General features: G+C 45.9%; 11 protein-coding genes and 1 pseudogene across 23 annotated transcripts; 7 read left to right on the forward strand and 5 right to left on the reverse strand.

The window, feature by feature from the left end:
* Nucleotides 1–32,662: 32,662 nt before the first annotated feature.
* On the reverse strand, nt 32,663–37,710 carry NPPC (natriuretic peptide C). Of its 2 annotated transcripts, none has more exons than XM_079781710.1 (3): nt 37,506–37,710; nt 36,748–37,028; nt 32,663–33,060 (listed from the first exon to the last, which is right to left on the reverse strand). In XM_079781710.1, exons 1-2 carry the CDS (start codon nt 37,593–37,595, stop codon nt 36,768–36,770), a joined length of 351 nt encoding a protein of 116 aa, XP_079637836.1. In that variant the 5' UTR covers nt 37,596–37,710; the 3' UTR covers nt 32,663–33,060; nt 36,748–36,767. The 2 variants fall into 2 exon arrangements, with proteins under 2 accessions (XP_079637836.1, XP_079637837.1); XM_079781711.1 differs by lacking the exon at nt 32,663–33,060 and adding an exon at nt 35,965–36,063.
* A 35,196-nt stretch (nt 37,711–72,906) lies between these two features.
* Nucleotides 72,907–418,443, forward strand: DIS3L2 (DIS3 like 3'-5' exoribonuclease 2). 6 transcript variants are annotated; one of them, XM_079782046.1, is made up of 23 exons: nt 72,926–72,969; nt 76,167–76,246; nt 105,773–105,881; nt 109,357–109,497; nt 110,278–110,435; nt 117,928–117,981; nt 127,624–127,725; nt 150,100–150,334; nt 183,126–183,226; nt 185,464–185,711; nt 225,177–225,350; nt 268,443–268,522; nt 296,988–297,103; nt 312,451–312,558; nt 345,814–346,047; nt 376,602–376,681; nt 406,626–406,809; nt 407,502–407,588; nt 409,675–409,822; nt 410,195–410,325; nt 410,495–410,599; nt 411,892–411,993; nt 412,544–418,443. In XM_079782046.1, exons 4-23 carry the CDS (start codon nt 109,455–109,457, stop codon nt 412,700–412,702), a joined length of 2,649 nt encoding a protein of 882 aa, XP_079638172.1. In that variant the 5' UTR covers nt 72,926–72,969; nt 76,167–76,246; nt 105,773–105,881; nt 109,357–109,454; the 3' UTR covers nt 412,703–418,443. The 6 variants fall into 6 exon arrangements, with proteins under 6 accessions (XP_079638169.1, XP_079638172.1, XP_079638167.1 ...); XM_079782042.1 differs by lacking the exon at nt 412,544–418,443 and adding an exon at nt 74,508–74,609 and having other exon boundaries at nt 72,942–72,969; nt 411,892–412,524; XM_079782041.1 differs by lacking the exon at nt 412,544–418,443 and having other exon boundaries at nt 411,892–412,524.
* Nucleotides 110,736–111,456, reverse strand: LOC307105903 (large ribosomal subunit protein eL31-like; the record flags this gene model as incomplete). The annotated part of the gene is made up of 1 exon (XM_079781827.1): nt 110,736–111,456. The coding sequence occupies exon 1, from the start codon at nt 111,111–111,113 to the stop codon at nt 110,736–110,738; it is 378 nt and encodes a 125-aa protein (XP_079637953.1). The 5' UTR covers nt 111,114–111,456.
* LOC307106034 (S-phase kinase-associated protein 1-like) lies at nt 369,297–370,256 on the reverse strand. Its single transcript, XM_079782093.1, has one exon. It carries the CDS (start codon nt 370,156–370,158, stop codon nt 369,667–369,669), a length of 492 nt encoding a protein of 163 aa, XP_079638219.1. The 5' UTR covers nt 370,159–370,256; the 3' UTR covers nt 369,297–369,666.
* Nucleotides 418,444–424,116: 5,673 nt separating the features above from the next.
* LOC307105881 (intestinal-type alkaline phosphatase-like) lies at nt 424,117–428,834 on the forward strand. The gene is made up of 11 exons (XM_079781804.1): nt 424,117–425,421; nt 425,500–425,616; nt 425,730–425,845; nt 426,018–426,192; nt 426,277–426,449; nt 426,719–426,853; nt 426,951–427,023; nt 427,137–427,271; nt 427,358–427,549; nt 427,770–427,886; nt 427,968–428,834. The coding sequence occupies exons 1-11, from the start codon at nt 425,337–425,339 to the stop codon at nt 428,261–428,263; spliced, it is 1,614 nt and encodes a 537-aa protein (XP_079637930.1). The 5' UTR covers nt 424,117–425,336; the 3' UTR covers nt 428,264–428,834.
* Nucleotides 428,835–438,314: 9,480 nt separating this feature from the next.
* LOC307105904 (mitochondrial mRNA pseudouridine synthase RPUSD3-like) lies at nt 438,315–439,317 on the reverse strand (annotated as a pseudogene). The gene has a single exon. The product of its transcript is annotated as a mitochondrial mRNA pseudouridine synthase RPUSD3-like (transcript).
* Nucleotides 439,318–443,623: 4,306 nt separating this feature from the next.
* Nucleotides 443,624–446,593, forward strand: ALPI (alkaline phosphatase, intestinal; the record flags this gene model as incomplete). Its single annotated transcript, XM_079782094.1, has 11 exons — nt 443,624–443,717; nt 443,796–443,912; nt 444,026–444,141; nt 444,309–444,483; nt 444,568–444,740; nt 445,008–445,142; nt 445,240–445,312; nt 445,426–445,560; nt 445,647–445,838; nt 446,059–446,175; nt 446,286–446,593. The coding sequence occupies exons 1-11, from the start codon at nt 443,639–443,641 to the stop codon at nt 446,591–446,593; spliced, it is 1,620 nt and encodes a 539-aa protein (XP_079638220.1). The 5' UTR covers nt 443,624–443,638.
* A 15,942-nt stretch (nt 446,594–462,535) lies between these two features.
* ECEL1 (endothelin converting enzyme like 1) lies at nt 462,536–469,734 on the reverse strand (the record flags this gene model as incomplete). 2 transcript variants are annotated; one of them, XM_079783290.1, is made up of 17 exons in its annotated part: nt 462,536–462,892; nt 463,006–463,082; nt 463,264–463,359; nt 463,727–463,792; nt 464,122–464,246; nt 464,392–464,459; nt 465,009–465,060; nt 465,134–465,192; nt 465,490–465,587; nt 465,800–465,874; nt 466,109–466,207; nt 466,712–466,934; nt 467,576–467,700; nt 467,869–467,961; nt 468,042–468,152; nt 468,260–468,328; nt 468,949–469,734. In XM_079783290.1, the coding sequence occupies 17 exons, from the start codon at nt 469,732–469,734 to the stop codon at nt 462,793–462,795; spliced, it is 2,322 nt and encodes a 773-aa protein (XP_079639416.1). In that variant the 3' UTR covers nt 462,536–462,792. The 2 variants fall into 2 exon arrangements, with proteins under 2 accessions (XP_079639416.1, XP_079639415.1); XM_079783289.1 differs by having other exon boundaries at nt 465,484–465,587.
* Nucleotides 469,735–501,443: 31,709 nt separating this feature from the next.
* On the forward strand, nt 501,444–506,445 carry PRSS56 (serine protease 56; the record flags this gene model as incomplete). The annotated part of the gene is made up of 13 exons (XM_079782081.1): nt 501,444–501,543; nt 502,412–502,522; nt 502,910–502,966; nt 503,082–503,271; nt 503,569–503,668; nt 503,756–503,915; nt 504,147–504,289; nt 504,538–504,700; nt 504,883–505,059; nt 505,143–505,307; nt 505,387–505,449; nt 505,768–505,874; nt 506,239–506,445. The coding sequence occupies 13 exons, from the start codon at nt 501,444–501,446 to the stop codon at nt 506,443–506,445; spliced, it is 1,743 nt and encodes a 580-aa protein (XP_079638207.1).
* An 811-nt stretch (nt 506,446–507,256) lies between these two features.
* CHRND (cholinergic receptor nicotinic delta subunit) lies at nt 507,257–514,671 on the forward strand (the record flags this gene model as incomplete). Of its 3 annotated transcripts, none has more annotated exons than XM_079782479.1 (12): nt 507,257–507,308; nt 507,480–507,634; nt 508,040–508,084; nt 508,604–508,713; nt 508,880–509,035; nt 509,214–509,323; nt 511,341–511,541; nt 512,553–512,664; nt 512,802–512,916; nt 513,401–513,605; nt 513,690–513,808; nt 514,489–514,671. In XM_079782479.1, the coding sequence occupies 12 exons, from the start codon at nt 507,257–507,259 to the stop codon at nt 514,669–514,671; spliced, it is 1,563 nt and encodes a 520-aa protein (XP_079638605.1). The 3 variants fall into 3 exon arrangements, with proteins under 3 accessions (XP_079638605.1, XP_079638606.1, XP_079638607.1); XM_079782480.1 differs by having other exon boundaries at nt 507,489–507,634; XM_079782481.1 differs by lacking the exon at nt 508,040–508,084 and having other exon boundaries at nt 507,489–507,634.
* A 5,257-nt stretch (nt 514,672–519,928) lies between these two features.
* CHRNG (cholinergic receptor nicotinic gamma subunit) lies at nt 519,929–525,527 on the forward strand (the record flags this gene model as incomplete). The annotated part of the gene is made up of 12 exons (XM_079782482.1): nt 519,929–519,983; nt 520,167–520,306; nt 520,495–520,539; nt 520,717–520,826; nt 521,381–521,536; nt 522,586–522,683; nt 522,977–523,177; nt 523,351–523,465; nt 523,664–523,778; nt 524,486–524,702; nt 524,914–525,047; nt 525,354–525,527. The coding sequence occupies 12 exons, from the start codon at nt 519,929–519,931 to the stop codon at nt 525,525–525,527; spliced, it is 1,560 nt and encodes a 519-aa protein (XP_079638608.1).
* Nucleotides 525,528–527,353: 1,826 nt separating this feature from the next.
* Nucleotides 527,354–557,829, forward strand: EIF4E2 (eukaryotic translation initiation factor 4E family member 2). 3 transcript variants are annotated; one of them, XM_079782266.1, is made up of 8 exons: nt 527,354–527,509; nt 533,588–533,702; nt 535,183–535,317; nt 539,795–539,899; nt 541,693–541,845; nt 541,942–542,078; nt 548,721–548,798; nt 555,357–557,829. In XM_079782266.1, exons 1-7 carry the CDS (start codon nt 527,490–527,492, stop codon nt 548,764–548,766), a joined length of 711 nt encoding a protein of 236 aa, XP_079638392.1. In that variant the 5' UTR covers nt 527,354–527,489; the 3' UTR covers nt 548,767–548,798; nt 555,357–557,829. The 3 variants fall into 3 exon arrangements, with proteins under 3 accessions (XP_079638392.1, XP_079638393.1, XP_079638391.1); XM_079782267.1 differs by lacking the exon at nt 548,721–548,798; XM_079782265.1 differs by lacking the exons at nt 548,721–548,798; nt 555,357–557,829 and adding an exon at nt 543,818–546,118 and having other exon boundaries at nt 527,355–527,509.
* Nucleotides 557,830–574,121: the final 16,292 nt, after the last annotated feature.

The following is a 574,121-nucleotide window of genomic DNA, read 5'->3' on the forward strand; positions in this document are numbered from 1 at the left end:
ACAGATTTTTATTTAGTCTCTTTTAAAAATTACAGCTCTATCTCTTTCCACACTGAGAATCCTGATTTTTAGGACACAGGATAATCATTAAAATATCCCATAATTACTCATTTGTTTCAGGCAACATTACACACACAGCAGGGAATAATTCTAATGCTCCTACCACCAGAATGATAACTGGAAATAGTTTAGAAGTTCTCACTGCAGTTTTTATAGCTGCTAGCTGCTCTATGTCTACATTGATCACTCTTATATACCATATTCTCTTCCTTTTTTAAAAAAAATATATTTTATTGATTTTTTACAGAGAGGAAGAGAGAGGGATAGAGAGTTAGAAACATCGATGAGAGAGAAACATCGATCAGCTGCCTCTTGCACACCCCCTACTGGGGATGTGCCCGCAACCAAGGTACATGCCCTTGACCGGAATCAAACCTGGGACCCTTGAGTCCGCAGGCCGACGCTCTATCCACTGAGCCAAAGCGGTTTCGGCTCCTTTTTTTTTTTTTTTTTTTTAAACAAAAAGTATATTTTTATTGATTTCAGAGAGGAAGGGAGAGGGAGAGAGTGATAGAATCATCAGTGAGGAGAGAGAACCATTGATCGGGCTGCCTCCCACACTCCCCCCACTGGGGATTGAGCCCACAATCCCAGCATGTGCCCTGACCGGGAATTGAACTGGGATCTCCGCGTTCATGGGTGGATGCCCAACCACTGAACCACACTGGCTGGCCCCGAATCCATTCTTCATTGTCACCTCTGTAGTAATGGAGCTGGACCCTGTAACTATTTCTCCTTGGAGAGCTTGCCCCGTGTTAAACTTTGCTGAAGGGCAATGGAGGAGGAGGGGGTTTCTCTTCTGGATTCTGGTGTGCCTCATGCACGCTTCTGCAGGGCGTGCAGCCTCCCAATGCTCAGCTCCAGCAGATCCTGGTGGCCAGGGGTACAGGCCACCTCCCCACAGCGAGCTTCCCTTGGCACCCCCTGGGGTGGCTCCACAGCCCACTTCTCCACCTTTCAGTGAGTCAGGGCTCGGGCATCTTTGGAGGCCTTGATCTCAATCCTGGGATGGGGGGGCCTTTTCTTGGTTCCTCAGTCCCAGCCCTACATGTAGAGGCGTCTCCATTTTTCTGCTACTCATTATATTCTTTAAAGTTCCTTTTACTCCTTACTAGCCACTTCCCTGTTATGGTTAGTAATTTATATAAAACTTCCCCTTTTTAAATCACTTTGTGGTTTCTCTTTCCTAAATGGGTCTTGACTAATGCAATATAGTATGAAATCTTTTTTTTTTCTTTTTTTAAATTCAGGAAAGTGTCTGTGAATTTTTTTTAAATTCAGATTTTATTTTTGAATTTTAGTTTTTAGTATTTATCCTGTTCCCTTGCTATGAATTTCATTTTCAGGGACTCTTGCCCATTTCCAATATTTGTCATTTTCTCTTGAATCTTTTTCATGTGTTCTTTTCTTTTTGATATAAAACTTTCCCTACTTTTTACATTCTGTTTCTCTTATGTTTCTCCTAACTTAATATTCATATCTGCAGTTATTTTTTCTTTTATTCCTAAATCTGTCCTAAGTGCTGTCACCTCATTTCTGAGTTTTTCTCATTCTGACTTTTGTAATGGCGCCCCCTCGCCTCCCTGATTTGGAATAGTTAGTACAGTTTTGCTCATTGTCTGTAAGGATATTATTTTGCTCCTTATTCTCTTTTTCTCTTCCAGACACTTTGGATGGGATTGATGTTGACACTTTGTGTTCCTCATTTTTTATGTGAAGTTATTTCTAAACTTTTGGAATGAGAGGCTGAGGAGGCATTTCTAACTTTTGTTTTCATATACTGTTAAAAAATGTATGGAAAACTATTAGAACTAATATACAAGTTCAGCAAGGTTGCAGGGTATAAGATCAGTATACAAAAATCAGTAGCATTTCTATACACTTGCAATGAATAATCTGAAAATGAAATTAAGAAAACAATTTCATTTGCAATAACACCAAAAAGAATTAAATGCTTAGGAATAAATTTGACTACAGAAGTGTAATATTCTTAAAATGACAAAGTATTGTTGAAAGAAATGTAAAAATCCTAAATAATGGAAAGATAGGTATTCATGGATCAAAAGTCTTAATGTTATTAAAACAGTAATGCCCCCCAAGTTGAACTGCAGACTCAATGCAATCACCATCAGAATCCCATCTGGGTCTGCAGAATTTGACAGGCTGATCCTAATATTCATGTGGAAACTGAAGAGGTCCAGAACAGCCAAGACAATCTTGAAGAGGACTTCTTGATTCCAAAACTTGCCAAAAAGCAACGATAATTAAGAGAATGTGGTGGTGGTATAAAGGTAGATATATAGATGAGTGGAATAGAATTCAGAGTCCATAAATAAGCTTCACATTTCCAGTCAATTTATTACTGGCAAGGGTGCCAAGACAGTCAACGGGGGAAAGAATCGTGTTTTCAACAACTGGTGATGGGACTCCTGGATATCCACAGGCAAAAATACTGAAGTCTATACCCACTGCACACCAGATACAAAATTAGCCCCAAAATACCTAAATATAAGAGCAAAAACTATAAAATTCTTAGGAAAAAACAGGGATAAATCTTTGTCACCTTGGATTTGGTTACGGTTTCTTAGCTATGATGTCAAAAGCATAAGAAGCCAACAAAAAATAGGTAAATTGGACTTCAGAAAAATTAAAAGCTTTGTGCTTCAAAAGACACCAACATGAAAGTTAAAAGACAACTCACTGAATGGGAGAAAAGATCTACAAGTTGTATGTCTAATAAGGGACTGGTATCTAGAATATGTAGAACTCAAATATCTAGAACTCTTTCACCTCAATAATAAAAGGGAACCCATTTATGGAATAATAAAGGTATTTGCTCCTTGTCCTCAGTTCTTGGCACAGAGCTCCTAAAATGCTTGGGAATTCCCTGAGTGAAAAGGGTGATAGAAGCTTCTTTTGTTCTAATGAGATGACCTTTGGTGTGCCCCTAAGTAGCTTCAAGATGGGGGCTGGTTTCCAGAAAGACCCAGCCATAATTAGAAGGTGGGAACTTTCAGCCCCATCCCCCCAACCTCCAGGGAAGGGAGATGGGCTTGAGATTGAGTTAATCACTAATGGCACAATCCTGCATACATATGAAGCCTCCATCAAAACCTTTTTAAGTGACAGGGTTCGGAGAGTTGAGGTGGGGAACCTCCCGGGCTGGGAGGTTGGTGCATTCCAACCCTGAGAGGACAGAGGCTCCTGTGTAAGGGTAAGAGGGAGACACCCCGACTTGGTAGCCACGTTGGACAGATTAGGTAACTTGGGGACTCCTGTATTTGCGGCTGGCATTTGACATGAGAGCAGTCTTTTGGGACTGAGCTCTTAAACCTGTGGAGTCTGACGCTAGCTAGTGTCAGGACAGGATCGACTTATAAGACACCCAGCTGGTTTTAGAACATAGGAGAAGTGAGGTTGGAAAAGATACCACGTATTTGGTGTCAGGAGGGGGAAACAAAAACCTCTCAACAATAAAATAAAATAAATTGGGCAAAGGGCCCAATAGGTGTGGCTCAATGGTTGAGTGTCAACCTATGAACAAGGAGGTCACAGTTTGATGCCCATCAGGACACATGCCTGGGTTATAGGCTTGATCCCCAGTTGGGGGGCATGCAGGAAGCAGTTGGTCATTTATTCTCTCCCATCATTGATGTTTTCTCTCTCTCTCTTTCCCTTCCTCTCTGAAATTAATAAAAAGCATATTTTAAAAATGGGCCAAGATCTGAATGGACATTTTTTTCAAAGAAGATACACAAATGGCCAATAAGTACATGAAAAGATGCTCATCTTTTATCTGGGAAATGCAAATTAAAACTGTGTTGAGATACCACTCCACACTCACTAGAATGGCCATAATCCATAAGACAGATAATATACAGTGTATGTTAATTTTATCTAAAAAAAAAAAAAAGATCAGAAATGAAAAGACGAGTGTTGATGAGCTTGTGGAGAGATGGGAAGCTCATACACCGCTGGTGGTCAAATAAATTGGTGCAGCCACTTTGGATAACAGCTTGGCAGGTCCTCAAAAAGTTAAACACAGAGTTACCATTTGACCTAGCAATCTAAATCTAGATGTATTATAACCAACAGAATGGAAAACATGCCCACACAAACCTGTATACAAATGTTAGCTGTTCTTTCTTTTTAAAAAAATATATTTTATTGATTTTTTTACAGAGAGGAAGGGAGAGGGATAGAGAGTTAGAAACATTGATGAGAGAGAAACATCGATCAGCTGCCTCCTGCACACTCCCCACTGGGTATATGCCCGCAACCAAGGTACATGCCCTTGACCAGAATCGAACCTGGGACCCTTGAGTCCGCAGGCCAATGCTCTATCCACTGAGCCAAACCGGCTAGGGTGTTAGCCGTTTTTTCTTTTGGGGATGGTGGTGGTCAGGCATGGGTCAGGCAGAGTTCTGATCAGGGCCATCCACCAGGCCATCTGCTCTCTAGGACAAATCCACATTAATCAAGATGAGAATGATGCATCAACCCAAAACTCCAACTTAGTTCATTTTTTGGTGAGAAGTGTTGTGCCAAGGGCATTGGAAAACACCTGGCGCCATGATCCATGAATTATTTCCTCTGTGGTTAACCTACATTTGGAAAAGCAAACCTTCAACAGAAGATTGTTGTAGGCAGATGGAATCAGGACAGGGAACCTTGATGAGGTCAACAACTAATGGTAGAGACACATCATCTCTCTAAGCGGTGGTCTTGTCCATAGGTCAAGAACTCCGTAGGTTATGGGCAGAGCCACTGCCCACTAAGACTGCTTGGACACTCCAAAATGTACAGAGAACTCATACAACTTAACAAAAAGGAAGATACTAGTAAACAATAAAAAATGGCAAAGGACCTAAATAGATACTTTTTTGAAAGAGGACGTATAGAAGGCCGAGAGACATATGAAAACATGCTCAAAGTCACTAATCATCCGAGAGATGCAACTCAAAACAACAATGAGGTACCATCTCAAACCTGTCAGAATGGCTATCATCAACAAACGACAAGTGCTGACGAGAATGTGGAGAAAAAGAAACCCTCCTGCACTGCTGGTGGGAATGCAGACTGGTGCAGCCACTGTGGAGAACAGTATGGAGTTTCCTCAAAAAGTTATAGATGGCCCTAACCGGTTTGGCTCAGTGGATAGAGCGTCGGCCTGCGGACTGAAGGGTCCCAGGTTCGATTCTGGTCAAGGGCATGTACCTTGGTTGTGGGCACATCCCCAGTGGGGAGTGTGCAGGAGGCAGCTGATCGATGTTTCTCTCTCATCAATGTTTCTAACTCTCTATCCCTCTCCCTTCCTCTCTGTAAAAAATCAATAAAATATATTTTTTAAAAAAAGTTATAGATGGAACTCCCATTTGACACAGTAATCCCACTTCTAGGACTATATCCCAAGAAACCAGAAACACCAATCAGAAAGGATATATGCACCCCTATGTTCATAGCAGCACAATTTACAATAGCTAAGATTTGGAAACAGCCTAAGTGCCCATCAGCAGATGAGTGGATTAGAAAACTGTGGTACATCTACACAACAGAATACTATACTGTTGTAAAAAAGAAGGAACTTTTACCATTTGCAACAGCATGGGTGGAACTGGAGAGCATTATGCTAAGCGAAATAAGCCAGTCGGAGAAAGATAAATGTCACATGAGCTCAGTCATATGTGGGATATAATGATTAACATAAACTGATGAACAAAAATTGATCCAGAGACAAATGATGGGAGGGAGGGGGTTGGAGATCAACCAAAGGACTTGTATGCATGCATATTAGCCTAACCAATGAACACAGACAATGGGGCGGTGGGGGTTTGCCCTCGGGGGTGGGAGTGGCTGGGGGGGTCAATCGGGAAAAAGGAGACAAAAAGACTGCTTGGACAGGCCCCACTGTGGTTCCTTTTGTGTGGTCAGTGACCTTCTGGAGGACACAGTCTTTTCTGAGATACGTTTATCCATTTGGGAGGTCCCCAGTGTAGTCTTCAAGACCTGAGAGCCATTCTAGGTCTTTCAGATGGGCTTGTGTGCTCTGCCATATTCTTTCCGGGCTCTTTTTGATAAATCTTGGAGGGCAGTCATTCTGTCCTGTGTTCCACATTCTTGGGGAGATTGGAGAAGCATTATTGTAAGGCCCAAGGAGTACTGTCGAGTGCTAGTCTATAATTTAGCCCTATAGCAGGGCCTCTGGGTAGGGGACTTCCTGCAGGTCTTGTGCATGGCCACTGGACTTTCTTTGTATATCTGCTCTAACCTCCACTTGGTCCTGACAGCCTTCAAGTGGCACTTAACATCCATCACCCCTTGCTAACTGCTCTTCTCTCCTCTGCCCCAGCCTCCCTTCCTGGAAGTAGGCTGTGCTGAATGCTGGTTCTCCTTTTTTCTTCTCTCTTCATAGCTCTGAGACAGGCAAACTGAATATTGTTTAGAATGCTATCTGAAGATAAGATTAAAACTGCTTTCAAATTCTTTTAAAGCTATTCCATGGAATACAGATTGCTTGTCAGCTTTATGAACAGTGAGCAGCAGTGAGTCTGGTACATCAGTACATTGAATTAATCAGACTGTCATTCAGAAAAATTGGTAAAAGACTCCTAAAAATGCTAAATGTTTGAAAAACTGAAAATGACTTTTTAAAGAATTAAAGAGAAATCAGTATAAACTGAAAATTCTTATATGAAATTTTATAAATTAGGACTATTGTCATATAAACAGTATAGTCAAGACTAGACTAAAATTCTAGTTTCAATAATTTTAACATTTCTTAAAATGCTGGTAAGATATTAAAGAAGAATATTAAATATTTAAAAAGTATATGACCTAAAACAGTGCATGGAAAATCAGTGTACTAGCTCAGTTTGGTGAATTGGCCATTTGGGAACCAATTGATAAAAGATGGCTTCTCATGGAATCTATTGTGAGACCCACGGCTCAGTGTCAGGGGCCCTGGAGAGTCACGGGTGGTTCTCTGTCTCCATCTTCCTGCTCTCTGTCTCTGTGTATCTCTATCTCTGTTGTGTCTCTGTCTCTATCTTTGTCTCTGCCTCTGTCTCCCTGTCTCTGTCTCTGTCTTTGTCTCTGTCCCTCCAGGGGACAGTCAAGTCCCTACTCTCTACCCCAGTGCCCCAGCTCTTCTCTAAACCCCAGCACCTGCCTTCAGCTCCCCATTCTTCAGCTGGCAGGTGGGTCCAGCCTGCCCAATGCCCCTCTAAGCCTCACTCCCCACCCCCTGCCACTCAGTGCCCCTTTACTCAAGGACTCCACTCAGCCCTGTGTTGTTTTTCAAATTCCTGGAAAGAGAAACTGCCTGGCTGCCTCAGGCCAGGTATCTCACTTACCAGGTGTGGCTGTGGCCACATGGACCGGGCCTTCTAGGGCATGGAGGCTTCTGTAAAAAGGAAGTGCAGCCGGAGGCGGTGATGTCACCGGGGGTTCAGCCCAGTCCCTCCCCTGCCTGGCACCTCCTTATTCTTTCCTTGGACTCAGTTCTGGAGGTGCCCTCACCCCACACCATTCTGCAACCATCATCCCTTCTACTTGTGCTTCTCTGCCTTCTGGCTCTGGCTAAAAGCGTCTGCCTTGCTCCTCACAGCACCTTGATGTGATAACACGTTTCCTGGTCTATTGTCTGCCTCCCCAACTAACACCAGGTCCCAGGGCAAGGGCTTTGTCTGGTTCACTGCTCCATCCTGGTCCCTGCAGTCGTGGCTGGTGCTCGGTGACTGTCTGTGAATGACTGAAATACACTCTCATCCTCCCCCGTGGAGAAATGCCCGAGACCTGTCTGGGAGTTGCCCTGGGACCACTTTGGAAGCTCAGGGACCAAAGGCACCCACTGGTGGCCAGTTCTCCGTCCCCACCTACCTCCCACCCAGACCGCCCCTCCCCGGGAGGAGAGGTGGGAAGAGTTATGTCCCTGTTTTTCCAGATGTGCTTCAGAATCATTTGGGCCCGTTTCCCAAAGATTTCTGTTGAGATTTTGCTTGACATTACTTTGTACATCCATTCGCAAAGAAACTATATCAACAACATTGAGTCTTACCATGAGCACAATGTTTCTTTATTTTCTTGTCTTCTTCGATAACTCTCAGCTTTTACATAGTTTCTGCATATTTATTTTAAACTTATTTAAACTTTTGTAGTTGCTATCTTGTATGGCTTCCCCCACCCTTTTATTTTCTAATTGTTGGCATAGAGGAAAGGAATTGATTTGTGAATGTTTACTTTGTATCTCTTCACTTTAGCTCAACTCTTATTAATCCTAAAAGCTTTCCATTTGATTATTTTAGGAATAAAATCACATTATGGACAAATGACCATTTTATCTCCCTCTTCCTTTCTCTGGTCGAACCTCTTTTTCAGCTGTTTCTTACTGTGTTCATTCAGCAGAGCGGATTCTTTCTTAAATAAACCTTTTGTGAGGGAAGACGTTGAGGACTCCACAGAATATTTAAAGAACAAAACCAAGAAAGTGACCTATCTCCGTTTCTGGGATGCTGCCAAGGCAGTACTTAGAGGAGATTTATTGCTCCCAGTGCTTATATTAGGGAGGGGAGAAAAGAGAAACAGTAAATCAAGTTGATAACTTGATGAACTTTGTTCCCTTTGAGTTACAAACCAAGAAAAAGGAGAAAAAGGAAGTAATAAATTTAAACAAAATGGAGGAAGAAGAGACAGAATTGATAAACTTAATCAATAGCATATGGGAAGAAATGGCTCCATCTGCAGAGTAGGGCCGTTTGGACAGGATGGAGGAAGGGGCCCTGTCCTGCCAGGCAGCTCACCTCTTCCTTCCCATCAGATACCTGGGGGCAGGTGGGTTTGGGGCAAGGGCTTCTGTTGACCCCATGGCCACCCTCTGGCCATGGACCCTGACTGGAGTTCTATCCCCAGCCAGTACGTTGGAAGTACTCGAGATGGGTAGAGAATGCTCAACATCAAGAAAGCACCAGCAGGCCCCTATCCAGGGAGAGGAAGGCACAAGGCTCCAGGTGAGCAGTGAGTGCACCCCATTGTTGGTTTCACACCCCTACTTTGTAAATCCATCCAGTCTTAAACTGCTTATAACATCGTCCTTTTCCTGTCTTCTTGTTTTTATTTTATAAAATGTGTCTTTTTATCCTTACCTGAGGATATGTTTATTGATATTTAGAGATAGAGGAAGGGAGAGAAAGAGAGAAACATCGATATGAGAAAGAAACATCAATCGGTTGCCTCCCAAATACATCTCGACCAGGTGGAGATCGAACCTGAACCCTGACCGGGAATTGAACCTGCAACCTTTTGGTATATGGGATGATGCTCCAATCTACTAAGCCACTAGGCCAGGACTGTCTTGCTTGTTTTTAGTAATGAATGAATGAATGAATAAATAAATTCACCCTGATGGAGAAAAGAGCTGGGTGGAGTGGGGCATAGTGACCAGTGTGGGCACGGAGAGGGGAGACAGGCTATGCTGGGTTCACACATTCTTTTAACGCAATTTACTTAGAGGATTTAACTATGTTTATTTGAAAGGAAAGTTATCTTACCGTCAGTCTTAAAAAAATGAATAAGCCATTAGCTAAGTTCTAAAAAAGGAACAAATACAAATTAATAATATGCTCTGGAAAAAAGAATGAACTAATACAAAGCATGTTTTATAAGCAAAATGAGGGGATCAGATTCTCAGCAGTTGGCTTGTATGTTTTTGTAACAAAATGGAAATTCATATCTTCCCAGGGGCTCATCATCTATTCCTCTCAACGCAATGTAATATGCAGCAATTCTTTTTTTAATAGAGAGGAAAAAGCTCCCAGCTGCTTTTTTGAATAAGTGGAGACAGAAGGACATCTTGGAGTAGCTTTGGGTCTGCTGGGAGTCACTAGGTGGCCCTGTGTTTTCAGATGGAAAGAGGGTGGGCCCCTATTTTCCAGGTGGGGGCTGCTGTAGAACAGGCCTAGCAGCCGCTGGCCTCCCTTGTGCACAGTTCTGGCACAAGCAAACCAGGAGCCTGTGGGGAGGAAAAAATGGATCCTCCAGCCCCTTCTCCCTGCGATCTGAAGTTAGGGAGGCGGGGGTGTGGGGGGTGGGTGTCATCTAGTGGATGTAGCCAAGGTTGCCAGGCCAACAGGGCTGTGCTGCTCCCCGCACAGTTAGGGCTGAGGCTGGGATCTCAGGACTCAGCTACCTGCTGGTGTGGAGATTTGGGGAGGATCCCAACCTCGTGAAGATGACCTAAGGATACTGAGGCCTTGGAACCTGGATGAGAGGTACCCTTGGGTCAGGACCAGCAGGGCATCACTGCAGTTGTCCACAGCATCCTGCAGACTTTGGGACCCATTTTCAGCAATGACACTCAGTGGCAGCCTCAGAGGCAAAGGTAGCAGCTGACTCTGCCTGGCATGGGTATGTGCTGGGGAGGCCTCAAGATGGAAGTGCAGAACTTCCTACCAGTAGGAGCTTGTGGACATTATGTGACAAATGCAGGTCCCTCTTAGCTGTTGGGTCAACAGGGCTCTTCTTCCCAATAAGAAGTTGCCACACGTTGCACTCGTGGCTTCTCCTTGGCTGATGCTGGTTGACTTGTGCATGACACCACCTGTGGGCACCCATGCTGCCAGGCACTGTGCTGGGCACACAGGACACGTCTCCCCTGTCCTGCAGCTGCGGCTGGAGGTCCAGTGGCAGACTCCTACTCCAGGCACAAGGGGGCACTCAGCTCCTAAATCTCTCAGGAACCTCCGGGGCTCTGTCTCCCGGGCTGTTTTTAAACAGCAGCTTTGTACTGTTTTACTGAAGATGTTGGATGGTGAAAGGGGTTACCTCTCGGTGACGTAAGCTGCTTCACAGTGAATATTCTTACAGTGTTGAAAACCTCTAGGTCTCCATCACTAGGAACTTCCCTGTGGTCCTCCCTTGACAGTCTGCAGCCTCCTGAACATCTGAGGAGGGGGCCCCAACATGCCCTGATTCCATTTTGGGGATCCTCCCTTCAAACTCAGCCTCTTTGTTATGCCAAACAATTGAACTATCCCCACTCTGGGTTCTGGGCCTCCCTGATCACCCCAAACCCAATAATATTCTCTGCCAAACAGAGGCATTCTCTTCATGCTGACCCCCCTCCCCCAGAAGCCCCCATGAGGGGAGTAGGTCTGAGAAAAGATTTCTTTCCCCAATGACTTCTTTCCCCTCCCAAGCCAGGCAAAGGTGGCTGCATCACCTGTTTTCTTTTATAACAGTACAGAGAAGTGTCCTGCAGTAGCACCCCTACCACAGGGACCACGGTGTACCCGCCCTGGGGAGGAGCTGCTGTGGGTTCATGGCAGCTCTCGGACCAGGTATTCCATCTTCATCCTGGCTTCCCCACCAGGCTTCATCCGCCTCACAGTGCCTGGTCCCGGGCTACCCCCCTCCCAGCTGCCTGATTTGCTCCTTACATTTCCCAGTTCAGATTTCTGAAAGGGAATCTGGCCTAGTCAATTCCCACTCTCCTTTCATGCCAGCACCACAGGCCAGATGCCCACCTGGGACCTGCTTCCTGGGACCTGCTGCTTTCTGAAAGGACAGGGCGTGGGCACTGCCCTCCGCAGAGTTCCTGGCTGCTCCTGGGAGTGACTGTGCAGCAGTCCCCTATTTGCCCAAAGTCATACAGCTGGTTAGTGTCAGAGGCAAGTTGCAAATCCAGGTCTGTTCCTGCCAAAGCCTCATAGTCATTAGCCCCCTATTCTCCATGGGCCTTTCAAAGGTAGGTTTGGAAGGTACAGGAGGCTGGGAAGCAGTCCTTGGGCCAAGACTAAAATATGACCAGCATGGCAGAAATAAGAAAGTGCTCTTTTTTGAGCACTCCTTTAGTAGATACATTTACAACTACTCTATAAAGAACGGGAATCAAGCGCCTAAACAAATTAAAAACCTCTTACTGCAGGATAATGCAAGAAAAAACCAATAAATCATTATCTGAATGTTTGAAAAGAGGCGTGAATTGCATATTCAAAAAGTCAAGGGAATGGGGTGAGGTCATCTTAAAATGGCAGGAGGGCCCTCAAGTGAGAGCCAGCTGTGCTCAGGCTCCACACCTGGCCCCGCACACAGGCCATTCTGTGTGAGAAATAGGAATGGAATATAAATCATCCCGGGAACCACAGGAAACAAGTCCCTCGCCAAGTAGGAGCTGAAGCGGGAATGCAGTGACATTAGCAGCTCTTTCAACTCTCCACAGCTCAACACTTCAGAGAAATCCTCAAGGGTTGGTAAAGCTCTCCATCCTTTTGTTTTATTTTGTGACTTTTGAAACAGTCTTCTCCGAATCTCTTCTTCCTCCTTGGGTCTTATGGTTACTTCCTGTTCCAGGCACCTACAAAATAGTCCCCATTTCCCCTGAGTAAGACCCCTGAGTTCTTATAGAGGGGGGAGGGGGGGGAGAAACATCAATGATGAGAGAGAATCATCAATTGGCTGCCTCCTGCATGCCCTCCACTGGGGATTGAGCCTGCAACCCTGGCATGTGCCCTTAACTGGAATCGAACCTGGGACCCTTCAGTCCACGGGCCGATGCTCTATCCACTGAGCCAAACCAACTAGGGCGCACACCCACTCTTGCACCTTCTGCTACTCACCACGTGAAGAACATAGCCCAGGTGGCCAATGGCTCCAGAATGAGATACACCTGGGAGGAAACTAAACGTACCCCAGAGCCTGTCACGGGGTTGCCCCAGCCAACTTGCAGCTCTGTGACCATGAGGTACATGCTGCTGCTCTGAGCTGCTGGGATTGCTGAGTTTGTTACCCAGCGTGACTGAGGACGAGTCTGCCTAATACAATGTTCCTGAGCTCAAAGGAAGAGCTCAGTGTGAACAGCAGAGTGTGGGGTTCCAGATACCTGACAGGCTGCTGTCCCAATCGACTTCCTAACTCACCTATCTCCTGGTGCTGTATAATTACATTTACCCACCTTGGCTCTGCAGAGAAGGCACTCAGTTCTTCAGCCTCAGCTGCCTCCTCTTCCCTTTACTAACCTTCCAGTCCAACCACATTTAAACCACGTACACATTCCTATCTCTAACTCCTCTGTTCCACCTAATTAAGTCCCCAACTTCATGAAGACAACCAGCCCCGTCCCATCCAGTCCTCCTTCCTCTGAACACATGTCCAAGTGGACAGAGAGCTCAGCAATGCTTCTTCCCTCGCACACACTCCCCCTCTCCCTGGTGCCCCCTCCATCCCTCTAGCCCAGTGGTCGGCAAACTCATTAGTCAACAGAGCCAAATATCAACAGTACAACGATTGAAATTTCTTTTGAGAGCCAAATTTTTTAAACTTAAACTTCTTCTAACGCCACTTCTTCAAAATAGACTCGCCCAGGTTGTGGTATTTTGTGGAAGAGCCACACTCAAGGGGCCAAAGAGCCGCATGTGGCTCGTGAGCCGCAGTTTGCTGACCACGGCTCTAGGTTAGAAAGAATGGCTGGTGCAGCCCTACCTGTTCCTCACCCATGCCTCCTCTGGGCACTCTCCCTGGTGCATCCACCCACGTGATGCTTGGTATGGAGCGGAGGATGTTGGAAGCCAATGGAAAAAGTCCTTAAAGGAGCAACGAAGACAAAGGAAAGAGGCCAGGCTGCCTTGGAGCTGTGACAAGACCAACTGGACGCCAGGCCAAGTTTGTTAACTGAACCGGAGAGCCTACTTAGGCCTGGTGGAGCCCTGACTTGATGCCCAATGGTGGCTTAGCGTTCTTGAAGGCCCTGGCAGGTGGACATCAAGAAGTCAACACATTCAAAGGACAGGAGCAGAGAGGACCTGCCTGGTCAAGCCAATGGAAAGTAGCCACCTGGTTTTCTGCCCAAGGGTTCTCTGAAAGTAATTTACTGAATAGGACTTTTCCTAACTGGCAACAGTGGTCTAGAAGCGGGTCACTCAAATAACAGAGGAAGTGTTCTTGAGGTCAGTGCAGTTCCTGACGCCCTGACTCAGAGCATCAAAACCACCGGAAAACCCAGACACGCAAGACCGCAGGCTCCCATTCAGTTGGGAGAACCTGCAGCCCTCCGGGGCCCAAAGCCAGAGAATGTGTGGGAGCCGAGTTTTATTGCAGGAACCTAAATTTAACCAGCTGGAGCTCTTTTTAAACAATCATCCTATTCTTATATTTAAAATAAATTGTGCATCTTTTAGCAGGCACTCAGCGTTTCATTGTTACAATGGAAGATGGAACAGAGTATTCTTGGCCTGGTTGCCCCAGGATCCAGGTTCCTCATCAGGATTTCTCAGCATGTGGTAAAGACATTTATTAGGGCAAATGTGCTTCAGGCCTGACAGATCGGAGCCCACATACCTCCACAGCAAGCAGCCGTCAGCCACGGAGTGGCACGTCAGTGGGGAAACCTTTCCAAAGTGATGTCATTATCTCCTGACTCACTCCCAGGTGCCTGGAGGGACTGAGGAAGTTAGAGAAAAGGGAAGTTTTAGAGTACTCAATGGATTTACCAAAATCTCTTGGTAAGAGAGACTAAAATGCTCCCTAGAACAGTAATTAAGACAGTCTGAAATGATTAAAAAAGAGACAGTTCCAATGTATTAGTTTCCCCCCCAAAAAAATAGACTTTAGAATATATAGGAAATCAACATATAATAAAAAGGAAAAAAGAAGCTCATTCCTTGAACAGATCAACAAACTATGAAACCTTCTGGCCAGTTTTTTAAAAATGCATTTTTATTGATTTCAGAGAAGATGGGAGAGGGAGAGAGAGACTGAAACATCAATGATGAGAGAGAATCACTGATCGGATGCCCCCTGCTGGGGATTGAGCCTGGAATCTGGGCATATACCCTGACCTGGATTTGAACTGTGACCTTCTGGTTCATTGGTTGATGCTCAACCACTGATCCACACTGGCCAGGCGCTTCTGGCCAGTTTTACAAAGAAAAGTCCACATAATTAGGAGTGGATATAGGGAAACAACCTACAAGGCAGGTCCTGATACCAAAATCGGACAAATCAGCATTAAAAAAATTATGTGGATCAATCTTTCTTCTGAATATTGATGCAAAAATTCTAAATAAAATATTCACAAATTGGGTTCATCTGTGTATTTAGCCACAGTTTTATTATAGGAGTGCAAGAGTAGTTTAAAAATTTGGGAAATTTAATTTTGTAATTTATCACATTAATAGGATAAAAGTAAAAAAAAACTTGATACATAATTATCTTCAGTGCTTTTCAAACTGCAATGGGTGAAGGAATCACCTGGGTGGAGCTCCTGTAAAAACACAGATGCTGACTCTGTAGGTCTAGGATGGTACTGAGTGTGTGCACTCCTAAAAAGCTCCCGATTCCCATGCACAGCAAAGGTTCAGAAGCAGAGCTCTAGCTCAGTCGCTCTTAATCCTGGGGAGACGTTACAGTTACCAGGAGAGCTGATGCCTAGGCTCCACTCCGGACCCAATAAATCAGAATCCAGATGAGAGGGTACCCAGGCAATAGTAATTTTTAAATATGCTTTTTAAAAATTGATGAGAGAGAGAGAGAGAGAGAGACTTGAGAAAGATTCTAGGTGATCCTAACGTGAAGCCAGTATTGAGAGCCACTGACCTAGGCTAATGCTGAAAAGACACTAGACATAATTCAACATCTATTACTGACCAAAATACTCAGAATCCCCCAAACAGGAGGGTGATTCTTTAAAGTGTTTATCAGAAACCAACAGTAAACAGTAAATCTTATTAAACAACAACAAAACAGAAATGCCCACTATCATTGCAACTGTTCAAAAGCTCTAGGTGCTTCAGATGATGAGATTAGGTCAGAAAAAGGAAGTCAGTGTAAACTGGAAAATAAAAGACAAAACATGATGATTTCCAGGTAGTATGATTATCCACCTCAAATATAAATTCAGTTTAATAGAGTATCAAAACAATAAGAAACTTAGGCAATGTAGCCAGATTCAAGATAAATAAAAATCAGGGGCCTTTTTAAAAAAACAAAACAAAAAGTTTTTATTGATTTTAGTGAGAGGGGAAGAGAGAGAGAAACATCGATGTGAGAGCAAAACATCAATCAGGCTGCCTCCTGCCCTGGAGCCTGCAACCTGGGCATGTGGCCTGATTGGGAATTGAATGAGTGACCTCGCGGTGCATGGGATGATGCTCAACAACTGAGCCATACTGGCAGGGATCAAGAGCCTTTTCATATATCAGAAATCAGTTAGAAAATATTATTTAAAGACTCCTTTAACAATCGCAACCACCACATATAAAATATATCCTAAAATATTTCATAAGAAATGTATATAGCACACTTATGCCATACATGACGAACTTTTACCAAAATGACAAAACTTTTACCAAAGAAGATTTGAATAAATGAAAAGACACATCCTGTTTGGGGATGGAAAGTCTTAATAGTATAGAAGTATCAGTTATATCCCAAATTAATAAAGAAACTAATATAACTTTTATCAAGAGCCTGATGTAATTTAAAACATTTTTATAAAGCACTTTAAAATTCATCTGGAAGAGTAATTTTATAAACATAGAAAAACAATTTTTGGAAACAGCAATGAATTAAGGGAGACTTATTTTTAATCGAGGTATAACTTACATACAATATAATTAATTCACTTTAAGTGTACAATTTGAAGTTTTGATAAATGTGTGCACTCTTGTAACCACCAACCCAGTCAACACCAACCCCATAGAACATTTCCATCTTTCTGGAAGGTTCCCTGAAGCCCCTTTATAGTCAACATCCCCCCAGCCCCCTTCCTCCCAACACTGGGCCTGACCCAGGCAACCACTGATCTGTTTCCTGTCACTATAGCTTAGTTCCACCTGTTCTAGAATTTCATCTAAGTGGAATATTACTTAACGTTCTGTTTGTGTCCAGCTTCTTTCACTCAGCTTTGCTGTCTGTGAGATCCACCCCCTATCAGATATTAAAACAATTTATTGTGCCTATAGTAAACAGAATAGTGTCATGGCAGCATAGGAATAAACAGATTGGTCAACGGAATAGGACAGGGTCCAGATCTGACTCCAGGTTTGAGTGGGAATTTGGTAGATCTGGCTTTCACCATCCTGCCAGTACTTACCACCACGTCCAAGCTTCTCTGTCCCTCTTTCTTCATTTTCTCCCCCTCGCTGGAGCAAAGCAAGTTCCCCCTTATCTCAGAAAGAATAACTCAGCCAGCTCGGATGACTGATGCCTGTCACCTTCCCCGTTCTCAAATGTCATCTTTCCCCCAGCACATCAAGGTGTGTTTCTATACGAAAAGCTCCTCTCCAGAGAGGGCTTCTGCTGCCAGCTGCTAAGCTAATAAGCTCGCTTCCTTTCACCTGACATTGAACTTCTGAATCAGGAAGCACAACTGGACCTGGATGAGCTATTTAGTATCAGCCATTTACTTAATAACCACTGATAAGGAGCAAAAATATTTTATGTAAGCCTCTGGAGTTGTACTTGGAGTTTGTTAATAATGGATATTTCAGAGGTTAAAAGGGGAGACCGTTTCCAGAGGCTGTAAAACAACCCCTTAAAAATCTATGAGGAATTGTATACTTTAAATAGTGAATTGAATGATACGTGAATTATATCTCACTAAAACTGTTACAAAAGATTAAACAGTTCTTTGGCAGCTCTGAAATGTTCTCTGTGAACCAGTCAGGCTGTCAGGATATACTAGGCTCCCTCCTACTGCTGCTGTAACAAGTACCAGAACTCAGCGGCTTAAAACCACACAATTTAGCCTACAGTTCTGTAGGGGAGAAGTCCCACATGCGTCTCACTGGGCTCAAACCGAAGTGTCGGCAGCGCGGCATTCCTTTCTGGAGGCTCTAGGGAGAGTCTGTTTCCCTGACTTTTCCAGCTTCTGGAGGTGCCTATATTTGCTTTGACTCAGGGTCCCTGTCCATCTTCAAACCAGCAGCGTCACATGTCTGTGCCTTTCTTCCGTAGCCACATCTCCCTCTGACTTACTCATCTGCCTCCCTATCCCTCTGTCAAGGACCCTATTGCATTGGGCCCACCAGATAATCCTGGGTCCTTTCCCCATCTGGAGGCGCCCCTCTGTCCTGGTCAGGTGGTATGGAGCATGAAACAGCAGGCACTGCCCCTTCTCCAGCACCCCCACCTGCTGCAGGAAGGGCAGAGCAGCTGTGTGCAGAGCTCAGGCTTTCATTGGCCACAGCAGGAGGGAGATCCAGCCACAGAGGCAGCCCAGGCCCCTGCATGGGCATTGCCTTGGGCCTGGATTCAAGCTCCAACCCCTGAGAGCCAGGGGGATTATGTCCCAATCCCACCCAGCTGCTGGGACACTCTGCCCAGCTCCCTTTGGGAGGGTGAATCCTGCCCCAAGCCAATCAAGTACAAGTGGTCCTCATTGGGGTTGGTGTGCTCATCACCAGACCCCTGAACTCTGGTCACAATCCATTGGCCCGAGGTGAGTCCCAGACCCTAGCTAAGCCAATTGGGATCCATCACTGGGATTTTCCCTTCTGGAGTATGCCCCTAAACTGCAGTCCCTCTCTCATGGTAGAGTTTGGAGGAGAGATGTGTGGGAACTGCCAAACTCGGGCTTCTAGCAGGTCTGAGAAAAATTCGGCTGACCCCTAGGGAGAACCAGAAAGACTTGATGCAGGGAAGTCTCTGTGGTCTTGGAAATGCTGGTTCCAGGAACCTGCCCCACCCCCACTGCCATCTTCCCTGGTCCCTGACATGTCTGGGAGTCCTTCTTTCTGCAAAACCAGTGGGAGCTGACTGCCTTTACCTCTGCAGCCTCAAACCTGACCCATCAGCAAACAAGCAGGGTGGGGGCTGGGCCCAGATCTCAAGAACTCTTGGAGGAGCAGGGGAAGAACCTGAGAGCAACAGCCTAGGGGCAGTGAGAGGCCTCTGGAGTCCCCAGGCAGAGGGAGCACCAGCCTGGAAGAAGAGGGGTCTCCTCCCGTGTTTGGGGAGCCAACCACACAGCATGGGGGCCCAACCCTCATCCTCCTGGGACTTTGCAAGAACAGGGCTTTTCACAGAAGGTTATTAAAAAGCCAAGGAAGAGGCTCTGAAGTGCCCAGTCCATCTTTGCAAAGAGGTCTGTGCCTGCTTCTTAAAAGGCCAATGTGGTAATAATTCTCCAACAAGAGTGATGTGCGTTGGGTCTCATTGTTTTGCTTAAAAAAAAAAAAAAGTTATAACCCCATTGCAAAAAATCTAGAAGATGAAAAAATCAACAAAAAGTCACCTATAACTACTGTGGAGAGGTAGAAAAAATGCTTGTTTTAATTAATTTCCTAGCATGTCATCTAGTATGACAGATGCAATGTATTGGAGGAGATAACCCTAACCCAGTGACTCTCCGTGTGGCCTCAGGAACAGCAGCAGTAGCAGCATCACCTGGGAACATGTTATAAATGCTCACTCTCAGGCCCTACCTCACACCTTCTAAGGTAGAAACTGGGGGTGGGCCTAGCCTGCTGTGTTTTAACAAACATGATGAGCTACTCTGGATACCACGGACTTAAAACTTTGATAATCCTATGCAGTCCTGCCACTTGACCACCAGAGGGCACCAGCAGGCTGTGGTTTCCCTTGCCATGCCAGCTAACCGAAAGACCTCTGTAGACTTAACCATGTATAGGTCAAATTGTACTGTCATTCTGGTCCTTGCTTAAATGTGGACCCAGTGCAGTATGTTTTGGTGGTGGTGGTGGCACATGATTGGTAGTGCTAGTTTTGTTTGATAGATCTTTTAAAGAAATGTAAAAGTATCAGGGTCAGCAACAAAGATTCCCTAATACCTAATAACAGTTTACATTCTATAAAAATCAGGGTATAGCTCCACTGTGACCTGTTCCTCCTTTTTCTTTTCCTGCAGTCCCTGACTTCTTACCTCCAGGGGCAGCATCCCTGGGCTGAGAGCCTGGCTGTCATCGGTGACTCACCTTCCTCCCCTCTCTCAGGTTACCTCTTTGTTATTTTCCAACCATCTTTACTGACAAATAATTTACATATAAGAGGTGTACCCATTGGAAGTGTTCAATGTGTTTTAAGTCCATTGAATTTTTAATAATTTCTTATTGTTGAACGTATTACATGTGTCTCTCTTTATCCCCCATTGAGCCCCTCCAGCCTGCCCCGCCCCTTCACCACCCTGTTGTCTGTGTCCATGAAGTCCATTGACTTTTGACAAGTGTAGCCACCACTCCATTGAGGTTTTAAAAAGTGGAACTTATAATAAGCCCAGTTATTTGTGTCTCCTTTTGTCACCACTTTAGAAACAGACTTTCGCTGCTGTTTTAGCACCTGAGGGCCTTTGAACTTGCCTGTGGGACAGTGGGCTCCAGGCAGGGGAGCCTCTCTTGGAGTTGCCCTGTGGGCCCTCTAGAGAGCATCCCACAGAAGGACAGGGGGCCAGGAATGACTTGGTGGATCCTTCCCCCTGCCACCTCTCAGAGGCTTCAACTTTCTCCTCATGGCTCTGAGTCCCCTTTTCTGAGAACAATTCAGACTTCAGCGATTTCTCTGAGTAATTTGAAAAGCCCACAGACACCTCCCTGATAAATCCAGGCCTTGCATTTTTTAAAAAATTTGCTTGTAACTGAGTGGTTACCCAGGACTTTCTGTAAACATGATTTATACATTGGACACATTTTTATTGAGCATTTATTGTGTAGACTCTAGATACTGGACTTTCAGTGAGAACAAGACAAAATCCTGCCCCAATGAAGTTTACATTCTAGAGGGAAAAGGCAAGCAATAAACACATAATATAATGTCAGATGAACAATAAAGCAGGGTAAGGAGGTAACCACTGAGCAGGGAGGTAAGGTAGGAAGGTAATCCAGATAAGATGGTTGGGAAAGGCCTGTCTGAGAAGTTGGCATCTGAGCAGAGATCTGAATAAATGAATCCACCAGGAAGATATCTGGGGAAATGGCTGTCCAAGCGGAGAGAACAGCAAGTACAAAGGCCCTGGGGTGAAAATAGTCCCTTGAGCTTCTGTGTGAAGAGAGGGGTGTAAGAGTGGAAACAGAGACCTACTAGGAGTCTTTTGTGATTGTCAAAACTGAGACAGAGGTGACTTGAGCAAGGTGGGAGCAGAGCAAGGGCAAGTTGTGGCCCAATTGAGGATGTTCTTGGCAGATAGGGTCGACAGCATTTGCTTCTGCATTAGCTGAGTTAAACCCCCAGTACTCAGAGAAATGGTTTCAGGTATCCTCCTTAAATTCTGTTTCTGTAAAAATGTTTTCATTTTAAATAATTATAACCTAGGAAAGATGATAGCTTTATATTCATTTTTGTATTCAATACACTTTGCCAACATAGCCCCTGCACATTTTATTGTTCTTTTTGCCATTTATTAAGTATTAACTGTGCCAACAGCTAAGAACCTTAAGGAGGCATCCAATCCTCACCACAGCTTTCTGAATTAGGTATCACCCCATTTTACAGATAAAAATCTGCGGCTCAGAGGGACCAAGAGAGTTGATAGCCACACATATCCTAGATGTTTGTCTTCAGGGGTCGGAGAGACTTTCTCACTACAGGAAAAGACCACAGGGAGGGCACGTTGCTAGAAGACAGATGGAAGCAGTGATCCAGGGAAACGAACTTTGCAGAATCATTAAGAAAGTCTTGAAACTTTGATAGTGACAGTGACAAAGACGGAGGAGCCATTTCTGTTGTTTTTGAGCATAAAGATGGGCAAGGGGGAAACCCTGGGCTGGGAAGAAGTGTTTCCTACAGGGGTCTCTCCTTAATTTTGTCCCTTAGATGAGAGTTGTCCTGAACAGTTCTTGTTTCTGAGATGAAGAGTTAATCCAGTCAGTTGCAGGTAGAGGCTGGTCTCTGGAAGCTTTGAGTATTTGCCTGACCTCATTAGTCAGAAATAGCATTTGACAATGTCCTGTACTAGAGACTGAGAGGCATAGAAGATCTACCTAATACATAGTCACAAACCCAAACAGGCAGCCAAAATGGGCAGACAAGACCCTCCCCCAATAAAAGAATAAGAGAATTCTCCAGAAGAACAGATAAATGAAATGGAGGTAAGAAATTTACCTGATATAGAGTCCAGAATAATGATGGTAAAGATGCTCAGCAGCATGAGAAAAAATATAATAACTATGAAAAAGAACAGTCAGAAATATAGGCTGACATAGTACTAACAAAGAACTCATTGGAAGGAATACACAGCTGTAGGGAAAGCTGAGGATCGGATCAGTGTATTAGAAGACAGGTGGAAAAAAATCACTCAATGAGAGAACCAAAAATAAAAACAATTAAAACACAGGAGGACTGCTTAAGGGAGCTGTGGGACAAGGTGTTTTGTTGTTTTTTTCTTCCCAGCTTCACAATTTCTTTACTAGGGTGCTGTTCTCTACCAGTAAATGCCAACAAGAGGGTACTACTGAGCCTAATTTTTTTTACTAGGATGCAGTTCTCAGAATGCCCACAAGTGAGCACTATTGAGTCTAATTCCTTACTAGGGTGCACGTCTCAAGAATGCCCACAAGTGGTTGCTATTGAGCCTAATCACTTTCTAGGGTGCTGTTCTGAGAATGCCCCAAAGAGGGTAGTATTGAGCCTAATCAAGACCGGGGTGTTGTTCTCTGAAAGACCAAAAGAAGGCACTATTGAGCCTAATCTAGGGTGTGGTTCTGAGAGTGCCCTCAAGAGGGTGCTATGGGCCTAATCCCTTTCTAGGGTGCTGTTCTCAGAATGCCCCAAAAAGGTTGCTATTGCGCCTAATCCCTAACTATGGTTCTGTTCTGAAAATGCACACAACAGGGCGCCATTGAGCCTAATCCCTTACTAGGATGCTGTCTTAAGAATGCACACAAGAGGGCGCTATAGAATCTAATACCTTACTAGGGTGCAGTTCTAAAAATGCCCCAGAGAGGGCACTATCGGACCTAAACACATACTAGGGTGCTGTCCTCTGAATGCTAGCAAGAGGGCGCTATTGGCCTAATCCCTAACTAGGGAGCTGTTCTCTGAATGACCACAAGAGGGGGCTATTATTGAGCATAATCACTTATCAGAGTGCTGTTCTCAGAATGTCCAAAAGAAGGAAGATTAAAAACGGCCATAGGATGCTACACAGACATGGTCACAGGACCAAATTGGAATTACAACTGAATAACAAAAAAAAACAACACCCATCTAAATAATCCATTAAAAACTTGCTGGAGAGAACCCTAATAATCAAAAAGGGAAACGGGAGACTGCCATAGAGATTTGTAGGAAGGGTGGAGGCGCAAAAGGGCTGGCCAGATTCTCAGAGAACAGCCGAAGTTCGGGAGAGATGTCTTAGCTCTGGAGTCTGTCACTGAGAATTCTTGTATCTAGTCCCCAAGCTGGGCCCCCCAGCAGAGAGTACCAGAACTGAGAAAGTTGCCCACATAGCATCTGGCTGTGAAAAGCAGCAGGGTTGCTGTCTGCCAGGGAGAGATGGCTAGAAAAGCAGGTACCCTCTTAAAGGGCCAACTCAAAACATTTAGTGCACCTTCCCTTACCTTGTGCTCCCATGGAGGCAGGGCAGAGTGGACTGGAGCTATGTGAGCAGAAGTCAGGGTTGAGGCCTCTGAGGTTAGAGCTCAGAAAGCAGACACCACAGTTTCCTGTGCTGTCATTCCCTCAGCTGAGGAGGTCACCTTTCTCAGGTAGACCTTTCTATGCAGGCAGTTCTTGCCTGAGGGGAGACAGTTGTCTCATTCTATTGGAAAACACCTTGTCCCAAGGTGTGGAGTTTCGAGGCCCATTAAGAGACTGAGAATGAGAATTAGCCTCCAGACAGAAGCAATTGCCCCACCCTATTGGAAAACCTCTTGCCATACCTGAGGACAATTGCCTGAGGACTACTTATATTTCAGTCCGGATCACGAGAACTCTCGTGTTTTCATATTATACAGTGTTTTACAAAGTATCATACTTTATTAATTTAAAAAATATATATATTTTATTGATTTTTTACAGAGAGGAAGGGAGAGGGATAGAGAATTACAAACATCAATGAAAGAGAAACATCGATCAGCTGCCTCCTGCATACCCCCTACTGGGGATGTGCCTGCAACCATGCCCTTGACTGGAATCAAACCTGGGACCCTTCAGTCTGCAGGCTGATGCTCTATCCACTGAGCCAAACTGGTCAGGGCCAAAGTGTCATACTTTAAAAAGATATTAGCTTGTAAGAACATGTAATAAATAACTTCAAAATGCAATGGGTATTTAATTTTAAGGCATACCTTTAACATTTATTTCAAAATGTTTTTTATACTCATTAAATAGAAATTTATCTGGCCACTGGATAAAGCTAGCAATAAAACTACTGGTCCGCAATGTGTTAACAGTGAATCTAATCAGTATGCAGGTAGAGGCTGGTCTCTGGAGGCTTTGAGTATTTGCCTGACCTCATTAGTCAGAAATAGCATTTGACAATGTCCTGTACTAGGGATGGAGAGGCGTAGCAGATCTACCTAATACATAATCACAAACCCAAATAGGCAGCCAAAATGGGCAGGCAAGAAAACAACCTCCAAATAAAAGAACTAGAAGATTCTCCAGAAGAACAGATAAATGAAATGGAGATAAGGAATTTACCTGATATAGAGTCCAGAATAATGATGGTAAAGATGTTCAGCAGCATAAGAAAAAATATAATAACTATGAAAAAGAACAGTCAGAAATATAGGCTGACATAGTACTAACAAAGAACACCTTGGAAGGAATATACAGCAGATTCGGAAGAGCTGAGGATTGGATCAGTGTATTAGAAGACAGGATGGAAAAAATCACTCACCGCTAGGCCAGCCACTTTGGTTTCACTTGCTGATAACAGAATGTGGCCTGCTCATGGTCCCCTGCCTCTTTTGTGAGTGCCACCCCCAGGGTCACACCAGGGTATCATCCATGAGAGTCACCAAACTTTCCATTTGCAGGGATCAGCTGGAGCCTTCCGTTTGCCCTTTGCTTCCACAAACCTTCGCTGAGCATCTAAGACATGCTAGTAACCTGGGAGGACGCTGAACTTCAAACCAAGACAGACCCATCCTGGCCCTTGAGGAACTCGCAGCCACTTTGGGGTTAGTAGAGCATCGTGGCTCTGCCCAGGTGGGATTGCTCTTATGGACTGAGAGCTAATGGCCCACTGGCCATCTTCGTGTTAAAGCACAAAGGCCTTTGTCGCTAGACTTAGGAGGAAGAAAGAGTTTGGGGGAGTGTCAGGAGCTGTTGGGTGGCGTATAAGGACAATGCAAAGGACAGAGATAAGGATGTCATGAAGAAGGAGGCCATGCCTGGGGTCATCTGTTACCCTTCCCCACTCCTCCGTCCTCTTCACCTCCCCACGCACATGGGCTGACTTCAAGGCCCAAAGGCTTGAGCACTGGTGGCAGTAGCTGAAGTAGCAGCTCACCAAGACTGTGGACCTGGCCCAGTATCACTGCTTGGAGACCCAGCACTTCCCTTCATCCAGCCCCAGAGCTCAGGGTGGCCCCAGCGGGGAGTTCTGTGCCCCCCAGAGCAGCAGCACCCCTGAGGGGCATTGACAGCATGGCTGTGGCTGTGTCCCCTTTGAGGGCCTGTGAACCATAGACTGTCAACTGGAGGAAAAAGGAAGAAAGTGTGTGGTGTCTCTGGGGTTTCCCTGGGACCAGGGGTGTGACTAGGAGGGGGAAGCAGGATCCTCAAGCTGTGGTCATTCGGCTCCTCTGTTAAAGGGACAGGGTTTTTTGTTGTTGTTGTTCGTAGTTTGGGAAGCCTGGGCCCTCAGATGGGGGACCATGCATGCGCCTCGTCTTATAATCATAGCCCCCCGTTTGCCAGGCGCAGAGCAAAGGTCCTGGCACGCTCCTCTCCTGCTGCCCTTGCAGCAGCCCTTCGAGGCAGGAGTATCGTTCCCACTTGATGGAAGAGGAGGCTGAGGTTTCACCTGCCACCCTCCCAGCCGGCAGGGGTGGTGCCAGGCCACCTGACACCTGGGCTGGTCCACCCACCTCGGCCTGCAGCTTAGCAAACACCCCTCCTGGGAAAGGTCCCGCCTGAAACCGGGCTGGGTTCTGAGTGCCTGACTTCATTCTGAGTCTTTTGAAATTCTTCACACGCTCCCTTTTGAAATAACCTTATTTTTAAAGTAACAGATTTATTGAGATATAATTCACACACTGTACAGTTCACACATTTTAAGTGTATAATTCAGTGGTTTTAGTATATTCACAGAGTTGGGCAACCATCACCACAATCAATTTTAGAATCCCATAATAATTAGCAATTATTTCCCCTCACCCTCCCACTCCAGCCCGAGACAGCCACTTGGAATGGACTTTCTGTTTCTATACATTTGCCTCTGCTGGACCTTTCAGGTTGATGGAGTCACACAATATATGACCTTTTGAGTCTGGCCTCTTTCACTTGGCCTCATTGTTCTAAAGTTCATCTATGTTGTACCATGAATCAGTACTTTTATTTTTTTAAAGTTGCTAAGTAATATCCCACTTAATGGATATACCACCTTTTATTTACCAGTTCACCAGCTGATGGACATCCGGGTTGTTTCCACTTTTTGGCTATTGTGAATAATGCTGCTATGAACATTTGTTTGTACACACACACACACACACACACACACACACACACACACACACTACCTTTTCATTGCAAGCAATGCAACTATAACCAAAAAGTACAAAAATAAAAACTCAGAGTCCTCTGCAGTCCCCCATCTAGAGATAGTACCTGTTACCCTTTGGCAAACATCCTGTCAGATGTCACCCCATTTCCAGCCTCAAAATTAATCCCAACCTTTTCCTTGAGTTTAGGCCCAGCCTTTCCTATTTTCATGGATTATGTAGGAGCCTGGGTAAAGATATCAAGCACAAATAAAAATAAAGTAGGGTGTTCACATCAGATAAGATAGAATTTACTAGGAAGTGAGCAGCACACAATGAAAGCACCCTTTAGAAGATTAAAAAAAAAGTGAGACTGCAATGTATCATAACTTTGGGATAGTAATATGGCTGTACTCAGAAATAAATGTTCAATTAAGTATTTTTAAAAGTACAAAAAAGTGTTAAGAAAACCAATATAAACAATAGTATTAAGTAAAAAATACACAAGCAAAGCTAAACAGTTTGGAAAATAGCAAAATAATGGAATTACTTTAAGACCTTGGATTTTGGTATTTTGAAAAAGGGGGGAAAAACCATAAACTTCTGCTTCTCACAAATCTAAATACAATATGTGTTGCCGAAACCGGTTTGGCTCGGTGGATAGAGCGTCGGTCTGCAGACTGAGGGGTCCCAGGTTCGATTCCGGTCAAGGGCATGTACATTGGTTGTGGGCACATCCCCGGTGGGGGGTGTGCAGGAGGCAGCTGGTCGATGTTTCTCTCTCATCGATGTTTCTAGCTCTCTGTCCCTCTCCCTTCCTCTCTGTAAAAAATCAGTGAAATATATTTTAAAAAAATAAATAAATACAATATGTGTTATAATAATGTAACCCCTCTAATGTATGAAATAATTATTGTGTGAAATGTTTGCTGTATGGAAACCCCCAATACTCTGTAACTTCCAAAATTAATGAACACCCCACTATCTTGATGTAAAGCCCTGAGCCCTTAAAGTGTAAACGCCCTGCTCCTAGCATAAGGCACACCGTCTGGCCCACTGATAAGGACACAAGTTATTTACCACGGTCTATAGAACCCCGAGACCATCTTCAGTTGAGGTCTCCTGCCCGATAAGAGGAGGACTCCACGTCACTCCGAGAAACAAGCCCCTAATTGCTCTGCTGTGTGAGCCTGAACCAACTGCGGCCGCCTGCCTGTCTCTGTTTTCATCGTCTGTCCTTCAGTGTGCATCGCCGGGTGGCCTTTGCTGGAGCCTAGGACCCACTAGGAAGGTAAATAAACCCTGTGTGATTGCATACTAATTCTGTCTTGTGTGTCATGTGTTCCGGTTCGGCTCAGCTGTCTAGACATTGAAGTACCAGGAGACAGGCAGTTATTGCTGACTCCTGGTCACCTGCGTTTGTCCCACTAAGTCTAGACAGATAATCAATTAATTGGAGCATAATTGAGACAATACATTAGTAAAAACAGTTCCTGGTCCCAAAGCTGCTTTTGGAGAGAGCCACATATACAGGAACATGTAGGTGTGGACCCAACCTCGTAGTACTCCAAAGTGAGACGGACAGGCAAGGTGATGCCCGAACCAGGAGGAATCAGGAAGAACTGACACTAATAAAGTGCCAGAGAGAGAAACACCCAACCCACCCTCGGCTTATGGCCCCTGGGCTGAATGCCTCCATCAGGACTGAGCAAGCATCCAGCTCCCAGGGTCCTGTCTCCACTCAGCCCCAGGCTCTGAGCCAACCAGAAGCTGGTCAGCGACTCTCTGAAATCTGTAAGCATCAGGCTATTTTCATGCCATTTCCAATGTTTTGCCACTTTCCCAACATCTTCCTCATACCTTTAGAATTTGCAGGGGACAGGCCTCCGAAATGTATTTGCAGAAGGATCTAGAAGACAGTTTCAGGAAATTGTAGTGCATTCTACATAGAATGCAGGAGGACATGGTTTCTATGAACGAGGAGCTAGAATGAAAAGGCAGCAGAGTAAGGGAAAAGGAAACAAGAGGAGATGAAAGGGGGAAAGAATGAAACACAAAAAACTTTTTGCAGAGAAAAGAAAACATGCAGAAAATGGAACGGTGAGCTCAAAGGCCACACTGCAGTTAGGAACAGAATTGGTGCAATGGAAGATCAAGTCCGGGATGTGAAAACAAGCTCAAATTCTAGAATAGGACAAAGGGTAGACTGAGGTTGGGGACGGGGAGTCTACCTGTGCTGGAGTCAGGCAGGTTCATAATGTGGGTCTGCCCTGGGGTGGGGGTGGGGGGACAGGTGGGGGCTTGCCGGGTACCCTCTTTAATCCTATTCTTTCCCTGTAAAAACCATATCTGTCCAGGGCCTGGACCGGGGTAGGATAGAGAGCATCAGGCAGTTGCCAGCAGGGAGGGGACACGGTTGACTGGCAGTCCTGGTGGGACATGGATGGAGGGCCGGTGGCCCTCCAGACAAGCTCAGTGAAGCTATGAATGTGGGCCCACTCCCAGAATCAGAGCCATCAGTCATACGGTGGCCACATTTCTGACCCAGGCAATCCTCTGTGTTCTGCAACCAAGACAAGGGACTGTCTCTGGCAAGGAGCTATCAGCCCCCTACCTGCCAGAGGAGGGTGCTGCATCCCTGCCGAAACCAAGGCCCTTTGGGGCTGTTGAGTCTGTTTGCCTCCCACCTACCTGTCCTAGCGGGCTGCTGCTGCAGGCCGCATCACCTGGGCTCCCCTCTGGTTGATGCCTGCTGGGTTTAGCCAATTGGAGGCACCAGCAAGAGACTGGAGGTGGGGTTTGGGTTATTCTCCCTCCTTCTGCCCTGCTTTGGTGACTCATCCCGCACCATGGCACAGCTCTCTCAGGATGACCCCTCTACCCAGCTGCAACTGGGGCGTTTCCTCCCTTCACTCCAGCAGAGAGACTGGCTTCTCACGGGATCCTGGGTTCCCGCTGCTCATGCCGCTGAAAGGAGGCCCTCAGTCAAGTGTCTTCACATGAACCAGCTGAGTCCTATTCCAATTCTGAGGGACCCTGACTGTTGCTCCCTAACAAAGGTTGGGGGCCCTTTCCTCTACACCCCACCAGCTGCCTGAGCTAAGAGTTATTCCTACAAAAGGGCAGGACTCTGAACTGTCCGTCCATGTGTGGTGGCCTCTCTGATCACCTGCAGAGCTTGTGTGCAGCCCCATGTCCACCACCCCTGTGGGGGCGTGGCTGCCAGGGAGGACCTCCCATGTCGTGGGCAGTGGGGGGAAGGCAGGCTCCTGGAACTGTGTGCCCTGCCTCCCCCAACTCCCCATCACCTCATCATAGGAGTTGGGGGTACATCTCTGGAGAAAGCCCTGGCATGGGCTTGAAAGACTGGGCCTCCTTGTGTGTTTGGGAGCCCGAGGTGGGGTTCCTGGGTCCAGCTCTGCAGGGCCAGGGCTCCTCCGTGTCACCAGCTTCGGCACAGCACCAGGGAGCCTTGGCCAGGCAGGCTCTTAACTCTTCCCCCTTCTCTACCCTAAATCCCCAATAGCCAAGCACCTCCGGGAAGGGAATGGCTTCCTCTGGGACACCCCGAGGCCTGAGGCCTTCCAGCACCCGAAACTCTCTTTGCCTCTGCCCAGCCCAGCCGGCCCTTGGCAGGGAACTCTGCAACACTGTGGAGGTGCTGCGTGTCCAGGAGGGCTCCAGCAGGCCCACCCCTGGAGCCACTCCTTCCAGCAGTCTGGGCTGCTCTGGGCCCCCGGTGTGAGGGGAACTGCAGGTTCTCCAGGGGGCTCTGGAGGGAGATGCTCACGGAAAGGGGGGAGGCCAACACCCCGGCCAGAGGACCGGAAGCTCTTGAGTTAAAGCACGTGGGCAATCTCTGGAAGTTTCCAAACTTTTCCTGTTGCTTAGGGAATATTTCTTGATCCTTCCTGACTTTCCAGAAATTCCTGGCTGGGCTGACATATCTGCTTCACTGCCAAGGAAGCAGTCTCAGGACTTCAGGTTTGCAGGTCAAAGGAGAACTGGTGACCCAGCAACATTCTAGCCAGCAGGATCCCCCTGGCAGGGGAGAAGTGGGCACGAGAGGGGTGTGCACATGTTCTGTTGTTTGCGGGCTAATTCATGCAGAGAATCTTGGGAGAATAGCCTGTGTAGCTTAGGCCTGAGGGTCCTAGCAGCCCCCGAAACTGTCCGCAGGGAAAGCCTTTAGCCTCTGGAGGTGACTCCCTGATTCCCACATTTGCCACCTCCATGTCTCCGGGCTTTGGGAAGATGTGCCTGACTCACCACCAGCAAAGCCCACAGTGCACCCTCTTGCCTCTTCCCACTCCCTCCCTCTTCTGCAGTGGCCCTCCGCGTCCAGCACAGGTCTGCACACACACAGTGAGCTGAGGCACCGGGGAGGCCTGGGTGCTGGAACTCTCCCGCTGACTCACACGGGCACCGAGTTCTGAGCCACAGAAGCAGGGTGGGCACTGAGATGTCCACGGTGGCAGCGGTGGAAGCTGAGGAGGTGGGAAGGCTTGGAATCTCCCCCAGTGGGAACTTATCTTAAAAGCGATTTCCTCGCATGAATTAGCCCTTAAACACTACGTTGGCCACCCACCCACCTGAGAACCTGATGCTGGAGGATGACTTGGGAGCAAAGGTCACGGAACGCAGATGCCCCAGAAAGGCCAGGTCACTGGCTGCTGATTTGCCTCTCCAACTGCTCACCTGGGCCTGTGACCCCATGACCTCGGAACACACAGTTCCCAATGCCCTGAGTGGGGTCAGGCCCCCCTGATGTAATGAGCCTGAAGGCTCTAAATGTCCCAGCTTTCACCAAATGGGGGACAGAAGACATATGGGGGATGCTATATGAGTGTCACCTTGCCAAGGATACAGTGAGGTTACCTCGGAATTACTTAAAAGTTTCCTGCTGGTTCTGGGAAAAGAGATTCTGAATACTCATCATTTCACATCCAAGGCTCCATGGGGCACAGGAGCTATAACTTTTAGCAGCTTCAAGTGGAAAGAAAAACCACAACCTCCTCGAAAAGCACACGGCACTGTGTAAGTATGACACCTGATTATCCATCCTCTTTCTCTCAGGGAGTTCCTCCCTCTCACCCCCACGCTGACCACAGCATTCACTATGAGGTGAAAACCACTCACCCTGTGCCTCCGTGAGCAAGTCTATAAAATGGGGTTGCTAAGGTTCATAAGATGACCTGACCAATTCTACAAGATAGACAGGAACCTTCCAAATCTCCCCCAAACAGAGGGGAGCTTTTGGTTATTTCTTTCCTCTAATAACAGAGAAAAGGTGCAATAGGATTAGAAGGCCCTCAGTCAGCTAAATTCAACGATTTGTTGTTGTTGTTGTTGTTGTTAATCCTCACTTGAGGATATTTTTTCTATTGATTTTTAGAGAGAGTGGAAGGGAGGAAAGGAGAGAGAAAGAAACATCCATGTGAGAGAGACACCCTGACCAGGGCCGGAGGAAACCTGCAACCCAGGTAGTACATGCTCTTGGCTGGGAATCAAACCTGAGACCCTTTGGTGTGGGGGCTGACACTCTAACCACTGAGCTACATCCGCCAGGGCTAAATGCCATTTTTATTTCTTTTTAATTTTTATTTTAACTATATATTTTTTCTAAATTAAATTTTTAATTGAATTCATGACTTCTGATTTCCCAGCTGTCAGGTGCTCTGGGCAGAGCTTCTTGACCTGGTCAAGCTGGTCAGAACCATTAGGAACAGAGTCCACAGGCCAACCCCATCCCAGGAGCAGCAGATTCAGTAGATTAGGGATTCTGTCTGATACAAGAAATTAACAACTGGGAGCCCAGTTGTGAGATCTGTTTAGAGGCAAAAAGCCTTGTCTTCCACTTTCTCCCTCTTCCTCAGACTACTTCCTAAAAAATAAATGCAATGAATAAATAAAGACAGTTTTCAAGATGTTCACAGAAGGACTTTTTTTTTTTTTACATTTTTCAACTAGTTAATACAAAAACATTACAATGATTGACTTCTTTCATTTAGTTACATAAATAAAACTTTTTATAAATATCTCTTTATAAACAATATAAATAGCTTTACAACATAAATACATTTATGCATGACATGAATTTACACACAGCAATGTTTACAGCTGGTTTTGTCAGTCTCTGAAAAACTGTCCCTTGTCATCACGTCGGTGTAGGTGTGTGTTTCATGTATACTATATATATGTAATATATATAACTTTTTATTTTTCCTTTTCATAAACAAACAAACAATAAAATCATACCCCCTCCCCAAATAATAATAAAACAGCTGGTGTTGCCTGTTCCCAGTACCGCAAGGGAAAGTATAAGAAAGAAATGTAAAAGCCACTTTGCCTTGGAGGTGCTTCCAGATGACCAAGGATGATCTCAGCAAAACGGAGCAAGTTCCCAATCCTGAAACACAGAGGGGACACGGGACACTCAGTGCTGGCCCTCAGTGCTGGCCCAGCCAGGCAGTTCTAGAACCTTCCTCCCCTTCCCCAAAGGAGCAGGAAGCAGTGTCCCTCCACCTGGGCCCCAGGTAGAAGGAAAGGGCCCTTCCACGCCACCCTTTCCCAGCCTCATCTCTCCTCCGCTGTGACACGGGCACTTCCCGCCCCAGCACAGGTGGAACCAGAATGCTGCCAGCCAGCCGCCCCTCTGGCTAACTGCAGGCCTTGCCCTCGGCTCGGGGAAACATGGTGAGGGGAGGGGGATGGAAAATACCCCTCTTTCCCGTCCTTGCTACAACACAAACCCTCCGTCAGGTGCCTGCCTCAGCTTTATGTGTCTGGATGACAGTGGAGGAAAAAGAAACATCGGAGGAATCAGGAATTCTGGGCTCAAACTCCAGCTCTGATATGTATTTCCTGGATGGCCCTGGAGAGCTTTGAGTATGGATTTCCTCACCCATAAAAGGGGATAATAGCCACCTCCCAGGGTGTACAAGGGGCCATGCAGAGCGTCTGGGTCACAGCTGCCACTCAGTAAATAGCACTTCCTTCCCCAGCTGGCTTCACCTCAAAGGGTCTCCTTCCGAAGCAGAGGAACTGGTGTCTCAGCAGCCCGGAGAAGTGAATGGTCTCACGGGGTGTGCTGGGGTTACAGCGATAACCCCAGAGTCATTTGATGAGGGCCGTACCGTCTTTGCTAGTGGGTGTACGGGTGCTTCGGGGTGGAGGAAGGCATCCTCCTGAGAGGGGTGGTGTCCCCCCAAAGAACAGTCAGTGCGGAGGGACCCCGGGCCTCAGTGGCCTGATGAACTCTCCCACAGCTCCCTTTTCTGACCGTCTCCTGTGTTTAAACAGATGACAGATGTCTGTGATGTCCCTGGGGCCCATGGGCAAGGTGTTCATTCAGGCATTGGACACACCCAGTCTCTGTCATTACCATTTTATAATCAAGGCTATAATCATCAGCGACAGTCATTATGGTGGCTGCTTAGAGCTAAGGTCACGGGGATGGGGGGTGAGGGTGGGGTTCAGAAGGTTAAGGGTGTTGGAGGTGGGTGTTCAGCTAAAAGAGAACTTTCAGGAAGTTGACCAATTTCCCTGGACAAAAGGGTTAGGAAGTCTTAGTAACCTAGATTCCTCCTGCACAGCACCCATTGGATCATCACCTGGAACCCACGGACAGGCACACCCAGGAACCAAGAGCCTCTGGGGACATGCATACCAGGTACTTTCCAGGCCCTCAGCTCATCTCCTGCCAACCCATGGAATAAATTTATTCTAAAGTTTGTTTAGATTCTAAAGTTTGAGCTTGGTGCTTAAGTCACAAGTGAAAAAGTTGAGGCCTGTGTCTCCCAACTCTTTGTTGTTTAGACTGGAGAAAAGAGAGCAAGCCAATACAGTGATAGCCACTGGAGTCTGGGCCCCAAATGGCAGAATCAACTCTCCCTTTGCAGGGATGAGTCCAGCAAACAGAGCCAAGTCTGGCTGCAGAGAGAGGAAGGGCACCAGCTAAAACCTCAGACAGGTGGGAGAGGACTGCCCAGCTGGGTGGGACAGGGTTCTCTAGTCACTGACACAGGGATGTTTCAGGTCACCTTCAGTTAGCATCTGGCCCTCAGTTGCCCATGAGTTAATCTGAGGAGGCACCTATAGCTCAGGTGAAAAAGTGTTCTGGCCCTAGCTGGTTTGGCTGAGTGCATAAAGCGTCAGCATATGGACTGAAGGGTCCCAGGTTCGATTCCAGGCAAGGGCACATGCCTGGGTTTCGGGCCCGATCTCCAGTAGGGGGCATGCAGGAGGCAGCCAGTCAGTGATTCTCTCTCATCATTGATGTTTCTACCTCTCTCCCTTACTCTCTGAAATAAATTAAAAAATATATATATTTTTAAAAGGGGTGCTGTAATAAATGTAACCTCACAGGGTGGTCTGATCATAAATTCCTAATTGTGCAGGTCATGGTGGGTAGTCACACCTCAAGCCTATACCTTCCTTAGTAAAATGTTTATCTTTGCCCTAAACCAGTCCTGCCCATTTTTGTGTATCTAAGTTAACACCTTGGAAATGCCACAGTAATCCTCTTTTTCAGACCCCTCAGAGGCATCACCACCCTTGAGAGATCATTAATCATAACTATCCTGTAATCCAACCCATGCCTTGCTTTCTCCCATCTTCCTGTAATCTTCCTTACATTCTCATTCCTTAATTCCAAATGTATAAAATAAACTGCAAAACTGTTTTTTGGTGTTTTGTTTTTTTTCAGAGCAAGATTTGAGATCTTGCCTCATGGCAATGCCAGTTTAGCTCAAATAAACTCTTATAAAAATTCTCTACGGATTTGGACATTTCTTATGTGGACAACTGTGAAAAAGACTTAGGCAATGTGCTGGAGAGTTTTCAAAGGGTATTCTCATTACCCCCGGGGGGAACAGAGTGTGGACACGGATAAGACCTCTTGGGTGAGAGAGTAGCTTGGCCTGGAGTGGTACAGACAGGCTGTGGGACAAGGAATGACAGTAGCCAGGCTTTAGGAAATGGCTGGAAACCAGTAGGGGTCAGATTCTAAAGTATTTGAATGTTAATATCCAAGGTGGGGACATGGTTTTTCCTTGGGCACCGATGGGCAGCAGGAATGCAAAGAAGATAAGGAGAGGAGGTGAGGACCTTTGCCACAATACATTTTCAGGCTGTGGCACCTGGCAGGAGCTGAAGGTAGCACGGGGTTTCTAGCCTTAGTGCAGAGTGAGGAGGCCATGCAGGGAACAGGGAGCCCAGGTGTGACGGGCATGGGAAGGTTAATGAGGAGCTCATTTTGGGACACGTAGGTTGAGTTTTTGAAATATAAGATTTATTTTAGTGTTTTTTTTTTCCCTTGCTCTGAAATAGTGCCACAAACAGAGGTTCGATCCTGAAGTCACAAGGGCTGCAGCAGCATCAGGACCTTGGACAGACAGTCTGCCCACAGCCACTGTTTAGAGAAGGGACAAAAATCAGAATGCTCTGGGGCCAGAAAAGCTCTCTGGTGATGCAAACAGCGGGCTATTCTCGCTACAGTAAGGGGGCAGGTATTTCTCCAAGTCTTCCCACTTTAGGGACAAAAGACCCAGGAAGCATCCTGACCTCTGGGCAACCTACTGCCTGGCACCATGATACAATGGTTGGCAGATAGACTTGCCCTGGGCTTGTATGTATGCCCTTCCTCCTCTGTTCCCACAAACCCCAGATCTCCCCTCCATGCTCCCATCTGGCAAATTGGGGCCAGTGCTGCTAGTCCATTTATGGTCCGGGGATGGCGGGAGCTCTCCAAACTGTCTCCGCTTCTCCGGAGAAAGCCAGGGGCATTCATCTATCCTGAACCATTTCTGACCTTTCCCAAGTTCCCTCACTCCATCCCTCCTTTATCCATCTGTAAAATGGGATGATAAATAGGTTTAGGGGCAAATGACTAGCACACACATGATCTCGTGTCCGTATAGCCTGGTTCCCCTCCAAAGGCCATGGGAGGCGGACTGGTCCCAGGGCTAGGGGATCAGAGGAATCGGCCTGGGGCGGTGAGGTGGGGGTTAGGGGTGGGCTAGGGCTAGATTCTGGCGGGCGCTGCGGGGGAGCTAGGTGTACTGGAGCGCCAGGCGGCCAGGTTGGTGGTACTCACCTCCGCCAGGGGTCGCCGCACTAACATCCCAGGCCACTGTGGGCGCCGATCCGGTCCAGCTTGTGCCCGAAGCAGTTCTTCTTGCCCGTCGTAGGCTGTGGTTTTCTGCGTGGTTTCTCTTGCAGAAGGCGGGCCCATCGAGACTTGGTGTCCCGGAGCAGTCGCGACCGGTCGCCCCTGAGGTTGATGCCGCCGCCTCCGAGGGTCTTGTCGCGCTTCTTTTGAGCGCCGCTCTCAGCCTGGGACGCGGCCGACACCTCCCCTAGCGGAGCTCGCAGGCCCTGTCCGAGGAAAAGAGCAGGCAGGTGAAGGGACGCACGTCGGCAGCGAGGGGTAGGTTGGAGGGAGACTCTGTGGGGCCCCTGATGCTCCAGCCTGAGGCGCCCGCGAGTGCGATTTGTCCCTTCCGAGTCCTGAGCGCGCCCCTAGAGATGCCGACCGTTCGGCACTGCATCCACCTGCCACGCGGCCATAGTTGTCCGCTCCTGCGGGGAGCCCCTTACCCTCCCCTCTTTTGCCGCTCGCCCGGCGGGCCACACTGGGGTAGGGGCTGCGCATCTGTCGACATTCTCCCGAAGCTGGGGACGGAGACCCCAGAATCCAAGCTTCCAGGGCTCCCTGGCTGTCACCCAAGCTCATCTCGGAGGAGAGGACCGCCGTACCGCCCTCTCTGGCCCCTCTTGGGGGCCGCATCTCCTAGACCCCCAGCCTGCCCACACAGCCTCTCACAGCCCCGACATCCCCGCGACAGCACCCACCTTCGATGGCACACCGGGCTTGGCTTCGGAGGGCCAGAGCGAGAGTAGGGTGAGCAGCAGGGCGCAGGCCAGCAGCTGGGAGAGGTGCATGGTGCCCTTGAGGTGGAGGGGCACACGCAGGCGGCAGCAAGGGCAGATGCTCAGGCAAACGCGGAGCGGGCTGGCGGGGCTGCTGTGTGGGCGCGGGTCACAGAGCTACGCGGTGCCGACTGGGTGCGCTCTGAGTCCGCAGCTCCGCTCGCGCCTTAATAAATCCAACCTGCCGCTGATGTCATCCCCCCGCCCACCCGGTCGCCCGGGCCAATGGCACGCGCTCCGAGGGCTGGGAGGGGGTTGCGGGGGCTCCCCCTCTGCCCCCACCCTCATCTCACCCCGGAGAGATCCCGCGGCTTGGCGGGCTCTCTACCGATTGCACTCAGAGCTAGCTGCAAAGCGGCGCGCACAAGGGAACTCCATTTGCAGTAAGCGCGCGCCCTGGCTCGCCTCGCGCCGGTGCTCGGGCTGCCTTGCCTGCACGCTCGGACCTCAATACACACCCTCTCCCTGGAAGGGATCACTTTCTCTCTTGGCAGGTGCAAAGACAGGCTCAAAGGAATTAAATCACTTGCCCAAAGTCACACGGCCACAAAGTTGGCACAGCCCGAAATCCGCGCAGACCTGCCTTGTTGCCAAACTTCCCTGGGTGCCTGACAGGCTCAGGCCTGGGGTTGCGGCTCCACCTTTCACCTGCTCGCCGGGAGTTCGGATCGCACGTAAGCCTTTGGAATCGGGAGGAAGAGAACCCGGTCGGAGGTTTAGGCGCAGGGGGAGCAGGGGTATCGTGGTTTGCCCGGGGTCGCAGTGGGGAGCTCAAGTCCTACACAGGAGCGTGCAAGCTTCTCGCCCGCCCCTCGGTGTGTTTGAGAGCGAAGAGCGAACGAGGTGGGCTACGAAGGCAGACCCGAAATGCGAGTGCTTCTGCGTGTGTGCGGCAGCACGGTGTGACAGCCCTGGGGCTCTAAGGTGCGCGTTCAGCCCGGCTCCGCCGCACAGAATAAAGTCCCTGCGTCTGACCCGGCGGTGGCTTCCGTCTGCACGGACAGGGGCACGCCTGACCCTGTCTGCACCCACGCGAGGATCCCCGGGTGGGTTGTCCGCTCCAGAGTCCTGTGCACCTGCACGAGCTGCAGAGGGTTCTTTAGTCAGCCCCGAGCCTAGTCTGGCTTCGGTGAGCTGTGACAGGTGGTCGCCATAGAGAGGTCTGTGGGACACGGCCTGCTGCTCACGATTCCCTCTCCTCCCGCAAGGCGTCTGATCCCTCGGGCTCTGAGGAGTCCCTTGGGGATGGGCCGCCCGGCGGAGAGCCCAGTATCCCAAGAATTGAGTGAGATGCAGGTAAACTAAGCCTCGGCTGCCTCTCAGCAGGGCTGGGCTGGAGAGCGGAGAACCCCGGAAGAGGGAGGAAGCTCCAGGTGGGCGATGGAAATCCTCCTCTTGGCCTACTGAACAAAGAATGTGGCCGATCTGGAACTTCTCCGAGACTCGCTTAAGGAGCCGGGCAGACTGACTCTAGGGCCAGGCACTGGGCTAGTTTCTATGGGCCAGGGTGCAGTGGCAGCCTCCAGTAGCTAAGACGACCGGGATTCCAGAAAGGAGTTTTTCTTCCTCCCTTAGGAGAGGAAACTGCACCAGAGGCAGGAAGGCAGCCGGAATCAAGAGGTCAAAGAATCAGGTGGCTCTGCAGGGGAGCCTGGACCCAAAGCCAGGATGCAACGGCTCTCTACATCCCACCCTGGCACACGGAGTCAGAACATGCCCACCAGCCAATTGTGCCCTGGGACCTTTTGCTTAAGAAATAACCGACCCCTGAGGCCTGAGTTTGGGTAGAAGAATCTCCTGCTTTTGAAGAGGATCCAGACATGAATAGGGCATCCTATGTGAGTTCTGGTGAGTTGACTCACCACGTCCACACAGGCCCCCCCCCCCCCCCCCCCAGATTGCCTCTCGGAGGTAACATTTGTAGAGTGGCACCACTCTTTCCATGAGGAGAAAGGAAGAGGAAAGGATCTGCAGGTGGGCAATGAAAGTCCCTTTTCCTCTTTGCCTACGGGACAAAGTGGAATGTAAGCAATCTGGAACTCCTCTGAGACTTGCTTTATTTACCCCGACTGACTCTAGAGCCAGGCACTGGGCTGGTTTCTGGGGGCAACAGCTACAGCCTCTGAAATCCCTTATTAAGGACAGGGTGGAAGCTTCCGGTGCTCCGTAGTCACCTCCTTCTGTAGGCTGGTTCTTCCTGTCTTTGTCTCTTGGATGTGCTTGGTGATAGCGGGCAACTATCTAGGACTCCCTGTCTTTGGGCTTTGAGAATAAATCCAAGTGAACTGTGGAGCAAGGCTTCCCTGGGGCAGGCTACACAGCCGCTCCCCTGAGCCTGGGAGGTGGGGTGAGTGGACGTTCTAGGCCTGGGCTAGAGGGACATTCAGGGAGGGAGGTGGTCGGCACATTACTGTCTTTGCAACAGAAGATTTCACACACACACACACACACACACACACACACACACACACACACCTACCTGCTCTTCCCCCTTGGTTTCATTGCACAGGAAGCTGCAGAGGAGACTCTGTGTTCCTCCTGGGCCTAGACTGGGCACTAAGGTCCTTCCTGCTTTTTCTTCGTGAGGTCTACTTCTTCTGCTCTGGTCCCAGGAGCCAGGCCTGGGAAAGGTGGACCCACTGAGCAGGTGAACATGAGCTGTTCGTGGGACTTCACGAAATGCTCCGTGTGAAAAGCCCTGATGGTAGAGGAAAGAGAAAAGGCCTGGCAATTCTGCAGGGAATCCTGTCATTTGCCGCTTTTCCACCCACTGATTCCCCAAGGATCCACTGAGCATCCCTGCAGCATGCAAAGCTCCAACCGGGCTAGGAAGAACCCCCAGGAAACAGACACTAGCTCTGTAGGCTGAAAAGGACGTGGCAGGGAGGGAGAGCAGCTCCCGCTGCCTGGGCTAGAGGGCGAGCTTCCTGGAGAAGGAAAAGCCTGTGCTGAGCCAGGAAAGGAGACCCAGCAGAAGGAGAGAAGGGAAATCTAGATGGAAAACAGCAGTTTCCCATTGGGCTAAGGGGGAATGCACTCAGGCTTAGAGGGATGCAATAAAAGAAAAACAACCAAATGAGAGATTGCTCTCACTAAAGGGCAACCCAGTGAACCCGAGGGAAGCCGGGAGGGCCTGATGTTGCAGAACCCAGTGTGCCCAGACCTAAGGGAAAAAAAAGGGGGTGGGGTGGGCAGCATTCAGGTAGGGGTAGCCAGAGGAGTCAGGCTTGAGAAACAGGCAAGTCTGTGGTGGACAGTTCTGGAGGCTGGAGATGTGATAAAGTTGGGGAGGGGCTTGCCTTCCAAAAGTGGGAGCCAACTGAGCTCTTGGGGGTGAGGAGGGCAAGCAAGCCTGGAGGCCATAAAAGAGGAGGCTGAGGGAGAGTGGTCAGTTGTGGGACACAGAGAGGGAGCAGGGAATGGGGAAAGTCAGAGTCAGGCTGAAGCGTGCCAAGGCCCAGGCATTAGAGAATTGCATAGCTGGGACCCTCTTCTCCCTCCTGGATTCTGAAAGGTGGGAACATGGAGAGAAAAGATTTCATTCTTGTGAGTCCCTCTTCCCTTTTTCTCCTCCTCCACCAAGGGCAAGGTAAGGCTCTTGCATCCACCGCGGACAGTCCCTTCCTTGGGACAGTCGATGTTCAGTTCTTTAGCAGGACCCTATGGAAGATGGGAGTGGGTCTTGATGAGGATACCTCCGGTGAGAAAGGGACACAAATGCAGAAGGGATGGCTAAGAGAGGATTGTCCAGCGCCCCTTTCCCAGAAGGTGGTAACCAGCTCCCTTTGGAACAGCACCCCCTCCTGGCCCTGGGGCAAGACAGAAGGATTCTCAGGCACACTGAGGAGGGGTGGATTGCTCAGCCTCCCATCTGTTTTCTCTGTAATTATTTTATCCCAGAGGCCTCCTTCCAGCTGCATAACTTCCCAGAGAGGACACGGAGCAGGCGGTGAGCAGATCTCATGAAGGCCAGGCAGGGAAATTGCAGCAGGACCCTGGCCAAGTCCCGTCACTGCATGGGGCCTTCAGTTTCACCACCTATAATTGGGAAAAAGCAGAATGAATCAGGAGGCCGGATGAGAGGCTTCTGACCCCTGGATGAAGGCAGGACAAAGCAGCTGTGGCAGAAGAGGGCTCTGCATGTTACTGCACAAACACACACACTCCCAGACAGGGGGACCCTGTACCCCCAGGACTCCCTGGGACTGTTTTGTGGTGGGGACCCATAGAAAACACAGAGGTCCTGGCCTGGCCGCGTCTCCTTGAGCTTGGAACCCTCTCCAGGGGTCCTGCACCTATAAGGTCTGGCATTAGGAGACGAATTGGAGGCCAAGGAAGCATCATCCATCCTTCCTGGGCCAGAAATTCCAGGAAAGCTTAACCTCATCGTGACATGAGGTCTTTGTCTGACCCCAGGACACTCCCACCTGATGAGCCAGCTGCTCTCTTTTTCCTTTCCCAGGGGCCCTGCCAGCACCTGCTGCAGATGGCTCGCAACCCTGCTGTCCTACGCAGGCCCATGACGTCAGAGTTTATCCCTCCTTCCCCACCCCCCTTCAATAAGAGACAGATAAGCTCCACAGATAGTCTCAACAAACAGGCTCTGTTTCTTGGAGCAGGGTGGGGGTGGGAGGGTGGGGGAGAAACTGCTCCCCATAAGGCTATCAATAGGCAGACGAGACAGTAGAAGCTGAGGCCTAAACCCTGAGAAAGTGAGCAGGGTAGTGAGGGAGAGGCCCTCCCCGCCCAGGATGAAGCAGCATCCCGACCTCAGCGTGGAGCATGCACCAGATGTTTGCAAAAGGAATGGATCTGCTGCTGGGCCCTGTGCCTGGGGACCTGGCTTGCCTTGGCTGGGTTTTGGAGCTTTTCCACGTAGGGAGTGGCCCCTGGCTGCTCTGGGGGTCCCTGCAGGGAGCCCAGCTTCTTGGTGTGTACCCAGAGGAGGGTGTCTATTGTCTGGTCTTGGAGACCGTGTTACAGATTTGTTGGGGATCACAGTCTTCAAGGAAGGGGGCTTCTGCTTTGGATAAAAGGGGCCTCAAAGGGATCGGGGATGGGTCTGCCAGGGTCCAGGGCCACCAGTCAGCTCGAGGAGCCACAGCTTTGGGTTTTCCAAGCCAGAGACTCCCCTGTAGATTTCTGCTCTAGGAGTGTGTGATCACCAACTATTTTCAGGTGAGAAGTCAATTTCTAAAATGAGAATGACCAGAAAACACTAGTGAGAGAGACAATCAGATGCTAATGAGGGTTAGGGAACATATTTTTTGCAATCTAGGTTCTATGGGAATTGGAAAATACTTTTAAGCCGCAAGCCACCCCAAATAAAAAGAGCATAAATTGTATGAAAACCATCCTTGTGCCTGTGTGAATTATTTCTGGGCCCAATGTGCAACATCATACAACAATCCTTTTCTCCTCTATTGCCAGGGAGGGTTCCTGTGTCCCAGTGCTGGCTGGGCAAGGAGAAGAAGGATCCTACCCCTCAAATGATGGCCTGTTTTGCCTTTTGGCAAAATAATTTAAGAATGAAGTCCTAGGCTTAGAGTTCAATAGGTTTCAGAACTTCTGATAAGCAGCTGATGGGGGAGCTGGGCTCCATGGAGGTGGTGAGGAGGGGAGGCAGTCTGTGTGTGTAGTGGACACAGTGGCCCGTGGTTTTTGTTGGTTTGTTTGGTTTTGCTGCCTGGCTTCTCAGCCCACTGGATAAGCTGAAATGCAAAAATGCTTGCTTGCCTGGTTCCCCTGCATGATCCTCAGGGCCACTTACAGCTTCTCCAACATTTTGTTCCTGAATAACCAGTCTGCCAGAGCCCAGCTGCCCCCAGACAGCCCCTGATGAGGCCCTCAGCCTACATCTTCAGTGACGACTAGAAGGGAAATGGGGACAACATGTAGAGAAGCACTCTTAGGAGGGACTGGTGGGTTCCCCCACAGAAATAGTGAAGCAAATCAGGAAAACGTCTGATGATTAGGTCCAGGTTGACCATGCTGGCTGTGTTGTCTTAAAAAATCATGTTTTTAATTATTTTATATGGTGGTTAAAAATATCACACTGACGCTATAAGCATGAGACAGTTCCTGACCCTAGCTCACAGCCTGGTGGGGGAAAGTTAACTTGGGTAAATGAATGTAACATATGCTCATACATATTACAAAATTGAGCAAATATTTCTAACTTCAGCACCTTCTTACCCCATTAGATCCAAATGTGTTTCTCAAGCAGAACAGGCTCCACAGAGCTAAGAGAAATAGTGTGATGAGTGATATGTTATGAGACAATCCAGAAAGCCCGGTGGTGGCTGAGTTGGGAAGTAGGGGTGGGAGGGGGGAGTCTGCAGGCTGGGCTGGGAGGTGGGGCGCCTGGCTTCAGAGAGACGTCCTGCCTCTTCCTTGTACCCCGAGAGATCTGGGACTCAGAGGGATTAATGCCATTCTCTGGACATCCTGGCCCCACACCTCCAGGTGCCACACTCGCCTCCTCTCTGTCCCTTTGAATTTCCATCTGGTGCCGAGGATGGATGACTGCAGGACAGCAGAGCAGCGGTCAGACTAGGGGGCGTGGTCAGAGCTGCTCACGAGAACCTCTTGGGAGGTAAGGCTCATGAAAAAGATGTGTGACCCTCGGGACAATTTCTGAGCTCTGCCGAGGCAGGGGACCCTCCAAGACAGGCTGGTTTCTGGCAGAAGGGCCTGGCCAGAACCTGAGTGAAGTTGGGTAGCCTGGGAGTCTTTTGGTGTGGTGATGCTGCTGAGAAACAGCTGCCCCCCTGAGGCTCTTCCTGGGCCTGCTGTTTCCACAGGCTTCTCTTCGGGTTCAGCAGGGACAGTGGGGGAGCCTAGGCCTCAAAGTCCCACAGCCCCCTGAGTGTGTCACTGTCGCAGCCCTAATACCACGGGGGCCTCTTTCTCTCCCTCTGCCAGCTTCTTGGGGGGAAATCCCGTGTTTATCTCAGGAGCCCCAGCTCCTAGTACACTGCCTGCCACACAGTAGGGGCTTAATAAATGAACAGGGACAAGTCCACTCTGGGCCTCAGGGGGGCAGCAGGGACAGAGACAGCCTCTGCCCTCAGAGAAGGAGGGTGCTGGCTAAGCGACCAGATGCCCCGTTTTGCAGATGGGGCTGTAGAGGCCCCAACTGGCCACCTGATCTGCCCTCAGCCACACACTGGGCTCAGACGGCTGCTCAGGCCTAACGGGTGAGCTGGCCGAACTCCAGTGAGTCATAGGGACTGGGCTGGGGAGCACCCCTGCTTCATGTGAGAACATCTGCTGAGAGGAACAGCTGTCTCCACCCTGCGCTGAGCGGCTCCCGTGGGAATGTGGTCTGTGGCTTGGCAGAGAAACGGACACAGCTCCTTCGCCACCCGTGGCATTTTCGGGGTGGGAGGATGCTTAGAGTTCTGGGGCTTTGTCATATCTGTCAACGGCCATTTCTCTGGGCTTACATTGTCCCCTCTTCCCATTCTTTCCTACTTTAATTTCTAGGAGGTCTGGAAAGGGCAGGGCCAGATTGGTTGGGAACACAGTGGTCATAGGGTTAGGGAGATAGAGAGCTCTAGTGTCAGGAAACCAGCCCTCTCAGGTGGCCAGCATGACTTAGGCGGCCTGCGGCCAGAGCAGGCTGGGACAGTGTTATGAAAGGGTGAGGGTGGTTGGTTTGGGGGTGGGGGTGGGGGGTAGGGGATGGTGGTGGGCACTCTTCCTTCAATTGTCCTTGAGAGAAAAAACACTGGGACTCACCTTGGCTTCCCACCACAGCGGCCTGGCAGGCAGTGAGATGGAATGAATGAACCAGCTCTGAACCATTAGAGAAGCTCTCCTCACAGCAGCCAGGGGACGGGGGTGGAGCTGAGGCTGCCAGGGAAAAGAGGCAGCACCTGGGCTGAGCAGAGCCTCCTTTCTGCCTTGGGGATCCTCACAGCTTTCTGACTCGCCTTCCTAGCATCTCCTCTGGCTGACACCCACCTGGGAGGTGGCTTCTGGGTTAGGGCTGCTGCATAGTCTTGGGACTGAGACAGAAACAAGACAGTGGCTCAGATATAGGCAGGGGCCAGAGTCCATGCGGGGTCTGGACTCAGAGTGGCTGAGCAGTCCCCAGATCAGGGCAAGACATGAGGGGGATGGGGTGAGTGGGGTGTGTGGGGTGTGTAGGGGTAGGGCTGGGTGGGGAGGAGGGCCTGTTTAACCCCCCAGGCCTTCAACTGAGCTTAAGTCCTTTGGCTAAACAATTATCTGTTCAATGTGGAACCACAGAGTGGGAGTCAGGGCAGCTCTGTGTCTCCTGGGGGCACAGGGCAGTGCAAGAGCGGGAAAGGAGCTGCCCCTGGCAGTAATCTGACTAAAGAGAACTTCCGGAGCAGTATTGAGCTCACTCACAGCCACCCGCCCCGAGCTGGGTGGTGACAGGAAAGGCATGCAGATCCTTTTGCTGCAGACCTGGAGGTGTGGGCCTTTCACATCAGCTCATTCAATAAAATGGCCCGGCAGCTGTGTCCTGAGGGAGGAGCCCCTGCTGGCCCTGCCAGCCGATGCCCTCCACCCCTGCTCCCACTTGCTTGGAAACTCTGCCCTGAGCCCCAGGAATCCAGCCTTGAGATGACCTGGGTAGACTTATTCGGGTGGAGTGATGAAAGTTTTTAAAAAATGGATCCTGTTTATTTCTTTTGTACATAATATTTACCCAATGTTACAGTGCAAAACCCCCAGAAATGTCAAACTAGCAGCAAAATGTACCAGTAATTCCATCAGTATAACAGCCTGCCTATCACTAGAATCTGAGGTTTTCAGATTCTCCCAGAACAATTTGTGCCTGGTTGGAATCTAGGTGCATATCATATCTTGTGATCAACTTTTTCATGTAACATTATTTTGTGTATCCTTTTCCATGGATCTGCATAGTCTGCAACATAATAGTTCGCAGTCAGGATTTGGGCTGTATCTAGTGTTGTGTGTTTATGAATTACACAGGTAAAAACATCTCTTTACAAATTGAGTTTTTCTTTTTTTCTTTCCCTCTTCCTCCCTCCCTCCCTTCCCTCCTTTCTCCCTCCCTTCCCTCCTTTCTCTCTCCCTTTCCCTCTCTTCCTTCCTTCTTTCATTCCTTCCATCTCTCCCTGCCTCTCCTTCTTCAGACAGAGGAATGCAGGTCGAAAGGTTTGTTAATGTGAGCCCTCCGTGGCTAGGAGCTCTTGATCGACTCCGGGATGATCAGCATATGTTTAGTGTGCTTCTTCTCCAGCTACTCTACCCAAGCTGCACCTTGCTCTGTATTTGCTGGAGACCCTCGGAGTTGCCTTGTGTGGCCTTCCTCTAATTTCTACGGACTTCCTTAAATATTTTTATCAGTTTGTTAAGAATTTTGACATTATTTGTCATATTTACCATGAAGTATTCTTTCACACCAGTGCTTTTCGAATTGTTGACATACAGATGTTTACACGTCTTTAAAATATATTCTCATGGCCTCCTGTAATTTTCTTTGATTTCGTGCTTGAACAGTTTCTTGACTCTGATCTTTCTCCTCAGGGCCATCTGTTCACAGAGGCACCTCACTGCATCTGCCACACACAGCCCGGGGATGTCCACAACAGAGGCTAAAAGTGTGAATCACGGAATGGGCTCAATTCTTACGAATTGGGTATTTTTTTGTGCCTATGTTGTAGATAGGAAACTGAGCTCAGAGATGCTAAGTGTTTGAGTAAGCACCTCAAGTGGGACTGAAACTCAGAGATCTGTCTGCTGTGAAACCCACAGTTTGTTCTGACACCAGACTTTCAGCAGATTGAGTGAGCATACACACTTTTAGATTCTTGTATTGTGGGTTTTGTGTTTATTTTTTTTTTAATGGTGTATATGTGTATATCTGTGTGTATTTAACGTTAACCTGTCTGGAATGTTCTGTGGTAAATGGTATGAGTAAGGATTTGCTATTCACATGTCATTATTATCCATTTCCCCTATGAATGTAGTAATCATTTTTCTTTCATTTTATAGTCACTTGATTTGTTACATATTAAACTCAAATAAATGTATTCACATCTGCTCTACCATAACGTGTTGACAATGGCCACATGTGTTCTACAGACTGGTAAGTAGGTATTTTCCTGGTTTTGCCTTAAGTAAAAAATGTTCTGAACAGTTGTTTTTCCATATAAATGTTTTTTTTATTACTTTATAAACTTTTATAAAATGGATTTTATTTTCTTATGGATTTTTAATTTTATTGCATTGTGGTCAGAGAATAGAACTCATAACATTTCTGGGATTTGAACTTTACTGAGATTTTCTTTGTACCTGGATATGTTATTTTTATACTATTTCCTGGGCACTTAAAATAGGGCTATTCTTTGTAGTTCCATATAACTACATATGGGTTTATGTCATCATTTTCCATGGCATTCTAATGTATGGAGGCCTCATAATTTATTTAGTCACTTCCTTATTGATGGATTTGTAGGTTGTTTCCACATTTTTACTGTTATAAATGTAACGACATGACCACAGATGAGCTTCGATCTTGCAGTATATTGTGAGCATCTGACTAGGGCCAGAGACTCTGACCACATCCCAGTTGGTGGGGGAGCACCTGCTTCTGCAGCAACAGGTATTTGACCTGGGGCAGGAAGAGAAGAGTAGGGAGGGTACTGGGAGGACATCATTGTTTTGGAGCTGATGGCCAGTTGGGCCTGGCTTTGCCTTCAGGGGAGGCCTGGGGCAGTTCTGAAGGGGGTGATGCTTGCCTGTGGCTACGTGATGCTGCCCATGAGTGGCCCTAGGCTGGGGTTCAGCCTGCAGTGGCCATTAGGTTGCTGTCTGTGCTGTGCTTGCTGTCTAGAGTCCAGCATATTCCAAGAGCCAGCATTTGGATTTATGGGGTCCTGAAGGAAAACCCCCAGCCTGTGGTCACACTGAGAAACATCAATTTCTTTACCTGTCTAGGGAATCGAGTCCTCCCAGTCAGGAGCTCACTCCTATCCCGTGATCACCCAAGAGTGCTGGCACCAGGGGTGGGCCTAGCGGGCTAGGTTGTGTTTGACTTGGAAAAGCTGCTTTGCTTTGGGGTGCTGGTGTTTTTCCTGGATACCCTGGTAACATGGCATGGGGAGGCAGCTTCTTCCTTTTCCTCTCACCTAAGGGATCCCCAGGGGGAGGGACGGGAGTTTGGTTTCATGGTGGCAAAAGGGGCGGTAGAGCAGGTATTAGCACCCTGAAAAGGGACCCCACACCCCTTAACCATCAACACCCAATTCTTCCGTGCCCCCAGGTGTAGGAAACCACCAATCTACTTTTTGTATCTATAGATTTGACAGGTGTTTTTTTAATTTAATAAATCTTTATTGTTCAGATTATTACAATTGTTTCTCCTTTTCCCCCCCATAGCTCCCCTCCATCCCGTTCCCACTCCACCCTCTGCCCTTACCTCCCCCACACTGTCCTCATCCATAGGTGTACGATTTTTGTCCAGTCTCTTCCCGTACCCCCGACATCCCTTTCCCCTTGAGAATTATCAATTTCTTCCCATTCTATGTGCCTGATTCTATTATATTCACCAGTTTATTCTGTTCATCAGATTTTTTATTCATTTGATTTTTAGATTCACTTGTTGATAGATATGTATTTGTTGTTCATAATTTTTATCTTTATTTTTTTCTTCTTCTTCCTCTTCTTAAAGAATACCTTTCAGCATTTCATATAATACTGGTTTGGTGGTGATTAACTCATTTAGCTTTTTCTTGTCTGTGAAGCTCTTTATCTGACCTTCAATTCTGAATGATAGCTTTGCTGAGTAGAGTAATTTTGGTTGTAGGTTCTTGCTATTCATCACTTTGAATATTTCTTGCCACTCCCTTCTGGCCTGCATAGTTTTTGTTGAGAAATCAGCTGACAATCATATGGGTGCTCCCTTGTAGGTAATTAACTGTTTTTCTCTTGCTGCTTTTAATATTGTCTCTTTGTCTTTTGCCCTTGGCATTTTATTTTATTTTATTTTATTTTATTTTATTATTTATTTATTTATTTATTTATTTATTTATTTATTTATATTTTATTGATTTTTTACAGAGAGTAAGGGAGAGGGATAGAGAGTTAGAAACATCGATGAGAGAGGAACATCGACCAGCTGCCTCCTGCACACTCCCCACCGGGGATGTGCCCGCAACCAATGTACATGCCCTTGACCGGAACCGAACCTGGGACTTTTCAGTCCGCAGACCGACGCTCTATCCACTGAGCCAAACCGGTTTCGGCACCCCTTGGCATTTTAATTATGATGTGTCTTGGTGTGGTCCTCTTTGGATTCCTTTTGTTTGGAGTTCTGTGTGCTTCCTGGACTTGTAAGTCTATTTCTTTCACCAGGTGGGGGAAGTTTTCAGTCATTATTTCTTCAAATAGGTTTTCAGTATCTTGCTTTCTCTCTTCTTCTGGCACCCCCATAATTCTGATGTTGGTACGCTTGAAGTTGGCTCAGAGGCTTCTTACAGCATCTTCAACTTTTTGGATTCTTTTTTCTTTTTGCTTTTCCCATTGAGTGTTTGTTGCTTCTTTGTATTTCAAATCTTTGACTTGATTCTTGCATTCCTCTACTCTGCTGTTGGGTCTCTGTATAATATTCTTTATTTCAGTCAGTGTATGTTTAATTTCTAGTTGGTCATTTTTCTTATCCTCGAGGGTCTTGTTAAATTTATCGGCCTTTTCTAGGAAATTCTTGAAAAACCTTATAACTGTGGTTTTGAACTCTATATCCAGTCATTTGTTTTCCTCCATTTCTTTCGTTCGTGATCTGTTTCCTTGTCTCCTCATTTTCGCTGCTTCCCTGAGTTGGTAGGGTGGCTTTGTGTGCTAGGTGTCCAATGGGTCAGCCTCCCAGTTACCTGAAGTGGACACTCTTGGTGCACCCCCTTGTGGACTGTGTGTACAGCCTTGTTGTAGTTAAGTCTTGATTGTTGTTGGTGTCACTGGGAGGAATTGACTGCCAGGCCAATTGGCTGTGAGGACCCACTGTGTCTCAGCTTTTCAGCGCTTGTGCACATCTCAATGCTCTTTTCTCTTTCCTTCTAGTTGTAGAACTTCCACTCAGCCAGCTTTCCCGTGGTTCTGGGTAATAGACGTTTTGTCTTTTAGTTGCAGTTTTGAAATTGTTGTGCGAGGCAGCAGTTTAGGTGTTTACCTATGCCACCATCTTGGTTTCTCCTTGACAGGTGGTTTTGATAAATAGAGCAGACACTTGACAAACTTTTATAAACCTCCCAAATGTATGCAACAGAACTTTTATTAATGAGCACAAACTCTGAACTAGACCTCTTGGGTCTGAATTCCAGGTCTGTCATTCCTAGCTATGTGACCTTAGAGAAGCTACTCAACCTTGCTGTGCCTCAATGTCCTTATCTATGAAATATGGGGCCTTGTGGGTCAGACTTCTTAACATAATGGTTTTAAGATTCAGCCATATTGTAGCATATAACTGTACTTCATTTCTTTTTATGGCTAAATAATATTCTGTTGCATGGATATACCACATTTTGTTTATCCATTCATGAGCATTTGGGTAGTTTCCACTTTTTGACTATCATTAATAACTAGAGGCCCGTTGCAGGAAGATTCCTGCAAGAATAGGGCTTCCTCAGGCTTATTCCTGCAAGAATAGGGCTTCCTGCAGCCGTCTCCACCGCCCTGCCTGCTTCCCTCCCTTCTCCGCCACCCCGCTTGCTTCTCCACAGCTTTGCTCCCTTCTGCAGCACTTGGCTTCCTTCTACGCTGAATCCAGTCTTCACTCTGTGCCTGGATATGCAAATTAACCAACATCTTGGTTGGGTTGATTTGCATACTTGCTCCTGATTGACTGGTGGGCGTGGCTTGTGGGCATAGTGGAGGTACGGTCAATTTGCATGTTTCTCTTTTATTAGATAGGATGCTGCTATGAATATACATGTACAGATTTTTCTGTCAACATATGTTTTCATTTTCTTGACTATATACCTAGGAGTAGAATTATTGGGTCTTGTGGTAACTCCAAGTTTAACTTGGAACTGCCAACTGACTTTGGTAGGTTACATATGTCTATACATTCTATTTTCTGTATATGCAGTATCAACAAACTTTTAAGATTATGCAAGTGTAAACTTATCCCAGGCTAATAAAACTGTTGTAAATTACATACAGTAAAATCTAAACGAGAGATTTTACTATGTATACTTTCATGATACTCTTTGATCATCACCTTTCACACAGTGAAAAAGAGATCCTACATCATTCTCCATTGTGAGAAGTATCAACGCAGACATGGGTAAAGAGTAAGTGTGGGGCCCTCGCTGGTTTGGCTCAATGGATGGAGCCTGCAGACTGGGGGGGTCCCGGGTTCGGTTCTGGCTGGGGACACATGCCTAGGTTGCGGGCTTGATTCCCATTGGGGGGCATGCAGGAGGCAGCTGGCCAATGATTCTCTCATCATTGATGTTTCTATCTCTCTAACCCTCTCCTTTCCTCTCTGAAATCAATAATATATATATATATATATATATATATATATATATATATATATATATATAGAGAGAGAGAGAGAGAGAGAGAGAGAGAGAGAGAGAAAATGTGGGGAAAATTGGAAGGGACAATTTATCATATTGGATATTTTTAAAAGAATGCTTGTATAAAGTAGGTGTTGTTCCAAGTGTTCACTAGACATCAATTATTGACTTATTTAATCCTGGTAGCTATTTTCACCTCATTTCATAGGTAAGGACCATGAGGCATAGCAAAGTTGAGTAACTTGTCCAAGGTCACATAGCTAAGAATGGCAGAGCCAGGATTCAGACCCAGAAAGTCTAGTGCCAGAGTTTGTGCTCATTAATAAAATTTCTGTCATAGACATTTGGGAGGTAGACAAAGTGTATCAAATGTGTCTGCTGTGTTTATTGAAACCACCTGGCAAACCAAACCATTTAATAAAACTAGGACAAGCCAGCCTCCAAGGATCATATAAAATTGCCTCAGATGGAGGCAATGGTCCCAATGGTCCCAATGAGGTTGTCTTCCAAGACAGAGGAGACAATAATGACCTTAGACTCCAAGGCTTAGAGCAAGAGTGAGACAGCTTCTGACTTCTTCCTGTCTTTTGCATTTCTCTAGGGTTGGCTACCCTGCTGCTTTGGGCTGCCTGATAGCCTTTAAAGGCGGATCTCAGACATTCAGATGAAAGTGTGTTTAATTTACTGACCATCTGTTAGTAAGAGGTGAGAGAAGATATATGACCCTTGAAGTATGCCTGGAAGAACTTTAATAGAATGTGAAAGTAGCTTGACCTCCTCAGCCTTCACAAAGCAGTAATCTTATCAGTTCATCCCAAAGGCAGTTTGTAGCAAGGACAGCTTTTAAATGGAGGAAGGAAATAGAGATGTGTGTTTTGGGGGAGGAGGAGAGGAGCTGGGATGGGAGGAGAATGTCATTAAGGATGGTGAGAAGCAGGAGTGCCTAAACATCAGGAAGTCAAGGATGCACACCCCAGGATAGAAATAGGAGGGAAATCAGCATTCTCTCAAAGTACCATCTCACCCCAGGTTTGTTCTATACATCATCCTTCAGCACCATCTGATTATGCTTGAAATAGTTGGCAAAGAATTGTTGGTTAAGATTAGTCAATCTGCATTTGAAAAAGTGTCTAAGAGGCAAGACATTTCTCATTCTTCAGTGACTCTAATATTAAATAAATGTATGTATTTTTTATTTTTGCACATTCTACTTTAAAAAATAACATATTTTTATTGATTTCAGGAAGGGAGAGGGAGAGAGAGAAACATTAATGATGAGAGAAAACCATTGATCAGCTGCCTCTTCACGCCCTCCACTGCGGATAGAGCCTGAAACCTGGACATGTGCCCTGATCAGGATTCGAGCTGTGACCTCCTGGTTCATAGGTCCATGCTCAACCACATTCAACCAATCACAAGATGGCCACCCCCATGTCATCACAAGATGGCCGCCCCCACTGACACTAGCTGGGCTGCACATTCTACTTTTAAAAGTTTATATATTTGATTTTTCTGAAATTTATTTGGATTTAAAGTGAAGAATACAACTCTGATTTCCCCAAATGAGCTGCCAGTTGCCCCAACATTATTTGTGGAGTTTTTTTTTGGCACATTTGTTGAGTTTTTCTCCCAACTATTTACTTTCACTTTTCTCATGCTGAATTCTCATTACACTTATGTAAAGTTTTGGACTCTGTTTTATTGCTTTGCCTGTTTATTTCTGACCATACTGTTTCATTCAGTGTGGTCTTAAAATATGTTTTAACATCTAGTAAGGTGTATCACTCCAAAGATCCTCTTCTTTTTCGGGATTTTCTTTACTCTTTTTCAATATTTATTTTTCAGAACTTTAGAATAATGTATCCAAGTTCCCCAAATATCATGCTATAATTTTATTGAAATTACACATAAACTTAAGACAATTTGACATATTTTCAATATTGAGTTTTCCTATCCAAGGAAAAGGAGTTCCTTTCCATTTTCCAAGCTTTAAAGTTTCCTCATATTGGTCCTACACATTTTTATGAAGTTATTCCTGGCTTTTTATAAGTTTTGTGGTTATAATAAATGGAATTTTTAAAATGCTATTTTCTTTCTGAGAATTTTTATAAGTCAATGGTATTGCTGACATAAATAAAGCTATTAAATGTTTACATATTAATTTGTTTAATCCTCACCCAAGGATATATATATATTTTTAAATATATTTTATTGATTTTTAACAGAGAAGAAGGAAGAAGGGATAGAGAGCTAGAAACATCGATGAGAGAGAAACATTGACCAGCTGCCTCCTGCACACCCCCCACTGGGGATGTGCCCGCAACCAATGTACATGCCCTTGACCGGAATCGAACCTGGGACCCTTCAGTCCGCAGACCGATGCTCTATCCACTGAGCCAAACCGGTTTCGGCAAGGATATATTTTTTTTTAAAAAAATTGATTTTAGAGAAAGAAATATTGATGTGAGAGAGAAACATCCATTTGTTGCTCCTGTACATGCCCCGACCAGTTATCAAACCTGCAATCTTTTTGGTGTATGGGACAATGCTCCAAATGACTGATCCACCTGGCCAGTGCTACATGTTAATTTTAAATTTAAACTAATAACTAAATATTTTTATTGTATTAATAGTTGTTAATTTAACTCTCTTGTTTGTTTGGCACACAGACAAGTCATGGTAAATAATAATCATATGATTTCCCGTTTTCTAAGTCTTATTGTTATTATTGGGTTTAAGAAAATAACCACTTAAAGGAAATGTGAAAGTGGCCTTACACACAAAAAAATTAAAAAAATATTTTTATTGATTTCAGAGAGTAAGGTTGAGGAAGAGAGAGATAGAAACATCAATGATGAGAGGGAGTCATTGATTGGCCACCTCCTGCATGCCCCTCACTGGGGATTGAGCCCACAACCCAGGCATGTGCCCTGACCTAGAATCGAACTGTGACATCCTAGTTGATAGGTCGACACTCAACCACTGAGCCACGCCACCTGAGCCAAAAAACATTAAAAAAATAAAAATCAAATACTTTCTTATCTATACTAATAAAACCCTAGGTGTCCCTTGCACCCTCACGTTATCACAAGATGGTCACCCCCACATCGTCACAAGATGGCCACAAGATGGCTACCCCCATGTTGTCACAAGATGGCCACCCCCACATCATCACAAGATGATACCATAGCATGGCCGCCCCCATGTTGTCACAAGATGGCCACCACAAGATGGCTGTCAGGGGAGGGCAGTTGGGGGTGACCAGACCAGCAGGGGAGCAGTTAGGTGTCAATCAGGCCGTCAGGGGAGCAGTTAGGGGGCGATCAGGCTGGCAGGCAGAAGCGGTTAGGGGAAATCAGGCAGGCAGTCAGGAGAGTGGTTAGCAGCCAGCAGCCTAAACCGGCAGTCGGACATCCCCCAAGGGGTCCCAGATTGGAGAGGGTATAGGCTGGGCTGAGGGACACGCCCCAATGCGTGAATTTTGTGCACCAAGCCTCTAGTCTATATATATAAAAGGCTAATATGCTAAGTGTCCAACCGTCTGACCAGTTGCTATGACATGCACTGACCACCAGGGGGCAGATACTCAATGCAGGAACTGCCAAGCTGCAGTGACTTGGCAGCGGTGGTTCTTGGGTGATGTACCCTGAAACCAGAGAGGAGGGAGCCCGATTCCTCATGATTCCACCTTTGGCTGTGGGTTATGTTGTTGCTGGGGCACTGTCGGCCCAGAATCTGGTTTATTGCACACTTGAGTTTGCGTTCCACACCCTGTATAACAGCAACTTTGTAGAGTGCCTTCTCATACTCTGGGACCTCTCAGGGGATGTTGGAGAGCCTGTTTTGGCTCAATCCCCGCAGGCCAGGCCAAGGGACCCCACCTGCCAGAGGGACCCTGCTTACTCTGCAGATATCACAGACACTGGGGATGGACAGCAGGAGGTTGACTCCAGGGCGTGTCCGGCGCATCTCGCCCAGTCCCGCCCCGCCGGCCACCTTCTAATTAATTTCCTTTCAATGTGCGTGAATCTGTGCACCAGGTCACTAGTATGACAATAATAACCCATCAGCAAATATATTTGAAATGCTCATTAATGATAGTCATATAAAAAAATGAAACATAACTTAATGTTATGGGACATAAAAGAACACTTGACTAAGTGGAGAACTGTATCATGTGTCTCCATGGGAAGATGTGCTATTAAAAAGATGTTAATTTTTTGCCCTAACTGGTTTGGCTCAGAGGATAGAGCATTGGCCTGTGGACTGAAGGGTCTCAGGTTTGATTCCGGTCAAGGGCACATGCCTGGGTTGCCGACTCGATCCCCGGTGGGGATGTGCAGTAGGCACCCAATCAATGATTCTCTCTCATCATTGATGTTTTTCTCTCTCTCCTTCCTTCCTCTCTGAAAGCAATAAAAAAATATTTTTAAAAAATGATGCTAATTTCCCCCCAAATAGTGCATAAATTTAATATGACCCCCAACAAAATGTTGGTGGCTCTGTGACTGATGAAAAAATGATTCCAAATATTCTTAGGAACAATAAATAAGTTCATGAAAATGGTCAAGAAAATTTTTTAAAAAGAAAAGTCTTAAGGCATATTTTGTACTCTTTGATATAAAAATGTGTTCTAAATGTTAATTAAAGATGTGTTACTGGTAAAGGACTAGATAGGTTGAAAAAAATAGAATAAAAGGTTCAGAGATGGACCAAGGTAATTGAGGCTCTTAACTAACTGGAACAAGTAGATTTAAAATAATAATAGCACATCATTAAAAATGTCCATATGTAAATATGGACATATATAAATAAATAAGACATATTAAGAAGGCCTCTATGAACCAGTGGACACTTCCTGCTGCTGCACTGGGCATCCCTGCTCACCCTGCCAGTCTTACTGGTCACATTTTCAGGCTATGAAAATGGACTCTTTGGGGGTCCTTCACAGCCAGTTCCATGAGAAACACCTTAGACCCTGGGAGGCCATTCTGGGGATGTCCTAGGTAGACAAGACCACGAGCTTTGCTGCTGAGATTCTACTAAGGCCCCAGCTCTTGGTGGAGCTGCTCTCCAAGATCCAGCTAGTGCAGTTCCTCTGACATGGCTAAAGTACATCTACTGTATATTGTTCCTGGAGAGAAGGGAGGTGGGTGGTCCCTCCCGGGCCTTGCTACCTGCACCTTCAAACATTGGGCTGGTACAGGAAGCCAGCAGGCAGTTGGGGGTGGTGAGGGGAAATCTCTCAGCTTTCTCCTGAGGCTGAGTGCTTTGGGGACAGCCTTGTCATCTCATAGGTGGCAGCTCCCTGGTGGCAGGAAGAACCAAGGGGAGAGAAGGGGGAGTGACTAGCTCCCAGGTTACTGCTCCCCCAGATGCACCGGCATCATGCCTTACCCTCCTCCAAGAACCCTTCCACCCCTCAGAAGGTGTCCCTCCCTCAGGTTTGCCTCATGTGTTCAATAGCACAATGAGAACAGTGTTAAAAAAGTAAATGTGTGTTTGGATATAGGTATTTTTAGACTGAAAACTTGCTTTTCTTTGCAGTCAGAAGGCAGAGATGGTGAAGATGTCGGCCAGTATTTTCAGATTTCAGTGACTATTTTTCTTTAAGAAGAACAAAAAAGATGACCCAGGAATTAGATGCATGAGTTCATTGCTTATGTTAACTTTCCCCCTCATGGCTGAATACTTGCCATCCATAATGTTGAGACAAAACTGTAAATGTTTTTACTGTTTCTGATAAGATAAATCTGGTGATATGAAATTTGAGAATTTGGTTAAAAATTCTCACAGTCAGTATGAGGCAGTGGAAAGCCTCAGCTTCCGCCTCATGGCTGTCTGCAGGGCCCATGGATGGGCTTCTGTGCAGTGGGAGGAGAGGAATATGGAAGATTCTAGGTCAGCAGCAAGAGAAATAGCCCGATCCCAATGGGGAAAGACGAGATGCTTGAGCAGTGCTCTAAGGACAGGCCACATCTAGCTTGTTCGCAGTGGTATCTTTAGGACCCAGGTTTGCCCAAGGCCATGGGCTGTCAGTGATAGAGGTGGGATTCAAACCTCTCTGAGCCACTGTACTTGCCTGCTTTCACACAGAGCAGGTACCATGAAAATGCTGATGGGATGGATGGATGGATGATGGATATTGGGATGGAGGAAAGTACTAACAGAGAGGGTATACCTAGGCACTGCTGGACAGGGATGGGAGAAATCTTTTCACTAGCTACCCTTTGGTACCTTCTGAATTTTGCACTAAATGTGTGTGTTACATCTAAAAACAAATACATAAAACTACAAGGATTAATATCTCCCAAGCAGAATAGGAAGCCACTTTTGAAGGATTGGAAATTAGCTTAGCTTTAGTTTTCATTTTTCCTCCAAATAAACATTCTAAGCCCAGCATGACGCTCTGACTGCTGTTACATTCTAAAAGAGGCAAAATGAACAGGAAATAGTTTTCAGCAAAAAATGTCAGAAAATGGTTAACATTACACTTTAATAAGAGACTTGACAAATTAGTTGAATTGAAGGCCTTAATAGAGGAATCTTTAAAGTCATGAAAAAACAATATACTCAGAAGAAAATACATTTACAGCATCAAAGAGAAGCCCAAACATCTTAGTAATCATACAAATTTATTAAAACATAAATGAAGCACTATTTTAAATCACTAAAGTAGTTTTTTAAAAGTAAAACACTCAATTCTGACAAAGTTATAGTGAAATTGGTATACATTGTTTGGAGGCAACATTAAATTGGTACAATGTATATGGACTGGACATATATCAATTGTCAAAATAATGTTTATACCCTTTAGTATATTTTAGTTAGTATATTTTGTCTAAGAAAATTATCCAAAAGGAACTTAACCAAATACATATACAAAAATGTTATTATATCATTATTATAATACTTAAATACTAAATGAAATAATTGTATATAAACTTAATGGGATATTATATAGTCTTTGAAATTAATACAAAGATTTTTTCAAACAAAATAATTTAATACATGTGAAAATATTTAGTTGCATGGATGTTTATGATAACAAAAGATTGGAAATAGTCTATATATTTAACATTATTGTGTAATTTTGGTCAAATAACTAATAGAAAATTCATAATGTGGAATACTACATATTTATTTAAATTAATGCTATAGAATTATATCTATTGGCATGTTAAATGAAAATTTTCAAGTTTATGAAATAAAGAAATTACAAAACAATGTTAAAGTCTATTCCATTGGAGGACTCACACTTTCAATTTAAAATGTACTACAAAGCTACAGTAACCAGGACAGTGTGGTACTGGCATAAAGACAGACAGATCCCAGTGAAACAGAATTGAGAATCCAGAAATAAACCCATATATTTATGGCCAATTGATTTAGACAAGGGCGCCAAGATCATTCAATGGGAGAAGAGTAGTCTTAATATATATATATATATATATATATATATTTCACAGGGGCAGGGAGAGTGAGAGTAAGATAGAAACATCAATGATGAGAGCAGATCATTGATCGGCTGCCTTCTGCACACCCCTTACTGGGGATTGAGCCCACAACCAGGACATGTGTCCTGACCAGGTATCAAACCATGACCGCCTGGCTCCTAGGTTGATGTTCAACCACTGAGCCACACCAGCCGGGCAAGAATAGTCTTTTTAACAAATGGTGCTTGGACAACTGAATAGCCACATGCAGCACCCCCTTCCAAGTTAGACCCCTACATCATACCATATACAAAAATTAAACTAACATGGATCAAAGATGTAAATGTAAGAGCTAAAACTATTAAACTCTTAGAAAAACTATTAAACTCTTCATGACCTTGAATTAGGCAACAATTCCCAGATATAATACCTAAAGCACAGCAACTAAAGAAAAACTAGATAATTTGGACTTGATAAAAATTAAAACTTTTCTTTTGGCATCAAAGGACATCACTAAGAGAGTGAAAAGACAATCCACAAAATGGAAGAAAATATTTGCAAATCATTTATTTGATAAGGGTCAAATACCTAGAATATATAGAGAATGCTTACAATTCAACAATAAAAAACAAATAACCCAATTAAAAATGGGCAAAGGACTTGAATAGATATTTCTCCAAAGAAGATGCACAAATGGTCAATAAACACATGAAAAGATACTCGCCATCATTAACCATCGGGGAATGCAACTGCAAAGACAAAATAATGTCATCAAGGTTGTTGAGAAACTGGAACCCCTCATGTTGCTAGTGGGAATGTAAAATGGTGCAGTTAGCATATGACTTAACCCATATGACCCAGAAATTCCACTCCTATGTATATGTATACCCAAAAGAATTGAAAATGTATTTTCATGCAAAAAGTGTACTTGAATGTTCATAGCAGCATTATTCATAATAGACATAAAGTGGAAACAATCCAAATGTCCATCAACTGATGAATGGATAAACAAAATGTGATTGTATGTACGATGGAATATTATTTAGCCATGAAAGCAATGAAGTACTGATTCATGCTATAGTATGGATGGAATGTGAAAACATTATGCTAAGTGAAAGAAGCCAGTTGCAAGGGATCATATATTGTCTGATTCCATTTATATGAAATGTCCAGAATAGGGAAATCCATAGAAACAGAAAGTAGAGTGGTAGTTGCCTAGGGTTGGGAAATGAGGGACACTATTAATGACTATAGGTTTTCTTTTTGGTGTGATGAGATGCTCTAAAATTCATTGTCCTGATGATTGCACATTGTGATTATACTACAAACTACTGAATTGTACGTTTTAAAATGATGAATTTTATGTTATGCAAATTTTATCTAAATTAAAAAATTTCAAAAAAGTATATCCAATCAACTACAAATGTATGTGTGTATATCTATTGATCTATCTCTGGGTGGTGGAATTGCACATAAATTTTTAGTTGTTTCCTAATAATCAAATGTATTACATAAGTTATTGAAATAAACATTTATCATTTATATAAAAAAGAAAAAATATATAAGAAAACAGAAAATACTAAGATACAATTTAAGAAAGAAGAAGGGATGTAAAATAGTTATATATTTTGCAACTGTGCAAAATAAATGTATAGTACTGGAAAACAGAATAAAATAAAAATAATTATGCAAAAGTGATAAAATTATGTATGAAGCAAATTTTTTGGAAATGTTTTTTTATATTGTCATCATTATCTTTACAAGTAGGTGGAAAATGACCATATTTGCCTCACAAAATGAATTATTTATTTATTTATTTGATATTGAAAGTGTTAATGACAACATTATCAAGTCTAGATGCTTTTTTCTAAAAATGCACTCATTCATTCTACAAATCTTCATTGAATGTTTTCCCTTATTTGTTCCTCATTCTTCCTTTTGCCATTCTCTACCAGAGATTTCTTTTCTTTCTTGTGTTAATTTTATTCAAAATTGTTTATTTTCTTTTAATGTTTTAAACTTATAATAATGTAGTCTTTTGAATTTTGTGTTTCAGTACTTGTGGTTTGTATATATTACATTAATTATATAACTAGTTATCTCACTTTTGCATATTAAACATATATTTTCTAATTTATTTCATATTTATAATTTTCCTTTTTAAATTTGTTGCTTGTATCTCTTGGAAATATAGGTGTAGATTTAGTTGACTTTTCTTCTCTTTTTCTTTCTTATTATCATAGGCATGGAAGATACAAAAGTTCCTCCAATACAGTTTTAACTATGTCTCCTTTATCTATTTTTCTTGTTTGTCTTTAAAATAACATCCTCATGTTTGGTGTTGCCCTTTCAACTCATTGTTCCATCACAGAGCCTTTCTTCCATTCTTGCCTGGTCATGTGCATATAGCCCAGTATTGGCTTTCTCTCCAATATTATTGTATGGAAGTCTGAGAAAGTATGTGTAAACTTTTTGTGTGTTTATCGTGAATATCTTTATCGTGAAAATAGCAGTTAATTTTTATGAAAGCTTAATGTACACTTGAGAAAGCTCTGTATTTCCCAATCTTTCCTCTTTGGAGCAATTCCTTCAACAGCCTCATTTTGTAGAAGAAATGGAGGTGTAGAAACTTGCCAAGGATCCCTCAGTGAAGCTGGGGCAGAGCCTGTGTGTGGGGCCAATGAATGGAGTATTGTGGAGAGCTTACTCCAACATGCTCCAACAGCACTCGTCCTCTGCTGGTGCCCATTCTGTTGGAAAGCTCCAAAGCAGGCTCCCTTAGTCTAAACAGCTTGTTTTGTGGGAGCTCCCTCTCCCTACTGCACACAGCATCAAACTGACTTGCTGTCCTTGGGCTTCTCTTTGGCCTTGGCTGAAAAAGGGATGCTTTCCTAGAATGCTGGCTTATCATAAAAACCCAACCTCCAGTGGGTTCTGCCAGTGGTGTTCTGGGCATGCCCAAGTATGCCGGAATTCTGGGATGAACATAACTTCATCAGTCATGCTGGGGCCCGCTATACTTGCTTTTATGTAAGCAGAATTGATCTGAGCCAGGTTTTTAAATTCTTCAATCTCCCCTTTCTTTAAATATGTTTTTAATAAGATTCATAGGTATGGATTTTGTCTTTTTTTAATCCAGTCTATATTGTTTTTTAAATAGTAGAGAATTTAGTCCATTTATATGTACTCTTATAATTGTCATAATTGTGTTATTATTTTTTCAATTAGTAAAATTCACTGTTTCTCTTTAACTTAATATAGGATTTCTATTGGATACTGTGTTGATTCTTTTAAGTGAGATCAAATGTAACATTTTCTGAACAACCCAATTTCCTAGTGCTTTACTATGTTTTCACTTAGACTGTGCTCATTTCTTCACATTTTTTCTAATAAAAAATGTTTTTCTTTCTTATAAATAGGTTCATAACTTTTTGTCATTCACTCACCTTCTCTAAGCCCTCCTTAGTCAATTCCTCTTACTTTTATTTTTGTATTCTGAAAAGTTTTCTCTCCAGTTAAATATTTTAAAATATGACCATCACATTTTATGATAACTATATTTATGTCCTTGCTTTCAAGACTAGGATATGCATATATGTGGAGTTAGGCTACATACTGCGTAAGATTATCACACACAGAGCCCCTCAGGAAGGCATAAACCTGAGCAGCCATAATTCTACTTGTTGCATCTGTTTGCTTGGCTCAGCTGATAAGCTCCAGTGGATCCCTAACCTAATTCATAGGCTAGCCTACCTAACCTAATTCATAGGCTAGCCTAGGCCAATCATATGTTTTCTCTCTAGAATTCTAGAATGTATGGACTCAATCAATGCTAGGCACTGGAGAGAAACAGAACAATGAAATTGTTCCCCACCCCCACCCAACACACACACACACACACACACACACACACGTGTGCGCACACGCACACACAGCATGCTAACCCCCACCATGACTCTTTGGAGTATTGACACCTGAAGAAAAAAAAAAAAAGATTCTGTTAGGAAGAGAGAATGCCAAAGAGCAGTTTGGTAGGCTACAATATTTGTTTCAAGGGGAAGAATAAAAGCTGTTCTATTAGAACCATCATCTATAAGATATTTGGTTATTTTACAGTCCTGAGAGTGACTACTGTTTAGGATAACTTCTTATTAAATAATAATATTAGCAAAAACATATATTTACTATATGCCAGGCACTGTCCTAAATGCTTTACATGTATTGACTCATTTAAATCTCACATCCACCTTATGAAATGATACTGTAATCATTCACATTCTATAGGTGAGGAAAACGGAGAGGTTGATTCACTTGCCCAAGGTCATACAGCAAGTAAATGGAGTTGGATTTGAAGCCAGCAGTTTGGTTCCCCTTAAGTGCTATGCTGCATTGCTGCTGTATTAGGGTTGCAACATGAGAGATGCCTTTCTTTTAAAAAAAATTTATCATTACTGTTGAAAGTTACAGATGTCTCCCTTTTGTCTCCATTGCTGCCCTCCACCCTGCACTTGTTCCCCCTCCTCAGGCCTTCACACTATTGTCTGTGTCCATAGGTTATGTATATCTTAATATATAAAAACCCTGGGTCCTAATGACCCGTAACGACTAAGGCTCGACCAACCGGAAGTCAGTGCTTCCGCTGCAGGTGCGGTGCCCCAGCACTGACTGCTGAGGGGGCTGCGAATCAGGGCCAGAGAGAGGCCTGAAGAGAGAAGCAGGGACTGATCCGTTGCCTCTGTGGCAGCTTTTGATCAGCTCTTGCCTTTCTCTTTCTCCCCCAGTCTGGCCAGCAGCTGCGCCTCCATTTCTCTCCAGGCCTCCACCAGGGATGCTGATCAGCCCCGCCTTTCTGATCAGGCCCCGTTGATAGGCCCAGAGAGGCAGACTGGCATAGAAACTGACCAATCAGAACCAAATTGGCCGGCAGAGGAGAGCAGTTGGGAGCGAGATCAGGCTGGCAGGGGAGGGCCGTTGGGGATGAGATCAGGCCGGCAGAGGAAGGCAGTTGGGGGAAACCAGGCTGGCAAGGGGAGGGCAGTTAGGGACGAGATCAGCCCGGTAGGGGAGGGCAGTTTGGGGCAACCAGGCTGGCAGGGGAGGGCAGTTGGGGGCAAGATCAGGCTGGCAGGGGAGGGCAGTTGGGGGCGAGATCAGGCCAGCAGGGGAGGGCAGTTAGGGGCGATCAGGCAGGCAGGCAGGTGAGCGGTTAGGAGCCAGCGGTCCCAGATTGTGAGAGGGACATCCCCCAAGGGGGTCCCCGATTGGAGAGGGTGCAGGCTGGGCTGAGGGAACCCCCCCCACCTTCGTGCACGAATTTCATGTACTGGGCCACTAGTATGCATATAAATTCTTTGGTTAACCTCCCCCCACTCACCCCCAACTTTCCTCTGAGATTCATCAGTCTGTTCCATGCTTCTATGTCTCTGGAGAGAGTTGCCTTTCTAGCTTCATATGAGGCTGGTATCTGGCCGGGGGCAAGGTACAAGAGAAAAGCAAAATCTTGTCCTATAAAGACCTCCCACTACAGTGAATTCTCCAACACATTCTGGGTATACACATTCTGGGTTTGGTGAATTTAATGCCATTCTTTCTCTTTTAAAGTATAATTGTTAGATGCCATTTGCAGCTGCTGAAATACATTTGTGATTAAAACAGAAAGTTTGAAACCAGAAAAATATCTGCAAGATGGGAGATCAGAGAAAGAAAAGATTAAAATAGGATGAGAGTATAAAAATTAAAACAAATTTAAAAATGTAGGAATGAAAGTTTAGAAAGAATAACCTTGCAAATAAGATAATTTTCTAAATTTCACATTTAAAATAGCATATGTGAAATAAAAAATAAAAAAGACCAAAGAACTACCCAGCAATCCCTCTTCTGGGTATCTACTGAAAAACTCTAAAACATTTATTGGCAAAGATATATGCACCCCATCTTCATTGCAGCATTATTCACAGTGGCCAAGTCATGAAGACAACCAACGTGCCCTGGATAAAGAAGATGTATTTGTACCTTACACAATGGAATACTACTCGGTCATAAGAAAAGATGAAATACTGCTATTTGAGACAACATGAATAAACCTGAAGAATATCATGCTAAGCAAAATAAGTCAGTCAGAAAAAGCTAAGAACCATATTACTTCACTCATATGTGGGATATAAAACTGAAACTCATAGACACAGACAACAATATGGTGGTTGCCAAAGGAAAGGGGGTGGGAGGGTAGTAAAGGCAAAAGGGGGCCAAATATATGGTGATGGAAGACGATATTTGACTGTGGTGGTGGGCACACAATGCAATATACCGATCATGTATCACAGAAATGTACACTTGAAACCTATATAATCTTATTAACTATGTCACCCCAATAAATTTAGTAAAAAAAGAATTAACCTGTGTGTGAAGGGGTTGGGGGAGTAGAAGAGGTAAGAAAAAAAAAATAGAGAAAAAAAGAAAAAGAGCAACAAACTAGAAAAGAGAAAAGAAAAACATCTAAAAAGTTAAGAATATTCTTAATATGTTGATAAAAATCCTGTTATAATAAAATTAATAGGAATGTCCTGGAAGTATTTATATTTAAAAAGTTAAGATAAAAATAATACTATAAAAGTAGAACGAAAATAAAAATGTGGTTTTTAAAACTAAGTTTAAAGTAAGACAAGAACAAAAACAGGCTATACTCAGACAAAAACTGCAAGTTGGGAATAATGGTCTGGGTGGGTCTAGTTGCTGCAGTGGAGGCGGCCAAGAACAATGGATTCGGTGTTTGATGAGAAATGTTTTTTGCTCTCCCACAGCCTTGTCAGCCCACAGCACTGTCAGCCTGCACAGGTAAAGACGGGGCTCCTGGCACTTTAATGCACCCCACACTGAGCTGAGGCCTTCCAAAGTCGCAGCCTCAGGCCAGCAAACACACCTCCACTTTTGGTTCTTGGAATATGTTCATTCTACCTTAGTTTTTCTTTAACCTATTTAATAGTCCTTTCATTATCTTTTACTTCCTTTAAGGTGAAATTAGCATGTGAAAGGCAATCAAAACAGTTGTTGAATGCCTTTATTCCATTTTATCTCCTGAAGTCTCAGTCTCTCTCTCTCTCTCTCTCTCTCTCTCTCTCTCTCTCTCTCTCTCTCTCTCTCACACACACACACACACACACACACACACACACACGGACTGCCGGATATTATCACCTTGCTTCATCTTTGAGGTTGCAACACTTCTTATTGATCCTGAGTTGCTTGGTTATTTGTTCCTTTCACTGTAATTGGTGGCAGTGGAATTGGGTGGGGAGGAGACAATCTACAGCAAGCGTGTCAAACTCCTGGCCTATGGGTTGCATGCGACCCACACCACAAGGAATATTTTTGCGGCCCAGCCAATATAATGGTATGTAAAAAATGTTTTAATAAAAATTTTGTAACTTAATTTTTACAATATCCAGTTATACATAATTATTAATAACGAACTACAACGTTCGCTAATGACTGATTAATATAATCGTGTTGCATTCATTTCCCTTACACTGCCTTATGTGAGGGTGCACCATTTCTCTCCACTAATACTAGCAGCAAATATTTTAGCAGCCGATTGCCACGTCATTAGTCTTGTACTGACTTGTACTGACTTGTTTGATGTGTGCAACAGGAAATATTTCGCTGTCTGAAAACAAGAAAAGTACGTTTATTTGCGTTACACTTATTCATTTGTGCAGTTATTCAGTGTCTGGTAAGTTAATGTTCAAGAAAAAAATATTTTTATTAAAATGTTCTATTATTTTACGTTCACGATTACTCATTTATTTCAGCCCTTTGTATTCAGCATGTCTCTATTGAATCTACGTTTCTATGAAAATTGAAGCTTTTATTTTTTTGCAGCCCACATAAACTTAAACCTTGTTTATTTGGCCTGTGTTGGCCTTTGAGTTTAACATGCTTGATCTATGGGACTTGTTCTTGGACTGGGCTGTTAGGATGAAGATGAGGTGATGAGGGAAAGTGGAGATGTCAAGAAGGACTCCTTTGTGACTGGGTGATGTCAGTATAGGGAAAGGCCAAGTGGTGGTGGTTAGATGTCACCAGTAGGCTGGAACTGGAAAGCTCTGGGGCAACGATAGCTTCCTGTAACCCCTAAACTCCCCAGAAGGCTTGGACTTCATAACAGACACAGTCTCTCAAATGCCAAAATGTAATTCTCTGGAGGCAACAGATGGCTTACTTCATATACAAACGGGGTGTGATAACTCTGATCCTCCACTCATATCTTGCGTTTTGAGGGCATTCTTCAAAGCACTTTGTACCATTAATTGGCCATCAGCCATTATTCAGAGACCAAAGTCAGACAAAGGATAGCATCTGGAACCTTCCATGCCCACACTATCCTGAAAGTACACAGTTTACCCACAACTCTTTTTGTTACAGAATTTACCAGGTGACTGAGAAATATACAGGGACTACTCGGAGATCCAGGATAAACCCATTTATTTTCAGATATACTAGTACAGTGACTCAGGGGGTCAGTTCTCCAAATCCTGAGTGAGTGAATATGGAGGAAGCTTTCCCTTTATACCCTTTGGTTTCTTTGTTTTCTGTGTCCTAACCTCCAGGTTTTGTGGTGGGCTTCCACAGCCCCTCCTGAGTCGGTTAGAATGGGGAGGTTAGATTGTATCTAAATGCCTGGTCTGGGTGGTCCTAGTGACCTCCCCTCTAGCTAAGCTGTTACATTCTTTGTTTATGGCCCCTTTGCAAAATGGGAGTATTCTGGGAAACAGGTTCTGCAAGACAAGACAGGCATCAATGGAGTTAATTATCGGCTAGCAAGAGTGTGTATTAGAAGGCAGGTTACTGGCACAGATTCAGATTGCTAGCCTCCCCAAAATGTCTTATATTCCCCATTATTTTCAGTTCTCAAAAAATGTCCTTTATACCTTCTTACATCATATACTTGAATGAACTCAAAATGGATTAAAGATTTAAAAGTAAGACCTGAAACCATAAAACTCCTAGAAGAAAACATAGGCAATAAAATCTTGGACATTTCTATTAGCAATATTTTTTTCTGACATATCCTCTTGGGCAAATGAAACAAAAGAAAAAATAAACAAATGGGACTACATCAAACTAAAGTTTTTGCACAGCAAAGGAAACATCAACTAAACGAAAAGACAACCTACTGAATGGAAGAAGATATTTGCCAATGATACATCCAATAAGGGGTTAATATTAAAAAGAACTCACAACTTACCCTGGCTGGGTGGCTCAATTGGTTGGAGTGTTGTCCTGTATACCAAAAGGTTGTGGGTTGGATTCCCGGGAGTGGCATGTATGGGAGGCAACTGATCGATGTTTCTCTCTCATATATTTTTCTCTCTCTCTCAAAATATCATATCCTTGGGTGAGGATAAAAAAAAAGTTTAAACCTAAATAGATACATTTCCAAAGTGGACATACAGGTGTCCAAGAGACATCTGAAAAAATGCTCAAAGTTACTAATCATCAGAGAGATGGAAATTAAAATGATAATGAGGTATCACCTCACACCTATCAGAATGGCTATCATCAACAAATCAACAAATGACAAGTGCTGGAGAGGATGTGGTAAAAAGGGAACCCTAGTACACTGCTGGTGGGAATGTAGACTGGTGCAGCCACTATGGAAAACAATATAGAGTTTCCTCAAAAAATTAAAAATGGAACTGCCATTTGACCCAGTGATCCCACTTCTAGAAATATATCCTAAGAAACCTAAACATCCCTATGTTCATAGCAGCACAATTTACAATAGCTAAGATCTGGAAACAGCCCAAGTGCCCATTAGTAGATGAGTGGATAAAAAAGCGGTGGTAGCCAAAGCTGATTTGGCTCAGTGGATAGAGCGTCGGCCTGTGGACTGAAAGGTCCCAGGTTCGATTCCGGTCAAGGGCATGTACCTTGGTTGCGGGCACATCCCCAGTAGGGGTTGTGCAGGAGGCAGCTAATCGATGTTTCTCTATCATCGATGTTTCTAACTCTCTATCCCTCTCTATTCCTCTCTGTAAAAAAAAATCAATAACATATATTAAAAAAAAAAGCGGTGGTACATTTATATCATGGAATACTATCTATATATATAAAAGCCTAAGTGACTATCTGACCAGTAGCTATGACATGCACTGACTACCAGGGGCAGATGCTCAACGCAGGGTGACTTGGCAGCTGTCGTTCTCGTGTAGTGAACCTGGAACCGGAGAGGAGGGAGCCTGATTCCGGGGTGTGTCACCCAAGAACTGCCCTCTTGCAATCTGGCACCCCTCGGGGGATGTTGGAGAGCTGGTTTTGGCCCGATCCCCACAGGCCAGGCCGAGGGACCCCACTGGTGCATGAATTGGTGCACTGGGCTCCTCTAGTGCAGGTATAAAAAAGAAGGGATCTCTTACCCTTTGAGACAGCATGGAGGGATCTGAAGAGTATTATGCTAAGTGAAATAAGCCAGTCAGAGAAAGATAAGTATCACATGATTTCACTCATATATGGAATCTAAAGAACAAAATAAACTGATGAACAAAATAGAAACAGACTCATAGATATAGAGAACAGATTGACAACTAACAGAGGGGAGGGGAGTTGGGAGGCTAGGTAAAAAAGGTGAAGGGATTAAGAAATACAAATTGGTAGATACAGAACAGTCACAGAGATGTAAAGTACAGCATGGGGAATATAATTGATAATATTGTAATAACTATAGGTATGGGACCAGATGGGTACTTGAAATATTGGAGGAACCACTCTGTAAAAAAAAAAAAATATGCCCTTCATATTCAACCAAGGTACATGCCCAGAATCCCAGCCAAGTTGAGCCTCATGAATCACGTTGGTCCTTTAACAAAGCACAGTTCTTTAGAATAGATGCTATATTCAAGTCTGCTAGGACATTGTGGGATAAACTTCACCTATTATATTTAATGTATTTGGGTCTTTCTTTTTCTACCTTAAAGGTTGATTTTGCCCCTTTTGTTCACAAAATAATTGATTTAGCTTCCTTTTATCAAATTATAACCATTTCTGGCCCTGTCTTGCTGGTGTTACACCTATGCCCCCTTGGCTAATATTTTGGGTATTTTAAAATTCTTCAACCAATTTAGAATTTTGTGGTTTTACTCCATAGATGGCTGGTGGAATAGATTTATAGTCTTTCAGAGAATAATATTTATATTTTGGTGGAGCTTATTATAATATTTTATATAATGGAAATGTACTGGAGTTATGGACTTGTGAGATAAGTCTCTCCCTCTAGTCACTCCAAAGTGTGTTGTGGTTTTCCTTTGGCCCATATGAGGAAGCCCTGGGCTCACTGAACTTAGAGGACATGGGGATATGTCTTCCAGCCCTGCAAGGAGCCTTCATACTGGCTGACACCACTTCCTCTCAAATGTCCAATCAGAACAGGATCTGCCTGTCCAACGTCTATACAATCACCTGAACTTATGATGTATATTCCCTTGTTCTTGTCTTTGCTGTTTATTCCTGCTTCTATTTTTTAAAAATATATTTATTGATTTTAAAGAGGAAGGGAGAGGGGACAGAGAGATAGAAACATCAGTGATGAGAGAGAATCATGGATGGGCTGCCTCCTGCACGCCCCCCACTGGGCATCGAGCCCACAACCAGGGCATGCGCCCTTGGCCAGAATTGAACCTGGGACCCTGCAGTCCGCAGGCCTACGCTCTATCCACTGAACCAAGCCGGCCAGGGCCCTGCTTCTATTTTTGATTTCTTTGGCTTCATTTCTAGTTCTGACCCCCAAAACTCAGCTTCCAAATTTTCAATCCTTTGTTCTTTTTCTCTTTTGGGTTTTCCATCCCAGGCTCCATTGGACCCTCTCCCACTCATTAAACCCCTGGACCTCCACCATCCTCTGCCCCCTGCCCCTGCTGGTATTCTCCCATCTTCTACACTTGAATAGACAAATTTGACATACATCGCAGTTTTGCTAAGGGTTCTGAAAGGACTTGTGTGAACATTTAACACCAAAGACGGGGTTTATTCATTCTTTAAACAACATTGATTAAAGCTTTTGTGTGTGGCAGGCACTGTAGATACAAGGGTAAGTAAGAAATATTTCCTGCTTTCAAGGAACTCAGTTATCAGTAGAGGAATCCTGAAATTTGCAAATGCTTTTTTAAAAAAATACATTTTTACTGATTTTAAAGAGGAAGGGAAAGGGAGAGAGACATAGAAACATCAATGATGAGAATCACTGGCTGCCTCCTGCACGCCCCCTACTGGGGATGTGCCTGCAACCCAGGCATGTGCCCTTGGCTGGAATCCAACTTGGGACCCTTCAGTCTGCAGGCCAATGCTCTATCCACTGAGCCAAACCGGCTAGGGCTGACAGTGCCTTTTAAAACACTAAGGTATTCAGGAATAAAGTAATCTCTTTTCCTTGTTTCAGTATGGAGCATATAGTGGTGGACTCCAAATTCAAGCCACTATAGACTTTGACACTGTATACCTGAATTTTGATTTTCCTAGTCACCACTGGGCACTTGACCTCCATATTTGACACGGGTGACCACTCCCTTACTGAAATTCTTTCCTCTCCTGCTGCATCCTCAGCAGTCCTTCAACCCAACATCTGATTGCTCTTTGGGGGTTCCTTTTCCTTTGGTCACATCTACAATATTGATGCTCTCTAGGTTCCATTCTTAGCCATTCTCTCTTCTCTACACACTTCCCTGGAATAGACCACACTGATCTTTCCTTGAGTTTGTCGACTGAGCCAGCTCCGACCTCAAACACTTTTTTCCTTATCCTTTTTATTCGGCTCTCCACCATCAGCTTTCCCTTACTTGTGTCTGGACTGGCCCTTCTCGGGCAGGCTCCAGTAGCTTCCTATATTTGGCCCATCCCAGTACGCAGGACACTGCCTGCCCTCCCGGCGGCCTGGCATTCTGAGGTCAGGGACAAGACCGGGTTGCCCCCTCTGCATCCCCAGTGCCGGTCCTGCACCGAGCCCTGAGCAGGGCCGTTGAGTAAAACCCTAAGGGCCGGCATGGTCACACTCGGGGACTAGAAGCGGGCTGCGGGGGGTGAGGAGCAGGGGCGGGAGGGCGCCCCTCGACGGCTAGCCTCGTAGAGCAGGGCCCGGAGCCCGTCGGGGCCGGGCAGGAAGGTGTCCCTGAGGCCGTCCTGCTAGAGCCACCCCTCCAGCCAGTCGCCCCCGCAAGGCGAGACGGGAAAAGCTCCGGGGGCTCCCCGCCCGGCCCTTTCGCTCCCGCTGCAGCGGAGCAACCGCAGACCACCGCCTGCACAGCTCACAAACCCGCGCTTCGCTCTTGGTCCCTTCCGGCCACCGTTGCTCTCTGCACCGCCGCGCCCGCCCTCGACCCGGAAGAGCATTCTCCTTAGCAACTGCGGAATCCTGGCAGCGCCGGCCTCCCGGGAGCTACGGTGAGGCCACTCACCCCCTCCCCGCCAGTCCCACCTCGATCCCGCCGCCGGACCCACCCTGGTCTGGCCAGCGGGGCCTCTGCGGTGCTGCGTGGGGCACCAGTGGCGGCCCCGGGCGAGCGCCCTCCGCCGCTGGCGTTTCTCCCGGCCCTGACGTCGCCCCTGCTCCTCTCACGCCCCCTGCTCCCGGCAGACGCGGCCTTCCCGGTAGCGCGGCGAGGTGCGCGGGGAGCAGACCAGCTGCAAGGCTGGTTGCGGTGGAGAGGATGCTTCCCGAGGCTCGGTCACCTGTGGGCGCCTTCTCAGGGTCCCCGACACTGATGTTCGGTGCCGGCGCTTCAGGAGGCTTGAACAGCAGCCACTTAAATATATTACTTGATGTTGTTCAGCTGCTTTCCAAAGTGATATATACTTGAAATGTTCTGTTGATCGTGGAGACTCATTTAACTGATTCTATTTGACCCTTTTCCCTGGAAATGAACTTTCCAGTGTCTAGGAATGTGCAGTTAATACTGTGTAGTTAAGATTTTGTATTTTCCGATGATCTACAGAAGGAACTCTCCCTGAGACTGAGGAGGTTTAGGAGAAGTTTCAAGTGAAATTTGCTATGTTGAAGAAAGTAGGGGCAGGTGGTGTTAATATCTCTGATTTACATTTGAAAACAGATTCAACATAATATCCAAATCCCAGCTGTATTTTTGAAATAGACAAACTGAAATTTATATGGAACTACAAGAGACTGAACACCTCCCATAACTGAGTTTGAAGGCGTAGTAACATTGTTGGATAATGACTTTACATTTAATCCAATGATAATAGAGCCCAAACAAGCATGTGAACAATTTTTGGGAATGACTTATTATTTGGGAATAAAATATAGGAGTTTGTCTCAAAATTCATTATTCAAAGCAGTATAATTTCATTTTGGTTCAAGAACTATTAATTAAGCACCTACAGTGTTATATGCATCTGGAAGGATACATAATAAGAAATGAGACTGTACACATTAAATTTTAGGGAAACTGTAAAATAACATTTATTAAAATGCAAAATCAGCAGGAGGAGAGGTCAGTATGGGTCTGAGTTTTCAGGAATATGTTTATGGATTATATCTCTAAAGTATAGATATTATTTGTTTCCTCTCTAAGGCATAGATACAACTTCTATTCATATTGGAGGGGATAGGGAATCCTAAATAATTTTTTTTTATTGTCTAAAGTTTTACATGTGTTTCTTTTCCCCCAATTGACCCCCCCCACAAGACACCACAATTTAAGTAGAGTTACTGTTTCATACACACTTACTAGTCTTGTGAAATGTTGCTTTCTTCATTTTGACATATATTTCCAGAATGCTTACTATGTAGCTGGTACTGGATCAGGAACTAGTTTACCTATGGGGTGTATGTGATGTGTGTGTATGTTTGTTTAAAATATCTGCCTTGGATGCTCAGCATTTGTCTAGAGGCATAGGAGGGCTAGAGAAATTTACATAGGTATACCTCGTTTTGTTTTGCTTTGTTTTATTGTGCTTCACAGGTTTTGCATTTTTCACTAATGGTAGGCAAGACCCTCCACCAGCAAAAAGATTGTGACTCACTTTATTATGGTGTCTGGAATTGAAACTGCAACATTTCCGAGGTATGCCTGTACATGCATCTGAGTTGACATTTTTCTCTTTTTTTTTAAAAAAAAATAATTTATTATTATTTTAAAAATCCTCACCTGAGGATATTTTTTCATTGACTTTTAGAGAGAGTGGAATGGAGAGGGAAAGACAGAGAGAAACAGCTATGTGAGAGAAACATATTGGTTGCCTCTTGCTCAAGCCCTGACCAGGGCCCAAGCCAGGGAGGAGCCTGCAACTGAGGTATGTGCCCTTGACCAGAATTGAACCCAGGACCCTTTGGTCTGCAGGCCAACGCTCTATTCATGAGCCAAACTGGCCAGGGCTTGTTTTTCTTTTTAAAGAGTTGAATAGGGACTTTAGGTTCAATTTTTTTGGGCATTCTCCAAAGATTCATTTTGTGAAGATGCACACTCTTTAAAAAAAAAATTTCTTTATTGATTTCAGAGAGGAAGGGAGATGGAGAGAGAGAGAGAAACATCAGTGATGTGAGAGAATCATTGGTCGGCCGCCTCCTGCATGCCCCCTACTGGGGATCGAGCCTGCAACCCAGGCATGTGCCCTTGGCTGGAATTGAACCTGGGATCCTTCAGTCCACAGGCTGACACTCTATCCACTGAGCCAAGCCGGCTAGGGCAAAGATAAACACTCTTAAGGAGACCCCTTCATTCTTTATAGATTTAGTGCCCATTTATTCACTTAGTCCACCAATTGAGCGCTTACTTGGTACTAGGCACTGTGCTTGGTCTTGGAAATGAAGGGGGAGTGAGTGCAAACATGGTCCCTGTCCTCAGCAGATGATATCACATAATCACACAAATATAAAACTGTGACAAGTATTTGAGTTAGAGAAGTCACAGAAGTGACATTTGGACTGAAATCTGAAGGATGCACAAGAAAGGAGCAGTGTTTGAGTCAGAGCAAACAGGACAAAGACCATGTGATGTCACAGTTCATGAAGAGGACTAGGGACTTACAGTACAGCTGCATGTATGGAGCAAGAAGAGTGTAGAAGAATCTGGTGGGTGAGGAGGGCTTGAGAGTTGGGCTGGAGGGTGCTGGGCCTTGGAAACAGGTTGAGGAGTTTTTCTTTATCCTCTGTATGGTTTTACTTAATGGATTTAGGCTGGATTGCTTGTGGAGATGACACCATTAGTTTGTGTTTGAATAGCCTGCTTTGTATTTTTACTATTGCTTAGTATTTGTATTGTCTTCTCTTTCCTCATTTTTTTCAACATGCTCCCTCAGCTTTATTGTTGGGGAAGCCTCTATGTCCCACTAGCAATACATGTTCACTTTTCTAATTGGGAGAAAAGGAATTTTAGAGATTAGGATTAGAAACTAGAAGTTGATTTGAAATGTTTTTGCATTAGTGTGTGACCTCTAGGACACTAATTTCTGTGACTCTTTTTCTTTTTAATTGTGGTAATAGAAACATTAAATTTACCTTCTTAATCATTTTGAAGTGTTAACTATATTTACATTGTTGTATAACAGATCTCTAGGACTTTGTCATCTTGCAAAATGAAAACTCTACCTATTGAACAATTTCCTATTTCTCCTTCCCTCAGCTCCTGGCACCTACCCTTTTACCTTCAGTTTCCATGATTTTGACTACTCCAGATATCTCATATAAGTGAAATTGTACAAGGTATGTTCATTTTTACCTTCATGCTCCTTCCCTAGAATATCCTTTCTTCTCAGTCAATTTAAATCCTTCCAGTTCTTTAAGGCCCATTTCCTCTCCCTTGTCCTTTTACTTGGCTTAATAGACCCAGAGTGGAAGAGCCCTTAGCAATTTTCTAGGTGAGCCCTGGCCAGGGTAATTCAGTGGTTAGAGCGTCGGCCTGTGCACCAGAGAGTTGCAGGCTCGACTCCTTTCAAGGACACATACCTGGGTTGCAGGTTTGATTCCTGCCCCAGGTCAGGGAGCGTGCAGGAGGCAACCAAGAAGCAGCCAATGGATGTGTCTCTGTCACATTGATGTTTCTCTCTTTCTCCCCTGCCCCCTTCCTTCCGCTCTCTCTAGAAATCAGTGGAAAAAATAAAAGAAAATTGAGTTCTATAGAAGTTTGCTTAGGGACAGACATCTAGAGAGTCGGGCAAAGTTGGACTAGAGCTCTAATCTTCCAACTCTTGGGTGGGTGCCTTTTCTGCTTCAGCCTGCTAACATGTTGTAATTTAAGTACCACTGAGGCACAGGCACATTTTCCTATCTCCATAACATTATGCAGAGGCATATTAGATGCCTAGGAAATATTTATTAATGAATCGATTGTCTCCAGGACTTTCATTGCCTAAGAGGTGGCCCTACATAAAATTTTGAACTTCATTGATTTTTTAGATCCTTGGTTATATTAATCAAATTTACACTAGTCCATCTGCAGTTGAGTAATTCTTTCACCTTTGCAATCAGAGTTAAGACTTTCTTACCTTTTCCTAATGCTCTCTATATTGCATATATTTGTCCATGGCACACATACTTGGGTTTCCCTACAAATTTTGATGAAAATCTAATGAAAAAAAACAATCAGAAGTGGAAAACCTAATGCATTAAACTTTTTAGATTAGCTGATTTATTTTGAGGCAAAGGTTTAATGCTTCTTTGTGAGCTTTATTGCTGCTAAATGTTTTTGAAAGAATCATATTTGTACCACACTATATAGTGCTCATCTCAGAATGCCTATGAATCAGTTGATTTTGGGGTATTGTACTGGAAATGATTTTGAGATGGCTCAATATCTTTAGGGCTAAAAACGTGTAAAAGAGCATTTTCTTGTATGAGGAAGATTTATAAACTTTTATTTGTAGTTTCCTCATTTACCTCAGACTTTGCTTTCCTATAATGTTATAGGACCAGCCTTATAGAATCCAACTTTTTATTTTTTATTTTTTTTATTATTTTTTTATTTTTTTAAATTTCTTTATTGATTAAGGTATCACATATTTGTCCTAATCCCCCCATTCCCATCCCACACCCCTCCCCACGGATGCCCCAACCCCCTGTTGAACTTAACCATTGGTTAGGCTCATATGCATGCACACAAGTCCTTTGGTTGATCTCTCCCCCCTCCCCCCACCCTCCCCTATCCTCCCTCTGAGGCCCGATAGTCCGATCGATGCCTCCTTGTTTCTGGTTCTGTTCTTGTTCATCAGTCTATGTTGTTCATCATTTCCCCTAGATGAGCGAGATCATGTGTCACTAGAGATATACTTATATGAACTGAATGTGAGATGAGCAATAATAGTTATGCTGACAGGCAAATGAATCAGTCTGTAGTGAGTTTCTTTCTGGACCAACAGTTCTTTTGAGACCCAATATCAATGTCCACCAGTTCCTTATGTGTACATGTCGGCACTGACCCCTCAGCTCTGGATGGTGGACAAATGGTGGTAATGCAGGTTCGATTCCCTCTGGTTGGGTCTCGGCCGGACCCAGGGGCACGGCTTCATCCGGACCCAGGGGCACGTGGCCTCACCCGGACCCAGGGGGTGCGTGGCCTCACCTGGACCCAGGTGCACACGGCTTCCCCCGGACCCGGGACCCAGCCTCACCCGGATCCAGGGGCACATGGCCTCACCTGGACCCGGGATCCAGCTTCACCTGGACCCAGGGGCGCATGGCCTCACCTGGACCCAGGGGCGCGTGGCCTCACCCGGACCCGGGATCTAGCTTCACCCGGACCCAGGGGCACGTGGCCTCACCCCAACTTTTATTTTTTAATTTATTTTTAAAAAAATCTTTATTGTTGAATGTATTACATAGGTTCTTCCTTTTCCCCCATCGACCCTCTCCAACTCACCCCCGCCCCCCACCCCAGGCCCTCAACACCCCACTCTCTGTGTTCATGGGTTACGCATATATGCATACAAGGTCTTTGGTTGATTAACTCCCATCCATCCACCCTCCCCCGCCTTCCTGAGATTCCGCACTTTGTTCCTTGCTTCCATGACTCTGGATCCACTCCGTAAAAATCCAACTTTTAAAGTGTCCTCCTAATTTAACCTTCAAAAAAAAAAAATCTGAGGAATTGCTGTGAGAAATTAAGTTCAACTTCATTCAAATACTACTGAGCACAAGTAAAAATCAAACTGTGGGCCTGGAATAGATACCTCTGAGGTCTAGCCATTTAAGCCATTATTGGTGATGTCAGGGAAACTTGGCCAGAATTCTTGTTGTCTTTATTAGTCTGAGGGTGGTGGTGGAACTGCACAGAATGCTCCTTTGGTCATGTGACAGGAGATAGAAAGATTTGACAATGAGGACTTTTCAGATAGCATTTTATTTGGAACCATAGTAGGAACTTGGTGTCCCGGAGTTGCAATTATGTGATTAACTTTTGTGGTGAGGCTAGAATTAGTCAAGTTTAGTCAACTGTTAGTCCAAAAAAACTACCTTTCTCCCCCACTATTTAAAATTATGGTGTATTGTGGAGATTATAATTAATGGATCACCTCCTATCTGTCAAGTAATTCACATACATTGTGTCATTTAATACCAGTATTTATCCATTGAGAAAGATGATTTGACTCTTTTATTGAGAAACTTGAGTCACAAAGCAATATGTATTAGAACCAAAGTTTGGACCTATGTCTGTCTGATGCCAAAGCCCATATTCCTTCCATCACACTACATCATGCCACTTCCTTAAATCAGCTTCTGATTTCAACATTTACACTGGTCATGAGAACATAAACATAAGTATTGTGGTGATGATAAAGAAAAGGGCAAGTGATGAAGTAGGCTGATATAGTAGGAAGTTACCTGTTCCCTGTGGCTTAAAAAATCCTTCAAATGAAGGAAAGTAATTGTTGGAGTATCTGATAGACTTAAGAGTTTGGGTACCTAAGCCAGGAGGAGGCAGGAAGTTATATAATGCTAATTGAAGAACTCTTTTCTTTAGGTTCCTCTGTAGGCTTCCTTTAGTGAAATTGGATTGTTTCTACCATTAGGCTTTGATGAGGAGGAGAGGTTTGTGGTGATTGTCTAGGTGCTGAGGGATTCAGAGAGAAGCCCCAGACATTTCTGTTTAACTTCACCTCATTTAGAGAACATTTCCTCATGGGAAATAGTTGCTTCTTTCTCTATTTGCCATGGTCAGCTTTAATCTGTTATAGAGGATTGACTATAAAACTGTAACAGCAGTTATCCTAGGAAGGAGATAATAGCACTTTTTTTTTTGTTTAATCCTACTTGAAATAAAATCAACAGTTTACATGGTTTGCTATACTTTTTAGTTATTTTAAGTTTTCTTAATGAAAAAACATGTATATTGTTTAGAGATTTATTGCTTTTATAAGACACTTATTTTATGATTTACTGAATTTTGCCAGTTAAAATTGGTCTTTTTTAATAGTTTGGAAATAAGGATGTCCTATGAATTTTATGACAAAATACACATTATTAACAAGGAATAATTTTTAATGGATGAATTAGGGCCCAATTTGTATTATGAAATATTATTAATTATTGGGTTAAAACCATATTTGTTAAAAGCTGATTTATTGAGATAAGTTGACATATAAATTGTACATATCTAAGGTGTACAATTGGTTAAGTTTTGACATATGTATAGACTCATGAGACCATCATCACAAACAAGAGGATGAACATATCCCTCACCCCTAAAGCTTTCATCATATCCTGGCTCCTTGACCCCCATTCCAGACAACCACTGATCTTTCTCTCATTACACATTAATTTTCATTTCCTAGAAATTTATATAAATGGAATCATACAGTATGTAGTTATGCTTATTTTATTCAATATCAATTGCTCTTTTTTGCTTTTTTAAAATTAAATTTAATTTTTTTGTTCTATTATTTTATGTTTAAATTTAATTTTATTGTTTAAAGTATTACAAATACTTTAAACTCCCAGGCTGGCAGGAGAGGGCAGTTGGGGGCGACCAGGCTGGCAGGGGAGGGCAGTTGGGGGCGACCAGTACATATGTCTTCTTTTTTCCCCCCATTGACCTCCCCCCAGCCTTCCCTTCCTCCCCCCCACCCTCGGCCCGGCATATGCCCTCCTCCCACCCCCTCCAGTGTCTTGTGCCCATTGGTTATGCTTATATGCTTATATGCAAGGATCAACAAGTCCTTCGGTTGATCTCTTGTTTTGAGATTCATGTTTTTAATGTATTAGTACTTGATTTCCCTTTAATTCTGAGTAATATTCCTTTGTATGAATATACCACAGTTTATTAATACATTCACCTATTGTCCGACTGGCGTGGCTCAGTGGTTGAGCATTGACCTATGAACCAGGAGGTCATGGTTTAATTCCCCAGGGCACATGCCTGGGTTGCGGGCTCGATCCTCAGTGTGGGGTGTGCAGGAGGCAGCTGATAAATGATTCTCTCTCATCATTGATGTTTCTATCCCTCTCTCCCTCTCTGAAATCAATAAAAACAAACAAACAAACAAAAAAACCCCTGCCAAAACCGGTTTGGCTCAGTGGATAGAGCGTCAGCCTGTGGACTGAAAGGTCCCAGGTTCGATTCAGGTCAAGGGCATGTACCTTGGTTGCGGGCACATCCCAAGTAGGGGGCGTGCAGGAGGCAGCTGATCGATGTTTCTCTCTCATCGATGTTTCTAACTCTCTATCTCTCTCCCTTGCTCTCTGTATAAAATCAATAAAATATAAAAAACAAAACAAAACAAAACAAAAAAACCCTAATGAGTTCTTTAAATAACTCTTTAGAAAATACATTCACCCATTGTTGGACATATTATTTCCAGTTTTGATAATAAATAAGACTGCTATGAAACTTTGTATACAAGTCTTCGTATGGACATATACTTTTATTTCTCTTGGCTACATAAATACCTAGGAGTAGAATGGCTAGATCATATGGTATGTATATACTTAACTTTTAAAGAAACTATCGGTTTTTTGAAGCAGCTGTACTATTTTGCATTCCCACCAGCAGCGTATAAGAGGTTCAGTTCTTCCACATCCTTATCAACTCTTGGTATAGCCAGTCTTTTAAATTTTAGACATTCTAATTTGTAGTGATATCTCATGTTTTTAATTTTCATTTCTCCAACAATTAGTGATGCTGAGCATATTTTCTATCCATATAGCTTTGGTGAAGTGTCTTTTCACATTTTTTGTCAATTTTTAATTGGGTTCTGTGTTTTCATATTACTAAGTTTAAGAAGTTCTTTATATATTCTGGATGTAAGTCATTTTTCAGACGTAAATTTGCAGATATTTTCTTCTACTTTTTCCATTCTCTTTAATGGTCTTTTAAAGAGAGACAGTCTTAATTTTGATAAAGCCCAATTTATAATTTTTTTCTTTTATGGGTTGTGCTTTTGTTGCTTTAGCTAAGAAATCTTTGCCTAAGTTAATATCACAAAGACATTGTCCTATATTCTAGAAGTTTTAGTTTTTACATTTAGATCTATGATCTACTTTGAGTTAATTTTTATGTATAGGACAAAGTATTGATCAAATGTTATTTCTTTTATTTCTTTACATATGGGATACAATTGTTGTAGAACCATTTGTTTAAAAGATCACTCTTTCACTAAATTGCCTTGAACCTAGGTTATACCTAGGTTGAAAATCTATATATGTGTGGTTTTATTTTTGGACTCTCTTTTCTGTTTCATTATTATTATTATTTTTATTTAATAAATATTTATTGTTCAGATTATTACAATTGTTCCTCTTTTTTCCCCCCATAGCTCCCCTCCACCCGGTTCCCACCCCACCCTCTGCCCTTACCTCCCCCCACTGTCCTCATCCATAAGTGTACGATTTTTGTCCAATCTCTTCCTGCACCCCCCACACCCCTATCCCCCCCAAGAATTGTTAGTCCACTCCCTTTCTATGCCCCTGATTCTCTTATATTCACCAGTTTATTCTGTTCATCAGATTTTTTATTCACTTGATTTTTAGATTCACTTGTTGATAGATATGTATGTGTTGTTCATAATTTTTATCTTTACCTTTTTCTTCTTCCTCTTCTTAAAGAATACCTTTCAGCATTTCATATAATACTGGTTTGGTGGTGAACTCCTTTAGCATTTTCTTGTCTGTGAAGCTCTTTATCTGACTTTCAATTCTGAATGATAGCTTTGCTGGGTAGAGTAATCTTGGTTGTAGGTTCTTGATATTCATCACTTTGAATATTTCTTGCCACTCCCTTCTGGCCTGCATAGTTTCTGTTGAGAAATCAGCTGACAATCATATGGGTGCTCCCTGTAGGTAACTGTTTTTCTCTTGCTGCTTTTAATATTCTCTCTTTGTCTTTTGCTCTTGGCATTTTAATTATGATGTGTCTTGGTGTGGTCCTCTTTGGATTCCTTTTGTTTGGGGTTCTGTGCGCTTCCTGGACATGTAAGTCTATTTCTTTCACCAGGTGGGAAAGTTTTCTGTCATTATTTCTTCAAATAGGTTTTCAGTATCTTGCTCTCTCTCTTCTTCTGGCACCCCCATAATTCGGATGTTGGTATGCTTGAAGTTGTCCCAGAGGCTCCTTACACTATCTTCATTATTTGGATTCTTTTTTCCTTTTGTTTTTCAGGTTGGGTATTTTTTGCTTCTTTGTATTTCAAATCTTTGACCTGATTCTTGCGATCCTCTAGTTTGCTGTTGGATCTCTGTATATTATTTTTTATTTCAGTCAGTGTATGCTTAGTTTCTAGTTGGTCCTTTTTCATATCCTCGAGGGTCTCGCTAAATTATCAGCCTTTTCTAGGAAATTCTTGAAAAACCTTATAACAGTGGTTTTGAACTCTATATCCAGTCGTTTGCTTTCCTCCATTTCTTTCATTTGTGACCTGTTTCTTTGTCTCCACATTTTGGCTGCTTCCCTGTGTTGATAGAGTGGCTTTGTGTGCTAGGTGTCCAATAGGACCCAGTGGCTCAGCCTCCCCAGTTACCTGAGGTGGACACTCTTGGTGCACCTCTTTGTGGGCTGTGTGCACAGTCTTGTTGTAGTTAAGCCTTGATTATTGTTGGTATCACTGGGAGGAATTGACCTCCAGGCCAATTGGCTGTGAGGATCTGCTGTGTCTACGATGGGAGAACTTCTGTGCTGGAGACACCCTTATGAAGCAAGACTTGCAAAAGCCTCTGTGCTCAGCTTGGATGGGGCAGAGCAGACAGCATTGGCTTCCCGTCAGCCCTGCCCTAAGAGGCCCCTGGGTCTCAGTGTCCAGTGGTAATCGCTGCAAGCACCTCTGAGAGAAAGCTGCCCTCGAGTTTCGCCCGCTGCCAGACAGTCCAGTTTCTCCCCGAATGAGTCTGGGTCCCCAGAGTCTTGCCTGGAACTGGAGTTCAGAGTAGTCAGGAGCTTTTGTCTCCCTCCTGGTTGAGAAAGCCAGCTGCGTACTCAGTTGCCAGTCATCTCCGCGTGTCTCTGTACCTCTGACTTCCGCAGCGCCTGTAAGTCTCAGTGTGCTTTTCTCTTTCCTTCTAGTTGTAGAATTTCCACTCAGCCAGTCTTCCTGTGGTTTTGGATGATGTCCGTTTTGTCTTTTAGTTGTAGTTTTGAAATGTTGTGCGAGGGAGCAGTTTAGGTGTTTACCTATGCTGCCATCTTGGTTTTCCCCTTCTGTTTCATTATTTATCTGTTTGTCTATCTTGATGCCAATATTATACTGACTTGATTAATATCTATACTAATAAAAGTCTAGGTGGCCCTCGCGCACTCGCATGACACCTTCAAGTCATCACAAGATGGTCATCACAAGATGACCGGCAGAGGATGGAAGATGTGGGTGATCAGGTCGGCAGGGGAGGGCAGTTGGGGACAGACAGTCCAGAAGGAGAGGGCAGTTGGGGGTGATCGGGCCGTCAGGGGAGGACAGTTGGGGCCATCAGGCTGGCAGGGGAGGGCAGTTGGGGGCGACCAGGCCTGCAGGGGAGGGCAGTTAGAGGTGACCAGGCCTACAGGGGAGGACAGCTTGGGCAACCAGGCCTGCAGGAGTGGGCAGTTGGGGGGGACCAGGCTGGCAGGGGAGGGCAGTTGTGGGCAATCAGGTCGCCAGGGGAGGGCAGTTGGGGGTGAGATCAGGCCTGCAGGGGAGGGCAGTTGCGGGGGACCAGGCTGGCAGGGGAGGGCAGTTGGGGGCGACTGGGCCTGCAGGGGAAGGCAGTTGGGGGAAATTGGGCCAGTAGGGAGCAATTGGGTGTCGATCAGGCTGGCAGGGGAGTGGTTAGGGGGTGATCAGGCTGGCAGGCAGGTGAGCAGTTGGGAGCCAGCAGTCCCAGAATGTGAGAGGGATGTCCGACGGCCGGTTTAGGCCTGTTCCGTGTGGGGTCCCAGATTGGAGAGGGTGCAGGCTGGGCTGAGGGATACTCCTTCCCCCCGCTCCCCCAGTGCATGAATTTTGTGCACTGGGCCTCTAGTGTTAAATAGAAGTGATAGAAGCAGACTTATTTTGTCTTGTTCCTGATTTTAGGAAGAAAGTATTTAGTCTTTCACCATTAAGTATGATAGGCCTGGGACTTTTTTCAACTTCTCTCTGGTAGGGAGGAGTATGTTGGTACTGTCCTTGAACTCACAGCTGCCTGCCACATGCAGAATTGGCTCTGATAAGGCAAGTGCTCAACTGGATTCATTCTAATTTTTGTATCGCAAAAGAGTTGAGAGCTGAGATTCAACCAGGGTTTTATTGGATTTTTATCAGTTAAAAATAATGGAAAAACATATTACTGTTCAAATCACATCATTCCTCCTGCAGTGCTCTCAGTTACCTTATGCAAACCTTTTTGCTCTTAGTTCTGGCAAGTACCCTCTTTGCTGAAGCTCCCTGAAATGAATGATAATTGTTTTCAGTGAATTTGATCAGAGTGGTTTACTCTTTGCTGTAAGCCCTCCCTACACCCATGAATCTCCTTGTTAATGCAACATCAGAAGAAAAGATGAAAATCAGGGATTTTGCTAACTCCTAGCAAGTAATATTTAGGACATGATAGAATCAAACAGGTTTTCTGTGGCAGAAATTGAATCTAGTATTAAAAGACTACATATGTGTTTATATGAATTCTGTACAGTCTTGTTTTAAAATTGTGGTCTTTTATTAAATACTGAGAAGTTACCAAAATAATAAATGCAAAATATGTGTAAGGTATACAGAATAATAGGGCAATGGATACTCATGTGCCCTAATGCCTAGTTTAAGGAAAGATTATCATTGCCTTTGAAATTCTCTGTGATTTTGTTCCTGATTCTACTGTTTCCTCTTTCAGAAGTAACCTGAGTTTTATATTTTCTTCATATGTGAACCACATAGTTTATATCCTTAAAGTACTTAATTTTTCATGTTTTTGAAATCTATAAAATAGAATCACAATGCAAATATTTTTCAGTAATATTTGAAATTAAATATTTTACACATCAAACAGCTGGTTGTTTTTGAAAATTGGAAATGAGCGTTTAGAGGAAACCCTGTTAAGTTGTCTATCCTTCAGGCCAGGTCAGGATTGTTTCTTCCAGCACATTCTTCAGTGCTTGGTCCAGCCTTTGTTAATTGTTTCAAAGAAAGTACTGCACTATCCCAGAAAGAAGGTAGATTTGTAATCTCTGCTCTTGTCTGGGAGTTGTTCTTTGTAATTAGATATGGAGATTTCTTTTAAGGTCACTACCATCTGAAGTAATACAGAATGCATGTATATGGGTTTGCCAAGAGTACAATTGCTGTGGGAATCATAACTTTGGATTTCTTCACTTCTGGATTAAGGAATTATACTCTATGAATATAGGTTTTATATTTAATGTGTATCTATAGGCAGCAAGATCTTAGTGATGGAGCTTCCCATAAATGATAGGTTGAACACTTGCAGCATGAAGTTTTAAAATAATCCTAAGATTCTGAGCTTTGCTCTGGAGCCAATGTCCCACACTCTGCTCGTCTGCTCAGAAGGCTTGTGTAGAAGCCTAGCTCAGTGGTCGGCAAACTCATTAGTCAACAGAGCCAAATATCAACAGTACAACAATTGAAATTTCTTTTGAGAGCCAAATTTTTTAGACTTAAAATTCTTCTAACGCCAGTTCTTAAATATAGACTCGCCCAGGCCGTGGTATTTTGTGGAAGAGCCACACTCAAGGGGCCAAAGAGCCGCATGTGGCTCGTGAGCCGCAGTTTGCCAACCACGGGCCTAGCATATTTCCCTGGCACCTGTGGACCTCAGTTTTGTTTTGTCTCCCTGAGAAGCAGGGATTTCAGTGTTGCTCTTTTAGAAGCAGCAAGGAGAAGAAAGGCCACAGGTCTGTCTTAGTTGCATTTCAATATTTTTGGAATTATTTTGGTTAATTGTTGATTGTCCTATTATCTACCTGAAATTATTAACTGTAAAATCCATGGTGATGCCCTTGTGGGTGCTAGAGGTTTTTATCTGGAAAATGTAGAATTTTAAAAAGCTGCAAACCCTAGACTTACCATCTTTCAAACTCACTCATGTTGAAAGGTATGAATGTGGAACATAATTTATCCACAGAAAGAAGGGCTCCCATCACTTGTTCTTTGTAGGACTTCTCTCAGGTCCCCTATCACAGGGTGCTCAGCTGACAGACCAGATCCAAAATCGGCAGATTGGCATAGGGGGGTCTTTAAAGTTTCCCCATATTTCTATCGGTGATCTGGATTTAGTCTTAGTCATTTAGCTGTTTAGATTTTGTGTCCTGCATCCCTCCAGATGCCTTGAATAATGCTAGAATTCTTCTCTGTGACAACTGCTTGTAAATTTGCATGTGTTCCTCTGGGAACATTCTATAAGACCCTATAGGGACCTTGTATTGTAGGCAGGAATGTGGTCATTAGTGAGGTCTTAACTCACGTGGGGCTGAATGAGACTGAAGGAAGTAAATTCCAGATATTTTCAGCTACAGCCCCGAGAGTAGGCATTGGTATAGCAATACTTTTCCAAGAAGAGAGTAATGATATAACTGACAGAATTCTTAAAATATAGAACTGAAGAACCAAGATGGCACTGTAGATAAATGCGGGTACTCATGGCCTCCCACAACCACATCAAAATTACAACTAAAATACAGAATAACCATCATTCAGAACCGCCTGAAATTTGGCTGAATGGATGTCCTACAACTGGAGAAGTAAAGAAGAAAGTATATCCAGACTGATAGGAGGGGTGGAGGCACAGAACGGGCTGGTCCAACACCCATGTGTGGTGTGTTTTTAATTGAGAGGGATATCTCCACTGCAGAGGCTTCCTGTGAGAAGCAAGGGGTCCCAGCCTCACACCAGCCCAGGGTTTCAGAGCTGGGAAGAGAAGTCCCTGTAACTTTGGCCTATAGAAACCAGTGGGGATTGTGGCTGAGTGAAATGGAGGCTGCTGGAGACCCAGGCAGTCCCTCTTAAAAGGGCTGGTCCATGGACTTATTCGGACTCAATCCCTCTGGGCTCCAGCACTGGGGCAATAGCTAGGGTGGGGGGAATTCAGGGATATACAGGTGTGGGGGGGAACTAGATTGTCTGGCATTGGAGCAAGAACTTGGGGAAGGCTTTCTCCCAGATAGGGATGCTCACAAGGTCATTGTTCCTATATCAAGACGATCTCCCCCCCCACCCCCCCGTTGCAGAACTGACTGGCAACCATATGTGAGTTTCCATCAGCATGGGTGACACTGTTTGCTCTACCCTGGTGATTCCCTGAGACCATACCGCACCCAATTTGCAGCCCCACACAAGCTGTTTGCAGTGGCTTTTCACTATGAATGGCCTGTCTTGGCTCAGGCTTCAGACATTCCTAAAACCTTGGCGTCAGTGTGCTCATACCTATCAATAAGAGGCTCAACACTAACAGCAATCAAAACTCAGTTACTACAAGACTGTGCACACAGCCCACACAGGGGCGCACCTAAAGTGTCCAGCTCAGGTGACTGGGCACTATAGGACACCTACTACACAAGGCCACTCTACCAATTCCAGGATTCATAGTAGCTCTACCTAATTCATAGTAACAAACGCAGGGAAGCAGTTAAAATGTGGAGACGAAGAAGCATGTCATAAATGAAAGACCAGAAGAAATATCTAGAAAAAGTTCTAAATGGAAGCAAGCAACCTACTGGATACAGAGTTCAAACAGTGGTTATAAGGCTTCTCAAGGATCTTAATGAGAGCTTCAAGGGACTTAGTGAGAATTTCAAAGACATAAAAAAGGTCCAGTCAGAAATGAAGTATACACTAACTGAAATGAAGAATAATATACAGGGTATAACAGTAAAGTAGAGGACACAGAGAATCAAATCAAGAATTTGGAATATGAAGAAGAAAACACCCAATCAGAATAGCAAAAAGAAGAAGGAATAAAAAATGTGAAGATAGTGTTAAGGAACCCCTGGGACAACTTCAAGCGTACCACCATTCCCATCATGGGGTTACTAGAAGGAGAAGAGAGGGAGCAAGAAATTGAAAACCTGGTGAAAGAAATAGACATACAAGTCCAGGAAGCACAGAGTCCCAAACAAGATGAACCCAAAGAGGCCCACAACAAGACACATCATAATTAAAATGCTAAAGGTTAAAAACAAAAAGAGAATCTTAAAAGTAGCAAGAGAAAAGCAGTTAGTTACCTACAAGGGAGTGCCCATCTGACTGTCAGCCGATTGCCCAGCAGAAACTTTGCAGGCCAGAAGGGAGTGGTGAGGAATATTCAAAGTGATGAAAAGCAAGGACCTACAACCAAGATTATTCTACCCAGCAAAGCTATCATTTAGAATTGAAGATCAGATAAAGAGCTTCCCAGACAAGGATAAACTAGAGGAGCTCAACGCCACCAAACCAGTATTGCATGAAATGTTAAAGGGTCTTCTTTAAGAAGAAATAAAAGATAAAAATATGAATAATAAATGCAAATCTACCAACAATTGAATCTAAAAATCAAAATAAATGAACGAGGAATCTAATGAACAAAATAAACTGATGAATAAAATAGAGCCAGAGGCATGGAGGTGCGGGAAGAGATTAACCAAAGAACATATGCTTATATGCATTACCTATGGACACAGACAATAGAGTGATGAAAGCTTGGGGTGGGGTGGGAACTGTGTGGAGAGGGACAATGGGAGGAAAAAGGGGGATAGCTGTAATACTCTCAACAATAAAGATTAAAAAAAAAAAATAGGACTGCCGAAACCGGTTTGGCTCAGTGGATAGAGCGTCGGCCTGCGGACTCAAGGGTCCCGGGTTCGATTCCGGTCAGGGGCATGTGCCTTGGTTGCGGGCACATCCCCAGTGGGGGGTGTGCAGGAGGCAGCTGATCGATGTTTCTCTCTCATCGATGTTTCTGACTCTCTATCCCTCTCTCTTCCTCTCTGTAAAAAATCAATAAAATATATTAAAAAAAAAAGGACTAACACAGAAGCCAGGTTGATATTAATCTCTTGTGTAAAATAATTTTTTTTCATGAAAACTGACATTTTATTAGAAGTAATATAAATTTAGGGAAAACTACTTTTAATTCTTGTGCATTTTAATCACATTGTTCAGTTGATTATCGATTTTGAAAGTCAAATATTTTTCCAAATTGCCACATGCACCTTTTTTCCCCTTTGTCTCATTAATTTTGAGATTAGTATATGTGGGCAGATGATGGCTTTGATTACCATTTAAATTATGTACATTTCTAGTAGATGAGTTATTTTTCAGCTCTATTATTAAATATCTGCCTCTGTATCACAGCATGAAATTTGAGTTACCCTGTATGATAACCTTGCTCCATAAAAATTTATGCTTTATGTAAGTAAAGGCCCTAAGTAGTGATAGAAGTTGCTGAATTGTTTGCTGAATAGAATATTTTTCCATTTATGACCTGTAATTTAGAGTTTTTAAAAGGGGGTTTAAAAGTTTTCCTACATGCTTCAGTATAATTTAGTATGTGTATGTGTATGTGGGAGAGATGGTGTGTGTGTGTGTGTGTGTGTGTGTGTTTGTGTAGTAGTAGTAGTAGATGAAATAATATTGGCTGATTAATTGGCAATTGTTGAATTTTAGATATGAGTATACAGTCATAATTTTTTAACTTTGTATATGTTTTTAACTATATTTTAAAAAATTGATTTCAGAGAGGAAGGGGAGGGATAGAGAGAGAGAAACATCAATGATGAGAGAGAATCATTGATCGACTGCCTCCTGCACACCCCTCATGTGCCATGACCAGGAATCGAACCATGACCTCCTGATTCATAGGTTGATGCTCAACTACTGGCCACTACGGCTGGGCTTTTATGCATGTTTTAAAAGCCTATCTAATAAAAGAGAAACATGCAAATTGACCATACCTCCGCTACTCCCACAAGCCACGCCCACCAGCCAATCAGGAGCGAGTATGCAAATTAACCCAACCAAGATGTCAGTTAATTTGCATATCCAGACACAGAGCGAAGACTGAGGACAGTGTAGAAGGAAGCCAAGCACTGAAGAAGGGAGTGAAACTGTGGGGAAGCAGGTGGGGCTGCGGAGAAGGGAGGGAAGCAGGAGGGTGGGAAGCAGGCAGGGCTGTGGAGATGGGAGGGAAGTAGGCGGGGTGGCGGAGAAGGCCGCAGGAAGCCCTATTGCAGGAATCTTCCTGCAATGGGCCTCTAGTATTTAAAATAAAAAGATAAAAAAGTCTTCCTGAAAGTAATTAAGAAAAGTGGTAAGATACCAGACAGATTTTATCTGATAGCAAGGACTAAGAGTTAATGAAATAGATGTCATAATTTCCAATACCCCCTACAGCGGCTTTTTCAGTGCTGTTGAAGTACTGCCCCTGAATTATTTCAGGAGAGAGAATATTATTTTATCCTGTTATTGCTCAAGTTTACTGATCATGGCAGATACTCCAGTATGACTGCTCACTTGTTATGAAAAGAAAGTCTTTTTTTTTTATAAGATACTTTCTTTTGCCATTTGGGTGTTGAGCATGAATTCTAACATCAATAGGTACCTTCATGTGCTTCCTTAGGCTCTGATTTCTGTTAAAAACTGAAGTATTAATTTAGTTTAATATTGCACAAGTTTCTCTGTACATTTCTTCCCTCTACTGGATAAAGAGACATTTCTTCTTGTCTCTAAAGGTACTTTAACCTGAGCCTTTTGGTGCTTTGTCTAGAATTTGTCTCCAAAGTCTTCTTAAAAAGAGAAGATAGAATAAATTTCAGTGGGTTGAAAGTACCAATTGGTATGAGAGTCTTTAAAGCATAAGAAGTAATTTTATTTGTTTCAATTTAGTAATTCTGTAGATAATTTTAATTATAACAATAAAATATGGGAGAGAAACATGAAGTTGAATTTAAAATAAATCCTGTACAAAGTATATATGAGAAATGAAGCTATTTGTTGAAAAATGAAGTAATTTTCATCTCAGCATTTTGGGGCCCTATTTGGTAGGAAAGCTTATATTTGAGAAGACCTCTTTTGTTTTGGGTTTTGTATGTTGCCTCATTACAAATCTTATTTTGTTGTGTTATTTATGACCAGAACGCTGATACTTTAGTGACATTAAGATGATTCTGTCCTAATGGCAGGGAGATGATACTTAGGTCCACCCTAACAATATTCTTGTTATACTTCCTGCCTTTACTGCTGTGCTCCTGCATGTTATCAGGATGTGAAAATATTAAACTCCAGCATTCAGATAAATTGTATAATAGGCACTGAGATTTTAGAGTATTGTTCAAATTTGTAAAATGATTATATAAATAGGGGAAAGATAGTTCAATTGTCTTTAAGGGTTTTCTTAAATTTTGGAATATGGTGATATGTTTTATTATTTTGAGGACAACTATTATTATCTTTTAAAATTAGAGTTAAGAAACACAGGTTTTTTATTCTTTTTCATAAATGTCAAGGTATATTATCAAATTGTGTCTTCTAAATTCCATTGTGATATTAGGTCATAATTATGTTATAAAATGTATTCAACATATCTTTTGTAGGGCACTATGTATAAATAGGCATAAGACATAGTTTCTACTGTTCAGTAATTTATAGTTGAGGAGTAACAGGGTATTTTAATTACTTCATTTAGTAAGCATTTCCTGGGTACCCACCCTACTAGGCACTGGTGATACACTGGCGAACCAGACAGACAAGGCTCCACGCTCTTGGAACTTACATTCTAGGATCTTAAAAATTTAATGCTAAATGTTGTAATTGTCCAGAACTTTACAAAGGAGGTACTACTTGTTCTGGGATGGTTAGGAAAGGTTGTATTGAGGGGATAGGACATGAGCTGGACAGGAAGTAGGATGTTCATTTCCCAGTGTATATTCTGTGGAACCTGCTCTTAAGGATTTTTGGTCAAATAAATGTGGAAAGCATAGTATACTATGGGGTAGCTGAGAAGGGATCCCAAGAGCTAGAGAAATTAGGTGAGATTCACAGAGGGGAGAGGATATGGAATTTGAGCTGTTCTTCTTTCTTTAAAAAAAAATATTTTTTTATTGATTTCAGAGAGGAAGGGAAAGGGAGAGATAGATGAAACATCAGTGATGAGGAAGAATCATTGATTGGTTGCCTCCTACACGCCCCTAACTGGGGATTAAGCTCATAACCCAGGCATATGCCCTGATCAGGAATTGAACCGTGATTTCCAGGTTCATAGGTTGACATTCAACCGCTGAACCACATTGGCCTGATGAGCTGTTCTTTAATGGATATAATTTTAAGAGTGAGGTTAGAGTGGAGGATGAGTGAATTGTGTGAACTTGAGGGTACAGGACGTGTTGGGGGAGTACTAATCAAAATGAACCCATCTCCTCCCTTCCTCATAGAAGCTATAATTTATCCTTGGCCCCACTTTCTCAACTCTTACTTTCTATCAGTATTTGAACACATCAGGGTTCTTCCTTATTGAAAATAATTGCAACAACAACAAATGGAAACTCTGTCTTTTGATTTCACCTATGCCTCTTCATAGCCAAATATCACAAAAGAGTCAACTATACTCATCATCTCTGCCCATTAATTCCTCGGTTTATTTTTCTTTGGTTTTTATTTCCATTGCTTTACTAAAACAGCACTCACCAAACTCCCTGTGACATCCACGCTGCTAAGTCTAATGAACACAATTTTTATTTCACTTTTTTTTTTATTGCCCATTACCTTCTTGAAACCTTGATTTTCTTGACAACACACTCCCAAGTTTTCTCCTTTATATCCTTCTTCGTCTTTGCAATTTTGATTTTCTTCTTCCTGGCTACTAAACTTTGAGGCTCCTCAAATCTCAATCCTAGGCCCTCTCCATTCACTCTCTCTACACTCTCCTAGGCTGATGTCATCTGTGTTCAGGACTTCAGTTACTGTTTGTTCTTCTGTAACTTCAAATTTGACCTTAGACCAGATGTCCTCAGAGCTCTAGATTATATATCAGCTGCCTGTTTGATATAGTTTGTTGGTGTTGCAAAATTGCCTCATACTCAGCATGTCCAGTACTGGGTTAATGATCTGTATCCTACTGTAATCCAATAATCTTGTCCCAGTGAATGTTGCCATCATCCACCTTAGTGTGTAAGCCAGAAAACATGAAGTTATCCTTGATCATTCTTTTTTTTTGAGTCTTATTGTCATTACCAGGTTTTTCTCATCCTATGGTGGAGGGAATATCTACTTATTCAAGATTATAAGGGTTAAAGTTGCAGCTGTTACCTTAAGGCAAGGTGGCAGGCTCTGGGCTTAGGGATCTAACTGTTGGCTATAGTACCCTATACGGCAGGGTCCTCCACCTGTGGGGCTGAGTGAGCACACCTAATGCATTTCCTTTCCTTTTATTAATGAAAAGAGAAGATTATAATTTGGATGTCCTAGGATTGGTGCCTATGTTACTTGTTCTTTAAATTAGTAAAATGTTGTTCAGCTCTGTTCCATTGTAGGGGTTCTGGAGAAGAGGCTTTCAAGAGCTGGAAGGGCAGCTTTCTCCCAGACAGAGGTGCTGGCAGAGGCCAGTGTTCCTGTTGCTGAGCCCTCCCTACCACGGAGCTGAAAGACTGTGCCATATCTGAATCCCCATAAACCTGTCTCACACTTTTCACCCTGTCCTGGTGATTCCTTGAGACCCACCACTCCGTACTTGCAGGCTCATCCAAGCCATTTCCAGTGTTTTTGTCCATACAACTGGCCTCTCTTGCCTCATGCTTTCAACTTTTCTAAAAGCTCTCAAACAGGTAACAGCTGGCTTCAGCTTTCCCTGTACCTCTTAATAAGTGGCCCCAGGCTTGGCACTAGTGGCAGCCCACCCTATTCACAGCTTGGCCTCTCCTGGACACCACCAAGCTCAACACAAGTATCAGCCAGCTGCAGATTGCTTTGTAGCTCATGCTGGGTGGCCCCGGGCAGGGCACAGACAGAGGCTGACTTTGCACCTCTTGGGAGGACTCAGAGCCAGTGCACCTGGTAGCCAATTTTGACCACGCTGGATTAGAAGCCTACCACCTCCATGAGTGACACACTCAAGGGATGGACTCATCAGAGCCCCACTGAAGTAAGTCCTGCTCCATAGGGTCAGCTCCTACACAGCAGCTCTTCAGCTATAGTTGTAGCTGATCCTTGCAATTGATTGACCTGGGGGTCAATCCCTCCCAGTGACGGCAACATAAATTAAGGCTCAATTACAATAGGACAATGCACATAGCTTACACAGGGGTGCACCTAAAGTGTCCAGCTCAGGTGACGGGGGAGGCTGAGCCACTGGGTTCTACAGGACACCTACTACACAAGGCCATTCTACCAAGTCCGGAACACATAGTAACTCTACCTAATACATAGAAACAAACACAGGGAAGCAGCCAAAATGCAGAGCCAAAGAGACATGTTTCAAATGAAAGAACTGGAGAAATCTCCAGAAAAAGAACTGAATGAAACGGAAGCAAGAAAACTACTGGATACAGAGTTCAAAACAATGGTTATAAAAATGCTCAAGGAACTTAATGAGAATTTTGAGAAACTTAGTGAGAATTTTAAGAAAATTAGAACATCAGGGTAAAAAAGGATGTCAGAAATTAAGTATACACTAACTGAAATAAAGAGTAATATACAGGGTATCAACAGTAGAGGACGCAGAGACTCAAATCAAGAATTTGGAATATAAGGAAGAAAAAAATACCCAATCAGAACAGTAAAAAGAAAAATGTGAAGATAGTGTAAGAAGCCTCTGGGACAACTTCAAGCATACCAACATTCACATCATGGGGTTACCAGAAGGAGAAGAGAGGGAGCAAGAAATTGAAAACCTGGTGAAAACAATAGACATACAAGTCCAGGAAGTATAGAGAGTCACAAACAAGATGAATCCAAAGAGGCCTACCAAGACACATCATAATTAAAATGCTAAAGGTTAAAGACAAAGATAGAATCTTAAAAGCAGCAAGTTACCTACAAGGGAATGCCCATATGACTGTCAGCTGATTGCTCAACAGAAACTTTGCAGGCCAGAAGGGAGTGGCAAGGAATATTTAAAGTGATGGAAAGCAAGGACCTACAACCAAGATTACTCTACCCAGCAAAGCTATAATTTAGAATTGAAGCTCAGATAAAGAGCTTCCCAGACAAGGACAAGCTAGAGAAGTTCATCACCACCAAACTAGTATTACATGAAATATTAAAGGGTCTTCTTTAAGAAGAAGTAAAAGATACAAAATATGAATAATAAAATGGCAATAAATGCACATCTATTAACAATTGTATCTAAAAATCAAAATAAATGAACAAGGAATCTAGTGAACAAAATAAACCGATGAATAAAATGAACCAGAGGCATGGAAACATGGAACAGATTGACAAATCTCAGAGGAAAGGGGGAGGGGGTGGGAAGAGATGAAAGAACTTATATGTATGTATGTATTACTTATGTACACAGACAATAGGGTGGTGAAGGCCTGGGATATGGTGGGAACCTGGTGGAGGGAAGCAATGAGCGAATAAAAAGGGGTACATCCGTAATACTCTCAACAATATAGGTTTTTAAATACGTTTTTATTGATTTTTAGAGAGAGAGGAAGGGACAGGGATGAGAGATAGAAACATCGGCGAGAGAAATATCAATTGGCTGCTTCCTGCATGTTCCTTATTGGGGATTGAGTCCACAACCCGGTGATGTGCCCTAACTGGGAATTGAACTGGTGACCTCTTGGTTCCTGGGTCTCTGCTCAACCACCGAGCCACACTGGCCGGGCTGTCTTGACTTAAAAAATACATATATTTTTATTGATTTCAGAGAGGAAGGGAGAGGGACAGAGAGATAGAAACATCAGTGAGAAGAGAGAGTCATTGATCGGATGCCTCTTGCAATTTCCACATGGGATCAAGCCCGCAACCCAGGCATATGCCCTGATCTGGAATTGAACTGTGACCTCCTGGTTCATAGGTCGACACTAAACCACTGAGCCACGCAGCCAGGCTGTGTTGACTTCTTGATGTCCACCAACTAGGGCCTTTAAGAACTCTAAGCTGCCATCTGGCATTTACTCAGTCTTGTCACAACCCCAAAGCAGCCTGGCCTTTTTCCTTTGTCTTGGTCAGTGATGGCAAACCTATGACACGCGTGTCAGCACTGACACGCGTAGCCATTTCTGATGACACGCGGCCGCATGCCGAGGATGAAACATTTGCTACTCCTGAGGATGAAACATTTGCGACTAGAGTCTTGGAGTTAGTTTTTTCCTCAAAGTGACACACTACCCGAGTTATGCTCAGTTTTTTGGCGAAGTTTGACACACCAAGCTCAAAAGGTTGCCCATCACTGGTCTTGGTTGTTCCTTCAAGGGCTTATTCCCAAGCCTTCCAACATCTTCCCCTCCATATCAGTTCTCATGCAGGTGCATGCACCAGAGGAAGAATGGGGGTGATGAAGGACAGCCAGGACTACATGTCAAAGGGATCTGGGTGAGGAACAGGTAGGGCTATACCAGCCATTCCTTCTAGCCCAGAGGGATGGAGGGGGCACCAAGGTGAGGGGGAGTATGTGAGAGGGAAGAAGCATTGCTGAGCTCTCTGTCCTCTTGGACATGTGTTCAGAGAAAGGAGGAATGGATGGGACTGGGCTGGTTGTCTTCATGAAGTTGGAGACTTAATTAGGTGGGAACAGAGGAATTAGGAGCAATAAAGGATTTTTAAAAATATATTTTTACTGATATCAGAGAGGGCAGGAGAGGGAGAGAGAGAGAGAGAAAAACATCAGTGATGGGAGAGAATCATTGATTGGCTGCCTCTTGCATGCCACCACTGGGATCAAGCCTGCCATCCAGGCATGTGTCCTGACCGGGAATTGAACTGTGACCTCCTGGTTCACAAGTTGATGCTCAACCACAGAGCCATGCCAGTCAGGCAAAAAAGGTTTTTTGTTTGTTTTAAATAAAAATAAAATGATAAGTTGTAGGTAAATGGTGTTAATGTCATTAAAGTGAAGTAATTGTACATAAGTCCTTACTATTTAAGGATAAAACAGAGAACTTAAATTCTAACTACTCTTTTTGGTCTTCTGATAAGAGATCTAATGTTGAGTAAGTTGAATAAGAATTTTTTAAATTTTTATTCATCTATGCCAATGACCAGGTCCTAGAAATGTAAGGAGAAACAATTTACCCTTTTTTTTTTTCTTTATGAATGATGCTTTTGGTGTCATGACTAAGAACTATTTTTACCTAATCTTAGGTCATAAACTTTTTCTCTTATGTTTTCTTCTAAAAGTTTTTTAGTTGTATGTTTAGCCTGGTTTTTATTTAGAATTAATTTTTGTATAAGATAAGAAGTTTAGGTCAAGGTTTATTTTTTGGTCATTTGATGTCCAGTTGTTCCAGTGCCATTTGTTCAAAGGCTATTTTCCCTCCTTTTGCACCTCTGTCAAAAATCAGTTGACCATGTTTGTATGGATATATTTCTAGGTTCTCTATGTTGTTCCATTGGTCTAGTGCAGTGGTCGGCAAACTGCGGCTTGTGAGCCACATGTGGCTCTTTGGCCCCTTGAGTGTGGCTCTTCCACAAAATACCATGGCCTGGGGGAATCTATTTTGAAGAAGTGGCATTAGAAGAAGTTTAAATTAAAAAAATTTGGCTCTCAAAAGAAATTTCAATCGTTGTACTGTTGATATTTGGCTCTGTTGACTAATGAGTTTGCCGACCACTGGTCTAGTGTCTATCCTACTGAAAATACCACGTTATTTTGATTTCTATTGATACACAGCTTAAAATCAGTATATTTCCCCCAACTTAATTTTTTTTCATTATTTTAGTTATTCTAGTTCTTTTACATTTCCATATAAAATTTAAGATAAGCACAATAAAGAGTGCTTCCCGTGGAAAAAAAATAAATAAATAAAATTTAAGATAAGCTTGTCTACATCTACAAGAAATCTGGCGATTCTTTTTAAAAATATTTTTTATTAATTTCAGAAAGGAAGGGAGAGGGAGAGAGAGATAGAGACATCAATTATGAGAGGAAATCATTCATTGGCTGTCTCCTGCACGTCCCCCACTGGGGGTCGAGCCCGCAACCTGGGCATGTGCCCTTGACCGGATTCAAACCCGGGACCCTTCAGTCCGCAGGCCGATGCTCTATCCACTGAGCTAAACCAGCTAGGGCAATCTGGGAATTCTGATAGGAATTATATTGAATTTAAAGATCAGTTTGGGGAGAATTGACATTTTTCCTATGTCATAATAGTCTACCAGTATCAACATCTTACCACTTTAGGTGAAATGTAGGAACCTTACCAACCATTTAGGCCCCTTTATCCTCCTTACTTTATAATTAGTTGTCTTAAATATCTCCTTTACATAAATTGAGAACAATATCAGACAATATAATACTTTTACTTTTAACCATGTAACATAATTTTAAAAACTTTAGGAGAAAGTTAGTCTAGTACATTTACCTGTAAAGTTACCAACATTAGTTACTTTTTTACTTCTAAAAGTTCTGTTTAATGCTTTATATATTTGTCTTTTAGTAAACTTTTTCACTTAATTTTTCTTTATATACATTATGGTTTTAAAATAGTTTATTTATTGTTTTTATGACCTGAAACTATTTCGTACCACATGTGGTTTTTTTTCGTGTTTTTTTTTTCTGACTCTCAACCATGATGTCTCTGTTCCTAAAGCTCTCTTCCTCATGTGTTTTGTAAGTATTCATCAGGCATTTGACTATAGGAATATTCTGAATCAGATAGTTTTGAGAGGATTTTTTAAATTCATCCGGCACCCTGGGACATTACCAACCTGGGATCACTTGAAGTTAGTGTATGTGTTTGGGGTTGTATGACTGTGCTGCCCCCAAGAGCAGCCTGGATCAAAACAGATACATTTCTTGATTGTTTTCTTCACTAGTCAGTGCATTTTCCCCTAGCCCACTGTTTCACTGAGTTGGTTGTCCTTTACGGGTCTTGATTTTTTGCAGGGGGATCATGTCTCATGTAGTCAGAGCCTTATTTCCTGTCCCCCTTGTAGTTTTAGACTGTAAGCCTGTTGGCAATGACACCAAGATGTGCTCCAGTCTCTGTAGCCTCAGCTTCTACATATTCTGGTTTCTAGCTCATGATATTGGGGATTTTCTTTTCTCTTTTGAGCTCTCCACTGTGCTGTCAAGCAGTTGATAATATTTTGTTCAATAGTTGTAGTAATTTGATATCATTAAGTTTTTCAGAGTATTGACTCCACTAAATGATCAGAAACAATTTTCTGCTACACCATGCTTTAGATCACAGATTGTTGGGTTAGGGACCTGCTCCTGGTTACTTCAGAATCTTTCAGAACTGGTCACCTTGGACAAAAGTTGCTTGCTGTCTCTCAGAAGAGGCTGTGTCCTTAAAAGAAAGGAGTATGGTCATATTTTGTTCTGCTATCACATTTGCCAAGCACGTAGAGAGGCTCCAGAAGAGGGGAAATGTTCAGCTGTGTCAAGGGCTACAGTAAGGTTAAGTAAGACCAAGACTGAAAGTTGATAGTGGGATTTCACAATCAGAAGATCTTTGCCAAAAAAGTTTCCATGGAACGGAGTGGGAAAAAGCCTATTGGGTGTTTTAATCTTTGGGAAGATGGTTCTTACCCAGGCAATTCCCATTTTGTCAGAAAGTATGACTTTTTATAAGTAGGTGGCTATTTATTTTATAATCTCTTATTTTAATTCTCTCTGGGTTCCAACCCTGCCTTTGGTAGATTAGCTCTGTCTGTCATAGAAACTGGACTCAGTCATAGAGTGTAGGACCTATCCATTATGTACCTATTCTTTTTTTTTATTTGTTTTTTTGTTAATCCTCTCTCGAGGATATATTTTCATTGATTTTTAGAGAGAGTGAAAGGGAGAGGGGGAGAGAGAAACATCAATGTGAGAGAGACACATTGATTGGTTGCCTCCCACAGACACCCTGACCAGAGCCAGGGATCAAAACTGCAACTCAGGTATGTGCCCTTGACCTGGACTTGAACTTGCAACCCTTTGATCCTTGGGCTGATGCTCTAACTACTGAGCAACAGGCCAGGGCCAATGTGTACCTATCCTTAAAGCTTTCATTTTATCTCCTCAAATGAGGTAATCAGAAGACTGGTACAGTAAGAGCTGAGCTGGGGTGTGAAAGTAGGAGAAGTTATGAGATGTTGCCAGTTTTAACATGAAGTTTCTGTTCTGTGGTGTTTTTAAAAATTATTATGAAAGTTTCAAATATACACAAACTAGAGAGAGTAGTTTATCACCCTCCATTGACCTATTTCCCAAATTCAAGAATTTTTGCATATTTGCCTCATCCATCCCTTTTTATTTCTCTCTCCTTTGCTGAAATATTTAAAAGAAATCCCTGACATCATTTATTGTAATTTCACATATACATGTATATGCTATGCAATATGAAAATTGTTATCTACAGGCATAATGTCATTATCATACCTGATACAAAATCGACAGTTCTTTGGTATAACCTACTATACTGAGAGTATTATTGAGGCCTCTTTTATTTATTTTTTTAAACTTTGAATATGCTGACGTTGTTTCTCCTTTGTTGTTTTTTGTGTTTGTCATGTCCTCTCCCAAGAAGGCTCTACCCGGAGACCTTCACGTGGTGGACTTCTCATCATTTGGATCTTGACTATAGTATTTTTTCCTCAATAGAAGCTTTTTGTAATCACCAAAGCTAAAGTAGTACCCTCTTTCTCCATTCCATTTGTCACTATCTCTTCAGTCTGTTTTACTGCCTTAAATGGTTGCTTGTCTTCTCCACCCCCTAGATGGTCAATACCATGGGAGTAGGGACTTTGTAAGGTCATGTTGTGTTCATTGCTCTTTGCCCAGGGCCTGAAGAGGTCCTACCGTATAGCAATGAAGCACATGTTTAGAAACAAGTCAGCTATTAGATTAATAAGAAAAGACTCAAAAATCTTCTTAATATTTTATAACCATTATCTCTCCCTACAACTGAATCCCAAGAGCTTTAACCAACAGCTGTGTTTGCAAAAATTGCTAGATTGTTGTCCCTTTCAGGACATTTAATCTTTTAAATCCTCAAAATATTTTATAAAATGTGAATAAAGTCACTTCTGACCTGTTGAGAAGCACTATTTTTACTGACATAACTCTCATTTGAGATCACTTTATTTGAACTTGCAGCTAATAAATCTGTTTTGGCCTGTATGAAATGATTTTGTAGCCCACATATCCTTTAACTGGTTATTTGAACTTTTATTTAGTACATCATTTGTATTCGCTGTTAAGGGGGTGTTTTTATTATATTGTCAGTTGTTGGGAATGTTCTTTAGCATGAGAAAAAATGTAACTCAATAAACATATGATTTTATAATTAAAGATTTGGATTCTTGTTGGAAACATAATTTCAGACCTAAAGAAATGATTGAAATCAGCAAATTAACACTGATGTAATGGCATTGATGTAATCTATAGATTCTATTTAAATGTCTTCAAGTTCCTCAGTCATGCTCTTTATATGAAAAGAAAATCCTGGCCTTGGCCCATGTAGCTAAGTTGGTTGAACCTCATTCCATGCACCAAAAGGTTGCTTGTTTGGTTCCTGGTCAGGGCACATGCCCAAATTGCGGGTTTGGTCCCTGGTCGGGGTACGTTTGGGGAGGTAACCAATCGATGTTTCTCTCTCACATTGATGTTTCTTTCTCTCTCTCTATTCCTTCCTCTCTCTCTAAAAAAAATCCTGCATCACAAGTAGCATAGAGTTGTCATGTGTCTTTAGTCTCCTTTAATCTGGAACCGTTTTAACTTTTGCGAATTTAACATTTTTGAAGATTATAGACCAGTTGTCTTGTAAATATGTTTTTTTAAAAAGTATTGATTTCAGAGAGAGAATGGGAGAGGGAAAGAGAGCTAGAAACATCAGAGATGAGAGAGAAACATCTACTGGCTGCCTCCTGCACTCCCCCTACTGGGGATCCAGCTCTCAACTCAGGCATGTGTCCTGACCTCCTGGTTCATAGGTTGACCCTCAACTACTGAGCCACACCGGCTGAGCTATGCAGTTATTTTGTAGCAGGTTTAATTCATGTTTCACAAATGATGTGTTTTTCATTATGTATCAGGAGGCATGTGATGTTGACTTGTCCCATTACAGGTGTCTACTTTACTAGTAATCACTTGGTTAAGGTGGTCTGCCAGATTGCTCTACCATCAAGATATGCTTTTCCTCCTTGTATTTAATAAGTATCTTAGAGACTATTTTAAGACTTTTAAATATTCTGTTACTCCTCAAAACTTTTACCCATTATTTTTATCATCCACTGATGAATTGGAATTAATTATGATGATGATTGTCAATGGTAATATTCTAATTCCATAATTGTTCTATATTTATTAGTTGGGATTCTGATGTAAGGAAGAACTTCCCCCTTCCATTTACTTGTTTTTATCAGTATGAACTCATGGATTCTTATTTAATATTTTACATGTAAGCTGTCATCATTTAAACAATTTAATCCTTAAATTATTATATACTAGTGGCCCGGTGCATGAAATTCATACACATTAAAAGGGAATTAATTAGAAGAAATATTTTAATATTGCTATTTGCCCTTTCTCTATAATAGAAGTGTCAGAGATGAAAGAAAATTAGTAAAATGTATATAAAATCTCCCTCCTGTCAGAGTCTGGGGCGCGCCACAGGACCTAGAGTCAAGTTCCCCACGCACCACCCGCATGCACTTTGAAAACACAGGAGACCCAGACCAGGCCAGCCCCACCCCCATTGGGTGAGACCCAGACTTGGCCGGCCCCAACCCCGTCAAGCCCCTCCTGGGGGGGGGGGGGGACAGCCTCAGGTCCCCTGGCCTGGCGCCAGGGCGGGAGGTGTGGCCTGAGGTCCCCTATCAAGCCCTGCTGGGTGGGTTACGTGGTCTGAGGTCCCCCGGTCTGATGCTGGGGTAGGGGGGCGCAGCATGAGGTCTCCCAGCCTGGCGCCAGGGCACAGGGCATAGTCTGAGGTGTCCTGGCCCTGCGCTGGGGCGCGGGTGCGGCCTGAGGTACCCCATCAAGCCCCACCAGGTGAGGGGCGTGGCCTGAGGTCCCTCGTCAACCCTCCCCCTCCCCCCATCATTATGACAGGGCTGAACAGGGACGTACACAGGCAGTTTCTAGCTAGCCGGGGATGCATGCAGGCAGCATGACCTTAGTGCTGGGGGAAGTCCCCGCCCCCGTCCCCACCCACAGACTGGTCGTGACTGGGACACCATAATGGACAAATTAGCATATTACCTCTTTATATGTATAGATTTTGCTAGTGGGAATCTTTTCAACTGGCTCCTGTGAACTTTTGTCATGTCCCCATCACTTTTTGGGTGTTTATTTACTTTTTGGAATGACAAGATACTTTAGGCCAGGGCTTGGAAAACTTTTTCTGTAAGTGGCCAGATAGTAAATATTTTTGGCTTTTTGGGCCATCTAGTCTCTGTGGCAACTACTTAACTCCACCCTCACAGCAGGAATGCAGCCATAGACAATTTGTAAATGAATGACTGTGGCTGTGTTCCAATAAAACTTTATTTATAAGGAAAGGTGGCTGTTTGGATTTGTTTGGCCTGTGGGATATAGTTTGCCAACTCCCCTCTAGGCTCGTATTGTACTTTCCTCAAGCCAGTCTCAGAATTGGCCATTTTTCTAAGGAGCCCTGGATCCTTTTTGCAGTGAATGGTATTTAGAAAGTGAGAACAAGCCTGGCTGGTGTGGCTCAGTGGATTAAGCATCGTCCCATGAACCAAAAGGTCGCTGGTTCGATTCCTGGTCAGGGCACATGCCTAGGTTGCGGGCTTGATCCCTGGGGAGGTGGTGGTGGGGCGGGGGGTGGAGGGGACGCTCCAGGAGGCAGCCTAACAATGTTTCTATCTCTTCTTCTTCCTTCCTCTTTAAAATCAATAAAAACATATTAAAAATATTTTTAAAAAGTGAGATCTGGGTAGGCCAGCTGGTGTGGCTTAGTGGTTGAGTGTTGACCTATGGATTCGATACCCAGTCAAGACATATGCCCGGATTGCGGGCTCAATCCCCAGTGTGCAGGAGGCAGCCGATCAGTGGTTCTCTCTCATCATTGATTTTCTCTCTCTCTTCCCCTGCCTTCCTCTCTGAAATCAATAAAAATATTTTTTTAAAAAGCGAGATCTGGGTACTAGATATGTTCATTGCTACTGGGATATTGTTGATTCTAGACCCTCTTAGCAGACAGATCTAGATAATATAAGAATATATACATACATACTTGTATACATTTGTGTGTGTGTGTGTGTGTAGACACATCTATATTATTGTGTATAGACCATCTATTTCCCTTTTTTCACGTTTTGACATTTCCTCTTTATCTCTTTATATATTATAAACCATTGAGTTATAATGATATGTTGGGGAGCACAAGAGACTTGGTTGGAAAGTTGTAAGGAGGACATTCTGATAAAAGGGAAGTATGTGGAAGGCCGCCTGCCGAAAGCAGTGCCCCTTATTATTCCTTGACCTTTCCAAACAAGTCTGTGTACATGCAGACCCCCGGTGTTTACTGGAATCCTTATGCTTAATCCCTGGATGCCCTTGCCTAGAGGACAGTGTAAACACGTGTCCTCCCAAAATTACTCACCCTACTGATTGTATCTAAAGATAAAAATTCCAATAAAGGCCTACCTAACAAGGCAGGCAATAGAGGCTGCTCTGGCCACTAGAGCTGGGCAAGCCCCTTAGCTCTCTGTTTCACAGTCAAACTGTGTTTGAGTAATCTGTTCATCCATCGTTCAGGGGCTGCTGGTCAACCTCGGCAAGGTGGTGCCCGTGTGAGGACCAAGGAACACAAGGAGAGGCGGCGGAACCCTCAAAAACGGAGGAAGGAAACGAAAGTAACTGCCCAGTAAGTCATTGGAGCCCGCTTGGGATTTCTAAGTTAGAGGGAATTGTTTTTCAGCTAAGGTTTCACAGCAGGACAGCAACTGTCCACTGAGTAACATCTCTCTGTTACTTAAAAAGTATTAAAAGCTAATGGTGCCTCAGTTATACAAGAACAATTAAGGAGCCTATTACAAATCATTATAATTTATAATTCTTGGTTCCCTTAGGATTTCCAAGTTCGAGGGGATTGTTTTTCAGCCAAGGTTTCACAATGGGACAGAAGTTATCCGTAGAACAACAATATGTAACAGTGCTTAAGCAGTTGTTAAAGGTGAATGGTGCCTCGGTTATCAAGAAACAATTAAAAGGCCTTTTGCAGACTATTATAACTTATAATCCTTGATTCTTGATGCTGGAACAAGTAGGCAGGGATTTAAAGAGAAATCAGGCCCAAGTGTTGTGGCAAGCCCCTTAGCCCTTCTTTCACAGTCAAATTGTGTCTGAGTAATCAGTTCATACGTCCTTCAGGGGCTGCTGGTCAGCCCTGGCAATGATATCCCCAATTTCACTTCAAAACCACAGGCCTTTATTCTAGTTTTTACACTTTCTATATTTGTAATTTCTTTCTCACTTTCACAAGTGTGACTCCTATTATCCACAGTATATTTACTTATTTGTTGACTCTTAAAATATCCAGAAAGTAGTTTTAGAATTGCTAACCCATTCCTTTATAAAAAACTATTAATTTGAGTTTAATTTTTTTTGTTTTTTGTTTTTAACTGTTCAAAAGTTATTTGGGTTAATTCTCTCCCCATCTCTTTAGTATGTTGTGTTTTTCATTTTAAATATATTAGGATTGATATTAGGATTGTTTGTTTTTATTTGCATTGTATTTTAGGCTATTTCCTCCATTTTTATTTTATTTTATGCTGATTTTTTTGATTATGTGAAACATGAGCCTGTCTTTCTTTGGAAGTTATTTTCTCCCCCGCCCCCTTTTTTTTTTGTAACATCTGATTTTGTTGCTTCTTTATTTCATTTTAATGTCTGCCTGTATATCTTTATTAATTTCTTTGTTATATTTTCTACTTTTTCCTCTTTGCATTTCCTAAAAGTTGCCCTAACTCAGATTTTGTCCTAGGCCCTCTTCTGTATAGTTTACCCTTTCTTGGCAATCTCATCTATTTTAGAAAACTTTGGAGTACCATCTTTATGCAAATGGCTGGGTAATTTATCTCTCTAAACTAAGCTCTAATTTCTAAGTATTTGGTGTGGAGGTATAGGAAAAGGTATGTATTTCCATATATAGACTATGCATTTCCATATGGAGCTCTATAATACCCCATGTAGAATTCATCATCTTCTCTAACTTAGTGATGTTATCATTCCTCAGTTTCCTTGTTTGAAATTTCACACAGGTGCCACTTCCTTGCTCTCATTCAGATCTGCCTGATTGCCAAATAATGCCACTTGGTCCTGTGTGACATTATGTTAAAAGTCTCTTCAATGTCTGTCTATACAACTCTAGTTCAGGCATTCCTTTTCTCCATTCTGTTCTAGTTCTTTCCTAAGGTGCAGCTGCTGCTAGTTTTTCTCAACTGCAGATGAATCCTGCACAGGTTAATTTTTCCTGAAACACAACTCTGATCTGTCTTCTCTCCTGCTCACTCATGCTTCTGAAATTCCCTACTGCTTCTGAAAAACTGGGCTGGTTTTCTAGACCTTCCAACTTGTTTTAATTTCCTTACCACTGCTTTTCTTTATTATAGGCTGGACTGTATCCAAATGGAATTAATGTTGCAAGAACCTGCCTGTATTTCACTCTCTCTCTCTCTCTCTCTCTCTCTCTCTCTCTCTCTCTCTCTCGTTTCCTTTGCCAGCAGTATGCTTTTCTCACATTCTCAGTTATTCCTTAAAATTTTTCCTAAAGCTCTCTTTGATTTATTGGCCTGCAGATACCTTTTCTCTCTCATCAGAAGTACATTTAGCCATACTTAAAAAAAAATTTAATGCTATCACTTTCCAACTTGTATTGTTAGTTCAATATGATTTTTATAAATTAACGTTGTATCCCTTATTGTTCCTAGTACAGTACCTTGAATAAGTGTTGGTTGAATGAATGAATGGATGAATGCATTTCTGAATTAGACAATTAGACAGTCTGGGCTCCTGTATGTGCCTTTCCCACTACCTTGCTGGTTATCTAAGACAGAGATTTTCAACCAGTGTGCTGTGTCACACTGGCGTGCCACAAGAATTGTTAAAACCTGACTATTGCAATACCTGTCTATTTAGTCAAGGGCACTGACCCCTTTTCCCTTAGATTGTTAAATAAAAAATGACAACAGCCAGTATAACAATAGCCGTCTGGTGTGAATGAATCAAAATTATATCTATTTTTGTCATATAGGCAAAAAATATATTTTTTGGTGTGCCACAGGATTTTAGTAATTAGTTTATGTGTACCATGAGATGAGAATAGTTGAAAATTTTTTATCTAAGACAATCTATTTCTCTCACTTTTTGCACTTTTTGACATTATCTCTGTATCTCTTCATGTATGACTAAATGGCCTATTACCTTTTGTCTCTGTTGCTTCTCTTCTCCTGAGTTATATTAATTTCATTTTAAAGAAAAATTACATCATTTTGGTAAAGGATGTTTGTGGGAAATTTAGAGGAAATGGAAGCTAGTATTTAGAATGACATCTTGATCCATTTTATGGGAAAGCATAAAGGCTGCTTACCAGGATTTCGGAAATTTGCAAGTATAGGCTTAAATCCTGGGCTGGTGGCCAGCAGAGAATAGAAAGTAGACATTGTGATGACATGTTCAGGTGGAAGGTCAGGGGGCCAGCTGCAGGGTCCCATATTCCAGTGCACTGATTCAGACAGCTGATTTCTATTCCTTGGAAGCAGCTGCCTGAGCTTCTGGTCAGATGACTGGTTTGAAGTGATGGCAGATCAGAATAGGGAAATAGATGCTTAACTACAATATTTCTATTTTTTAAAAGCTAGTGAACCATCTAGGGTTCCCTGCATAGTTTTGTGGCAGTGAATTAGATTTTGTTGATGAATTCTAAGGAATTGATTACTTGGTTTCATAGAGGAACGTCATTTTGTTCAAGGTTAAACTTAGTCAATGCTACGTCTCTTGACTAAGTGTACTTTTTCAAAATTGCTTTCCCTCCTGCTCTTGTGCATTTCACAAGCTAAATAGAACTGCACAACTCCTTAACTTCTACCTCATTGTTCCATTTGTGAAAGTTCTTAGTTGGAGTGATCCAAATAAGCAAGCTAGTGATAACTGTGAAGGTGAAGGCCTTGAAAAGAAACTCAGGACAGAGGGTGTGCTTGATTAACTGCCCAGGACAAAGTGACGCCAGGACCCCGGAAGAGCACCACACTGCCTTTGCCCTCCAAGTACTAAATTTCCAAGAGCACAGAGGAGGCTACAGGTTAATTGCTCTTTAATCACCCATTTCTCTTTGGTTTCAGCTTGTAACAGCTAAGCTGCTAAAGGCAGGAAGAACTCTGAGCCTGAGCAGTGGAGGCCCCTCTGGATCTGGAGAGAAGAGGCAACCTTGGAACCAGTAATGAGTTATCCTGACGGCAGGCTGAACCTGGGGACTCTCAGAGGTAGCAAAAGGAAAATAGCGTCTACTCTAGCAACTAGAGATCTGAAATACAAATGGAAAGGAGGCGAAGGGCGGGTCTTAGGATTGAGGGGGCCTATAATTCTTTTGATGACTTGTTAAATATGCTCCTGTGTTATTTGTTCTAGAATTAAGTGTGATTTCTCGTTGTCTTAAATTGTTGATATATTGAGCACAGCTATTTAATTTCCTCTTGAAAAATGGCGATCTTTTAGTAATTCCTGTTTTTAAAAAGTTTGTGTCTATAAACAAAGCGTACTGAACCCATTATTCAGATTATATTCCATGCATATGTGGAATTGTTTTAAAACTCAAGTCTCATCTGTATGTATTTTACTCATGTTTTCTTACTTAGTCTTTCCTTCTTGTGACTATTTGAAATCTTTATCAGGGAGTTTCATTTTCTTTTTTTAAATTTATTTAAGTATTTAAAAATATATTTTTATTGATTTCAGAGAAGAAGGGAGTGGGAGAGAGAGAGATAGAAACATCAATGATGAGAGAGGATTATTGATCGGCTGCCTCTTGCGTGCCCCACACTGGGGATCAAGCCAGTAATCCAGGGATATGCCTGACCAGAAATTGAACCGTGACCTCCTGGTTCATAGGTTGATGCTCAACCACTGAGCCAAGCTGCCTGAGCAGGGAGTTTCATTTTCATGTTGGTCATTCTAAATTAAAAAAAAAGGTAAAATATCTCTAGTTTTAAAAATACAGTGATGTTTGATTGAGGAAAGAGTTAATTACTGCCTCATGTTTCTAGGTGTGTCCTCTGTGGTTGGCCCACATGGTGTTGGTGCTTCGCCAAGTGACAAAAAGTCAAAGAACAAGTTCATACGAGGGAAGAAAAAGAGCATATTTGAAAATTACATGTCCAAGGAGGATGTTTCAGAAGGCTTGAAGAGAGGAACACTTATCCAGGTGCTTAAATCATACTAGAAGGCTATTCCTTGAATATGTGGAATCTACAAGTGTTTATTTTTCTGTGCTGTGTGCTTTGAAAGAAATGATGACATAACAGGCACAGGGCTTCCCACTTCTTAGAACTACAGTGCAATTAGATGTAATAGGTGCCACAAGATAGTGACAGCATAGTGCTCTGAGGTTTCAGAGATGGGATCTGTTACTTCCAGTTAAGGTTGTCCAGGAATGTTGTATTGGAAGTGATATATATGTATCTTTTTTCCAAGGCAGTTGTATAACTTTATTCAGCCATCAGCATTAGTTCTCATCCACATTAACGGTCTGTAGATTTTTGAAGGTGGTGACAGGAACGTAGGTGACCAATGTATTCAGCTTGTTTGGTGAGTCTTCATCCTCATTACGTTTTCTGGACAAATGTACCCGTGTACGATATGGGATATTCCTTATTCCTTTGGCCCAGATAGTTTTGTTGAGTCTGGTGTCCATGCACACATCTGGAGTCCCCATCTCCTTCATGGCAAATTTCCAGATCTCCTTGAGTGCCTGAGGGGCAAGCTTCTTGAAATCCGTGCCGTGGATGCACTTGTGGATGTTGATGGTGTGCTTCCTGGTCACCACCTTGTTGAGGGTGAAGCGGCCCTTCTTCTTCTCACCACCATTCTTTGCGGGAGCCATCGTGCCAGGCAAGTTGGGAGGAACGTGGGGTATTGTCTGGAAGTGATATTTTTGACCCAGGCCATAGATTGGTACTATTTGAATAAGTAAAGATAAGAGAAAGAGCTTTATAAATGTAGGGACAAGTGTAAGCTACTCAGACAAAAGTGGAAAATAGGTTTTGGCTGTAAGACACATTGATAGTTCAGTTTGCCTTGAGCACATGAAAGCTGAGTGATGGAGAATAAGGTTGAAAGGAAACAGTAAACAGCAGCAAATATTTGTTGAGTGCTTTATAGTTTACAAAGTACTTTTACAAGCTAGTATAATGGTTTGGCTCAGAAAATGTTTATTGAGCATCCACTGTTAGCCAGGCACAGTTTATAATTAAGAGCATGCTCATGGGTGCTCTTGAAATGAAGGTGGGTGAGGCTGCCTTTGTGTACTTTGAGCTGGCAGCCCAATGTGGGGCAGGCAGTCATATGAATAGATGATTTGGGGATAGATGGTAAGTGCTCAGATGAAGTGTGACCCAGGGTATGGGAGAGTGGTTGGCAGAAATTGGCAAACGGGGTGGTGACATCTGCTATGGATATTGGAGGATGACTAGTTTGGATCTATTTTTTAAAAATATGTCTTTATTGATTTTTAGAGAGAGGGGAAGGAAGAGGGAGTGATAGAAACATAGATGAGAGAGAAACATCAACTGGTTGCCTCCTGCATGTCCCTACTGGGGATGGAGCCTGCAACCCAGGCATGTGTCCTGGCTGGGAATTGAACTGGGGACCTCTTGATTCATGGGTCAATGCCCAACCACTGAGCCACACCAGCTGGACTCGTTTGGATCTGCTAAATGAGTGATATGTGTGTGGGAAGAGTAGTGGCACTAATGAAAACATGAACTTTTGAAACAGTATGGAGTAGGGTAGCTTAGGTCTTCTTAGCCATGAAATGGGAGCCAGGTAGTAGGTCGTGAGATGGAGATGCAGGCAGAGCCACATATTCTTTGAATTAAGTTCATTTCATAATTCTTGGATTAGTATAGAAATATTGCCATGTGTTACCTGGCTCACTTGAAAATGTTGACTGTGTTCCATTTTTTCTCATTCTGAGAGCTCAGCTTCTATATTTGTGTTTTTGGCTGAAGATCCAGCCAATTAATAAATACTATTGTCTTCTCTTCCTTTTTTGTCACCTTTTTGTATTTAACTATGGTTAAGTGCACATGTGATTAATATAGACTCTTGAATTGAAAACTATTTAACAGATGAATTAATCTTTCTGACTTTAGAAGTCCTGTTGGCTTTTTTTTAAAAGCTTCCCTTGGATTTCTTTGACAGGCCTCTCTTAGGAGAATTGGCCATTTGGCCATTCATTAATCCATTCACATGCTGTTTATCATTTGGCCCACACACTGAACTCCATTTTATGTACAGTTCCTTGGCTTTCTTCTTGGTCCACATACGAGGACTTGTTGTACCTTTCCCATTCTCATCCCCTGCACTTTCCTCCAGTTACGTTCTGCTCCATTCACTCTGATCTTCAAACTTTTCCTGTAAAGACTCTGCTCTTTGATTCCTCTATTTCTCTGTACATGCTGTTCCTGGTGCTTGGAGCACCTTCTTCCACTATCTTGATGTCATTGTGCTCGACCTTTAAGTCCCTATCTAAATTTCACCCCCTTTGAGAGGCCTGACTTAAAATCTCCACAGAATCAGCCTTTACCACTTTCCTGAAGCCAACTTCTTGGTTTACCCTTTATTTTAATCCTATTACCATTTCTTGACATTTTATGTTTCCTCATATAGATTGTTCACTTCCTTGTGTGCAGGGTCATCATATCTTATTCCCACCTAGCTGGCATTAGATTGAAGCTTAATAAGTTTATATTGAATAAACATTTACTTACTGAATAAAGGATCAAGGTACTTACTAAAGAGTGCGGGGAATCTTGGTTGTTATAACTTGAAAGAAAAATTGCTTATAATTTTGGTTATAGGATTTACATAGATAATGTGAGGGAAATATTCTGCAATTGTATTCATTTTTCCTCCCTCCTATTAATTTTTACTTTTGAAGTAATTCTTTGCTGATAGTAAAATAAAACACCAAAAACCTGATAAGTATAACAACTCTCATTTCCAGGCATTTTTAAGTGATTCCTCCTGGCCTGTGACATCAATAGACTCTAGCCAGAGCCTCCCCCCAACAGATGAGAACAGTTGTTCTCTGCAGATGGGGAAAGAAATGGGTTCCAGATATGAGGTCACTGTGTGAAATATACAACAACTGTAAATAATATTTTCATAGGCAAAAAAACAGAGTCCATCTGCTTTCTGATATGAACTTTATGTGTGCAGGCCTTGATGGGTAAGGTAGAGAGCTAGACAATAAGAGATTTTTGAGTATTGTTGGAGAAAATACACTTACTAGACATACTTATAAGCATGTAACTTTTGTATTCAAACATAAGTATACTGTTACATCCTTGCTCTTTCCTCCATCCAGAGGAGCAACTTTTAATGAGAGATATTGAGATATTTTAAAATAGGATAGGATAATAGTTTTTGTTTCCTTTCAATACTTTGACTGATATTTTGACATTTCATTGGTATCAAATTACTGTCCACAGTGACAAAGAAATCTCTTTCCTGTGTTTGAACTGACTAGCAATAACTCATGATCATGTACATGTAGTTTGGAAAAAATTTTTTGTAACAAATCATCATATCAAAGAACATATGTCCTTTCTCCCTCTGTAGGTACAATGTTGTGAGGTTGTTCTAGGAGATGTTGGGGGAAATTGAGGGTATGGAATAGACAGTCTTAGAAGGGGCTCAGGTCTGGGGTGATGACCAAAGTGACATGGATAGAAAGATGGTAGAATTGGTTGGTTTCATAATCCCAGATATTGCTGTGTCTAAAGGTGGTTCAAGCTGGGCCCCCAGAGCTGCCCAAGACATGATGTCAGAGTTCCCCCTAGAATAAAATATTGGTGTAAAACTGTTATTGAACCTCAAAAGAAATCCTAGTTCAGGAAGACAGGACAGGATAACCTAGTTCCTAGGACCATCACCATTTGTTAGGAGTGAAATCAGCTGGAGAACATTTGGGTGTGAGTTAACAGAAGAATAGAAGTGACATTACAGTGGACTGTCCAGTCATTTAGAAGGAACAGATGACATTCTTAACATTATTATTAGGGGTGGTGGGAGAGCTTCAACTCTGCAGCCAATTAATTAGCTCACCAGATGTTTCTTGACTTCCTACTAAGTGCCAAACATATAACAGAGAGGCAATTCACTGGGGAGATAGGCAAAAGCAACTAAAGAAATAAAGATGAAATTGTACCTGTGACGATTGCTGTAACCACCTCTAAGGAGGTAATCTCTTAGTTGAGATCTGAAGGGTGAGAATGAGCCAGCCATTTGAAGAATTAGGAGAAGAACATTATAGGCCGAGAGAGCAGCTAGTGGAAGAATAGCAAGTAGAAAAAGACTTGGTGTTTTGGAGGACTAAGGAAGAAACCTATTGGACATGATGAGCAAAAGGAATTACCATGTGAGAATAAGTTGGAGAGTTAGGCAGCTGCCAAATCATGTAAGGTCTCTGGACTTTGTCGGAGAGTTGGATTTAATTTAAAGAATGATGGGGAGGGAGATGTCACTAAAGTGTATTAAGCAGGGGAAGCACATGATCTGTTTTATGCTTTAAAAACATCTCTCTGGCAGTTGTAAGACAAGTAGACTAGAGTGGAAGCTGGAGACCATGTAGAAGGCCATCACAGTACATCTGGCAAGAAAATAGGGAGACATGAACAAGGTGGGTGGCAGTGAAGGTGGAGAGAAGTGGATGGATGTGGAGCTAGAACTGGCATGTCATAATAATGGACTAAATGTGAAAGGTGAGGCAAAAGGAGGAGTAAAGGATGGTTCCTAAGTGTTTGAGTCAAGAAACTGGATGGATGATGTTGTCATTCACCAAGATTGGAAAGACTGAGGGTTGGAATATAGTTCGGTTTTTCTGTGGGAAGGGAGCAGATGGCATAAGTGTGAGCAAAGAGGCCCTGGGTCTGAGTTTGGCAAACAGAAGCAGTCTGTAGTAGTTAAGAGCAAGGTCTCTGGAACCAGACTGCTTGGGATAGAATGTAGTGTGAAAGTGGGCACCTCTCAGTGTCTCAGTTTTCTGATTTATAAAAAGAGGATAATAGTACCTACCACCTAGGGTTGCTTTGAGGGTTAAATTAGTTGAATAGATATAAAGCTGTTACAACTGTGTGTGACACGTAATATATTGGTATAAGTGTTATTTGTGATTGTTTTTATTGCTATAAGAGAAGTATCTGCTATTCAACTCAGGTGGCTGTTGCTGGATGGGGTTAGCTGATGTTTCAACAAAATCTGGAAATATATATATATATTTATAAGTGAAATTCCTCAGTTTTGAATATTCTCAAATATCTTGTAAGTTTGTGATTGCCAAGTTAGGCTACTTAGTCCAGTTGTGTGTGTTTTTTTTCCTCTATAGTAACAGTCAGCTCCTTGGGTTTAGTCATGGAGAAGGCAGATAGTTGGGGTCAACTGGGAGTGAGGTTTTGCTGGTTACATGTAAGAGGAAGAGTGGACTCAAAGTTTGCAAGGGCAGGAGGTAATGACAGGCCATGGCAATTAGGTAGCCAAGAAAGGGAGTAGGCATAGAGTGAAGATGATGAATGGTCAAAGTGTGGTCAGGTTCATGGGTTGGAGTTCTTAGTGAAGACGAAGAATTGTCAAAGTGGTGTTTCTACAATAAGTGAGCTGGAAGGCCAGGGGATTTTAATTAGAAAGTATGATATTTGATTTTTTGTGTTTAGAGGTGGTATAATTAGCAATGATGACAAGACATGGGGTGTGAACATGGGAGAAAGTGGCTAGGGTTGGGTGGAAGAAAAGGTGGCTAGAATGACTGGTTAGGGTTGCCTGGTTATCAATATGGATGTGAAGTCCCATTAAATGTTTATAGGATTGGGAGTGAGCTACAAGTCAAAGCTTTCGAGAATCAGGGATATGATCAGGTTTGAAGATGACAGCAGGAGCTATAACAGGAGCTAATGAAATGAACTTCAAAGCACCTGTGGGGTTTGGAAAAGAACAAGGATGGCCAGGTTTCAATTAAGTCAAGGAGGTACCTCAGCTGAAAGTGAGCTGCACCCTCACAGCATTCATGCTTTATTTTCTTTTTATTTTATTTTCTTTTTATTTATTTTTTATTTTTATTTATTTTCTTTTTTAATATTTTTTATTGATTTTTTTACAGAGAGGAAGGGAGAGGGATAGAGAGTTAGAAACATCGATGAGAGAGAAGCATCGATCAGCTGCCTCCTGCACCTCCGCCCCCCCCACTGGGGGTGTGCTCGCAACCAAGGTCCATGCCCTTGACTGGAATTGAACCTGGGACCCTTCAGTCCCCAGGCCGACACTTTATCCACTGAGCCAAACCGGCCAGGGCTATTTTTAAAAATTATTTATTGTTGAAAGTATTACATATGTCTCCTTTTCCCCCCATTTACCTTTCTCCGGCCCCAGCACATGGCCCCACCCCCTTATTGTCTGTGTCCAGAGACATAGAAGCATCAAACAGACCTTCAAACCTCAGAAGGAAGGCAGGGGAGGAGGCGTGGGGTAAGAGATCAACCAAAGGACTTGTATTCATGCATATGAACATGACCAATGCTTTACTTTAAATAGGCCTAGCTTGGTCATTACTCTCTCTCTCCCATATTATCTATCTCAGGGTTTTGAATATAGTCAGAATTCAAGAAATAATTATTGAACTAGGACTGAATGAGCATTTGTAGTAGTCGTATTGGGATGTTAATGGTAGTATAAACTGTTGCATGGAAATTTGTAATTTAAACATGGTGGGCCAGTGAAAGAAAGAATTATTGTCTGCTTTATTTTATGCCCTCACCTGTGTTGTTAATTATGCATCTTTGAGTCTTTTTGACAATTTAGGGGGAAATGTTATTTAAAATGCTTTCTCAAGACACTCTGAATCTGGCTCTTAGCAAAATAATTGCCTCCCTCCATGTGTTCCAGTGGCCTTCAGATGCAGCTGGGACGTGGGGAGGGTTACAGCTTCCTGCAAGAGCCTAAAATACTGAACTGGTATTGAGCACAGCCCCCACCTGCACCCTGTGCATAAATAGAAGCAGACCCTGATTTGGTGCTGGAATAACATGAAGCTGAAGGCAGACTGGGTGGCCTGGCTATTGGAGCCAGGATCCCCATTTACATTAAGAGCTGGTTCTGGACCACTTTGAATTATTGACTCATTCTGCTCTGCAGAGGGGCTAGAGTAAAAAATTATGCATCTGATCCCTTGAGGCTAAGTATCCAGGTTGGAAATCAACCTGTATTACTTTGAAAATTGTCACAGAAACAAGCAATTGTGGAAAGGTCTTAGAGAATTAAAAAGGCCATTATATAGTGAAGTATAATTCCCTGATCACCTTGTTCTTAAAATAAAAGTTGGAATTTGAAGACCAGCATATAGGGGCATATACAATCCCAATAGCTGCCACTTTCTCACTCCACTCCAGGCTCTGTTACTTCTTATCTCTACCTGTTCACAGCAAGGTGCCAGTGTGAGCTTTCAGTGTTTGATGGAACCCTATGTTACAAGTACCAATATAAATCATGTTTCATGCATTTAATGAGCAGTTCTCATAATCTAACTTGTTTTCTAGATCAAACTATTTAATTTAAAACTTTTTATTGGAGAATAACATAAGTATAGAAAAATCATACATGTATAACTAGTTAAAGTTTCATATATTTTTAATTTTATTTTAAAGGGTGTATTGAGAATTAATCCAAAGAAGTTTCATGAAGCCTTCATTCCTTCCCCGGTAAGTCCAATAATTTTATAATAAACTTAATGTCACATTTAATTTTTAGATGTGCTCTGGAACTGAAATAATATATTCTTACTAAAAAGCAGAGTAGTAAAACAAAATTGAGGATGGGCAAGGATTTATTTCAAACTTAAATAAACAAAATTTGCTTTTGGTTAACAACCCTTTCTGCCAGTCTTAAAATCACACTTCAAATGAAAAGGGTGGCATTTGTTACTAGGCTGCAGAGTAGCTGAACCCACCCAGAACCCCACCAGTTCATGTAATTGGATGCCCTTGGTTTATAGCTTAAAAGGATTTATGGGTTTTCCACTGATTTATGTTAATCTTTCCTAAACAAATATGCTATCTACTTTCGATCTACTGCATGAGCTAATCTGCACATTTGTCCAAAAATAATGTGTAATGCTTTTTTTTTTTGGTCAGTTTCGCACATCAGGTGATAGGACTTGGTACAAGGCTTTTTACCATTGGGTCTTTATACCCTTCCTTATGTTCATGACTCATTTTAACAGGCTCTTTTCCATTAAAGGAAGTCCACCCTGGCATATAGTTAGCAGCAGGCCTCTGAATAAGACTTGATTGTACAAAGCTGGGAGAGCAATGTTCTTAAATTCCTGACCTAACTTTTCTAGGACACCATAAATAGGATAGCAGTAGAATTATAGATTTTTCAAGACAGAAGATACCATAGAAATAAACTTTTGCTTATAGTTGAGGAAATTGTTCTGTTCTTCGGTTGATTTACATATTAGGGTTTTATTATATAGGATGTCAGTTAACATCTATATATATAAAACCCTAAGCAACAGGTTGACAGTTCAACCAGTCGACTGTTTGACCGGTTGCTATGACATGCACTGACCACCAGGGGGCAGTTGCACAACATAGGAGCTGCCCCCTGGTGGTGAGTGTGCTCCCACAGTGGGAGCGCAGCTGTGGCGGTGTGAGCCTCTCCCACCTCTGTGGCAGCGCTACTGGGTGGCGGCAGGCGCAGTGGGAGCAGCGCGGTGCCTGGGCTCAGGCTCGGGCTCCTCCCTGGCTGCCTGCCACTTAGTGCACTACTACATCCCTTGGGGGATGTTGGGCTGCCAATTTTGGCCCCATCCCCGAAACCGGCAGTCCGCCATCCCCCGAGGGTGTCCCAGATTGTGAGAGGGTGCAGGCCAGGCTGAGGGACCCCACTGGTGCATGAATCCATGCACTAGGCTTCTAGTAGCCTATCTAATAAAAGAATAATATGCAAATTGACCGTACTTCTGCTACACCCACAAACCATGCCCACCAGCCAATCAGGAGCAAGTATGCAAATTAACCCAACCAAGATGGCTGTGGCCATAGAGTGAGCAGGAGGCTTGGGTTTCCCTGGCAATGGAGGAAGCCAAGCTTCCTGCACACCCTGGCTGGCCCAGGCCTCCGCTCAAGGCTACGAAGTTTCAATTGTAGAAGATAAATAAATCCCAGATCCCAGGGCCTCCCCTTGGGTCGCTGGGGGGCATGGTCGGCCTGCAAACCACCACAGGCCCCTTGCCCAGGCCACCCCAGGCACCAAGAGAACCCCCACCCTAATCCAGGACACCCTTTAGGGCAAACCGGCTGGCCCCCACTCATGCACCAGGCCTCTAGCCTATCTAATAAAAGAGTAATATGCAAATTGACCATCACTCCAACACACAAGGTGGTTGCCCCTTTGTGGACACAAGATGGCCACCACAAGATGGCCAGCAGGGGAGGGCAGTTGGGAGGGATCAGGCCTGCATGGGAGGGCAGTTGTGGGCAATCAGACCAGCAGGGGAGGGCAGTTTGGAGGGACCAGGCCTGCAAGGGAGGGCAGTTGGGGGCATCAAGCCTGCAGGGGAGGGCAGTTAGGGGTGGCCAGGCCGGCAGAGGAGGGAAGTTGGGGGCAACCGGGCCTGAAGGGAAGGGCAGTTGGGGGGGACCCAGGCCTGCAGGGGAGAGCAGTGGGGGGGACTAGGCCTGCAGGGGTGGGCAGTTAGGGATGACCAGGCCTGCAGGGGAGGGCAGTTAGGGGCAAACAGGCTGGCAGGGGAGTAGTTAGGCATCAATCAGGCTGGCAGGGGAGTGGTTAGGGGGTGATCAGGCTGGCAGGCAGAAGTGATTAGGGGCAATCAGGAAGGCAGGCAGGCGAGCAGTTGGGAGCCAGCAGTCCTGGATTGTGAGAGGAATGTCTGGCTGCCCGTTTGGGCAACCAGACATCGCTTGAGGTGTCCCAGATTGGAGAGGGTGCAGGCTGGGCTGAGGGATACCCCTCCCCCCGTGCACGAATTTCGTGCACCGGGCCTTTAGTCTATACTAATAAAAGGGTAATATGCTAATTAGACCGGGAGACCTTTCGGACATCCTTCTGGACAAAGCCATGATGGCGGGGCCGAGGCAGAGGCAGTTAGGGGCGATCAGGCTGGCAGGGGGGACAGTTGGGGGCGAGCAGGCCAGCAGGGGGGCAGTTGAAGGTGAGCATGCCAGCAGCGGGGGTAGTTGGGGGCGATCAGGCCGGTATGGGGGGCAGTTGGAGGTGAGCAGGCCGGCAGGGGGGGCAGTTGGGGGTGATCAGGCTGGTGGGGGGGCAGTTGGGGACAAGCAGGCTGGCAGGGGGAGCAGTTGGGGGCGAGCAGTCTGGTAGGAGGGATAGTTGGGGGCGATCAGGCTGGCAGGGGAGGCAGTTCAGGGCAAACAGGCCAGCAGAGGGGGGCAATTGGGGGTGATCAGGCCAGCAGGAGGGGCAGTTGGTGGTGAGCAGGCCAGCGGGGGTGGGTGGGCTGTTGGGGGTGAGTAGGTCGGCACTGGGGGTGAGCAGACTGGCACGGTGGGCAGTTGGGGGCGAGCAGGCCGGCAAAGTGGCGGGGGGGAGTTGGAAGCAATCAGGCCGGCAGGGGGTGTAGTTGGGGGAAATCAGGCCAGCAGGGGGGACAGTTTGGGATGAGCAGGCTGGCGAAGGTGGCAGTTGGGGACGAGCAGGCTGGCAGGAGGGGTAGTTGAGGACAAGCAGGTCGGTGGGGGGGGGGGCAGTTGAGGGCGAGCAGGCTGGCAGGAGGGATAGTTGCGGGGAGCAGGCCAGCAGGGAGGGCAATTGGGGGTGATCAGGCCGGCGGTGGGGGGGCAGTTGGAGACAATCAGGCTGGCAGACCCAGTGGTTAGAGGCGATCAGGCAGGCAGGCAGGTGAGCAGTTAGGAGCCAGCGGTCCCGGATTGCGAGAGGGATGTCCGACTGCCAGTTAAACCTGCAGTCCGACATCCCCTGAGGGGTCCCAGATTGGAGAGGGTGCAGGCTGAGCCACTATTTTCATAATGTTACACAACAGGTTTAGTGAGAATACAAGTTTAGACATGTACTTCATAGATATTATTGTTATTAACCTTAAGACCTGGTCTCAAGCTCAGTTTAGTTCTTTTATTCCCTTCTCCAGAATTCATATTTATATCTCAAGTTTAGGTCTTAACCCATTGGATTATATAAAAAGTATTACTGACACAAACAACAAGTGTTGGTGAGGATGTGAAGTAAAGGTAACCCTTGTGCACTGTTGGTGGGATTGTAAATTGATGCAGCCACTATAGAAAACATTATGGAGGTTCATAAAAAAATTAAAAATAGAACTACCATATAACCTAGCAATTCCACTTCTGGGTATTTATCTGAAGCAATCAAAAACACTAATTTGAAAAGATATATGCACCCCTATGTTCATTGCACCATTATTTACAATAGCCAAGATATGGAAGCAACCTAGGTGTCCATCAGTAGATGAGTAAATAAAGAAGATATGATACATATATACGATGGAATATTACTCAGCCATAAAAAAGAATGAAATTTTGCTATTTGCAACAACATGGATGGACCTGAAGGGTATTATGCTAAGGGAAATAAATCAGAGAAAGACAAATAACCTATGATTTCACTTATATGTAGAATCTAAAAAATGAAATAAACAAACTCTTAAATACATAGAACAACTTGATGGTTGCCAGATGGGAGGGGGTTGGGCAGCTGGGTGAAAAGGGTGAAGGGAAAAAGAAGTGTACATTGGTAGTTACAGAATAGTCATGGGGATGTAAAGTACAGCACAGGGAATATAGTCAGAAAGTCATAATAACTTATGTCTGGTGCATGGATGGTAGATTTAGAGCACATTGAGATAGTAACTTATACCTCCCATGAATTTGGGTTCAAAAGTAGAATTCTCAGATTCTTTGGAGCTGTCTACTGAAATATGGCTGCCTGGAGAGGGTCCACCTCTGGCCTGCTCCTCTTCTCTTCCCAGTTCTATCTTCCTAGCCACTGTTTGCTATCTACCCCCAGTCAGGAAGGGTCTCTGCATGCACCTTGTGGGCATCTTATCCCATACTAGAGGCCCAGTGCACGAAATTCGTGCACTGGGCGCGGGTCCCTCAGCCTGGCCTGCGCCCGCTTGCAGTCTGGGAGCCCTCAGGGGATGTCTGACTGACAGCTTAGTGGGCCTAAGCTGTCAGTCGGACATTCTTAGCATTGCTATGGAAGTGGGAGAGGCTCCCACAACTGCCGTTGTGCTCACCAGCTGTGAGCCCAGCTTCTGGCTGAGCGGCGCTCCCCCTGTGGGAGCACACTGACCACCAGGGGGCAGCTCCTGCATTGAGTGTCTGCCCCCTGGTGGTCAGTGTGCATCATAGTGACCAGTCATTCCACCATTCAGTCATTTGCATATTAGCCTTTTATTATGTAGGATAAGCTGTAGATGAGGTCCCCTATAACCATAAGAAATGCAAAAAATTCACTGTTAACTCATTCTCGAATTGCCCCCACTTAAAATCAAATTGCCCTCCTCCTCCCCCCCCCCACCCCCCCGTGGGGCGTGTGCTGCACCTTGGGCACCACTGGGTTTGACACTTTTTCTCTCTGAGCTTCATTTCTGAATACATAAGCATATACCATGGGAATTGTAATCTCTTCTCCGCCTACCTCACTGGGTTGTCATGAGGAGGTTCTGAGCTAATAAACCTAGAAATGTTTCTTCAAGTAAATGATGTCTAAACGGGAAGGGATTGTTATTTTAAGCCCATGGGTACCCTCACAGGTAGCAGGTGCTGATTAGGGGAGGAGGGCATGATTGTTTCCTGGGACTGTAGCTATGGAAGCTTTGCAGAGGGTTCCGCAGGCCTTGGAGGGGCGGGCTCTGGCCAGCAGCCCTGTAGCAGTGGTTGTCCCTGGAGGTGCTGGTGGGGGGCTGGGCGTTAGGGGGGCGCTAGGGGGCAGTGAGGCCAAATGGGGAGTAACTGTCAAACCTTCCCGCTTGACGCCATTCTTTAAATTGTACGTGGCTGTTTCTCAGCTGTACTTGCTCAGGGTGGGGCTCCAATCTCCTGGAGCGGGGTGGGGGCCGGACCAGGGCGGAGCCAGGTGGGCTAGGAGGGCAGGTTTAGATGCGCCCCCAGCGAGGTTCAGAACGCTTCTGCTGCGGAGCCGGCGCTGCTGCTGTTGCGGGGAGGGGTCTGACCCTGGGGGGCCACTCAGGCCTACCTCCACACAGGTCTGGAATTGTAGGGAGGAGAGGTGTGCCCGGCCCCAGTGGAGAGGGCCTGGCAGCAGCGGGCCACGGGCCCTGGGTGCCTCAGTGGCGCTGACGGGTGGTTGCTGGCATGCTATTGTTATGGGCGCCCTTGGCAGGGGTGGCGGGGGAAGAGATCGGGAGTCGGAGGTGCGGGCTGCAGCTACCCCCGAGGCTGGGTCTTCTCCCGGTCCGGTCAGCCTCCCCGTTCCCCCTGGGTGTGCGGGGGGCTGGGGTAGGGTGTCTGTCCGTCCCCCCGGGGGTGCGGGGGCTGGGGTAGGGTGTCCGTCAATCCCCCTGGGGGTGCAGGGGCTGAAGTAGGGTGTCTGTGCAGGGGGATTGGAAGAGCTCCCCGTGGCCGCTTCCTCTTCCTTCTTTGCAGTTGGGGCTCCTGTCAGGCACTCTCCTCAGACCCGCGGAACTTGGCTCCCGCTGTCTGCTCCCTGCTGTGCGTACAGCCTCCTGCTGGTCTGTCAATATGCAAATTGGTTGTTACTGGGACACCGTAATGGACAATTAGCATATTACCTCTGTATATGTATAGATGTCCATCTCTTTACATAACTCATAGAAATTTCTACCCTTTAGCCACCTGCCAAATCCAGGGGGTGCCACCTATGATGTGGTCTGCCTTCAGGAAGACAGACTTGGGAAATATGCCTATATATGCCCTGGAAGTGAGCTTGGGGCTGAGTACAAATGGGGATACACATCCATTTGGCCCTGAGGACTCCTGAAGGGTGGGGTGTGTCAGGAGAGGAGAGCCAGAGTAATAGGAGAGGGAGTTAGAGGCAATAAATTACATGTGGAGAAATCCCACCACTGCTCTGGATTTCTGAGTACATATACACAGCCCATGTCCATGTCAAGTGCAAACTTTTATGAACTAGAAAAATGCTCAAAGGTTGACTAAGAGGTGGTGTCAGAAACGGCATGAACGTTACTGTACTCTGCTTTAGTAAGGAGGATAAAGACAATAATTGGTATTAAAAAAGATGTCGCCTCTGCTCTGACAATAAGAAATAGGAGTTTTCTTATTTGTAAAATGAAGAGGTGGATTAAATATTGTCTAATGTTCCTCACAACCTTAAAATTCTAAAGTTTTTGGAGAGTTGCAAATAGACTAGAGTTGATGAAATTATGTAGGTTAATTCTTTCTGACTAAAGAAAGTTGTGAACTTATACAATCTCATTTGCTATGTTAAAATATCTACTTAACTCACTAGGCTAGGAACAGTGAATTGATCATCAGGTTAAAAAAGTACTTTGTTTTGGGGAAACTTGACTTAGATTCATTATAATTTATATTGATGGAAAGTCGATTTTCATTTTCTTATGACAAACCCAAAATACATGGGATAAATCACTTTTGTGTGTAACTGCCAGTCTCCTGGGGTTCTGAATAAAATTAAGATATAGAGTTAGAATAAGACCATGTGATTTTTAAGCACACCAAGATGATTTTATATTATTGATATGCCTTTTTATCCTATTTGGGCATAAGATAAATGGAGAAATGGATATGATGTAAAAACTTTTATAAAAAGCAGTTTCCATTCAGAGTTATGTTGATAAAAGACGTTTTGTAACTTTTTGGTGCATCTTGTCATGGTAGGCACTCTATATATCTGTGCAATTTACTTTTGGTACAGAGTAGCTATTCCATTGATGGAGGATGCTCTGATCATCTTGGCATACTTGTCCTCCCCTCTATAGCCTTCTATATATTTAGATTACCCCCAGATTCCTGTTTATTTTCTCTAGGATTGTTCATTATCCATTTTTCTTTTTTTTCCTCTCTATTCTTTCTGATGGGTAAAGCAAGTCTTTTGGCATTCAAATAAAGGACTGAACCTTCCCCCCCCCCCCCCCCCTTTAAAGAAGGCAGACTGTCACATGTAGTGCCTCAATTTGGATGTGTCTGGAGTCTTGGAAGCTTGACTACCCTATGTTCTCCTACAAATGGACCTTGAGAACTTGTTTGGAGGTTCCAGCCCCAGTAGGGGGGGTGGATAGGAGGGGGTGCTACTCGTATACTTTGACTGAAAATTGGTCCTTTCCTCTGGGGGGGCGGGGAAGTTGTCCTCTTCGACTTAGCACAGCTCCAGAGGGTTGTACATGGAACGGTGAGGGAGGAAGGGGACACCTGTCTAGCCAGCGAGATCAGCTGAATCAACCCTGATGATCAGTGGGGTGACAGATGTTGCAGCCAGTTCACCCTTCACATCCAGAGCTGAACCTTTTGGCCTTAAAAAGTAGTTAAGAGGGATGACGCAAACTTTTAACATTGAGGTATTCACATGTTTTGTATCTTTAATAAGAGATTCTGCAATAGATACAGGATTCTGAATGAATGAAGTAAGAGCTCAGTAGTGGTGCAATATTTATAGATTTGTGTGTTGTCTGAAGTTCAACTCAGCCTGCTTCTCTTGGTTTCTTGGGATAGAAACATGGCAATATCAGCATCTTACCGTCTTAAATATCTGAGCTGTCTAAGGGTGGTGTAACTGCTCATGAAAGAGGCATCTCACTGCATGTTTTGACACGTGATAATGGGTAGGATGATCTACATGCAGACAGCTCTTTTTTTTCATTCATAGGAAGCCGGAGATATCCCATTGCTTTATAAATTGCAGAAGGCAGTGATTGATGGGGGTATGTCACACTTTAGTTGTTCACTCTCTAGTTGCCTCTTTCTTGCTTGTCTTGAGGTCAACTGCGGTAATTCTGTCTTTGTGGCTAACATGGTAGCTATCCCTCAGGGACTAGGGTGGGTCAGGTTTGGCAGAGTATGCAGGCATAGCTGCCAGCCCATGGCTAGAGTGGAACTGGAACAGAAAGACTGTTTTAAAGATCTCTAATGATTTGTAACCAGAAACTATAAAAATTGCTGAGTGTCTAAAATCCCATGGGGGTGGTACATTTGGATGCTAATTTTAACTTTGACTAACATGTCATAGTAATCACCTGTAGTCATCTGTTGAGAGTTAAATCCATTCTATATCATCTATATTAGGAAATTTTGAGTTTCCAAGCTTGCTTTCTATTTAAGAAAAATTAACATTTTATTTCTCCCTTATCCTCTGAAAAGAAGCACATAGTATAAACTTTGGAATGATAAAAGAATAAGAGTACATGTTTGCATGTTTGTTTTTGAAACATTTGGAAAATACTTAATTTTGTCACTTAACTGTTGAAGGCATGCTTTTTCTTAGCTGTGTTTTCCACTTAAGTATTTTTGTAAAATTTGGCTTATTTTTGTAAAGTAATCTTGCACTAATTTAAGTTTAGCAATCAATATCTGGAGAGTTCACTGGGGCTGCACTGCTTAAAGTGGTTTGTTTATAAGCATGTGATTGAGGGTGAAGGTACCCAAGCCTTGTTGCATTCACAGTTTACCCTGCTCCTAGGTCAGTGAGAGAGGTGGAACATGAGAATGCTTTATGAATCTCATTTACATTCCTTTTCTTCTTTGCTATTTACTTTGCTATCCATAAAAACAATCCCAATTTTCTTTCTGCCACTTTTCTGGGGGTAGGTTTGGGGGAGTAGGATTTTGCTGGCTTCCTCTTAGAGAACCCACATTCTAGAGCTGTTCTAGCTCTCGATGTTCTTGAGGGATTATATGTTATTGTTCTGTTTTCTTGAAAACCTTCTTTTTTTTTTTTACTCTTACCTTTATTTAAAAAAAAATCAGCTGGTGTAGAAAAGATATCAGCATGTTTTATTTTATTTAAAACGTAAAAAGGATAACCGGATAACCTACTCCTTTCTTATTTCAGTTATGAAAGTATGCAATCCTAGTTTTTTGCTTTGTGTGTTTTTTTGTTTTGTTTGTCTTTGACCTGCCTGTAGTAGATTTTCTCTTACTTGGTGATTTGTTAGTATTCTGTTAATCTGCTCTTATGTGTTTATCACCATTTCTATTAGTTCCAAAGGGACTGAGCTCCCTCTAGGTCTACTTGTGACTATGTACTAGTGTTCTTATTAAATCAGTGGACAGATTGTGGAGTTCATAGTTTTTAAACCAAGGAAATAATTTTTGGTTCCAAGCTTTGGTAAGCTCATTATTTTATTTCTTTCTCCAACCTAGGATGGTGATAGAGACATTTTTATTGATGGGATTGTTGCTCGTAATAGAGCCTTGAATGGGGATCTGGTGGTCGTGAAGCTGCTTCCAGAGGAGCAGTGGAAGGTGAGTTAAATTTTCATTTTCTAATTATAGACTTCTCATGGCCTTTTGCATCCATGGTGCATCACTGAGTATTATGGACCCCTAAGGCCCTGTGGTTGTCTCAGAAACAGGCCACATAATGCTTAGGACATAGAAGCATCTGGTGAGCAGACATGGAATGATTTGAGTTGTTTTCCTTGCTCTCTCTCCCCTGTGATTTGTCTTCCCTGTCACATGCTTTGCAAATTATATAACCTCTTTATGCCTCAAATGCCTCACCCATAAAATGGGAATGATCATAGTACCTACTTCATAGGTTTGTCATGTGGATTAAATGAGAATACCTGTAAAAATCTTAGAATGGTGCCAGATTAATGGTAGCAGTTCTTATTAATAACAGATCCAGAAATGTGGAAGTATTACCTTATACCAGAGCTTTGTTGAGGCATAAGTTTAATTCTTTTTTATCTGACAGGGCTAGAATAATTGAGTTAGACCTGTGTGCCAGGGATTTGTAGGGTGCAGGGAAATTAGTCATGATCCAAGATGACATAGTTCTTGCCCTCATAGAGCTTTTAGTCTGGTGGGGAGTACAGGCAGGAAGAGACACATACTAATTTAAGAGGCACTTATACAAATTTAAGGATACCGGTACATTTTTTTAAATCCTCACCTGAGGGTATGTTTTTTAAATTGATTTAGAGAGAGAGAAAGGAACAGATTGAGAGAGAACATTGATCAGTTGCCACCTGTATGTGCTCTGACTACACCAACCATGGATCGAACCTGCAACCTAGATATGTGCCCTGACCAGGAATCGAACCCCTCACCCTTTTGATGTACAGATGACACTACAACCAACTGAGCCACCTGGCCAGTGCCAAGGATGATGTTTTTTAATGCTGTGAAGTTAAGTACAGAGTGTTTTATGAAAGTGAATTATTCTAAACCAGATCCCCGCTCCCCCAGTGTGGATATAGTTTCCTCCCCTGATTCCTTGAAAGCACAGTTAAGAGTTGGCTCCAGGTCCTAGGGACACAGATTGATTTAGTTCACTTCCTCTTTTCTTGAAAGCATCATTTAGCACAGTGTTGACCAAGTCCAAGAAGATAAGAGGAGTGCATTAAGGCTAAGCCAAAGGGGTCAAGCCAAAGGAAGTATTCTTATAGAGGTCATTTGGTAAAGTTAAGAAACAGCGTTACAATTAAGATGAGCCAAAGAAGGGCAAGAAATATGGCTTTCTTTTACTTAAGGGATGTAGAATTGAAAGAAACGGAAGAGTTGGGTGGGTCTAGAGCTGACTAGGTGTTGACTAGTGAAGAACACCTGTTGAGCTCTGCAGAGATTGCTTAGAGCAGTGATGGCGAACCTATGACACACGTGTCAGCACTGACACGCGTAGCCATTTCTGATGACACACGGTCGCTGAGGCAGCCGCATGCCGAGAATGAAACATTTGGTGCTCCTGAGGATGAAACATTTGCGAAATAATGTTTTTTCCTCAAAGTGACACACTACCCGAGTTATGCTCAGTTTTTTGGCGAAGTTTGACACACCAAGCTCAAAAGGTTGCCCATCACTGTCTTAGAGGAACAAGGCCAAGTTGCCTGGCATTCTTATTGTCCTTGGCTGAGGTAGGGGATGGCTAAAATAAACAAGCATATGAATAAATAAATTGGTTACTTGTTCTTTACACATTTCTATTTAAGACCAGCAAGCACATCCTTTCCTGGTATGGTCAGAAGCACTCTTGCTTTGGGCAAGAAGCCTAAGAAGATGGGGGTAGGCTGGAGTTGAACGTGTTTGTTGCTGTTGTTGAGTTCTAAAAGGACAGATTTTGGACTTGGTCGTTCTTATTTCTGTGTTGGTGCCTTTACTTCTAGAAAAAAAAACCTATACCTGCTTTAAGACTCAACAAAGCAAAGTTGTGGTTTTCCCTAAAATGTCTTAATTTTGTGGACATTATCTGCTAATTAAGCAGATAAGAATTTGTAGAAGTTCTTCTAGCATTTCCACAGTCAAAACATTCAGAGTACGTAGACACAACTTGTTGTTTTTCTATTTTACAGTTAATATCTGTAAAATATTGGCATGGATAAAAATAAGAGCCTAGACTGGCCAGGAGGACCCTACTGGGTTGCTAGTAGGAGTGGAGAAGGGGCAATGACAGAAGGCCAGCCTGGGTGTGTGCATAGGCCCTCTTCAGCTTTCAGAAGATTTGAAATGTAGAGGGGTTCCTTTCTTATGCTGTTTCTGTGGAGCCCCTAAGGGTCTTCACGTGACTGCCTGACAATTGCTTTTTTTTTTTTTAAAAAAAAATCCTCACCCAAGGACATGTGTGTTTTTTTAAAAAATTGATTTTTTAGAGAGAGGGAGGGGGAGAGGGCGGGGGGAGAGAGACAGACAGACAAACATCTATGTGAGAGAGAAATATCGATTAATTGCCTCCCACATGTGCCCCAACCAGAGATCGAACCTGTAATCTGACTGGGAATAGAACTTGCCACCTTTCCGTGTACTGGATGACACTCCAACCAACTGAGCCACACCAACCAGGATGACAATGGCTTTTTATATTAAAGTCAGCCCCAGAAGGTCTGTCTCTTAGGACTCATTAGTTAGAATATTTCACAGCTTCCCATTCTGAAGAGGGGAGCTCTGTTGACTGTAACACACCTGTGACAGTTGTTGATGATAAGGTCAAACTAGAGAGAAGAGAATATTCAGACTGCCATCAAGAATCCCTGACAACTGAAATTGGTTTGGCTCAGTGGATAGAGCGTCGGCCTGCAGACTCAAGGGTCCCAGGTTCGATTCTGGTCAAGGGCATGTACCTTGGTTGCGGGCACATCCCCAGTAGCAGGTGTGCAAGAGGCAGCTGATCAATGTTTTTCTCTCATCGATGTTTCTAACTTTCTATCCCGCTCTCTTCCTCTCTGTAAAAAAAATCAATAAAATATATTAAAAAAAAAAAAAAAGAATCCCTGACATGTAGAAGCTCAACATCTCAAAGCATACTGGTCAATTGTATTACAGGTTTGTTAGTACAAAAGCATATTGTTATCAAAGGAATCTGTAGTCAATGGTGTGAACAAATGTGAATTAATTGGATTATTCATCTTTGCTTCTTTATACTTGTGCTCACCCCTCTTGGGTATGTAAACTACAGGGCCTTTGGGGTTTTGGAAAACAACAACAATTCTTTTAGCTATTGTAGTAAACAGTCAATTTATTTCACAGCATGTTTTTTTGTGTGTTTTTTTTGAAAAATAGCTATAAAAGTATCAAGCTGTGAGCCAATATAAAAAACAATTTGCTTGTATATAACAATTTTAATTTCAGAATTATTCCACATTTTTAGTATTTATGTATATTTTTTGTTACAGTAATCTAATGAAGGATAATTGAAGGGCAAATGATAGTTTATTTTCACTTTGTCAGTTGAGAAATTGCCTTCTCTGAGAACTTGGAGTTTTTGACAGAACCAGAGAGTAGAATCCAGAATCCTTGGACTCTTCGCTTAATGTTCTTTTCTTATGTGTGTGTTTTTATTTTTGTTTTGTTTTTTGAGCGAGTGCATGTGTATATATTTTTCTAGGCTGAGCATCTGTGGCTTTCCTCACGTTTTTAAAACAGGGGGCTGGGGCATGTTGCCCAAATAGTTAGGAGCCGTGATCCTGATGTTTCTGCCTGCAGCAGTGCAGGGTACCAGGGGCTTCTCATCTTCCACCCATCTTGCTTTGTGTTAGATATTGGAGGTACGAACTCCAATAGATTATACGCTTTGGTCTTAAGGAGCTCCTAGGCTGGATGGAAAGGGGATGGGAACAACTGTAGTATGGTTTGCAGGATAGAAAGAGAGAGACATGTTGTTATGGAAGCATGAAGCTCTTGAGTGAGTTGGGGAAGGTCCATATAGAGGAGATTACATTTGAACTAAGGTTTGAAGGATGGGAATGGAGAAGGAGAGAAAATTTGTTTTGTTTTAGGAGGAGAGTGGGGCTGAGAATGATTTGGCAAGAGATGATTATGAAAGTTCCCCCTTTGAGGAGGAACATATGGAATAAAGCTCCCTCTTCCTGCCATGCCGTTGGCTAAGTGCTGCTGCCCCTCAACCAAGTCTCCTAGACACTGGCAAGAGCAGGGGTTTCCTAACTGTTCTCTAGATCCTGCCCTCCAGGAAGATCAGCATCCTTGGCCCCTTTGCCAGAAGCTCACAGAATACTCTACTTTGCTTTGTAAAATATTCTATTTGGCCATTTATTTGATCTTCATCCTGCTTCTTCCATTCTTTTCCCTTGTCCTTTTCTTTCCTTTTTCCCCATCAAGTTAATCTCCCATCATTGTTAAACAACCTTGTCCTTCATCTTTTTTTTGTTAACTAAAAAAGTGTATCCTACTGTTTTCCTTATCTTGATACTTTATTTTTTTTTAATCCTCACTTGAGGACATGCTTAGGGAGAGAGAGAGGGAGAGGGAGAGGGAGAGAGAGAGGGAGGGAGGGAGGAAGAGAGATAGAGATAGAGATAGAGATAGAGATAGAGATAGAGATAGAGAGAAATACCTATTGGTTACTTCCAGAGTGGGGATCAAATCTGCAACCCAGGTGTATTCCCTGATAGGGAATCAAACCATCGTGCATAGGTCATTGCTCAATCAACTGAGCCACTCTGGCTGGACCCTTCTCTTAATACTTTACAAATAAGCATTGTAAATCTGTAGGTATTGCTGCTGATTACTAACTTTTTAGTGCTTACTATGTACCAGGAACTGTATTTGGTGCCTCACACCATTCTTTAGTTTGTTGTTATCTGTCTCAATTTTGTGAATGAGAACCCTGGGGTTTAGCTTAAACATCTTACTTATTTAGGGAAGTAGGCAGAGATAGAGTTGGGATTCAGATTCACATCTTATTTCATGGTCTTATTGCTGTTTATTAGTCGAGATATAAAGAAGAAAGTTATTTGATCTGTAGATAGATATTGTTAGGTATCATAAAAATCAGCATAAATAAAAAATTAGCTAATATTTTAAGTTGCCATCATGGGTAAAGAAGATGACTATTAATTCAAATGACCAAAGGCCTAGTATTAGTTTTAGGAAATAAACAGTTTAGAAAAAAATAATTAGAATTCTAGTGCTTGTATCTTAAGACTAGAGAGATATGATGGCTTCTCATAGTGTTACGGAGGCAGATGGGAATGACACCTGCTGTAGTTGGTGGATCAGATACTGAGAGGACTGACCCAATTCAGATTAAAAGCTTGCCCTAACCAGTTTGGATCAGTGGATAGAGCATTGGCCTTTGGACTGAAGGGTCGTGGGTTCAATTCTGGCACAATCCCCAGTATGGGGCGTGTGGGAGGCAGCCGGTCAGTGATTCACTCTCATCATTGATGTTTTGATCTCTCTCTTCCTCTCTGAAATCAGTAAAAAAATATATTAAAAAAAATAAAGAGCTGGACAAGGTACAGAGTCAAATGGGTTGTAGACCCAGGTGCCATCCTGACTTGTTGACAGCAGATCCCCCATTCATGGGGCATGTTGCACAGATATTCAGAAAGCAGGCAGTTGTCATGTAGGAGATGGGTCCTTCTGGGGCTTTGGGATAGGGTTCTAATTTCAGATATGTTGTATTGTCTTATTACAAACAGACTAGTAAATGCAGCCACTGGGCTGGGAGTTAAGGGTAGGATTTGATCCCTACACTAGTATTGGCTAGAGCAGTACTAGGAGCAAGAACCATAGCAGAAGATCAACCCTAAGATCAGAATTCTGGACCTTTTCTAGTTACATAAAGGAAATTTGGGAATTCAGCTCTGGAATCTCAGATCTGGGAGGTGGGTTAAAAGCTAAGGCCTCCTTCCTATAGGAGGAGCCAAAGCTGTTTAAATATTGCCTATTTTGCTTGATTGGGAGCTAGGGTGAGCAGTTTAGTTGATGCAACCATAGTGAGTGACCATTAGAAAAATCAGAGTGAAGGAGGCCAACAGGAACATAGTTAAATTACACTCAATCAGGAAAAGAGAAGTGTGAAAGAGAAGCTGACTAGCTAAAGAGTTAGGGTGAATTTCAAGTGAAATTTCTATTCATTAGAACCAAGCTTCTATATTCTTTTGTCTGAATATTTAAAAATATAGTAAGACTAGTGGCCCGGTGCACAAATTCATACACATTGAAAGGAAATTAATTAGAAGGAATATTTTAATATCGCTGTTCGCCCTTTCTCTATAATAGAAGTGTCAACCAAATTCACGATCCACAATGACAGATCGAAACACGTGTGTGATTGGCGCCAGCGAGAGCTTTATATATACAGATAAACTTGCTTAATTAGACCTGCTTTCTGATTTAGCTAAACTTTTTCCAGCTCAGTAAAGCACCCCAACTTCTCTTTCAGGTAATTGTCAGCAACACAGCAGTAAATATCAACACAAAGCAGATTATTATTGTAGATCACGCAGGGAGAACAAAGGGTAAAATATTTAACTGCAGCAGTGTTTGACTATATTCTGTGTGAGAAAACCTGAAGTCATTTTCAAGGTCCACCATTTCTTATTTATTTTCAGTCGGGTCAAGTTTCTAAATCTCTGTTTTCCTGCTAATGAAAAGAAAATAGAATTCCACTGAGTCTCCTATCTACCTACTCCAGGACTTCTGTGAGGATCAAATGAGATGAGGCACAGGAAAATGCTTCACAGACATCTGGTTAAAGTGTAAAATGTTTCCTCCTGGCTATAAAGCAAGTCGTGTTCCTGGGCTGAAGAAACTCCAAGGAGACTAGTTGCTAGGGAGAGGAAGCTGGGCAATGCTATGTGACGTCATTACTCAGTGCCCACAGCCACCATTTCCGGGCTGGGCTGGGCTGTGGGCCGCATTTTGCACCATGGGGTCTTGGCAGCATCTGCTGCAATTTGGTGGGCTGTTGCTCAGGGTGGTGGCAGGGCCTGTGTCCCACTTGGGGGAAGCTGAGTGTTGCTTTGTCGGCACCAGGTCCACGGTGCCGTTTCTCTGTAAATGGTCAGCTCTTGCGTTGAGCATCTGCCCCCTGGTCAGTGCACATCATAGCGACTGGTCAGATCAGATGGTCAGACACTTAGCATACCTAGTATTAGCCTTTCATATATATCCTATCTAATAAAAGAGTAATATGCAAATTGACCATCACTCCAACACACAAGATGGCTGCCCCCATGTGGTCAAAGATGGCTGCCCCCAAGTGGACACAAGATGGCTGCCATAAGATGGCCAGCAGGGGAGGGCAGTTGGGGGCGATTAAGCCTGCAGGAGAGGGCAGTTAGGGGTGACCAGGCTGGCAGAGGAGGAAAGTTGGGGGCGACCGGGCCTGCAGGGAAGGGCAGTTGGGAGGGACCCAGGCCTGCAGGGGAGGGCAATTAGGGGCAAACAGGCTGGCAGGGGAGCAGTTAAACATCAATCAGGCTGGCAGGGGAGTGGTTAGGGGGTGATCAGTCTGGCATGCAGAAGCGGTTAGGGGCAATCAGGAAGGCAAGCAGGCGAGCAGTTGGGAGCCAGCAGTCCTGGATTGTGAGAGGGATGTCCGACTGTTCGTTTAGGCCCAATCCTACTGGGATTTGGCCTAAACGGGCAGTTGGACATCCCTTGAGGGGTCCCAGATTGGAGAGGGTGCAGGCTGGGCTGAGGGACACCACCCCCCCATGCACGAATTTCGTGCACCGGGCCTCTAGTGTGTGTGTGTGTGTGTGTGTGTGTGTGTGTGTGTGTGTGTGTATGTATATGTATGTGTGTGTGTGTGTATATGTGTGTGTGTGTGTGTGTGTGTGTGTGTGTGTGTGTGTATATATATATATATATATATATATATATATATATATATATATATCCTAGCCTAGAACTGATTTAATAATTGATACCCACTGGAAAATAATGCTATTCATGTATCCCCCAGGTATTTGTTGAGTATCTGCATTGTACTGACAGGATATAGGGGGAATAAATCAATTTGTTAGTTAAGTCTAAATTTCTCTTGGGGCAGGATTCCTTCACTTAACTTACAACAGAGCAAAGGCTATACATGAATTAAGGAGGGTATAGAAGCAGGGACAGTTATGCTATATTTTCTAACATGTCTATTATACAGTTACTAAGAAAACATTTTTATTTAATGATTAATAATATTTTGGCAAGGAAATAATAGAAGTATGGATAGGTATTTTGGAAGAGCTTGGCACAGAAAGAAAAAAAAATAACTTAAGTTTGGAAGAATACAGGAAGTACTGATAGGAGTAACTACTCTTATTCTAAATTAAACAAACAATAGGAAAAATCAAAGTGCACATTTAATCTCTGGTTTTCAATGACTGTTCCAAACCTTCTTATGGTCACATGAAATTGGTCTAGCATAGTAAATTGTTTCCTTTGACAACTACCTTTTCCTTCAAATGATTGTTTTAAAGTTTTGTCTTCCAAGTTCTTTAAATACGCACCCATCATATTAGATTATATTTAATCCAATCTCTTATATAACACTATCATTTTGGATTATTCTTAATTCCAGTGGAATTAGGATTTCTTAGAACTGTTTGGTTTCTTGGCCTGGGTGGCAGGCCCAAAAAAGACTTGGAAGGTACTTAATGATGGGGAGAGCAAGGTCTTTGGAGCCTCCACCCACAGCAGTATGGTTGGTAAGGTGTATCTACTATGATGATCAGATTTTTCCCAAATTGTTATATACACAAATCTATTTTTAACAATCATCTTTTCTTCTTTATTATTGCCAGCTCTGGGATCAAATACTTCAGGTTCTCTGTTGCTTTAAACATGCTTTCAGATCTCTGTAATTCAAATTGAAATGTCTGAAATAAGGAATGTATCATTTAAGGTTAGAGTAGCTTATTTGTGCAGGGAAACTCCCAGTTAACATTTCAGAATTATTTGCTAGAAAACTAATTAATTCCTTCTTAACTCCATGGAGATAGTTTGATGAAATTCATGCTTATTGTAAGGAATGAGTCAATGTAGATAAAGTACTGATAACAATGTTAGCACATAATAAGTGCTCGAGAAATGGCAGATATTACTATTACTCTTCTTTGAAATGAGGACTGAGAGTCATAGTTTGGCCAAGATCACATAATAATTCAATTTTATGATTTCCTGCTCTTGAATTTACCACTGACAATATATACTCACAGCAGACATAAAATATTGATGTAAATGTTGACATAAAATGTTTGTGGTTTAATAAGCATTCCTTTGAAGTGTCTAAATTGCTGGACAATTGTGTGGTAGGTAAGGTCATACTGTGGAATGACATGGCTTAGTTCTTATTCATGCTCCTTGCCCATCAAGATCTTTTAGAGTTTTGTTTTGTATTATCTTCATTCCAGAGTTCCAGGGTGAATGGAACAGCTGCCAACTGGAGTATTCCCCTTTCCTGTGGCAGAAGGAAACAGAAAGGGAACTGCTTTGAGGGGAAGGACTAGGGTGGTTTTTGATACATTGAGTTTAAGGGGATAGTAGCAAATTATGATGGAATTGTCTAGAAGACATTGTGTTGGGTACTATATTCAGTGTTGGGATAGAACAGTGAGAAAATATGCAAGCTCTGTCTTCATGGAGCTTGCATATCACTGGGAAAGACATAATAATATAAATAAAATATGATTAGCATGCTCAATAGTGAGTGATAAGTACTAAAGTAAAAAAAAAAATAAAGGAAGACATAAGAATTTTAGGGATGTGATTGAGATTTTTAATAGGATGACCAAAGAAGGCTTCATTGAGAAGGTGACTTTGTGTAAGAATTGAAGGAAGTGAGGGAGCTATCCTTGTGGAGATCTTGGGGAACAGCAAATATGTGCCTTAATGTGTTCAAGGGACAGCAAAGAGGTTGAGCTGTAGAACAGTTGGAAGTGAGGTCAGAGGGTTTGTGGGGTTGGACTATATAGATTAGGTAGGGCCTGTGTATCAATTAGGAGTTGGGTTTTAGCTCTGATGGAGGTGGAAAGACTTGGAGGAACTAGAGTATTGACATGATATGACTTATGTTTCATAGGCTCACTCTGGCTGCTCTATTGGGAATAGACTGAAGGGGGCAAGAGTAGAAGATCCTTTACAAGGCTATTATCTATATCCAGGTGAGAGATATGATGCACCAGGGTGGTGGCCATGGTGGCAGTGATGTAGAGTTGACAGGATGAGCTGACAAATGTGGTAGTGGTTGTGTGTGTGTGTGTGTGTGTGTGTGTGTGTGTGTGTGTGTCTGAGAGAGAGAGAGAGAGAGAGAGAGAGAGAGAGAGAGAGAGAGAGAGAGAGAGATATTAATTGACAAAGAAGGATAATGGGATTTTTGAGTAACTGGAAGAATGGAGATAGTTTGTTCTGTTCCTATTAACTAAATAAAGGTACTTTCAGATGAACTACCTTAAGCAAATGAAGTTCCCAATAACAGATATGCCTTTAAGAACCTCTGTAATATGTCTTTAAAAATGATAGTGTTTATGGTCATATTTTATAATGAAAGAAGCTATTGGCAAGCCTTGTCAGGAACTCCCTGTGGAAATATCAATTGCTTTTCTTGGCTCCAAGTTATTTCCTTGAACAGTGTATTATACTTTGTCCCAAGTGTGCCATTAAGGGATTTGAAAGTTTGTTCAAACATGTGTGGCATGTGAGTGCTGTCACTTAAGCCTGGCCAGAGGAGCCAAGAAACGAAAAGCAGCTCCTAGGTGGACTTTGACATGATTGGGACTGAACCAGATGCTCAGGTAGAGGGATGGGATGCACAAAGTCTTCAACCAACATTGCTCAACTAAACAGTCCTGTCAGTAGAAAGTGTGTGTGGACAGGTATATGTACATCTTCTGGAAAACCTCCATTATACCCAGTTGATAGCACTGGGGAATGTAATATAATTTATTTGCTGGAACAGAATTTTCCAGTGCTAATATAGACTTGCTCTTTTTTATAAGATTTAAAATAGCACTCTTCAAAGATAACTTTTATGTTCAAGGAAGGGCTTTTCTCTATCAGTAAGTGGCGAAACTATGAAATGTTTCATGTTTGGAATTTGAGTAAGCCATGTGTGATGGAAATGTTACTTAGCATTTTTATTTAGGATTTCATTGGAATTGTTTGGTTATAAGGATCCTTTCTGTGGCTGTCCAGTTTTTTAATACATTAATATATTAATTTTAAAAGGAAGGGGGAGAAAATCTAATCAATATCAAATAGTTTTGAAATAGCCAGATTCTTGATTCTGGTTAAGTTCCAGTAGCTATTTGCAGTTGATTTAATTTACAGTTCAATGTAGACGTTTCTCTTCCCCTCTTCTCCCCTTTCTAAGGGATAGATTGCTACTTCAAGATTTTGTAGGAATCAGGAAATGTACCTGCAAGTTATGCTCAGCTCTATACTTTCTCTTCTTTATCTAGGCATTTGTGATTTTTCTAGCTAAAACTGTTGTTTTTAAATTGGGTAATGGTGAACTTTATGGTTATTTTGAGTTTATATTGAAATTGGCATTATAACTTAGGTATGAAGCTCTAGAATTATTTTTGAAAAATGCATTTATTTAAATGGCTTCCAGTTTTACTTAGTTGCATTTGTATTTATAGTTGCTTCATATGGTGCTAAGTTTTTTTTTTTTTTTGTATTTGGTTTTTGTTTTCCAATTTTTTTTATTAAGGTATTATATGTGTACATATCTTACCATTGCCCCCTCCCTCTCATATATGCCCTCACCCCCCAGAGTTTTGCGTCCATTGGTTATGTTTATATGCATGCATACAAGTCCTTTGGTTGATCTCTTATCTTCCCCACCTCTCCCTAACCTTCCTGCTGTAATTTGACAGACTGTTTGATGCTTTACTGCCTCTGTATCTATCTTTTTGTTCAAGTTTATAGTGTTTTTTATTATCCATAAATGAGTGAGATCATGTGGTATTTTTCTTTCATTGCCTGGCTTATTTCACTCAGCATAATGTTCTCCAATTCCATCCAGGTTGCTGCAAATGGTAAGAATTCCTTCTTTTTTATGGCAGCATAATATTCCATTGTGTAGATGTACCATAGTTTTCTGATCCAGTCATCTGCTGATGGGCACCTAGGCTGTTTCCAGATCTTAGCTATTGTAAATTGTGCTGCTATGAACATAGGGGTGCATATATCCTTTCTTATTGGTGTTCCCAGTTTCTTAGGATATATTCCTAGGAGTGGGATTACTGGGTCAAATGGGAGTTCCATTTTCAGTTTTTTGAGGAAACTCCATACTGTTCTCCACAGTGGCTGCACCAGTCTGCATTCCCACCAGCAGTGCACGAGGGTTCCTTTTTCTGCGCATCCTCGCCAACACTTGTTGGTTGTTGATTTGTTGATCATAGCCATTCTGACAGGTGTGAGATGGTACCGCATTGTTGTTTTGATTTGCATCTCTCGGATAATTAGTGACGTTGAGCATGTTTTCATGTGTCTCTTGGCCTTCCTTCTGTCTTCTTTTGAAAAGATTCTATTTAGGTCCGTTGCCCATTTTTTTATTGGATCATTTATCTTCCTTTTATTAAGTTGTATAAGCTGCCTGTAGATGTTGGAGATTAAACCTTTATCAGTGATACCATTTGCAAATATGTTCTCTCATGCAGTGGGCTTTCTTGTTGTTTTGTTGATAGTTTCTTTTGCTGTAAAAAAGCTTTTTATTTTGATGTAGTCCCATTTGTTTATTTTCTCTTTCATATAGTGCTAAGTTTCAACTGCGATGATTAACTGATGACTCCTGGTCTCCAGACATAGTGGTTAATGGGGAAGAATGCAGTATCATGCTGACAAGCATATCACTTTAGCTGGCTCTTGCTACTTGGTAGTTAACTTTATTCATTTCTTACAATTTTTAAAGAATGTTTCTTTTACAGCTGATTTAAGTCTTTCTCATTCTCTTCATAAGAGAAAAAGAAACCAATATTTATTGAGCATGTTTTATGTGCCCAACATTTTGGGAACCTCTGAGGAATATAAAAAATGAATGTGACATGGTTTGCTGCCTGGTTGGAGCAAGAAACATGCAAACAAATAAGTGGAATATAACCTGATCAAGGAACCTTGTAATGAAAGAATAGTTAAGGAAAAGCAGTAGAACAAAGGAAGGAAAAAGAACATTTCTTAAGAGAGGGAAAGTAGTCAGAATCATTCATAGAAGAGCTAGGTCCTGAATGTCGATTATTTGCCAGGCAGACAAACAGTGCAGAGACATGGTATGCAGTGTATGTTCGTGCTGGGAGCTGTCTGTGCAAAGCTCACTCTGAATCTGTTTGCAGGAAATCTCCCATAGGAGTGTCCAGGACTGTGAGCACTGGACCTGGTGCCCTAGACCTGTGTGTTTGTCACAGCTCTGCTGTTTAGTTGCTGTGGGGTTGTGACATGTCTGAACCAGTTCTTTCCTCTGTGAGCTGAATATAATTATTCTCCTCTATATCACCTGGGGTCATTGTGTGGGTCAAATCAGTCAGTATGTGTAAATATGAAGAGTGATAATAAAAGCCTTAGTGTTTGTTATGATTAACATTCATAATTATATTTAAATGTTCTCTACTTTACTAACTCCTCTCCCTTGTTGAATCCCCTTTATTTGAGTCTCTTCTCAGGGGTCTAGTCTCAGCTTATCTTTTCAGTTGACTATTGGCCCTGGTACACCTCACCTTTACTTTACTGTCAACCCATTGTGGTTAATTTCCTAACCTGGATTTCAGTTCCCCAGTATACTTTTCCATCTTCAGACCTACATTTCCAGCTGCCATCTGGATGGTCCTTTATCACCTTGGACTTCCTGGGTCTAAAAACTGAATTTGTTTCCCCTATACAAATTCACTTATTAAGCTCCTTACCATGTTCCAGGAACCTGTGCTAAGAGCTTTTCATATATTATCTCAGTTTCCAGAATAACCTTATGATATTGGATACTGTTGTCCCTATTTTAAAGAGAATGAAACCAAGATTAAAAGAGATTAAATAACTTCCCCAAAGTGATATAGCTAGTAAGCAGCAGAGCCATGATGCAAACCCAGTTTGTTGACTAGAGTTCCTGCTCTTAAGCACTTTTTTCTGCTTCTTCACTTCACTTGCTTTACAGTAAAGACCAGACTCATAAAGTTGGCATTCTGGACTCTTCATCCTCCCTTCTCACTCTTACTGTACATTTTGGTATTACTTGCCTTTCCTAAAGGAAAGTCTGCATTTTATCTCCTTGCTTTTGCATGTATGTCCTTTCCCAGTTCAGTCTTCTCCTTTTCATGTGTTCACCTATCAAAATCCAGAGGAAGGCAGGGCAGTGTATTGGAATAAGCCAGGGCAGGAGTCGAGTGGGTCTGTTTTCTGCTTTATTTCACAGTCCTGATCTGTTCTAGAAAGGGCTGGATCAGTTTGCATTCATACCAGCAGTGTGTTGCTATACTTTTTTGCTAACATTTGCTATTATCAGGATATTTGGTTTTTTTGCTCAACTATGGGTTTATAATAATATCTAATTGTAGTTTTAATTTGTATTTCTCTCATGACTAATGAGGCTGAGCACCTTCCGTCTTTATTGGCTATTTCACATTCCCATTTTGTGAAATGTCTTTAAGTCTTTTCCTCATTTCTCTATTGGATTATCTGTCTTTCATTGATCTGAAGGTACATTCTAGACATGAGCACTTCTGTGGCTTATCTTTTAAATTTTCTTTTACGTTATCTTAGAATGAAGGGAAAACTTAACTTTTTATTGAGTTGAATTTATCATTATTTTATAGCAGTTCTTTTTATATATGTTTAAAACATATTTCCCTATATATTTTCTCATATATTATTTTCTAAAATTCTGCCAGCCTTTTAGATTAGCATCTTCCTTAGCCATTTTCCACTCACATGATTACATAGTGTCTCTGACTCAACAAATATTCTTATCTTTGAAGGAGGGGGATTCTATGAGGCATTTTGCCATTCTGTTACTAATACCAGGCTAATGTTCCTCTTAAAGTAGAGAAGTCATGCTACATGTACCCAGCTTTTCCAAAAGGTTTGTTTCCTCCTCGCTTGGGTCTCTCAACTCAAGATTCTGAGCTTAGAATCCCTATTCTTTTCTTTTTTTAAAAAAATATACTTTTATTTCAAAGAGAAAGGGAGAGAGAGAGGGCGGGGGGGGGGGGAGAGAAACATCAATGGTGAGAGAGAATCATTGATTGGCTGCCTCCTGCATGCCCCACACTGGGGATGGGGATTGAGCCCACAACCCAAGCATATGCCCTGACAGGGAATCAAACCTTGACCTCCTGGTTCATAGGTTGATGCTCAAACACTGAGCAACACCGGCCTGGCTTCCCTGTTTCTTTCAATGGTAAGCTTCTCATAGTCTCCCCTCAACTTCATCCCTAATGGTTTTCAGGGTTCCTCCTGGTGCTACTGAAAAGGCAAGATAATTGCTCTCCATCCCCCAGAGCATAAGGACTGCAGCCTGATGGAGAAAGGGGATCATCTTTTCCTTATCACACTGCCACACCACTCTATCATCCTATTTTATCTTCCAAGAAGAGACAATAGGTAGATTACGGATCTATCCTCAGTAGGGTGTACCTAACTGCAGGGTGTATCTGACAAATGTTTCTTTGAGTGTTTGTCACGCGTGCGTGTGCATTTGTGTTTGGGGAAGGGGAGTTCAAGGAAATTAAATTTAGTATTATAGTGTGCTATTTTTGATCACTTTTAGTAGCTGCAAGTGACACTTTAATTTCAGATCAGTACTCCCCAGTTGATCTCTGCCTATATTTTCAGTATATTTTTATTAGCAGAGTTTATGTGACGCTCATCCTACCTTGTTCATGGAACAAGACTGTGAGTGAAAATGTTTTATATGACCCAGTGATTTGATTCCTTCACAAACCCATTTCTGTCCTGTCCTTCAGAGACTAGACTAACTCTCTAAGGTAGAACTATAATCCCAGTTGCAGCATGCACTTGGAATAATAAGTGCAGTCAGCTGCCACGCTGTCTCAGGGTTGTGGAGGAAACCAGAGGAATTTTAGTCCTCAGTTAACCAGGTCAGTAATGTATCCATTCTCCACAGGCCTCACTCCTCTTTCTCTGAGCCCAGAGCTTTCTAAAATATTGATCAACCTGAACTAGTAGCTTTCATCACTAGACCTTTTCTCTCCTTACTTCTACATTCTTACAGAGCATTTTCTCTCTATTTGTAGATATGCATTTTTTTGTGGAGGAAGGCTTATGGCTTTCATCTGATTCTCAGATTTAGGGATCTGCTAAACTGCAAAGTAGGGAACCACTGAACTAGACTTTACAACTTTTTCGAGGTTAGTCCTACAGGAGAAGGCTTCTTCCTTTACATATCCCAGGAAAATTTGGCTCCTAATTTCTAACCCTCATACTTTTATATCTAGAAACTGTTCTGAAAGCTCTCTTGCATCCTAATGATCTTTTATATTTCTTTCTTCATTGTTATACCCATTTATTCATCTGTTTATTCATCAGATATTGAGTACCTAGATTGATTATACAAGTTGTTGTAGAAAATATACAAAGATGTATAAGATATAATTGGTGAGCATATAGTCTTAACAGGTGAGGTAAATCATATACATAGATAATACTAATATAGTGAAGAAATTGAGAAGTGCCATAGAAGAGGTATAAATAAATTGCTTTGAGACTTTAAAAACGGGAGAATTTATTTACCTTGGACAGGTGAGGGTAATGGGATGGGGAGGACTATGTGATGGATTCTGGGTTATAGAAAATCCAAGGCATTGGATAGGTCTTATGAGATGGATAGATCAATATGTGGAAATGTTAGATGCAGTGTGCCATCTCTGGCTCTTTATTCAAGTGAGACTTGAGTACACACTGTGTCAGGCCTAACCATGGTTACTTCATGGAGTTTACAGTTTATCAGGGAAGATGGACTCTGAATAAGTCATTTCCTAATTAATTAGTACATTCATTCACTCACTCAATCAATATATATTTGAGTGGTTACTAAATGCTGTTCTCAACTCTTGAAATTCAGCAGTGAGTAAAATAGTCTCTGTGCTCATAAAACCTAAATTCTATTTGAGAGACAGAAAGTAAATAAGTATGTAATGTATTCGCAAGTAGTGATAAGTACAGTGATGGAAAATAGAGCAGGGTGAGAGGGTAGAATAATGACAGCAAGATGATGCTGTTTCAATTAATGTGATCAGGGAAGGCCTTTCTGAGAGGAGGATACTTGAGCAGAGACCTGAACAAAATGAAGAGAGTGAGCCCTCTAATAACTGGGGAAAGAGTTTTCCAGATGGAATAGCAAATGTGAAAACCTCAAGATGGAAGGTTTCGGTATTCTAGGATTATCAAAAAGATTTCTAGGATCTATATAATAAAAGCCTAAGTGACCATTATGGCAGAACGACCAGAATGACTGGTCCCTATGATGCGCACTGACCACCAGGGGGCAGACGCTCAATGCAGGAGCTGCACCCTGGTGGGCAGTGCACTCCCACAGCCAGAAGCCAGGTTCATGGTGGGCGAGCACAGCAGCAGTGGTGGGAGCCTCTCCCACCTCAGAGGCAGTGCTAAGGAGAAGTGAGCCAAGCAGTAAGGAGCAGTGAGCAGGTGGATGGTAAGGAGCGAGGGGTCCTGGACTGTGAGAGGGAGCGGTCCTAAACTGGCAGGTGGACATCCCTCAAGGGGTCCCGAACTGCGAGAGGTTGAATGCCAGGCTGAGGGAACACCCCACCCCCCAGTTCACGAATTTCATGCATCAAGCCTTTAGTTGGAATATAATTTGCAAAGGAAGAAGTAGAAAATGAAAAAGATAGATATGGGCCAGATTTGATAAGGCCTTTTGGCATGGTGATAGAAGGATGTTGGGGAGCTGTTGGGAGAAGAACTTGATCTGATTTATGTTTTAAAAGGATCACTCTAACTACTTTAGCCCAAAATGGAAACCAGGAGGTCAGTTATTTCAGTAGTTCAGTAAGGAGCTAAAGGTTGCCTGGATTTGTGTAGTAACAGTGGAAATGTCAAGAAGATACATTATAAAGGAAGGACCAATGGGCTCTTCTGATGGATTGGATGTGGGGCATGAGAGAGAGAGAGCAAAGGGTAATGCCACAGTTTGGTGCCATCGGCGGAGAGACGGAATGCTGGGAGAGGAGTGGGCTCTGTTGTTTGAGGTTCCAACTGGCATACAAATGAAGATTTAGTAGGGAATCCTATCTAATAAAAGAGCAATATGCAAATTAACATCACTCTGCTACACCCACAAGCCACGCCCACCATCCAATCAGGAGCAAGTATGCAAATTAACCCAACCAAGATGGCTGCGGCTACAGAGAGAGCAGGAGGGAGGCTTGGGTTTCCCCGGCAATGGAGGAAGCCAAGCTTTCCGCACACCCTGGCCGGCCCAGGCCTCCGCTTAAGGCTGCAAAGTTTCAATTATAGAAGATAAATAAATCCCAACAAAAATGGCCTCAGCCACGGAGCTGGAGAGAGCAGGAGGATAGGATTGCCTCCAGCGATGGAGGAAGCCAAGCTTCTGTAGCCCTGGCCTGCTTTGGCCTCCGCTTAAGGCTACAAAGTTTCAATTAGCCTATCTAATAAAAGAGTAATATGCAAATTGACACCACTCCGCTATACCCACAAGCCACTCCCACAAGCCAATCAGGAGCAAATATGCAAATAAACCCAACCAAGATGGCTACGGCCACAGAGAGCAGGAGGGAGGCTTGGGTTTCCCCGGCAATGGAGGAAGCCAAGCTTTCCTCACACCCTGGCCAGCCCAGGCCTCAGCTTAAGGCTACAAAGTTTCAATTAATAGAAGATAAATAAATCCCAACAGAAATGGCTGCCGCCACAGAGTGAGCAAATGGCTTGGCTCCGCTCCAGGCTACAAAGTTTCAATTGTAGAAGATAAATAAATCCCAGATACCAGGGCCTCCCCTTGGGTTGCCAAGGGCATGGCCGGGCTGCAAACCACCACAGGCCCCTCGCCCAGGCCACCCCACGCCCCAAGGGAACCCCTACCCTGATCCGGGACACCCTTCAGGGCAAACCAGCTGGCCCCCACCCATGCACCAGGCCTCTATCCTATCTAATAAAAGAGTAATATGCAAATTGACCATCACTCCAACACACAAGATGGCTGCTCCCATGTGGTCAAAGATCCTGCCCCCATGTGGACACAAGATGACCACCACAAGATGGCCAGCAGGGGAGGGCAGTTGGGAGGGACCAGGCCTGCAAGGGAGGGCAGTTGGGGGCGATCAAGCCTGCAGGGGAGGGCAGTTATTAGGGGTGACCAGGCTGGCAGAGGAGGGAAGTTGGGGGCGACTGGGCCTGCAGGGAAGGGTAGTTGGGAGGGACCCAGGCCTGTAGGAGAGAGCAGTTGGGGGGGGACCAGACCTACAGGGGAGGGAAGTTAGGGGTGACCAGGCCTGCAGGGGCGGGGTAGTTAGGGGCAAACAGGCTGGCAGGGGAGTAGTTAGGCATCATTCAGGCTGGCAGGGGAGTGGTTAGGGGGTGATCAGGCTGGCAGGCAGAAGTGGTTAGGGGCAATCAGGAAGGCAGGCAGGCGAGCAGATGGCAGCCAGCAGTCCTGGATTGTGAGAGGGATATCCCAGATTGGAGAGGGTGCAGGCTGGGCTGAGGGACACCCCCCACCCCCGTGCATGAATTTTGTGCACCGGGCCTCTAGTAGAAGATAAATAAATCCCAACAGAAATGGCTGCCGCCACAGAGTGAGCAAAAGGCTTGGCTCCACTCCAGGCTACAAAATTTCAATTATAGAAGATAAATAAATCCCAGATACCAGGGCCTCTGCTTGGGTCACCAGGGGGCGTGGCTGGCCTGCAAACCACCACAGGCTCCTCGCCCAGGCCACCCCACGCCCCTAGGGAACCCCCACCCTGATCTGGGACACCCTTCAGGGCAAACCAGCTGGCCCCCACCCATGCACCAGGCCTCTATCCTATCTAATAAAAGAGTAATATGCAAATTGACCATCACTCCAACACACAAGATGGCTGCCCCCATGTGATCAAAGATCCTGCCCCCATGTGGACACAAGATGACCACCACAAGATGGCCAGCAGGGGAGGGCAGTTGGGAGGGACCAGGCCTGCAAGGGAGGGCAGTTGTGGGTGATCAGGCCAGCAGGGGAGGACAGTTGGGAGGGACCAGGGCTGCAAGGGAGGGCAGTTGTGGGCGATCAGTCCAGCAGGGGAGGGCAGTTGGGAGGGACCAGGCCTGCAAGGAAGGGCAGTTGGGGGTGATCAAGCCTGCAGGGGAGGGCAGTTAGGGGTGACCAGGCTGGCAGAGGAGGCAAGTTGGGGGCAAACAGGCTGGCAGGGGAGTGGTTAGGGGGTGATCAGGCTGGCAGGCAGAAGCGGTTAGGGGCAATCAGGAAGGCAGGCAGGCGAGCAGTTGGGAGCCAGTAGTCCTGGATTGTGAGAGGGATGTCCAACTGCCCGTTTAGACCCGATCCCGGTGGGGTCCCAGATTGGAGTGGGTGTAGGCTGGGCTGAGGGACACCCTTCCCCCCCTCCTCGTGCACGAATTTCATGCACCGGGCCTCTAGTTGGATATAAGCCTGGAATTGAAGGAAAAGGTTGAGGATAGGCATTTAATTTAGGGAATTAATGACATATAGAGATGTAAAGCCATAAAACCAGATGCAATTACCTAGGGGTTAAGTGTAAAAGGATCTTTGCCCTGGTGTTGTTTAATGTGTTACTCTGTTCCCTTTATCAAATCAGATTCAAGTTCAACTTTTGGGGCAAAAAGTACTTCATAGTTAGTTGTATGTACTTCCTATTATGGTACATGAGGAAGCACTTGGGTTATTTCTCTTTTTAAAATATTTATATTGATTAGTGGGTCAGGTATTTCCACTCTGGTCCATCCTATATAATAAAAGGCTAATATGCAAATAGACTGAACGGCAGAATGACTGGTTGCTATGACGCACACTGACCACCAAGGGGCAGACGCTCAACGCTGGAGCTTCTCCCTGGTGGTCAGTGCGCTCCCACAGGGGTAACGCCGCTCAGCCAAAAGCCCTGAGCTGGACTCACGGCTGGCGAGCACAGTGGCGGTGGCGGGAGCCTCTCCCGCCTCCATGGCAGTACTAAGGATGTACGACTGCCAGCTTAGGTCTGCAGGGAGCGGACCTTAGCCTTCAGTCAGACATCCCCTGAGGGCTCCTGGATTGTGAGAGGGCGCAGGCCGGGCAGAGGGATCTCCCCTTTCCCAAGTGCATGAATTTTGTGCACCGGGCTTCTGGTCTGTTATAAAACTCCATCCCCATCAGCTTATGACTTATTGGTTTTAGTGACCATTGATGATCATATCCTGAATCCATTATTTCAATAGGTAAAATGGTGGTATTGAATGCCTTTTGTTTTTTTTTAATTTTATCTTTATTGTTGAAAGTATTACAGATAATTAGCTCAAACTCTCTGTGAAGAACCACTTTACCTCATCAATTATTTGGTTAACCTGAGATATAGGAAATGTATCTATATAGGATAAATGCTTCGAATTTTCTAAGAATGACCACAGAGAACCTTTGATAGCTTCCTTATTTTCCAATTATGACACGATGGTCCAGGATAATCTTGTTTATTTTCTCTTCTGCACTTGAATTAGCCATTTCTCTAAGGAATCCCACAATCCTTACTCTTAACCAGTATAGAATAATTTTAGAATACCTTTTGTATCCTGTGATCTTATGATGATCTATGCCTCCCAACATTAGTTCTATTCTTTTAAAAATATATATATTTTTATTGATTTCAGAGAGGAAGGGAGAGGGAGAGAGAGATAGAAACATCAATGATGAGAGAGAATCATAGATTGGTTGCTTCCTGCACACCCCACACTGGGGATCAAGCCCTCAGTCCAGGTATGTGCCCTGACTGGTAATCGAACTGTGACCTCCTGGTTCATAAGTCAGTGCTCAACTATTAGACTGTTCTATTCTTGTGTGTACTGAGATAACAGAATAGAATGAAAATACCTTTAAAGTGCAACATACTAATTTATATTTTAGTTGCACAGTTTCAAGTGACTTGATTTATTTATTAATTCCTGCTATTTTATTGAAAACTAGAGCCCGTAGCACGAAATTCGTGCATAGGGGTGCTCCTCTCAACTCAGCCTGCACCCTCTCCAATCCGGGACCCCTCAGGGGATGTCTGACTGCTGATTTAGGCCCGATATTGGATGTTATTTTTATGTAGACGAAAGAACATCTTTTAACCCCTTTTTCAAACTACATGGTGAGTGACCAGTGTTGGAGCTTTTGAATATGCAGTTTTTCGTTAGGAAAGAAAAAGGGAAAAATCTGCTCTTGCCCTTTCTTCCTTTGATTTAGCAGAACTTTTCTATTTTATTCAGGTAATTAAACCAGAGAGCAGTGACAAAGAAACAGAAGGTGCCTATGAATCAGATCTCCCTGAGGAAATCTGTGGAAGCCATCTTCTGCAACAGTCCCTGAAAGGCCATAATGACAGTCCTGATGTCATTATAGAGGCTCAGTTTGATGACAGCGACTCAGAAGATAGACATGGCAACACACAAAATGTTCTGGTTGATGGTATTAAGAAACTCTCAGTTTGTGTTCATGAAAAAGGTGAGTACTGGACTGCTATCTGACATTTTATTTTAGTAAATTAATCATGTTAGGTATTGGAATTCTCTCTGTGCTCCAGAATTAATCAAACAACACATTTGGTATCTTTCCAATTTCTGACCTGTATCAGCTTTTAGGAAAGAGGATCTTTGATAAACTTACAGCTGCTGGTTATGAGGAAGGACAGCAATGCCACTGGTGGTTTGTTTGGTCAGTGATGGCTGTTGTCATTTCCTAATAGGTTTTGAGTTGTGTTGATAGCTAACCTGAAATTTCCTGTGATTAGGTCAGCCCTACCTTATGGTTGATATGAATAGAAGTAAACTGATCTTTAAAGTCCTTATTAAAAGCACTTCATTTTATCCTGTATTTTTCTTTAACTCAATACATTTGAAAAGAATTTATGTAATTGGTGGTGGAAATGGACCACTTTAAATTTTATAAGTAGGTTATTTTTATTTAGACGAAAGAACATCCAGCCTAAGAAAAAGTCTTATTTAAGCCAAACTGATGACAATCTCTGGGAAGCAATTGAGAAAATGCCCTGGCCCTAGCTGGTTTGGCTCAGTGGATAGAGTGTCCGACTGCAGACTGGAAGGTCCTGGGTTCGATTCTGGTCAAGGGCACATAGCCTGGGTTGCGGCCTGGTCCCAAGTGGGGGGTGTGCAGGAGACAGCCGATTGGTGATTCTCTCATCATTGATGTTTCTTTCTCTCTCTCTCCTTTTCCTTTCCTCTCTAAAATCAATAAAAATGTGTGTACACACACACACAGGCCTGGTACATGAAATTTGTGCATTGGGGCAGGGTGTCCCTCAGCCCAGCATGAACCCTCTCCAATCTGGGACATCCCTCTCACAATCCAGGACTGCTGGCTCCTAACAGCTCACCTGCCTGCCTGCCTGATTGCCCTTAACCACTCTGCCTGCCAGCCTGATATCCCCCTAAGCGCTCCCCTGCCGGCCTGATTGATGCCTAACCGCTCCCCTGCTGGCATGATTGACATCTAACTGCTCCCCTGCCGGCCTGATTGCCCCCAACTGCCCTCCCCTGCCAACCTGATTGCTCCTAAGTGCCCTCCCCTGCAGGCCTGGCCCCCCCCAACTGCCCTCCCCTGCTGGCCTGGTCGCCCCCAACTGCCCTCCCCTGCTGGCCATCTTGTGACAATGTGGGGGCGGCCATCATGGGACATGAAGGTGTGAGGGTCAATTTGCATATTACCTTTTTATTACATTGGATAGGATACTAGTGACCCAGTGCATGAAATTTGTGCATGGAGAGGGCATTCCTGCACCCTCTTCAATCAGGGACCCCTTCCTTGTGGGATGTCCGACTGCTGGTTTAGGCCCGATCCCTCTTGGACATCCCTCTCTCAATCTGGGACTGCTGGCTCCTAACCGCTCACCTGCCTTCCTGCCTGATAGCCCATAAATGCCTCTGCCTGCCTGCCTGATTTCCTCTAACCCCTCTGCCTGCCTGCCTGATTGCCCCTAATTTTTCTGCCTGCCTGCCTGATCGCCCCTAACTGCCTCTGCCTGCCTGCCCCTAACTGCCCTCACCTGCCGGCCTGATCTCGCCCCCTAATTGCCCTGCCATCCTGATCACCTGATTATCCCTAACTGCCTCTGCCTGCCTGATTGCCCCTAACTGCCCTCCCCTGTCGGCCTGATCTCTCTCCCAACTGCTTTCCCCTGTTGGCCAATTTGGTTCTGATTGGTTAGTTTCTATGCCAGTCAGCGTCAAAAGCTCCATCTTTTAGGCAGCCATTGGCTCCTCACAGTTCACCCAGATTTGGTTCTGATTGGTTGGTTTCGATGCCAGGGTCAAAAGCTCCGCTTCCTAGGCAGCCATTGGCTCCTCATAGTTCACCCAGATTTGGTTCTGATTGGTCAGTTTCTATGCCAGTCAGTGTCAAAAGCTCTGCCTCCTAGGCAGCCATTGGCTCCTCACAGTTCACCCAGATTTGGTTCTGATTGGTCGGTTTCTGTGCCAGTCAGCGTCTCCGGGCCTATTTCTGGGCCTGATAAGAGAGGTGGAGCTGATCAGCAGCCCCCATGGAGGCCTGGAGAGAAACAGAAGTACAGCTGCTGGCGAAGCCTGGAAAGAAAGAGAGAGGCAACATCTGCCATGGAGGCTGTGGATCAGACCCTTCCTCTCTCTCTGGGCCTCTCTCTGGGCCTGATCCGCAGCCCCACTGACTGCCGGACTGACTTCCGGTGTTCGGTCCAGCCTTCGGTTGTTTTGGACGTTATGGACTCTGAGTTTTTATATATCTACTAGAGGCCCATTGCACAAAGAGATTTGTGCAATAGGCCTTTCTTCCCTTGGCTTCCAGCACCGGTTTTCCTCCGGCACCCAGGACCCAGGCCTTCGCTCCGGCCAGAGTCTGTCTTTGCTGCAGACTCTGGCTGGAGTCTTCCATCTTTGTCTTTGCTGCGGCACTCGGCTCCTGTAGATCCCTGTCATAGCAGGTGTCCTGCCCCACCTGGCCACTCCGTGCCTGGAGCAGCTGGGTGGCCGCTGTCTTTGGCCATCTAATTTGCATACTCACTCTGATTGGCTGTGGGTGTAGTGGAGGAGGTACGGTCAATTTACATGTTTGTCTATTATTAGGTAAGATATATATATATATATATATATATATATATATATATATATATATATGCCTAAGCACTCATTATGATGAAACGACCAGAACGACCAGTCACAATGATGCACACTGACTACCAGGGGGCAGACACTCAACGCAGGAGCTGACCCCAGCCTGCAGGCCCTGATCATTGATAAGGCCTGCTGGCCAACCTCCTGGTTCTTCCCCCTGGCCGGCAGGCCCCGATCGCCTGATTGGGGCCAGGCCCCCAGGCTGGGACGAGGAACCAGTGGTGTGTGGCGGCGGACATGGCCCCTTTCCCAGGGGGGCTGAGGGCTGGATCCCTCCTCAGGGCTGGTGGCCAACCTCCTGGGTCCCTCCCCTTGTTCCTCCCTCTGGCCGGCAGGCCCCAAGTGGCCCGCCGCCCGCCCGCTGCGGTGGTGGTTGGCTCCTCCTCCCCTCCCAATGCCCCCCACCGGCAGGCCCTGATTGCCTGATCGGGGCCTGCTGGCCAACCTCCTGGTCCCTTCTCCCAGCCGGCAGGTCCCGATTGCCTGATCGGGGCTGGGCCCCAGGCTAGTACGGGGAACCGGGGGTGGGTGGTGGCTGACATGGGCAGTGAGGGAAAGAGGAGGCAGGGAGGTGGGGAGGTGGGGAACCTAATCAGCCCTGATTGCTGGCCAGGCCTAGGGACTCCACCCGTGCACGAATTTCATGCACTGGGCTTCTAGTTAGGATATAAAAGAAAATGCTCTGGAGAATGGCAGTTTTGCAGCTTATTTCATACATGATAATCAGAGGAGACATTAGGAAGGTTACATGAAATTCGTTGGTGGTAGATTAAGGGGGAGGAAGAAAGCAAAGCTGCGAAACCTCTGAGATTGGATAAAAAGCAAGTGAAGATTCACATACTTCTTTTACATTGGTGGGTACAGGATAGTTAACATTTATAGCACAGAGAGTGTATGTGGAGGAACAAGGTAACAATGAGGGATTCTGGAGTCTGGAAAACAAGATTATTCTGACATTTATAAGGTATTTTATTTTATTTTATTTTTTTTATTTTTTAAATTTCTTTATTGATTAAGGTGTCACATATTTGTCCTCATCCCCCCATTCCCATCCCACACCCCTCCCCACGGATGCCCCAACCCCCTGTTGAACTTAACCATTGGTTAGGCTCATATGCATGCACACAAGTCCTTTGGTTGATCTCTCCCCCCTCCCCCCACCCTCCCCTATCCTCCCTCTGAGGCCCGATAGTCCGATCGATGCCTCCTTGTTTCTGGTTCTGTTCTTGTTCATCAGTCTATGTTGTTCATCATTTCCCCTAGATGAGCGAGATCATGTGTCACTAGAGATATACTTATATGAACTGAATGTGAGATGAGCAATAATAGTTATGCTGACAGGCAAATGAATCAGTCTGTAGTGAGTTTCTTTCTGGACCAACAGTTCTTTTGAGACCCAATATCAATGTCCACCAGTTCCTTATGTGTACATGTCGGCACTGACTCCTCAGCTCTGGATGGTGGACAAATGGTGGTAATGCAGGTTCGATTCCCTCTGGTTGGGTCTCGGCCGGACCCAGGGGCACGGCTTCATCCGGACCCAGGGGCACGTGGCCTCACCCGGACCCAGGGGGTGCGTGGCCTCACCTGGACCCAGGTGCGCGCGGCTTCCCCCGGACCCGGGACCCAGCCTCACCCGGATCCAGGGGCACATGGCCTCACCTGGACCCGGGATCCAGCTTCACCCGGACCCAGGGGCGCATGGCCTCACCCAGACCCAGGGGCGCGTGGCCTCACCCGGATCCAGGGGCGCGTGGCCTCACCCGGACCCAGGGGCGTGTGGCCTCTCCCAGACCCAGGGGCGCGTGGCCTCACCCGGATCCAGGGGCACATGCCCTCACCCGGACCCGGGATCTAGCTTCACCCGGACCCAGGGGCGTGTGGCCTCACCCGGAACCAGGGGCGCGTGGCCTCTCCCAGACCCAGGGGCGCGTGGCCTCACCCGGACCTAGGTGTGTGCGGCCTCACCCGGACCCGGGACCCAGCCTCACCCGGATCCAGGGGCATACGGCCTCACCCGGACCCGGGATCCAGCTTCACCCGGACCCAGGGGCGCGTGGCCTTACCCGGACCCAGGGGCGCGTGGCCTCACCCGGGCTCGGGACCCAGCCTCACCCGGATCCAGGGGCACACGGCCTCACCCGGACCCAGGATCCAGCTTCTCCCGGACCCAGGGGCGCGTGGCCTCACCCGGACCCAGGGGCGCGTGGCCTTTCCCAGACCCAGGGTCGCGTGATGCACAAAGTCAATGGACAATTTTAAAATTAAAGATTGATCTTTGTCAAGAAGGCTCCAGCCTAGGACATCACTATCCATTGTGACCCAGTTTTAGTTAGGAAGTTTTATGCTCAGACCACCCTATGTGGTTACTTTAGTCTCTCAGTTTGTAAGGCCTTCATGCTTGTCATGTTTAGTTTATGACTCCTTTTTAAATCACATTTACAAAGTGTCTTTTGATTTTAAGCCTTTTAAAAAAGCCAGTCTTATTTTCTCTGATCAAAACCTAAGCCATGAGTCCTCTGAATGCTGAGGACAGCAATTGCAAACACATGGCAAGGAGCTGTGACCAAGGGCTCTACCTGACCACACACTGGGAAGTGTAAGGGAAAATAGTAATGAAAATTGGAATATTTCAATGTATAGATTTCTAAGAGATTTTAAATGCAGGGTGGATATTTTCCAGCCAAATTGAGTTTTATGTATATTATGAAATGGAAAAGATTAACTTGGCTAGGTTGCCTAGATTATTAGGTTGTTTTTTTTTTATGAGGAAGAAGTTTCTGGCACAGTCCCCATTAAAGGCTAGAAGAATGCCAGAAGATTACTAAAGGAAGATATTCAGCAGACACCCTGTGATAGGGACTGGTAAGCACAGCTCATTGAGTTCCTGAATAAAGCTGGGGGTGATTTCAGTAGGTGGCTGCCTAAGAATCAGGCTGGTTCTCCACTGCTGACTAGGTAGTGACTTGGGACATTGAACATTTTCTAAAAGCATGTATCTCTTAACTTTCCAAGTTTGAAATTCTTTTCTTTTCTTTTTTTTATTGAAGAGGCTGTTACTTTCTCACTGCCCTATCAGGTGTGGTGACGTGAGGGCACCCAGTTTCTTTTTGTTTTATGACTTACTTAGTGGTTTCAATGTTCAGGGCTCAGCCAATTTCCTTCTGTTGTTTCTTTTTTTCTTCCTTTAAAAACAGTTGGATACTGTGATGTGACCCTCTTCTTGAGAGTGCATGTATATTATCGTAATGGCGTCAGTACTGTGAGTTAATGTCTTTTCTATGAGAAGAAGAGGGAAATAACTAGGACCCTAACAAGCCAAATCCTTCATCATTAAGATCACCAAGGGAGAGAGATATTTGTAGTCCGAAGTCAGGCAAAGGAGCACTTTAAAATTTAACTATTTGGCCCCAAACTACTTTGTAGAAATGGAGTTCTGATGATTGGACTTGGCAGACCTTAGTAGCTCTTTTTCTTCTGGACTCTGAGGTGAAGGGATAAGATGCCTTAATTTCTCATTAGTGATTGGTACCAATATAAGGGCAAGGAAATACTGATGGATGGAAGTGATGGCAGATTGATGCCCGGGGTGGATACTAATAATTCACTTTGCCCTTTGTTTGTGTAAATGTGCTCTTGATTTGTCCTCTATTGTAATTCCTCTCCTTCTCTCTTACTAATAAATACATTGAATTCTTTACAAGTCCACTGCATGCATGTTTTTCCTTTACTCTTTTTATGGTTTTCCTATCCTACTGTTATTTATATTGCTTCCTTACTAGCCCTGACTGAGGGAACAGCTTTAATCCTTCCCTCAGTATCTGGTACAAATTTCTCCTTTTTGCTAGCCTCTAAATAGAGAGTTTGTGAAACCACATGGCTGTTTCTCATTTCTTGCCCTCTTGATATTTAGGAAAATTGCAATTTGCTCTTTTAAAAATCATGATTTTTAAAGATATTTTAACCAGATTCTCTTGTCTGGATAATATAAAATCTGGTTACAGTTAAGATGTTAGTACTTTTTGCACCATTTAAGGTTTTGAAATTTGTTATTGAAACAAACCATAACCTTAAGAACATTTCCTTAGATTTCTAGAAAGGTTCTTTGCTTTGTGTTGCAATTGCAAATGGATTATTTATCTTGTTTTACACTTATGTTTAAAAGAGTGTTTTTATATTTGCTTACTTTTGTTTTAATACCACGTTTCTTTTCTCAAAGCAAATGTTACATAGAGCATGTGTATGAATTATATATCCCTGTTGCCCAGGAAACATTCATATTTTTAAGATAACTACTAGTTTCTCTGGTAAGTGAGTAATTGCTCTAGCTGTCTGCAGTAAGTTCCTGTTGTTGCATGAAGAGAAAAATTTCTCTGGGCATCTCAGACCTACACAATAATTTCTTCTAGGAAGACAACATGATCTGCATTGTCCTTAGCCTCTGAGAGACAGTGGGCCAAACACCTGGGCCCCTTTTGTAGGGCCAGTCCCACAGCCTCCCGATGCTGAGCTTATACCACTTTCCAGGAAGTCGTGTTTTTGTCAGCACAGAAATATGCCATCTGTTTAGAGTCTGGGGGCAATCCTGATAAATTTTCTTTGGTATCAAATGAGTGGATAATGGCTGCCTGGTTTGCAAACTCCAAAGGATAAAGATCATCGTGTCCAAGTGATACAGCTTGGTCATGTAATGTTAGTGCTCAGTGTATTTCATCATCAGAATTTTAAGAACAGTTTTGACCTCTGAATCTTGGTGACCATGTCCTAATCAGGTTAATGAGATGATAGTAGATGCAATCACAGTTGAAACACTGAGACAAAAAAAAAAAAAAAAAGGAATTAACCTCTAAAATGTTCTTGTTTATACTTTAAATCTAATATCTTAGAAAACTCTAGAAAACACAAGGATACATAAGTGCACATTCTATTAGTCATTCAAGTAAGGATTAGCAAAGGTTTTCTGTAAAGGGCCAGGTAATATTTCTAGCATTGTGGGCCAGGGACAGAGACTTCTCTGTCACCACTATTCAACTCTGTTGCTGTAGCCTAAAAGCCACTGTAGGAAATATGTAATTGAGTGGACTTGGCTAGATTTGGCCTGCTGGTCAGTTTTCTCTTTCATTCACTCATGCGTGAATGAAAGAGAAAAGAAGAAATAATGTCTTACTATTATTATGAAAAGAGTTTTGACCTGTGGACCGACCCTCTGACAGGGTCTCAAACCACACTTGGAGAACCACTGGTTTAAGCTATTGAAAGTGATAGTTCATGCTGAACAGGACTTTAGTATATGTTTTAATTATTCTTTACTGTTAGGATATTCAACACTTCATTTCATTAATTTTAAGTGGTTATTGGATTGGTACTTCCCCCCTTGTTTAGGAATGAATGCTAAATTACAGACTAAAATCTCTTGCCTCAATTCTTTTACCCAATTGTGGAATCTTTTTTGGGGACTCTTGTGCCCTATTTTGCTGTTTTGGCTCTAGTCTGGTCTATGTACATCTTCATTTATCAAAACTAGTCACGTTGTGAATTATAAACTCTTAGAACATCTTAATATGCTTAGTAGTTTATCTATAGCATTGTCTTACACATTTCTTACTAGAAAAAACTTGAGTATTTTGTGTGTTTTTTTGTTATTAATTTGAAAGGGTATTTTTTCTAGCATTTTCTCACAGGTCTTTGTTGAGATACAAAAAAAGCTATTGTGGTTGTTCTTGTGAATTTTTTTAACTTAATGAGTGCTCTTAGTATTTCTAATCATTTTTCAGTTGGTTATTTTGATTTTCTAGTTGTAAAATAATTTGATCTGCAAACATTGATTTTTGCCCCTTCCTTTCTAATTGTGTGCTTATTATATCACTCCATTGGCCATTGCTTTAAGAACTGTATTACATAATAGTGGTAATTGTTTTCTTCCGGACTTTAATGGGAATGCTTCTACTATTAAACCCTCAAGAACAAGGCTGGTTGTTGGCTTGAGATCAAGTTAACCTAGTTTCCTCTTTCTTTTTTACTAAAAGTTCCTATTAGAACTGGATATTGAAATTTTTTTAAGTGCGTTTTGAACTTTTTTCAAAATGCTATTATTCCCTTTGGCTTTTTACATGATGACATGTAACATTGAATAATTCTTGCATCCCTCATATGACCATGACCCTCGTTTAGTTTTGGTATGTAACATATTTTGTAACAGTTCTGTTTGCTAATTATTAATGATTTTTGTATTTATAATACAAAATGTGAGATTGGTCTGTGGTTTATTTCTATTGTGGTTTTGGTATCAAGCTCTATTAACTTTGAAGGAAGAATTGGGGAGCCTTTCTCAATGTTTTGAAATAGTTAAAATAGCATCAAGAATGACCAGCTGTTCTCAGTGATTGAAGCATTTACAGAACTTGTGCTTGAAACATGGGTTAGGGCTTTCTTTAGCTAGCAACTTTCTCCATCTTTAATGATTATTGGTTTCTGTAGGAAATTTTTCCTCTTCTTGCATTAATCTTGATAATTTATATTTTCTAGGAAATCATATATTTGAACCACATAGCCTATCTAATAAAAGAGTAATATGCAAATTGACTGTCACTCCAAGGCACAAGATGGCCGCCCCATGTGGTCAAAGATAGCTGCCCCCATGTGGACACAAGATGGCCACCACAAGATGGCCAGCAGGGGAAGACAGTTGGGAGGGACCAGGCCTGCAAGGGAGGGCTGTTGGGGGTGATCAAGCCTGCAGGGGAGGGCAGTTAGGGGTGACCAGGCCAGCACAAAAGGGAAGTTGGGGCTGACCGGGCCTGCAGGGAAGGGCAGTTGGGGGGGACCAGGCCTGCAGGGGAGGGCAGTTTGGGGGAACCAGGCCTTCAGGGGAGGATAGTTGGGGGGGGGGGCAGGCCTGCAGGGGAGGGCAGTTAGGGGTGACCAGGCCGACGGGAGGGCAGTTAGGGGCAATCGGGCCAGCCAGGGGAGCAGTTAGGCATTGATCAGGCTGGCAGGGGAGTGGTTAGGGGGTGATCAGGTTGGCAGGCAGAAGTGGTTAGGGGCAATCAGACAGAGGCAGGTGAGCGGTTGGGAGCCAGCAGTCCTGGATTGTGAGAGGGATGTCCAACTGCCCGTTTAGGCCCGAACCCACCTAAACGGGAAGTTGGACATCCCTCAAGGGGTCCCAGATTGGAGAGGGTGCAGGCTGGGCTGAGGGACACCCCCCCTCCCGTGCACAAATTTTATGCACCAGGCCTCTAGTTCTAATATATTAGAGTTGTAGACATTTTTCAGTTGTTCAATTTCCTGTGCATCTGTGATCATAACTTTTTTCAATTTCCCCCTCATTTTTATAATGCTAGCTAGTGATCTGCCTAATTTTTAAAAGAACTTTATTTTTACCATTTAGTTATTATAAATAACTAATTTCTGCTTTTATATTTTATTACTAAGAACTTTCAGATACATTAAGTCTGAGGTGATCCTATGTCGTTGAAAATGCAAGTTGAAGCTTATGACAGGAGTTTGACTGGGAATATAGTTTACTAGTATAGAGTCATTGGCATCTAGTTAGTTCCTCAAAGAAACCCCTCTATTCTAAGAGTTTCTTCAAGGGGACTGTGAGAGTTCAGGGGCCTACCTCTTCTCTTCTGCCCCTGGGTTCCCCTCTGTGAAAGCAATAACTATTGTTTATCAAACTCTTCCCTGCCCTACAGGCTCTGTAACAAACAGAAACTCATGTGGGTTCAATTTGTGTGTGTGTGTGTGTGTGTGTGTGTGTGTGTGTGTGTGTGGTAAAATATATATACTACAAATTTTGCCATTTTTATGTATTCAATTCAATTGTATTAATTACATTCATGCTGTGCAACTGTAACACTGTTATTGCTATTTCAACACTTTCTCATCACCCTAAACAAAACTCTATAACCATTAAGCAGTAACTCTTTATTTCACCTACCCTAACCCTGATAACCACTAATCTACTTTCTCTCTGTAAATTTGTCTGTTCTCAATATTTCATAATAAGTGGAATCATATAATATGTCTCCTTTTGTGTCTGGCTTATTTAACTTAGTATAATTATTTATTTTTGTATTTATAATATAAAATGTGAGATTGGTCTATGGTTTATTTCTATTGTGATTTTGGTATCAAGCTCTATTAACTTTGGAGGAAGAATTGGGGAGCCTTTCTTTCTCAGTGCTTTTTTATGGCTGAATAATATTCCATTATACTGTATATATCACATTTTGTTTATCCATCCATGTTGATGGACATTTGAATTGTTTCCACCTTTTGGTATTGAATAGTGAGTAGTGCTGTAATGAACATTGGTGTGTAAGTATCTGAGTACCTTGTTTTCAATTTATTTGTGCACATACCTAGGAGTAGAATTATTGGGTCATATGGTAATTCCATATTTAGCTGCTTAAGGGAGGTGGATTTTTAAAAAGGATTTTTTGTTATTAAAATTATATTTATTAGAAGGGTAAACATAAATATAAAATCATGATGAACTATAAGAAATCTTAAAATAATAGTAATGAATTCTGTTCATTATTGAAATATAACTGAAGCTTGCCCAGTTCTTTCTCCAGCTTATTCTTTCCACTTCCTCCTTTGCCCTTTTAAAATTTTTTAATCATGGAGTCACTTCTACCTACTTGCCTAGTTTTTCTTTGACACATCAGCAGATGTAGGGGACTTGGGTTTCAGAATATTTTTCTAACATTACAAGTAGTTTATTTTATAGAATAAATAAAGTACCTAGGAATAGACATATCTGTCAGCCTTCTTGGTAGCAGCTTTAAAATAAAATTTTGGGCATAGCCGAAACCGATTTGGCTCAGTGGATAGAGCGTCGGCCTGCGGACTCAAGGGTCCCAGGTTCGATTCCGGTCAAGGGCATGTACCTTGGTTGCGGGCACATCCCCAGTAGGGGGTGTGCAAGAGGCAGCTGATCGATGTTTCTCTCTCATCAATGTTTCTAACTCTCTATCCCTCTCTCTTCCTCTCTGTAAAAAATCAATAAAAATATATTAAAAAAAATAAAATAAAAAAAATTTTTGGGCATAGAAATTTAAATAAAAGGAAATAATAATAAACATTCTTTATGCTATTATCTGGAAACTAGAGGTTCAGCGCACGAAATCTTGCGTGAGTAGGGTCCCTAGGCCTAGCCTGCGATCAGGGCCATGTCCGACGCCCCGTGACGCCCCACGACTCCTGCCCAACCACCCCATGACGCCCCGCGATGCCTGCCAGTGCCGCCCTGTGATGTGATGCTCGCCCCCCCATGAAGCTCCGTGATGCTCGCCTCTGCCGCCCAGCAACGCTTGGTGAAGCTCCCCTCCCTGTGACACTCTGCAGTGCACCCTGTCTCCCTGTCACCGCCCCGTGGTGCTCCCTGGTGCTCCGCAACACTCGTCTCGGCTGCAGTCTCGGCTGCGCCACGAGGCTCTGCGAAGCTCCCCACCCCGTGATTCTCCGTGATGCTCCACGATGCTTTCTGCAGCTGCCCTGCGAAGCTCAGTGACGCTCAGTGACGCTCACCTCCCTGTGATACTCCTCGACACTCCCCACCCCGCAACGCTCTACAATGCTCACCACTGCCGCCCCACGATACTCACTGCTGCTCGCCGCTGGCCACCCACCATCACTTGCCACCCGCCTGCCGCCACTCACCAGTCCCCAGTTCTGCCCCGCCGCCACCGGCCACCGCCACCACCCCCCCCCCTTCCCTCCGCCCTGTTCACCCTGTTCGCCCTCTTCGCCGTGGTTCCCCAAGCCCCAGGCTGCGATCGGAGCCTGTGGGGCAGAGGGGAGGGACTGAGAGGTGGTCAGTGCACCTCATGGTGACTGGTCGAGCGGTTGTTCTGGTTGTTCCACTTATGGTCCTGGCCTTTTATTATATAGGATTGGAGTTCCCAGGATTCTAGCATGTCAGTCATTATTTGTGCCTGCCCTTCTCTTCAGTGGAGGTGAATGAAGACTTGAAAGTGTCTGGAATCATCCTCCCTGGGGCACTTCTAGCACCCTTTTCAATATAGCACACTTAATTCTCTTGTTCGCTTTCAGCTTTATACTTGGTTCCTGGATTATTTAATAATCTACTTTTCTTGGGTTTACAAATGAAAAGGGAAGATCAACATCTTTATGTGATGATATCATTTTCTTCTTAATTTTTGTCCCTAGTTCACTAGATTTCAGTCACCCTTGAAATCTTTCTTCCCAGTCCATTCACTCATTCCTCTCTCTGGTACTTTCCAGATTGAGCAAGTTTGTGCTAGTGACAAGGGTCATAACTGTTTATAGTTTCATTGTCATAGAAATCATAGAATTTGGACCTGCACAGGTCCTACTTGATCATGTACTTGACATGTGGTGATGGTCTATCCCTAGGGCTTTCAATGGAGCATTTGACATTGTTTATAAATAATTTATAACAGTAAGTGAAAGTAGTAAAATTGTTTTCAGTAAGACCGCAAGGTAAACTTACTTCACTTTGATACAAATGATGCCTGCCCACCATTGTGACATTTCTTGCTGATCAGAAGCTCTAAGTTACATGTTTTTGGTAAAAACAAAACAAAATAAAAAACCCAATAACAACAAGATAGCAAATTAATTTTCAAAGCAGTTAATAAAAATACTTCAAAGTGTGAGATCTTGGGCAAAAATTCACTTTTAAAATGTACTTATAAAAAAATCTGCTGTGATTAAAAGGTCAGAAACAACTGATCTAGTTCATCCCTTTTGTTTTACAGACGAGGAAACTGAGGCTCAGAGAAGTTACTTGGCTTGTCCAGTGTCCTACAGGAAGTTAGTGAGTTCATAAAAGAAAATTACCTTATAATAACAACAGACAATTTCTACATGTGGTCTTACTTTTTGAAGAGCAAATCATGCCAGATCAGATTAATATTTTTTTATAAGAATATATTAGACATTGTTCATTGCCCACCTTCTGTCTATTTTCTCTTTCCTTTCCCATATGTTCCCAGACTTTCATCTGGACATGTTTCTTTCCTAATTCCTTAAACTTTAGGCAAGTTGACTCCGACTGCCAAACTGAGTCTTGGTTGTCTTATATAAGTTGCTTGATATACTTGGTTACCTTATGTCAATAGAACTTTTTGCAGCAATGGAAATGTTCTAATTTATACTGTTCAGTATTGCAGCTATTAGCTGCATGTGACTGTTGAGCACTTGAAATGTGGCTAGTGTGATTGATAAACTAAATTTTTAATTGTTTCTAATTTTAGTTAATTTTCTTTTAAGTAGCTATATATGTTTTGTGGTATTATATTAAATATTGTAGCTTCATACTATTCCTCTTAGGCACATGATATAATCTGTTTAATCAGGGTGATTCCTGCTAGGAGTTCTGGGATGTAAGTAGTTTCCTGACAGATATAAGCAGGAAACATTTATCCCTAATTGCTACTGGAAGCTATTCTACATCTTACTAAGTATTGGGGACAGAAGACCAGGAAAAAATCTGGGCCCCTAAGTGGGCCCAGGATCATCTGACCCTGAAGTCTGCCTTACTTCTGGATTTCTAATTGCATGAGTCACCTTTGATATATAAGCCAGTTTGTTTGAATGTTCTGTCATCTCAATGAGTATCAAAGAGAATACAGAGGGATTTTTTTTTCTTTTTTTTTCTTTTTTCTATTTGCTGGGAAAAGAAAGCTGAATAAAGAGTAAAATCTAGATGCTTGTCCTCAAGGTGAAATTAGTCTGTAAGAAGAGCTTCAGTAAAGACATGTTCTGGGTCTTGCCTGCATTTGTTCCCTTCAATGGGAATTGCATTTACTGAAGCAGTACATACAATCTAACCTTGCCCCCCGGATCTTGGTTAGACCATGAGTAGATTCCTGACCCAAGGGTCATCAGTGACCCATTAGATTTTTTCTTCCATAGCTTGAGGACTCTGAAGCTCAAATGTCAGATAGAGTGAGAGCTGGAGACAGTCTTTAGGGAACAGAAGCTGCTAGTAACCATACAGTGCACGTAGAGAAGAGGAACTGATGAGCAGAGGGAGGGAAGGGCCATGTAAAGAGGAAGGAGGGGAAGGTGAAAGGAGGAGGGAGGAAAAGGGAGGAAAAAAAAAAGACTTCTTCTCTGGGCCTTGAAGGGTTTGCCCGGTGAAGAAGGGTGAAAAATAGTTTTGGTATGAACAGGAGCACAGAGGTGGATGGTAGGTAGAGTAATATCTACAGTTGAAATAGTGCAGGATGCACAGTGGGGGAGTCTGGAGAGGAGGCTAGAAAAGTAGGCTCTGGTGATATTTTGCCCAGTTATCTGGCTGCTAAGAGATCTGGATCATCCAAGAGTTTGGATCCCCAAATCATCCAAGGTTTTTAAGGAAAGGAGACTGATTATTAGAAAGAAGGGAGAAATTGGCACACAGCATGAACCAGTTAAGACTAGTGATATTGAAGACCCGACTGAGAGCAGTGGCAGTTGGAATGTAGAAGGGATAGAGTCACACACTATTTCAGAACTATAATTGACAGAGTTCAATGGCAGATCAAATATGGGACTTAAGGCAGAGGAACATTCAAGAATGAGATTAACTTGATATCTAGTTTAGCAACTGCACAGGTACTGATATCTTTTTTTTTTTTGCATTTTAATTTCTTTATTGGTTAAGGTATTACATATTTGTCCTCATCACCCCATTACCCCCCCCCCCCTTCCTCCCCACACACACCTGACATTCTTAAGTGAGAAAAAGATGACCAGGGGTAAGAAAGACTGTGAATTCATGTTCTGATCATATGTTGAATTTGAGCTACATGGGGGACATTGAAGTCATGACATCCAATAGGTAATTGGAAATAGAAATGTAAACCCAGAAGAGGGATGGTGAGAGTTATAGATTTGAACATTATCAATGAAAGCTATGGGAAATCGATAAGATTATCAAATACATGACTCAAAGTTGGAATTACATGAAGTAGACATTGTCTTATTAAACCAAGGCAAAAGCTGGTAGATATGGAAAACTTAGGGACAAGGGTAGGGGTTGGGAAATAACTCTGATAAAGATTTTGAGAGTGCTGTACAAGACCTAAAGAGCCCTAGCTGGTTTTTCTCAGTGGTTAGAGCGTTGGCCTGTGGACTGAAGGGTCCCCAGGTTCGATTCTGGTCAAGGCACATACCTCGGTTGCTGGCTCGATCCCCAGGCCCTGGTAGGGATGCATGTGGAAGGCAAACAATCGCTGTGTCTGTCTCACATCAACAGTTCTCTCTCTCGGTCTCTTCTTCTCCCCTTCCACACTCTCTAAAAATCAATGGAAAAAATATCCTCAGATGAGGATTAACAACAACAAAAAAAGACCTAACAGAAAAGTGTGTAGAGCTAAGACAAATTGAGTATTTTCAATAAATGAAAGAATGCCTCTCTTTCAAGAATATCAAATGACTAAAGATAATTTTCATTTAAAAAGTCTAATTCTCACAATTATTTCAAATCAACCTTTATTCAGGAAGGGCCCCTCTCTCTTTTGTATTTAAACATTATTTTGGAAAAATAGATTTAAAGAAAAAAGTTCAGTTTGGTTTTTATTGAACTGGGAAACAGAATCAACTGTAGATGGGGACAGTTAATGTACTCATCCCACTTCCCTCTGCTGGGATTCTGAGCACTACTGCCTGTGAGGTTAGTTTTCAGGTCTTCAGAAGGGAAGGCCCAATCAGGTAGATCTTCCCAATTTATCCCTTTGGTCAGCATATCCCAGGTTTATTCAGTTGAGTAATGAAGCCTTTAAAAAATAATTTTAAGTGTTTAACCTGCTTCCTTAAGGGTTTATGTACTTTTCTTTATTATCTTTTGTTTGGTTTTGGTTAGAGACCCTTTCATTGCCACTGTGCAGAATTATATGCCTACAGATCCATCTTAATGACATTGATTTCCCCTTTGGATCACTCTAAAAATGCCCATTCTCTCTTAAGAACTACTAACTAAGTTTTTCAAGTTGTGAAGAAACATGCCAGGGGAAATCTTTGCCTGGTAATTAGAATAATGTTGAGATTTCAACTAAGCCTGTTGGGGAAAGAAAAAATAAAATTAAAACTGGGTCATGAGACTCTGGATGGGGAGAGGGAACTGACAGCTGTCCTACACTAGGTAGAAAATGTCCATTATTAAGGACAGATCTTATTTAACATTTTACAGTAGAAAATTGTCCCTGGTTTTCTGATATTAGTTTTAAAAAACTCTAGGAAATGATTGAGTTATCCATATCCCTGTAAGTGGAACCAGTCTCCTCCCTACCCGCCTCGCACACCCTTTCATTAGTCCCCTGAGTGAAAAAGCTCAGCTCCCATCTCTGCTCCCAGTTGGCTGACCCCCATTTAGCCAGCCCCCCTCGCTTTGACTCATTTGTTTGAGCCAGAAGCAGCAATCATGAACTTGATAGGCTTGACTTTGGCTCTGACACTCATTTTGGCTCTTCTTATTTCAAAGCCTCTTTAATACCAGCTTCTGCAGTTGAGAATGCTACACTATTGGCTCTGGAGTACACCCAGGCCTCCTTGTACCTACTATTCCAGGTACAAATGCTCCTAGGACCCTCCACCCTGGTGCTTAGGGGCCAGGATCCAACTTGTCTGGCTAGCCCTCTTTGAATCTATACCAGCAAAGGGGGACCCAACAAAATGTGGCAACATTCTTAGGAAGAAAAAAAGGTACTGAACAAGAGTTTTTGCCATTAATTCTTGACTATTAGTGCTTCATATTCCTTATTTGTAAAAAACCAAAAGAACAACAACCAAAGAAACCCCCCAAAAACAGCAATAAAGCAAAAACACACCTTCATAATACATAGTTGCCTTGGCTTCTTCATAGGTTCTTGCCTAAGTCAATGAGCTAATGGAAGAAAAAGTGTCTTAAAAAGGAGAAAACATAGCATTCCATTATGGGCAGTTTCCAAATCATTTTTTGACGCTTGTTGCCTCTTGCACCTGCCCATTCAGACCTTGGTTCCAGTCACACCAGGCTTTGTATTGTTCCTAAGCAGTCCCTTCCCTCTTCTACCTCTGTGCTTCCTCCTTCCTGCCATGTATGCTGCCCAATTCCTCATCTCTTCCTGTGAAAATTCCTCCAATCTTCAAATATCAACTGCCCTTTTACATGTGTATTAATTACCTATGGCTGTGCCACAAATGTAGTGGCTTAAAACAACACATTTATTATCCTGCATTTTCTGTGAGTCAGTGTAACATAATAAGAAATATTTATTTGGCCTCTGCCTCAGGTTCCTGACACAGAGCTCCTAAAACCCTTGTAATTTCCTGAATGATAGCAGTGCTAGGAACATCTTTTGTTCTAATATTTGGTCTTTGACCCTGGTTCCTGACACAGAACTCCTAAAACTCTCGTAATTTCCTGAGTGATAGACACATCTATTGTTCTAGTCTCTTGGTGGACTCCTAGATAGCTTCAGGATGGAGACTGGTCACCTGAAAGACCAAGCTGTGATTAGAAGCTTGAAATTTGCAGCTCCACCCTCCAACCCCCAGGGAGGGAAGGAGGGCTGGAGATTGAGTTAACAATTGATCATACCTACCTGATGAAATTGATCATGCCTATGGGATTTCATAGAAATTTCTGAACTATGGGGTTTGGAGAGCTTTTAGGTTGGTGAATTCATCTATGTGCTGGGAGGGTTGCTATACTTCTACTCCACAGGAACAGACACTCCTGTGCTCAGGAGCCTTGAAGACCTCAACCTATGTATATCTTCATCTAGCTGTTCATCAGCCTTTTATTATATTCTTTGTACTAAATCAGTAAAGGTAAGGTATGTGTTGCCCTGAGTTCTGTGAGTGGTTATTGAACCTAAGGAAGGGGTCATGGGAACCTCCACACCACTTTGTAGTGAACTTAGAAGTCTGGATAACCTAGAGACCCATTACTTGCATTTGGTATCACAAAAGCAGGGGGGAGGGGAAGTCTTTTGGGACTGAGCCCTTCACTTATGGGGCTGTACTAACTCTGGGTATTTAGTGTCAGAATTGAGTTAAATTGTAGGACACCCAGGTTGTGTCTGAAGAGAATGGGGAAATTACTTAGTGTGGAAAACCCATACATTTGGTATCCAAAGTGTTATGAGTAGAGGAAGGAAACAAGGTTTACCTTTAGTCAGGAATCTGGACATGGCTCAACTCTGTCCTCTGCTTCAGGGTTTCTCATTAGGCTGTGATCATGGTGTTGCTCATCTGAAGGCCTGACTTGGGAAGGATCTGCTTCTAAGTTTATGTGATTGTGGGCCAGATTTAATTCCTTGTAGGCTTTTGAACTGAGGACCTCAGCTCCTTGCTGGCTGCTCTTTGCTGCAAGGACCTATCTATATGGCAGCTGGCTTCATCTGATCCAGCAAGGGAGAGAGCTTGCTATCAAGACTGACGTTATAGTCTTATGTAACCTAATCATGGAAATGACATCCTATCGTCTTTTCCAAATTCTATTGATTGGAAGCAAGACACAGGTACTTTTCACACTTGAAGGGAGGGGATTATACAAGGGTGTGAAGACTAGGAGGTGTGGGAATCATTTGGGGCCATTTTAGAGTATAGTCGGCTACAAGATATTTTCTCCACAAGCCTTTACTAATTTCTTCCAACTAAATGTGTGATCTGTCCTTTCTGTGGATCTTCTTTATAGTTACTTTTTTTTTTCCAGTTTATATTCCATGACTGATATTATGTTGAATGGTTTTTTTTAACATTTCTCTCATGTAACTTTTTGCTTATCTTTCATCTACCTGCAATTCCCAGAACAGAGTTTTGTATTCGAAAATGTTCTGCAGAAGACTCCTTCCTTCCATATTTTGAAACTAAAGAAGGACCAAACTAGTCACTCTCCTGAGTAATACCTGAGTCCTTTTTCTCCACAGCAGTCACCTAAGATCCACTATAAAACCTTCAGATTTGCCAATTTGGCATCAAAAGCAATGACTCACCTATGTCTATATAACCTGGCTGGAATGATTTGCCTTAATCTGATTTGCATTTAGAGCTAGACTTGTTATCTTATTAAGGTGAAGCAATTTTCCATCAAAGATGCTTCAGACATTAGCTTTTTTTGAGTGGCACATTTTTCGTTTCCTAGGGGACCTGATGGATCTTAAAGTGATTCAGTCTTCTTCTTTAAAGTCTTTTTCTTTTTTTCTGGTCATGATCACTTTGTGGTCCTGCTATTATTAGGTTACAGTAAATAAATTGATAAAGAGGACCAGCTTTTGGAGAAGCAGTGTTTTCATTTTTTTCCTTTTTACCCAAGCAATGGGCCAGATCTTATTATCCCTGTTGGAGATGTTCAGTAGTACGAAATATTGCATGTGCTTTAAGAGTCTTGGGACATAGGAGGGCTATAATGTTTGATATATGTGAGATCACAGACTCAAAACACGGCAAAACCCATCTAATCTAGCTTCCCAAGCTTTGATCCATTCTCTACTTAACTCTCTAAGATAGCTTAGCACCTTTATCATTTTTTTGAAGATAGCTAGTCCTTAGAAGGCAGATAAAGAAATACCAGTTTGATTTGAGTAAACACTTTCTGGTGTTGAAATGTCACATCACAGTAAGATGTGAAGCTTGGCCTCTTTAAGAAAACTCATGGGAGTCAACTTAAATTTGGAGGAATCATTCATCTTTTCTGTTGGAAAGATGCAGAATTAGTAATTTAAAGCCAGCTGTAGATGGGAGCACATTAGTGTGTGTGCCTACATTTTGGGTCTTTTGGGAGCTATGAGGCTAAAAGCCAGTTAAAGCTTTAGTAGAGAGAAATTTAAAAGTGGTTTCTCCTGGGCAAGAGAAAGATTTGGAGCAGAGGTACTCAGAGAAAAGCAGGAGGGTATTGATGATGTAATTAATGCATTTAATAGCTGGGAATGGGAATCAGTGCAAAGCTCCATTTAAGAAGATGACCCTGTGAGGGACTCAGACTTGGGCCTGAAAGCCACACCATCTGGGTTTCGACTCCAACTCAGGAACCTGGAGGCATCTGTATGCTCAGCCTGATGAGAAGGGTGACTAAATCGTGCCACAAAGAGTACCTCCTTTCTTACTCCCTTCCCAGTCTATAAGTTAAAAATGCATGAAAATAGGGCAGCGAAGGGATTTCCCCCCCCCCTTAATACTTGAATCTTAGTTTTATTTTCATTCATTTATTCATCCTGTTACTCTTAGTATGTTAAGTCCTTTTCCCTCCAGTCTCTACACATTGTCTACTCAGACAATGTTATCGTCTAATTGATATTTACAACCTCTACCCCAGCTTGGTTAGAGGACATCATCATAGTTATATTTCATTGTCACCCCAAACTCAAAATGTGCCCCAGAATTGATTGACTTCTCCCAGTGTCTTATCACTCAGGCAGGTCTCTTCAACACCATGTGTTCTTTTCCATTCTCACATCTATTAATCCTGTTCAGATCTTGAAGGTTGAGTGGCATGATGGGAAGAGGATGAGGAGTTGGCATTCATGAGACTTAGGTTTGAATCCTGTCCTTGTCATTTCCTAGCTGGTAACCATGGACAAGCATGTTATTTGACCTTTGTGAGCCTCATTTCCCTTATCTCTAAAATTGGCATGATAATATCTGCCTACCTCTTTGGATTATTGGAGAATATTAAATATGGTAGTGCATGCAAATCCCCTGATTGTGCCTGGCATGTTCAGGGCCACTGTTTTGAGATGCCATTTGCATTTGATTCTCATCTGGAATTGTGAAACCCAATTCTGAATGTAGTGTGTGTCCTCCACCTCCCCTAGTGCTTTCCCACAGATGAGTTTGGCTACTATGTTTCAGAGAAAACAGAACTGCCTCCATGTGCCCCCTCAGCTTTCAATGGCCAGACTTACAAATGGCTTGTGTCTGGATTCTTTCCCTCTTCCATTTACTTTGATACAACAAAGTTGGCATCTTTCTGTCCTTCTGCTTGAAATTAATCCTTTCCTCTGGGTTCAGGACCCCATCCCTTCCTGCCCAGGGACCTCTCCCTTTCCTAAGTGTGCCCTCTTTGACCACACCTTCTTTAACAGTTCCTTCATATCAGCAATGAATCATGTCCAAGCCTCCCTTATCTTAAAAAAGTAAAATAATAAAAACCTTGTCTGTCTCCCTCTAGAGCTACCACCCTGTCTTATTCCACTCCTTCTCAGCCTGACTTCCGGAGCACAGTCCTCACCCTCATCTCCACAGTCTACCTCCCACTTAATTTCCCACACCTGGCACTTACTTTCTTTCTTTAAAATTAGTCTCGCTAGGGCCACCTGTTACTTTGCCACTAAGGTCACACTGCTGACCTTGATTTTCCTATTGAAACACTTGCTTTTCTGATCCCACATTAGTGTGATTTTTCTCAATATGACCTCTACCACCTCCAGTTTCCCACTAGCATCTAAACAGTCTTGCCTTCTAAATACCTCTCTATCCAGAACCCTCCATTCCCTCTGCCACTGGTCTGATTTATTGCAACCTGCTAACTGTTCTTTCTGCCTTCAGTCTCACATCTTCTAAATTTGTTCCCAATACAACCATCAATGTGAGCTTCTTAAAGCATAAATCACATTAGTCTCCTGTCTACTTTCTTCTATAGCTCTCCATTGCCTTTGGGATAAATCCAAATTTCTTAATGTTGACCTGGCCTCTGCCTAACATCTCTTGCCTCTCCTTACTTTGCACAGAATGCACCAGCCATACAAACAGGTATGTGCAATTTAAAGATATATATTATATAGCAATTATTGTGTGCTTACTGTGTTCTTTGGCATTTTTATAAACATTAATTTTAATCTTCCCATTAACCCTGTAGGATGGATTACATTTCACAGATGATGAAATGTGACCCATTTTATAATTTAGACATTGTTCTGTACACCAGTCCTGTTCAGTTGTGACCAGGGTAACAGGGTTGGAGTCACTCAAAACTTACTGTGAGAGCTAATAACAATATCAACATTAATAATACCTGACCATTTTTGTTAATGTACTTTGTGCCAGAGCATTACATGTAAACAGAACTCATGTAAACTATTCCTGATTTACAGAGTAGAATATTCAAAGGGAAGAAATAACTTGTTCAAAGCCACATAGTTTTGAGTTTAGGTCTTGTGACTCTAGAGCTCATGCTTTTAACTTACTCTATTGTCTCCATAGGCAGAAACAGTGAAATTACTTAGAGAGCTTTTTGTCATTTGGCATCTTCTAAAATTTTGGATTTGGATTCATACTGGGTTATGACTCCTCCTCTGATAACCATCTCTTTGGATGAACCCTGGGATTAGTTACTTTACCTCTTTGATCTACTGATTGCTGTTCTTGAAAAATCAGAATAGTAATACTTTCTTCATGGGGTTGCTGAGGAAAATATTACTTTCCTGCCTCTTCTCTCCATCCCTTGTGCTTCTGTCTTAATGTGATATTGGGCACTATCATAGTAGCTTCCTTATTATTTTCATGTTGTGTTTCCTGCACAGATCACTGTTGTTCCCACCCCTGACCTCTCACCCCTGTCACTGCTCCCTAACTATGCTCAACACTGCTACCTGAAAAACATATCAAATTAAAAACAAAACCTTAAGGACTTTCTGTTAATTGTAACAGAAATGGTAGGCTGTTATTCAGACACACCCCTTCCCACTGAAACAACCAACAATATTTGGATAAAATAAAAACAAACAAACCAGCAAATTGGAAAAGGAATGAAATAAAACTTCTAGAAGTAAACATAACTGTGATGAAATTAAGAACTTAGTGAATGAGGAAAAATATGTATTCAAGTTTAAAGAAAAAAATCTCAATGGATGGATTTAACAGAAGATTGGATAAAGCTGAAGAGAAAACTAACAAACTGGAAGACAATGAGAAAAAATTATCCACAGACAAATAGACAGAACTGCAGAGGGAGAGAAAGTATACCTTTAATTAGAGTCATAGAAGGAGTTGAGAAAAAAAAAATGAACAAAGATGAAATTTGAAGTTAATGGCTGAGATTTTCCATAGCAGATAAGATACTGAACTGAAGATTTAAGAAGACTAGTGATTGTAAGTGTAATTTCTTTTTAAAAAATCTAAGCTTAGACATATCAAGAGGAAACTATAGAAAACCAAAAACCAAAGGACAAGAGAAAATCTTAAAAGCTGCTAGAGAAAAAGATTATCTTCAAAGTAGCAATAGACCATTCACTTTTCATCAAATATAATTCTGATCATGCTATTCTCGAAATTTCCAATGGCTTTCCATCCTTAAAATATAAAAGACATACTTTTTAGCATATGAGGCTTTTCATAGGCTGGTCCCTGCAGCTTGTTTAGACACAACCTTCCTCCTTCTCAGTTTATTCTTGATGGTGTGCCTTTGCACATGCTCTTCTCCCTTTCTGGAATGCTCCACATGCCCATTCATCTAGCCAGCTCTTACTCAGCCTTCCCATTCTCAGCTCAGTGGTTCACTGTCAAACTGTCTGTTGCCCTTACTACTGCCTTTGAATGCACTATTTGCTAGCTGTTGTAAACACCATGTACTTTCAATATTTGTTGTCACCTTTGTCTCATTTCTAGCACATGGGCTCTCTGAGGATAGAGATAGGGTCATTTACAGTGTCTGACACTCCATAGACATTCGGACTTTTACTGGGTTAATGCCGGCTTTTCAGGGAATCCCATCACTACTTACACAAAATCTTAATGTGGGTTTTCATGGCTTTTCCCATGATGCACTAATTCTTGCTTATGTGGAGAACTGGTCACCATGGTCTGCATACTGTCATAGATTGACTCTGTCTTTTCATTACTCCCATTTCCTTGGTGAAACGGTAATGACAATATCCACTCTACCCATAGCATGAAGTTATAGTGTGGATCAAATGAGGTAACATTTGTGAACCCACTGTGAAAACTTTCTTGACACCATACAATTTCATTAGCTTTATTTCAGTCAGAGACTTGTTTGGGCTGGGGATTTTATGAAGAAAAAATCTCATTGGTGCCCTAAGCTTTGGCCTTGGCAAGGGCTAGATGTGGGGTCCTAGAACAATCATCAACACTTGCAGCATAGCAAATTACTATAACATGAATGTTAACTGCCCCTGTGAAGACTTGTGTTGTCATTTCTACATTTCATTGAGGAGAGGGACCCATAAAATATGTTTTCCTGGTTGGTTGATTTTGAGAGATCTAAAGGGAAATGTTTTCATTTACAAAAAACAACTGCAGTTTTCATTGTAAATTAGAGGCGGGGCGGGGGGTGTGTGGCATGGGGGGAGGTTTTGTTGGGTCCCTCAGCCTGGCCTTCGCCCTCTCACAGTCTAGGAGCTTCTCATTGTGTTTAGGTTTAACTCCAGGACTCTATTTTTTTTTTTTTTTGTCTTATAAACAGCTTTATTTATTTATTTATTTATTTATTTATTTATTTATTTATTATTGTTTAAAATATTACATATATTAGTACATATATCTCCTTTTTTCCCCCATTGACCTTCCCCTAGCCTCCCCTACCCCCTGTTGCATGCCCTCATCCCACCTCCCCAGTGTCTTGTGTCCATTGGTGTGCTTATATGCATGCATACAAGTCCTTTGGCTGATCTATTTCCCTCCCTCCCCAACACTCCCCAGCCTTTCCACTGTAATTTGACAGTCTGTTTGGTGCTTTACTGCCTCTGTATCTATCTTTTTATTCATCAGGTTATAATGTTCTTTATTTTCCATAAATGAGTGAGATCATGTGGTATTTTTCTTTCATTGCCTGGCTTATTTCACTTAACACAATGCTCTCCAAGTGCATCCATGCTGCTGCAAATGGTAAGAATTCCTTCCTTTTTATAGCAGCGTAGTATTCCATTGTGTAGATGTACCACAGTTTTCTAATCCACTCATCTGCTGATGGGCATTTAGGCTGTTTCCAAATCTTAGCTATGGTGAATAGTGCTGCTATGAACATAGGGGTGCATATATCCTTCCTGATTGGTGTTTCTAGTTTCTTGGGATATATTCCTAGAAGTGGGATCACTGGGTCAAATGGGAGTTCTATTTTTAGTTTTTTGAGGAAACTCCATACTGTTCTCCACAGTGGCTGCACCAGTCTGCATTCCCACCAGCAGTGCACGAGGGTTCCTTTTTCTCCGCATCCTTGCCAGCACTTGTCGTTTGTTGATTTGTTGATGATAGCCATGCTGACAGGTGTGAGATGGTACCGCATTGTTGTTTTGATTTGCATCTCTCAGATAATTAATGACTTTGAGCATGTTTTCATATGTCTCAAAGCCACAGAATATACATTCTTCTCAAGTGCACATGGGTCATTTTCAAAGATAGACCATATGTTGGGTCATAGGCAAAGTCTCTTCAAATTCAAGAAGATAGAAATCATATCAAGCATCTTCTCAGATTACAGTGGCATAAAACTGGAAATCATCTACAATAAAAACAATCTAAAAAAATCAAACACATGGAGACTAAACAGCATGCTATTAAACAATGACTGGATTACCAGAGAGATCAAAGAAGAAATAAAAAACATCATGGCAACAAATGACAATGAAAACACAACAATCCAAAATCTATGGGACACAGCGAAAGCAGTCTTGAGAGGGAAGTTCATAGCTCTACAAGCCTATTGCAAAAAACAAGAAACAATGGTAATAAATTACCTAACCCTACAACTCAAAGAGTTAGAAAGAGAGCAACAAGAAAAGCCCAGTGTAAGCAGAAGGAAGGAAATAATAAAGATCAGAGCGGAGATAAACGACATTGAGACAAAAACAACAACAAAAAACACAGTACAAAAGATCAACAAAACCAAGAGCTGGTTCTTTGAAAGGATAAACAAGATTGATGAACCTCTAGCCAGGCTCACCAAGAAGCAAAGAGAGAGGACCCAAATAAACAAAATCAGAAATGAAAGAGGAGAAATAACAACAGACCCCACCGAAATACAAAGGATTGTTAAAAAATACTATGAACAACTCTATTCCAACAAACTGGACAACCTGGAGGAAATGGACATATTCCTAGAAAAATATAACCTTCCAAAACTCAATCAGGAAGAATCTAAACATCTCAATAGGCCAATAACTATGGAAGAAATTGAAGCAGTCATCAAAAAGCTTCCAGCAAGCAAAAGCCCAGGGCTAGACAGCTTCACAGGGGAGTTTTACCAAACATTCAAGGAAGAACTAAAACCTATCCTCCTCAGACTATTCCAAAACATTCAAGAGGAAGGTACACTTCCAGGCTCCTTCTATGAAGCCAGCATCACCCTAATACCAAAAACAGATAAAGACAACACAATGAAAGAGAATTACAGGCCAATATCCCTCATGAACATAAATGCCAAAATCCTCAACAAAATTCTAGCAAATTGGATCCAGCAGTATATCAGAAAGATCATACGCCATGACCAAGTAGGATTTATCCCAGGAATGCAAGGATGGTACAAAATCCACAAATCAATAAATGTGATACTTCACATAAACAAATTGAGAGATAAAAATCACATAGTCATATCAATTGATGCAGAAAAAGCATTTGACAAAATCCAACACCCTTTCTTGATAAAAACTCTCAGCAAGATAGGATTAGAAGGATCATACCTCAACATAATAAAAGCCATATATGATAAAGCCACAGCTAACATCATACTCAGTGGGCAAAAACTAAAACCATTTCCCTTAAGAACAGGAACAAGATAGGGATGCCCACTCTTACCACTCCTGTTCAATATAGTGCTGGAAGTACTAGCCATTGCGATCAGACAAGAAGAAGAAATAAAAGGCATCCAAATTGGAAAAGAAGAAGTAAAGCTGTCCTTATTTGCAGATGACATGGTATTGTACATAAAAAACCCGAAAGACTCCATTAAAAAACTAATAGACTTAATAAATGAATTCGGCAATGTAGCAGGATACAAAATTAATGCCAAGAAATCTATGGCATTTCTATACACCAATAGTGAACTTACAGAAAGAGGGACTAAAAAAGCAATCCCATTTACCATCGCACCAAAAAAATTAAGATACCTAGGAATAAACTTAACTAAGGAGGTAAAAGATCTTTACGTGTGGAAAACTACAGGACACTGAAAAACTCCAGGACTCTTAAATCCTAGAAAGCCCCACCTGAATTGACTCCTGTCTGCCTCTCATTCTCATCTTTTGTCATGCATATTCCTGCTCATTGTGCTCTAGCCACAAAGCCTTCTTTCTCTTCTCTAGATTGTGCCAAGAACTTCCCACTTCTGGCTCTTCCCTAGTGACATTCCCAACCCTTATGTTCCCTTCTTCACTCCTAAACACACCATCCTCATTGTCTTAGCTTAAATGTCACCTCCACACAGAGCCTTTCCCTTACCTCTTAATGTAAATCATATGTCCTCTCCTCTTACTCCTAAGGGACTATTCTTTCCTTTCTACCATTCATCACAACTTATAACTTTATATTTGAGTGATTACTTATTGAATATCACTCCCACATTAAGGTATATGTTCTATATGGGCTTGGACTATATTTCTTTTATTCACCACTGAATCCTCCATGCCCAGTGCTCAATAAATACACATGGAATAAATGAATAAATAAGTGATCTTGAGATTAAACAATGCAATAGATTCTCTCATTAAATTGGCAACTTTGCTATTCAGTGTGGTGAAATGTAGTTGTGGGAAACCTATTAAGGTGATTCACCTTTCTAAACTGGCATTGTGCTTCTTCATATATATTGAGCACATCTATGATGTTCACCCACAGGGCTGTAAACTTAGCTTAATTTATTAGTTCAACTCCAAAATGCATCTTTGTCTGAACAAAGCCTTATTTCTGCCAGGATAGTCTTATGAACATAGAACCTGAAAAGGTCATGTTCAGGTGTGATATCTGAAAGTCATGATTGGGCCCACTGCCGTGGCTTGCCCTCTTTCTTTGGATACAGCCTGGCATAACCTTTGGAATTAAAGACCTGCTTGTTGTTGGAGTGGAATTTAAACCAGCAGTCATAAGACAGAGCCATCAGAAGGCTTTATGCCTAGGATTTGGGGTACATTGGAAAAACCCTCACTACCCTGTATTGACTACCAACTCTTGTGCTCAAATATTAGATATCTAGGTACAGTGTACTTGTTCATGGTAATTCCAAGCTCATTATCTTTCCTGAATTACCTGTTCTGCAGAACATATTGGCAAGATATGTATGGACCAGATCAAAAACTTGTATGGGTTTTTCTCCCTAAGAGTATAAGAGGTGTTGTTCTAGAAGCATCCAATGATTTTTTGGAATCCTGAACATCGAATTGTGACCTCCTGGTTCATAGGTCAACGCTCAACCACTGAGCCACACCAGTCAGGCTGAATCTCCTCTTTTACTGGTGGACAGCATGATCAACAATGGGAATGTTATTGTTTTTTTTCCTTTTGGTAAACAATGAAAATTTTGCTTTCAGTGGGCACTATGGTAGGTATTGTGGAAAAGCAAACTGTTGATCATTCTTAAGCCCTAGTAGGTCAGATCATGTCAGTGTTTCCAGAGTATGTTCACAATGGTAAAAATTGGCTTTAAGCCTAGCTGGTTTGGCTCAGTGGATGGAGCACCAGCCTGCCGACTGAAGGGTCCCAGGTTCGATTCCAGTCAAGGGCACATGCCCAGGTTCCGGGCTCTATCCCTAGTAGGGGGCGTGCAGGAGGCAGCCGATCAGTGATTCTCATCATTGATGTTTCTGTCTCTCTCTCCCTCTCCCTTCCTCTCTGAAGTCAATAAAAAAATATATTTAAAAAATTGGCTTTAAGCTGAGGCTTTCTAAGAGGCAGCTGGTCCTTAAAATAAATTATTTATTTATTTTGGCCTTGGTAATATCTAATTGATGATAAATACAAGTCTCTCTTGGCTCTCTGGAGTGGGTCCTGCATGAATTGGTTGTGACCCCCCAAATCCAAAAACTCTAGTATAGTTGGCTAAGACTATTTTGTGGCATGGGGGAAATTTAATGTAACACATGAAAATACAAAATATTAAATGTTCAAAAGTGTGTAACTTGCTGCTTTTGTTCATGAGTGTTTTTAATACTTCTGGTACAGAGCCTAATTCTCTTTACTGGGGAAATGTGATTTCAGTTTCTTGGGTGAATGTGCATTTTATAAGTTTCTTAAGAAAGGAAATTAAACATTAAAAGACTTTAAGTACTTTATTCTTTATATAATGTCACTAAGAAAGCCAGGAAAATCAGGTTTGGCATTTTTATTTATTTATTTAACTAGAGGCCCGGTGCACGAAATTTGTGCACAGAGGGTCGGGGGGCTGTCACTTAGCCCAGCCTGCACCCTCTCCAATCTGGGACCCCTCAAGGGATGTCCAACTGCCTGTTTAGGATCGGGCCTAATCGGGCAGTCGGACACCCCTCTCATAATCCAGGGCTGCTGGCTCCCAACTGTTCGCCTGCCTGCCTTCCTGATTGCCCCTAACCGCTTCTGCCTGCCAGCTTGATCACCCCCTAAACACTCCCCTGCCAGCCTGATTGATGCCTAACTGCTCCCCTGCCATCCTGTTTGCCCCTAACTGCCATCTCCTGCAGGCCTGGTCACCCCTAACTGCCCTCCCCTGCAGGCCTGGTCCCCCCCAACTGCTCTCCACTGGAGGCCTGGGTCCCCCCCCCCCCCAACTGCCCTTTCCTGCAGGCCTGGTCACCCCTAACTGCCCTCCTGTGCCGGCCTGGTCACTCCTAACTTCCCTCCCCTGCAGGCTTGATTGTCCCCAACTGCCCTCTCTTGCAGGCGTGGTCCCTCCCAACTGCCCTTCCCTGCTGCCCATCTTGTGGTGGCCATCTTGTGTCCACATGGGGGCAGGATCTTTGACCACATGGGGGCAGCCATATTGTGTGTTGGAGTGATGGTCAATCTGCATATTACTCTTTTATTAGATAGGATACAGGCCTGGTGCATGGGTGGGGGCCAGCTGGTTTGCCCTGAAGAATGTCCCGGATCAGGGTGGGGGTTCCCTTAGGGTGTGGGGCGGCCTGGGCGAGGGGCCTGTGGTGGTTTGCAGGCCAGCCACGCCCCCTGGTGACCCAAGCAGAGGCCCTGGTATCTGGGATTTATTTATCTCCTACAATTGAAACTTTGTAGCCTGGAGTGGAGCCAAGCCTTCTGCTTGCTCCTTGGCGGCAGCCATTTCTGTTGGGATTTATGTATCTTCTATAATTGAAACTTTGTAGACTGGAGCGGAGGCCAAGGCAGGCTAGGGCTTCAGAAGCTTGGCTTCCTCCATCGCTGGGAGCAACCCTAGCCTCCTGCTCTTTCCAGCTCTGTGGCTGCTGCCATTTCTGTTTGGATTTATTTATCTTCTATCATTGAAACTTTGTAGCCTTCAGTGGAGGCCTAGGCCTGCAAGGGCAGGCAGAAAGCTTGGCTTCCTCTATTGCCGGGGAAACCCAAGCCTCCCTCCTGCTCTCTGTGGCCGCAGCCATCTTGGTTGGGTTTATTTGCATATTTGCTCTTGATTGGCTGGTGGGCATGGCTTGTGGGTGTAGCAGAGGTACGGTCAATTTGCATATTACTATTTTATTAGATAGGCCTAGAGGCCCAGTGCATGAAATCGTGCACCAGCGGGGTCTCTTGGCCTGGCCTGCGAGATTGGGCTAAAACTGGCTCTCTGACATTCCCTGAGGGGTTCCAGATTGCAAGAGGGCTCAGGTCAGTCCGAGGGACCTCACTGATGCAGGATTGGGGCCAGGGAGGGACGCAGGAGGTTGGCCAGCCGCGGAAGGATCGCGGGAGGGCTCCAGCCCATCTTGCTCAGTCCCAATCGGCCAGACCCAGCAGCAAGCTAACCTACCACTTGTTGGAGCGTCTGCCCCCTGTGGTCAGTGCACGTCATAGTGACTGGTCAACTGGTCCACTGTCTGCCCCCTGGTGGTCAGTGCACGTCATAGCGACTGGTCGACCAGTCAACTGTCTGCCTCCTGGTGGTCAGTGCATGTCATAGGGAGCGGTTGAGCGGCCTTAGCATATCATTAGCATATTATGCTTTGTTTGGTTGAACAACCAGACAACCAGACACTTATCATATTAGGCTTTTATTATCCTATCTAATAAAGAGGGAATATGCTAGTTGACCCTCACGCCATTGCAAAGATAGCGGCGCCCATAGCCAATAAGGAGGGAGTATGCTAATTTGACTGTCCTGCCCACAGCCACAAGATGGCCGGTGCCCAGTCCCCTCAACCCTGCCTCCCCAAGTCCTCTCAGCCCCCCAGCCGCCCAGGGCCAGCTCGAGGCACAGGCAAGCTTTGGATGGCGGCTGCCCAGCTGCTCAGGGCTGGCCTGAGGTTCAGGCAAACCTCAGATGGCGGCTGCCCAGCTGATGCCCGAGGTGCAGGCAGGCCTCAGATGTCAGCTGCCCAGGGCCGCCCGAGGCTCAGGTAACTGGCTGAGGCTTGCACTGCTGGCAGTGGCAGCAGTAGAGGTGTGATGGGGCATCACCTTCCCCTGATCTCCGGGTCACCTCCTGCCCCTGAGGGCTCCCGGACTGTGAGAGGGGGCAGGCCAGGCGGAGGGCGCCCCCCCCCCCCCCCCCGTCCAGTGCATGAATTTTCATACACTGGGCCTCTAGTATAGTATAAGTATAATTTATTTTCCACCATTTTGTTTGTTATGGCTGATACCAAAATACTTTTAAAGTTAACATTTATTTTGATTTTGTTTTATTTCAGCAGATATACATAATAAAATAACCTATCTCTATTCTTCAATGTGGGCAGGCACAGTATTTAACATGTAGTGTTTTTGGTATTTTGACACATAGGTGATTAAGTTTAACTCAACGTAGTTTTATGCTCTCCTTATGTATGATGTTTAGCATATGAATAGTGTTAAATTGGTAAAATGTGGCCTGCTGAGTGTGAGCCTTAATGCAAGTAGGTGATGTGATTGACCGTAGCCAAGTCACATAACCAGTGAGGGCCTGGTTTTTCATTGCCATAAAATGAGTTGTTTGGAGTAAATGGTATCCAAGAATTCTGTGGCTCTGAACTTAAAAATACCATGAGTCTATATGCCTAATACATTATGACTAATACATTATGCCTAATACATACACGTCTTATTGCTCCTCTTCTCTCTTTTTCTTTCTGTTTTTAATTAAGGAGAAGAGGATGCTGGTGCACCAAGTGCAAAAGATGAGAGCACCTCCGTGGCACAGGACACAAGCGCTTTACCAGAGAGGTCGCTGCAAAGATCAGCAAAGGTCATTGCCTACAGATTTCCCCATTTGTCCAAAAGGCTGTCCCCTGAGCTACCTGTCAAAGGTCTCTCATGGGACACTTAGGGCTGTAGTTAGTAAATTAATCAGAACTGTCAGTGGAAGAAGGTATTATAAAAAGTGAATCTTTTTTTTATAACTATAAACATGTAATAAGTTCATTTGCCTGCCTTTGGATGAAGGACCAAGGCCTTTTCTTTGTATGTGGGTAAGTTTATTGAAGTTCTGCATTATTTATTTACTTATTTTTGCTTAAACCACACTCCATAATGTGACATCTGTGATTTCCAGTTTGGGTTATTTAAAGTGGAGTGAGAATTTAGGCACTGGTGAAGGAATCAATATTAATGTTCTAGATTTTTATAGTTTTTATTCTTCATTATTTTTAATTAATTAATTAATTAATCCTCACCTGAGGACATGTTCATTGATTTTTAGAGAGAGGGGAGGGAAGAGAGAGAGAGAAACTTTGATGTAAGAAAAATATTGATTGGTTGCCTTCCCTACACACACTGACCTGGGATTAAACCCATCACCTAGGTATGAGCTCTGACCAGGAATCCAACTCTCGCCCTTTTGGTGTATGGGATGATACTCCAACCAACTGAGCAACACCAGCAGGGCTCCATTGTTTTTTAGTTGTCATGCTCATATGTAATTCAAAAGTAAGCTTTTAAAAAGTCTTTTTTAATTTTTCCAAAGTGTTTAATTTAGTTATCATAGAAATGTAAACAATTAATTTTGTTGTTTTGCATAATTCAGTTTTATTGTTTAATTATGTATGCAGTGGCGTAATCAGATATGGGATCAAACACAGCTGACCCCAGCTAAGTAGCTCATGGTGGAGGAAGCGGTACACAGGCAAAGAATGAGGTGGCATAATGGCGTGAGGCTTCCTCTGCCCGAAGCATAGACAGCATGTTTAACCTGGGGAATGCAGTTTTGCTGCTCAGTCTAGGGCAGTGGTCAGCAAACCGTGGTTCACGAGCCACATGCGGCTCTTTGGCCCCTTGAGTGTGGCTCTTCCACAAAATACCACGTGCGGGCGCGCACGTACAGTGCGATTGAAACTTTGTGGCCCATGCACAGAAGTTGGTTTTCGGCTCTCAAAAAGAAATTTCAATTGTTGTACTGTTGATATTTGGCTCTGTTGACTAATGAGTTTGCCGACCACTGGTCTAGGGAGTTAGTTAGGAGAGTGTCTAGAGTGTCTCCTGCATAGTGACATGAGAAATTTCTAAATTATATCACATACATGTTACCCACAATTCCCATCTAGTTATATAGGTCTTTATTTTAATAAGCATTTTCAATACTAACCATGTGACAGTATGTGAGGTGTGGAAGATTATAATGAATGGAAATCCTGTGGGCTAGATCTGGCTCACAAACTTGTGTTTTGTTTGACCTGAGAAGTGTTTAAGTATTAAAGATTTTTACTTGGTAGCTTACATTAAAAAAAAAAAAATTGGAGTGGTCACATAAAAAAAATTAGACTTCTGGCTTCTCCTGACAAAGCAAAACATCGGCAGCACTGGGCCACATTCTGAAATGACTTTAGTCAGAGCTGAATAGAGGCAGCTGGAAATGGAACTTGTGTTCTGTAATTTGCTACTGCCCTCCAATGGTACTCTCTCTCTCTGGCTGTTTTTTGTTTTGTTTTGTTTTCATGAGGGGTGGGGAGATGGAAGGATAGTTTCATAATGAATTCAAACTAAAATTACAAGCCCAAATAACACTTGTATGGGCAAACTATGCTGTGGTCAAGTCATTTCTATGACAACTAATGTATGAAATATAAGTAATGTCAAGCTGCTTTACACACTTCTTATGCTGTCAAATATTAAAACTAGAAGCAAGGATTTCTGGTTCAGACAAGATGCCATAGATTCATTTCTCCTTGCTCTTCTCTACTAAGTACAACTATAAACCCTGGAAAATAACAAGAGACAACCACGGAAGAATTCTGAAAGGGGAAAAGAGGAAGGAAACTAGTTAGGGGCTCCAGACTAGAGGAACAACATAGCAGCAGGGGACTTCACAGTCCCCCACCAACAGAAATAGCGACTACTTAGTCACACAGCTTCCCTGAGAGGCACTTCATATAGACCTAGAAAAATTGCTGGACCCAGCTGGTTGACCAAATAATTTCCTGCTGACCTCTCCCAACTGTCCCCAGTCCTATAGATAAACAGCATTGAGTATGTCTTTGGTCTTTGCAGGTGGTTTACATCGTGGAGAAAAAGCATTCCCGAGCAGCAACTGGCTTCCTCAAACTTCTGGCTGATAAGAACAGTGAACTATTCAGGAAATATGCCCTGTTTTCTCCCTCAGATCACCGAGTGCCTAGAATATACGTGCCTCTCAAGGACTGTCCCCAAGACTTTATGACCCGACCTAAAGATTATGCCAATACACTGTTCATTTGCCGCATTGTGGACTGGAAGGAGGACAGCAATTTTGCCTTAGGGTAGGTGAGCTCTGGCAAGAAAACCACAGATCCCACACAGAAATTGGTTCAGGGAGCCTTTTGGTAAACTTTTTTGTTATATTTTAATTATTATTTCTTATTAAGACATGGGTACTTTACATATTTTGGTCCTGGTTCTTAAGAAATTGACCTTAGCTACCACCTCAAGTGGTCACCTATAGGTTCCTCGAATTGCGAGGCAATCACCTTTTCAGTTTGTTTTTTTGACATAAAATATAAGCACATACTGAACCTATACATATATATTTCCTGTCATATATCCTGTTTGTATTTGTGAACTACAAAGAATTCATCACATCAAACAATCATACCCATCCTTTCAGACACTAGTGTTAATATATGCAAGTTCAAGGCATATTCAGGGGATCCCGGTCTCCCATGTTTTGAATCTGAATATGAAGGGATGTTTGAATGATGTGCTTTTTTGACACTAATCTTCTGAGTTTTCACTTATGACATTAAAAACTAAATTACCTTACTGTAAGCAGGAAAATGGTACCATTTTTTAACGGAAGCTATCAGAAACCAATCTAACTTAAATATAGATTATGTAGTTGCAGAGCATCATGGATAGCCACTTTATTTTGATCTGAAGAAACTGCTGGACCCAGCTGTTTGATCAAATGCTGAGCCTGTCTTCTTATAATTGGTCTTCATTTTGAAAGAAAAGCAGTCTTAAGTTTTAGCTAAATCTTTAACTCTTTATTATTGACTAGAGGCCCGATGCATGAAATTCATGCAAGGGGCTTGTCCCTTGCAGCTGCGGCGGCTTGCCTCGGCCCTCGCAGCCCGGCTTCGTCCAAAGGTAATCTGGAAGGACGTCCGGAAGGTCGTTGGGCTGTCCAGTCTAATTAGCATATTACACTTTTATTATTATAGACTAGAGGCCCAGTGCATGATTGAATCATGCACGTGTAGGGTCCCCTACACGCTTTCGCTTTTTGCGGTGGAGCCTGGTGCCGGAGCAGACAGGCACCCAGCTCCCCCACTTTTGATGGTCCGCGGCCGCTGTGGGGGGCTACCCTGCTGTTGAGAGGCGCAGCCAGCCTCCCGCCGCCCAATCGTGGGCGTAGCGGAGTGATGGTAATTTACATGTTACTCTATTATTAGATAGGATGATGTCTGGTTTATGCTTCACAGGAAATGAAAATAAAAGCATACAAGTTAGAACAGTTTTTTCTGACACTTTTTATCCATTTTGGTGATTTGCTTGTTGATCATCTAACTTATACAGGATGGAGCCTTCTGGGAATGTTCTATGGTTATGAGTGCCAATGCTGAATGGATGCCAAGTGTGCTGTTTTGATCAAGTTTATTCTATACTTAGCCTCTTATGCCTAGTGAAGTAAGCCAGATCAAATCTGTATGTCATATCAATGCCATTTAAGAAGCACTATCCTATACCACTCTCAGTGATATGAAGATCATTATGATTTATCTGATCTCAGAACCACTTAGGAATAGTTGTACTTTCTTTTTACTCTCAAGTGGTGTGATTGCACTGTCATCATTTTTTAAAGCCTAATTCATTATCCAAAAGTGACGTCAATCCCTTGAGCTCTAAATAGTCCTTCTCAGAGGCTTGCCAGTTTCTCACCATTAACTCGAAAGGCCTGATAGTAGCTGTGCCACCTGGCCTCTGTTGATTGTGGCTGCCATACTCTGCTTGGCAGTGAAAAGGGAAGACTTGCACATTACAGCAGGAAATCCAGCCTTGTCTTTTATCTGCCTTTATGTCACGTCCCATTGTGTATATTTGATTGGACTTCTTCCTTAGTTTTCAAGTTGTAAGGGTGTAGTCAGGATATCTTTAGGGTGTGAGTTTCTCTTATTGCTAGAATGGCCTTGCAGGTTCCTTTTTTTTTTTTTATACAGTTGAGCCATTATTTCATCAAGGTTTCTTTTTCTTATGGGTAAAGTACACTAATAATTGAAAAAGGAATCAGGCCTTTAAAGCAGCAAGGACATTTGCTGAATATTTAGAAAGAATATTTAAAAATAGCCATATGTTAATTATTTTCTTTTCAAAATAAAAAAATGGAAGATTCTCAACTTAGATGGAAAACTCTGCTTGCTTTTCCTCTATTTTCTTACTATAAAGACATTAAAAATGATCTTTTATGGAAATATGCCTTTTAAAATCTTTGTGAAAAAGAGAAAATGTATCTGAAATAAAATATGGCAGGTTTTCATGATGTTCTCAGATGACGTCTGTCTCCTAAGGGGTGTGGGCTGCAGCTGCTAAACATGTTGGTGGTCGCCTTACCATTGGTTCTGGCTATCAGTTACTGATCTTTAGGAGCTGAGGTCACTGTTTCCCAACCAGAACATGCTGTGCTGAGACTGTCTAGGTTTTCTGTATCATCCTGGCCAGATTTCTAGCAGGAGTGTGAAGGTAGTACTTGCTATGGGTGTAAATGTGTGTGGTTAGCTTCCGCAAAAAACTATGCCTAAAAACTGAGGTTAGCCAAAGAGGCTTTCTTTTTAATTTTCTCCCTGCCCCTACACTCTACCCTTAGAAGTATCAAACTTCTTCCGCCTGTCTAATTGCTACTAATTATTCAAGTCCAAAGTCATTTACTTCCTCTGTAGTTAAATTCAGTTCATGAGGCAAGTGTTGATCAACTGTGTGCAAGTCACTGTGCTCTATTGTGTGAGAAATAGAAAGGTGGAAAGCTATGGTTTCTTTATTCAAAGAAATTATAGCCTAATGAGGAAGGATTTGTACATAAATGTCACAGGATTAATTTGATTCCAAGAAATGGAATCCTAATTGAACCGGTTTAAATAAAAATGGTGATCCTTCTCAAATCCAGGGCCAGAAGTATAGGCAGGTCTCCTGAGGAACTCAGACCTAACATGGCGGCAAAGAATCACAGCTTCTCTCTCAACTACCCTGACCAGTCCAGCCAGCACGTGGTATCATTTCTCTACCCCTTTCTACACGCAAGCTGTATTATTCTACTTCTTTCTTAACAGTTGCCACCTACCTACTCAATATCCCACATGGCCCCAAAATAGTACTGCTGGGCCTCTGCAGGTCACATACCAAAGTCTAGATCACAATACAGAATTTCTATGATAGAAAATTTTATTGATCTAGCTTGAGGCAATTATTTGCCCTGGTCAGTAGTTTTAACTAGAGGTAGGAGCCCCAAGTCCCATGACCTACTGCCCAGTTAGCATGGCTCTCTGTGCAGGAGTGTGGATAAAGCAGACAGATTGAATGGCTTATGTCTTTTGAGCTCTAATTATAATATGAAATAGAATGTTCTAAGTTCTTCCATAGGAACAAAATAATTTTCAGGAAGTTTAGAGGAGGTGGATGAAGGGAGAAATCCAAGATTGTTTCCTGGAAAATGGAAGCCTCCTTGCTAAAAGATCAATCACTGAGAGCCTAGAGTGGATGGGAAGGGACATGACTTGAAGCAAGCAGTCATAATAGGCTTTTGCAGTAAGATGAGATGTAGAGAACCTGAAGGAAAGGAGTTGCAGTGAAGGAAACAAGAGAAAGAAAAGATTCAGGGGAAATGAAGAAGGTCAGTTCTTCCAGGCATGATGACCGATTACAAATGGGGCATGAAGGAAAAGGACAGAATCTTGGATGAACTTTCAGACTTCCAACTTGTGTGATTGGGTAGGTGATGATGGCATGTAACCACAGTTCTCTGAGAGCAATCTCAGCTCCTACCATTCTCTTCACTTATGCCTCACTGCTTGCTGTTTTCATTTTCCAACCTGTGTTTGTTCGTAGCTCCAAACTTTTGCACACTGCACTCCCATTCCCAACAGTGGCTTTCTCCTCTTCCCAGAGTTTATTTAGTGAAATACTCAATTTTTAAACTTTTATCAGTTGTCAAAAATGTTTCATGACTCTAAGTCAGTGATGGGCAACCTTTTGAGCTTGGTGTGTCAAACTTCGCCAAAAAACTGAGCATAACTTGGGTAGTGTGTCACTTTGAGGAAAAAACATTATTTCGCAAATGTTTCATCCTCGGCATGAGGCCGCCTCAGCGGCCGCGTGTCATCAGAAATGGCTATACGTGTCAGTGCTGACACGTGTGTCATAGGTTCGCCATCACTGCTCTAAGTCCTCTGACTCTTAGGTGCTCTAATAGTTTCTAATAATAACTTTATTGTATCTCTCATCTGTTTGTATTGTAATTGCTTATGCAAGTTATTTACCTGGCCATGAGCTCCTTTAGGACAGGATACTGAATGGCTGGTCAGATGGGTAGATGAAAATGATTTGATGACCCCCGACATTGATTAGGAAAAGGTTGTACCATAAATCATGCTAGAAAACATAGGAGAGTGTGTTTGGAACAGAAAATGATGAGAACTAAGGTTATATGATTTAAAAATCAACATTTTTAACAACATCCAATCAGTATATAAACATAGTTAGAGAACTCCTAATTTAGAATGTTTGTTTTTTAAAATAAAACTTTATTGTTGAGAGTATTACATATGTCCTCCTCTTTTCTTCCCCCTATTGCCCTTCTCTACCTGGATGCTGCCCAGCCCCAGGCCTCCACCACCATATTATTTGTGTCCATGGGTTTTTGCATATATGCATATAAGTTATTTGGTTAATCTCTTCCTGCCCCCCTCTTCCCTTCCATCTGAGATTTGTCAGTCTGTTCCATGCTTCCATGCCTCTAGTTCTATTTTATTCACCAGTTTATTTTGTTCATTAGATTCTTTGTTTATTTTGATTTTATATTCAGTTGTTGATAGAATTATATTTATTACCACTTTATTGTTCATATTTTTATCTTTTCTTCTTCTTAAAGAAGACTATTCAACATTCTATCTAATAAAAGAGTAATATGCAAATTGACCATCACTCCAACACACAAGATGGCTGCCCCCATGTGGTCAAAGATCCTGCCCCCATGTTTTCACAAGATGGCCACCACAAGATGGCCAGCAGGGGAGGGCAGTTGGGAGGGACCAGGCCTGCAAGGGAGGGCAGTTGTGGGCAATCAGGCCAGCAGGGGAGGGCAGTTGGGAGGGACCAGGACTGCAAGAGAGGGCAGTTGGGGGCGATCAAGCCTGCAGGGGAGGGCAGTTAGGGGTGACCAGGCCGACAGAGGAGGGAAGTTGGGGGCGACCAGGCTTGCAGGGAAGGGCAATTGGGGGGGACCCAGGCCTGCAAGGGAGAGCAGTTGGGGAGGACCAGGCCTGCAGGGGAGGGCAGTTAGGGGCAAACAGGCTGGCAGGGGAGCAGTTAGGCATCAATCAGGCTTCATGGGAGTGGTTAGGGGGTGATCAGGCTGGCAGGCAGAAGCGGTTAGGGGCAATCAGGAAGGCAGGTAGGAGAACAGTTGGGAGCCAGCAGTCCTGGATTGTGAGAGGGATGTCCGACTGCCCGTTTAGCTAACGGGCAGTCGGACATCCCTCGAGTGGTCCCAGATTGGAGAGGGTGCAGGCTGGGCTGAGCGATACCCCCCCCCATGCACGAATTTCATGCACCGGGCCTCTAGTTGGTATATATAAAAGGCTAATATGCAAATTGTCCCTTCAGGAATTCGACCAGGAGACTGGGAGTTCAATTGCTCACTATGGTGTGTGCTGACCACCAGGGGGCAATGGAGAATGAAGGAAGGCCCCAGCCAGCAATTGGCAGCTGAGGAAAGGAGGCCCTGGCCTGCAGCCTGAAGGAAGGCCCCGATTGGTCCTGATCGCTGACCAGGCCTAGGGACCCTACTCGTGCATGAATTTTGTGCACTGGGCCTCTAGTTTCATATAATACTGGTTTGGTGGTAATGAATTTCTTTAGCTTTTTCTTGTCTGTGAAGTTCTTTATCTGACTTTCAATTCTAAATTATAGCTTTGCTGGGTAGAGTAATCTTGGTTGTAGGTCCTTGCTTTTCATCACTTTGAATATTTCTTGCCACTCCCTTCTGGCCTGCAAAGTTTTTGTTGAGAAATCAGCTGACATTTGTATGACATTCCCTTGTAGGTAACTAATTGCTTTTCTCTTGTTGCTTTTAGGATTCTCTTTATCTTTAACCTTTACCATTTTAATTATGATGTGTCTTGTTTGGGACTCTCTGCACTTCCAGGGTGTGTATGTCTATTTCTTTCAGGTAGGGGAAGCTTTCTGTCATTTCTTCAAATTAGGTTTTCAATTTTTTGCTTCCTCTCTTCTCCTTCTGGCACCCCCATGATGCAAATATTGTTATGCTTGAAGTTCTCCCAGAGGCTCCTTACACTATCTTCATATTTTTGGATTCTTTTTTCTTTTTACTCTTCTGATTGGGTGTTATTTGCTTTCTCATATTCCAAATTGATGATCTTATTCTCAGATCCTCTACTTTACTATTGATTCCCTGTAAATTATTCTTCATTTCACTTAGTGTATCCTTCATTTCTGACTGGTCTTTGATGTTCTCAATACTTTTCTTAAAATTTTCACTAAGTTCCTTGACATTCTCACTAAGATCCTTGAAGCTCTCATTAAGTTCCTTGAGCATCCTCATAACCATTGTTTTGAACTCTGTATCTAGTTTGCTTGCATCCGTTTTCATTTAGGTTTTTTTTCCTGAACATTTCTTCTGGTCTTTCATTTGTGACATGTTTCTTTGACTCCGCATTTTGGCTGCTTCCCTGTGTTTGCTTCTATGTATTAGGTAGAGCTGCTATGTCTCCTGGAATTGGTAGAGTGGCCTTGTGTAGGAGGTGTCCTGTAGGGCCCAGTGGCTCAGCCAAAGCAGTTACCTGAGCTGGGCACTATAGGTAAACCCCTGTGTGATCTGTATGCACTGTCCTGTTATAGTTGAGCCTTGATTGCTGCTGACCCCCAGAATAATTGTCTGTGAGAACCAGTTATGACTATAGCGAAAAAGCTGTTCTGTAGAAGATATTCCTATGGAGCAGGACTTGTTTCATTGTGGCATTTGTGCTCACCGAGTCCACCCCTTGAATTGTCGCTCATGGATATGATAGAGTTGTAATCTGGCATGGTCTGAAGCTTCTGTCATGGTCTGAAGCTGACAACTGGGTGTACTGACTCTGGCCTCCCGGGAGGTACAAAATCAGCCTTTGCCTGTGCCCTGCCTGGGGCCATCTGTCACAAGCTACAGGGTGATCTGCAAGATGACTGCTACTTGTGTTGGGTTAGGAGGTGCCCAGGAGAGGCCAAGCTGTGAATTTTGGCAAGCTGCTGCTAGTGCCGGGCCTGGGGCCACTTATTTAAAAAAAAAATACACACACACACACACACACACACACACACGAGTGGCCAGATTATTATGATCTCTGAACTCATAATAATCTGGCCACTCAGTGTGTATGTGTGTGTGTGTGTGTGTGTGTGTGTGTGTGTGTGTGTGTATTGGAGGCCCGGTGCATGAATTCGTGCATGGGTGAGGTCCGGCCAGCCTGGCCAGGGGGAGGGGACATGGGTGGTTGGCCGGCCTGCCTGCTGGTCAAACTCCTAGTTGAGGGGACAATTTTCATATTAGCCTTTTATTATATAGGATATATAATTACAGAGAGGAAGGGAGGAGAGAGAGATAGAAACATCAATGATGAGAGAGACCCATTGATCAGCTGCCTCCTGCATGCCCCATACTGGGGATTGAGCCCACAACTCAGGCTTGTGCCCTTGACCGGAATTGAACCTGGGACCTTTCAGTCTGCAGGCCAATGCTCTATCTACTGATCAAGCATTGGGGCCACTTATTGAGAGGCATGGGGCACACTGAATCCAACTGCTACTTGTTTGAGAGATTTTAGGAAAGTCTGAAGCCTGAGCCAAACAGCCATTCATATGATAAAGACACTGCAAACAGCTTGGGTGAGGCTGCAAATTGGGTGGATTGGGATCTCAGGGCAAGGCAAACAGTGTGGGCCAGGTTGATGGAGACTCAGATAAAGTGACTATTAGTCAGCTGTGTGTGTGTGTGTGTGTGTGTGTGTGTGTGTGTGTGTGATGTCCCAGCTCTTTTGTCTGGGAGAAAGCTTTCCCCTAGTTCTTGCCCTGATGCCAAACAATTTAGTTTCTCCCGTATGTCTCTGGATCCTTTCAAGGTGCTGCCCCAGTGCTGGAGCTCAGAGGAGTGAGTCTGGGTAAGTCTGTGTGCTGGCCATTTAAGAGGAACTGTCTGGGACTCCAGCAGCCTCTGTGTCACTCAGCTACAGTCCCAGCTGGTTTTTACAGCCCAAAGCTATGGGGACTTCTCTTCCTGGCTCTGGAACCCTGGGCTGGGGCCTGTGTGCAGCTGGGACCCCTTGCTCTTCAGGGATGCCTCCTCAACCAAGATAACCCTCCTGATTAAAAACATGCCCATATGGGTATCGGACTAGCCTGTTCAGTACCTTCATCTCCCTTCCAGTCTCAGTGTGCTTTCTTCTTTAATTCTCTAGTTGTAGGACTTCCATTCAGCCAGATTTCAGGCAGTTCTGAACGATGGCTGTTCTGTATTTTAGTTTTAATTTTGTTGTAGTTGTGGGAGGATGTGAGAACCGCCATCTTGATTCCTTCTAATTTAGTATCTTTAATAAGTTTAAATAAAACATACACATTAATTGAATATATAATTCCAGTAGCTTTAGAAGGGGCCTTAAGGAGGCCATTAATCTTGGTGCCTCCTTTGGTGTAAGCATTGCTTCTCTGGCTCCCCCATTGGCACTTTGGTGTTTCTAATTGAGGGAAGTCCCAAGGTTATTACAGTACTGGAAACCTCTATTTGTTAGAAAAGTTATTTTTCATCTTGTTCTTAAAATTGTCATGAGAGATCTCAGTTGAGCCTTGTTTACCTCTATACACGATATCTACCACATTTTCACGAATCTTAGTTCTGTAATATAAAAAGCCAAAAGATAATAATTCTCAGCAAACGCTTGCTGGCTTTCAGGGATCACAACATATTTAGTACTTTTCATATTTACTACTGCATAGTCCAGGATATTTAAAAAGCCACATTGACTTCCTCATTGAGATAATTTGTAATTATATAATCAAATTTACAGTTCTTAGAGCTTCCCAACCCTCTTCAATCATATTTCCTGTTAGAAACTTTTACAGTAGAATTCATGCCTGTATTTTCTCAGACCTTTTTGATATCTTTTTTCCTAAAGTCTAGAGTTTACAGTCCCATATTTCCCTTCCAGGATGTCATAGCAAGGAGATATAATTATGGTCTTTTTCTCCCAGATTTGTCATAATTTCTTTTTCTTAAATATTTAAGGATAAATCTTAAAGAAAATGGGAAAGTTTTACAGCAGCTACTCTGGGGAACATAATAGTGTTTCTTGGCAACATTGTAGACTAACTAAAGATGTATCACATGAATTTACCTAGAGCAAATTGACATATTTATAATATTTTCTCTAGCAAACTTTGGTAGCTTCAAAGGATGGGGAGGAAGGAAAATGAATAGGTCGGTGTAGGTATAGCAGGGCTGAGAAAGTTTTGGTTGAACATGGGATTTTTTAAGCAGTGGTTCTCAACCTTTCTAATGCCACAACCCTTTAATACAGTTCCTCACGTTGTGGTGACCCCCAACCATAAAATTATTTTCGTTGCTACTTCATAACTGTAATTTTGCTACTGTTAATGAATCGTAATGTAAATATCTGTGTTTTCCGATGGTCTTAGGCTCTACAGCAGCGGTTCTCAACCTGTGGGTCGCGACCCACAGGTTGAGAACCGCTAGCAGGGTTGCCTAAGACCATCGGAAAACACAGATATTTACATTACGATTCATTAACAGTAGCAAAATTACAGTTATGAAGTAGCAACGAAAATAATTTTATGGTTGGGGGTCACCACAACGTGAGGAACTGTATTAAAGGGTCGTGGCATTAGAAAGGTTGAGAACCACTGGTTTAAGGCTTAATGGGAGGCTGTCAAAAAGTGAGAAATAGAGAATGGGTCACAGTACTGCTCATTTTAATGAAAGTGAATGACAGCAGTTTCCGTTGCAGAGTGACTGGGCAAGGTGAAAGAAGAGGAAGGAAGTGGTGGAGGAGGACCTGGTTGGGGAGGGAAGAGGGTCGTTCTAGTATTTTCCTCATCTCCCAGTTTTGTGCCCATAAGGTGTAAGTTATTAGACAACCAGAAACATTTGTTGACTAATGAAATCAAATACTTTTACTCTTCCATCCAGTTTTGATAGACTGAATTTCTTATAAGGGTTGGGGAGCTGGTCATTAAATTTTATTTAGTAGGAAAATGAAAATGTAACTAGGTTGCTGAAAAAAACAAAACAGGAAAAATTAGTTTGTTTCATTGAGGCATAGCTTACAAGATTAGCAAATTGAAAAGTAGCGCTATCCAGTCTTTCTTCTTGAGCAAAAGGACTATTTCACCTTTTTAAGAGTATGCTTTCCTTATCTGAGGAAGAGGCTGAGTTATGTAATGCTATGAACTTGCATTACCAAACTTAGACTTTGTAAGTTCTTTCCAGGGGGTATGGCTCTAGCTGGCTGGTGGACAAAAAGCAAATCAGGCTGAGGAGGGGGCTCTCTTTTGTGACTTTTGGGCTCCACCTGGTGGCATATAAGGATCAGATTTGGAGAGCGCGCTCCTTCAGCAATGAGAGCTTCCTGATCAAAGCAGAGCAAATGTAAAAGGAGTGAAAGAGAATGGGCTTTGATGAACAGATTGTTTCTTTCTTCACACTGTGTATAATCATTAACACATCTTTTGTGGTTGTCAGCTTCACCCACAATTTCTAGTGCTTTCTCTTGAAAGTATTAGTATAAAGTATAAGGGAACTTGACTACCATTAGCCTTCTCATAGTATATCCTTAAATGCTTTCGGCTTCCTCTTTGCTCCCTTCACATCGACATCAAGCTCTTCACTCTCAAGCTTTAGGGCCTTTTCTAAAATCATTCAGAATTGTTGAGCCTTGCTTTTTCCCCACATTTTGCAATCTGTTTTCATTGATCTGTACACACTTTTCCTAAAGTCCCCCTTTACTTGCTGCCTTCTGTTCTGTCATAATGCTGAGCCAGAAAAAAGGGAAAATAACATGTTCTTTCCTCCTAATTATAGAAAATAGTATGTAAATATGTGCAGCCAAAGACATTGTGTATTTCCCATACTTTGTTTTCACTGTGTGTTGCTACTGATATTCCGGGCCCTCCATGTGCTGATGTTCGATTGCTCTCCACTTGCAGGTTCTTATTGTATCTGTTTGCATGGAGTTTTCAACATGGACTAATATTCACGAGAACATTGACTTAAGAGTGTTAATGATAGGGAAAATCACTATAAGGGTGTATGAATGTCTTCCTAGGTATAGCCTAGTTTTAAAGCTGAACCTTTCTAGGAATATGTGATAGAGAAAGGAGGATAACACCATGTTTACTTTTAAGTGCTCCTATTTCCTTTAAGGCAAAGAGACCAATTTGAAGGATTTCTTATCTTATTTTTTTACATCTATAGCTGGTCCCTTCCCTCAAGAAGTTTTGTACTTGTACATCACCCAGAACAGTGGACCTAATGCTTACATAAATGGAATTTTTACACACACACCACCTAGCTATAGGATGTTGGGAATATTGTTTCAGCATTGTCCCAATTAATTTACAGTAGGAGCCAATTGTAATGTCATTGATTATGAATGGGAACAGTATTTTTGGAGGAGTTCTGGCGAGTTAGAAAATTTGAGTTGGTAATCATTATAAATTACAGATATTATTACAATATCAAAATTAGAAAAAAATTTTAATTTTCTCAAGTACATATATATTATATACTTATTATTAAAATTGTTTCAAATATATGCTATAGAAAGTAAAAAACTATAATTTTACCTCTGTGAAATAATCATTCTTAAGAGTTTGGTATATATTTATCTAAAATATTGTTTTAAAATATTTATTTATATTAATTGCAAAATACGTTTCACAGATAAAAGAATATATGTAATACTTATGTAATTTTTGAATTCTGATATTAAAACCGACCCATTAACCCATTAAATCACCACCCAGATTAAAAAGTATATCACAATACTGTTGAAGATCCCTGTGTATTCCTGTCATAATCTCTAATTTTTTTTTTAGTAATAACCATGATCTCAAACATGCTAATTGAAATGTGCTTTTCTTTTTAATTTACCCATGTTTTATATTCCTAAAAGTGTTAGTTTTGCTTGTTTTTGAACCTTATAAAAAATACCATGGTATCCCTGATCAGGTAGAACAGTTGTTTAGAGTGTCATCCTGATACACCAAGGTTGTGGGTTTAATCTCTGGTCAGGGCACATACAATAAGCAACCAATGAATGCATAAATAAGTGGAACAAAAAAAATCAATGTTTTCTCTCTCTCTCTCTCTCTCTCCCCCTAAAAAGAAATCAATAAAAAAATAAAAATACCATGCTATATATATTCTTCTATGACTTGCTTTTTTATTTAACATTATGTTTCTAAGATATATGTATATATATCATTCATTTTAATTCATAATATTTTCACTTTTTGACATATAACATTATTTATTTATCTCACAATGGATATTTGGGTTGAACCACGGTTTTGCTACTATATACAATGCTTTTATAAATATTCCAGTTCTTATGAACTCAAGTTTCTCTAGATGCTAAGAATACAATTATTGCATTACACATATATACATGTTTAACTTTACAATTTTATAGCCAATCCATTTTCCTAAGTGGCTGCACCTATTTTTAGTCCTACTAGAAGTGTATTAGTTTTCACATTTTTATCAACACTTGATATTGTTAGACTCTTCAATTTTTGCCAATCAAGTGGGTATAAAATGGTATCTCATGATTTTAATTTACATTTTCCTAATTACTAATGAAATTGAGCATCTTTTCTTACATGATCATTATGTTTCTCTTCTAGAAATGTCTTTATTTTTTTCACAGTTAATTTTTTGTTTAGATAATTTAGGTTTACAGAAGTTGCAAAAATGGTACAGAGAGTTCCTGTATACACTTTACCCAGCTTCTCCTTACGTTAACATCTTACATTACCATCGAATACTTATCAAAACTAAGAAATTAACCTTGGCACAATACTATTAAATAAAGTATAACATTTATTCAGATCTTACCAGCTTTTTCACTACTATATTTTTTCTGTTTGAGAATCTGGGCCAGGATCCTATAGTGCTATTACTTGTTGTATTGCTGTAGTTTCTTTAGTTGTGACTATTCTTCAGCCTTATCTTTCCTTACCTTGATACTTCTGAAGAGTATTAGTCAGTGCTTTTGTGGAATGTTTCTCAGTTTGGGTTTGTCTAATGACTTCTCATGATTATATTTAGATTACCCATTATTTGGAAGGATACTACAGAAGTGATGTGCATCGTATCAAGGGATACATTATGTTGATCACTTAGCTAAGCTAGTATCTGCCAGGATTTCTGACTTCTTGTTTTTTCCTTGTAATTACTATACTATATTTTTGGGAAGATTATTTTTGAGACTATGCAATTATTCTGTTTCTGGTTAAACTTTCACCAACTAATTTTAGCATTTATTTTTAATTGGGCTGTTTTTTTTGTTGTATGATTTTTTTGGAGTTAAAAAATATTCTAGAAAGTAGTACTTTTAACATTCACTATATGGAAGATACCTTCTCCCCAGTTCATGAATTGTCTTTTCATGTTATTAATGTTAACTTCTGAAGAATACGATTTAAGTTGCATTTTCTAACTTTTTAGTGCTTGTGTATAGAATTACAATTAATTTCTGTATATTAATCTTATATCCAGCCATCTTGCTATATTCCCTTATTAATTCTAATACTTTGGATATACTGTAATTTGCTTTGTATTTTCTATGTAGAAAATCACATCATCAACATGTAATGACAGATTTGTTTCTTCCATTCTAATCTCTATAACTTTTTTCTCTCATCTTATTGAACGGGCAACTCAAAATTGGCATTTTCTACACCAATAAATGATAAAAGTTCAATATTTTTTTTTAACTTAGAGGGTTTTTCATTTTTTAAAATTTAATAAATCTTTATTGTTCAGATTATTATAATTGTTTCTCTTTTTTCCCCCATAGCTCCCATCCACCAGGTTCCTACCCCACCCTCTGCCCTTACCTCCCCCCCACTGTCCTCATCCATATTTGTACGCTTTTAGTCCAGTCTCTTCCCGCACCCCCCACTCCCCTTTTCCCCCAAGAATTGTCAGTCCACTCCCTTTCTATGCCCCTGATTCTATTATATTCACCAGTTTATTCTGTTCATCAGATTTTTTATTCCCTTGGTTTTTAGATTCACTTCTTGATAGATATGTATTTGTTGTTCATAATTTTTAAGTTTTGGGGGAGATAAGTTATATATAGATTTTCTTTTTTTTTCTTATAAATTTTTTATTTATTTATTTTTTAATTTTTATTTTTTTACATATGTGTCCCTATTCCCCCATTACCCCCTACACCCCAGTCATGCCGCACCCCCCTGTTGTCTGTGTCCATTGATTAGGCTCATATGCATGCACACAGTCCCTCTGTTGGTCTCTCCCCCTTACTCCCACCGACCCCCACCTTCCCTGAGGTTTGATGTTCTGATTGATGTTTCTCTGTCTCTGGATCTATTTTTGTTCATCAGTTTATATTGTTCATTATATTCCACAAATGAGTGAGATCATGTGATACTTATCTTTCTCTGCCTGGCTAATTTCACTTAGCATAATGCTCTCCAATTCCATCCATGTTGTTGCAAATGGTAAGAACTCCTTCTTCTTTACCGCAGCGTAGTATTCCATTGTGTAGATGTACCACAGTTTTTTAATCCACTCATCTGCTGATGGGCACTTAGGCTGTTTCCAGATCTTAGCTATGGTGAATTGTGCTGCTATGAATGTAGGGGTGCATATATCCTTTCTGATTCATGTTTCTAGTTTCTTGGGATATATTCCTAGAAGTGGGATCACTGGGTCAAATGGGAGTTCCATTTTTAGTTTTTTGAGGAAACTCCATACTGTTCTCCACAGTGGCTGCACCAGTCTGCATTCCCACCAGCAGTGCACAAGGGTTCCTTTTTCTCCGCATCCTCGCCAGCACTTGTCATTTGTTGATTTGTTGATGATAGCCATTCTGACAGGTGTGAGGTGGTACAGCATTGTTGTTTTAATTTGCATCTCTCTGATGATTAGTGACTTTGAGCAGGTTTTCATATGTCTCTTGGCCTTCCTTCTGTCTTCTTTCGAAAAGTGTCTATTTAGATCAGTTGCCCATTTTTTGATTGGGTTGTTTATGTTCTTTTTGTTAAGCTGCATGAGTTCCCTGTAAATGTTGGAGATTAAACCCTTATCGTTGATATCATTGGCGAATATGTTCTCCCATGCAGTGGGCTTTCTTGTTGTTTTATTGATGGTGTCCTTTGCTGTGCAAAAGCTATTTATTTTGATGTAGTCCCATTTGTTTATTTTCTCTTTAGCTTGCATTGCCCTAGGAGTATTATCAATGAAGAAGTTCTTTCGGCATACGTCTGATATTTTGCTGCCTGTGGATTCCTCTAGTATTTTTATGGTTTCCCGTCTTATCTTTAAGTCCTTTATCCATTTTGAGTTTATTTTTGTGCATGGTGTAAGTTGGTGATCTAGCTTCATTTTTTTGCATGTGTCTGTCCAGTTTTCCCAACACCATTTGTTGAAGAGACTGTCTTGACTCCATTGTATGTTCGTGCCTCTTTTGTCAAATATTAATTAAGCATAGTGATTTGGGTCAATTTCTGGGTTCTCTGTTCTATTCCATTGGTCTATATGTCTGTTCTTGTGCCAGTACCAGGCTGTTTTAACAACACTGGCTTTGTAATACAGCTTGAAATCTGGTATTGAGATCCCATCTACTTTGTTCTTCTTTCTCAGGATTGCTGCAGCTATTCAGGGTCTTTTTTTATTCCAGATACATTTTTGGAAAGTTCGTTCTACGTCTGTGAAATATGTCGTTGGTATTTTAATGGGAAGTGCATTGAATTTATATATTGCTTTGGGTAGTATGGACATTTTGATGATGTTGATTCTGCCAATCCATGAACATGGTATGTTCTTCCATCTGTTTATGTCTTCCTCTATCTCTTTTTTCAGTGTCGTGTAGTTTTCCCCATAGAGGTCTTTTACTTCCTTAGTTAAGTTTATTCTTAGGTATCTTAATTTTTTTGGTACGATGGAAAATGGGATTGCTTTTTTAGTCTCTTTTTCTGTAAGTTCATTATTGCTATATAGAAATGCCATAGATTTCTTGGCGTTAATTTTGTATCCTGCTACATTGCCGAATTCATTTATTAAGTCTAATAATTTTTTTGATGGAGTCTTTAGGGTTTTCTATGTACAGTATCATGTCATCTGCAAATAAGGACAGCTTTACTTCTTCTTTTCCAATTTGGATGCCTTTTATTTCTTCTTTTTGTCTGATCGCAATGGCTAGTACTTCCAGCACTATATTGAACAGGATTGGTGAGAGTGGGCATCCCTGTCTTGTTCCTGTTCTTAGGGGAAATGGTTTTAGTTTTTGCCCATTGAGTATGATGTTGGCTGTGGGTTTGTCATATATGGCTTTTATTATGTTGAGGTATGATCCTTCTAATCCTGTCTTGCTGAGAGTTTTTATCAAGAAAGGGTGTTGGATTTTGTCAAATGCTTTTTCTGCATCAATTGATATAACTATATGGTTTTTATCTCTCAATTTGTTTATGTGTTGTATCACGTTTATTGACTTGTGAATATTGTACCATCCTTGCATCCCCGGGATAAATCCTACTTGGTCATGGTGTATGACCTTTCTGATGTACTGCTGGATCCAATTTGCTAGAATTTTGTTGAGGATTTTGGCATCTATATTCATAGGGGATATTGGCCTGTAATTCTCTTTCATTGTGTTATCTTTATCTGGTTTTGGTATTAGGGTGATGCTGGTTTCATAGAAGGAGCTTGGAAGTGTTCCTTCCTCTTGAATTTTCTGGAATAGTCTAAGGAGGATAGGTTTTAGTTCTTCCTTGAATGTTTGGTAAAACTCCCCTGTGAAGCCATCTGGCCCTGGGCTTTTGTTTGCTGGAAGCTTTTTGATGACTGTTTCAATTTCTTCCATAGTTATCAGCCTATTGAGATTTTTAGAATCTTCCTGAGTGAGTTTTGGAAAGTTGTATTTTTCTAGGAATGTGTCCATTTCCTCCAGGTTGTATAGTTTGTTAGAATAGAGCTGTTCATAGTATTTTTTTTTTTTTTAACAATCCTTTGTATTTCTGTGGGGTGTGTTGTTATTTCACCTCTTTCATTTCTGATTTTGTTTATTTGGGTCCTCTCTCTTTGCTACTTGGTGAGCCTGGCTAGAGGTTCATCAATCTTGTTTATCCTTTCAAAGAACCAGCTCTTGGTTTTGTTGATCTTTTGTATTGTTTTTTTTTTGTCTCTATGTCATTCATTTCTGCTCTGATCTTTATTATGTCCTTCCTTCTGCTCACTGTGGGCTTTTCTTGTTGCTCTCTTTCTAATTCTTTGAGTTGTTGAGTTAGATGATTTATTACCATTTTTTCTTGTTTTTTGAGGTAGGCCTGTCGAGCTATAAACTTCCCTCTCAGTACTGCTTTCATTGTGTCCCATGCATTTGCCTTGTTGTGTTATTATTGTCATTAGTCTCCAGGATGTTTTTAATTTCTTCTTTGATCTCGTTGATCACCCAATCATTGTTTAATAGCATGCTATTCAGCTTCCAAGTGTTTGAGTTTTTTGGAATGTTTTTATTACAGTTTATTTCTAACATTATGCCATTGTGGTCTGAGAAAATGCTTGATATGATTTCATTCTTTTTGAATTTGGGGAGACTTTGCTTGTGACCCAATATGTGGTCTATTTTTGAAAATGTGCCATGTGCACTTGAGAAGAACGTATATTCCGTGGCTTTGGAGTGAAATGCTCTAAGATGCCAATTAGGTCTATTTGATCTAGTGTGTCATTTAGAATTGCTGTTTCTTTGCTGATTTTTTTGTCTAGAGGATTTATCCAGTGATGTCAGTGGTGTATTAAAGTCTCCTACTATGATTGTATTGTTGTCAATCTCTCCCTTGATATCTTCCAGGAGTTTTTTAATGTATTTGGGTGCTCCTGCATTGGGTGCATATATGTTTACCAGAGTTATATCTTCTTGTTGAATTGCTCCCTTTAGTACTATCTAATGGCTTTCCTTATCTCTTGTTATGGCCTTTACTTTGAGGTCTTATTTTATCAGATATAAGTATTGCAACCCCAGCTTTTTTCTCATTTCCATTTGCCTGAAAAATGTTTTTCCATCCCTTCACTCTCAGTCTGTGTGAATCCTTTGCTCTGAGGTGGGTCTCTTGTAGACAGCAAATATATGGGTCATGTTTTCTTATCCATTCAGCTACCCTATGTCTTTTGATTGGTTCATTTAATCCATTTACGTTTAATGTTATTATTTACACGTACATGTTTGTTGACATGTTTTTCCTTAGTGTTTGTGTTTCTTTTTTTACTTTCTCTTTCTTCTTTTTACAGCAGTCCCTTTAGCATTTCTTGCATTGCTGGCTTGGTAGTGATAAACTCTCTTAGCCATTTTTTGTCTGTGAAGCTCCTGATTCCACCTTCAATTTTGAATCATAGCCTTGCTGGGTATAGTATTCTTGGATTCAGTCCCTTGCTTTGCATCACTTTGTATATTTCATTCCATTCCCTTCTGGCCTGGTATGTTTCTGTTCAGAAATCAGTTGATATTATAATAGGAGATCCCTTGTAGGTAACTTTCTGTGTCTCTCTGGCAGCCTTTAAGATTCTTACTTTGTCGTTAGTGTTCGCCAATTTAATTATGATGTCTTGGTGTCGGTCTTTGGGGATTCAACTTGTTTGGGACTCTATGTACTTCTTGGACTTGCATAGTTTTTTTCTTGCCAATATCAGGGAAGTTTTCTGTCATTATTTCTTCAAACAGGTTTTCTATTCCTTGCTTCTCTTCCTCTCCTTCTTGTATTTCTATTATTCGAATGTTGTTTCGTTTTGTGTTGTCCCAAAGCTCCCTTAGGCTCTCCTCTTGCTTTTTAAAGTCTTCTTTCCAGTTGCTGCTGTGTTTGTGTGTTTTTTCCTACCTTGTCTTCTAATTCACTGATGCGGTCCTCAGCCTCTTTTAGTCTACTGTTTAAGCCTTCCAATGTGTTCTTTATTTAAGCTATGTCGTTCTTTATCTCCTCTTGGGTTTCTTTTCATGTTGGTGACATTTTCATTCAGCTCCTTATAGTTCTCATTGAGTTGTGTGTATTTGTCATCCATCCGTTTAAATATCCTTATAACCATTACTCTGAATTCTTTCTTTGTTAAGCTGCTAGCCTCAAGTTCATTTAACTCCCTTTCTGGTGATTCCTCTTTTTCTTTCCTTTGGGGATTGCTTTTTTTGTCTCCCCATGTTTTCCTGTAATGTTTTCATTGTAGATCCAATTGCTTTGCTACCAGGTTCTTTTGGTGATGGTGCTACTGGTGTAATCTCTCAGTTCTCCTGGGCTTGGTAATCTAGTGTAGTTCCCTACTTGAGCTATTTGGGTTCTCTTGATGTAGGCCTGCGAGCTTGAGAGGCACAACTGCAGTGTCTAGAAGTCAGCAGTCATGGAGGGGAGTATCCCAATTTTTGCTGTCTTGCACCCTAAATTGAAATCACGCATGCCCAGTGGGGACTCACAGTGGCACCTAGGAACTGTCTGTCGGGGTGATGTGGCTCAGGGGGCCTGCACTCTGGAAAGGTGTGACTGTGTTGCCCAGAGTTCTGTAGTTGTGGGGTGGGCAGACTCAGCTTTTGCTGCTGCACCTTTTCCCAGGGGATCTCTGCCCTTCCTGGCTGCAAACTGTCTCACCAAGCTGCGTCTCCTTCACCAATTCGGGCTGGATTCCACTTGTTTCAGCTGCTCCCTCTATTTGCTCTGGGACAAGGCTCAGGACACAACTGTCTGTTTCGCCGCCATTTTGTCTCTCTTCTTGTTCATAATTTTCTTCTTCTTCTTCTTCTTCTTCTTCTTCTTCTTCTTCTTCTTCTTCTTCTTCTTCTTCTTCCTTCTTTCTTCTTTCTTCCTTCTTCCTTCTTCCTTCTTTCTTCTTTCTTCTTTCTTCTTTCTTCTTTCTTCTTTCTTCTTTCTTCTTTCTTCTTTCTTCTCTTCTTCTTCTCCTTTCAGCATTTCATATAATTCTGGTTTTGTGGTAATGAACTCCTTTAGCTTTTTCTTATCTGTAAAGCTCTTTATCTGACCTACAATTCTGAATGATAGCTTTGCTGGGTAGAGTAATCTAGGTTGTAGTTTCTTGCTATTCATCACTTTGAATATTTCTTGCCATTCCCGTCTGGCCTGCATAGTTTCTGTTGAGAAATCAGCTGACAATCGTATGGGTGCTCCCTTGTAGGTAACTGTTTTTCACTTGCTGCTTTTAATATTCTCTCTTTGTCTTTTGCTTTTTGCATTTTAATTATGATGTGTCTTGGTGTGGTCCTCTTTGGATTCCTTTTTTTGGGGGTTCTGTGCACTTCCCGGACTTGTAAGTCTATTTCTTTCACCAGGTGGGGGAAGTTTTCGGTCACTATTTCTTCAAATAGGTTTTCAGTATCTTGCTCTCTCTCTTCTTCTGGGACCCCCATAATTCTAATGTTGGTAAGCTTGAAGTTGTCCCAGAGGCTTCTTACACTATCTTTAACTTTTTGGATTCTTTTTTTTTTTTTGCTTTTCCGATGAGTGTTTTTTTGCTTCTTTGTATTCCAAATCTTTGACTTGGTTCTTGCAATACTCTAGTCTGCTTTTAGGTATCTGTATAATATTTTTTATTTTAGTCAGTGTATGCTTAATTTCTCATTGATCCGTTTTCATATCCTCGAGGGTTTTATTAAATTTATTGGACTTTTCTAGGAAATTCTTGAAAAACCTTATAACCGTGGTTTTGAACTCTATATCCAGTTGTTTACTTTCCTCCATTTCCTTCATTTGTGGCCTGCCTCTTTGTCTCTGCGTTTTGGCTGCTTCCCTGAGTTGATTGAGTGGCTTTGTGTGCTAGGTGTCCTAGCAGGGCCCAGTGGCTCAGCTTCCCCAGTTACCTGAGGTGGACACTCTTGGTGTACCCCTTTGTGGGCTGTGTGTGCAGCCTTGTTGTAGTTAAGCCTAGATTGTTGTTAGTATCACTGGGGGGAGTTGACTTCCAGGCCAGTTGGCTGTGAGGATCAGCTGTGTCTTCGCTGGGAGAGCTTCTGTGCTCAGCTTGGAAGGGGCAGAGTCTCAGGGTGGAGCAGATAGCCTTGGTTTCCCTCAGCCCCGCCCTACGAGGCCCCTCTTGTGTCTCAGTGTCCCGCAGCAATGGCTGCACACACCTCTGAGAGAAGGCTGCCCTCGATTTTTGCCCACTGCCAGACAGTCCAGTTTCTCCCTGAATGAGTCTGGGTACCCAAAGTCTCACCCGGAACTGGATTTCAGTGCAGTCAGGAGGTTTTGTTTCCCTCCCGAACGAGACAGCTAGCCGTGTGATTGCTGCCCGCCCTCTCCGCGTGCTGCGAGTAAGCCAGCCGCGTATTCAGCCGCCCGTCCTTTCTGCGTGCACGGGTCTCTGCACCTCTGTCCTCCACAGCTCCTCTGGGTCTCAGTGTCCTTTTATCTTTCCTTCTAGGTGTAGAATTTCCACTCAGCCAGCTTTCCGATGGTTCTGGACGATGTCCGCTCTGTCTTCCAGTTGCAGTTTTGAAATTGTGCGAGGCAGCAGTATAGGTGTTTACCTATGCCGCCATCTTGGTTTCTCCCAAAGTTCAATAATTTTGAATTAAAGCAATAGTAGCAGGCATTTTTCCTTATTTGATTTTTTGATATGTTAATAATTTTGATAATGTGGCAGCTGGTTATTAAAGGGCTCAAAAGTGTACCTAAGTACATGTCTTTGGGTTTTATTTGTTTGTTTTATTATCTTCAGTTTTCTTAGTTTTCCTTTGGAGTTTCAAGGAGGACTAGGAGCCTTTTTCCAGGCTCAAAAGCATTAATATGTTTATTCATTTACTTACTCACCCATCATGTGATTAACAAGTCTCATTGTAGGATACAGAAATAAATATTTATTCTCTTTAGGATAATCCTCCTCATCTATTAGTAAAGAAGAGATGTACTTAAAAGCACTATGACTAGAAAGTGGAAAGTGGCATGTGTCAGAAAGGAGACATAACCAGAAGGGAGTGATAGTACTGAGGAGAGAGATTTGCGCTAAGGCTCAGATATCCTTCCTCCTATATACCATGAAGTGAAATGAACTTGATTTATGTTTTGTGGGTTGAGTTCAACAGAAATCTTAAAGGAAGTATCTTTAAGATAGTAATATATTGCTTAAGGAAGGAGCCTTTATAGTGTTTTTATGCTCTAGAACTAGCAATACTGTGTCAATGTGAATACCTACAAGATATATGATGTTAACAGTCCTGAGATTCTATTTTTGGTGGTAAGAGCTTTACATTTTCTGTTGTAGAGTGAAGGGAGGGAAAGGGAAGTTTGCTTGTCATGGAAGATAATTTTAAATATTTTATATTTGTTAGGATGCTTGTAGCACCAAATGATAGAGCACCCTAACCAAATCGACTGCAATAGTAGGGAATTTATTATCTCACTTATGTGGGAATCCAGAAGTTGTGCAGGCTCCAGGCCCGATAGTCAGTGACTTCTTGGTGTTATCGGGATGCCTTTGTGCTCTTCGGTGATCTAATAGTAGATTCTCTAAGGCCACATAGACGTGTGGTACATGCAAGCATGGTCAGCTATAGGTGCTTTTTGGCCACATGCCAGTCATGATATTGATTACAGTCCCCATGGGAGTCATGCCCTAGTAGATTCTGCTTTTGTTTAGACCCCTAAATATTCTGATTTTTAGGGTGACAGTGGAATTTATGAATAAGTAGACAGCATAGGATTCTTCTGGGGCATCTAAGGCCCAAATCATGAGCTTTGTCAGCATGCTGACCTGTTGGATTTTTATCTCCTGTAAGCAGCCTAGTCTGTGCTGCTATCAAATAGATCTCCAGTGAAAATCTATAATACATTTATTTAAATAAGGTACTTGAGAAATGTTCTCTGAAACTTAGAAAAATAAATGCTAATTACTACTAATAGAAACTTGGAGTCATTGATCATATTTGGAAGCCATACTGAAATATAATTTTGTCTTTATAAGCCATGTTGTACTTTGAGTAAACAAATCAAGCTTCTTTAGACTCAGAATATAACCTGCTGAAAATTTTTGCCAGAACACAAAGTGCCAATAAAATTAAACAAAAGACCAACTTCTTTTTCTTTTAATTTCAGTAAAGGTCCAATGACTGGTATGATTTGTTCTGACAATTAATGTTAGATCTGTCTTCACCTGCTTCCTTTTGTTCTCCTTTATGTTCACCTCCCCACCCCACAGAAGTGATCCGATACTTGGCACCAGTCTTCTTGGAGAAATTTCTCCATATCTTGGTAGGCCATAGTTCTTCATCCAGTAGTTTTTCAGAAAAGGTTTGTGAGAACTATATTCCCTGAGTTCTTGCATTAAAATTTTTCATCTTCGAACTCCAGTAACTTCACTAGAATATATTTCAGTGATGATTTTTTGTATTAGTTTTTCCTGAAACACGGTATATTCTTTCTGTCTATAAAATTTCTTTTATTTCAGGAAAGTTGTCTTAAAAAGTATCTTGTAAAATGTTTTCTATTCCATATACCTATTTCCTTACTTCAGGAATACCAGTTATGCCAATGTTGGATCTCCATCTGCCTTTCGTATCTGTTTTCTCTGTAATCTTTTTCTTTAACTCTTTATATTTTTCATTTTCATTTTCTTCACTTCTCTCAAGCTTCTCCTTTGAGATCCTTATTTTTTTAAAATAGTATCAGTTCTTCATTAGTTATCTCCAGTATTACCTGCATGTCTGTAATGGTTTTCTTTTTTACTTATTTTTTAGGTCTAAAACACTAGTTTTATTTTTTTTAAAATATATTTTATTGATTTTTTACAGAGAGGAAGAGAGAGGGATAGAGAGTTAGAAACATCGATGATAGAGAAACATCGATCAGCTGCCTCTTGCACAACCCCTACTGGGGATGTGCCCGCAACCAATGCACATGCCCTTGACCGGAATCGAACCTGGGACCCCTCAGTCCGCAGGCCGACGCTCTATCCACTGAGCCAAACCGGTTTTGGCCTAAAACACTAGTTTTTATTTCCTTTTGTGAAATCTATTTATTGTTTTGAACTCTTCCCTTCTAGTGGCGATATTCTCATATGCCTGTTCTTGTTTACATTATCAGGTTGTTTTGATTACATTATCAGGTTGTCTTTGATTCTCAAGACAATCATTTCTATGACCACATACTTGTAGACTATGTTTTATCCTTCTGCCATTTCTTTTGCTTGTTCCTTTCTTCCTTTTTAATGTAGTACTTCTTTTTAATAGAACACCTGGGATGGCTCCTCTATCCCTCATCCTTGAATAATGAATTCTTCGTGGATTTTTTTTAATTTTATTATTATTTTTATTGTTTAAAGTATTACATATATTAGTACATATATCTCCTTCCCCCCCCCCCATTGACCTTCCCCCAGCCTTCCCTACATCCTGTCGCATGCCCTCATCCCCCCCCCCCCCCCCGCCAGTGTCTTGTGTCCATTGGTGTGCTTATATGCATGCATACAAGTTCTTTGGTTGATCTATTTCCCTCCCTCCCCAATACTTCCCAGCCTTCCCGCTGTAAATTGACAGTCTGTTTGGTGCTTTACTGCCTCTGTATCTATCTTATTATTTATCAGGTTATAATGTTCTTTATTTTCCATGAATGAGTGAATCATGTGGCATTTTTCTTTCATTGCCTGGCTTATTTCACTTAACATAATGCTCTCCAGGTCCATCCATGCTGCTGCAAATGGTAAGAATTCTCAGAGCTGCTAACAGAGGGGATCTCTAAAAAGTAACCCATTTTTATCTGGCGCAGAAGGACAGCCTAAAAATTTTAAAAGTGTCCTGGCTGGCTGCCGAAGCCGGTTTGGCTCAGTGGATAGAGCGTCGGCCTGCGGACTGAAGGGTCCCGGGTTCGATTCTGGTCAAGGGCATGTACATTGGTTGCGGGCACATCCCCAGTGGGGGGTGTGCAGGAGGCAGCTGGTCGATGTTTCTCTCTCATCAATGTTTCTAGCTCTCTATCCCTCTCCCTTCCTCTCTGTAAGAAATCAATAAAATATATTAAAAAAAAAAAAAGTGTCCTGGCTGCTTGGACACAAGGGGGAAGGAAGGACTACACAGACTTGCGCACAACCCGGGAGTTCGCACACTTGCGCTTTTTCCTCTTTAAATCCTTGCTTCTGATTACTAAGCCCAATGCATAGGATCACCCAGTTGGGGACACCATAGGAGATTGCAGGGGAAAGTTGTTTTTCTGGAACCTGGGAATAAGAGCGGGGAGTGACCATCGGAGAACCAGCTCTGGGGCAGCCCACTCCCACAAATTGGTATTGAGTGCCACTGGGAAAGCAGGATCTAAGCACAGGCTAGAGAGGACCTATAGACCCGGAGGTCAGTCCAGAAACACTGCCACCCAGGGGTTGAATCGCAAATTGACTTCTGTGGATGTTTTATTATTCTTTAAAAGTTGGACATTATAAAATGCCTTCTGTTTAAGTGTTTAGGCCCTTTTCTACTTCAGGTATATAATAATCATGGTTGGCCACTCCAGCCTCATCAGGTAAGAATGGCCATTGTGTTTTAAGTGTGCCTCACAAAGATTGATACTGAGACTCCCACCCCATGTAAAAATGTCTTTCTTTTAACAGTCTAATTCTCTAGTAACCTCTATAAGATGTACCTCATTGCTCATACTTCTCCAAGAAACTATCTATGCTATCTGATTATATATATGGTTAATTATTTTATGTGATTTTTGATACTATAGGGTAGAATCATGTGGAATTGTGTTTTATAAAAAGGTCAAATACATTGGCTATTTCATATGTGTCAATATAATATATGAGTTACTTCTATATAATATGACTTGCCATTCTTTTTTTTTAAATTTGTCTTTATTGTTGAAAGTATTACAGATCTCCCCCTTTTTCCCCTATTGACCGCTTCTGGTCCACACCTACCTCCCACCCCATGCCTTCACCACACTATTGTCTGTGTCCATGGGTTATGTATAAATGCATATAAGTTCTTTGGTTAATCTTCTCCCACCCACCTCCACTTTTTCTCTGAGATTCGACAGTCCGTTCCACACTTGTATGTCTCTGGATCTATTTTGTTCATCAGTTTATATTGTTCTTTAGATTCCACATATGAGTGAGATCATGTGATACTTATCTTTCTCTGAATGGTTTATTCACTTAGCATAATACTCTCCAGGTCCCTCCATGCTATCTCAAAGGGAAAGAGATCCTCCTTTTTTACAGCTGCATAGTATTCCATGGTGTAAATGCACCACAGCTTTTTAATCCACTCATCTACTGATGGGTACTTGGGCTGTTTCCAGATCTTAGCCTTTGTAAATTGCACTGCTATGAACACAGGGGTGCATATATTATTTCTGATTGGTGTTTTGTTTTTTTTTAGGATATATTCCTAGAAGTGGGGTCACTTTGTCAAATGACAGTTCCATTTTTAATTTTTTGAGGAAACTCCATACTGTTTTCCATAGTGGCTGCACCAGCAGTATACTAGGGTTTCCTTTTCTCCACATCCTCACCAGCACTTGTCATTTGTTAATTTGTTGATGGTAGTCATTCTGACAGGTGTGAGGTGATACTTCATTGTCATTTCAATTTGCATCTCTCTGATGATCAGTGACTTTGAACATTTTTTCATTTGTCTCTTGGCCATCTGTATGTCTACTTTGGAGAAGTGTCTGTTTAAGCCCTTGGCTCCTTTTTTTTCCTTGTTCATTTTTTAAAAAAAATATATTTTATTGATTTTTTTACAGAGAGGAAGGGAGAGGGACAGAGAGCTAGAAACATCGATGAGAGAGAAACATCGACCAGCTGCCTCCTGCACACCCCCCACCGGGGATGTGCCCGTAACTAATGTACATGCCCTTGACCGGAATCGAACCTGGGACCCTTCAGTCCGCAGACCGACGCTCTATCCACTGAGCCAAACCGGTTTCGGCTCTTTGTTCATTTTTAATTGGATTGTTTGTCTTCCCTTTGTTAAGTTGTATGAGTTCTTATATATTTGGAAATTACATAACCTTTTACCAGATGTATCATTGGCAAATATGTTCTCCCATACAGTGGGCTCCCTTTTCATTTTGTTAATGGTTTATTTTGCTGTGCAAAAGCTTTTTATTTTGATGTAGTCCCATTGGTTGATTTTTCTCCTTTGTTTCCTGTGCCCTTAGAGATGTATCCAAACATATTGCTATGAGAAATGTCTGAGATTTTGCTTCCTAAGGTTTCTTCTAGGATTTTAATGGTTTCACGACTTACATTTAAGTCTTATCCTTTTTGAGTTTATTCTTATGTTGGTCTAAGTTTGATGGTCTAGTTTTATTTTTTTTGCATGTACCTATCCAGTTTTCCCAACACCATTTATTGAAGAAACTGTCTTGACTCCATTGTATACTCTTGCCTCCTTTGTCAAATACTAATTGAGCATAATGGCTTGGGTGGGTTTCTGGGATCTCTGTTCTGTTCCATTGATCTATATGCCTGTTCTTGTTTACATTATCAGGTTGTTTTGATTACAGTCACTTTGTAATATAACTTGATATTTGGTATTGATCCCTCCAACTTTGTTCTTCTTTCTCAAGATTGCTGTGGCTGTTCGGAGACTTTTTGGGTTCCATATAAATTTTTGGAGTATTTGTTGTAGATCTGTGAAATATGCCATTGGCATTTTTATAGGGATTGCATTGAATCTATAGATTGATTTGGGTAGTATGGACATTTAAATGATGTTAATTCTACCAATCCATGAACATGGTATATTCTTCCACTTATTTATATCTTCCTTTATCTCGTTTTTCAATATCCTGTAGTTTTTCAAGTACAAGTCTTTTACCTCCTTGGCTTATTCCTAAGTATCTTAATTTTTTTGTTGCAGTGGTAAATAGGATTTTTTTTTTAAGTTTTTCTTTCTGATAACTCATTTTTGGTGTATAAAAATGCCATCAATTTCTGGGTGTTAATTTTGTATCCAGTAAATGTCAATTAAATTCATCTGATCTGGTGTATCATTTAGAGTCACTGTTTCCTTGTTGATTTTTTATCTGGAAGATCTAGTAGATAGTCTTTAGGGTTTTATATGTACAATATCATGTTATCTGCGAATAATGACAGTTTTACTTCCTCCTTTCAAATTTGGATGCCTTTCACGTTTTCTTCTCTGATCGCTGTGGCTAAGACTTCCAGTACTACTAGTATGTTGAATAAGAGTGATAAAAGCAGACATTCCTGTCTTATTCCTGTTCTTAGGGGGAATGGTTTTAGTTTTTGCCCATTGAGTAATAGTGTTGGCTGTAGGCTTATCATGTATAGCCTTTATTATGTTGAGGTATGATCCCTCTATTCCCACATTGCTGAAAGTTTTTGGGTTTTTTTAATCAAAAATGGGTGTTGGATTTTGTCTAATGCTTTTCTTCTGAGTCTATTGATATGATTGTGTGATTTTTGTCTTTCAATTTATTTATGTGATGTATCACATTTATTGATTTGCAAATATTGTACCAGCCTTGCATCCCTGGAATAAATCCCACTTGGTATTGGTATCTGGTATTTTTAATGTATTGCTGGATCTGATTTGCTAACATTTTGTTGAGGATTTTAGCATCTATGTTCATTAGGAATATTGGCCTATAGTTCTCTTTCTCTGTATCTTTATCTGTCTTTGGAATTAGGATAATGCTGGCCTCACAAAAAGAGCAAGGAAGAGGTCCTTCCTCTTAGATTTAAAAAAAAAAAACTTTATTGTTCAGATTATTACAGATGTTTCTCTTTTTCCCCCCCATAGCTCCCCTCCACCCGGTTCCCACCCCACTCCAGGCCTCCTTGAAGGTCAGATAAAGAGCTTCACAGATAAGAAAAAGCTAAAGGAGTTCATCACTTTGAATATTACTTGCCACTCTCTTCTGGCCTGCATAGTTTCTGTTGAGAAATCAGCTGACAGTCATATGGGTGCTCCCTTGTAGGTAACATACCGTATTTTCCGGCGTATAAGACGACTGGACGTATAAGATTTTCCTGGGTTAAAAAGTCATCTTATACGCCGGAAAATACGGTAGTCCAATATATCTAATCCATTATATCTAATCATATCAATATAGTCCAATATACCGTATTTTCCGGTGTATAAAACGACTTTTTAACCCATGAAAATCTTATACGCCCAGTTGTCTTATATGCCAGAAAGTACGGTACTGTTTTTCTCTTGCAGCTTTTAATATTCTCTCTTTGTCTTTTGCTCTTGGAATTTTAATTATGATGTGTCTTGGTGTGGTCCTCTTTGGATTCCTTTTGTTTGGGGTTCTCTGCGCTTCCTGGACTTGTAAGTCTATTTCTTTCACCAGGTGGGGGAAGTTTTCTGTCATTATTTCTTCAAATAGGTTTTCAATATCTTGCTCTCTCTCTTCTTCTGGCACCCCCATAATTCGGATGTTGGTATGCTTGAAGTTGTCCCAGAGGCTCCTGACACTATCTTCATATTTTTGGATTCTTTTTTCTTTTTGCTTTTCCAGTTTGGTGTTTTTTGCTTCTTCGTATTTCAAATCTTTGACTTGATACTTGCGATCCTCTAGTCTACTGTTGGATCTCTGTATATTATTCTTTATTTCAGTCAGTGTATGCTCAATTTCTAGTTGATCCTTTTTCATATCCTCGAGGGTCTCACTAAATTTATCAGCGGTTTTTAGAAAATTCTTGAGTAACCTCAAAACCGTGGTTTTGAACTCTATATCTAGTAGTTTGCTTTTCTCTATTTCTGTCATTTGTGACTTGTTTCTTTATCTCCACATTTTGGCTGCTTCCCTGTGTTGATAGAGTGGTTTTGTGTGCCAGGTGTCGTATAGGGCCCAGTGGCTCAGCCTCCCCAGTTACCTGAGGTGGACACTCTTGGTGCACCCCTTTGTGGGCTGTGTGCACAGTCTTGTAGTTAAACCTTGATTGTTGTTGGTAATCACTGGGAGGAATTGACCTCCAGGCCATTTGGCTGTGAGAATCAGCTGTGTCTATGTTGGGAGAGCTTCTCTGCTGGAGACACCCTTATGGGGCAAGACTTGCTTCAGTGGGGCTTTGGTGCTCACTGAGTCTGCCCCTGAGTGTGTCCCTTATGGATCTGAGGAGTTGTAATCTGGATGGTCCCACTCTGACAACTGGGTACACTGGCTCTTGGATCTCTAAGGAGGTGCTAATTTAGCCTCTACCTGAGGCCACCCAGCAGGAGCTACGGAGAGATCTGCAGATTCCTCTTCTTTGTTTGGGGTTTGGAGGTGCCCAGATGAGGCCCGGCTGTGAAGCAGTGCAAGCTGCTGTGGGGCCTTGGGCCTTCTTTTGGATATTCTGGGTCTCTTTGACCCAGCTGCAGTTTGTTAGGTAATTTTAGATTGCAAAGGGCCAGGCCATTCTTATACAAAGGCCTCTGCGCACAGTTTGGGTGGGACGAGGTATCAGGAAATCAACAGGGTGGAGCAAACAGCTATGGCTGATCCTCAGCCCTGCCCTAAGAGGCCCGGGTCTCAGTGTCCCGCGCTAATCACTGCAAGCACCTCTGAGAGAAAGCCGCCCTCAAGTTCCGCCCGATGCCAGCCAGTCCAGTTTCTCCCCATATGAGTCTGGGTCCCCAGAGTCTTGCCCAGAACTGAAGTTCAGAGCAATCTGGAGTTTGTGTCTCCCTTCCTGATTGAAAAAGACAACCGCATCCTCAGTTGCCAGCCCTTTCCGTGCATGCACCTCTGTACCTCTGCACTTTACTCCCGTACCTCTTCTGAGTCTCAGTGTGCTTTTCTCTTTCCTTCTAGTTGTAGAATTTCCACTCAGCCAGCCTTCCTGTGGTTCTGGATGATGTCCGTTTTGTTTTTTAGTTGTAGATTTGAAGTGGTTGTGCGAGGCAGCAATTTCAGGTGTTTACCTATGCTGCCATCTTGGTCTCTCCTCCTCATCAGGTTTTTTATTCATTTGATTTTTAGATTCACTTGTTGATAGATACGTATTTGTTGTCACTTTGCTGTTCATAATTTTTTATCTTTACCTTTTTCTTCTTCTTCCTCTTCTTAAAGAATACCCTTCAGCATTTCATATAATACCGGTTTGGTGGTGATGAACTCCTTTAGCTTTTTCTTATTCATGAAGCTCTTTATCTGACCTTCAATTCTGAATGATAGCTTTGCTGGGTAGAGTAATCTTGGTTGTAGGTTCTTGCTATTTATCACTTTGTATATTTCTTGCCACTCCCTTCTGGCCTGCCTAGTTTCTGTTGAGAAATCAGCTGACAATTGTATGAGTACTCCCTTGTAGGTAACTGTTTTTCTTTTGCTGCTTTTAATATTCTCTCTTTGTCTTTTGCCCTTGGCATTTTAATTATGATGTGTCTTGGTGTGGTCCTCTTTGGATTCCTCTTGTTTGGGGTTTTCTGTGCTTCCTGGACTTGTAAGTCTATTTCTTTCACCAGGTAGGGGAACTTTTCTGTCATTATTTCTTCTAATAGGTTTTCAATATCTCGCTCTCTCTTCTTCTAACACCCCCATAATTCTGATATTGGTACACTTGAAGTTGTCCCAGAGGCTCCTGACACTGTCTTCATTTTTTTGGATTCTTTTTTCTTTTTTCTTTTCCGGTTGGGTGTTTTTTGCTTCTTCGTATTTTAAATCTTTGACTTGATTCTTGCGATCCTCTAGTCTGCTGTTGAATCTCTGTATATTATTCTTTATTTTAGTCAGTGTATGCTTAATTTCTGATTGGTCCTTTTCCATATCCTTGAAGGTCTCACTAAATTTCTCAGATGTTTCTAGAAGATTCTTGAGTAACAAGAATAACCGTGGTTTTGAACTCTATATCATCCAGTATTTTGCTTTCCTCCATTTCTTTCATTTGTGACTTGTTTCTTTGTCTCCGCATTTTGGCTGCTTCCCTGTTTTTGGTTCTATGTACTGGGTAGCTGCTAAGTCTCCTTGAGTTGATAGAGTGGCCTTGTGTGGTAGGTGTCCTATAGGGCCCAGTGGCTCAGCCTCTCCAGTCACCTGAGGTGGACGCTCTTGGTGCACCCTTTTTTGGGCTGTGTGCACAGTCTTGTTGTAGTTAAGCCTTGATTGTTGTTGGTATCACTGGGAGGAATTGACCTCCAGGCCAACTGGCTGTGATGACCAGCTGTGTCTACACTGGAAGATCTGTTGCACAGGAGACACCCTTATGGGGCAGGACTTGCTTCAGTGGGGCTTTGGCGTTCACTGAGTCTGCCCCTTGAGTGTGTCTCTTATGGATGTGAAGAGTTGTAATCCGGTATGGTCTCACACAGACCACTGGGTACACTGGCTCATGGATCTCCAAGGAGGTGCAAGGTCAGCCACTGTCTCAGCCGCCCAGTAGGAGCTACAGAGACATCTGCAGATTCCTCCTCTTTGTATGGAGTTTGGAAGTGCCCAGACGAGGCCCAGCTGTGAAGCAAGGCAGGCTGCTGCTGCCAGGCCTTGGGCCTTCTTTTGGAAGCTCTGGGGCTCTCTGACCCAGCTGCAGTTTGACAGGTTTTAGGTGGAGAAAGGACAGCCTATTCATATGCAAAGCCAATACGCACAGCTTGGATGGGGTTGTAAATTGGGTGTGGCGGGGTCTCTGGGAATCACCAGGGTGGAGCAAACAGCAATGGCTGCCAGTCAGCCCTGCACCAGGGAGGTCCCCGGGTCTCCGCGCCCCACGCCCCATGCAGGAACAATGATCACTGCAAGCACCTCTGAGAGAGCCGCCCTCGTGTTCCTATCCTGATGCCAGATAGTCTAGTTTCTCCCCATATGTGTCTGGGTCCCCCAGAGTCTCGCCCAGAATTGGAGTTCAGAGCAAGTGGGAGCTTGTGTCTCCTTCCTGATTAAAAGAGCAGCACATCCAGGTGCCAGAACTTTCCACGCCTCTGCACCTCTTACCAGTCTCAATGTGCTTTCTTCACCTCTCTAGTTGTGGAACTTCCAGTCAGCCAGCTTTCCCACGGTTCTGGGTGGTAGTTGTTCTGCCTTTCTGTTGTAATTTTGTTGTGGTTGTGAGAGGCAGCAAGTATAGGTGTTTACCTATGCCACCATCTTGGTTCTTCCTTCCTCTTAGGTTTTTTTTAATAGTTTGAGGAGTACAGGTGTTAGTTCTTCTTTGAATGTTTGGTAGTCATCTTCTACATATTCTGGGCTTTTCTTGTTGTTCTCTTTTTAATTCTTTAAGTTGTAGAGTTAGATAGTTTATTTAAAAATTTTATTGTTTTTTGAGGAAGGCCTGTAGTGCTATGAACTTCCCTCTCAGTTCTGCTTTTGTTGTGTCCCAGAGATTTTAGGTTGTGTGTGTAAATTTGCATTAGTTTCCAGGAAGTCTTTTCTTTTTTTCTTGATCTTATTGGTAACTCATTTGTTGTTTAATAACATGCTCTTTAGCCTCCATGTGTTTGAGTGTTTTTATCGTAATTAATTTATAATTTCATTCCATTGTGATCTAAGAAGATGATCAATATAGTTTCAATGTTCTTGAACTTGTAGAAACTTGTTTTGTGTCCCAATATATGGTCTATCTTTGAGAATGACCCATGTGCACTTGAGAAGAATGTATATTCTGCAACTTTGGGGTGAAATGTTCTATAAATGTCAATTAAATCCATCTGATCTTGTGTATCATTTAGAGTCACTGTTTCTTGTTGATTTTTTTTACCTGGAAGATCTATCCAGTGAAGTTAGTGGGTGTTAAAGTCCCCGCTTATGACTGTATTGCTGTCGATCTCTACCTTAATATCCTCCAGAAGTTTTTTTTTTTTTAATATTTAGGTGTTCTTATATTGGGTGCATATATTTTTAACAGGGTTATATCCTCTTGTTGGATTACATGTAATGACCTTTATTGTCTCTTGTTACGGCCTTCATTTTGAAGTCTATTTTGTCAGATATGAGTATTGCCATCCCAGCTTTTTTTTTCTTCATTTCCGTTTGCATGGAAATTTTTTTCCATCCCTTCATTCTCATCCTGTGTGAGTCTTTTGTTCTGAGGTGGATCTCTTGTAGACAGCATATATTAGGGTCATGCTTTATTATCCATTCAGCAACCCTATGTCTTTTGATTGGAGCATTTAATATATTTACATTTAAGGTGATTATTGATAGGTACTTATTTATTGCCATTTTAATTCTTTATGCCTATGTCTCTGTTTCTTATTATTATTACAGTAGTCCCTTTAACATTTCTTGCAATGTTGGTTTGGTTTGGTGGTCATAAACTCCTTTAGCCTTTTCTTTTTGGTCTGGGAAGCTCTTTGTTTTACCATGTATTTTTGAATGATAGCCTTGCTGGATATAGTAGTCTTGATTTCAGATCCTTGTTTTTCATTACCTTGAATACTTCATGCTGTTTCCTTCTGGCCTATAGTGTTTCTGATGAAAAATAACTGACGGCTTTATGTGAGCTCCTTTGTAGGTAACAGGTTGCTTTTCTCTGCTGCCTTTAAGATTCTCCTTTGTGCCGGGGTTCTTTTCCCAGCCTTACAAAGAGTTCAGCATTCTGGAGAAAGGGGCTGTGTAGATGATTAAAGAGTCCGGAGACAAAAGATAATTTTGAAAGGCATTGGGGGTTAGAGGATCTTCAGCTGAAGGAGCTAAAGACTCTGTTGTCTAAGGACCCTGTGGTATTTATTAAACACAATTTGTTGTAAGGCAAGGCTGACATATACACTTCAAAGGGTAGGGTACAGAAGCATTGTCAGTTTGGGGAATAGCCTACAGCTGTTCAGGTGTTTGGCCAACAGGAGGCAATAAAATGCCCTGAGCTGTCTGGCAGTTAACAATTATCCTATTCAGGTTTGGGGGAAGTGCCGTTTAGCTGTTTCCAACAGATAAACTACATATGTGGCTCACCCTTGTTGAGCCGCCCAAGCTTCACCAACCTTTTGGTGAAACTCTTGTAATTATTACATGCTGGAATTTGTTCCCGGCACTGTGTCTTTAATTTTTGGCATTTTAATTATGATATGCCTTAGTATGGGCCTCTTTGGGTTCTTACTTGGATCTGTGTGCCTCCTGAGCTTGTGTGACTTATGACTTGCCATTCTTGAAATCTTACCTTAGAGTCATCTCTCAGCTGGCTTGAATAGCAAGTGTTTTTCCAGGAAGGAAGTGGGCAATATATTTTATGTCTTATTTATATCAGTCAGGTTTCTTAGAGTCTTAGCTTCCAATTCAAAGGAATCACTACAGTGTCCCCAGAGATACTAAAAACCTTTCAGCTATAGAGGTGAGTATTGCTGTGATTATTATGGGTAGGTTTTAAGCATGATATTGAAAGATTCAACTCCTCCCCACCCAGATCATGTACATGGCTCTTTTATCCTGAGAAGGTGTTGCCTCTCAATGTAGTCTGTCAGTACACCATTCTAATCAGTGACTTCAATAGGCTTTGCTACTTCTATAAGAATAAATTGTTGATTACAATGTTGAATGTGATAACATAATGGCTGATATTTGGTAAATCTGTGGATTGTGGTATTTATACAAGCCAGGTAGGTAGAACAAATGAAGGTAGCAAATCTAAACCCAAAATTAGTGTTTCTTTTAATGGAGAGAGGTTACTGTCCTCTCCATCACAGAAGAGTTCAGTGAACTTAACCCGCTATCAAATATTTGGTGTGTCCTCCTGCTGTGCTTTTGTGTCAGAGGCTCAGAGTTGGTAGCTGGTGCTGGCAAACTGGCGTCCTGCAGGGGTGGTAGTCAGGTCATCATTAGTAAGAGGAAGTTCATACTGTGTAGCTCATTTCCTGCTACCATGTACTTGGTACTTATGCCCATTGAACAAGCACTGCAGTGGCTAGGGAATGAGGTTGGTTGACAGGTCATTCTGCCTCCACAGTAGAAGTATTTTGCTGAGCATTCTCATGGAATACAAATAATCATATTTTGGGCTCATTTCAGTAGATCCATTTATCCACATGTCTTCACCAGGTGTCCTGGTCACCAGTCCTCCAAACTTGCCTCTTTCATGACTTTATCCATCAGGCCACCTTTCCTTAGCCAGAGTAGACCATGGACATATTTTGCTTGAATTTCTGTTGCAGGGAGGAAGTTGCTGCTCTACTGTCTTTTTAGAGACAACCCTTAGAATGGATATAATACTGTCATAGTCCACTTATGACTGTGAGAATGGAAGGTGAGTTGGAACTAGCCATCCTCCTATATAATATCGTGTGTGTGTGTGTGTGTGTGTGTGTGTGTGTGTGTGTGTGTGTGTAAATCTGGTTCTCTGAATTTCACCTTTCTGATTAGCACCCTTCACTTCTCACATAAAAAACTTAGTGAGACCATGACTTTTATGATATAATCATTTATTACCTTTTGAATTTCTCCCCATCTTATCCTGTAAATAATTCAAAGTATCTTTGTGATATACATAGAAAAACCCTAAGTTTCCCATTAGCCTGGAATCAAGAATTTAGAAGTTGAGCATGTAATTCTTTGTTTCCACCCCCTTTTCAGGTTCTTCAAGTCTCTTACTATTTCTGTGAACTCTTTGATATCTTTCCAATAAATTCTTTTTCTAACCAGAGTTAGTTTCTTGTGCTTGCAACTAAGAACTTAGACAGTTAAAGACATTAGTATTAAGAGATAGATGTAGAAAACAGAACCACATGAACTTGTGAAAATAATAAATGGTTTTAGGTTTCATTAATTTTCAAAATACTAATGAATTTCCAAAATGTCCTTCAAACTTTAAAGATAGTGATAGTAGCTTCTCCAAATTCTCAGTGGGAACTTTGTTCTAGTGAACACAGGTAATAATGTAGTAATTTTGAAAATTAATGAGACCCCAGTCTTCAACTGTCTGGATTTTTGGTACAAACAAAAGAAACCAGCTCGCCTGGCCAGCATGGCTCAGTGGTTGAGCGTGGACCTATGAACCAGGAGGTCAAGGTTCGATTCCCAGTCAGGGCACATACCTGGGTTGCAGGCTCTATTCCCAGTGTGCGGCATGCAGTAGGCAGCTGATCAATGATTCTCTCTCAACATCGATGTTTCTATCTCTCTCCCACTCACCTTTCCTCTTTTAAATCAATAAAAAAAGAAAGGAAGGAAGGAAGGAAGGAAGGAAGGAAGGAAGGAAGGAAGGAAGGAAGGAAGGAAGGAAGGGAGAAAGAAAAGAAAGAAAGAAAGAGAGAGAGAAAGAAAGAGAGAGAGAGAGAGAGAGAGAGAGAGAGAGAGAGAGAGAGAGAGAGAGAGAAAGAAAGAAAGAAAGAAAGAAAGAAAGAAAGAAAGAAAGAAAGAAAGAAAGAAAGAAAAAAAAAGAAACCAGCTTGGGTTGGAAAAGGAATTTATTAGAAGGGTATTGAAGGACTCACGAAACAATTAAGAGTCTTGATCGTCCTGAGGAAGTCATGGGTAGGAACCAAGGCATATCTGAAGAGGCAAGAGCAGGAAGTCCAGCCATCGTCTTTTTATCAGGATTAGTTTGGCCATAATGCCAACAATTCTTACTGCTACCTTTCAGGACAGCATTGCCATCAGACACTGATATGCCACTACTGTCACTAGAAACCATTCTAGCCATGAATGAATCCTAAGCACTTCTTTGTCTTTGTGTCATTCTCTTCACAATCAAAGTCTTGAGTAGAAGCAGAGTCTAAGTCATACAGTGTGCTGGCTACTGTACTTTCATAGAATGAGAGAGGTCTTCTATAAAGAGAGTCTAGGCATTATGTAGGGGGCTGGCCACTTCTATAATGGGAATGATAGTCCTTGGACCCATTTACATGCAATGTGGAAGTCATCCTTTCCAATTTGTATGCCTTTTCTTTCTTTTTTTCTTGCTTAATGGCATTCAGTAGGACCTCCAACACCATGTTTAATAGTGCTGGTGAGAGTGAACACCCTTGTCTTCTTCCTAATCCAGAGGAAAGATAATTTAGTCTTTTCCCATTGAGTTTGGCATTAGCTGTAATTGAAGATGTTCTTTATTATTCTTTTGCTGAGAGTTTTGATCATGGATGGATTTTGTCAAATGCTATTTCTGCATCTTTTGAGAGGATTGTATGTGTTTTTCTCATTATTTGCTAACATGATTATGTTGATTGTCTTTTAATGTTGGACAAATCTTGAATTATGTGGTCATGGTGTATTACCCCTTTTATATATTGCTGAATTCTGTTAATATTTTATCAGAATTTTAAGTCTATGGGATTTAAAATATAAAAACTTGCTCAAAATTTAAAAATGGGAATTTGTTAGAAGTCTATATATGAGGCAGTCACATCCTCCACCCCTTCCACCACTGTGCATCTCAGGGCTCTGGTGGCCAGGCATCTACCCTTACATCAGAAATGGTATCTTCTTCCAAGAAATTGAATTATCCCTGAAAAGGCTCCAATGGCAGATCTAAACTCCTTGCAGGAAGAGCTGAGAGCGGATTCCTAGATCACCCTGGTAGACCTGCAAAATAGAAGTGGCCATCTTTGGTCTCCCCAAAACACTTTACAAAGGCAGCTGCTTCATATATTGCATTTCCTATTGAATGTCTGTATTTAACATGTAGCTTTAGACTTGTGGTCTATATGTGGTATGTCAATATATATGAGAATGGGAGCTATCATTTTGACATATGTATACATGACCCACAGATAAAGAATGAGATCTGCCCCCTGAAGGTGGAACCCTACTCATAATGTCAGTACTATCCCATTAAATGCAATCTTACTTTTAATAGACCACTACCCTCAAATGTGAATAGCATTTTTCCTGGTGACTGGATTACAGATAAATTTCATTTCAGTGCATTTCTGTATTTTCTAAATTCTCTGAACATATACTACTTTTTTGTTGAGATAAAATACTTCAAAATGTTAAGGTAAAAATTTGTAGAATTATGAAATATAAACATTGAATCAAATCTCGTGAGCATGACTTAAGGTATAGGGACTGTGAAACTAATGATTTAACAACAAACTGGGTTGATCAGAATTGTCTCTGAAGGTAAACAAGAGAAAAAATTGACAAAAGCTTTTAACAATATCAGTTTGACTTCTCCATGAAAACACAATTGCTGGAGTCCAAAGGAAAGCTGTCTGGCTCTAGTCGCCAGGACAGAATTCCTGAAGAAAGTTAACATTACACAGTAGTCATGGCTTTAAAGGACATGTGTATCATTGTCTCTTCTGCTTGGCCCCTCATTCATTTCCTCTCTAAAACTGGCCGTAGTAGGAAAGTCTTTAAAACCTCTTGCCCTTCCTACTAGGGTCAGTTTTAGAGAGGAAATGGGTACCTGTCTTCCCTTTACTCACTATCACACTTGTTTCTCTCTGTCTTGTCCACAGGCAGCTGGCTAAGAGTCTTGGGCAGGCTGGTGAAATTGAGCCTGAAACAGAAGGAATACTAACAGAGTATGGTGTGGATTTCTCTGATTTCTCTTCAGAAGTTTTAGAATGTCTTCCTCAAGACCTGCCCTGGACAATACCACCAGAGGAATTCAGCAAGAGAAGAGATTTAAGGTAAATATCTGAAGCTCTTTAAGAAAAACATGTTTCTCCCTTTTTGCTTTCTCACTGAACTTTCCTAGGAGCTGGGCTCAGATGTTTCCATCTTCCATTAACATTCAAGTTCAGTTCAGTTGACAATTAAATGCTCTGTACCAGAGGTTGTCAGATTGTGGCCCACCAACTAAATCCATCCCACTGCTTATTTATGTACAGCCCATGAGCTAAGAATGATTTTATATTTTTAAATCATTATAAAAATCAAAACAAGAATAATCTTTTATGATTATTATGTGAAATTCAAATTTCAGCATCCATAAAGTTGCATTGGAACACAACCATGCTTGTTCAGTTATGCATTGTCTCTGGGTGTATTTTTACACTAAAATAGCAGAGTTGAATAACTATAACAGAGACCTATGGCCTGCAAAGCCTAATAGATTTGTTCTCTGGCCCTTTATAGAAAAAGTGTGTTGACCCCTGATCTAGATCATCCAGATTTCAAAGGGTCCAGTTGTCATCTTGCTTTCTCATTGCTTTGCCCCATAAGTCTGGTCGAATAAAGACAGTGCTATCTGGTTAGAAGTGCCTTCCTTTAAATGGGCCTCTTCAGGCACAGAGCAAAGGATTCAAGACTCTGTGCTTGGAGCTTCATTTTAAAGCTTTACTTTTAGGTCTGGAATTTGTTGGAAAGTACTTTTGTGGTATTTTTATAACAACATCTTCTTTGAAGATGTTTCTTCATTGTGGGATGTTAGTTCTTTTCTGATATTTCTCTTTAGAATTTGGTTTCAGTACTGGCATTCATTTTGGATGCCACATGGAGATAGTTAGAACCAAGAAACTTTTCATACAACCCACTGAGGCTGTGGAAGGTTTTTTGCTAAGGTCATCCCATGTCAGAGTCTTTTTCACCACACTTGCTCACTTCATGCAGCTGAACTTATGATACCTTTAGCTCTTGGTGCCCATTCCTCCACCTACTTTGAGAATCCTCCTTCTGTGTCCCCTTTTGCTATTGTATCTTTTAGGAATTTACTGCCTTTTTTCCTTTTCTTGCCAAAGTTAGGCAAGGAAAAGATGACAGCACTAGTATGTCCCTTTTCCTACTTGTTAGTAGCTCTGGTGGAACTCATTATTTTTGAAGTCCATTAACTGAAGTTGTTGTCCTGGCTTTCAGCAGTAACCACTATCGTGGAACTCCTGCTGTCCCGTTATCTCATCCCAGGGGCTTTGAGATCTTGGGCCCATAGCCTTGCTCTCTCTCAACCTTTGTTTACTCGGCTACAAATTGATGGGATTATTTTCTGAGATATTTTTCTAAATCTAGGAATCTATAAAAAAAATTAATAGATAAGTCAGAATGAATGGCTGAACTTTATTGTTTGAAATATAAATTACTATAGCCATTCTGTAGTTGCTATCAATGTTTTAAATGTACTCCACTTCTAGGAATCCTACTCAAAGAAGTATATAAGGATACATGTTCATTATTGTAAAGGTAACTCTGCTAATGACTATGTCATGTCAGTAAGATAGCATTCCCTACAGCTGTAAAAAAGGAGCTAAATCCATATGCACTGTCCTAAAACAATGGCTGTTACAGATTGTGAAGGAAAAGAAGAAATTTAGAACAATATGAATGAGTCTATTTTTTATACAGTCAAATAATAAAAAAACTATATAAATATATATATATATATATATATATATATATATATATATATACACACACACATAAAAGTATATATACATTAAAAATTTCTGGAAGGAAATCCAGACCTTTTTCTATGGTTATTGACAGTGATTGGCATGTGCAAACTCAGTAGAATAGTAGGAGGTAGGGAGGCAATATTTTACTTTTTATTTTATAAATTTTCCTATTTAAATTATTTTAAAATAACTTTTATAACTATTAAAAATTATAAATTAGACTATTCGAAAAGAGAAGTGCTCAATCATTTCTAGTCTTACTCCTAGCCTATCCTATATAATATAAGGCTAATATGCAAATTGTCCCCTCGGGAGTTTGACTGGGAGTTCCATCGCTCACTATGATGTGCACTGACCACCAGGGGGTGGCGTGGAACATGGTGGGCCACCAGCAAGGGCGGTGGCAGTGGGGCGCTGAAGGAGCGAGGGAAGGAGGAGTGGGGGAGGCAGGGAGATGGGAAACCTGATCGGCCCCGATTGCCGGCGAGGCCTAGGGACCCTACCCATGCATTTTGTGCACTGGGCCTCTAGTAGATAAGTAATAAGGCACTTCAATAGTCATAGAGTCCAGTGTTTCTCTCAGTCCCCTCACTTGTCTCCACCTTGCCTTTTTCTTTGTTCCGCATTACCTCTGGTAGACCACAGAATAGGAGGCCTTGCTCTGCCGAAAGCCTCTGTTAAAATATACCAATGTGTCCTGCAAAGGGCTTTAAAGATACAAGGGGCTTATGGAATGTTGTCTGCTGTTAGCATAGTAACAGGGATTTTTTTAAAAAATCACTTTAACCTCCAAACACTTTCTCCCTGCCTATTATCTCTAGGATTATGTTTCTAAAATTCAAATCTGATTTTTTTTTTTTTACTCCTTTGGCCTAAAATCTTTCAACTGCTTCTTGATGTTCTAAAGTAGTAATCTCTGAACTTTGTTGAACATACATTCCAATAATGTATTTCTATTATAAAATTACAAATGTACTTACTTTAGTAATTTATTATGTGCATTGTAAATTTACATAAAAGTAGAAAAGTGAGAATGAAATAAATTTTAGAATATTTTCATTGTCCTACCTAATAAAAGAGTAATATGCAAATTAACCATCACTCTGCTACATGCACAAGCCACACCCACCAGCCAATCAGAGCAAGTATGCAAATAAACTCAACCAAGATGGCTACAGCCACAGAGAGCCGGAGGGAGGCTTGGGTTTCCCAGGCAACGGATGAAGCCAAGCTTTCCACCTGCCCTTCCCAGCCTAAGCCTCCACTCAAGGCTACAAAGTTTCAATTATAGAAGGTAAACAAATCCAAACAGAAATGGCGTCAGCCATGGAGCTGGAAAGAGCAGGAGGCTAGGGTTGACCCCCGCTTTCCGCACATCCTGGCCAGCACAGGCCTCTGCTTAAGGCTACAAAGTTTCAATTATAGAAGATATACACAAACCCCAACAGAAACGGCTGCCAGCCAGGAGCGAGCAGGAGGCTTGGCTCCACTCCAGACTACAAAGTTTCAATTGTAGAAGGTAAATAAATTCCAGATACCAGGGCCTCCGCTTGGGTCGCCAGGGGGCGTGGCTGGCCCGCAAACCACCACAGACCCCTCGCTCAGGCCACCCCACACCCCAAGGGAACCCCCACCCTGATCCGGGACACCCTTCAGGGCAAACCAGCTGGCCCCCACCCCTGCACCAGGCCTCTATCCTATCTAATAAAAGAGTAATATGCAGATTGACCATCACTTCAACACACAATATGGATGCCCCCTTGTGGTCAAAGATCCTGCCCCCATGTGGACACAAGATGGCCACCACAAGATGGCCAGCAGGGGAGGGCAGTTGGGAGGCACCAGGCCTGCAAGGGAGGGCAGTTGAGAGGGACCAGGCCTGCAAGGGAGGGCAGTTGGAGGTGATCAAGCCTGCAGGGGAGGGCAGTTAGGGGTGACCAGGCCAGCAGAGGAGGGAAGTTGGGGGCAAACAGGCTGGCAGGGGAGCAGTTAGACATGAATCAGGCTGGTATGGGAGTGGTTAGGGGGTGATCAGGCTGGCAGGCAGAAGCGGTTAGGGGCAATCAGGAAGGCAGGCAGGCGAGCAGTTGGGAGCCAGCAGTCCTGGATTGTGAGAGGGATGTCCGGTGGGATCGGGCCTAAACGGGCAGTCGGACATCCCTTGAGGGGTCCCAGATTGGAGAGGGTGCAGGCTGGGCTGAGGGACACCCTCCCCCAGCCCCTAGTAAAGGTATAAAAAACTTCATATTAATTTTACTTTTGATGGAAGTAATGTGATTGAATATTCTTTTTTTAAAATGTTGCTTTAACAACTTATGATATGGATATGCAAAGGTCTAATTATAGGTTCTGTAAATTTGGTACTTAGTTTTGCTTTTAATGGTTATCATAACTGAAAAAGATACCTGAATTTACTAAATTATAGTACTCATTTTTCATCCTATTCACTGATTATATTCAGATTCATTTTGCAATCCAGCTAATAAATTTCCATCTTTAATGTCAGTTCTTGTGGACTAATTGAAAGGTGCTGCATTTTTTGATTTTTTAAAAAATGTGTTCTTAATCCTTGATTATTATTTAGTTGGCATCTTTAAAAACTACCGTATTTTCCGGCGTATAAGACGACTTTTTAACCCAGGAAAATCTTCTCAAAAGTCAGGGGTCGTCCAGGTGTCATCTTATAGGGCGGGTATATCCCAAACTCTATATTTTAACTGGAAAAGTTGGGGGTCGTCTTATACACACAGTCGTCTTATACGCCGGAAAATACAGGTAGTTAGAAAATTCTGTTAGGATATTTAAGTGTATAGGTATAAGTAGTTTTTTTTTTCTTTCTGTTTTTGTTAATCCTCACCCACAGATATTTTATTCATTGATTTTTGGAGAGAGTGGGAGAGTAGAGAGAGAGAGAGACAGAGCGATATGAGAGAGACACATAGATTGGTTGCTTCCCACATGCACCTCAGCCAGGGCTGGGGATCAAACCTGTAACCCAGGTACATGCCCTTGACTGGGAATCAAACCTGCAACACTGTGGTGGGTAGGCAATACTCTAACCACTGAGCATGCCAGCTAGGGCTAGATATGAGTAGTTTTATAGTTTATACACTAAGATCATTTTAGGCTCCCAAACTGTATAACAATAGAAACATTTAAAGATATCCATTTTAAAAATTTTATCTTTTAACACTTGAGTTTCTCATTTTATTTTGTTTAAAAAGAAGTAACTTTTTTTCCTCATTGTTAAAATGTCAACTTTACCTTGAAGGGACAGATTAAGTGTGTTTAATTTTGTCTAAGTATCTGCTTGATAGCATATGATTGACAGTCATTGTTTTGAAATCATAATGTGACTGATTATGAATTCCTATTGGGAGAAGATATGTTAACTCTGCTATTTTCCTGGTATTGGTAGTATTAGTGTTATTGTTAGTTTAGTGTTATCTTTAATCTGTGGATCTTTGCAATAATCATTTTAGCCACTTTTCTATTTTGTGAAGATTAGTTCAGCTAAAACTAGATAATTTCTGTAAATACCCACTGATGGCTGAAAGCATGGAATCTAATGGGATTGCCAATGTCATTGCCTTGGAGTTCTGGAGTGCTGACTTTCATCTGTACACCTCAACATCTCACCCACACACCTTGTGAGGATGCCAGGTGGTTATATTGTCATGGTTAAGTTTTTATTTTTTTTACAATAAAAAACAAAGAGAGAGAAAAAAGCAAACAAAAAACAAAGAGAAGTCCATAGTATGCTGAAGTATTTGGATCTAATTACCTTTCCCTTTTTTTTTTTGACTGGTTTTGTAATAGACTTATTCAATTTTAAACTAACAAATATTTACAGAACAGCGGGGAATCAACAGTGAACAAATACAGGTCTGGTCTCTGTTCTCATGGAACTCTCAGTCATTGCAGAAGAGCATGAGTTAAATGTGTTAAACAGGCCCTAGCCAGTTTTGCTCAGTGGTTAGTTAGAGTGTCGGCCCTCAGACTGTTTGTTGCAGGCTCAGTCCGCGCCCACAGGAGTCAACCAATCAATATGTATCTCTCTATCAATGTTTCTCTTTCTGTCTCTCTCCCTCCCTTCTACTCTCTCTAAAAATCAATGGAAAAATTATACTTGGGTGAGGATTAACAACAACAAAAAATAATAAGTGTCTTAAACAGTAGTCAAGTATGGATTTGTAATGGAGGAGAGAGGTACTTGATATAAGGAGAGAGGTACTTGATACAAGGATTTATGCTTAGAGGTTCAGAACCTTCACAAAGTTTTTATGAATATTAATTTCCCCAGGAATGTCAAGAGGACTAGGAATGAGTTCCAGTGCATGCTAAAAACATGTGCTATGATTAATTAATACATAGTCCATAAATTCCTAAATAAGACCTTTTGTGTCTTCCCTTTTCTTCTTTCTTCTCTCATGTATACATTTATTTACATATATTATTATATATGTGTATATATCATATACTAGAGGCCTGGTGCACGAAATTCGTGCACTGCGGGGCGGGGGGAGTCCATCAGCCCAGCCTGCACCCTCTCCAATCTGGGACCCTTCAGGGATCGGGCCTAAACCGGCAGTCGGACATCCCTCTCACAATCCAGAAATGCTGGCTTCCAACTGCTTGCCTGCCTGCCTAATTTCCCCTAACCACTTCTGCCTGCCAGCCTAATCACCCCCTAACCACTCCCCTGCCAGCCTGATCGACTCCTAACTGCTCCCCTGCTGGCCTGATTGCCCCCAACTGCCCTCCCATGCCAGCCTGGTTGCCCCCAACTGCCCTCCCATGCCAGCCTGGTTGCCCCCAACTGCCCTCCCTTGCCGGCCCAGTCGCCCCCAGTTGCTCTCCCCTGCCGGCCTGGTTGCCCTAACTGCCCTCCTCTGCTGGCCCGGTTGCCCCTAACTGCCCTCCCCTGCTGGCCTGATTGCCCACAACTGCCCTCCCCTGCTGGCCATCTTGTGGTGGCCATCTTGTGACGACATGGGGGCGGCCATCTTGTGCAAGGGTGTGATGGTCAATTTCCATATTACCTCTTTATTATATAGGATTCCAAGTAATAAATTAGTCACTGGAAGTACATAGACAAGTAAGGCCCAGCCTTTTTTCTTCAAGATTGTACTGTTTTTTAGGGATACAGATTTATACTCAGATAAATTAAGCAGAGTATGTCAAATGCTATAATGTGTGTGTGAGCAAGCTGCGGGTCACTCATTGGTGCTTGAGCTGAGATCTGAGAAATGAGCAGGCACAGTGAGAACTAGAGGGACTAAAGTAGCTTTCATTTTCTTGATAAGCTATGGCGGCAGAAAAGGTGACATGTTCACCAAGACTCCCAGGTCCTTCTATAATAGGGTTCACAACTCCTATGGTTTTGATAGCTTCTTGACCCCCTCTGCTGGGCCACCTTGCCATGGAGCCGGCAGTGTTACTCTGGCTCTAACTATGTAAGGACTTCAACATACCCGTTTAGGTTTGGTATTTGAACAATTATATTTGGAACAGAAAAGTTCCATCAATCTTTAAACCTCATAATCCAATTATGTCAGTAAAATTCCAGTTTTTTAGTCCAATGGAATTGGGGTAATATTTTGCAAACTGAAGTTGAGAGAAATAGTGTTTATTTTGAAAAGAAAAATGGTTGGTTAGCAATTTTCAAGAAGTGAGGCTGGTGTGAACTGCTAGGGGCGATCTGGCCCTTCTGATTAGGAGCACCATTTTTTCGGACCTGCAGAATCCCTGTTTACCTTGCCTAGACCTGAAGCTCTCTTTAGCAGGGCATCTGAGGTTAAAAAAAAAAAAAAAAGCGACACCAATACTGCAAGCCTTTGGGGATCTGGAGAAGAATGTATCCAAGGAAACTGCTTAAAGGGGGTTGCACCAGAAGCCCAAGAAACCCCAAGGTTATTTCTGAGACTGGCTCCAGTTATTTCCAATTTCATTGATACTGTTTTGTTTCCTTTGTTGCTAAACGAATAGGAAACCAAAGCTTAAAAGCTCAATTGAAGTGGAAAATGAAAACCTAAATATTGGAGGGGAAAATACCACGCTAAACTGATTTTTATGTTTTTCCTATAGTTAGTAATATTGCAGAAGCTTGGGTCACATCACTTTTTAGTAAAACTATGAGTTTCATTGAAGTGGAGGTGGTTTCTATAGTATTTCACAGGAGAACTTGTAGATATCTATTTCTTTACTATTTCCTCAATAAAAAGGAAGCCCAGTGACCTCCACTGGACCATTACAAATGTGAAACTTGGCACTTAAAATTGCTTGCTCTAAATTTTCCAATTGCTTTCTTTTTTCCCCATTTAATGTCGTTCTGCCAGCTAGTGATTTTATTATTATAAACAGGACATTGTATTCACTTTTAAGAAGAAATATGAAGCTGGAGGTAAAATTACAAACTGTAGCTTCTCAGCTGCCAAAATAGAAAACAATGAGCTAAAAATACTGAGCACAGAAAGGGTGTTGTGGTAAGAAATATTGAAATATCTTCAAGATGGAACTGTTCCAAATAGACAGAAATGTCTTCTCACTCCAGGTAAAACCAACCTTGAAATAGCAACTTGAAAGTAGAGACATATAATACTAACCTCTTTCAGGTCAATCCTTTTTGTGGGAAAACTTTCAAACACAACTAACATTAAGTGACTAATAATCTTGCTGTTTATCAGGAAGTCCAGTGTGATTAAATTGCCATTAGAAAAGGTTCTCCTGGTAAGGGAGTGTGGCAGCATAGAAGGAGCACTAGAAGTTAGTCCTCCCTCTCCCAGGGACTAGTTGAGTAACTCTGGGCAAACAAGTTAAACTTGGGAAGACAGACAGAGAGAACAATTTCATCTTTTGTACAATGGATTAGTTGACCAGGTTAGGATTTCCCAAAAAGTGTTGATAGACTACAGTTTCTTTTGGTATTAAGGTAATAGGTATTAAGGAGAAAAGGGGGTCTATAGCCAAGTATTTTTAGAAATCAGTGGGTTAATAAATTTCTTAGAACTTTTTCTCATAGATCATCTCATAGAAGTATAGTGTTCCTTAGAATACACTTTGAAATTGCTAAACTAAATATTTCAAAATGTACTAGCTCTAATAGTTTTTTGTGGATGCCTTAGGATTTTTTATATTTAGATTATCATCTGCCTATTTATTTCCTTTTCTTATCCAATTGCTCTGGCTAGAACCTTTAGTACAAAGTTGAATAGGAGTAGCAGTGGATCTCCTTGTATTGTTCTTGATATGAGGGGGGGAAACTGTTCAGTCTTACAACATTAATTATAATGTGAGCTATGGGGGTTTTTGAGGATGCTTTCTATCAAGGTAAAGACAATTCCTTATATTTCTAGTTTTTTGAGTGTTTTTCTCATGAATATTACTAGATTTTGTGAAGTGGTTTATCTATGTGATTTTTGTTCTCAATTAATATATTTCATTGATTGACTTTTATATGTTAAACCAACCTTGCATTCCTGTGTTAAATCTTACTTGATCAAGATGTATAATCCTTTTTATGTTGCTAGATTTGGCTTGCTAGTGTCCTGTTGGGCATTTTTGCATCTATATTTCTAAGGGATCATGTCTGTAATTTTCTTTTGATATCTTTGGTTTTTGTTTGAGGATAATGCTGACCCCATAGAATAAGTTTTAGAAGAATTTGTGAAGAATTGGTGTTAATTCCTCTTTAAATGTTGGGTAGAATTTACCAATGTAGTCATCTGGCCCTGTGCTTTTCTTTATGGAAAAAATTTAATTATTAATTTAATTTCTTTACATGTTATAGGTCTGTTGAACTTTTCTGTTTCGTCTTAAATCAGTTTCAGAAGTTTGTAATCTTTCTTGTCCTTTTTATTGGTTAACTAAATTTGTCCTTTTTATTGGTTAACTAATTCATGGTTTTCCTTTCTGTGGTTTCAGTTACCCATCATCAACTGTGGCCTGAAAATATTAAATGGATAATTCCAGAAATAAATAATTTAAAAGTTTTAAATTGCACACCATTCTGAGTAGTGTGATGAAATCTCAGGCCATCCAACCAGAGATGTGAATCATCCCTTTGTCCAGCATGCCCATGCTGTATATGCTACCTGCTTGTTAGTCCGTTAGTAGCCATCTCAGTTATCATATCAAATGCTGTGGTATCACAATGCTTGTGTTCAAGTAACCCTTATTTTACTTAATGGCCCTAATTATAGTAATAGTGAGTTAGATGTGCGAAATACACCATTTGGATGTGCCAAATACACAATACAGATATGCCAAAGAGAAGACACAAAGTGCTTCCTTTAAGTGAAAATCAAAGTTCTCAACTTAATAAGGAAAGAAAATAAATGTTTGCTGAGGTTGCTAAAATCCACAGTAAGAAAGATTCTTCTACTTGAGAAATTGTAAAGAATGAAAACAAAATTTGTGCGAGTTTGCAAAGAGAGAGCTATCCATATTCACGTACTCTTTATTATAGTACTAGAGGCCCAGTGCATGATTGAATCATGCACGTGTAGGGTCCCCTACACGCTTTCGCTTTCGATCACGGGGGACCTGGGTGCCGGTCCGCTGGTGCACCAGGCCTTTCAGAAGCCTCCAGTGCGGTGAAGGCTTCTGAAAGGCCTGGTGCCTGAGCAGATAGGCACCCAGCTCCCACGCTTTTGCTTTTGATCACTGGTGCCTGTGTGGACAGGCACCCAGCTCCCACGCTTTTGCTTTCGATCGCGGGGGAGCTGGGTGCCTGTCTGCTGGTGCACCAGGCCTTTCAGAAGCTGTCAGTGAGACAAAGGCTTCTGAAAGGCCTGGTACCTGAGCGGATAGACACCCAGCTCCCATGCTTTTGATTTTGATCGCTGGTGCACCAGGCCTTTCAGAAGCCTCCGCCCTGCCGGAGGCTTCTGAAAGACCTGGTGCCTGAGCGGACAGGCACCCAGCTCCCCCGCTTTTGATGGTCCGCGGTGGGACGTGAGCTCGCTGCCCCAGAGGCCCCTTCTGTGCCGTAGCACAGCCATGGCGCAGACGCTGAGCTCGAGCCGCCGCTGGCGACGCAAGCTCAGCATCCCGCCGGCCCAATCGGCCACCCCGGCCACCCCGAGTCCCCCCCCCCCCCCCCCACGCCTCCTGGCCAATCGCGGGCATAGCGAAGGTACAGTCAATTTGCATATTTGCCTATTATGAGGTAGGACTAGTGGCTTGGTGCATGAAATTTGTGCATGGTGGGGGGGTGGTGTCCCTCAACCCAGCCTGCACCCTCTCCAATCTGGGACCCCTTAGACATCCCTCTCGCAATCTGGGACTGCTGGCTCCTAACCACTCACCTGCCTGCCTGCCTGATGGCCCCTAACCACTTTGCCTGCTCGCCCCCAACTGCCCCCCCCACCAGCCTGCTTGCCCTCAACTGCCCCCCTGCCAGCCTGATCACCCCCAACTGCCCCCCCTGCCAGCCTGCTCACCCCCAACTGCCCCCCCTGCCGGTCTGCTCGCCCCCACCTGCCCCCTGTGCCAGCCTGCTCACCCCCACCTGCCCTCCCTGCCAGCCTGCTCACCTCCAATGCCCCCCCCACCAGCCTGATCACCCACAACTGCCGTCCCATTCTGGCCTGATCACCCACAACTACCCTCCCCTCTTGTCCCCTAATCGCCTCTACCTTGGCCCTGCCACCATGGCTTTGTCCAGAAGAACATCTGGGAGGTCTCTAATTAGCATATTACCCTTTTATTAGTATAGATAGAGGCCTGGGGCACGGGTGGGGACCGGCTGGTTTGCCCTGAAGGGTGTCCCGGATCAGGGTGGGGTTCCCTAGGGGGGGTGGGGCGGCCTGGGCGAGGGGCCTCTGGGTGGTTTGCAGGCCGGCCATGCCCCCATTGGGGTGGGGGTCCCACTGGGGATGGTGCCGGCCTGGGCGAGGGCCTGGGGCAGTTTGCAGGCCAGCCACACCCCCATGGGGTGAGGGTCTCTGCTGGGGAGGGCGTGGCCAACCTGGGTGAGGGGCTGAGGGCTGTTTTCAGGCTGGCCAAGCACCCCAGCGGGGACCCCCACCCCATGGGGGCATGGCTAGCCTGGGTAAGGGGCTGAGGGCCATTTGCAGGCCCCTCCTTTGGCGGCCGGCCTGGGCGACCCAAGCCTCCTGCCTGCTCTGGTTGGCTCCGTGGCTGCTGCCATCTTTGTCCTGCTAATTTGCATATTCTCTCCTGAGCACCACGGAGTGATGGTAAATTACCATATTTCTTTCTTTGGGTTTCCCCGGCAACAGAGAAAGCCAAGCTTTCCACACACTCTGGTGGGCCCAGGCCTCCACTCAAGGATACAAAGTTTCAATTATAGAAGGTAAACAAATCCAAACAGAAATGGCTGCAGCCACGGATCGAGCAGGAGGCTTGGCTCCGCTCCAGGCTACAAAGTTTCAATTGTAGAAGGTAAATAAATTCCAGATACCAGGGCCTCTGCTTGGGTCACCAGGGGGCGTGGCTGGCCTGAAAACCACCACAGGCCCCTTGCTCAGGCCGCCCCACCCCCCAAGGGAACCCCCATCCTGATCCAGACACCCTTCAGGGCAAACGAGCTGGCCCCCACCCCTGCACCAGGCCTCTATCCTATCTAATAAAAGAGTAATATGAAGATTGACCATCACTCCAACACACAAGATCAAGATAGCTACCCCTATTTGGTCAAAGATCCTGCCCCCATGTGGACACAAGATGGCCACCACAGATGGCCAGCAGGGGAGGGCAGTTGGGAGGCACCAGGCCTGCAAGGGAAGGCAGTTGAGAGGGACCAGGCCTGCAAGGGAAGGCAGTTGGAAGCAATCAACCCTGCAGAGGAGAGCAGTTAGGGGTGACCAGGCCGGCAGAGGAGGGAAGTTGGGGGCAAACAGGCTGGCAGGGGAGCAGTTAGACATAAATCAGGCTGGCATGGGAGTGGTTAGGGGGTGATCAGGCTGGCAGGCAGAAGCGGTTAGGGGCAATCAGGAAGGCAGGCAGGCGAGCAGTTGGGAGCCAGCAGTCCTGGATTGTGAGAGGGATGTCCGGTGGGATCGGGCCTAAACGGGCAGTCGGACATCCCTTGAGGGGTCCCTGATTGGAGAGGGTGCAAGCTGGGCTGAGGGACACCCCCCTACCCCCGTGCACGAATTTCGTGCACCGGGCCTCTAGTATTTTATAATTTCCCTGTGATTTCTTCTTTGACTCAACTGATTATTTAGAAGTGTCTTAATTTCCATATATGTATGAATTTCCCAACTTCCCTTTTGTTATTATTTTCTATTTTCATTTCATTTGGAGAACATACTTTGTATGATTTCAGTCTTTTAAGATTTATTGAAACTTGTTTTATGGCCTAGAGAATGTACCATGTGCACTTGAAAAAATATGTGTTCTACTGTTGTTAGATGGGATGTTCTGTAGATATCTGTTAGAATGACTTGGTTGATGTGTTTTTCAAGTCTTTAGTTTTTGTGTTGATCTTCTAGTTGTTTTTTCTGTGTTGAAAGTTGGGTATTAAAGTCTTCAAATATTATGTTTTCATTGTCTGTTTCTCCTTTTAGATCAGCAAGTTTTTGCTTCATTTGGTGGCTCTGTTTTTAGGTGCATATATGTTTATAATGTTATGTCTTCTAGGTGGATTGATCCTATTATCATTATAAATTATCTTTCTTTGTCTTTATAACACTTTTAATCTTGAAATCTATTTTTCTATTTAGCATCTGTAGCTTTCTTTATTACTGTTTGCATGATATATCTTCTATATCATAAAGATATATCATTCATTGTAAATAATATAACGTGGAAACTCTGAAAATCAGATCACTTTCCCAAAGTTTGTTGTTGTCACGGTTTGTTTGTGCTGCTGTTTGTGACTTTCCTGAACGAATTCTGTAGTGTGTATTCTTTGTTGTGTGAAGTTTCTGCTTGACCAGCTTTGTAATCACCTAATGAATAGACAGAAATGTTCTTAAATGCTTAGGCTCAATAGTCTCTCAGCCTTTGCTGAAGACCTGTGTGCATGTGTTGGGGTATACCTTCAATGCTCAGACATGCACTTTCTAACTCTGCCTTATTCTTTGCTTCATGCCTGGTCCGAGTTTCAGTGTCATCCAGTGGTGAAAACTTTACTCTTACCTGTTTTTTTGGGGGGGTAGGATGGGAGATGAAGGGCATGTGCACAGCCTGTGGATATGTGTGGCTGTCTCCATCCCCAGGAATATATCAGGCCTTTTCAAAGCTCTCTATGACATCTTAATCTCCAACTTTAATTTTTAACTGTTTTGGTTAGCTTTTTATTTGCCCAACTGTTATCACCACCTCAAAAATCTGTGATGTTAAATAATTACTGGTTGTTTTCTTTTTTCTTTCTTTCTTTTTTTTTTTTACAAACACCCCTAGGTTTATAAGGCTGTTTGCACTGAGTAAGGTGTGAGTCATGTCAAATTAATGTGAATGGGGGTTTTCAGGGAAGTGCCAAGCAGGTCAAATAATGTCAGTTCCTCTGGATTGCTGTTTTTGGTGAGTTTCTAAATTGTTCTGCCCCTCCAGTGGCTGCTAAGCTGCTGGTTTTCACCATATTAGAAGGCTGTTTATTTTCAAGGCTATTACAGAGCTTGGGAGAGAAATATAAAGCAGTAAAAACCTTACAATGCTCTCTGTTCTTATTGAGATTAAGCCATTTCTCGTGAATAAATGTATATCAGATTGTTACAAGCCTTTAGTTAATGTCCAGAGTTATGAAAAGGTTGATTTTGACAATTCTACCAATGTTATCAATGCTTTTCAGCGATCCATACTCTCTGCCAGTTATGTAACTCTCAAGTCACTTCACCTTTTAATATTTATGTTGGAGATAAAATAAGACAACTTGCAGCAGAAAGTTTTGACAAAGAAATAAGCCTCTCGTTGAAGATAACAGAGAGAGGGAAAGGAAGATGTAATTTGAAAATAAAAGCCAGGAGAAGTAAGTAATTGTATAGGCAAATTTTTCTTAAGATTAAGAAATGTTGGATAGCTTGGCTCTCATCATCATCCTCTCTAATAAAATGGTAATATGAAAATTAACCATCACTCTGCTACATAAGCCACGCCCACCAGCCAAGCCATGCCCACCAGCCAATCAGGGTGAGTATGCAAATTACCCCAATCCAAGATGGCTACAGCCACAGAGAGCAAGATTTCCCAGGTAACAGAGGAAGCCAAGCTTTCCATAGCCGTTGCAGGCCTAAGCCTCCACTCAAGCTACAAAGTTTCAATTATAGAAGGTAAACAAATTCAAACAAATGGCGGCAGAATGGAGCTTGAGAGAGCAGGCCAGGGTTGCCGGCGGCAACAGGGGAAGCAAAGCTTTCTGCACACCCTGGCCGGGCGCACCCGCTTAAGGCTACAAAGTTTCAATTGTAGAAGGTGAATTAACTACCACAGAAATGGCTGCCACCCCTGGAGGGAGCAGCAGGCTTGGCTCCGCCCCAGGCTACAAAGTTTCAATTGTAGAAGGAAAATAAATTCCAGATACCAGGGCTTCCCCTTGGGTTGCCAGGGGGCGTGGCCGGCCTGCAAACCACCACAGGCCCCTCGCTCAGGCCGCCCCACACCCCAAGGGAACCCCTACCCTTATCTGTGACACCCTTTAGGGCAAACCAGCTGGCCCCCACCCATGCACCAGGCCTCTATCCTATCTAATAAAAGAGTAATATACAGATTGATCATCACTGCAACACACAATATAGCTGCCCCCATGTGGACACAAGATGGCCACTACAAGATGGCCAGCAGGAGAGGGCAGTTGGGAGGCACCCGGCCTGCAAGGGAGGGCAGTTGAGAGGGACCAGGCCTGCAAGGGAGGGCAGTTGAGAAGGACCAGGCTTGCAAGGGAGGGCAGTTGGAGGTGATCAACCCTGCAGGAGAGGGCAGTTAGGGGTGACCAGGCTGGCAGAGGAGGGAAGTTGGGGGCAAACAGGCTGGCAGGGGAGCAGTTAAGCATCAACCAGGCTGGCAGCGGAGTGGTTAGGGGGTGATCAGGCTGGCAGGCAGAAGCGGTTAGGGGCAATCAGGAAGGCAGGCAGGCAAGCAGTTGGGAGCCAGCAGTCCTGGATTGTGAGAGGGATGTCCCAGATTGGAGAGGGTACAGGCTGGGCTGAGGGACAACCCCCCGCCGTGCACGAATTTCGTGCACCGGGCTTCTAGTATATAATAAAAGCTTAGTATGCTAAGTGTCTGGTCATCCAGTCATCTATCTGTTCAACCAATCAAAGCGTAATATGCTAATGATATGCTAAGGCCGTTCAACTGCTCAGTATGACATGCACTGACGACCTGGGGTAGACTGTTGACCAGTCGACTAGTCACTATGATGTGCACTGACCACTAGGGGGCAGACACTCGGACCAGTAGGTTAGCTTGCTGCTGGGGTCCGGCCAATTGGGACTGAGTGAGATGTGCTGGACATACCTTGGAGCCCTCCCACAGTCCCTCCCTGGCTGGCCAACCTCCTACATCCCAGATTGTGCACCAGTGGGGTCCCTCGGCCTGGCCTGTGCCCTCTCGCAATCCAGAACCCTCGGGGGATGTTGGAGAGCCGGTTTCGGCCTGATCCCGCTCAAAGCAGGAGCTGCCCCCTGGTGGTCAGTGTGCTTCCACAGGGGAAGTGCAGCTTAGCTAGAAGCTGGGCTCACGGCTGGCCTAAGCAGGCAGTCAGATATCCCCCCAGGGCTCCCAAACTATGAGAGTATGCAGGCTGGGCTGAGGGGACCTCTCCGCTCCTCCCCCCACCCCCGAGTGCAGGAATTTTGTGCACCGGGCCTCTAGTATATAAATAAAAGTGAAAAATGAAATTACAAAGTTTATTGGTAATAGGAAATGATGGAAATAAATTTCTTAGCTCCTATGCAATATCCTGTTCTGCATTCAACCCTTCATCTTATCCCAAGACATTTTACTCCATCAGAGTTCTGCATCTTGCCTATGCCTTGCTCTGCACTTAATTCATTTTCCAGAGCCCATCTTAACTTAAGATGTCTTCGCTATCTGGCTCTGGAAGAATTAGTCATGCCCCACTCTCTGGTCCCTTGACTTTTTGTTCATACCTACATTACAGTACTTGCCATACTGCCCTCTAATTTACCTGAATGCAATTCTGTTTTCCTGATGGATAGCAAAATTCTCAAGAACAAGGGCTAGGTCTTACTTATCTTTTCATTTCTAGAAGCTAACTCAATACTTGGTATATAATAAATTTTATAGAGTAGTTCCTCCTCACCTGTGGGAGATACGCTCCAAGACCCCCAGTGGATGCCTGAAACTATGGAAAGTACCAAATCCTGTATATACTGTGTTTTTTCTATTCATACATCCTATATAATAAAGAGGTAATATGCAAATTGACCATTACGCCCTCATGTCACAAGATGGCTGCCTCCACGTTGTCACAAGATGGCCACCTCACGTCGTCACAAGATGGCCGTGCGCCCATCATCACAAGATGGCCTCCCACATGTCATCACAATATGGTTGCTACCATATGGCTGCCCCCACATCCTTACAAGATGGCCGCCCCCCACGTTGTCATAAGATGACCGCCCCCACATTGTCACAAGATGGCCACCCCATGTTGTCACAAGATGGCTGCCCCCACGTAGTCACAAGATGGCTGCCCCCACATTGTCACAAGATGGCTGGCAGGGGAGGGCAGTTGGGGGGGACCAGGACTGCAGGGGAGGGCAGTTGGGGTGATCAGGCCAGCAGGGAAAGGCAGTTGGGGGCGACCAGGCCTGCAGGGGAGGAGAGTTGGGGCTGATCAGGCCAGCAGGGGAGGGCAGTTGGGGGCGATTGGGCCGGCAGGGGAGCAGTTAGGTGTCAATCATGCCGGCAGGGGAGCGGTTAAGGGGCTGTCAGGCAGAAGCGGTTAGGGGCAATCAGGCAGGCAGGCAGGCAGGCAGGCAGGCAAGTTGTTAGGAGGCAGCAGTCCTGGATTGTGAGAGGGATGTCCGACAGGGATTGGGCCTAAACTGGCAGTCGGACATCCCCCTAGGGGTCCCAGATTGGAAAGGGTGCAGGCTGGGCTGAGGTACACCACCCTCCCTCCCCCCCCCAAGTGCACAAATTTCGTGCACTGGGCCTCTAGTATATACATATTTATGATGGACTTTAATTTATAAATTAGGAACAGTAGAAGGTTAACAATAATCTAACCTAATAATAGAATAATATGCAAATTAACCCTCACTCTGCTACACAAGCCCCGCCCACCAGCCAATTAGGAGCAAATATGCAAATAAACCCAACCAAGATGGCTACAGCCACAGAGAGTGGGAAGGAGGCTTGGGTTTCCCCTGTAACAAAAGAAGCCAAGCTTTCCGCCTCCTGTTGCTGGCCTAAGCCTCCACTCAAGGCTACAAAGTTTCAATTATAGAAGGTGAATTAACTCCAACAGAAATTGCTGCTGGCCGCGGAGTGAGCAGCAGGCTTGGCTTTGCTCCAGGCTACAAAGTTTCAATTGTAGAAGGTAAATAAATTCCAGATACCAGGGCCTCCTCTTGAGTCACCAGGGGGCATGGCTGGCCTGCAAACCACCACAGGCCCCTTGCTCAGGCCGCCCCACGCCCCAAGGGAACCCCCACCCTTCAGGGCAAACCAGTCAGCCCCCACCCATGCACCAGGCCTCTATCCTATCTAATAAAAGAGTAATATGCAGATTGACCATCACTGCAACACACAATATAGCTGCCCCCATGTGGTCAAAGATCCTGCCCCCATGTGGACACAAGATGACCACCACAAGATGGCCAGCAGGGGAGGGCAGTTGGAGGCAATCAACCCTTCAGGGGAGGGCAGTTAGGGGTGACCAGGCCGGCAGAGGAGGGAAGTTGGGGCAAACAGGCTGGCTGGGGAGCAGTTAGGCATCAATCAAGCTGGCAGCGGAGTGGTTAGGGGGTGATCAGGCTGGCAGGCAGAAGCGGTTAGGGGCAATCAGGAAGGCAGGCAGGTGATCAGTTGGCAGCCAGCAGTCCTGGATTGTGAGAGGGATGTCCGACTGCCCGTTTAGGCCCGATCCGAGATCGGGCCTAAATGGGCAGTCGGATTATCCCTCGAGGGGTCCCAGATTGGAGAGGGTGCAGGCTGGGCTGAGGGACACGCCCCCCTCCGTGCACGAGTTTCGTGCACCGGGCCTCTAGTCCTATATAATAAAAGTGTAATATGCAAATAGACCAAACAGCCAAACAACCGAAAAACCAATCAAAGCATAATATGCTAATGATATGCTAAGGCTGCTCATCTGCTTGCTATGATGTGCACTTACCACCAGGGGGCAGACAGTCGGCCGGTCAACCAGTCGCTATGATGTTCACTGATCACCAGGGGGTAGATGTTCCGATCGGTAGGTTAGCTTGCTGCTGGGGTCCAGCCTATCGGGACTGAGCAAGATGGTCCAGACACTCCCTGGAGCCCTCCCGCGGTCCCTCCCTGGCCCATTTGTGCACCAGTGGGTTCTCTCAGCCTCGCCTGCACCCTCTCACAATCCGGGACGCCTCGGGGCATGTTGAAGAGCCAGTTTCAGTCCAATCCCACAGGCCACTCCCCTTGAGAGGGCAACAGATGCAGGGCTCATGGCTGGGGAGCGCTGCTGTGGCAGTGCGAGCCTCTCCCTATTGGGACTGATTGAGGGTGAGACTGTGGCAGGACAGTGGGGCTGGGATGAGCCGGAGCAGCAGGTAGGAGCTGCAGGTGGCGTTGGACCGTGGGTTTCGGCTTGATCCTTGCAGGCCACCCAGAGGGACCCCACCCGTGCACAAATTCATGCACCAGGCCTCTAGTAACTAATAATAGAACTATTATAGCAATATATTATAATAATAAAAGTTATATGGATGTGGTTTCTCTCTGATAACCAGTTTGATAATCTAGACCGCTACTTAGTGACTAACGGGGAGCATATACAGTATGCTTGCGTTGGATTGGACAAATGAATGTTTCTCGTCCAGATGGGACAGAGCAGGATAGCAAGAAGGTACTGCTACTCAGAAGAGTATGCAATTTAAAACGTATGAATCGTTTATTTCTGGAAAATTTCATTTAATATTTTTGGGCCTCAGTGACTGGACCAAGGGTGACTGGAACCATGAAAAATGAAACTGTGGACTACCATATGCAAATAAATGTGTATAGGATAAAAGAAGGGAGAAAACGGAAAAAGACAAAGAAGGTTATGTTTAGAAATTTGCAGAATATGTATTAATTTATTCAATATAATGTATTTTTAAGCAAGTGCTGAGGTTAATTCTCATTTCTTCGCGATATTACTAGGGAAATGAATATAGATAAAATGCAATCCAGTGCCTTTAAAGTGGTTGCTGTGTAATATAAAAATTAGGTAGGAAAACACATTAAAGAATAAAATATTAAAATTAATAAAATGAGGTACAATTTCTTCTGACAAAGCTAGAGGATACTCACTCCTCCTGGTTCTTCCAGCTGAAAACATGGAGATAACACAATAAACAAGCATGGTAAGATTCTCTCAAAAAAGAAGACAGGACTGCCTAGGGGTTTCAGGACTTGAGATACAACATGCCAGTGGTTCCCCTGAGTTTCCTTATTGCCTCCCATATAGCTTAGACAGGGTGCTTTAGAAGTTGCCAACCTGGAATGGCCAGAAGGCACAGGAAAAATAATCTCCAAGAGAAATCTTTCTCGTCTATCCAAAAGACCAGGGAAAGGGTGGTCTAACAACAGGAAATCCTTTTGGCAATATCTGCCATACTCCAACCAAATAGTAATAGAAAAGACACACACACACACACACACACACACACACACACACACACACACACACAAACACACACACACACACACACACACACATACACACACTCCCTATAGTTCAGTGGGGCTGAACAAGATGCCATTATTCCACACACCCCCATCCTATCCCATGAAATCAAGCAGCAATGCTCTAATTCCCCCTACCTGGTGATGTCTGTGGAGCCATGCAGTGACTTAATCTTCCATCCTGTCTGCCACACTCCAATTCCCCCTTTGGGAGGTATCAGCAGGTCTGAGTAGGGAGCTAATATTTCATTCCCTGCACAGCAGAAGCAAATGAAGTTCACAATGAAATATCAGTACACACCTATCAGAATGGCCAAAATCTAAAAGAAAAAGGCTAAGTTGATGAGAAGTTTCCAAGCAATATAAAATGCTGGTGAGAATGCAAAGAAAGTGGGTCATTCACACACTGCTGGTGGAAATGTAAAATGGCACAGCCACTTTGGAAACCCTTGGGCAGTTTCCCAAAAAACTAAACATAACCATTATACAGCCTGGTAATTGCATTCCTGGGCATTTATCCCAGAGAAATGAACACTTATAGTTCACACAAAAACTACACAAATTTTCATAGCAGGTTTATTCATAACAGCCCCAACTGGAAACAACCCAAATGTCCTTCCACGGGTGAATGGTTAAACAAACTGTGGTACATCCATATCATGATTGATACGCAACAGTAAAAAGGGCCCTATCCAGTTTGGCTCAATGGATGGAGCGTCAGCCTGCGGACTGAAGAGTCCTGGGTTCGATTCTGGTCAAGGACATACATGCCCAGGTTGTGGGCTCGTTCCCCAGTAAGGGGCGTGCAGGAGGCAGCCAATCAATGATTCTCTCTCATCATTGATGTTTCAATCTCTCCCTCTCCCTCTCTCTGAAATCAATAAAAATATATTTTTTAAAAAGCACAGTAAAAAGGAACGAACTATTGATACACGCAGCAACTTGAATGAATCTTCAGGATATTATGCTGAATGATAAAAGGCCAATCAGAAAGGTTACATTGGTATGATTCTATTTAACATTTTAAGAAGACACATTTTAGAAATGGAGGATAGATCTGAAGTTGTTAGGGATTGATGGAGGCAAGGCAAGAAAGACTTGGATATGATTATTATTAAAAGACAATTAGAGGATCCTTAAGATGATGGCTGTTTTCAGTGTCCTGATTGAGGTAGTGCTTACTGAACCTACCTGTGACATTTTATAGAACTTAACTAGAGACCTGGTGCACGAAATTCATGCATGGGGTGTGTGTCCCTCAGCCCAGCTTACACCCTCTCCAATCTGGGACCCCTCGACCCCAGTGGGATCGGGCCTAAACGGGCAGTCGGACATCCCTCTCACAATCCAGGACTGCTGGCTCCCAACTGCTTGCCTGCCTGCCTGCCTGATTGCCCCTAACCACTTCTGCCTGCCAGCCTGATCACCCTCTAACCACTCCCCTGCCAGCCTGATAACCCCCTAACCACTCCCCTGCCAGCCTGATCAATGCCTAACTGCTCCCCTGCCAGCCCAATTGCCCCTAACTGCCCTCCCCTGCTGACCTGGTCACCCCTAACTGCCCTCCCCTGCAGGCCTGGTCGCCCCTAACTGTCCTCCCCTGCAGGCCTGGTTGCCCCTAACTGTCCTCCTCTGCAGGCCTGGTTGTCCCCAGCTGCCCTCCCGTGCTGGCCTGGTCACCCCTAACTGCCCTCACTTGCCAGCCTGGTCACCAACTGCCCTCCCCTGCAGGCCTGGTCCCCCTCAACTGCCCTCTCCTGCAGGCCTTGTCCCTCCCAACTGCCCTCCCCTGCAGGCCTATTCCCCCCCAACTTCCCTCCCCTGCCGATCTTGATCGTCCCTAACTCCTCTCCCCTACAGGCCTGCTTCCCCCAGCTGCCCTCCCCTGCAGGCCTGGTCCCCCCCAACTGCCCTCCCCTGCTGGTCATCTTGTGGCGACCATCTTGTGTCCACATGGGGGCGGCAATCTTGTGTGTTGGAGTGATGGTCAATTTGCATATTACCTCGTTATTATATAGGATGAGTACAAGTAAGAATGGGAAATAAAGATCATGCGTTGTATCAATGGCAATATCCTGGCTTTGATGCTCTACTATGTTATATAATTTTGTTAGATTTTACCATTGAAAATTGGGTAAAAGATAGCATCTATTATTTTTTACCACTACACGTTAATTGACAATTATCTCAAAATAAAAGGTTCAAAACTTTTTTAAAAGGAACCAGGTGAACATAGATGAAAAAGTAGTAATTAATTTTGCATGAGGAAGCTTTAAAGCCAGGCAATCTTTGAACTTGGCCTTGAAGGATGAATAGGATTTCCATAGGCTTTTACCTTATTATTATTATTAAAAAAGAAGAAAAGCAACTAACACTGTTACAGATATCCTCTGAAAAGACCTCTCAGTAGGGGGATATGCTTGTACAGCCCTTGAACTATGTCAGTAACCTTAGGTAAGGTGAGATTCAGGAGAATCTGAGATTGCAAGGTAGAGGGCAAGAATAAAATGCTTGGATGGGGAAATGTGAGTAAAATCTGGATACTCAGTGCCTAGAATACCAAAAGGAGATGTTCAAGTGGCAGTAAGAAAAATAGACCTGCACTCAGGAAAGAAGTCTGGGCTGCAGATAGCTATTTAGGTGCATACAAGTAGGAGTCAGAGCCACCAAATTGAATGAATATACCTAATGAGCATGCAGTGTGAAAAAGAGAGAGGACCATGGTGGACTCTGAAGAGCTCCAACATTAAAAGGGTGGAAGCTTCTGAGGAAAAATGGAGTGGGGGCGCAGAAAGACGGTTATTAGAAGAGTGAAAGAATAGGAATAGGAACAGGAAAATCTGGTACCAAGTTCCAAGCAAGGGTGAGCTTCCCTGTACTCTGCTGTATCAAGGTCATTGAGGATAGAAGCCACTGCATTTAGCCATCAAGTCCTTTTCTTTGTCTTTTGGATTCTGACCAATTGCTTCAGTGAAGTGATGGGAGCCAAAGCAGATTGGAGTCCGTTGAGGAGTAGAAGGGAGGTGGGAAAGTGGAGACACTAAGTATCAACTTCTCTTTTAAGGAGCTTTTTTCAATGCAGAGGAGGTGAGAGGGACTTGACAGAAGCAAGGTCCTGAGGATGTTTTTGAGAATGAAGAGGCTTTGAGCTTGCTGGCAGGCAGTGGGGAAGGAGCCAGGGGAGGACATACACATTTTTGGACTCCTCTTCGGAAATTGCCTTCAGAGCCTAAGGCACATTTTCAACAATGGCAAATCTTCATCTTTTAAGAGTGGCTTTGATTTTTGGAAACAGCCAAGTCAGTTTAGAGCCAAGAGTGGTAAATCAGGTGGTGATCAAGCTGGATAATACAAGTTCAAAAAAAAGTATAATTATAAAGTAGTAAAACTGATTTTCTTGTGAAGCTCATGAATTGGCTTAGAAAGTAGTTCTTAGAGAACTCCAAAAACCTTGTGAGCAGTTGTGGCATTATGTGAATAAGTGTCCAGAGTTTGTTTATAACTCAGGAAGACACTGAAGTGCATAGAAGTTCTATTATATGTGTGCAGAAATTGGCCTTGTTATTTTATATTTATTCTAAATGTGCAGATGTAAAGTTGCCCTATAATCTTTTTGCCTGAGAGGTGACTTAGTGGAATTCCACCAAAGTTTGTATATGGGAGAATCAGGAGTTTCAAATTGTGATTGTTTAAACAGTTCTCCTGTGGTCTTACAGATGTAATTAGAATTCCTAGGATAGGAGTGTTCCCACAAGCATAATAATACTTTAAATGTGTGTTCAATTATCCTTTTCTATAGTCATATTTAATCGTTTCTTTTTGAAATAGTTACTTTAAAAACATTAAATAACTAGCATAATCTTGACTATCTGTGAGACCTGGGCCGGTGCTGGGCATGTAGTAGGTACTCACTGAATGTCCCTCTCCTGTCTTCTCTGCTTTGAAAGGGCTTGACATATACCAGAGGACACACCAAGAGAAAGTACTTCCCTAGTAGTAGATCATCTCCATTAATGCTCAGCCCAAAATATCCAAGATAAAGAAATTTAGCTTTATTTTAATGTGACAAATATACACATATCAAAATGGGTCATTTACCTAATACTTCTTTTATACTTTTTATATAGATTATCTCACTTAATTATTTTATACTTATGTAATACCTTATTTAATCATTAAAACAAAACTGTGCAATAACTCTCTTTATTTTACAGATGAAACTGTGGCTCAGGCTATGTAGTCACTTGCCCCATGTCTCATGTTGAGAGGAGAACAACTGGGTCTTGAATTCAGGTCTGCAGTCAGGAAGCTTTTAACTACCATCCTCCTAGTTTTCACCCTCTTAAACCCACACCCTTAATAACCATTTTAAGATAATCAATCCAAAACACCAAGTCAATAAAAAACACTATACACCGCCCTCTCTGATATTAAGGAAAGAGAAGTTAGAGCCTTCTTCAAATCACTACTGGCCAAAAAATGGTGTATAGCACTGTATTTTGTGTAATTTGAATGACTAAAGCAATCTTTTTAAAGTTGATTTGTTTTTTAAATAGAAACTTAATATTGCTATTCTGCCATTCCTTCCCTCTACCTCCCCACACCTTAGACACTCACGTGCCACCAGGAGTGGGCTGTGTGGAAGCATCGACCTAACTTCCTATTGTGGCTTGTTAGTGAGAAAGCATCGAGAGCACAAGTTAGCTATTCTAGGAAACTTTCACAGCTGTTGTATTAATTAAGACTTCTTTGGTCCCAAATAACAGAAACCACTTGAGCTCGCCTAAGCAGAAAGGATCCTGTGGTGACTGCCAGAACCCAAGGCCAGGGAACCAAGGACCGAAGTGAGGCAGGAAACCCTGAAGGGCTTCTGTCTTCATCTCCACCTCTTCTACTCTCCACATCTGATCCCTTCCTCCCTTCGCTCAGACTAGCCTCTTTTCCTTCCTACTCCTTATTGGGATGGCTGCTACCTAACAGCTAGCACAACCCCTCAGAGGGAGCCTGATTTCTCGTTCCCTCTTGTCTCCTCACATGCCTTCCTCCTTATCTCCCTCTCCCATTCTCAGTCCCAATTTGAAATTCTGGGCCCAGGGTCTGTTTGTCCTGGTTTGGGTTCCATGCTGGTTTGGGAGAGGTATCGTCAAGACAGGTAACAGTCTACAACAGCTGTGTTCACTGGTTCTTTTTCTATTCCAGGAGTTTGAAAATTTTAAATTACCCTGATATCACAAGGCTGAAATATAAGAAGTACGTAGGTTTTAGAGACAAATTTGGTTTGAATCCCCACTCCCTCTGCCACTTACTAGGTATACATTCTTGGGCGAGTTACTTAACTCCTCTGAGCCTTACTTTGTCCTTCAAAGAAAATAAAGCCTAGAAGAGATGATGAGTCTACATGAATCACTAAAATCAGGACATTTAGCAGAACTGGTTTGTTAAGGGCCCATGTTAATGAATGCATCATCTTAAGAAGGGAAGAATAGTTTGAAGTCAGAGCATGGAGGATTCTGAATGCCAAGCTAATGACTGTTGTGTCAGGATAGCTGGAAGTTAGTGAAGGTTTTTGAGAAAGAAGCATAATTAATGCTATGTTTTAGGAACTTCATCCTGGTAGCCAAATGCTGATGTATCTGAAAGGCAGGCGAGAAGGAGAGAAGACGGGAGTCCAGTTGGCAAGAGCTTCTGTAGGAAAAGAGGGTGGGGTTATGAGTTCAGGACCAGTCCAAGGCTTGGTAAGGACTGGGTGATGTTGATTGGATTGAGATAGAGGGAGTATTTTGGGAGACTTGACCCCGGAAATACAGGAAGAGGTGCAAACTGTACATGGGGTCATCCAGGTCACTCCTGAAGATGGGGTGGGAGTGGAGAAGTAGTTCTCTGAGTTTCACTCAATGCATTCTGCAGCCCAGGGAGTGCTTACGGTAACCAGGGTGCTGCTATTAGAGCCTGCCCTGCCCTGCCCACCTCAAAGGGAGACTTTATGGGTTTTTGTTTTTTTGTTGTTGTTTGTGTTTGTGTTTTTGAGAAAGGAAACCTAGATGAATTTCAGTGCCTTAGTTGGAGCAGTAATTACAAACACATTTTCATCTCAAAATCTAGGTATTTAATATTAAAATCAGTTAGGAAGTCACTACTGGCCTGATTGGATTTTGTTGTTGTTGTTTTTAAAACTATACAATCAACTCTGTGAATAGTGAAAACAGAATTTTGGCTCCAAAGTGAATATTTAAAAGACATACAAGACTAGATGTGGCTTTCCCCATTAATGAGAAGAAAGAATTCACGTTTTTTTTCCTATTAAGAGCTACAGAGTTCTCATGTTAGCTAAAGTAATAATAATGAACCCCTGATCATTCTGAAATAACAGCTGACATTTATTTAGGCATTTATTATTTGATATATTCAAGTTGTTATTTTCAGCAGTAATTTTAATTAAAATGCTAACATGCTTGTAGGTGTCTCTTAAACAAGTCTCTCACTTCACTAAACTGGGACTCTAATAAATGTTCTCAGTATTTTACAGAACTGTGCAAGGTCTATTAAGGCCCATTCATGGTGCTTTAATCATCCTTTTAATAAGAAACAATCATTTGGGAATACATTTTCCAGACAGTTCCTCTACCTCCCAGGGGGAATATTTGAGGCCTCCCAGTGACCACAGGATTAAAAGCCTTGACAAGGAAGCCCTAGAATTCTTGAAGAGTTAGGCTTTTGAAAGATTCATTGTTGTGGAATCTCCCTTTGAAAGAGACCACTTTATCTTGCTCCTAAACATCTATAGGACAAACATAGCACTTTCTGAAAAGCAGTTCTGGGTAATGTAGAAGAACAAATGTATGTAGGTAATCCAGTATGGGAAGTGTGTAATTTGAAGAATGATAGTTCCATTTTTATGGTTGCCATAACAATCATACAGTTGTGCAAAATACGTGTATAGCTTTTATAGAAGGGAGCTGGCACCATTGTAATGATTCTTCTCATATCAGAACAACTGTTTTCAGATCTGAAAAATAGGGGTGGCTTAACCCTTCCCCAGTTAGCTCAGCATGTTCCTGAGAAGGCTTTTTGGAGCTCCAGGGCTGTTGAAATGTTTTCATCACTTACATTTGCATTTTAGCCTGATAAATGGATTGAGAATTAAGGATGATGATCCTTTCAACAGCAGGTTCTGAATTCCTAGTTTGGGAATTCAGAGGATGAGAAAAAAAATACTGTTCCTCAAATAGAAATCTAGGAGCCATGTCTAGACATAGTTAATTCCTTGACTTTGTGACTGTTCTTAATTCTGCCTACTAGAATTTAAATCTGTTACATACTGGTCTTTACCCCATTGTGTTTAAGTCTCTGATAAAGTCATTAAACTTTGGTTACAATTTCTGTTTTATTTTTACATATTAACTATGTTGCTTCTGGAAATTGCATAGTAAATTTAAAAATGTAGTATATCTAACTGAAAATATTTCTATGCATATTCTTTTTTAAGCACCTTTTTCCTATTTTTGTATATTCATTCCAAAAGAAAATACTTGGGTCTTAACTTTTTTCTGACAAACTAAGGAATATCCACTTTGAATAAATTTTGTATCAGAACTCTGTATGTGGATTTTCATGTTGAAAGTAAAAGGTTGTCAGATTTGGATTTGGTACTTTAAAATTAAGTCATTGCCAATTTAACCATAGAGAAACTTGTCCTGAAAGAAATTTTTGGCAAATATTATTATTATTATATTTTTTTTTTGCCAAAATTTTTCTGGGATGTCTAAATCTTAATATAACGTTTGGAACTACAGGTAATTAGAAAAGTTGTCAATTTCCATTGAAATAAACTTTTTGGTCTAATCCACTTTTAACACCTCCTCTTTTGAATTCCTGTCCCATTAAATCAGAGCTCTACAGTTCTGTGATCTTAGGCATGTTACTTAATCTCCCTGAGCCTCAGTTTCCCCATCCACAAAATGGGAGTAAAAAATAATACCCACCACTATTATAATTTTATTTTCTCAAGAAGTGATTTCTAGGAGGTAGAAAAAAGTATTTTAAAGTATTTCCCATATATTGAAGACCTCTAATGTGTTTATTCTCTGTGAAGATTTTGTACATTGTATAGACCTTTTTATGCTTAAACTCTTTTTTTAAAAATAAATCTTTATTGTTCAGATTATTACAATTGTTTCTCCTTCCCCCCCCCCCCCCATATCTCCCCATCACCCGGTTCCCTCCCCCCCGTTGTCCTTATCCATAGGTGTATGATTTTTGTCCAGTCTCTTCCCATACCCCCCACACAGACACCCCTTTCCCCCTGAGAATTATCAATCCACTCCCATTCTATGCCTCTGATTCTATTACGTTCACCAGTTTATTCTGTTCCTCAGATTTTGAATTCACTTGATTTTTAGAATCACTTGTTGATAGATATGTATTTGTTGTTCATAATTTTTATCTTTACTTTTTTCTTCTTTTTCCTCTTTTTAAAGAATACCTTTCAGCATTTCATATAATACTGGTTTGGTGGTGATGAACTCCTTTAGCTTTTTCTTATCTGTGAAGCTCTTTATCTGCCCTTCAATTCTGAATGATAACTTTGCTGGGTAGAGTAATCTTGGTTGTAGGTTCTTGCTATTCATCACTTTGAATATTTCTTGCCATTCCCGTCTGGCCTGCAAAGTTTCTGTTGAGAAATCAGCTGATAGTCGTATGGGTGCTCCCTTGTAGGTAACTAACTGTTTTTCTCTTGCTGCTTGTAAGATTCTCTCTTTGTCTTTTGCCCTTGGCATTTTAATTATGATGTGTCTTGGTGTGGTCCTCTTTGGATTTCTCTTGTTTTGGGTTCTGTGTGCTTCCTGAACTTGTAAGTCTATTTCTTTCACCAGGTGGGGGAAGTTTTCTGTCATTATTTCTTCAAATAGGTTTTCAGTATCTTGCTCTCTCTCTCTGGCACCCCAAAAATTCGGATATTGGTACGCTTAAAGCCATCCCGGAGGCTCCTTATGCTATCCTCACTCTTTTGGATTCTTCTTTCTTTCCGCCTCTCTAGTTGGGTGTTTTTTTCTTCCTCATATTCCAGATCTTTGGTTTGACTCTTCGGGTGCGGTGGTCTTCTCTGTATATTTTTTATTTCAGACAGTGTATACATAATTTCTGACTGGTCCTTTTCCATTTTTTTGGTATTCTCATTTAGGTCCTTGAAGGTCTCTTCAAGTTTCTCAGCGGTTTTTAGAAGATTCTTGAGTAACCTTATAAATATGGTTCTGAACACTGTGTCGTCCATTAGTTTGCTTTCATCTATCTCTCCTACTTGTGACATACTTCGATGTCTCCACATTTTGGCTGCCTCCCTGTGTTGATGGAGTGGCTTTGTGTGGTCGGTGACCTATAGGGGCCAGTAGCTCAGCTTCCCCAATCACCTTAGGTGGTCGCTCTTGGTACTCCCCTTTGTGGGCTGAGTGGAAAGTCTTGGTGTAGTTAAAAGCCCTGATTGCTGTTGGTACACTGGGAGGAATTGACCTCCGGTCCAATTGGTTGTGAGGGCCTGCTGTGTCTATAACGGAAGAATTGCTGTGCTGGAGACACAGTAGGGCTTTGGTGCTCACTGAGTCTGCCTCTTGAATGTGTCCCTTATGAGAGTGGTTGAAATCTGGTGTCATCCACACCGACAGAAAAGTCACTCTCACTCTCCGACTGATGGCTGAGAGTCCCGTAGGCGTCTGGGTCCCCCGTGTGCCCCCAGAAACTGGAGTTCAGAGTAGTTGGGATTGTTGGTATCACTGGTGGGAATTGATCTCCAAGCCAGTTGGCTGTGCGGATCAGCAGTGTCTCCGCTGGGAGAGCTTCTGTGCTCAGCTTGGATGGGGCGGAGTCTCAGGGTGGCGCAGACAAGCTTTGGTTTCCCGTCTGCTCCGCCCTAAGAGGGGTGGTTTCTCCGTGCCCAAATTAATGGCTGCACACCTCTGAGAGAAGGCAGCTTTCGAGCCTCTCCCGCTGCCTAACAGACCAGTTTCTCCCCAGCTGGGGCTGGATTTCAGTGCAGACCGGAGGTTTTGTTTTTCTCCCGAACGAGAAATCCAGTCACTGGGAGGGCTGTGCTCAGCTTGGATGGGGCGGAGTCTCAGAATGACGCAGACAAACTTGGTTTCCGTCCGTGCCACCCTAAGAGGGCCGGTTTCTCCGTGCCCTAATCAATGGCTGTGTGCCTCTGAGAGAAGGCAGCTTTCGAGCCTTGCCCGCTGCCAAACAGACCAGTTTCTCCCCGACCGCAGCTGGATTTCAGTGCAGTCGGGAGGTTTTGTTTTTCTCCCAAACAAGAAAGCTAGCCACGCAGCGTCTGCTGCCCTCCCTCTCTGCGCGCTGCAAGCAAGCCTTCCGTGTATTCAGACGCCCGGCCTTTCTGCGCTCACGATCTCCACACCTCCACAGCTCCTGAGGCTCAGCGTCCCCCTCTCTTTTTTTCTCTAGTTGTAGGTTTTCCACTCTGCCAGCTTTCTGGTGGTTCTGGACGGTGTGCGCTCTGTTTTCCAGTTGTAGTTTCAAAATTGTTGTGGTAGGGAACAATTAGGTGTTTACCTTATGCCACCATCTTGGTTTCTCTATGCTTAAACTCTTAACACTACAGGCAGTCCGCAGTCCTCGGGTTACGTCAGACTCGACGTATATTGTTTCGTGGTTACGTCGCCATCTCCCATTTATTTATAAAAAAAAGTTCCGTCATTTCAACATATGTACATATGTGCTTTATGTTTTTTATTATCTATTTACCACTAGTAAAGGTCAGGAATTGTTAACTTTCTTAAAATTTTTTTTTACTCTTTCACTTTATTACTGCCTGTGTATGTGCTTCATGTGAGTGACGTAAGTGCATATGTAGGTGGGTTCTGACTTAACGGTGAAAATCGCGTTACGTCGCACCATAGGAATGGATCTCCGATGTAACCCGAGGACCTACTGTATATAGATATTTAGGGGCTTAGAAATTTGATCCCTCTGTGGGAGTATTTTCTGGAAGCTTACTGCTACCTCATTTTGTCCAATTTTAAATTTTAATATATATTAATCAGTATTCTCATAGCCTGTTTTAAAGTAACCCCAATCTGATATTTTAAATCTGGGTTATAGGAAAACCCTACTACCAGAGGTTAAAAGAAAGATGTTCAGTAAGAGCTGAGAAAAGATAGAAAGACTTTGTGGATGCATTGGGACTCGGCTGCTCTTGCTGTCTTGGGCAAGCCTAGGTTAAAACAGGAAATAAAAGCGTGAAGAGGCCAAGCCATCTCTGCTCCACATACAAACACTCTTGGTTCAACTGTGCCCAGTATAGTTCAGTGCCTTCAGGGAAATTAACTTAATGGATTCTGGACCTTTGCACCAGCTCTTCTTCTTCTTCTTCTTCTTTTTATTTTTATTTTTTTCATTTTTCAAAAATATATTTTTATTGATTTCAGAGAGGAAGGGAGAGGGAGAGATAGAAACATCAATGATGAGAGAATCACTGATCGGCTGCCTCCAGCACACCTGTCCCCTACTGGGGATTGAGCCCGCAACCTGGGCATGTGCCCTTGACCAGAAACGAACCTGGGAGCCTTCAGTCCTCAGGCTGATGCTCTGTCCACTGAGCCAAACCAGCCAGGCCAACTCTTCTTTTTGCCCAAGTCTTTCTTCCCCCATATAGCCATGGATCACTTCCTGAAATCCTTCAAGTCATCTTCAGATGTCATCGGCCTGCCCTTACTGTCCAATTTGTAATTGTAATCAGTACTTCGAACCCTTCTTGCTCTGTTCTAATGTTTCTTTCTTTTCCTTCACAGCACTTAGTGTTTATTTTCTGTCTCCTCTCCCACTAGAATGTAAGTGGATAATAATCTTTGTTTTCAAATGTTTCCCTAGAACCGTGGTCGGCAAACTGCGGCTCGCGAGCCACATGCGGCTCTTTGGCCCCTTGAGTGTGGCTCTTCAACAAAATACCACGGCCTGGGCGAGTCTATTTTGAAGAAGTGGTGTTAGAAGAAATTTAAGTTTAAAAAATTTGGCTCTCAAAAGAAATTTCAATCGTTGTACTGTTGATATTTGGCTCTGTTGACTAATGAGTTTGTCGACCACTGCCCTAGAACAAGCAGTAGATGCCCAGTAAATACTTAATGAAGGAATTCTGGCCTTCTTCCTCTTGACCTCTGATACCTTCTTTATACTCATGTTTCACTGGTCCCTACAACTTCAAATTGATCTGGATACAAAATAAGTAAAAATGTATGAAAAGAGTGACAATTATTACACACAAGTATAAACAATTTTTTAAAATAAATCTTTATTGTTTAGATTATTACAATTGTTCCTCTTTTTTGTCCCCATAGTTCCCCTCCACCCAGTTCCCACCCCACCCTCTGCCCTTACCCCCCCTCCACTGTCCTCATCCATAGGTGTACGATTTTTGTCCAGTCTCTTCCCACACTCGCCACACCCCTTTCCCCTCGAGAATTGTCAGTGCACTCCCTTTCTATGCCCCTGATTCTATTATATTCACCAGTTTATTCTGTTCATCAGATTTTTTATTCACTTGATTTTTAGATTCACTTGTTGATAGATATGTATTTGTTGTTTATAATTTTTATTTTTACCTTTTTCTTCTTCTTCCTCTTCTTAAAGAATACATTTCAGCATTTCATATAATACTGGTTTGGAGGTGATGAAGTCCTTTAACTTTTTCTTATCTGTAAAGCTCTTTATCTGACCTTCAATTCTGAAAGATAGCTTTGCTGGGTAGAGTAATCTTGGTTGTAGGTTCTTGCTATTCATCACTTTGAATATTTCTTGCCACTCCCGTCTGGCCTGCATAGTTTCTGTTGAGAAATCAGCTGACAATCATATGGGTGCTGCCTTGTAGGTAACTAACTTTTTCTCTTGCTGCTTTTAATATTCTCTCTTTGTCTTTTGCTCTTGGGATTTTAATTATGATGTGTCTTGGTGTGGTCCTCTTTGGATTCCTTTTGTCTGGGGTTCTGTGCGCTTCCTGGACTTATAAGTCTATTTCTTTCACCAGGTGGGGGAAGTTTTCTGTCATTATTTCTTCAAATAGGTTTTCAGTTCTTGCTCTCTCTCTTCTTCTGGCACCCCCATAATTCGGATGTTGGTACGCTTGAAGTTGTCCCAGAGGCTCCTTACTCTATCTTCATATTTTTGGATTCTTTTTTCTTTTTGCTTTTCTGGTTGGGTGTTTTTTGCTTCTTTGTATTTCAGATCTTTGACTTGATTCTTGTGATCCTTTAGTCTGCTGTTGTGTCTCTGTATATTATTCTTTATTTCAGTCAGTGTATGCTTAATTTCTAGTTGGTCCTTTTTCATATCCTTGAGGGTCTCGCTAAATTTATCAGCCTTTTCTAGAAAATTCCTGAAAAACCTTATAACCGTGGTTTTGAACTCTATATCCAGTCGTTTGCTTTCCTCCATTTCTTTCATTTGTGACCTGTTTCTTTGTCTCCGCATTTTGGCTGCTTCCCTGTGTTGATAGAGTGGCTTTGTGTGCCAGGTGTCGTATAGGGCCCAGTGGCTCAGCCTCCCCAGTTACCTGAGGTGGACACTCTTGGTGCACCCCTTTGTGGGCTGTGTGCACAGTCTTGTTGTAGTTAAGCCTTGATTGTTGTTGGTATCACTGGGAGGAATTGACCTCCAGGCCAGTTGGCTGTGAGGATCAGCTGTGTCTATGATGGGAGAACTTCTGTGTTGGAGACAACCTTATGAGACAAGAGTGTGTCCCTTATGGATCTGAGGAGTTGTAATCTGGATGGTCCCACTCTGACCCCTGGGTACACTGGCTCTTGGATCTCCAAGGAGGTGCTAATTTAGCCTCTGCCTGAGGACACCGAGCAGGAGCTACAGAGAGATCTGCAGATTCTTCTTCTTTGTTTGGGTTTTGGAGGTGCTCAGATGAGGCCCAGCTGTGAAGCAATGCAAGCTGCTGCGGGGCCTTGGGCTTTCTTTTGGATGTTCTGGGTCTCACTGACTCAGTTGCAGTTTGTTAGGTAAGTTTAGAATCAAAGAACCAGGCTATTCATATGCAAAAGCCTCTGCACTCAGCTTGGATGGGGCAGAGTCTCAGGGCAGAGCAAACAACAATGGCTTCATGGAGCGGGATCTCAGGGCGGAGCACACGCAATGGCTTCCCGTCAGCCCTGCCCTAAGAGGCCCCTGGTTCTCGGTGTCCTGGGGTAATCGCTGCAAGCACCTCTGAGAGAAAGCCGCCCTTGAGTTTCACCCACTGCCAGACAGTCCAGTTTTTCCCCTTATGAGTCTGGGTCCCCAGAGTCTCTCCCAGAACTGGAGTTCAGAGCAGTCGGAAGCTTTTGTCTCCCTCCCGCTTGAGAAAGCCAGCTGTGTACTTAGTTGCCAGCCCTCTCCGCGGCGTACGCCTCCCTCTCTGTGCGCGCACCTCCATACCTCTGCCTTCCGCAGCTCCTGTGAGTCTCAATGTGCTTTTCTCTTTCCTTCTAGTTGTAGAATTTCCACTCAGCCAGCCTTCCTGTAGTTCTGGATGATGTCTGTTTTGTCTTTTAGTTGTAGTTTTGAAATTGTTGTGCGAGGCAGCAGTTTAGGTGTTTACCTATGCTGCCATCTTGGTTTCTCCCAGGTATAAACAATTTAAAACAAGGAAGGAATGGCTCTACTTCTTGGGGAAAGTCATATTTGAAGGACTGCATGGTGAAAGAGGGAGCCAACTAATTCTTTGTGGCTACAAAGGGCTGAATTATGAAGTTTCTGAGACTCGGATTTCAATTCAGAGTGTGAAGGTACTTTCTAATAGTTAGAGTTCTCTAAATTAAATTCACAGAAGAAGAATCTGCAGATCTCTCTGTAGCTCCTGCTCGGTGTCCTCAGGCAGAGGCTAAATTAGCACCTCCTTGGAGATCCAAGAGCCAGTGTACCCAGGGGTCAGAGTGGGACCATCCAGATTACAACTCCTCAGATCCATAGGGACACACTCTTGTCTCATAAGGTTGTCTCCAGCCTAATGTGGCAATGAATTCTGCCACCCCTGTCCCAGGTATTCAAGAGATGAGCTGACCTGCCTGATGGACTGTGGTTTGTAGGCATTTCGGAGATAAGATTCGGATGATGGTGACCTCTAAGGAACTTTCAGCTCTGAATATTCTATGATTCTGTTCCCTGAACTGATAGAGTAATTCCCGGGATTTATTGTTAAGTAATTGCAAAAGAGAATTTATAGTATTCAACTGTTTGAGTAGGGAAGAATAGAAAATAAAAATGAGTTATATCAAAAAAGAAAAGATAAATCAGAAAATGATAAAAATAATTATCTATAGGGGGTGGGTTGGATCAAAGTAAAAGAACAGAGACAAGAATAAAACTCATTTTAACTTTGAACCATTTAAATGTTTTAAATATTCAACAATAACATTAAATCCAAAAGGAGGTAAAAGCATACTCTTTAAAATTGACATCAAACAGAAACAAATGGTTCTAATGTTTAGCAAGTATGTAACATCACCACATTTCAAAATAATAATTAAATCAAGTAACTTTGGGGTACTGTATATTTGACCACTTTGACTATATACCCTTAGTGACTACTTTCTAAGAATAAAACTCCAAACACATCTTATATTTAATAGGTTATTTGATGCTAGTGGTATTGAAATTCTGAAGCTACTTTGAATATTAGGTTATTGGTAGCTGAGGTTCTTACTGTGAGACTGAAGTTATAAATATAGAATTGGAGAAGATGAGGAAGAACTCTGTAGTATTAGATTTCAGTTGGAGATGTCAATATGAACTCATGATTTTTTAGCAGTATGTTAGGTTGAATCACATGAAATTGCCAATTTTTAAGCCACAAGTAGTCAACTATTAGCAATTTCATATGATTTAACCCAGTATTTTCTAATTCTGCTCACTAAGCAGTATCATGGTTCTGTAGAAGAATGCTCTTATTCTTAGAAAACGCATGATAAAGTATGGAGGAATAAAGTATCATGATCTCTGCAGTGTAATTTTAAATAGTCAAGATGTTTTTTAAAAGCTTGTTAAATGAAGGGAGGGATCCAGGGAGGAGAAAGAAGATAAAGCAAATATGGCAAATTATTGACATTTAATGAATCTTGATGAGAAGTATATGGATGTTCATTTTGTTATTCTTTAAAATTTCCTGAAAGTTTGACATTTTTCAAAATGAAAATTGAGAGGTAGAAAGTAGCATAGTCTCTGAATTTAAACCATGGCTTTCCTGGACCGGGCCATAGTCTTGGGCTCCCATAGTACCAGACCACCCTTGTCCTGTGGCCTCTGCTCTAGAGTGTCTTTTTTTTTTAAAGTATAAAAGAGGTTCAGTGGTAGATGAGTAAATGAATGTAACAGGGGAGGTCAGTTCTGATTCAGTCTTATTACTGTCCTTTCGAAAGTAACCATTTGATCTAGAATTTTACTAATGCTTGAGATAGACCTTCTGTGGACCCTAGATGAAAACCCCTGGTCAGATGAAAAGAGCCTGCACAGAGCATTGCATCATTTCTCTCTGCTCACTCCATGACCTCATATGTGTCCGGCAATCACTTTGGGAAAAGAGAGGACAGATAAATCAAGGTCTGTTTTTGCTTTACATAGACTAAGTATTTTTCTATTCTGAAAATATCTGATTTGTGTCAGACTTGTTAACATCTGTTGTGGCAGTAGAACTGAGTGAAAGAGTGTTACCATATCCATAGCTGCCATCAGAAAAAATAAACGGTCCAGCCCTACCACACCAAGGAGGCAAACCAAGATTTAAATGATGATCCCAACTCCCTCTGCGTGCAAGAGGAGAGGCCACCCAAGTCCTAAAGAATCAAGGTGAAATGGAAGTGCAGGTGAATTCAACATCTGACTTGACTATGCTCTCTACTTGGCACTCCTTAGGAACACGTTACCATGGAGTCCTCTAGCTCATTAGCTGTTTTTTCCTGCTGCAGTTTACATAAAAAATTCTGGTTTCTTTATAAACTCCAAATACTATCTAATCTAAGAAAGTGTTCGAGTAAAAAATTATTCTTTATTTTCTTAAGGTTATTTCTTAAAATTTTCCATTCCTTTTCACCCATTCACCACCACTGACCCAAATCCTCTCAGAAGAATTGCTTGCTAGCAAAGAGACAAACCCAGAGTCACGGACGTAGGAGGGCCTCTATAAATTTTGTTAGTCTACAAATGGTTCCTGAACCACAGTGTATAAAACCCTGTTTTATGAGAAAAGAATATGGGATAAAGACAGAAAAGGACACCCTTGGAAACAATAACACTGTGGTGTGACCACAGGTTTGGATGCCAAGAGGTCATGAGTTCTAATCCTAAATGTATTTCCCAAGACATAGTAGCAAAATTGAATGGAAAAATGCTAAAGAGAGCCCTTTCGTCATTTTTTCATTCACTTATCCATCAACTATTCATTACATGTGTGTCTTCAGTATGCTACAAGAAGTACAGAGACAGGCCAATGTAACAGCAGACCTTGAAGATTTTCTAACCTTGTCACTGCAATAAGACATATCCATAAGTAACCACCAGCATACTGGGACCGTGACCAGTGTTATTGGAGAGAGACAGGTCACAGGTTTGGGCAGGGCAGACAGGAAGAGGCGGCTTCCACTCTGGAGCCACAAAGGTTTCCTAGAAAAAAAACATGGCAATGCAGTTAGGCCTTTAAAAGCCTTGTAGGTCTTAGACATTGGAGATAGGTGAGGAAACGTCCCAATGTTAGGGACTGAACAAACAATGTCTCAGAGACCAGAGGGCATAGAGAAAAGTTTGGCACAAAATATACTGTTGGGAATATGCAGTCTAACTGGAAAAATATAGGTTGGGGCCCTATCTGAAAGGCTTCGAATTCTAAGCCAAATTTCTATTTTACTCAGTAAGGAGTTGGTGAAGGTTTTTGACCAGATGCATGCTTTAAAATGATGACTCTGGCCCTAGCTGGTTGCTCAGTGGTTAGAGCAGGGGGTGGGAAACTTTTTTCTGCCAAGGGCCATTTGGATATTTATAATATTCTTGGGCCATACAAAATGACCAACTTAAAATTAACCTGCTGTTTTTGGTCAAACATTTAATTAACTCATTGCTAATGCCTTGGCAGAACCAGACCAAATGATTTTGTGGGCCTTATACGGGCCGCAGGCTGTATGTTCCCCACTCCTGGGTTAGAGTGTTGGCCTGCGGATTGAAGGGTCACAGTTTCGATTCCAATCAAGGGCACATACCTTGGTTTCAGGCTACTCAGTCCCAGGTGGGGCATGTACAGGAGGCAACCAATCAATGTGTCTCACATGGATGTTTCTCTCTCTCTGTCTCTCCCCCTCCCTTGTATTCTCTCTAAAAATCAATGGAAAAAAATATCCTTGGGGGAGGATTAACAACAACAACAACAACAAAAAGATGATGAATCTGGCAGCACTGTTGCCTTAGGGAGAACAATTTATGTGCTGTGATACAGGCCATGGCCAAAATCCAGCGAGGTCAATAGTGACAAAGTAAGTGGTGAGTAAAAGTTGCTGTGGAGACTAGACAGCTGTTCCAGCTGCAAGGAGGTGGATGGAGATGTTGGCACCTTGAGGAGGAAGAGGACGCAAGGTCAGAGGAAGAATGTGTGAGTGACAGAAGAACAGAAGTTCTTTCTATGCTTTTGTGATATCCTGGGATTCTTGGCCAAGTCTTAAGGGCTTATAGAAGGCTTTTATTTTTATTCTTCATGTGTTCTTTTCCTGGGTCAAGGCTTTGTATAAAATAATATTAGAAGTTTTCTGTCACTTTAAAAAGTTATACTGAGCCCTTCAGTCATGTGCCTTCAGAAGTTTTGGTTACATAACATTGCTCTGAATTGAAATTCTGCAGCCTCATGAACTGGAGTCTTGTTCTATCCCTCCCCCACCTGGCACTTTATTTTCTGTGGGTCAGGGTTAGTTTCTTTCTAACCATTGTTGCGGAACTCCTTAAATATTTGGTCTCGCAGGTTCTAGAAGCTGGCAGGCCAGGCCTCTCCCTGCAGGTTGTGAGACCAAAGCCTTCCAGAAAAGGAGCCAGTAAAATCCGAAGCATGTTAACAGAGTGTAGCAGCTGCACAGTACACCGCCCCATGGTGCTGGGCTCCCAAATGCTGAGGCCAGCAGCTCCCAGCTACTGTGGCCCACAACCAGAAGGAGCCCTCTTGCACCACATCATGGCTGATTCGTAATTGTGGTGATGACAACAGATTAATTCACTGGCTCTCAGCACTGAGGCCTGGGGTTTGTCAGGGTCACTCACTGTTCCCTTGCTTCTCCCAATTTTCCATAGTGAGAGAACAAATTGGAGTCCACTGATACAGTACAAATACTTGTTGGGAGCTCTGTGAGCTTTATCTAGAAGTTGGTTTTCTTTATTTTTTTTAAAATATATTTTTATTGATTTTAATCAGAGAGGAAGGGAGAGGGAGAGAGAGATAGAAACATCAATGATGAAAATCAATGATCAGCTGCCTCCTGCGTGCCCCTACTGAGGATTGAGCCTGCAACCTGGGCATGTGCCCTTGACCGGAATCGAACCCGGGACCCTTCATTCCACAGGCTGACGCGCTATCCACTGAGCCAAACCAGCCAGGGCTAGAAGTTGGTTTTCTTAATAGCCCATACTGAAAGTCTCTTTTTCTTCTCGCATCATCTCAATATATATACAGTGTATATATACCCTGTGGTTTTTAAAAATGATTTAAGGCAACTTGCTGATATACATATAGTGCAGTGAATTTTTAAAAATTAGGACATAGGGCAAAAGGAATACATAATAGAAAAAGTAGGCACAGCTAGGATAAAGGTTCACAAAGTTTAAACTACAAACAAGATCCTCTAGAGGCAAGTCACAAATGTTTTTATGAGCTTCCTGACAGCCAAAGCAGTGAAGGAAATCTTAAAGGATGAAACTCACATGTCTGTAAGGTATAAACCAATCATCAACTCAGGAGAAGAGTGAGTCCTTGCACTTAATGGACTTCCCTCATAAAAGAGACACTGAGTGATGAAAAGGACAGGGCTCTCATCAGCTTCCCCGCAGTGAATAGTACAGCCATTTGGTTGACTTCTTGCAGTGTCTCTTAGGGTAGGCTTGTGGGACAAGGACTGCACTGGAGGCCTGTGCAGTCCATCATTGCTCAAAGAGTGCTGTCTTGATGATCTTGCCTCTGGAAGACGCTCTGCCATAAAAAGTGCCAAGATCAAGAGAGTCAAGCAAGAACTGTACAATACCAGCATATTGAAGGCTCTGCGAAGTCCTACAAAATGGTGATAGAAGGATACTTGACTTGGGTTGGTGAACACATTATACAATATACAGATGATGTACTGTAGAATTGTACCCCTGAAACCTGTGTAATTTTATTAACCAATCTCACCCCAATAAATTCAATAAAAAAGTCCTAAAATTAAGAAACTGGTCCAGAGTTTCCCAAACAGATTTAATCACAGGACCTTTTTTAAAAAATTAGAATACTTACTTGACACATTGGGAAACATTGATCTAAAATGGGCCAGCAGACACAGGATATCCACCTCATCTTGCTGCTGCCCAAGATGCATCTCATCTGTAAGTTCCCTTAATAAACTTTTGATATAACACACACACACACACACACACACACACACACACACACACACAAAACAGGGGGCAGCAAACTTTCTGCTAAGAGCCAGATAGTTATAGTTTAAGCATAACTACTCAACTCTGCCATTGTACTGAAAAATGGTGGCTCTGTTTCAATAGAACTTCATTTATGGATACAGAAATTTGAATTTCATGTAATTTTCACATGTCATGCAATAATATTCTTCTATTTGATTTTTTTTCAACTACTTAAAAATGCAAAAACCATTCTTAGCTTTCAGGCCTTTCAAAACGGGTGAGGGCCCACTTGGACTGTGAACTGTAGTTTGCCGACCCCTGATGAAGAATTGGATGGTATGCTTTTCCAGCAAACTTTCCTGAGGACTATTCCTCAGAGTTGTCTTAATTTAGACTTGTATGTTTCTGGTTTAAGAGCAGATTTTTTTTAAGTAGAAAAGAATTAGTTTGAGAGCATGCAGGTTAGTCTAAGATTTTTCTCAGAAACAATTTGTGGGTCCTCTCAAAGAAGACATTGACAGACTAAAAATTAAAGACTTATAGTTTTACTCTGTTACATATGGTTGGGTCAATTTGAGGCTTGAAATGTTTTAGTGGGAATTATCATTCATTCATAGAAATAAAAGTCTCAAATCACCCAGAGACATTCAATTTTAAGAAAACATAGCTCCTAGTCAACGCTCCAAGTAAACTAATGAACTGTGTCCCCTACCAAGCTAAGAGTATTCTTTTTTATTTTGACTAGAGAGATGTTCTTCCAGCTTCTTACAATGAAAGGACTAAAATATTCCCACCACCAAGTCTGACATTTCAATTTCAGTTCAACAACTATTTATTGATACTCAGTACATATAAAGCATATTGCTTGCTTTTATGGGGCATACAAAAAAAACCAAGAAGCAGACAGTTCTTTCTTTACCTTGTGAATCAAGTTCAAGATTCTAACCAATTTAGAGCCCATTATTATTGTGTCAGGATTAATTTCATCTTCCTGTCAGCATTCATTCATTCATTCATTCAACATACACTTGTGAATTGCAGCCTATGTTCATAGCACTGAAACACAGCCTTTAGTTACCTGCGAAACACCCAATCTCCAGCCCAGTGCCTGTGGAGGAAAGGGCAGAAGTTATGGAAAATTGAGGCCAGACTCTGCCCAGATCTTTAGCCATTTGATAGGAATGGCTGGGTTGGGTGGGCATGTTATTTGAGAAAATCTAAAGCAGAAAGAGAGTGGCTGGGGCTTCACAGAGTAAGAGTGGAATTGCATAGGGATAGTTTGTGGAAATAAATGGACAGAGGGTGTACTTGATGATATGAGCTTGGGTGAGGTATACAATTGTTCATGTAAACAAACTGTGATTAGGGACATTTCCAAGTAGAATTGTATTACAGCTAACTATATGGCCAAAAGTTTTTTTGCAAAACTTATTCTTGGGTCCCCTGCCCCATGTCATAACAAGTTAGGTGATTTGTTTTTTTAACACACCCCTTTTTCGGAAGATAGAAGCACTAAATTTCCTCACATAGATCCTTGAAGGATAGGTTCCCATGAACCATTGAGGAAGGGGGGAAGCAAAAATAAGAACTGATGATTGGAGAGTTGTTTACCAGAGGTTTGTCCCTGTAGTCAGACAGCTCCTCTTGAGCAGCCTCATTCATGGATGCTGCCTCATTTCCACCTTCTCACACCTATTCCTGTTCAGGGTCAAGAAGAAGTAGGTGCCAGTTCACAGAGAGGAAGAAAAAGACACACAGACAGTATGGAGCCTTGCTGTCTCCTCCCATTGTCTCTCCCCAGTCTCACATTTTACTGAAGACCCCTCCTCAAAGAGACATTATAAGAGTTACTCTTCACTGTGCCTACCATTTGTACATTTTCAAAATAACTGTTCCTTAAAGCTAATACTACAGTAGGGTAAAGTTTCTGATATATGCGGCATCACTAATTATATCTTCAATCTTTCCTAGAAAAGACTGTATCTTCACCATTGACCCATCAACTGCCCGAGACCTTGATGACGCCCTCTCCTGCAAGCTACTTGCTGACGGTAGGATAGAAATGTCTCTACCATTCTGGGTAGCAGACAGTGTGCATACCTTTGTGATCAGCCTGGCTGCTGTGTATTCCCCAGGCAGTGCAATGTGCAGGCTGAGATTTGCCTTGTTCCTGAACTTGCCCTAGGCTTCTGAGTCCACACAAGTATGTGACCTAAGGATTGTGTTCCTGTGGTGACTTTGGTGAGGGTGAGAATAAGAAATGTCCTCTCTACGGGATCCTTCTTGGGCCTCAGAAGAGGCAGCAGAAAGGGCAGAATAGCTAATTCCAGGCCTTGGCCTTCAGGAAGTTCCAGTTTGGGTGGGATGTGTTAAAAAAAAAAAAAAGAAAGAAATCTCTGAAGACTCTGCTTGGGAGAAGCATAGGCCTCTTTACCTGAATTTGACAACATATGGGGTGAGTCAAGGGTGCTCTCCAAAGGCATGCTCAGCAATGGGTGTTAGGAACACCTGCCCTGAGGAATGTTCCTCAAGTGAACTGGAGAAGCCTGCACTGTTCCCAGTAGGTCTTCATCTGTCCAGCGAATTGCAAAAGGCAGCTGTTAGGGACTCTTTCAACAATCTTTTAGGATGGAGCTAAGCAAGAAAAGGTGGGATTTGAGGCAGCAGCCTTTGAAAACTGCAGTAGGGAGAAAGGGAATGTGGGGGTGGTGGTGAGAAGAGCAAACTCTTATCAATTTCCATTTTAATGTCTCCCCAGGATGTACTGCTTAAATCTTAGCTGCTACTTGCCCCTCTCTAGGGTAGTGTCTGGGTGACTGCTTTGGCTTCAGTCTTTCTTGGATATGGTTTTGGTAGTAATATGGCCTGGGACAGCTTGCCTATGATGGATGTCCACCCTGGGTTTCAATCTTCAACAAAGTGTTGACGGCCCAGTGGCTTAGTCTTATAAAACATTGCAGAGTTGTTCACATATTCCACTGGGACAAAACTGCATAGGTTCAACGTCTAATCTCTACTCTACTAGGCAGTGAAGCATAGTAGAGAGAATCCAGAGAGACAGAAAGCATCATTGCCTAAAAGTTTTTTTTATCTTCTTTTAATGGGAGTCCTCCTTGAAACTATGGGCAAAATAGCTCAGTATTTTCAACTAGAGAAATTTGAAAGGAAGATAAAGCATAAAGAGAGGAAAGTCCCCATGGAAATTTTTGAGGAATTATGTATTTTTAAAATCCAAAATTTGAACAGCCTACTTAAAAAAGCAAATACTGGGTTAGTTTCTTATATCTTGAGCCATCTGTGCATATAAAGGCTTGGGCATAGATCGTCCTCAGCATGAATTCTACTCCCCTGAACCTGGGCAGAAAGCCAGGTGACAATGGGCCGCACTTCCTGTATTGCCCTTCTCCCCAGGTTCACAGCCCTGCTCTGTTTGTAATCAAGTGCTTGAAAACAGCTGCTTCATTTATTTTGTCCACTTTTATAGTGTTAATGGCAGGAGGATAGGTCTAATATCTGTTACTCCATCTTTGCTGGCCCCATTGAATTTGCCTTGCAGGGACGGACACCAGGGAGCTGGCACGTGTCCTGCCCCACTCACTCAACCCTAGTTTTGTGTGTACAGGATCACTGCAGAGGTTTCACATAGGCTGATGGTAACAGATAGGCTAGAAAGGTAGACTGGGGACAAATTGTACATTTTTAAAAATTTTCAACTAGAGAATATGCTTTGTCAGACAGTCAAATAAATTGTTTTCAATCTGTGAGTCAGGGAGAGCAGTGAAAGTAAGGGAAACAATTTAGCAGCACAAGATAAAGGATAGGAGAGGAAGTAGAGGCAGAGAAATGAGTCAGAAAAACATTGTAATTATTTAGGAATATAAGTAGGTAATAAGTAACTGGACCAGAGATGGTGACAGTATTGATGGGGGTGGGGAGGACAGATGTGAGAAAGGGGTAACAGCAGAATAATCAATGGAAATGGATGCTAGAATTCAGGGAGAGTAGTTCAAGAGGGGGCAAAAGTTTCAACCTGGATGATGAGGGGATGAAATCCATAATTTAGAAACCGGGAAGACAGGAGGTCAGGCTGGTTTTAGAAAGAGTATGTCCACATGGAGTTGTCTGTCTGATGATATGTATTTATATAAGCTGCTGCAAATCCTTTTCAGAGGAGGTGGAGCGCAAATAAGCTACATACATATGGTCCATTAACTACATCCGGAGAGCCCTGAAAAAAAGTAGACAGTGCACCAAATGCAAACAGTGATTTTATTGGGATGATGGGATCATAAGTGATTTTTCTCTCTTCTCTAGTTTCCAAATTTTTATAATGTGGTAATAATAGTTTTATAATGAAAAAAATTTTGTAATAAAAAATATTATGAGGTGCCAGAAATCACAGGGCTGCCGAGTAGCGCACTGCACCAGGTGACTAGATACCTTCCATCTGCTTAGTTATTCTTGCATTCCAGAGGGGTAATTAACATCTGGTCATTTGGCAAAGCAGCAGAAAAAGGACATGGAAAAGGAGTCAGGGAAGAATCTGAAAAGGCCTCAGTTGGTCAGTCAAGTGTTTTTATGGTGGCACTTCTACAGTTGGCCTTTGTGACAGCAGTTTCTGCCAAAGCCATTTATCCAGGGAACTGAAAAGTAAAAGTCAGTTCCAGCTTGGATGGGGGTGAGTTTGGCAAAGTTCAGGTTCCGTTAGTTAACAATTCAGTCAATTCTTGCTTAGAGGAAAAAATGTTTAATGTTTCAAAGAGCAAATAATGTTTTCTGGCCATATTTACATCATCTATAACCATTTCATTTATTTTTTATTGAATTTATTGGGGTGACATTGGTTAATAAAAATATATAGGTTTCATATATATAGGGATATAATTCTATTTATAACCATTTTTATTTAAAGAAAATAGAAAGGTCAAACTTTTCTTTGTTCCCATTGAAATCATCTGAATGACTGTTCTGTGAAAATAAAACATGCAGACAGATGTAGATTATTTAGTCCTCATTCTCCCTTTCTACAGAGTTCAGATGTAACCCCAGGACTTGTTACCAATATCTCCTATAGGTAGGAGACTGAGACTATATAGTCTGAAGATAAATTCTGCAGAAACACAGTGACACCTGTTCTCTAGTAGGTCCTGATTAGATTGGAAGGCTGAGGGGGGTGCCCCTACCCTTGAATCTCAGCTTTGGAAGGGATCCTACATCTAGCTGGTAATGCTCCACCTCGTGTAGCCTATAAGCACACTTGAGTGGAACATTCCCATGACAGTAACCAGAACATAGAGTACTGTCATGGGAATGTTCATAGAGTCTTTCATTTTTGCTCAAGAAAATACTTAATAATGCAAGTGAATAAGAGTGGTGTTATATTGAGAACCCCGAATCTAAAGTCAGTAAATCACACACTTCAGTTTTATTGATGTAACAGATCACTTGCAACACACCTCACAGTAGACCTCACCCGTCAAGTGTGGGAATGCCATAGTTGTCACACCACCTTCTGGCTTTCAAGCCTCTACAGCATCACTTACTGAATTACAGATTGCATTTAACACTCTACCTTATAGGCAGCCCCTTGGCCTGAAGATTACATGACTATTAGGAACTCCTTCCCTCTAATAACCTGAAATAATGCTATCTCCCTGTAACTTTATATCCATTAGTCCCATTTATTCTCCTTGCAGACTACACAAGTTTTGTCTGTCATGCGACAACCCTTCAAATACTAGATAACAGCTGTCACATTTCTCTGAGTCGCTTCTCAGCTGAGCATCCTACATATTCTTCCATGTCCTGTAGCTTTTGCAATTTGAGCCCATTTCCTGTGTCATAGAGTTTTTTCTGCCTGTATGGGACCTGAGGTACATAGCTGTCTATATCCAGACTTCTCCTCCCTGGTGGCCAGGGCATCGTGACGCTCTTGCTACTGGATGAGATCTGAGTCTGGTGTAATAGCCACCCATTCTGTTCAATTAAATAAGCATTATTGCTGTGTTCTAATATCTGAGCGAGGAAGTTGTTAGCCAAATAAGCAAGGACCTTTATTCAGCTTTTAGCTGTTCAGGCTTCCAATAGACCCCACAAGAAATTGATGTTCACCATTTCTCTATCATCTTTTTTCTCTAATGCTTTCTTCTCTAATGATGCTCTGCCACTAAGCATGTCAGGATTATCCTAGCCAGGCCTTCGAAACGAAGGATTGGAGCTAAGGAGAGGGGGAAATGAGGAATGACTGCTAATGGGTTTAGGTTTTCTTTTGGGGGTGATGAAATGTTCTGGAAGTAAGGTGTTGATGGTTGCACAACTTTGTGAATATACTGAAAACCACTGGGTGGGGGGAGGAAAAGGAGTGTATGGATGAATGAATAAGAATAAACAAACAAATCCACTCATCCTTGAGGCTTTCTGGAAATTGGAATATACACCTTAACCACAGTTTAGCAGAAGTCTTGATGGAATGCCTGGGCTAGATACCCGTAGTCACATCCCTCTTCTCTCTCTCTCCTCCTTGCTGCTGTAATCTCTGAATTAATGAGCACACCCCTCTCTTCAGCCACCTGCTCATATTTCCCTTACCTTCAGAGTGCAGCCATCTTACTCAGAAGAAAGAAGGATCTGTCCTACTGTCCAGGTAAAAGGACATCATCTAGCCCAAGGGACCTCAGGAATGCAAAGTACCTACTGTGCTCTAGGGGCGCCAGTCTTCCCGTCTGTTTTTTTTCCTGATGCCTCTCTGGTTGCAAGGCTTTCCCTTCCCTGAGGAGCATGGACTAGGGAACTCTGTCTCGGGGAGCCCTTTGGTAAGGGAACAGGAATGAGAGACTAGAAGCAAAGCCTGTAAGAATTCCTAAACTCTGTCACTTCCCCACATGTCTATATTTGTCACCTGCTGAGAGTTTCTTGTCATGACTGATCCCCTTTGGAGGCACAGGGGAAGTAAGAGCTGGAGAGGCTTTTCCTTTGTTTTTAAGATTGAAGTGATTTATTTTTATTTTTTTAAAATAAATCTTTATTGTTCAGATTATTACAGGTGTTTCTCTTCCCCCCGCCCCATAGCTCCCCTCCACCTGATTCCCCACCCCACCCCATGCCCTTACCCCCCGCCACTGTCTTCATCCATAGGTGTAAGATTTTTGTCCAATCTCTTCCCGCACCCTGCACACTCCCTTCCCCCTGAGAAATGTCAGTCCACTCCCTTTCTATGTCCCTGATTCTATTATATTCATCAGTCCATTCTGTTCATCAGATTTTTTATTCACTTGATTTTTATTACTTGATTTTTATTCACTTGATTTTTTTATTCACTTGATTTTTATTATTTATTTTTTTATTCACTTGTTGGTAGGTATGTATTTGTTGTCATTTTGTTGTTCATAATTTCTATCTTTACCTTTTTCTTCTTCTTCCTCTTCTTAAAGAATACCCTTTAGCATTTCATATAATCCTGGTTTGGTGGTGATGAACTCCTTTAGCCTTTTCTTGTCTGTGAAGCTCTTTATCTGACCTTCAATTCTGAATGATAGCTTTGCTGGGTAGAGTAATCTTGGTTGTAGGTTCTTGCTGTTCATCACTTAGAATATTTCTTGCCACTCCCTTCTGGCCTGCATAGTTTCTGTTGAGAAATCAGCTGACAGTTGTATGGGTACTCCCTTGTAGGTAACTAACTGTTTTTCTCTTGCTGCTTTCAAGATTCTCTCTTTGTCTTTTGCTCTTGGCATTTTAATTATGATGTGTCTTGGTGTGGTCCTCTTTGGATTCCTCTTGTTTGGGGTTCTCTGCGCTTGCTGGACTTGTAAGTCTATTTCTTTTACCAGGTAGGGAAAGTTTTCTTTCATTATTTCTTCTAATAGGTTTTCAATTTTTTTCTCTCTCTCTTCTTCTGGCACCCCAATAATTCAGATGTTGGTATGCTTGAAGTTGTCCCAGAGGCTCCTTACACTATCTTCATATTTTTGGATTCTTTTTGCTTTTCTGGTTGGGTGTTTTTTGTTTCCTCATATTTCAGATCTTTGGTTTGATTCTTGGGGTCCTTTGATCTACAGTTGAATTTCTGTATATTCTTTATTTCAGACAGTGTATGCTTAATTTCTGACTGGTCCTTTTCCATTTTTTTGGCATTCTCATTAAGATCCTTGAAGGTTTCACTAAGCTCCTCGGAGCTCATCAAGTTTCTCGGCGGTTTTTAGAAGATTCTTGAGTAACTTTATAAATGTGGTTTTGAACTCTATGTCCAGTAGTTTGTTTTCCTCCATTTCTTTCATTCGTGACATGTTTCTTTGTCTCCGCATTTTGCTGCTTCCCTGTGTTTATGGAGTGGTTTTCTATGGTAGGTGACCAGTGGTTCAGCCTATCACCTGAGGTGGAGACTCTTGGTGCACCCCTTTGTAGGCTGAGTGCAAAGTCTTGGTGTAGTTAAGCCTTGATTGCTGTTGGTATACTGGGAGGAATTGACCTCCAGGCCAATTGGCTGTGAGGACCCACTGTGTCTATAATGGAAGAACTGCTGTGCTGGAGGTATGCTTATGGGGCAGGACTTGCTTCAGTGGGGCTTTGGTGCTCACTGAGTCTGTCTCTTGAATGTGTCACTTATGGATGTGAGTAGTTGAAATCTGTTGTTGTCTCACACTGACCACTAGATACACTAGCTTCTGGATCTCCAATGGGGTGCAGGTCAGCTACTGTCTGAGGCCACCCAGCAGGAGCTACAGCGAGAACTACAGTTTTCTCCTCTTTGCTTGGGGTTTGGAGGTTTTGGAGCTGTCTGACCAGAGCTGCAGTTTGTTAGGTTAAGCTGCGATAGGGCAGGCCATTTATATGCAAAAGCCGCTGCGTGGAGCTTGGGTGGGTTTGTAGATTGTGTGGGGTGGGTCTCAGGGAGTCACTAGGCTAGGGCATGGCAAACAGTGATGGCTGCCAGTCAGCCATCTCTGCGTTTCCAAGTACCCACGCCCCAGCGCAGTAAACAATGATTGCTGCGCGCACCTCTGCAAGGAAGCCACCCTCACTTTCTGACCCGATGGCAGCTTCTCCCCGTAGGAGTTTGGGTCCCCACCGTTTCCCCAGAAACTGGAGTTCAGAGTAATCGGGAGCTTGTCTCCCTTTGGGTTGAAAAAAGCAGCGCACCCAGTTGCCCACCGCCAGCCCGATTCGCGTGCCTCCGTACCTCAGCTTTTTAGTGCTTGTGCACGTCTCAGTGCTCTTTTCTCTTTCCTTCTAGTTGTAGAACTTCCACTCAGCCAGCTTTCCCGTGGTTCTGGGTGATAGACGTTTTGTCTTTTAGTTGTAGTTTTGAAATTGTTGTGCAAGGCAGCAGTTTACGTGTTTACCTGTGCCGCCATCTTGGTTTCTCCTGAAGTGATTTAAAAAAAAAAAAAAAAATATATATATATATATATATATATATATATATATATATATATATATATATATTATTGATTTTTTTACAGAGAGGAAGGGAGAGGGATAAAGAGTTAGAAACATCGATCAGCTGTCTCCTGCACACCTCCTACTGGGGATGTGCCTGCAACCAAGGTACATGCCCTTGACCGGAATCGAACCTGGGACTTTTCAGTCCGCAGGCTGATGCTCTATCCACTGAGCCAAACCGGTTAGGGCAAGATGGAAGTGATTTTGACCTGTTTCTATATTAAGAGATTGGAGACATTGAAAAAAAAATAGCAATGAAAGGAGTTGATTATTTTTGTAAGGTCTTGAAGAAGAAGGTGGGAGTGAATTCAGAGTGTAAATGGAAAATGAAATGACATGAGAGGTCTTAGGGAATGGCTGCTGCTGCTGAGTCTTCACACCTGCTGAGGGAAGAAATGGAGGAGGAGGGGTACTATTGAAAGGGATAGGAAAAGGAGCTGACCAGAAACCCACCAAACAAGCATTATTAGCTACACTGTCCAGGTGTGCTGAGGTGGAAATATTAGCAAGTCTGGGGGATTTTCTTCAAAAACCCTCAGCCTCCTGAGTTTGGAAGCAGAAGTTGCAATGATCCAAATTTGGGGGTTTGCTGGCAGGGAAGGCATGGCCAGCACCAAGACAAGGGCGCTGTGACCTTGCTTCCCCTCTGTTTTTTCTCCATTCCCTACTTTTATAATGGCATTACCTGCCACCTAATCAGCCAAAGGTTTTTGAGAAAAGGAATCCTGGAATCACATTTGATTCCTCTTCCTAAGCCCTGTGACAGCCATTTCAATAGTTCCCGTCATTCTTCCTGTCTACCCTCCACCTTGCTACCCAGTTGTCTCTTCTATTATATATTCTCAAGAACCAGATCATGTTGCTTTTCTGCTTGAAAATCTGTTGTACCTGAGTATAGTCCACATTTTTTAGCAGAGCTTCTTTATAAAAGCCCTTTAAGATTAGCTTCCTCTCCCACCTTCCCCACCTCCCAATGCCACTTCCCCCAATATACACACACACACACCTAATGATGTCTGGCCACTCCGGGCTCTGCATTTTCCACTGTACTCTATCCTGCCTCTGGGCCTCTGCTTGCCCTTTGCCCTCTGCTTAGAATGCCTAGCCTCCCTACTTCTGTGTTGGCTGAATTCCCATTGATAACCAAGATTGTTCCTATCAGCACACTTTCTTCATGTCACTAATGCAGCAATACTAGTAAACACCATTGCTTCTGGATTTAATTCTTCTTTTTGCTTGTTTCCTATGGGCAGGGAGTGCCTTGGATATCTCTATATCCTGAGTATCAAAACCTGTGTTTAAAAAGCGTTTGGTTTAGTCAATCTAACTAAGCAACCTGGTGTATACCTTCATAGTTCACTCCTTTTGTTTCTTACCTTGCCCTTTTTATTTCGACCCTTAAATCTGTAAGTGTCTGTGGGCTTATATGCTGATATATAAGCCTACTCCACATGCTCTCCTAAAAAAAGTCTGTTTTTTTGGAAATTGGTGTACCTTTCTGTCATCACAATTAAGTCTTTTAGTCCTTTTCATCATGCCTCTGCAATACTATGAGATCACTGAGTTATAACTTACATTCCTGACATCTGTTCCTCCAGCTCTGTGATTGGCATATTTGAGCCTCACTCCTTCCTCATTATCTTTTACTAGAGGCCTGGTGCATGACATTTGTGCACTGGAGGGGGTTCCCTCAGCCCAGCCTGTACCCTCTCGCAGTCTGGGACCTCTCAGGGGATGTCTGCCTGCTGCAGAGGCGGGAGAGGCTCCTTCCACCACTGCTGTGCTTGCCAGCTGTGAGCCTGGCTTCTGGCTGAGCGGGGCTCCCCCTGTGGGAGCACACTGACCACCAGGGGCCAGCTCCGGTGTTGAGTGTCTGCCCCTGGTGGTCAGTGTGCATCATAGTGAACAGTCATTCTGCCATTCAGTCAATTTGCATATTAGCCTTTTATTATATAGGATAACTGAACAAATAGAAGCTCTCTCTACTTCCTCCAAAATACATAAGACAAATAACCAAACTCTTTTCATGCATGTCATAGGAAAAAACAATTTATTTACTCGAATGACAAAAATTCTGTTTGCACTTTGGCCCTGCCAAAACGGAAATCTTAAAAAGTAGATATAATATGTCAAACATAGCTATTAGGTCTCATTTTTGTTTTTCTAGTATTAGAGTGCTATTTAATTGTCAAGCTAAGGGTATTTTACCAAAAATCATTAATGTTTGAAAAAAATTTGGCATGTTAAGATTTAATTTTGGAACAGAATTTGAAACATATGAACATGTACATATGCTTTTTTAATATTCAGTTTCTGCATTATTTTTAGATTTTATATTATACATATATATGTATAGTGTTCGTGTTCCATGAACATTTTAAATGTCTTTTGAATAATAATAGAAATATAGTAAATAACTTCCTAACTTGGAAAGAGAGGCAAATGGAATGAGGAAAACACATAAAAACACCTCAGTATAAAAGAAAGCGTAACAGGAGGGGGAAAAAATGTATAGAAAGAAGCAGGACAAATAAAAAGCACATATTAAGGTGCCAAAAAATATAAGCACATTAAATTTAACTGCAGTAAAAAACAAACAAAGACTGTTAAACCAGATAAATCTAGCTATATGCTTCTTTTTTTTTTTTTTTATCAGACACACCTAAAACATGAAGACATGAAGGGCATCCCTTGGAACATGGCATTAAGATTAAATATAAAAATGTGAAGACACAAATATTAAATGTAAACCAGGCCCACCTAGGTTTAGACCTGTCCCCACACTGCCAAGGCATCACCCAGGGACCATGCCTCAACACCTGCCCTTCAAAAGTCTAGACCTAAGAGGTGCTAGAAAGAGGCCTTGGGCCTACTTCCTGCATTTCCCATCTGAGGACTTGCCCTTCCCAGGAGATTGGGGAGGTTCATTTCCTCTAGGGAAGGATGTGCCCATGCCTTGTTTCTGCTATCAGTGTACTGCAGTGGCAGTGGGATTGCTGCATATTGACAGAAGCTGAAGGTCATTGGTTCTACATCTAATGGGAGACCTGGTCTGCTGCTTCTCCTCTTGCATCCGCAGTGAGATGACTTAAAGACAGCATTGCATTATATTGTACTCTGCACCACTCCTAACCTTGCACGGTGTATTTTGCCACGTCCTTAGCTCTAGCTGAACCCTGCCTTACACCCCAGGATCTCACATATCCCTGTTGACAAGGAATAGAAAGACAGAATCATAATCCTATGCTCTTGTCAATTAGGTCATTGGGTAGGAAATAGGCTCAACAATCAGTGCCTTCAGGCACTGTGGAGAGACTTCTCCTTGGTTCATCCACTTCAGCAAGCTGGACCCTGATATGCCATGTTCCAAGGGATGCCTTTCCTGAATATTGACATTGTACTGCAACAGGCAACTTAAACTTCATTTGGAAAGTTTAATCTATTAGATGTTGGAAACATGCAATATATAGCTTAAAAATAAGGTCTATGTGCAACATTTAATTTATCTAAAAGAAACTATGTTTAAAATCTATTCCTTGTGTTCTAGAAGAGAACCCTTGATAAATCTTTCATAGATTTTTGGAAAAGAAAAATTCCATGTCAGGTCAATTTTATACCTGAATCCATTTCTGGGTTTTGTCTCTGACACCTTCATGATGCTCAGTGCTTCAAATGCTGGTCCTCCTACTCTCCTCTTTGTGAAGTCATTTCTAATCCAGATTTTGAAGCGCTGATTTTTCCTCTTTCAGTCTCTGTGTCAGAGAGCATTCTGACCTCAGGCAAATGCAAAGCAACCCAAGTACTTCATCTGAGACAAACCTTATTTTTGTAGTATGATCCTTGATAATGAACCTGGGAAGAGAAATGGAAAATTCTGTAGAGCCATCAGCTCATAAGGAAGTGCATGTCTTCTTCATTCATATGGGGCATTGGTAAGTGAACAATTTTAACTGTTCTTGTAGTATGATAATTTTTTACTGAATCGTACCTTGACTCGAAAAATCCAAGTAACTGAATAGTCATGCGAGTCCTCTGGCATGGAAGTGGGCTTCTGGGATGCTTGCCAATGAGTTCCTGTTTTGAGGACACAGAATCTAAGTGGAAAGATTAAGTGGAGAGACAGCTCCACCCCTCTAAGTCTTATTCCTATGTTCCATTTGAATCTTCTAGCCTAATTTCTGTGGGGTCTGGACTTCGGAAATTCTCTTTTTTCATGGATGTCTCAGTGCACCTTGTTAAACCAAATTTGGACTATGGCCTGTTCATCTCCTTCCAGCTCTGCTGATTGGTTCCAGTTTCCTTCCTCATTAAAGCCAAGATAATCTGGCACCCACCAGTCAGGCATCCTCATGTATCTGGCACCAAGGTAAACTTGGAAGCCAGTTAAGAAGTCTCAGTGATCCAACATGCTCATTGCATGAGGAGAGGCAGTTGTGGTATACCAGAAAGAGCACTGGGGTAGGAGCAGGAGAGCTGGGTTCTTGTCTCATCTTTGCCTTTACTGCATCATGTAAGTTTGGACATGTCTGTGGTTTCTCTGAAATTGTCTTTCCTCGGCTATATGGGTGTTTGGACTAGACAGTTTCTCAAATGTCTTCCAGTTCCAAAATACTGAGTATATGAAAAGCTAAAGGAACAAAGCTCCATTTATGCCTCTTGTTGCAAAAACACAATCTAGCTTTAAAGATATTAGCAGTGACTGCCAAAAGTTGCATATACTACTGATGCTTTTCCATAAAAATAGATAGAATGACAACAAAATAAGAAGAGGTACAGTCTATATTTCAGAAGGAAAAATTAACCTCTCCATAGCTCACATTTTCCAATCTATAAAATGGAGATAATAACACCTACTTTAAAATTGTGGAGAAGACTAAGTGAGATAACCCTTGGCATTTAGAACTGTGCCAGACAAAAAGTAAGTGCTCAGTGAAAATTAGTATTAATATAAACGTGAAAGATTAAATTGACGTGGAATTTTAGTAAGGTAATGCTGAAAGGATACTAACGGTAGGTACAGAATAGAGAATCCAGAAACAGACCCGCACATATATGATCACCTGGTTTTCAGCAGAGATGTCACTGCAGTGTAGTGAAGGAAAAATGTTTTTATCAGTAAATGGTACTGGCTATCCATATGGAAAGAAATGAACTTTGACTCTTATTTTATACTATACATAAAAATAAATTTCATGTGGCTCACAGATCTAAATGTGAAAAGTAAAATAGTAACACTTCTTGAAGTGTTAACACTTCCAGAAGATAACATAGAAGAGTTAACCTCATGACCTTGGGATAGGCAAATATTTCTTAAGCTGGAGAAGAATGATAACTTAGAATTAAAAGGCAAGTCACAGAGTAGGAGAAGATATTTGTCAACTATATCCATTAAAGGACTCCTATCCAGAATATGTAAAGAGTTGGACAGGGATTTCATAAAAGAAGATAGCCAGTGGTCAAAACTATTCGAAAAGTGCTTAATATTATTAGTCCACAGCAAAATGGAAATTAAAACCACAATGAGATACTACTATGTAGTATCCTTGGCATTTAGAATCTACCAAAATAGCTAATTTTTTTTGAAAGCTGACAATACCAAATATTAGTGGAGATGTGGAGCAATTAGAACTCTCATACCCTAAGTAGGAGTATAAGTTGGTAGAATCATTTTGGAAAATTATTGTATGATACATAATGGAGCTGAAAAGATTCCTATTCCATAACCTAGTGGTTATATTTTTAGATATATACCCTACAGAAATGAGTACATATGTACAAGAATGCTCATAGCAACATTATTCACAATAGCAAAAAACTAAAAACAAACCAAGTATCATCAATAAAATGTTACATTGTCAGATAGTTTTACAATGGAATTCTATATAATAATGTACAGAGCAAATTCAAAACACAACATAGATGAGTAGCAAAAATATTGTGAATAAAAGAAGCCACACACACACACACACACACACACACACACACACACACACTGTGTGTGAATCCATTTATGTATAGTGCAAAGATAGGCAACACTGATTTATGACTATAGGTGGCAGAGGTTAGAAAAGTGGTTACCTTTGGTAGGTATAACGACTTAAAGGAAGATGCAAGAGAAACTTCTGGAATTCTGGTTATGGTCTGTTTCTTGAACCTGGGGTGTGTTTACCTAAGTGTATTCATGTTGTAAAAATTCACTGAGCTGTATGCTTAAGGTTTGTATAATTTTAAATTTTATGTATCAATAAAAAGTTTATTTTAGAAAGTGAAGGAACATAGAAAAAGTGGAATCAACCCAAATGTCTATCAACTGATGAATAATCCTATCTAATATAGAGGGAATATGCAAGTTGACTGTCACGCCGTGACAAAGATGGTGGTGCCCAGTCCCCTCAGCCCCGCCGGAGTCCCCCAGTCCTTTCAGCCCCACCGGCGGGGGGGAGGGGGGGAGGGAAGGAAGCGGCAGGCGCACAGTGCGGCTGGACCCGCCCTCAGCCCCCCAGCTGCCCAGGGCCAGCCCAAGGCGCAGGCAAGCCTTGGATGGCGGCTGCCCAGCCGACACCTGAGGCGCAGGCAAGCCTTGGATGGCAGCCGCCCAGCCGCCCAGGGCCACCCAAGGCTCAGGTAACCAGGGCCGGCCGAGGCTTGCATTGCAGGCTGTGGCAGCAGCAGAGGTGTGATGGGGACGTAGCCTTCCCCTGATTGCTGGGTCGCCTCCCGCCCCTAAGGGCTCCCGGACTGTGAGAGGGGGAAGGCCAGGCTGAGGGACCCCCCCCCCCTCCCTCCAATGCATGAATTTTTATACACTGGGCCTCTAGTCCTTTATAATAAAGAGTTAATATGCAAATTGACCTTCACACCCTCACAAGATGGTTGCCTATGACCAGGCCGGCAGGGGGGTTAGTGAGGGACGACCAAATGACCGAACAGCAGGCTGTGTGGGGTGACCAGGCCAGCAGGGGGGTTAGTGAGGAATGACCAAACAGCTGAACAGCAGGCTGTGTGAAATGACCAGGCCGGCAGGGGGGTTAGTGAGGGACGACCAAACAGCTGAACAGCAGGCTGCGTGGAATGACCAGGCCGGCAGGGGGGTTAGTGAGGGACGACCAAACAGCTGAACAGCAGGCTGCGTGGAATGACCAGGCCAGCAGGGGGGTTAGTGAGGGATGACCAAACGACTGAATAAGCAGGCTGCGTGGGGCGACCAGGCTGGCAGGGGGAGCAGTTGGGGGCGACCAGGCCAGCGTGGGGGGGGAAGTTAGGGATGATCAGGCTGGCAGAGGAGGGCAGTTGCGGGCAACCAGGCTGGCAGGGAGGTCAGTAAGAGGTGACCAGGCCGGCAGGGTGGGGCAGTTAGGGGTGACCAGGCCGGCGGGAGGGGCTGCAGTTGGGGAGACCAGGCTGGCAGGGGGGGCAGTGAGGGGCGATCAGGCCGTCTCGGGGGGGGCAGTTAGGGACAACCAGGCAGGCAGGCAGGTGAGCGATTAGGAGCCAGCAGTCCAGGATTGTAAGAGGGATGTCCGACTGCTGGTTTAGGCCTGATCCTTGGGATCAGGCCTAAACCAGCAGCAAGGAGTCCTGGATTGGAGAGGGTGCAGGCTGGGCTGAGTGGACCCCCCCTCCCCAGTGCACGAATTTCCTGCACTGGGCCTCTATTAGTTTAATAACTGTGGTATAGCTTCACAGTAGAATAGTATTCAACCATTAAAGAAGTGAAGTACTGATACATGCTACAACATGGATGACCTGGAAAATGTGCTGAGTGAGAGAAGACACATAGTGAATGATTCCATTTCTATGAGATGTCCAGAATAGGCACATTTATAGAGACAGAAGATAAATTAATGGTTGCCAAGGCCTGGGAAGGTTGGGGAGAAATAGGAAATAGTGCCTGAAAACAGATATGGGTTTCTTTTAGGTATGTTGAAATGTTCTAAAATTGATTGTGGTGATGGTTACACAACTCTAAATATACTAAAAACCATTGAATTGTACACTTTAAATGAGTGAATGAAATCTCAATAAAGTTGCTAACTGTGGAATGATTAAAGCCCCTTAGGAAAAGGCTGCCCCATGTGGGCCTGTGGCATGATAGTTAAGAATGCTGCTACTAGAGTCCAATAGTATTCTAATCCTGGCTCTACTGTTTACTAAATGTGACATCGGGTAAAATATCTAAGCTCTCTGAGCCAAATGTCTTCGTCTGTAAAATATTAATATTATTAGAATCTACTCTGCCCAGCCGGCATGGCTCAGTGGTTGAGTGTCGTTGACCTATGAACTAGGGCAGCGGTCGCCAACCTTTCAGACTTCATAGACCACTCCCTGCCTCTCTGAAATTAAAAAAAAAGTACCTATCCCATAGAACTTTTGTGAAGATGATTCATTTAATTAAGAGATATGTGGGTATCTTTTATGTGCCAGGTTGAATCTGATAACTGTTGTTATATATAGCCAGGGGGTTTTGCATCTGAAGTCTTTACTCCACTTTAGTGACAGCGATAAGTAAATTTGAGAGTATGTCTTGAAGATAAGACAACTTTGCCCTGCTATACCACATCAACATCTATTGCAAAATACAAAAGAAATGTTTATATTAGTGACCCTGAGTTATTAATATTGAATTATATTCTGCTATTAAGAAAAGGAAGTACATAATCTATAATAATAAAAGCATAATATGCTAATTAGACTGGATGTCCTTCCAGGATGAAGGGATCCAGGCAGCCACCGTGGCTGCAAGGGAGGGATCAAGGCAGCTGCGGCTGCGAAGGCCTACTCTTGCACGAACTTTGTGCATCGGGCCTCTAGTACATTTATAAAGGATTTTCATCTGGAAGCATTAAAACCATAAATGTTGATGATTAAGGTATTGGCATTCAGTTACCTAGAAAATTTGGCATTTCATTATACACTAGAGGCCCGGTGCACGAAATTCGTGCACGGAGGGGGGTTGTCCCTCAGCCCAGCCTGTACCCTCTCCAATCTGGGACCCCTCAAGGGATGTCCGACTGCCCGTTTAGGCCCGATCCCAGGGATCGGGCCTAAACGGGCAGTCGGACATCCCTCTCACAATCCAGGACTGCTGGCTCCCAACTGCTTGCCTGCCTGCCTTCCTGATTGCCCCTAACCACTTCTGCCTGCCAGCCTGATCACCCCCTAACCACTCTGCTGCCAGCCTGTTTGCCCCCAACTTCCCTCCTCTGCCGGCCTGGTCACCCCTAACTGCCCTCTCCTGCAGGGTTGATCACCTCCAACTGCCCTCCCTTGCAGGCTTGGTCCCTCTCAACTGCCCTCCCTTGCAGGCCAAGTGTCTCCCAACTGCCCTCTCCTGCTGGCCATCTTGTGGTGGCCATCCTGTGTCCACATGGGGGCAGGATCTTTGACCACATGGGGGCAGCTATATTGTGTGTTGCAGTGATGATCAATCTGCATAGTACTCTTTTATTAGATAGGATAGAGGCCTGGTACAGGGGTGGGGGCCAGCTGGTTTGCCCTGAAGGGTGTCCCTGATCAGGGTGGGGTTCCCTTGGGGCATAGGGCGGCCTGAGCGAGGGGCCTGTGGTGGTTTGCAGGCGGGCCACGCCCCCTGGCAACCCAAGGGGAGGCCCTGGTATCTGGAATTTATTTTCCTTCTACAATTGAAACTTTGTAGCCTGGTGCAGAGCCAAGCCTGGGGCTCCCTCCGAGGCCCGCAGCCATTTGTGTTGGGGTTATAATTGAAACTTTGTTGCCTTAAGCGGGTGGGCCCGGCCAGGGTGTGCGGAAAGCTTTGCTTCCCCTGTTGCCGACGGCAACCCTTGCCTGCTCTCTCAAGCTCCATTCTGCCGCCATTTGTTTGAATTTGTTTACCTTCTATAATTGAAACTTTGTAGCTTGAGTGGAGGCTTAGGCCTGCAAGGGCTGGCAGAAAGCTTGGCTTCCTCTGTTACCTAGGAAACCTTGCTCTCTGTGGCTGTAGCCATCTTGGTTTGGGTTAATTTGCATACTCGCTGTGATTGGATGGTGGGCGTGGCTTGTAGGTGTGTCGGGGTATGGTCAATTTGCATATTTGTCTATTATTAGATAGGATTATCTGAAAACTAGGTTTATGAAAAAAACACAGGAAAACTGAGTTATAACTAATCGATATATAGATAGTTCAAAAATAGAAAGCAACTTTTTATTTCAGTCAATGTATATTGTCCTCATAATGGAGTTCCTTTTGGTTATGTTTAAAATTATACTGTGGTCTACTTAGTTATCATAAAATGGATATTCTGCAATGTAAATGTATAACCCTTTTAAATGTTACATTGATAGTGCTTGTAGCCACAGGAGTTGAGAAAGAAGCAATTATAAGTTAGTCAAGTTCCTGATACTAAGGGGCACATCCCATAAAGTAATATTTAAGAGCTTATCTCAGGAGCCAGACTTTGAGGCAAGGTATCTGATCTCCCTGGGCTTCCGTTTCTCATCTGTGGGAAGAGATCTCATAGCATTGGAAGAATTAAATGAATTAATACAAAATTCTCTAAAAATCAAACAGCCAATATGCGATTGTTATGGGATAGCCAATATAGTGGATTCATATTGCAAGCATGCATACATAAATTGTGGATATCATTTTTTATTAACTTTTGGAAAGCCTTGGGGAATCAGAAAAGCCTTGGGGAATCATACAAGGAGATTAATTAATGAAACTGAGTGCCTAGATCTAAAAAGAACTAATTGGATATGGTGAGAAAGTAACAGAAACACACAAAGGCTTCTCCAGAATGAGATAAAAGCTCCTAAAGGGTTTTATCACCAGGATATAAACCTTTTAAAAGCTTTTGCTCTCAAAACTCAAGGTGAATATGAAAGTCTATTTAATTTCAGCTGAAAGGAAGGCTGGGATTGGACTAAGCTGTTGTTGATGATAGTTAGCATTTAGTGAATCAACATCTAAATACACACATGTTTATATTTCTGTAAAACTTGTTGAAATTTTTATCACTTTTCAATTTGGCTATTTTAGACTTGTAATTATGTTTTGTTAATAGAAGGGGGCTTTTTAAAAATAGAAAAATCTACAAGTGAGTGAAAATACACTGAAATTCAGTTTTCAAGCCCAATCTGGGAAACCAGTTTACTGGGATTATACAAGCACTAGAGGCCGGTGCACGAAATTCATGCATTGGGGGCGGGGGGTAGTGTCCCTCAGCCTGGCCTGCAACGACGTCAGCATTCCTCACCCCAGCCTCTAGCCAGAGGCCCCTCCCTACCCTCCGCACAGCCTCTGGGAAGATGCTTGTCCTGGGGCCTCCTCAGGGCCCCAGCCCATGACGCCCGGCAGCTCGGGTACTCAGGGGCTTGGGCTCCCAGATCCCGCTACCCCGGCACCCATAGGGCTCTGTCAGCGTCAGGAACTGGGAAGATCCATTTTTCTGGCTCCATCAGCATCAGGAACTGGAAAGATCCATTTTTCTGGGTCCTCCCCTCCCTCCGTGAGGCTGGGGCGGGGACGCTGGGCTCACTTTACCACGAGCTCAGCATCCCTCACCCTGACCTCTGGCCAGAGGCCCCTTCCCTCCCTCTGCGGCCAAGGAGCACTTGCTGGGCTTGCGTTGCCTGGGTGATGCCTCTAGCGTCTGCCCTGGCTGCTATGTGTGCCGCCATTTTGTCATGGAGTGACGGTTAATTTGCATATTACTCTTTTATTAGATAGGATTCCTTGCACCCTACAGAGACGAGAAAGAACAGGGTCCTCATGCTATCCACAAACACTGAACCTATGTAATGATGACAAAAAACACAGGCTGCCACAAACTGGAGTCACATTTCTGGCATGAAAATAAAAGGGGTATGCCCAGTTCCTGCTACTTCATTTACTGAGTTGGCTCTAACAGAACTTGCTCACAAAGGGTTTAGTTGCTGTTATCCACCAAGAAAGTTGTCAATGAGCTGCCACTCTTTCACTGCCTCCTGCCCAGGCTGGCCAGTGGGGCTTTTTCCTATGTGGTGGGGAATCACCAGGAAGCAGGAGTGGGGGAGGGGAGCAAACAGCCTTTTGTTGGTGTGTTTTTATTTTAAAAAAACACACACACAAAAATGTAAAACAAAAACCCATTTATGATAGAAAATCCTATGTAATAAAAAGCTAATATGCACATTGTCCCCTCGGGAGTTCGACTGCTCACTATGACGTGTGCTGACCACCAGAGGGCGGCGCGGAATGAAGGAAGACTCCGGCCGGCAGCTGGCAGCCAGGAGAAGGGATGCCCCAATGGGCCCTGATTGACTGCCAGGCCTAGGGACCCTACCTGTGCACGAATTTCGTGCACTGGGCCTCTAGTTTACATATAAGCAGGAAAAAAATTCATAATACTACCACTCAGACATTTTCAAGCCAGGTTTGCATTTTTTGTTTTATACTTTTTGTCATTATTGTTTTTCCAGCCTTTGAAAGCTGGCAATGTTACAAATGTATATAATGCAGAAAGAAATGGTCCCCATAACCTCAACTTCCAGAGATCATCACTGGGGACATTTTAATTTTGCTCTTCTTAAGCGGTAACCCTCCGCTGCCTCTATTGGCTTGTCTTTCTTTTAATACTTGTAACTAGTTTTACTTAACTGGATTTTTCCTTTTTAAACATTTTTCCTTTCGTTGGCTTCAACCTCTTCAAACATTCTTATTTTTAATTTTTGGATAGAGAAGTTTGAACACAAAAGTAGACAGAATGGTATAATGAAACCCCTTGTTCCCATCATCCAGCCCCGGGAACCCTGAAAACATAGCCAATCCACCCCATTCACACCTACCCCTCTCCCTGTCCTTATTATTTGGATTTGCTAATTTTGTAACTACCTTTAAGGGTCCTTCTTGGTCCCTCTGACTTCACTCTCTTTTAGAAATGAGAAAGGACTAAATGCCCGCCTTCCGCCTCATGAGCTGTACTCAGCTCTCTGTCCCAGCCCTGACCGGCTGACCTGGGCTTTCCCCGCTCACTGTGAAATGCCTGGAAACTCCCAGACACAAGGTGTGCCAGCTGCACATGTGCAGCTCCTCGTCCTCTTTCCTGTTAATGAAGGAGGGCGTTGCTCAAATCACTTGGAAAGGGAAATGTGGAACTTACTACCTGGGTGTTCCTCTTCATGCTGTTCATATAAATTTAAACTTAGATTCCTGAGAATTAAATTGAACATGACAAAAAGTTTTGTGTGGGTAGTTTAGCTAAGTACTTGAAGCTTGATAGAGCCCTTTGTAATAATGAAGGGAAAAGATTTTCTAAGCTGATTAGTTCCAGAAGGTGAGCTCACCATTTATAGAGTTTGCAGCTAAAGGTCCTCATCAACCCTCTGTGGATGGCATAGAAAATTTTTGAAAGGCAATCTGCAGACTCTTCAAATCCTGGCTTTCAGAAGAACCTGAGAATTCATCTTGTATAGCCCCCTTCTCATACATGGGTACCTTGCATTGCATTCAGATTTATTTGTCCCAGAAATTTTTCTCTTTTGACTTCTTTTAAGTTTATGAAATATCCTCAAACCATCACCACGTCATAGCTAGGGAGCACTGCCATGGCTTGCTGTATCAGTGGTCAACTTTTGTGTTTGATTGCATAACCAAATACCACACAATTGGAAGATGTCAGCATTTGAGTTGTCCCTCTTACCTAGCAACTCAATCAGTGTTTCCACCAAAGTCAGGGAATTTGCTTACCCCAATTAAAAGATGGAGTTTGTTGTGTGACCACAAGGTGATCCAAGCCCAGTTATTTCTCAGCTATGGAATCTGTCTCTAAAATTCAATGGGACCAAACTAAGGCTAGGGCCCTCATCCTGGCTGGCTGTGCTGCCAAAAGTGAAGCCCATCACAGCTGGGGATGTCTGGACAGCAGAAAGTCCCATTCTCTCAGGTCTCTTCATTGGATTACCCTTTCTGAGCTTCCAGAGTACTGTTTTCTATCTCTCTAAGACTCATGTTGCTGAGAAGACTGGCCACAGGGTCAAGAGAGTGATTTAAGCAAGATCATCATGTTCCTGTTGTGTTAGCTGGATGGATACGGGTCTGCGGGATGGAAAATCCCACTTTTATTGTATCTTTTGTGTGTCTTTTACGTTTTGCTTCTTTTAATCATCTACCTTTGTTCACCAAATGTATTTATTCACTGAAGGGTCGATTTAATTTTTTTGCCTGTTAGCACCATTCCCAAGAGATTGTGGTCTTATTGAGGCTCATTGTTTTCAGTTCAGTATGGCCTTAGCAGAACCATGGTGGCAGGGTGACTGTCTTATTACAGGTGGGAAATACATTAGTAGGATCATGGTGTGCAGAGTGAAGGAGGTGACAGTATGAGAAGTGAATGTGGCATATCCAATTAATGTTGCTTTGCTGCTTAAAACTCACCAGTGGTTTCCCATTACACTTGAAATAAAGTCTACATGCTTCTTCCTGCCACCACAGGGCATCTCTCATTGTGGCCCCATCTACCTCAATAGCCTCCTGGCTTCCAATTCTCCTGTCTTTCCATTCTTCTATTTCTTAGATGCACCAAGCTTGCTCCCAGCTTTGACCCTTTGCTCTGGTTATTCTCCTACCTGTGATTCTCTCCCTCATGCCATTATGTGACGTGGTTCTTTTTAGACATACATCTCAATTTATTTACTCAAAGAAATCTTCCTAACTAAATCTGAGATGGACCTAGACATTTTTATCACCTCACCCTAATTTTATTTACTTTAAAGTCCTTTTTACTATGTTAAGTAATCTTATCACTTAATTATTTGCTTACTGTCTTCTCTCCCCCATTATAATGTGAGCTCCACAAGGGAAGGGACCTTGTCAATCTTGTTGACTTGTATGTACCCAGAACCTAGAAAAGTACCTGCCACACATAGTAGGAGCTTACTAAGTATTTATTGGTGGCTAATTGAATGAATGGAGACGGTCATTAGAAACACGTTTGAAGTAGATGGTGAGGATTATGAGGTGACTCAGAGCCACGCCATGTGGGTATTTAGCCTGAAGGAGAGGAGATCCAGGGGACTTCGTGCTATCTAAATATTCAAAGCTGGTGCTACCCCAAAAGCAGAGCTCAGCCCTACTGGAAGAGGTCTGCCCCGTCACTGTTTCTCTTAGCCAGGTTGCTGTCCTCTGAGAAGATGGCATTGTTCTGGGGAGCCCAATGAGGTAGAACTGCACCAACAAGTGGAAATTTAGTGAGATGTATTTTGTCTTCAAAGGCGGGAATTTTTAAAACACAATTCCTTATTGTTGAAAATATTATATATGTCCCCTTTTTTTTCAAAGGAGGAACTTTTTCCTTGTTGTTGCTATCTGAGGAAGAAGTGGACTGTGCTGGGAAGTAGTGATTTCTAAGTTGCCTGAGACATGCAAGAATAGGTTGGACACCCTTTGGGAGAAGCAAGGTGTGGGGACTGCAGGCTTACCCCATCGGTGGTGGAGATCTGTGTTTTGGAAAGAGTACAGTGTGGAGAATGGGTTTGAGAAATGGCAAGGAGATTCACGAGGAGGTTGTTAGATTTTCCTCCAGAGAAACGATGGTGGCTCTAGCCAAGATGGGGATGGTGGTCAGAAGAGAGACTGGCAGTCGGAAGAGGCGTTGGGAGGTAGAGTTCAGAGTACTTGGTGGATGCAGGTGGAGGCAGGCCCAGGTTTCCTCTATGTTTGAGCAGTGCTGCTTTAGTGGAGGTGATTCCACTTCCTGGGTGGAGAATAGGAAAAGAAAAGGTTGTGCTGGGGGTGGGGACTTTTGGAGATGTAAGTGTGAGGTACCTGTGGAACAGCTAAGTAGCAGTTCCCAGTAGACCCTTGTATATGTCATTCTGGAGCTGGTGGCACAGGATGAGGAGACAGAAGCACAGAGATGATGCTTGAACTCATGGGAGTGGATGAGACAGTCCAGGGAGAGAGAGCAGAATGGGAAAAGAACGTGGCCCAGGGCAGAGCTTAGAGGCATATGTACATGGGAGGGATAGGAGAGGAAGAGGAGCCTGAGAAGGAGCAGCCACAGTGTTGGACATCCAGAGTGGGGCCATAGCCAAAGGAAGAGGGTCTCAGCAAGGTTAGAAATCACCACAAGCCTCAGATGTCTTAGAAGATCCGGCCAAGTCAGGCCTAAAAAGGTTTGAATTTAGTGACACAAAGGCCATTAGTGACCTGGACAAATGCAATCATTTTTGCTAGTGAAATACACTTAACAGCATTGTTCCCCTACACTCTGGATTAAAAGGAGTGTCCTACTGGTCAAGAAGAGCCTCTGTCACCACGGTCCAATCTTAGCAGTGGGTAAAGGTGAGATCAAGTGACCCAGGTCTGAAAGGCCCTGGTCTCACCCTTGGCAAGGCAGGGGAAGCATAATATTCCCACCTATAATAAGACAGTCACCCTGCCACCAGCTAAAGATGACTGTAAGCTAGAAGTTTAGAAAGGGATTGTTGGACCTCAAGGGCTTTAGTTAAGTAAAACTAGAGTTGACAGCTTAGTGGTTACTCTAGAATCAGGCCCTGCTACAAGTGGCCAAGGAGATTGGCAATGGGAACCAAAAAAAGCATCTGCAGGGTCAGAGATGTGACTGTACAAGGCTGAGAAAATTCCTGACAGGACTTATGAATCCATAGCAAGAATGTGGCTTCTATGGAATCAGAAGACGTAGAGAGGCATTTCTAGCTGTGGTCCACTGAGACGAAAAATTGGGTTATATCATATCCTAAAGTTATCGTGACATTGGAGGGATTGAGGGGTGGTAATAAAAGCAGCAAAGGCTCGAAATCTGACCTGGTTTTGAATCCAGGGTTTATTACTTACCAGCCAGGTAAACCTGGACAAGTGACTTGGAACCTCTCTGAGCCTTAGATGATCCACCAGTGAAATATGGTTTACATGGCTATTGCCAGAGCTACATTAATGTGTGTGAAGACCCTGGCACAAAGGAGACATTAAACCAAATGGTCACTGCTGCTGTCCTTGTTATCATTTTTGTGATCATCAATATCAACATTGCATTTATGTTATAAATTATAAAACACTAGACATGTTCTTATTGAAGTAAAAACAAATTTCAGCTCAACTTGCTCCCTGCAGTAAGGTTTTGTAACTGTCCTCTTTCATAGCACTAGTAACATTATATTGTCACCACATTGGTATATCTGCCAACCACCTTAGGCTGTGAGCTCCTCTAATGGAGGGATTACCTCTTAATAGAGGTCCAGTGCTGAAATAAACTAGGGCTCTATTTCTGAGTATCATGGATCTGTGTAAGGAAGCGCTTTCTCATGACCAAAGCTCTTCAGAAATGGAGCAGTGGCCCTAACCAGTGGTCAAGGACAACAAGGGGGGTTGGGGCATGCGTGGGGAGGGGTTTGGGATGGGAATGGGGGGGATGAGGACAAATATGTGATACCTTAATCAATAAAGAAATTTTAAAAAGAAATAAAAGGGGGAAAAAAGAAATGGAGCAGTGGCTTCAAAATGTGAGCTCCACCCCCTTGAGATTGTGTAGGGGGCCACCTGACAGGCACACAGCAGGGAACAGCTGAATGACTGAAAGGCTAGTGTAGAAGATGGTTCTTAAGCCCCTGCTTTAGGTTTTGTTAGTGTTTTAATTAGATGAAGCAGTTCTGATATCTTCTCAGGTTCATTCAGAGGAGCATTTGTATTCACTTAAGTCTGCAGAGTTCGCCAGGCATGGCTGGCCTGGGGACTCTTCTTCCTCCCTCTCCTTCCACAGCTCTTCAGAACTCACAAGACTCACCTTAGCCCCAGGAGATGAAAATGTTTTAATGTAAAGAAAAAATTTAGAGAATACTTTTATATGGAAGACGGAATTTTTTAAAACATCAAATTTGTCCCAAATGTTTTGGCGGCAATATTATATAACCTTTTGGATTTGTATTTTCTCTTTCATAGAATAAAAACTACAGTACAACTACCTCAAGAGTTCTGCAAGTTCACATTATGTAAATATATGTAATAAAATATTTACTTAGGGTTTCCATTAAAAATGTCCAAAGGAGAGAATACAAGAGCTTCTCTTTACTGGTTTTAGAGGCTCTGCTGGGAATTCTGAGTGAAATTTAAACCTCTCAAATATGTTTTGATTGGCCTCTTTCATATTTTATCTCCTGTAATGAACTCTTTGTCAGTTTGTCAATTTTGACTAAGGACAGAAAGTTCATGTGTAGTAACAACACACAGACTGAATTTAAGATTATGGTTTATATCATGATGTAATAATCCTCTCTCTTTTCCTTTAGTCAATATTTACCTGTTAGGCCAATATATTATAATTCTGACTTCAAAAGAAGACACTTTGTTTTACCTTCTTCAAGTGTTGGCTTTAGATACTTGTAATATCAAAATTGGAAGTTGAGCTGTCTGAGACTGTTGGCCACATTCTCTTGGGGTTGAGTTCCTCGATCATCGCAGGGCAGGTTTCACTGTTCCCCATGACCCAACAACACAGCTGCGTGGCTCTCAGAATGAGGCAGCTGAACTTTGAGCCACACTGTTTTCTCTCAGCCTTTCAGACAGTCTTTTCTCCTCTGTGGGAAATTGGTCTGTTATCCCATAGCAGCAGGATCTCTTAGGTGGACTTAGGTTTTTCTAATGTATTAATGTTAAAGGATTGGGCAGGAAAACCCAGTGAATGTCCAGTAGGAGGGTGGTCTCTGAGTAAAGAATGCTTTTCCTCCCCTGAATCCCTTAACTACCCCATGTTTAAATGTTTTTCCATTTTAAAAACTGGGGGAAGAATCATCCCCCAGTGAAGAAGGAATAGGAGAACAACAAATAGCTATAAGATTTTCAGATAAATGTGTGAAACCTTATCCAGGTAACAGAGAAGCACGTTTGTGATATGTTAGCAAACTCTTCTAAGTCAACTTGGATATCAATCAGGATTCTTTCTTTTTGGTGGCTTATAAACAACATTTACTTCTTACAGTTCTGGAGGCTGGGAAGTCCAAGATCAAAGTGCCAACACACTTAGTGTCTATGAGGGTCTGCTTCCTAGTTTATAGATAGATAGTGGTCTTCCTACTGTGACCTCACATGGTGGAGGACTCAGTCAGGATTGTTTCAGTGAGGTCGCCATGACCGAATCACTCATGAATTGCCAAGTCCACAGGTAGTCTAGTTGCGAGTTCAGCTGGATCCTGGAGTTCAAATGAGGTCATCATGATTTCTCCCTTTATTTCTTAGACCTATTATTTACTATATTGGCATGATTATGTGACAAAGAAATTTCCTTGGCAATTCTGGACTTAACAATGGACCTTACTGTCTCTGGATTCGGAGAGAGACACTTTTTCCTGAAGTCCAAATTCAGTCCCTGAAAACAGACTCAGAATAGATCTACTTGAGTAATATACCTATGCCTAAACCAGTAACTGTGAACAGGGATGAGGTGTAATAGAATTACACCAAGTATATATTTAAATTTAAACAAATTCACTTTTGTGCTCATATCATCAGTATGCTTCTGTCTGCATACTTCTACACGTTCATTTCACATGTGTGCTCTTTTTCATATTCTGTTCATTTTGTGTATTTTCATATATATATGGAAGTGTGTGTGTATGTGTAATTACATATACTACATTTGATAGATGATTTATAGGATTTTCAAGAGTAAATCTTAAATAACTTCACTGGTCCCCAGCCCAGCTTTAGATGCAATTCCATTGGCCTGAATCATCTGACCATCTCTAGTGGAACTGATAGGGAAGGCAGTGCCTGTTGAAAAACAGCTTCCCCAGTAAGGGAAACGGCATTTCCTTTCTAAAAGGAAAACAAGAAGGGTCTTTTGCCAGAAGGGAAAAAGCAATTGGCAAAGCAATTATTGATTTATTCACTCAACAGGTATTGCTGAGTGTCTACTGTGTCAGGCATTCTTCTAGGCACTGGGCCTACAACAGTGAACTTTACACCAAAGCCCTTCCTTTCCGGAGCTTACACTGTAGGGAGAGAGACAGACATTGGAGTAATGCAGTGCAGATATGCTGTGATATCTGGTAGTGATGAGACCTCTGAAGAATGGTCATGACAAGCATCTTCAGTTATGGGTTGAGTGTTTCAATAGTGCAGCTGGAGGAAACAGGGCAGAGAATCTCTTCTTCTTCTGGGATACTCTTCAGTTAGCCCTTATAAGGTAAGAAGGATCTTGATAGGCCAGTCCTGTTGAGATTATCTCAAGTGTAAGAAAAAGCACAAGCCAAGCCAGCATCTGAATGGGATGGAGTAAGACACGTTCTGGGAATGGGAAGAAATTTGCCATGACAGCTGCATATAGCGCATGTGGAGGTTAAGGTCATAAGGCTGGTGTGATAGATTGGGTGAGACCATGCAAAAACAAGAGTAGCAGGCTAGGGAGTGGCATCACCAGATCCATGGTTATGAAGATGACTGGAAACAGTATGGAAGGTTGGGTATGAGGCTGCCTGCATCAAGAGAGAAAGGCCAGATATGGGGCTGAAAGCAGGATGTTGTCAGATGAACTGGACAGCAGAGCTTTCAGAGGCAGAGTCTGTAGGATTTGGGGACCAACTTGCTTCTAGTGACCTGAAATGACTTGTTCATCATCTAAAATGAGTCTTCTTTTGCAAGTCTACTAATGTTTTGTTAAAGACAGGAAACCTTTAGAAATGGGAAACACACCTGGCTGTCATGGCTCAGTGGTTGAGCGTTGAACTATGAACCAGGAGGTCACAGTTAATTCCTGGTCAGAGCATATGCCTGGGTTGCGGATTCCCAGTGTGGGACATGCAGGAGGCAGCCAATCAATGATTCTCTCTCATCATTGATGTTTCCATCTCTCTCTCCATCTCCCTTCCTCTCTGAAATTAACAAAAATATTTAATTTAAAGAGAGAAGTGGGAAACATATTGTGAAAATGGTTAATGTTGTTTGTTCAGGATAAAAATCTCATCAAGTAACAACAGTGAAGTTATGGGAGTAGGTAGAGCACCCATCAAGACTGGAAAGGGTCCCCATTGGCCTCTGAGAGTGACATGTGTTCTTGGGAAGAGTTCTCGGGAGGGATTGCTGTTGCCTTCCAGACCAGGCTGATGGACTTTCTTGTGTCTTAACAGGCAACACCTATGAAGTGGGAGTTCACATTGCCGACGTCAGTTACTTTGTCCCTGAGGGCTCCGAATTGGATCAAGTGGCTGCTCAGAGAGCTACAAGTGTCTACTTGGTTCAGAAGGTAAAAATCATTCTCTAGTGTCTTGGATTGAAAAATGTGCTTCTATTTAGTCCTCTTCCCTTCTTTTAAATTTTTTTAAATTTCTCTTTAAACAAAAAATTCCTGAGGAACAGCAACCTTGTCTGAATATCTTTTTTCACATCTAATAAGGTCTAAAAAAAAAAAAAAGTTTTCCCTGGAAAAATACTTGTCCTCTATTATTGCATGTTTTCCTTTTAGGCCTTTATATGTTCAATAGGAATGAAATTAAAGAGATACGAAGGCAAGATACAGGTATTCATCTCTAGCCTTCCTATAGACCCTGACACGTAAGTAATGCAGACAAGTAGTCAGCTTCAGCAAGAAATGAGGAAAAATAATTGCTTGCAAACTATCATTCCAAATAAAGCAGGGCTCAGCAAACTCAGCCACAGCAGCCACCATTTTTATAAACTTTTATTGTAACACAGTCACACTCGTTCACTTATGTAGTGTCTATTAAACGGCCATAATATAGAAGAATGGAATGAAAGTTTACTACTAGCCTTTTAAGAAAAAGTTTTTTGTGTTTTTTAAAAATATTTTAAAAATTGATTTTTAGAGAGAGAGGAAGGCACCCTACCGGGATTAAGCCTGCAACCCGGGCATGTGCCCTGACTGGGATTTAAACTGGCAACCTTTTGTTGCACTGGACTCAACCAAGTGAGCCACACCTCCCAGGGTGTTTTGACTCCTGTTCTAAAGGCTGGAGCTCATCTGCCCCTGCCCTGCCCTTTACAAGATACCCTGGATTCTCAGAGATGGAAAAGCAAAGGGGGCCAAGAATATACCATCTGCCTAGTCTTGATTCTGCCATTCCTGATGAGGCACTGAGTCTATAGGCCTCCTTTAACAAGTATTCAATGGGCACCAGTGTCTTCCTGGCACTGCACTTAGCCCTGGGGACGGTGATGAGTAAAAGACCATATGTGAGTTATTTCTACCCCCTTACTGAAGCTCATGAATTCTTCCAACTTCTTCTCCATTCATCTGCTTATTTGGTTATATCACGACTTTCACTTCCTACTTAGCTTCCTTAAATCCCATGTCCCAGTTTTAGATTAGTACCTATACTAGCTTGAACTTTCCCTCCTCCCATGCCCTCAGGACATGACTTCTGGTGTTTACTCTTTGAATACACTAAGGTGAGAGGTATATCCCCACCAACCACCCACTCACACGTACATGGGAGTTGGGAACCTTTTACCTGGCCCCATCTTTCAGGGGCAAGAAACTAGCCCAGGTGCTAAACCTGCTCCATTCTGGAAACTTTGAAATGTCATCACCTAGGGAGAGGATGCAACAACCCAGTCTCCCTCCACTGCCTAATCTGATTTTCAGCTCCCATTGCCAGCACACTTGTGTGCCTACACAGCTGGCAAAAGGAAAAGCAAGGCTATAAGCACTGCCCTCAAAAGCAGCATGTCCTGGTAGGCCACTGTGGTTCTGGCTACCACCTCTCTAACTTCTGGGGAAATTCACTGTGCTGTCTACCCCAGATAGAAGTATTTAAATGGGTAACAAACTATAGGTTTGAGAAAACCACCTACATAAGGGTTCTGAAGAGGCCCTAGAAAGCCCTGATCTTTATGGACATCTTGGCACAAGCATTAAGACATGTCTGTAGGACAGCATTCCCCTTCTCTTAGTTATTGCTGACCTCTCTCTTTACTATCACCTCTTCAAAACCAGGGCTTGAAAAATGTGTATTCCTGGCCACCTGAGCCTCCACTTCCTGCTGTTTCCCAGAATGGGGTGGCCCTTTCATGGACATGCTGTCTAGACCAGGCAGAGAAGACCACCAGAGATCCATGTGCTGCTAATCCTAGAGATGTCCCATCCCTAGGGTCCTAGGAATCAGACCACCTGCTCTTGTTATGCCTGGTCCCTGGCCATAGGGAAAGATCAGTATCATCCTGACAATGCTAACTGTGGTAGTGCATCTTTTTAGAAAGATGCACTGGACTCAACCAAGTGAGCCACACCTCCCAGGGTGTTTTGACTCCTGTTCTAAAGGCTGGAGCTCATCTGCCCCTGCCCTGCCCTTTACAAGATACCCTGGATTCTCAGAGATGGGAAAACAAAGGGAGCCAAGGATATACCATCTGCCTAGTCTTGATTCTGCCATTCCTGGTGAGGCACTGAGTCTATAGGCCTCCTTTAACAAGTATTCAATGGGCACCAGTGTCTTCCTGGCACTGCACTTAGCCCTGGGGACGGTGATGAGTAAAAGACCATATGTGAGTTATTTCTACCCCCTTACTGAAGCTCATGAATTCTTCCAACTTCTTTTCTCCTCCATTCATCTACTTATTTGGTTATATCACGACTTTCACTTCCAGTGTTCTCCCGGGTTCTGAAAATTGTCCCCGACAATTTCATGTCCGTGCTCATAGATGGCTCTGTGGCACCACCTCCATACCCACCCCTCCCCATCACACTATTGCCAAAGATATACCATCTGTGCCCATATCCCAAATGTATAATTACCCTGGAGCCCAAAGCTTCTAAGACTGCCCAGCAATTATAGTATACAGTCAGTCCTCTGTATCCACTGATTTTGTATCCCTGGATCCAACCAACTACATATTTAAAACATTCAGGGGGAAAACAGTTATGTTGTTGCTGACATGTACTATGTAGTTAGCCCTGTGATGGTTACGTCTGTACTAAACATGTATAGACTTTTTTTCTTGTTATTCCCTAAACTATACAGTTTAACAACTATTTACATAGCACTTACATTGTATTAGGGATTATAAGTAATCTAGGGATGAGTTAAAGGTTGTGCATGGGTTCTATGCAAATACAACATACACCATCATACCTAATAAAATGGTAATATGCAAATTACCATCACTCCGCTACGCCCACGATTGGGCCGGCTGGAGGCGCGGGGGGCGGGACTCAGGGTGGCCGATTGGCTGGCGGTAGGAGCGGGGGGCGGGGACCGGCTTAAACGGCCGGCGCTGGTTAGGCCGGTGCTGCGGAAGACGCTGGTGGCGGAACTCGGGGTGGCCGATTGCGTGGCTGCTGGCACCAGTTTTCTGCCAGCAGCAGTTTTCCTCTGGCTACCCGCCCGATCAGAGCACCTCCCGATGGAGTTCCTCTCGGGGTGGCCGATCGTGCTGGTAGGAGGCGCTCTGATCGGCGGGTGGCCAGAGGAAAACTGCTGCTGGCGGATAACTGGTGCCAGCAGCCAGGTGAAGGAAAAGTCTATTGCATGAAACTTCGTGCAACGGGCTCCTAGTTTAATATAAGGGACTTGAGCATTTTCGGATTTTGGTATCTGTGGGGGTTGTCCTGAAACCTGTCCCCCATGGATATTGAGGGATGACTGTACTTCCTTTTCAAGTCTGAAACCAAGGCTTTCTACAAATAGAGACGTCAACTGTGTCAGGGGTTTCTCAGCCTCTCTGTCTTTGCTGTGGAGCCCACTTCTGCCAGGACTTCTGCTACTTAAATACAGCCATCATGGAAAGTTCCCATGATTCCCACAGACCCAAAACCTCATGTAGTTCTGCTCTGGTGCACAGGATTGGTTCACCCCCACCTCAGCCCTAGTGGGCATCATCTGTGATATGTGGAAGATTGACTTCCAAACATACCTCTGCCACATCCAATAAACCTAATGTCATTTGACCTTTGAGTGCCCCAGCCGCGTGCTAGCAATGCATTGACTACATTTACTATAGCCTCAGGTTGGAGATGTCTCATCCACATCCCCTGCCCGAAAATGCAGGACCTCTTAGAGGAGGGAGATGAGACTTCAAAATCACTATTATCTACAAAAACTATAATGTTATGATGGAAAGATAAATAAAAGTAGCAATCTCTTTGCAGACCACATAAAAGTGCATAAAACGCCGAAACCGGTTTGGCTCAGTGGATAGAGCGTCGGCCTGCGGACTGAAGGGTCCCAGGTTCGATTCCGGTCAGGGGCATGTACCTTGGTTGCGGGCACATCCCCAGTGGGGGTTGTGCAGGAGGCAGCTGATCAATGTTTCTCTATCATCGATGTTTCTAGCTCTCTATCCCTCTCTCTTCCTCTCTGTGAAAAATCAATAAAATATATTTTTAAAAAAAAGTGCATAAAAGAAATGTTCTCCCCACGTAGAAAAGTTTAACTCTGCTCTGCAAATTCAAATATTTAGGAATTTTTGTCACAATGTGAGGTTCTTCTAAGCAGGTGTCTTTCTCTTATCTAACTGCTGCATTCTCTTTTTATAGCCAGGAATTTTGTTTCAAAATTAGGAAATGATGAAACAAAATTGGGTTAAATAACTAAACATGTTTTCAGTTCTCTTTGATTTCCTGACTGTCACAGTTCTAGAATTTATTGTTGGGACTCTGCTCCTAAGCTCTGAAAGCAGGAGCTGGGTGGAGGAAGGGCCTTCATGCCTCTGAATGGCTGCGGGCTCCTGCCGCCTGCCGGCACTGCCCCAGCTTGGCAGGAGCCAGTGGCGCCGGCCTACAACCTTGGACAGCAGCAGCTTTGCCTCCGGATTCCTTGGAACCACAGCTCTGACCTTTCCTCCTACTCGTTTTTGTTTCTTAAAGGACTGTGTCCAGGAACTCTTCTGCTGTTTTCACTTTACTTTGCCTATAAAGGTCTTCTTAAAAGCTGGATGAGCTGTGTTCCTCCTCCTCAAATCCTCTGCTCTCTCATTTGGCAGAATCATTATCCCAACTCCATCAGATGGGGGAGGGAATATGTGTGGTGGGGGCGGGAGTGCCGGATATTTTCCCACCTGGAGGGAATGTGGCACTAATTGTGTTCATTCAGTGCAACTGACCTGTGAGTGACTAATGTCAGATTGCAATCTAAGCTTGATGGGGAATTCTCATGGGATCAGGACAGCATGCAGGGCAACAGATCTGGGTCCAAATACTGTCTTACTGCCTTCTAAATGAGATTTGTTTTTGTTGGGACGTTATTCACAGAAATAAGTATTTGGTTATTCTTGTTAACACTAGGGTTTACTCAGGAGGAAAGATAAATTTAAATATTGTCTGTTTAAATCCCTTGAAAAAACACCTTTTATTCTTTTCTTTTTTTAATAGAAGATATCTATTAGGCTAGGGACTATTTGCCCTAACTTAGGCCTGTCCTTCTCAGGAGGACATGCCATCTACCCAGTTAATGTTTCCCACTGTCTTCTCTGAGAGAGAAATATAATGGAATTGTAAAATTTAAGGTAATTCTTTTAAATAAGTGAATTGAGTTTTAGAAGTAAAAGAAAACCTAAACAGTTGAAACCTAAACCAAAAATTTCTGCCTATTGGCCCAAGCACTTGTGTTATTTTAGGTGTGAAACAGCTCAAATGAAAGTTCGCCCATAAATCTCTACGATATTTTATTGGTACTGCTTTATAATAGAGATCAAAGATTGGGATTGGAAGCCTGTCTTAATGTGAAGTCCAAAGAGTTTTAAGATGTTCCTTTCTGACCCCAGCAGGTTGTCAGAATGTTGATGTTTTGTTAATGTCAAACTGTGCAACACAGAGTTGATCAAATTCAGAATTCATGGAAGTGTTGATGTGAAAAAGAAAACTCTTTAAACAGAGATGTTGGTTGGCAAGTGAATTATCTCTGTTCTTTTAAGTTGTTTATGTGTGTGAGTTGGGAGCTAGCTGAGTGCACCTCATTGCTAAAACCTCGAAGTCCTCAGAGAGGAGAAAATTCACCACGTTCTCAGGCTCAGACAGCCAGTGGGCACAGAAGGTGTGAGGGAGGTTTGGGAGCCAGCGGTGGCCTGAGCTGAGAGAGACAGAAGAGGCCTCTACAGCCCCTCCTGGTTTTGCGCAACCCAGTTAACAGCTAGCTTCCTTCAGCTATTGTAGCCCCCTTGTCACTGCTAGTCACCTCCTGTTCCTCCTTGCCTAGCTGATTGATTCTTCCCCTCTGTGGCCCTTTCTGTTGGTCACAGGGCTGTCCTGGCTAACCCGTTGCTGAACTTGGCCAGCCTACCCGCTGTGGCTTTTGCAGATGTTTCTGCTCTCTGAGGCTAATATAAGATTTTATAGTCTTGTTGGTACCCCCACCCAGCTTCCTTGGGCAGTGGTGTATTTACCTAAATGATCAATTCTCTCAGCTCTCTTAAGCTCTAGTCCAGAATGCTTAGAAAGTCGGTATTGTCCCTTTTTATCCATGACCAGCTTTTAAGCTCTGCCCTGACCCAACTTTGATCCTGACTCTGAAACATGCTTAAGAAGATTTAGCACCCTTTAATCCCCTTTCCTTTCCTGCTGCCTGAGGTGCTACTAGTCTTCATCCAGTTAGCATTTATCAAGTTCCAGCTGTGTGCCAGGTGCCAGGCTTATGAAAAGGGCAGAGATGCTGATCTTGGCCTGGGAAGTCTGAGGAGGTGGGCATGTAACAAACAATTACAATGCACTGGGCTACCTGTACTCCCAAGGTGAGGAAGTACTATAGAGAAGAGAGGTTTTATTTGCCCTGGTTGGTGGTAAGAGAGGAGCTTCCATAAGAGCCAAGAAGGCATTATAAAGCTATTGATTTTTTTGAGCAGGGCTTCAAATTATGAGTAGAAAATTTTTAGATAGACAAAAGTGGATGGAGAGGGCATTCTAGGCCCAGGCTAGGAAAAGCATGGAACTTTTCAGGGAACCGTATATAGTTTAGAATTGCTGGGGTGTATGTTGCAGGGGGTGCCAAGAGATGCTACAGAGATGCCTGGAATGGTGGGCTAAAGAGCTTGGGCTTCATTTTGAGCGCAAGCAGGGAAGTGACATGATTTTTTTTTATTAAGATGGGCAACCCCCTTAGCAACCATGTGGTTGAAGAACAGTGATGCTACAGTTATCAGTACCAGAGCCCTTTCCCTCGGTTGTGACCCCTTGAGGCTTTGAGTGACCCTCCACAGAATCATAGGGGAAGTCTACTGATGTGCTGGCGTCCAGCTGGAGCCCAGGAAAAGTAGAGCAATAAATGTCTGCAGCCTGTGGCTAAAATGGACATCCTGAGCACGAAGTGTTTCACATTTGCCTCCAAATTGCCTCCCCTCCCAATCTAGCAATCCATCTCACACAACTAAGAGTGGGGTGAGGCAGATGGGAAAGCTCAGCTTTCACTGTGACTTTGCTGTCTCCTTAGAGGAGGGATCCCGGTGTTGTGCCTGTTGCTCCTGGAGAGGCCTGGGCCACATGTGACCTGGGCCATGACCAGGCTGGTTCGCAGACTTCTCAGAGCCCTCCCTTATTAGTAGGATGAATAAAAAATCAAATTACAGAATTTAGCTCATCAACTGTCGGGGAAGGTAAAAGCAATGTACCTTAATAGAAGTGGGATTGCAGGTTATCATTGGATGGAGTTTAGTAAGAAGATGTAGAAATCTGGAGACTAATAAAGAAATCTTATCCAGAATAATTTCCACTCCGGAACTCTACTGCTATTGGAAAATATCCCAAGAGAGACAAAGGTGTCAACACTTTACCAGTGGAGATGGAGAGGGAAAAATTCATTTTAGAGAGATTTAGAAGGTAAGACCTACCAGACCTGAATACTGGTGGGTTGTAGCAGGAAGAGGGGAGTGGAGGAATCACAAAGTAATACCTAGTTGTGGTCTGTGGGAGGTGTGTGTGTGTGTCTATGTGTGTGTGTGTGTTGTTTGCTTGCTTATTTAACTGGGATAAGGTACTGCTCTTAACTGAGAAAGAAAATACAGACACAGGAACAGGTGAAGGGATGAAAATGCTGACCTTTGTCTTCTATATGCAAAGTTGAAGTAGGCATGCAATGTCCAAATCAGGGTATGCAAAGGGCAGTGTAATAGAGGGGTCTGGAGCTACCAGGAGAGGAAAGGCAGGGCTAGAGGCGGGCATATAGATGGGACTCATGTATCAGTGGTCATGCACACCCAGGGGTGAAGGGGCTCCTTGGGGAGAATGTGCAGAGAGAGAATAAAAAGCAAAGCCCAGAGAGAGAGGAGCACCAGGGTTGAGGGAGCCTGGGAAGGAGAAGAGACCTATAAAGACCAATACAGAGGAGCGTCTGAGTGTCCACTAGTTCTTTGTTTCCAAATGTACATAGACCTATAAATGTAATATTTTACCTGACACATAGTTGTTTATATGTGCACTGAAAAAAGACAAAAGTTCTGTACCAACATGTTACCATTGTTTATTCTAAGGCATGGAGCCTCAGAATTTTTGCATTCTCATGTTTTGGTTTGTTGTCACCTAAAATTTCTACAGTGAACATATAATTTTTGCAATTTTAAAATGTCATATTGCCTTGAGATGTGAAAACAAACTGGAAATGAAAACAGGAAGCGAAACTATTTTGAGAACCTTACCTGAGAAGTGAAGGGAGGGCTCAGAGGGAGAGGGAGAGGGAGAGCTAAACTGAGGAGGTGAGTGTTGTCTGTTGTTGCTAAGACTGGCCTTGTATATGGTCTATAAGAAAGATATGACACCAGCAGAGCAGGTAGCTGATTGAGAAGAGCGTTGGCGGGAGGGGTGGATCAAATGCCCAGACAGAGGCCAGGCTTTAGACAAGGAGGACACTTGTACTTGTGAGTTGTCAGGGAACTGAGGCACTCAGGTGAAGTTAGAGGGGGTGGAGTCTGGAGAAACTGGTGAAGGAAAGAGCTGGAAGGATGCTTGGGAACAAGTGAGTTTGACGTGCTCACCTTCTCTGTGAAGAAGAGTTGAGGTTTTCTATTGAAAATGAGGCAGAAGGCAGTTGGGCAGGAAGTTTGAGGAGAGTAATGAAGTTTTGGAATAGAGCCTGAGGGGCACAGAGGAAGGAACTAAGCAATGTAAGTGAAAGACTGCCAGCCACCACTGGGTGGGAGCTAAGGCTGGTTCAGTGGTGCACCTGCACACGGTCCATTGATTTCCTCCATCACCACTCGTCTGTGAGTGGCAGAAGCAGGAAAGGCAGATGATAAGCTTGACTGTGGGTCTGTAGACTTGGGACAGTGAAAGTGAGCAAGTTTGAGAACTTTGAAAGAAATAGCCACGTGGTCCATACTGAGTAGTGAAGCTAATGAGGACAAGGCAGGACTCAACTGTGGACAATCTCAGGGATGCATAAGCATCTGCACAATGCTAATGACAACTAGCAGTTTCTCAACTCCTGCAGAGACCTGGTCTTTCTTCTCTTTCTAGTTACACACCATGTTATGCGCATATCACCCCTGCTTCGGAGTCTCTCCAGGTACCATGGCAGATCTTATGCAGAGAAGTGTGCATGGGGCACTGTGCTGTTGTCCAGGCAGGTCTTCCCTGAAATAATAGGACTGTATTTAAAGCAGCTTATCAGGAGCAGCTGCCTGTCTCCCCAGCCCCATCTCCCATGGGGATCCCTGCTGTGCTCTGTTCTTGATACATGTGCCTCATGTCATAGAGCACATTCCCACTGACCCCAGCAGAAGTCAGGCCCGATTTATGAGAGGCATGACATGCCAAACCACAGATGTGATTGTGGTTTACTCATTTTCCTTTCAAAGACATAGAAGTAACCATTTATTTACAAAACTATGTGGACATAAAAACTGTTTTCTCTGAATTCCGTCTGAATTCTGCCCTAAGAAATTTTATTAAAAGGAATACTCTTTAAAATTTAAAGATAATTATACTACAAGAAAAGTGTTAATGTTTAGCTTCTTTCTGAGCACTTAGGTTCTTTGGCATCACATTGCAGTGTGAATGTTAAAATGTCATCTTCTGTATAAGATACAGGAGACCAAGCAGTGTTTATCTATAACCAGGGCAGCCCCTGTGTGTGTCCATTGTTTTTAGGGGAGAGTAGCCAAAACAGCTTATCTTATACTTAAAGTACTAGCTGCCTGTGAAAATCTTTTGTAAAGATGTTTAAGTAGAAGTCTGCCATGTATTTCATAAAATCTTCTGTGATGCAGTAAACAGTAAACATAGAAAAAAACAGGTGATTCATTTCCCAGGCAAAAGTCATTCATTCATTCAACCAAAGTGCCTGCTGTGTGTCTGGTGCTGGATAGAGAGACAGGAACAGGAGCTGGAGCTGGTCTTCATTCCTAAGGATTACATGGTCTAGTAGAGGGGAGAGGCACATAAAGAAGCAATTAGGATGAGTGTGTTAAGGGCTACAGAAGTACTGTGAAAGAGCAGGAAGGATGGACTAAGTGACAGACGTTCAGGACTGCCTCTAGTTCTTTTTGAAAGAATGGGGCTGGGGTGGGGAAGTACACAGAACATAGTACACACTCCACCTGGGGGAATCTGTATAATCTTTTTAGAAATGGTGATGAGTTGAATCTTAAAGGATGTGCAAAAGTTGGCCAGATGCCAATTATCCATACAAGTATTCCAGAAAGAGGGAACGAGAGCTAGAGCAATGAGCAGGCCTGGCAGGTGAAGGGGTGTGCAGTGAGCAAGTCAGTGTGGCTCTGATTGGGGTGTAGAGGGGAACACCAGGGCAAAGACTGGGGGAAGGCTAAGCCATGTGACCAAAGATCCAGTAGACCGTGGGATGGCCAAGGAGCTGACTTTTATTGGGCACCTTCAATATTGTTTTCCTAATAAGGAAACTGAGACTCAGAGAACTAGACTAGCTTGCCCAACTTGTACAGGATTAAACCTCAAGTCTGTCTGGCTTCAAAGCCTTTGCTCTTTTTTCCTGCATTGTGCTGATGATGAACCTGGACATAATGCTATTGGTTAATGATTTTCAGACAATTTGCAAATACAATGTTAACCCCAAACTCCGATGTATAGTGTTACCTGAACAGATCTGGTTAATATCTTCACAGTGCCATGTACATTTGCTATAAGTAAAAAGCTCACATCAGAACATTACTGTTAACGAAAATGCATACTGTATTTGGATTTCACCAGTTTTTGCACTATTGCCTTCTTTCTGTACCAGGGTCCAGTCCAGGGTACCACATTGCATTTAGTTGCAATAACTTTCTTTTGACAAACACTAACACATGAAGTCAGGAGTTGTGCTACATCCTCAGATACTCAGTTTTGTGATTCACAATCAGATACTGCCTTGTACACTTAGAAGAAATCTTAACTAGCAGGGTGAGCAGCCTGCTACCAAATACAGTTGGTATAATTATCTGATAATGCAGCCCAAAGAAGAATTCAAGAATCCACCACAAAAAACTCGATTTGGCCTGTCTTACTCAGCTTGGGCTGTCATACAAAATATCAAAGAGGGGACTTAAACAACTCACATTTATTTTTTCATAGCTCCAGATGCTAGAAGTCCCAGAAGAAGATGTCAGCCAATTTGGTTCCTACTGAGGACTCTTCCTGGCTTATAGTGTTACCTGAACACTATTTTCACAGGCAGCTAGTACTTTAAGTATAAGATAAGCTGAACAGATCTGGTTGTATTTATTAACATAAATTTCTTCCATATTTAAATGTATGGCACTTAGGAAACATACTAGATAATAAAACATAATAAAAACAGTGGCTTTCTTTTTAATAAACTCTTGTATTTTGAAATAATTTTAGATTTACAATGAAGTTGCAATGACATTACAGAGGGGGTCCATGCTCAGTGGCCTTACTTGGCGTTTTGTGTATGTGCAGGGTAGAGGGGTGTTTATCTCTTTCTATAGGATCAGGGACCCACCCTTATGACCTTATCTAACCTTGATTACCTCCTAAAGACCTCACCTCCAAATACAGTCAAATTGAGGGTTAGGGCTTCAACATGAAATTGGGGATGGGAGACACAATTCAGTCCATAGCATAGTCCAAAGGCTGAAATTATGTAAAATCTTTACAATTCAATCATGGCACAATATGGTACTGAAACTTAATCCATTTTGTTCAATATGTTTATGCAGGTAAAAATGTATTACTTTGTAAAACACTTGATATGTACAAGAAAAAAAATTAATTACATTTTAATATTCATTAAATAAGTTAAAGAAAATATAGTGTTATTTGAACATATGGTATAAAAGTAATGATGAGAAAAAATTTCAAAAGTGGTTATCTTATAAAAGCTATTACCAGACATTTGCAGGTGGTCATTAGATTGTACATAGGTATTAGGAAGATACAGCATCCCTTAGGACAATTAGTTGTTACTGGTGTGGGCTGTGAGTTCTAGAATTTACTTTTCCATACCAAGGTTATTTACTGTACTGAAATGGTACAAGTACAGACACTTCACACAGAATAAGAAAACACTGGGGTTTGTTTTGCCTTTGCTGACATAGAAACTTAACTAGCTAATTTTACATCAACTAGTGCATAGTTGCTCCTCTTACCTGTCACTCCAGTTACTTCACACAGAGTAGCATGTTACCTGTACTTGGCTGCAAATCAAGTAGGTATGCAGTGTGTTGAACAAATGGCCATTGATGCTCTGTTTTTAGTTTGGGTGGTGGGGTGAATGGTACTGCCATTAATCCAGAAAACTGAGAAAAAGAATAGATTCAAAGGAAGGAGGGAGAGAGTTTGAAATATCTCTAGGAAATCTGGGTAGAGATATTCAAATCATCTCTGGAATTTTAGAGAAAACAAGTAATATTCTAGAATAGCCATCATTTAAAAGTAAATTGAAAAGATATATTTTTTAATTAAAGAGAGCATACCATTGTATCAGTTACGGGATAGAAAGATCAATAAAAGGAAGAAATAATTTGGGTTTAAAACACTGCAAAATGAGTGACTAGTAGACTACAATGTTCATCTAGGAAACCTGTATTTAAGAACCTTTCAGTATAAGCCAGTCAAAGAAAGACAAGTATCACATGATCTCACTTATACGTGGAATCAGATGAACAAAATACACTGACGAACAAAATAGAAAAAGAAAAGAGAACCTTTCAGGGATATTTCATTGGAATATCTATTAATGTTCCAACATGTGATTTGATCAGTTGTGTTATTTTCAATTACTAAAGCATTGATTCAGCAATTTTACTTGGATGAAATTCTGTTATACTTAGTCCTTAGATTCTTTTTATTGTCCCCAGCTTTATTGAAGAATCATTGACAAATGTAATTGTATGTATTTAAAGTGTATAGTGTTACATGGATGGAGATGGAGAGCATTATGCTAAGTGAAATAAGCCAGTCAGAGAAAGATAAATATCACATGATCTCACTCATTTGTGGAATATAATGAACAACATAAACTGATGAACAAAAATAGATCCAGAGACAGAGAAACATCAATCAGAACGTCAAACCTCAGGGAAGGTAAGGGACAATGGGGGTAAGGGGGAGAGATCAACCAAAGGACTTATATGCATGCATATAAGCCTAATCAATGGACACAGACAACAGGGGGGTGGGGGCATGAATGGGAGGTGGGGGGTAATGGGGAAAAAGGACACATATGTAGTACCTTAATCAATAAAGAAATTTTAAAAAATAAAGTGTATAGTGTTATGATTTCATATACATATACATTGTGAAATGATTGCCAAAGTCAAGATAATTAAGACATTTATCAACTCATGTAATTAACTCTTTTTTGTGTGTATGGTGAGAGGACACTTAAGATCTCTCAAAAAAAAAATCTGCTCTCATCAAATTTCAAGTATACAGTATCTTATCAGTAACTGTAGTCACCATGCTGTATCTTAGATCCTCAGAATGTATTCACCTTATAACTAAAAGTATGTAACCTTTGACCAACATCTCTCTATTCGCATCTTACCCACCAACCCCCCACCTCCAGCCCCTGGCAACCACCATTCTACTCTCTGTTTCTATGAATAGGCTTTTTTTCCCCCAAAGATTTAACATGTATATGATACCATACACTACTTGTATTTCTCTCTCTGGCTTATTTCATTTAGCATTATGCCCTCCAAGTTCATCCATGTTGTCACAAATGGCAGGATTTCCTTCCAACAGCCAAATAATATTCCTCTGTGTGTGTGTCACATTTTTTAGCCATTCATTTGAGATATAGACACAGACAAACACACACACACACACACACACACACACACACACACATGCACATATATATGTATATCACATATTTTAATCCATTCATCAATGGACACTTGGGTTGTTTCCATGTCTTGGCTATTGTGAATAATACTGTCATGAACATGTGCCGGGGCTGACCAGCAGACCCTGAGCGACGGATGAACAGATTGCTCTGATGCACGTTTCTGTGAAAAAAGAGGACTAAGGGACTGCTTGGCTGTCGCCACCAAGTAGCCCTGTTCGCCTGCCTCCTTTGGCTTTTATTGTCATAACAGCTTGAACTAAAATTAACCTCTAGATACAATCACCAAGGTAAGCATCCTTGAGAAAGCACATTCTTCTACAAGGTCAGGTCTAAAGACTAAACAGATCCCTTAGTAAAACACCCGGGGGATCAGACTTGTTGGGAAAAGTCAAGGTAGGGGCTGCCGCCTTCGGCAAGGTCCCCCCAGAGGCCCCAACCTTTCTGAGAATCCTCCTTACAGACATTCCAACCAAGTCCTGTACTTCTCCACAAACATGGGAGTGCAGATATCTCTTAGAAGTAATAGTAAGTCACCATGGTTCCCTTCCCTTCTAATATATACCTAAAAGTGAGATTGCTGGATCATATGGTAGTTCTATTTTTAATTTTTTGAGGAACCTTCATACTGTTTTCCATAGTAGCTGTACCAATTTACATTCCCATCAACAATGTACAAGGGTTTCCTTTCCTCTACATCTTTGCCAACATTTGTTATCTTTGTCTTTTTTGTAATAGCCATCATGTGAGGTGATAAAGAAATAAAGAAAGCAATCCTACTTACAATAACATCAAAAACAATAAAATACTTAGGAATAAATTTAAGGAGATGAAAGACCTATACACTGAAAACTGTAAGACTAATTTTTTACAAGGGTGACAAGAACACACAATGGGGAAAGGATAGTCTCTTTCAATAAAAGTTGGGATAATTGGATAGCCTCATGCAAAAGACCCCTACACCACTATGCATAAAAAACAAACTCAAAATGAATTGAAGACTTAAAGAGTAAGACCTTGGGTTTTTAAGTATATAGTTCAACTGGAATAGTTATATCCTAAAGTACAGGTCATTCTTGAGTCTAAAGCTTCAGTTTTAATATATGGTAAAATGTAGTTGTTTTTCATTGCTCTAATGTATTTTTCCCTGCTACCAATTCTTCTTACCTTTCATTTCACATTCCTATTTGACTTTAGAAGCTCATGGAAAAGTATCAGATAGTGTGGTTTTTCTGATAGTCTTTGGGGAAAAGAGCTGCCTCCATCTTCAGCTCTATCTGGAAGCTCAAACTATTCATCAAAACTCTGCTGTCTGGGATATTTCTAAGGCTGTGTAAACTCCTGTGGATTGGAGAAAGGTGCTCACGGGTCTATTCTCTATTTGCAGGTGATCCCCATGCTTCCCAGGGCATTGTGTGAGGAACTCTGCAGCCTCAATCCCATGACCGACAAACTGACCTTCTCTGTGATCTGGACGCTGACTTCGGAGGGCAAGGTAACAACTTAGACTTGTGTCCATTCTACTCAGTGAGTCCCTGTTAAGTCCCTACTGTATGCCTCGTACTAGGCTGGAGTCCCACGGTGGTAGATGATGATGATATAGGAACAGCCACCATAGAGAAGAACATATAAGAGCTGCTGCCTCTGAAAAGCTGTCAGTCTATTTGTTTGTTTGTTAATTTATTTACTTTCTTTCCTTTCTCACCTGCAAATGAACACACAAGAGTAATGGCTGCTTCCTACATAATAACCAGAGTGAGATTTGAAGACAAATCTGACTGAGTTGTCCCTTGTTTAGAATCCTCCTGTGGCTTCCCATTCTTTCCCATTGCAAGACCTCCAGGGTCTCCCACTCCTGTTGGCTCATTTTCATCAGACAGCAGTGGCCTAGTGTGGGGCCACAGCAAACCCACCCAGCAGAGCAAGGAGTCCCCCACCATCTCTGCAGATTACAAAACAAAACACAACATCGATCCAGAGCCCAAGGCCAGAAGCACAGGGAGGTGTGTCCCTAAGCCAAGACCATTGGAAGGTCGGTTGGACAGGATGTGCAGGGAGATGCTAAGAGCCCTGTCTGCCATCATCTGATTTGATGGAGACTCTCCCTATCTCTCCACGTTACCTGGAAAACAGGTGGGTGAGACCTTGGCAGTTCTCAAAGGTTTGGGGCTGTTCCTGGGAAATGTTGCCCAATACCTGCCCTGCCACTTCCAGGATTTCTTTATCTACAAGAACTTCTGTCCCATTCACTGGGCTTTGTGAGGGGGAAAGGGAGCAAAGAGATTGCCCACAGAAGTCGGTTAAAAAAATTCTAGTGAAACTCCTTCACCCAAAGTCCTGTGTGGTTGGAGGTCTCTGATGTATCATTGCCAAATATGTTCCCTTATACAGTGGGCTCCTTTTGCGTTTTGTTGATGGTTTCTTTTGCTGTGCAGAAGAGACTGTCTTGACTCCATTGTATGCTCTTGCCTCCTTTGTCAAATATTAATTGAGCATAATGGCTTGGGTTGATTTCTGGGGTCTCTGTTCTGTTCCATTGGTCTATATGCCTGCTCTTGTGCCAGTACCAAGCTGTTTTGATTATGGTGGCTTTGTAGTATAACTTGAAATCTGGTATTGTGATTCCTCCAACTTTGTTTTTCTCAAGATTGCTGCAGCTATTCGGGGTCTTTTTTTATTCCATTTAATTTTCGGAGTATTTGTTCTAGCTCTGTGAAGTATGCTGTTGGTATTTTAATAGGGATTGCATTCAATCTGTAGATTGTCTTGGGTAGTATGGACATTTTAATGATGTTGATTCTACCAATCCATGAATACAGTATATTCTTCCACTTGTTTATATCTTCTTCTATCTTTTTTTTTTTTTTTTCAACATCCTGTCGTTTTCTGAGAACAGGTCTTTTACCTCCTTGGTTAAGTTTATTCCTAAGTATCTTAATTTTTTTGTTGCAATGGTAAATGGGATTTTTTTTTTTTTTTTTTTTTTAGTTTCTCTGAGAATTCATTATTGGTGTATAAAAAAGCCATCGATTTTGGGGTGTTGATTTTGTATCCTCCTACATTGCCAAATTCATTTATTAAATATAATAGTTTTTTTGTGGAGTTTTTACAGTTTTGTATGTACAATATCATATCATTTGCGAATAATGAGAGTTTTACTTCCTCCTTTCCAATTTGGATGTCTTTTATTTCTTCTTCTTGTTTGATCGCTGTGGCTAGGACTTCCAGTACTATGTTGAATAATAGGGGTGAAAGTGGACATCCCTGTCTTGTTCCTTTTCTTAGGGGAAACTGTTTTAGTTTTTGCCTGTTGAGTATGCTGTTCACTGTAGGTTTGTCATATATGGCCTTTATCATGTTGAGATATGCTCCCTCTATTCACACTTTGCTGAGGGTTTTATCCAAAATGGGTGTTGGGCCCTAGCCAGTTTGGCTCAGTGGATAAGGCGTTGGCCTGTGGACTGAAGGGTCCCGGGTTTGATTCCAGTCAAGGGCACATACCCGGGTTTGGGGGCTTGATCGCCAGTTAGGGGCATGCAGGAGGAGGCAATCAATGATTCCCTCTTATCATTGATGTTTCTATCTCTCACTCCCTCTCTCTTCCTCTCTGAAATCAATTAAAAAAAAAATATATATATATATATATATATATATATATATATATATATATATATATATATTAAATGGGTATTGGATTTTGTCAAATGCTTTTTCTGCATCTATTGATAAAATCATGTGATTTTTTTTCTTTTATTAAGGTATTATATGTGTACATATCTTACCATTGCCCCCCCACCCCACACCCATACATGCCGTTGCCCATTTTTTTATTGGATCATTTATCTTCCTTTTATTAAGTTGTATAAGCTGCCTGTATATGTTGGAGATTAAACCTTTATCAGTGACTACATTTGCAAATACAGTGGGCTTTCTTGTTGTTTTGTTGATGGTTTCTTTCGCTGTGAAAAAGCTTTTTATTTTGATATAGTCTCGTTTGTTTATTTTCTCTTTAGCTCCCATTGCCCTAGGAGCAGTATCAGTGAAGAAGTTCTTTCGGTATATGTCTGAGATTTTGCTGCCTGTGGATTCCTCTAGTATTTTTATGGTTTCCCATCTTATGTTTAAGTCCTGTGTCCATTTTGAGTTTATTTTTGTGTATGGTGTAAGTTGGTGATCTAGTTTCATTTTTTTGCATGTTTCTGTCCAATTTTCCCAACACCATTTATTGAAGAGACTGTCTTGACTCCATTGAATGTTCATGCCTCCTTTGTCAAATATTAATTGAGCATAGTGGTTTGGGTCGATACCTGGATTCTCTATTCTATTCCATTGATCTATATGTCTGTTCTTGTGCCAGTACCAGGCAGTTTTGAGAATAGTGGCTTTGTAATACAGCTTGAAATCTGGTATTGAGATCCCTCCTACTTTATTCTTCTTTCTCAGGATTGCTGTGGCTATTCAGGGTCTTTTTTTATTCCACATTAATTTTTGGAGAGTTCTTTCTAGGTCTGTGAAATATGCGTTGGTATTTTATTTTTATTTTTTTTAATATATTTTATTGATTTTTTACAGAGAGGAAGGGAGAAGGATAGAAAGTTAGAAACATAGATGAGAGCGAAACATCAATCAGCTGCCTCTTGCACACCCCCTACTGGGGATGTACCCGCAACCAAGGTACATGCCCTTAACCGGAATCGAACCTGGGACCCTTGAGTCCGCAGGCTGATGCTCTAGCCACTGAGCCAAACCGGTTAGGGCATGCCGTTGGTATTTTAATGGGGAGTGCATTGAATCTATAGATTGCTTTGGGTAGTATGGACATTTTAATGATGTTGATTCTACCAATCCGTAAACATGGTATGTTCATCCATCTGTTTACGTCTTCCTCTATCTTTTTTTTCAGTGTCCTGTAGTTTTCTGCGTATAGGTCTTTTTCCTCCTTAGTTACGTTTATTCCTAGTTATCTTAATTTTTTTGGTGTGATGGTAAATGGGATTGCTTTTTTAGTCTCTCTTTCTGTAAGTTCACTATTGGTGTATAGAAATGCCATAGATTTCTTGGCGTTAATTTTGTATCCTGCTACGTTGCCGAATTCATTTATTAAGTCTATTAGTTTTTTGATGGAGTCTTTCGGGTTTTTTATGTACAATATCATGTCATCTGCAAATAAGGACAGCTTTACTTTTCCAATTTGGATGCCTTTTATTTCTTCTTGTTGTCTAATTGCAATGGCTGATACTTCCAGTATTATGTCGAACAGGAGTGGTGAGAGTGGGCATCCCTGTCTTGTTCCTGTTCTTAAGGGAAATGGTTTTAGTTTTTGCCCACTGAGTATGATGTTAGCTGTGGCTTTATCATATATGGCTTTTATTATGTTGAGGTATGATCCTTCTATTTCCACCTTGTTGAGAGTTTTTATCAAGAAAGGGTGTTGGATTTTGTCAAATGCTTTTTCTGTATCAATTGATATGACTATGTGATTTTTATCTCTCAATTTATTTATGTGATGTATCACGTTTATTGATTTGTGGATATTGTACCATCCTTGCATTCCTGGGATAAATCCTACTTGGTCATGGTGTATGATCTTTCTGATGTACTGCTGGATCCGATTTGCTAGAATTTTGTTGAGGATTTTGGCATCTATGTTCATGAGGGATATTGGCCTGTAATTTCATTGTGTTGTCTTTATCTGGTGTTGGTATTAGGGTGATGCTGGCTTCATAGAAGGAGCTTGGAAGTGTTCCTTCCTCTTGAATTTTCTGGAATAGTCTGAGGAGGATAGGTTTTAGTTCTTCCTTGAATGTTTGGTAAAACTCCCCTGTGAAGCTATCTGGCCCCGGGCTTTTGTTTGCCGGAAGTGTTTTGATGACTGCTTCAATTTCTTCCATAGTTATTGGCCTATTGAGATGTTTAGATTCTTCCTGATTGAGTTTTGGAAGGTTATATTTTTCTAGGAATATGTCCATTTCCTCCAGGTTGTCCAGTTTGTTGGAATAGAGTTGTTCGTAGTATTTTTTAACAATCCTTTGTATTTCGGCGGGGTCTGTTATTTCACCTCTTTCATTTCTGATTTTGTTTATTTGAGTCCTCTCTCTTTGCTTCTTGGTGAGCCTGGCTAGAGGTTCATCAATCTTGTTTATCCTTTCAAAGAACCAGCTCTTGGTTTTGTTGATCTTTTGTATTGTTTCTTTGGTCTCTATGTCGTTTATCTCCGCTCTGATCTTTATTATTTTCTTCCTTCTGCGTACACTGGGCTTTTCTTGTTGCTCTTTTTCTAACTCTTTGAGTTGTAGGGTTAGGTAATTTATTACCATTGTTTCTTGTTTTTTTGCAGTAGACTTGTAGAGCTATGAACTTCCCTCTCAAGACTGCTTTCGCTGTGTCCCATAGATTTTGGATTGTTGTGTTTTCATTGTCATTTGTTGCCATGATGTTTTTTATTTCTTCTTTGATCTCTCTGGTAACCCAGTCATTGTTTAATAGCACGCTGTTTAGTCTCCATGTGTTTGATTTCTTTGGATTATTTTTATTGTAGTTGATTTCCAGTTTTGTGCCACTGTGATCTGAGAAGATGCTTGATATGATTTCTATCTTCTTGAAATCTAAGAGATTTTGCCTATGTCCCAACATATGGTCTATCTTTGAAAATGATCCATGTGCACTTGAGAAGAATGTATATACCGTGGCTTTGGGGTGAAATGTTCTGAAGATGTCAATTAATTCCATCTGGTCTAGTAAGTCATTTAGGATTTATGTTTCTTTGCTGATTTTTTGTTTAGAGGATTTGTCCAATGGTGATAGTAGGGTATTAAAGTCTCCTACTATGATTATATTGCTGTTAATCTCTCCCTTGACATCCTCCAGGAGTTTTTTTTTTTAATGTATTTGGGTGCTTCTGTATTGGGTGCATATATGTTACCAGAGTTATTTCTTCTTGTTGGATTGCTCCCTTTAGTATTATGAAGTGGCCTTCCTTATCTCTTGTTATGTCCTTCACTTTGAGATCTAATTTGTCAGATATAAGTATTGCTACCCCAGCTTTTTTTTCATTTCCATTTGCCTGGAAAACCTTTTTCCATCCCTTCACCCTCAGTCTGTGTGCGTCTTTTTTTCTGAGGTGGGTTTCTTGTAGACAGCAGATATATGGGTCTTGTTTTCTTATCCAATCCGTTACCCTATGTCTTTTGATTGGGGCATTTAATCCATTTACATTTAAAGTTATTATTGCCCTAACTGGTTTGGCTCAGTGGATGGAGCGTCGGCCTGCAGTCTCAAGGGTCCCAGGTTCGATTCCGGTCAGGGGCATGTACCTTGGTTGTGGGCACATCCCCAGTAGGGGCCATGCAGGAGGCAGCTGATCAATGTTTCTCTCTCTCATCGATGTTTCTAACTCTCTATCCCTCTCCCTTCCTCTCTGTAAAAAATCAATAAAATATATTTAAAAAAATAAAGTTATTTTTGATAGGTACTTATTTGTCGCCATTTTTATTCTTTACCCTTGTGTTCCTTCTTCGCTTTCTCTTTCTTTCTTTCTTTTTTTTTTTTACAGCAGACCCTTTAGCATTTCTTGCATTGCTGGTTTGTTGGTAATAAATTCCCTTAGTCCTTTTTTGTCTGTGAAGCTCCTGATTTCACCTTCAATTTTGATTGATAGCCTTGCTGGGTACAGTGTTCTTGGATTCAGACCCTTCCTTTGCATGACTTTGTATATTTCATTCCATTCTCTTCTGGCCTGATGAGTTTCTGTTGAAAAATCAGTTGCTAGTCTGATGGGGGTTCCTTTGTATGTAACTTTCTGTCTCTCTCTGGCCGCTTTTAAGATTCTTACTTTGTCATTGGTGTTTGCCAATTTAATTATAATGTGCCTTGGCTTTGGTCTTTTGGGGTTCATTTTGTTTGGGACTCTGTGAGCTTCTTGGATTTGTGTGGGTTTTTTCTTCCCTATATCGAGGAAGTTTTCTATCATTATTTCTTCAAACAGGTTTTCTATTCCTTGCTCAGTTTCCTCTCCTTCTGGAACCCCTATAATGAGGATGTTGTTTTGTTTCGTGTTGTCCCAAAGTTCCCTTAGGCTCTCCTCCTGCTTTTTAATTGTTTTTTCTAGAAGCTGCTCTACTTGGTTATTTTTTCCCATCTTGTCTTCTAGCTCACTGATGCGGTCCTCTGCTTCTTCTAGTCTACTCTTGATGCATTCTATTGAGTTCTTTATAGCAGCGATGTCATTTTTCATTTCTTTTTGGTTCTTCTTCATTTCCTCTTATGGTTCTTACTCATATTGTCGAATTTGTCTTCCATTCTTTTCAGCCACCTTATGACCATTTCTCTGAATTCTTTCTCTGATAGGTTGCTTGCCTCTATTTTGTTTACTTCCTTTTCTGGTGATGCCTGCTTTTCTTTCATATGTGCGCTGTTTCTTTGTCTCCCATGGTCTCTCTTCTCTGGATGTCTGGTTATGTAGTTCTCTCTCTCCTTATCCCAGGTGAAATCTGACCCTTCCGTGGTGGAGTGCAGAGCTCCCCTGAATCCGTGTGTTTGCGCCAATTGGGGACCGGTCCGCTGGGGCTTGCAGCTGTTCAGTGGCTGCCACAGCCGTAGATTTTCAGGCTTCCAATAAGATCCACTCTCTCCTTCAAGATGGCACGGTCTCTGCGTCTGAGCCCGTAGCTCTGGGAGGGGACCCAGCAGCAGTGGGGGCTGCCTGGTCAGGGAATGCCGTCCAGCAGTCCCCCACCTTCTCCTGGAGTCTAGCTGTCCCCTAACTTGCCAACAAACACTCCCCGCGCGACCCTGAGCTGCTCTTTCTTTCCGCTCTAGGACAAGGCTCGGAACACATCTGTCTATTCCGCCGCCATTTTCTGAATCCAAAATCATGTGATTTTTGTCTTTCAATTTGTTTATGTGATGTATCACGTTTATTGATTTGCAAATATTGTACCAGCCTTGCATCCCTGGAATAAATCCTACTTGGTCATGGTGTATGATCTTTTTAATATATTGCTGAATCCTATTTGCTAATATTTTGTTGAGGATTTTAGCATCTATGTTCATCAGGGATATTGGTTTGTAATTCTCTTTCTTTGTAGTGTCCTTATCTGGTTTTGGAATTAGGATAATGCTGGCCTCATTAAAAGAGCATTGAAGTGTTTCTTCATCTTGGATTTTTTGGAATAGTTTGAGGAGTATAGGTGTTAGTTCCCCTTTGAATGTTTGGTAAAACTCCCCTGTGAAGCCGTCTAGACCTGGACTTTTGTTTACTGGGAGGTTTTTTTTTTGTGTTGTTGTTTTTTACTGTTGCCTCTATTTCATCATTTGTTATTGGCCTATTCAGGTTTTCTCCTTCCTGATTCAGTTTTGGAAGATTGTATTTTTCTAGGAATTTGTCCATTTCATCCTCATTGTCCAGCTTGTTGGCTTATAGTTATTCATAGTATTATCTTACAATTCTTTGTATTTCTGTGGTGTCAGTGGTTACTTCTCCGCTTTTGTTTCTGATTTTATTTGTTTGGGTCCTCTCTCTTTGTTTCCTTATGAGTCTGGCTAATGGTTCATCAATCTTGTTTATCCTTTCAAAGAACTAGCTCTTGATTTCATTGAATTTTTATATTGTTTTTTTAGTCTCTATGTCATTTATTTCTGCTCTAGTCTTTATTATTTCTTTCCTACTACTGACTCTGGGCTTTTCTTGTTGTTCTCTTTATAGTTCTTTAAATTGTAGGATTAAATAGTTTATTGTTGATTTTTTCTTGTTTTTTGAGGTAGGCTTATAGTGCTGTGAACTTCCCTCTCGAGTGTTTTTGCTGTGTTCCAGAGATTTTGTGTTGTTGTATGTTCATTTTCATTTATTCCCAGGAAGTTTTTTATTTCTTTCTTGATCTCATTGGTAACCCATTCATTGTTTAATAACATGCTATTTATCCTCCATTTGTTTGAATGTTTTGGGGCATTTTACTGTAGTTGATTTCTAATTTCATTCCACTGTTATCTGAGAATATGCTTGATATGATTTCAGTCTTCTTGAACTTATAGAGACTTGTTTTGTGTCCTAACATGTGGTCTATCTTTGTGAATGATCCATGTGCGCTTGAGAAGTATGCATATTCTGCTGCATTGGAGTGGAATGTTCTATAAATGTCAATTAAATCCATCTGATCCAGTGTGTCCTTTAGAGTCACTGTTTCCTTGTTAATTTTTTGTCTGGAAGATCTATCCAGTGAAGTCAGTGAGTTGTTAAAGTCCCCTACTATGATTGTACTGTTGTCAATCTTTCCTTTAAAATCCTCTAGCAGTGTTTTTATATATTTAGGTGCTCCTATATTGGGTGCATATATGTTTACCAGGGTTATATACTCTTGTTTGATTGATCCTTTTAATATTATGTAATGACCTTTGTTGTCTCTAGTGATGGCCTTCATTTTTTAAAATTAATCTTTATTGTTAAGATTATTACAGATGTCCCTCTTTTTTCCTCCCACAGCACCCCTCCACCCGGTTCCCACCCCACTCCAGGCCCTCGCCACCCTATTGTCTGTGTCCATAGGTAATGCATACATGCATATAAGATCTTTGTCTAATCTCTCCCTACCCCCCACCCCCTTCTCTCTGAGAATCGTCAGTCTGTTCCATTTCTGTGCCCCTGATTTTATTCCATTCACCAGTTTATTCTGTTCATCAGATTTTCTATTCATTTGATTTTTATTTTTTTTAAAATATATTTTATTGATTTTTTACAGAGAGGAAGGGAGAGGGATAGAGAGCTAGAAATATCGATGAGAGAGAAACATCGACCAGCTGCCTCCTGCACACCCCCTACCAGGGATGTGCCCACAACCAATGTACATGCCCTTGACCAGAATCGAACCTGGGACCTTTCAGTCCACAGACCGATGCTCTATCCACTGAGCCAAACAGGTTTCGGCTATTCATTTGATTTTTAGATTCACTTGTTGATAGATATGTATTTTTTGTCACTTTGTTCATATTTTTTAGTTTTTTCTTGTCTGTGAAGCTCTTTACCTGACGTTCAATTCTAAACGATAGCTTTGCTGGGTAGAGTATTCTTGGTTGTAGTTTCTTGCTATTCATCACTTTGAACATTTCTTGCCACTCCCTTCTGGCCTGCATAGTTTCTGTTTAGAAATCAGCTGACAGTCGTATGGGCACTCCCTTATAGGTAACTAACTTTTTCTCTTGCTGCTTTTAAGATTTTCTCTTTGTCTTTTGCCCTTGGCATTTTAATTGTGATGTGTCTTGGTGTGGTCCTCTTTGGATTCCTTTTGTTTGGGGTTCTCTGTACTTCCTAGACTTGTAAGTCTATTTCTTTCACCAGGTAGGGGAAGTTTTCTGTCATTATTTCTTCAAGTAGGTTTTCAGTATCTTGCTCTCTCTCTTCTTCTGGCACCCCCATTATTCTGATGTTGGTACGCTTGAAGTTGTCCCAGATGCTCCTTACACTATCTTCATATTTTTGGATTCTTTTTTCTTTTTGCTCTTCAGGTTAGGTGTTTTTTGCTTATTCAAATCATTGATTTGATTCTTGGGATTCTCTAATCTACTGTTGAATCTCTGTATATTATTCTTTATTTCAGTCAGTGTATGCTTAATTTCTGACTGGTCCTTTTCCCTTTTTTTTTTTTGGCATTCTCACAGATCCTTGAAAGTCTCATTAAGTTCCTCAGAGGTTTCTAGAAGATTCTTGAGTAACCTTATAACCATGGTTTTGAACTCTATATCCAGTAGTTTGCTTTCTTCCATTTCTTTCATTTGTGACATAGTTCTTTGTCTCCACATTTTGGCTGCTTCCCTGTGTTTGTTTCTATGTATTGGGTAGCTGCTGAGTCTCCTTGAGTTGATAGAGTGGCCTGTGTAGTAAGCGTACTATAGGGTCCAGTGGCTCAGCCTCCCCAGTCACCTGAGGTGGACACTCTTGCTACACCCCTTGGTGGGTTGTGTGCACAGTTTTGTTGTAGTTGAGCCTTGATTGCTGTTGGTGTCACTGGGAGGAATTGACCTTCAGGCCAATTGGTTGTGGAGACCATCCATGACTACAGTGGGAGAGCTGCTGTGCAGGAGACACTCTTATAGAGCAGGACTTGCTTCAGTGGAGCTTTGGTGCTCACTGAGTCTAACCCCTTGAGTGTGTCGCTTATGGATGTGACAAGTTATAATCTGGTATGGTCTCACACTGACCACTGGGTATACTGGCTCTTGGGTCTTCAGGGAGGTGCAAAGTCAGCCACTGCCTGGGGCCATCCAGCAGTAGCTACAGAGAGATCTGCAAATTCTTCCTCTTTGTATCAGGTTTGGCAGTGTCCAGAGGAGGCCCAGCTGTGAAGCAAGGCAGGCTGGTGCTGGTGCTGGGTCTTGGACCTTTTGTTGGTAGGTTTGAGGCTCCCTGACCCAGCTGTAGCTTGTTTGACCGGTTTTTAGCCTGAGAAAGGAAAGACCATTCATATGCAAAAGCCGCTGTGTGCAGTTTGGGTGGGGTTGTAAATTGGATGAGGCAGGGTCTCAGGGAATCACTAGGGCGGAGCAAACAGCAATGGCTGCCAGTCAGCCATGCAGAGCGGGGGCGGGCATCACGGGAACAATGACCGCTGGGAGCACCTCTGTCTGGAAGAAAGCCACCCCCAAGTTCCTGCCCCGATGCTAGACAGTCCAGTTTCTCACTGTATGTGTCTAGGTCCCCCAGAGCCTCTCCTGGCACTGGAGCTTAGAGGAAGTGGTAGCCTGTAAATTCAGTTCATGGTGCTGGCCTTTTAAGAGAAGCAGCTGGGTTTACAACAGCCTGTGTGTCACTCAGCCCCAATCCGCACTGGTTTTTATAGCCCACAGTTCTTACAGCCCTAAGGGACTTCTTTCCCCAGCTCTGGGACCCTGGGTTGGGGGTCTGGTATGGGGCTGGGATCCCTCACTCCTCCAGGTGGCCCCTGCAGAGGCGATCTCCTTCCGATTAAAGAAGTGGAACACCCCGATACTGGACCAGCCCGTTCCACGCTCCCGCACCTCCTACCAATCTCAATGTGCTTTCTTCTTTACCTCTCTAGTTGTAGTACTTCCACTCAGCCAGCTTTCCCGCGGTTCTGGATGATAGTTGTTCTGTATTTTGGTTGTAATTTTGATGTGGTTGTGGGAGGCAGCAAGTATAGGTGTTTACCTATGCCGCCATCTTGGTTCTCTGATGGCCTTCATTTTGAAGTCTGTTTTGTTGGATATGAGTATTGCTACTTAAGCTATTTTTTCTTTTCCATTTGCATGGAAAATTTTTTTCATCCCGTCACTCTCATCCTGTCTTTTGTTCTGAGGTGGGTCTTTTATAGACAGCATATATATTGCATCATGTTTTTGTGTCCATTTACCTACCCTATGTCTTTTTTTTTTTTTTTTAGTTTTTTTTTAAATTTAATAAATCTTTATTGTTCAGATTATTACAATTGTTCCTCTTTTTTACCCCATAGGTCTCCTCCACCCGGTTCCCACCCGACCCTCTGCCCTTACCTTCCCCGCACTGTCCTCATCCATAGGTGTATGATTTTTGTCCAGTCTCTTCCCGCACCCCCCACACCTCTTTCCCCCTGAGAATTTTAAGTCCACTCCATTTCTATGCCCCTGATTCTATTATATTCATCAGTCCATTCTGTTCATCAGATTTTTAATTCACTTGATTTTTAGATTCACTTGTTGATAGATATGTATTTGTTGTTCGTAACTTTTATCTTTACCTTTTTTTTCTTCTTCCTCTTCTTAAAGAATACCTTTCAGCATTTCATATAATACTGGTTTGGCAGTGATGAACTCCTTTAGCTTTTTCTTATCTGTGAAGCTCTTTATCTGACCTTCAATTCTGAATGATAGCTTTGCTGGGTAGAGTATTCTTGGTTGTAGGTTCTTGCTATTCATCACTTTGAATATTTCTTGCCACTCCCTTCTGGCCTGCATAGTTTTTGTTGAGAAATCAGCTGACAATTGTATGGGTGCTCCCTTGTAGGTAATTAACTGTTTTTCTTTTGCTGCTTTTAATATTCTCTGTTTGTCTTTTGCCTGAGGCATTTTAAATATGATGTGTCTTGGTGTGGTCCTCTTTAGATTCCTTTTGTTTGGGGTTCTGTGTGCTTCCTGGACTTGTAAGTCTATTTCTTTCACCAGGTAGGGGAAGTTTTCAGTCATTATTTCTTCAAATAGGTTTTCAGTATCTTGCTCTCTCTTTTCTTCTGGCACCCCCATTATTCTGATGTTGGTATGCTTGAAGTTGTCCCAGAGGCTTCTTACACTATCTTCAAATTTTTGGATTCTTTTTCCTTTTTGCTTTTCTGGTTGGGTGTTTTTTCTTCTTTGTATTTCAAATCTTTGACTTGATTCTTGCGTTCCTCTAGTCTGCTGTTGCGTCTCTGTATATTTTTTATTTCAGTCAGTGTATGTTTAATTTCTAGTTGGTCCTTTTTCATATCCTTGAGGGTCTCGCTAAATTTATCGGCCTTTTCTAGGAAATTCTTGAAAAACATTATAATCATGGTTTTGAATTCTATATCCAGTCGTTTGTTTTCCTCCATTTCTTTCATTTGTGATCTGTTTCTTTGTCTCCGCATTTTTGCTGCTTCCCTGAGTTGGTAGGGTAGCTTTGTGTGCTAGGTGTCCTATATGGCCCAGTGGCTTGGCCTCCACAGTTACCTGAGGTCGACACTCTTGGTGCATCCCTTTGTGGATTGTGTGTACAGCCTTGTTGTAGTTAAGTCTTGATTGTTGTTGGTATCACTGGGAGGAATTGACCTCCAGGCCAATTGGCTGTGAGGATCAGCTGTGTCTACACCAGGAGAACTTCTGTGCTGTAGACAGCCTTATGAGACAAGACTTGCAAAACTGCAAAAGCCTCTGTGCTCAGCTTGGATGGGGAGGAGTCTCAGGGCTGAGCAGACAGTCTTGGTTTCCTGTCAGCCCTGCCCTATGAGGCCCCTGGGTCTCAGTGTCCCTCGGTAATGGCTGCAAGCACCTCTAGGAGTAAGCCGCCCTCGAATTTTGCCCGCTGCCAGACAGTCCAGTTTCTCCCCCAATGAATCTGGATTCCCAGATTTTCACCCGGAACTGGAGTTCAATGCAGTGGGGAGCTTCCGTTTCCCACCCACTAGAGAAAGCCAGAGGCGCACTCAGCAGTCAGTCCTCTCTTCATGCACTCGCGCATGCGCCTCCAGACCTTTGCCTTTTGCGGCTCCCCTGACTTTCCGCCTGACAGTCCAGATTCCCCCCGAATAAGCCTGGGTCCCCAGGGTCTCGCCCGGAACTGGGGTTCAGTGCAGTCGGAACTGGGGTTCAGCGCAGTCGGGAGCTTTTGTCTCCTTCCCACTAGAGAAAGCCAGCCAGGCACTCAGCCACCCACATGTGTGTTTCCATACCTCAGCCTTTTGCAGCTCCTCTGATTCTCCATGTGCTTTCCTCTTTCCTTCTAATTGTAGAATTTTCACTCAGCCAGCTTTCCTGTGGTTCTGGATGATGTTCGTTTTGTCTTTTAGTTGTATTTTTGAAATTGTTGTGCGAGGCAGCAGTTTAGGTGTTTACCTATGCCACCATCTTGGTTTCTCTCCCTACCCTATATCTTTTGATTGGAACATTTAATCCGTTTACTCTTAAGGTTATTATTGATAGGTATTTGTTTATTGCCATTTTAATTCTGTATGTCTAGGTTTCTCTCTCTATTTCTTCTTATTACAGCATTCCCTTTAACATTTCTTGTAATGCTGGCTTAGTGGTTATGAATTCCTTTAGCCTTTTTTTGTCTGGGATGTTCTTTATTGGACCGTCTATTTTGAATGGTACCCTTGCTGGATATAATAATCTTGGTTTCAGATCCTTGTTTTCCATTACCTTTAGTAGTTCATGTCATTCATTCCTTTCTGGCCTGTAGAGTTTCTGATGAGAAATCAGGTGTCAGCCTTATGGGAACTCCTTGGTAGGTAATAGTTTTCTTTTCTCTTGCTGCCTTTAAGATTCTCTCTTTGTCTTTAATTTTTGGCATTTTAATTATGATGTGTATGGGCATGGGCCTGTTTGGGTTCTTCTTTCTTGGGGTCTTCTGTGTCTCCTGTACTTATGTGACTTGTCCCTTTATCAGGTTAGGGGAAGTTTTCTGCCATTATTTCTTCAAACACATTCTCTATCCCTTTCTCCCTTTCTGCCTCTTCTGGCACACCTGCTATTCTAATATTGTTACATTTCACATTGTACCACAGCTCCTGTAAGCTGTCCTGTTTTTTTTATTGTTTTTTCTTTTTGGTACTCTGAGTGATTTTTTCAACTCTGTCTTCTAATTCACTGATTCGGTCCTCAGCTTCCCCTAATCTGCTGTGTATTCCTCCTAATTGTTCTTTATTTGTGCTATCTCATTCTTTTTTTCTAACTGTTCTTTTTCCATAGTTGCTATATCTTTTCTTATGCTGTTGAGCATCTTTACCATCATTATTCTGAAGTCTGTTTCAGATAAATTTCTTATCTCCATTTCATTTTTATCTCTTCTTCTGGAGAATTCTCTTGTTCTTTCATTTGTGGGTTGTTTCTTTGTTTCCTCATTTTGGCACCTGTTTAGGTTTGTGACTATGTATTAGGCAGATCTGCTACATCTCTCAATCTCTAGTGCAGGACAGTGTCAAATAGTGTTTCTGACTAATTAGATCAGGCAAAGACTCAAAGTCTCCAGAGACTGCCTCTGGCTGTAGACTGATATAATTCCTCTTGATCTGCCCTCAGGCAATCATCTACAGGTGTGGCAAGAGTTTTTTTTTTTTTCTGAAGGATGGGTTAATTGTTTCTTCCTGGAGGCTAATTGTTATTCTCAGTCTTGTAAGAGGCAAGGTGCTTTCCAATAGAGTGGGTCAGCTGTCTTCTCCCCAGGCAATCATCTGCTTGAGAAAGATTACCTCTGCAGTGTGAAGGAATGGCTCAGCACAAGAAACCAGGGTATCTGCCTTCTGATTCAGAGCCTTCGATCCTGGTGTCTTCTCACCCAGCTCCATCCACTCTGCTGTTCCTCTGTCAGAGCACAAGATGGGTGGCTCCACAGGGACTTTTATGCATTGGCCCTTTAAGAGGGTCCTGAATTTCCAGCCATCTCTCTATGGCAGACAGCTACCCCACTGTTTTTCACAGCCAGATATTATATGGATACCCTTCTCAGTTTTGGTGTTCTCTGCCGTGGGGCCCACTTCGGGAATTAGACCCCAGAGTTCTCAGTGGCAACCCCCACAGCTGAGATTTCTCTCCAGAACTTCAGCTGCTGTCTATGGGGGCTTGCCCAGCCCTTTCACGCCTCTGCCCCTCCTACCAGCCTCTATGCAGTCTCCACTTTTCGTTCTCAGGTTATCAGGGTTCTCTCCAGCATGTCTCCATTGATTATTCAGTAAGTTTTTCTGTATTTTAGTTGTAATTCCAGTTTGGATCTATGCGCATGTCTATGTAGCATCCATTTACTCCACCACCATTTTTAATCTCCTGCTCTTGTGTTTTTTTTATTAGCCTCTGCTGTCCATTTAAAAGGCAAGACAGACCCTAAGCTTTCAGAAATAAGTACTTGTTTTTTTATCTATAAGGTGAAGAAAGCAATTGTGTAAGCAAAGTCACTTGGGGAAGCTTAGTTCAGTAGATAGGGTGTAAGTGAAGATGAATGTGGATTGGCAGTGGCAGGAGGAGCAGCAGGCCTTGTTGGAAGGATGAGATTCAGGGGAAGGGTGGCGACTTTGAAATCACACTATGGGGAGCCACAAGTGTCAGTCACTAGTGAATTGTAGGTGTAAGGTTCCTCTGAAGTGTCATGAGAAAGGTGACTTTTAGAAAGATTAGTGCTGCATCATTGTGTGGAATGCCTGGCAGTTTAAAGATTAATTAGATTTGCACAAGGTCTTTCAATAATCAAGGCAAAGGTGATGAAAGCACAGAGTGAGAACAGAGAAGTGATGAATGTCAGCAAGCATTCCCTAAATAGAGGGAATAAATGAGACAAATAAATGAAAGGTGACTCTAGGAAAAACTAGTTCCCTCCCCCAAACAGAAGCAACTGTAAACACTCAAAAATGGGGTAATGATTAAGTAAGTTATGGTTCCAACTCAGTGGAATGTTATGCAATTACTAAAATTGTTACAAAGACCATGTAAGAACATGGGAAATGTGTATGCTGTAAAATTAAATGAAAGAAAAAAAGATATTTAATTATAAAGAGGTTCCAAATAAAGATGGAGGATCAAGTACCCACATTTGCTTTCATTCCCTCCCAAAACCTCACTAAAACAACAGTGAAGAGATTTTTTTTAAAGACATAAACCCACAAGGACAAAGAGAATGGGAGAGGAGACAACGGCAACAACATTTTGGAAGCTGGGAAGCAGATGGATGAGTGGTAACTGACTTAGCAGTCCTGAGAAAGCTGAATCCTGTGCCAGCAATAGAGAAAGCCAAGAAACAACCCAATTTACACAGCAGAACCCTAAAGAAATTTAGAAACTGACAGCACCAGGTAACTGTAAAGTGGGAAAGAGGTGTGTGAAGAGAAGACTATCTCTCTTGATTGAAAGTTTATTTAAAAGATTGCCCTTTCCATAATTTTGAAGAAGACCAGAAATTTACTCCCTGGACAGAATAAAGTAAAGGTTGTTTGAACTAGGGGACACTTGATGGTGTGGTCCCTTAGCAGAGGTTGAGTAAACTCTGTCACACTGAATGTTAAGAGTCCCAGATTTCTTTTCCTAGTCAACCCCAGAATTCCAGTAGCTGAGTCTATACCCTGAATCAGGAGGTGGGAAAATTTTTTCTCTGAGGAATCTGAGTAGTGAAACAGATTTAAAGATAATAACCTCAGGATTGCTGAACCAACAGCCCAGCTGTATCTCTCTATAGTAAAGCTTATAGACAATCATCTCCACTTACACAAGCAGAACATTTTAGGACTTCACAAAAAATCAGCCTTTTAGTATTTCACTTTCATGTATGAAGAGACAACCAAGAGGAAAGCCTCTAACATGATATAGGAAAACCAAAGCAAGCAAACAGAAAAATAGCAACTAGAACAAGACAGACTATACAAGGAAATGAAACTATTGTTTACATCCTAAAAGAATTGTTTAAAAGAAAGCATTTATATCACAAGATCTAAATACTTTTTAAAATAAACATTTGGGGGATGGAGGGAACGCTCTTAGAAATTAGAAACATATTAGAAAAAATAAAGACTCAAACTTCTGGTTAAAAGATTAAATTGAGGAATTGTCCCAGAAAGAGAAAGAAAAGGTAAGAAAATTATAGGACCAGTCCAAGATGCCCAACATCTGTTCAATAAATATTCCAGAAATAGAGAACAGAACAAACAAACAACAGAAGGGAAGGAAATAATTCAAGAAAGTGCCCCGACTAGAGGGTTGACTTTTTATACTGAAAGAGCCCACTGTCCAGCACAGTGGTGGAGGCACATCCTCACCAAGCCACATTGTCCTACAATCTCAGATCACTGAGAACACAGAAAGGTCCTTATGCTTCTAAGAGTTAAAAGAAAAAAAAGTCACACAGTAGATCAGAACTCAGACTAACTTAAGGCTTTTCTATTAAAACCCAAGAAACAAGATGACAGTGAAGCAAAGCTTTCTAATTTCTGAAAGACTATGATTTCTATGCTAAAATTTTGTACCCAGTTGAGCTGTCAATAAAATGTGAGAGTAGAAAAGGACATTTTCAGATATGCAAGGTCTCAGACAATAAAAGTACCTCATATACCCTTTCTCAAGAAGCTACCAGAAGATGTGCTTCACCAAAATTAAGAAGTAAATCAGGAAGGAGGAAGACATGGGATTTAAGAAACAAATAAACCAACACAGGAAAGAAGTGAAAAAATCACCTAGATCACAAATAAACAAACTTTTCCCATAGAGGACTAAACAGTAAATATTTTTAGCTTTTATAGGCCATTTGGTCTCTTTCGCAACTACTCAACTTTGCCCTTGTAGTAGTAAAAAAAAAAAAAAAAAAACCACAAAAAACAATATATAAATGAGTGAGCATGGCTGTGTTCCAGTAAAACTTTACTTAAAAAACAGGTGGCAGGCTGGATTTGGCCCACACACCATAACTTGTTGACACCTGACCAAGGTGATGGTGAAGAAAGTTGCTAAGATATAGCTCTACTTGGTGTAGAAGGCTCTAGGAGAGATATCTTTGAGAAAATGAAATAGTTAAGATATGTGTGTATCTGAATTTCTTGAGAGATGATTTAGACTGGCAGTTATCAAGCTTTTTGGTCTCAGAACCTATTGCATTAAAAAATGATTGAGGATGTCAAAGAGCTTTTATGTAGCTTACTCTATTAGAAATAAAAACCTGATTAAATTTTAGACATTCACTTACTTTAATTAAAATAAATCCAATTCATTATATATTGATATAAATAACATTTTGTGAAAAATAACTATTTTCTAAAACAAAATTAGGAGAAAAGCTTTTTTTACATTTTTGGAAATTTCTTTCATGTCTGTCTTAGACAAGACATTGAACTGGGTTCTCACATGTACTTCTATATTCAATCTATTGGGATAAGTTCTTTTAGTTGAAGTATGTGAAGAAAATCTGGCTTTAGACAGATATGTAGTTAAAAAAGAAAGGAGTGTCTTAATAGCTTTTTTTTCAAATAATTGTGGATATTTGTTTATATTACACAAGAATTTGACAGTAATCTCTTAATGTCAAATGCAATCTAGAATCTGAAGCCATATCTGCTATGGACTGAATTGTGCCTCCCTCCTCCCCAAATTCATATGTTGAAGCCCTAACCCCGGATGTGACTGTATTTGGAGGTAGGACCTTTAAGGAGATGATTAAAGTTAAATTAGGTCATGAGAATGGAGCCCTGATAAAAATGATAGAATTAGTACCCTTATAAAAAGAGGCCAGAGAGCTTACTCTCTCTCCCTCCCATGTGAGGACATAGTGAGAAGATGACCTTCTGAAAGCTAGGAAGAGAGCTCTCAACAGAAGCTGAATCAGCTGGCACCTTATCTTGGACTTCTAGCATCCAGAAATGAGAGAAATATCTGTGATTAAGCCACCCAGTCTGTGGTATATTGTTATGATAGCCCTAGCAGACTAATACAATATCAATTGATTTTTTAAACTGGGTTATATTATAATCTATTGGTCTGTCTTACACTCTGAATGGATCTTTTATATGTGAATTTTTATCATGTATTTAGAAATTTAGATCATTTAGAAAATATTGGTTTGTTATACTGATCTTCTAAATGTGGACACATTATATGATATCAAGAAATCACATTTGTTAATATTATTACTGATCTTAGACAAGTCTTTTAGGAAATGTGTGTAATATGTGTCAGATACAAGGTTTCCAAAATTCTAATTTTCATGCAAGTTCAAATTTTATCATTGGCAATAAATAATGTCAGTTGTTTTCCTTGAAATGCCAAATAATCATAGTTTGTGTGTCAGTTGTTCCTTCAAGTAAAAGTGATATTCCATAAAAAAAAAAAAAGCAATCAGTTTAGCTCACAACTCAAAGTTATATAAATGCTTTTCCTCAAGATAATCATCATACTTCGGCATGCAGAATAAGTGATAAAATAAGCACTAAAGGGTTGAGACGTAATAAAGTTAATAACTTTTACTCTTTCATCAAAAACATTCTTAAGTGAACTAACTGTTTTTCCCTGAGAGTGTGAAGTGTGATGAGTTTCCTGACCACTGGTACCCTTTGTTACAATGGCCGGATTCATGCCAAGGCAACAGCAGTTTCCCTACCAGTGCTTTTGTACCATCAATGTAAATGTCAGCACACGGAAAGGGGCAAATAATGCCTTAGTACTATTATGAAAATAGTTTTGACCTTATGGGTCCCTGAAAGGGTCTCAGAGACCACCAGGAGTCCACAGACCATGAGAACCACTGTTCTATACAGTTGGTAATTTGGAGTGGATCAATGTACATAGTATACAGAAAAACAAGCAAATTAAAACAAGACAGTTATTAAATTCTGTGAAAATAAAAGTTGTATAGGAAAGAAAAGTAATACTTAGTATCTACATAATCATAATAGTTAATGCTGATAGTTTATTATGTAACTTTATTGGGAGGATGAGGGCATGGAACAATTATGTGGGTTTGATTAGGGGAAGGGTGTATGTGGAAAGAAAAATAAATTCTCTTCTTCTATAGTGAAAAGTTTGTGAATAATGTCTAAAACTGAAAAATCAAGAAGTAGAAATCAAGAAGGCTATACAAAAATATGAAAGTAATGCCAAAATAATCTGATCTGCTGAACGAGGTGAAAGTGATTACCCCGTGGGCAGGGCAGAAGAGAGAGGGGGACAGAGGGCTACTGTTTTTATAGCAAGCTTTTAAAACTGTTTGACTGTGTGAACTATGGATACTTCAATCTTCTTATTTTTATTTTGTAAAATTTCAAGCATACAATAACCCCACCATCCCTGCTCCCAGACTCAACTATATCAACATTTTTTTCTTTGCTAAAGGACTTTAAAATAAACACAGACATCATGTCATTACACTCATACATATTTTGATATGTAATTCTAAAAAATGTGGACACTTTCTTATGTAAGCACAATGCTGTTAGCACACCTAACAATATGCTAGTGCTTTGGTGTCATGTCCAGAATCCAGTCCATATTACATTTCCTGGATTGCCTCCAATTGATTTGTCCGGACTGGAATCAAAACAAGCTACACACATTACATTTGGTTTTGACAGTTCCTATATATCTGATAATAGATTCCTTTGTGAGAATCAAGAAGCAAACCTGATCTGAAATACAAAGAAGGAATTGTGAAGACAGTATGCCAGTAATCATATTTTGGTGGGGGTGGGAACATGCATGGGGAAAAAATGAATGGAAAAAGACCAGAAGGAAATAAAATAGAATGCCAATAGTGGTTGTATTTGGGTAGTAAGACTATGAGTAATTTTTTCTACTTTTTTGTGTGTTTTCTAATGTTTTTTGAAAACACATATTACTTTTATATTTTAATAAATGCTTGTTTTTGCAAAAATTTAACTAAATAGAAAATAAAAGCCCATAGGAGAAAAGTAACTTGAATCAACAGAAAAGAACGATGAATCTGAATTATGCCTGCCAGGGTCAGACCCAAGGAATAAAAAGCTGCCTGATCTAATGAGCTTCTAAAATATGAGGGTCATAAAAGAAGCACTAGAAAGAGGCACTCTGAAGGCTCAATTGGTCTTTAGGGTTTCTGTTGGAGGTAGTGTCTGGTAACCAAGCCTTTTGGCATGAGGGGCCTATAGAGCAGGTGTGAAGTAGGCACAAGGTCCAGGAGGGGATGCTGGGCCTCTGTCAAACAAGCCAAGTAGGAAGTGAAGGGATTTGGACTGGGAATAGTTGTGGAACCACTAACCACACTTATTGTACTGTGGTCATCCAAGCACCCTACCAGACCAAATAGCACATGGGGAGTTAACCTGGTTGGTTAGTCCAGGGGTGTAGTGACCAATGAGTAGCTCTTACAGCAGGGGTGGGGAGCCTTTCTTTCTGCCAAGGGCCATATGGATATTTGTAACATCATTTGCGGGCTATACAAAATTATCAACTTAAAAATTAGCCTGGCCCTAGCCTGTTTGGCTCAGTGGATAGAGCATCGGCCTGCAGACTAAAGGGTACCGGGTTCGATTCTGGTCAAGGGCACATGCCCAGGTTGTGGGCTCAATCCCCGGTAGGGGACATGCAGGAGGCAGCCAATCAATGATTCTCATCGTTGATGTTTCTCTCTCTCTCTCTGAAACCAATAAAAATCGTCAAACCTCAGAGGGAAGGTAGGGGAGGATGGGGGTAAGGGAGAGAGATCAACCAAAGGACTTGTATGCATGCATATAAGCATAACCAATGGACACAGACACCAGGGGAGTGAGGGCATGAGCAGGGGGAAGGGGTGCGGGGACAAGAGGGGGATAAAGAAAATAATTTTTTTTAAATTAGCCTGCTAGTCTAATCAATGATTCTCTCTTATCATTGATATTTCTCTCTCCCCCTCTCCCTTCCTCTGTGAAATCAATAAAAATATATATTTTTTAAAATTATCCTGTTATATTTGGTTAAACATTTAATTAACTCCTAATGTCTTGGCAGGGCCAGACCAAATGATTTCTTGGGCCTTATACAGCCCAAGGGCTGGACATTCTTCACCCATCTTACAGTCAAGATGCATGAAATGGGGTGGGGGTGGGGTGGAGGGCAGGTGGGAGGGTCAGGGAACCAGCAGGCCAGTAGGGACCCTGAATAAATGAGGAGGAGGGTGTCCAAAGCCTGAGGCTGGGTTTGTGTACAGTGATGGTTTGTGTGTACAGCATCCAACAGCATCGTACCTCTGCTACATGGTGCCAGTCTCACCTGGAGACGAAGTGGAGAATGTTTTGTAGTTTTCCTTAGCCTGCGGGAAGTCTTACTTTCTAGAGTAGGCATGGTCAGCTATAGAAAGGATATTTTTATTTAAATACCCACTAGGTTTTTTAAACATTCAGCAGAAAATCTTGGTCATACATGCTTTCATTAATCCAGCGCCCAGATTTTTAGATCAGTAAATTCTGAAGGATCTATTTTTGGCACTTTTCTCACATATTGGTGGTGAGGGCATTGTTCTCTGATCTAGATATTTGTGACTATATATTGTCATATGGAAAACAAGCCCAACTGAACCTTGTGCTTTGTAAGTTCCAACTTGGGTACCATGAAATCCACTTTGACCATGTTAGTCCAGTGCCCTTGTTATTTTTTGAACACCTCTGGCACTCTGTCTCACTTGGCACTAAGGTCCTACAAAACAGAGACCATACCTAAGTGCCCCACTCATCAGAGGCATCTTAATTTTAAGTAACTTCTGTAAAAACATCTATCTTACATTTTAAAGGAGGTCAGAAGCAATGAATCTGACTTGATAACTAAGTTCTTAGATCTTAAAACTGTAATATCTCAGGGTCACAGTTCGGAATACTGAAGGAAGTGTCTCACAATTATAGTAGCTCTTCACAGCTTGCCTTTCCAGCAATATCCCTGCCATTGCTCCTTCTAAGTTAGAATGTGAGGGTATACTCCAGAAGTTGCCCATTTCAACCTTAATCAGTAACAACAACGCCATTTCAGCCGTTTACGTAGCTAAAAACCACAATGTCATTATTGACTTTGATCTTTCTCTTACTTCTTACATCCAATCCACCAGTGAATCCCCTAACTACCTCTAGAATCTGTTCCCTTCTTTACCACTACCAGCATTGTCACCTGGGTCCAAGCTACCATTCCCCACCTGGACTACACTGGCTTCCTAACTGTTCTCCTGGCTTCTACTTCTGCCCCACTTATCTTCTCTCTACTCAGCAGTCAGAATGATCCTTCTAAGTCAGAAATTAGGTATTATCTCTCTTAAAAAACAAACACAAAACTCTCTAGTCTCTTATTCAGAAAAAAATCTAAAATGTCTTCACAATGGGATTTCTCCCCTCCCCCTTTTCTTTTCTCCCTGTCTTCACAGCTAGAAATGCATGAACTACAGAGTCTGCTTGGGACTAGAGTCTCTTCTCGCTTCCTAGAGCATCTCTGCTTTGGGAAAAGCTGGTTTTTATTGCATAACAGCTCTCCACTATGTAGCAGCTCCCCACCCCAGCTTCCATGACCTGACTTCACTCAAGGTCGCACTTTCCTAACTGCCACCTTAGAACATCCTTCAAGTCTCTGTCCATTCCTTGGAGATCTAGGAAAATCTTTCCTGTCCCTGCCTAACACCCACCATTTTGAATATTGGACACTGTAGAGGAACTACAATGTCTTTCTTCAGCTGGCCCTTCAATGTGCTATTTAAGAATCCTTTTATTGCCAGTGTAGCTGTTTCAAACTTTTATTCTTGACTCCAGCCTTCAACTTTGCCTTCCACTCCTCTTTCCTTCAAGATCCACCATTCCCCCAGGAGACTTTCAGTTCTTCTTGGAAATCAGGGAAACCAGCCAGCTTGATCTGCTGAAGTCCCCACTTCAGAGAGTCAAAATTCCCCTCTGCCTTTCCTCATACCCTCACCTCTCTTCATTCAGTAAAACATCTTCTGTTGCAGCCTGAGTTCAAGCCCCACCTTCTCTAGATCTGTTACCGGCATCAGCATCTTCCAAACCACTTAGACTCTCAGCCTCTAGCCTGCTTCACATCTGCCAAATCCCAGCAGTTCTAAGTGCTAGCAGCTCTACCTTTGCAAATTGTCTCTAGTCACTCCTCTCTTTTCTGTCACCACAGTCACTGTCCTACTCAAATCCTGTCATCCTCCTCTGGGATGGCTGAGAAAAACTGTTCAAGCCCTCTCCCCAGTGGTGTTAGATGACTTTTTAAAGCTGAATCTGGTCTCATTGCACTACTAGAGGCCAAGTGCATGAAATTTGTGCACGGTGGCGGGGCGGGGGGAGGGTCCCTCAGCCTGGCCTGCACCATCTCCAATCCGGGACCCTTAGGGGGATGTCCGGCTGCCTCTCACAATCTGGGACTGCTGGCTCCTTATGGCTCACCTGCCTGCCTGCCTGATCACCCCAACCAACCTCTGCCTGCCTGATCGCCCCTAATAGTTCCCCTGCTGGCCTGATCGCCCCTAACCTCCTCTGCCTCGCCCCGCACCCGGGACCCGGGCTTCCCTCCCTCTGGCCAGCCGCAGGCACCCAAGACCCAGGCTGGCTGCAACCACAGGGAACCATGGATGTGTGGCTTCACCTGGGCCACAGCCGCAGGCGCCCCGGACCACGGGGCGAGCGGCTTGTCCCTCTCCCGGGCTGCAGGTGCAGACACAGCCGCTGGCACTTGGGACTGCGGGGACCATGGGGCATGCAGATTGTCCCTCTCCCGGGCCACCGGCGCAGCTGCTGGCACCCGGGACCACGGGGCAGGTGGCTGTCCCTCTCCCGGGCCGCAGCCTGGCTGGTCCCCATTCCTCTCTCGAAAGCTCATTTGTGCCTGACTGGTCCCCATTCCTCTCTTGCGAGCTCATTTGTGCTTGGCTGGTCCCCATTCGTCTCTCATGAGCTCATTTGTGCCTGGCTGGTCCCCATTCCTCTCTCCCCAATGTTGAGTGTCTGCGCCTTTACAGCATGAGGGTGTGATGACCATTTGCATATTAGCTCTTTATTATAAAGGGTAGGATTGCTCAGCATCTTTCTTCAGCATGACAATCTCCAGAGCATGATATTCAAAGACCTCACCGACTCCTCCACTACTACATGACCATCTGCCACCATTCTCTGGTCCCCTAAGCCCCTACTCTTGCCACTGAAGGGTTTATTTGTCCTCACACTTCTGAGACTTTGCATATGCTTTTCTCTCTTCTTAGACTGTTCTTCCCTCATCTCTACCAGTATGAATCCTACTTATTCTTTGAGATCCAGCTAAAATACCACTTCTTCCATGAAACTGTTGTTAGTCCTTTATTCATTCATTTAGTGATTAGTCATTAAGTATTTGCTCTGTTCAATACAACTACATATGTACTGAAATAGAAACAGGTCATAATTTTCTCCTGATGGTGGATTTATAGGAGATTCTTTTTCTTCTCCTTTTCCCACCTGTATTTAAGTTTTCTGCAGTGAATGCATATCACCATTGTAGTAAGAATTATTTTGAGGTTCTTTTCCTGTTTTTTTTTTTTTCTTTTAAATAAATAGATGCGTGAGATTGGAGTTTGTTTGTAGGCTGTATGGGAAGGCGAATAGAAAAGGAGATATTGAAGACAAGGAAAGAGGAACAGATTTTTAGAGTCAGGTCATGAAGGAAGTGGGAGACTTAAAACCCAAACCCCAGGTGAGGGAATTGCTCCCAATCCTATATAATAAAGATGTAATATGCAAATGGTCGTTACACCGGAAAGCATAACGACCAGATTATGGATCAGTGGGAGGGTGGGGCAGTGAGCTACAAGTGGCGGCGGCGGCGGAGAGCTACAGAAGTGGGCAGGGCAGCAAGCTATGGGTGGGGGGGAGCTGCAGGAGGGCGAGGCAGCAGGTGGAGAACTACTGGAGGGTGGCAGCAAGCTACGGATTCGTGCACAGGGCTACTAGTAGGACTATAAGAACCACTAACTCACAAGCCTCGAGGGAGTGAAGATTGGGGGCCCCTGCTGTAGTCTGGGAATGGTGCAGGGTAGACAGCCTACAAAGGTGCTCAGATGGGAGGGCCCCATTCTCCCTGTCAGAACCCATTTTCCCGCCTCTCCATCCCTACAGCACCTGTCATCTGCACTTGGGAGCCATTTGTACACAGATCCATTGTCCTATTAGATTTTAACATCCTTATAAGCAGAGCCCATAGTTAACTAATCTCTTCCCCCTCCACACCACAGTGCCATGTAACCCCCTAAAATGCTCAGAAATGATTTCATAAAGTGAATTGCATATCTGTTTTCACAGATCTTTGTTGAGTTGGTCTGCTTAATTAGAATGGCATTCCCCTTGGTAAGGCATTTTTATCCACAGCAGCTTTCTCAGCCCTCTTGAGCGCTATCCTGGGAGTTGAGAAGGACCTTCCACAGCTCACGCAAGGAAGAATCGATGATTCTCATGACTCCTCCACAGAGGTTCACTCCACTGCCTCCCATGCTCTCCCTGCCGCTGTCACCCCCACTGCCACCCATGGAAATCCTATGAAATGTGAGAAATAAAATATGCTTTCCGGAGTCATCATGGTGTCTGCAGCCAGCTCACAGAGCCAAGGTTCATGAGCACCATTGTGTGACTTGGGGCTTCAGTGGTAAAGAAATACACTGTTTTGCGTCATCCTCGGGCACTACAGTGGGAGTCTTGCCCAAGAAGCTCCAGTGAGAGGCAGTAGCTTCAAAGGCTGCTTCTTAAGAGTAGTAGAAAAGTTACCAGAATGCCCACCTCTAGTCCTTAGCAGAAGCAGGACAGAATTGCTTTATCTCGGGCCTATAAAGACCACTGGGGACCAGAGGAGTCTTTGGAAAACTGCTGTATTCTTGGTCCCCTGTGTCCCAGTTTGCTAATTAAGGCCCCAGGCAATTAGAGGCTTCCCTAAGGTCACTTCAAGGTAACAGCAGACTGAATCGTGGACACTGATTTTGCTGTGAATCCTTGAGATTCAACATAAAATATTTTCAAGGAAAAAAAGACATTTACCATTTATTTATAAGACTGTCCTGCTAAAATGATTTTTAATCATCTTTTCTCCTGCATTTAATAGTTATTAATAGTGAACTTGACTTAAATCTTAAGGACTTGAGTCCTGAAGTTAGTTATCAACATAACACGTCACTTCGCTGGGTGTCTTTAAGAAAAGCTGGACCTATGTTCATGAGAGCTGGTTTAGGTTGGTCTTGTTGAAAGGCTGGGTCTGCCCTTCCAGTGTCGCTCAGTGGTTGAGTGCCAGCCTATCAACCAGGAGGTCATGGTTCAATTCCCAGTCAAGGCACATGCCTGGGTTGTGGGCTCCATCTCTGGTGGGGGTTGGGGGGGGCATGCAGAGGGCAGCTAATTGATGACTCTCATCATTGATGTTTCTATTTTCCTTCTCTGAGATCAATTTTATATATATATATATATATATATATATATATATATATATATATATATATATATATATATTTTTTTTTTTTTTTTCCTAATTTTTAAAGAGAAAGAAAAGCTGGGGCTGAGCTAACCTCACTGGTCTTAGAAATCTGCTTTTGTGTTTCCTGGGTCTGTCTGAAGCCAGTCCTCAGAAGGCTTTCTCCGTGGCTCTCCAACATTTCCCACCCTCTCCCCCACCTTTAACTTCCTTCCCTAGTTCCTTAGGCCTCCCAGCCTAACTACCAACCTGAGATTCCCACTGCCCCTCCCCACCCTCATGCAACTGTCATGGTAAAGGGAACACTTTTCAAGGGCTGCTCAGGCTTGGGGCCTCACCCACTGTCATAGAAATGGAATTCTTGTCTCCTAACCACATCCGGGACCTGAGGTTCCTCTCACATTCCTGCCATTTTCTACAGTTGCAAGGCAAACACTTAAGGAAATTCCCTCATTTCCTTCCTCTTAGGCTGGAAGTTTAGACAGTTGACCTTTAGACAGGTCAAGATGAAAAGGGGCCTGATTATTGTCTGGGGGTTGGCAGACTAGGATGATGGCAGGTGACGTGAGACAGAAGAGCTCACGGTTTACTCGGGCTTTTTTTTTTATACAAACATTGCAGAAAATTCTAACACATAAACAAACTGCCTTATAAACTAAAACAGGCTGGCAAATGCATGGCCCAAGCACAGGCGCGTCCTCCATGCATTCTGGTGGGCCTAGTGTGCCTCAGGGCCTCTCCACACAGTAGGAAAGGACACAGCTGGGTCTAAATGAAGTGAGTTGCTGACGGTTCTTCCATCTTGTTTTTTACTCTCTAATCTCACCGAAGTCTTCTCTTTTCTTTAAAAAGTGACCTGCACCTTACTTAATTACTGTGGGCCTAGTGCAAGGAGTAGGCCTAGGGGATCCTTGCTTGCTCCTGAGCCAGCCACCACCCCACTGCCTCTCCCCACTGCAGTCCCCAGGCCCCCATCACAAACATGTTGGTCTCTCCTAGCTGCCTTCAAGCCCCTCCTTTTTCTGCCCAGTCCCTTTTCAGGCATGTTCTTCTTGGCCCCTTGGACTTTTCTCACCGCTGTGCCCCTCCCTCCACCCCCTCGACGATTGCCTTGTGTTCCAAGCAGCATAAATTCCCCATCCCCACCCCTGGCCACCTCAGACTGGTTTTATTCCAGTCAGGAAAATGTTTCTTCCTAATACTTTTTTTTTTTTAATCCTCAACTGAGGATATTTTTCCATTGATTTTTAGAGAAAGTGAAAGAGAGAGGGAAAGGCAGAGAGAATATCGATGTGAGAGAAACACATAGACTGGTTGCCTCCTGCAGGAGCCCCAACCAGGGCCTGGGCTGGGGAGGAGCCTGCAACCAAGGTAGGTGCCCTTGACTGGAATCTAACCCAGGACCCTTTGGTTCACAGGCCAACGCTCTATCCACTGAGCCAAACCAGATAGGGCTCTTTCTAATACTTAAAAAAAAAAAAATTATATACAGAAAACCAGAACTGCTGTAGAAGTAATTTTGCACCTACTTACTTAAAATTACAAATTTACCCATTAGCAGTTTTTGAACCAGAAATGTCTTAATGAAGCACTGACATTTTTTAGATGATAAATTTTATAATGTATTTAAATAGAATTAAAGTTTTCCAACGATATGGTGTCCTTACAACATGGTATCTATAATACAGGCGTCCTCAAACTACGGCCCGCGGGCCACATGCGGGTGTTTTTGCCGTTTTGTTTTTTTTACTTCAAAATAAGGTATGTGCAGTGTGCATAGGAACTTGTTCATAGTTTTTTTTAAACTATAGTCTGGCCCTCCAACGGTCTGAGGGACAGTGAACTGGCCCCCTATTTAAAAAGTTTGAGGACTCCTGCTATAATATATGGAAGGCTGGTATATGAGGCATACTTCCTTTCCTTTACTCCACCATCTTTGTCTGTTATGTGACCTTTAGCTAAAATATAATACAAGTAACACTAGATTTTGAGCCTTAAGTCTTTAGACATAGATCTGCTCGTGGCTGCCACTTAGAAGCTTTTTCCCAGCCTATTTTTTCAACTGTAAAATGGGCTGAATAATGCAGTCCTCCCAAATGTGTTCAAGAAACTGTGAAAGGTTGTTCAGTAGGGGTCAGGGCCAGATACTCCGAAGTGCTGTCCACAGCAGTGTTGTTATTTCCTGTCCTACCTGGGGCCAAAAAGTAGGTCATGAGATAGAGTGTTTGCTCCATTCTGACCACGTTTTCCTCCTCATCATATGCCTTCTGTAGGCGTTGGCACAGAATTCAGTCTGACATTCTAAACAATGATGTCCTCGAATGAATGCAGGAAGCTTGCCACCTGCAGACAGCCAGTGACCCGTCCTGTGATTAAGCGAAGGACAGAGGAAGGACATGATCTTCTCTCTGAAGGGTTTTATTTATGAAACTCCTCATGGCTTTTTCACTTTTTCCGTGAAAAACTCTGTCCTTTTGTCTTCTGCCACTGGCCCTGGTTCTGGACGGGGCGTTGATGTGAATACAGCTTCCAAATTGGAAATTAATGAGGTGTACCTTCCAGAAAGGCCTTCTTTCCTTGCTGTTAGGCATGCTGCCCCTGGGAGCCCCCATTCCTGGTCCTTCTTTCCCTACTGCCTTCTCTGTGAGGCTGTGGGGGACATCCTTGCTTCTCTGCTGCCTCCCCACAAGGTGGTTTTAGGCTAGTTTTCCTGACCTCAATTTTTTTAGTCCCTGTGTCAGGGTGATTCCAGAATCACTGGATTGTGTTAAAGCAGGGTAGGTTCTGCTGCCTGAGGCCACTGTCACATGGCCAGATAGTTCTCGATGGCTCTTCAGAACTTTCACTTCAACCCGTTGTGGGTTCAAAAAGAAGGGCAGTACAGGTTTCCTGGGATGCGGGCATTATAGGAAACTTCTCATTAGTCGCAGATCTGGTGGTGGTCATGTGTGCTGTTAAGATAGGTATTGGTGGATAAGGAAACCAGCTGAAGGAGCCAAGGTGCCTGTTAGGAAGAAGTGGCTCAAACTAAGATAGTGCAAGCAGCGTGTGTTAGGGAGCTCTGATAAGGAGTGTAGACTTCCAGTTCTGCCAGGTTACAGATAATAAATGTTAAGAACTGGCATTGATCCCAGGGCTCTTCCACTTTCCTCATGCCTTTGAATCCCACTCAGGACCCTTATTCTTTGCCTTCTACTTGGCTCCATAGGTTGGGAATATCTGATCCGAGTGTTCTTGGCTTGCCTCATCCCCTCAAGATCGCCTTTCTTGCCTCCCCTATGCTTCCCACCTCCCCTCCAGGTCCCTGCTCCTCTTTCATGGATGAGTCACCTACTGGAGTCCTTTGGCTCAGGACCCATTCGTTCTCCGGCAACGTCGGTCCTCCTTTTGTACTGGCTTCTCCCCTCACCCTACAAACAGCAACATCCCTGTCCTTCCATCCTTGTGGAATCAGCCATCCACACATTGCCACCACTGCTAGCTAGCTGTCCACCTGTCCTAACCCCACATTTTCCAAACTTTCCCACATATGCCTCGCACAGAAGATGCTGCTTTTTGAATGGCACACGGGGTGTGAGAGGCCGGTGGAAGGCAGAGCTCTGGCTGCCAGATGACAGTGTCTCTATAATCTGTCTGTAGCACATGCCTGAAATCTACCTAGCCTGTACCATATTCCCCCCCTAAAATAGCCTTCATAAAGCTCACCAATAAGCAAATGCTCAATACAAGGTCTTTTCCTTTGTTTTCATCCTCCTCAACGTCCAGGTGGCATCTGACATAGCTTAGCGGTTAGGAGCTCAGGCTCTGGGGCTGAACTGCCTGGGCTCAGTTCCTGGCCTTGCCATTCATTCTCTAGCAGGTCACTGAATGGGTCTGTGCCTTAGTTTCCTTGTTTGCAGAGTGAGGATAATAAAACACCTGCCTCATACGTTGCTGTGTGATGAAGTAGTTTTATGGAAAGTGTAGAAACAGCGTCTATCTCATCCCAAGGGCGATGAAATGTGCCTGTTGCTGCTTCTAAGCACCCCTTTCTTCCACCCTGTCTCCTGCTCTTCCTAACAGCGGACACTCTTGAATTTTCTCCTGTCTTTTTGAGTCCTCTTGTTTTTGTTTGTTTTCAGCATCCAGCTTTTCTTTTTGTTCCCCAATATGAAGGAGTTTGTGGAGAATACGGCCTTCTCTTTCTTTCAGGTCCGGGAGGCCATCTTCCCACCTCCAAACCAGTCATTGCCCCAGGGCTATACCCACTGCCTGTAACTTGGCATCATCCAGGTCTCCGCCCTGCACCTCAGGCTCAGGAGTCCCCCGAATAGTTTAAGGTTTATTTTATTTTTGTTTTAAAAGTAATAAATGCTCATTATAAAAAATAGAGACAAACTGAAAGGATAAAATACAGATCAATGGTAACCCATCCCTCAGCAGTATCACTGCTTAACTCAGGTGTGTGTGCTTCGAGCCCAGTGGATCTCAATCTGCTCCGATAACCGCAGGGGACATTTGGCAACGTCTAGAGATGGTTTGGTTGTCAACTCAGGGCTGGGGAGAGGTGCTAATGGGCAGAGTTGAAGGATACTGCTAAACACTTCACAGTGCACAGTACAACCCCACAACAATGAATTAGCCCAATAGTGCTGAGGTTGAGAAATACTGTTCTGGGCCTTTGTTTTTACATCAGTGCCCCAAAGAGAACAAGTTGAACTTGGCTTTTTCTTTCTCCTGCATCCTTCTCTCTGTTTCTAGGGGCCTCACCTTTTCCCTTATCCCACATCACATCCATTACCAAACCCACAGACTCCCCATCTGCACATCTTTGGCATCTATCCCTTCTTCTCTTTCCCAGTTTTGACATTGATGACCACTTACCCAAACGCATGAAAAAGCCTCCTAAAGGCCCTTCACCTCAGTCTCCTGCTTGGCTTTGCCTGAGCCCCTGTGCTCGGAGAAGTCTGGAGACTCCATGCCTGCCCAGTCCAAGCCTGGTAGAGGCTGAGCTCGCTGAGGGCAGCAGCTTCCATATTGGATCAGTTTTTGTACCCAGCCAGAACCTAACACCATTCTGAGCAAAAAGCCAGCGCTCAGGGAATCTTTGGAGAATGCATGTGGGTGAATGGTCACATGTAAGAAAAACCTGAAAACCAATTCCTCACAATCTGTCCTCCTGCAGATCCTTAGTGAGTGGTTTGGCCGGACCATCATCTGCTCCTGCACCAAACTGAGCTACGAGCACGCACAGAGCATGATTGAGAGCCCGACTACGACAATCCCTGAGCAGGAGCTGCCCCCCATCTCCCCAGAGCACACCAGTGAGGAGGTACACCAGGCTGTCTTGAATCTTCACCGGATTGCGAAGGAGTTACGCAAACAGCGGTTTTTGGACGGCGCACTGCGTTTGGATCAGGTCAGTCACTTCCTTTTTTTAGTGCAACCAACAGATTTGCTTTGTACCTGAACCCAGCATGTCTGCAACTCAGCATGGTAGTCTTGGACTCTTCCCTCCTTGTTTCTTCAGTCACTGCCCTGAAACAATGTCCTCCAAGGTAGGCAGGAACTAACTCCCACTCCTCCTAGCTCCACAGGCGCCTGAGGCCTAACACTGTGAGCTCAGGCAAAGGGTAGTGTCTGGGTGGCTGTGAGACCAAAGCTCCCAGCTGGCCTAACCTGGGAAGGTATGTCCAGTATTTGGTCCTCACCTTGGTTTCTACTGTTAATCCCTCTTAACTGAGCTGGGAACAGGAAACATGGACATGTAGGAGTTAACCAGTATCTGATTATGGGGCTTAAAGAAATAAGTGTTTCTTCTTATCCCTTGTCTTCCCAAAAGAATTATGTTTACAAATTCCAGATTAATATCTGAGGAAGCACAGAACTGGGGAGACTATAGAATGCAGGCTATTGAAGAAAACAATGTCCCAGAAGGGTATTGATGGCTCTGGAATAGCACAGCCATGCCAGCAGTTCACTGGGACTTAGGCAGCTGTCATTCAAACCTGGCTGAGTTGCTATGTCTGGTAACTCAGTTATCTGTATCTCATTGGCCCTCTCATTTTATAAATTAGAAAGCTAAAGCCCCCAAAGGTTAAATAAGTTGCTTATATGCAAGAAATCCAGATAGCTAGCACTTTGTTCACCTTTCCTCCTTTTACGCCATGCTGACTTAAGAGAAAAAGTTTCCTTTCAAGTGAGAAAAACAAGCCCTCAAAAGTCCTACTTAAGTTCCAGTTAACGAAGGTTTGAAAATAAGGGATTTGCATCCTTGGAGTTGAATCCTTGGTTCTCTAGATGAGTGTGTGGACCAGGACTTTAGGAGGAGCACATCAGTCTCCTGCGACAGAGACACCGTGAGATCCTTTATAAATCAGCTCAGTGGCCCATTTGGCAGTCACTGCATTTGTTCTCATGTGCCGACTGCCTGCATTTGCCTTCACTAAAATCCATTTTTCTTCGGGGCTTTGGCATAGCCTGCTGTTTGAGTTGCTCTCTGATGCTGTTTGCCTCAGTTCACGATATCCACGTTTTTGGTGGCAGTCCTAAAATATATATATGCGTTTTTTACACTAACCTCAATTAGGAAGGTGCTATGAGAGGCCTTTGTAAGAGGGGACACCATCCATGTCACACAGTGTGCCCTTGAATGCAGAATAGATCTGCTAACCCAGAAGTCACCTTTCCAAGAAGTCAATTTACCGTGATGACTTTCAGAATGGGTGAGATGGAGGACACTAGCATAGTACCTGTTTGTCAGGTAAGGACTCAATGGTTTGGAGGTCATAACAACTTCAGAAATGCAGAGCAACTTGACCACTGGGTGATTGCAGTTCACACCTTAGACCAGAGCTGCCACACTCACGTCTGAAATGGTGCACCCTCAGCCCTCAGGGCTACCTGGGCTGGCCTCAGTTCCTGGGGACCACCTGCTAGCAGTCCTGTCTGCTTATCCTAGCGTGCTGTCAGGTACTAGCAAGTTCTGTATGTACTGTGATGTGAAACAGATGGGAAGCTCTGCCTTTGAGTTCGGATTACCTGCTCCAAATGTCTCTTTTATCTGGAGCTTAAACCGAGTTGTAAAGAGATTCTAGCTCAGTGAAATGATGCTCCTTTATGCCATTGCCCGAAAGCAAGTGTAGGTGCTGAGTGCATTCTTTGTGCTTGTGGTTGGTTGAGTTGAGTAACATACCTTCCAGGTGGTTTCTTCCCACCTTCATGTTTTCTGCTGCCATGTTAATTCTAGAGTTTAACACATGCATGTTTTATTTTCTTTATTATACATATGTTTATATATATAATATATATACATATGTTTATATGTATAATATATATATACATATGTTTCTTAAACAGAGATTCTCATAAAGGGACTTTTATGTGTTTGTAGTCAAAGTAATCATAATGGATTATAATCATATCTAAATCTGAGTTTTGTGGGGTGGGGGGCTATGGGAAGCCCTTACACCCTGTTCAGATTTTTCCTGGACGACTCAGGCCTGCCCTACGGGCCTTGGGAGTGCACAGAGCTCCCTGATCCCCATCCTCCCAGGAGCCTCCTTTCCAGAGATGAAGATGCCATTAGTTGACTCTGATGTGATGTTCTGTGTCTTAGCCATTGCCTTCATAAAGGATAACAAAGGGAGGGTAGCAGGGTGCTAAAAAGAACCCCCCCAACAAAAGTCAGGAAGCTACACCTACAGTTTTCCGGGGCTTTCTCCAGGCTGACACCCTTAGTGTGGTGACAGCACTCAGAGGGAGGCCCTCCGTGGGAGGCTTCTGAAGAAAGGAGCCCCACTGCCTGAAGGAAACTGGGCCACTTCAGGATCCACAGCATGTGAGAGGGTGGATATGGCTGGCTCCTGCTGAACCTTTGACTTTCTGAATTAGAGAAAGTTGTAGTGAAGAAAATTTATTTTCATCTTCTTAGTCAAATTCCTCTAAACTAAAGGGGCCTTCATTAAATTCTCAGCCATCTTACATGAATCCTGCCTAGCACAATTTTGAAGCTCAAATTAGTGGCCATTTCTGTGAGCAAGATAAACTCATTAATGGAAATAATTTTTAAGTACCTTGGGATCCAAGCTGCTGTGGAATGCTATTATGGACTAGAGGCCCGGTGCATGAAATTCATGCATGGGGGGCGGTACCCTCAGCTCAGCCTGCACCCTCTCCGATCCGGGACCCCTTGGGGGATTTCCGACTGCCGGTTTAGGCCTGATCCTGGGATCGGGCCTAAACCGGCAGTCGGACATCCTTCTCACAATCTGGGACTGCTGGCTCCTAACTGCTCACCTGCCTGCCTGCCTGATCGCCCCTAACTGCCCCTCCCCCCCGCCAGCCTGATCACCCCTAACCGCCTCTGCCTGCCGAACTGATTGTCCCCAACTTGCTACCCCCACCAGCCTGGTCGCCCCCAACTGCCCCCCTCTACTGGCCTGGTCGCCCCTCACTGCTCCCCTGCCGACCTGGTTGCCACCAACTGCCCTCCCTGCCATCCTGGTTCCCCCTCACTGCCCTCCTCTGCTGGCCCAGTTGCCCCTCACTGCCCCCCTCTTCTGGCCTGGTCGCCTCTCGCAGCCTGCTGTTTGGTTGTTTGGTCGCCCACGCAGCCTGCTGTTCAGTCATTTGGTCGCCCCTCACTAACCCCCCTGCTGGCCTTGTCGCCCCATGCAGCCTTCTGTACAGTCATTACTGTGAGGGTGTCCTGACAAATTTGCGTATTACCCTTTTATTAGTATAGAAGGCCTTGCCTAGCCATCTTTTAAGTTATGGGTCTGCAGGCTTCCTCTAAAGGGCAGATAGTAAATATTTTAGGCTTTGTGGGCCATAAGGTCTGTCTCCAATACTCAGCTCTGCTGTCATAATGTGAAAGCAGCCAGAGATAGACAAACAAATGAGTGGGGCTGTTCCAATAAAATTTAAGGACACTGAAATTCAGAGTTCATATAATTTTCATGTCACAAAATGGTATTCTTCCTTTAATTATCTTTCATTTATTAAAATATGTAAAAACCATTCTTAGCTTCCATACAGAAGCAGGTGGAAGGTCGGAGTTGGCCTGATGTCCATGGTTTTCAGACCCAGTCAGCTCTTAGCAGCTCATCATTGCTGCACTGAGAATTGGACTGGGTAATGGGAATAGTTGTGCTAAGTTAGCTCTCAGGATGGTTTCATGCAATTAAGTAAAGTATTCCTTTGATTACTGCCATGCTTAGCAGGTCCAATTGATGGCCAGAAGTAGAGGAATAAATCAGTTTAGCACCAGTTCCCTTACCCTATTTACAGTCAAGTAGCTTTAATTAGCCTGAAGCAAAAAGAGCAGTGGTTTTAATTTCCCACCTCTGCAAGCTCCGCAGCCTCTTTACAGTCAGTCTCCTCCTACCAGCCCATGTCCCTGGGCCCACTTGCAGAGATGGTGGCTCTGCCATCTTGTCGGGTACACTGAGGGTGGGGATTGCTCATGGCAAAACATGGCTCTGATGCCATGGTAGCATTCTCCCCCCGCCCCTGTTGTTATATGTAGCAGTAAGTTATGTTGAGTCATGCATTTACAAATTATAGTTAAGAATATTTTTATTCCTTCTCTCCAATACAGTTATTTTCAAGAAATGAGCATTTTAGCTCTCTGCTGTTTAATTTTTATCCAATATGGTATTTGGTACAAGATAGAAGGATGGCCTAATCATTCTATTTGGCTCTTCTTTGGTCTTATTAGTTATGCCATCATTTTTGCACAAGAGTAAGCTGTTAATCAGGTAGTTGGATATGTTTGTAGAATCAGTCTCGATTCTCATAGTCACAGAGTCCTTCATGCAACATGGCTGCAGAAGGCATTCTTCGGGTGCTGGAGATGAAGGATGGAGGAATAAGACTTGGTATAGTGGAGGAGCCAGCAGACCACCCAGAAAATGAAAAGTGCCACAACAGAGCTCTCACAGAGTGCAGTGAGACTGTACTGGAGTGGACCGGCCCGGTTTCAGACATCAGAAGGTTTCCCAGCAGGGCAGTGTGCCCATGAGAGCTTTAAAAAGACTTGAGGGACTCACCAGGCTCTGAAGGCACTGGGGGACCTGGGGAGTGCATTTCAATAAACTACTGGTACAGGCATGGGAGGAGCAACAGGTGGCACATTCGGGCAGTGGCCAATTGCTCCAGATCATGAGGTATATAGTGAAGAGAGGAAGCAGCTAGGGAAGAAGGCAGAGGCTGGGCCTTGAAATCTGAGGGAACCATCTAGGGGAGCCATGGAATTATTTTAAATATGGAGGTGACGTGATCAGAACTGTGTTTTATAAAGTTTACTAGCTATAGTATGAAGAGTAGACTGAAGGAGAACAAAATAAAGGATTCTTTTATTCCAAGAGAGAAACAATGAGGGCCTGACATAAAGACTGTAGGGAGAGAAATTTACAGATCCAAGAGAGGAAGGAAAATCGGTGAGCCTTGACCAACTAGACTTAGGAAACTTTACCCTGTCTCTGGTTATCTCCTTAGGACATTCCTGGAACAGTGATGATAGGGTCAGAGATACAGACATATTTAAAAATCTTGAAATATTGTCACATGCCATTCTAGAAAGGTCATACCAGTCTATGCCCCTTTCAGTAACCTGTGAATAAGGGCAGAAGGGGAGAAATGCTGGCAAGCATTCTTTGCCTACATGGGGGTGTTCATGTCTGTCCATTTCTCTCTCTTTCTCTCTCTCTCTCTCTCTCTCTCTCTCTCTCTCTCTCTCTCTCTCTCTCTTCATGTCTAGGTTTGAAATGTCCCAGTGACTGTGGTCTTAAATTATTCCTTCATCTTTGTTCTATGTGTTCCTATTTGCATTAGCCATTATAAATAAAGAATGCATAAAACTCCCAAGGGTCCTAATATTTTAAATGTCTGAGAGAAGAGATTGAAAGCATCTCGCTAAGCCCTTGCTAACATTGAGACTGGAGATCTCCCGCCCACAACTACAGTTCTTCCCACTCTCATTAAAATTAGAGATCTCCCGCACCAAACTACAGTTCTTTCCACTCTCATTAGAATTAGTACAGAAACCCACTGTATTTGGAATGGTGCTGAGAATTCTTGTTGTATTTTTAGATCCTCAGAGAACATTTGTAACTTCACTAGCCTATTTTGTTGCCCTAACTTCTGTGTGTAACAGCTCTCAGGCATTGTTTGGGTTGGCTGCACATGAATAATCATAAGGAAATCTAATTAACTTAAAACTGAGGAGGATAAAATTGCTCATGTAACCTGTGCCACTGTAAGAATGGTGCCACTCTTTTTAAGGTGGTGATAAACAGTATAAGAAGACTTCTAGAAATTCAGGACTTCTGTTTAAATGTTGACTGTGCATTACTTCAGCTGTGGAGATAGTTCTAGAATCCGTGAGGTTTAACGAATCTTTATCACCCTGTCATATTTTTCTCAGTTACCATTTTCATAATAATCATATTAGCAAAATTTTTGTTTAGATTCATCCAGTTTATTTATAAATATCTCTATAGCCAAAATTGTGCTCTTGAGCTCCTCGGTCCCCAGGTTTTTGAGGATGGCCTCTGGAGGAGAGCGGAGCGGCTGGAGAGGGGACACGCTGCAGCCTCGGGCTCCACGGAGCATTCCCAGTCAGAGGGCATAGAATCTCTCCTGTGAGGGGAAAAGAGATTGATTCAGTTGTCATACTTTAATTTCATATGGAATCAGGGAAAACAAGCCATATGTATGCATCCCACGGCATGAACAAAACAGACTTGAAAACTTGACCTAGTTGTATGTAAGTACCACTAATTACAGCTACTGTGTGAGCTGATCACTATTTGTGGCTTGTTAACATACGCATAAAAACTAACATATATCATTAAATTTCAGAGTAACTCTGCCGAGCAGCTTGTTATTATAAACCTAAACTCTTCATGTACTCACTCTTCCTTTAGGCACATCACGGAGTCATTTACTCATAATTTTAAAAAATTATAAGGGCTACAGGTAATATTATTCTGGAAGTTGTTAAAAATACAGACTCAGACAAGATCTCCAACCCTCACTAGACAGATATTTCTTGAGTTCCTATTGTGTTACAAATTCTGCTCATAGTTCTATGAGGAGCCTTTGGCAGTGGAAGACAGACTTTCTGTCCTAAAATTGCACAGTGAATTTGAGAAAAACTCTGTGTACTTACAAGAAACTCCAATAAGATAAAATTGAGGGCCTACCTAGTCGGCTGACACAGGGCTGAAGGAATACAAATCTGATGATTCTTAGGTAGATGAGATAAGTGAAAGAAGGCTAACTTAGAATCAGTGAGGCTTAACGAATATTTATCACCTGAGTCACAGGTGATGAAGTGAAGGTGTGACTGGGGAAGAAGAACTGAAAAACGTGGGATGCCCACCCTGTTGAGATTTTAGTGTCTGCAGCAGATTGGTTCCCGGACACCCCACAAATACCAAAATCTGTGGTGCTCAAGTTCCTTATATAAAACTAGTGGCCCAGTGCACGAAATTCGTGCACATTAAAAGGGAATTAATTAGAGGAAATATTTTATTTTATTTTATTTTTTAATATATTTTTTATTGTTTTTTTACAGAGAGGAAGGGAGAGGGATAGAGAGCCAGAAACATCGATGAGAGAGAAACATCGACCAGCTGCCTCCTGCACACCCCCCACCGGGGATGTGCCCGCAACCAATGTACATGCCCTTGACCGGAATCCAACCCGGGACCCTTCAGTCTGCAGACTGACACTCTATCCACTGAGCCAAACCAGTTTTGGCTAGAAGAAATATTTTAATATTGCTATTTGCCCTTTCTCTATTATGGAAGTGTCAGAGATGAAAGAAAATTAGTAAAATATATATGAAAATAATATATAAATTTATTAATAAATAATAACAGTGTCACATCCCCCAGCTGGCACTGGGCTGGGGACGCAGCCTCATGTCCCCCGATCTTGCCACACATGCGGCCCTGCCCACCCATCCCTGCCATGCACTCAGCCTCCTACTTGATCGGTCATTACAGCGTAAGGGCGTCATGACCATTTGCATATTAGCTCTTTATTATATAGGATGGCATAGAATGATACATACAATGTCTGCCTTCCATATCCAAGTATTCCCAACCCTGGACTGAAAATACAGCTGGTTAAAGCCACAAATGCAAAATGCATGAATTCGAAGGGCCAACTATATTCCATCACACTCTTCTCTGAGTTCTGAACCCACTGAGAAATAGACATGCAAATCAGACTGAGATCAAAATATTCCATCTATTACTGATAAAGTTTGGTTTAGAGAAGCAGCTTGAGCAAATTCAGTGTTTTGCACAGTGCTTGGGAACAACCCAGAAGAAAATGTTATAAAAAGAAACTCTGGCCCTAGCTGATTTGGCTCAGTGGATAGAGTGTCGGCCTGAGGACTGAACGGTCCTGGATTCAATTCCGGTCAAGGGCACATGCCCAGGTTGCAGAGTCCCCTGCAGGGGGTGTGCAGGAGGCAACCTATCAATGGTTCTTTCTCATCATTGATGTTCTCATCTCTCCCTCTACCTTCCTCTCTGGAAGCAATAAAGATATATTTAAAAAGAGAAACTTTGATTGGAGGGATTAGAGGGAGCAGAAGGTAGCAGAGAGAGAACCATGCCCTCTGCCAGCCACACCAGGGACTCCAGGATGGTCCTCACGTGACCTTTGCTGCTAGGTGCCCTCAGTGCAGTGTCTGCTGGTGAGGACCAATAGCGGGTACTTCTGCTCTTGGTTGGAATGATCTGTATAACTCTGAAGACTGCTTTCTATATGACTTTAGAAAGTAATCTTGGCTCCTGCCCCCTTCCAGAAGCTTTTTACTTGCTTTCTGGTTCTTTCTGCTTACTATTACCCAGGCTCATTTCTGATAGGTGGGAAAAGCCCTACTCACACCCTCCCTGACTCCCTAAAGACCTTTCTTAGCTTCTAGGAACCTGAAGAGCGAAACTCCACATCCTGTTGCAGAGAGGTTTGCATTGCCCGCCCCCCAATCCATTTCCTCCCACTTGGGGCTCCCTAGCTCTTTATTTACACCTGTTACCCCTTTTAAAAAAAAAACACACATTTTTTATTGATTTTAGAGAGAGGAAAGGGAAAGGGAGAGAGAGATAGAAATATCAATAATGAGAGAGAATCATCGATCGGCTGCCTCCTGCACACCCCTCACTGGCTAGTGAACCTCCTGGTTCATGGATCAATGCTCAGCCATTGAGCCACACCGGCCAGGCTACAACTGTCACCCCTCTTGATCACATTGTCACATTGCCTTGTTATTTTCCACTGTCACATTGCCTTGTTATTATCCACTGTCTCCTCTAGACTGAGTTCCTTAAGGGTAAGGACAGCGTCTTTTCATCTTTGTATCTCCAGCTCCTACACAGTGCTCATTTTTAACCAGGCGTTTCAAGGTCTGTAAGGATCTCTGTATATATTGGTCTTTTTAAAGAAGTGTGATGGTTGTGACCTGAAAGAGGTACTGTGGCTAGAGGAGAGAGGTGTGTTTATGTAAGAGAATTAAATGCACATGATGAATCAGAGAAGCTTCCTCCCCTTTTGAATAAAAGGGTTGGGTGTTTGATTGCTTGCCAGGGCATACAGGGTTTAGAACAAGGTGTAATGAGGACTTTCTCAAGGTGGAGCTGCCTGGACAGGTGCGAGGAGCCAGGAAGCCTCAGCACCCCGGGGGGCTGGCAGTGCTTCTGAGGGGTCCTGAGCAGTCTGTGTTCACCTCGATATCCTCAGACCAAGCTGTGCCCCTCGGCGAGCCTGGCAAGGACACTCTCTGGAAGAAGGCACTGAGACCCCAGGTGCCTCCCTGGGAATGGAGAAGCTCAGGCTTGTCAGAGACCTGGCTTGCCAGCACAGAAAGGTGGCGGGGTGTGTGTGTGTGTGGGGGGGGGGGGGGGGGTGGCACCAAATTCCCCCACGTGCCTCTCAAAGAGATTCTCTCTGGGGTGAACTAAAATGAGCTGCTATGCCCATCCCCATGACAACATGAAAATGATTTGTCTACCCCAGTGGGATCCCTGGTCTAATAGTTCCTCTTAGAATTTGATCAGAGCCTGGTGTTACTTCTAATGGGAATGATTTCAACAAGATCGGTTCTGTGTTAGTTGTTGCTGGGCTTTCTGAGAAGATAACTCACATCACAGTTGGAGTTGAGAGTGTGCCCGATGACTCAAACTTAAGTACCTCGCATTTCCAGAGGGCAGTGAAGTGAGACAGAGGGCTCTCACACTGACAAGATGATGTATAAGACACTTCTGGGGGTCAAGCAGGGCAGCGGCAAGTGCCCCATGTTCCTCTTCAAGATGTGAGCCTTCAGGTTAGTGGCCTTGACAGACGGAGTAGATTTGGCTCCTCCAGGCCTGTCTTTCGGATTAGGCAGGGCTTGGACTCTCCCTTTCTATTCACAGGACACCCTGCATGTCCCCGCCCTACCCCATGTCACACCCACGTCACTCAAATGTGAGCCAAACAGCTACATAAGAGATGTGGAATCCTTTGACGTTAGTAAAACCTGCACTGGGAAAGGCATCCTTGCAGCTGATCCTTAGATTTCCACCACGACTGCTTCTTGGGGCAGGCCCAGTTGAGTTTGACTTTTATGGTTCAGTGAATTGGGGCTCTGTTCCTGCTCTGTCCTAAACCCTGCTGCCAGAGATTCCCCAAATATGCTTTCACCTTCACTCAAGAACCTACAGTCTCCTGAAACAACTTTCACGGACCAGTAAGATTTCCATAAATATTCTGGGACAAGATACAATGGCTAGGTTTTAATTTTGCTGAACAAGGACATTTTCCTAAAAGTCAGTTACCATCTCTTATCTCCACGATTTTACAAATGAAAACATTTTAGCACCAAAATGAAGGAAATAAAGAATTTCATAATACGGGGTTGTCTTTTATACTGATTGAGCTTTTAGGAAAACCTTTTTCTCTTTTTGTTGATCTCCAACCAGCCTTTGAAAACTACTGACTCATTCCATCAGATCCAAACACCTCCTGGCTTTGGAGGCCCTCTGTGATGTGTCCTGTGTTTGGTACTCCCTATTTCCCAGCCACATCTATACCTTCCTCCCTTGTCCTTCCCTGCCTCATGTAGTCCAGGCCTCCACTTGCTGCCCCAGTCCCACAGACCTCCTTCCTTCACAGAGGCTGCCTCCCACTCTCCTTCCCAGGTGCTGGATGGAGTACTTGTTAGGTTTGCATTCGCTTTGTTTTTTAGTTTTGCTCTTTATTCCCTTCCTGCTTCCTCCCGCCTGCATTCTGGATCACCAGCTGTGTAAAAGGCAGATACCTCTCTGTCACTTCTTTCTCACCCATAAATTTATGCACTGGCACACCAGAGGCATGCTAAAAGCTGTTCCCAGCACTCCAGGTCACCTGAGGTCAGGGGGTGATTGAGGACACACTGCCCATCTCCAGTCTAGAGCTTAGAGATGTGGTCCTGTTATTTCTCAAGGTATTTCCACATTTTTAGTCCTAGACAGTTTGGCTCGATGGATAGAGTATTGGCCTGTGAACTGAAGGGTCTCAGGTTCAATCCCAGTCAAGGGCACGTACCTCGTTTGCAGGCTCAATCCCTAGCCCCGGAAGGGTGCATGCGGAAGCCAACCAATAGGTGTATCTCTGTCACATCGATGTTTCTCTTTCTCTGTCTCTACCCCTCCCTTCTACTCTTGCTAAAAATCAATGGAAAAATATCCTCAGGTGAGAATAACAAAAAGAAATGTCCATATTTTTAAAGAATGGTAGTGTTGCAACAAGTTTGTTTTGTTTTGTAACACTTATACCATTCCCATTTTAAATGACATATGACAGGCATTTTTTAACTAAGGAGATTTGAAGCACCTTAAAATTATTTTGTAACTTCCGAATATCCCCTTTACCTTACCTTTTAGGAACCCCACATGTTTTTTGACTACCTACTAGCACAAAGTACTAGGTATACTGGTTCATAATGCCAGATTTTGTAATCAAAGAAAACATGATAATTTCAAGAGAAACATCAAAAGTGCTTTATTCAAAGTAATGTCCACATTTTTCCATTTTTCAGGTAATTTGTGGATACCATCCCAATAGAACTTTTCTGTTTTGAGGCAAACCATTCAGAGACCCAGTTTTCCACTTCTTTGTACGTTTTGAAGTGCTGCTCAGAAAGTGCCTGTGCCATTGATGGGAACAAGTGGTAATCTGAAGGAGCAAGTTCTGGTGAATACAGTGGATGGGTTAATACTTCCCAGGCAAGATCTTTTAAGGTGTCTTTAACTGGTTTTGAAGTGTGTGATGGTGCATTATCTTGAAGCAAAATTACTTTGCCGTGTCTTCTGGCCCATTCTGGTCGTTTTACAATCAAAGCGTGGTTCAAATTGATTATTTGTTGTTGGTAGCTATCAGTATTAATGGTTTTACCTGGTTTTAGAAGCTCATACTACACCACACCTTCCCAATTCCACCAAATGCAGAGCATTGTCTTCTTTCCAAAGTGATTTGGCCTTACAGTCGATGTTGATAGTTGACCTGGATCAACCCATGATTTTGTGCATTTGGGATTCTCAAAATAAATCCACTTTTCATCGCCAGTCACAATTTGATGCAAAAAAAAAGACTTTCGTGCCATTGAAGCAACATTTTACTGATGACTTTTCGGTTTTCCATTTGTCTTTTGTTCAGTTGATGTGGCACCCATTTTCCTTCCTTTAAAATCTTTCCCATTGCTTGTAAATGATTGGAAGTTGTTCGCTGAGCAATGCTTAATTTTTCTACAAGTTGTTTTTGAGTTTGACACATCTTCATCCAATAATGCTTGTAATTGTTGGTCTTCAAACTTTTTTGGTTGACCTGGACGTTCTTTGTCTTTCACATCGAAATCATCACTTTTGAAGTGTTTAAACCAGCGTTCACAAGTATTTTGAGATGGAGCATGTTCACCATAAGCTTCCTGAAGTATTCAGCAGCACTTTTCTTCAAAATAAAGTAATGAATTATAACTTCCCGCAAATGCTCTTTATTTGGTACAAAATTCGACATTTTTAAGTATAAAAATATCTATGATGTTAACACCTTCAGCAAATTTGACATATGAAGTTTTGAAGCTTGTTGTCAATACAACAAAATAGCATACATTTCAAATCGCATATATATCAACATATGTGTAACTCCATCTATTGAAAAAAAAATCCGCATTATTAACCGGTACACCTAGTAGTATGCTAGGTGTTGGGGACAAAGAGAAAATTGGATCCTGGTCCCACTCTCAGCATGGCTTAATGCCTCATGGAGGAAACAGACACATAGAAGCCTGGACATGTTGATTTGGGCTGTGTGGAAGTGGTTGCTTTGGTGGTTTACATGACACTAGCTATGGTATTAAGGAGCCACCTTCAAATTTTGATTTGGAATAAGGTCATTCTGATTTAAAAATTTCTACAAAATAGAAATTAGCAATTTGCTGTATAAAAATGCTAGAAATTCTGAAAATAAATTAGAAATTATTTAAGCACCCCTTGAATTGTGACCTCCCAGTGTCAAGGAAATCTGCCTTGTGGAAGGAATGAGTGCAGACCCAAAGGGCAACACCCAGGAGGGAATCCCAGCAGGTCTCTTACCAGCTTGTCAGCATTACATTGGCAGTCTCCTACATAAGAACATTTGCTAATGATTCACAATCTACTGGCTTTAAAGAGCTCTTGATCAGGGAGCTGTTACTGAGCTCTGAAAACTTGGGCTTGGCCATCAAACAGGTTGAAACTGATTTTCTACAATCAGTTTCCTTCTGTAAATAATAAGGAGTTCTCCCCTTCATTCTCCTGCCCTGTATCCCAGCCAAGTACTGGGACTTAGCCCTTTCTGCAAGCTTCCGGCCAGCCAAGCCCCCAGGTTTGCCTGCCTTCCTGGCTGGCCTGCAGAACACACTTGTGAATTCAAGTGGAGGGGGAGCAGAGCGCTGCCTGAGCTTTCCCCCTTTCCTCCGCCTGCCTGGCTGTCCAGCTTTCTGGCCTGGATTCCTGACTCCTTATTGCTGAGGACTGCTTGGTCCCTGTGGAAATCTGTCCTGTGTGCTCAGAAGCCTAACTCTGAACTCCTTCTTGGCACATGCTTCTGCTCCGACTGCCCAGGGCCCAGTGCCAACTCTTCTGTGGCCACCAACTTCAAGTCAGTGACTAGTTACAGAATGGAGAGCTCAAGAGCACAGCCCTTGCCTCAGACCACCGGGGTTCAGACCCTTTTTCACTTTGCTGTGCAACTTGAACTATTCCGTGCCTCAGTTTCCTAATATAGTAATGAATAAAATGAGATACCATATTCTGATATAACATTTGGTAACATTGAGATTTCACCTCACCTATGTCATAGGTTTGTTGTTAGGTCATGAGTTGTACCCATAAAACACTTAGGAAGGACAGTGCCTGACCCATAGCACCCTGCAGAAGTTAGCTGAATGGCCAGATGGCGAGAAAGGCCCCATTTTTGTCCTCACAGAAGAGCCACCTCTATCTGGGAAGAACCCAGCAAGGGCTATAGTACAGGGGTGGTGGCCACCAGAAGAAAAAATTATCCTATTTCAGATGGTCTGGATGGAGGGGGAGGATTTGACATGCAGGTGCAAGGGCAAGGAAGGGTTCTCCCCTGCTCCACAGGGAGCGGGCCAGGTTGGGCGTGTGCAGGAGTGTGTGGCAGCCAGAGCTCATACTGGGCTGTGCCGTAGAGCATCAAGAGTTGGCATTGGGTTCATTCACAGGGCACACCATGCAAGATTTGTGAGCAAGGGAGGGAAGGAGAGGGAGTTCTGCACATCACGCTTCAAGTTCCTCAAAGAGGAACTGCAAAATACTCCACTTGTATAAATATACCATGCTTTATATAACTCTTTCGTAATATTGTTGTCATAGGTTGATTTTAGTTTTTATATTGTACATAACATGGCAATTATTCTTATGCATAAAATTTGAAAATCATTTTGTAAATCAATTTGAAAATCAATTTGTATCTCCTTAGGAGTGCATTCTAAGAATTACTGAATTGAAGGGAATTTATTTTTTTTCTGTGATACATTTCTCTTTTTTATTAACTTTCGTTATTTTATTATAAAAGTAATACATGTTTATTTTATGAGAACTTAGAAATTAATAAGTAAGCCAGAAATAGCCATTCGTCAGTCACCCATCACCTAGCAATAACATTTTTCTATGTATCCTAAAAAGTGTACATTCTCACCCTAGCCAGTATGGCTCAGTGGATGGAGCGTCGGCCTGGGGACTCAAGGGTCCCTGGTTCGATTCTGGTTGGGGGCACATGCCTGGGTTGTAGTCTCGGTCCAGCGTGCAGGAGGCGGCCGATCGGTGATTCCTTCTCATCATTGATGTTTCTATCTCTCTCTTCCTCTCCTTTCCTCTCTGAAATCAATAAAAATATATATATTTTTAAAAAAGAGTGTACATTCTCAGAGCTTTCGGTACAAACTGTTAGATAATTTTCCAGAAAGGCTAGATTGCTTTAGGCTTTCCCCAGCAGGAACAGTACATTGTCACTGCCTCTCACTGAATTGAGAGTTTGTGGTTTTGTTTAATCTTTGTTAATATGATAGGTTGGAAATAGTGTTTTATTAGTGTTTGGACTTGCAGTTGTTTCATTGTTTGTGGGCTTAATCAACTCTTTAGTCTCCTATGAAAAGGCAGATTTTATACACCATCATCTCCTACATCTTAAACAGTAGCCCTACCGGCCACATTTTTAGCCAGAATTACATTTTTTTCCTAGTAAGGTATAGTTTATACACAGTAAAATTCGCTCTTTTTAGCGTACTGGTCTGCAGGCTACACATGCCACAATAAAAATATAGGACAGTTGTATTGTACCAGAAAATTCTTGCATGCTCCTTAGTAGTCAGCCCCTCTCCTCTAGCTTCAGCCCGTGGCGACTGCTAGTCTGGTTTCTATGCCTGTGTGGTGCCTTTTGCAGAATGATGCACAAGTGGACTTGTTCAGTTGGCAGCCTTTGGAATCTAACGTCTTTCACTTAGCATCATGCCTCAGAGGTTCATCCTTGTGGTTGTGTGTATGTGTTTGTTCCCTTTTACTGCACAGTAATATTCCATGGTACAGATGTACCAATTTGTTTATTCATTTACCAGCTGAAGGATACTTGGGCTGTTTCCAGTTTTCGGTGATTATAAATAATGATGCTGTAAACATTTGCCTGCAAGCTTTTGTGTAACCATTAAGTTTTCATTTCACTTGGGTAAATACCTAGAGGGGAAATTGCTGGGTCATATGCTAAGTGTATCTTTAACTTTATGAAAAACTGCCAAACTGTTTTTCAAAATGGCTTTACCACTCATCAGCAATTTGTGTGAGTTCTGGTTTCTTTATATGCTCACCAACACTTGGTATTGTCAGTTTCTTGTTTGTTTGTTTGTTTGTTTTGTTTTTGAGCCATGCTAACAGGTGTAGTGTTATTTCATTGTGGTTTTCATTTGCATTTCCCTGGTAGCTAATAATGTTCATGATCTTTTCATGTGCATTTTTGCGGTCTGCATATCTTTTTTGATTATGTGTCTGTCAGACCTTTGCCCATTTTTTAATTGGGTTGTTTGGTTTCTCATTAGAGTTTTGAGAGTTCTTTTTATATTTTGGTTATAAATCCTCTCAGATACGTGATTTGCAAATATTTTCTTTTAGTCTTTGGCTTGGTTCTTCATTCTCTCTCTCTGGCTTATCTTTTCATCCTCTTTTGAAGAGTAAAATTTTAAACTTTGATGAAGTCCAGTTTATTGAAAAAAAAAATTTATTGTGCTTTTGGTTAAGAAAGCTTAGACTAACCCAAGGTCACAAAGATTTTCTACTCTGTTTTCTTCCAGAAGTTTTATAGTTTTAGGATTTATATTTAGGTTCCCCTTCCTTTTCAAACACTATTTTCTTGGGCCCAGAAATTTCATTTGGAAAACAATTCCAGAAACAGACAGACCTACCTGAGAAGGTTTGGGATAGAGTTGGTCCTGGGAGACTTTCCGGGCATGGTGCCCCCCAGGAACCATCTGAAGAGCAAGTATCAGCATCAGAAGCTGATCCAGGAGTGGCTTTTAAACACATATGAGGCTTTCCTGGCTTAAGACTTGGCATAAAAGTGAAGATTATATCTTCCCAAAGGAGGTCCTGATGATAAGAGAAAACCCTCTAAACTTTCTAGATAATTCCTCTGACTGCTGCACAAAATCGGGACAGTGAGTGGTGCCAAGCACAGGGCTTTGCCAATTACATGCAAACACCCATGTCAGTGACTCACTCAATCACACTTTAATCTTATAACCGAGAGGATTTTAAAAATTATAGTCAACAAGGCAGCTTGCTAGTAATGACTGCCATTGAAATCGGGTTTTCCTCAGAACAGCTGGAGTATGATGAGGTGGGAAGAGAGCCTGATGTGGATGCGAGGCCAAGGATTGCTTGCCTGGGAAGGACATGCAGCTAACGTTTGATAGAAATCTGTGAAAGGACCAACCTCAGCCAAGCAAAGTAGAGGCCTGCCATCTTTCATCCATGGGAAAAGGCTCTGCAGCAAAAACACTCAGAAAACAACATTGATTGTCGGCTTGTGTCGGTCATTGCACAACAGATTAGCCACATCTCCCAGAAACGCCTGGTCCTGATCGTGATCCTTGCTGGATCTGAGGAGCCAGAGGAGATTCCCTTCTTAGGAAAGGAAAGCAGTTGAGAGCAGGTTGGGAATGGCTTTTCCAAGGATGTTCCAGGCAGAGCAGTGCAGAGGTTTGGTATGTCTGGAATGTGCAGGCTGTTGGCGTGGCTGTGTCATAGGAAGGGCTTACGGGGTGGCCGGGAAATGTCATTAGAGGTGTAAGTAACCAGGGCCAACCTAAGTACCTTGTTTGCTTTGCACTGAAATAGAGTATTTTTAATTCAACTTGCTACCATTGAAAGATTTTACATATGCGAGTGATGGGATAGGACTTGGGTTTTCGAAAGTTTTCTCTGGAAGCTCTATAGAGAGAGAATTGAAAGGGGTCAAGGTGAACATCAAGGAAGCCAGTTAGGTACCTATAGCACTAATCCAGGAGAGACCCACTTGAGATCATACAGCTGACAGGAAAGCCCAGACAAGAGGTAATGAGGAGGTGGAATCAGAATCTAGGAAGTGGAGATGGGGCATTTGGATACTCCTGGATTTCTCTGACTGGGCAGCTGGTTGGTTATGGTGCTACCCAGGAGAGTCTCCCCACACCCTGGGAGGAAGAGCAGACATGAGGTGGGGACCCTGTGGGCTTGAGGTACATTGGGGTCATTTGGTTAAAGACCCCACGAGACAGGTGGCCATGGAAGTCTGGTGTGCTTCTACCTCTGCCATAGGTTTCTCCTCTGTTCCAGTTAAGTGAGCATTTCTGGAAGCACTAGGAACATGCGTACCTTCCAAAGTATAGTGAGTAGGACTAGAAACAATATAAATAACAGTGCAAGAGACTGTGGTGAGCACACACAGGACTGAGGGACAGCACGTGGCACACCTCTGTCCCCCCACTGTGAGCGAGGATGCCAGAGGAGCACTTGGGGCTGCATGGAGCTGGAGGAAAGCAGCACCGTTAGCTCGGTCCTGCTGCTGCCCTCCACCTTCCCTCCTTCCCTCTTCCCAGCTGAGCCCTCTCACTGGTTAAAAAAAAAAAAAAGGAGTGAATTCACTCCCAGTCCTTTTGAAACCCAACATGTCAGTGATAGATGAGGCGGTATTCATTAACTTCAAAGGAGAAAGAGTGAGTGAGTGAATGTGGGCCAGGGGAGTTGAAAAGTCCAAGGGAACAGGAGACACATGGGGTGACCCCACCATCAGGAGGAGTGCCCTCAATCCCACCCCTGCTGGTGCCATGCAAAGGCACAGACAATGCCACTTTTAATAAATCATGAAGGATCCTGAATACCCATTTTTGTCCGTTTTCAATGGGCCTTGGGCATATTGCTTAAGATATAGCCAGCCATTTGTGCTGGGTTCCCAGCTACTCAAAGTGCTCTCTCGACTATGTAATGGAATCTTTGCATGTGTGATTTGGGGGGAGATTTCTTCAGATTTCTGTAGCTAGTCATGGTAAAGGTGACATCGTGGTCAGTGTGGGCCATTGTCATCCTTCACACATGCAGCCTTTGAGTGATGCTGAGCTTTGTGGGGTATCCATGCAGCACCTAATTCAATCACACATCTGACCCTTGTCTCTCTTTGGCACTGTCCCACTCTCTGTGCTCAGTGTGCTGCTGGGGCCTGTGCACAAACCCTTGCTGTCCTCGAGGCATTGGTGCTAAACTGAGAGCCCGGGGCCATTTTTCCCCACTTTCAGAATTCTTGGCCCCCTAGTGACACTGGCATGGGGAGTGGCTGCTTATTCTCATGAGGGTGTGCCCATGGAGATGCCTGTTGGAAGGGCCTTTTAAAAGTCCCCACTTGTTTCCACGGTGGAACAAAGGAAAGAATAACCTGGGGTCATTTAAGGGCTGGAGTGGTCATTTCCTTAATCGTCTGTGACCATTAAGAGCCTAGCTTTCTATAAAGAGACACAGCAGACTTCCTTGGCTTATTATTAATAATAACAAACAGCTAGAATGTATGGAGCACCTGCCTCTTGCCCAGTGCTTTCACGTGTTACCTTATTCAATTCTAAACCTCATACCCATTTTTCCAGATGAGGAAACTGAGGCTAGGGTTAAGTAACTTGTCAAAAGTCACATCGCTAGAAGTGGCAGAACTAGGATAGAAACAGACCCTATTCAGAACTGTGCTCAACAAGGGCTTGCTTGCCAAATTGTAACATGGAACCAAGGGAACATCTCTTCTGAGGCTTCCATTTTACAGATGAATTGACATAGGACTAGACACACATTGCACCAATAGATAGGGGCCCATGACTTCAGAAATAGAAATTGGCTCTATGGTGCTCTCTTCGGCAGCACGTATACTGAAATTGGAATGATGCAGAGAAGATTAGCATGGCCCCTGTACAAGGATGACACACAAATTCATGAAGAATTCTGTATTTTAAAAAAAGAAAAAGAAATTGGCTCTATAAACGCCCAACCCATTTTTTTTTCAGTAGGATAATAATAGATCCTATATTAATTGTAGTTTTTGTTGTTATTGCTTCTTTAATTTGTTTTCCTTCCTGCCATCCATTATTTTTACTAGCTGACTGGTATTTCTTCTCTTAGCCTTTTGCATACCTGTGAAGCCCTTGGCTCTGGTTCTGGTTTTATTACTAACTACCTGTGTGACAGAGGCACGTCAACCAGAGGCAGTTCATTGAACTGGAAAAGTAGAACCAGCCCATCTCTCTCTTTCTCACTTGCTGTCACTTGAGTGGGCTTACCTGGCAGGACACTAAATGAGGCAGGCCCACCCACCATTCACTTCCTCCAGTCCAGCTTCTCCACCTGAAACTGGGCAGGTTGGTCTGCTCAGCCTCCCCACTGGACAGAAGGAGTCCCCACCTTGTTCTTCAATAGTGCCTTTGCCAGTGAGCCTAGGGAGACTGAATGCCCTTTGCTGTCCTTCATCTATTGGATTCTAAATGAGAGAAGTAAATTTTGGAGCCCCTTGTTTGTGGGATAAGAAATTGCAGGTGTTTCCCAATGGGAAGTGTTACATGGATTTGAATTTCATTTCTGGTTCTGCCAAGTGTTGCCTGATCTTGGGTAGACAAGTTACTTCCCTTCTCTGAGCCTCAGTTCCTCATCTTTAAAACGGAAGTAGTGGTACCTGTATACATGAAGTCCTTGGCTCCATGTCTGGTTGGGTATGGAACCTGTTATTACTATTACTTATTGCAGGGCCCTATATCACCTGGAAATCCTTTATTTAATATAGGCTTGTGGGGGATCACCAAGAGTAACCAATTGGGAGCTTATAATCTGTAATAGTTAAACAAATATACAGCTACAGACATGTTCCAACTTGAGGATAAATGAAAAGAATCAGACCATGATAGAAGCAATTTTTTTGTATCCGGACTGTCAGAGCCAGCCCTCTGCCTTGCTCTAGCAGGTCGTTGTGGCCTCTTCCTTTCCCAAAGAGAGATTTACTGACAAGTCGGTGTCAGTGCAGAGGTACTGGGCAGCCTCCATGTTGAGGCATCTGCCAACCTTGCCGGCCCTTCAAAGCTTCTCTTGAGTAGTGAGCCTTGTGTAGGGCACAGCAGCCCCGCTGCCTGCTGCTGCAGGAGATCTGGTCACCAGAGAATACAGTGGGGCTGCCCTGTGATAGAAGCCCGTATCAGCACAGCCAGACAGCACTATAAATACCGGTGGGGCTGTCCAAGCAGACAGGTGATGCTTTGAAGCATCATGTCCTCCTGCTGAGTGCCACAGTGCTCCTGCACATGGAGAAGTGGCTTCCAAAGTACGGCTCCAGCTCAGGTTTCATGGTGATCCTACTTGGAACTGTGGAGTCCCAGTCAGCGTGTGCCAGTGTGTCATCTTCTAAATTGTGATCTCAGCTCATTATAAGAAATAAACCCAGGCCTTATTACATCAGGAACATTTAAATAATGTTTGCCATAGCCAGGTACTACTCTAATTTGGTTTTTCTCATTTAATTTTCACAACAACCCTATGAAGTAGGTACTATTATCCCCATTTTCCAGAGGAGAAAACAGGTACAGTAACTTGCCTGGCTTACTAGTAGACAGCTAATAGGAAGTAAAGCCAGAATTCAAAATTATACTGCCCAAAGAGGCTGCACCTTTACTTCTAATCTGTGTGGCCTCCCTGCATTGATATTGTGTATAAGTACACCTGCTTGCATTTCCTTTCTTATACAGTAGGCCAGTGTCCCAGGCAGGGGCATCGCAGCAAAAGTAGGAACTCATAGGAAGGGAATTTGGGCAGTCTAATGGGCAGAAAGTTAGACCAGAGGGTCCCCAAATCTCTGCAGAGCATAAGAACCTCAGCCTGGCCCTGAGTCCAGCCCAGACCCCTAAAGAGACTATACAAAGGTAGAAAGGAAAACAAGTTCTGCTTAATAAAAATGTTCCCCTAAAGTTACTATAAAATGATTTTCAATTATGTTTATTATCCAATGATTCTCTATTTACCAAAGCTGATTTTTCTGGTAGTAAGGCAAATAGAAATGGCGTTCATTTTCCTTCTTACTGGATCCTGGCATTTTTTTAAAAAAATATATTTTATTGATTTTTTTACAGAGAGGAAGAGAGAGGGATAGAGAGTTAGAAACATCGATCAGCTGCCTCCTGCACACCCCTCACTGGGGATGTGCCCGCAACCAAGGTACATGCCCCCGACCGGAATCGAACCTGGGACCCTTCAGTCCGCAGGCCGACGCTCTATCCACTGAGCCAAACCGGTTTCGGCGGGATCCTGGCATTTTTTAACACCCTCAACTAAACTCTTTAAATTTTTTTAGTTTTACATCTCAACTTAGCTGTAAACTCATTTTGTACTTTCTTTAAACTTCACAATATCCATATATTCTTTGGTTTTTATCATAATTAGAATGGTATCTATTAGATTGATAGGTTGTTCTATAAAGAAAAGGGCTATTTAAATTATTTTGGATGAGAATAGGAACCTGAGGTAAGGGCTTCCAGGTATGAGCCTCCTAAGTGTCCCTTCCAGATTGTTCTGAGCAATTCAGATCAACAGGCATTTTGTGCCTGGATGGAAGTGGACAGCTATTATGCCAGGAGGTACTGCTGAGCCCGTTGCCTCAGGTTGATAAGCTGAAGTCAGATTGCAGGAGCAGGGGAGAGGGGCAGACTGGCTGCCCTAAGACCAGAAAGGCCCTTAGAATATTGTCCTGGTATATATTGTCCAGACATTTGACCTTATCTGAGAGGAAGGAAGTAGAATTAGCATGAATCATGTCACGAACTTTGTCAGTTGCTCTTGGCCACATAAGACAGCATTAAGTAGTAAAATTCTTAACTGTCACTTATTTCTCATTAAAACATCCAAAGATGGGAGCACTGGTCAGTCTAAACCCTCAGAGCTTCTATTCTCACAGATTTAGCAGGGGCATATTACAAGTGCTTTCTTCCAATAAACCTAGAGAATATCTCACATTTGTCCATAAAACAGACCTCAGCAATGGCCAAAGAGGAACTCAGCTCCATGTTACAGGTGGGAAGGCTAAGGCCAGCAGAACCCCAAAACCACCCTGGAGTCTGGGAGAGAACAGCGACAGGCCCAGCAGTGCTGGCTCCCAGCTTGGGGTTACATAACTCCCGAATCCTCAAGTCCCTAGAAACTTAGGCCAATTCCCTGGAAGATCATTTTGTTCTCCTCTGTTTTTTCAAGAGTAGAGCCAGCCTGATTATGGCTCTGAGGATTGTACAAGACAATCCTGTGTTCTCTCTTCCATGAACTGAATGCCTACCATCATGCTCATTGTTTTATCAGATTGTATTCAAGTTTGCCTGAATCTCAGTTTTACATTTGGCTTATATTTTGAAGACCCTTATTTTATTTTTGTACATCCTCAGCCATCTCCAAAAATGGTTTGAGAACACTTAGAACAAAGGAAATGACCCATGAAATGAATACAATAGAAAGACAATCAAGAAAGGAGGCAGAAGGATCCTGTTTTGTGGGGGAAGGAAATTTTCATAAGGTTACTTCTTTGTTTTTTTTTTTTTTTAATGCAAGTTTTTTTATTTACAATGCCAACTTTTAAAAAGTCACTAAACTAAAGTTAACTAGACAATTAACCAGGCAGAAATCGCTTTGCAAAAAGAGGGAAAGCCCAAAATGCCACTTTCTATAGAGAACCCACAATTCAGTTTTATTCAGAGCAAAGAAAAAAGATACTTTTGATCATACTGGAATAAACTCAGCCATAGGTTTGGAATCTGTACCCAAACTACACATGCAATGAAGACAATATTCTGCTAATACAATTGATTTGCTGCTGCATTTGTCTACTGTTTGCCTAATATTAACAATTATAAACAGAGCAGTGCAACTAGTATTTGGAACAATCTTTACAGTGTTACAGTGTCAGGCACAACTTTTCACTTCTCTTCACACCACTGGTTCTCTTTGCGTACCTGGGCTTCCTCTTCTTCAGTAAAGTCATTTTTTATATTGAAGGTCTTGAGAATCTCTTCAGGGGTTTTCCCCTTGATCATATTGGCAATAGTCTTGCATGTAACATCAAGCAAACCTTTGATGTCTAAATAGTTTGCAGCCAGAATTAGTTCAAATAGTGTTCCTTGGTCAACTTTGAGAAATTCTTGGTCCCAAACAGGAATATCATCTGTTCGCTTTTCTTTGTTCTCATCATCCTCAGGAGGAGGTGGGTCATCCTTGTGGTGGGTGCACCACTGAATGACCTTTTTTAATATTGCTGCATTAACATTTGGTAGAGGAACTGGGTCATCATCGCCTTCATCATCCATTCCCAAATCTTCTAACATGGTCTTGATAGTCACAGATTGTTTGGCAATTTCAACATCAACTTCAAATATCTCTCCATCAGAGCTCTGCAATTTAATTGAAGGCATGGTGCTCGGTCTCAAGGAGAGAGCGGGCCGGAGGCTGACGAGAGCCGGGCAGCGTCAGCAGGACCAAACGAAAAAGGTAGAGAACAAGGCCACTTACAGCACCATAAGGTTACTTCTTATAACAAGCCTCATTCCTAGCTCTCAAAGCACTTTTGCATGTAAGGCTTGATATTGGGGACATTAAATGTCATAGTGGACAGATTTTTATATTTATGGCAAATGAAGAAGGAGGTTTTATAAGGCTATTTCTTAAAACAAACTTTGGTGAAAATTGAAGGATGATTAAAACAGCTCGAGGGCCTGGCTGGTGTTGCTTGGTGGTTGGGCATCGACCTATGAACTAGGAGATCACAGATCACTTCACAGTTAGGGTACATGCCTGGGTTGCAGTCTCGATCCTCAGTAGAGGGTGTGCAGGAGGCAGCTGATGAAAGATTCTCTCATCATTGATGTTTCTATTTCTTCCTCTGCCTTCCCCACTGAAATAAATAAAAGTATATTATTAAAAAAAAAACTCAAGGAAGGCAAGTGAGCTGTGAGCATGCTCATGTCCGCATATGTAATTTGCCTATAGCAGTGATGGCGAACCTTTGACACGCGTGTCAGTGCCATTTTTGATGACACGCGGCCGCTGAGGCGGCCGCATGCCAAGGATGAAACATTTATGTTATTTAAACTATAAATATCATGAAATAATGTTTTTTCCTCAAAGGGACACACTATCCAAGTTATGCTCAGTTTTTGGGCGAAGTTTGAAACACCAAGCTCAAAAGGTTGCCCATCACTGGCCTATAGCCTCACTTGCCTCCAAGAGAAGCTTAGAGTATCTCCTTGTGTGGCTGGTGGCCTTTCACCAAGCTGCTTCCTCCCTGCTGGGTGTGGAGTAGAAGCTTCGAGCAGACCCTGATGCTGGAGGCTCTGCAAGGTCTGCAGTGGGGAGATTTTCCACTGTGTGGGCAGGGCCTCAAGCTTTAGAAAGCAGATAGCTAGCTGGCAGAACTGATACCTTTTAAATGCAAAGGGACCCAGATGACTTCTCCCCTCTGTGGAGGGGCCAGGTGCCATCCCCACAGTTAGCACTTTCCCATAGAAGCAGCTTTGGGCGACTCCAGTCCCTGAACTGTGGTTGATCTGAAATGGTCCCAGAGCTCTGAGCTGGCAATGTCCCAGCACAATCACCCTTGCTGGCCATGAAAATCATAAAAAATGCTTCAGCTGTGGGTAGGATGAGCAGATTAGTTGCAAGTCTCTGCCTTTGTGTGTGACACACACAGACTTGCTCACCATGCTTTGTAATAATGTCGGCCAGAAATTTGAGGGGCAACAGTGTAGCCCAGTGACCAGGTAAGGCCTCATCAGGAAAGCTAGGCTGTTCTGCTAAAGGAGACCCTGGGATGGGGAATGAGCTTTTCTGGGCTGTTCTCACTCAGTAATAGAAGCAGAAGTAATGTGGGGCAGTGGTCAGCAGAGCCCTACCACCCTGGCCTTGCTGGTGAGCGATGAAGTGACCCTCAGAAGAGAGGCAGCCTGACAGGTGGGCAGGAGAAGCCAGGCTTCTCTCCTGGGACTAGCTTGTTGACTGAAGCAAACAGAATAAACCTACACGCTTGGCCTCTGAGGCTCCTAACTGAAGAGCAGCCTTTCGTATGGGTTGACTGTAGCTCTGGAGACAGGCGGTTTTCTTCTGAGCAAATTAAACCTCAGCATTGAAGAATCCTTGTCCTGTCATTTTTAACCGTAATGAGAATAGAACGAGCCTCTGGAACAAGGTGCGATGGAGTCAGGAGAAGTGGCCTTAAGTGAAAACACAGCTGTGGGGTTTACAGACGGTGCGCGGGGAGGCGTCATCCAGTGGGAGCGGCCAGCCTCACTATAGACTTTCCAACACTAATGAATCGGGAACTCCATGCTGAACAGGATTGAGTTTGATGGGTCCCTGTGCCAGCAGATGGATGTATTTTTCTTGAAAGACCAAGGTGCCAGCAATCTCCATGATTACGTTACTGGAGCAAGGTTCTTTTTTGTGGTTTGTGAAGTTGAGCGTCAGGACTGCAGGATTCTCTTGCTCTTTCTCACTCTTATTTTTTCCAGGTCAGAACCAGAGCCTGGGGTGGGGAGGAAAATCCTGCTGAATGAGCAAGTTCTTTCTTAAAAAGCTCTCTCCAAGTCCAAAAAGACTTCAGTGGACTTAGGAGAAAGAAACTTAATACATTGCCATAGAATCGTTGTGAACCAAGTGAAAGCCAAGTCCACAGCATCTTTGTCTTATAAAAGAAAGCAAAGAGGAGATGGAAAAAAAGAAATAATGCTTAGGAAATCCAAACCAAACAAGGAAAACTAAAGAAGAAAAACTAAAGATCACCTCAGAGAATGTGAAGATTTCCTTCTAATAAGATTTTTCAATTACAAAACCAGGCTCAGGTAGAAGTTACTTTTCTGTTCTTTCTAAGTGCCATAAATGGCATACCTGAAATGTTTGAACTAGGACGGAGTTTGCCACTTTCAGCTTGAGAGTGAGTTGGACACTCTGCAAGACTAGTGGACTGTGTGGGGAAGAGTCAACCATGTAGCGGCTGGAGGCTTCCCAGGCTGGTCCTTGACCTGCGTTTGAACCTTGGTCCTAATAGCTAGCAGATTGAAGCAAGCTCACAGGCCTCCCAGAGAACCCATGTTGGTTTGAACTCTAGCAAGCTTGGCCACATAATAGCACTCCTTTTTTTTTTTTTACCAGCTACCTCTCTCACTGCACCCCTGTCAGAGGAACTCAGAGCTGGACTCCAAGGTCACCCCTGCTCAATGATGGAGCAGCCTACAAGTACCATCCAGGCCAAGGTCAGAGAGAGACCTGGTTGCCCACCAGAGTTCATCTTGGAGCTGTTGTAGACAAAACAGGCAATTCCTAGACTTCTTAATGCATGTTTTGCCCATCCAAGGTCAGGCCAGGTGTTTTCAAAAGCAGCAGAAGCTCTGAGCTGGTACCTTCCTCAGCTGATGGAGTTTAGTGCCAAGTGGCCTGAGTATAATGTTCTTCAGTAATGTGGCTGTTAGGGAAAGCCAACTGTGACATGAACAGATTGAAGACTAACTTGTTTATGAGCCCAGGGCACGCCATGCCTAGCCACCCTTTCCTGTCCCATCCTGTCACTCTTTTCTGGTTAGCCTCATGAATGTGATCTGGCCGTTGGCTTCACTGGGTTGGCCTCCAAAGTAAGGTCACATTTCCTTTAATGGTTACATTCAGTGACTCTGTGCACACCTCTGCTGCTTTTTTCCAGGGCATTTGTTCTTCCCCTTATGTTTACCTGAAGGGTCTTCCTCAAGCAATGTCTGAGAACCCTGAGGAATACTTAGTCCTGAATCAGTCATTCTTGTGGCTCACCTATTGCTACCTGCTGGGAGGATGGCCCTATTGCCTCGCTTGTCCTCACCCCACCAGCCCTCTGCTCTCCCGAGGGTCCTCACCCCTTCCACTCACCCAAGAGCCTCAGCTCACCCACACTGCCAGTGTCTTGGGGGCCCATTTCGTAGCACAAGAAGTAGTCAGAAGGGGTCCCAGCAGGAGTCTCATACTCTTGCTGTCCTGAGCCTGCCCTCCTTGGTGATTTAGCATGAACCCCTGAAAGTAGAAGACTCTTCCATTTCCTGCCCAAGGGAGATGACCTGTCCTTTGTCCAGAGAAAACCTTTAATCAATTATACCAACTAAAGGCCTCCTTCCTCTGCTGGAGGAGTGGCCTGTGACTGCCCTTGGGTTTCTTCACTGCCTTCTCTCCTCACAGTACCAGGAATGCCTTGCAGCCAGAATGGTCTGGTTGATTGGGGTGGACTCTTCTCCTGCTTGACGTGGCAGCTGCCTCTGGAAAAGGAAAGATAGACCTCAGGACATCTCATAAGACTTTCCAGGCTTCACCTCTCCACGGATGGGTCCCTGCAGGCCCTAGTTAGAGCCACCTGGATACAGATGGCAGCCTGGCTCATAGGACGCAGTCAGTAACTACTGTTGAATGAAGGACTGTGTGTGCCTCTTCAAAGGCACTGGTGAGAGGGGAGCACCTGGCCACTGAGAGAATTTGAGCCACTGCTTGTCGTCTGGTGGCACAGTTACTGAGTGGGGGTGGATGTGAGGTAAAATTTCCTTACTGAAGCAAAAGGAGGAATAACAATCTCGGGTGAAATTGGATGACTAAAGGTCTGTTGGACCGGATCAAAATGTGCCAAGGGGCACAGCAGCCTGCAGGGGGCATGGCTCTGTGCCTGTAAATCAATGACTGGAACACCTTGGTGTAAAGGACTACGCTCCAACCAACTGAGCTATGGCCAAGGCCTACTGCCATTTTGATATTGTACCTTCCCATCTTTCTTCTATGCAGTCTTTGATATTTACATAATCTTCTTGTATAATCAAGTATGCATCCTGTTGTTGTTTTTTGGTTTTCTTTTTATTCATCTAACCCAGATATTTTCCCAAGTTAATAAAAATTTTTCATAAACAGTGTTACGGCTGCATACTATTCTGCATGTGACTCTGGTATAGTTTATTTAACCATTCTGCTATTGTTGGTCTTATAGAGTCTTTCCAGCAAATAATACTGAGGTGAACAGTTATTTTGGGGAAAAGGCTTTCCTCTTACATTTATAATAATTTTTCTAAGACATAAATTCATAACTTGAATCACTGAGTCAAATGATTTAAAAATTTCTAAGCAGTACAGTCTTTGAAGCAGACCAGATGGTTATAGACCTGAGATTAGCTGCAAAGGGGGAGATAAAGAGAAAAGGGTTATATTTAATAGATTTTTTTAAGTAATTATTTTCTGTTTTACTGAAGGAGATCTGGGAAAAACCAGCAGTGCTCTGTAGGGAAAACACACCTTTAACTTGAAGTTTCTGGCTTTGTGATGGTAAAGAAGGGCTTGTTTCTGTTTTTGTATTTTCATGTGGGTCAGTAAGAGGACAAGCCATTCCTACCAGCTTGTTTCCCTCTAAGGAAGAGAAAACTCGTCCAGTGTCTAATGATGCAGATCATTAGCTATGTTAACAGCTTTGCAGTTAGAAAAAAAAGTTATAATATTGTATCCTTCTAATGTGCAGTTGATTTTAGTGAAAATTTCCCTAGCAATTTAAAAACCCAGTGAATTTGTAAATCTAGTAACTGGCTCTGCATTTGGAAATGTTAAAGCTGCCATAGCCACCTGGGCTCTAGCAGGACACACAGAACCTCCCTGAGCTCTGGCTCCTCAACGACACAGATGGAGTTCTACACTTACCTGAGCACCATCCACCCCAGCCCGTCTGGGATCCAGAAAGAGAGACTTCATTACCAGAGTTCTTATTCCTGATCTTCCCTAACCAGAGAGAGCTAATGAGCGCCTCCAAGTTAACATGTCCAAAATCAAACTTTTGACTCCCTATCCATATCCAAGTTCAGCAATGGAACAACCACCTGCCTGGTTGTTGAAATCAACGTCTTCACTACTACCGAACATCAAGTCCATCAGTATATCCTGTCAATTCTACTTCTAAAAGTTCACTTCAAAGATAGATCTCAAATTGTTCATTTCTGTCCATCTTGCCTGCCCTCCCTCTATGCCCAGCCCCCATCACCGCTCACCTGCTCTTCTCAACAGCCTTCTACAGGGCTCCTGCTTGGCTCTCTCCCCTACGGTCTGGTCTCTCCATGGTAGCCAGAGGGATTTTGGTAAAACCTAACTTTGATCATATCCATCCCTTCCTTAAAACATGTCATAGTCCTTCCTTTGCTATTAAGGTAAAGGTCAAAATTTCTAATGTAGCAAGAAGGTCCTGCTTTTTCTGTCCTGGCCTTCCTCTGCTGCATCACTGTGCACAGTGTCCCTGTAAGCGAGTTCTGGCTTTCCAGCCATCCTTCAGGTCCTGGAACTCCTGCACCATGGCCTCTGTGCTCTGTGCCAAGGAGAACCATCTGCTCCCCCATCCTTCCTCCCTATGGTCCAGGTAACCCTCTCCTTCTCTCCTCAGTCCTAGTCTAGGTCCAGTTATTTACTTTTATAGAAACATGGGAGTTTTTTCCTGCTTCAGAGGACCTATTTTAATTTGAAGTGTTTTATATCTATTGTCATTAGTTTATGTGATTGATGTCCATCTTCTGCACTGGACTATAAGATCTGTGAATGAGGCTGCTTTCTGCCGCTGTTCACTGTTCTCTCCCTGTCAGTCAGATCAGTGTCACAAAGTAGGTGCTTAATAAATAATTGGTTGCATGCCAAATGAATAGTAGAGTCCTGGTAACAACAATGTCCCTGTGAGGCATGGGCTCTTCCCAGAAGTGGCAGGCCCAGGTTCTCCACATTACATCAGCTGGAGGGAGTTTGCTTTTGCTTTTTTTTTTTTTTAATTTCAGCTGTCAGAATGAATAGAGCATGCTGCCTAAAATCTTACTTGTTTTTCTCTTCTCTCTTTATCCAGCTGAAGCTTGCTTTCACTCTGGACCATGAGACTGGATTGCCTCAAGGATGTCACATCTATGAGTACCGCGACAGCAACAAGTAAGCCACTCAGTGGGAAAGGGGGTCACCTCACCGTGTCCAGCAAGGGTAGCACCTGTGGGCTTTCTTATACCGGGCTTCTCCTACAAAGGGATTGTCAGGGAGAGAATCACACTTTTCACGACTGTACTAGAAAATAGGTGGCAGGAAAATATTTCTCCTTTTGCCCGTAAACAGAGAACTTGAAGTGCTTGTATACGAGCAGCTGTGATGTTTGACTTGTGTGTCCCAAAGCAGACCTTCCTTTCCAGGCTCCAGCTGTTCTCCAGACCCGCCCTGCTTTGTCTCCAGCCATGTGCCTGCTAATTTGGTTCACTGTGTGACTTTGGCTTTCGTTGATGTTGTCTGATTACACTTATGTTTGCAGGTTTTGTTGTAATTGTCTACCTCGTGAATTTTGTAGTTGGGGATTTCCAGAGATTTAACCTGGTGGCCTTATCAGAAGGGTGGCACCTGGCATGCTTCCATAGCCCCGTCTTTCTTCCTGGCAGACTGATCCGTGACTGTGTGTTTCTGTCTATGAGACAGTAAAAGTGGTGGTGAGTGAGGCAAAGGGAATATGCCCTGATGATGACAGTGACGATGATGGTAAATAAGACGGCAGCCACCATTGAGAAATTCTGCTGGGGGTTAGGACAGTACTAGAACATTACACTTGCTATCCAGTTTAATCCTCATAACAATCGGAAGACTTTTCTTTTACCATAGGTGCTGCCAAATCAAGCACTTGAGTTTCCTTTTGTTATTGTTGTATTTGCAGAAGCTGGAGTCAAGGGCACTTGCTCACGGTCACTGGCCACAGCTGTTTGAGGCAGTCACATTATCATGTTTACTCTGAGGAGAGAATAGACAACCTGTTGTCCTAAGTTGCTATCTTGGAAACTCCAGTCATTGACAAGAACAGCCTCAATATGGACTTGAGGACAATATGCCCTGGTCTGAATGTTTAAATATCTAAGCTATTAATTTTATGCAGTGAAAGGAATCAAATAGTCATACTCCATTGGGACTGTACATTACCTTCCAAAGGGAAACCCATGTCTTCCTCGGAGCTCTTGCTTTGTTATGGGTTGAGGTGGTTCCTGGGTGCTTCATGATCAAATCTCCTCTCAGGTTTCTTTCAAGGCATCATTACCCTTTGTAATTTATGTTCAGGAGGATGGATGTCCTGGTGAGCTGTTGTGTACCCTCGGTCCCCACCAAGCTAATCATTAGGAAAGGCTGGCCACGCATCCTTTAACACCATCCTTCCTCCTCTTGGATGGCACTATATAAGCCATGGTGTTGGAATTACCATCTCAGCTTCTTGTAGTGCTTAATTCCACAGAGAAATAGGGCTGGACTTCTTTGGAGTCCAGGCACTAGCAGGGACAATTGAGCAAGTCTCTGGGTGGTAAGGGCAAGCATCACTTGGGAATAGGAGAAACATAAGCCTCAAGCTGGTTGGCGTGCCATTCTGTTACCCTGCTTATCAGTGCCACCCCATACTCCCTGCGCTTGCTGGATGGCGGTGGATGGCAGCCCCATGCATGGAGATCGTGACAGCAGAAACAGATCTTTATGCCCAGGAGTGTTTACAGACTCCATTTCTGGCCTGACTCTTCACTCCCTGAAACAAAGGTTGTCAGGGTTTTGGTTCAGTGGGAGAAGGGCATTGATTGGCCCTCTTTCCTATAAATTCATGTGGTCCAATGATAACAACTTAGGTTGTCTTTGAAGCTGAGAGGAGAAAATAGCCTAGCTCTGTTTCTTGGTCCAACCCCTAGCTCCTGAACCTAGTAGTTCAGGTCACATATGTATCAGAGTAAGCGATGTTTAGGAGGAGAATTTCAGGGTTCTAAATATAAGTACGCTTTGGCCCCCAAAGACCTGTAAAAGAAAACATTTGTGTGGGAAGCTGGATAGGAAATTATGTGATCCAGTGCCTCAATGGCCCCTCCCTATGGTTCTGTCTTGCCTGTCTTAGAGGCAACATTGGGGTTGCCTCCTGCATGCCCCAAACCAGGGGTTCATTCTCAAATTGTGGACAAATTTCCTAACCTCTCTGAGCCTCGGGTTTCTTCATCTGTTAAGGTCAGCGGGACTAATGATACCTACCTGGCATGATTGTCATGGAATTGAGTAGGAAGACGTGTTAAAAACATCATCACTGACTTAGCATATAGAATGCCCAAAGTGTTGATTGCCTCTCCTTCCCAAACAGAGAAGTCATCTCATGTACTCTGTTCTGTTTTCCCCTGCCAGCAGGGCTGTATCCATGAGCTCTGGATGCAGCTAACCTCATCTCTTGATTTGGGAGGAGGCTGGTGCCCATGCCTCTGATAGCCCTCAGCTGTGTGCGATACACTCTGTCCAAAGGCAAACTCCTTTTCCCACTTGGAAATTGTGAAGTGAAGCATGGAGAACCCCATGAGCTTGATCATGATTTTCTCGTTTCCCCCAGGCTCTGCCCTGTGTTCCTCTGTTCACGGTCATGGTCATTTCTCCAGGAGTGCCTGAATCCCAATATTGGTGTAATAGTGATGTTTAGGAAATGAGGATATTCACTCTGGCCCTAAGGAACCAAATGACATGAAGGCAGCAGTAGCAGAGAGATGAGGGTCTACATGTGAAAGAAATTAGTTTGATATCTCAGTATTAGTTTGTAATAATTAATTATTAAAACCACTACTTGGCCGAAACCGGTTTGGCTCAGTGGATAGAGCGTCGGCCTGCGGACTGAAAGGTCCCAGGTTCGATTCCGGTCAAGGGCATGTACCTTGGTTGCGGGCACATCCCCAGTAGGGGGTGTGCAAGAGGCAGCTGATCGATGTTTCTAACTCTCTATCCCTCTCTCTTCCTCTCTGTAAAAAAATCAATAAAATATATTAAAAAAACAAACAAACAAAAAAAAAAAACCACTACTTGTTTTGTTCATTTCAGTACTCCTAGTGACTTGCCCAGGACCTGACAAATAATACTTTTTTTTTAAGCTTAAGACTAGCTTTATTGTAATACTCTTTTCTTTTCTTTCTTTCTTTTTTTTTTAATCCTCATCTGAGGATATTTTTTTCCATTGATTTTTCAGAGAGAGTGGAAGAGAGAGGGAGAGACAGAGAGAAACACCTATATGAGAGAGACACATCAGTTGGTTGCCTCCTGCATTCCCCAAACCAGGGCCAGGAGCCTGCAACTGAGGTACGTGCCCTTGACTGGAATCGAAGCTGGGACCCTTCAGTCCGCAGGCCGACGCTCTATCCATTGAGCCAAACCAGCTACAGCTGGCAAATAATTTTTGATAAAGGGATGGGAAGACCCAGTTTAATCCTCTCAGAGAGAACCTAACTATTGGGCAGTTAGGTTCTTTGTCTTTTCGTTTATTGTAGGATTATGATAAGGATTAAATTACTCATGACATGAGGGCAAATTATCTCCTTGGATAGTTTATGGATTCTAAAGAACTAACATGTAGAAGAAAGAAGCTATAAAAATTTGGTTTAACTCTGTGAATATAGAAGTAATTATAGTTACCAGTATTTACAACTGCCTACCATTTTTGCCTGATAGTGAAGCATAGTAATACTGCTGTGCTTCACTATCATTTTGTGTGATGCATTGAACATACCAGACAAAATTGCAGGAGCCAAATTTGTTTGCAAGGTTACACTTTGTTCACAGCCTCTCGAGTTTCTGACCCATGGAGCATAAGAATGATAGGAGTGCCCTGGCTGGTTTGGCTCAGTGGATAGAGCATCGGCCTGCAGACTCAAGGGTCCCGGGTTCGATTCTGGTCAAGGGCATGTACCTCGGTTGCAGGCTCCTCCCTGGCCTGGGCCCTGGTCAGGGCACGTGCAGGAGGCAACCAATCAATGTGTTTCTCTCACATTGATGTTTTTCTGTCTTTCCCTCTCCCTTCTGCTCTCCCTAAAAATCAATGGAAAAATATCCTTGGGTGAGGATTTGAAAAGAAAAAAGAAGAAGAAGAAGAATGATAGGAGCTCCTGCCTCCCAACTGCCCACAGCTCACCAGCACTGGGCTCACCAGCACTGGGCTCACCAGCACTGGGCTACAGGCTTCACCGTTTATCTCTAGTTTCAAAACCACTCAAGACAGACTTACTGTCACAGTTTTACAGATTACAAACCAAAAGCACATTACGACTGAGAGTCAGAGAGGTTAACCTGCCCAAGGTCATACTGTGGTCAAGAGCAGAACCTGAACTTTATCCCGGCTGTAACAGGTTCCAAAGCCCATGTCACCTGCCTTTCTCTCCACAGCTTAGAGAGCGAGGGAGCTCTGATTCTAGCCTCTAGTAAGCTGACCTTCCCTAGAAGCTCCTTGTCTGGAAACTCTGGGATTTCTAATCCCTGCAGACCTGTGGGTGGGTAGACAGCCTGGTCTGGTAGAACGAGTTCTTGATTTGTCATTGTAAACCTGAGTCTGGCCAGTCACTCTCTGTGGCAGGTCATTGTCCACTCTGTGATATAGCCTACCCATTAGAAACATAAAGGTGATGTTACATCTCAAGGTTGAGGGAGAATGCAACGATGTGATGTGCGATGTGACTGTGGAAACTGTGGTGCTTGCCCTTGTACCTGCCTGAGTGGCCCGTGCACTGTGCCTCGCCCTGGTCCAGAGACTCCCTGACACCCACAGCCTGCTCCCCCACCTCATTCTTACTCTTGGGTGGGTGAGTTTGCTAAACAGATGAAACTAAATATTCTGTTTGCCTCACCAGATGACTCATCTTGGCACCTTGAAACCTGTATCATCAGAGCTAATACCCCACATCTAGAGGTATCAGAGAGAGAGCTTCCAGTGGGACTGATTGTCCTCAGCTGAGGTGCCTCCACCTTCCTAAACCCACACTGAAGGACAGTGTCCCTGCAGCCTTCCAGAGCACAGGGCAGTTCTGCTCTCACCTCTGTCCTCTCCTCTCCCCAGCCCGAGGTCACCTCGTAGTTCAGGTCACTGGCTTTTCTGGCAGCAGCCAGGGCTGAGGCATGACTCTGGGCCCCTGAAAGCCCACCTCAATCCTTTCCTCCAGCCCCTAATCACATAGTCAACCCTTTCTGGACTTGAGGGATTCCCAGTGTGCTGGCCTGCCTTGGGGGGCCTGGCCTGCTCAGCGTCCCCCCAGTTGGAGGACACTCTCCGTGCAGACAGGGCAGACCCAGAGGACAAAGCTCAGGGTCACACTGAGAGTGTCCTTCTGTTGTTTTGTTCTCATCATGGAGGCCATGCTGGGTCAGGTCAGGTGCGCTGACAGGTAGACTCTCAGACAGGATTAATGTGCAGGAGATGTATGGGGGATGAAGGGAGTGGTGGGAGGCTGCAGACAGTGGCACCAGCCTGCCCCTGTGAAAGAGGGGGGCAGGGAAAGGAGAGCTGGTGGGCAGGGCCTCAGCCTGAAACCAGGCTCTAAGAAAGCTTTGGCCAGGCCCGTGGCTCATCCTCCAGCCAAAGTTGCTGATTAGAGGAATCTCACATCCCATGTGGGAGAACAGTCCTGCCTCAAGACCCCTGCTGTGTTCAGTCACCCCGGTCCTCTTCCCCATAAGGAGCTTAGAAAGGAGAAGTGAGTGGGACAAACTGCCACCTCCATTATCGTAGTGGAACTTGGAGCCCCAACTGGTCCTCACCCTCAGCTAGCACCTAGCAGGTCTTGGCAGCTTAGCTGTTAGTGTGACCCAGACCTTCATTGCAAGGTTTCTGCGTCTTTGGCTGTATTATCCCTCTCAGGATTGACACATATGTCTGTTCACAGTTGGGCAAAGGAATGCCAGCAGGTTCCTATGGGTTCAACACATTTCTCTCCCTGCCCCTCCTCTGATCTGTGTTGATTATCGCCCCACCCTCCCTCCATCTCTCCATGGTGACTCTTCCTCTTACCCACTGGAGCCTGGATACATGCAGTCAAAGAATCCTGGCAGTAACCATCACTGGTAGTTCAGACCTCTGACCTCTAGTATCTCAGCTCCTTCATCCCCATGGGTGTTAGTGAGCCCAGCTCCGTGACTACCTCTCTGTGGTCCTCTCTGGCCTGCGGAGGAATGCCACCACCAAACTCCTTTATGATGCTGGCATCTCACTGGTGCATTTCCTTTTCCTTTATCTTTTTCTTTTTTTCCAGAGAGAGGAAGGGAGATGGAGATAGAAACATCAATAATGAGAGAGAAACATTGGTTGGCTGCCTCCTGAATGCCTCCCACCAGGATTGAGCTAAAAACCCAGGCATGTGCCCTAACCAAGAATCAAACCGTGATCTCCTGGTGCATGGTGCAATGCTCAACCACTGAGCCACACCAGCCGGACTCACTGGTACATTTCTGATGACCCTGGTGAAGGGGTATCCTGCAGATCCTCCCACAGAACACAGGCCTCTCTCTCTGGTGGGCCTTCTGGGCGCAGTAATACATCTATTCCAGCATAGCCCCTCCCCTCAGCCTCTATTCCTACTCAGCTGTTTTCCAGGGCAGTTCATGCCTTTTCACTTTGCTCAGCCTTAGCTGTCAACTTTCTCCAGGCTTCTGGGCAGCAGTTTGCCCCATGCCTTAGGGTCTTTGCCAGGGTGCTAAATCCCACATCTCAAGAAATTACCTCCAAATCAATGAATTGTTGCTCACCTGGTCTTATTTCCTGCCCCCCTTATCAAGCCCCTTAATTAGCAACTAATTCTTCTCACTCTTGGTACAAAATCTCTTTCCTCCCTTGTCAGGCCCAGCACATCCCCCACTGGATTATCCTGGCATTTAACCCTCATTGTGGGCCAGGCAACCCAGAAAGGAGGTGGGAGGCTCCCAAGGAGAGGGGAGAGACCTCTGCTTGTGCCCAGGTATGGGGGCATTGCCAGCCTTCTGAGGGAAGTGGGGGCTGTTGTTTTGTAAGTTGCCAAAGAGGCCCTCCGGCTCTCCCACTTAGCCTTTGACCACTTGCTAAGGGCCCTCAGACTGTCACTGTCCCCTGCTGACCATCAGCACACCTGACAGTAACCAGCCAGCTCCCCAGTCCTGGGCCTCCCAGGCTTTCAGGTGCTTTAGTCGTCACACTGTGATTAAAGGCTCTTTCCCAGGTCGTCTCTGAGCAGATGTGCCACTTCTCTGTGCCAAGGACTCTCCGTGTCCCACATACTGCTCAGAAGAGTGTCCCCTTTGCCCTCCAGGTAGTGAGTGAGCCAGTCTCCAAATTCCATCTTTCTGCCTGTTTTTCTCGGATCTGCTCCAGGACCATTTGTGTTAGCTCAGGTCTTCCAGGGGCAGGTGCCAAGACAGGATTAGATGTGCACCAGATTTATTGAGGGAAGGCCAGTGAGGAACAGAAGGGCAGAGAAGAAAGCAGGGAGAGAGCTTTCAAGTCTGACCCCTGGGGAGGAAGAGGATGGTAGGAAGAGTCTTAGGCTGCAGTCTGGTTTTCAGAAAGGTTCCCCAGGCTGATGGGAAGTCCTCAAGCCAAAGTTACCTGTTGGAGGATTCTCATATCTTGCAGGCCTCCCCAGAGTGCTCGGTCACTGGCCAGGAGCAGCCCATGGGACGTGTGGCCTCAATGCAAGTGCAGTGATGGGTCACAGGGGCTGCAGCTGGGCTGTCAGGCAATTTATGCTCCCATGGCAGGAGCTCCAAGGGGCACCTTTTCCTGGCCGTCAACTTGAGGAGGAGAGGGAGCAAAGCTCTTGGATAAAGCCCTGAGTTTAATTTGTTTCCTTCTTCACTTAGTTCTTGTCTTCTTCCTTCACCTAAATAAGCAGAGAGGATTGGTCCCGGCAGCTCTGACAACTTCAGACCAACCCCAATCCTTGTCAGTAGTTGGAAATGACACTTTGTGTCTGCACTTTGGACCTGAGGCCAGTTCCTCAGGCTAAGCAGTGATGTGACCTGAGAGCCTCCAGACCTCCCACTGAAACCACCAAATTAGAAGGAAGAATGCCTTTCTTGTCCTGGGGAAGCCCTTGCTTAGGCGAAAGGGGAGCTGGAAGTCAGGCAGAGGAGGGCTTTGGGGGAAATTGGAAGCAATGCAGCTGGAGAGAGGTGCCAGAGGTGACCTCATGGGAGCGAGCCTGCAGCTGTGATGTGCATGCTGGAGTTGGCTGGAATGTGAGTTCACTGTTTCCATCACAGCCTTTACTGCTGGGCATCATCATGTTAAGTTGCTGTACTTTGAAGGTGGTGATTGGTAAAGGATGTGCTTCACCTTCCCACCACACAGAGAAATAGGTGGTAGCTCTTTGTTTCCTCCCATCACCTCACTCCATGCAGCAACAATAATGATATTTTGGATGACAAAATGCAGTGTTCATTTGACCTCAGTTTTTCCTAGAGGAAGAGAAGGGGATATGAACACTCCCATCTTATAGAGAGGGCAGCCAGTTCCCTGAGAGGTACCCTGCCCAAGGTCAAGCTGTAAACCGGAGATGGAGCCAGCAGGCTTCTCCCTGGGATATTGCCTCCACCACATGAAACATGGAGCGAGCCTGGGACAGCTGCACAGAGTGGTGCTGAACTGCTGTGGGCCCCGCAGGGAGGGCAGCAAGGCCCAGGTCAGCATGGCTGCCTCCTGTGTTGCTTACATTACCTTGGGTTACAGTAACCCAGTCTCCCACAAATGTAATGTGGCCAGGGCAGGGAGAAGCTCTTAATGAATTGTGTGCGGCAACACCCTTTCCTGCCGCTGGGAAATGGGGGAGGGATGTAGCCTGAAGTCACGTTTTAAAGCACTAAATTGCCTCAGCAAAGGATTCCCATCTGCAGGTCAGGGTGCTGAGCCCTTGGTGGCAATCACTAGCTCCTCAGCTCCTGCTGCTTTCTAAGGCTGGACTGATGACAGTGAGAACACGTGGAAGCCACAGGGGGAGATGGTGCTGGATCGAGGCCATGCAGACACATCAGTGCACATGCAGAGACGCCCTGATCCATGTCTCAGTGTGTGTTAATGTCCACTCCACTCTTTCCCTCCATAGTGCGCACTGGGAAACATTTTTACAATAAACTCACTTCTGTAAAACGTCTTTTTAATTTATGACATGAAGACAGTACAAGAATCTTATGCATCTAGTTCAGAGGAGTAGTAGAATGAACACACCCACTTAACTGTTACCCAAATCAAGAAATAGAACATTTCAGACCCCAGCAACTTCCTTTATGCCCTCTCTCTCATCCCAAAGGAATCCATCATCTTAACTCCAAACATGTAGGTTAGTTTTGCGTGGCTTTGAGCTTTATGTAAATGGAATCATTCAGTATATTCTCTTTTGTGTCTGACGTTTTTCTTTCAGAAGCCATGGTATTTGTCAGTCTTTATTTAGATCCTCTTTAGTTTTTCTCAGTAATACTTTATACTTTTCTATGTAGAGGTCTTCCTCATCTTTCCTTAGATTATTCATAGGTATTTGATATTTGTGATACTATTTTAAATGGTATTTATAAATCTCCTTTTATCTTTATTGCTGATATATGGAAATATAGCTTATTTTTATTGACCTATATCCAGTGACCTTGTTAAATTTATTTATTAAATTTAAATAATTTGTTTATAGATTCTTTTTTATTTTCTATACTAGAGGCCCAGTGCACAAAATTCGTGCACTTTGGGGGAGGGGGTCCCTCAGCCCGGCCTGCACCCTCATGCAGTCTGGGACCTCTCAGGGGATTTCCAACTGCTGTGGAGGCAGGAGAGGCTCCCGCTACCGCTGCTGCGCTTGCCAGCCATGAGGCCAGCTTCTGGCTGAGCAGTGCTCCCCCTGAGGGAGCACACTGACCACCAGGGGGCAGCTCCTGCATTGAGTGTCTGCCTCCTGGTGGACAGTGCGTATCATAGCGACCGGTCACTCCGCCGTTGGGCTGAAACCGGCTCTCCAACATCCCCTGAGGGGTTCCAGATGGCAAGAGGGCACAGGCCAGGCTGAAGGACTCCACCGGTACACAATCGGGGCCGGGGAGGAATCGTGGGAGGGCTCTAGGGTGTGTCCAGCCCGTTTCACTAAGTCCCAATAGGCCAGACCCCAGCAGCAAGCTAACCTACTGGTCGGAGGGTCTGCCCCCTGGTGCTCAGTGCATGTCATAGCGACTGGTTGACTGTCTGCCCCCTGGTGGTCAATGCATGTCATAGCAAGCAGTTGAGCAGCCTTAGCATATCATTAGCATATTGCACTTTGATTGGTTGAACAGCTAACTGGATGAATGGACACTTAGCATATTAGGCTTTTATTATATAGGATACCCAGTCATATCATCTGCAAGTAGTGACAGTTTTTTTTTTTTCCAATTCTCATACCATGTTATTTCTTTGTCTTGCCTTATTGTACTGTGCAGTATTTAATGGAAGCGATGACATCAAGCATCCATGTCTTGTTTCTGATCTCAGTGAGAAGGGTTTTTTCCCCACACTTACTTTTTTATTTTTAATTTGTTTTATTGATTTTTTTACAGAGAGGATGGGAGAGGGATAGAGAGTTAGAAACACTGATGAGAGAGAAACATCGATCAGCTGCCTCCTGCACACCCTGCACTGGGGATGTGCCCGCAACCAAGGTACATGCCCTTGACCGGAATCGAACCTGGGACCCTTCAGTCTGCAGGCTGATGCTCTATCCACTGAGCCAAACTGGTTAGGGCCACACACTTACTTTTAGATTATGAAAAATTACCCTGGAATTTTCTTTAGTATACACTTGATTTTACTTGTCCCCAAGATGAGCTTTCAATTTGGGAATATTTTTCAGTTTGACATGTGGCAGTGATGGTTTGTACTCTAAGAGAGAGCTAGATTAATAGAATCAGTTTTATATTTGAGAGAAAAGGAGCTGATATTTATCACAAGACTGTGGCTCTTTATTTTAACCTTGTGGAGAAGATTTTGCCTTTTCCATTTTACAGAAGGCTCTTGTGGCTGGTACAGGTGAGCAGGAATTCAAAAAAATGTGATGGATCCAAAGCTCAGACTGTTCTTACTATTCCCAATTCCCTGGAAGAATATTGAATGTCTAATCCCAAGGTCACCAAAGTATCACTTTTGTCTTAGATCTCTAAGAGAAAAGTTGTTAAACTGCTTCATGGGTATATTTAATATCTTTTCCTTTTCCCTCCTCCACATCTCTTTAAATCAATCACTGTCATCTGTCCCATCCCACTTCCTCTGATTTCTGTTGCCATGGAAGCAAACTTGGGCTTCTGTTGAGTCTCCCAGGAAAGGAAACCTTCCTACCTCCCTGGAACCTTGAAGGTCTGCACCTGCAGCTCTCCTCAGCCACCTGGCTGAGCCACCCACCAGCCAGGTACAGGGCTTCCCTCATCTCTGCTGCCATGTGTGCTCTTGCCTAATGCCAGAGGATGGAGGAGGCGACTGAGAGCTTTCCTCTCCATCAGGCTGCTTGGGTCATGGCACAGAACTGTGTATTTTTAAGCTCTTTATAGTCTCAGCTGTCCCAGTTTGAGAATTATGAATCCTGTGCAGTTACACAGACTTTTTCTCTGCTGAGATTTGGAGAGATGAAGGAAGAGTACAGGGAGAGTAGAGACCCAAACCAGCCCTGAGCTGGCAAGGTGAGGATGTCCTTGTTATTCTCACAGCCCTCCTTTTGCAGCTCCAAGGATGACCCAAGAGATTTCCCTGCAAGACAGAAAATTCTAGGACACCAGGATCTCTCGAAACTAACACTTTAGAAATTCTCAAAGACCTTATTAAAGAGAGTAAATGTTTTCTTGGTTGATTTAACACAGGGTTTTATTAAGCAAACAACGTTTTTTCCTCCTTGAGTTAAATTTCTTTTGTACAAGTTGGCCTTTTTCTTTACTCATCTTTTTTACACTGACTGCAGTTCTCACCATTCTGGGGAGCCTCCTGGGGCAGCAAGCCAGTGTGACTTGGAGCCCTTCAGCTGGGTTTTTTTCCAGTTGCTTTTTAGCGTGTGATGACATGCTTTGACCCATGAGAGAGGATGGGTACAATTGGCATATTTGTTTTCTCTATACCTCTACCTGCCACATCTCTACCTATTTCAGAATTTCCTGGCATGACTCATGCCTCTTATTCTGCCTCTCTAGGTGTTTGTCCATCCACAGATTTGTATTCCAGGTGGGCGGAGGGGATGGGATAAGAGCCTGCTCTTCAGCCCCTAAGGCCAGCTTTTTGAGCAGATGGCTAGACTGGGCAGTTTTTAAACCCAAGGAGGCCTGCCCCCTTTCAAGACTTTGAGGAGTTCTAGAAGAGGCTGGTGATATCCAGGCTACTCCCTGGTTGATGAACAGTTCCTGGCAAGTGGACGTGTCCCTTCGGACCCTCTGTGCCAGTGTGCTGCGCCAGACTCCAGGACATGTGCAGATACTTAGAGCAGCAAATCCCTCTGCGTAGACACCCTCTCTTGGGTACCTGGAAGTCCAGATCCCAGGCCCAGGCCACAGAGGCCTGAGAGCCTCTCAAGGAGGTTAGTTAGGAAACAGGCCACATGATTACGTGTTGGCTCTGAGCCTGAAGAAAGGTGCCCGTGGTTGTGACCTCCTGCAGCTGCCTGGCAGGTAACCAGACGTGCTTGGCTCTCTCAGCTTTTGGCTGTGTTCTCTGTGGGGAAGTGTTTCAGATCTGTCTTCACTGCCACTCCCCAGCTCTCTGGAGCATTGTGGCTTTTTCTTGGTTGGGCAGGAAGCCTCCAGAGCCTAAAGGAATTGCTGTGCTTGATGACAAAGACCATCAATTGATATAAACCACTGAGAGGCTGCTTCATTTATTGAAGAGGAAGTGAACATGATTACTCTTTCTTCTTAGTGCACTTCTCCAGTGGTCGGCACCCAGATGATCTTACTGAGGGACTCAGCAGGTGCCCAACTCATGGCCATTGAGTCAGGTGAAAGCAGTGGCAGACTTACACAGCTACTCTGAAAACGTGAGAGTGGCCGGGGATGTTAGAGGACATGGCTCATTTCCAGTGATTGAGGACCCCACTGTCACCACCATAGAACTGAAGGGCTGTGGGGAGCACTCAGGACTGACACCTGCAGAGGCAGGGGTGCCAACTCACCCTTCAGCACCTCCCTCTCGGAATGCCGGCACCCTCACTCTTCTGCAGCTTCCTCGCGTGCCCTTCTGGGTATCTCCTCCTCCATGTCTCACACAGGGGCAGGCCAGTATGGTCGTTAGATAAATACCAGAACGTCTGAGTCTTCTGGAACCTTAGGGAGGGCATTGTTCAATAGAATCATGTTGTCACCTGGTAAGGGATTATTTTAAGCACCAAAACTTTTAATTTATACACCTACTGTTTGATAGTGTCAACTGGACATAATGTGGCCCTTCTAAGATTTAGGATTATTCATAGTGTTTAGATTGTGATGTTAGAGTGCTTTCCTTGTGGTCTGCTATGCCTCCATCTATACTGAATGCCTCACAGTACAGGTGTTTCCATTCAACTTTACTGAGTCACCTCAGAAGAAGCCCCTCGCACTCTCCAGCCTAATGTGAGTGTGTGGCTCAGTGGGGGTGTGAGATTAGTTAGGAAGCCAAGTGGAGGGTTAGAATTATTCATGAAGAAAAGAGGCTCCGAGTGACTTGCCCGTGAGTCACACTCAACGCCTGGCTCCCACACCTGTGTTGGCTGCTCACAGTCTTTGTGGCTGGTTTTCCTGGTTCTCCCCATGTTTCAAATATTCAAGATTATGTGTGATTGAGTTCCAGACAAGCAAGATGAGGCTATACTTTTTAAATCAACTTTTAACTGAATTGTTTAGTGTATTTTTCATGCTAGAAAGTTCCTTCTTAGTTCTACCAACCCTCCAGTTTAATGTAAATCTGTTCTTCTCAGTAGTCTTTACCATAGATCAAAGACCAGTTAGCTGGTTACCATCTTTTGTGTCATAAATATTCTTTAAAAACTACCAGATTCTTCAGTGTTCTTTCTTGAAGCTGAAGGAATTCTTCACCCTCTTAGGCTTTTCCAACTGTCTGTGTCATCAGAGGTCACTCTTATGTTGTTTGTGTACTTCAGACCCACAGCACTAGCCTGCATGCCAGAGGCAGGCTCCTGCCTTTGGCTTTGTGGAAACGTTTTTGTGGGTCAGGTGTGAGCGTAAAACCACTTTGCTCAGATCATCTGAGGGATCCATTGCCCAAAGTGCTAAGAACACTTTGTGGGAGTGCAGGAAATAAATGCTCCAGGAAAGAGCCCGCTTACGACTCTAAGAAAATTCTGATGGGAGGTCCGTGGGGTGAGTGCATGTCCATCTTCTAATTCCTGTGCCCAAGGGCAAGGGCGGTATCTCTGCCCCAGCCCCAGCTTGATGCCTGGGGCACTGTGGATGCCCAACAAATTCTGACTGACCAGCTCTGGGAGAAGGCTGCCTCTGCTCTTACCCGTCATGTTCTATGTTCCTAACATTTTTCTATTAATAACAGCAGACTCTTACCACCCTAAATAATAATAATGAATATGTATGAAATACTTAACAACATGCCAGGTCCTGGATAAGAGTTTTATACATTTTCTCACTCCATCTTCATGGAAGAACCTGTGGGGTGGGTCATGGAGGTGGGGAGGTGAACCTGCCTCGGTTACCAGGCAGCCAGTGGACGACTCCCTATTTTTCCCTCGCTGTAGTAAGCAAGAACATAGGAGGCTGCTGCTGTGATAAGCTCAGATATAAAGGGAAGCTGCTTGTCCCCAAGGGAGAACCCTGCCCGCCTTGCTCATCCTTCCCATCCAGGCCAGGCCTCCCTGGAGACCTGAGGCCAGTACTGGTCAGAGCCCCAATAAAGCTGGGCTGGAGCAAGGGAAATAGGAATCTTCAGGGAACATATTCAGAACTGCATTACATACCAAATGGGTCATTTCCCCTGCCAACTTAGAAAGTGACCCCTAAGACATTCCTCAGTGCCTGAGGAAGGGCCTTCAGGAGGCTGCCCACGGGCCTCATAGTCGGAGGACCAGTTGCTAGTGTTTTCAGCCCAGACCTAGACACCATTTCTTTGCTCGTTCAGCAAATATTTTTGGACACCTGCTAGTGCCACTACTGCCCAAGTGTGCAACCAAAAGGGCCCTCCTCCCTGAGGCAGACAGCCCACTGGGAAGACATGTGTAAAACAGCACCCATGAGCGCTAACAAGGGCCGTGGCAGAGGTGTGCAGAGGTTGCGGGAGCAGGCTCCCAGTGACATGCCCACTCCATGTGGGGAAGCCCGCACAGCTGGGAGCCTGGGCAGTCAGTGTGGGAGGCCCAGCCCACCCAAGGGAGGCAAGTGTTCAATGGCAGGTGGCAGTGTTGGGGCAGGGGACAGAAGCTGGGAGAAAAGAGGCTGGCCGGGCCCTGGTGAGCCAAGCTCAGAGTTGAGAACTAGCTCATAAAGCTCTGCATTCTATCTTATCAGGCTTTTCTGGAGTGAGAGGGACCCACTAAGGATCATGAATGGGAGAAGAATGGTTCTCCCCACCCCACCCCTGGCCATCTCTCCCCAAAACTCCATGAGCATTCCCCAACAGAGCGCATGGGTTGTCACTTCCATTTGCACATCTGTGTGCATGGCCACTTGTTTCTTGGAACTCTGTGCTGGGCCACTGGCCCAGCTTGCCTCAGTGCTCAGCAGGGTGGTGTCATTGCTGCTGGCACGGCTGCTGTGGCCATTCCTGGGCAGAGTGAGCAGAGGAGCAGCACCGGTCTCTGGAGGTTGGCTGTGGACACTGCTGAGCTGCACACTGCCTATAGGATGTCCTGGCGAAACCGGTGGCCAGGTCTTCCTGTTATTGCAAATAACCATTTGGCAGTAATTCCGCCAACACCCAAATGTGGCATATAAGGAACTGGGCTTGAATGTCACAAAGATTGACTGGTGTAAGTAGACTGGCATAGACACCATTAACCAGGGAAAGTAGTCACTCTCCCCTTGCAGTGGTTGTTGGGAGAGACAAGAGGTCTGATCGTGGGAGGACAGCTGCATCCAGGGAACCACACAGGGCTCTGCAGGGCGTCAGGCAGGGCTTCCACCCAGGTTGGGGCAGCTAGGCTGAGGCCAGAGAGCCCTGGGTGCAGTGCCTTTGCCAAGGAGAGCAGTGCGCACCTGAAGGAGACCTGGATGGAACCGACTGGTCCACCCAGTCATGAATGGCTGCCCAGGCCTGACCTGAGCTGCCTTTGAAGAAGTCCATTGTTCCAGGTGCCCAATTTTCTTAGAGTGTCTCTAAGTCATGGGTAAACAGGGGCCCCCCTCTGCATCCTGGCTTCCCTAAAAGATGAACTTGGAGCGACTGGTCAAGGAAATGGAACCATGGGGTCCAGTCAGGTATTGACATTCACTGGCCTCACACTCTGACTTACCATCCAACTCAGTTCATTTTTTAAAAATTTCTTTATTGATTAAGGTGTTACATATGTGTCCTTATTCCCCCATTCCCCCCCATCCCCCCCACTCATGCCCTCACCCCCCTGTTGTCTGTGTCCATTGGTTAGGCTTATATGCATGCATACAAGTCCTTTGGTTGATCTCTCCCCCTTACCCCCACCCTACCCTACCTTCCCTCTGAGCTTTGATGGTCTGATCAATGTTTCTCTTCTCTGGATCTATTTTTGTTCATCAGTTTATGTTGTTCATTATATTCCATAAATGAGTGAGATCATGTGATATTTATCTTTCTCTGACTGGCTTATTTCACTTAGCATAATTCTCTCCAGTTCCATCCATGCTGTTGCAAATAGTAAGAACTTCTTCTTTTTAACCGCAGCGTAGTATTCCATTGTGTAGATGTACCAGTTTTTTAATCCACTTATCTGCTGATGGGCACTTAGGCTATTTCCAAATCTTAGCTATGGTGAATTGTGCTGCTACGAACATAGGGGTGCATGTATCCTTTCTAATTGGTGTTTCTAGTTTCTTGGGATATATTCCTAGAAGTGGTATTACTGGGTCAAATGGGAGTTCCATGTTTAGTTTTTTGAGAAAACTCCATACTGTTCTCCACAGTGGCTGTACCAGTCTGCATTCCCACCAGCAGTGCACAAGGGTTCCTTTTTCTCCGCATCCTCGCCAGCACTTGTCGTTTGTTGATTTGTTGATGATAGCCATTCTGACAGGTGTGAGATGGTACCTCATTGTCGTTTTGATTTGCACCTCTTGGATGATTAGTGACTTTGAGCATGTTTTCATATGCCTCTTGGCATTCCTTCTGTCTTCTTTCGAAAAGTATCTATTTAGTTCCATAGCCCATTTTTTTATTGGGTTGTTTATCTTCCTTTTGTTAAGTTGTATGAGTTCCCTGTAAATGTTGGAGATTAGGCCCTTATTGGTGATAACATTGGCAAATATGTTCTCCCATGCAGTGGGCTTTCTTGTTATTTTGTTGATGGTTTCTTTTTCAGCTCATTTTTTAAAAATATTTTTTATTGATTTCAGAGAGGAAGGTAGAGGGAGAGAGAGATAGAAACGTCAATGATGACAGGGAATCATTGATTGGCTGCTTCCTGCACACCCGCTACTGGGGATCAAGCCTGAAACCTGGGCGTGTACCCTTGACTGGAATCAACCCAAGACCCTTCAGTCCACAGGCTGACAGTCTATCCACTGAGCCAACCCAGCTAGGGCCACTTAGCTCATTTAAATCACTCTGAACCTAGTTCATAAAACTGTGGGTCAATATTTTAAAAGACATGTAACTAATGAAGAGCTGTGCCAGACTCAACACACTGCATCCCAGTGGGTGATAACGACAAGTGTTAGTTCAATGGAAATGGTCCAGAAAGAGGTTTTTTTAAATAATCAACTGGGTTTCATATTTACAGTGAGGCGGGCTCCCCTTGGACAAGAGTATTCATTGATCAGGTGGCCAACAAATGCACCCCAGCACACCATCACCTTGTGTTGGTTCTAAGTGATAACCAACTACAGCAAATAGGAATCTCACAAGAGTAGATTCAGTGAGTCCCACTAGACTGGCAGAAGCTATCTTAGTTCTGTCTGCCAAGTTCATGTGCCCACCTTCCAGCAGGGATAAGCTGAAGGGAAGCCTCAGGAACTGAACCACCACTTCTAGGGCCTTCTCCTGGATGCTCCACTCCCACTCCCCAAAAAGGCCTTGTTTTCCCCTCAGCATTTTCTGTGGATCATCAAGCGGATCGTGTCTCTGAAGTGCTTATTTGTTCTATAAATACTTCATCAGCACCTACACGTGCCCTTGGTCCTGGGATGCAGAGATGAGCAAGTCCTGCTCCCCAGAAAAGAAAACTGCTGATCTAGTGAGTTGAGCCTTGAAAACTCAACATGACAATGTGGAGAAGGTGGGCTAGGGCCTGGCAGGCAGAGAAAGCAGTGTAGAAGCCCCAGGGGGAATCCCAGAGAGTCGGGTGCCCATCAGCCAAGAGGAGGCCCGAAGGCAACATGTGGAGATGCCCATTTCCTCGTGACTTGATGGGGGAGCTGGGCTGAGGCCAGGAGCTGGCCAGCAAGAGCCCTGTAGGGGCCAAGGGAGCTGCAGCCTTTGATGTAAGAAGCCACGTCCCTGGTGCTGAGAGCCTCCACAGGCCTTGCTGCCCTGGCCGGCCCACTCAGGTAGTCCCCCCCTTCCGCCCCCACCCCCCGCCCCCAGTCTCTGTAGTTCTCAATCACTGGGCTTAGGGAGACGCCCCTCTTTATTGCTGAGGAATCATTATTTAGCCAAAGAACTCAGATTCCTGTTTTGCCCAGTCCAGAACACCCTTTTCTCCTGGACACATTACCCTTTCCTCCACTTGTACCAGGTAGGCCTGGACCTCAGCTACTCTGGCAGGCCTTCCCACCTGTAGGTTGGTAGTGGAGAATAGGCTTTGGAGTAAAAAAGACCAGTCTCCAGATTACAGCCCTGCCACACTCTGGTTGTGTGACCTATGCACTCACCGTACTTGGCCTCTCACCCACCCATTGTTCCTCTGTGCAGATTAGGGCCTTCACACTGTTCCCTGTGCAAGGCTTCTGAGCAGGTTCAATGAGATGCCTGAGATGCTCTTTTTCTGTAGCTGTTAATGGCCGTATGCCTGGGGTGGGTGGTGGGCCCTGCTCAATGGGAGTTGCACCCAGCGGCAGTGGGGCCAAGAGCATCTGGAAAGGTGAGCAAAGCATGCTCCAACTTGCAAAACCAAAGCAGCTTGGGTTCCCAGAACATGTGTCTCATCTTCCCTTATCTGTGTGTGTGTACAAACAACTGTGTATTCTAGCACACCCTTGTCTTTTCGAAGAGCTTCATGCCCAAAGCCTAACTTTAAAATCAAAATTGATCCCTCCCAATGTCAGTGGTGACTTCGCTGGCCCCACGGAACTTGTCCTAGGCTACAGAGGCAGCCCTATTGTTGGGCTGGGGTATGAAAGAGACCCCTAGCCTGGGAGTCTAAGCAGAGCAGCAAAGCTGTTGGGGGCTCTGGGGCGGTTCCCCGAGGTGGCTGGGCCTCTGTGCATCTTGGCCACACCTCCTCTGGTCAGCGGTTCCAATTCCAGTTGGGCAGCAGCTAGAAGTGGAGAAAGGCATGTGTGTCAACACCGTGGCAGAGCCAGCAAGCCCTAATTGCCCAGCTCTGCAAGGCTGTGAAACTGCCACCTGGTTCTGCTTAGGGGGAGTTTTCTGCCATGAGCAAGCCCGGCACTGCCGCGTTCAGGCCTGCCGTGTGCCTCCCTGAGCAGAGCGCTGAACCTCGGGAAGGGAGCGAGGCTTCTCTTTACGCTGACAAAGGGCTTTCTGCCTGTCAACCGGCTCCCCAGCAAGCCCCCACCCCCTGCCTACCGCAGCCACTGGGCCTCCCTTTGGCAGGGCCCAAGGGCCCGTGCTCAGGAGGCCTAGCCTCTGGAGACTTCCTTTTGAGCTAGAAAAACAAGCAGCTGAACCATGCCTTGCTGTAGCTGGGCCCCGCCTGCCGAACCTATAGGAAGGCCTGGAGTGGGTTCAGCCTCACAGAAGAGGAAACCTGGCTCCAGCCTCACCCACAGGGCCTGTTATGTCTGGCTCCAGAGGCCTTCTCCTCTGGGGTTTTCCATGCCTGTGAACTAGGCCCCATTCATTTCCCTGTGGTTTCATGGGAATGTCCAAAACGCTCAGCAGGTTGCAGCGAGCCCAGGAGGAGAGGGGTCAGCAAGAGGCCCAAGCTCTGACGTGTGGGCGGCCCTGGGGCTGCAGCACCCTCCACTCAGTAGCTTGAAGTGGGGTGCCCAGTCGGCTGTGGGTGGGCGCCCATCAGTCAGTCTGCTAAATTTCCTCTGGTGGGCTCCCCACCCACCCTGGCCTACTCTGCTTGCAACTCCCTCTCTCCCGGCCTCCGCTTTCCAGCTCCCAGGCCACCAGCTCCACCCTGGCCTGGCCTAGGAGAGAACTGCAGCAGAGAGCTTCAGTTTCCCAGCCCAGCACTCTCACTCCAGTGCTCCTTGGCCACTGCCTCCCATCAGACCCCAGCACCGGGCCCTTCCAGTTTTCCGCCACACTACACTCAATTTAGGGCTGCAGGAGAGCAGCAGGTCCCCCATGAGGGTGGCCATTGCCTCCACCCTTGCGGGCAGCTCAGTCATGGAGAAGGGGCATTGCTCAGGTACAAAGCTCTTGTGAGAGGCACAGCTGCCTTCAGGGCTGGCCGCTGCAGAGCCTAGGAGCTCCCGGGCCCACTGTGAGGATGTGCCCAAGTGGGGAAGATCGACTCTTCAGAAGAAATGAATTTGAGACTGGCTAGAAGCAATTCGTATCAGATGTCCCAGTTAGCAATTTTCACCAAGAGCTAATTGAACAATCTCTGTGAGTGGCCTGATTCCATTTGCATGAGACTCCCACGGAGTTGTGACAAGTGCCCTGGTGGCTGAGGGCAGAAGAAGCTCTTCTAGCCTCTCACTTGGTTTTGGTCTTTGAAAAATTGATGCATTTTCAGGTTTGGGCAACAGCCATGCCACTGCCCTGGCTGCCTGGCTCCTGGTTGTTTCCAAAGCCACTTTCTGAGTGTTCTGAGTGTGGAAGGGGTGGGGCGAGTTTCTCATCTGGTTTAGCTGGTAAAATGGATCTGGAAACATAACATCCTCGGAGGCCCTGCCTCTCTTGCCAGGCAGTGTGGAGAGGGTAAGTGCAGAGGAGCAGCGAGCCCAAGTTCGAAGGCCCTTAACCAGCAGGCTGGGGAGCTCAGCCTGCCTGCCAACACCACCCAGGGGTGGGGAGAGTCCTGCTGCCGGCAGGCACCAGCTTCCTCGCTGTCTAGATGGGCCAAGTGCTAAGGGAGGGGACAGCAGCCTGCTGGGCTGTGGTCAGCTCAGCGCTGACCTCGATCTGGACCATGCCTCCAATGCCACAGTCCAGGGGCCAGTGCCCCCCACCGGGGTCTGCCCGGAGAGGCTGCCCTTCCTTGGACAGCCCTTTCCTCCTCGAATGCTGGCGGGTCACATACTCAACCTCAGGTCTTTCTCACAGTAGCTCCTTTGCCTCTGAAAGCACATTCAGATCTTTTAAATATTTAAAACAGCAATCAGAAAACATTACAGAGAAAACACTTTAACTCTAGTTTCTTTCACCAATAAATGTATTGAGAGTTGTCCACCCTTAACGGCCTCCCTCACTCTTCAGTCTCTGGTTTTCTGAATCAACTTCCCTACCCTACCGCCATTGAGACCCCAAGCTCCTACTTGCCAAATCCAGTGGCCTCTCCAGCCTCTTCCTCTTCACCACAGAGCCAGCACTGTGGGCAAACTGCCCAGCTCCACCTTATGCCCTCCTCTCCATTTCCTTCTCGGCCACCTCATCACCCTTCAAGCCCCCTCCTGTCTTACCCCTCTGTGCCCATGACAAGGTGACAGTTGTGTCCACTCTGAGAGCTTCACCTTATATGTATCTCTAGACTCTGGCACAACCTGCCCTTTCTTGCTGCCTCTGGCTTCTTGCCAGCCCTCGGACTCTCCAGCTTCCATTCTAATGGCATGTGGCCTCTGGTCCCCGTGTCCCACCATTGCTGGTTCTTCTCCTTCATGTCCATCCCTCGTCCTGCAACTCCCCGGGCCCCCCAGTGAAGTCTCAGCCCCCCACTGCACAGCCCTCCTCCTTGATGCCTTATTCACCAAACATGCCTTTTTTTGCCTTCACACCTTTACACCTTCATCCCTTTGTGTAAAGTGCTTCCCTCCTTCTTGCCATCTCTTGGAATTGATCTTGCATTTCTAGACATATCTCCTCACAGGGCTGGGGCTTCAGGAGGGCAGGCCAAGGCTCTCTGTGACAGCAGGGCCTCAAAGTCACACAGCCCTGTTCATGAATCCCAGCTGCTCTCAGGGAGAAGTGGGATGTGGGGCCATCTCCTTCTTTTTTTGTATCTACACAGAGAGGGATTAAAAATGCCTCCCAGGGCCGCAGGAAGGTTTCATGGGCTGCACTCACATGTGGTGCTTACGGGGTGTCTCGTCCATCTCTCGCTGACCCAACCCAAGCAGCTGCTCAGAAAGATGTGAGGATGAATAAGAGTACAAACAGGAACAAATGAATGGCTCTAGTTGGGAGGTGTAGCACCCCGGCTTGTCATAAGTGCACATGGTGCTCTGTGGACTGGGGGAGGGAAAGAACAGGAGCAGGCTGTGCTCTCTGGCCTGGTTTGGGGATGATCTCAGTCAAGCTCTTAGGCAGAGCTTTAAATTAATGACAACCTCTGGCAGCAGTGTAAGGAGTCAAAAGTAAACATGTGAAGATTGTATGCCCGAAGAGAAAGGAGCATGGTGGCAGGGACCTAACCCTCAACTCCTGAACGTGCCCCATCCTGTGAATCCTTCATTCTCCGCAGGTTTATTGAGTGGCTACACTGTGCCAGGCCTTGTATGGGACCAGGGGAGGCAGCATTGGAGTGAGGGTGAGGGGGTGGGGGAGATACAGCCCATGGTCAGTGATGTGGGCTAAGTGCCGAGATGGGATATAAATGGGTGCCCAGGGAGCACATAGAGTGGGCACCTCATGCTGCCCCTCCAGAGGAAGGGACATCTAAGACAAAGAGATGGGAGAAGAGTAGTCTAGGATTCTAGGCTAAGGAAACAGCAGTGCAAAGGGACAGAAGAAACAGCCCAGAATTCAGTATGGTTGAAGTATGTTGGGGGCGGGGGGGGAGGGAAGGAGGTGGGGGGAGGGGGAAGAGGTGATCTGGCACATGACACAAAGCCTTGTAAACTTTATTTTAGGAGGAGGTGGAACTAACTGGAGGGCAGTGGTAGCACCTGAAGGGCTTCAGGCAAGAGAGGAAAGTGACCAGATTTGCCCTCGAGAAAGAATACACCACTTTGGGTGCAAAAAAGGAAACAAAGCAGGCATAACTAGAAGTAGGGAGGTCAGCCCTGGCGGGTGTGGCTCAGTGGATAGAGTGTTTGGGTTTGATTCCAGTCAAGGACACGTATCTCAGTTGTAGGCTTCATCCCTGGCCCTGGTTGGGGCTCATGCAAGAGGCAATCAATCAATGTGTCTCTCTCATCATTGATGTTTCTATATATCTCTCTCTCCCTCTCCCTTCCTCGCTGAAATCAATAAAATATATCTTTTTAAAAAGAAAAAGAAAAAAATAGCCGAAACCGGTTTGGCTCAGTGGATGGAGTGTCGGCCTGCGGACTGAGGGGTCCCAGGAGGTTCGATTCCGGTCAAGGGCATGTGCCTTGGTTGCGGGCACATCCCCAGTGGGGGGTGTGCAGGAGGCAGCTGGTCGATGTTTCTCTCTCATCGATGTTTCTAACTCTCTATCCCTCTCTCTTCCTCACTGTAATAAATCAATAAAATATATTTAAAAAAAAAGAAAAAGAAAAAGAAAAAAATAATAGGCCAGTTGGTAAGAGATGGAGGCCTGGACTTGGGGTGACATTGTGGTGAGAGCACAGCAGAGGCCTCTGGGCATCTTGCCATGGGCTGCCAAATCCTGGGGTGGGGCCACTGGGGTCAGTTACATCCACATTATGCATAACAATAATGTAATAATTAAGGCTAGGCACTTATATATTGCATCCCCATTTTTCAGGTAAATAAATTGAGATTCAGAGAGGTTAAGAAACTTAACTGAAATCACACAACTATTGAGCAGCAGAGCTGGGATTGAAGGCAAGCTGCTGAGCTAATAACCACTAGCCTCCCCACCTCTCCAGGTGGCTTGGCCTGAGCAAGGAAGAAAGAAGTGTCAGGAGAGGTCAAGAGCAGGAGTCTCACCATAGGACACCCCCCAACCAGAGGGCCTTCTGTGGCCACAGACACAAAACAGAGCCACTGCCTTCCAGATGAGCAGAGGGACACTCAGTCCAGTTCCTTGACAGTCAGGATAGACAGCCTTCTTCTGAAAGGTAGTGTTTTAGCCCAGTTCTCATTTACTCGTAGCCACTGCCTGATCCCTGCCAGGTGGAGCGGCATTTCCCAAACAGGTTCAGTCATCACTGAGCAGCAAATGCTGCACCCAGGAGCTCTTCCTCATAAAGTCACAATTCACATTAGAGTCCTAAAGGCGAAGGGATGTCCTATAATATTGTCAAACAGAATAACCTCCAGCACTTCATATGTGTTTATTCTTTAATCCTCACTTGTTCTTATTGGTTTTAGAGAGAGAGGAAGGGAGAGACAGAGAGATCAATGTGAGAGAGAAACATTGATCGGTTGCCTCCCGTACATGCCCCGACCAGGCATTGTGCCCTGACTGGTAATCGAACTGGCAACCTTTTGGTACATGGGACAAGGCCCAACCAACTGAACTACCTGGCCAGGCTATACTTTATTCTTTAAGTGACAGTAACACCTTTTGGGAAACACCATTCTAGACCAGAGTCGTCTTTGCTGTGGGAAGAGTGTGTGTACTTGTGTGTAGGTTGCTTGCATTCTTACCTGCCATCTGCCATAGCAGGTGAGGGACTCTGACACCTCTGGGCTTGCTCAGCTCCTCCCTGGAATGAGTAGCCTCTCACCTGTCCTCTGCCTCGCCCTCCAGCACCTGGAGGCCCAGAGCACAGGTAGGTGGGATGCTGCAAGTGTTTGCCTGGCCCACAGTTGGCCATGCAGTTGTCCATCACAGCAGAGCCCGCCCCAGACCTCCAGAGTGGTAGACCCCCAGTGGCACTGGCTCCAGATGCTCAGCAGATGCCAGGCCTGGGACTAAGGCCTCATCTCCAAGGGCTTGGCTTGCTGTTCTGGAAGGTGATGCTGGCTGGCGGCCATTCCTGAGCCCCTATTTAGAGCAGTTGTCAGGCAGTTGCTGAGTTCCAGCTTACCCTTCCCCCCTCCCCCCCCCCCCTCCAGCAGGACTGAGTGATCTCATGCCTGTGCCATGGGAGGTGGGATGGGAGGGGGAGGGGTTATGATCAGGGCAGCATGCAAGGCTCATCTCCATTGGGGTTCCCAGACCAGGAGTTCTCAGAGGTGTGTCTTAACCACCCAGAACAGCCCGGGACATCATCTAAGGCCTGGCTGTGGGCCTGTGAATACAGCACTGCCGTCCCCAAAAGAGGAAAGAGAAGGGGTGTTGCTGATGGGGTCAGCTGTCAGAGCTCCTCTTGTGATCACCCTGCTGTTCGCTTTCCCTGACTGAGTGCAGCCTTCAGCCCCAGAGCTGGCTTCGGTGAAGGAAAAACACTGAATGGGAGCCCAGAGACCCTGGACCTTGGGCAGCTTATAAACAGACGCCCTTTCCTGCTCAGAAGTTCCTGGGTTCTAAGATGCTCCTGCCACGTCCCAGGTCCTGTGGGAGGGAGATGTTGGGGGCCCCCTGCCGGTCCTTCTAGGGAACTGACCCGTGGGGGACCTGTGACACTCTCCCTGGCCAGCCCAGTTCTCCCTCCTGTGGTGCCTGCCAGGTTCTGACAGTGAATCCTGAACTCTGGAATCTGGTTGCTGGCGCTTGGCTTTTCCTTGGCCTTTCTGTTTCTGCACTCCTTGGGGACCCAGTTTCGTCTGTGCTGCACCCCTCCCAGCCATCCCAGGGCTTGATCACCAGGGCTCTCCAGGCCTCACTCCTGCTTTCTCATGCTCATTCGTTGGCAGGTTCTCCTTATCCTCCCTCTCCCACCTGCTGGTCTAAGAAGAATTTTAAGGACAGGTTGTGGGGAAATGGTCCATGCAGCTGTGCTAAAACACTAATGAGCCATGGTGGCACTAAGGGAACTGGGCTTATTACTGCACAGCCTCCCAGTTTGGTAACATTGACATTTTTCTGGGATGAATGCTTGATATCAGTGAAATAATTTAGATGGGATTCCACAGTCTGCCCTCCTAACTCCTGCCACTCTGTTGCAAGGGAGGGGCCGAGACACTCAAAGAGAATCGGAGCCCTCCAAAGGCACCAAGGCCCTGTCCAAGGTTGGCCTCTAAATCCAAAACTTCACCTAACTTTGCTCTCAAGGTCAATAAGAGCACACTTGTTTTTCTCTCACCAGCCTCAGGTGACTCACAGCATGTACTGGGGGTCCAGAGAGGACAAGGAGTGGGGTCACTGGAAAAGCAGCTTGACTGGGGTCTGTTGTCACTGTCTGGAGCTTTGGACATTGGCCCTCCCCTCCCCTTCCTTTCTCTCCTATTCTTCTTACCTAAGGACCTTGAGAAGTAAGGCAGGGCCCTAGCTGGTTTGCTCAATGGATAGAGCATCATCCTGCAGACTGATGTCCAGGGTTAGATTCTTGTCAAAAGCACATGCCCGGCTCAGTCCCCAGTAGGGGGCGTGCAGGAGGCAGCCAATTGATGATTCTCTCCCATCTTTTATGTTCCTATCTCTCTCCCTCTCCCTTCCTCTCTGAAATCAATAAAAATATATTTTTAAAAAAAGAAGAAGAGAAGTAAGGCAAGAACTGGGAACAGGAGCTTGGCTCTGCCTGGGGAGGCTGCCCAAACATTCAGTTCCTTGGACCCAGGAGGGGAGAACCCAGTGAGGGGACAGGCTGAAGGCGCCCCAGCTCAGCCCTGCTACTTTGCCCTACAGCCCTGCTGTGGGGACATGCTGTCCCCTGCTGGCCATGCTGGCAAAATGCAACCCAGTGTCTTCACCCTAGCCTGCTGTTAGGCTGGAGACTGGGGATTCCAAACCCACAACTATTCTTTGACTGCATGGGAATGCAAGCCTAGACCTGCCTAGCACACAGCAATGTTTGTTGAGTGAACAAACGAGTGAATGAATATATGTATCTGAAGAATTTAGGAGGTGATGGCCTGCAGTGTCTGACCAAGAGAAGACAATAAATCAGACATTTATTGAGCAGGAATTGAGACTCCTCTTGGGTTGGCAAAATCCCAATAAGAAAACCAAATATGAAGTGTTAGATGATGCTACACTGTGACACAGGTGACCGTAGAGCAGCCTGGACCTTTAGGGAAGGCATGGCAAGGGTGAGGAAGGGGGACAGATGGCAGGGATGAAAATCACAGGGCACTCGGAGACACCCAGGCTGGCCACTTAGCATGGAGGGCAGGGAGAGAGGAAAGCACTCCCTGTGTCTTGAGGCACAGGATTGGCCCTAAAATATGTATTATCCCAGCGTGAAGAGGTGCTGTTTATTATTATTCCTTTTCTACATTTGAGAAAAAGGAGGGTCAGAAAAGGACCGTGACTTGTTCAGGGTCCTACAGCAAGAGCATGTGAGCCCCGGCAGGGTAGCTCAGTTGGTTAGAGCATCGTCCTCATATGCCAAGGTTGTGGGTTCAATCCCTGGTCAGGGCACATACAAGAATTAACCAATGAATGCATAAATAAGTGGAACAACAAATTGATGTCTCTTTCTCAAAAAAAAAAAAAAAAAAGCATGTGAAACCAGGTCAAGATTTCATCTGAGGAGATTATTTTTGATGGTTGGGTTCAGGTGCTTGAACTCAAGGGTTTTTCCACAGGGAGTAATGTGCTCAAGAACAGATGGAGGGGGGAGGGGAAGGATCAGGATGGCCACTTTAAAGGCTGTTAGGGCATCCCAGTGGTAATGAAGAAACTCCCATTCCCTGCATTGGCTTCCTGTATGGCACATGGGCTAGCAGAGGTCCAAGCCTGTGTCCTATACCCAAGTTGTAATCCTGCCCCACAGTGCACTGGCCCAAAGCAGTCCCTGTAGAGGAGGGGCTAGGGGTGTAGGACTTATAGAGAGGGCTTCTGGGAGAGACAGATGTGCTGTTGGGACAGCTTAGTAGACCAGAGCCAAACTTCTGCTGAAGCAGGTTCAGTCTGGGGGGAGGAGGGGTGTCACACACTCAGGCTCCCCCTCCGCCTGGCCCGCTCCTGTCATTGGCTACTTTCCTTCCTTCCTTCCTTCCTTCCTTCCTTCCTTCCTTCCTTCCTTCCTTCCTTCCTTCCTTCCTTCCTTCCTTCCTTCCTTCCTTCCCTCCCTCCCTCCCTCCCTCCCTCCCTCCCTCCCTCCCTCCCTTCCTCCCTCCCCTCCTTCCTTCCTTTTCTTACCAAAGGATACTTTTCCCGTTGATTTTTAGAGAGAATGGAAGGGAAGGAGGGGAGAGAGAGAGAAACATTGATGTGAAAGAGACACGCTGATTGATTGTCTCATGCACCCCAACCAGGGCCAGGGATTGAACTTGCAACCAAGGTGTGAGGTACGTGCCCTTGACTGAGAATGGGACCTGCAAACTTTTGGGGTTCCACTGGCTAGCACTCTAACCTCTGAGCAAACCGGCCAGGGATCTTTTTTTCATTTTTATTTTGAGAGTGCATTTGTTAAAGCTGGAGACAGTGAAACAGGAAGAGCTTAGCATAAAAGAAGCAACAGAAGAAAGCTTAGGTGGGCTGCTTTGGCTTTCTAGAAATGTTGTAGGAAAGAGATGAGCCAAGGTGGAGGCTGCTGTCAGCTCACTGGAAAGTCAGAGAAATGGGGGCCTTGGAGATAGGTTCAGGGGGTTAGCCTGGGATGAGCTGCCGCAGCTCATTGCTTCCTTGGTTGCAAATCTCATGGGGACCCTTAAAACTTAGGAGATGCACGCCTGAGAGTGAAGAAAGGCATGGGCATGCTCCCAGGAAAGATAGCACACCTGGCTGCTTTTCTTTCCAAGAGCTTGGTCAGGTGACAAGGCTATCTAACCCTGCAGCACTACCCAGAAAGGGGAAGTTCATGCTGGGCCGCCAGCTACTACCCGGCCTGCCGGAGCTTCCTTCCTGAGCTCTCTGCCTTGGTGGGAGAAGCACAGGTTGACGTGCAACCTGGAGTTCAGATTAAAGGCAGGGGAGAGTCTTTCCTATTCTGGGCAAGACTTTCCCCACTCAGGGCACCCTGGCCACCATGGCACCAGGACATGCCTGAGCCCCCTTCTCAGAGGCCTCAGCTCTTGTGCACCATCCGTATGATCCGAGGGAGCCCCAGGTGGGGCGGGGGGGGCACCATGTAGGCTGACTCAGATTAGGGGTGGGGGTGCTGACCTCAGGCCTCTGTGATCCAGCTTCCCACTTTGCCTGACTCTTCAATACTGGCACACTCCCTCCTCCTCCATCAGTCCTCTTTCTCCCCCTGGGCCCTTGCTGAGCCATATCTATTCGTACTTATTGTTGATCCTGATTACACTAAAGTGAAGCAGAACTAGAGTGTTAACTCCTAAGCGGTTGGCTGGGGTTTAAACACCCCAACAGCACCTTTGCCTTGTCCCAGGATGTTTGAGGTCACTCTTGCTGTCTTGAGGACTCTCCCGTTCATCCTCAGAAACCCTCATTTCCCCAGGGAGAGAGGGAGCCCTCTGGGTTCTTGGGGCACATTGTTTTCTTACAGAGATCTTCTCTGAGCACCTTCTGTGGGTCAGACAGGTTGCCAAGCCCGGGGTGAAGCAGAGAATGGGACAGACCCCGTGCCTGCTCTCCAGGAGCCCCATCTAGTAGGGCAGACAGTGCCCAAGCTGACACTGCAAAGGGAAGAGTCTTGTGGACTGATTAGTGCAGTGAGGGGTGTGAGCAGGGGTGAGAGAGAAAGCAACTTGAGGAACAAAGTAGATTGGATGGGGGGAGGGCATCTCTAGGCTGAGACTGAGGGTGCAAGAGGGCCAGCTAGCAGAGAGCCTGGGACAGAAAGAATGAGCATGGCCCCTGACCGGTTCCTCCCACTGCAGGCTCGTGGAGGAGTTCATGCTCTTGGCCAATATGGCAGTGGCCCACAAAATCTACCGCGCCTTCCCCGAGAGGGCGCTGCTGCGCCGGCACCCCCCACCCCAAACCAAGATGCTCAATGACCTGGAGGAATTCTGTGACCAGATGGGGCTGCCCATGGACTTCACCTCCTCTGGGGCCCTCAATGTGAGTGCTGGGGGCTGGGAAGTTGGGGGAGGCAGGTAGAGGCCCTGTTTGGGGGGAAGAGGGTGTTGTGGGTGCAGCAGCCTCTGCATTCCACCAGGGTTCGTTCCTCTTCAACCAGGACTTCCCCTGCAAGGCCCTGGCCCCGGGCTGTGCTTCCCACCAGGACCGGGCTAGGGAAGTCACTTGAGGTTCAGCCATGGCAGGGGTCCTGTAGCCAGGCATGGGCTTGGCTTGGCCCAGAGGCCTTCAGTGGGGGTTGGGTCATTGGAAGCCATAGCATGCCTTTTATGGTAAGTGGTGTCAGGTGTTCCCTGCCTTGAGCTAAGCCTCAAGGAGCTCAGGACTCCAGTGCCCAGATCTGACCCCACTGGAGGGAGACTATTTCCACCTGTGCCCAAGCCTAGGGTGGGTGCAGAGGTATCTTGGGTCAGACAGCTGGAAACAGTCTGTCCAGGCCAGCCAACTACCAGTGAAAGGATTGACCTCCGAGCTGTTGCCTGTGAGGCAAGCCCAGTGTGGGACACAGGCTGGGGGCTACTGGCCCCTGTGCCCCACCCATGGCCATCTGAGCAGGGTTGGGCCCCTCAACTGACCCTCCCTCCCTGAAGCTGCCTCTCAGATGCTCTGCGGGTGTCAGGGGTCCCAGGCCCTCTCCCCAAGCCTGACTGCATATCACATGGGTTTGCTTCTAGAAAAGTCTGACCGAAATATTTGGAGATGACAAGTACTCACTGGCCCGGAAGGAGGTGCTCACCAGCATGTGCTCCCGGCCCATGCAGGTAAGGAGGGACCTGTCCCTCATCCTCCCCTTCTCCCAGGAGCATCCATGACTTCTGCACATGCAGAGGACTTGAATGGAAGGGTGGTGAAGATGTCCCCAGGCAACACCTGGGACAGGTGGGTCCGGAGCTGAGCCTGATCTGCCTCCAGCCCAGTCTTGCCTGCTTCATTTGCTCAAGGACAGCTTGACTGGACCTGCTCGAGGGCCCAGTTTGAGCCCTGCTGACCCTTTGTGTGGCCTCTGGGGCTCTGTTCCCTGGCACAGGACAGGGAGTCACCACAGGGCCTGCACCGAGCCTTCAGTGCCAATCCTCAGAGACCAGACCAGGTTGGGGAAGGGAATGGGGATGGTCAGCACTCATGACCAGATGGGGACCCTGGAGGGGGGAGAGTGTTTCCCAAAGCAGCCTGTACAAGGGAGTGGTCCTCAGCCCCCACTGCAACTTGTGGACCCCAGGGAGAGAAGTCTCCCTCTCACCAGCCAGGAGAAGAGAGGTCAGACTGTGAGCCTGTGTCTGCAGGCAGGATGATGGGCTGGCAGCCTCTCAGTCCTCTAAGGCTGAGCTTCAAGCCCGAGCATCTTGGGAAGGAGCCAGCCCAGTGGACTGTCAGGCCAGCAGGAGCTGTGGATGCTGATGGGGCTAGCTCTGGGCTGAAGCCCTTCTGGGGGGCAGTGACAAACCATTTTTCAGGGGCTTGGTCACTCAGCACTATTCATTCTTCTCACAAGAACCATATCGCCCCATCTGGCCACAGGTGACTTATTTTCTGGCATCTTATAGCTCTGCCAAGGACAGCGCTGTCAGGGCCTGTTTAGGTCTAGCTGCCCTTACCCTGCTCCACACTAAGCACCTTAAAGCCCACATTGGGGGGGGGGGGGGGGGGCAGTGTACCTATGGCCACTCGACTCAACACTACTCTGCCCTCTAATTGCCCATAGGTCATAAGAACTGCCCCCTGGCTGTGCCATGCAGGGCCAGTGAGGCCCCCATTCCCTGACCCTAGAGCCATCCACATCCAAAGTCAAACCAGCCCTGGAGCTCCATGAAAAGGAGCTCTTTCCTGAGTCACTCAGAGTCTGAAAAAGACTGGCCTTTCCTGCCAATGACCTCAGAGGCCTTCCTCTGCCTTGGGATCTGATGGCAGGGAGTGACCAGACAGTCTGGAGTCCCTTTCTCCCAACCCTAAAAACTGTGGTGGGGTGGGGGACCGGGCAGGGGAGCAGCAGTGAGCATGAAAGTCCTGAGTGAACTGCTGAAACAGGACACGAAGGCTGTCCCAAGGAGGGCTGGTCACTGTGGGAAAGCTACGGTCCCCACCCATCCCACCCTGCCAAGAGACACCTTTGCCAGCCAGGAAGGGAGCCACGGCCTTCTGTCCTCTTCACCCCAGCTCATCTGGGGAACTGGGCCACCTCTGAGAACAAACTGGCTCAGAGTGGAGGCAGCTCCCACCTCCCCCTGTGACTTGCCCCAGACATAACCCAGGACCCAGCAGGAGCTGGAAAAGAAGCCGAATTGGGGAGCTGAGCAGGTCACCACCAGCTGTGCCCTGGGTTCCAGGGCCTCGTACAGAGGAACCGGGGCCGGCTGACCATTTGGCTGAGTAAGCGCACGGAAGGGTGTGAGGGTGAGAGAGCGTGGCAAGCAGCCCGTGAGCAAGCAAGTGAACACACAGGGTGTGACTTTGGCTCCAATGAGGAACCTGCTCATTGGCTCCCAGGCAGCAGCACATCCTTGTTTCCCAGCCCTGAGAGCTCAGGAAGCAGGGCCAGCAGCTTCAGGCCTGTGGCCAGGGCTCCCAGGACCACAGGACTATTCCAGCCTGGGGCTATTTGCGGAGCCCCAGAGCAGTGCCTGTCCCTTCCTATACCCCAGTCCAGTCATAATCCCTGCCCTGCCCAAGGGCCTTTTGAACTCAGACCTGGGTCTTGGCCCCAGGACAGATTATCAGGGACAAGAAGGGCTGATGCTGGCGAACTGTTGCCTCCCTTGGCTGGCACAAGGTGCAGTGTTGGGGACAAGGGGTATGGAGCCCCTGACCTAGCCCAGCTTAGCCAAGCTCTAAGACTGCCCATCCCCCCAGATGGCGCTGTACTTCTGCTCGGGGATGCTGCAGGACCGTGAGCAGTTCCGGCACTACGCCCTCAACGTGCCACTCTACACACACTTTACCTCGCCCATCCGCCGCTTTGCAGACGTCATGGTGCACCGTCTCCTGGCCGCTACACTCGGTAAGAGGCGCAGTTCGGGAATGCAGGCCTGTGCCCACCTACTGGCTGCCCACCCCCTAAAGTGGGTGCCCAGAGGCCACACTGCTATGACAATGGAAGCTCCAGCAGCAGGGACTCTGGACCTGAAACTCTCCCTCTGGGTGTCCCTATAGGGGAAGCCACATTAGGGCTCATTAGAAACCCAAACAAAGGCTGCCCATCGTTGTCAGTCTCTGGAGCTGGGCAGCAGGTGGCCTTCGCTCTGCATGGGCCTCCCAGGCCCACCTTGCCTGGTCCCAGGGTACCATACTACCCATCACCCAGCCATGGCCGTGCACATAGAGTACCGCAACCCCCTCCTCGATAGCAGGCCCCCAAACACCCTCTCTCCAGGCTACAGGGAGCTGCCAGATGTGGAACCCAGTGTCCTGCAGAAGCAGGCCGACCACTGCAATGACCGCCGCATGGCATCCAAGCGTGTGCATGAGCTCAGCACCAGCCTCTTTTTTGCCATCCTGGTCAAGGTGAGGCCACCCTCCTGACACCCCCTCCCCTTCCATCTGCCCCACCTCCCCTCCCGGCAGCTACTCACAAAGGCCCTGGAGGATCCCAGGGGCCTTCAGCAGCCAGGGTGGGCCCTGGGGGGATGCCACCCTGGCCAAGCCTTGGCTGGAGCCCTGCCCTGCCCTGCAGGAGAGTGGCCCCTTAGAGTCGGAAGCTATGGTGCTGGGCGTCCTGAACCAAGCCTTCGATGTGCTGGTACTACGCTACGGGGTGCACAAGCGCATCTACTGCAATGTGAGTATGTGGGGGGCATCCAGGCCACAGTTAGGGACCTTCTGGGGAGGCAGAGGCCAACTACAGGGTGCAGACACCCATCAACTGTGAAATGAATGCGGGGGCTGTGCGGTTCCCCCTCAGACACCAAGCTGCATCCACTAAGCACACTCTGTTTTCCCCTGCCTGTCCCATTCCCTTCGCTGGGGTCTTTTTCATATTTTCCTAGAATCTGGGGGGAGGGTGGGTCCTGGCCCAGGGACAGCCCTTAGTGGACATATAAGCACAGGCGAGGACCCTGCTGTCCCTGTCCTCACTGGGGATCCAAGCTGTGGTGATGACTGCACTGCACCCTCGCTCAGATGTGGGCTATGCTGTCACACGAAGGCAGAGGGTATGGGGCCCCTGACCTTGGTCCCCTCTCAGCCCCAACACCAAGCCCACCCATGGGCTCTGCCAAGATACCCAACTGTGCTCTCTGGGATGGGGGATCCAGGCCAGGGGTCAGGCTTGGTCTTCTTCTCTAAGGTCCCAGAAAACAGGTCCCTCCATAACCAGTACAGGATGGCAGGGTATACAGCCTTTGTGAGATTTTGTATAGGAACATGGGAGAAGAAAAGACCAGAACGAATGGTCCATTGCCACTCTGAAAGTGATGCCCCTAAACTAAAGGAAGAGACCAGCCTTTGCTCCGATGGCTATTTATTCCAGGCTCTTGGTGCCTGTCTAAGGCCACCTGACGGAGCTGTTTCAGCCTACCTTGTGGTTAACATCCAAAACACTTAGGGATATGCAGAGCCCAGCACATAGTGTAGAATAAACATGATATTAACATGGAGTAAAACAGAAGAGACAGAACAGAGGCCAGCTGGAACCAATCAGTGTTCTCGTCCTTAAGTCCTGACGTTGAGCAGGACAGTTTAGGTCTAGATCATCTCTGCAGACAACCCAGCCCTCAGTCTGTGCTAACACCCAGCGCCAGCAGAGGGCAGCAGCCCTCCAGCCTCAGGTGCTTGGTCCACCTCGGGCCCAGGTCCTGATGAGCCTGGACAAACCCACCACTTCCCCGGAATAACACACAAAGCCTAGGTACTGGCCTTGTCCTGCCCCAGTCAAAGATGGCCAGGCAGGGCCTCCCTGAAGCTGCCCAGAGGTGAGGATGAGGATGGTACCCCCAGAATGTCAAGCAGCCAGCTGCTGGGTGGGGGTCAGGGCAGGGAGTTCCCTTGAGGTCAGTCAGGGCTTTGTAGGGTCAATGGTTAGGAGGCTGCATCCAGGCCCAGGGCCTGAGACCCAGCTGTGTGCACCCCCAGGCCCTGCCCCTGCGGTCCCACCACTTCCGGAGGGTGGGCAAGAAGCCGGTGCTGACGCTTGTCTGGGATCCTGAGGACATGGAGCAGGAACCAGTGCAGCAGGTCAGAACCCAGGGCTGGCGCCGCTTTCCCAGAGCACCACTGTGGCCCCGGCCCCCGCCGCCTCCCCTGCACCCAGGCTCCCGGTGGTGGGCACCAGTTCACCCACATCCCCTCCTAGCTTTCTGGTGCCACCTTCCTCCCTTGGGGACACCCTCTGTGAGGAGAGGCAGAGATAGGGGGAGGTTCTGCCTGTCTCTTTAAAACAGGGCCTTTAAAGTTTTGAGAATCTGATGAAAGCTATGCACCTCCTGCCCAAGAAATTCTGTATAACAGTTTTTACCTAAACATGCTCCCGAGGCCAGCCCAGACCCCACCGTCTCCCTACACCGAGTGCTCACTGTGTGCCAGGGCCCCAGGGCCTCAGTATTTGAGTGGGCTCAGCTCTCAGACTGGCAACAGAGGCCTAAAGAGGCAGAGCGAGTGGTCCCAGGCACCCCGCTGGACAGATAGTGGCAGAGCTGGACTTGGCCCGTGGGTCCCTGACCCTCCTGTCCCATGGGCAGCCCCTTGAGACCCACCCGTGTCACTGCCCGACTCTGCTGTGCTGCAGGTCATCACCATCTTCAGCCTGGTGGAGGTGGTGCTGCGGGCAGAGGCTGCCGCCCTCAAGTACAGCGCCATCCTGAAGCGGCCGGGCACCGAGGACCTCTTGGGCCAGCAGGACAAGGAGGAGTGTGACAGTGACCATGACCATGAGCAGGAGGACTGAAGCCACCACCCTACCTGCCTACCCCACCCACTGGCTTTTAGGAATAGGACCTTTTGACACCAAAGGGGATTTTTAATTTGGTTTTTAACATCTCAGGGTTTTGTTTTTATTTTTTCATTCTATTTTACTTTTGCAGCTCAGTTTTTAAATGAACTGGAGGGAAGAGGGTGGGGCTGGATGGGCCAGTGCTTATCAGAGCCGAGTGGTACCGCCCTCCTGGGAGGCCAGCCCCCCTTCTGCCAGGCCACCCACTGCCTTCCCCTGCCCAGGAAATGGGGTTTTCAGCAAATCAGTGTCATGGAATAAAATCAGGTGTGAAGTGCAGCCTGGTGTATGGGGCACGGCTGGGAGGCCGGGATGGCAGGGTGCCCCTTGGGCCCAGGACCAGGGACCTGGCTCAGGCTCCACCCGTCACAGCTAAGCTGGGTCACCACTCTCTGGAACCTTCCTGTCAGTTCCAGGATGATTCACAGAGCTGGCCACCTGGCAGATTGATGCCAGCGCCTCGTTCTGGCTGATTAGAAATGTCATTAGTATGCAAGGCGGCAAGCTCACCCATCCCTGTTGCGGATGGCTCTGTCCATCCCTGCCCCCACCACTTCCTCTCTGCCTGCCAGACCCCAGATGGGGCATTGGTTCTGTAACACCCCTTCCCCCTCTTCCCAGGCTCTGGCCCTGTTTCTACCCCTTGGTGCAAGCCAGTACTTCAGCACCTTCAGTCCCAATCTTGCACCCTGGCAGCATCAAGGGAGCCTGGAACAAAGTGAGGGCTGGGCCTGTGGGACATGAGAGGGCCCTCAAACTGGCCTTCCCAACCAGGGAGCAGAAATGGGCTCCTGGTGGCCCAGTCTGGCCTAGTCACCTGTCGGCATCCTGACATCCACGGATGCCACCCACCATCTTCAGGGACACAGGGACAGAGATGGCAGGCCCCTGGGCAGCACTCTGTCCCCAGCAGCCTGGCCACAGCCCCTGCTCCTTCCCCACCAAACTAGGGAACCACAGGTTGGCTTCCCCAGTAGCTGCCAGAAACTAGAGAGAACCATGGTGACCAAGGGCCCGGCTTCACCGCGCTGTTTTCTGGGGGGTAGTATTAACAAGCTCATTTGGTCTAGTTATAGTGAATGTTCTTCAAAGGAAAACTCAACGCAGTACCTTTAGGAGGGCCTCGCAGGGACTGGGCATGGCTGCTGTAGTCTGTCACAGTGGGCTGTGGTTCATTGTCCACCCAGCACTGGGCTGGGTGCCAGAGGGGACAAAGGACACGTGTCTGTCCCTGCCCCCTGTTCCTTTCTCTCCTCCTCTAACATCTCAGTCAGCCTTCAGTCTGTCCATCCTGCCACTCAGAGCTGCCCCAGGGGCCACCATCCCCTTTCTGCTCCTGTCCCCAGAGGCTTCTAGAACCAAGTATGTGGAAGAGAAGAGGTGGGCGTCTGGTGGTTTGGTACTTGGATGAGGAGGTTTCTGGGTGCTTCCCTAGCCTGGGTGGCCTAACAGTGAGAGCCCAGGGTGAGGTCCTGTCCCCAGCCCCTCAACTGCCCCACCTTCTGAGGAGGAGCAGCCCTCCTCTCTGCTGTTGTCCCCCAGGGCCTCCCCAGAGCAGCGCCCCAGGGGGTAGTGCCCCTCCGGGAAGCAGTGGGTCAGAGCTGGGGCTCCCTGGAGGGCAGCATGGGCCCAGGCCACCAGACATCCCTCCATACGCCGCAGCCCTTCCAGGCCCATGAGGAGTAGCCAGGTTGGTCAGCGAGGAAATGTTTGCTGGCCAGGCCTTGAAATCCCTAGAATCACAAGGGCCATAGCAGCCCCATCCACCACCACCCCATTTTGACAGGAGTGGAAACTGCCCCCAGAATGGATTCAGGTGACATAGCAAAACTGCCCAGCCAGGACCAAGTCTCAGGCATCTGCCCTCCACCACACCCACTGCCTGGGCCCAACATCTGCATGTGTGGGACCATGTCCATGGGTCCAAAAAGGAAGACAACCCCTTCTGTTGCCCCATGCTCGGGGGACTGTTGACAAAGGGGGTGATGAGACCCAAAACCTCATCAAAAAGGAAGACTCGCAAAATAAAATACAAATAAAAAAAAGATAACAAGGAAGACTTGTTTGCTTCTTAACAGCCCACGGCACAGAGCAAGGCTCTTTTCCGAGTCTCCATGGGTGAGGGAGGCAGACTCAAAAAAGTCACCACATAGCAAGGTTCTAGCAAAGTGTCAAGTCTGGGTGGCATATTCCCAACCATAATGGAATAGCACCCAGAAAAAGATGGCAAAGGAACTGAGGCTTGAAGGTAGGCTCCTTTGATAGGAGCCGTGAAGGACTGAGGTCACTAGGACCAGAGTGCCCAGGGGCGTGCAAGGTGATGCTGGAGAGGCAGGAGCAGGTGGGTCACCTCGAACCTCTGCTGCCAGAGTTTGCACCCTCCTCTGGGCAGTGCAGAGCCCTTGAAGGTTTTCATCAGGGTGTAACACAATTTGACCTCGTTCCTTCCTTCATTTATTCAACGACAGTGAGTGTCCACAATGTGCCAGTGTTCTCAGAGAGCTGAGGGTCAGGAGGGGGTGTCCCATTTCTAGTGTGGCAGGTGGCAGTGATGGCACAAAAGGTAAAGCAGGGAAGGGAGGCCATGTGTGGACAGAAGCCTTGGAGCACCTGGTGGCTATTTGCAGGCACAGACCCTGAGGCAGGAGTGTGGTGGTCAGTGGAGGGGTGCGAGGGCAGAGCACTGGGCTGGAATGAGCTGGAAGAGCCCGGGAGCTGAGGCAGACTCACCTAGGCTTTTCAGATGGTTGTGAGGATTTTCCTAGGATTTGAGCAAAGGAGGTACACAAGCCACCGCCTCCCCGCCCTCCAAGCCGCGTGCTGAGAACAGAACCTGGGGTTCTGTATGGAGGCTGCGGCCAAGATCCCTGCAGGGATGGAGGGGAGGGGTAGTTGGGTTGAGAAGCTGGGGGCCACGATGACAGGATTTACGAAGGAATAGATGTGGAAATGACAGCAGAGGTCTAAAGTGCAGGGGAGCACCTGTGCTCTGGCCGGGGAGTGGGTGCTAAAACGACAGGGGCAGGGAAGAAGTAGGACAGAGTGAAGGGCAGAGGCTGGACTCCTGGGACAGGGAGCTCAGAGATGGCAGAGAGGGGTTAGGAGAGTGCTGACAGCCCAGCAAGTGAGCAAGCGGGTCCTCGTTCGTGATCAAGCCAAGGTAAGGACACACCTACGTGTCTCTCTGCAGATAAATGGGAAAAGATGTAGTACATATATAAAATGGAATATTATTCAGGCTTGCGAAAGGACATCTGCCCTGGCCAGTGTGGCTCAGTTGGTTGGGCATTGTGCCCAATTGGTCGTCTGTTCGATTCCCAGTCAGGGCACATGCCCGGGTTGCAGGCTCAATCCCAGTAGGGGGCATGCAGGAGGCAGCTGATGGGTGTTTCTCACTTCCATGTTTCTCTCCCTCTCCTTTCCTCTCTTTCTGTAATCAATAAAAACATACTTTAAAAAAAAAAAACATACTTTAAAAATAAATAAATATAAAAGACATCCTGCCATTTATGATAGCATGGATGAACTAGAGGATATTATACTGAGTGATGTAAGCCAAGCACAGAAAGACAAATACTGTGTGTTCTCATATGTGGTGTCTAATCCAAAATACAAGCAGAGAATAGAATGGTGGTTCCCAGGGCGGGGAAGGAGGGAAAGAATTAGGAGATGCAGGTCAAAGGTTTCGGTGAGAAAATGAATGAGTTCTGGAGACCTAATGTACAGCATGGGATATAGGTAACAATACTATGTTGTACACTTGAAATTTGCTAAGAGGGTAGATCTTTTTTTAAAATAATTTTAAAAAATTTTTATAGATTGAATTTTAGAGAAATTGATTTGTTCCACTTATTTATGCATTCATTGGTTGATTCTTTTTTTGTGTGCTTTTAGAGAGAGAGAGGGAGAGGGGGAGAGAGCAACATCGATGAGAGATGTTTCTCCTGCCTCCTGTACACCCCCTCCTGGGGATTGAGCCCGTAACCCGGGCATGTGCCCTGACAGGAATCCATCTGGTGACCTCTTGGTAGATGGGGTGACACTCAATCCATTGAACCACACTGGCTGGGCCATTGGTTGATTCTTGTATGTGCCCTGACCAGGGATCAAACCTGCAACCTTGGCATATTGGAAAGACACTTTAACCAACTGAGCTACCCAGCCATGGCAAAGAGGGTAGATCATAAATGTTCTTACCACGAAGAGAAAATGGTGACTATGAGGTAGGTAATGGGAATGTTGATCAACTTGATTATGGTGGTCATTTCACAGTGTATACATGTATCAAAACATCAAGTTGTACACCTTAAATATGTACAATTCCTATTTGTCAATTATGCCTCAGTGGAGCTGCTAAATTCATTAATTGGAAGTGGAATCTATGTTTCCTCCCTTGAATCTGGACAGGCCCTATAGCTGCTAACAGGCAGAAATGTGCAAAGTGACAACGGGCCAGTTTCTAAGCCCATAAGAAACCGGCAGCCCTGGCTGGTTTGGCTCAGTGGATAGAGCGTCGGCCTTCGGACTGAAGGGTCCCAGGTTCGATTCCGGTCAAGGGCACATGCCTGGGTTGCAGGCTCAATCCCCAGTAGGGGTTGTGCAGGAGGCAGCTAATCAATGATTCTACCTCTCCCTTCCTCTCTGAAATCAATAAAATATTTTTTTTTTTAAAAAAAGAAAGAAACTGGTAGTTTCTTCCCATCTCTCGGAATCCAGCTGCCATGTTGTTCAGAAGCTAAAGCCGCCTGTGGAGAAGCCAGCCCACAGGGAGAGGAGCCAGTTACCATCCATGTGACAGCTGCTTCAGGGCGTGGATCCCCAGCTGAGACCTCGCAGATACACCAAGGTTGTGTGTTTGATCCTGGGTCAGGGCACATACCAGAAACAACCAATGAATGCATAAATAACTGGAACAACACATCTCTCCTTTTCCCTCTCTCTCTAAAATAAATAAAAATGTTAAAGGCATTAAAATAAAGTAATTAAAATAAATAATAAGTAATTGCTTCTTGGTCTTTTGGCTAAGATTAAGTGTAGTACCTGTTCCTATCAGTTTAATATCTGATACATCCTCTATCTGAGGACAATATATTAAATGAGAGAAAAAATGAACAAGTATGTGATTTGAAAACTGGTAAATATCAAATTAAAAAGCCAAGGGAAAGATGACTGCCTCTGAGATGGGAAAACGCAGGGGGAGGGGCGCTGCTGTTTTTGTTTTGTTGTAACAAACATGGATGATCTAGTTTATACTTTACGCACATGTATAACTCGGATAAGAAAACTTAAAAAAAATGTTTTTCCTTAGCAAGAATGGATCTACAATGGGTTTGAAAGCCTTCCTGTACAGTCAGCAACGGGTACATCAAACCCCATTATTCCAGTAAATAAAGTTTTTGCTGACAAGCAGCCTGATAGTCCCACTCAGTTAAAATGCTGCCTAAGGTTTTCAGCGTGAACACTTGGGTGGTCATCTTGGCTGTGAGGAGTCCTGGCTGCCTCAGTGGAGACCCAGGGACTGAGCCAAGACCAGGGCGTGCAGGGTGCGGGGCTGGCTCCTGGGCAGGAAGGGCAGGACTGCAGACAAGGCTCCTGGCCCCGCTGGGGCAGCTCCACCAAGGGCTGTGCCACAGGCCCTGCCGGGTGACTACTTACTGAGAGCCACACTCAAGGGGCCACTGAGGCCACCTTCCAGGATCAGGTCCCAGATGTCAGGGGACTGGGGTTGGAGCGGTGCCGAAGCAAATGGAAGATTGGAGTTCTGGCGAGTGGGAGGAGGAGGGCTGATGCCTTTGATGACCACAAACGAGAGTCTGGAGATGGGAGAGGGTGTATTTAACACTTGGAATGAAAAGTTTGAATTTGCACATAACTGAGTTAGGTTATGAATTTAAAAACTTTTGCAATATAATTTCTCTGAGCCTTCTCTGTATGGGTTTTATGGTGGGGTTGTATATATATTTTTTCAATTAACATAGACTCGAAAGGAAAAAGACTTTACCCTTAAGGTTCTTTCAGCTGGTCTAATCATTAAATAGGCACGAGACAGACTAACAAGAGAACCTGACCAAACTTCATACATACATATGTATGGGAACCCCACATCCATGAGAGAGACCCACACGCACCAGAGGTCTAGGGGGAACTTGACATTCTGGGGGAGGGATGAGGTAAGGCGCCTCCGGGGCTTCCCTGGGCGGCTGCAGGATTAGAAGAGCAGATGCTTAGTAAATAGAAGCTTGCCCCACCATAGGTGGGTCAAAAAGAGATTATAGCTATCATCTCTCTTAATGCAAGTTCTAGGCAAGGGAGGGGCAGAAATTTCTCTTGAGCCTGAAGCTAAAATTGCCCTTAGCTCAGAACAGTCCGCCTGCCACAGAAGCACAGCTTGGTGTGACTAGCTCAGGGGCTCTGTCACAGTGATGCCATTTGGGACTGTGGTTTTCTCTTTAACACTTCCAGGTTCTGGCTGGTGTAATAATCAAATTCACATGAGACAGGTTAGCAGCAGAAAACAAATTAACATTTAATAACATGTATTCCACTTGTAGACATGGGAGAGACCCAGAGCAGCTGAATAACTCTCCCAAAGAGTGGAAGCCACACCTTAAATACCATCTTCAGCTAAAGACAAAAAAAGATGTAGGGTGTAGGGAGTCAGGCCTGGAAGGTGACCCGGAGAAGCACAGCAAACGGGAGTCAGGCTGTTAGGCAGGTTTAAGTGTCTGCTTCCTCCATTGATAAGTTTCTAGGAATTTAGATGCTAGCTCTTTCAGTGAGGAAAATTAAAACTACAGGTTGCCCACCCTGGCTGGGTAGCTCATGTGGTTAGAGCTTCACTCCAATACACCAAAGTTGTGGGTTCCATCTCCGGTCAGGACACATACAAGAAGCAACCAATGAATGCATGAATGAATGGAACAAATTCTTTCTCTCTCTCTCTCTCTCTCTCTCTCTCTCTCTCTCTCTCTCTCTCCAATCAATCAACATTTTTCAAGAATTACCCAGCCTAATCAATATCCCCAAAGAGGCATATTTTGGGATGGCAAACTCTGCTGTCCTTCAACAGGAAGAGGATGCAGGGAATAGAGGGATAGAGGCTGGCAGATAACTCTTGGAGGTGAGATTGTCTCAGTGGAGCGAGGAGGGACCAGGAAGGCTCTGCGGGTGGGGAGGAGGACCCAATGACAAAGGGGGCTACTGTGGCCCCTTAGGGTGGGCAGAGCTGGGAAGAAGGGTCGTTTTTAAATATATATATCATTATGCCCAGCCAGTGTGGCTCAGTGGTTGAGTGTCGACCTATGAACCAGGAATTCAAGGTTCAATTCCTGGTCAGGGCACATGCCCAGGTTGCAGACTCAATCCCCAGTAGGGGGCATACAGGAGGCAGCCCACCAATGATTCTCATTGATGTTTTTCTCCCTCTCCCTCTCTGAAATCAATAAAAATATATTAATATATATTTTAAAATTTGGTAAAAAGCATGACATAAAATTTACCATCTTAACCATTTTTAAGTATACAGAGTTCAATAGCTAACAAGATTATGTGCTCTTGGAAGGCAGGGAAGGGTGGGTGGGAAGAGATCAACCAATGAACTTGTATGCATATATGCATAACCCGTGGATACAGACAATGGGGTGGTGAGGGGGATGGGAGCAGGCTGAAGAGGTTAATATGGGAAAAACAGGACCTATGAAATACTTCAGCAATAAAAATTAAAAGAGCCCTAGCCGGTTTGGTCAGTGGATACAACATCAGCCTGTGGACTGAAGGGTCCCGGGTTGGATTCCAGTCAAGGGCACATGTCCGGGTTGTGGTCTTAATCCCCAGTAGGGGGCGTACAGGAGGCAGCTGATCAATGATTCTCTGTCGTCACTGATGTTTCTATCTCTCTCCCTCTCCTTTCTTCTCTGAAATCAATAAAAATAAATTTTTTTAAAAAGAGAAAAAGATCATGTGCTCTCTTGAGGGTTAATACCCCTTCGAGGGATATTACTTCTGGTATTTCAAAGGTGTGTTAACCTGGACGCACAAGAGCAAAGGACAGGGCTGGCTTCAAAACTTTCACTGAAGAAGTTATAGGCCTGGGACGTGCCTACCCAGCATGACCTGCCCAGTTAGGAAGTTATAGTCAGATCTCCCTGTGAGGTTACTTTCCATAGAACCCCATTTTCATCCACAATATGGACACCACATTTTGTTTATTCATTCATCTGTTGATGGACATGTGAATTGCTTGTACCTGTTGGAGAGGGGATAATTCTCCCCCTTCTACCCTTTAGTTCTTAATTCTGGACTAGAAATAAAATAATAAAAATTGATACAAGATTAACAGGATGTTAACAAAAATTCCAAGATGAATTAAAAGAGCGTTTTATTCAGATAGGATTTGCAAATCAGGGACATAGCCCTTGGTGTGAACCAGAGACATGTTCCAATGTGGAGGGGACAAAGCAAGGCTTCCAAAGGCAAAGAGCAGGGGCTGGTAATCAAAGAGGCGAGTGGCTGCGGGGAAGACCACAAACTTCCATCACTGGTTCTCTGAGAGGTGGGGGCAACTGCAAAATTCAAGAATCTGCTGACTCAGGGATCAAAAGTAGGGCTGTGATACAAGAACAATGGGTAACATGATGAGGCATTTGTCAGGTCCTAGTTCTGGTTCAGGCCGTAGAGCACAAGTTCTGGGTTACCTATATAATAAAAGCCTAAGTGACTGTTACGGCAGAATGACCAGAACAACCGGTCGCTATGATGAGCACTGACCACCAGGGGGTAGATGCTCAATGCAGGAGCTGCCCCTGGTGGTCAGTGTACTCCCACACGGGGAGCACCGCTCAGCCAGAAGCTGGGCTCATGGCTGGCGGGCTCAGCGGTGGTGGCGGGAGCCTCTCCTGCCTCTGCAGCAGCACTAAGGAGCAGCAAGCAGGCGGGCGATAAGGAGAGAGGGGTCCCGGACTGCAAGAGGACCCCCCCCCCCCCAGTGTATAATTTTGTGCACCAGGCCTCTAGTTTATTTATCAACAGAAATCAGACAGCGCAGAGAGAGCATTCGGTTGTAGGCGGCAGGAACGGCACCAGGTGTCTGACTGGTGGGGTCAGACTGGACCCGGGTTCAGCAACCTCCGTACTTGAGTTCTAGCTAGGAAAGAATTCAGAGCCAAGACTTAAACTATAAGAGAACATTTCTTTATAAAATTAAGAGATGGGCTGAGGAAATGAGTTACGGAGGCAAAGGAAGGGCCCTAGGAGCTTGGGGGTGAGGAAGGTGATGGTAACAGGCCTGAGGGTGGGGGTGGGGTAGGAAAAGGAGAGGCACTGGGAGAAAGCACTGGGTCCTCCATCCTAAGGGTGTTTTTTTTTTAATATATTTTACTGATTTTTTACAGAGAGGAAGGGAGAGGGATAGAGAGTTAGAAACATCGATGAGAGAGAAACATCTATGAGCTGCCTCCTGCACACCCCCTATTGGGGATGTGCCCGCAACCAAGGTACTTGCCTTTGACCGACGCTCTATCCACTAAGCCAAACCGGTTTCGGCCCATCCTAAGGGTTTTAAGGGTGGAGATTTTAGAGAGGTTCCAGAGGAAGATCTTAATAAAATATTCAGCAGTTTTCCAGGTGTGTCCTTTTGGAGTTGTGGCCTCCACTGATTGATTGGCCAGCACAGGGGGCCATGATTCAATGCAGCTGGTCCTGAGGTCAGCCATGGGGTTGCTGGTCTGGTTTCATTGCTTTTTTGGGCCCATAGCTGAAATACAACTGAGGTGTAAATGTTATGAAAAGGTCAAGAGGTTGAAACCACATGACCATGGACATGCTAGGGGAGGAAAGGCCACGCTGGTGGTGAGGTCACACCCTACAGTTATCCGCTGCTGGGCGCGTGTAGCTTTCTGCCCTGGTGACCTTCTGTACCTGGCCCATCACACTGGCTCTGCTCATGTCTGTCTACCACAGTTCTATGGGCCGATTCCGGGCCTGGGAGCAGAGGCATGCTCTTTAAACAGCCTCGGAGTTCACCCTGCAAAAACCCAATGTTGGGACACAAATGAGGATATTTAGGCTCTGATAAGTTCTCAAGGAGAAAACCCAGTTTAAAACATGTGCAGGAGAACCACAGTGAGATGCTCAGGTCAGAAAATGAGGCTCAAGAAATGTTCGAACCAGGCACCTTTTTATGTTTTTTGCACAAACACATTTGTGAGAAACTGACCAGACAGAGAAAGTCACTGCTCACTAAAAGGAATGTAAGCAGGGCTTGGGCTAGGCGGGACAGGCTTGTTGACACAGCCCTCTCCTTCCGGATTCCCAGCTGTGATAAGGTTGTGTCAGCCCTTGGGAGCGGGGAGGCAGGATGTTACCTCCTGCTTTCAGGGACGCAGAGGAGAGTCAGGCCTCATCCTGCTCCTGCTGCCTCCCAGGTGACTGCAGTTGGAAATAATCACTAGGTCACCGTGGAATATTGTGGGGCAGCCTGTCCTGGGCCCCGTCACACCTTTGGCTGTTATGGATAGTGCTGTTATGGCCGAAACCGGTTTGGCTCAGTGGATAGAGTGTCGGCCTGCGGACTCAAGGGTCCCAGGTTCAATTCCGGTCAAGGGCATGTACCTTGGTTTCGGGCACATCCCCAGTAGGGGGTGTGCAAGAGGCAACTGATCGATGTTTCTCTCTCATCGATGTTTCTAACTCTCTATCCCTCTCTCTTCCTCTCTGTAAAAAATCAATAAAATATAAAATAAAAGATAGTGCTGTTATGAATATGGGGGTGCAATTATATCTTAAAGAGCCTGCTTTCAGTTCTTTTTGGGTTCATACCCAAAGGTAGGATTGTTGGGTGGGAGGAAAGCTTCTGAACGCTCCTGATCAGAGGAGAGCAGACTCATGCCTGTGCTCCAAACCCTTGTCCAACGGAGCAAACAACATCATGTACAGGGCACAGGACCCCACCCCGCCTGCCCTCTGAAGGCACACCTGTTACCGGACAGGGTACCTGGCCCAAGCAGGTCTGCCTAGGGCCGACAGGTAGTGTGTGGGTTCTTGAATTCATGCAAGAAAAATTCACAACACAAGTCCAGGTGAATTTTAGAGGACGTTTATTAAAGCTGGGGACAATGAAACAAGGAAGGGCTAGGGCAGTGGTCGGCAAACTCATGAGTCAACAGAGCCAAATACCAACAGGACAACGATGGAAATTTCTTTTGAGAGCCAAATTTTTTAAAGTTAAACTTCTTCTAACGCCACTTCTTCAAAATAGACTTGCCCAGGCCGTGGTATTTTGTGGAAGAGCCACACTCAAGGGGCCAAAGAGCCGCATGTGGCTCGCGAGCCACAGTTTGCCGACCACGGGCCTAGGGAAAGGGCCTACGCTGGGCTACTTTGGCTCCCTAAGAAGTCAGAGAAAAGGGGGCCTTGGAGATTTTTCTGGGACGAACTGCCACGGCCCACTGTGGTCCTGGTTGTGAGCCTCCTGGGGTCCCTGAGAGTTCAGGAGATGCATGCCTTGGAGAAAGAGGTGGGGGAGGCCAGGTGAGCTCCTAGCCAGGCCGGACCTTTGTTTTGAGGGGATTGTAAGGGCTTCGCCTTTAGGAGAGGGCTTAGGGGAGGATCTAAATAGAATATTCGAGAGCTTTAAGTCATGGATAAAAATGAGATTGATCCCTTTCACCCAGTTGATCCTAGGGTGTAGTTGCCAAATGGCACTAATTGGATTTCTGCTACTTGTCTCCCTGAGTAGGATGGTTTAAGCTATTTACCCTCTGGTTGGGGAGGAGAAGTGCAAACTCTTAAGTGCCCTTGGTGTAGAGAAGACAGGATTTACCAGATGGCTACAAACTGCTGCTTAACTCTGTCTCAGTTTGCCTATTCCCCTTTACCTGGCTTACAGGCCTGTCTCTCACACACACACTGCAAGGCTGGCCCAGCCCAGGGTAATTGGACACACAGACCAGGTCCCCACTGTTGTCACCACCACCCACACTTTTCCAGCGAACAAGACTCTGGGCCGCAGCTCCTAACAAGTAGCCCAGTGCCTGTTCACCTGCCCAGGCCAAGCCTGGTGAAAAGCCACCTGGGTGGCAGGACGACATCAGGAAGCCAAACCCTGTGCTTGCACCCCACCTCCCTCAGCACTCAGAACTGAGCCTGGGCCCAACTGGCTCAAGGAAATACTGAACAGATAAGGTGAACTAAGGAGTGACAGTGCCCAGGACTGTAGGAGCAGAGGATAGGGGGAGCCCAATCAGGACCGCTCAAATGCTCCTCGCCCAGAGGACACCTGCCTCTTAGCCCCACCCTACCCTGGGGAGACACCTGGGCTTCTCCTTGCTGATGGCTCCACCTTTTGCAGGACCCCTGCCCCAAGGCTGTCACACCCTACAAACAGGAGGGGCTGTCTCAGGGTGGCTGCCTGGGGCACTGGGAGGGACCCAAAGCCTTTTATAGCCAGGGTTGAAGGCCTCCCCTGATTAAGCCCAAAGAGCTTGCCCTACAGCTGGTGCCCTGGTGTCTCAGCCTTGTTCAAGTTCCAGCCTCACCAGGTCCCGGCCCCTCTGCAGTCCCAGCTCCTTCGCTGGCCCACCATCCCACAGGCATGCAGGGAGCCCACGAGCTGCTGCTGCTGCTGCTGCTGCTGCTGCTGGGCCTGAGGATACAGCTGTCCCTCGGATTCATCCCAGGTAAGGGGCCCCTCCCAGCGGGCCCACACATGGGGCGCTCCCCCAAGGCTGACCTGACCGCCCTCTCCCCTTGGCCAGCTGAGGAGGAAGACCCAGCCTTCTGGAACCACCAGGCAGCCCAGGCTCTGGACACCGCCAAGAAGCTGCAGCCCATCCAAACCGCCGCCAAGAACCTCATTCTCTTCCTGGGGGATGGTGAGTGTGCACGGCATGTCCATTCCCAGAGCCCCACATTCCTGGTACCCAGGGCTACCTGTTGACACAGCCCTGCCTGCAGACTCAGACCTGACAGGGTTCTACTCCTTCAGGGATGGGGGTGTCTACGGTGACAGCAGCTCGGATCCTAAAGGGGCAGATGAATGGCAAGCTGGGACCTGAGACCCCCCTGGCCATGGACAAATTCCCATACATGGCTCTGGCCAAGGTAAGGGCTGGGTGGCCTCAGGGTGCTCCACACCACAGGGGTGGGGTGGGCCTAGGGAGCCTGGTAGGAGGGAAGGCCCCATGAAGGGTTGGGGCCTGAGTTAGGGGCCCAGGGTCTGGTCATGATCCGGGTGTCTGTCCCAGAGAGGAGCTGAGGGTGTCTCTATCCCCAGACGTACAATGTGGACAGACTTGTACCAGACAGTGCAGGCACGGCTACAGCCTTCCTGTGTGGTGTCAAAACCAACTTCCTGACCATTGGTGTGAGTGCAGCAGCCCGGTATAACCAGTGCAACACAACACGTGGCAACGAGGTCATCTCCGTGATGAACCGGGCCAAGAAAGCAGGTGGGCTTGGGGCCAGCCTAGTGGGCAGGGGTCGGGCCCAGAGAGCACAGTGGCTCACCCTGACCTGACCTCCATCACCCTCAGGGAAGTCAGTGGGGGTGGTGACCACAACGAGGGTGCAGCACGCCACGCCAGCCGGCACATACGCGCACACGGTGAACCGCAACTGGTACTCGGATGCAGACATGCCTGCCCAGGCGCTGAAGGACGGCTGTCAGGACATTGCCACGCAGCTCATCTCCAACATGGACATTGATGTGGGTCATGGGGCAGTGGGGACCTGAGCAGAGGGGGTGGGCCCCACGCTGGCCACAGTCTAAGGCAACCCACAGCCTGAGCCCTGGGGCCTGGGGCCTGGGGCCTGGCAGTGTCTCTGGGCACGTGGGCTGGTGGTGTAGAAGGTACAGGCAAGCCAGGCTGTCGCCACAGACCTGGTTGGGGGCGGAGGGGACCTAGAGATTGTTTGTTCAGGGGGCAAAGGGCCAGGCAGGCCCCAAGCTCACCTGCCCTACTCCTCTGGCTCCAGGTGATCCTGGGTGGAGGCCGCAAGTACATGTTTCCCATGTGGACCCCAGACCCTGAGTACCCTGGTGATGTCTCAAAGAACGGAATCAGGTTGGACATGCGGAACCTGGTTCAGGAGTGGCAGGCCCAGCACGAGGTGACAGGGGCTCGTGGGTGCAGGGGACAGAGCAGGGACAAGGGCAGGGCTGCTGGTGGTAGAGCCGTGGGCTGAGGCCTGCTTCTGTCCCTGCCAGGGGGCCCAGTATGTGTGGAACCGAACAGCGCTCATTCAGGCGTCCCAGGACCCCTCCGTAACACACCTCATGGGTAACGACCCACTCCTCCCCACCTTCCTGCCCTGTCCCCGGGTCCCTGGACACGCATGTGTGCACAGACCCCCCTCCACAGCTTGTCCGTCACCCCGGTCCCCTTCCCCACAGGCCTCTTTGAGCCAGGGGACATGAACTATGAGGCCCAACGAGACACCAAGCAGGACCCAAGCCTGAAGGAGATGACAGAGGCCGCCTTGCGTCTGCTGAGCAGGAACCCCCGGGGCTTCTACCTCTTTGTGGAGGGTGAGTGAGTGGCACCCCCTCACTGAGCAGAGGGAGATCAGGATTCAGGGCAGGTTCCCCACCACCCACCCATGGTCTTTCTGCAGGTGGCCGCATTGATCATGGTCATCATGATAGCACAGCTTACCTCGCACTGACCGAGGCTGTCAGTTTTGATGACGCCATTAACAGGGCCAGCCAGCTCACAAGCGAGAAGGACACACTGACCCTTGTCACCGCTGACCACTCTCACGTCTTCACTTTTGGTGCCTATCCTCTGCGTGGCAGCTCCATTTTCGGTAGGTCTGGGGAGAGTGGCAGGCGCTGCTTCCTCAATTAGGAGGCAGAAAATGCTGTGAGCCTCAGTTTGCTCATCTGTCAAATGGGGTCATAATAGCCATAACCCTGCAGGGTCTTGTGCGGATTAAATATTGAATTGGCAAGCAGTGCTGGGGTTTAGCCCACAGGGGGCGCTGCAGAGCTGTGTTGGTGCCATCATGGGTCCCCTCTTCCCCGCAGGGCTGGCTCCTGACAAGGCAACAGATGGCAAGGCCTACACCTCCATCCTTTATGGCAATGGCCCCGGCTTCGCTGTCAGCGGGGGCTCCCGGTCAGATGTTCGTGACAGCCAGAGCAGTGAGTGCACCAGTGGGCGGGCAGGCAGGGGGAACTCGTGGGAGGGTGCCAACCATACCTGACTCCCCGTTATCTGTCCAGGGGACCCCAACTACAAGCAGCAGGCGGCCGTGCCCCTGCCGTCCGAGACCCACGCTGGCGAGGACGTGGCGGTGTTCGCGCGTGGTCCGCAGGCACACCTGATGCACGGGGTGCAGGAGCAGAGCATGGTGGCGCATGTCATGGCCTTCGCCGCCTGCCTGGAGCCCTACACCGCCTGCGGCCTGACTCCGCCCGCTGAGCACTCGGAGCCGTCAGCAGGCCCCTCAGCAGGCCCTTCACTGACTTTGCTGACTGGGGCACTGCTGCTGCTGCTGCTGAGGACCGTTAAGCCCTGATGGCCCCACCCCTCACCCTGGGGGCCCACCTCCCCCAGGGGCCCTACACCAATTCTGGGCCACTTACTGCCAATACTGAATCTCCCCCTCATCACCCCCAAGCTTCCCAGGGCCTCACCTTTACCCTGCGGTGCACTGCCCCCACTCAGCCACCTTGGGATAGGGCCGGACTGGGGCACCCTGGAGGCTGAGGTGGTGGCTTCCTGAAGCTCTCCAGGTTCTCCCAGCTGCTCTGGACTCGCAGCCCCCGACCTTGACTGCCAAGGAAGTTTCGTAGCACCGTGGGACCTGAGGACTCTGGCATGTGGGGAGTAAGGGGGTGTCCAGGAGAGGGACAGCTTCCTGTCACCCTACAACCTGTCCTATGGCTACTTCCTGGCCCAGTACACCCGGTGCCTTTGACATAAAGCCCTGGGCTTCCTCATCTAGGGCCACAGTGGTACCATTTCACAGAGGAGATGGGGACACAGAGAGGAGAGGAGTTTGGCCCCCGTCACTAAGCTACTGAGGTGGTCACCTCCCAATGCCCATCCTGGCGGAGAGCTCCAAGGAACAGCCCTTGCCCCACCCTGAGGCCATGTGGCACTAGACATATATTTGTAAACAGGGGATTCCCTGCATCCAGGGGCCTCTATTCTGGGAGGGACACATATAAAACTAAAATAAACTGCTTTACAATGTAATGCCAGTTCTGATGTGTTCTTGAAAGAAAAATTAGTATGTGGGGGTACAGAGTGTGTGAGTCAGAGGGGAAGATAACTCAGATGAGATCAGGGAGCAGAAAGGAACTCCCTGAGGAGCAGACAGGTGCCCAAGATTGATGGCAGGAGGGCTTCAGCAATGCTAGCAAGGGCCCTGTGGCAGCAAGTGACTTTGAGACCAAGAGCTGGGTCAGAGTTGGGGGTTGGATGGGGGAAATGAGGGATAAGGAGGAATGGGGAAAGAGCTCAAACTTCATCCAGAGTGTGACTTTGAGCAGGGACATAACATGACTTTTTTGAAAATATCAACCTGGCATATGTGGGGAGGGACCAAGATGGTGGCATAGGTAAATATGGTACTCGCTTCTTCCCACAACCACATCAAAATACAACTAAGCCCTAGCCGTTTTGGCTCAGTGGATAGAGCATAGGCCTGCAGACCAAAGGGCCTCGATTCCGGGTTTGATTCTGGTCAAGGGCACATACCTTGGTTGCAGGCTCCTCTCTGGTCCAGACCTTGGTCAGGGCTCTGTAGAAGGCAACCAATTGTGTTTCTCTCACATAGATATTTCTGTCTTTCCCCTCTCTTTCACTCTCTAAAAATTGATGGGGAAATATCCTCAGGTGAGGATTTAAAAAAAATACAACTAAAGTAACAGAACAACCATCATTCAGAAATGCCTGAAATCTGACTGAATAAGGTCATATCACACAACGAGGGAATTAAGGAAGAAAGCATGTTGAGATGGGAAGGAGGGGCAGAAGTGCAGAATGGGCTAGTCCAGACCCTCATGTGGTGGTTTTTGTTTTTGTTTTGTTTTTTAATTCAGAGGGATGTCTTGGCTGTGAAGGCCTCCTATGAGGAGCACGGGGTCCCATTCCCATGGCAGACCCCTCAGCCCAGGCTTCCAGTACTGGAAAGAGAAGTCCCCATAATTTCAGGCTATAAAAACCAGCAGCGATTGTGGCTGAGTGACACAGAGGCTTCTGGAGACCAGACAGTTCCTCTTAAAGGGCCAGCACACAGACTTACTCAGACTCACTCCCTCTGAGTTCCAGCGCTGGGCAGCAGCTTGAAAGGATCCAGAGACATACATGTAACCTGGGAGGAACTAAATTGTCTGGCATCAGGGCAAGAACTCGGGGGTGGGCAGCTTTCTCCCAGACAAAAGTGCTCACAGAGGTCATTGTTCCTACGCTGAAACCTCTCCCTGACACAGCTGACTGGCAGGCGCCATATCTGAGCCTCCATCAGCCTGGCCCACTCTTGGCCCTGCCCTGGAGATTCCCTGAGATTCTGCCTTGCCCAATTTGCAGCACCACCCAAATCATTAGCAGCAGCTTTTCCCTATGAATAGCCTGTCCTGGCTCAGGCTTCAGACTTTCCTAAAATCCCTCAACAAGTAGCAGCTGGACCCAGCAAGTCCCATACCTCTTAATAAGTGGCCCCAGGCCTGACAGCAGCAGCCTATGTTGGATCACAGTTTGGCCTCTCCTGGGCACCTGGAGCCATCTGCAGATCACTATGTTGCTTGTGTGGGTGGTCCCAGGCAGGGCACAGGCAGTGATTGACTTTGCACCTCCCAGGAGGCCCAGAGCCAGTGTAACTGGTGGAGAGCTTCAGACCATACCAGATTAAACTCTACACATCTATGAGTGACACACTCAAGGGGCAGACTTGAGCACCAAAGCCCCACTGAAGCAAGTCCTACTCCATAGGGGTGTCTTCTGCACAACAGCTCTTCCGCTGTTGGTCCTCACAGCCAATTGGCCTGGGGTCAATTCCTCCCAGTGACACCAACAGCAATTAAGGTTCAACTACAACAAGACAGCGCACACAGCCCACCCAGGGGTGTACCTAGAGTGCCCAGCTCAGGTGATTGGGGAGGCTGAGCCACTGGGCCCTACAGGACACCTACTATACAAGGCCACTCGACCAATTCCAGGAGACATAGCAGCTCTACCTAATACACAGAAGCAAACACAGGGAAGCAGCCAAAATGCAAAGACAAAGAAAAATGTTACAGATGAAAGACCAGAAAAAATCTGGAGAAAAAGACCTAAATGAAATGGAAGCAAGCAGACTACTGGATACAGAGTTCAAAACAATGGTTATAATGAGAGCTTCAAGGGACTCAGTGAGACTTTCAAGGATCTTAGTGAGAATTTCAAAAACTTGAAAAAGGTCCAGTCAGAAATGAAGGATACACTAATTAAAATGAAGAATAATTTACAGGGAATCAACAGTAGAGTAGAGGATGCTGAAAATCAAATCAATGATTTAGAATATGAGGAAGCAAAAACACACAGTAAGAAGAGCAAAAAGAAAAAAGAATCCAAAAATATAAAGATAGTGTAAGGAGCTTCTGGGACAATTTCAAGAGTACTAACATTCACATTACGGGGGTGCCAGAAGGAGAAGAGAGAGCAAGATATTGAAAATCTTGCCAAAACCAGTTTGGCTCAGTGGATAGAGCGTCGGCCTGTGGACTGAAAGGTCACAGGTTCGGTTCCGGTCAAGGGCATGTACCTGGGTTGCAGGCACATCCCCAGTGGGAGGTGTGCAGGAGGCGGCTGATCGATGTTTCTCTCTCATTGATGTTTCTAACTATCTCTCTCCCTTCCTCTCTGTAAAAAATCAATAAAATATATATTTTTTTAAAAAGATATTGAAAACCTGTTTGGAGAAATAAAGACAGGAAACTTCCCCTATCTGGTGAAAGAAATAGACTTACTAGTCTATGTAGCACAGAGAGTCCCAAACAAGAGAATCCAAAGATGCCTACACCAAGACATATCATAATTAAGATTCCAAAGGTTAAAGACAAAGAGAGACTCTTAAAAGCAGCAAGATAAAAGCAGTTAGTTACCTACAAGGGAATGCGCATATGACTGTCAGCTGATTGCTCAACAGAAACTTTGCAGGCCAGAAGGGCATGGCAAGAAATATTCAAAGTGATGAAAAGCAAGGACCTACAACCAAGATTACTCTATCCAGCAAAGCTATCATTTAGAATTGAAGCTCAGATAAAGAGCTTCCCAGACAAGGACAAGCTAAAGGAGTTCATTACCGCCAAACCAGTATTACATGAAATATTAAAGGGTTGTCAAGAAGGAGGAGAAGAAGCAGAAGGAGGAGGAGGAGGAGAAGGAGGAAGAGGAGGAGGAGGAGGAGAAGAAATAAAAAATGAAAAATATAAACAATAAATGCAAATCTATCAACAGTTGAATCTAAAAATCAAAATAAATGAACAAGAAATCTAATGAACAAAATAAACTGATGAATAAAATAGAACCAGAGACATGGAAAGATGAGACAGATTGACGAATCTCGAGGAAAGGTATGAGAGGGTGTGGGAAGAGATTAACCAAAGAATTTATAGGCATATATGCATAACCCATGGACACAGACAATACGGTGGTGAAGGTCTGGGTTGGGGTGGGAACTGGGTGAAGGGGACAATGGGGCAAGTGGGACATCTTTAATCTGTAATATTCTCAACAATAAAGAGTATCCTATAGAATAAAAAGGTAATATGCAAATTGACCATCACTCCAACACACAAGATGGCCGCCACACGATGGCCAGCAGGGGAGGACAGTTGTGGGCGATCAGGCCAATAGGGAAGGGCAGTTGGGAGGGACCAGGCCTGCAGGGGAGGACAGTTGGGAAGGACAAGGCCTGCAGGGGATGGCAGTTAGGGGCAACCAGGTTGGCAAGGGAGGGCAGTTAGGGGTGAGCAGGCCAGCAGGGGAGGTAAGTTGAGAGGGACAAGGCCTACAGGGGAGGGAAGTTAGGGGCAACCAGGCCTGCAGTGTAGGGTAGTTAGGGGCAATCGGGCTGTCAGGTGAGGGGAGCTGGGGGGGGACCAGGCCAGTAGGGAAGGGCAGTTAGGGGCAATTGGGCTGGCAGGGGAGCAGTTAGGCATTGATAAGGCTGGCAGGGGAGTGGTTAGGGGGTGATCAGGCTGGCAGGCAGAAGTGGTTAGGGGCAATCAGGCAGGCAGGCAGGCAAGCAGTTGGGAGCCAGCAGTCCTGGATTGTGAGAGGGATGTTTGACTGCCTGTTTAGGCCCGATCAGGCCTAAACGGTTAGTCTGACATCCCTCGAAGGGTCCCAGATTGGAAAGGGTGCAGGCTGGGCTGAGGGACACACACCCCGTGCCTGAATTTTGTGCACCCGGCCTCTGGTATATACATATATGAAATCCTGGCTACTCTGGGGAGACTATATTCTGTTTGTTTGTTTTTTGTTGGAGGGAGGAGGGCAGAAGCAGAAGCCAGGAACCCTGAGGGGAGATGTGGACACAAACTTGTCTGACCTCCATCCCAGGGCCAACATTCTGGGGTACCCACTCCAGTATAGCTACACTTCCTGAGTATCTAACCCACCCAGAGGGAACATTTAAAAGAATCCCAGAAAGGTGAAATCAACCATATTTTCCAATGCATTTTAACAGAATTACAAATTTATTTATCCATTGACAAAGGTGCAGAAAACCACTTGGCTCTGACTGGAAATACTGAGATGATAGAGCATGCTTCTACCATCTTGACTAACCCTACCATCACCTCGAAGGCCTGGGTGTCAGGGCAGCTTAGTCCAATCCTGGATTTCAGTGGCTGTCACAAGAATGGGAGCGCAATGGAAGAAGGGCATCGTTAGCTGGGCTCACTGAGCGTCTCACTCACTGGGAACTCCATCCACAGGTTGTGCAAAGGGTTGTGTTAGAATCCAGCTACTACCGTATTTTCCGGCGTATAAGACGACTGGGTGTATAGAAGATTTTCCTGGGTTAAAAAGTCGTCTTATACGCCGGAAAATACAGTATTTATCTTCCCTTTGTCAGTCAGTTGATCTTACCCACCTGTGGGAAGGTGCCACATGTTTGTTTCATAAATGGACTCAAAACCCAAGGTAACCTGCCTTAGACGGTTTGGCTCAGTGGATAGGGCATCAGTCTGCAGCCTCAAGAGTCTGGGTTTGATTCCAGTCAAGGGCAAATGCCCAGATTGGGGGCTCGATCCCCAGTGCAGGAGGCAGTCAATCAATGATTCTCTCTCATCATTGATGTTTCTGTCTCTCCCTCTTCCTTCCTCTCTGAAATCAATAAGAATATATTAAAACACACACACACACACACACACAAAAACACAAAAACAAGGTAGCCCTACATTTTAAAACTCGACAGATTTTAGAAATAGACTATTCTAGAATTAGTGTTGATGGCCACACAACTTCAAATATTCTAAAGAACATTGAACTGTGCACTTTAAAAGGGTGAATTTTATGGTATGTATTATTTTAGAGAGAGGAAAGGAGAGAGAGGGAGAGAAATGTCAATTTGTTGTTTCACTTATTTATGCATTCATTGAATGATTCTTGTATATGCCCTGACAGATCTACCCTACAACCTTGGCATATTGGGACAATGCTCTAACCAACTGAATTACCTGACCAGGGCTATCTAAATTTTATAATAGTTTCTGCTTCCAAGTTACTTCAATGTGTAGGTATGAGGGGGTGTATTGTCAAACACATTGTTGGCCGCCAAGTCAGGTGTCCATGGGAACATTCCTAACATCTGTTTGATTGTCTTTACCTTGAGGGGGCAGACACATGGAAAGTGTGTTTTTTAAGGTTCTTATTGGGGGCCTAAGACTGACAGCTTTTGTCACTCAAGACATGTCAGGACCTTGGTCTTGAATTAGGAGGGAAGTTAGAAAGAAGAAGGAAAACTCACACGAGCCCTTTTCCATACTTTGCCATCAAGACAACTCGTTCTTGGTTGTCTGGAGAGTTTTCATGGTCACACCCAATCTTGTAACTGTGAGCAGGACACCTCACTGGCTGGGCTCTGCTCACCCTGAAGCTGCTGCAGTAGAAAACTCCAGGGATTTCTAACATGAGCCTGCACTTACCCCTTGTGGCCATAAATCAGTCTGAAGAATGCATTGATGATTAACACTTTGGTTGGGTAGTGGGTCTTACAGGGCTCAGAAGACTCATTCCTAGGAAGTCTCAGTATCACCCCCTTATAGAAATGGTGGGCCATTGAGGATGGGGCAATACTGTAACTGTGGGATGTGAATTGAGGCCAAATTTTCCCCAAAGAAATGGGCAGGTAAATGGAAGGCAGTCAGGTTGTATGGCCTTCATTGTGAAAAACACTCTGGATCATTTCCATCTTGTGACCTATCGTGGTCCTAGGTTTTGGGTCTGTCTCATTTTTCTGTATTTTGCATCTAGTGTAACATTTACATAAGCCATAAAGAGTATTAACAGTTATTTTATACTAGTACATCTTCAGTAATCATAAACAGTTGAGCTGTATAGAACAAAAGAATAAGTACAGTGGAACCTCGTTTCTCCAATAATTCGCTTCTCAACCTTACAACCTTTTCATGCTGATACTTGTATGATCAGTCATGCATCTCTCAGGTGACAAACAGGAGAAAATGTGTGAATATGAATCAGTTTACCACTGTAAAAATCTCAGGACAGTATGCTGTGAATATTTCTGTGTGTATTTTTTTCTTTTGTTGCTACTTATAATTTGTGTTACATTTTCATTTTTTACTATACATTTCCTTTCCTTTTTGTTAAATTTTCATTTACAGCTCATGTCCTTTTTGTTTTTAAAGTGCTTATTTGTAGATTAAACAGTATAATAGATAGGTACTGAAAATAAGAAAGGTTAAAACAGGGAATCATTAGGAGGTCTGGAACTGATCAATTCAATTTACATTATTGCTAATGGGAAAAAAGAATTCGGTTTTCGAACAGCCTTCCAGAACAAATTAAGTTTGAGAAACGAGGTTCCACTGTATAACTATTATAATATTACTAGAGGCCCAATGCATGACATTCGTGCACTGGGGTGGGGGTCCCTCAGCCCTGCCTGTGCCCTCTCATAGTCTGGGACCCCTTGGGGGATGTCCACCTGTCAGCTTAGGCCCGAGGGGATCAGACCTAAGCCAGCAGTCAGATATCCTTCTCGCAATCCGGGGCTCTCACATTCTGGGACCCCGCACTCCTTACCACCCGCCTGCAGCGGAGGCGGGAGAGGCTCCCGCCACCACTGCTGCTCTCCCAGCTGTGAGCCCGGCTTCTGGCTGAGCAGCACTCCCCCTGTGGGAGCACACTGACCACCAGGGGGCGGGTCCTGCATTGGGCATCTGCCCCCTGGTGGTCAGTGCGATCCACCCACCATTCGGTTGATTGGCATATTAGGGTTTTATTATACAGGATTAGTAGACAGGTAAAGACAATCAAAAAAATGGATTTTGAGTGCAATATCAATCTGGAGATTCACAGGCCTTGTCAATGTCTTGGGATCGCTCTCTTCGTCTGTTGTCAGCAGCATCTCATCCTAGAGAAGTCTGATGTCTGTTTTAGGTGCAGGCAAGTGGACATCTGATAGGGGCAGAACCTTTTTTCGATGAGAAATGTGAATCCATGAGTTAACCCCTTTAAGTTGAGTTGCACACAACAATAAAACTAAAAAAAAACAAGGTTTAGTTGCACATGGATTCATTAGTAACACCTGATCTGGTCTTTTCTAATGAGATTGGAGAGAGGCTTTTGTCTATTCCAATAGACAAAATCTGCTGATTGTAAGCCATGGTCTTTGAAGTCTGCGTTTCCTGGAAGTGCGCTGTGAAATGAATCATCTACAATTTATCTATTTTTAAAAACAGAATCATTTATTAGCAGGGAGCAAAGAACATTCTTGGGTCCAGATAATTTGATTGCTTACTGCTGTTTGTTCAGCTGCTGCATCAGCTAAATGATTTCTTTTTGTTTGCTGGTAGCTTTAGAATGTCCAGGAATCTTGATTATTTCCAGTTGTCTTGATTGCTGTATGTGATCTAATAATTCTTCAACCTGTTTTCCATTCTTTATAGACTACCCCTACGGAAGTTAAGAAGCCTGTTGCTTCCATAACTTTCTAAAGTCATGAGCTACACCAAAGGCACAGTGACTGTCAGTGTAAATACTGACTACTTGGTCTTTGGCCAACTGACAAGCTTGAGTTAGAGCAATTTAATTTATTTGTATTTTTTATTGATTTCAGAGAGGAAGAGAGAGAGAGAAACATCAATGATGAGAGAGAATCATTGATCAGCTGCCTCCTGCATGTCCCCCACTGGGGATTGATAGGTACTGAATATCAAACCACCAAGTACGTCACGTGCCCTGACCAGGAATTGAACCGTGACCTCTTGGTTCATAGGTTGATGCTCAATCACTGAGTCACACCAGCTGGGCGAGTTAGAGCAATTTATTTGGTTTGTTGGTCGGATCTTAATTCAGCTAAATGAGAACTTTCCATTATATCCACCTGAAAGTTATTGCATATTTGGCTGAGTTATGTTCCTTTTTGTCTTTGAGATAAGATCCATCTGTAATCAAAAATAAGTCTGCATTATCAATGGGAATTTCCTGTACCTGGTATATCTTCCAGGAACAAGGAGGTGGTCAGTGTTTCTATCCTGTGAAGAAGGTAGTAAAGTTTCTGGGTTAAGACTGTTACATTGAACAAAAGTAATATTAGGTGTAGAAAGCAGGTAAGAAGCCAGTTGAGTAATGGTGAGAGTTTAGCAAAGATTTGACAGAATAAGGAGGAACATAAATGGTTAAATGTTTGTTTGCATAACCTGGTTTCAGCAGAGGTGGCCCTCAGGCAGCGAGGGAGCCCGTTGGGTACTGAGTCTAATTGCTCACTATAATATTCTAAAGAGCTATGACGCTCTCCGTGTTTCTGAGTTAGAATTTCTAAAGCATTTCCTTTATTTTCCTGTGTAAAAGGGAAGAAAGGAAGTTTATAATTAGGTTGTCCCAAAATTGGAGCTTCAGATAATTCTTCCTTTAGAGCTCCTATACTTTGTTTCCCTTCTACTTCAATGAGATCAAGTCCATCTGATTTCAATGTGGCATGTAGAGGTTGAGCCATTAATGAAAAGGTTGGAACCCAGTTGTGACAGTGTCCAGATATCTCTACAAAGCCCCTGTGCTGTTTCCTAGTTCTTGGCAGAGGAAAGGCTAGGAGTCATCTGAGTCTTTCAGGGTTAATTAGTATCCCACTTTTTTTTTTTTTTTTACTTTCCCAGCAAATCCTCAAAACTATACTATGAGTTAGGTACATTTATTATCTCAAGTCCAGAGAGGTGAAGTTATTTGTCCAACACCACACAGCAAGTGCCTAGCCAGGGCGTGATCTTAGGTTAGTCCAACCACAGAGCCCTAAACCAAGACCTTGCCGCACGTTGTGCACTGAGCTCATTTTCCTCCAGCCTGTCGTCCCCCACGCCCACCACTTTCCAGTAGGAACAGCAGGAACAGAAGGACTATTGTTGGTGGAGCCCCAGGCACTGTAGGGTCCTGGAGAAATAAGAGGACAAAGGTGCCAAAAGCTCTATGGGGGCATCCCTGGGCCTGGGGCCTGGGAGGTGGAAACAGCGCAGGTGAAGGTGCAAGGGCATCTGGGCAGCCTGGGCAGGCCTCGGGTGGAGGCGCCCGAGGAGGCTTCATCCAGGACCTGTCTTTGGGGTTTTGTGCTCTCCGCTGGCAGTAGAAAGTGCTGGCCCAGGACAGTGCCCACGCGGGCTGCAGACCCGTGGTCCCCGAGCACAGGGCAGAGCGGTAGTACCATGTGTGCCTGTAGCTGACCAGGGAACACTGTGACCAGAGCACAGCCAGAGCTGGTGGCCACCACACGAAGTGGCTTAGGGTCCTCTTGACACCTTCCAGGATGTCCTTTCGGGACGGGAACTTCACTGGAACTGCGAAACCAACACCATCAACGTGTTCTGGTTTCAGAGCTGCTGGGGTCTGCCCCTCAGAAGTAGCCGGGATCCCATCAGTGATAGCCCAGTAGGTGGCTCTTCGTGAGTGGGCGAAGACTTCTGGAGGCGGCTTGCTGTCTGGGACAACCGGAGAGGAGTACAAGCCCAGAGGTCTCCTTCCCAGATGCTCGGACAACCTGGGGTCCTGCTCCCGGAGCCCCAGGGACGGGCTCAGCTGGGGCAGCACTGAGAGCAATGTCAGCTCTCCTGGTTTTCCTGTCACCGGAAGACCCTGTGGCTTGTTCGTCACTAGTGGTCCTTTCTGGTCCATCACAGATGCCGTCAGCACATCGACCAGCTCCTCCTACTGAGGTTCTCTGGCTGCAGCAGCCCTGGGAAGGACTGGTTTCCCAGGGACCCCGATCGATCGATTGTTTGCTGGAGCCTTGAGGTTGCAGTTGACGCCGGGCCTCGGTGCTAAAGCCTGCGACCGGGCGGGCTGAGCGGACCCCTGGCCCTGCCACCAGCTACCCAAGACATGGCCCCAAACCCAGTAGCCACCCATCTAGTATCCCATCTTTAATATCAAACCACCAAGTACGTCACTTGAGGCAAACAGAATTGGAGCTTGTCTTTTGAGACGTTATGTTATTTTATAGCCAGCTGCTGTCATAAGTAAATGGTGTCCTTTAGGGAGTCTAGTTATGTCCTAGAGAATAAAACTAAATCATCCACCTATTGGATTAGGGTTCAGTCTCCGGGAAAATCAACATAATTTAAATCAGCCTTTAGTATCTGAGAAAAATGGGTGGGTTTCCGTATCTCCCTTCACATTACAGTCTGAGTAAATGGGAGGTCTCCCCCAGGTGATGGTAAAGAGCTATTGACTGTCTTTTCTGCAGGAATGCCGAAGAAGGCACCACAGAGATCTTATGAAAAATATTGGCAATCCACAGGAATGGCTGATAATAGGATACATGGATTTAGAACCACAGGATGTCTGGGAATACCTTTTTTAAAAAAAAAAATACTCACCTGAGAATATGTTTTTATTGCCTTTTAGAGAGAGAGGAAAAGGGTGGGGAGGCGGGGAGAGAGAAACATCAGTGTGAGAGAGAAACTGATCAGTTGCTTCCCACCTAGACTGGGGATTAAACCTGCAACCTAGGTATGTGCCCCGACTGAGAATCGAACCGTGACCTCCAGGTTCATGGGTTGATGCTAGCCTGGGGGTAATTTCAATTTCTCATAAAGCATTGGTAAGAAGAAGGGGAAACACCCTCTCATAACCCTTAGAGAAGCTCCATGCTTGGTCCTCTCTCTCCCCCCGCCTTTTTTTTTTTCTAAATTCCATTTCAATTTTTGACAATTTTCCTTAAGACTATATGGCTTTTTACAGTAAAAAGAGACTCTCTTTTGACCTCATTGGAAAGTCCTTTGGGGAGGTCTGACCTGATTGCTTAGCTGCTGGAGCTGTACATTCATAATTTTAGTAGCTTTATCCTTTTCTGCCTTTGAATCGTTTCAAATAAGTGATGGGCCAAAATTGCTAGTTTATCAGAATTGCTAACATATGTGGTTGACCAGTTTAATTCATGTTGTTCCATCAGAGTTACAAGCTCCTCATCTAATCCTTCCAGAAATGCTGATAAGCATTGGACCATTCTGATGTTCCTTAAAACTGTCTGGAGACGATCCTGAATGTTGTTTGAAACTTTTTTCAAAACATTCAAATAAATCAAGTATGTTTTCATTGATATTGTTGGATTTTCATCCAATCTATTTTCGGGGGGGGAGGGGGAGGTAAGGGGGAATCTCAGGGGTGGCTTGGTGAAGCCAGTGGGCTTAATTCCCTGCATTTTTCTTGGCCTGTTTCTCTGTTTTTTAAAAAAATCCTCTATAGGAGTTTTCCAGCAGACCTTACTTAGCTATTCTGCTGCTTTGCTCTCAGAAACTGGTAGCTGTATTAGTTGAAACAGGTTAGAATATCCAGGATCATATATTCTAACAATTAAATGAAATTCTTTTGCAAACCCAAAAGGGTCTTAAAGAGGATCGGGAAAATCTGTAGTTAGATTCCTTAATTCTGCTTTAGTCCATGAGAGCAAATTATTGCTGGTTCCCCTCATCCTGAGACTGGCTTTTCTCTAAGCAGAGCTACAATGATTTGTGTGGGTTGTTTGTTTGTTTTTCTAGCCCTATTCTGTTCTGTCTTTTAATTCTTACTTTCCCCTAAGCCAGTAGAGGGTGGTAGTAATGAGGAGAGAAGAGGAGGTGAAGAAAGGGCAGGCAAGCCCAGAAAAGGGAGCTCAGAAAGGAGCGGGCAGGTAGAGGAAGGGTGAAGTGGGGTGTTGGACCCTGGGCAGCCTCAGAAGCCTTCTTTAGTTCAGAGACAGTTTCTAAAAGTTTCTTGCTAACTTCCTTGAAGAGAAAAAAAAACGTTATCTGACAGTTCAGAAACAGTCTTTAAAATTCTCTTAAATTCCCGGACAGAGGAAAGCTTACCTGTGCTCCTTGTACAGACTTCTATTTTCTAGTCAAGGTTAGTGTCCCATTCATCCAATTCCATTCCAGAGCCTGATTTTTCCCATCAAGCGCACAAAACATAGCTTAGCGGTATCTAAAGAGACCTTGGTTGCCCATCTTAAGCTGCTATCACGTTCATCTAATTCTCCACATTTCTGTAAACACTCTCAAGTCGAGGCTTCGTACAAATTGCACAGGAAACTTGCCTGAGTACTTGAAGGGAGGCTGACTGTCATGGGGCTTGTCAGCCTTGGAGGTACAATTTCCCACGTTAATTTTAACTTTTATTTTGAGCCAGTTAAGAACAACTCAAATAGCCCTGGCCGGTGTGGCTCAGTTGTTTGGAGAGTTGTCCTGTACACTGAAAGGTGGCGGGTTCGATCCCTAGTCAGGGCATGTGGAAGAGGCAACCAAATGATGTTTCTCACATTGATGTTTCTCTCTCCCTTCCTCTCTCTAAAATCAATGAAAAAATAATAATAAATAGAAAGAACAACTCAAATAAAGCCAGGAACCACTACCTAAAGCAGGTAGGTTAAGGATTTCAAGAGGAGACTCACCCAAGTTTACCTAGTGAGGGTCAAAGAGCCCCTGGAGCACAGTGGGCACACTGAACCTAACACCTGGCCTGGTGCAGGGTGGTCCTGGGTGGGCTTATTTAGAATCCTGCCAGCTGAGCCAACTAATGCCCATGTAAGAATGTCCAAACCTGTAGAGGATTTTTATTAAAAAGTATTTGAGCCAAACAAAGCATATACCTGGAGGTAAGATCTCAACAGAATGAGAAAAAATGCTTCTTAGAATGTTGTTTGCATTTTCTCTTTCTTTCTTTCTTTCTTTCTTTCTTTCTTTCTTTCTTTCTTTCTTTCTTTCTATCTGTAGCTTCTTTTATACATTAGGAATTAAGGAGGGAACATAAGGAAGATTACCTGAAGGTAAGAGAAAGCAAGGCAAGCTTGGACTACAGGATAGTTGACAAGATTATGTGCTCTCTTGAGGGTGGTTTTTCTTCTGAGGGGTCTGAAAAGAGACCTTTCAAAGATGTGTTAACCTAGGTGCACAGAGACAATGGGTAGGATTTGTGTCAGGCGAAAATAAACCTTTTACTAAAGGTGATATATGCTCACCCATTAACTGCCAGGTTAGGAACTTACAAGCTCCCCCTGTGAGGTTACTGTCCATTTTGTCCATATACACCCCACCTCCCTCCACACCCAGAACTGAGCCTGGGCCCAGTTCTCAAGGGGAACATAGAACAAAATCAGGTGAATGAAGGAGTGATGGGTTCCCAGGACTGTGGGAGCAGAGAGTTGGGGTGGCCACATCAGGACCCTGCAAATGCTCCTCACCCTGAGGGCACCTGCCGGGGGTCTTGTCCAGCATCTAGAAGGGCTCAGGAATCTGGAGAAGAGGCTGCTGTAAATTATTAAAGAGTCTAGAGATGAAACATAATTTTGGAAGGCATTTTGGGGGGCCAGAGGAGCTTGGCTGTAGGAACCAAGTTCTGCTTGTCTCAGGACCCCTTAATTTTTTTTAAAATATATTTTTACTTATTTCAGAGGAAGGGAGAGGGAGAGAGAGATAGAAACATCAATGATGACAGAATCATTGATCAGCTGCTTCCTGCACACCCCCTACTGGGGACTGCCCAGGCATATGCCCTTGACCAGAATCAAGCCCAGGACCCTTCAGTCCATAGGCTGATGCTCTATCCACTGAGCCAAACTGGCTAGGGCAGGACCCCTTGCTTTTTATTAACACAAATTGTGCTAAGGCAAAGTAGATATACAGATCAAAGGAAAGGTTTAGTATACAGAATCCATCCTCAGATTGGGGGAACTGCCTAGGGCTGTTCAGGTGTTTGGCCAATAGGAGGCAATAACAGGTAGATTGAGATGCCCTCAGCTGTCTGGCAGCAAGCAATCATTTATGCAAATCTTTAGGTGTGGGGAAATGCCCTTAGCCATTTCCAGCAGGCAAACCTCAAGGTTCCATCAACCTTTTGATGAAACTTCTTACATTTATGACATGCTGGAATTAGCTTCCGGCAGGCATCTCTCCCCTGACCCCACTCTACCTTGGCAGATAGCAGGCTCCACCTTGTTCAGGCCTCAAAACTTTGCCACACCCTACCACCTTCCTTCTGCAAGCAGGCAGGGGTGGGGTCAGGGGAGCTGCCTGGGTCATTGGAGGGACATGGAGACTTTTATAGCCAGGTCTGAAGTCCTCCCCTGATTAAGCCCAAAGAGCTTGCCCTGCAGCTGGTGCCCTGGTGTCTCAGCCTTGTTCAAGTTCCAGCCTCACCAGGTCCCGGCCCCTCTGCAGTCCCAGCTCCTTCGCTGGCCCACCATCCCACAGGCATGCAGGGAGCCCACGAGCTGCTGCTGCTGCTGCTGCTGCTGGGCCTGAGGATACAGCTGTCCCTCGGATTCATCCCAGGTAAGGGGCCCCTCCCAGCGGGCCCACACATGGGGCGCTCCCCCAAGGCTGACCTGACCGCCCTCTCCCCTTGGCCAGCTGAGGAGGAAGACCCAGCCTTCTGGAACCACCAGGCAGCCCAGGCTCTGGACACCGCCAAGAAGCTGCAGCCCATCCAAACCGCCGCCAAGAACCTCATTCTCTTCCTGGGGGACGGTGAGTGTGCACGGCATGTCCATTCCCAGAGCCCCACAATCCTGGTACCCAGGGCTACCTGTGGACACAGCCCTGCCTGCGGACTCAGACCTGACAGGGTTCCACTCCTTCAGGGATGGGGGTGCCCACAGTGAGCGCAGCTCGGATCTTAAAGGCACAGATGAATGGCAAGCTGGGACCTGAGACCCCCCTGGCCATGGACAAATTCCCATACATGGCTCTGGCCAAGGTAAGGGCTGGGTGGCCTCAGGGTGCTCCACACCACAGGGGTGGGGTGGGCCTAGGGAGCCTGGTAGGAGGGAAGGCCCCAGGAGGGTTGGGGCCTGAGTTAGGGGCCCAGGGCCTGGTCATGATCTGGGTGTCCCAGAGAGGAGCTGAGGGTGTCTCTGTCCCCAGACATACAATGTGGACAGACAAGTGCCAGACAGTGCAGGCACGGCCACGGCCTACCTTTGTGGTGTCAAAACCAACTACCGGACCATTGGTGTGAGTGCAGCAGCCCGGTATAACCAGTGCAACACAACACGTGGCAACGAGGTCATCTCCGTGATGAACCGGGCCAAGAAAGCAGGTGGGCTTGGGGCCAGCCTAGTGGGCAGGGGTCGGGCCCAGAGAGCACAGTGGCTCACCCTGACCTGACCTCCATCACCCTCAGGGAAGTCAGTGGGGGTGGTGACCTCAACGAGGGTGCAGCATGCCTCGCCAGCCGGCACCTACGCGCACACGGTGAACCGCAACTGGTACTCGGATGCAGACATGCCTGCCCAGGCGCTGAAGGACGGCTGTCAGGACATTGCCACGCAGCTCATCTCCAACATGGACATTGATGTGGGTCATGGGGCAGTGGGGACCTGAGCAGAGGGGGTGGGCCCCACGCTGGCCACAGTCTAAGGCAACCCACAGCCTGAGCCCTGGGGCCTGGGGCCTGGGGCCTGGCAGTGTCTGGGCACGTGGGATGGTGGTGTAGAAGGTACAGGCAAGCCAGGCTGTTGCCACAGACCTGGTTGGGGGCGGAGGGGACCTAGAGATTGTTTGTTCAGGGGGCAAAGGGCCAGGCAGGCCCCAAGCTCACCTGCCCTACTCCTCTGGCTCCAGGTGATCCTGGGTGGAGGCCGCAAGTACATGTTTCCCAAGGGGACCCCAGACCCTGAGTACCCTGGTGATGCCTCAAAGAACGGAATCAGGTTGGACATGCGGAACCTGGTTCAGGAGTGGCAGGCCCAGCACGAGGTGACGGGGGCTCGTGGGTGCAGGGGACAGAGCAGGGACAAGGGCAGGGCTGCTGGTGGTAGAGCCGTGGGCTGAGGCCTGCTTCTGTCCCTGCCAGGGGGCCCAGTATGTGTGGAACCGAACAGCGCTCATTCAGGCGTCCCAGGACCCCTCCGTAACACACCTCATGGGTAACGACCCACTCCTCCCCACCTTCCTGCCCTGTCCCCGGGTCCCTGGACACGCATGTGTGCACGGACCCCCCTCCACAGCTTGTCCGTCACCCCGGTCCCCTTCCCCACAGGCCTCTTTGAGCCAGGGGACATGAACTATGAGGCCCAACGAGACACCAAGCAGGACCCAAGCCTGAAGGAGATGACAGAGGCCGCCTTGCGTCTGCTGAGCAGGAACCCCCGGGGCTTCTACCTCTTCGTGGAGGGTGAGTGAGTGGCACCCCCTCACTGAGCAGAGGGAGATCAGGATTCAGGGCAGGTTCCCCACCACCCACCCATGGTCTTTCTGCAGGGGGCCGCATTGATCAAGGTCATCATGCGGGAAGAGCCTACTTCGCACTGACCGAGGCTGTCGGTTTTGATGACGCCATTAACAGGGCCAGCCAGCTCACAAGCGAGAAGGACACACTGACCCTTGTCACCGCTGACCACTCTCACGTCTTCACTTTTGGTGGCTACACTCTGCGTGGCAGCTCCATTTTCGGTAGGTCTGGGGAGAGTGGCAGGCGCTGCTTCCTCAATTAGGAGGCAGAAAATGCTGTGAGCCTCAGTTTGCTCATCTGTCAAATGGGGTCGTAATAGCCATAACCCTGCAGGGTCTTGTGCGGATTAAGTATTGAATAGGCAAACAATGCCTGGGCTTAGCCCACAGGGGGCGCTGCAGAGCTGCGGTGGTGCCATCACAGGTCCCCTCCTCCCCGCAGGGCTGGCTCCTGAGGCAGCCTCCGATGGCAAGACCTACACCTCCATCCTTTATGGCAATGGCCCCGGCTTCGCAGTCAGCGGGGGCTCACGTCCCAACGTCAGTGACAGCCAGAGCAGTGAGTGCACCATCCCGGTGGGCGGGCAGGTGGCCTCCGTGGGGAACTCCCTGGCGCGGGGAATTGCCCAAGGACCCTGAACCCCACCCTGAACCCCCATCTTTGGCCAGGTGACCCCAACTACAAGCAGCAGGCGGCCGTGCCCCTGTCGTCTGAGACTCACGGTGGCGAGGACGTGGCGGTGTTCGCGCGTGGTCCGCAGGCACACCTGATGCACGGGGTGCAGGAGCAGAGCATGGTGGCGCACGTCATGGCCTTCGCCGCCTGCCTGGAGCCCTACACCGCCTGCGGCCTGGAGCACCCCCCTAACACCAGCATCCCCACCGACGCTGCGCACCCCGGGCTGTCCACAGGCCCCTCGCTGGCTGCGGTGATTGGGGCGCTATGGCTGATACTGCTGGGGAGAGTGGTGCCCTGACCATCCCACTCATTTTGGCCCCCATTTGATGTCAGCCGAACCCCTGCCCAAAGCCTCCAGACCCAGGACCCACCTCCGGCCTCTACCTTCTGACCTTTACCTGTTGGCAATAAATGAGCCTCAGCTGGCGCAGCGCTGCCCCCGCCCCACCCTGCGGGCCTGATGGTGGGGCGCCCTAGAGGCTGAGGCAGTGGCTTTCCTGCCGCACCCACCCTCCTCCTAGGTGGCTCTGGACTCCCCGCCACCCCACCCCCAAACTGGGCAGACTGAGACATGAGCAATGTCCAGGCGCCCTGATAACAGTGGCTTCCTGTCACCCTGCATCTGGCCCTGAGGGTACTGTGTTGATGGAGGAGTCACATGGGGGAGGGAGTCACATGGAGAGGGGGTGGCGCTTCGACAAAATCACTGGGCCTGGTCCCGTTACCCAGAGGAACAGAGACACAGAAAACAGCCCCACGCCACGCCCAATGCCCTTTCAGTCTGGGAGAGCCAAGAAGCTTCGGGCAGCCCCAGAGCAGCCCTTGCTCCCACCCTGAGCCGTGTGGGCACTGGGCAGAGAGTGGTGACCAGGAGATGCCCTGCCCTATTCTGGGAGGGACACAGGGATAATCAACTAAACTGCCAATGCTGATATGTTCTGGAAAGAAATATCATTAGCATGTGGGGCCACAGAATGTGTGTGTGAGTCAGGGGAGGGGAAAGGTAACTCAGATCAGGAGGGCAGGGGGCAGGGAGGGGCTCCCTGAGGAGCAGACAGGTGCGCCCAGGCTAGAGGCAGGAGGGCTTGAGCAATGCTGAAAGGACAGTGTGCAAAGATGCTGAGGCAGCAATCAAGTGCTGCTGAGGCCAATAGCTGGATCAAAGGAGATAACCCCTGAAGGGAGGGGAGCGGCTGGGGGAGGAGCTCAGAACTGACCCACGGACTGGTATGTGATCAGAAGGCTTTGAGCACCGGCATAACAGACCTGACTGTAGGAACTATCGCCCTGGCTACTGTGGGGAGAAGACTAGATTCTGTTTTGTTGGAGGGGGTGGGGCAGAAGCAGGAGATGGGAAACCCCAGGGGAGATGCGGACAAAAACCTGTCTGACTTCCATCCCAGGGCCAACATTCTGGGGTACCCTCTCCAGTATAGCTACACTTCCTGAGTATCTAACCCACCCAGAGGGAACATTTAAAAGAATCCCAGAAAGGTGAAATCAACCATATTTTCCAATGTATTTTAACAGAATTACAAATTTATTTATCCATTGACAAAGGTGCAGAAAACTACTTGGCTCTGACTGGAAATACTGAGATGATAGAGCATGCTTCTACCATCTTGACTAACCCTACCATCACCTCGAAGGCCTGGGTGTCAGGGCAGCTTAGTCCAATCCTGGATTTCAGTGGCTGTCACAAGAATGGGAGCGCAATGGAAGAAGGGCATCGTTAGCTGGGCTCACGGAGCATCTCACTCACTGGGAACTCCATCCACAGGTTGTGCAAAGGGTTGTGTTAGAATCCAGCTACTATTTTATTTGTCTTCCCTTTGTCAGTCAGTTGATCTTACCCACCAGTGGGAAGGTGCCACATGTTTGTTTCATAAATGGACTCAAAACCCAAGGTAGCCCTACATTTTAAAACTCTACAGATTTTAGAAATAGACTATTCTAGAATTAGTGTTGATGGCCACACAACTTCAAACATTCTAAAGAATATTGAACAGTGCACTTTAAAAGGGTGAATTTTATGGTATATAAATTATATCTAAATTTTATAATACAGTTTCTGCTTCCAAGTTATTTCAATGTGTAGGTATGAGGGGGTGTATTGTCAAACACAATGTTGCCCGCAAAGTCAGGTGTCCATGGGAACATTCCCAACATCTGTTTGGTTGTCTTTACCTTGAGGGGGCAGACACATGGAAAGTGTGTTTTTTAAGGTTCTTATTGGGGGCCTAAGACTGACAGCTCTTGTCACTCAAGACATGTCAGGACCTTGGTCTTGAGTTAGGAGGGAAGTTAGAAAGAAGGAGGAAAACTCACACGAGCCCTTTTCCATACTTTGCCATCAAGACAACTCGTTCTTGTCTGGAGAGTATCTGGGTCCCACCTTCTTACTGTGAGCAGGACACCTCACCGGCGGGCACTGCTCACCCTGAAGCTGCAGCAGGAAGGTCCAGGGACCACTAACAAGAGCTGGCAAAACCCATCAGACTTCTTGCCACGTCAGCCTCTTGGGTGTCTACCTGCAGAGTGCAGGGGAGGCAGAGAGGTGAGGCGCCTTTTCTACATGTAGACAAGGAGAAGTATTCGTGGGCCTAGTTCTTTGGGCACAGTGACTGTTCATTATTTGTCAGACAGTCAAATAATATATATATGTAAATATCTGTGTTTTCCGATGGTCTTGGGCTCTACAGCAGCGGTTCTCAACCTGTAAGACCATCGGAAAACACAGATATTTACATTACAATTCATAACAGTAGCAAAATTACAATTATGAAGTAGCAACGAAAATAATTTTATGGTTGGGGGTCACCACAACATGAGGAACTGTATTAAAGGGTCGAGGCATTAGGAAGGTTGAGAACCACTGCCCTAGAAGAAGTTCAAAGCACACCTGTCTTTAATATTCTCAATTTCTAAGACTGAAGGAAAAAAATATGTTTTTATTTATTTCAGAGAGAGGAAAGGAGAGGGAAAGAGAGATAGAAACATCAATGATGAGAGAGAATCATTGATCGGCTGGCTCCTGCACTCCCCCTACTGGGGATCGAGCCCACAACTGGGAATTGAACCATGACCTCCTCTTCATAGATTGATGCTCAACTACTGAGCAACACCAACTGGGATATTCCTAGTACTTTTCATTATATTTAGGGTATCCCCCTCAAATGTATACACACTATAACAGCTGATAGCTCAATTTTGAACATGAAAAGTATTTTAAGAAACACTACCTTTATAATTATTAAAAGTGCGTGTATTCATTTTGGGGGACAACCTATATATTGAAATTTTATTCCTTAAAATTTTTAATTCCTAATAAAAACTAAAAAGCAAGCAATTAGCTTTCTTTAGATCGGCAAGGTTATGAATACATTTCATAACCTCAACAAACTTATTTTACTGACAAATAAATATATCTCATAATTTTTAGAGATATATGCTTCCTCAACAAAACACAAGCCATATTTATAAACAAATCTGATTTTATCTTTCAGTTTCTCTATAATAAGAAACCAGAAGTAGGTAAACTTATGCTTATTTAGTAATTAATGCTTTAGTATTTTATCTTATTTGAAAATGATCTAAAAGCCCTAGTCGGTTTGGCTCAGTGGACAGAGTGTCAGCCTGCAGACTGAAGGGTCCCGGGTTTGATTCCAGTCAATGCCACATGCCCAGGTTTCGGGCTCGATCCCCCAGCACTGGGGGTGTGCAGGAGGTAGCCAATCAATGATTCTCTCTCATCATTGATGTTTCTATTTCTCTTTCCCTCTCCCTTCCTCTCTGAAATCAATAAAAATATATTTTTTAAAAATAAAATGACTTAGATATTGAATAATTTTTATCACACACAACTTAGCAAAACTCTAAGGTTTCAAATTACCAAAATATTTTGGGAAACTATTAAAAATATATATTTATTGCTAAAGTGTTTCACCTAAACACTTTTTATTTATTGACATCTATTTATTAGTTCTTAACAATCATATTTAGAGTACTAGAGAAGATTTTATGCTACATTAAAGCAGCTTCTTTCCTGAACTTATTAAACCAAAAAGGGCTTGTATAAAAAATTTTTTTAAAATTCTTATTGTTAGAGATCAACCAAAGGACTTGTATGCATGCATATAAGCCTAACCAGTGGTCACGAACAACAGGGGGGTGGGGGTATATGTGGGGAGGGGTTTGGGATGGAAATGGGGGGATGAGGACAATTATGTGATACTATAATCAATAAAGAAATTTTTTTAAAAATCTTTATTGTTGAAAGTATTAAAAATGCACCCCTTTGTTCCCCCAATGCCCTCCACCCGGTTCCTGCCCCACCCCAGGCCTTCACCACCCTACTGTCTGTGTCCATAGATAGGGAGTGTGCAGGAGGTAGCTGGTCAATGATTCTCTCTCATCATTGATGTTTCTATCTCTCTCCCACCCCTTCCTCTCTCTGAAATCAATAAAAACCTTAAAAAAAATAGTTTGCCAATAATTCCCACAAAATCCTGGACCTCTTACATTTTTATATGGGATGAGAATGTACTTTTATCTATGACAGTGTCCGGAACAACGTGGTTCTTACCCAACCACATGACTCCCCAAAACTTTACTACGGTGCCTGGACCTTGAACTGTCTGTGGATTCACTGCCCATCCTCTCTGTGGTAGGTGGTCCGGCAAAGCTTATAATGTTTTCTGTAGCAGAGGTAAATCTTCACAGGTCAGCATCATGTCATCCATATAATTTTAGAGGTCGGGAAGGGAGCAGCGATGGGGCCACGTGCGGTGGGGCTACGTAAATAACCTTGAGGGAGTATCTGGAAGGTCCACTGTTGCCCTTCGTAGGAAAAGGCAAAATGACCTTGGGGCTCGATAGCCAGGTGTATGCTAAAGAAGCATTGGCCGGGTCCAGTACAGCATGGACCGTTCTAAATAAGGTAGTGCCTCCTATTTACGCAGCTGTACCGAACACGGCCCCTCTATCCGACCCATGAGGCCGTGTTCGGTACAGCTGTGTAAATAGGAGGCACTACCTTATTCAGTTCTCTGTAGTCGCTGTCATTCTCCAAGGCCGTCTGGCTTTTCTACCGGCCACACTGGACTGTTAAAGACATTGTGTTCAGGACACTCAATATCCACACCACGGAGCTCTTGAATAGTTTCTCCTGTTCCCTCGTTTCATCGTGGTAACTGGTATTCTGTGCTTACTTGCCACTCTTTGTGGTTACGTGTATTCAGAGGTGGATTTTCCAACAGAGATTTGTAGGGTCTGGCCTTGCAAAATGTCAATACCCAGAATGTTCTCCAGGACAGGGGAGATAAAGACATCGTATTCCCAAAGGGAATAGCACCCAATTTGCAGAACCGGGGTCCTTTTAATCGTAATACTCTGGCTTCCATAGCTGTTTATAGCATTGAGGAGACCAGACAACTTGTTTAGGATGACCATGTATTAGAGTTCATGTAGCATCAGTGTCAACCAAAGCAGTTACTCTTTGTGTATTTCTGGGGAACCAATGAATGGTGAGTTCTATGTGAGGCCTCCAACCACCCGCTGTGGCCCTCACTTGAGGTTGATCTTGACTTTCATCCTATCCTGGGGCGGGGGGGTAGGAGGCATCCAACCAGAGTAGAATGAAATCCCAGAGGGTTCCTCCTGTGTGGTGGTGCCCTGCTGAGGCCTAGGAGGCTGCTGCTGCAAGGGCTTTCTTTGAATCAAAGGTCAGATGCACCGGGTGTGTCCTTGGCTCACTGCTTTTATTATCCCTTGGGAGAAACTAAGCTGGGTAAACAATTACTGTAAATTAAACAAAGAGGGAGAGCCACTTGCATCTTCCCCACTCCCTAGCAAACCCCATTTTTAGGTTTTTGGGTTTCTTCATCCACCATAGTGCATTTAAGCTGGAATGCATTCAATGCCACTTAGTATGGATTATCAATATGTTCTCATTGTTGCATGTATGTTTTCCAGGTGGGTTGAAGCCTTCCCCTGCCGCAAGGCTGATGCCCTCACAATGACAAACTGTCAGAAAATGTGTTTCCCACTGGGCTGTGCCTTCCACAGTCTCTAGTGACCGAGGCACCCACTTCACTGAGGAAATCATATGAGCCTTGATGGACAGCCTTGCAAAGAAAGTTATTGGGATTGTCACAAACCCTGTCACCCTCAGTTATCGGGCAAGGCCAAGAGAACTAATGGGAAACCTTGATTCAAGAAGAAGTATTAATTACATGGGACTGAATGAGCTGACAGGGATGATTATAATGTTATGACTTTTTGTTTGAAACATTGCTGGTTCTTTAATTTTTTTCCAGATACAAGGGAACCTTTTCTCTTTAACTAAGACTTAACAGAAAGTTAGTAAATTACACCTTTATAAACAGAATTGAAACACTTCTCTTTTTCTTTCTACTCAACCCCTCCAGAATTCAGAAACTATATTTTTATTTTCATGGAAATATTGCTATCTGCATGAGTTCAATAAGAATTTTGTTGCCCTGGCTGGGTAGCTCAGTTGGTTAGAGAATCATCTGGGTATGCCAAGGTTTCAGGTTCAATCCCTGGTCATGCACATACAAGAATCAACCAATGAATGCTGAAGTAAGTGGAACAGCAAATATCTCTCTCTCTCTCTCTCTCTCTCTCTCTCTCTCTCTGCTTCCCTCCATCCCTTCCTCTCTCTCTAAAATCAATCAATAAAAATTAAAAAACAAACAAACCACGAATTTTGCCCAGCTGGCGTGGCTCAATGGTTGAACATTCACCTATGAACCAGGAGGTAATGGTTCGATTGCCAGTCAGGGCACATGCCTGGGTTGCAGGCTCGATCCCCAGTGGAGAGTGTGTAGGAGGCAGCCGATCAATGATTCTCTCTCATCATTGATGTTTTTATCTCTCTCTCCCTCTCCTTCTCCCTTACTCTCTGAAATCAATAAAATATATTTATTTATTTATTTTTAAATGTATTTTTTATTAATTTCAGAGAGGAAGGAAGAGGGAGAGATAGAAATATCAATGATGAGAGAGAATTACTGATTAGCTGCCTCCTGCACGCTCCCCACTGGGGATCAAACCCACAACCTGGGCTTGTGCCCTTGACTGGAATCGAACCTGGGACCCTTTAGTCTGCAGGTCGACACTCTATCCACTGAGCCAAACCAGCCAGGGCAAAATATAGATATTTAAATAAAGAATTTTGTTCTTGTAATGGCGCACAATTGGAAACTAATTATGTTACGAAGCTTTGACTGGAATGCCATATTTGAGAGAGTCACACATAGACTTAGATCTGACCAGACAGCTTTAAGGAATTAAATTTGACTTGGGGAAGCCAATAAAATCCTTGGAAATGTTGGCCTGGTACCTAGCTTACAGGGTTCTTAGCAGCCCTACCAGGTGAGTAAAGAAGTCACTTCTTGGCAGGTACAGGAATCTCAAGCGATTTGAGGGACATCAAGAAAAGAGGAACTCACCCAAATCTGCAGGTGTCGCAGGTGAAGTCTGAGCATCAGAGGCCTTCAAAGTTCAGTCAGGAGGTTCCTTATGGAAAAGTCCCAGCAAAGCAGATTTAAAAGCACCTGTATGATCAATTGCTATTCTTGTTGTATATATACACATAATACACCAATTTATTAAAACTATACAATTTCAAACAAATTCATCTTAATTTGGCTATCTTTGGTAAAAACGGGGGTGACTTTAGAGAGAAAACCGGTTTCAGTAAAGCCCTTTTGTGGATATTAGATTCTAGTGCTGGTCATTGTCTTTTGAGGTTTGGTTTCTATGTGTAAACTAAATTGGATCCTGGTTTCCTCCAGCGTCTGGCTATGACTCTCCAAGCTCACATTGCCAATGTTTCTTCCAGCCTTTGACTGGGAATCGTTGAGAACCCAAACCACCATCTCCAAAGCCATGCCAGCTGAAATGGGACAACTTGATATAACATTCAGAGAAATCACAGCAGCTCAGATATGGACAATCTTGGTGCCTGTGGCAGAAAGACCATCAGAGATGTTCAAAATGCAAACGAGCCCTGGCCCGTTTGGCTCAGTGGATAAAGCATCGGCCTGTGGACTCAAGGGTCCCAGGTTCAATTCCGGTCAAGGGCATGTACCTTGGTTGCGGGCACATCCCCAGTAGGGGGTGTGCAGGAGGTAGAGGGTGTGCAGGAGGCAGCTGATCGATGTTTCTGGCTTTCTATCCCTCTCCCTTCCTCTCTGTAAAAAATCAATAAAATATATCAAAATGCAAACGAGGAGAATCTGTCAGACCCTCACTGCCTGCCTTCACTCCACCTAAAGATGATTCCAGCCAAATGTCTAGAAATCCCCTTGCCTGCCTGCCTTCAGAACTCAGAAATAGGGGTTATAGTCTGCTCCAGTCACTGACCATTTTTCTTTTGTTTCCACAGAGATGCCTCTTATTATGTACCTGGTTGCTTGTACCATAGGCCTAACTTTGTGGGCAAAACTGTTGAACTGAACTGACCTGTTCTCAAGACAGACTGGTTTAATGAGATATGGAACAACCTCTCAACCCAACTTCTGGACCGTGAGAGTTCTCAGGAAGTCTTAAAGGCAGGACGAGGTGTTCAGAACAGGCCTCCCCACGCAGTTCATGAGAATCTTTTTCCTCTCCCTTAAATAATTTTAATTAGGGGCCTTGCCCATAATAAGAGTTATCAGAAATAATGTTTTATGATCTACCTACAGGGCAAGGCAAATCTCTAATTACTGAACATCAGCCCTTCTTATCGTCCTGTGATGACCTTCCTCCCCCGAAGCCCCGGGTGCCTTACCTCACCCCTAGCTCAGAATGTCCTACATACTCCTTTTTTCCTTTCTGTCCCGGAACCTCCCATGTCTGTGGGGTCTCTGACTCTTGTGTATGTGGGGTTCTCATCTGCACGTATGTAGTTAAATTTGGTCATTTTCTCTTGTTAATCTGTTAACCAGTTGATGGGTCTCTCACATCTATGTTTCTCTCTCTCTTTCTCTCCCCCCCCTTTCTCCCTCCTCCCTTCCACTCTCTCTAAAAATCAATGGAAAAAATATCCTCAGGTGAGAATTAACAATTACATAACAAACTGTTTGAAGTACCCCCCCGCCACCCCATCAGAAGAGTCTAGAAGGAGAAGGTTCCCTCCCCCACATTACCAAGTATCATATAAGGCTCCAACACTACTAGGGCAATTTTTGTTTATAAAGTTAAGGCCACAGCTGGCTCTACAGCATTTTATGTGCTGTTGGGGCCTCTAGCCCTTTCCTGCAAGGCTCTGACTGCGCCTGAGCCATCAAAATCCTTTAAAATAAAAAAATAAAAAATCCTTTCTGGGAAACTGCTCCATTGAAGGGTGCACTAACACTGTTTTCCCCATATGACATTGTTTTTATTAAACAAGACATTTACTGTTGAGAATATATCTTCTCTGCTGTATCTCTCCTTTAGTGGTTCATGAAAAAAAAAAGTGGTTTGTGGATTTCATTATTGGAACAGAATTCAGCAAATACGTTAAGCTGAGATGTGTTAGAAACATCTGTACTTTCAGCCAACTGTATAGCAAACCTCCCACACTGGGTAATTTGCTCTTACATTTCCTCCTAATCTACGGCAGTGTTTTCTCTACATCTTCCAACAGTATTTGCTGACAAAGAAATGCGTTTCGGTTTGTCGACAGATCATTTTCTGTTCATTGTTTCTGCCATTTTTACTGCAGTAGAAAGAATGAGTGCCTGGCGGTAGCTGTTTTTTGTCTTCTGCTATTATGTAAGAAACTTTAAAAGAGCTTTCCAAATATTTATCATTGCTTAGGGAAATATCAAGAAGTACTGGCTGGACAGCATGTCACTTTAAACATCATTGGGAAAGGTTGCGGGAGTCCATCTCCGTGTTCTGGAAGCTTAATTTTTAAATTCCTTGCTCACCATGAGGGTTCTGTGTTGTCATTGACTAATATCTCAAGGCACAAGGCATGCGGGGAAAGCTTTCCCAGTGATGACAGGGACGGGGTAGGAAGCAGTTTAGTTTAATATATATACTAAAGGTCTGGTGCATGAAATTCGAGCACTTGGGGGGGGGCGGGCTCTCAGCTGGGCCTGCACCCTCTCGCAGTCTGGGAGCCCCACCCACTCGCTGCAGCGCCATCGGCATGGTAGCCTGGGCCTCCCTCTTTGGCACAACTGAAGAGCCCTCCCCCACCTCCCCCCATTGCCCCACCGTCTGGTGGCCTGGGCCTCCCTCTGCAGCGTGATCGTGGGGTGATGGCGGGGGGCCCCCCAACCAATCGCATAGCACCCGCCTTGGTTGGCCTGGTGCCAGTGCGTGCCATAGCGTGGTTGTCCAGACGTTGTTCTGCTGTTCGGCTGTTTGGTCAATTTGCATATTATGCTTCTATTATTATAGATATTGGAGGCTAACTTCTCCTCAGGTCTGTTCCAGGGGTGATGGCAAGCATGTATCCGGAGGGAGGAAGGGTCTCAGCTGCTGCTTCTGTGGTTGCTCACCTGGGTGTGAATTACTGGTATTATTGGTAGTTTCTGTACAGGACTATTTTGTAAGCCACTTGATTGTTTGGGAGGATTCGTTTGTTTAAAATTAGATCATATAATCCATAAATCCACATAGAGACACACTGAAGTCGAACACATCGCAATCTATGGAGAGTGAGCACATTGGGAGGGGTTGCAGCACCTACATACCTTCCCCCAGGACACCCAAGAACCATGTTGGGTGGGTGCCAGGCTGACAGGCGAAGGTGCCAATGGAGCTAGATTTTAAACACATATGAGAAGTGCTGATTCCCTTCCATCCCAGCACCCCTCCACCCCAAGGGCTGAGGTGAAGCTGCGAATGAGGTGAAGCATGGAGATCCCGGGACTAGGCACCGGGGGGGGGGGGGGGGGGGGGCGGAGGGGAGGGACTTTTTGTCCCTTTCACCAAAACCCCTGACATCCAGAGGGGAACCCAGAGGTGCTTGGGCCTCACCAGACTCTCAAGCCCAGCAAATCCTGCAGAGTTTAAACTGGGCTCTAGAGGGCGCCATTGGCCCAGCTAGACCGGGAGCCCCTGCTCATGCAGCCCCTGTGAGCCCTTGCTCCCGCGCCAGTCAGCATGGCTCTGGTGGCTGACACCCGAAGGGTCCTGATAGGTAAAAACAGGCCCACTGCCTCACAGACTTCAGGAACAGGGGCCTGCTAGCTGTGCCTTGTCCTGACATTACCATCCGACGTCGTCATCCCCCTGGTTCCAGAAACAGGTGTCCCCTGGTCGGCATCTGTGTGACAGGCCATTGCCCCTGGAGGATGCCTCCCGGAGTCCCTGGCTCCCTGCGTGAAGCCACGCAGCATCTTCCATTGCACCCTTGGATCTCAGGCATAGCCAGGGTCTGGGTACTCCACCGAGCAGAGCTTCAGCGTTTGCTACCAGGGCACAAACCAGGAAGTAGCCTTGTCAAAGGCATCTGGAGTTCCCCTTGATATGACCTTGCCACTGGGGATGCCCAGTCTGCCACGCGATGCACTTGGCATGGGGGCCCAGGAACCAGTCTTGTGTCTCCCGAGGTGCCCCTTAGGGAGGAAACAGCCGTTCCCCGCCCTAAAGTGTGCGGCTACCGTCCACCCTCAGGGGGAGGCTTCCAGGCCTTGATGCCCTGTTCTGCCCCTTTCTTTGTTCACTGGATTTGCAAGTTACTGGTCATCAGCCAGCACAGCGCCCCTCCCTCCCCGCCTGGCCTGGGCTCCTCCGTGAGAGGGAAAATAGCTGCATTCAGACCCCTCCACACAGGTCCCTGCCAGCGCCCCAGCAACGGTTTGGTCCTGCAGCAAGGTGGGAGAGTTTTATTATTATTTATGCAAAGTATAGGCAAGGAGAGATGCGGCTAACAGCACCACGTGACAGCAGCTGGGGAATCTGAGCTGCGTGTTGGCCAAGTGAATCAACCTGAGCCACTGCCAGAGGCTCCTGGGTCCGGGGTGGCAGCTGAGGTTCGAGCCAGGTACTGCCTCATCCCCTCTGACCGATGAGCTCATGCTGGACACCAGCCCGCTCACAGGAGCCGCTCCCAGGGACCTGGGCCACCGATGAACAGTGTGCTGTGCAGCCCTCTAGGCACCTTCTAGTCAGCATGGGGTGGCAAGGAGGGCTGGGAGGAAGCAGCATGGGGTGGGGGGAATCCATGGGGCCAACGTATTTCTGCTACAGCAGGGCACACCCAGATAACAGTGGGGGGACCATGGCCAAGGGAACATGTGGGGTAGAACCTCAAAGATGCTAGCCGGTTTGGCTCAGTGGATAGAGCGTCAGCCTGTGGTGAAGGGTCCCGGGTTCTATTCGGGTCAAGGGCACATGCCCGGGTTGCAGGCTCAATCCCCAGTGGGGGCATGCAGGACGCAGCCAATCAATGATTCTCTCTCATCATTGATGTTTCTCTCTCTCCCTCTCTCTCTCTTCTATGAAATCAATAAAAATATATTTTTTAAAAAGATGGGCTGTAAACAAGAGAGGGCTGGGAATCTCCAACTCAGGCAGATGAGGAGGCCCCAAAATGAGCTACAACCCATGTCACGTGAACCAACCGCAGTTGGGGCAAAGGCTGGGCTGGGAGGGGGTCCTCCTCATGCCACAGAAGAGGGATCAGGGGACACCAGGGGTAGCGTCCGGGTTATTCTGAAGACCGCAGGAAAGGCCAGGCCAAGGCGCAACTAGTGTTCCCCAAAGGGAGGGGTGCCTAGGGACCCGGAGTCCCCACCCAGGTGACCCCGGAGCAGCTGCAGAGAAGCACTGCTCCTTAGACACCGGTGAAGTACATGCCTAGGTCCCACTCAGGGATGTGCCGTCAAATGTGTGGTCTCCGAGCTGAAAAGGGAGGTTAGAGAGCAAGGGCTTCCTTTGGGAGGACAAGCTGAGTTTTGTATTGTTCTCAACAAGAGCAGGAAGGCGTTATAAATAGTGGCTCAGGCTCAGTGGCCTGCATTTTTCTCGATAAAATGCTCCCTAGGACTGCTTAGTGTGGTCAGCTGCAGCAACTGAGACCCGGGAGGGCTGCCTGGGCCCAAAGCCTAATGGGTCTTGGTTTCTCCGGAAGCCCCCTTCTACCCCTGCCGGCTAGGGCGGTGATGAACAGGGTGCAGGAAGGGGAGATGCCATTTAAACAAAAACAGGTTGTAGTCCCTTCTGCTTTGTCAGGGGTGCGAGGTGGCAAAATTACATCTGTAATGATCAACCCCTCCCAGCCAGCTCTGCTCCTAGAGGTGTGGGACACGGGGAGGGACGCTGCACTCGGAAGCCCTGCCCGCTGCCCTGTCCTGCTGCAGGGTTCACCGCCGGACAGCCTCGGGGACACAGACAGAGCTCAGGCTCCGGGCCAGGCTGGAGCCAGCAGGGGGAAGGGGAAATTGCTCTTTTTTTTTTTTTTTAATATGTTTTTATTGATTTCAGAGGAAGAAAGAGGGAGACAAAAACATTGATGAGAGAGAATCATTGATGGGCTGCCTCCTGCACGCCCCCCACTAGGGATGGAGCCCGAAAGCCAGGCATGTGCCCTGAATGGGAATCGGAACCGGTGCATGGGATGGCACTCAACCAACTGAACCGCACTGGCCAGAGCTGGCGATTGCTCTTCTTAATGAAGGGGCTTCCCGAGCCTGTTTTGGGAAGGGGTGAGGAGCCCAGAAAGGCGAAGAGGTAGTAAAAGGGCTTTGCCCATCCAGCACCCCAAACCTCTAGCAAAGCCTGGGACTTCACCCAGTCTTCGCAGTAGTCCCTGGGGAAGGGGCGTCAGCTGGGGTGCGGCCCAGCAAGGGGGACATGGGGTGGGAAAGGGCCAACCCACCCAATGGGGCATGAGGAGAAAGCCAAGCCAGCCTCCGATAAACCAGACCTGGAGGCGGCTGCATAGAGAGGACCCAGCACATTTGGAACAGAGGCCCAAGCCATTTAAAAATAGTGCATCGGGGGCACCTCACAAGCTGGGGCACTTGGGACCCCCAGGGTGCTGGACATCTGGTCAGCATAGAAGCAACCACATGGCTGGCAGAAACGTGAATCCGAGCTCCACAGAATGGGTTGGAAAGGCCTGGGGTCCAGGGCTGCTCAGTGGCACCATACCCCTGAGCCCCTTCCCGACACGCCCATCAGCTGACACAAGCAGTGTGGCCTCAGAAAGGGCACGTGACCCCCCTCAGTTTCCCCCTCTGTTAAAGGGGCCGTCTCTGCCGCTGTCCGCCTCCCTGAGTGGCAGTGAGGATGCTCTTGGGCTCTGTCTGGAAAAGCAGTTTGGAAACCAGTGAGTGACCAGAAATCCAAGGTTGCCGACACCCATGTCTCCTCTGAGACTCAAGGCAGGGAAACTGAGGCACAAGTTCGCCTCTTCATTTGGCGTCAAGTCCTTCCCAAATCCAGAGGCCTGACCAGTACACAGAGCTGGTACTCACAGGGCTGAGGGTGACCCCAGCATGCTTGGCCCCGAGGACTCAGAGTTGGGTAGGGGTGAGGGGATGGGAGGCTCTATCACAGGTAAGTGCACCCCTCACCAGCACCCCCAGGTCTGCTGATGATCTCCTGGGGTACAGAGACATCGAATCATATGTCAAGGCACCTCAGCAGTGACCCTGGTCTCATGGCTGTGGATGGCTGAAGCAAGGTCTGATGCAGAGGTTGGGAACCTCGAGGTCCTTCGCACACAGGGCACAGGTGCTGCCTGGAAGCTTAAGCGCAGTGGTAAACCATCCTGACCTCCTTTATTTCCCAGCTGTTAAATGCTTCGCTGAAGATTGCTCTCTGACATTGGTGAGCTGCGCTCTGAGGACGCCTGCTGCGTAGGGAGCCTGCCCTCCGGGGATTGATGCAGCCAGCCCTTCAACAGCCACCCCAGGCCACATCTAGACTCACTGCATCACCGCTTGTTCCTGCTCCTCACTTAAAAGGGAAACTGAGGCCCAGTGGGCCGCCGTGCTGTTTGCTCACCTCCTCCACCCCAGAAGAGTAATCTAATCCCTAGTGTGGCTGCAGACGGGGCCTGGCAGACAACACAGCGGCCGGTGTTTGTGCTGTGTACAAGGTTTCTAAGTCACACTGAGAGCTGATGCTGAATATGGCACGGACACCCAGAGCTCGAGGACTGGGCAGCCAAGACACGCCCATCAGCTGACTCAAGCAGTGTGGTCTCAGAGAGGGCACGTGACCCCCCTCAGTTTCCCCCTCTGTTAAAGGGGCTGTCCCTGCCGCTATCCGCCTCCCTGAGTGGCCGTGAGGATGCTCTTGGGCTCTGTCTGGAAACCAGTGGATTCTGTCCTCCAGATGTCCTTGGCGTGCACTCCCTCTGACCCGCTGACCTCCCTCTGTTCTCCCCAAAGGAGCGTGAGGAGTCCCAAGCTCTAGGTAACAGCAACATCGACACTGAGTGAGCCCAGCGGGGACCCATCAGGCAAAGGGGTCTCAGGTAGCCTCATGCCTGTCAGACACAATCTCACCAGCAGGGTGGGCACTCCCCAGCCAGGGTACACTCTGGGCATCAGACTCCCAGGCAGCCCCTGGCAGCTGAGGCTCACGTGGCATCCTGGGCACCAGCTCTGGACCAGCCTCCAGGCCAGGAACCTTATGTCCTCTCCCAGGGCCCCTGGGCCCACCTTCCCTCACATGCTCATTCCCCAATGGGCCCCCCAGCTGGGCGCCGAGGTAAGGGGGAAGGTATCCAGGCTTTGCCGCACTTCTCACCACACAGCAGTGACCCTGGAAGTTCACCCCACAGGCCCCCGACCCTGAGGCTTCCTCTAAGCCAGCAGGGAGACAGGAGAAATGGTTTTGAGTGGATTTGGGGAACTTGGGGAACCCAAGCAAGAGGGTTAGGCCTGGGGATTCCAATTCCAGCCAGGATCCTAGGCCAGAGGGTTGGGTGGGGCGTGGGACATGGGGCACCACTGGGCTGCGTGTCCGGTACTCACGAGGCTGGTCTGGGGCACCCCCAGAACTGGGCAGGAGCCTAGGCAGGACTTGGGGGAGGGGGAATGGGTTGTTGGTGAAAAAGACAGAAGAGCCTGGGGCGGCAGGACAGAGGCAGCTCAACCAAGGTCACTGGGAGGGGACAAGAAGGCCCCTAGGGTCCCGATGGTGCTAGGAGCCTGAACCTCCTCCCAGAGGAGACCCTTCCTCCAGCCCCACCTTCCCGGAGGCAGAATTGACAGTACAGCAGCTTTATTGACCAGACATAGCAGCAAGAACACAGCAGAGGTGGGGCCTGGAGAGTCCGGCCTGGCCACGGGCTCTGGCTGACTAGAGTCAAGTCTGGGGACCCCTGCATCTCTCCCCAGGCCTTCCTAGAGCCCAACCTCATCCCTGCTCTGAGTCCTCCCTGAAGTGATGGACAGCAGGGGCTGAGGTCCTGGAGGGGCTGGGAAGGCAGGTGGCACCCAGATTGGGGCCAGTGCCAGGTCCAGTGGCCAGCAGGAGGCAATTCGTGCAGGACAGTGGGGGCGTGCGGGTAGGTGGGGAGCGGCCGGCTCACCACACAGAGCACTTGTGAGCAGGGTTCATGGGCGAATCTTTGGGGCAATGGAAGGCCCGGCCAAACTCCTCAAACTGGGACACACTGCCCAGCACCCTGGGGTGGAAGAGACTCATAAAGTGTGGGTCCCAGCTTAGCCCAGCTGTCCCTTCCCACAGGTACCTGCTTCTATCCCAGATACAAGGAGAGGGTGAGGCCCAGCAGCATACCTGTAGTGCTCAGGTGCGTGCTTGTCGGTCAGCACCTGCAGGTAGATGGACTGTGACCGCCGTTTGATGCACCAATTCTGGGCCCGGGGAAGGGCGGGGTGCAGGGGAGGAGAGTGGAAGATGAGGCCAGAAGTCCACTGCCCAAGCCCTGCAACACCCTTCCCACAACCCTCAGCACATGAGGCCTTAAACGCCCATCAGAACCCACAGAGCCATTGTCCCCACCCCCAACCACCTACCAACCCCAACATGGCCCACCTGGGCGAAGGCAATGAAGAAGAGCTGGTTGTGTGTGTACTTGAGCCGGTGCAGTGGGTGCTCTGGGCCATGCTCCCGCACCCACTTCTGATAAGCCTGGGGGTTCAGGAGGTTCAAGTGCCTGGAGCTGCAGTGCCCACAGTGGGGCAACCTGACTTACCCTCCACCCAGCCAGCCCCAGCTCTGCACATTGAGGCCCCAGCTCCCTCCTTCCACACTTTCCAAGCTGTGCTCCCTCCCAGGAAGGCTAACCCCAGGTAGGTACCACCCCTCCAGGCAGCCCTCCCTCCTCTTGGAATGCAGGGCCTGGGAGTCCCTCCTTTTGTTGAGGACCCCGTGTCTGGCACCCCCTAGGCCAGAGGACAGCAAAACAGGGAGAAAGAGGTGCTACATCTCTGGTTGAGTCCCCACCAGCCCCCACCCCTCCCCTGAAGGGATGGAGGGCCAAACCCCAGGAGCTCACATAGTAAGCCAGCTTGAGGCCCCCCATATCTGCGATGTTCTCGCCAAGTGTGTGCTTCCCATTCACCTGCGCAGAAAGGAAAAGGCCGGAGGCTGCATGGGGCCCACTGACCTTCCTCAGGCCTTGCACCCGGGCCCCCGCCCACCCCTACCCCTGCCCTGTCCTCCCCTTTCCAAGAGGATTTAGGAGGGACTCCAATCCCTTTGTGCCCTGTGGCCCTGGTGAGTCTGTGTGAGCTCATTTATGTGTCTGTGAGAGTGTGCACGCACCCTTGGGTGTGTGTGCAGGGACCTGCACAGGGTTTGTTCGGGCACATGTGTGTACATGTGTGTGTGCACGCTCCTGTTACGTGCCGAGCTGGGCTCCAGGGGCTGAGGGAGGTCAGGGGGTCTCACCCGCTGGTTGTAGACAGTGAAGTTGTCGTAGAGGTGGACGATGCACTCAGCCTTGCGCAGGAAGCGGCGGTAGGAGGCCTCTGTCCACCAGTGCAGCAGGTTGCCCGCGCGGTCATATTGCCCCCCTGTGGGGAACGGGCAGGATGGGCTGAGATTGATGCTCACTCCCAGAGCCCAGGCTTTGAGGACAGAGGGGCCCCGTGGAGTTTTAATCAGCCCGTCACCACCCTACCCCCTACTGCCACCATCCCCTCAACCCACAGGCCTCACCCCAGTCGTCGTAGCCATGGGTCAGCTCGTGCCCGATGATGGTGCCAATGCCCCCGTAGTTCAGAGACCTGGGCCCACAGCAGCAGCATCAGGCCCCACCTGTGTTCTAAAAGTGCCTCCCTGCTGCCCGGGCCCCGGGAGGCCCTGGTCAGGCTAGGAGGTGACCCCAGTGGTGTCTGCATGGTGCCAGGCACTCCTGCCTCAGCTTCCTTGTGAGATATGTAAAAGGGGCGATTTATACCTGCGCACCTGCCTTTTATGAAATAACATCTCACAGAGCTGGCGGGGGGGGGGGGGGGGGCAGGATAGGAGGGAGGCAGGAGGGACACGGAGGCACCCAACATGGGATATGCCTTTTCCCTCATCACTAGGGTCGCTCCACTTTTGAAACACCTGATGAAATCTCAAACTAGGTAAGGGGGGACTATGGGGCATTACAAAGAAAGTGAAAAAAAAAAAAACACAAAAAAACTACTTATGTCCTAAATAACCAAGGATGAAGTAGGACTAGGAGGACCCAGGGTCTGCAGATGTCATGGCTCCTGGACCCACCCAGGTTTGGAGCAGTCTGAGCAGCCCCCACCCACCGCGCAGACAAGGCCAGGTTCCGTACTCACTGTGGGAAATCGGGGTCATACAGGGTGGGCTGCAGGATACCAGCAGGGAACACTACAGGGAGGGTGTGGTAAGCAGGAGACCTGCCCACCTCCAAGCCCTGCCCCTCTCAGGACATGCCCCTTACCCATCTGGTTCTTGTTGGGTAGATAGTAGGCATTGAGTGCTTGTGGAGGAAGCAGCCACCTGTGGAGGAAGGCTGAGGTCAGCTGCGGGGGGTCCACACTCCTCCACAACCCTCCTAGCCAACTTCTTGAAGGCGGTTCTGATGGCCCAGCCTACAGCCATGTCCCGGCCTCCCTCAAGCTGCTCCCCAATGATCTCCAAAGCTGATAGCCCCACCCACGACTTGTGCAGGCCTTGTGCCCCTCGCACCAGCATGGTGTGAGGCAGTTTGCCCCACCAGCCTCCTGGCTTTAGTAAGGTGCCCTCTCTCCATGGCATTTCCCTGCCCCCAGCTCTGGGCCAGGCACCCACGTGGACTTATCCACCTCCTGCCGGATCTTCTTGACTGAGAGCTGGATGCTAAAGCGGATGCTGTTTAAGATGTTCTTGAAGTAGGTCTTCTCGTGGACTTCAAACTGCACAGGGGACAGGCAGAACTCAGCAGCAGGCCAGGGGCAGGGCCACATGAGTGCCAGGCAGGCCACATGCCCTCCCAAGGTCCATCAGCTGAGGGCTGGCTGTGGCTCCTTCATTGCAGTGGTGGTGGGCTCCCTGGAGGTCTTGGACAGGGGCCTGGAGAAACCCAGCTGGTCAGGCTGGACAGGAACAGGCCAGGGGGCAAGCCCACCTCATACTCCTTGTCCACGGCCTCGGGTTTGAGCAGGAAGTCTGGGTAGCCGACCATCACCATCATGTACTGGAGCTATAGTCGAGAGGGCAGTGAGAGTGGGCCAGGGCCTCAGGTAATAGCCCCCCACCCACCAAAGAGAAAGCTCTAGCTCCAGCTTAGAGGTGGAGTTCAAGGATGGAGAAGAGCAGACCGAGTCAGGACAACTCCATAAAAGGCACCTTTGTCTCCTTTGTTATCCCAGCCCTAGGTGCTCAGAGGTGCTCAATAAATGTAGAACAAACAAATGGGAACAGGATCCCACTTCACCTTGGCCCGAGCAGCCGCCTTGGTCTCAGCATCCATCCAGTCCAGCTCCTCCAGGCGCTGGCCCAAGATGTACTTGATGTCTTCCACCAGCTGCTGCACCTGCAGGGTCAGGGCTCAGGGCTCAAGGATCAACCCAGGAGGGCTTAGAGCTGGGCCCCCAGCACCTGGTACGAGGGGCCACCTAATCATTCAGCACCACTTTCTAAGTTCAGGGCTGGTACTGAGCACCCAGGGGTGACCTTGGAGGTGGGGATCCAGGCCCTGCACCTCAGACAAGAAGCTCCCAGCCTGGAAGGGGGCAAACTGCCCCAGCAATGATCACATGTATTCCTAAAACCATGCCTACTGACATGGCAGAGAAGGATGGGCAGGAGCTTAGTGGGGAGGGCCTCCTCTGGCTGACAGGCCAGGTGGGCTTCCTGGGGGAGGAGACCTGGTGAAACCAGCCTGTAGCCTCAGAAAGGGCAGAGCCCTAAACTGAGCCCGCTGCCCCTAGCTGCAGGGGGATGTGTGGGGCTCCCCATCCTCAGACCAAGGCCATACAAGGACTCCATGCCCAGTTCAACACTCGTAACCCCACCCCCAAGCCCAGGGCAGCCTGACCTTGGCTTTGCTGGCAGCTGAGAAGTGTTCATGTACAAAGAGGGCGCCAAGAGCCATGCCAAAGTGGCGGTTAGCCTGGCCCAGGCAGACACGGGCCAGCTCCTGGGGCTTGTCACTCCCCTCCATCTCACGTGCCAACTCATGCAGAGCCTCTCGAAATGGTGGTGACAGATGCTCACTCAGGACCACCACCACGCGCCACACCAGGTAGTTGTGCAGGATCCTGAGGGCCGGGTGAAGGAGCTGGGTGTCCAGACAGGCTCACATGCTTGGGCCACCCGAATGCACCATCCTACCGCCCATACTCCTGAGCCTAGGGTGGGACCTAGCACCCCCAGGAGTGAGGGTCATTCCAGGCACATGGAGGCAGAACCTAGAGTGGCCTAGTCAGGAAGAGGACTGGGTCCACACACACAGCAGGACACATTCTGGCCATGGAGCAGAGCACCTGATGCTGACGGGCCACAGGCCAGCATCATTTTCTGACTTGCTATGGGTGGGAGAGTTGGCACTTCTGGTGACTGTGTGCCCCAGAGCTGGCCTTGAGAGGCCTCTGTTCCTCCCCAAGGTGGGCAGAGAGCAGGGAGGCTCTCCCCAGGGTGTCCTTTCTGATGTCCAGACCCACTCAAGCCTCACTCTCCCCGGATGAGGAAACTGCAACTCAGGAAACTCACAGCCCTACTCAGGGCTCCACAGAGGACGTGAGAGAACCACGTCTGAACCTAGGGATCAGGACTCCTTCTCCAGTGCTCCTCACATGCCTCCCCATGTGGCTCCTGCACAGAGGTGGGAACTCATAGCTCACCAGGAAGATGGGTCTGGGGTATCGGGGAAGGGCCTGGGATGGGGAATTGGCAGTTGTACCTTCGGGGTGTGGAGCGGATGAGCTGGGACACCTGCTGCATGTAGTCCGTGGCCAGCAGCACCACCTCCTCGTCCTCTGAGAAGTCCTCCTGGAAGATCTGGTCCAGCAGCCACTTCCACTGCAGCTGTGGGCCATGGGTGGGGGCGGTGGGTGTGGGTGTGGCAGGGACCACAGAGCATAGGGAAGGGGTCAGGGAGACACAGGAGGACACTGGAGTCCTGGGGAGGGGATGACCCAACAGTTTCAGGATCAGCACCCCACCCCCCACCCTCCAGGACCCGACCACACTCACATGGGGAGTGATCTTCTGCAGCTGTCCCAGTGTCACCTTGTTGTACATGGAGCTGACGTCTCGACGGAGGTCATCATACTCTGACACTGTGATCTGGGGTGGATGAAGATCAGGTTGACCCAGCCCTGCCCCATGGTCCCCTCCCCGCAGCCCACAGCAGTGCCCCTGCTCACGTTGGCCAGCCGCTGCTCCAGTTGCAGGATCTCCTGGGCCTTCTGCTCCACAGCATTGGCACCCAGGAGGCTGAGCAGGCGCTCCATGAACACTCGGTAAGCTGCCAGGATCTGCACCAGGATGGGGCATGTCAAGGGTGAGGATCATTGCTAGGCCCTGGTCCATTCCTCTCCCAGCCTCAGGCCTTCCCTGCAACCCCACCCCATTGCCCCCACACCTTCTCACTGTCCTCATCCTGAGCTAAGTACAGGGTCCTCTCCGGTAGAGTGAGCCCATCCTGGTCAATCTGGAGAGAGAGGTGGGGGTCAGAGGTCAGAGGTTAACAAGCCAGGTTCAAGCAAAGGAACTGAATTCCCACTCAAATGCCCAAATAGCAAGACATCCATTGTCACAACCCCAGGGGCACAAAGACATTAGCCCCTCCCTCTATCCAGAGCAGAGGGCGTAGACGCCCATACCTCTACCGGTCTAGCCTGGGGTAGCTTGGGGATGATAGAGGGGAAGTCCCCGCCTCCCCACCTCCACCCCCACCCCTATCCCCACCCCTACCCCCACCCCCACTTCCTGTAAAGCCTTCCCTTTCTCCACCTGTGAGGAGCACTGGCAAGGAGGTATTGACATTTAGGGCCCAGCATCTGGCCTGCCCCAGCCCCGCCGGGCTCAAGGGCACACACCTCCTTCCGTGCTCACGGAGCCGGCAAGAGGGCTGGGAAATTGCAGCTCCCGCGGCTCCGCTAAACACCGCAATTACTCCAGGGAAATTACTTGCGCCCTCCTCCCGTGCTCTGCCAGCGCACGCTCCCTTCCTCTTTTCCCTCCTCCCCTCCGGGATGGGTCTATGGGAAGCGGGCCAGCACCCCGGGTTCCGGGCCGCTGGCGGGTACCTGAGGAGCGGGGGACACTCACGCGGATGACATAGCGTGAGGAGTTCCTGTCGTCCAGGTTAACGGTGAGTGAAAACAGCGCGGCGGCGCTGTACACGCCCTGCGCCTTGTACAGCAGCCGGTTGAGGTCCCAGTGTCCCGAGGACCCCGGGCGCTCGGCGGCGCCACCCAGGTCCCAGCCTCCGCAGTCCTCGATGACCTCAAGCATGGGCCTCGGGCCGAGCCTCTCGATCTCGCGCATGTCGAGGCACGAGCGGAAGAAGGCGCGCACCTTGCGCTGGGCCGCGCCACCCGGCCCACCCCCGGGCCGCGCCAGCAGGCGCTGCAGGCGCTCCTCGTTCTGCTCGCCGATGGCCGCGATGGTGCCGTAGGTGAGCTTGTCGTCGGGGATGGCGTGGCGCCGTAGCCAGCCACCACACGCGAAGGAATAGAAGTCCTGACACGGGTCTATGCTGGTGTCCAGGTTGGCGGCCAGGAAGCGGGCGGCACGCGCGAAGGCCTTGCGTTCGGGGCAGCCCTCCGAGCAGGCTCCGCTGCCCGCCGCGCCCGGGCCCAGGTACTTGAGCGCCAGCATGGCGGCTAGGATGGCGCAAAGGCCGGCGGCGAACACCAGCCCGGACAGCAGGCAAACCTCGCGCCGGTTCCAGCGTGGCAGCCCGGCCCGTGTCCCGGAGGCGCTGCGCCCAGCGCCCAACGGGAAGCCAGGGGGCAGCGAGGTCCCGCGCGCGCCCCCCGTGCCGCACCGGCTCACGTACTTGACCTCCTGGAACTCGTCGTAGTGCGCAGTCATTGAATACGGGGCCTCCATGGCGCGGCCGGCGCCACCCTGCAGCCCTTGGCGATCTCCGCTACAGGATGCACCGGGCCACCGGCCTTCTGTCTGGCCTCCGCATGGCTCCCTGGGCCGCAGCTACAGGAGGGGTAGATGCAGGCTTAGCGAGGCATTGGGGCCCGACGGAAGGGGTGCAGGCCTGGGTCCAGAGGCTGGGACTCCCCAACAGCGAGCAGACCTGACGCCTGGCCTCCCTGCGCCAAAAGGAGAACGAGGGAAGGGGAAGGCTCGGAGTGGCCACCACTTCCCACCTATGCATCCTTTGACCTGTCTCTTCTTTCCCTGAACAACTATGCCCGTCGCAGATTTAGGAGGCTCCAGGTGGAAAGCTGGGAGCACCAGGCACGGGGCCTGGCACGTAGTAGGCCTTCAATGAAAGACTGTTTCTCTGACCGTAGCCTTTCTTGTGCAAGACCTGCTCCGGTCAAGGCCGGTGGGGGAGGGGGAAAGCGGAAGCTGGAGAAAGGAGGTGCGGTCGGGAGAGCGTCTATGCGGACACTGAAGCCGCCTTCAGCTCCCCGCAATTAGACGTTCGAGAAAGCGGTTGAAAAAAACAAACTGCCCTCTCGGATGTCAGCAGGGCGACCCCCAGCCCCGTCTCCTTCTGTTCGATAGCTAGAATGCCCCTTTCTCAAGCGTCGTCTGCCGTCTGGCCCGGAAAGAGGAGGAACCCCCGACGGTCCTACGAACCAGGACCCAGTACCGTCTCCAGCTCCCCGTCCTGCCTGGGCTACTCCCGGCTTCAACAGGTTCTCCTTGGAACCCAAACTTGGGCGAAGTTTCACCCCTAGCGTGGAGGGAGCCGGCTCCGCGCGCCCCGAGGTCTGGACGCCCAGCCTACCGCACCGCGCCGCACAGTCCGCGGAGCCAGAGAGCAGAGCCCGGGAGTCGCAGCCGCAGCCGGAGAGAGAGCTGCGAGGACGCAGACAAAGCCTAGAGGCTCGCCGCGGCGGCGGAGGTGGCTGCGTTGGTGGCCGCGGCAGCAGAAGACCGAGTGCCACTTACCCATCAGGTGCGCACCGGGCCGAGCGGGATCAGAACGGGTTGAGCCCGAACCCGAGCCCGAGTCCGAGCCCGAGCCGCAGCCCGATCAGAGCCGGAGCGGGGCGGGCGGTCGTTCTCTCCGTGCGCCCGCCGCCTCCTCTGCCGCCGCGCGGCTCCGCGCCACCCGCCGGCCCCGAGGGAGGGGGCGCGCCGGCGGCTCCACCCTCCTCCTCCCGCCCTCCTCTTCCCCCTCCTTCCTGCCTCCATCCAGGCTACCTGGCAGCTCTGGCAGTTCGGGGGCGGGGACGACGGCTGTGGGAACACGCTCCCGAGGGTCTTGCCGGGACTCCGGGCTCGGGGATTCCAGTTCCAACCGCGTCCGGGGAAGAGTGAGGGCGCCTGCTAATCTCGGGATGGGATCCCTCCGATCCCGTGTCCACCAGCCCGTCGATAAAGGACTCAGGTTGCAGGCGGCGCGTGGGCCGTCCCATCAGCGTCCACAGGCCTGGAGCACAGCCCGCCCGAGGAAGACTCCTCGAAAAGCTGCAGCATGTGCCTTTACAGCGCCAGGCGCAGAGCGGACTTCAGTGAGGGGACCGCCTGGCCCATCCCAGCTCTCTCCCCTTCCCCTAGGACATCTGGGATTTTGGTTGCCGGTGCAACCCTCCCTCACCCAGCCCCTGGTGGAAGGAGAGCCTCCATGGAGGCTGCTGCAGGAAGGGGGCCTCAGGGATGAGACTGCATCCCTCCCCAAACCTTGACTGGCCTTGCACCCACTGCTTAGGAAGACCCTGACCAGAGAGGAAGAAAAGGACTGGAGAGTCTGCCCTGCAGCCCCTCCTCAGGCCCTGGGCCTCGGGACCCTGGTATGTGGACTGGCGGGAGGAATGGGTAGGTGTAGAGGGAGTCTGAATTTATCCACCCACTACCTTCTTCCCCTGCAACTTGTTTTTTAATGTGGGACCTCTTTACCACACTCTCAGCTCTGAGGCAGAGCCCACTTCTGCCTGGCTCGGCACAGCACTCACAGGGCCTGGAGCTTCTTGGATGAATGCTATCCTTTCTGGAATCTCTGCTTTCTCTGCCCTGCCTTAGCTACCCCCTCTGCTTCCGGTGTCCTTAGCAGAGGACCCTACAAAGCACCAGCACCCCCAGGCCTGCAGGACTGTCCTAAACAATATTGGAGAGCTTAAGACTGCCTTGGAGCCCCATCTGATAAGAATCATGATAAAGCAAGGACCCAAAGGACCCATTGCCCTGTTCCCTCCCTGGGGCTCCTCATAAGCACAGCCACTGGGTCCTGGCCCCGAGTGGCCTCCTCTGTCCCCATTCTGCCTGTCCCATGTCTGTCCACCTGTCCATCTCAAAGCAACTCTCTGCCTCCATTCTGGCCATTCTAGGGTCCTCCTCCTCCCCTTATGTTCTTCTTGGGTGCGGTTAATTCTCCGGAAGAGAAGTGGAATTATGTAAAATGTGGTGAGTCCATAAAGGGGGAGGGGAGGGCAGGGCGGTAGCAAAGTGGCTCTTTGTGCTTTTAATCTGCATTTTCCCTCAGTGTTTTGTCTCCAGGAGGATAATTTTCCAGCCTTTTCAGGCCCTGATTGCTATCATTTCTCCAGCAATGACAGTTTTTATTTTCCCTGAAATGAATGCCGTGAAATTTCCAAGAAATATAAAAATGGATATTGTCTCAGGGAGCTGACTCTCTTCCGACAGAAAGGCAGAAAGACCCAAAAGGCAAACATGCTTCCCAGGGACCCTGTGTGCCCAGTCCCTGGGGGTGGGGGCCCAGGCCCTCAGCCCCTCCTGTGCCCCTCTCTCCTCCCAGCTCAGCTGTCTGAACCTCCTGGCCAACCCTCTCCCAGACTCAGCTGCCATCGTTCTGTTCATACACCTACCCAGTCCTGGCCAGGCCACCCTCCCTGCAGGCTCCAACTTACCTGCTCTATATAGCACCTCATCCCCCACACCCAGCCCTGAGCTCAGCAGCCAGCACCCCTCCCCAGGACTGGGCCCGTGACCACTCAGTCCTAGTGGCCCTAAATGCCCACCAATAAAAGCGACCAGGCCTTGCCTCCTTTGCTCCTCCACCCCTTTCAGGAAGTGAAGCCAAGCAAAGATGAGTGGGTCTCCCTCACTCTCTTTTTGAGGCTTCCAGAACTCTTCCAATGCCTCCTCCTCCCCACCCCATTGTCAAGGTGACCCCCTGAGGAGCAAGAGATACAACAGCTTCCAGCCAAACCCTGAATGAGGTCAATGGATGCTCCAGCTTGCGGGAAGCAGGGAACAGGAGTGAGGGAGCCTGGGCCAGAGCTGCCTTGCGGGGAGAAGGCCTGAGGGATACGCGGACAGAGGTTAGGGATTTGGTCAGTTCCCCGAGCCTCTCACCTCTGCCCCTTCCCTGATCATGGCCCAGATCCCAGCCCACCCCTGCTGGGACCTGGGTTCCGGGGCAGCGGTGCAGAGGAGCACCAGCTCACTGGGAATAGCAGTGCTCACACTGATGACTCCCATCTATTGAGCTTCCCCTAAGTGAGATGCTAAGTGCCTCACTCCAAAGGGGGGCTGCCAACCTGAAGCCAGGCCCTGTGATGATCAGACACATTTTTCTGCCCCTCTGGCATGCACATGTTGGGGGACAGACTGGGCCCCCATCTGCCTGCTGCTTGAGCCCCTCAGGAGCTGAACCCCGAGCCCTGCCTCTGCTCTGGGAGATGCCCCCCAGCCTCCTCACTGCCCAACCAGCCCTCGCTCTCCACCACCGACAGTTCTGCGGTATCTTCTGTGCCCTGGAAAACACCCCCAACCAGCTTCCTGTCCTCTGCTCAGCCTCCCAGGGCTCATCCCATCTATTATTCACAGCACAAAATGGATTTTTAATTTGAGAAATGAAATGACTCTCCCAGGTGGCTGGGATGGCAGGGAGGGGGTGGGGAAGGTTGGAGCCACGAGGCGGCCACCATGGTGCTGACTCAGGCTGTTATTGGAAATCTGGGTGCCCACAGCAGACCTGGGGATTCCAAAGGTCCACATACCCCACTGCCCAGCCTGTGTCTTCATTCCACCCTATTGCTATGTTGCTATGACCAAAGCAAGTGAATGGGTACCCATCAGTGGGCTCTGCTCCTGGCCAGGCAAGGGGCTAAGGAGGGCTGGTGCTACACTTACTTCAGATTCTTGGACCTGGAGAGCAACCTTGGGCTCCCTGGCCTATATCCGGGGCTTAGACCTTCATGCCAGGGCTCAGAACTTGATCTGGGGACGCTAACCTCGTACCCAGAATCTAGTCCTGTATTGGGTGCCCAGACCTCCATCCTGGGCCCATAACTCCATCAGGGGCTCAGGACTACATTGGGGTCCCAGACATTCAGGCCGGGCCTAGAAGTACATCCCAGGACCTAGACCTCAAACCATAATCCAATCCTGTATCGGGGGCCCAGACCTCCAATCCAGTTCCAGACCTTCATCTGGGGCCCAGACCTCTATCCCAGGACCCAGACCTACATCTGGGTCCCAGACTTTCATGCCAGTGCCCAGAAGTCCTTCCCAGGGCCAGACCTCAAAGCCAAAATTTAGTCCTGTATCAGGGGCCCAGACCTCCGTACATAGTCCAAACCTCCATTCCATGACCCTGAGATCCAGTCCATGACCCAGACCTTCCTCCAGGACACAGCCATCCATCCAGGGCCCAGACCTCCTTCTGGGGCTCAGACCTACATCCAGGTCCCAGACCTTCAGGCCGGGCCCAGAAGTACATCCCAAGACCCAGACCTCAAACCCAAAATCCAGTCCTGTATCAGTTGTCCAGACTTCCATCCTAGTCCCAGACCTTCATCTGGGGCCCAGACCTCCATCCCACGACCCAGCATCCCCCACTCCCTGCAGGACACAGTCTTCCATCCAGGGTTCAGACTTCCATCCCAGGACCCAGACCTCCATCTGGGGTTCAGACCACCATCCTGGGCTTAGACCTTCATGCGAGGGCCAAGAACTCGATCCGGGAACCCTAACCTCAAACCCAGAATCCAGTTCTGTATCGGGTGCCCAGACCTCCATCCAGGGCCCATAACTCCATCAGGGGCTCAGGCCTACATCTGGATCCCCGATCTTCAGGCCAGAAGTACATCCCGGGACCCAGACCTCAAACCCAGAATGCAGTCCTGTATCAGGGGCCCAGACCTCCATTTCATGACCCAGAGGTCCAGCCCACAACCCAGACCTCCCTCCAAGACACAGCCTTCCATCCAGGGCCCAGATCTCCATCCTAGGACCCAGACCTACATCCGGGTCCCAGACCTTCATGCCAGGACCCACAACTCCATCCTGGGACCCTGACCTTGAACCCAGAATCCAATCCTGTATCAGGGTCCCCGACCTCCCTGTGGGGTCCAGCCCATGCCAGGACCCAGACCTCAATCTGGGTCCCAGACATTCATACTAAGGCCCAGATGTCCATTCTGGGGCCCAGACCTCGAACCCAGAATCCAGTCCGAATCAGGGGCCTAGGCCTCCATCCATAGTCCGGACCACCATTCCATAACCCAGAGGTCCAGCCTACGACCCAGATCTCCATCCGGGGCCCAGATATCCATCCCACTACCTAGCCCTCCCTCCAGGACACAGCCACCCATCCCCGGCCCAGACCTCCATCCCAGGACCCAGACCTCCATCCAGGGCTCAGGCCTTCATGCCAGGGCCCAGAACTTGATCCCAGGACCCTAACCTCGGACCCAGAATCCAGTCCTATATCAGTTGCCAAGACCTCCATCCGGGGCCTGTACCTCCATCTGGGGCTCAGACCTACATCCGGTCCCAGACTTTCATGCCAGGGCCCAGAAGTCCAACCCGGAGCTTGGCCCTGGAGGGAGATCTGGGTCCTTTTCTCCCCAAACCTCTTGGACCTCACTGTGCTGGGTTTAAGAGTCTTCCCTGTACAGAACCCTAGCTGAGCCACGTTGCTAGGTCTCAGTGCATTAGGATGCCCACTCCATACTGGATAGCTGCTCCTACCTCCCCACTGGGCTCTGGCTCCCGTGCCCCCTCCTCAGCTCTCATGATAGAATTCACATATCTAACATAGCCCACAAGGCAGTGGCCTCTTCCCCATCCTTTTCTGTCCACTGCCTACCTCTTTCTCCTCTGGTCATCTCCTTCTGGTCACTGTTATCCAGTTTCATTTCCCAGAATGTAGCTGGCTCTCACATTGCTCAGTGGCTTAGCACTTGCTGTTCCAACTACCTGGAACACTCTTCTCCCATCTCCTCTTCTGTTGGCCAATTGCCACTCATCCTTCTTGGGATGTCAGCCTCACTGTATGGTCCGGTGAAGCCTCTGCAGGCTGCGGACTTGCCCTCCCTGGGCCCCTACCACACTTCCTGCATCTTAATCAGCTGTGTAGTCCAGAGCCTGGCACAGGCAAAGTATCTGATAGACATGGACTGATCTCACACAGCAGGGGTCGGCTTATGGAGCTCCTGTGTGAAGTATCCCCCAGGGCCAGGCCTTGCACCAGGTGCAGCAACCCCACCTACACACACCTCCCCTTGGCCCTGGGGTCCATCAGAGGACAAGAGGGGGCCATTCCTCCCCTCCCCTGCTCCCCGACAGTTTCACTCTCCTGCCCTGTGGTAGATTCCATCCCTTTGAGTACACACTCCTCTGAAGTCACCCACTAACCTCTAGATCAGGTTTTTATTTCATACAAGAAATGTATAAACACAAGCTTATTCAAAAAGATTAAACTGCAAAGGTATGTAGAGGGCAGATGCGAAGGCCCTCCACACATGTCCCCCTCCAGACCTTCCCAAGGTAAGTTAGGTAAGCTCTGTGACCACTTCAGGTGAGCATCGGGGGCCTTGCAGGCATCTCTTTTCTTAAAAAAATAAACAAACAAACAAATAAATACAGTTTAGTGCCTTGTGCCCACAGGCTTAAACCAGCATTTCCCACACAGAAGTCCTTGGCATCACTGTCTCTAACTAAGGGACATAGGTCTTGATCACACCTGTCTGGTCTCCAAATCCTGGAAGCCTTAGCTAGTATCCTGTCTCTCACCTCCCTCTGGCCACACCCCGACCCCACCTCTCCATCCCCTGGAGGTTATGCCCAGATGAGGGCCATGGCTCCTGAGTCTGCCCTCTGACCCCAGATTGCACCTGTACCCGCCTGCACCAGAAGCTCCTCCACCTGTGCCCACCTGCACCAGAAGCTCCCTCCACCTGTGCCCGCCTGCACCAGAAGCTCCCTCCACCTGTGCCCACCTGCATCAAAAGCTCCCTCCACCTGTGCCCACCTGCACCAGAAGCTCCCTCCACCTGTGCCCACCTGCACCAGAAGCTCCCCCTTCACCTGTGCCCGCCTGCACCAGAAGCTCCCTCCACCTGTGCCCACCTGCACCAGAAGCTCCCTCCACCTGTGCCCACCTGCACCAGAAGCTCCCTCCACCTGTGCCCGCCTGCACCAGAAGCTCCCTCCACCTGTACCTGCCTGCACCAGAAGCTCCTCCACCTGTGCCCGCCTGCACCAGAAGCTCCCTCCACCTGTACCTGCCTGCACCAGAAGCTCCCTCCACCTGTGCCCGCCTGCACCAGAAGCTCCCTCCACCTGTACCCGCCTGCACCAGAAGCTCCCTCCACCTGTACCGGCCTATATCAGAAGCTCTCTGCACTCCAGCTCATCTTTCACTTACCCTCCTCTTTCTCCTTCAGTATATGAGAACCAAGTCGTGGCCTCTCAGCCTTAGAAAGGCTTCTCACTTCCTCCCCTTCCTCCCTCCATCTTTCAGTTCTAGCCCTTAGTCCTCTCATCCTTACTGGAGGAAGGAGGTCTCTTCCCCTTGCCCCCTGAGTATTGCTGCATCCTGCCAATTCCTGCCCCACACCCTCTGTGACCCCTCCTCATGGCTTCTGAGGTCTCCTCTGTCTGGCCGTAGACCCTTTCCAGCCACCTGACTTACTCTCCTGAATGTCCCTCCTCCTCACAGGGATTGCATCCTTGCCTCTGTGCCTTTGTTCAAGCCCTCAGCCCCTTTTGCCTAAATGCCTCATTCCCATCCTTCCTGCCCTCCTTAGGTCCCTGTCAAGCTTCCAGAATGCCCTGATAGTCCTATGGCTGCACAGGTCCCATCCAAGGAGCCTGTTTGAGGGCCTCTCCCTTCAGGGAGAGATGTGCACCCCTATGGGCTAGATGGAGCAGGCCCCACACCAATGTGGACCAGCTTTTCACAGCATGGGCAGAACCCCCACAATGACGTGCGTGGGGCACCTCCTAAGTGCCATATTCTGTGCCAAGCTCTCGACCTGTTTCACCACATTGAGTCTCCCAGTAACATCCTCCCCCCGAGGGGGCCTTGTTGTTGCCCAATTTACACAGGAGGAAACTGAGGTCCAGAGAAGGAAAGCAAGTTGCCCAAGTGCACCCTGCCCGCTAGTACCGAAGCTGAGATTTGAAGCCATGTCTGCTGCACTTAGGGTCTCAGGGACATGCACACTATGAGCTGGGAGCTGAAAGGACAGGCCTGCAGGGGGACAGGCAGGGCACTCGGAACCCAAGTGAAAGCAACACAGAGCCAGGAGGCCGCCTATGACCTCAGCCCAGGACTTGTATTGGGGATTATGAATCTGGAGGGAGGGAGGGTACGCAGGTGCCAAGGCTGGCTTTGCCCAGAGACCTCAGAGGGAATCCCAGGGCCTACACTTGGGCCTTGACCTCCATTCCAGATGTCCCCACCTCCAAGGACCCTGCCTGGATCTTCTGTCTGGAGTGCCCAGTTGTTTTCTATCTGTTACTCAGGGTATATCCTATACTGCATTCATCCCCACCTAACGTTAGCTTGTAACTTGGTATTTTCATGGTCTCTCTTTCTCAGCTCCTTTGGGACCCCAGATTTTCCCATTACTCTGTCCTTCTTATCCAGCCTGAGTGACCAGGCCTCAACCACAAAGCAGTTGAGGATGGGGCCAGATTGACAGAGCTGAAGCAGGGTGGTGGCCACAGGGGGTAGGGAGGTCAAGGGGCATAGAGTCTGAGGCCTGCGGGCCTCTAGCTCTGACAGCCAGGCCCCTTGGGCTCACCATTTGATGGACAGGCCGTGACAAGCTGCACAGCTCCTAACGCAGGATGCAAATAAAGCCACGGGGGCTGGCCAGATATAGGAAGGTGGACCCCTTCCTATCAGGGTCACCACTGGCCTCTGCCTGGGACTACAAAGGGAGCGGGGGCTTGGGACCTAAAGGGTGGGCCTCTTCCTGGCCTCCCAGGGTCACTGGGAGGTCCCCTCCCCCAGCACTCCATCATCATTTCAAGTGATTGGAGCTGAAGGGGATCGTTAGCTAATTAAAGCTGAGGCCACTAATTGTCCCTTGTAGGAGAGAGAGCAGGGCTGCAGAGGGGAGGAGACAGAAGGGTTCAGAGGGACGCGGGGGGGCGGTGGGGGGCGCCTGGCCCTGGGTGGAGCCTCCTTCTACACTGTGTTGTAGTGGGGAGCATTGTCAGAGAGTCCTCAAAGTGGAACTGTGGGAGAGAGGACAAGAACGCCCCACTTAGAGGTCCCATCCAACGCTATGTGTCACGGTGAACCTCCATGCCCACCTCTGCCTACTGCCAGCCCGGCCCAGGTTTGGGTGGTGGGTTCCCACAGACATCCTGTGGAGGCACTGATGGGTCAGATTTGAGACAGGCACAAGGATGCCAGGGACCCGGCCCCTGGCTGGCCCCGAGCAGGAAGCATGGCTGCCAAGTCTCTGCCCTCTCCTCTGCCTCTTGAAGAGGAACCAGCAGCTGGTGCACAGCCACTCTTCTGAGTGCCAGCCTCACCGGGGGCTGCCCTCAGCCTGGCACCAAGCTCCCCTCCTGGCAGGATGTCTCCGGGCCTTCCAACAGAACTACCAAAGAGGGTTATTACTTTTCTAGGGCTGGGTGTCAAATCACCACAAACATAGCAACTTACAGCAACATTATTTCAGCTTCTGTAGGTCAGAAGTCCAGCGCAGCGGGTTTGGAGTCTCTGCTCAGGGTCTCACTGGGCTGAAGTCAGGGTCGGCTCGGGCTGGGCTCTCACCTGGGGCTCAGGCTCCTCTTCCAAGCTCACTGGTGGTAGCAGAATTCAGTTCCTTTGGTTGTAGAATCAGCGTGTCCATTCTTTGCTGGCTGTCAACCTAGGGCTGCTCTCAGCTTCTAGAGGGCGGCCACATCCCTGACTTTGTGGCCCCTCCATCTCCAAAGTCATCAATGGAAAATCTCCCCTAAAATCAAATCCTGATCCTGCTTGGAGTCCGTCTTTCTCTCACCAATTAGCCAAAGCAAGTCAGCTTTTATTTTATTTTTAAAAGATATTTTTATTGATTTCAGAGAGATAGGGAGGAGGAGAGATAGAAACATCCATGATGAGAATCATTGATCAGTTGCCTCCTGCATGATGGGGATTGAGCCCATGACCCGGGTATGTGTCCTGACCGGGAATTGAACCATGACCTCCTGGTTCATAGGTTGATGCTCAACCACTGAGCCACGCTAGCCGAGCAACAACTCAACTTTTAAAGGGCCTAAGTAATTACATTCTTGAATTCCCTAGATTTTGTGTTGATTGGGTAACAGGGAGAGTATGTGTGCACACAGGGGCCAGGAAGCTTGGAGGCACCTTAGATTTCTGCCTACCACAGAGGACCTGGGGCGAAGAGCAAAGACCATACTAAGAATACTAGTACCTGACTTCTGGGCCAGGTCCTGGGCTGTAAGTGCTAAGCTGTCTCATTTAATCCTTACAACAATTCTAGGAGTCGGTCCTACTATTATCCCCATTTTACAGAGGCAGCAACTGAGGCCCCGAGAGGTTTCACAAAGTCATACACAGTAACTGGCCAAGCTGGGATTCTAGGGCAGCAATTTTCAAAATTTTTCACCTCATGGCACATATAAACTAATTACTAAAATTCTACAGCACACCTAAAAATATATTTTTGCTGAACCGAAAAACGCCCACACGGTATAATTTTGATTCATTCACACTGGATGGCTATTGTGTTGGCTGTTGCCATTTTTTTATTTGACAGTCTAAGAGGAAAGAGGTCAATGCCCTGACTAAATAGTATTGCATGTTTTAAAAATTCTTGCAGCACACCAGTTAAAATCACTGTTAGCACAAGTTCTGATCCAGTATCACTGTGTGTTTTGGGGAAAGTTGTGTAACCACTCTGGGCCTGTGCAGAATGAAGGGTGCTGAAGTCTGTTCCCCATAGACAGGTAGGCCAGACTCCAGGACCCATGTCAGAGGACCAGTAGACTCTGGCCTGGCCCATCCACAGCCAATGAGCCTTGGGGATGTCTGATTGGCACCTATGACACCCAGTGAGATGAGGTGGGACTGGGGTCCCTGATGTCAGCTGTCTAATTGCAGCCAGTCTGGTTTCTGCAACCCAAGGACATGCTGTTCCCTGGCACTGAGGCTGGGAGGCTTATAGTTACCAGGGTGCCTCTGGTCCCAAGATTAATGGTCAGGAAACTTCTGCTCACCCAGCGGGCTGGGCCCCTTAGAGAATCCAATAGGGGCTTTCAGGCCTTTGTCCAGAGGTGGGTGTGTATGTTTGGGGGTTGCCCCTCTTACTGCTAAGCTCTGGCTCTCTCTATTCAGCTGGGCAGGCTCCTGTTGGCTACTGCTCTGGAGTGGGAGGGGACCACAGAGCTGACAATGGCCACCTGCTCCCCGCCCCCATGAAAAAGGCTGTCAGTCAGCCCCTGTGCAGCCCCCGCCCACAGTCCACAGACAGCCTCCCCTGTCCCCCCAACCCCCATGCTTGAGCTGCCTCCCTCAGTAATGGGGCTTAATCATAACATGCATTAGCGAGAGCCTGCTGTCTGCAATTACCACTTCAATCAGCCACCCACCACCTGCCGCCCCCAGCCTCAGGCCACCTGTGGGGACACCTCCACCCTGCCCTCCCTGGCCCCTCCCCAAGTACAGCATAGGTGCCCCAGGCTGTGTGCATGGACAGAGAAGTGACCAATGGCCGCGGGGGCCCGGGGCGGGGGCGGCCAGTGGACATAGAGCTACCGCTCAGGGTCACAGGCAATTATTGTAAAAGCCTGTTGGAAACGGCGCAGCGTTCCCAGCACAGCGGGCTCATCCCAAGGGTTGCACTGCCCCAGGTTACAGACATGCTTGCATGCACACACGGTGTTCACACGTGCTAGCCACACACCCACACAGGATGGGTGAATTCCAGGGCACACACAGTGATGGCTACTGGCTGTCTCCAAGGTGTGGACACACAGGGAGGCCCCACCTGAGCGATCAGGGGGTGTTCCCTGCACTGCCCTTTGCACCCCCTGCCCTGTCCCTAACACAGACCACCTCATGTCCTTTATCTCCCACCCCAGACATAGGGCACAGGGAGCCTGAGTTGAATTGGAGGACTCCCTCAGATCTGGGTGGGGGCTGGAGATGAAGGGGAGAAGGCAGACCTGGCGGGGGGAGAGGAGGAGGGGACCGCTGTTGTGCTGTGATTCTCTCTAATTGCTGTTTTGCTGAGAGGTAATTAAAATCCCTTTTTATTTCACACGTCAGAACCCTCACCAGCCTGTGGAGAGGGCGCAGGGGGAGGCTGGGAGGTGGGGGCATTGGAGGGCCACACAGCTTGGCACAGGGAAGGATGGGGAGGTGGGGCAGCTGAGCCCAGCCTGCCAACCTGCTCTGCCTGCCAGAAGGCCCAGTGGCAGGAGTCCCCAGCCCAGCCCCTGGCCCAGCCCATGAATACACAGTCTGGCCCTGGCCAGGATAAGTGCAGTCCATCAGAGCCAACAAAAGCCATAAGAATGGGTCACTAATATCTCCAAGTGCCTTCTACATCCCAGGTGTTTTCCTGAGCTCCCAGATTACGATTGTTTCAAAAATAACTACTACCAGGTAGATGCCATTATCATCCCATGTGTCAGGACAGTGATGAAGCTGAGAATCAGAGAGGAAGAAATCGCCAAGAGCCCCAGCTTGTCAATGGTGGGACTGGATTGGAACTGGTGACCCCAAACTCAGAAGCACTGTGTCAATCTGCCCACTCCAGTCCACATAACCGTCCCCCCCTGCAGAACCCTGCAGAGTTCCACAGCCCTACCCTCACCCTCTGGTCCCCATGGTCAACTGCTGATGGGTTCAATGGACCAGGAGACCTAGAGTTCCCCCTGTCCATCAGGAACTGTGGATGTTCCCTAGAGGCCTGGGTGGGACCAAGAGACCATGGCCAGCCCAGCCAGCGTGGCTCAGTGGTGGAGCATCGACCTATGAACCAGGAGGTCACAGTTCAATTCCCAGTCAGGACACATGCCCGGGTTCTGGGCTTGATCCCCAGTGTGGGACATGCAGGAGGCAGCTGATCAATGATTCTCTCATCATTGATGTTTCTATCTCTCTCTCCCTTTCCCTTCTTCTCTGAAAGCAATATATATATATATATATATATATATATATATATATATATATATATATATATATATATATATTTAAAGAGAGAGATGATGGCCAGACCAGAGCCTGGACCAATGCACAGCCAGAGTCAGGCTGGAAAGGAGCAAGGCCCCGACCTTTTCCTGGGCTGGCTGGGGAAGGTGGGCCACTGGGAGCTGAGTCTTGCTGGTTGGAGCAGGTAAAAGCACCTCTGTGCTTTGCACCCCTTTCTCTCTGTTCTCTTCCCTCATTTGAGCCAGGAATTGCATCACCCCATCCTTTTCATCATCCTTATCCCCTCCACTGTCATCACCAACATCCACCATGTCACCATCAGCATCATCACCATCACTTTCTCTGTCATCATTATTTTTTTCTCCAAATTTGCCATCATCATCATCATCATCATCATTATATTAATTTTCATCAAAGTCATCAGCACTACCACCACCTTTATCACCATGATCATCACCATCACAATTATGCTCATCATCACCACCACCTTCTCTACTGTAATTTTAGCCGAATTCAACATCATCTCCATCCACCATCATTGCCATCATCAAATTATGACCATCACTTTTGCAATGATCATATCATCATCATTTTCACCAAAACCACTATCGTCATCACCATCATTGCCATCAGGATGCACACTGTACCAGGCACTGTTCTAAGACAACAGGTATTTTATCTCATTGAACCCTCACAATACCCAAGAAGTAGGTGCCAGAATTATCCTTCCATTTTACAGATGGGGAAACCAAGGCTTATAGTGAAGGAGCTTGCCCAAAGCCACAGAGCCAGGAAGTAGCAAAGGGAGTGCTGAAACCTAAACTGCCTGATACTAGAGCCCAAGTCACAACCACTACACTTCACACCTCTCAGTCAAGGAGCCAGAGGACATGGGAGAAAGAGAGGCACTGGGTCTACTCAGGATTTGCCCATCAGAGGCACCCCTCCTCCCGCCCAGCTTCCTGAGAACCTAGCAGCAGCAGCTGGCCAACTTGCTGCCCTGCTGGGGGCTGTCTTGTCCCAAGTGTCCCCTCTGGCTGAGCCTTGCCAGGGCTGCAGTGGGGAAATAGTCAACAGGAGCCTTTATGTCTCTAGCCTGACAAAGGCCAGGTTGCTCCATCTCCCCCGGCGTTCCCTCATTTTCTGGGCTATGGCTGGCTCTGGGGGCTCCTTCACCTCTTGTGAATAGCAGCCAAGCTGAGGATGGGCAGTCAGGGTGGGGGTGCAGGGCAGGGAGGTGGCAGCCCTGGAGTGTAAGACATACTCGTACAGCAGCCCCAGGGGGCCCTTGGTGATGTCTCAGGACTAGATTCTGACCAAGAGAGAAGAATCCCTGCCCACCGGCCTCCCTCTCTTCAGGCCAGTGCATTGGCTTTGCTGTCTTGCTCACACCGGGGCCAAGAGGGCAGTCATAAACTCAGGGACCAGCCAGGTGACCTGCCACTCTGCCTGAGGTCTGATGGGAATGGGAGATGGGAGGCTGGGGACTGCAGAGGAAGGACCAGGAGGGTCCTGAGGTCCACTAGCAGGTGCCTCAGCCTCTCAGGGGCAGACATGGTGACCCTGTGTCTATGTAGCGCTGTGCACTGGTGTCCATATGTAAGTAGATCCAGCAAGAGAGGGAGGAAGAGGTGGCCAGGGACTCCCTGGGTCTGCAGGAATGGCATAGAGACAGTCCCAGCAGCTGGGACTGGGGGCAGAGAAGGGTCTTATTCATTGTGTGTCCCCAGTGCATGGTGCTGGCACTAGGACGTAATTAATATTTATGGAATAAAAGAATGAATGAGCCCTGGCCGGTTTGGCTCAGTGGATAGAGCATCGGCTTGCGGACTGAAGGGTCCCGGGTTCGATTCCGGTCAAGGGCATGTACCTTGGTTGCAGACATATCCCCAGTTGGGGTGTTCAGGAGGCGACTGATTGATGTTTCTCTCTCATCGATGTTTCTGACTCTCTATCCCTCTCCCTTCCTCTCTGTGAAAAAAAAAAACAATAAAATATATTTTTTAAAAAAAAGAATGAATGAAAACATTTTCAGCATTTAAATTGTTCCCAGCAGGATGCCAACTGTGGAGCTAAAGGATTAAAACCTTGGTCTCTGTAATCTGGATTAAATCTCAGCACTATTTCCTAGCTGTGAACAGGCCACTGGCCTCTTTAAGCTTGTTTCCTCATCCAAAAGAGGAGATAATGAGGTCCATCTGAGAGCATGCACAAGGAGGGCAGGGGACAGCCTGGTCCCATGACCAGGCCCGAGGCTGGGGAGTGACCCAGGTGGGCAATCCTCATCTCAGCGCCCAGGAGGGGAGGCTGGGGCCAGCCTGAAGCCCTGAGCCTCCCTCCCCATCCTCCTCCGGGCACCTAGTGACCTCCTTCCCACACCTCATTTGTCTCCACTGAGGAGCAACTGGGCATGGCTGATCCCAACAAAATGAACTCCCTGACCCGGCGCCCCAGTGCAGTGAGAAACCCCCATGGGGCAGACCAGTGGCAGAACAGAGGGAAGAGAGTTCAGGAACACGGCTCCTGGGGTATTTGGGGGTCCTGGCACACCTGGGAAGGAGGCTCCAGGGAGGCCAGTGGGATCCCAAGCCCTTCTTGTCCCTGAGCCTCAGTTTCCTCATCTGTATCATGGGAATAATCACAGGGCCAAACCCTCAGGGCCGTTGGGTTTATATGAGGTGATGCTGTGAAAGCCCCCAGCAGCAGGTCCGGCCTTAGGGTTGGCGCATATGCGCGCGCTTGCACACACTCAAACACACACACACACACACACACCCTGCAGTCCCTCCCTCTGGCCCCCCCTTCCTCACACATCAGTGGCAGAAATGCACACTGCTTCCCGCCCGCCCCCCCCCCCCCCCCCCGCCACTTCAATGTTCCCTGCCAACTAATGGGCCAATTTTTTAGCATTACGGAGATTTGGCCAATTTGGCCACCCTGACAGAAAGGCACAGCGAACAGTTGCCTGGGGGCGGGGAGAGTCTGTAAGCAAAGATGAGAGAGGAGGAAGAGGAGGAGAAAGAGAAGGGGTCAGCAGGCAGCTTGTCTCTTAGGCTGCTCCCAGCTGCCCCTCCAAGTCCTGGGCAAGGGGGGTGGAACAGTGGGGTGATTACAGAGATAATTAGCCCCACTTATGACCACCCTCACCGTGCACAGGCCCTGTGCTAAGCACTTTGCATATATTTTCCATTTTAATCCTCCACTAACCCTATGAGACCAGTTCTATTATTTGCTTGATCCTTCCTGGTATGGAACAGGCACAGAGCTGGGAGCTGGCCCAAGGTCACAGCTAGGAAGTGATGGAGCTGGAATGTGAGCTGAGGCAGAAAGCCAGGCCTTTTAACCATAGCTGAGCTCAGTTTTTAATTAAAGACTGAGAATTAGGCCAGGACCACCCCACCTACCTTCCTGTCCCCCCACTATTTCCCAGAGCCTGGGCCTCTCCAGCGCCTGGGGACCCCTGTCCAGCACACATGGCCTTCCCCTCCTGCACGAAGGTGTCTCACCTTGGAGATCCCAGGCCCAGCATCTCTGCAGGGAAAGCCCAGCATCTCCGCATGTGCCTCACAGCACAACTGCCAGGCTGAGCTCTCCCCTCCTGCCCAGGCTGTGGGCCGGGGATCCCATGCCAGCTATGGAGCACCCTTTCCTGGCATCGGGATCAGCTGTGCCCTCCACCATAGATGATGATGGGCCCTCTGGGAGCAAGGAGGCAGATCTGCCAGGGAAAACAGGGAAGGGAGGGGAGAGGGAGGGGACTGCCTCTGGGCTGGGGGAGGGGGCTGCAGAACTCTGTGCATTAAGCGATCAGAGAGCACAATATTTCATTGCTGGCAGTCGCAGCCAAGACATCAACTACTTGGGGAGAGCAGCCTTAAAAGCCTTTTGATTTTATTTCTTCCACTTCATTTTTTTCCCCCTTTCCTTGCTGGTGTCCTTGACAAGGCCTCCCTTCCCCCTCCACTGCCCCTTCCTCAGCCCCCTCAGGAGGCCGGGAGCCAGAGGAGGGGCTGAAGCCAGGGAGGGGGTGTGGGGGTGGAAGAGCTGCATGTATGTGCACTTTGTGAATGCATGTGTGTGAGTGGGAGGCACTGCTCTGTGTGCACCTGGCACCACTGGGTGCATCTGGAAGTTTGCGCCCTGTGGACATACATCTGGGTGCCCAGATAGGTCTTGTGTGCACACTGTGCGTGCATGCCTGGGTGTGTATGCACACGCATGTGCCTCACTGTGCACGCACACCCAGAAAGCCCCACCAAGACAAGAGACACCGGGCCAGGGCCGCGGGAGGGTGGCAAATTCAGAGGGCCAGGAGGAGAGAGGGGGGCTGGGATGAGAAGAGGGTGAGGTCACTCTTAGGAATCACCCTAACTGGGCCAAATCCGGACCCCGTGGAGACTTTTGAGACCCAGAACGTCCCCCACAGGGGCCGCGCACGGACACACAGATGTGCACACGCACACACGGGCGGGCCCACACTCACTGCAGAGGGCGGGCCGGCCTGGTCGCTGCGGGACTCCTGGCCCGCGCCCAGGACGTCAGTGGCCTCGCTGTGACGTCACCGCCCTGCCCCCGCCGCGGGCGCTCCCCCTCCGCCTACCCGCAGGCGCTGCGGAACTGCACGTCTGTCATGTCGGGAATTAGTTAATTGAATCAGCCGCTCCGGCTGCGGCAGCGACCTCGGCCCTGGCCCGGGATGGGTGCTCAGCCTGGAGGGCGGCGTGGGGCGGGGCTCGCCGAGAATGGGGCGGGGGACCGAGCTCCCTCGGGAATACTTGTCTGTGTCCCGCTCAGCTACCCCAACCCCCCACCCCGTGAGGACGGAGGCCGAGGGCCTGGCGCCCGCCGGTGGGACTGAGGGGCTGGCTGCAGCCCAGGCCCCTGCGGACACGGCCCGCCCCTGCCCCAGAGCCCTCGGGCCGCCGGCTCCCCCTCTCCTTGCACCTGCCCCCGCTCCCTCTATCCTGGCCTCCGCCCAACGGTGCCGAGGAAAGCGGCTGATTCCCGAACCCACCCCGCGGCGGCCCCCTCGCTGCCTCCCCCGGAGCACGTCCCTGGGGTTGCCTCCCGCTCTTCGCTTTGGCTGGCTCTCCATCCCGTCCTCTGGCCCTGTGTCCCCTACAGGGGCTCCCGGGCCGCCTGCAGGGTCTGTCCTCAGATCTCCGACCCTCCCTGTCCCCCACCTCCATCCTTGGGTCACCCCTCCCTCCCCACTCTTTCCTTCTCAGACACAGCACGGGAAAGATGTCAGCTGTCAGACAGACTCAGGTTCCACGCACAGCTCTTCCTCTGTGAGCTGTGAGGCCTTGGCATGTAACTTAACCTCTCTGAGCCCGTGTCCACACCTGACACTGGGAAATAATAACAGCAACCTATCGCATTGGGTAAAATTAAAGGGCTTAGAATTTATGGGATTCTGGTAGCCAATACATTGCAGCTTTATAAGGGGAGGCAGAGCTGCTATGGGGTGTGGTTTCTCTAGAAGGATCCATGGGCATTGGGTGACAGAAGGCACCACATTGAGGACTGGGAAATTTGAAGGGCCAAGGAATCTGGATGGGGCTGCCAGGTGGACAAGGCTGGGGTCCCTCATAGTGAGGAGTCCCACCCATACCAGGGCTCCCACCTGGAACCCAGGATTCACCTTCCTCTGCTCCTACCCAGGCCCAACAATGCCCCACCTGCCCTCTCTCATTAATTCCACACCTTTGCATAGTCCTTCATGTTTCACAGATTGACAGCGTAATCCAAAATCTTTAATCTTAAAATCAGCTTAATCTTTCAACATTATCATCCCCATTACACAGATGGAAAAGCAGAGGTTCAGAGAGGTTAAGTGACTTGCCAAAGATTTCACAGCTATAACATAGCATAGCTGGGATTTGAACCCAAGTTCTCTGGCCTCAAATGTCAGCCACGCTCCAATGCTCTGCCTCCCCCTCTGAGGACCACTCAGTTGCTAGGAGACAACAAGCCAGTGGTTACTATGGGAACTGGGCTGATGTGGAAAGAGTCGGTGTCCAGGCCGCAGTGGGAAGGCTCCAGGTGGGCTCACAGCCTTTCTCTGCCCCTCCCATGGTGTGGCATTCAGCTTTCAGCTCTGGGGTCTGGGGTCCAGATCCTGGGGTCCAGGTGGCAGCTGCTCAGTGACAAGACCTGAAAGAGGTGTGATGATGGTGGGTTATCCTGGACACTGCCTCTGCACACCAAGAGCCCTGGTGGAGGATGTGACCCCCAAAGATGGGGCTGAGGGGCAGACAGGTCAGGCCAGGGAGCCTCACACTCCTGTTTTCCCCAAATTGGCTGCAGCCATGCCTGCTCTGCAGACAGCAGAGCTGAGCCTGTTCCTGGGAAACAGGAGAAAGGGGAGGCTCTGGATCTGGGCAAACCCTCAGTTTTCTCGTCTGTAAGAAGGGGCTGATACTAGCCCCTCTCCCACAGATATTGTACTGAGAAAATTAACAAAGATACAAAGCACTATGCCTAACACAGATTTCACTAGTTGTGTGACTTTAGACAAGTCACTCAGCCTCTCTGAAACCCTGTAAAATGAGGATAAAAAAGAGTGCTTTCTGCCCTAACTGGTTTTCTCAGTGGTAAGAGCATTGGCCTGCAGACTGAAGGGTCTCGGGTTCGATTCTGGTCAAGGCATGTGCAGTAGGCAACCAATCAATGTATCTCTCTTACATCGATGTTTCTCTCTGTCTCTCCCTCTCCCTTCCATTCTCTCTAAAAAAAAAAAAATAACACAAAAAAAATCAATGGAAAAAATATCGTTAGGTGAGGATTAACAACAACAACAAAAACAGTGCCTATCTCATAGGGTTGCTGTAAGGATTAAATGAGTGAATACAGATAAAAGGCTTCAAACAGGGCCTGGCAGACATTAAGGACATAGTGTTGGCTGTTCTCGTTTTATAGTAATCCTCAACAGCCCCCAGGGGTCCAGGTCACTCTGGACCCAGCTCCTTTGCTCTCTCACTCATTTAGGAAAAACGCTCCTGCTACCCCTTCCCCCTTGCTGGGCACTTTGAGGAGGAGCAGAATCAGAAACAGGATTCTAAGGCCTCAGACCTCCCTACTCAAAGTTCAAGGACCCGGAGGGAGGGAGTGAAGAGGTGGTTGGCCCTGGCAGCTAGATTTGTTCACCCGATTGCCAGCCCCTTAATCTGATCTCCAAGGAACAACACAGAGGCTTCACTCTGGATGACAAACGAGATGGGGAGAGGCCTGCCCTGCCTGGACTCCGGGTGAGTAATGGCCTTGCATTAAGATATTGGCCCTGGACAACAAGAATTGTGCTCGGGCTCCCCCTCCGGAGAGGAGGAGGGATTTGAGCTGGGGCTTGGGAAGCAGGGTGGAGGGCACACAGAGAGAGAACAAGAGACACAGGCACACAGAGAGAGGGCGGGAGAGAGACACAGGGGATGAGGGTGTCAGAGAGACAGAGACACAGACTCACTGAGAGACACAGAGGGGACAGGGGTGTCGGGGAGAGAGGACCAAGTGAGAGAGTTGGGGCAGAGAGACAAACAAGGACTCTGGGAGAGGATGGAGAGAGGGAAGATGCCTCTACTCACCCAGGGTGGGGTCACCAAGGGGGATTCGGTCTCCAGGGAGGGGCAGGCTGGAGGCCCGGCTTCAAGGCTGGCTTTGATCTTTGATGTTCCTCTACTTGATCCTGAGCCTCCTGGGCGGGGAGGACACTGTGTGGAGATGGTGGTCCTGTCGAAACTGGCTTAGGCCAACGGCAGGACCTGTAGCCACCCAGACAGCACCCTTCCCTAGGCAGGAGGAGAGGGGGCCAGACCTCTCAGGGGGAATGAGGACAGGGACCAACACAGAGGGCAAGTTCCAGCTGCAAGCTCCTGCACCACTGCTGGGGTGGGGGGCTCTGGAGGAGGAGATGGGCCCAGGGCAGGACTTAGAGACAGTGTGGCTCAGAGGTGATGGGCCAAGAGAGAGCACAATGGGGTGGAGATGAACCCCAAACAGACAGTGGGACAGACTGTTCCTCTGTCACCACATTCAGCCTCCTCTGGCACCCTCAGAGGTACACCATGTACTGGCTCAGACAGCAGACCTTGTCTGCCCAGATTCAACTGCTGGCTTCACCTTTCTGTTGTGTGACCCGAGCAGGTTGTGTGACCTCGCTGGGCCTCACACTGTCCCAGTCTGTAAAGTGGGGGTGATTGTGGTCCTTACTGCATGAAGCTTCTGTGAGGGATCCCTGGGTCAGTACCTGGAGGATGCCTAGAACAGGCCTGGCACATGCTAATGGTTCCGTGAACTTCACAAATTACCGTTGTATTATTTCCTCCAGGTCTCAGCCATGACCTGTAAGCAAGATGACCTAGAGCAAATCTCTGTTCTGGGGATTTGCAAATCTCCCCAGTGGTTCATGCCCAGACCTGGAATCCTGGCTCACCTTGGTAAGCCATCAACCTCTGCATGCCTCAGGATCCTCATCTGCAAAATGGACACACCCGTAGGCTTAGTGGAGCCAGTGCATGTAATCACTTCATAAAGCTCACAGTGGCCTGTTCCGATGCCCCAGCCTCTGTTCTAAGGACCTCCGTGACCAGGCGTGTGTGCATCCATGCACAGGCGGCAGGAACAAGAAAGGTCTGCAACGGGAAAGGTCTGGGAGCCCCCCAGAGTAGAAATACCCAGACACAAAGATGGGGCGAGGGGCAAATCCCAGGCTCAGAGTCTCTTGTCAGGAGCAAAGGCCCGCAGCCCAGTGACCCAGACCCTCTGCACCCTCTCCCTCCAGCACCTTCTTGGCCTGCTGCCCTGGCCTCTGGTCCCACTCAGGTTCTTGGATGCCCAGCTCAGACACCTGCTTGGTTCATCTCCCAACCGTTTCCATCTTGACATTCTTTTTTTTTTTTTAGTTTTATTTACTGCTCTTGACATTCTTAATAATTGTTGAACAAGGGGCCCTGCAGATTATGTAGTTGGTCCCACTTTTCTCAGGCAGGGTCACACAGGTGCCAAAGCTGCCCCGGGCTGTGGCTTGAGCAGGGCGAGGGCCATTCAGAAAACAAAGGGGTTGCCTTGGGAAAGGGGGGATAGCGTGGGAAGATCATGGTGGAGCAGAAGACGCAGGAGACTCACTCCCAGAAGCCCAGAAGGACGCACGTGCGGGGAATAGGCTGTGCCCTGCTGGGGGCAGGCGGGGTCGCCATGGGCGGTGCTTCTGAAAGGGACTTCCACAGCCCATGGGGGGCGGGGTAACTGGGGGGAGCCAGTCACCGAGATCTTCCTTCAACAGTCCTAAGATCTCCCTCTGAATCGCCGGGGTTCGAATCCCTTGTCCCAACTGGGCAACCCTATATTTTACTTAGTCCCCCATGCCTCCCTGAAGACTCAACCCCCGCCTTCCCAGACCTTTAAGGCCTGCGTGTCTCACTGCGCCCCACGCCTGCTCGATCCTCATGGCCCCAGACCCGATAGGCCTGCTCCGTGGGGCCTCCTGGAGGTCGGAAGGGGAGGGTGTGCGGTGCAGCCCCGGAACACGCACCTCTCTCTCTCTATCCTGAACACCCCCCCCTTCCCCGCCACCGCGTGGAGGGTGTCCCACCAGATACTCTCTCCCAGGTGCTGCTCTAGCTGCGTCTGAGGTCCTCTGCTCGGTCCCTCAGGCCCCTCCCGTGGAGCCCTGGGCCTTCCTGCAAGCGCCCAGTCCTGAGTCTGGGGTTGGCTGGGACCACATCAGGAGCAAGTCACTTCTCCTGACCCTCTGATCCCTGAAAGTTCATGAACTACTGTTCCCAAATCTGGTTTGTTCAGAATGGGTCAGCGCTTAAATAAGTATTCCCGGGCCACCCAGCTTGAGGGCAGGCCTGGAATCAATTAGTAACTTTAACCAATTACTCACCCCTGTGCTTCTGGCTCCTTCATGGGGCCCTTTGCACCCCCAGGAAGAAACAAAATCATATTCATGTATATATTAATTTAGGCCCTGGCCACGTAGCTCATTTGGTAAGAGCATCATCCCCATATACCAAGGTTGTAGGTTCAATCCCCATCAGGGCACATACAAGAAGCAACCAATGAACGCATAAATAAGAGGAACAACAAATTGATATTTCTCTCTCCGTGTAAAATCAATACATAATTTTTTTTCAATTTAATAGAAAATACATCCAAAATAAAAAAATATTCTTACCACCCTGACCCCATTCACTTGATTTCCTCCCCCCACCCTTCCACATATCTCCAAGAGGCCACTTTTATTCATTTCTGATGTAGTTTTCTAAAGAAAATAAGAATCTATGCTTCTACTTTTTCTCCTTTTTTCCTCAAAAGGTAGTAAACTGTGTACACTGCTCTGCATTTTGTTTTCACTAAATCTATCTTGACACCCATTTCATAAGCAAAGTCCTTGTTCCTTTTTTTACAGCTGCATAGTATTCCACGGTGTGTCTGTATATGGTTCATTTAATTCAGTTCCTTTTTATTTATTTATTTTTATTAATTTGAGAGAGAGACATCGGTTTGTTGTCCCACTTATTTATGCATTCATTGGTTGATTCTTGAATATGCCCTGACCAGGGGTCAAACCCACAGCCTTGGTGTATTGGAATGATGCTCTAACCAGCTGGCTACCCAGCCAGGGCTCAATTCTTTCTTGATGAGTAACTGGGTGCTTGCTCCTTTTTCGCTCTTACTAACAATGCTGCAGAGAACATCTTTGTATATCCCTCATTTCATAAGCATGCTTTTACACAGCACAGTAGGGTAAAATGCCCCGAGTGGGAGTACTAGTTACCGAGTGAGAGTGTTCATAATAATTCAGGTAGGCATTCAGCAGGTAATGCAAATTTCCCTGCATGGCACTTGAACCACGGGGCACTCCCCCAGCAGTGATGAGACTGTCTCTCAGCACCTTGCCAAATGAGTGTACTGCCCAACTTCCGGATTTTCCCACACATCCAGTTGTATTCAGTGCCCCCAGGAGGCCTACCTTGACCTCCAGACTATAACCCTTCTCCCTGTATCACCCCAGAAATAGCAATGATTTATATATTATGTCATTATTATTATGTTTTTCAGTATTTGCCTACTCCAGCCTATAAGCTCCTGGCACAGCATGGGCACATCAGAGATAATGAATACCCCTTTGTTGGCTAGGATAGCCCCCTGTGTGCCCTGCCCCCTTACAGGAGCTTTGCCTGGGTGGCCCAGCTGTGCCTGTCAACCTCCTTATGAGGGAGGCCCTGGAACTAGCTCCATTGAACAAACGAGGAGACTGAGGCTCAGAGATGGGAAGTGATTTACTCAAGGACTCACCACTGGCCAGTAGGGAAGTCCTTTCTCCTTAGCCCTTGTTGCTCCTCCTGAATCCCTGGCTTCACCTCCCTATCTGGCCCATGGCTCCCCCACCCCCAATCACCAGGAGCAGTCAGGCCCAGTTCAGGGGCACTCCAAGCTTAAGATTGGCCCCCTCCACACCACCTGCCATAATGGGGAGCCAAGCTGGGGGCCTTGGTGGCTTATAGGCTCGGCTCCCTATAAGCAACACCAGGGCCACAGTGACTCCAGCAGCTGTGAAGTGGCAAGCGCCCCTTCCCAGAAGCCCAGGGCTGCGCTGGCTTTGTGCCTGACTGTCACTCTGTTCCCCAGCGTCCCCAGCGGCTCTTTGTGGCGGCTGCCTGCCTCCCTGTCTCCCATTAATCATGGGTGCAGGATTTATTTTCTCCAGCAATTTATTTCAGCAAATGCAATCTGGGTGTGCCCGCAGGTGGGCAGGATGCTCTGCTGCTGCCAGAGTCACGGAGCCTGGCTGTACTGTCAGGCTGACAGGCATGACTTGCCAGCACCCCCACAACAGACACCAGGCCTGGCTGAGCCCTGGGCTGGGACACTAGGGACCCAGGGATCAACCCCATCCCCACATCCCCACGACCACAGGGTCCCAAGCAGCCTGGGAGATCCAGTTTACCCCACTTCCTTTACTGGGTCTTTGCTGCCCCTGCCACAGCTAGCTGACTGAGGAAGGACAAGGAAGGTCTTCAGCCTGGAGCGGCATTCAGAGGCCTTTTGTGAACACCAGGTGGCTCTTTTCAGCTACCTGTTCTGGGGAAAGGGGGAGTGCTCCCTCTCAAACCCCCTTCTCCCTGGCCCTCATTCCCACAACAGTCACAGAGGGAAACTATCAACCAATTCCAACTCGGCCGCCCCCCTCACCAAACCCACAACACACATCCTCCTCCTGGGGTTCCCTTTGGGCCTTTTGTCACCCTGAGCCCCTCTAGGCTGTCGGCAGGATACGGCCCCGAGGCCAGGACAGGAGAGGGAGCTGCTCAGCCGTGATTTCAGGTCCCGAGTCAGCGCTCCCGGTTCTCTGTCTACTTCTGGGCCTTGGAAGCAGGGAGGAAAGGGCTGTGGGCACCAGGGCACAGAGGCTGTCCTTCTGGCCCTGGCGCTCACCAAGCTCTTTGCAGTCCCTACCATGCCTCCCATCCCTACAGCACCCCCAGGGGCCCAGGTCCTAGCCCATGGGCACCTGCTTCCTCTTTTAGTGCCCCCAGACCCAGCCTGTGCTCCCGCCCCTTCCCAACCAGCTTGGCTGCCTCTAATGCTGCAGATAATTCCTGCTGTCGCAAAGCCATTACCCTGCAAATGGGCTGTGTGCGTGTGTGTGTGTGTGTGTGTGTGTGTGTGTGTGTGTGTGTGTGTAAAGGAGGGGGTGGCTGCAGGCAGGCAAAGCACCTTGTTTATGCCTTGCTCACTGCCATAATTGACTCCATCCTCCACTCCCTTGCCTCTGGTCCCCACCTGCCCTGGACGCTGGCCTCTGCCGACCCCTGGGTGATGGGACCTGGAGCTCTGGGCAGGGACCGATATGCCCAGCTGGAGGGTGATGAGGCCTTGCTGAGTAGTCCCTTGTGTGTGTGTGCAATCTCGCCCCCCCCACCCCCGCCCGCCGCCGCTACTCCATGCCTGGCAGCTGGACTCAGAAAGAGTGGCTGAACCCCCCACCCGACTTGGCCCCCCAGACCTCAGGGTTCCTGGGAAGTACAGCCGACTGGAAGTGCAACATAGATGCTGGAGAAACTTGAGTGGTATCTGTGGTCCTCGTTTCTCCTCTTCCTCCTCACTCCAACCCCTCTGGGCCCCTGGTCTCTGTCTCACATTTGCAGACCCACCTCCAGCCCCAGCCGCTTTCACAGCCGCTCCACCTCGCCCCCTCCTGCCTTGGCACAGCCATTCTCCCCACCCCCCTTTAAGGGCAAGGCAAACACTCCACCCCTTTAAGAAGAACATTTGACCTTTGTGTCGAGCCCTCAAAAACCCCAACAGGTTGGCACAGTTTAGGAGCATCTGGGACTCAGGAGGCAGGTCTGGGTGGAGGTCAAGGGTACAACCTTCAGCCACAAGCAGAATTGTTTTTGACTCCTCTAGTTTCTAGTGATGTGGTCTTGGCCATATCACTCAACTTCCATAATCCTCAATGGCCTTACCTGTAAAATGGGTCTGGTAACACCTGTCTCAGTTATTATAAAGGTTTATAATACATGCAACTGTAATCCATGGAACCACACAAAATTGCCTATATTTAACAAGTCTTTGACATCAATATTTATTGGGTAACATATTGCATCAACAGGTTTTGTATTGTTTCTACTTGAGGACCTGCACAGTTCCTTCATTCTCTCTCTCTTTTTTAATTTTTTTATATATTTTATTGATTTTTTACAGAGAGGAAGGGAGAGGGACAGAGAGTTAGAAACATCGATCAGCTGCCTCCTGCACACCCCCTACTGGGGATGTGCCCGCAACCAAGGTACATGCCCTTGACCGGAATCGAACCCCGGACTCTTCAGTCTGCAGGCCGACGCTCTATCCACTGAGCCAAACCGGTTTCGGCCCTTCATTCTCTTTAGGTTTTTCATTTGTACAAATACTCCCTGCTGGTTTTATTTATTTGCTTGTTTGTTTATTTTTTTTTAGAGAGAGGAAGGGAAATGGAGAGAGAGATAGAAACATTGTTGAAAAAGAAACTCAATGAGAGAGAAACATCCATTTGCTGCCTCCTGCATGTCCCCTATTGGGGATGGAGCCCACAACCCAGATGTGCCCTGACCAGGAATCCAACCAGCACCCTCTTGATGCATGGATCAATGCTCAACCACTGAGCCACACCAGCCAGGCAGGTTGTAAAGAATTCGAGCATGTGGGAAAGCACAAAGAAGACAGTAAAGTGAAACAACATAAAAATATATCTCCCTATCAGAAATAGCCATGATTAATGAATAACCACCATTTTCAGAAATCTCTTTTTGCGTTGATGCAAACAGAAGTCCAGAGAGACAAATTGAAAGAAATATTGCTGTAAGACTTATAGGGATCTGAGTGAATATTTTAGCTATAATTTATTCGATCTAATTTTATTTTAACAAAAGAAAATAAATGGAAGTAACACCGAAGGAAACCGAGACTCCAGAGAATGTCTCTTCATTAAAGGCACAGTGTTTCCTAAAAAGATCATCTCATGTTAACAGAAAGGTCTGAAAGCAATAAGAATAAAAATATTGATTGGGGAGACTATATCATGTAGGAAAAGGAGAAATTTGAATATTATAGTAGAAATTGAAGGCGTTAAATTAGCAAGTTTCAGAAAAACACAGCTGAAAGCAAGATTGAGAAAAGGGATAGAAAATTGATGGCGAGAGATCGCAAAAAAGAAAGACAAAAGATGCCAAAAAAGGAGCAGCAACAAGCAGAATTGTGAGATGGTTTGATTCTTTTAATCACAAGGTTGAACAGTGATATTCAAAATTTCGTACATATTCAACTTGAAAGAATTTTGCCTAGACATGCCCTCCTTATCTAAAAGTTTCCACAGTGTTTAAATGGGGAAAAGATGTAATTTCTGGAATGTGTAAATATTGACATGTTTAAATAAAGTGTTTTATTGCTCTTTTTTGTTGTTGTTAATCCTCATATGGTATTTTTTCTATTGCTTATCAGAGGGAGTGGAAGGGAGGGAGGGGAGATAGAGAAAGATGGAGACTGAGAGAGAGGAAGAGAGAGAGATGTGGGAGAGACACATCGACGGGTTGCCTCCCACTGCACCCCAACCCGGAGGGCAGGAGGTGAACCCGAACCACCTTGATCAGGAATCAAACCCAAGACTCTTCGGTGTGTGGTAGGCTGATGCTCTAACCACTGAGCAACCGGCCAGGACTGTTTCAGTGCTCTTTTGACTGTATCTGATCATTTTGATGGAAAGAATGGTAATTTCAGGTGGTTCAACCTAAGAAATAAAACACCCAGCCTGCAGCCAGCCCACAGAGGTGCTCAACCTCACAGCTCTTGGGTGACTCTCCCGCCCACTGGCTTTTGCCCATTCCCGGTAGAGCCCCGGGGCGGGGGGGGGGGGGGCGGTCAGGGTGGTTTGAGATGAAGGGAGGGTTCTGAGGAAGAAGGGAAGGTCCTCGCCCAGAGGACAAGTGTAGTGACCTGGAAAAACAGCTTCTGTCTCTAGGTGGCAAGTGCCTGGGTCTCCTTCCCATTTCCAGAGGCTCAGGGTCCCTCCACCACCCTCCTCTGAGTACAAGAGCGGGCTCTGTGCCAGAGGGGAGGCCGCGGGGCTGGCTCACCCACAGAAGCCTCCTGACACAGTCTGCTGGGGTTTTCCAGAGGTATCAGCAAAAAGGTCCACGCTCTTTTCCCACCCTCCTCTTGAAGTGGGAGGTGGGGGCGGAGACTGCCTCCACCTGTGAGAGGGATGGAGGTGGGACAGCTGGTGGCCTGGCAGGGCCAGGGCAGGAAGGTCAGCATATGGCAGACAAGGCAGCTGGCCTCCCAGGCAGGAGCCTGGAGCCTGGAGGGAAGGCCGAGAATCCAGAAGCTGCAAATGTCACCAACAGTCTCTGGAGTCCCTTCCGCTTCCCTCCTGCACCCTCACAGTCCTTCTGCCCCACCCCGTCCAAGAAACTGGGAGGCAAAGAGGAAAGAACATGGGAACAGCAGAAGAGAGGAAACCCCAGCTCTGCCACCTGGGGCTGGGGGGCCACATTCCTACCCCAAGTTCAGAGATAACCATGTAAAGTGCTGATACCGCCCGACCAGGAGGCTCAGTGGTTGAGCATCGACCTATGAACCAGGAGGTCATGGTTGGATTCCAGGATTCCAGGTCAGGGCACATGCCTGGGTTGTGAGCTTGATCCCAGTTGAGGACATGCAGGAGGCAGGCAATCAACGATTCTTTCTCGTCATTGATGTTTCTATTTCTCTCTTCTCTGAAGTCAATAAAAATGTACTTAAAATAAATAAAGTGTTGGTACCGACAGGCCTTCCCAGGCAATGTCACTTCTCTCCCGCTGACCCACACTCCCAGGGAGAGGAAGGGACCCGGAGGACTGGATGTGGGCATGGATGAGAAGGGCCACCCCTGTGTGGAAAGGGAGCTGACAGGGCAGGGGAGCCCCCAGGCTCGAACTGGGCAGAGGGAGGTTGACGTGCAGGAGGCAGGGAATTCAGCCCTGGAGCAGGAAGAGGGGCCAGTACTGATCACTCATGCCTTCGTTTGTTTAGCAAACAGTGTGTCAGGCTCTGTCCCAGATGCTGACACCACAGGGAGGAGACAAAGCCCTGCTCCCCTACAGCAGACAGACCAGTGACCAAGCTCACACGGCCAAGGGCTCTCGCCAGCTTATAGGGGACTCTCCTCTCATCGGGCTATAGATTTAAAACGATTTCATTTCCCTGTGCGGGGCCAGGCTCCTTTCCCACTGGGAGGGGCAGCTTCCTTCCCAACATGAAGCCAGATTCTGAGCCTTCCCCACCCACCAGGTTCAAATCTCCTGGCAAATTGTTCATTGAAACTCCCCTCTCTTGCTTGATGCAAAGCTCTTCTTCCTAACCCTGGGGCCAGGTGGAGTTTCATGAGCTGCAGTGAGAGTGGGAGTGTGTATGGGTCTCCCCTAACCCTCCATTCTTTGGCAGGGAGAGAGCAAGGGCACCTGCCCCTGGCTTGCCTGGGCCAGGGAGCCCCAGAACCTCAGCCACAGTCCTATCACTGCAGGTCTGAGCCTCTGTCTAACCAAGCGGGGCAGGTTCCCATTAGAGGCTCGTTCACCTGTGCAGAAGGAACAAGGGCTGGAGGGATGTCAGGACAGAATCCACTCTGGAAAAGGACCAGGCCTGCCAAGCCACCCTGAAGTCGCCAGCATGAACTGGGGTGACAGGGTTATTTTTGGGGCCCCAGGACATTTTGGGGGACAGGAGGGCACCAGGTGGGAACTGTCCCAGGAGAGCTGCCCAGTTGTAGCCCTTCCCGTGAGACTCCAGAAGACGCCCTCTGCCAGATCAGGGTCAGAGCCACTGAGAACAATGCCGGACAGGCCCAGCGGGCCCTGCGCGGGGGGGGGGGGGGGGGGGGGGGGTCTGGGAGAGCGTCAGAAGCTGCTGGGGCCTGTCCTCCCCAAACTGGGCCACTGGGGGGGGGGCCTTTCATCTCCCGCCTTCCTCTCTGGGCCACTCCAGCGTCCGCCTGCCTCTGCCTCTTCCCACCCCACTACCCCCAGTAGGGCAATCACGGCACTAATTAGGGCACTTTGATCATCTCTAGAAATGGCCACATTGGGGAGGGATGCTGCCAAGCAATTAGGGGCAGAGGAGCTGGGAGCTCAGGCACCTCCACAGGGGCTGGGGCTGCCCAGGACCCTCAGACAACCCCTGCCCACCTTCCCCCACGATTATCTGCCCCCAGCATAGCTGGGAACTCCTCAAGGAATCCAGGCAGATGGGAAACCCTCCATCTGAGCCTTGGAGACGGCGCCAGCCCCTGCCCATCAGCCCCCCTCTGCCTGGCCCCCAGCCTAACCGTCAGCTCTTCTGGGCTGTCCAGGCCCCTTTGATGGAGCCGCAGAAACAAGGGCTCCTTTGAGGGAAGGGGGCCTCAGAGCCTCAGAGCCGGATGATGAAATTTCAAAGGTGAGGGTTGAGCCCACTACCCTGTGCCCCCCCCAACCCTGCCCTCCGCCTGTGCACCTCCCCCATCTGTCCTCTATATAGCCCCTAAGCCCCATTCCCCCGTGGGCTCCGGGAGGCAAGGACCAGGTGAGGGACCAGCAAGGGCAATGGAAACTTGGATGTAAGAGAATAGGGTCAGATGATTTGAGGGACATGAATTCAGTGCTCAGGGACAGAAAGGCAGGCACCACAGGATAAGCGCCTGCAGGGTGGACCCCGAGGGGAAAATAGGACAGGGCCAGTGCCCCGGCTCCTGGTCACCATGCTGCTGGCTATGCTGCTGCTGCTGCTGCCCCTCCCAGACCCACGGTTTGCCCAGGGACACCCGCTGTACATGCGCCTGCCCCCCAGCACCCTGCAAGGTGAGCCCGGGTGGTCTGAGGGAGCGGCCAAGGAGGGAGGAGCAGAGAGGAAGTGGGTCCCGGGCAGAGGAACATGAGCTTGCCTCCTGAATTCACAAGGACCTTTGGCTTCTTCTGCCCAACCTGCTGGGAGGAGGGGCCAGGAACACAGGTAGGAGAGGGAGGGGGAAGATGAAGATGGAAAGGGAAGGGGAGCCAACGAGGGTGTGCATCAGGGAAGTTTAGCAGGGAGGAGAGAGCCTAGAGCATCCCCTTGGCTCTCTGAGCCTAAAGGTGGGCAATGCAAACACAGTCATTTTGTGTCAATACATCTGAGTTCTGTGATAGCTGAATCTTCAGAGTACTGTTTTTCCTTCGAGGTTTTTAAGGAAATGCCCTTTTCAAAGATTCCAGCCCAGCCCTAGCCAGATTAGCTCAGTGGATAGAGCATTGGCCTGTGGACCAAAGCGTCCCAGATTCGATTGTGGTCAAGGGCAGGTACCTTGGTTGCAGGCTCTTCCCTTCCGCAGGCCCTGGTCGGGGCTTGTGATGGAGGCAACCAATCGATGTGTTTCTCTCACATTGATATTTCTGTCTTTCCCTCTCTCTCTAAAAATCAATGGAAAAATATGCTCAGGTGAGGATTAACAAAAAAGATTCCAGCCCCGCTGAATGACAGCGATATACTGGGCTGAGAATCCAGAACCATTGGCTCTGAGTCCTGGGCCCTGGGCTTTGGGGCTCTGTCTCCTCCCACTCCACCCCTGCGCTCGGGGAGCCCAGCCTGCTTCCCTGCGGGTCTCCCAAGGCAGGGCTTGGAGCTGGGGCAAGGAGGACAAGCCCACAGCTCCTCCCCCACCAGGCACGACTGTGCCCCATGTCCCCGCAGCTTTGTCGGCCCAGGGGACAAAGGCATTGCAGGTCGCCCGGAGGAGCGCCCAGTGGGCCATAAATCTAGTGGCGATGGAGATCCAGCATAGATTGCATGAGTGCCAAAGTTGTGCCAACCGCACCACCCCCTGCACAGGTGAGCTTGCACCAACTACCTGGGACTGTTCTCCTGTCCACCCCACCCCTCCCTTGACTTGACTCCCTCTTGGAGACAGAGACTGAGTGGGGCTGCAACAGGACAGTGCTTATGAAGGTCTAAGAGGAAAGCGCATGCATGCCAGGCTTGGGGCACCGCTTGTGCAAGGGCAGGAGGAAGGAACAGTGTGAGCTCATTTGGTGAAGAGTGAGACGTTTGTGGCTGCTGACACAGACCCTGACTGCTATGGGGTGGGGGCAAGAGAAGGGGAGCCCAGGGGGAGAGAGAGGGCTGGGCACAGCGTGGGGTAGAGGGAAGGTCGGGAGGATGGCAGGGAAGCTCAAATGGTCTGTTTCTCAGCAGGACCTGGGCGCCCCAGGCCTCAAGCCCCCCTGCTCCAGGACCCACCTGAGCCAGGTGAGGCTGAAACAAGTTTCAAGGGGACAGGGCTGAGAGCAGGTGGACCCTGGAGGGGCCTCGATGGTGAGAACGCCAGGACTTGTCCCTCATGAGGGCGCTTCCACCTTTCTAGGGCCATGTGGTGAGAGGCGCCCGGGGAAGGTCAATGTGACGCGGGCCGGTGGCCGCATTGTGGGGGGCAGTGCGGCGCGGCCCGGGGCCTGGCCCTGGCTGGTGCGGCTGCGCCTCAGCGGGCGGCCTCTGTGTGGCGGCGTCCTGGTGGCGGCGTCCTGGGTGCTCACGGCGGCTCACTGCTTTGCAGGGTACGTCCGGCCCCCAGGCCTCTCTGATCAGCCCGGGGCATCCCAGATCGTTGGGTGGGCGACACGCGAGGGCGGTCTCTGCTGCTCCCTGGCGGCGGCAGCCCTGCTCCCCAGCTCCCGGCCTCCAGGCTCCCCCCAGGGCGCGCATTCAGCCCGCTCGCCGCAGCGGCCTCACCCAGGCGCCCTCCCCGCCCTCGGACAGCAAACAGCCGGGCTGGCGGGCTGGGGGGCTTGCTGGGTGGTGCCCGTGGGCTCCGGGGAGCGGGGCCTCCAGGGAACCTGCCGCTCGCCACGCAGCGCCCCGAACGAGCTTCTGTGGACGGTGACGCTAGCCGAGGGGCCCCAGGGGGAGCAAGCGGAGGAGGTGCCGGTGAACCGCATCTTGTCCCACCCCAAGGTGAGAGGGCAGCCCCCAGGCCCTCAGCGCTGGAGCAGCGTCTCCACCCCACACCTCCTTGACCCTGCGTCGCCCCTCTCTGCCTAGTTTGACCTGCGGACCTTTCACAACGACCTCGCCCTGGTGCAACTGTGGACGCCGGTGAGCCCGGCAGGGGCTGCGCGCCCGGTGTGTCTGCCCCAGGGACCCCGGGAGCCCTCCGCCGGCACCGCCTGCGCCATCGCAGGCTGGGGGGCCCTTTTCGAAGGTACCGGCAGGGCTGGACCCGCGCGGGTTTGCCTAGGAACAATAGGGTCTGGGGTGATGAAGTCTGGGGAGGCCAGTGCGTACCGAATCAGACCTACGCCTGGCTGTCTTCGCCAAACACTGCCCGACCTTGCAAAAGGGGAAGAATCAAGGGGGTGCAATGGGAGGGAGGGACCCTCAAAACGGAGTCCCTGCCCTCCAGGCCTGAGCCCACTCCGCCGCTTCCCTGTAGATGGGCCCGAGGCTGAGGCGGTGAGGGAGGCCCGCGTGCCCCTGCTCAGCGCAGACACGTGCCGAAGGGCCCTGGGGCCCGGGCTTCGCCCCAGCACCATGCTCTGTGCCGGTTATCTGGCCGGGGGCATCGACTCCTGCCAGGTACGAGCCCCAATTGATTGGAGGGTGCTGGGTGGGCCGCTTTCCAGGGGCGAGACAGCCTGCTTTCCTCTACAGTCAGGCTGTCACTGATTTCTCTGAGCCTCCATGTCCTCTTGGCTAAAATGGGTACAAGAGTAGTAGCCCCAGTAGAGCTCAGAGCTGCCTAACCCCGCAGCTGTAAGGCTGACGCGTGGGGTCAGGGCGAGGGGTCGATGCAGTGCCCTCTCTCTTGGCTCCGGTGCCCACAGGGTGACTCTGGAGGCCCCCTCACCTGTTCTGAGCCTGACCCCCGCCCCAGAGAGGTCCTGTATGGAATCACCTCCTGGGGGGACGGATGCGGGGAGCCAGGGAAGCCAGGGGTCTACACCCGTGTGGCCGTCTTCAGGGACTGGCTCCGGAAACAGATGAGCGGTGAGTGCTGGGTTCCTCTTGTCCCCTCCGCAGTGTCCCGCCCATAGCTCTGGGACGAGCCCGAGCTCACGTCCTCCCCACGTGCCGCCAGCCCCCTTCTGCATCGGGAAAGCCTCCCTCCGAGGCAGGACTTCGGGGGCGGGGGGGGGGGGTGGTGAACAAGCCCCTGCCGCTCTCCGCAGCGGCCCCCTCCAGCCGCGAGCCCAGCTGCAGGGAGCTTCTGGCCTGGGATCCGCCCGAGGAGCCGCCGGCAGACGCCGCCCCGCCCTGCGCCTTCTATGCCCGCCTGTGCCCAGGACCCGAGGGCGCCTGTGCGTCCCTAGCGCATCAGCAGTGCCTGCAGCGCCGACGGCGATGCGGTCAGTCCCGTTCCCCGAGCTGGGCCGGGAGCAGGGAGCCTCGCCCACGCCTGACCACCAGCCGCACCCTTGTCCCGCCGCAGAGCTGCGCTGGCTGGCGCACACGCTGCTGGAGCTGCTGCGGGGCGCCCAGGAGCTATTCGGCCCGAGCCCGGGGATGCGGCGCCAGGCCCCGGCCCTGGCTCGCCCCGCTCCGTCGCTCCGGGAGACTCCTAGGCACCCCGCCCGCGAGCAGCGGCTGCACCCAGGTACCCCGAGCCCTGGCAGCCCAGCCCCGGCACCACCCCTGGGCGGCAGAGGCTTCCCCCTAATCCTGCGTCTTCCCAGGATCACCCGCTGCCGGGACCGTATTCCCGAAGCGGAGGCGGGAGCAGCGCGGAGACACGCGCGGTAATTACGCCCCCTGCCGGCCGTCGCCAGGGGAGTAGGCCGAGAGCTGGCGGAGGCCCGGTGGGGATTCTCCTGGAATCTGCACCGGGAAGCAGTTACCCCGCGGCAAAGGGCAGACCCTCTCTACTCCTCCCCTGAAAAAGGGGAATGACCCTTTGGGGCTACTTGTGGCTTTGGGTCCTCATCAGTGTCAGAAAATCTCGACTTTGTTATCACTTAACCTCTCTAAGCCTCAGTTTCCCCATCTGTAGCATGGGAGGTGGTCCTGAGGTGCTGGTGGGAACCCACCCCAGCTCCGTGCTGGTGTCTCTCCTGCAGACTGCCCTGGCCTGGAGCCCCTGCGGCAGAAGTTGGCCACCCTCCAGGACACCCATGCCTGGATCCTTCAGGTCCCCCCTGAGCGCCTGGCCATGGACTTCCAGGAGGTAAGTCTCCAGGCTTCCCAGACTCCTCCACAGTGGCCTCTGAAGGCAGACCTAGGGGGGCAGAACGAGTACCCTCCCCAGCAGGAGGGAGGACCTTCACCCCCACAGCCTGCGGGGGGGACAGAATCCAAGAGGAAGCGGGGAGGGCAGCTGTGTGTGAGCTAGGGTACTGGGTGGGTATGAAGGTGTGGTGGGGAGAGGGAAGATGTGAGTGGAGGGGCTTAGGGGGTGTCCATGTGAGCAGGAAGTGTACAGGGTTGTGGGGTTGAAAGGAAGGGGGTGGGTTTGGGTGAGAGTTTGGGGGGCCAGGAGGAGGGGACCAAGAGTAGCATTGGAGCCCCTGAGCACCCTCCTCCCTCTGCAGGTCCTGGCCGATCTGAGCTCCAAGACGATAACGGGGCTCTTCCGAGCCTGGGTTCGGGCTGGCTTGGGGGACCGGCATGTGGTCTTTGGGGGCCTGGTGGGCCTGGAGCCAGCCACACTGGCTCGAAGCCTTCCCCGGTTGCTGGCGCAGGCCCTGCAGGCCTTCCGCTTGGCTGCTCAGGCCAAGGCAGAGCCCCAGGGAGCCTGAATGGGTGCAAGGCAGAGCCGGGAGCTGGGGGGGAAGGGACACCACCCACTGGGCCCTCAGGTTCCTCCAGCCAGACAGCCATGAGCCATGTCTGAACCCCCAGCCTCTGGCTAGGACCTCCTGCTCCCAGGGGCTGGGAGGGTTCAGGAAGCACAATGACAAACTGTCACTGCTGCAGATGCCCAGATGTGTGGGGTGGGGTGGGGGTCCTGGGCCCTGGGACCCACGTGTCTTCCCAGATGTGTCAGCAGAAAACCACAGTTGCTTTAATAAATGTTATTTATGATGTACGGAGACGATGCTGGGGCTTCTGTGGGATGGAAACTGGATGGGGGACATTGATCAGCTCTCTGGGAGTGGGGCCCTTCAGAAGCAGTTGGCAGACGTCGCAAAGGCAGGGGACAGGGCCGCTAAGCCCCCATCTGAGCAGACCGGTCTGCCACCCAAGAAATGGCAGCTGACCTGCTTATCACCACTCCCTGATCCGCGGCTGACCAGCACCGTCCACCGTGTCCAGTGCCTCCACCCAGCCCTCACCCCCATGGCTAGCTGTGGGGACTCCTAGCCCGGGATCTTTGCCTCACGTCCTTGGGCTTCTGCCCTGCTAGTCAGTTCCTATCCTCACCCCCTCATCACCTGCCCCGGGTTCTCTGCCCTACAGCAGAGCACAGAGGTATCAGATTGCATTTCCGGCTGCCTCTTTCCTCAGCTCCTCCACCCCCACGCTGCACCTGTCCCCTCTGCCACTCACCCACATTCCCCAGCCCAGTGGACAGGAGGAGCAGATGCAGGACCTAGTTGGTGAGACAGGATGGAGGGTCCTGTGTTAACGCTGGGACTGCTGGCCACCCTGGTTGTCTGTGGTAAGATTGGACATCATCCCACCCACCCAGCTCCCCCACAGCATCGTCCCCGCCTTCCCCTCCCCCAGCCGCATGGCCCCCTCCTCATTCCCACTGCCATTTCCCCCTGGAGGACCGACCACCAGGGCCCCGCTCCTGGGCCCCTGCCCAGCACCCGTCCCTGTCCCCAACTGTCCCCAGGCTGCTGGGGTCTAAACGAGGAGGAGCGGCTGATCCGGTACCTGTTTAAGGAGAAGGGCTACAACAAGGAGCTCCGGCCCGTGGCTCACAAAGAGGACAGCGTGAACGTCTCACTGACCCTCACCCTCTCCAACCTCATTTCCCTGGTGAGTGGCCCCGCCATGGCTGGGCTGGGGGCTGGAGGGCAGGGACAATTTCCTTGAGGCCTGGCTCTCTCCCGGACTGGGATGGCCACGAGGGAAGCTCAAGGCCGAGGGCCGGCCTGTGGCAGCTCCTCTCTCTCGGTGCCGTGTGCTGCCCCCAGACCCTCAGGCTGGTACCCCTCCCTTCCAGCTGCCCCCCCATATCACACCCGTGACACACTTCAGAGGCCCTGTGTCCTCCCTGCTCCCTGGCCTGCCCACCCACTCCTGAGTGCTTGGGGTAGGAGTTTGGTCAGGCCAATTCCCCTGGATCCCCCTGGGTGGCAGCCGGGAGGAGGGGCCTGGTGAATGCGTGCAGCCGAAAGAAGGATGCGGGACCCTGGGGACAGCCCTCCTGTTTTCTTACAGAAAGAAGTCGAGGAGACCCTCACCACTAACGTGTGGATTGAGCACGTAAGAACACCCCACTCAGAGCAGGGGGCTCGGAGAGGGTGCAGGGCCCAGGCTCCCCTGTGCCCGCTTCTGCTCCGGGAACCCCCAGCCTGCCTCAGACGTTTTCCTGCGGGAGGCGCTGGCTCCTGCCTGCAGAGAAACCCCTGCCAGCTGCCCTTGCCCGCCCAGTGCAGCCACCAGCCCAGAGCCTTTGGGTGGACTGGGATTCTTCATCTGTGGGAAGTTGTCACTATCCTGATTTTATTAGGGGACACCCTCTGCCCCCTGTCAGAAGTTCATAACATTGACATACGTCTCCTAGATCCACAACGGAAATAATGTTCCTTTAGTTGTGTAGTGCGCATCCTACACAGACCTGCATGACAGACCTGAGTCCCCACTCCATACCCACCTCCCCAAACCTCTTTTGTCACAGCCCTAGACCCTGCCCGGTCTTACCTCAGGGAAGTTGGGGGGGGGGGGAGTGAAGGGGTCAGGACAGTAGCAGAACCCACTGCTGACATTCCTGTTGGCCTCCAGGGCTGGATAGACAGCCGGCTGCAGTGGGATGCCAAGGATTTTGGGAACATCAGCATCCTGCGCCTGCCTCCTGACATGCTGTGGCTCCCAGAGATTGTGCTGGAGAACAAGTTGAGCCGCAGCCCTCCCTGGCCTCCCCTCATCACTCAACCCCCCTTCCTTAAATATCCTGATCCTCCCCCTCCAGCCCCAACCTGCCCTCCCTCCTCTGCTTCCCCCAACCCTGCCATTTGGGAGCTGGCCCATGCTCACTGTGGCCCTTGTCCCTGTCCCCAGCAATGATGGCTCCTTCCAGATTTCCTACGCCTGCAACGTGCTGCTCTCTCCGTCAGGCTATGTGTTCTGGCTGCCACCTGCCATCTACCGCTCTTCCTGTCCCATCTCCGTCACTTACTTCCCCTTTGACTGGCAGAACTGCTCCCTCAAGTTCAGGTGCACCCACTGCTCCAACCACCCCTCCCCCCAGGGCACCCTGCCAGGGGCCACCTTCAGGCAGAGGCTTCTGCTCTGTCCAGATTAGAGCTCCCCTCCCCCACAACGGCCTCTCTGACCCTGGGGCATTTCTCCAGCCAGTGGCTGAGAGCCACCCTCTGCCCACTGCCCTCCCCAGTTCGCTCAAGTACACGGCCAAGGAGATCACCCTGAGCCTGAAGCAGGAGGAAGAAGACGGCCGCTCATACCCTGTGGAGTGGATCATCATCGACCCTGAGGGCTTCACAGGTGCTGGGAGCGGCAGCTGGCGGGTGGGCAGATGGGCAGGCCCCCCAGAACCTCCCCCACAGACACACATACAGTCACACTGACACTGCCGAGATGCACGTCTGCGCGCGCGCGCGCGCACACACACACACACACACACACACACACAACGCTAATCCAGCACGCTGAGAGGAAAAGGAGTGTGGCTGGGGGGACTGTGTTCCAAAGGCAGAGACAGATGAGCACCGTGCCCCACCCCCGCCTCTGCCCAGGCCAGAAGACTCTCTGGGTTTGAGCAGGTCCCTGGGGATGGATGTGGCTGGGGATGGATGTGGCTGACAGGTGAGGGGGTGGTTAGTCTTTCTGTCCCGGAGCACACAGGGGTATGGTGGGGCTTCAACTGTCATCCTGATAAGGTGTATGTCACCCCCTCCCAATACCCCCACTCCCTACTTGTGACCAAGCTCAGATCTTTATATATATACCAGAGGCGCAGTGCACGAAATTCATGCACAGGGGTGCGGGTGTGTGTGTGTGTGTGTGTGTGTGTTCCTCAGCCCTGTCTTGGCCTGCAAAGATGCCAGCATCCCTCACCCCAGCCTCTAGCCAGAGGTTCCTCCCCTCCTTCTGCACAGCCTCTGGGAAGATGCTTGTCCTGGGGCCTCCTCAGGGCCCCGGCCCACGACGCCCTGCAGCTCAGGTACTTGGGCTTTCGGGTCTGGCTTCCTCACCTGGCATGGTGAGCGTCAGCTGCCATGGGAGCCTTGCCTCAGGAGTCACCCCCTTGGACCATACTACTTGCGAGTGTGTGTGGGGGGTGGCCTTGGTGGCAGTGACTTGATGTCTGTAGCATGCCCGCTGACACCCACCACCGCAGCACCACACTGGTCCCGTCTGGACTGCTGGTAGGGGGCTTCCAGTCTGCGACTGGGGCTGATGGGCTGCGACTGGGGGCTACAGGTGGAGGACCCCGGCACCCATAGGGCTGTCAGCATCAGGAACTGGAAAGATCCATTTTTCTGGTTCCTCCCCTGCTACGCGGATGCTGAGCTCCGGGCCCCACAGGCCCCTTCCCTCCCGCCGAAAGGCAGGCCGGGGTGGGGACATGTGCGCGTGGCCCCGGAGGCCCCTTTACTCCCGCCACAGCTGGCCGGGGCGGGGACGTGGGCTCACTGCCCCAGAGGTCCCTTCTCTGCTGCAGCACAGCGTGGCTCAGATGCTGAGCTCCCGCCGCCGCTGGCAACGCGAGCTCAGTGTCCCGCTCCCAGTCCTCTGGCCAGAGACCCCTCCGTGGCCAAGGAGCAGATGCTGGGCTCCTGTTGCCGGGGCAATGCCTCCAGCATCTGCTATGGGCACCGCCATTTTTGTTGTGGAGTGATGGCTAATTTACATATCACTCTTTTATTATATAGGATTTATTGATTTCAGAGAGGAAGGGAGAGGGAGAGAGAGATAGAAACATCAATGATGATAGAGAATCACTGATTGTCTGCCTCCTGCACGCCCCCTACTGGGGACCAAGCCCACAACCCAGGCACATGCCCTTGGCCAGAATCGAACCTGGGACCTTTCAGTCCACAGGCCAATGCTCTATCCACAGGGCCGAACAGGCTAGGGCCAGGCTCAGATCTTTTATGGAGTCAGCCCTGTCCATCAGAGGAGACCCATGTCCTGCTGATCCATCACACCTTGGGGGAGGGGGTTCTTACTCTCACTGCCTTGTTATCCCCAAGACTCCATATTTGAGCCACATATGGCCTCAGCTTTTATGTTTTCCAAAGAGAAAACAACAACAACAAAAAAAACTAATCCCAGAGGAAAATTTCTCCCTTGCAGATGGAAACCTCCATCCCAATCCTCAGGGAAAGGCCCACAAACAGAACCCAAGCCCTCCTCTGAGTGACCCCCTCAGGGCCCTGCAGACAGGCCTGGCTGCCCCTGCAGGTGGCTCACTCCACCAGCCCCTCACCCTGCCCCGAGGCCCCGCCTTAGCCCCCTTGCCCAGACTGACTCCAAGATGTCTGTGTGTTGCCCTCAGAGAACGGGGAGTGGGAGATAGTGCACCGGCCAGCCAGGATCAACATGGACCCCAGTGCCCCGCTGGACAGTCCCAACCACCAGGACGTTACCTTCTACCTCATCATTCGCCGAAAGCCACTCTTCTACATCATCAACATCCTGGTGCCCTGCGTGCTCATTTCCTTCATGATCAACCTGGTCTTCTACCTGCCAGCCGACTGTGAGCCTCTCACCTGGCCTCAGTGCCGGCCCCAGCTCCAGGGCAGCCTCTTCCCACCCCCACAGTCACCAGAGCAATGGCCACCTAGCCCAGCCTCTCATTTCCTCCTGGGAGCTCCCTGGGGGTCACCACTGCCCAGGGTCCAGGCATGAGGGGCATGTTGCCAGCCAGAGGGGGGCTCTTTGACCCTGTCCTACATCCCCCAAATGAACAGGGTCCCTCCTGTACCCTACTTCTCCCTCTCACTTTCCAAGGACCTAGACTGCCTCTCAGCCAGAGCAGGAGTCAGGTCTGATGTGGCCGTGGGTCTGGCACACGGGAGGCCATCAGTGGTTGAGTCTATTGGGAGGGGGGGGTGGTCTTGGGAGCTCTAGAGAACGAGGGTGTGGAGATATGCATCCCCGCTCACCAGTTCTAGAAGGACACATGTCACCTACGTTTACTCGGCTCTGGAGTATTTACTATGAACAGGCACAACGAGTCCCAGAGACAAATGCCACCCAGCCCTGCCCCTGCTTGAGACAGGGTGAGCAGTGCATTACACATAGAAAAAGGGTGCTGGGGCAGGGCCCGGACCCGGGACCACAGTGGCCACCACATGGTTTGCTCAGGGCCGGGCTGGGAGTTGGGGTGTTCCTCTGGTGCTGTCTGTGCAGGAGGACATGCACAGATCTACGATTTAGGAGGGCTGCGTGGCAGGGCATTGGCTAATGGTGACAGCTGGTGTTTGAGGTCTTACTCAGTTCCAGGAGGAGTGACCAGCGTTCAGTATACTCTCCCACTTGGTCCTCTCAACATCTAACAATTGAGAAAACTGAGGCACAGAGAGGTTAAGCTACAAACCCAAGGTCACCCAGCCAGTAAGTGTCAGAGCTGGGATTTGAATCCAGTCACTTTAGTTCCAAAGCCTATTATGCTAATTAGGGCACCATGGTATTGTGAACAATGGTGCGAGGTCCACAGTGGGGTCCTCTGGGACCAGCGATCACGGCTAAGTCCAGGCTCCCTCAGGTGGTGAGAAGACGTCAATGGCAATCTCAGTGCTGCTGGCACAGTCTGTCTTCCTGCTGCTCATCTCCAAGCGGCTGCCGGCCACATCCGTAGCCGTCCCCCTCATCGGCAAGTATGTAGCCCCCTTCCTCCCCACCACAGCCCACCTCACCTCACCCCACCACGCCGCGCCACGCCCCACACCACCCTGACATGCCCTGCCATGTCCTGCCGCACCCTGGATGCTCCAGGCTGAGTGTGTGCCCACAGGTTCCTGCTCTTCGGCATGATCCTGGTGACCATGGTTGTGGTGATCTGTGTCATCGTGCTCAACATCCACTTCCGCACACCCAGCACCCACGTGCTGTCCGAGGGGGTCAAGAAGGTGAGGGCTGTCGATAGCCCACACGTCCCCCTACAGGTGTCTGGGCAAAAACACTGAGATAGTTCATGTGGGGGGAGTGCTCCCTGCAGTACAAACCCACCAACCGCTGCTACACCTGCCCGCCGGCGTGGACGACTCTCCCGGGTGTACTGTTACCTGTAAGAAGCCAGGCACAAAAGAGCACAGACTGCACAATTTCTTTTGCATGAAGTTCAAGGGCAGGCAAAACCAAATGCTAGAGATAGAAGTCAGGATGGTGGTTCCCTCTGGGGGCGAGAAGGAGTTGATGTGGGGAGGCATGAGGGAACTGTTTGGGGATAATGTTTGATAGCTCATCTGGGTGGTGTGTGACACAATTGAGTGCATCTGTAAAATTCCACCTGGCACTTGGTGGCAGTCAGAAATGGAGTCACAGGTGTTTGGATGTGTGAAGGCAACCCGTGTTGGTTAAATGGCCTTCCTGTGTCCCCCTGACCTGCCACAGCTTTTCCTAGAGACCCTGCCCAAGCTCCTACACATGTCCCTCCCAGAGGAGGACAGCCCCAGCCCCGGGGCCCTGGTCCGGAGGAGCAGCTCCCTGGGTTACATCTCCAAGGCCGAGGAGTACTTCTCGCTCAAGTCCCGAAGTGACCTCATGTTCGAGAAGCAGTCAGAGCGGCACGGGCTGGCCCGGCGCCTCACCACAGCACGTGGGTCCCAGTGGCTTGGGGTTTGGCCCCACCATGGGAGGTGGGGGGGCAGGGCTCATGCCCGCCTCGGGTCTTTCTCCTCAGGCCAGCCCCCTGCAGGCTCTGAGCAGGCCCAGCATGACCTCTTCAGTGAGCTGAAGCCAGCTGTGGAGGGGGCCAACTTCATCGTCAGCCATATGAGGGATCAGAACAACTACAACGAGGTGAGTGGCCGCAGGGCTGCATGCACAGGTGTTCCCGTTGTGTGCTGGTCGAGGGTAGCCTATCTCAAGGGGCCACAGTTCCTCTGAGACACATGCCAACTTAGATGAAGGAGCTGACAATGGATGCAAAATCCAGGCCCCCCAGAGATGGGAAGCCCCTGCCTAGAACCCCATCACAGCTCACTGGGCCAGGCACACACTCAGGTGTACACACAGGCACATGTCTTCACATTCTGGACATCCCTTAGGGTCCCTTCTTTCTCCCAGCTGCCAATCATTTTCTCTCCCTGCTCAACTCCAAGCCTGATACTATAGACACAGCCAGACTTTTAAAAGGCAGCCTTCTATGGTTGTTCAATAGAACACAACTTTCTAAAACTTTCTCTTGAGAAAAGGGTGCCTTGTTCCAGTTCCCATAGGGGCTCCCAGCAGCACTGAGTGGCTGGGATGAAGACTGTGGCCCCACTCTTAGTCTCCTGGACTGACAGAGTGACAGGCCTGCCTGTGGCCAGAGGAGGGCCTGGGCCTTGGCTGGGGACATGCAGAAGGCCCCCTTGTTCTGTAAGCCCGAGGTGGCTCCCACCGACACACGTCTGTCACTGGGCCCCAGCTTGGGGCATGGGCCTGTGGTCTGCGGGCCCTCCTCACCCCACTGTCTCTGCACCCCTCCCTGTCCCCAGGAGAAGGACTGCTGGAACCGGGTAGCCCGCACAGTAGACCGACTCTGCCTGTTTGTGGTGACGCCCATCATGGTGGTGGGCACGGCCTGGATCTTCCTGCAGGGGGCCTACAACCAGCCCCCACCCCAGCCTTTCCCCGGGGACCCCTTCTCCTACCTGGAGCAAGACAAGCGTTTCATCTAGAGGGCCTCCCTGCCTGGCCTGGCCCAGCTCCCCGGGCAGCTTCGGTGGGGCTTCGCGCCTGAAAGGGGTGGGCCTTCAGGGGTGGCAGGGAGCTGTGTGGACAGGGGCGCCTGAGAAAGGACACGCTCCTCTTAGGGAGGCAACTCCTGGCCCTGAGACGTGAGCCCAGTTGGTCTGCACGGCTGAGGTGGAGATGAGCTGTGCCTCCCGAGACGAGGAAAGGCGAAGCCCCACTGCTCAATGAATAAAGACAGGAGCCACCGAGAAGGTCTGAGAGTGGACACTGGCTGGTGGGTGGGGCAGGACGATTTTTGGGGAGACAGGGGCCTGACTCAAGGGCCAGGGAAAAGGTCATTCAGGCTGGCCTTTTGGGACCCCTCTGTGAGAAAGACAGTGGCCTCTTCTTGCCTCCCCTTCCTCTAGGTGGGGGTAGAGCAGGTGTGCTCCTGTGCCCTCACTTCCTGGTTCCTACAGCTGTCAACCCCTCAGCCTTGGCTTCTGAGGCCCCCCGGAGCCTCTCTTTCCAGACCCCTTAGGGAAGGAGGTTTTGAGCAGAGGTGGGAGCACCAATGTTTGAGAATGTCCTTCACAGCTCTTCCTGCTTTGGCCACTCTGTCTGGGTCCCTGTGGGGAGCTGAGGACTAGGGTAGGAGGATTGGGCCCAGCAGCCACAGAGGCCAGAGGTCAGCCCATCAACCTCAGCTCACATGGGCTACTCTAGGGCCCCAGATCCCAGCCCTCCCCTAGAGTGTCTCCTTGGGAGGTCACCTATTCCTCTCCTCCAAAGTAGGGCTGCCAGGTAAAACTAAAAAAATTATTCACATTTATCTGAAATTCAAATTTAACTGTGCATTTTATATATTTATTTGCTAAATCTGGCAACTTTACCCCAAAGGGGACTTCCATCAATCTTATCCTAAGGGCCAAAGGCTGAAGCTGGAGGAGCTGGAGGAGTTTCTGTGAGGTACCCCACCTCCAGGATGGCCCCAGTGATCCCCACCTCCTGTACTCATACCCCCGTGTAGTGCCCTCCACACCACACCAGGATTGATCTGGGTGACCAATAGATTGAGGCAGGAGTGATGGTATGTCACTTCCGAGGTTAGGTTATAGAAGACATCAAAGTGCCCCCACCCTGCCCTGCTCTTGCTCTCGCTCCTTCACTCTCACTCTCACTGAGGGAAGCCAGGAGGCATGATGAGCACCCTATGGAGAGGCACACGGGCAAGGAACAGAGGCCTCCTGCCAACAGCCACTGGGGTGAACTTGGAAGTGGATCCTCCAGCCCAGCAGGACCTTTGGATAAGATCACACTCCCCACGACAGCCCCTGAGCCAGAACCACCCTGCGGAGATGCTCCCGGATTCCTGGCCCCCGAAGCTGTGGGAGATAATAAATGTTTGCTGCTTTAAGAGACAAAGTTTGGAGCTGTGTGACCTTGGTCGAGCCACTCCTTGTGTCTCAGCTTTAGTTTTCTCATCTGCAAAATATGCATAAAATAAGACCCATTCACGGGATGTTGTGAGAATAAAAATTGCTACATGTGTCCTACAAATTAAGAGGTGGTTATTATTTTTTATTTTTAAATATATTTTATTGATTTTTTACAGAGAGGAAGGGAGAGAGATGAGAGAGAAACATCAATCAGCTGCCTCCTGCACACCCCCCACTGGGGATGTGCCTGCAACCAAGGTACATGCCCTTGACCAGAACCGAACCCGGGATCCTTCAGTCTGCAGGCTGACGCTCTATCCACTGAGCCAAACCGGTTTCGGCAAGAGGTGGTTATTGATCTCGTTTCTCATTGGAGGGCCTCAGTCACAGAGGATGGACCCCTCTTGTGAGGTCTCTCCTACGTCCAAGCCTGGTGTGGTGACTGAGAACTGGAGCAGGTGCAGATGGCCCTATTACTCACCTCCTGAGGTCCAGGCTTAAGGTCTTCACAGCTCATCCCATTTCCCTCAGAAGGTGTCTATAGACTCGTGAGTTCAGCTATACAGAAGGTGACATGTTTAGTTTTTCAATGGAACTGAAGGAAAATACCCAAACTGACCCTACTTACTTCTGCCTTCCAATATAAATCATCTACAAATTCAAGGCACACATTTTGAATTTCCTTTGAATAGGGAAACTAGCTTGGACTTATACCTGTCGATGAGCAGGAAATCAGGGCCTTCCCTGGAATAATCCACCACTTCGGTCCAGCAACTCGCCGAGGGTCCCTATTTCAAGCACAAAGAAAGGGGGCCTGGATTAGATTCCTCGGCTAGTCGTTGCTTCTCTCTGCCACACGGTGGTGCTGTTGGCAGCGGGTCTTAACACATCCCAATCAACAGGTGAATCAGTGTTGTCAGGCCTAGCTCAGGTAGCTGTGAGCCTTCCAGAAAAGACAACTCCAAATGCCACACCCAATCCAAACTGCCTGTTGTACAGGTTCCCAGAGCCACAGAGGGTCCCCCAACAGCACCCATTCCCCCAGCACTCAGGTTCCAGGTGCTGTCAGGGCTGGTCCACTCTCTGGGTGGCATGGAGCTCTATCATCTTCCCCCCACAGGAAGTCACACCCACAGGGGCCAGCTGTCCACGAAGCCAGGGCTGTCCCTACACATCTCCCCAGGCCAGCTGGGCTACCCGCCCTCTTTCAAAGGGTGATGACTCCATTAGGAATGCACTGAACTGCAAGGAACAGAAAACCCCAAGAGTCATGGCTTAAATAAGTGAGGTTTCCTCTTTCTCACATGATAAGAATCGCAGGCAGGGCCGTGGTTGCGTCGTTGCTTCGGCTGTCCCACAAAGCTACCAGGGACCCAGGCTTGTTGCCCCAGGTTGCAAGCTGACTGCCACAGCTCTGCACGTCACATCTGTGTTCAAGGCAGGAAAGGGGCCAGCCGTTTCTGACCCCGTTTATCAGGAAGCAAAAGCTTCCCTGAAGCCCCTCAGCCAACTTCTGCAGACACACCACTAGTTATCACATGGCCACCCTTAGCTACAAAGGAGCCTGGGAAATGAACATTTCACTTTTCTGGCCTCTAGAGTAGAAGGTGGTGATGGAGTAGTTGTTAGACAATAAATGAAGCCTACAGAAGATTTCCTCTTAATGGGTCCCATACTTTCACTTGAACCCCTCCAGGCCGGAAACTGCCACCCCTCAAAGGCAATTCACCCTCCTGAGAACCAAGGAGACTTCTCAGCCACTCTCCCAGAGCAGAGAGGAGAAAAAAGGAGTTTAAAACTTCATACATAGGGAGGTGGCATAATTCAAAGCAGAGGGAAATCAGTTTCCATCTTCTCCCTTTTCCCTCCCTCCCAAACACTGTGGAGAAGGAAGAAGGCAAAGTAAAAAATGTTGAAGCATCAGTTGAACCTCTTGTGCCTGGACCTATGCCTGGGAGGATGGTGCCGGGAAAGGGAGAGGGATGGGTGGCCCATTACTGAGCAGAAGCCATTAATGATCTTTGGCAAAGTGTGGTTTTAGAGGGAAGAGCTATTGCTCTGCAAAATGTGTGAGGCAATTGAGTCTGGGGGCACCAGAGGGCAGAGTGGGAAGAAGGGGGCATTGGTTTTGTAAACTCCAGAGAAAGCAGCCCAGGTGCATGGAGAGATCAAAGCTTGGGGTGGCGGTGCTATCAAGGCAAATCAAGTGTGGGGCCCAGGGCAGGACTGAATGTAAGGATGGCAGCCGAGCCACCCACATGACACAGAACAAGCAGATGTCCAGGGAGGCAGCTGCTACCACTACCGCCTCCCCTCCTCCCAGTCCTGGTGAGGACAGGAGGAGCTTGTGGCCCTGCTACAAGGGGCTGAGGTCTGAGCCAACCTCTCATTTGGATCGCCAAGGACAGGGTGTGTCAGATGACTTCCGGTTTACTGACACATTGAAAAGCTACAGACAGCCCTACCTGGTTTGGCTCAGTGGATAGAGTGTTGGCCTGTGGACTGAAGGGTCCTGGGTTCAAGTCCAGTCAAGAGCGCATGCCTGGGTTGTGGGGCGTGCAGGAGGCAGCCAAAGAATGGTTCTCTCTCATCATTGATGCTTCTATCTCTCCCTCTCTCTTACTCTCTGAAATGAATAAAAATATATTTTTTTAAAAGAATAGCCACAGACATCATTCATTTGTGGGGTGGGGACATGGCCTCAAATGGCACTTTCCTTCAGACCTCAGAGGCATCTGCCACCCTGTCCCCTAAGATCCTGACAGGTGGGTGGCATGAATGGGAAACTGAATTTTCTGTCTTGCCCATGAACTGGGACACGCTGACCTGTCTGCTTGGAATAGATGGTCAGAAGACAGGTGGCCTGAGCCTGTGTCACAGCCATCAGCTCCCAGATCAGCTTAGCCCCACCCTTCCCGTGACCACAAACCATGAAGTGGATGGAGCTTGTTTTCCAGCCCTTCTAGGCTCCCTTATCCGACTCTCAGGGGGCCACAACTTCTTGTCTATCTGCCCCATGGACTGTGAGCTCCTGCGAGCAGCTCCCGTGTATCCTGAGTCCCCCAAGCCCAGAGCTGTGCCTACCATAAGTCTACAGATGATTTAATAAATACTTAGGAACCCCTATTCAAGGCCTGTCCTATTCACAAGAGCCCCAAGTTTGAGTTCTTTCTCAGCCCTCCTTCCTATGAAGCTTACCAGGCTGGGACCCATGCCTCCTGACCTGACACCCTGATTTGCTGTTAAGGTGTCAAAGCCTGGGGCACATCATGCATCTTTCTTGTAGGCGTTGTGCCTTCTGGTGTCTTGGCCCAGTGGAGTGATCCATTAAGATGTCAGGCTGGTGGGAGAGGTTTGGGGTCCTCAGCCATGTCATAGAGAAACTCGGGTACAAATCATGTCTAGCCAAAAGCCTTCACACCTCCCCAAATCCTGACATGCTGGAGGGAGCAGGAGCAGGAACTCTTTCTAAGCACTCTGCCTTCTCTCCCACACCCACGAGGCCCTGGCTGCATCCTCAGCTTCCCCGCTGGACATGAATCTGGGACAACTGAATCTGAGGGGGGAGGGAGGCTGGACCATCTCTGTTGGGGCAGACGGGCCCCTCTGTCCCCTCCCCAGCCCAGGTAACCCGAGCCTGGCATTTTGTCCATCCTAGAACAGCTGACAGTGCTGTGGTCAGACAGCTGTGGGGCTGGGCCAGCCTGGCTGGGCTGACTGGGGTGGGAGTGTGGGCTGTTACATGAGACCAGAGTCTGCATCTCTCGGCCTCAGACCTGGGGAGCTGCCGTCCCCTCCTGTCCCCTCGGAGAGCTGTGACACCATGCACAGGGGTCAGGGGCAGCTGTTCCTCCTGCCGCTGCTGGCTATCTGCCTGGGTGTGGACACGGGCTTGGGGCCCTGGGGAAGACCGGAGCAGGGGACCAAGGCCTCAGGAGACGAGGGACTGGAGGGCTATTGGAGCCTGCCCTCAACCCCAGCTCTCTGCCTTTCCATGTCACATCCTCCCCCTCTTTCTGCCCCAAAGTTCCTGCGCCCAGGCTTACCGCTGTCTGTTTCAGGAGCCCAGGGCCGGAACCAGGAGGAGCGTCTGCTGGCCGACCTGATGCACAGCTACAACCCCCTCCTGCGGCCTGCTCAGCGGGATGCGGACGTGGTCAATGTCAGCCTGAAGCTCACCCTCACCAACCTCATCTCCCTGGTGAGCCACGGGCTTGTAGGGTGACAGGGAGGAGGGACCAGGGACCTGCTAGGGAGAGGAAGGTGCTAGAACATGCCCATGGAGACTGCCCAAAAGGCTGGGGTTCTGGGAGACCCAAGAATGGCCTGTAGGAACTAATATCTGGGAGGACAATTGTTGGGGGCTTATACCTCGGTCTGCACCCCCAGAATGAGCGAGAGGAGGCCCTCACCACCAACGTCTGGATAGAGATGGTAAGAGATCACCTCTCACCCTCTTTCCTCTCTCAGGGCCCCCCACCACGGGGCCCAAGGCCCTCAGAGCTGCCCTCCTCCCCTCCCTGCCTCTTCTGTGCCCCCTGGGCTGGGCTCCTGTTCCTGGGGGTGTGGCACACAGACAGCAGGGCCTGGCAAACCCTCCTCTCCCTGCAGCAGTGGTGCGACTATCGCCTTCGCTGGGACCCGCAGGACTACGAAGGCCTGTGGGTGCTGAGGGTGCCCTCCACCATGGTGTGGCGGCCGGATGTCGTGCTGGAGAACAAGTGAGGAGGGGATGTGGCCTAGGGTTGGGGGACAAAAGGACACAAGAACCGGGCCTAGCAGGACAAGGGGGGGTCTGGGAAGAAAGAGGTGACAGGGGATGCAGACTAGGGGCCCGGCAGAGGCGCAGGCTACTAGGCAGAGCAGGTGCGGAGGCCCAGCCCAGGCCAGAGCTGCTTGCAGAACTGGCTCCATCACGCTGGGCCACTCCCTTCCCTCTAACCTGGGGACGAGGACAGCTCCTATGGAAGCTGTTGAGCGCCAACCAGCCAGGAAAAGCGCTGTACTCAGTCCTGGCACCTTGCAGGAGACGCACAGGTGTTAGTGGCTATCATGACCACTACGGAAGAGAGCGGGAGAAGTGGCAGTGACGGGATGCGGGGTCTGAGGAGCCTGGGCGGGTGGGGGTGGCAGGGAGGTGCTAGGGAAGGTGGTGATTCCTGTGGCCACTGGGGACCAGGCAGGGCGTGGGCCCCCAGGCAGGGTTGGTGTCCCCAGGCAGAGGGATGGCGCCGGGTGCGGGTCTCAGCAGTCTCGTGGCTTGGCCTGCCCACAGCGTGGACGGCGTCTTCGAGGTGGCCCTCTACTGCAACGTGCTCGTGTCGCCTGACGGCTGCGTCTACTGGCTGCCACCTGCCATCTTCCGCTCCTCCTGCCCCGTCTCTGTCACCTACTTCCCCTTCGACTGGCAGAACTGCTCCCTCATCTTCCAGTGAGGCCATTTACTGGGGCGAGGGGGGCCTCAGGGAGCTGCCCTAAGAGGGGCCCTGGCCAGGTGGGGGACATGAGGCTTCTGGCCAGGGGTCTGGCTCCATTTCTCTGGGGCTCTGTGCACATTAAGATCCAGACACCTGAAGACACCTATGTCTCTCCCTGCTAAGCCCCTCCTTCACTGCCTCAGTTTCCCTGCCTGTGCCCAAGGGGAGAAATGAATGTCTGGAATGGGTGGGTGAGAAGGCATACACATGCCACAACATACGTGATGCATACACATGTGCCACCACATGCAAGACCATTACGCTCTACAGCCCAGGGAGAGGTGGGGCTGCCTCAATTTTCTCATCTATACATGTCGGGGGGGCGGTCTGGGGGAGGGTCTTCTCTAGTTTAGAGGAGCAGTCTTCCACAGGGAGACCCTGCAGGGAGACCCTCCTCAGTAAACAGACCCGACAGGTATGGACGGGTTTTCTGTTCTGACCTTTGGTACCTTCTGCCCAGGAGGCAGGGGAGGAGCAGAACACAGTAACCCGGGGCCCTTGGACACCAGGTGACCACACTAAGCCGCAGCCTCCTGTCCCCCGGGTTTCTCCAGGGCCCCCAAGAGCCCAGGCCCCCTCATGTTGTTGCCAGGGTTTTGTGGAGAACTCAGAAATTATTGGCTGCGCTTCTTCTTTTTTAATCCTCACCTGAGGATATGCTTATTGAGGGAGGGAAGGGAGGGAGAGAGGGAGGGAGGGAGGGAGGGAGGGAGGGAGGGAGGGAGGGAGGGAGGGAGGGAAGCACTGATGTGAGGGAGGACATTGATCGGTTGCCTTCTGTATGTGCCCAGATCAGAGATCGAACCCGCAACCCAGGTATGTGATCAGAAATGGAACTCACAGACTTTCGGTATATGAGATGACGCTCCGACCAACTGAGTCACACCAGCCAGGGCTGGCTGCACTTTTTGAGGCAAAACTGCCCACAGATGACTATACCGTATACCTCACAGGTGGGTCTACGCACACCCAGCTTCACCCTGTCTCCCTCCCCGCCCCCCAGGTCCCAGACCTACAGCACCAATGAGATCAATTTGCAGCTGAGCCAGGAAGATGGTCAGACCATCGAGTGGATTTTCATCGACCCCGAGGCCTTCACAGGTAACCTCCACCCAGGGCCCCTGCTGGACCTGGCTGTGGGGATAAGGCTGGACCGGGATCATGCCCCCTCCCATGTAACTCAAGATGAAAACTAAGCAAACCGTAAAACGGCTTTTTAAAGGTCTACAGAGCTCTGATTTTCCTCATGATAATGACTCCCATTTTGGAGGGAGGGGATTAAGTATCCGATTTCCCTCACTGTTTCTGCCCCTCGATGGCAATTCTACGGGCACAAGAGGGCTGCAAGGGTCTGCCCAGCCCACTGCCGTGCCCACCCGGCCTGCCACCCACAGAGAATGGAGAGTGGGCCATCCGGCATCGGCCGGCCAAGATGTTCCTGGACGCTGCGGCCCCGGCAGAGGAGGCGGGCCACCAGAGGGTGGTCTTCTACCTGCTCATCCAGCGCAAGCCCCTCTTCTACGTCATCAACATCATCGCGCCCTGTGTACTCATCTCCTCCGTCGCCATCCTCATCTACTTCCTTCCTGCCAAGGGTACCTGGAGCCTTTGGGAGGGGAGCCATTGGCCGGGCCAGAGGGGACAGCTGGCAGGGCAAAGAGTGGCACCACGACCCAGGACTAGGGCAGTGCACTCTTTGTGGGGTGGGGGGAGTGCCCCACAGCAGGGAGATGGAGACCTGCTCTGAGAGCCTCCTGGTCACCCACAGCGGGTGGCCAGAAGTGTACCGTTGCCATCAACGTGCTCCTGGCCCAGACTGTCTTCCTCTTTCTCGTGGCTAAGAAGGTGCCTGAGACCTCCCAGGCAGTGCCACTCATCAGCAAGTAAGGCTAGTCCTCACGCCTGCCGCCCACCTCCTCCCCCTCCCTCCCTTCTTGGCCACTGCCCTCCTGCCTCCCTCCCAATGCCAGCCCCTCACCCAAGGGATCTGGGGGAGCAGCCGCTATGGGTGGGGTTGGCATCTGGGCAGGTAGTGCTGAAGGGCCAGCCCCGCCTCCTGCCCACCCCCCCCCCCCCGGCAGGTACCTGACCTTCCTCCTGGTGGTGACCATCCTCATTGTTGTGAATGCTGTGGTCGTGCTCAACGTGTCCTTGCGGTCCCCCCACACACACTCCATGGCCCGCGGGGTCCGAAAGGCAAGGTCCCTCCCTGCTCCTTCCAGCATCTTCCTGCTCTACCCACTGACATGCACTTTCCTTGGCACCCCTGTCCCTGTGCATATTCCTCACATGCCATATTCAGCAGCAAATCTGGTCTGTGTGTATTTTGGAGCATGTGCCCAAATGAGTAATAATAACATTGAATACTGAGTGCTTACCAAGTGGCAGACATATTACACATACTAACTTAACTTGGATAAAACCTCTCTGCAGTGGGTATTAGTATCATCTCCATTTTTCAGATGAGGAAATGAGGCACAGAGAGGTTCAGTAGCTTACCTAAGGTCACACAGGTAGAAAGTGGAGGAGACAGGATTCTGATCAGGCAGTCTGGCTCCAGAGCTTGTGTGACCTGCAGCCCACTTGCAGCCGTCAGCTGGGGCCCTTGTCACAAATGCAGATCCCCAGGGCCCCGGCCATATCCTGGGCCAGAATAGTGGGGGTGGGGCCCAGGAACCTCTGTTTGGGACAAGTGCCCTGGTGATTGTGATGTGCACAAGAGTTTGGGGACCTGGCCTCAATGTCCGGGGCAGAAGAGCCGAGCTGTATCAGGGCCAAGCCACTGCCCCTAATGTGCTGCCTCCCAACCTCTAGCAGCATGAGCCCTTCGTGCCAACCTGCATTTTCTGCTGCAAAGCCCAGCTTGGCTGCCGAGCTAAGCCACCCAGGACCCCCCTCTGCAGGTGTTCCTGCGGCTCTTGCCCCAGCTGCTGCGGATGCACGTGCGCCCGCTGGCCCCAGCGGCGGTGCAGGATGCCCGGCCCAGGCTCCAGAATGGCTCCTCCTCAGGGTGGTCAATCTCAGGTGCGGAGGAGGCGGCCCTCTGCCTGCCTCGCAGTGAACTCCTCTTCCGGCAGCGGCAGCGCAATGGGCTGGTGAGGGCAGCACTGGAGAAACTAGGTGAGGCAGGGGATGTGACACTGGGGACATTCCTCCCCATGGACTCCAGACACGGAAGGCTGTCTGTGGGCCAAAGCATGAGGCACTGCAGATGAGGGTTGGGCAAGTGTACAGGCGGGGGAGAGAGGGGCTGGGTCCCTACGGAGAGGCCACCTTCTCAGCCTCTTTTTCCTCCATTCTACTCACAAACCTGACCCTCTCACCTCATCAGAGAAAGGCCTGGAGCCAGGGCAGAGCCAGGTGTTGTGTGGGAGCCTGAAGCAGGCTACCCCAGCCATCCAGGCCTGTGTGGAAGCCTGCAACTTCATTGCCCGTGCCCAACACCAGCGGAATCACTTTGACAGTGTAAGCCCGTCTGGGAGTGGGAGGTTGCTGTGAGTACCTGGTGAGGGGCTGGGGCCTGCCATGGGGGCAGGATGAATGGGGTGACCATGGTAGGGCAATGGGATGGGAAAAGTAGAGATGGGATTGGGGAGGAGGGGGACATCAGGGCCAGGGACCATGGAAGAAGCCAAGTTGAAACTTGGAAGTAGGTTAGAAGGGCCCAAAGAAACGGAGAATGGAGGCCTGCTGGAAGGCCAAGGACGGTTCAGGATCCAGGGCAAGCTTTGTGCCCCCGCTGGTCATCCCACACTCTGCCTCCACCCTCAGGGGAACGAGGAGTGGTTCTTAGTGGGCCGTGTGCTGGACCGTGTCTGCTTCCTGGCCATGCTCTCCCTCTTTGTCTGTGGCACTGCCGGCATCTTCTTCGTGGCGCACTACAACCGGGTGCCCGCCCTGCCATTCCCTGGAGACCCTCACCCCTACCTGCCCTCGCCTGACTGAGTCAACCAATTGCTGTTAACCATTCAGAGAATTACCAGCTGTGTTCTTCTGCTGAGGTCGTGGGTGTGCCCTTTGGGAAGCATCCTTCAGGGCCGTGGAAGCCCTGAGAAAGCTGGAGAAATAAAGAGACAGAGCCGGAGTCTTGGAGTGGTTGAGGATGGGCTGTGGGCAGGGTGCGCTATGGGGGGGGGGGGGGGGGGGGTCAGTGGCAAAGCATTGTCAACTCTCAGAATTTTTGAAATCCTAACGACTCCATTTTGCATGATGCCCCCAACTAAGTAAGGTCGTATCCCTCCAGTCCTGGGCCTCCCTTTCTTTTTATGAGCTGCCTACAAGCTCTTTAAAGAGGGAAGTCCAGAGAAATGTGAAGAATAGCAGTCAATGATCTCTCAAAAGAAGACGGCAGCTCACCCCAGCTGCCATCTCCCTCCCCGGCCTTGCTGCACCCAGTACTCATCGGCACCAGTGATTTCTCTATTCATATGCTTTTTTTTTTTTTTGCCATTGATTACAACATATTTCATGAGTTTTATTATCTTTTCCCATTGTTAGGAGCTCCTCACAGCATCATGGAAAGCAAGCGTCACTATATTCCTAATGTTTCAGATGGGCAAATTGGAGCCGAGTAAGAGTGGCTTCCCAACCAGAATACTGGTTGCTTTATGGTTTGGAGTCCAGAATTCCCAACTCTGGCCCAATCTTAGACACTCTAAGAAAGATTCCACAGCCTGGAAAACACCCCCCCCCCCTTCTCTTCTCAAAGGCCAGGGAATTTGCACTGGTCCCACAAAAAAATGGTTAAGGAAGAGCTAGGGAGGGAGGCTGGGAGGTAACAGGGAATTGCTGGGCTCTGCCTTCAGCCTCCCTTGACCCCACTTAGGAAACAAGAGGACTAGCTGACATCTTCCTGGGAGAGAGGCAAGGCCACGCGTTGAGAGTACAGATGGGGCGTGAGTTCTGTTGGTGATAAGAGGGTAAACTTAAGCAAGTCATTTGTGCTTCCTGAGCCTCTGTTGCCTCATCTCTAACTGTGGGCTCAGATATCAGTTTAGGATCATTACAGGATCAAAGGTGTGTGTGAAGGTGATTAAAAGCTGTGTAAGTGCCACATAAAGAGCTGACAATGAAACATTGTTGGGGGAGGGAAGAGGATCCCGGAAATAACCCCCTCTCCCAACTACAGGGTTGCTGGCTTTGGGGCTCAATCACCAGCAGGTTCGTTTCCTTTACTCCAGTGCGTGCGTGTGTGCACCCGCTGTGTTTGGAGCAGAGACTTAATCCAGGAGGCAATCTGATGATGGTGGAACCAGCTCTGGTCCCTGTAAGCCTTCCTAGACTCGTCACCTGGGATGAGTCTCTCCACTTCACCGACAGCTTCAGGGGGCGGCGATGAGCTCTGTAGCTCCTGGCCCTAGTAAGCAATGATTAACAACAGCTACCACTTATTTAGGGTTACTTTGCCTCCTAGCGATTGAATTGATTATCTTGTTCAATCCACACGGCAACCTGAAGAGGCAGGTACTATAGTATAGCATCGCCAGTAACAAAGAGGAAAAAACTGCCCGGGGGAGGTTGAGTCCAGGATCCTTCAGCCCGCTCTGGGGGTGGGGTCGGGATCTGTGCCCAGCGGAGGGCAGAGCCCGCACCTTCGCGCTGCGGCGCGATCTCCCTCCCGGAGCCTCGGGAGGGGACAGCGCGCCCGCCTTGGGCGGGGAGAGATTCCTCGGAGCCACAGGGCGGGCGGCCGCCAGGGACCCGTCAGACCACAGCAGCCGGTGCTGTCCCCGAGCCCGGGCACGTCCGCGCAGCCGCCCTGGGCTGGCGTCCCGGGATATCCGCCCCCCACCGGGCCCGCGAGCCTACGTTCCGCGGCTCCCCGCGCAACCGGAAGTGGCCGGGCCCTAGGCGGAGGGACCCGGCGGAGCGGAAGTCACTCCGTGAGGCAGTGGCGACGGCGAGAGGATGAACAACAAGTTCGACGCGTGAGTGGCGTGCGGCCGCCTCCCGGGGCCCCTTCCCCCAACCGTTCCCCGCACCCGTCCCGGCCGCGCCTGGCGGCGGCGCCAGCTCCACGGCGCCGGGCTCCCTCTCGGGTGCGGGCTGCGGGCTGGAGCCCGCCCAGGCGGCCGGCGGGAAGGCGGGGTGCAAGGGTTCCGGGGACCCCAAGGCAGTCCGGACCGGGGCGAGGCGCTGGGGACGGGAGACGGGTGGTTGTGCCGCCCGGAAGAAGATTTTCGGACGCCCCGCCCCGGCGGGTGCGGGTTGCTAGCGGCGTGGAGGGGTAGGGGTGTTCCTCAGCCGGCCGCTTCTGAATTTCTGAATCCAGCTTTCCTCATTCTGGCCTGGGCAGGTGATCTCTCCTCCTGCGTCTCCGCTTTCTCCTCTGCACAGTGGGAACGGTAACAGAGCCCGTGCCTAGAGTTGTGCAGATGCAGTGAGGTAACGTGGCTGCTGCGCTCGGCACCGTGGCTGCTCAGTTAAACAGAGTTCTCGTCGTCTTCCTGAGACTCCTTCCTACTTCCTTTCTCCTCCCCCTCCTTTTCCCTTCCCACACACTCTCCGGGAGCTTCTCAGTTTCTTGCCCAGCGGGTATATTTGTCCTGGCCCCTACTCGACTTCTGTTTGTAGCCTATCGGATTCCTGGTTCCAGCAACAAACTGTGGAGATGCAGAAAGGAAATGCAAAGTAATTTTCCGTATTTCCCTGCAGCGATTGTACCTTTAGGTAGAGTATGTTCTTAGCTCTCTTTTTAAGTAGTGTAGTAAATCTGTCTGCTCTTCCGAAGACCTAGATTTCCAGCCCCAGACCCACCAATTACCAGTTCCTTGACAGCAGAAAAGTTTCCCAATCTCTGAGCCATGGTTATTTAAGCCACTTTAGTGCCCTGCTGCCGCACAGGGGTGTTAGAAGGGTCAAATCAGATTCAGCTTTGCTTAAGGGTGTTTTGTAAATTGCTACATGGTGATGTATAAATGCGAAGTGAAATTACTATTAGTTTAGGTTGTGACCTGCTGCTGCTGATGGGGAATTGTTTTTCCCCCCAGTACAATGAGTGCTGAAGTGCATATTCAGAGGTCATGGATTCCAGCACTCCAGACAGCTCCTCAAAAACATTTCTTGGTTGTGGGGTGAGGACTCGTTTCATAAAATACTAGAGGCCCCATGCACGAAATTCGTGCACTGGGCGGGGCGGGGGTGGGTGAGGTGGGGGGTGGTGGTGCCTGACTGCCATGAAAGCGGGAAAGACTCCAGCGGCTGGCTTCTGGCTGAGCTGCGACGACCCTACCACCACGCCCCCCCCCCCCCCCCCCCCGCCCCCCCAGTGTACTGACCACCAGGGGGCAGCTCCTGTGTTGAGCGTCTGCCCCCTGGTGGTCAGTGCGCATCACAGCAACCAGTTGTTCCACCGTTCAGTCCATTTGCATATTAGCCTTTTATTATATAGGATTTTTATTGATTTCAGAGAGGAAGAGAGAGAGAAACAGCAATGACAAGAGAGAATCACTGATTGACTGCCTCCTGAACGATCAGGGATCAAGCCTGCAACCTGGGCAGATGCCCTGACTGGGAATCTGGTTCATAGGTCGATGCTCAACCACTGAGCCACCATGGCCAGGCAGGAGAGGACTCTTCTTCTAGTCTTTGGCAGAGCACTTCTGCAGCCAACTGCTTAGCTGTGTCCATCCCTATACTAACCCCTTCTCCATCATAAACCCTGCCACCCCCAGTGCCAGATCTAAGGCCTGCCTCAGTGGAGCTGTCTGCCAGTCCTGTACCCCTTCCTCCACTGAATTGAACAAATCAAAAGTTTATCCTTAGATACTTTAAGGATCATCTGGCACGGTCCTACCCATTGGAGGTCTGCAGTAAGTTAATTAAAGAATGTCAATAATGGCTTCTCAGGGCAGCTTGCTAGATACTTTTCATATATTATTTCTACTCCTAACAACCCTGCAAAGGGGATCTTGTTACCTCCTATTACAGATAAGGAAAATAAGCTGCTTTGAGGTTAAGTAACTTGCCCACAACAACAGGAAGGGCCACATGATGGGATTCAAACCCAGATTTCTTTAACCTTGGTTCAAGCACCTCTTGACAAAAATTAACCTGGGTCATTTTTAATTTGTTCTAATTATTAACTATTCCTTACACTGACCCAGAATATTTTAACGTCTGTCTTCTAGCTACGCAGGAAAAAACCAAAGCTTTCTTTCCTTTGAAATTAGCGATTGAAAACAGCACTCCTACCCCTAGTTTTGCTTTAGTTGTTTTTGTGTTGTTTTTTTACAAAAACTACAGTTTTTACACCTTACATACTTGGCTTCTGCACTCTTCACCATGGTTCCTAAGGACTTGTTTCAATTTGCCAGAAACCTAAAAATCCAGTGCCTGGAGTTAAGTACTGTAGTCTAATCTGATGGGCTCAGATCAATGAAGAACTGGAGCCTCCTTTACTGTGTGAGCTCCACTTCTAGGAATGTAATCTAAGACTATAATTGCCCCCCCCCCCCCCACACACACATCTATCAAGTCATTAGCTACTATTGCCATTGATCCTATTCATATGCAAAACCCTAAGATGCTTTCACTGTATTACAGTCCCAACTGTGTAACTTGGTTTTCAGATCTAGATGCCAAACTTGATGTTGTTCCTCAGTCTTTGTTAGCTTTTAGCCCATTCTTAACTATTGTCTGAACTACTTATTTGGTATTCATCGTATTCTGACTTGTATTACTTTGATTTTAGAAATCCATTCACCAAACATGTTTCTGATGCTATACGTATAAAAATGAATTAGACCTGTACATATAAAAATGAATTAGACCAAGTCCTTACCCACAAGGAATCTGTCTAGTCAGAAAGTATGGGGACATATCTGAGCAAGAGCTTGGTAAGCTATTTAGGTGCAACTCGGTCTGGACAGCTTCAGAGATACTAATTGCCCACCTGAGTCTAGGGAGCACTGATTTTTCAGTCTGGATTATATTTTGGCTCAAATTTAGCTTCACACTAGGAAGAGTAACTCTGGAAGAAAGGATACAAATAACTTGCCTTAAGTGCAGGTTAGTTCCACCCTCAAGAGGTAACTGCACAGGATGAAGATCCAGGAGGGTTTCCAATGACTGTCTTAGAAGGGAGTCAGAAAATATGGTTCAGGGATCACAGTAGTGTTGTTTTTTCTTGACATAATTATTTTGTTGTTATTTTTCTGTTTTCTAGTAGTGATTAGCAGCAAAACCTCCACAAAGAAAGGAACTTACATGCTTTGCTTGGAATAGCAAAATGAGAGATGCTGGGTAACTGTGTCCCTCTTCAACCAAGACTTAAGGCACGGGAACCCAGAGGATAGCGAGGATGTTTGGAAGCTGAGAAAAGAGGGAAATGGTTTGAGTCCCTGGAGTCTGCCCTAAGGAAGAGAGTTAGGAACTGTCTTGGGCCTAAGCAATAGAAAAACCCATGTTCTTAATCAGGAGACAAAAAACTGGCCATGACATAGCTGGGACAAGTACAAACATTTATTAGGGAAAGTCCAGAAGAGGGGTGCCTAGGCTCCACCTTGGGAGAGATTAGGAAAGATTTCCAAGAGAAAGTGGTCCTCACTCTTAGTTCTGAGGGACAGTGTAGGTAGGGGAAGAGGGTTCTCCAAGAAGAGACCACATAATGAGCATAACAGGGGTGAGGTCAGGGGACTGCAAATAGGTTGATCACTACTACAGTGAAGGGAGTTTGTTGGGACCAGGCAGGAGATGGTATTGGCACATGTAGGTAGAGGAGGGTCCTTTGTACCATGCTGAGGCCCGAGTATGTGTCCTCAATCAGGTCCTTGGGGACAGAAACTCTAGTGTCTGATACCAGCAATAGGTGCTTGGTACATGTTGTGGGACTTGTGTGCTATACAGGCTCCTTTCGGAAAGTTTCATAAGGGGAAGGGTATCATAGCACAGATAATGGTTTCCCAGAAGTCCAGGGAGGCCAAACGAAGCCAGTGGAATGATAGCATCACAATCAAAGCCAATCTCTACTCTCTCTGCTCCTCTGCTCTATTCCCTTTTCCCAACTGGCTTTCTCTGCCTTTGCTCATTGTCTTTATTTTTTTGTGGCTTTTCTTGTGTGGGACCTATATGCCTGCCGCAGCTCTAACTCTGTGATCGTTCATCTTTTGTATGAAAAGCTGAGGAAGGAATCTGCTCATAATTTTGAGCAAGGCCCTGAGTCATAGGTTATTGGCCAGGCTAGACTGCCCTTTTGTCAGGTGCCCTTCATAGTCATGTCCAGGGTGGGGGTGGGGACATTTATGGTACAGTGCATGGCCACCTGAGTATATTCTACAACACATGGCTAGCTCATGAATTCTAACATTTATTGAATGCTTTTTATGTGCTAGGCAGTGAAGATTCATGGGCAGAAAAAAGGTGCTTTACAAAAGGTTTTTGTGTCTGTGTAGGGTAATATCTGAGTTATAATTTGAGCATTTCTAGTACCTTTCTTGAGAGTTGGCTAATTCCATTTGACTAGATCAGTGATGGGCAACCTTTTGAGCTTGGTGTGTCAAACTTGGCCAAAAAACTGAGCATAACTCGGGTAGTGTGTCACTTTGAGGAAAAAACATTATTTCGCAAATGTTTCATCCTCAGGAGCAGCAAATGTTTCATCCTCGGCATGCGGCCGCCTCAGCGGCCGCATGTCATCAGAAATGGCTACGTGTGTCAGTGCTGACACGCATGTCATAGGTTCGCCATCACTGGACGAGGTAGTCATTAGGGACAGAAAGGTGATTTCAAAGAAGATCCAGCTCTAGACTAAACAGCATTCTAATTATCTTTGTGAACTCACTTTCTGTTTATTTTTTTGTCTTAATCCAGTGAACTTTAGCTGTAGCTGAAAGCGTTAGGGTAGTTTCGCTGCTCTTAAAACGGCAGCTCTTAAAGTATATTTGATCATACTTATAGGCAAGAAGTCATTATTTCTTCTTTCAGTCATTTTTTCCCCATTTATCATTTATTCAGCATCTTCCTTCCCTTGGTGCTGGATATACAAAGATTAGTAAGACACTGTTCTAAGGGATCCTTCCATCTAGTAGGAACAGATGTGGGAGGAATGGCACTTTAGGCTGAGGGAGTGCTTGCAAAGAGCACAGATGTGGGAATATAGATGCTTTGGGGGGCGGTGCTAGCAGGCAGGAGTCGGATTCTAAAGGATCTTGCATTTAATTGTACTTTATCCTTCAGGGTGGACAGCAAAGGGCAAGGGACAGTTGAGCGTTTTAAGCATGGAACTTAAATGGACTGTTTGCATTTAGAAAGATCATGCTGGTGGCTATGTGGAGGATGGATAGAGGGAGGATATAATTTGTGTTGGGAAACCATTTAGGAATTTATTGTAATAACTGAGATGGTAAGAAGAGGGCCTGGACTAAAGCAGTAGCAGTTGGGAAGGATAGGAGAGATGGTCAGAACAAGAAGAATAGGTAGATAAGTTTTTTTTGTTTGTTTTGTTAATCCTCACCTGAGGATATTTTTTCCATTGATTTTTTTTAAGAGAGAGGGGGAGAGACCTATTGATTGGTTGCCTCCTGCACGCGCCTCCCAGGAGGCCGGGGATCGAGCCTTCAACCCAAGGTATTGAACCCTCGACCCTTCAGTCCAAGGTCCGATGCTCCAAATACGAAGCAAAATGGGCTTAGGATAGGTAAGTTTTAAAACTTCATTCCAAATGCCAAAGCAGTTACTTAATCCAGAAACTCTTCTGATTATTGACTCTTTATTTTTGGTCAAGAAAACAGTTCCTTAAGCTGTTTACCTCTTGCTTCTTTGTGGAGCCTGTTCTGAAACTGGAAGAGGATGCTTTCTGGAATTCACACATTAGCTAATGGGCATTTCATTTTTGTTTAATCTTCCTAATTGACTTTCTACATTCCCTTGCCCTTCTCTCATCTCATTGCCGGTATTTTGAGTGACTTTGGGCTTTTCCCATGGTAGTTCATTTGACCTGGTGGCTTTGTTAGGTAAGCAAGAATCAGTTCAGTCATGGGATAACACTGTTTTGCCTTTCTACTTAGATTGAAAGATGATGACAGTGGTGACCATGATCAGAATGAAGAAAACAGCACACAGAAAGATGGTGAGAAGGAAAAAATGGAACGGGACAAAAGTCAGAGCAGCAGCAAGAGGAAGGTGAGTTGGGACTCGAAATTTGGTTATCTCATGGAATCTGTTTATCTGGAAGATACCAGGTTAACGATTGCACGCTATTTTGTAATACCTGATTTTGTTCTCAAGAAAAAATTGTTGAATCATTGGAGTTCATTTTGGGACTCAGAACTGTTCCCTTACCACAGGACCTTGAGATGCCGCCTTGCTTCCCAGCATTCTGCTAGCCTGAGGTAGGGGAGAATAACCCTGCCGTTAACAAGGCCTTATTTGCTTCATAATCTGCTGCTGAGTATTTAAAATCCTGTACATCCCTTGAAATTTTAGACTCTTTAGTCAGTAATAGTCTAAACTAAAATGACTTGGAAAAGAGAAAATTTAGAGAATAGACATAGATGGATCAACTTATTTATTGAAAAGCAATCATCAATTGCTTTATTCTGCAATATTTAGTACCTTCCAAATACAAGCATTTCAGGGCTAAGAGGACACAAAGGTCAATAAAACTGTGGATCAAGGAGCTAACATTTAATAGTGGTGGTAATAATAGTAGCTGACATTTATTGAGTACTTTTTTAAAAAAATAGGTTTTTATTGATTTCAGGCAGAGGAAAGGGAGGGAGAGAGATGGAAACATCAGTGAGAGAATCATTGATCGGCTGCCTCCTGGATTCTGGTTTCTGGTTTCCATAGTCAGCTGACACACTGGGGATCAAGCCCGCAACCCGGGCATGTGTCCTGACTGGGACTCGAACCCTGATCTTAGTTCATAGGTTGACGCTCAACCACTGAGCCACGTTGGCTGGGCTATTGAGTACTTCTTATGTATCAAGCACTGTGCTAAGCACTTTATATCTATTAAATTATTTTATCCTCTCAACACCCATATGAGATGATGATTACCCCATTTTTCAGATGAGTAGCTGCGGCACAGACAGGTTAAACAACTTGTCCTAGGTCACTAGCCAATATGCGATAGTGGCATAGAGGAAGCGGTGCTGGACCTGGGAATATATACAGATAATACACAAACATAAATACTTATGAAGTAAAAAGTTACAAAAGCTATAAGAACATAGGTAAAATGTTACAGGAATTTAGAATCCATTAATTACTACAGAAATTTACTGTGTAAACAGAATCGTGAGCACATTGCAGGTAATTGAGCATGTATATATTTTTTAATTTTTAAAAATACTTTTATTGAGTTCAGACAGGAGTGGAGAGGGAGAGAGATAGAAACATCAGTGATGAGAGAGAATCATCGATCGGCTGCCTCCTGCACTCCCCCCACTGGGGACCAAGCCCGCAACCTAGGCATGTAGAACTGAACCTGGGACCCTTCAGTCCCCAGGCCGACACTCTATCCACTGAGCCAAACCAGCTAGGGCGAGCATGTATCCTTTTTAAATTGGGGAGGTAGTAAGGGGTGATGCTATAAAATGTTTTCTCAGTCTCAGAGCATGTGATAAATGGCCAGGACTAACACACCTTTAATGTACAGGCTGTTGTCCCGGGACCAGCAGAGCATCCCCTGCAGTACAACTACACTTTCTGGTACTCCAGGAGAACTCCCGGCCGACCCACCAGCTCACAGAGCTATGAACAGAATATCAAACAGATTGGCACCTTTGCTTCTGTGAGTACTTAGTGAGCCTCAGTAGTAAATTCATGCCTGTATTTATATCATTATGTTTGTTTATCCTCCTGGTAACCTCTAGGATTCTGGTTTCCTTAGTCAGCTGACCTGAGTCCCCGAGGTCAGATTTGTTCATTCTTAGGTTTCTCATTAGATATCCATAGGTAATTAGTGTGTAATTGTGGAACTGATCAGAAAGGGACAATACAAAAATACAGGTTTGTTTAAGTAGATATTTAGTGAGTCCTTACTATGTGCAGAGTGTCCAGGGGTGGGTGGAGATATAATTTTTTAAAAATTTATTTTAGAGAGGAAGGGAGAGGGGGAGAGAAACATCAGTTGGCTGCCTCCCATACACACCCTGACCAGGAATCGAACCCAAGCCCCTTCAGTGCATGGGAGAATGCTCCAACCAACTGAGCCATGCCAGCCAGGGTGAAAAGTTTATAGTACATGGTATCTATTCTCATGAAGCTTGATAGTTAAGTCAAGAGTAAAGTTCAAAAGTTTCCTTTGTATTTAAGAACCTTTCATTAGGATTTTGGATCTGTTTGTAATTATGTATAAAATATCATATTTTTCCTGTCTTCAGCATGAAAAGGAAGTCTCTAATTGTTTTTGTGGGTATTGTCAGAACAGGGAGCCCAGGCTCTGTCTTATCACCTTCATAGGTAGCTAGGTTTGTGTTCCCTAAGAAGCTTTGTGTTCAGCACAGATTATGTACTTCCTGTGTGCTATACATTCTATCTCTGGGCATAATCAAATGCCGGGTTTGTTATTTTCTTGAAATAGTTGGGGTATCTGCCCTGTTTAAAATGCAGATACTGGAAAATGAAACTTTAATAGGCAGTAAATGTTACAGTAAAGTAATAAGGAGGAAAGACACAGTAACAGCCACTTTATGTAACTTCCTTTGGTCCTCATGATAGCCTTTTGAGGTCAGTGATGTTATCCATATTTTAGAAATGAGAAAAGGGAAATTTGGGTTAACTATCTGATCTAAAGTCAAGTCAGTTGGAATTTATTTGACTAAGTGGAGGAACCAGTGTTGAAACTCAGGTTTGGCAGGCTGTAAAAGCCACATTCCAAAGCCCATATTTTTTCACCTTTCCAGTATACCAGAATGCATGACATGAGCCTTCAGTTTTTTAAATGTTTGCATCATGCTAGACAAGCTACATTTATTTATCTATTTATTATTGATCAGATATACTACACATATAACTGGTAATCAGGTCATCCCATTACTATATTGAGTTGATATATGCTCCCTTAACACTGGTAAATTTAGGCTTTTTTGAAATATTAAAAATAGCTTGTGCACTGGTGCATATTTGGTTCGAGAATTGTTTGTTGAATGAATTCAAGGGACTAGTAGGGTTCTAAAATGAATTAATTCCTTTGTCATTAGGGAAATGAGACGTAGCTAGGAATTCTAACACAGGGAGACAGAAGTGCTATTGGGAAGCACAAGGAGGGTCCACTTACACTGTTTTTTCAAATGACCCGGGCAGTTCAAACAAACCATGTTCAGGGGTCCTAACTGTAGTCCTAACATTTCTGAATCTATCACAAAAGTTTTATTACCTGCTATATGGGAATGGAATGACCTTTACAGGTAAAATAGCAGCCTTTATTTATGAACATCTGGTTGAACATTTGGAGGATCAGAGAAGACACTGAACTGGGGATTAAGTTTTCATTCAGGATTCTGTTCAGTTATTTTGTAGTAGTTACGAATATTTCTAGCACTTTTCTTTCCCTCTTAAAGAAAGCATATGTGAAGTTACCCAGCTTGTGAAAGGAGGGGTTTGTTTTCTCTTTTGGCATATATGTTAAGTTGAATAGAGTTGGCCATGAGCATCATCTGGGGGGGTCATGCTTCAGTACTCACTGGATGTGTGACAGTGTTTGAAGTCAGCTGTCATGTAATTCACAGCATTAAGAAAGCCTCACAGTATTAAATCCTCACAGAGAAATAATTACATTGTGAAATCTTTTATTAAATCCAAAGCAGTATTTCCATTTGTCTTTAATCCTAATATTTAACTAGTAAAAGTTCTTGAAATCAGGGTGACTAAGAAGGCAGTGTTTTAAAATGGGAAGAGCATTGGACTTGGGGGTGGCAAGGCTCATTTATCTGGTGCTTGACTGTGGGCTGGGGCAAGTTCTGAAGCCATTTTCTCAACTATAAAATGAGTAAGGTAGTTCTGAGGTCTTTTCTGCACCTCATATTCTGAGTCTGAACACTTCTTTTATTTTTTTTTTGTTTCAATGAAGAGTTTCAGAAACCAAAGTTGCCTAAAGAGAAGGAAAAACGTCTTTTAAAGTTTAATAATATTTCTTGAGCTTTCTACTTCATTTCTCATGGTTTAGATATAAGATTGTGACTGTACAATTGTATAGTCTGGCTGTAAGATTGGAGAAGGCCAAACCATTAATGAAGCAGTGCTTGACTGAGGAATTGGGGATGGTTTGTGTACCTTTCTACCCCACAGTCCCTCTCTAATTCCTATTTTACAGTGAGCCACAGTTTCTACTTGGTGTACTTTATTTCTTCCCACTGTGTTCAGTTTGAAAAGATTATTGCTCATTGTATACATTTGACCATTTACTATCCCTTATACAGTTAAGCATAGCAGTTGCTGAGGTGAGAGACTGCATTAAAGTCCTACAAATGGCGCTCATTCCTGACTTCTTTGTAACATGAGACACTGCCTGTGTTCCTGTTCTTAGAGGACTGAAGGAATAGCCATTGTACATAGTGTAAGGTCTCTTTCTTAGTTGCTAACCAGATCTAGAAATATGACCTGAATCTCTGTGTACTAAGTATCCATTTTCAGCTGCACAATTCTGGTGTCTTGCTGTGTGTCTGTTTAGAGCCTCCTGGGCAGTGTGTTGGCAATATCAGTTGTTTCTCTCCAGCCTGTTGTACATCTTCTCTTTCCTCCTAAAGTGTGCCTCTTCGCTGGCCAGTACTTTGTAGGTGTCCTCTGTGAGACAGAGGGGTAGGAAAGTCATGTCGCAAGGCACCACTGAGAGGAACAGGAAGGACTAGCATGATGAGTATAAATAAGTCTGCAATTGCTAGAGAAGGGTGTCAGCTTTTCTAACAGGACTTTGAAGGAGGGGCAAGGAGAAACATAGATGTTCTAGGTAAGAAGAGGGACTTAAAGAGAACAGACTGAAGGTTGTCAGAGGAGCGAGGGGTTGGGGGATTGGGTAAAAAAGTTGAAGGGATTAAGGGGTACTAATTGGTAGTTACAAAATAGTCATGGCAATGTTAAGTACGACATAGGGAATATAATTAATAATCTATAATAATAAAAGCATAATTTGCTAATTAGACCGGACGTCCTTCCGGATGAAACCTGGGCTGTGAGGGAAGCCCGGGTCCCGGGTGCCAGAGGGAAGCCAGTGCCAGCAGCCTGGGGAAGAAAGGCCTACTCTTGCACGAATTTCGTGCATCGGGCCTCTAGTATTGTAATAACTGTGTAAGGTGCCAGGTGGGTACAGGAAATATTGGGAGAATACTTGGTAAAGTATATGATTGTCTAATCACTATGCTGTACACCTTAAACTAATACAAGATAATATCGAATATAAACTGTAATTGAAATATACATTTATATGAGAAGAAGAGGGACTTAAACCCTAAGTATTAGAGGCTAAGTCCTGCTTGGTTTGGACTGTCCTGGCCTTAGAAAGGCACCATGATGCAGCATATTGCATGTGGTTGATTTTATCACTGTGCTCAGTAACTAAGTAGAACTAAAATGTATTTCACTGTAGCTAATGCTGCTGAGTAAACAGTCTTTGATCAAGAGGGTATTTAGGCCCGGCCGGCGTGGCCCAGTGGTTGAGCATCAACCTATGAACCAGGAGGTCATGGTTCGATTCCTGGTCAGGGCACATGCCCAGGTTGCGGGCTCGATCCCCAGTGTGGGGCATGCAGGAGGCAGCCGATCCATAATTCTCTGTCATCATTGACGTTTCTCTCTCTCTCCTTCTCCCTTCCTCTCTGAAATTAATAAAAATATATTTTTAAAGAAAGAGGGTATTTGGTTCTAAAAAATGCATTTAGACTGAGGTTATGTGGCACTTAATATGCCTTAGAGCTAAAGGGTTTCCATTATGTAAAACAAGGTCCTCACATGATGTCATGGTTATCCTGTGGCCTCTGCGGGAGGATGCATATTGACTGGCATGACTTCACCAGCCAAGGTTCCTGGCTGAGGCCTTAGAGTTTTTCTTGTATCAACAATATTACCTTTTTCTTTTATCCAGCTATACCATATGCTTTCATCTAACACACCCTTCCTCCCACACAGTCCTCCAAATGAAAATGTATCCTTCCAAAGTATAGCCTGTAACAGTGTGTCTTCCATGTTTATGCTTTTCTCTTAGATAAGTCTTGCATTCAATCAAAGAAAAAGAAAGGTCACATCTTCTGTACTCTGGGGCCCTCTCTTCACAGGTGGAGCAATTCTGGAGGTTTTACAGCCACATGGTACGTCCTGGGGACCTGACAGGCCACAGTGACTTCCATCTCTTCAAAGAAGGAATTAAACCCATGTGGGAGGTGAGGACTAAGGGCCTCAGAAAGTTGCGGGGTTTTTTTGGGGGGGGGGTTGTTGGGGGGAGATGGGGATGCTAGCCCTGCCAAGGTTAAAAGTACTTTAAGCCTTCTTTCAAAACTGCATTACTGTTTGGTACAGCCTTAAGAGCTGGGACCTCCAGGAAAAGACACTAGTGCCATTGTTTGTCTGGGTGGGTTGGTGCTGGGTGGTTTTGAAAGATTGTTTCATCACTAAAGTGGTATGTAACAACATTAAAGGATAGGTTTCATTTTATTTAATTTTTAAAAAATATATGTTTTTATTGATTTCAGAGAGGAAGGGAGAGGGAGAGAGATAGAAATATCTATGATGAGAGAATCATTGATCGGCTGCCTCCTGCATATCCCCCACTGGGAATCAAGCCTGCAGCCCAGGGATGTGCCCTGACTGGGAATCAAACCACGACCTCCTGGTTCATAGGTCGACGCTCAACCACTGAGCCAGAATGGCTGGGCTGTTTTTTTCCCCTTATTCCCGTAGAACTGGCTGTGTGTGTAGTATATTACCTTAGTATACTTATGATTAAAGTGGGTAAAAAATAAGCTTACAGGCACTAATTGGAGACCCAGAGCTGATCTCTTTGCTTTGCTGAAATCCATCCTTTACTCTGAGCCACCATGGCATTTTTCTAGAAGACAAATGTGATCACACCTTCCCTCCCACCCACCCACAAAATTACAAATGTTATGCAGCTCTCTGTTGCTCACATGATCTTGCAGCTAGTTTACCTTTCAGGCCTCGTCTCCCATCATTTCCACATCTTCCCTCTGGTGCTGCTGGACCTTCCTTTGACTACCCCCATCTCACACTCAGAGTCTGCGCAGATTCATGCTCTTCCCAGTGCCTGCAGCCTCTTCACCTGCTCTGCCTGGCTGACTCCTGTGCCCCTCAAGACCCAGCTTAAATGTTTCCTCTTCTTGAGTATTTTCTGGAGGTCTCATTCTTTTTTTTTTTTTTCTTTTTTTTTTTTAATCTTTTTAGAGGTCTCATTCTTTAATTTACTGTGCATACCTCTGATACGGTAGTGCTCGACAGACTATCCTGCTGTAATTAATGTTCTTGTCTGTCTCCTCAGCTAGACTGGGTCTGGGAGAGACTGTGGCTTCCTGTTTGTGTATTTGGGACATGATGACACCTGGTAAACTCTTAGCAAACAAAGTGAGGAATGAAAATAATAATAAAAGTGAGGCATGATCTGTGTTTGAGATCTGATATTTCATTTTGATTACTAAAGTAGTTTCAAAAAAGGATTTTTCTTCTTTTTTTTTAATCCTCACCTGAGAATATGTTTTTATTGATTTTAGAGAGAGAGGAAGGGCGGGGGAGAGTGAGAAACATCGATGTGAAAAAGAAACATTGATAGGTTGCCTCCTGTACATGCCCCAACCGGGGATCAAACCTATAACCTAGGTATGTGTCCCGACCGGGAATTGAACCTGCAATCTTTTGGTGTACAGGGTGGTGCTCCAACTAACTGAGTCACCTGGCCAGGGCAGGATTCTTTTTTTTCTTTTCTTTTTTAATTCTTGGGTAGTATTCTTTTTAAATCGTATGTTCAGCCACTTTTTGTAATGGCTTGTATAAGGATCCCCACCTTGTTTTTCTTTGTTTTCTGTCTCTTCTCTTCCTAACATTTTTCCTATAAAGTTGAATAATTGGAAAGTGACAAGACCTTTTAGTGTTCATGCAAAAAAAAAAAAAAAAAAAAAAGCTGTGAAACCATATTTTAACTTCAATGCTTTCTGTCTTTTTATAGGATGATGCAAATAAAAATGGTGGCAAGTGGATTATTCGGCTGCGGAAGGGCTTGGCATCACGTTGCTGGGAGAATCTCATCCTGGCCATGTTGGGGGAACAGTTCATGGTTGGGGAGGAGATCTGTGGGGCTGTAGTCTCTGTCCGGTTTCAGGTAAGCTTCCTGCGGGCAGGTCTGGTTTCATGTGTTGCCTTTGCTCTCCTCACTGCCTCTGGTTTGCTTTGATGAGTCCCTCTGTTCCTCCTGTAGGAGGACATTATTTCAATATGGAATAAGACTGCCAGCGACCAAGCAACCACAGCCCGAATCCGGGATACGCTTCGGCGAGTGCTTAACCTACCTCCCAACACCATTATGGAATACAAAACCCACACCGACAGCATCAAGTACGTGTTGGGGGGGTTTGGGGGTGCATATCCCTAACCTTAGCAGAAGTAGGTTCTTAGTTGGGTCCAGAGGAATACGGTCGTACAGGAGACTGACTTGTGGAAACAGTACAGAGCAGTCTTCCCCTCTAATGCTTCTGGCCACTTGTAGCAGCTCTTTGCTGGTGAGGCTCCGTGCTCACCTCACTGTATCAGAGAGCGCCCCTCTGCAGAAGCCCAGTTGCAGTGCCTGGGCTTGCTTTATTTCCATGGGCTGTCTTGTCTTTCATTGGCTAACCACTGTCTTAAAATGAAAGACAAAGCACTCTTCTTTTTCTTGCTTGTTTTAAAGATAATTTCACTGAACAAGAAGGTCCTCCCTGTCCACTCCAACCCCCCACTTTTGCATGTCTTTTTAACCTGTTAGCTTCAGTCTGTTTCTTTATCCTGGGAAATTAACTTCTTATCAGGAATGTGTCTCCATTTCCTTGTGTGTAGAGCTGAAATCCTAGAGGAAGCAGAATAGAGTGTTTGTTAGAGTAGAATCTGAGAAGCATGAATGCCAACAGGAAATAGGCTTTGCTTTGCCCTCTTCCTAGGACTTAGGGAAATGGAGCCAGACATCCACACAGAGTCACCAGTTAGGATTGCTCCTTCAGTGATTGAGTGCCAGAAATAAGTTCAGGTTACTATGATGAAGTTGTGGGGAGTGGCTATTAGATTTTCTCAAAACTGGACGGAGAGCTAGCCAACTAGGAGTCGGGACTTTTAGGGTTAGTTCTCTCCTTTGACTCCAGCATCATTGTGTGCCTTTGGCAAGTCTCTGCCACTCTGCTTCAGTTCCCCCGTCTGTAAAATGGGGGATAATGATAACTTTACCTAACGGGGTTGTTGGGAGGCTGATTGAATCTTTGTAATGGAAGGTCCTCAGATGGAGACGGCTCTTACAGGGCCAAGTACTATTGTTGCTGTCATCATCATCATCATTAGAAATGATATCATCATAATGTTATTCTTATTAAAGACCATAATGAGCCCAGTGATGGTGTTCAGCAGACCGACCATTTTGGGAGTCTTTTTCCCATGCAGTCACAGATGATGTGGGTGGAGTTAGCTAAAACTAGCTAAGGGCCAGTTTTTAACTGGGAACACTGCCATAGGAGTTCGTTCATAATCAAATGGCTGCTTATGTCTCAATGAAGCAGCCAAGAGTTATTAGCTGGCCATTGCCCTGGTTGCTTGACTTAGCAGTCCTGTGTTAGCATTGTTTTTCTCTAAGCACATTTTTCCTATTCTTTGTTCTGGGGTAGAAGTAGTTTCTGCCCTCCAGCTAGACTCAGTCCAGGCTGGAGAGGTCCACACCTACTTTTTCTAGGACTCTTACATTCAAGGTTTCTAAACACACAACCACCCCCCCCACCCCCCAACAACAACAACAACAACAAAAGCAAGCTTTTCACCTGGATAGGAAGGGAAAGAGGTATTTTTCAACTTTTCCCCTCTCCACTGATCTACCTTTCTAATGCCCTGAGGCAGTTTTTCCTGACTTGTAGAAATGTATTCAAGTCCTTACAGAGTCTAGGAGAGCCTGTGGGCTTTTTGCCTTAGACTGCTGCTCGCCGCTTTATCCAGAGGTCTGCCTAGTACTCCAGCCTGCAGCTACAGGGACCAGAAAACCCTCCTTGACACCCAGATGCTACTTTCCCTGCGTCTCCCTCTCTTTCCTCTCCCAATGTGCCAACCTTTTGCACTTCCACTAGAATGCCAGGCAGGCTGGGCCCCCAAAGGCTCCTTTTTCAAAACCTCTGGAAGCCGCGGTTGAATGTGCCATGACCCTCTCCCTCTCTGGATGGCACCATCATTGAAGCTGGCATCATCGGAGTCTCTTGTTCTGTTGGCGTGCTACCTGGAAGATTCTTCTGTCCTGGACAAGAGGAATTGGAAGAGCATTTTATGTTTTAAGAACAGGCTGATACACAGCAGCTACAACAACAGCTGAGATCACTTAATAAATGGTGCTAAACTAGCTTGTCTCATGCTCTTGCTCTTTATGGTGCATCAAAGAAGTGGCTTTTCAGACTGACTGTCACCATATTAAGGAACGGCACAGACTTCTCCATGGAGGGCCATTGGGGGAATGCAGCCTCATTTCCATAAGCCCATTGTACAGTGTCATGTGGTATTTGTTCTACTTCTGCTGAGGTCTGACATAACGAGGAGACATCTAGCTCTCAACATGAGACCCATTTTCGGTACTTGAATTTCAGTCTCCATCTAGTCACGCTGATTAACAAGAACAGTGATTTCTGATGTAGAATTCGGCTTAAAAGTCCTTAAGGTTGGAAAGGGGGGGATCCTCAGCCTTTGCTTTGCTGATGTCATTTGCCTTTACTTCAAAGAAATCTCTTGCTTGGAGGTAAATTCCTGCTTCCATCTGTGTGTAGCTGTACATATATAGCTTCCTTGCTTGGTGTTAATGGGGTTTTCTCACTGCCAGGGCTGCCCAAGCCACAAGCTTTTTGCCAGTCTTTCCCTTCCGCTTTCCCTTCAGGGCCAGGTCATCCTCCTCTTTGGGCTAACTCTGCTTGCAAGGTCTCAATGTTCTAGCCCTTCCCATTCTCCCAGGGTAATTGTGCCTTAGAATCTGAGGAGGGGAAGCATCTTCATTCTCCGTGAGTTTGCTCCTTAGGGTATCTGACTGCAGCACGTGCCAGCCCCTCACATGCTTTGTGGCTTGGCTTGTGTAACCTGCAGCTTGGCCTGCAGGCCCTAACCTGCATGTACAATTGTAGCAAGCCTCATATTACTTCAGGCTTTCTTGGGAGCTACCACCAAAACCAAAAATAAACATTTTTGCAGACACTGGGTCAGGTTGCCTGATAGTATCTGTGAAGGTGGCTATGGGCGTAATGTGGAAGTTTCCAAAGTGGCTGTTCCATTCTGGCAGCGACACCCTGTGCTTGTACCATCCTGACTGACCACCAGTCTCCACGTGGCCTGTGATTCCACAAAACACACACTGGGACAGCACCCTAGGCTCAACCTTCTGGAGGTGTTTGTGTCATTGTTTCTTTGTTTATTGCATATACAAAATTGGTTGAAGTCTCTAGAAAATGGTATGTAGAAATACCTATTCTCTGTTTTTAGCATTTGTCAAAGAGTTACCTCTTATGGCCTTTTCCCTCTTGCCTCCCGCTATTATGTTACATGTATTGATCTTAATTTCAGCTAATATAATTGGTCCAGGGGATGAGCTTGACATCACCTTCCTGAGTAAGTTGATCAGAAAGCACCAAATTGACCTTCAGCCCCCTCTGTGCCTTATCACATGTGAACAGAAGTCAGAACTGGTCTGCTTTGCTCCTTTCCTGTGCCTCTCACAGGTATGGCTTTGCTTGAGCCAAGGACAGCAGCTGCTGGGACTTGAGAATTTAAGGGAAAATGAAGGGAAAAAGTATTGTGGAGAATACTCCCAAGTGTTCTGGTGGGACTTTTTGTAGGAGTGGCCTAGATTTCTCAGTCAAGTATACCTCCACCTTGCTGTGTTTCCAATGTCCTTTTTCAACTGTTCGGTTTTTCCAGCCTGTCCCTAATACACTGCTTGTGGCCTTTGCCTGCTGCGCTCCTAGGTGAGCTGAGAGGCACACACTGCTGCACACATCACCAGAGCTGCTTTGCTACAGAGGTGACGCCTGCCTGCTGCCTCCTACCTTTGTGTTGCCAATAGCAGGTCCCATTGAGAAACGGGAAACTTGTTAGATGGAGTGTTCGCTTCAGGTGCATGGCTCCTAATGAGGCCAATCGCAGTTAAGGTTTTACAGGTTTGGGTCCTTGGAGGCATCAAGTGTCTCACTGTGTCCTCCATTTTGAGAAGAAATCTAAGACAGACTTGCAACCCAGAATCGTGGGACCCCAGGATAAAACTGGGCAGTATTTTGTGAGGAAATAACTTCTGGAATAGTGCCATTGAATCTCTTTGTGCATCTGGCCCGGATGGAAGAGGGGAAGACAGGGCCAGCTTCACTCAGTGGGCCACAGTGTTGGGAAAAGTGACCAGCCCTCTCTGCAGAGAAACTTGAGGGTAGGTGACTATTTCTTTGTTCTAGAGGAGAAATGGGTCAAATCGTGGGGATTTCCTTAACCTTGTTTAGATTTCATTATACTTAAACATGGAACTTTGTAGGCAGCGACCAAATATCCCTTCTGTTGTGGCTAAATCAGCCCGGTGGCACTGGGTCACACCAGTGTTAAATGCTGGCCTGCCTTATGAAAGATACTCCTTACTGATGTTCAAAGTAAAGAAAGCCCAGACTAGTAGGAGGCGGAGCTTGTCCATGAGTATTGAGGGCCAGCTGAGTGCAAGACTATGAACAGGCTTTAGGGGGTGGAGGGTGGGACAAGTTCGGAGTTACCCAGACTTGGACCTCTGCTCTCAGTTTGCTTTCTGGTAAGTGAGCTGAAACAAGAGTGGTCTTTAAGGGACTCTTTTGACTCTGTCATTTGAAATTGTCCAGAATTCCCTGTAGGCTATATTAATCTCAGTTATTATTTTAGAAGCTTCATTCATATGACACTTTTAACATTTAACTTTTTTTTTTTTTTTTTTTTTTTTACCTTTAAAAGAAGCAAGTTTTAATATTACCAGTATGCCTGGGATGTCATATGGAAAAGAGTTAGAATATTCGCACCTAGCTTTAGGCAGGTGATTTGTTGGTCTACATTGTACCCCAGTGACTATGACCAACTAATTTATTTCCACTGTATCCATGTGAGGAAATTTCTTCACCCAGATTCTTCATGTTGAGGTTTAATATGTAAGGAAGATACTTCTAAAAAAAATGGGAGCCTAGTTTAATGCCAGAATGGGTTAGTGTAGGTTTTTAACACAGAACTGCTCTGTTTGGACTAGTGTAGGCCTTTCTGGAAACAAAAGGATACAGGAGACGAAGCTTCAACACAACCATGTAATTTCTCTGGACATTTAAATAGTATTTAAATCTCAATGTTAAAATGAGAGAGGGGTTTCCTGGGTCATTGCCCAAGCATCAGATTTTGCTTTGCCCTTGTCTTAATTTGGAATGAAGTGAAAGGGCCTTCTGATGTCACTCCTGGACTCACAGAGTTCGTCATCACGTTCCCGTCACCAGGATGGGCTGTGAAACAGATTTCTTGTTGTGAAAATTGTTTGTGAACTAACAGAGACTGGCACACTTGTTTGGTGGTTTTATATTTTTCTTCAGTTATCATATATTTGTAATTTTGGTAATACTCTGAAGAAACCATTAACTGCACATCAAATTTTTATTCTAAGAGGTAGATCATGAACTTATAAATGCTCCTGTTCAAAATGGAAATACTGATGAAACATGTATAAGTATCACCTAGAAGAGTGAATTTGTTGTGCCAAGTCTCTGTATTTAATCTCTCCCTATTTAAAAAGGAAGAAGAAGAAAAGCTACCTTTAGAAGGTCTGGTAAAAATTGTATTTTAGTGGCCATAATCTAAGCCTGTAGTAAGTGACACAATATGTTGTCACCCTGGGTATTGTCACCCCTTTAAACCAAGGATGAATAATTGAAAAAAATGCATTTTAGATTTAGAAGTCTCAAATAACCCCATATATATATATATATATATATATATATATATATATATATATATATATGTATGTATGTATATGTGTGTGTGTGTGTGTATATATACACACACACACACACACACACATATATATACACACACACACACACACACACACACACACACATACAATTCCCAGGGGACTTACCAGACATTCTGTTCTAGTGGGGCTGAGAAGTGGCTGGGGCAAAAGTTAGGACATCAGTTCCTCAGAAAACAAGGTGGTAGGGCTTCTGGATGCATAGGGACTCTGGGTTTCTCCTGTTTTCCAGCCAGCAGTCACCAAGGGCCTCTTTGTTGAGCACACTCTGAGAGACTGTACCCCTTGGTCACATTCTTATCCCTTATCCCTGTTTCTGAGTTAATCAGCATGGAAGTCATGAGCATTGTTCCTGGAAATTTTGACCTGTGACCTGCACAGCTTAAATTTTTTGTTTTTACACAGCTTAAATTTTAAGATACTTACATGGGTATATTCTGAAACAACCTGGTACAAATTTGGGGTCTGAAGTTAGAAGGGTCAGAAGGTTGGAAATGTGCAAACAGAGATGGAGTAGTTTCCCCATTGCATCTTTAGACACCATAATGCTGTCAGGTGCCTGCTATTACCCTCAAGGTGAGACCCGATAAGAAAGTTTCTGCCACCTTCCCTCACCTCCCACTGCTGCCCTTGCTCTAGAGAATCGGGAGTGTCTTCTGTAATGGTTGAGCTTAGCTCCGACCGCATTGGCCTCCCGGGTAGACTTGTTAAAGGAGTGGATACAAAGCCTCGCGGGAATAGTGAGGTCCAGTCTTCACCAGTGGGGCCTCCAGGACAAGTGCCAGCTGTCCCTAAAGGCACTGGCATTACTGTGAATCTGAGGGCAAGTCCAGGTAGGAAAGCTCATTGCTATGCTTCCGGGTATCATGGGCTGCACTTGACCTTGAGGGTATCTGGAATGGGATGTGGGGTTATGTGTCTGTTCTCTCTGTTAAAAAGCTTTTGATCTGAATGTGCTATTATGTTTTTTGTCTCTGGTTTGCCAGGGCCTGGGAGGAGTTTCATGGCCTGGTGAACAGCAGCGGCCGCTGATCGGACGCTCCCCTCTGTCTCTCATACTCAGGGTAGGGCCTTGTCAATCTTCTCTGTAACCTTTTGACATACCTCTCAGCCATAGGACCCCTCTTTCCCAGGGGCTGTGCCCTCCCCACTTGCCCCAACCTTGTTCTGCCAGCATGGAGTCGGCTCCGAATCAGCTCCAGCCTCCCTGACTGATTGTCAGTCTCAGAAAACACTGGGTCCAGACATGTCTCGGGGTGAACCCTGGGCAGGCCACTGTACCTCTGTTTTCTTAACCTCACTGTACCTCTGTTTTCTCACTTGGGAAGTGAGGTTTCACTGACTAACATCTCAGATTTCTTCTGATGACAGCATTTCATGATTATAAATGTGCCACAAGTCCTTTTTCTTTTGCCCAGATGTGGCCATTTTAAACCATCTGACAGTGTCCTGTGACTTAATGGAGTAGGTGAGAGGTATGTCTCTTGCTTGCTGGTGGTGTTTGTCAGTTGTGAGGAGCCAGTGAGAACTTTGAGGTTTTCGCAGTGAAAGGGCTGGGGCCGATGCTGGGCTCCATAGGAGACAGCTCCTGTGTGTACTGTAATAACCATCGCACGTTTCCCAGTAGGGAGAGGCCTTGGGATGTTGAAGGCCAGGCCAGCTGGAGCATTCACTGGAAGAACATCTGTATATCGGTTAGGAGAGTCTCTCTTTGTTGAGCACCACTCAACATGTCTGCTGCTGTAGCAGGAAAGTTGGGTGTATTTATTCAGAATGAAAGGGGTGGATAGAAGGATGGGATCTGTGTAGGCCTGACCTGAGATCGTTTTCCTGTACATCACCCCCCCCACCACCACCATTCCTAAGAAAGGATTTCTAAGCATGGAACAGATCACATCAACAGTAGTAGCTGCTTCAGAACTCCACCTTCCCAGGGAGGAAGTGAGGCTTTTCAAGAAGAGGAGACCTGCATCCCACAGATGGGCTAGAAGGGAGGGTGACACTGAGGGACAGAAGCTGGTGGCAGGGGTCTGAGGACTCTGGGGATAGACAACAGTCCCGGAACTCCTGCACACACGCATGATGCCACTCACATCTCTTTTTAAAACAGTTTAATTCCCATATTATAAATTCAATTTTAGATAATATTAGATTTTTTAAATTGAAGTTTAAAAGGATTCTCTAAAGTGTGGTCAGCATGGAATTCTGAGATGACTGCTAATATGCAGGAGGGATGAAAAACGCATCAGCTGTACAATTAGATACATTGATTTGCAGGCTGCAGAACAGATACTTAAAATAAATTAAGTTTAATTTCCAGAGGCCTGGTGCTATATGGAATTGTTTAATATTACCATCCATATTTAATTATGTCTAAGATCCACACTTTTTTTTTTTTTGCATCCCTAAAATTGGAATGCTTACAGTGAACGTAATAAGAAAGATTTTTGTCATAGTTTAATTGGCAATGTTTACTTCTTAAAGTACATAAAATGATGATACCTTTAAAAGTCAACAGCATATTAGGTCCATGAAAAAAAAATGCTTTAAAATGAAATTGGAATAATCAGAATGGAAGAAAACTTAAAATCATTCCCTCTCCCTTTAGCTAACACTAAATCCCCCAGAAAAAAATTTCAGAGTTGCTTTGAAAAGTCCTATCTGTGCATGATTGCCATTTTACAGTCTATGTTCTCCCTCCTCCCCATTCCCTGTCTTTTTTATGGGAAGATGAAGGAGGTACTTCTGTTCTTTGAGGCACGGACTTGGAAGTCTGAGAGGATTACTAGAGTCTAACAAACAAACAAAAACCCCCGCTTACTCCATTGTCTTAACAGACTTGAGAAGGTCTTCTTCATATTTCATCTCTATTGATTTAACCTTGAAGGAGATGCTCCCAGAAGATGCACACACCCAGCTCAGCTCGTGTTCAGTGCCTCTGACATTTAGCTTTCATCCTCTCTGCATTTTCCCCTTCCAAGTAGATCATGATCTGTGAAGGAATAAAAACTGCTATTTAAATAAATTCTTATTGAACTACAAGTACTTTTCCTCTATCTGATATTTTATGCCATTCTATATGGCTGCTAATATTTTAGGACTATTTGATTTGACACCCCATACAAATCAGTATTGCCCTTCATACCATGCCTTCACTTAGAGGTCCCAGTCAGCTGCTGGGAGAGGATTCTGGTTACTTCTGTGTCTGGGCTGGCAGGCACAGAACTGTGATCTGTATTTTTGGGGAATGAAGTTGGTGTGGTCACTCAGTGAGAGATTAGACATTGAAATTGGCCCCACTGCACCTAGGACCTTTGCAGTTTTACTTAATATGCAGGAGGGAGCCCGAGCTGGCCTGGGTTGGACATACCCAGGGAATGTTCCCCTGAAGAGTGTGGATTCTTAAGCCCATGCGCCAATTTGTAACTGTGCTCTCAGAGCAGACACTCAGGGAGGGCTTCTCCTAGGTGGCTCCCAACTTTCCCTAAAGGACCAGAATCATTTTGGTGCCCCTACTGGGCATCAACAGGGGCAGGTTTCTGTAAGAGCAGGAGGCATTTTTCTGAGGAACCAACCACCCTGCTCCCCAGTGGTCCCCACTCAGGAATTAACTACCTTATTAGCTCATTCTTTCCAGAGTTTGTACTTGTCCATTTCTCTAGAAGTACAAGAAGGTGATTGTTTTGAGGCAGAGTAGATTAGAAAGCTGTTTCAAATGTGAAGTTAGAAGCCAATTTTGATGGAGTTCTGCTATTTCTGAGGCCCTGTCATCAGAATAGAGGGTCATCCAGTAGAGAAAGAGTCCCTCTGGCACTGTGGGTCTTTTGGCTTCCGTGTCCTGTGCCCTGGCATGTAAAAGTCTTTTGGAATGAGTTAGGATAATGTAGACATCTTTTAAAAAATATATAGATTTTATTGATTTTAGAGAGGAAGAGAGAAAGAGAAACATCAATGATGAGAGAGCATAATTGATCAGCTGCCTCCTGCACGCCCCCCACTGGGGATTGAGCCCACAACCCAGGCATGTATCCTGACCAGGAATCAAGCCACGACCTCTAGTTCATAGGTCAACACTCAACCACTGAGCCACACTGGTTGGGCTACAGTGGACATCTTGATGTCTGAAAGCCCCTTTACTAAATTCACAGATGAGAATGTAAATTTTTTCTTTTTTTAAAAGATCTTTTACATAAAAAACAATAAAACCTTTCTGTTAGCCCACGCACCTTCCCAGCATTGCTAGGTGGCTGGAGGGGCTAGCTATCAGGAGCTCGTGCTGGGTTTTCTAAATTTTAGTTTGCTTTTAAAAGAACAAAAGCCCATCTTTTTATAAGAAAACAAAAGTCGCCTGTGGCCTTTGCTATTTCCTGTCTCCATTCTCCCTTTCCCTCTTTTAATCTCTCTGTGTACTGCAGCGGGGGTGAGGGATGAACTGAGGGACGAACGGAGGATCAGTTCCCAGCTGGTTTGAGGTGAACAAATTCCTCAGACTAAATTTGGCACCAGGCTGTTCTCAGCCCACTTGTAGAAAGGCTGGACCAGTGCCAACTGCCACCCGCCTGTCATTGCCAGGAGCCTGTCGCCCATCCTGTTGCTCTTTCTGATCCTTTATATCAGACTGGAAAAACCGCTGATTCTCCTGGCTTCTTGACTCCTCTCCTTCCCTTTTCCGTTTTTCAGACCTTAGCATGATTATAACGTCTTAGGTTTTCTGACTCTGAAGAGATCTATGAAAATATAAATAATTAGAGTAAATATTGAATATCTAAATGGGAAATTGTTATAGAGCTCTTCAGCTTACCAGGAAGAAGAATTTGTTTCTGGCCCAACCCCAGCAGAGTACAGGAATTCTTCCAAAAGATGGTCACCTACTTATGATGGTGACATCTTGAAAATGCTCTTCTTTATATCACTAACCAACTGAAAGGGTTCGTCCAGACCCTTGTCTGCCATCTCTCTTACTCCAAGATAGATCATTCTCCCATAGTCAGAAAACTCTCTGAATCTACTCCCACACCCGCTGCCTTTCTAGTCACTCATCTTATTTCTCCCTGCTCGTTGACTTTTGTCATCCAATTGCTTAATGGGAATAGAGGTGGCATCAAAAGGAAGAGATGGGCCCTGCCTAATTTTGCTCAGTGGTTAGTGTTGGCTGATGGACCGGAGTTGTCTCAGGTTCAATTTCCAGTCAAGGGCATGTACCTCGGTTACAGGCTTGATCCCCAGGGCTTGTGCGGGAGGCAACCAATTGATCTGTCTCTCACATCGATGTTTCTCTCTTCCTCTCTCTCTCTCTCTCTCTTCCTCCCTTTCTGTCACTCTCTCCCTTCCTCTCACCCTCCTTCGCTCCCTCCCTCTCTCCCTCCTCTCTAAAAAAAAAAAAAAAAAAAATCAACAGAAAAAAAATATCCTTGGGTGAAGATTTTAAAAAAAGGAAGAGATGAAACAGAACAAACCATTCCTTCCTAACTACTCCTTTGTTAGGGGTGTCCTCTGTAGTGTAGACTCAGTGTTACAGCACATCATCCCAAGAGTGCTCAGAAGTAGCACACACACATTAGTTATGCTTGCTTTTCTTTTTTTTTTTCTTTTTAATTTTAAAAATATATATTTTATTGATTTTTTACAGAGAGGAAGGGAGAGGAAGAGGGATAGTTAGAAACATTGATGAGAGAGAAACACTGATTCAGCCGCCTCCTGCACACTCCCCACTGGGGATGTGCCCGCAACCAAGGTACATGCCCTTGACCGGAATCGAACCTGGGACCCCTCAGTCCGCAGGCCGACGCTCTATCCACTGAGCCCAAACCGGTTTCAGCTATGCTTGCTTTTCTGTCTTAGGATCAGGTACATTCCTTGTCATTTACTAGCTATTTCTGGCACCTCAGTGGGGTCTGTCCTTTTATTTTTATACATTTTTATTGATTCAGAGAGGAAGGGGGAGGGAAAGAGAGATAGAAACATCAATGATGAGAGAGAATCATTGATCGGCTGCCTTCTGCATGGCCCCCACTGGGGATCAATCCTGCAACCTGGGTATGTGCCCTTGACTGGAATCGAACCCAGGACCCTTCAGTCCGCAGGTCGACACTCTATCCACTGAGCCAAACCAGCTAGGGCAGGGTCTGTCCTTTTAAAAGACCTTTTAAAATAGTTGCTCACCCCATTAAGTTCTCTTTGTGTTAAACCTTCAACTCCTTAGACAGAAATCATTGAAGTGCTCAGTAGCCATTGATAAATGAGCTACATGGTCATGCATGTCAGTTACAAAAACACCAGTGGTTTTTGAGATAACATCAATCTCTTCCTAGGCAGAGTTGGCCCACACCACTTCCAGCTTCCCATCCATCTGTGTACTGTGTGCAGTCACGCTCTTTGTGTAGTGAGGGCTATTAGTCACAGTCAGCCTGCCCCAGCACTGGGAGAACCCCTCCGCTGATAGCAGGAGAAAACTGCTGCCTGGTTGGGCTGAGCATATTCTTTCATCTGAACCCTTGCCCTATGCCCAATCAGTTGTAATCATTTTAAGACAGGCCTGTTAAAGCCAAAGTTTCTAGAATGTTCATTAAAATTAAAGGGAAATAATGACTTTAAAATCAGGTTAATGTTTCAAAATTTCATACAAATTTAAGTCTTAAGCACTGGGCCACAGCAGTAGGTAAGGTAAGGTGATCTTGAGTGCCCCTTCCAGTCCTTAGGTTTCCAGATGCAAATGGCAATGTGAACTGCTGAGATGTCATTGGATTTCTAGTGGGAACAGGGTGGGTACTAGTGGATGACCAAACCGGTCTGCAGCCAATCGAAGGCAACTAACAGGACACATCTTACAGTCTGTCTGTCACACACATACATGCTTCTCTTTCAAGAATTATAGCTAAGTTTCACCTCTTGGAATATCCCTTTTAAGTTGCTATACGTTTTGAACCTGGGGAGGGTTGTTTGGTTGGCGGGTTGGTTGATTTTTTTAAAAATACATAATAAAATCATATGTTCGATTTTTTTTTTTTAAGTATGTGTGTGTCTAAGAAAAAGAGAGGTCTCCCTCCCACTCTGACTCTGTCTTCCCAGTTTTCACTGTTTCCCTTCCCCTGCCCCAGGTCACCACTGCTGTTGGTTTCTTATGGAGCCTTACAGAGTTCCTTTATGTATATACAAGCGAATGTGAACTATGACCTTAGTTCCCCCATCCCCGCTTTCATAAAAGGTAGCATACTGTGTGCACACACTGTCCTGCATCCTAACTTATCCACTTCTCTTGGAGGTCTTTCCATATTAGTAGGGAGCTTCCTTGTGTTTTCTAAGCTACACAGTGTCCCATTGTATGAATGTGCCATTACATTAATATTAACAAGTACCCCTGTTGATAGGCATTTGGGTGGTTTCTAATCATTTGCTATTGCACAGTTGAGTTGGAGGAAGGAACTTGGGAGGCCGGTTGCTGTGCCGGCATTAGATTAGTAGGAAGGAGGGTCCTGGACTGTGTCATGGTTATGAGGGCCCCAGAGCTGCTTAGTTCAGGTCTCCCGTGTGTGTGTGTGTGTGTGTGTGTGTGTGTGTGTGTGTGTGTTGCCTATAGATGATCAGTGTATTGAATGCTCTATTTTCTCCATTTTTTCTTTCAGGGACAATTCAAGCTTTCGAAATACAAAAATCACATTGTGAACGTACACAAGCTGGCAATAATCCTTTTCCTTAAGTATGTGTGTGTTTGTCCGAAATGGATGGGAGGTCTCCAGCTGGTCCTTCCATCTGCTTACTGAAGGGACGTCCCTTTTGCACTCATTCCTGGAGGATGGATTCTGCTAGACACCCTCCAGCATCGCTGACTTTATAAAGTGGAAAGATGGCAAACGTGACTTTGTAATAGACACACTTTTTTTTTAATGGGTTACTGTGGGGGGAAGTCTAGCCTTTCGTTTTGCTGTGTGCTGTCCAGATGCCTCACAGGCCCTCTGTCATGCTCCTCTCTACTGTACAAAGGGTGTCGCAACCACGTGTACCAGCCAGAGCTGTCCACTGAGACTTGTCAGTATTACGAATGTCTGTGCATCCAGGAAACACTTTTTGTTGGAGGTCCCGGGATAGCTGTAAATGCTCTTCTAGCTTTGCCATTAAATTATTGGGACGTTTTGTTTATTTTGCTCCCCTCTTCCCCCAAGCCCACCACCTTCTAAAAATGTGTTACTGATTTTGCATGGTCTCCTGCCTTATGCCCTCTGTCTTCCCTCGTGTGGGACTCTTTCCTCTTAGGCACTGCTGCACTTAGAACTATAATCCAGGTGGCTACTCTACGTCCCCTGAGGCGGCTCAGAAGGTGACTGAAAATTAAACTGGAGCGTCATCCGGTTTGTTAGGAGCAGGATTCTAGCAGAGGTTCCGAGTGTGGGATTTGGAGCTGAAGGCAGTGTTGAAACCATTTCCCCAGATGGTCAGGGCCTGTGTGTGCAGCCTGTTTCTGTGGGTTCTTGCGCACCCCTCATTGAGGAAGGGAAGCAAAAGCTGGTTTTTGCCAGGTATTAATACTTAGTATGGTAAGTTCTGTGATCCTGAAACTGGGACAACTGAAGAAAAGGTGACCATGATAGATGGCTTTCTTTGCAAGGCTGTGCCTGTCTGCAGTGGTTGGAGACCTGCTTTCATTCCTCGTCACCTGGTATATGTTAGGCTACTGCAGGCATGCTTTAGAAATGATTGGGCATGCATCAGAGAAGCTGGGTCATCTGACTCAGAAGGACTGCAGTCAGAGAGGCGAGAAGCACCTAGAATTGAAATAAGTACTGAGTACCAATCGTACAGCAACCTCCAAGGAGCACTGTCTTACTAGGCTCTTGTGAGCAGAGATCGAAGTACCTTAAATTAAGGTCTCTCCTAAAACCTATCCTTGTAGACCAGGGGTCCTTAGCCACCTGGTCTCAGAGAAGTCATAGGAGAGTAACAGGCATTTTCTTATTGTATTTATATTACTCTCCTACTTTTCAACTCCTAAACACCCTCTAATTGCCACTGTTTTGGGATGTTTTTTTCCTAAAAGAACAGAGGAGTACAGGGGCCAAGGGAGGTGCTTCCGTTATAGGTGAAGTTAGATCGGATAAGATCTAGCAATGATTTAAACTCCAGGAATGTGAAGAATAAATTCTAGTGCCCGGACCATTGTGAAGGGCTCAGGCAAACAAACATAGGAGCAACATGGCTAAAATGGGGAGCAAAGGCTGCCTCCTGAGGTCTGTGTAGACCCAGGGAGGTCCTTACTTCTGCCTAAACTCAGAATTGCCATGGATATTCCAAAGAGAGCAGACATTTGGATTTGCCCTCCTTTGGGCATCTACCTGACTATTGTGTGGGTGCGTGTGCGCAAAGTGTTCTTGAGTGAGGGATTTGTCACGCCCAGTGCTTAGGTGTATTGTCCATATTCATGTTGCGCTTTTTTTTTTTTTGTCTCATTGTTCAGATCTTTTACTCTCTTGTGTTTTCCAGAGCTGCTCATGTCTCCCACTTTTGAAATTTAACTTTTTTCCATCAAAAATAGGCTGACCCTATGCTAGTTCAAACCAGAGTTATTTGTTAGGCAGCATCTTACCCTCAGAGGGTTCCAGATACTCTGCCTAACAGCTTCAAATGAGAGCTTGAAGAGTCACTTTATCCAAATCACCCATTCTCCAGCCTGGCTTGAGAGGTCTTTTCACTTCTGACTCCATAGGCCTCTGCTGTGCTGAGACGTGACACGTGCGTGGTTATGGTTTCGTCTGTTCTAGAGACACGGGGAAGGGTGCACCTAACAAATGTAGACGCTGCTGCTGGGATACGGGGAGTCTCTTTCCACTTTGCACAGGCGGGCTGTTTTCCCAAGACCCTCTGCTGAGTTTGCCATTTGAAACTGGCCCCTACTCCTCTCCTGTTCTCTTCTCATTTTGTCTTTCTATTCTTGTGTGTGTTTGTGTTTTCCTTGTGACATTGGCAGCGGCAATAAGTTTCTACCCAGAGAGAAGCTTATGGTCCGCATGCTCTAAGAATGAATTTCCAAGGATCTGCCAGCGGAGGAGCAGAGGCCGTGGCAGGAGGGATCTAGTGTTGCACTTTCAGAGCAATTGTCTACTGCAGTAATAAATGGAAAGTATCAGCAAGAACTGGGTGTGGCCTCTTCAATACAAGGGAAATGGGTAATCTGTGCACAGGTCTTTGTTTTAAGTGCATCCCAGAACAGAGTATGTGGATGGTGCAGACAGTGTCAATATCATAACTATGTTATTAAAATATTCTCTCATTGGTATTAATCACTGCCAAAACACAATTTACATTTGTAATGCCAAAATGTGGTTAGTTGTAATTCTCAATTTTTGGTAAGGAATATTGGAATGGAAGGAAGTTCAAGGAATTAGATTTTTTTAATATATATTTTTATTAATTTCAGAGAGGAAGGGAGAGGGAGAGAGATATAGAAACATCAATGATGAAAGAGAAGCATTGATTGGCTGCCTCCTGCATTCCCCCCACTAGGGATCGAGCCCGCAATCCAGGCATGCACCCCCGACCAGAACCGAACCTGGAACCCTTCAGTCCACAGGCCAACGCTCTATCCACTTAGCCAAACCGGCTAGGGCAGAAAATAGATTTTGAAGCGAGAAATCACTCCCAGCCTAGGCTTGGAATGTTGATTTAGATTCAGTAGCTTAGCCCAAAGATGGACATGTGGGGTGTACGGATGTCCAGTGCCCATGGGAAACACCAAGAGAAAATGAAACTTGCAGAGCCTCAGTTATTGTGTCTAAAGGATTTAAAACAATACAGTCTTGAGGCCCTGTTTCAGTAGATAGACATTTCCTTGCTATGTGTATCAGTCATGGTCCAAATAGGAGGCAGAAACCTTGCAAGTTATGTTTATAGTATGATAGGATTGTTTATTCAGTAACTAAAAGGGCAAAAAGAAAACGCTAAAAAATGAAGGAGGCAGCAAATCCAGAAGTGCTGCCTCTGAGCGTGGATGCTGCCCACCTGGTGCTGGTGTCTGGGTGCGAATGCAGCTGGTTCTGAGCTCAGACATGGCAGTCGGGCTTGGCTGTGGGAACACATTGCTGCTGCAGAGGCAAAGAAACGGGGCTGGAATCCTGCTGATGGGAGCAGGAGCACAGCCCTTCTCTCCCTCCAGCATCGAGTCTTCCCTCATGGGCACCCTGCTGGAGAAACCTAAGGTATGTCAGCTGGCAAAGCAGGGTATTTGCCCAGTTCTATGCCCAGTATCCCAAAAACAGGTGAGGCTGAGAGGAAAGAGCTTAGTAATTGGTATAGTCCTTCCCTGTAGCCACTCAGCATCTATGCACACCCTTCTACACATATTTGAACTTTAATAATACCACAAAAGCAACTCTTTTTCTGCCCAAGATAGAATTAATTGCAGTATGTTCTTATCCTCTCCCCAAACAGGAAGTGCAAAGCTCAACAATCTGTGGACCTCTGGGCTACGTTGATGCCTCAGTCACAGTCTCATCTGAACAGAATGTAGAATAATAATGACACCTAAAGATTAAAGGGTAGCCCTAACCGGTTTGGCTCAGTGGATAGAGCGTTGGCCTGCGGACTCAAGGGTCCCAGGTTCGATTCCGGCCAAGGGCATGTACCTTGGTTGCGGGCACATCCCTAGTAGGAGGTGTGCTGGAGGCAGCTGATCAAAGTTTCTCTCTCATTGATGTTTCTAACTTTCTATCCCTCTCCCTTCCTCTCTGTAAAAAAATCAATAAAATATATATTTTTTAAAAATTAAATAAATAAAGATTAAAGGGTAAATTAGCTTCCAGCAAAACTTGCATGAAATACTGAGGAAAGAAAATTGTGTGCGGGTAGCACCTCCAGGAGGAGCTGCCGTGTACATCGAGGAAGGCTGTGCGGTCTAACTCATGAGGCTGGAGCTGGTGTTTTATAACTTCTTTGTCCACTTCCTCGCTGTATTTGCTGGGCCCTCAGCCAGGACCTCAGCTGGTCAGCATTCTTCATTTGACATAGTTGATTCACACCTTTACTCCTAAAGGGTCTGAATTGTGCAGCCTTTGTTACAGTTTTTCATTCATATTTGCTGTTTCTAGAGGATTCTCTGGGTTTCAGCTATGGTCCTTCCTACCTTTATTGTGGGGGAACTTGTGCCCAGGTTTCCCCTCCTAATGCTCCCCAGTCAGTGTCCTGAAGAGCCCCAAATGGCCTGGTGAGACAATTTGCCATCCATTATTCTGTCCCCTGGCAGAAGCATTCCTTCTTTAAAAACCAAGACCTCCTCGAGAGCAGAACTCCATTTTACACCTGGTTCCTGGGCCAGGAATTGTGGTTGAGGAGAGAGACTCATGCAAAACGGACACTGCATCCTTTAAGGCAGAACCTGCCCTTTTAGGAGACGGTCTCCAGTGGGCCATTCCAGTCTTACCAGCTGCTCTGTGTCGTGGGACCTGTGCTAAACCCTGAGAATTACATGACTGCCAGTCCATTGCTTCACTTCATTTGCTGTGAAATTAGTTTCTTCATTAAAAGTAATATGTGGAACACCATGCTGGCGAACAAGGCGTTTTATCAGTCCACGGCTGGCCATGCTGGGAGAAGCACTGTGGAGGGAATGCAAGTCCCCATCCGGGATCTGTGGCTACTTGCATGATTTACCCAAGGGCAGGAGACCTGATCCATCAGCTGTCCCTTGGCCAGTAGGTCTTCTTCCTGTCATGGACAAGAGGACTACTCACATTGATGCTCTAAGAGCCAGAGGCCCGGCTCAGCCTTGGCCTCATCCTGTTCCCCCCGGACCCCGCTCAGGATGGTTCCTGGAAGGTGCTGCGCGTCCTGCAAAGGCTGCCTCTGTCTGTCACCGGGCTGGCCTGGCCCTGCCGAACACGGGCTTTCTGGGGGTCTCCAGGGGCTGGCTCTGTTTTCTCAGGTCTGTTCTTGTTCTCCCATTTGCAGTGCCCTCCACGCCCCAGTTCCAGGCACCCTGCCTGAGGTCCCAGCCCACTCATTGCCAGGCCCCCTTGCTGTCGCTAATTCTGAATATGTGCCTCAGCTTTAGGTTTAAGAAAAGTTTCTTGATCATTTGAGCTGCCTAAAACTGGAGTGGCTGGCTCAGATGGTGCAGGTGAGCAAGCAGAGGCCGGAAGGCCACCTGTTGGGGGATTGACCAAGGAGATCCCAGTGGCACACTAAGGGTAGAGCAGATAGCCTTTCGGGCTCTATTCAATCCTGGGATCTAAGAGTCTCAGAACTGAGGGTGAGGAAAATAACCTCCCCCTCCTCCCACAGCTGCCCTGGCCCTGGGGATACAGTGGTGTCAGGCTCTCCGCTTGTGAATTTGCCTTAGCACCCATGGCAACCGGCAGTCTACCAGTTTGGCCACAAAGGTGCTAAATGTCCAGGCTTTGAGCCCCTGGCCTCCTAGGAAATGCTTGGTGGTGAGCTTTTCCAGACTGCAGCTGCCAGGAAGGGGTAGTGGGTGCTTTGAAACCCACCATGAGCCAGACAGGAAATTCCTCAAGACACAGGTCAACATGAAATGACATAGATGTTGACTACTCTGCACCTGTTATGCCTCCGCCTTCTCTCCCAGGACCTAGAGGCCCAGGGCTCCAAATAAGTACCTACTGCTGCTGCCCTGCCTTCCGCAGCCCCTCTCCCTTCCACCACTGCCTCCCTCCCCTTGGCAATACCACGTTCTGCTCAATTCTCCCCCCTGCCCCAATACCATCTATACACCTTACTTCTGCCTCTTCTTCCCCAAATACATTTTGTCCCCCTTTCTAAAGGAGGGTTTCTTTCCTGATTTTAAACGTGCTCATTAGATAAACTGTGGTTGGTACATCCATACAATGAGATATTATCTATAATAATAAAGGGTAATATGCTAATTAGACTGGATGTCTTCCCGATGTCATTCCGGACATCCTTCCTGAAGAAGCCGGGGCACAAGGGAAGCCAGCCAGGCGGCCGGAGGAGGGAAGCAGCCTGGGTCCTGGGTGCTGGAGGGAAGCTGGTGCCGGCAGCCGGGGGAAGGAAGGCCTACTCTTGCACGAATTTTCGTGCATCGGGCCTCTAGTCCTGTATAATAAAAGGGTAATATGCAAATCGACTGAACGATGGAACGACTGGTTGCTATGATGTGCACTGACCACCAGGGAGCAGACACTCAACACAGGAGCTGCCCCCTGGTGGTCAGTGCGCTCCCACAGGGAGAGCGCTGCTCAGCAACAAGCTGGGCTGAAGGCTGGCGAGCACAGTGGCCCGCCTCCACAGCAGCGCTAAGGATGTCCGACTGATGGCTCCCGGACTGCGAAAGGGTGCAGCCTGGGCTGAGGGATGCCCCCGCCCCCTACCCAGTGCACGAATGTCTTGTACCGGGCCTCTAGTTCAACAATAAAAAGAAATGAGCTATCAAGCCATGAAAAGACATGGAGGACACTTGAATGCACATTACTAAGTGGAAGAAACCTTAGCACCCCTTTAGGATGAGTTGGTTTTCTTGGACATGCTTCTCATAGCTGCCCTTTCCCTTCATGCCCATGACACTCTCTTCCCAGCACTGACACTAATTCGTAGTTGTACTTTTAATACATAATCTCCTGTCCTTCCAAGCTGCAATAGAAGATAATTGTCATCCCATTTTATAGATAAGGAAGCTGAGCATCCAGAAAGGAAGCAATTAATCAGATTGGACATCTGGTAATTGCAGTGTCTAGGAGATGGTGGTGGTGCACCAGGCACCTCATCCTCAGCAGACCCCTCCCTCCAGGGTCTATGCCAGCTTCCCAAGATCTCACTGTCCCCCTTTGACTCCTGCTCCATTTTCATCCTCAGCTGGTGATGGAGTCAGGCACCCAAACACTAAGTTGCAGTCCCCCAATCTTGGCAGGGTGTTAAAGAATTAGGAACCCAGTCATTAAGACTCCAAAGTCCCCCGCCCTCCTTTACCATAGGGACATGGCCTTTCTGCCCCTGGCTCCCCAGTACCTAGAAAAACACCTTCAATGTGGAAGTTTAGTTCCTGGGAGCAAGCAGTGCAGGGCGGGTGGAGAGGGCACAGGCTTGGGGATTAGACCGGCTTTATGGCCTGCTAGCTGTGTGCCTCAGGCAAGTCACTAGACAGCTCTGAGCCTCAGGTCCTCATCTGGGAAGGTAACGACTCCCTACCCCCTGAGGTTCCCTTAGCCTTAAGAACTGAACTCCGGAAGAGACCAGCAAGGGCCTGACACGTGGTGGGGATCAATGAACAATCACAATAACTAATAAATGTTAATGCCAAAGGGGACGATCTTCCCGGCAGTGTAGGACACGTCTCCAGACCCAATGTAATGTGGGTGGCAGCACCGTCTGGTGAGCTGCCATCTGGTGGTAGCTCTGCTTTGCTACATCTCAGCCCACTCCAGGCTAAGGAACAGGAGAGAAAATTGAGGGCCAGAGACCCCAAGGACCCTTTACCCAGCCACCCCAGACTCAGGGCTGATTTGAGTGGACAGCCAGGCCTTGGACTATATGGGTGTTACCTGGGGGTACAGGTCCTGGTCTTCTCACCCTCTTGCAAGATTCCACTGTCACCCCAAATTCAATAGGTCTGGAAAGGAGCTCATGGTCTTCAGCTTGCCCTGGACCTCCCACTCATCTCCCACTACTTTTTAACAGAAGAGAAATTGACTAACTGAACAATAATGTCTTTCACTTTTAAATGATTCTTGAAATAGCAAACCTCCGAAACAGACCTTAATGTACATATCACACTTTAGTATATGACATGGTGGCGTTTCAAATCACTGAAGAAGTATTACTCAATAAAGGGGCTAGGATGATTAATTTAATTAACTATTAAAAGTAAAACAATCTCATCCTCTTCTCCTTTCCTTTTATTAAATATTAATTATTGCCATTCTTCTTTCTATGGTCAAAAAGCCACAGGCAGGCCCACGTGAGGTCGTTGGCCTGGGGTTGGGGGTTTTGAATGGGGAAAAGTGCCCTGAGTATCAGGGGCTCATGGGTGAAGGGGTTGGGAAAGTGGTTGTAGAGGGAACAACGAGCAAGTAAGCAAACATGTTGAGGGCAATGGGAACCAGGTTTCTCACTGTTGGAAAGGAGGTACAACCTGGAAAGGGGAGAGCAAGAATGACCCTGTGGTGTTGGGTTGGAATGGGAAGTACTGGTCTGAAATCACGATTTGCATATATTGATAGAGAAATAAATGTAGATGTAAATCTGAGTGTGTGTCTGTGCGTTTCTGTTTGTTTATACACATATTTCCTAGCTCTGTCCACTGTAAAGGCCTGGGAACACACCACACCGGTGACAGTGACCACACCCACCATCCAGGCCTTGGTTACTGACCACCTCCACTAAAGGGAACGAGGCTCCTTGGACAGATGGAGAAAAGGGAATATGGATGAACCTGGGATGTTCTTAATGCCAGAGAATCAGGAAGTGCCCCCAAAATGTCAGGGCGATTAATAAAAAGAAAAGCTAATTTAAAGGGGCTACCAGCAGCCAAACCTGGGATAATTTGAGCAGCAAAAGAATTAATGATAGTAACAGATTGTAATCCATTAAATAAAATAAGAGTTTATACTGATATAAATGAATGAATAAATGACGTGAGAACGGAAAGCTATTTCTCACAGAAGAATGCCAGCTAACACCTGTAGGAGTGGTGACATTAGAACATCACTGGCAGACACCATGGTAAGAATTAATTCCATTCTAGCAAAAAACACTAAGGCCTGCTAAAGTTAGTGGGTGAAAGGGGTGAGGAACAGAATTTTACATGATCTTGAAGTATCTCCCCACCAAACACTTATTAAATACAAAGGGAAGAAAAGAAGCTTCTCGTGCACGTACCGTCTTCATCAAGAGGACTAAGGTACCACCACCAGTCATGGGACAGAGAGAAACAGGTTGCAAAGGAGAGAACACAGCATTTGTGGAATTTTTTGTTTTTGTTGTTTTAATTGTTCAATTGCCGTTGATGTACAATATTATATTAGCACAGCATTTGTGATGTGCATTACCTGTGTCTGATCATGAGGAAGCATTGGACAAATCCAAATTAGGGGACAGGCTACAAAATGACTGGCCTGTGCTCTTCAAAACGTGAAATCCTGAAAGTCAAGGAGAGACTGAGGGGCTGACTCGGATGGAAAGTGACCAGAGGGGCAAGACCACAAGGTACGGTGTTAGGTCCTGAGCTGGAACCTTTGCCCTACATGATGTCACTGGGACGACTGGGGAAACTGGAATCGAGTCTCCTGCTGGAGGATATGGAAGGGATCTTTGTACTAGTCTTGCAACTTTTCTGTTGCATTAAAGCTGTTTGATTTTAAAATGTTAAAAACAATTAAAGGGCCCTAGCCAGGTGCTCAGTTGGTTAGAGCATTGTCTCCACACACCAAGGTTGCAGGGTCACCCCAGGTCAGGGCACATATAAAAACCAACTAATAAATGCATATGTAAGTGGAACAACAAATGGATCTCTCTCTCTCTCTCTCTCTCTCTCTCTCTCTCTCTCTCTCTCTTCCTTCCTCTCTCTCTCTCTCTCTCTCTCTCTCTCTCAAATCAATAAATAAATAAATTTTAAAAAAAAGAATCTTCTGCTTCCTGTCCTTAGAGGTGACCCTCCCACATGTTCCAGCCAGAAATTACACAACTGGACAAAATTCCCACTGGCGCTGGCTAACTGGCAGCCCAGGAGAAAAGGGAAGAAAATGAGGCGAGTCCAACCCTCTCCCAGGCTTTCCGCCTGAGGCAAAATCCAGACTGGGCACCATGTAGAGAAATCCAAGCAGAGCCCAGCAATCTCACAGAAAGTGGAGTGTGGGGCAGCTAAGACAGCAGGAACTGACTGCACAGAGGAAGCAAGAGAAGCAGATAGAGAGTTCCAGAAATCTGCAAAGGGTGCCTAGCATCTTTGACTGGATGAGGACTCCACCCTCTACACATCAGGCCCTACTGCCTGACATTTTATTTAATTATAAACTTCTATTTCACAAGCAGGTCACTTCCTACGGGAAGCCTTCCCTGACCGCCTAGGTCAGGTGCCTTCTAATATGTTATCATTGCCCTGTTTTTTCATCTTGGACATTTATTACATTGGTGTGAATTTATGTGAATACTCTGAGCCCAAGAACTGGATCGTGTGTGTTCCTTGAATCTCCAGCATGAGGCAAAGTGCCTGGCACAGGGTGTCATCCATAAACATTTGCTGAATGAATGAATGAATGAATGAATACATGAGCACATGCTGTGGGCATAATTTTATTCAGTCTTTGAAGCAAATTTTAAGAAAGTCACTGACAAACCGGGGATATCCAGAAGAAGGCGCTCCAAACTTGTGATGAAGTGGAACTGCCAGGGTCAGCCCAGGTAGGCTTCAGGAAAGCACATTTGGTGCAGGTAAATGTTTGAGCTCCTGTCTGACTCCCCTTTGATGATTCCTTCTTAACAGAGGTCTTTCTCACACAGTGTCTTCAGGTCACGATCTATGACGTTGAGAGCACTGTCCTCATAGGCAAGAGAGACCATCCCTAGACATAAAATGGGACGGTTGCAGTAGGTGTTCTTTAAAACCCCTTTCAACCTTGAAAGTCTATAATTTTTGACGTTAATGAGTCAATTTTTTCTTTCTTTTTAAATGTAAGCATTATTAAGGTATAATTGACATTTAAAATTATAAGATATTTCAAGTATACCTCGTGGTGATTCAATATATGTATACATTGTGAAAGGAGTCCCCAAATCTAGTTAATTAACACATATATCACATTATTATTATTATTATTAATTATTATTATTATTATTATTATTATTATTATTATCATTTAAGTTCTACTCCCTAGGCAAATTTCAACTTCAATTACTTAACCATCCAGCTTGGTTCTAGTTCAGTGTAGGGACGCGGTAATTTCTCACGGCCGCCACTAGGTGGCACTTCCAGTTTTAAATTCCCTACCGGGCGGGAGGTTTAAAAACCTCTTCAATTTACCTGTACTGGAATTTGTCATTGTAGAAGAGAGAATCGGTAACTAAAAACTTGTAAGATCCCACAACCTCCAGCAATCGGGGGAGGGGTGAGGTGTTGGAGGAATCCACCGCCGGAACGTCGGTGAGAGCCTGCCCACACTCTTCCTCCTCCTCTTCCCACTCACCTGCCTTCTCTCTGCGGCTGTACACTCGCGCGTGGGGAAACCCGTCAGGGCTGGCGAGGCCATGAGCAAGCTCCGCATCCACACTGACCCTCGTCTTTAAAGGTAGGGTGCACAGGATCCGCTTCAGTGGTGTACCCCAGCCTGGACATCTTGTTTCTAAAATAGATTCCCAGGCTCCGCCTCCAGAGATGCTCATCAGGCCTGGGTGAGGTTACCTCCCAGGTTGCTGGAAAGGTTAAGGGAGACAAACCTAGCTTGCAGGATTTATGGAAAATTAAGTGAGGCCATATGTGGAAAGCTCCCAGTACTGTGTGCAGCGCATAGTAAGTGTTGCTTAATGAGAGCTTTTATTATTTTTAGTGTTAGCAGTTAGCAGCCCAAATACTTGTACATAGACGCCCAGAAAATGCTGTTGAATTTCTGGGAGAAAATTGGAAGAGAACACAGAATGCCTGATCTCTTATTTTTCCAGGAGGTAGTCACAGAAACTGTTAATTAAGAAAATGGAGGTTCAGCCCTGGCCAGGTAGCTCAGTTGGGCATCACCCTTGTCCTTTTAATCCCAGATCAGGGCACATACAAGAATCAACCAATGGCTCTAGCCAGTTTGGCTCAGTGGATAGAGCGTCGGCCTTCGGACTGAAGGGTCCTGGGTTCCATTCTGGTCAAGGGCACATGCCCAGGTTTCGGGCATGATCCCCAGTACGGGGCATGCAGGAGGCAGCCGTTAATGATTCTCTCTTATCATTGATGTTTCCATCTCTCTCTCCCTCCCCCTTCCTCTCTGAAATCAATAAAAATATATTTTAAAAAATATTTTTAATAAAGAGAATAAACCTCATTAAAAAAAAGAATCAACCAATGAATGCATAAATAAGTAGAACAACAAATCAACGTTTCTCTCTCTCTCTCAAATCAATTTTTAAAAAAATCCTATCTAATAAAAGAGTAATATGCAAATTAACCACCACTCTGCTACACCTATAAGCCACGCCCACCAGCCAATCAGGAGTGAGTATGCAAATTAACCCCAACCAAGATGGCTGCAGCCACGGAGCGAGCAGGAGGCTTGTGTTTCACCAGCAATGGAGGAAGCCAAGCTTTCCGCACACCCTGGCGGGCCCAGGCCTCCACTCAAGGCTACAAAGTTTCAACTATAGAAGATAAATAAATCCCAGATACCAGGGCCTCCGCTTGGGTCACCAGGGGGTGAGGCCGGCCTGCAAACCACCACAGGCCCTTCACCCAGGCCACCCCACGCCCCAAGAGAACCCCCACCCTGATCCAGGACACCCTTCAGGGCAAACCAGCTGGCCCCCACCCATGCACCAGGCCTCTAGCCTATCTAATAAAAGAGTAATATGCAAATTGACTGTCACTCCAACACACAAGATGGCTGCCCTATGTGGTCAAAGATCCTGCCCCCATGTGGACACAAGATGGCCACCACAAGATGGCCAGGGAGGGACCAGGCCTGCAAGGGAGGGCAGTTGGGAGTGATCAAGCCTGCAGGGGAAAGCAGTTAGGGGTGACCAGGCTGGCAGAGGAGGGAAGTTGGGGGTGACCGGGCCTGCAGGGAAGGGCAGTTGGGGGGGACCCAGTCCTGCAGGGGAGAGCAGTTGGGGGGGACCAGGCCTGCAGGGGAGGGCTGTTAGGGGCAAACAGTCTGGCAGGGGAGCAGTTAGGCATCAATCAGGATGGAAGGGGAGTGGTTAGCGGGTGATCAGGCTGGCAAGCAGAAGTGGTTAGGGGCAATCAGGAAGGCAGGCAGGCGAGCAGTTGGGAGCCAGCAGTTCTGGATTGTGAGAGGGATGTCCGACTGCCTGTTTAGGCCCAATTCTACCGGAATTGAGCCTAAACGGGCAGTCGGACATCCCTCAAGGGGTCCCAGATTGGAGAGGGTGCAGGCTGGGCTGAGGGACAACCCCTCCCCCCCCGCACGAATTTCGTGCACCGGGCCTCTAGTATATATATAAGTTTAGATATATATTTTCTTTCTTTCTTTTTCTCTCTTTCTTTTTTAACTGAAGGTAACCACCAATACAATAATATTGCAGTTACTTGGGGGAAAAGAGAAAAAACACTTGACTTGTATACGAATAGACAGGAAAGGAAAAACCAGGGACTTGCAGGGTAGCATCCAAAAGAAAACCCCAAGCCTGGCTGGTGTTGCTCAGTGGTTTAGCATCGACCCATGAACCAAGAGGTCTCTGGTTCAATTCCCTGTCAGGGCACATGCCCAGGTTGCGGGCTCAATCTCCAGTGGAGGGTGTGCAGGAGGCATCTGATCAATGTTTCTCTGTCATTGATGTTTCTATCTCTCTATCCCTCTCCCTTCCTCTCTTTCTAAAAATCAATTAAAAACATTAAATTTTTAAAAAGAAAGAAAATGCCTAAAGTCAATGATGAAGTAATTTCAAACATTTATTATCATAACCCATTTGAATAGGTTCAACTCTTCTATTACAGGACAGAGATTTTTGTTTAAACAGGAGAAGCGTAAACTCTTAAATGAAAATGCAGGTAAACATGTTAGATGTAAACATTCTGATCAGGGAAGGCAAGGTTAGGTGAAATAGAAAACTTCTCTTCAATTCTTCATTAATTCCTTCCTTCCTTCATCATCATTTGTAATGCCTAAGTGTGCCAGGCACTGACATGGGGACCAGGGATCACAAGTGACGAGACTAAGAGGTCGGGGAGGAGGGTGCTTCCACCAACTCCTGGGGAGCTGTCTGTCCTGGGCTCCCCTCTCAGGGGGTGCCATTTGTGGGAAGGCCAGGGATGTGAGGAAAGGTGACTTCTTGACCGGCTGGCCTGTCTTGATCTGTGGACCCTGAGGCCTGTGGGTGTGCCCAAATGCCCCTTTTCCTGCGGAATGAGCCGGGTGCTGGCGAGATTTGCAGTGAAACTCACATGCTGCGTGGCTCCCCCATGAGTGAGGGCTGCAATCTCCTTTTCCTTTGTGCCAGTGTCTAGACCTGGGGTCCATGGACCCCCAAGTGACTGTGGAAGGCTCAAATGGGTCTATAAACTAGAAAAGAGAAAGAATTCCATCTTCATTTTTACAAACCCCCACTGAAATTTAGCATTTTTTTCCAGCATGGAGCCGGCAACCTCACAGGATTTTGTATCGCTCAGTTGTGGCAGGCGTCTTGAAATACTGCTTCCATTATTCTATTTTCAAACGACTGACATCATGAGGGCTGCTGTTAGGACATTATCCAAGAAGCCCACATAGCATACATTTCTAAACAAGTTTGATCCTTGTGTTTCACTATAATTGGTTTCCTTTGTACTCCTGTGTGTTTTGTTGTTTACACTGAAAAACATTCCAAAAGAGTCCATAGGTGAAGAGGCCAGCAGGGTCCAGGCAGGAGGGAGGTCAGGTGCCCCTGAAGTCCATCTCCTTTTGTTATTTTCATGCCCAGGCGAGTCTGCCTGCAGCGTGCAGGGCCCAGCCCACAAGCCTGTCAGACCCAGAAGGCAGAGGCTCCAGGTCCCAGCTGTCAGAGGGAACCAGATGACCAGCTGCCACCCAGGTTCCCCCTCCCCTCACCCATTGTGTCTTCGGGGGCCTCTGGATCCCATAAGCATCCTGGGCAGGGGATCCATTATGAGATGAAGGCAGCTCTTGTGATTCAGTCCAAAGCCCTAAGATGAGTTTTCCAGCTCTACACCCCCATCCACAGCGACATCTTGGGAGGGAGGGGGCTGTCCACCCCCCACATCACACACGACACCTTCATGGTAAGACCTTCCATTGCTAGAGGGCACTGGTCACCTTGAGAATGAGAAAATCATCAACAAAGCTCAGCCCCAGAAGAGGGCACCAGGTGGCAGAGGCTCAGGTGACTGAGGGGCCAGTGATGTTCCCAGCTACTCACCCGCCAGGCTGAGCTACGTCTGCATCCAAAGCTCCCTCCCGTGGGCAGAACAATTCTGTTTGTCTTCCCAAACCTCAGAGACTCTGAGAGCTGTGCTGGATCTGACTGGCTTAGGTAAGTTCAAAATGATGCTCATAACGTGTTGCCTGTTTTGTTGTTTAATATATTTTTATTGATTTCAGAGAGGAAGGGAGAGGGAGAGAGAGAAACATCAATGATGAGAATCATTGATAGGCTGCCTCCTGCTTGCCTCCTCCTGGGGATTGAGCCCATAACCTGGGCATGTGCCCTTGACCAGAATTGAACCCGGGACCTTTAAGTCCACAGGCTGACGCTCTAGCCACTTAGCCAAACCAGCTAGGGCCCTGTTGCCTGGTTTTTAATCGGTTTGTTTTTCTTTTTATTATTACTTTGTAGGAGCTCCCCGTAAAATTCTAGATACTGTTTTTTGTATTTGTTGGAGATATCTTCTTCCAGTTAACACATTAAATCTTTGAATATTTTTCCTTGGCATGGACCACTCTTAAATTGAAACTGTAAATAGGTTTGTTACACCAATGATTCTGGAAGAACCAAACTATCCCCGCTCATCTCAAGACCCACTGGGCCTTGGTCTACACCAGTGATGGCGAACCTATGACATGCGTGTCAGCACTGACACGCGTAGCCATTTCTGATGACACGCAGCCGCATGCCGAGGATGAAACATTTGCTGCTCCTAAGGATGAAACATTTGCGACTAGAGTCTTGGAGTTAGTTTTTTCCTCAAAGTGACACACTACCCGAGTTATGCTCAGTTTTTTTGGCGAAGTTTGACACACCAAGCTCAAAAGGTTGCCCATCACTGTCCTAGGTGCTTTACATGCCATCAGTGATCATTACATCCTTGTACATCCTATGGGAAGTGTTAGGTCGCCGAAGGTTACGTAATTTATTCACAGTCACACAGCTGATAAGGGACAGAGCCTGGATTTATACCACTCCTCTTTTCCTTCCCTCTGTCCCTGTGACAGGGTTCTTGGTTCCCTCTGAAGAGAAGAACCAGAATCGTTTTTTATTATTATAGAACCCCAAAGGTGATCTTATCCTGTGCTTTATGTAAAGACTGTCAGAGAATGTGGGGGGATGCAATGAAGTGTAATATTTCCAAACTTAAGACATGCTCTCATCAGCAGGTGCCTGGCAACCAAGCAAACCTTTGAACCTCGAAGATGTCCCCTCTGCAGGGGGAGGGCAACTCTACCACTCCCTACAGCAGGGGCCCCAGATTGGAACAAGAAAGGACACGTGGGAACTGCAACCAGTGTCATAGTTTGGCCTTTATTTTAGGATTTTATCCCCAGGTCTAGCATCTATGGAACACGGGGTCAGATGTGGGCGGATGGATATGCCTTGTGGGGCAGTGAGGGAGGAGAGCTGGGGGAGGAGGAGGATTCAGAGCAGGAGTGGAGGCCAGGGATGAGGCCAGGCAGGAACTTCTCAGCAGCAGAACTAGTTGAGGGTCAGAGTGAGGGAGCGACTGCTCTGATCTGCCCCTTAGTCCTGAGTTATCCAAGAGGGCAGCCAGCCACCAACTGTGGGTATTGAGCGCTGCAAACGTGGCTCGTCTGAATTGAGATGAGCTGTAAGTGTAAAATACACCCCACATTTTGAAGCTTTGGTATGAAATAAAATAACGTAAAATATCTCATGAATATTTTTATATTGGCTACATGTCAAGATGACAATATTTGGCATACTGTGTATCAGGGTAAAGAAAATATATTAAAATGAATTTCAGCCCTGACTGGTTTGGCTCAGTGGATAGAGCGTTGGCTTGCGGACTGAAGGGTCCCAGGTTCGATTCCGGTCAAGGGCATGTACCTTGGTTGTGGGCACATCCCCAGTGGGGAGTGTGCAGGAGGCAGTTGGTTGATGTTTCTCTCTCATTGATGTTTCTAACTCTCTATCCCTCTCCCTTCCTCTCTGTAGCAAATCAATAAAATATTTTAAAAAATGAATTTCACCTTTTTTTTCCTTTTCATTTCTAAAAAACCAGGGTATTTAAAATACAAAATTACAAATAAAATTATGCTTTCTATTTCTATTGGATAGCACTATTTTGGACCAATTCCTCCTGCCTGGGTGAGTGAATGGGGGGCAGAATGACAGAGGGTGAGGCCCCTAAAGAGAAAGGCATTGGTTGCCAACTACAGTTGACCCTTGAACAAGGGGGTGGGGGATTAGGGGTGTCAACCTCCCTTGCAGTTGAAAATCCGTGTATAACGTTTGGCTCCCCAAAAACTTAATCACTGTTGATCAGAAGCTTTATGATAGCAGTCGAATTACACATAGTTTGTGTGTTGCATGCATTCTCCCAATAAAGTAAGCTAGAGAAAAGAAAATCATAAGGAAGAGAAAATACATTGACTTCATTTATTGGAGAAAATCCCCCTATAAGGGGACTGAGCAGTTCACACTTGTGTTGTGCAAGGGTCAACTATATTGCCTTTCCAGGCGGGAGACCTGTGCTAGTCTCACGCGGGAAGGATGGGAGACTGGGAGCACTCCAGGGAGTGGAACCCAGGGTTGGCTGACGTGGCATTGGGGGGAAGGGGTCCCAAGGGTGGGGAGCAAATGGAATAGGATTATGTTCTTACGGCCGTGCCAGGGGACCTCTTGGGCAGTGGGACGGTCTGGCTTGCCTCCCCTCCACTTGCCAGGCTGAAAGAGAAAGGTGAGAAAACCCTGTTAGGGCCTGAGCCATCCTGGGGAAAGCTACGTGGATCACTTTAAGGATTTTCCAAACAGAAACCTAAAAAAGACCTCGACATCCCTGGAGAAAAGGAAGAAGTAATTGAGGGCCTTCTGGAAACATCTAGGGAAGAGTTAGAAAGTAAGAGGAGGAAAGTAAGGTGGATGCTGATAACAAAGGGGGGATTCCTCCCGCTCCTGTGTGGGCCTGCTCTGGGCCTGGTTCGCTGTTGGGCACCCTCACTTCCTGCTGGTCATTATTTTAATGACACCTCTCCGATAAGGCTTTTCCTGGCCATTTAGCCCATGAAATCACATTGTTAAGTAGGGATGTTAAAACATTTTATTTGATACCTTTAGTTCAAACGTAATATTTTCCCTAATACCTTTAAAAAAATACCCTTCCTCTCCCTCCTCATTAGACCCTTACAGAGGCCCACAATCCCTGCAGGACCTCTGCGTGCCCCACAAAGTCATGCCAAAGGCCCACCCGGGGTCTCTGGCGCCCCCCTCCGGTTGGGTCGCAGACACTCCTGCTCGAGCAGCCCCAGGGGCGGTCAGATCGGAGTCGGCCTGGGCTGGGGCAGATCTGTGTTTACAAGACATTTCTCAAGGCTTGGCTGATGTAA

Source organism: Cnephaeus nilssonii (genome assembly GCF_951640355.1).
Source record: "Cnephaeus nilssonii genome assembly, chromosome: 10".
NCBI lineage: Eukaryota > Metazoa > Chordata > Mammalia > Chiroptera > Vespertilionidae > Cnephaeus > Cnephaeus nilssonii.

Coding starts and splice junctions, on each gene's coding strand:
- NPPC (XM_079781710.1), bottom strand. CDS start 37,595: ATGCACCTCTCCCAGCTGCTGGCCTGCGCCCTGCTGCTCACCCTACTC. Junction 37,029..37,505: donor AGCCCGGTGTGCCATCGAAG/GTGGGTGCTGTC, acceptor TTCCTCGGACAG/GGCCTGCGAGCTCCGCTAGG.
- DIS3L2 (XM_079782043.1), top strand. CDS start 109,455: ATGAGTTATCCTGACGGCAGGCTGAACCTGGGGACTCTCAGAG. Junction 346,048..376,601: donor GCGCACTGCGTTTGGATCAG/GTCAGTCACTTC, acceptor CTCTTTATCCAG/CTGAAGCTTGCTTTCACTCT. Junction 407,589..409,674: donor TGTGCTCCCGGCCCATGCAG/GTAAGGAGGGAC, acceptor CCATCCCCCCAG/ATGGCGCTGTACTTCTGCTC.
- LOC307106034 (XM_079782093.1), bottom strand. CDS start 370,158: ATGCCTTCAATTAAATTGCAGAGCTCTGATGGAGAGATATTTGAAGTT.
- LOC307105881 (XM_079781804.1), top strand. CDS start 425,337: ATGCAGGGAGCCCACGAGCTGCTGCTGCTGCTGCTGCTGCTGCTGCTG. Junction 426,193..426,276: donor GAACCGGGCCAAGAAAGCAG/GTGGGCTTGGGG, acceptor CATCACCCTCAG/GGAAGTCAGTGGGGGTGGTG. Junction 427,550..427,769: donor GCGTGGCAGCTCCATTTTCG/GTAGGTCTGGGG, acceptor TCTTCCCCGCAG/GGCTGGCTCCTGACAAGGCA.
- EIF4E2 (XM_079782265.1), top strand. CDS start 527,490: ATGAACAACAAGTTCGACGC. Junction 539,900..541,692: donor GAATTAAACCCATGTGGGAG/GTGAGGACTAAG, acceptor GTCTTTTTATAG/GATGATGCAAATAAAAATGG. Junction 542,079..543,817: donor ACCCACACCGACAGCATCAA/GTACGTGTTGGG, acceptor CACTTCCACTAG/AATGCCAGGCAGGCTGGGCC.